Below are 576716 nucleotides of genomic sequence, written 5' to 3'. Positions count from 1 at the left end.
TCCTCCTCTGGCAAAAGCTATCATTCTCTCTGTTCCTAGCAAAGGCCCAACAACCCCTCTACTGGTCTCAGAGTCCCAACTCCTCTTGCCTCCTCATCAGGCTTCCCTCCCTGCTCTTCCACTAAGACAGCTCTCATCAAAGCAATCACAACCTTCGTGTTGCCAGACCCAGCAGTTGTATTTTTATGTTCTTATCCTTCTTGACCTCTCAAGAACGCTTGATGAAATTGACCACTACTTCCTTCTCAAAGCTCTTGACTTTTGTGACATTGCCATCTGTTTTCACCTTCCTCATTGCTACTTCTTTTCAGTGTCTTATTCTCCTGTTTTTCCTCTGCTAAATTTGGAGTGCCCCTTGGAGAAGTTATTGGCTACCTTCTGTTTTGTATTTATACATCATAGTTGATCTCATTCAGCCCCATAGCTATGAATGCCATCTCAATGCCAATGATGCCCCCCACAATCTGTACCTCTAGTCTCAACTATACCCCAGAACTCCAGACTCTCAGATTTGTCTACTGAACATTCCCATATAAGTTGGAACTTCTTCTCAAACTTAATAAGGACAAAACAGACTCTAGATATCCCACCAGAAAGCTCGTTTTCCTCACCACATCTCAGTAAATGCTGTCAACACCTACTCAGACTCAAGCCAAAAATTTAGGAGACACTCATTATTTCCTCCTTTCCCTCTTCTTAATATATAATCCATATACAAGTCCCAGGAGATCTACCTCATAAATCCTGGATCAAATTTCTTCACCCTGTCTCCACCACTAATATTTTAGATCAAGTCACCATTGTCTCTTTTCCGTAGTAATCTCCCTAGCTGGTATTCCTGCTTCCACTGTTGGACTGCCTACAATCCAGGCTCTTCACAGCAGCCAGAGAGACCTTTACATAACACGAATCTGATGATTATGTCAATTCTTTATTTAAAGCCCTCCAATCACTTCCCATCATACTTAGAATAAAATTCAAACTGTACTCTGATCATACCTGCCAATCTTTCAGACTTTATCTCTAACCATTCTCCTTGCCCATTACATTTCTGCACATAATTTTTTTTGTTTCTTGAACCAACTGGTCTTTCTTCCTGGAATACTCTTCCTCTTAGTTTTTATAAGATTAGGTACTTCTTTTAACTCAGATCTCAGCTTCACTGACTCATCCTTAGAGATTGGACTTACTCTCACATTTCTCTTTTTTTCGTTCTCTACTTGGCAATAATCTGATAAAACATCTGATCTTATTTATTGGTTGGTTGGCTCATTTTTCTGTCTCCCAAAACCTCCATGACAGAAGAACTTTGTCTGTACTGTTTTCTTCTCTAGTCCCTGTGCCTCTAACCATTTTTTAATGAATTTATTGTGATAAAAATACATAACATAAAATTTACCACTTTAACCATTTTGAAGTGCACAGTTCTGTGGCATTAACTGCATTCACGTTGTTGTGCAATGATCATAAACACCCATCTCTAGAACTTTTTCATCTTCCCAAACTGAAACTCTGTACCCATTGAACAATAGCTCCCCATCCTCCCAGGCCCTGTCAATCACGATTCTGTTTTCTATCTCTGAATTTGACTACACTAGGTGCCTCATTGTGTTTGACTTATTTCACTTAGCATAATGTCTTCAGGGTTCATCCATGTTGTAACGTGTGTCAGATTTTCCTTCCTCTTAAGGCTGAATAATATTCCATCATAGGTATATGACACATTTTGCTTATCCATTCATCCCTGTATGGGCTCTGTATACTATATGCTATCGGCTATTCTATATGATCTTCCCAGAAACTGTAAGTTCTTCTCTCACTATTTGATATTTGAAATAAGTGAGCACTTTTGAAGGCTAAGTGTTTGTTAAGGGTCACATGGTGAAGAAATGGGGTTGTTGATGGGCAAACTTGGACCTGCCTCCCTCCCAAGCCTGTTCTTTCCCTGCTGCCCACCATGCTGGTGCATGGCAAAAGGCTTTTCAGTCTGTTGTCAGGATAACCATAATCATGGATATAAAAGGGCTTTGAAATTGATAGATAGCTTAATATAATATCATCCTTGTTAAAACTGAATATTTTTGAAATAATATTATTAATGTGTTTTTGAGTAGTTCAAAGAAGATTTGCTGTTATAAGATGGGATTTTTTTCACAAAATAAGAAAAGCATATTTCCTGCAGGTTATTCCTATGGGCCAGTTTCTAATCTGGAACCTCGCCTAGAATAGACATTCTGTAAATATTAGAATAGTAACAGGCAAAAGATTTCCATTTTAAGAGCTGTTTCCAGTAGTTATGTAACAATTATTTCTCAGACATGCCTTTTTGCCTTGTGGCCAGAAGGTGGAGAAAGACGATGTCAAATACTTCACTTGTTGTTTCCTGCTCTGAATTTTTCTCACCAATCCTGGTTACCTTTTTTTACCATGTCCTAATCTACTTCAAATGTACGATTGAAAATAGGGTCTATTATTGATATATGTTAGTCAGTGTTCTCCAGAAAGTCGGAACCAGTAGGAAAGGTACGTAGGTAGGTAGATAGATGGATGAATGAGTGGGGATTTATTAAGGAAATTAGCTTAGCAATGATGAAGGCTAAGTCCCATGATGGACCTTCTGCAAATTGGAGAACCTGGGATGCTAGTAGCATGGCTCAGTTCAAGTCAGAAGGCCCCAGAACCAGGGAAACTAATGGTATAACTTTTAGTCTAAGCCCAAAGGCCTAGACTTTTAGTCTAAGCCCAAAGACCCTAGAGGGTCACTGGTGCAAATACCAGAATTCTAAGGCTGGAGAGCTGGAGTTCTGATGTCCAAGGGTAGGAGAAGAAGAGTGTCCCTGCTCCAGGAGAGAGAGAGAGAGAGAAAACAAAATCACCTTTCCTTTGCCTTTTGTTCTGTCTGACCTCCAGCTGATTGGATAGTACCTGCCCATGTTGGTGACAGCAGATATTCCTAAGCCCACTGATTTCAAATGCCAGTCTCTTCTGGAAACACCCTCACAGGCATAATAAGAAATAATGCCTTTCCAGCTATCTGGGCATCCCTTAGTTCAGTTAAATTAACACCTAAAATTAACTATCACACGATATATCTCATATCAAACTCATATATCAAAACTTTGATCAAAAGTATTTTATGAACGTTTATGTACAGAAAAGAATTAAAAGAATGTATGATGGAGGAAATAGTAAAATGTTGGCATAGTTCCTGGCACTCAGCAGGCTCTCTGCTCATAATGTACATAATGAACTAATGAATGAGTGGTGCATTTAAGAGCCTGTTATAGATGAAGATATATTGGAAAAAGTGATCTAGTACTTTCATGGTTGCAAACTGCAGATGCCTTTCTTGGCCTGTACTCTCTTGACAATGTGGAATGAACATGGAGAGTCTAGTGTATGTATATATAGTTTGTGTATTAGAAATGTGATCCCACAAAAGTCAATTGAAAACATTAATTTAACTGCTGCCAAAATGGGTTAAGTGGTATTTAAAGTTCATGAAGGAATTAATAAAACTTTGAAAGGTGAATAATAATGTAAAAATAAGTTCAGTATTATATTTCTGATTTGGTTATATAACCCTTCCATACTTACTAAATGTGATTTTTAGTTATTGCTTTCATATATACCTGTACAATTTTATTCAAAAGAAAGTGTATCTATGGAACTCGGTGGTTAAATGAGAACCTTGAGAAATCATGTTAGACCATTTCGTTTCTTTAAACAGAATTGTTAATATTTGTGTCTTCCCCTAAAGACTCCTAAGGGAAAAACAACATTTTCCTTCAAGTAAATCAGTATATATGGAATCTATTTTATTAGTATAATTTAAAAACACATCTTAGATAGTGGCAAATGATCTTCATTTGGTTTTTGCAGTTTGATATGTCTCTATGAAATTTATATACCCTAAAATGTCTCCCAAGACCCAGCATTTTATTTAATGACTGGCCTTTCCTTAGCTCATACTTCATTTTCTGACATGTAAGAACAATGTGTAGGAGTAAACAGGATACCAGGCATCCATGGAAGGATGATATTTTTCTTGGCCAAACTATCTCCTGTTGGAAAAATAAAAATAAAAACAAAACAAATAGAAATTTTTGTTTCCTTGCCAAGCCTCTAACCAGTTTTTTTTAAATTATTATTCCTTATTGTCTGGTATTCATGGTGGTTGGATAACTCAGTCAGATAGAGAACCAAGGCAGAGAGGCCAAGGAGCTGGGTTCCTTCTCTTTGTGGGCTGGCAGCTTTGCTCCGTTTGGGTGGCAGGAATCTGTAGCCAAATCTTGGTCAATGCACTAAGAGTCCTAGTGGCAGTGCCTAGCATCTGTCTTTCACCATTACTAGAAAACAGTAACAATGCTGGGAATATTGCAATGACATAGAGAATCTTCTATATGTGAAGGGCAGCACATCCAGCTCTTCTTTTGCAATATAGAGAAGTCAGGCTAAAGTGCTCAGCTAGTTAGTCCCCGGCATCCAAAGCAGGACAAAGAGAACCCGTGTTGCTGTGTGAGCGACTCGCCAGCTGGTACCATCTGCAGCAGGTTGCCACAAAGAGCCTGCAGTCATCACAGCTGTTTAGCCTCATATCGGATGGCTCTAAACATGTAAACAGGTACCTGAGCAAAATTATGTAGAGCTGAACAGTCGGAGCCGCCCGCAGGGAAGTAATAGGAGCATTGTCGAAGGACTTTAAAAGGCTCTCTCCTTGAGGTATCTGACAGAGGCGCCCTTGAAAACATAAAATATTCGTGATTCCAGAAGGACTCTGACCAGAAAATCCTCAGAAGTTGTTTTATAAGCAGCTTCCCTCCTGAGGGAATAATCATGGATTTTGTAAATATCCATCTCAACATACTGATGACTGAAAAATCAAAGCTGCTGTTTTCCAGATGGACAATTTCAGTGCTGGATGGCATTTGAACTTCCAGTTACTCATTCTGTTTATAATCCTTTGGGGCATGCCAAGTTTTTAATTTTTACGTAGCACTCCATCAATCTTTTTCTTTTTACTCTTTCTCTTTTTGGAGGCACGCTTCTAAAGGTCTGCTGCATAGCAAAATTATGCAATCTCACCTTTAGGCTAAGGTTTGGGTTTCCAAACTTGGTTAAATATAAAATTATAAAATCACCTAAGTACATATTTCCTGACCCTGTTGCAAAGTAGGACATTGATGTATATGAAATAAAATGATGCACAATTAGCCATTTGGAAATGGATTCCCTTCTCTCAACTCTACCTATATTTTTACCACCTCATCCTCCAAGATGCACTCCTTCCATAAAGCAGTTGCCCATAGCAAGACGAGCTCTTTCATTTTTCCAAAGTATGTATTTTTCTGCTTTTACTACTACTGTTTGAATGTGAACTTTTAAAGATGGGATCTTTGCCTGAGTCGGCTTGGAATTTTCCATGGGGACTTGCGTAAAACAACTGTTTTAAAAATGTTTACATCATCACTGGCTTTTTCATGGGAAATCAAGACTTCATTTTTGCTAAGATCTTTGTATGAGTGGTTGCTGCCTGCATAGAAAGGATGTGATTTTTAAAAACAGCAGTATATACTGCTCTTGATTGACTGCATTAGCTTTGTACCTGGTTTCATCTAAATTTAGCTCTACCAAAGGTCCTGAAAGGGAACTCTCCCTGTGTTGTGTTTCTGTGTGCTGATTTTTATCTCCTGTGGTGCTTCTCCCTCTTTTCTACTCCCCTGCCAGGCTATGGCTCCTTTACCAAACAGTTCAGTGATATGAGTTGACTAGGAAAATAGCCCCTGAATGCCTTCCAGGCACTGGGGCACAGTAAGAGTCTCAGTTCCATGCCCCAGGAGCTCAGACTTTGCTTTGGGGTTTTGGAGTCCATTTTAGAAGTCTCTGTCACCTTATCAGACAGGAAAGGTCTGGAGGGACCAGTTTGGGGGTATTTGTTACTGAATCGCCCAGCACATAATTGTGTACCCAGTCTTCTACTGAAATATTGTAATTTTTATCTTGGGGAAGCTATCTGCTACCTGTCTAAGTTTTTGTAACATAAAGAAATGAGAATAAAATATAAAATGTCAGGGATTAAAGGGCTGTCGTTTACACTGAAAGTTCCCTGATAATTTATAGCCAAGCCATTCAAGGAAGTAGCCTCTATAAGTACATAATGGGTCTTTCAAAGTGTTCACTGCCAATTTATGGTAAAGCAAAGGCTTTTCTAAAAGAAGAACATTGAAACCTGTTTCTCTCTGAGTTACTTGTAAGCATTAAGAAAAAAGAGAGCTGACAGAAACATTTTCTTTTAATTGCCCTAAAATTCAAATAGCTGTCCTTGGTCTCCTATCAAAATCATTAATGCCTTGAAGGCTGAGTGATCAGTGAGGACTGAACCAAGGGTTTATTGCTTTGATAAACACATTTGAACCCTAAGAAAGAAATGAAAACAGACCAAAAAATAGCTGCCAGAACTTAATGAGATTTGGAGGAGTGACTTTATTTGGGAAAATTAGGTCATATATATACATTTTAAAATTTGAGTATGCATGGAGACCCTTTTGAGAGGTGACAGCGTGCTGGCACTCCTCAGAGCCCTCGCTTGCTCTCGGCGCCTCCTCTGCCTGGGTTCCCACTTTGGCGGCACTTGAGGGGCCCTTTGGCCCGCCGCTGCACTGTGAGAGCCCCTTTCTGGGCTGGCCAAGGCCAGAGCCAGCTCCCTCAGCTTGCAGGGAGGTGTGGAGGGAGAGGCGCGAGCAGGAACCGGGGCTGCGCGCAGCGCTTGCGGGCCAGCTGGAGTTCTGGGTGGGCGTGGGCTTGGCGGGCCCCGCATTCGGAGCAGCCGGCCGGCCCTGCTGCCCCGGGCAGTGAGGGACTTAGCACCCGGGCCAGTGGCTGCGGAGGGTGTACTGGGTCCCCCAGCAGTGCCAACCCACCGGCGCTGTGCTCGATCTCTTGCCAGGCCTTAGCTGCCTTCCCGCGGGGCAGGGCTCGGGACCTGCAGCCTGCCATGCCTGAGCCTCCCACCCACTCCATGGGCTCCTGTGCGGCCCGAGCCTCCCAGAGGAGCACCACCCCCTGCTCCACGGCGCCCAGTCCCATGGACCACCCAAGGGCTGAGGAGTGCGAGCGCACGGTGCGGGACTGGCAGGCAGCTCCACCTGCAGCCCCGGTGCGAGATCTACTAGGTGAAGCCAGCTGGGCTCCTGAGTCTGGTGGGGACATGGAGTCTTTATGTCTAGCTCAGGGATTGTAAATACACCAATCAGCACCCTGTGTTTAGCTCAAGGTTTGTGAGTGCACCAATCGACACTCTGTATCTAGCTGCTCTGGTGGGGCCTTGGAGAACCTGTGTGTTGAAACTCTGTATCTAACTAATCTGATGGGGACGTGGAGAACCTTTATATCTAGCTCAAGGATTGTAAACGCACCAATCAGTGCCCTGACAAAACAGGCCACTGGGCTCTACCAATCAGCAGGATGTGGGTGGAGCCAGATAAGAGAATAAAAGCAGGCTGCCCAAGCCAGCAGTGGCAACCCGCTCGGGTCCCCTTCCACCCTGTGGAAGCTTTGTTCTTTCCCTCTTTGCAATAACTCTTGCTGCTGATCGCTCTTTGGGTCCACGCTGCTTTTATGAGCTGTAACACTCACGGTGAAGATCTGCAGCTTCACTCCTGTGCCCAGCGAGACCACAAACCCACCAGAAGGAAAAAACTCCGAACACATCTGAACATCAGAAGGGACAGACTCCAGATGCGCCGCCTTAAGAGCTGTAACACTCACCGCGAGGGTCCGCGGCTTCATTCTTGAAGTCGGTGAGATCAAGAACCCGCCAATTCTGGACACGCTTTCATCTATGTTTCCCCAACCCGTTATAAGATAGTAGTGTGAGTCTTAGCAGATTGCAATTTATCAGTGTCATATTTTATTGCAAAATGGTTTGCATTCACCTGTTGTTTAATCTTTACAATACACTCATGAGAACATAATTGGTTTTCTTCAGTACGTGGAAGAAGAAATAAAAACCTGTGGTGCAGTCATATATGGGTTATTTGCTTTTCCTATAGATTTCCATGGGGAAACTGATGTAGCAATGTGTTAAGAAATCTGATGATATCATATAATAAAGATTTCCTGGACTCTGACCTCCATTTCTCTACCAGGTTAGCCTCTATTTATTTATTTTTGTCTTAGTAACATTTAGCATCCAGCAATTTGTTTGTATCACATCTAAAAAGAAATTGGTAGACACAAGATCAATATATTTAGCTTATACCAAGAAATATATTTCTAGGCTATATTAAAGATATACATATTTTATGGTTTCTATTAAATTTCTAGAATAATTTTTGTTCAAACCCACATTTAAGAACTTGATATATAACGTATAGTAAGGTACTCTAGACCTGATTTGAGGATAAATGTTAACAAGAGTAGGGTTTCTACAACTTTAAAATGTTTTCAACAACTTTAATAAGAAGGGCCCCAATAACATGAACAAAAATATATTTAGGTACTTACTTTACCTGTAATGAATTACTTTTATGTAACACCATAGATGTAAATACTTGGTGGCTATAAAATTGTAAAGATTAATTTATCAAGTCAGCATGGTCTATGATCAAACAAGCACTCATTTCCCTCTTCCAAAATCACCTCTTTTTTTTTTTGAGACAGAGTCTTACTCTGTTGCCCACCCTGGAGTGCAATGGTGCAGTCTCAGCTCCCTGCAACCTCAGCCTCCCAGGTTCAAGCGATTCTCCTGCTTCAGCCTCCTGAGTAGCTGGGACTACAGGCACGCACCACCACACCTAGCTAATTTTTGTATTTTTAGTAGAGACGGGATTTCACCATGTTGGCCAGGCTGGTCTTGAACTCCTGACCTTAGGTGATCCACCCTCCTCGACCTCCCAAAGTGTTGGGATTACAGGCGTGAGCCAGCGCACCTGGCCTCCAAATCACCTCTTACACACCTTTCCACCCCACCTCTTATGACACAAATGAGGATCCAACCTCACCTCATCGGCCCAGAACACCTACTGTTTCTGGAACACTCTACAATTATCCAAGGAGTTTTTTATAAAACTTTTTTTTGTAAAACGTTTTTTACTATTAATAACTCACTTTGTGTAGAGATTTATTTTAAACAGCAGGAGCAGGTAAAGCTAGATAGGAATGAAAAATATTTTCTAGATTCTGTCCTTTGTTGGTAGATTCTGCTAACCTTATCTAACCAGCAGGTCTTAAAAAGCCTGAAGATCCAGGATCAAGAATCAACTAACAGCTCTCTGGCTTGCAGAATTTTTTTTTTTTTTTTTTGATACGGAGTTTCGCTCTTGTTGCCCAGGCTGGAGTACAATAGCATGATCTTGGCTCACTATAACCTCCACCTCCCAGGTTCAAGCAATTCTCCTGCCTCAGCCTCCCAAGTAACTGGGATTATAGGCATGTGCCACCATGCCCAGCTAATTTTGTTTTTTTAGCAGAGACAGGGTTTCTCCATGTTGGTCAGGCTGGTCTTGAACTCCTGACCTCAGGTGATCCACCTGCCTCTGCCTCTCAAAGTGCTGGGATTACAGGTGTGAGCCATCGTGCCCAGCCACAGAATTTTTTAAAAATCAAACGTAGGCTGGGCGCGGTGGCTCACGCCTACAATCCCAGCACTTTGGGAGGCTGAGGTGGGCGGATCACAAGGTCAGGAGATTGAGACCATCCTGGCTAACATGGTGAAACCCCGTCTCTACTAAAAATACAAAAAAATTAGCTGGGTGTGGTGGCGGGCGCCTGTAGTCCCAGCTACTCAGGAGGCTGAGGCAGGAGAATGGTGTAAGCATGGGAGGCAGAGCTTGCAGTGAGCCAAGATCGCGCTACTGCACTCCAGCCTGGGTAACAGAGCGAGACTCCGTCTCAAAAAAAAAAAAAAAATTCAAATGTAGCATAGCAACCTAGTATGTGTGTTGTAGGGGCCAAGGGCTTGGCACTGTGAAAGTCTGCTGAAGTATCACCTCAGAAAGGGCAGATTAATTGGAGAGAAAGGCATACAAACATTAAACGTGTATACACAGGAGCCTTCAGAATAAAGACCCAAAGATATGGGGGAAACTGTTCATTTTTATCCTTAGGTTCAAAAAGTATGGCCAGCTGTGTAGAAATATGTTTGGACAATAAGGGTGTACTCTAATGTTACTAGACGGAGTGGGAAAACCCAGCAGGGCTTGTCTGTCTAGAAGACTCCTCTTGACCTGTCTGAGCAGTGTTCCTTCCTTCTGGGTGTGCGGCAGGACCCTCTCTGCAATGGGGGTCTTATGACCTACAGTCAAATAAGGGAGGTCAGATAGTTTTGTTATGGCCAGTTTTACATGGGAAGGCAGAGACAAACTTAGAGTAATATTTTTAGGTTTTATGGCTGGCTTTGGGGAAAAGGGTTCTGGTTTCTGACTTGCCTTGGGGAAGAGGGATTCTAGTTTCTATGACCAAGCTCAGGGGAGAATGGGACTGAGCAACTGGAAGGCAGGAGGGTAGAGGAGGCTCCTGAGGCTGCTCCAGAGGCCTTCCCTTCGGGGTATCATTTTCTGAGCCCCAACGGTGTACACACACAACACACACATATATACACACGTATATACTTACCTGGACATACAACACACACACACACAAATTTTTACACAGCACATAATAAGTGCCCAGTGACTCCATGCCGGTTGGTAAACTGAATCCAGCTCTTTCAGGCCTCTTTGTTGCTTAAACTTTTGCTGCTTCAGCTTTCCAGTTACACACATTCTTAATATTTAATGGAAACATTACTCATTTTCCCAAATAACAAGCACTGTTTTTTATGTCTTCTGTATTTGTCTATGTACTTCTACATGCATCTCAGACTCTCGATGGTGTTTTTCCTGCTGACCTGCCATGACATGGGCTTTGCATCCAGGCCTGCTTAGGCTGAGCTCACAAGCTGTGTGATGGAGCCTCTGCCCTGTCTTTCACAAGTGTCCTGTTGCAGGGGCTTGATCAGATGTGTCTGGGGAATTCCAGTTAGTCTCCCCCCATTATGGAGGCAGAAGCTCAGATGTCTTACTTCTCTGGGGCTCTCATGGGAACAGAAGGAAGGCACCTGCTTTTACTATTACTATATCTATGGTTTAGAGTTAGTTTGCCACATAACTAAAGATGTGCTGACAATTGTGGAGGATTTAGAAAGCTTCAGGGAAAAGTTAGGATAGACATTAAATTAACGCTAGCTACTTCCACCCGTATAGTTCGCAGATTACTTGGAAACAGACCTGAGTACACTGAAATTGAGGGGCAGCATGGTCAGTCCCCATTATTATATAAATTCAAGCAAGGACACTTTCTTCTGGGGAAGAGGTATGAGGGATCTTTTGCTGTGCCTCTCTCTCTCAGGACATCTCAATACCTTTGATAATTAGAGCTCTGAAGATGGATGGATTTATTTGCACAAAGAATCCAAGGGAAGGCACCTGAATCTCTACTGTCTCCCCCATGTTCAAACTGTAGGGGGACCCTTGTGGGCCCTGACAAAGGCCCAGGGGTGATCAGCAACAAAGTCCCTAAAGCAAGGCAGAAAGAGACAGTTCTGTGGATTGGTCCCTGCCTAGGTTGGAAGGACAGAGGAGGGACAATGATTCTGGGTCCATGAGGTTCTGATCCAAACCTGTTGGCAAACTTGTGCTCCAGGGAAGAGTTTTGTGAGTGAACAGAAGAAGCAGTAACTTTCCCAGAATGTTCAACCCACTGTGGACATTGGGCTCCTCATCTGGGTCTAATTTAACTCCTGGGAACGTGGCTGTACTTTGTACCTTCTTGATTATACTAGGCTGGTGGTTCTTAGAATTTAATGTGTATAAGAATCACTGGGAAACTTATTAAAAATGCCAAGACCTGTGTCCTTTCCCAGAGATTCTAATAGACTTTCCTGGAATGAGGCTCAGAAATATGCATGCTTAACAACTATCCCAGGTGTTTCTCATTTGGGTGGTCTGTGAAGGGCGTCTTTTAAAAAGCACCTTGCCTTCCATAGGGAATAGCAACCAAGATAGAGACCCAGCCATTCTTTTCTTACAAATGTTAGGGCTACAAATGGCACCACCATTTTACCCTGCTGCTGTGGGGCAGTGGCCCCTGGAGCTCTGGGCCCGGTCTCTCCCACCATGGCAAGGTGGGGAAAATACCCTGGAATTTCTGGGCCAGTGGATGAGAGATGCTGATCCTCATCCAGACGCAAATCTGGAATGACTGAAGATGCTCTTTGCTAAAGTTAAATCACTGATCACATTGTGGCCTGCGTACTGAGAGCTGAGGGCAAGTTCTTTCGAGTTTGGCATGTCTGGTATTCACTACTTTCTCTAGTGGAAATTCTGCAAATTTTAATTTGTGCAGGGATCTATGGTTTTTACTAGCCAGATCCTGGGGAAGGGACAAGAGAAAAAAAGCATCAGCAGCCAGGGAACTAATGAGAGAGATTGATTTCCAGGCAGGGCTGGTCTGCCTTCGCTTCTAAGAACAGTTTAGTTCCCAGTATTGGATCTCTGGTCCAAGATAAATGGTAGTCTGAGGAACTAGGCTGAAGGAGGGTGAGAGGGACCTGGTAATGAGCTTTCTAGGAAGCCTGGACCCAGAAGGCTTGACTAAGTGCTAAGGAAAGTGGAAGATCATGTCAGGGAGATAAATTGGTGAAAGCTGGGCAGCCCCCTCACCCCACAGTAGAAGTGATCATCTGAATGGGCAAGGCAGTGGGGAATTGCACTTTGAGGCAGAGTATAGAGATACACTAGAGGTGGAAACCAGAGGTGGGATCCAGAGCCTGGAAGAATTTGCAGATGCAGGAGATGTGATTCTGGTTTTCCATGGTCTTATGTGAGGAGGTAATCTGTGAGACACATGAGTGCTGAGCCACCTCAGGGATTTTGTGTGCAGGAAAGTTCACTTTACAGCTTAGTGGTATGGATCATGACAACCCAACAGAAGATATGTCCATCCAGAACCTGTGAATGTGATCTTGTTTGGAAAAAGGGTCTTTGCAAATATAATTAAGTTAATGATCTCAAGATGAGATCATCCTGGATTAAGGTGATCCCTAAATCCAATGACAAGTGTAGTGTCCTGAGACAAGGTGAAAGAGAAGTGGGAAACACAGAAGAGAAGGTGGTGTGAAAAAAATGAAGGCAGAGATTGGAGTAACTCATCTAGAAGCCAGGAGTGGAGGGATTGCTGGCAGCCACCAGCAGGAAGGAGCAAGTAGTGAGACATAAAACAGATGCACCCAAAGGGTCTCCAGAGGGAATCAACCCTCCTGACACCCTGTTTTTAGACTTCCAGCCTCCAGCACTGTGAAAGAATACATTTTTGTTGTTGTAAACCACCAGATTTGTGGTAATTGGTTAGGCAGTCCAGAGAAACAAATACACCTTGCCTGCAGTTCCCCCTGTTAACAGATTTGGGTTGTAACAGGGGGAATTGCAGGCAAGGTGTATTAGTTTTCCTGGCACCTTCCTTTGAAAATGCAAATACCTCACAAAAAATTAAGTGTATTAGCCATTCAAAGCAGCTTTTATTAATTTAAAATATTTTTATCCTTCTAATGACCTGGGAAATAGAAATAGTTGTGAATTACTAGGGATTGGAGGAGAAAGATCAGCGATCTTGGCATCAGACATGTCTGCTTTGGTCCCATTTTGTTACTAGCTGCATCAATGAGATTAAATGACATTTTAGTGCCCAGGAGTTTATGTAGTTTCTGAAGGTACTTTATTAATACTCAGGGAACAGCTATGGTTCTAGAAGAATGTTTCTCAGACTTGAGGAATGTGCAGTCTGAAAAGGAAAAAGATTGTTGTCGACTCCAGTTGATTTAACATTTTTGACAGTATGCTCCTTAAATAAGTATAACACAAAACAAAATAGACACATACTCACTATTCTTATTGCTTTTATGTATATATATGTATATATATATATATTTATAAAAGACCAAAACAAATTTACAAATCAAATACAGTAAAAACTATAAATAAACACTATAATGCACCCATTAATATGGAATGACTGAAGATGCTCTTTGCTAAAGTTAAATCACTGATCACATTGTGGCCTGGGTACTGAGAGCTGAGGGCAAGTTCTTTCGAGTTTGGCATGTCTGGTATTCACTACTTTCTCTAGTGGAAATTCTGCAAATTTTAATTTGTGCAGGGATCTATGGTTTTTACTAGCCAGAAATATGTTGTTACATTTGACTCTGTATTATTTTTTCTCATTGGTCTGTGAGAATTAGGACAGTGGGGCTTGTTAAACTCGCAGCCATAAAAATAAAAGCAAATATAGGCAGTGGCCATCTTTGTTATACCTGCTGAGATCGTGAAGATGATCCAGAACATGTCTATATTACTGGGTTAAGGTTAGCATCTTAATGAAAACACTACATCAAAAATTCTCATAATAATAATAATAATTGGCCACTAAGAAATTATCTTTGGACCTCCACGGGCTCACTCACCAGAGTTTGGAAGAAACACTAGTCTACGAGGAACTTGGTTATAATATATACATTGCTTTTTCGTCTTACATTTATTACAAACATAATACATATTCACTGTAGACATTTTAGAAAATTTAGATGTCAAAAGAAGAAAAACAATGTTATTTGCCATAACACAGAGAAAAATCACCATTAACATTTAAATATCTGTTCTTTCCCTATGCATACATATATATTTGTATACCCTATTTAAATTTGTTTTCACTTAGCAAAACATGAGAGCAGCTTTCCAAATTATGAAGTATTCCTCTGAAATAACATTTTTATTGTCTTCACTTCGCTAATTCTGTGTTTCTGTCAAAATGTAGTAAACAAGTCACCTATTCTCAATATTTTGATTGTTTCCAGTTTTCGGCCATGAGAAACTATGCTGAGTGTGCCTATTGTTAGCGCACTTAAATAAGTCTATTTACCTGTAGAATATTTTACTAGTATTAGAATTTCTGTACCAAAGAGAATGCAAAATTTAAAAGATTTTTTCACGTGTTAATTATATGAATCAAACATGTTAAAATGAATAAACATGTGGTGGTGATAACTTCATAGCTGAGTGGGGCTGCATGGCTTAGGTGACCATCAGAACTCATTCATTCATTATAGACTACTTTGGGATGAGAGCTGACTAATAAAATGAAAAGTGTTTAATATTATAGGGCATTTATTTTTTTACATGTAAAGGGTCTATTATTATTTTAACTAAATCAATGCATAACATTTTTCTCTTTAAAAGGTTAAAAAATAATTATAGATGTATACAAAGTTGCAAAAATAGTACAGAAAAGTCTCATGTACCCTTCACCAGCTTCCCCCAAAGGTAGCATCTTACTTAGCTATAGTACATTATTAAAACCAGGAAATTGACATTAGAATAATACTCTTAACTAGACTTCAGACCTTACTCAGATTCCACCAACTTTTACAGTCACTGTGGTGTGTGTGTGTGTGTGTGTGTGTGTGTGTGTGTTTCTGTGAAATTTTATCCTATATGGAGATTTGTGTAATGATTATAATCACAACAGACACAATAGAGAGCTGTTTATCACTGCGTGGGAACTCCCCTATGGTACCCCCCTTTGTAGTTACCACTCCCCTGGAAACCAGTAATCTATTTCTATCTCTATATTTTGCCCATTTTGGAATGTTACATAAACAGTCACACTAGAGCATATATTGTGAAACACAGTAACTTCAGACATATGTTCTAGGTTACTTTTTTATTTTTTTTGAAATAGAGTTTCTCACTTGTTTCCCAGGCTGGAGTGCAGTGGTGTGATCTCGGCGCACTGCAACCTCCACCTCCTGGGTTCAAGAGATTCTCCCACCTCAGTCTCCCTAGTAGCTAGGATTACAGGAGCATGCCACCACACCCAGCTAATTTTTGTATTTTTAGTAGAGACAGGGTTTCACCATATTGGTCAGGCTGGTCTCGAACTCCGACCTCAGGTAATCTGTCAGCCTCAGCCTCTGAAAGTGCTGAGAATACAGGCCTGAGCCACCGCACCCAGCCAAGATTACTATTTACTATTTGGATATCAAGATGGTTGTAATAGAGATAAGAAGGGATAGATGCCTCTTTGAAATCATTAAAACAAACAAAAAAACTTCAAAAGATAGAAATGTATTCTGTTTACTTTAGTATCTCTAACATCATGGATGATATTCATAATATGTAACAGCATTTATGAAACAAGTACTAACCAATCAGAATAGACACCAGCTGCAAATTACCAGTACAGCCGTGCCAGTGGGCACAGCTGAATCTCAACCCTGCCTACACCAGATCAAAAGGAGCAGGTATCAAGCACACATAAACGCATCTCAAAACACACTGCTTAACCCTAGCACAGTGCCAGCGAATGGTAGGGTCAAATACGGGTCTTTTGAATAAATGAGACATATCAGCCCTCTTTAATGGTTCCTCTAGCCCTCACCTCCAACTCTGAAGCTCTTCTGTGTGGTATTCTCGCAGCTAAGTAAGAATAGGCTATGGATCCTTCATAGTTCTGAGCACCATTCAAACAAACCCTAGGACAGAAGCTTTAGGTGTTATGCACTGGAATAAAGAAATCCAACCTGTGCTTGGTCCCATCACTTTCATGGACCTTAAGCTCTTCTCTTGTCGATAAAAATGATTCTAAAATTGTAACCAAGATTCAGACCAAAAAAATAAGAATGCAGAATTCAATCAAGTAGAAAAGACATTAGTTGAATCCAGTTGAGGCATGAAAGAAATTAACTGCAACTTGGTTAAAGGCGCAGAATTTCGTCTACCTAAATTAGGTGATAACATGTTGAAATAAGGTTATAATAAAAATTGATTGAAGGTAAAGCTTGAAATATGTTCTAGGAAATGTGTGACGTGCAGGGTTGTGAAACTAAACTCCAGCTGGAAGATATAGGCATGGGGTACCCTAATGACATTGCACACAGAACTCAACAATCAGAACGGGATCAGCTTGTTCAGTTAGAATTTGGAGAGAATCAGCTTTGAGGTACGTAGTGGCCAGGTCTCATATGTTGGTATTAAATTTGACAGGTAAATAAGTATATTGTAATGTGGCTCCACTGATAGAGTAAATGTTTCCTCCTAGATTGCGAAAATGACCTTACAACCTGTGGAGTAGAGAAGGGATAACATGAGCCAACCCTGTTAGCCTTAACGTTAAGCCTTAATGCTTTTGTGCTAAGTTTAGCAGTACATCTCATAATCATTCATTTTATTTGTGGTTATTTATTTTTAAAGGTATATTACTGAAACAATCTGACATATTAGAGTATCTGACAAATTAGCCTTGAGATTTTGATTTGAAATGTGTAATTACTATTAGATGTGTTATTTTATTTTGAAAGGAGTAAAAGACTTTGATTATATTTGTGAATTGGTTTAGAATATTTAAGAGACCAGCCTTAGACACATGGGTTGTTCGTCCTTTGTTGAAACCTTCTTCATTTGGTTCTTAGGACTCCACCTCCCTTTGTGGCTCCTTATTGCTCCTTTGTTGATTTCTCCTCTTTCTCCAACTTCAAGTTAAAGTGCCCAGGACTCAGCTTGCATCTTATCTTTCCCTCCTCTCTTACCCTATCATGTCTCATGCCTTTAAACACCACAGATGCACTGCAGCTTCCTTAATGCATGTCTCTTGCCTGAGTTGCACCCTGAATGCCTGACTTGGATATTCATCTTCTACTTGACATGCCTACTTGATGTCAAGGCATTTCAAACTTGACGTGTCAGAAGTCAAATAAATTCATGATCTATCTCCAACACCCTATCACCACTCCTGGCAACTTCTCTCAAGTCTTCTCCATCTCAGGAAATAGCAACTCTTCCTTCTAGTTGCTAATGCTGAAAATCTTGTAGTGATTTCAGGGGATTCATGGGTTTTTTTCTTACAATGTACATCTGCTCCATCAATACATTCATTTAATGCTTCCTTCAAAATATAAGATTCCTATCTCACTATGTCCACTGCTTCCATCTTGTTTGGACTAAGCTATTGTCATCTCTTTATTATTATTTCAATAGCCTGTGTATTGGTCTTCTTTCTTTGCCTTGATTCCCATACAGCAGTGAGAGAGGGATCAATGCAATGAGAGGAATCCTGTTAAAAGGTAAAGCAGGTCCTCCCTCCCCTTTGCTCAAAATGCTCCAGTGACTCCCATCTCACTGAGGGTAAAAGCAAAAGGCCTTACAGGCTATAAAGTCCTAGGTAATCTACTTTTTATAGAGAAAATTTAAAATGCAAAGAGAGATAGAGGGAATGAATTGAAAGTATAGCAATATCTCGGTCAAGGAAGAATTTCTACTTATAAGTTAAGACTGGGCCTGCCTTTTGGACCAATTCTTTATCCATTCCACTTTGTTCAGTAATTACAGCATTCTATGCTTTTATTTCTCTAGCATGCCCAGCCACATTTTAAGCTTTAAAGTCATAAATGTGAAACTAACATAGGCAGTAATGAAAAGTAATTCAGGAGTTATTCAGCACATCTTACTTTGTGCAAATGCCAAATCATAGGACTCTGATGTCCTTCAGTTAAGACCTTTGTATTTCAAGCACCTTCGTGTCCAGATTTACTGCTACTGAAGAATTGAGTTCTTGAATTCTGCCACCTGTCACGGACTTAAATCTGATCACTGTTAATGACATCACAGTATCACTCCTACTAAAGGAGAGAAGCATTAGCTGTAGTTAGAACAATGCATTCTTTTGAGTAGACACTGCTGGGTATTGTCACAGAGGATGAGCTGTGGAGGGCTGATGGCAGCTCAGCTTTCAAACATCGGTCATCTTTCACATTGTTTGAGCTTTCAGACTTGAAGTCACAGGCCTAAGGACATGAATTTCCACAGCATTTGGACACAATCTATTACCTGGTAAAGAAACCGAGCCGGATTTGTTGATATTAATGTCAAAGGTTCTTATCAATTTTAAAAACTTGCTAAGAGTGTTGGTCATATTGGCAGTGGCAGACAGGGCCCGGAGGAGGTCAGGAGAAGCAACACCCTTGGTACACTGACAAGCAAGCTTCAGGTGGAGGAGAAAATGGAAGAGTTCCAAGAGTTAAGAGAAAAAGTAATAGGTGGTTGGCCCTTCTACAAAGAGGTGGGTGAGTGCCAGAGAAGGCAGGCAACAGAAGTAGGAGCCTAGGAAAACAAATGAAACAGGAGCAGAGAGAAAACCATCCTTTTGGTAACTAGTTGTGACTCTTGTTTATTTCTCTGGTAATAGGGGGCAGGGTACAAGTATTACAAGCCAAATAATCTATTCTGCTGTTGGAAAATAGAGTATTTAGAAAATGGTATGTACTGACATCATTATCCATTAGAAATGCCCCTCATCCCACCGTTTCCCCTGGGACAGAAGATCTGACAAAGGGTGGGGGTGGCTATCATTTTTATTGAACACTTACTACAAACTACTCACTGCATCAAGTGCTTCAATTGTATTATCTCAGTGAACTCTTGCAACACCATGGATCAATAATATTATCATCCCCACATCACAGGAACAAAAACCAAGGTTCATGGAAGTTACATAATTTGCCCATAGTTAGTTTTAGCCTCAGCTTTAAATGCATAGACACCAACCCCAAAACTACACACAAAAGTATCCTAAACTTTAATAATACATAAACATTTAAAACATATTAGGGAGCCCTTAAAGGTCAAGTGGTTCTGTCTTGAAATTCTAGCCTATGGACTGTTTCTGGCCAGTAATGAAGTTTTTGATGGTCTGTTGCGAAATTTTAAAAGTAAGGCCAATATTAGGAAATTTTATATAACCAAATTCACTTAACCCAAGGAACATTTTATTCTGATGTCATTCCTTTATTATAGATCCCTTAAAAATGGCCTTTATATTTTTGAAAAGTTTCAGTTTTCCTTTAATATACTAGACCTATAAAAATTTGGCAAGCTTATGTTGGCACCTACCACTTTAAAAATTTATATTGGTCTATGAATTCCAAAGCTCTTTAACCATTGATCTAGTTCTAGCTCCAATTCATCAATTTTCTACAACTGTCCTAAAAGATGGCCAAGGAGGATTTGTTTTTAAACATTTCCAGTGACAGAATTCACTACTTTTTGACAGAGCCCATATTCTGTTGGGAGAAAGTTCTTCCTTTAATTGAATTATTATCTATCTTTAACTCATGGCACAACAAATAATAAGTATATCCCACTAGGTTTTAATGCAAATATGTGAGGATAAACACCAGGTACAGTTCCATCCTTCCCCCACCAGACATTATTTTCTGTGCTTCCTTGTTATGGATGGTCTTCCCCATCCTCCATTAAGTGTTAGGTTCCAGAGGGCAGTGACCTTACTGCAGTATCTAGGACAGTATCTGGTACAGAATATGTGGACAATCAATATTTGTAAAATGAGTAAATGAGCATTTTGCAAGCAGCAGACATCCAAGAAATATTTAACAGCTTCAGTAAGGCTAATTCATCTTCTACATGGCAGTGCTTCAGATATTTAAACATTTGAAGTCGACTCTTCTGTTTTCAATAAGATTTCTTTCTTTTTCCATACCAAGACTTATAAATCCCTTGACTTGCTGCCCCTATGATAGAACTTTCAAGCCCTTGCTGGCGTTCCTCCTCTATATCTACTCCCTAAAACTAAAGATGGGCTTGGCCATGGTCAACCCCAGAGGGTCTGTTTCCTCTCTGAATTTAATAGCATGGCTTACATGTACATTTTTAAACTCCTACTAAAGGAGAGAAGCATATGGTTGCCTATTAAGCTTGTAATTAATGACATCTCATAAATCTTTGTGGCATTTATTTCTGCTGGGCAAAATCTCCACCATTCGGCAAAACTTGACATTTCTTCCCTCTACAGCTCATCCTGATTTTGACCTATTATTTAGCCTATTGACAGCTTTGTAAACCTTGATTTTTCTCTTGTTCATTCCTTCAACCAATAATTACTGAGCATCTACAATGTTCCAGGCCCCATATGCAAGCCTTTCCTCTCCTCCACCTCAGTGTCTCAGGTAAACACAAACACACACTCTGCCTTGTCACCCCCCTTCACCTTCATAATCCTCTAAGTTGGCATCTTCTACTAATCAATAGTAGAGAATGGTACTTTTATCTTCAATAAAAGATGATTGGTTGTTTAATCAGGTATAACTCCTCCAACTTCCACTGTCACAGCCCACAGCAGACCTTAGGATAGAATAAGAGCCATGTTCATGATATTGCTAGTTTTGCTCTCAAGATTTGAAGTGTAGCCCCCAAGAAACATAGAGCAAATTGTCTACTAAAGGAGAAAACAAATGGCAGTGTACTTTGCTCCCCATGTCAGCGTCCTGAGAACAGGCTCTTGCCCTATCTATGTGCAGCTTCCAATAAGCCAAATGAGGTACCATAACACTTCCCAAACACCCTGAGCTGAACACGTCACTCCTAGCACCCCAGTTTTAGCCCTGCCCCCCTGCCTATCAGCTGCAGTTAAGCAGCCACATATTTTGAGAGCTCGTTATGTTCCAGACTCTTTGCTTTCATGATCTCAATCTTCATGCGATAGTTTGCTGAGAATGATGGTTTCCAGCTTCATCCATGTCCCTACAAAAGACATGAACTTATCCTTTTTTATGGCTGCATAGTATTTCATGATCTCAGCTGCATGAACTGTAGCAACTGTTATTATCCCAGTTTCACTTATGAGGAAACTGAGGCACAGGGCAATTGTATAACTTGCCCAAGTCTCAAGAGTTAAAGAAAGTGGAGCTGAGCTATGAGCAAAGCCTCCTGACTCCTCAGAATACACCTCTCCCCTCTGACACAGGAACTGTGGGTTTTAGACAAGCTGGACTTTGCCTCAGCTTCCTTTGTCTGCCCAGGCTGCCCCAAGACTCCCTGGTCCCCCCTGCCACTCATTTGGCTGCTGTGATACCCAAGTAGTCTACTGGGCACTTCGCATTCATTTTCTCACCCAACCTCATACAATAGAGTTATTATTGTATCTGTTTTGTGTATCAGGAGGCAGACAGAAAGTAACTTTTCCAAGATCGATATACTTCAAAAATGGCTCTCATTGCTCCAGGTCCCAATATCACTCACCTTTAATCTTCTTGCTTCTTGGTTCTCTACGTGAAGTTATTCTAAACACTCTACTTATGACATTCCTTTACAGTCTAGTAATCCTACAGAATGAAGTTAATGTGACTCAACTGGACTTTTGTAAAGAAGTGAAAGTTTGTGGTAATCACAGATGTTCATTTATTTACTGATCGATTTTTAATAATAAGAGGTCACTAACTGACAAGAAATGCATTAGGTAAAAATAACGTAGGAAAGTTCCAAATGTCACATTCCATAGAGAACCCACCTGCAGTTATGTTTCATGCAGAGCAAAGTAAAAAGACTTTTGACTTTGTATTTGGAAAGGCTCAGCCCTGGGTTTTGGATCTGTATGAAAGAGACCACAAATGCAGTGAGAACAATACCCTGCTCACATGGTATATTTGGCATTCCATTCATCCATGATGTGTAGACTATTAACAATTGTGAACAAAGTTGTCAGGGGGAACTTGGAACAATGTCATATTACTGAATCAGTGGCACAAAATTTATCTTCTTCCCCCAGCCCAAGTCCTCTTCAAGATTCTTCTGCTTCATGAAAAATAATGCTCTGATATCAACTGCCTTGAAAATTTCCCCTTGTTTTCCTGTGATTTTTCAGACTTCTTGCTTGTGACATCATGCAGACATTTAATGTCTAAATATCTAACCACGATAATTTCAAAAACAGTAGCCTGGTCAATTTTCAGGAGTTTGATTTTTTTTTTTTTTTTTGGTCTCGAATAATAATGCTATATGTTCATTTTTCTTTGTTTTTGTCATTTCATTTGGTAAAGGATCATCACTGAGGTGAGTGTTTGGCAAAATTACTTCTTCTTACAGAATAGAAGAATTTTGTCAGCCTTCCTTTAGACTTTATTCCAAAAGGCTCTTTGGAAATCTCACTACCTACTTGAAACATTGTTCCATCAGAACTCAGCAACCTAACTAAAGGCATGGCTGTTGGCTGCCGTAAAGACGGTGGAGGATCTGAATGAGTCCTGAGCAGCCTCAAGCGGGCTATAAGGCCTCAGCAGCCTCAAGCGGGCTATAAGGCCTCTACGACTTTATTTTCTTTGCATTCATAAGCCACATAGCATAACCAGCTCCAGAACACCTATATAATAGTCTGACAAACATTTATTGTGCATCAGCAAAGTACTAAGCCCTAATATTACTGGGAGTGCAGAGATGACTAGCACATGATCTAGCCCTGGAGGAGCTGATAGGCAAGTGCGGAGGCTGGTACCCCAGCGGGTAATATCGCTGTCATCAGTACTTTGGGAAGCACCTGGGCATGGAGGATTGAGAGTGCCTTGAAGTTCTGGGAGCCCTCCCTGAAGGAGATGATTCCTGAGCTGAGTCTGGAAGAATAAATAGAAGGAGAGGAAGGACATTCCAGTGAGAGGAAACAGTGTAAAGAAAACTGGGGAGTCTGAAACAGCAGGCTGAGTGAGTGCAGGTAGCTGCAAAAAAATTGCTATCATCAGAATGCAAAGAAAGAGACAGTAGTGATGGGAGATTAAGCTGAAGCTTGCATCAAACTTTGCTTGCCTTTCTCCTATGGAATCTAGACTATATCCTGTGGTCACAGGAAGCCTCTGAAACTATTTTTTTTTCTTTTAAATAATTAGGATAGTATTCGTCTGACCTGCCTTCTGGTTTCTTTTGCCTTCAAAGTTGCCCAAAGAGTACCATTGAGGTAATTTTCTACCTCATGATATATAGAAAACTTTTGACTTATTTACATGTTTTCATAGGTTTTACATCTCTTCTTTTTTTAAAAGTTTTATTTTACTTTAAGTTCTGGGATACACGTGCAGTACGTGCAGGTTTGTTACATAGGTATACGCGTGCCATGGTGGTTTGCTGCACCTATCAACCTGTCATCTAGGTTTTAAGCCCCACATGCATTAGCTATTTGTCCTGATGCTCTCCCCACTCTGCCGGCTCCCCAACACAGGCCCCGGTGTGTGATGTTCACCTCCCTGTGTCCATGTGTTTTCATTGTTGAACTCCCACTTATGAGGGAAAACATGCAGTGTTTGGTGTTCTGTTCCTGTTTTAGTTTGCTGAGGATGATGGCTTTCAGCTTCATCCATGTCCCTGCAAAGGACATGATCTCATTCCTTTTAATGGCTGCATAGTATTCTGTGGTGTGTATGTACCACATTTTCTTTATCCAGTCTATCATTGATGGACATTAAGGTTGATTGCATGTCTTTGCTATTGTAAATAGTGCAGCAATAAACATACATGTGCATGTATCTTTATAGCAGAATGATTTATAATCCTTTGGGTATATATCCAGTAATGGGCTTACTGGGTCAAATGGTATTTCTGGTTCTAGATCCTTCAGGAATTGCCACACTGCCTTCCACGATGGTTGAACTAACATTCCCACCAACAGTGTAAAAGTGTTCATATTTCACCACAGCCTCGCTGACATCTGTTGTTTCTTTTTTTTAAAATTTATTTATTTTATTATTATTATTATTATTTATTATACTTCAAGTTCTAGGGTACATGTGCACAACGTGCAGGTTTGTTACATATGTATACATGTGCCATGTTGGTGTGCTACACCCATTAACTCGTCATTTACATTGGGTATATCTCCTAATGCTTTCCCTCCCCCCTACCCCCACCCCACAACAGGCCCCAGCGTGTGATGTTCCCCTTCCTGGGTCCAAGTGTTCTCATTGTTCAATTCCCACCTATGAGTGAGAACGTGCGGTGTTTGGTTTTTTGTTCTTGTGATAGTTTGCTGAGAATGATGGTTTCCAGCTTCATCCATGTCCCTACAAAGGACATGAACTCATCCTTTTTTATGGCTGCATAGTATTCCATGGTTTATATGTGCCACATTTTCTTAATCCAGTCTATCATTGATGGACATTTGGGTTGGTTCCAAGTCTTTGCCATTGTGAACAGTGCCACAATAAACATACGTGTGCATATGTCTTTATAGCAGCATGATTTATAATCCTTTGGGTATATACCCAATAATGGGATCGCTGGGTCAAATGGTATTTCTAGTTCTACATCCTTGAGGAATCGCCACACTGTCTTCCACAATGGTTGAACTAGTTTACAGTCCCATCAACAGTGTAAAAGTGTTCCTATTTCTCCACATCCTCTCCAGCACCTGTTGTTTCCTGACTTTTTAATGATCACCATTCTAACTGGTGTGAGATGGTATCTCATTGTGGTTTTCATATGCATTTCTCTGATGGCCAGTGGTGATGAGCATTTTTTCATGTGTCTGTTGGCTGCATAAATGTCATCTTTTGAGAAGTGTCTGTTCATATCCTTCACCCACTTTTTGATGGGGTTGTTTGTTTTTTTCTTGTACATTTGTTTGAGTTCTTTGTAGATTCTGGATATTAGCCCTTTGTCAGATGAGTAGATTGCAAAAATTTTCTCCCATTCTGTAGGTTGCCCGTTCACTCTGATGGTAGTTTCTTTTGCTGTGCAGAAGCTCTTTAGTTTAATTAGATCCTATTTGTCAATTTTGGCTTTTGTTGCCATTGCTTTTGGTGTTTTAGACATGAAATCCTTGCCCATGCCTGTGTCCTGAATGGTATTGCCTAAGTTTTTTTCTAGGGTTTTTATGGTTTTAGGTCTAACATTTAAGTCTTTAGTCCATCTTGAATTAATTTTTGTATAAGGTGTAAGGAAGGGATCCAGTTTCAACTTTCTACATATGGCTAGCCCGTTTTCTCAGCACCATTTATTAAATAGGGAATCCTTTCCACATTTCTTGTTTTTGTCAGGTTTGTCAAAGATCAGATGGTTGTAGATGTGTGGTATTATTTCTAAGGGCTCTGTTCTGTTCCATTGGTCTATATCTCTGTTTTGGTACCAGTACCATGCTGTTTTGGTTACTGTGGCCTTGTAGTATAGTTTGAAGTCAGGTAGCGTGATGCCTCCAGGTTTGTTCTTTTGGCTTAGGATTGTCTTGGCAATGTGGGCTCTTTTATGGTTCCATATGAACTTTAAAATAGTTTTTTCCAATTCTGTGAAGAAAGTCATTGGTAGCTTAACTGTTGTTTCTTGAGTTTTTAATAATCCATTGACTGGCATGATAGCGTGAGATGGTATCTCATTAGTTTTTAGTTTAGTTTTTTTTTTTTTTTTTTTTGTGAGACAGAGTTTTGCTCTTGTCACCCAGGCTGGGGTACAGTGGCGCGATCTCGGCTCACTGCAACCTCCACCTCCCTAGTTCAAGCAATTCTCCTGCCTCAGCCTCCCGAGTAGCTGGGATTACAAGCACACACCACCACACCTGGCTAATTTTTTTTTTTTTTGTATTTTTAGTAGAGACGGGGTTTTGCCATGTTGGCCAGGCTTGTCTCAAACTCCTGACCTCAGGTGATTCACTCGCCTTGGCCTCTCAGAGTGCTGGGATTACAGGTGTGAGCCACCGCACCCGGCCTCCTTGTGGTTTTGATTTGCATTTCTCTAATGATCAGTGATGTTGAGCTTTTTTTCATGTTTGTTGGCCGCATAACTGTCGTCTTTTGAGAAGTGTCTGTTCATATCCTTTGTCCACTTTTTGATGGGGTGTTTGTCTTTTTCTAGTAAATTTATTTAAGTTCCTTGTAAATTCTGGATATTAGACCTTTGTCAGAAGGGTAGATTGCAAAAATGTTCTCCCGTTCTCTAGGTTGCCTGCTCGACTGATGATAGTTTCTTTTGCTGTGCGGAAGCTCTTTAGTTTAATTAGATCCCATTTGTCAATTTTTGCATGTGTTGCAATTGCTTTTGGCATTTTCATCATGAAATCTTTGCCCATGCCTATGTCCTGAATGGTATTGGCTAGGTTTTCTTCTAGGATTTTTATGGTTTTGGGTTTTATATTTAAGTCTTTTTTTTTTTTTTTTTTTTTTTTGAGAGAGAGAGAGTCTTGTTTTGCTGCCCAGGCTGGAGTGCAATGGCATGATCTTGGCTCACTGCAACTTCTGCCTCCCAGGTTCAAACGATTCTCATGCCTCAGCCTCCTGAGTAGCTGGGATTATAGGCATGCGCCACCATGCCCTGCTAATTTTTGTATTTTTAGTAGAAACAGGGTTTCACCATGTTGGCCAGGCTGGTCTCGAACTCCTGACCTCAAGTGATCTGCCCACCTCGGCCTCCCAAAGTGCTGGGATTACAGGCATGAGCCACTGTGCCCAGCCCTACATTTAAGTCTTTAATCCATCTTGAGTTAATTTTTGTATAAGGTGTAAGAAAAGGGTCCAGTTTCGGTTTTCTGCTTATGGCTAGCCCGTTTTCCCAGCACCATTTATTAAATAGGGAAACGTTTCCCCATTGCTTGTTTTTAGGTTTTGCATTTCAGCTTCTTACTAATCATGCTCTGCCCCTTCTAGCCTGAATAGTATTTATAGTGATAGAAAAGATGCAAATTTGGAGCAGGGCAGTGGTGCCTTGTCTACTGTGTGCAGTTCCTTGGTGTATTGTAGAATGCTGCTAATTCTCTGTTTGGCTACTGAATGCTCTCCTTGCAGATTTGTGCCTCTCCTGTATTTTCCTTGGGTTGGAGTCATCCTCCTGTATTTGATATACTTTAAAATGGTTTGAAGCAAAGTGGTTAGTGGAAAGAACATAAGCTTTGAAATCACAGAGACTTAAAGGTTCCTTTTATGATTTTAGAAAATTTTAGTTTGGAAAATTTCAAACATATGCAAAGTAAACAGAGTAAGTATAATGAGCCCCTAGTAGCCATCACCCTTGTCCAGCACTAATCAACATTCTGCCATTCTTGTTTCAGTCCTAATTCCAGTCCCTCCTCATTTCCCCTGGATTATTTTTTCAGTGCTTTAAATTCATTTATTTATAATGTACCTACATGGTGATGCACTATCTTAAGTGTGTGATTTTGACGAATGTATATATCCATTTGCCTCACACTCCTTTCGCCATAGAGAACATTTCCATTTCTCCAGAAAAGTCCCTTGTATCACTTCCCAAGCAGTCTGCTTCTCCCTCTGGATGCAAGCATGGTTTTGACTTATGTCACCTTAGATAAGTTTGACCTGTTTTAGCATTTCTTGTAAATGTAATCATACAATATGTCCTATTTTTGTGCAAGGCTCCATTTGTTCAGCATTTTAGCTTTGAATTTCTCCTCTTGGTATCCATCTGTTGTTGGCTGAGACTTAGCCTCTTTAACCCCAGTTCCCTTCTCTAGAAAATGGAAAAATAATAGCAATAAAAATTAACAAAAATTACATTGGCCTTAGGATAATAGGAATGTCCTCTCTAATACAAACAAATGCTAATTATGTTGTACTTGAGATGCAGGAATATGAACACCTTCAAAATTTACTTTTTGTCCGGAAAGATATTCCATGTTTGCTAGTGTTCTACTGATAATCCTTGTTTTGAAATGTGATGCTTGAATATGTATAATATATTGGTCAAGGTCCAGTCAGGAAAACAGATCTTATACCAGGTAGTTCAATAGAAGGGATTTAACACTGGAAATTAATTAAAAGCTGCTAGAAGAGCTGAGAAGTCAAACAGGCAATGGCGAAGCAGATGAGGGATTAACAATGCAGGAAGTCACCCATACCCCTAATACTAAAGGAGAGTGGGGAAAAGGTGCTGTTCCCAGAGCCCAGCAGTGAGGTCCACCAATGGGCCCTGGAACCTCATAGGAGGCTGCTGGCAACAGAAAGGAGATGCAGCTACTGCGCGGGATCCCTCCTGGCTGGGTGGGGGAGTATGTAGAGATGAACCCTGTTTTTCCTTTTGTCCTGCTATTGTATCCACTGTCCAGAGAGGCGGGGAAGCAGCAGCAGGAGTCAGTAATCCCTGGTACAGGGCAGAGGAGGGGAAGGCAGGGCCCAGTGAGAAAATGATCAGCAGAAAAAAAAGAAGCATATACAGAGACAGTTAAGAAAATTGAATTCAATAATACTTAGCATTTGAGATAATTCTTACCTTCCAGAATAGTACTGCCCATCAGAACTTTCTGTGATAATTAAAATGTTCTATATCTTTGCCATCCGGTAAGATTGGCCAGTAGCCACATGTGGCAACTGAGCACTAGCAATATGGCCAGTGTAACTGAGAAACTAAATTTTTAAATGGTATTTTATTTTAATTAATTTAAATTTAAATAAAGCTAGTGCCATATTGCACAATGCAGCTTATAGAAAATCATCCTTTAATTCATATATATTTTTAATATACATTCCTTGGGCACTTAGAATAACACATGAGAAGCTGAGACTATCCAGATGACTAGAATTATGCTTCTAACCTTTAATATTCATATCTTTCTTGCCCAACAAGAAAGATTTGAAAAGTGGTATCACAAGAACTATTTGTTTTCACAGATATAAAGTCTGGGTAAAAAGGAAGCAAAAAATTACCTACCTCTGAGTCTTCGCCTAAGCTGTTCCTGACTCCCAGATACGCTTCCTCCTCCACTTCTTTCATTCCACTCATGCAAATTCTATTCATTCTTCAAGGCGTACTTCAAATGCCTCCTCCTCCACTAAGCCTTCTCTGGTTGCCTCTCCTACCATACACACGTACACACACACACACACACACACACACACACACACACACACTACCCAGGCTGCACGAATCTTTTCCTTCCTTTGAACTCTCCTGATGTTTTATCTCTACTCTTATCACTTTTATTACTTTGTACTTCATGTTCAAGTTCCTGATAGAAATTCATTTGTCTCTCCTACTAGACGCCTTGAGGGAAGATTTTAGGATGGTTCTGTCCTTTGCCCACACAGCACTTAGCACCAAATATTGTGTATAATAGGTTCTTTGTACTATTTGAAGATCATGCTGAGCAATGAGTCTTCCATTTCTGTGCCTGTAACTATCGGTAGGTGAGCAATTCAAGGACACCATTCAAAGAGAAAGGTTTATTTTTCCCAGGCTACATGTTTCCAGGAAGCAATTGTAATAAGCAAACAAACCGGTTTTCTGTTTCCATTCCATATGCGGGTATTCTTTTCATCCACATTTAAAATATTTCTTGATCTAATATTCTAGAGCTAGACTAATTTCTGTGTAATCTTATTATTCTTAAACATAGTTAAAAACACAAGATGGCTATAGCAGTATTTAAATTAAATTATGCATTGGAGCGCTTTTATTATTAGAACCATCCTAAATATGCAATGTGGTGTTGTTGTTCTTTCTTGTTTTTTAACTCACCTGGAGTTTGTTTTGCTGAATTTGTACAGTTTGCCTGTGTGCTGTTACATTTGCCTGAGTTCAGTGGAGTACAAACTGTTTTCATTTTCCTGGGAATTGTGATTTTTTTCTAGTATTCAAAGAGGAATATTTTTGTCCCAGCATAGCTTTCTAAGGGTTCTAGGACTTAGCTGTATGTAGTTTCCATTACCTACAGAGTAGCTGGAAGATGAGCAGCACATTTCAATTGAGAGCTCTTATTACGTACAAGGTACTGACCTAGGTAGTGTTTTGGATACCTAACAAAGAATATAATTTAATATTCCCGATAACCTTATGAGAAAAGAACTATTAGTATTCCCATTGTATAGGTGTGCAAATCATAGCATACAGAAGTTAAGTGAATTATCCAAAATGTAAATAACTCTTGGAAGACAAGAGGGAATCCTAATCCCCAGACAATCTAATGCCCAGCTCTCCCTTATCCTTAGCCATCTCACTCTACTGCTCCACATTAGCATATCAGAATTGGAAATCATGAAAAGGAAGGGTGCATTATGTTGCTTAGGGGCTAGTTTTTCTATTTCCAGGCAGCTCCTTGTGTTCTGAGAATGATGGCACTTCTAAGGGCTTTTGATCTATCGACATATTGGAAACCACAGGCCTGGGTGAATATAAGCCATGGACTCTGGAGAGCAGTTTACCTTGTAGGCCAGTTCTTCCAGCCAGAAGCCCTTGAAGACCTGGCTTTACCAGATAAGATTTTTTAAAATGCCAAAAAAGGGCTTGAGTAGGACAGCTCTATGCTGTCACCTCTGGTCCGAGGTGAGCAGGTAGAACAGGATGCCGTGACCTCAGCTAAAAGTTAAGCACTGGACTGTGGCCAAGGCAGAAAGGAGAATTCTTATATGGACTGAGCCTTTCCTGAGAGACTTATTTTTTCCAATAGTAATAGTAGCACTATAAGAAGCTAAGTGTGAATAAAGAGCTCTTTGTCTGGGGGAACGAGAACGCCTAGTAGGATTACTGTGTGAGGGCTTGATACCCTGAAACACAACTCAGCTTATATTTCTCTTCCCTACCTGGGCTTGTAAAAGGCGATATAGCTCATCTCCTGTTCATTCTCAGTAGATTTGTATATTGTCACATGTGTCCTCAGTTTATAGAATCTGATTTCAGAAACTGGCAAAATAAGCAGTGGATAAGAGAACCGAGCCACAGGAGCAGTGCTTATAACTGGAAGCTGATGCCCAGAGAGGATAAAGTGACTTGCCCAAGGTTGCATGGGGCAGAGGTGGGATCTTTCCATTGTATTATCTGCCTCCCTGGATTGTTTACTTTGCCATTCATAGCACAGAAGTCCAAACAGCAGAACATGTAATCTGTCTTTCAGCATTGTTTGAAATCTTTTCTGAAATGAGATGGGGGAGGGAATATGAAAATGCACTTATAAATATACTTCACGGAATGTGTCAGTCTTTTGCACATTGTCATGTTTTAATGTGATCTGATTGAAAATATGACTCTGGGTCTCCCAGAGACAGGAAACCTGAATTAGATGGCATTGTAAGTTTATTTTTCTTATATTGCTTTTCCAGGCACAGATGTAGCATTTTACATTTTCAATTTGTTTACTTTCTGTATCACATAGCACTGATCTGCTGATTAACTTTTGTTCCATTTAACAATGGTGTTATTTTATCCTTATTTTATCCTTATTTTAAAATAGTATATACACATTATAGTTATCTATCAATCTTTTTTACATGCGTTATCTCTTTACATCTACATAATTATCCTACCAAACTAAAAGGGCAGGTAGAATTATCCCCATTTTGCAGATTGGAAATCAAAATAATAAAAGATTATGTGTCATAGCTGGTTAACTAGGACTCAGGTTTCTTTAGTCCTAGACCAGTGTTTATGCTTGAACTCCTCCAGGAGTGGTTCTTAACCTGCTGTGGGTTTCAGAATCCCCTGCAGAGCTTGCTAAACACAGACAAATTGCTGGCTCTGCCTCCAGAGTTTCTGAATCAGTAAATCTGGGGTAGGGGCCTAGAACTTGCTTTACTCACCTGTTCCCTGGTGTTCCTGATGCTGCCTGTCAGAGGACACACTTTGAGAACTACTGATCTAAAACTTTGCTCTAGCATCTTTAAACATTTGGCAGGTAATCAATCCCTTATCTGCACTACTGAAATCCAAAAATCTCTGGAAACTGAACTTTTTTTCACTGAAGGTTGGCACAAACTCATTTGGCAGCAAAGCCTGACCTGAACTGAGGTGAGACTATTTATAGTCTTTATCCCTTGGTGTGACTGTTCCTACAGTTTGCTGCAGAAATGTTAATGTGTTGTGTTATAGGGGTTTCCCCAGACCTTTCTGAGGGGGGTGTGTTTTATAACAGGCACACTGTAATTCCTTACAGAATCTGAAAAACCCTGAGATCTAAAGCATATCTAATGCCAAAGACTTCAGATAAGGGGCTGCAAATTTGTGCTAACCTAGCCAACAGGAAAAGTTTTTTGCTTTTGATGCTGCAAAAAACCTCACCATTTTTAGATAGCCACCAGAGTATACACATTTGAACTTGATATATGCCTCTTGAGACATCTTTTTGGAAGGTTTTTCTAAAGCTTCTGTCCTTTAGCTGCAGAAATGATGCTTCATGCTGAACTGCAAGAGAAAGCATTGAGCCATCCTTCCCAGTGAGCTGGGCAAATCCCAACGACACAGTGATCTGAAAGGAGTATTTCCTGATGCTTACACTTAGTAGGCATGCCATCAATAACGACATTCACACCCTTAACCACACTTTCTCTAAAGGTTGGATTCTCTACCTAGGAAGGAGATGTCATTAAGGCTGCAGAGTCGGGTAACGAGGAACAGAGAAGAGAGCTTAGTATTTTTATTTAATAATGAATCAGGCTTAAATCATGAGATGATTGTTCAAATCCCCCAAACATCATTTCATTTAAATGAGAATGGTTTTTAGAGCTATTGCAAAACCATCAAAAGCATATTCATCAGGAAACACTAACATATTGTAACTGGATTACATGAAATTGCCCGGGCTAAAATGAGTTACAGAGAAAATATATTTTAAAAACCTTCCCAATTCATTTATCTGGAGCATATAATTTTGTGTTCTATTCCTAGGACTGTTGACGTTCATTGCCACTGAGCTGATGTGGCTGTGTTCCTTAGCCGTGCTTTCAAAACCCTCTCTCTCCTGGGTGATGCAGGAGAGACCCAGAGCAGTTAATCATTTTCAGAGACTGGCATCTCATGTCCACAGAGTGACTTGCCTGGAAGTAGCCTTTCCTCCCCAGCAGCAAAGAGGCTCTTTGTTTCTTACATTGCAGGGCCCAGCAGGTTTGATGTACCCACATAATTGGCAAACTACCTTCACCCTCTAGGAGACCTAATTCTCACAGTTTTATAATTCTTACTCACCTGCCTCCTATTTTATAGATCCATAGACACTCCTCAACTAGAGCCAGAACTAATTTGATTGATGAGTCATATCAAACTTAAAAAGCTTCTTGTGTCCTCATTTGGCTACAGTACTCTGGGAGTCCTATTTTGCACAATAGGCCACTGTTCCTATTCAAGTGATTTGATTCAATGTGCATGTTAGGTTCAGAACCCTCTAGATTGACCAAAAGTATAATCTATTCAGTTTTCCAAAAAGAGTAACTCTCTAGTCCATCAGTATCACAAGCCAATTAGTTTGCCAAATATCTCCTCAAACTTTATGCCAACATTGTTCTAAAGAAACTTCTGTTCTGGGTTTAGTGTCTTTAATGAGAAGCAAGAAGGTCACAGATACTCTAGAGTATCTGTTTAACGGGCTGCTACAGCAGCATCAGTTTGCATACTCCATAACCCTAGGAGCAGCCTGCTCCATGTGACTAACCCCCCTGAGGCTTGTGCAGTGTACAACCTGCACAACTGAATATGGCAGCTCTTTTTAATGTCTCACATATTGTAAATAAATATTCCAAGAATACAGGATTTGTTGGACCATCATCACCTTCAAACTTCCCAAGATGTATGGGATTTACATAAATCCAGCCTATTAATACTCTGGTAAATCCTGAATTTCTCTCTGGACAGGATCACTATACCAGAAGACCAGATCTCAAGCTCACACAGTAGAATGATGAGACTAATAGCACCTACCATCTTTTGAGTGATTTAGACATTGGACCAGGTATTCATAAGCTTTGCTAAGCAGTCTCTAGCTCAAGTTGAGTAACATTTTACTCAAATTACTCAAACTGAGTAATGTTTTCTAAGCTGTCTTTCATCACATTCTATTTTCTTTCTCGTATTTATCCACTCATAAGAAGCCATTTATAAATGACAAGCCTTGACTATTTACCAACAAATCATGAGACCCATGGCATCTGTGAGGCAAGTCTCAGCCTCCCTGAACTGGCACCACGATTAGCAAATGAATGGCCATCAGCTTAATTGCAAGAAATTAGCTAATCAATCAGCGAATATTTAGTTAGTGCCTACTATGTACAGCTGTTATGACAGGGCTTGTGGATACAGGTAATTATGGAAGTAGCTGACATTTTTGGGGTGCTCATGCATTATATTTGTAGTGACCTTTTAATCCTACAAGATCCTACAACAAGTTTATTAGGTCACTGGCATTGTATCTATTATGTAGAAAATTGTGGTATGGAGCGGATATCATAACCCAAGGTGATATAATTAACAAGTGTTTCATGTGGGTTTGAACTCAGGTCTTTCTGACTCCAAATTTCATGCTCTGAATTAGTACCCCTCCCTTTCTTTCCTCCCTGACTTCCTGAACTTGTCAAAATTTAGCCTCCATCTTTATAACTTGTACCAGAGAGGACTGATACAATTTTAAATAAAGTAGATGCAAATGCTTCATAACAAGCAGGAAGTAAGGTTCTCATTTATGCCACCTAAATAGTATTGATAGGGCAAATTGGGAGTGACCTCAACAGGCAATCTCTTCTGTTAGCCAGTGTCTGCCAGAAAAAGACAGCTGCACCCTTGGCTTCGAGGGTCTTCTTCAATTGGTTAATGATAAATAACGCTGTACACCAAGTCTCTTTAGTTTTTTACTTGGGGCTACGTTTCACAGCTGACTGACCCTGGTAGTTCCACTGGGAATTACGTGACTCCGTTTAGTCACGTAAGAAAGTGCCATGGAAATTTCCCTGCTGCCAGGATGGGGCACTGCCCACACCCGTTTTCCAAGTTAAAGTAGTTTCTGCTAGGCTCTTTGGAGGAGGTCTCTAAGGTCTGAATTACTTTCTTGAACCAGGGCTTGAAGCCCATCCAGGCTTCCCCTTGGGCATACCAGCGACTTTAGAAGTAGGTTACCTTGAGCATCCAGCTGGGGGAGACTGTGTTTTGCCCCCACCCACTTTCAGAAGAGAATGTCCATTCCACCACCCCGGCATAACCATGGGTATATCCTAAGTTCTGTTTTTGTTTCAAGTTAGGGCTCCAGAAGGCAACATTTAAGTGCCTTTTTTTCCTCATGAAATTGCTTTTGACATTTTCCAACTTATTCTGAGATAAAGCCTTATAAAATTACATCTCTTTTTTGGCCAGTATAAACAGCCATGGAGGGCAGTGTTTAATCTGTCACCAAATGCCCTATCTACACTTCCACATGAGCAACTGCTTTTAAAACTTAATACAGCTGTGGGGGAGGGGGTGCGGGGCGGGGGGAAGTGAAAACTGAAACAAAACTTTGCCTCTGTTACAGATGTAGCCCACTTCCTCCTTTCTGATAAATAAGACCTGGTCATTGTCCTCTTTCCCTTTTTGCTCTGAGTGGAGGCCCAGAGCCTACCGTGTTTTTTTTTTTTGTTTGTTTGTTTGGTTTTTTTTGAGGTGGAGTCTCACTCTGTCCTGTCACCCAGGCTGGTGTGCAGCCACAGTGGCGTGATCTCCTCGGCTCACTGCAACCTCCACCTCCCAGGTTCAAGCGATTCTTCTGCCTCAGCCTCCCGAGTAGCTGGGACTATAGGTGCACACCACCACACCTGACTAATTTTTGTATTTTTAGTAGAGACGGGGTTTTACCATATTGACCAGGCTGGTCTCGAACTCCTGGCATCGTGATCCACTCACCTTGGCCTCCCAAAGTGCTGGGATTACAGGCGTGAGCCACAGAGCCCACTCTTAATGATGGCATCAGTTGTTGTGGTCAGCTCGCCCCAACTTTTATGGTTTTAGTTCTTCAATTTGATTTTGTTATCAACACTCTAGGTTTTGCAAAGAGGCAAGGGATAGATTTTCATTATTAAATAAATACTTACTGAGGATTGTGTGCCAGGCATTACATAGCAGAAGTTGGGGAGGGCTGTGATGTTCTTGTGGAGCTGAGTTAGACACAGGATCACAGCAAATCATGATCTGGAGAGCTCATAAATAATAACAATCAGAGCTGACTGCGTTGTGTACCTTGTCTGGAATATAACCAACAAGAAAGGAAGGAGCAGGGAATCACCTCTGAGAGGAATTGATACCTATTCCAGGGAAAATGGTGTTTGAGTTGGACATTGAAGAATGGAAAGGAACTCAGAGATGCGTTGAAAAGAAAGACATCAGAGGAAGCATGTATAGTGTCATAGAACAGAGATTGGCAAACTGTGGCCCATTGTGTATGGTCTAGGAGCTAAGATTGGTTTTTATATTTTTAAGTGATTGGGAAAAATCAGAAGAAGTACATTTAATAACATATGAAAATTCTATGAAATTCAGATTTCTGTTTCTATAAATAAAGTTTTATTGGAACAGAGCCACACTCATTCTTTTATATATTGTCCATGGTTGCTTCTGCACTACCATGACAAAGTTGAATCGTTCGACAGAGACGGTATGGCCTACAAAGCCTAAAATATTTACTCCCTGGCTCTTTATGGCAAAAGTTTGCTGATCCCTGACATAGAAGCATAAATATGGAGGATTGTTTTCCTGGAATGACAAATTGGCTGATGCAGTTAGTATGTGGGGCAGAGAAAAATTTCAGAAAGATAAACTAGGGCCACATTCAAGAAGGTTTTTAAAAGCTTGTTGATCTTTTGGACTTTAGTTTAAAGTAAGAGTTGCCATTGAAGAATTCTGAACAGGGGAAAGATGTGATCATGGGGAATACCATGATCATATCTGTGTCTGGGAGGAGAAGTCTAAATGCTGCAAGAGGGTAGGATTTGAAGAGGAGGCCAAGCATAAGTGATAAATGTGGGGAGAATATTTCTCAACTAGCTTTATTTTGCAAGTAACCATTTGGGAATCTTTATGGAACCTCATGAATTGAACTTCACACTGCGAGTTGCCCAGGCATGGTGGTTCACACCTGTAATCCCAGCACTTTGGGAGGCCAAGGCAGGCAGATCACTTGAGGTGAGGAGTTCAAGATCAGCCTGGCCAACATGGTGAAACCCCGTCTCTACTAAACATACAGAAATTAGCTAGGCATGCTGGTGGCTACTGGGCTGCTGGCTGTAATGCCGGCTACTGGGCTGCTGGCTGTAATGCCAGCTACTGGGAAGACTGAGGTAGGAGAATTGCTTGAACCCGGGAGGCAGAGGTTGCAGTGAGCCGAGATCATGTCACTGCACTCCAGCTTGGGCGACGGAGCAAGACACCATTTCAAAAACAATAAATACATAAACAAATAAATAAATAAATAGCTGTGAGTTAACAGAAGTGGATTTTTTTTTCTTTTGCCAGCAAAGGTGTTTTCTTTTATCGTTCTGTAACTGAGCTATTTGAAAAACATGCATTGCATTTCTATGGCTTCCAAATTGTATGCTTACAAATATGGTTTGATAAAGAAAATCCTGGACTGTGTAGAGCAAACAGAGGCAGGCTTGATGAATTTATGTTTAAAATAGGCTGAAATTTTCAGATTGGTTTTGTTTATTTTCATTGTCAAATTTAGGCCTCTTTACAGTATTACACCCGTGGAATCTAGAAATCACTTTTTATCAAATTTTAGATCCATAGGGCTACAAATGGTTAAGCGTTGCCATCAGCCTCATATTTTAACCATTCATTTGTGCAAAAAATATCAAGCATCAAGCATCACAATGGCAATATAATTATACTACGTTCTGTGGAAGAGAATTCTAAGGAAATATAAAAAATGATTTTCTGTTTGAGAGCTGGAGCAACATGTATGAAATGTTAAAATAATAGTGTAAAATAAAAGATGATTGTGCATCATAGAAATTCAGAGAAAGGAGCAATTAGGGAGGCCTGAGATGGATTCTAGGAAGATTGAAGGATTTGTTTAGCATGAAAAGCCAGGAGAAAGTATTCTGGTAGGAGGTATTGCATGTGAAAAATAAAAGGAGTTTTGATATAATAGGTACTGGGTGAACTGCAGAAGATTTTGGAGTATTCACATAACCAATAATTTAGTAGATGTGTTCTGTGGACTAAGCACTGTGCTATACCATGGAGAAATCAAGATAAGTAAGACATTGTCCCTACCCTCACGGAGTGGGACTGTAAAGCCTTCAAGGGGAAACAAGCAATTAAGTAATTACAATTTACATTAAATTCTATAATTCAGGCAGCCTCAAAGTGCTGGGTTGACATGGTAGAAGTAGAATCTTAGGGATGTTGTGATGACATCTGTTGGCTAGAACATTAGGGGATAGATTATTCCTGTCAAGACTTCCCCTAAAACATCCAAGACTGCCCTGGGGTTGGTTCTAAGGGGAAGGGAGTGGGAGATAGGAGTAGGGGTGGTGGAGAAAGAGAGAGACAGAGATAGAGACTGATTCATCTTCTCATACGTCAAAAGTCTCAGTCAAAAAGTTCTTCCTGAAGACTCTGTTATGTTTGCTACTGTCCCTAGGTACCTATCTCCCTTGTTTGTGTCTTACCAGATAAGTAACACATCACCATCTTCATTGATTACTTATTTAAAGATAAGGAAAAAATGTGGGAACAAAGTAGTGATACATTTTCCCCTGCTTAAGGACTTGTTAATTTTTACTTTATGAAAAATAGTCTGGGCATGGTGGCTCACACCTGTAATCCCAACACTTTAGGAGGCCTAGGTGGGCAGATCACTTGTGCCCAGGAGTTTGAGACCAGCCTGGCCAACATAGTGAAACCCTAAAAATACAAAAAATTAGCTAGGCGTGGTAGTGCATGACTGTAATCCCCGCTACTCAGGAGGCTGAGCCATGAGAATCACTGGAACCTGGGCGGTGGAGGTTGCAGTGAGCCAAGATTGCGCCACTGCACACCAGCCTGGGCAACAGAGCGAGGCTCTGTCTCAAAAAATAAAAATAAATAAAACCAAAATACTAACCTAATAAAAGAAGGAGATTCTCACATTTATGTTTCTTGACCCCGTAGCTTTAGTTTACCTGCCAGCAACTGAACTTATAATAAAACAACAAAAATTAATTAACAGTAATTTCTTAGAAACCCAAAGAAAGCAACCTTCATGAAAAAACACTAAATTGTCTGGCTCCCTCACTGTAGCTTACTGCTAGGATGTGTTGGTAACTCTGAAAACATACAGAGGAAATACTGGTCTAACAGTAAGATGCTGGTCCCAGCTCCTATATTCACTACGAATGTCATTTGAGACAAGGAATTTCCTTTGTCTGAGACTCATTTTCCTTTGACTTCATGATCTCTAATTCTCCTTCCAGATCTGAAATACCATTTAGTTTTTATTTTCCTGTAACATGTTCTTGGGGAGAATACTATTTTCCTTATTTTACAACCCAGACTTCTGATAGTTAAATGGGAAGTTGTTTTCTTGGCTGGAAAATGACCAGGGAAATTCTGGGGCAGGTTTTGCTCCAGGACTTCTCTTATAGGTGTGACTAGACCAAATCCTTTGCATCATTTTTCAGATGTGAATATCCAAAAATAATTGACAAGGGCACTTTCTGGACTATCATATCTCAAATAATTCTGAGCACTTAGCAATTTATATAATGTGTGTCACCTAGAGATATTGCCTAGGAAAAGGAATCCTTTAGAATTTCTGACTTTGCAGTAGAGGACCAATTGGAGAAGAAGAGGAGTCCCTGAGCTGGTCTTGGTTTATGTCCACAACTCTTAGTTTGGGGACTGTGACAGCCCATGGTTAAGAGCACAAGCTGCCAAGCGACATGCTTGTGTTTACAGGTAATCTTGGGCAACATGCTTCCACCTCTAAGCTTTAATTTTCTTGTCTATAAATTGGAGAAATAATACCTAGCTCATAGAATTATTGCAATGCTTAAATTAAATAATAGAATGCATTTCAATGTGTAACACAGAACCTAGTACAAATGAAGTGCTCAATAAAAAATAGGTGCTTCTGCTGTTGTGACAGTGCTGGGAAATACGATTGTTGCTGTCATGTACTAGTCATCAGCCTTTTGTCTTTTCCATGGTTAATAAGAAACACCATGAGCATGCCATCTGGAAGATAATTCTTCCTTTAGTTATATTCCATGTAGTTCCTTTAAATTAATTTTGAATTAGAGTCCAAAGGGGTCTCTGTCCAACCCTGGTTCTGGGCCATGCATATGATGGTTCAGCCCATTTGGTTTCTGTTCAACACATATTTAAAAACATGTTTATTGAACATCTGTGCTCTGTTCCCCATTTATGAAATTCAAATGATCAACAAGAGATCTCCATGTCAGACTAAAATGTTATTTGTACAAGAACTGTGGTTATAAAAAGAGGAACAACTTTAAACATGGCAACTGTACTGGGCATTGTTGGTTGCCCACCCTTCGATCTCCTTTCTTCCTAAGAAAGCCCCATTTTTGTAGGTGTATCCACTTTCCCATATTCAATTCATTGACACATGAAAGCTGACTCCATCTTGATCTCCATCTAGGCCTGATTAGTGGAACAGTAATCCTCTCTCTTGTCAGTGATTGGCTGACTATGGGCATCTAGCCTTCAAGTCCTGTAAACAAAACAGTCTACATGTTCAAACCAGTTTTAGTAGAGTATTCTGTTATTTGAAGCCAAGACTATCCTGACACCCTCACTTAGCATGAATCAATTCTGTTTATAAATGTAATGGAGTTTTTCACTCCACTTTCTTATTCCTCTACAAGTTGCTCATGATGTTGGGTGGTAAATGGCTATGAATAGAGCTGGCCTAGAGATACCATGAGATATGATGGCGGAAGCCTGACCCAGAGGCATAGGCATGGCCAGCAGCCCTGTGCTCATGCTTCCCAAGTGTCACATGAAAGATATTAAGGGATGTGACTTAAAATCTTATGTAATTTAGGACAAGAAAGATTAAAAAAATATACCATTTTTTAGTGGGAATTCTGCCTCTCTCTACCCCTCTACTCACCGTTGAGGAGGTAAAGTGACATCTGATTGGTAAATCTGGGGGGAAAGGCTGGTCTCAACTTGCATATGTTCCTTTATATCTTTAGTTATAATTAATCCCTAGCCTTTAAGTCATAGGTCCTTTGAGAAGGTGATGAAAGCTATGGGTCCTCTCCCTCGAAAAATGTACATACATACTATACAATGTCAGTGTATGCACTGTCCCCTTCTACTCCCCAAATCTACCCACATAATTTATAGATCCACATATCTCAGGTTAAAAGCTCTGAGTTAAATCCCCAGAAGCTAGCTCACTAAATAGTGTAAATTGAGGAAGAAGGAAGCCTGCACAGGACAGGAATGTGATGCTGAAGGTGACTTCTAGTGGTGCCCTGGGGAAGGACATCCAATGAGGAGTATACACTATGCAGTGGGTCTGAGGAAACCACAAAGGTGAAAGGTCAGGACATCTATTAGTCAGGATTCCAGCAGGGAACGAAACCCTTCAGGTCTAAGCAAAGAGGCTTTAATGAAGAGATCACACACTGAAATGCAGGCAGGGTTAAGACAGCAAACCAGAGTAGAGTGTCAGTGCATTCAGAGACTGGCAACAGTGGAAAGGTATAACTGCCTGTAGGGCCAAAGGAGGAAGGAGAATAAATAGTGTCACTAGGCCTAGTAAGAGCTTGGATATCTACCGGGAGGAAGCAGAAGTCACACGGAAATGCAAAACTACCTCCAACTCTTTCTTTCCCTGTCTACTGATCTGCTGGTGACTCCCATTTGCTGAATTTAACTGGAAGTCAGAATACATGGGAGCTGGGGTCAGGGAGGGAGGTGCATTCCATAGGGGCAGCTTCCTGGGACACAGAGCAAGACACAGAAGGGTAGAGAATGAATATAGGATGCAAGCGGAGAATAACCAGAACAAGGGATCAGGCAAAACTGAAGAAATGAACAAGGGAAGGAGTCTGAATGATGCACGTGGGTGTTAAGGAGGCCTGGCAGGGGCTTAGTCAAGGGTACAGATGACTTAGATGTGTATTCAGGACCAAGTCCAGAAGGAGAGTGATTTGAATGTGGAAGAATGAAGACCTAACTGGGCAGGGAATTCAGACTAGAACTCACCAGAGAGGAGTTCTCTAAACTTCTGAGTAGCCAGGTAGAAACCAAGCCCCGGATGGTCAGTTAAGAGCTGTTAACCACAGACCTGAGACCTGCCCCCTGTGCCGTTAGACTGTTTTCCTGTGGAAGGGCCAAGCAGAGCCAAAGCAGTGTCCTCCAAGCCCTCCTGATTGCTTGCTATGAGGCTGTGGAACACCCTACCCTCTAAGGGTTCTAAGTGTTGGTCCTTCTTTTTGGTTTGGAAAGATGGCAGACTGGAAGAAGTGAAGGGAAAGGCCATTGGAAAAGTGATTAGCTGCTCTTGTCGTTAGGAAATAAAAGATTCATAGTTTTGTTTTCCAATTTTAATCTCTAAAGCATGAATGATTTAAAACTACGTCTAAGAGCTGGGTTTCATTTCAGCGACTTAATCACTTTTCTGATTCATTGCTATCATTAGAAGCATGTCTTCTCTAAGCCTTAAACATATACGTGAAATTGCAATTGCAAATGTTGCAAACTAGTACAGTCATGTGCTCCATAATGACATTTTAGTCATTGATGGACCACATGTATGACGGTGGTCCCATAAGATTATAATGGAACAGAAAAATTTCTGTTACCTAGTGATGTGGTAGCCATCCTAACGTTGTGATGCAAGGTATTACTCACGTTTGTGGTGATGCTAGTATAAACAAACATATTATACTGTCAGTCATATAAAAGTCTAGCACATACAATTATGTACAGTACATAATACTTTATAATGCTAATAAATGACTATGTTACCAGTTTACTATAGTATACTTTATTGTTGCTTTAGAGTGCACTCTTATTACCTATTTTTTTAAAAAAGTTAACGGTAAAACAGCCTCAGGCAGGTCCTTCAGGAGGTATTCCAGAAGGCATTGTCATTATAGGAGATGACAGTGCCATGTCTCTTACTGCCCTTGAAGACCTTCCAGTGGGACGAGATGTGGAGGTGGAAGACAGTGATATTGATGATTCTGACACTGTGAGACCTAGGCTAATGTGTGTTTGTGTCTTAGTTTTTAGCTAAAAATTTCAATAGTAAAAAAAATAACAATTTAAAAAACATAAAAAGCTTATAAAATAAGGGTATAAAGAAAGAAAATACTTTTGTACAATTGTATAATGTGTGTTCTAAGCTAAGAGTTATTACAGAAAAGTTAAAAACTATTTGAAAATTTTAAAGTTTATAACATTAAAAAGTTACAGTAAGTGAAGGTTAATTTGTTATTGAAGGAAAAATATTTTAAAATACATTTAGTGTAGCCTACATGTACAGTATTTATAAAGTCTACTTTATAAAGTGAATGTTCTAGGCCTTCACATTCACTCGCCACTCACTCCCTGACTCGTACAGGGCAACTCCCAGCCCTAAAAGCTCCATTCCTGTAAGTGTTCTCTACAGGTGCACCACTTTTTATTTTTTATGCTGTATTTTTAGTGTACCTTTTCTATGTGTAGATATGTTTACATACAAAAATGTGTATTATTGTGTTACAATTGCCTACAGTATTCAGTAGAGTAACATGCCACACAGGTTTGTAGCTTAGAGCAATAAGCTATACCATATAGCTTAGATATGTAGTAGGCTATACCATCTAGGTTTGTGTAAGTACACTCTATGATGCTCATACAATAACAAAATTGCCTATTTCTCAGGACATACCCTGTCATTAAGCAATGCATGACTGTATGCTTAATGCTGGTGGGGAAAGGGGTGTGTATTTTTTGTTTGAGCAGAGCTATCGTATGGAGCTTGAAAGCTCAGCATCCAGAGTCAAGTTGCCCAGGCATATGATACCAGAAAGGTGGTAGAGTGCAACAGTAAAGCACACAGAGCTATCATCATTCTAACATTTTAAAACTGAAACACAATAGGCACTTTGCAGAAAAGTATGTCTAAGAAGTAAACTCTGGCCAACTGCCTGTTTTTGTACATAAAGCTTGATTGGAACATGGAATCACCAATTCATTTACATGTTGTTTATGTATGCCTTCACCCTATAAAGGCAAAGTTGAGTAGTTGCCATAGAGACAATATGCTCCACAAAGCCCAAAATAGTTACTATCTGGCCCTTCACAGAAAATGCCTGCCAACTTTGGCTCTAGACTGGAAGCTAAACAGCTCCTAAATGATATAGCTGGCCATTATATATAATTTAGAGCAGAGAGTAGAGACAAGTTTGTTGGAGCCAGTTGAATTGAAGAGGAATTAGGAGAATGCAAGCCACAGTACAATTTTTTAAAATTATAGTTTCCCTCATGTGTATTTCAAAATGCTATAATTAATTGCCATCTATGTAAACAAAAATGGGAAATTAAACATAGCGTTTAAAGAAAAGTAGAAAAGTAAAACATCAGCATGTGTGTAATTTATTTTCCTAATCTTGTAATCTGAGATTATATGTGTTTCAAAGATAAGAAAAATTAAATCAGAAAGAAAAATCCCTATGCTTAGTTTAAAAGATGATGTGTAAAATACATCATCCATTACCCTTGATAAGACAGCAGTCTGAAAAAGAAAATAAAAGAATGACTCTCCATCTTGACTGAAAATAATGGGTCAGCATAATTAAATGATCTAACTTGATCTTGAACTGACATTTCAAATTTGTCTTCATCAGCCAAGCCTTTGAAGTTCCACAGGGGCATAATTTTAATACTGGGACTTTCAAGAGCTTTCTAAATAGGTCAACATCTTTTATAATCTTCAGGCCGTCACTGGATATTTAGGATATTTGTTGGGAAGAGCAGGTGTTCTTTTGAACCTCCTCCTTTGAAAAACAAAAACAAAAAGCAAACAGTAATTCCACCTGATGGTATATTATGACAAGCCTAGAATTATCAACGGCTTGTGAAGAAAAAGAACCAAATAGAATGCACCCTTGACAGTACATTCAGTCAAGACTTTTCCACTTCTTAAGCCACCCTTAAGCCAATATTAATTTACATGTTGAGATGGTAGCTTCTCTCCAACTGGGACACCCCCTTGTGTTATAAACAGAAGTCCCCTTGCATGTTCCATTTAAATTTGTATGTAATTTTATAATTGTTGGACCATCAGCTAGGATATATATATATATATATATATATATATATATCCATCCCAGATAACTGAAAATAAAATAAAAAAGAAAGCCTTCAAGTGGGTGGGGAGTTGGGCTAGTGTTAAGGAAAAATATATTTGTGTATTTGTGATGCTTACAAAAGACAGTAAGAACGACTTTATTCAAGGGGCTACTATCCTTGTAGGTACAAGGACTACTGCAGTGATGTCTTGCAGTAGGGTAGAGAGATCAGGCTCAACTTTGAATATACCATGGGCAAGTGGGAATTTCTACCCAAGGAGAAGGGTAGGGGTCATTGATGGAACATCTGAGATATGAGGAAATTCTAGCTAAACTGGCCTACCAGGATTCCTGCTGAAGTCAGGCCAGGTGATCAGACATCCCTGGGTTGGGGGGTGGTGTGATGGAGGATGAGAAGCCAGATTAGATATCAAAGGTGATGAGATATAAAGGACGACACATTCAAAAACCAACTTAGCAGAATTCTTGCTAAACAGGTCAATGCAGAGAAGAACATGAAAGTCCGAAAATCAAGGCCTAATTGAAAAGTTTTGGGAAGCCTGAGTAGAGTTTGGACAAGGAGAGAATCCTTGTCACTGGAAATAAGGAACTGAATGGAAAAGTGAGAGTTAGAGTATGGCCAGTGATCTTTGGAATTTTTGCCTGGAGGGGCCTCAGAGAAATGGCCTCTTCTTACAGTGTCAGGAAGATGCCTGGATACTTCAGGCAACCTGAGTTTAGAATTTTTGCCTGGGGAGACATTTGAAAAGGTCTTGCACTTCACCAAGTTCAGAGTACATGAAAGTGGGATTTATTTCGAGTTGGGAATGAAAGAGGAAGAAAGCAAGAAAGGAAAGTGGGCTTCTTAGGGTAGTAGTCAAAGGTACAAATTGAGAAGTAACCACGCTGTATTGGTTCTGGGTGATTGCTTTGGCTGTAGGAAATAGTAGTTACAATCCCAGACCTTGAATCAAGCAACTTGAATTCAAATCCTGGCCTCACACATTCTAGCTGTATAATCTTGAGCAACTTACTTAAGCCTCCCTGCACCTCATTTCCTCATCCATAAACTGGGGACAGTAATAGTACCTACCTGGGTCAGTTGTTCTGAAGATTAAGCCAAATAATGCAAGTAGAGCACCTAGCTAGCATAATGCCCAACACAAAGAAAGTCACCAATAATGTTAGCCATTATTATTTAAGATGCGTTATATATAGCCTGTCCTATGGAATTCCTAAACTATAGTCAATTAATTGTTTGCTCATCAAATAACTAGCTAAGAGCAAGATACCTGATGATTTACAATAAAAGAGGGGAAATGAGGAATTATCAAATATGTTGAGCTTTAAGTATAAAATTTGAGACTATAAAATGAGATCTTAAATGCTTAGATAAGGAAATAGATCATTAGAAGAAATTGACAATTTCCTGTTGAAGGATAGCAATATTTTGTCATATACCTTATAGCAGCCGTCTCCAAACTTTTTGGCACCAGGGACTGGTTTTGTGGAAGACAATTTCTCTTTTTTTTCTTTTTTTCTTTTTCTTTTTCTTTTCTTTTCTTTTCTTTTCTTTTTTGAGATGGAGTTTCGCTCTTGTTGCCCAGGCTAGTGTGCAATGGCATGATCTCGGCTCACCGCAAACTCCACCTCCCAGATTCAAGCGATTCTCTCACCTCAGCCTCCCGAGTAGCTGGGGTTACAGGTGCCCACCACCACGCCCAGCTAATTGTTGTATTTTTAGTAGAGACAGGGTTTCACCATGTTGGCCAGGCTGGTCTCAAACTCCTGACCTCAGGTGATCCACCCGCCTTGACCTCCCAAAGTGCTGGGATTATAGGTGTGAGCCACCGTGCCTAGCTAGAAGACAATTTTTCTACAGATGGGGTGAGGGGGATGGTTTTGGGATAATTCAAGTGCATTACATTTATCATGTACTTTATATTATTATTACATTGGGGAAAAATAAGCTGGGCAGAGGGATAGGAAGTATCAAAGTGCGATTAGGGCTGCAGTTTTAGGAAGGGTAGCCAGGGAAGTCTTCATGAAGGTGATAGTTGAGTAAAGACTTGAGATAAAGGGAGCCATTTATGTTGGTACTTGGAGAAAGAGCATTCCAGGTAGAGGGAACAGGCTGGTGAGTACCTGGCTGGTTCAAAGGACAGCAAAGAAGCCAGTGTGGCTGGTGCAAAGTGAGCGAGAGGGAGAATGTTAGGAGACAAGGGCATTTCTTCCAGGAACCTTGGCATGCCAAGGACTCCAGGGAATGTGGGGCCTTCCTTTCCTCTGAAGGTTAGCAGTTTGGGGAGCAGTTGGTGATAGCACCCTTTGCTGGGGTACCAGAACTTTCAGGGTGGGCACCAACAGTCAGCATCCTCCAGGTGGATGAGAGGAAAAGAGAAAGCACATAGCATGCATGATGTTGCAAAGACTAAATGATGAATTTGTGAGACGACCCCTAGGGTCTCAGGCCAAGCTGTGTGAGGCTAAGCAGGCAGCTCAGTCTCCGCGTAAGCACATGGAAACAAGAGTCTGTGGAGTGTGGGTTACTCAGTTACCCACAGGCTAGGTAGTATTGGAGAACTTGGAGATATGTCAGATTATGCAACTTACTGATAACCCTGCCTAATAATTTTAATAATCAGCTTGCCTTTCCAAGCCTTTTCCCTTTTCTGATCAGTGTACTTTTGGAAGTGATATTGAAAGGGCCAAGCCAAGTCTGGGTTTTTATCTACCATCACAATAAAACCAAGGAGGAAATTTACATTTTGAATGTAAATTGAAAATGTGATCTGCTTTCCCATGTCATACCTTTGTTCCCCACCCCTTTATTTAGTTCTCTCTAAAGGTTAGCCAACATAAAGAGATTTATGGGACAACTCTATATATTGCACGGAAGAATTGGGAAGCACTTTGAAATGAGCCAAAATGATGATTGGGTGTCTTAGTGAACACTGGGGTTGTGGAACACACCCTTTCAGGTCATCTGTAGAAACAGATAGGGTCTCTAGGTTTTTCATCGTCTTTGAGCGATTTAAGATTCAGTGAATTTTTTTCTGGTGCAAATTCAATTTGTATTCCTACCCTACTATGGAAGAAGCAAGTTTTGCATGCATTAACCAAATTTATTTCAGTATTCCTAATGGCTTATATATATGTATGCTCTTTGGATTCTCCTTTAACCTGGCTTTAACATCTTACTGGTTGCCTTATTAATTAATGAGTTGAATAAAGCCTAGCATTTTTTTTATTTGCATGAGAATCATTATTTTACTTTTTAAAAATTATCACCTTTCAGTCATACTTTATAGTTATACCTCTATAAACTAAATGATAGAGGTAATCCCCAACGATAAGAAACGAATGCCAAAATTAAATACAGTAATTTTTCTGCTGTGCTAAGTAATTCATTTCATTTCTTTTGTTTCAGGGCTGAGCTCCTAGATGCTTTCATAATTAAGAACAGGTTATAAATAATAAATTATAAGTCATGCTCATCTTTTCAGCTAAATTCCTATTCATGTCTTTAGAATTTTTTCTTTCCTACTTACTGTTATTTACTACCCTAGTTTCTTGCTGTGAGCCTGGTTTAGCTTTTCTCTTTTTTTGTAAGAAAAAAAATACATTTTTAAAGTGAAATTTATTTAATTGAAAATTTGAAGATTAGAAATGATGTCTCTTTCCAAAGTCCCCAAAGATACCAGGTGGCTCAAGTATCATACATTGTCCTCCAGCTTGGTGCTCAGCTAAATTATACTATGCACATATGAGAAACCTAGAAATGTAATCATGATACACACAAGACAAGAAAGCCAAATGAAACAGCCCAATCAGACATGTAGTGTTCTTCAATACTCTTTGAAATTAAATGATGAATTATTCATTTCTGCACCAGAAAAGGTGATGGCTTGCACAGCAGTTTGAGTTTCCTACTTATTCCCACTTTATGCTTCTGGATTTCTTTTTCTGAAGATTTAATTATTCTATTATTTCAAAAGGCATAATTCTTATTTCAAAAGGCATAATTCTTAGTGCATGCCACTAAGTAGGAGTCCAACTTCCTGTTAAAAAGTCCAATTTAAAAAGTTAATTTTAATAATTTCTGCACAATACAGGTACCAGGTATAATAAACGGTAGTTCAAAATCTGCATATCATTAATGCTTCATCCCCTGATAAGAGGAATGAGCTAAAGCAGGTTTCACTGGGTTTTCCATGGGTATGCAGGAGCCTAGGATGCCTGGATACATTTGAAAATATGTATTTTTCCATCAACAATGAAAATGCATATGAAGGAATTGCTGCAAAGTAACTTGTCTTCTCTCTGTGATCATTAAGAAAATATCGGCTGGGTCCATGTGTCATCATCCTGACTTTCCTTAGGTTATTTGGACTTTCCCTCTGGAAACCAAGTTACAGTTAAAGAAGGAAAAACTATAAAATGGGAATACAGAACCATGACAGAATCAGTTTTGTAGTGTAATGCAGGCTCTAATAAAAGAAATGATCAACTTTCTGTATAATGAGTTTGTGAAGATATAAGGTTGCCACCCCTTGAGGATTTGTTTGGTTTGTCATCCCATTGACTAACATTTTCTTATAGGGAATGTGTAGATTACCTTATAATACCTTATATTATATATACCAATATATAATATGTTATATCCTTATATTATACCTCCAATACCTCATATTACCTTATAATCTTACAGCATCTACAATTTGCAGAAAATTCTAGCTGATTCATTCATTTCTCTTAAACGACATCCAAACTGTTTGAATTCACTCCCCTTGAGTGGGAAAAAGAAAAAGACGATATTTTTTTCCCTACTTAAATATAAAGTCATTAGTCACTTAGGTTCCAGAAGTGGGGTGACACATCTATAGCATGTATATCGTGACTACCCTAAGTTGGGTCTTCCCAATCATGATCTTGTTTTATTCTAGACCTCAGAATCCTTCTAAACACACTAGTTTATATGAATTTATCAAAGTCAGTTTGTGAAATGAAACTTTGAATTTCAAATTCCAAGACTTGAATAAAGATTTAAGTTTCAAATTCCTTGCTTATTGATGTTTTTCTCTGTCTCTTAAAACTTTCTCTGCTGAAATTCTCCAAACCATGATGATAGATGTTTGAAAAGTTCAGATAAAAATATATAAATTCTCAGGATTTTATCCAGCTAAAGATAAATGACCATGGGATTAACTGCAAACTCCTCTTTAGGTATCAACAATATCTCAAATCTTTTTAATCTCTAAAATAAAACCTTTAGGAGCAGTGACTCCATAATAGCAAACAACCTCTCCTACCATCAAGGTAAGAGGTCAAGAAAATTCAAACTAATCCAATATCAATAAATCTAGGTATCACTTCACCCCATGAAAAATTGGCACCTAGTTCTTAAATAAAGTATGCTATAAAAAGTGTTTATTTAACAAACTTTAAACGAAGTCATTTTCATTAAGAAGATATGCCATTTTGTTTCACTGCAATCTAGACGTATTTTCAGGTTCCCTTGGTTAAGTCAAGAGCCCAATGCAGCATCAACATACTTTTAAATAGGTTGTCCAATCTGTTGTTTTAGATAATAACAATAGTCAAACTAGTTCTTTTTTTCTTTCTGAAAACAAAAAGCAGTTGGAGGGGTGAATGTTTTACCTTTCCCCTGGAGTTGTGGCATTATGGAAGCCCAGTGTGGCCTGGGAGTCAAAGGTGACTACAGATTCCTCCATCTTTAGCTACTCTGCTGGGCTTCTTGTGCACAGAGGTTTCAGCTCATTCATTCCCCCTTTGATTTCTGGTCTCATTACATGCAGACTCTCCTTTCTCTCACCCTTCCCCCAGGATAGAGTTCTCCATGTCACTTCTTATGCTCTGGGCCTGCTGTGCATCCAAATTGATTTTCACTTTTCCATGTCAAGGCTGCAATCCATATGGAAATTCTGGAAGCACAGAGGTGTTCAGAAATTTGTTTGAAACAAGATCTAGCCTTAAACCACTTTGTGATTTAAGGAGCATCCAGATGTTTAGACATAAAACACTATTGCTGTGATTAATTGAATGGTTTTTCTGAATACTCAAGTTTTACACATACATGGGGGTAGGGAGAAGGCCTGTTATTATACCTTCACTATTCAACCTCCATTGTACAAAATTCATGATCATTTTAAAAACATACATTAGAACTGCATTTAAGAGTTCACCCTTCTCTCCATTATCAACAAGTAAGTCACATTTCTAGATTACTTCCCACTATAGCAAATGAAAGCTCATTAGATAGAACCAATACAGATTTGTGTTCATTTGGCTATTTGGTACCAAACAAATTGTTGATTGACCACTTAAAAGCAGAACGTATCCACTTGTTTTTGTACCTTATAAGTCCAGCCTCTGCTGTCTTTTATCCTCAGTTTCTTAAAACAGTGATGATTTCTTCAAAATAGTTTCTCAGTAAGATTTTTTGTCTCCCTCTCTTATCTACATCAAGCCCTCTTTTTTTTTTTTTTTTTTTTTTTTTTTGAGACGGAGTCTTGCTCTGTCGCCCAGGCTGGAGTGTAGTGGCACGATCTCGGCTGACTGCAAGCTCCGCCTCCCGGGTTCACACCATTCTCCTGCCTCAGCCTCCGGAGGAGCTGGGACTACAGGTGCCCACCACCACGCCCCGCTAATTTTTTTTGTATTTTTAGTAGAGATGGGATTTCACCATGTTAGCCAGCATGGTCTCCACCTCCTGACCTCATGATCCGCCCACCTCGGCCTCCCAAAGTGCTGGAATTACAGGCTTGAGCCACAGCGCCCGGCCTACATCAAGCTCTCTTTAAACCCAGGTCTCTTAAGACCTTGGTATAGAACGTGGTTCATGGACCAGCAGCATCTGCATAACCAGCAGCAACTGCATAGTTGGTTTGAAATGCAGAATCATATGCCCCACCCTAGAATTTTCATTTTAACAAGATCCCCTGGGGGATCTCATCACATTAAAGTTTGAGAAACACTAGGTTTAGGAAGGCTAGGAATTTTTCAGAGCCTATTAGTAGTTAGAACAAAAAGACAGGATTTGTGTCAAGTGAAGGACAAGAGATATGGTGGTGGAAAGCACCTGGGCTTTGAAGTTAGACACACCTAGATTCAAATCTTGGGTCTTGTTCCTTTAGGTCTGGAAACAAAAGATTTGTGATCTCTGAACTTTGGTTCTAGCATCTGTATATTGTGACTTATCAAACTTTTTTTTTGGTGAAAATTAAACGAGATATGATCACACAAACAGGATATATTCATTGATAGCTGATGCTTAATACATGTTAATATTCGTTTACTCATTCAGTCCCTACTATATGCTTCTTCCTCGTTCTTAATGGTTGTCTTTTCAGCATCCCAAATCATTCAGAGCATGATTATGCACTGTTTTATATATTCAGACATGTCTTGAATGTATCTAAATATATAGGCCCAGAAAAATGATACATAACCAAATTCATAAAATATAAACAGTTGAAAGATTTTGATTAACTACACTGGAGGATTCTGATAGAATTAGAATGAAATTAGTGTTGGAATTAGCATGTGCTCCAATATTTCTGCTTTCCTACAATTTGACTGACAAATATCTTTAGACTCTAGGCCGAATGTTGACATAGATGAAGTACATCTTTGCTGTCTTCTCACTTCTCAGGCCATCTTCTTTGCGTTTTAGAGCCCAGTCCCTGTCTCTGTATCACACCGGAACTGTCGAAAAGCTGTGGGGCTGATAATTACAGCCCTGTGCTACTATTTTTCTCCATGTGATTTTTCTTTTCCAACAAAAGTCACTTGTTCTGAGCTCTGTACTTTCCAGTGTCAAGGTTGGGCACCTGTTACGCCTTAGAGCAGTGGTTTTCAAAATGTGATTTCAGGACCAGCAACAGCACCAGCTGGGAACTTGTTAGAAATGCAAATTCTTATGCCTTACACTAGATCCGATGATTCAGAACCTCCACAGGTGAGGCCCAGAAGTTTGTGTTTTAATTCTGATGTGCTCAAGTTTGGGAACTAACTACATGAGAACTAACTATAGAATGGAATAAACTGTGGGACTCTAAACACAGCAGGATTTTCTAGCTGTAATAGTCCCCCAGACGTCACCTAGTTTAGTGGTTCTCCACCCTGGCTGCATATTGGAATCACCTGGCAGCTTTAAACGACACCAATGCTTAGGTCCCAACCCTGGATGTTAGAATTTAATTGGCCCAGGGTGTAGCCTGGGCATTGGGATTTTTCTTATCTCCCAGGTGATTCTAAAGTACAGCCAGAGCTGAGGACCACTGATCAAGACCAGCCCTAGCAGCATATTTAAATCACCTGCAAACTCTAACAATACCTACCTCTCCTATCTCAGACCAATTGAAACTAAATCTCATGGGGCCTGAGCATCTGTAAGTTGTCAAAAGTCCTCTTCCCTGATACATGGGGAGGTTGAGAGTCACTCATCAAGTGTAGCGCTCTCACTTTATAGATGAAGAAACATGGAAAATTCTTCCCCAAAAGCCCATGATCAGGGCTTAGTTCCTGCTGATGTTCCCCCTCCTCCTGGGCATTCATATTTTAACTGAGGACATTTTAAATAAGAGTAGGGATGGGAGACTCTCAGGCCCTTCCACCACCTTTGGAGATATCTGGGGGCCTGGTGTCTTCCCCTCCCCTGCCACTGTCCCTGCTCTGAGCAAGCTGTCCCAGGGAAGCCCTGGGGAAGTGTGCTCATGATAGTGAGCAGGAGGCCTCCAGCATGATCATTACTGGAGTGTATTTTTCATTGATTTGATAAATTCTGTTTTACTCCATGGGATTTACAAAAGTAGGAGAAAGGATTTCTGCAGCAGGGTCTAATTCTGCTTTAAAATGCCACAACCATCTTTCCTAGGACCACAGAAGTGCTTTTGCTTAGATAAATGTCATTCTAGACCTAGGGCGTCACCGGGATTATAACGTTATTGAATTTTCCGTCTGTACCTCTAATTTGCATGTTGCAAAAATAAACTAAAGATTTTATACAAAAATTAGTTCTGAGGTGACCGGATAGATTTTTCCAATTCACATTAAGCCAGTGTATCCTCTGGTGAGGGAAAGGAAAGATAATACCTCGTCTGGAAGCTGGAAGAGACTTCACCTAAATTTCTTCCTGCCCTGGACAAGGTGAAAGCGAAAGTACTTTAAATTAATGTTTCCTTGCCCTAGCTGCTTCTTTATATTGTCTGCATTTCCCAAGCAATTTTCAATTCTCCTTGCCAACTCCTGCTAGAGTGTTAGTACCCTAGTTAATAAGTTATTATGAACAACTAAAAGCATCCCAGCTTCAACATGTACTAGCTGTGTGACCTTGACTGTGTCAACCCTGCTGAGCTTCTGCTCCTCTATCTCTAAAACAGGAACACTAGGACCTCCATCATAAAGTTATTGAGAATAATGGAGAGTATATATGGGTTTTAAAGCACTCAGTGCCTGACATGCAATAAGCAATATATAAATGTTTGATGTCTTATTACCATTGCACATTTCCTTTTATCATCTTCTCCAAACATAAGGAAAACAACTGACCAGTAGACTCTTCATTAAAAACAAAACAAGAAACATACATTAAAATTATTAACTGTTACTAATAACTTACCCATATCTAAGACCTGATTTTCATTTCATGAATGATCTTAGTGACTCTTTTTTTGAATCATCTCCAAATTTCCATTTGAATTTTAATGGCATAAGCAGAAATGGACACTTCTATCGGGTCTGATTACTGTCTGTTTTAGTGAGAAACTCCATATTTAGCCATCTGAATTTCATTTAGTTGCCCTGAAGTTTATCTTCAGCTAGGATGGCCAACCATTCTGGTTTGCACAGAACTGAGGGACAAATTTTTCTACCCCATCTTCAGCCTGTGGCCAGCTGGGCCCTTATGTCTTGGCAGAGGCAGCCTGATATGGCAGCCTGCTCCACTAAAAATTCCTTAATCCTGAGATACCCAAATACCTGGCAATGGCAGTCTGCACAGCTGGAGAGGGTCAAATTTACCCCAACAGAATTACAAGAACTGAATGGGTAAAGACTGGCTTCAGAAAGTAAATATTGGGAAGACCAGAATATTCTCTCTACTTAATGATCCACCTGTTGAACTTGATAGGTCCTTTAGCCCCCTTGGAACTTCGCTTTTCTTATTTGGTAGAATGGGTATAATATAATGTTCATCTGACAGGGCAGTTGACTGATCTGAAGAAGCAATATCTGTGTTCCTCCGTAAGTGTTCATTGCATACAGGCCCTGAGTTAGACTCTCATTTCTCCCACTTCCTCATTCTTTGACCTTTGGCAAGTTTCCTTCGTTCTCTGAGCCTCCCATTTCTCATCAATGAAATTGGGCATCACAGCACCTCCCTTACAGGGCTTTTCCAGCCCACCTGAGGCACGAACCTGTGCACGTTCACATCCATCCAAGCCTCTGCCCTGACCACACCAGTTGCATCCATATCTGAAAGGAGTGATTTCCCCCAGGAGGTTTCTAATTGGCTGAAAAAGAGGTTCTCAGCCTTGGATGCACATTAGAATCATTTGAGGACACGTAGGAAAAAAAAATGCCACCCTCCAGGTTTCCCTCCAGACCAATAAGTCCAAATCTCAGAGGGTAGCTCAGAGGGTTTAAACATCACTTTCTAAGTTTTCACTGGGCTTGAGGGAGGGCACAGAGCTCCCCACAAAGAGCAGGTATCAAGAGAGGCCCATCACTGACCCCAGACTTGTCCATGAATATCAGAGAAGGAATTCGAATCAAGCCCTGGCCTTTGATATGTGTCAGTTCAGCTTACTGATCCGGGCAGGTTTGTGAATAGGAGCCTATAGACTGTTCCCTCTTTTCCAGGCGTTCCACTTCTTCAGTTGGTCTCCAATTTACTGGCCCTGTTTCCATAAGCACCTTGTAAAGTAAGTTCACCACATGAGTCTTTTCTTGTCCTTAGGAGGGCTCATGTCTGTGTCTGTGTCTGTGTCTTTACAAACAGATGCTCTAAAGTCACTCTGTATCCTCCCCCTTGCTGAGCAAGCCCTTCGGAGGCAGCAGGATGGGGTGCTCCAGCCAGCTGGGTTAGTAGAGAAGGCATCAGCCAGCCCAAGTGGAGCAGCATGAGGTTCCTTAGCCACACAGGCCAGGCCTGGAAATATCCCCATTATTTCCTCACTTCGATTTTCAAGCAGTTTAACCAGAGGACTTTCTTAGGGTGGATCTACCTCAGGAGATAAGACCAAACTTTATCTGAGTCACAAGTTTTTGTTCTACACCATTTCATTCTCTGCCTTCTTTGGCACTCTTGAAACTGGCTAGTTTCTTAGGTAACCCAGCAAACAATGGAAATAACAAAACTGAAGATTTCCCAAAGTTCCATTAAAGACTGGCCACTTTGTGACACTGAGATTTGGGTGATATATTGCCTAGTTGGAGCATCAGTGTTTTTCAAAGCATTTTAAGCTGTAGGGTCTGAGCTGAGTGGGTCTGGGTTTAAACATGACCTCCTAGAGGGAGAACGGACATAGACATTATCACAAACATCTTAACTTATAGAAGAAGATGTCAAGGGCTGGCACTGGAAGACACTAGCCCAGGTGGCAGGCTTCCTTGACCAGTCGAGCTGGAGCCTCATTCCCAGCCTCCTGTTCAGAGTGGCTTCTGATAAACACTGGAGCCCCTATTAAGGGGCTTCTAGAACTTACTAGTGATCCATGAGCCACTTGTTTCTGCATCTTCCTATGGGGGAAGAGACTCCATAGTTTCCATCATGTTCACAAAGTGGCCTGTGATCCAAAATAGCTAGTTTTCTAGCCCTTTTCATTATAAGAAGTTTACTTTAAAAATTCATTCATAATGATTAGTATACATATTTGGGGGGTATTAAAAAGACAGTAATTATATTACCATGCCAGTTCTACCAGTCACAAGTATGAACAGGTTGAGTGATTGATGAAGGCTTTATGCCATAGCTTGTTGTATTTCCACTACTATGAACAATTGCTAGGAAATTCTTAGGGTTAGCTAATGTCCATTCCAATACAACCTAGGAATTATTTACAAATTTAATGTGGCATTCTGCCTAACACACACACACACACACACACACACACACACACACACACACACACACATATATAATCTTTTTCCTGAGAAGTCTCTGCAGGTTTTCTAGAAGATTAGAAAGCTCATAATAAATATTTTGTTCAATAATTGAAATGTGCTTTATTGCCATTAACATGGCAAGCCATCTGTGAGAAGATTGTAAAACATTTAAACATTGGGTGCTAGTTGGACAACGTTGTGAGATTTTAAAGCACTTAAACATTGGGTGGCAAGATCAGTGACTACATTGGCCTCACTTTGCTATCACCTGGGAGCTTTAAAAGAGACTGATTCTGGCATCCTACTTCTAGAGATTCTGACTTAATTGGTCCAGAGTATGATCTGTGCATCAATATTTTTTTAACTTCTCATTTTGAAATAATTACAGACTCAGGAAGTTGCAAAGGCAATACAGAGAGGTTCCTTGTACCCTCCATTCAGCTTTCTCCAGTGGTAACATCTCTCATAACTCCAGTCCAGCATCAGAGTCAAGAAACTGACATGGGAATAATTGTGTTAAATAGAAGACCACAGAACTTATTTAGATTTCACTAGTTTGAGTGTCAGGACACGTCACAGCTCCCCAGGTGATTCTACTAAATAGTCAGAGTTGAAAACTTCTGCCGAAAGTGCTGTTTAGGGTTTCTTCTAACCATGAGTCAGGGATTCTACACACACACACACACACACACACACACACACACACACACACACACACACAGTAAAATAACACACCATACACATGTACATGTGTGCAAGTGCAGACCACATCATGCATAGGCATCCTGAAAACTTGAGACTTTTAATAACATTGCAGGATTAAAGTGACTGACATTTAAAAGGAAACTTAACTCCTGGAAAACTGTACTTCAAAATTGTACAAAATATATTCTGGTTTGTATCCCATGTCAAACAAAAGATGTCTGCCATACCCGAGAAAGTAAACCAGGGCTTATGACTCCCAGAATTAAAGTCCATATTAGTAATGAGAAGAAAAATCCATGGGTTTTAAAATGTCATTTATGCATGCAATTTAGGTCTTAAAGCCTGATAACATGGTAAGATACTTCTTGCATGCATAATTATGTTTATAAAATTGCCATTTATCATGCTCCAAATGCATGTAAGCAACTGCTGTTCTCTGTAAATAAATCAGTGTTTCCTTCTCTGCCGCCTGGGAAATTAAACACTGTCCTGGGCAAGTTTCCATACTTTTTCCTCTTTAAAAAGAGTTGAAATAGGTATTAATCAGTGAAGCAGTGGGAGTAATGAATAACCCTCACATCTCATCCTAGCGTCTACTCTCCGGTATTAACTGCAAGGTTAAATAGGGACATTTGTAACCATAACAAGCCCCAAGCTGAACTTAAGTCAGGGTACAAGAACTTAACCCCCATCTTACACAAAGAGTAGATTTCTTCTTATCTGGGATAAAATTTTCATCAAGATACTTTTGGAATTTATTTACTAAGGATTGTCTGTGCAGGATCTGTCAGATTCCAGTTGCTCCCACCTGCACCTGCACTGTCTCTAGATACTGGTATCTCAAGTTCTTTCAAATTCTCTCCTCCCCCACACCCAAAAAGCAAAACCCATTGTCCCTGGGTTTTCAGGTACACGATGAGAAAGTACCCATTTGCAATTGTTGTACCTTGAGTGCTTGTCTCAAAAACTACCAGGAAGAAGCTCAGGCCCAGAAAAACAAAAACTGGTTGGATCCAGAGATGCCTGAGCTGGAGATGAACTTTGGCAAACTCCCCTCATTACCATACTAAAAACCCACCCAGGGAGGAGCTTATTTGCCATTTTCTACACATGTGACACATGATTGGCAGCTGCGCCTGCACTGCCTTTACTCCACCTCTACATGGAATGACTCAGCTAACTAACCCAATAAAAGCCCTGTTTCACCTTTATTTGGGGAAGCACTGCCCTGGGAGCTATGCCTGGTGTCCTCCTCACTTGGCAAGTAATAAAATCATCTTGTTAAATCCTCCTTGTCTGTGGTCATTGGACTGCCACCCACCAGGCCATCCAACCTGCCCATCGTGTGGGTTACAGTTTCAGATGAGAAATGGCTGACTCTTGTCTTCAGAGACCTCCCTGGACTCCTTATCTGTGTATCTTCTTCCTTTACAGTGACAGGACCTTTTTTTCCCCTGATTCCTCCAGGGTACTCAGTGTCCTCATGTTCCCCTGACAACTTCCTGTTTCTGGCCTGGATCCTGGGTCTCCCAGGGGAATTTTACTTAGATGAGTTCCATAAAGTTCTAGAGCACAGTGAATGTTTCAGTCAGTTTTGAAAATATTCTTTCTACCTAATATTTTGAGGAGAGGTTCAGGTCTGGAATGGCATTTACAGGAGCCCAGCAAGGCTCCTGGTGACCTGGAAGTGACTGTGATGGAACCTCGTGTACATCAGCCAAGGGGAGAGGCCGATGAAGCCTCCTGATTCTGATTATATAACTTTCCTGCTCTGGTCTCAGGCCCCAAAACTCAGTCCTCAGAGGGGAAGGAGGACGGGGTGGGATGGAGGGAAATGGACCATTCTCAGAGATTTGGGTACAAATCATCATTTCCTCCTCTTTGCTACACTTATTGATCCATCTTTTTATTTTCTTACTTAATTAGCTGTGAATTTGTAGCATCCTGAGTAAATTCATTTGAACATGTTGATTATCGTAGATCAACTGGATTAAGACAACAATATTTTGGATATTACCAGATTAAGCCTTTCCTGTGAACAGAGAAGGTGCTTGACTAATTATCATGATTTCAGACATCCCAGGAGAGGCCTCCTTAGAATGTCCTTAGCCCACTGGGGAATACCTTAATGTATACTCTTATGTTCATGGCTTATGTTTGTGGGGGTAGTGGGTGGCTGTTGAAATCAAACTATATTCTTAGACAGGTTACATTATTTTAAAGGTGCGTGTCTTTGATTTACATCTTAATGGAAGGTATCTGACCTTTTCTAGAGGCAAGCATTGAACAGAGGGAAGAGGTAAAGATCAAAGAACACTCTAAGTAAACTACACTGAGTTCCTGGGGACACAAAAGGGAATTCTAGAGGGCTGGGAGCCACAGAAAAATGTCACCTTCCTCTCAATTTCCTCGCTTCCCAACTGCCACACCATGGTCATAAAAATAAACAAAACCAGTCTGTGCCATCAGCTTCCTGGACCATCTAGGACTGCATGCAGATGCATTTTGTTTTGTTCATCCATCCTTGCCAGTGGTATTTATTATCTGGATCCATTGAATCACTTATTTTCCTGTCTGTGAGCTGGCCTATTTTGCCAGTTTGATGATGTGTGCTGTTTACTAGAGGAGCTATTAAATTTCTCACCTGTGTATCTTGTGAGAGCTGCAGCTAGAAGATAAAGCTTCTTGGAGTGTGGAGCATTGGTATGTGAGAGATTTTCAAGGACATGGCTTCCTTCAAATCCCTGCTACACAATCTAGATTAGAATCTAAATAAAACATCCACACTAGCTATCCTTATAGGTTTCAGCAGTCCATCATAACAAGATTAATTCCAGGCTGGAAACATTTTGACTAGGATGCTAGATCATTAACAGGTTTTATATGCTGAATTAAAACTCAGATATCACAAAGAATTGCCTAAAAGGGAACAGGAAGCCTTGGTTGTGAAGTGTCAAATGCTGGAAGGATTCTGTCAATACTTGACAATAGCTAGCAAAGGTGTAAGAACATGAACTTTGGGGCTAAACATGGCTGGGTTGAAATCCTGGCCTCATTTACCAGCTTGGTGACTCTAGGAAAGTTATTTGACCTCTGCATTTTATCCAATAATGCCACTGCAAGGTATTGATCATATAGATATAATGATAATAGCTAGACTATATACCCTTTTTTGTCACTTTATATGTTAATTTGTTAAGCCTCCCAACAACCCAAGAAGGTGATACTATTATCATCCAGAGGAGACAGAAACACAGACAGGATGACTAGCCCAAGGTCAAGTTAGTCAGCACTCTCATGAGAGGCAGTTTGGGGCACGGTTAAGTGGGTGGGCTCCAGGCCAGACTTTTGGGGTTTGACTCCCAGTTCTACTGTTCACTAGCAGTGTAAAGGGATTAGAATAGTGCTTGCTACATAAAAACTACCAGGTAGTATTTTACTCTGAGGGAAATAGGATCCTTCCTCAAGCTATTAAGGTAGGCAGCATCTGCTGATTTCAAAGTACTTTCTAATTGTAGAAACAAGAGCCGTTTCAAGTCAATTCCTTAAGCAGCAGTGACTCCTGTATATCCTTTGCAGTGGCTTTATTCAGCTCATAGCTTGCCTCAGCATGTAAAGAAGCAGATCAGTTTTACCATTTCTATTCTCGGCACATAGAGCCAAATGCCCAGAAATAATGTGATTTATACCAAGTGACTCTCCTCAATTGCTCTGTCTCCAGGACACTCACTTCCCTCCCATGATGCAGTTATTGGGGTTGCCTGCCCCTGACCCAGGAGAACCTGCCTTCGTGATAAAGCAACACTGCCCCCATCTAAGCTACTCTCTGGACACCTCTATCCAGCCTGCTCACCTGCTCGTAAACCATGCAAATTCTTCTTAACATCAACCATTGCCCTGGAAGAGTCTAGAAGTAGGGATATACACTGCAACACAATATTCCTAGATGTTGTTCAATATGAGATTTTTACTCCAATTTCTAGCTGTCCCCTGCTCCATTCATGCATTAAATATTTATTGAGGAGCTGCTTTGAGCCATAATTTTTTGTAGTTGCTGGGGATGCTGCACTGACAGTAACCATCATTGTTCCTGCCCTCGTGGATCTTACATTTGAAGAGAGAAAACCAATTAAAAAAGTAAACAAATAAAACTATGATGTGATAGGTGGTAATAAATGCTACTGAGAAAAATAAGGCAGGTTGTTAGAGGTGGGCCAGTGATGTCAAGTGGGGGCCAGGGACAGATGAGGTAGGTTTTTAAAGACCAGAGTGAACATTTTGAATCTTATTGTCAGTGTAATAGGAAGCCACGGTGAGGGTGAGAGCAGGGAATGATATGAATTGATTGGCTTTTGAAAAGGTGGATCATCCTGGCTTCTGTGTGGAATTAGACTGTATTAGAACTAGAAGAGAAGCTGGGAGACCAGTCAGGAGGCTCTGGCATTAGTCCAGGTGAGAGAAAATGATGGTTTGAACCACAGTGGTAGAGGTAAGAATGGTCAGAATCTGAGATTTTCTTTGATGGTTCAGTCAACAGATTTGTACATGGGTTGGATGTAAGTGAGTGAAAAGAGAAGATTAAAGGAAGACTCCGGAGTAGAACAGTTCTGCCTTTCCCTGAGGGCAGATTTTTTTTTTTTTCTAATTTTACTTTAAGTTCTGGGATACATGTGCAGAACATGCAGGTTTGTTACATAGAAATACGTGTGGAATGGTGGTTTGCTGCACCTATCAACCTGTCATTTAGGTTTCAAACCCTGAATGCATTAGCGATTTTTCCTAATACTGTCCCTCCCTTTGCCCCTCCCAACTCCTGCAACAGGCCATTGTGTGTGTTGTTCCCCTCTCTGTGTCCATGTGTTCTCATTGTTCACCTCCCACTTAAGAGTGAGAACATGCGGTGGTTTTCTGAGACAGATGTTTCTTTACTTGTGTTATCTGTGAATGTCTTTCTCTCCTCTAGATTTAAAATTGCTTCAGGACCCAGAATTCTTAGATATTCTGGTTTCCTCTTATCTTTTCCTTCTCTTATTAGTGACTCATAGTACTTTACACCTAGTAAATGCACAATAAAAGCTGTGAAACAAGTAAGTTATAATGCATAAGATGTTTATTAGTAAGTAAATGTCCGTAAATTTTAATATTTGTTCTGAATTTGCTGTATGGTTTTGGAAAAATGGCTCACTTTCTGACTCAACTGTCCTATTATGAAATAGCGTTCTTCATGTTTGCCTTTGTAATGTAGATGTAGTATCGATATACTTAATGGTAGGTGGCAGACAATTTGGGGATATGGGATAAAGAGTCCTCTATTATCTGCAGTAATGGAAAAAGCAGAGGGGGAATAATTGGGGGAATATGTCTTACGGAGGCATCATTTAATATGCATTTTAAACTTGCAAGGTGCATTGTCATCACTCCCCTCCATGCCACTGGCAGACGTTGCTGATTGTCCTTCCCTGAGAGGTCTGGAAATGGCCTTAGAATCTTTCTCAATATAACATGCCGAGGTACCATTCTTTCCTGACACAATCCTTTCATCTAATAGTGGAGGAAATTAGAACCCAGATATAGTAAATGACTTTTACCAACTCACAAAGTTCACCAAGCAGTGGGAACAAAATTGGAGCCTGAGCCTGAACCCTGATTCCCATAGACAGAATGATCAGGGCTCCAGCACCAAGGTCTAATGGAAGGGGAGGAAGCTCTTGGGGAATGGGAAGATTGGGCAGGGAGTGGGGCCCTAGAGTCAGCAGTGAGGTACAGAAGCTCCTCAAAATGTGCTTGGAAGAGAAAGGGGTTCTAGAGTCCATTGCTCTGTAGATGTTTTCAGTACCACAGACGGACGGCTGGCTGTTGTCTAGGATTCTTATTTCCCTTTACAACTCTTTAAGAACAGAGGACATGTATAATTAAATCACAGAGGTTGTGATCTGACATGCTAATACTGCCCTTGAATGTGGATATTTTTCTTGTTTATTAAATACTTGCAGAATTAAAAAGCAACCTCTCATTGCCTATTGAATCTGAGTTCACTCACCTTAGACACACCACAAAATGGTTATTTAATTTCCTTAACATAAAAAGAGACACAAACATGATTTCAATTGGGTTACTAGATATGCCATCGATGGAAATCTAGTCTTTATGATTGAAATGATGGCTGCTTCCATTTAAATCACAATGTAGTATTCTGCTCAGGTCCTGTACTCGGCCACGCTGTCCTCCCCAGACTTTGAACAATAAAAGGTCTTACTTATTTATTCTCACACAGGCTTGATTTACTCATTACTATGCCAAGAAAGAAAAATGGCTTTTGTTCTCTCTGAAAAAGTTTCTGTTAAACAGATATCTCTTAGTGAGTCAACCCAAATACCGGATGTGAGAATAATCTTTAAGCTGAACTTTCCCCTGGGTGAAACCTGAGCACTTTGAACAATGACTGTTTTTTGTTTGTTTGTTTGTTTTTGTTTTTGTTTCTGTTTTGGCAGAAATCTTTGATAGATCATTAAACATTTTTATGTAGTTGATAATTCTACTTGTAGTGGGTTGTTTTGAGATTTTAGTGAATTGGAATATTTTAAAAAACAAGGTAACTATTATTAAAGCTAAGATAGGAAATATGTTATCTCCTTATAAAATACATATAAGATACTTTTTACATTTTGGTTGAGATTAAGATTATATTTTTAAGTATACCTTTAAATACTTTTCCCTTGAATGTAAGGTGTAACCCTGAGAGTAGTTATTAAATCTGAAGAATTTTCTTATACCTAACACCAATGCCATTTTCTACACATTGTGTCCTAATGTAAAGGGCATGGTATTGGGAGGAGGAAGATCTAGGTTCTAGACTTCATTTTATCACTAACTTGATGCATGACCTGATGTACATTACATGTGTCCACCCAGGAGGGAGAGCTCCATTTCCCTATCTATAAAATGCAGGCATAGGACTGATTAATTTGAAAGCTTCTCCAGAGAAATATCATTGTATAAACTGTGGTGTTGCATTATCCAAATTTTTCTCTAAACAACTGGTTGGTTGGCCAGGCGCGGTGGATCATGCCTGTAATCCCAGCACTTTGGGAGGCCGAGGCAGGTGGATCACAAGGTCAGGTGATTGAGACTATCCTGGCTAACATGGTGAAACCCTATCTCTACTAAAAATACAAAAAATTAGCCAGGCGTGGTGGCGGGTGCCTGTAGTCCCAGCTACTCGGGAGGCTGAGGCAGGAGAATGGCATGAACCTGGGAGGCGGAGCTTGCAGTGAGCGGAGATCACGCCACTGCACTCCAGCCTGGGTGACAGAGCGAGATTCCCTCTCAAAATAAATAAATAAATTAATTAAAATAAATAAATAAATAAAAATTTAAAAACTGGTTAGATTTTTCTCCCTACTGTTATTATAGGGACAAAATTATATTGCAGATGATTTAGAAAATACAAAAGAAAAGAAGAAAACCGAAATTATTGGTAATTGCTTCAATCCAGAGTTAAGTACTATTAATATTTTGATGCATTTTTTCAGGCTTTTTATATGTATGTGTGTTACATATAACAGGATCTGACTATATAAATATTTTACTAAACTTTGTATCTTTTCCCATGACACTAATTCCTTTAAGAACCTACTTTTAATGGTTGCATAATATCTCATCCCATAGATTTCTCATAATTTAGTTATTTCCTAATGGTTAGACATATATTTTATTAGCATTTTTGCTATTATCATTCTTGCACATAAATATTTATACTGATATTGATTTATTTGAAGAGATTTCCAAGCATAATATTACCAGTAAAAGATGATGCATGTTTTTATCAAATTTTGGCATCAGGATTATGCTGCCCTTATAAAATGAGTTGGGAAGTGCTCCTTCTTTCTTTGTTTCCTGAGTCTATAAAATTGTTGCATAATTCATTGATTTTACATTCTTTTCCTTTTCACTATAGAGATTTGAAGCTATAAATTTCCCTCTGAGCACTGCTTTACCTGTATGCCATAGATTTTGATATATTGTTTCATTATAATTTGATTTAAAATATTTTTAAAATTTCCTTTTAGATTTCTTCTTTGACCAAAGGGTTATTCAGAGGAATATATTTTTATTTTCAAATTGATTTCTAATTTAATTCCTTTGTGATCAGAAAGCATATTCTGTATCAGCAGTTATTCAAATTTTTGGTCTTACCATCTTTACACAAGTAAAAATTATTGAAGACTCCAAAGAGCTTTTGTTTATATTTATATTTACCATATTAGGATTTACAACTGAGAGGTTTTTAAAATAAATATTTGTTCATTTACTTTAAAAGAGCATGTTAACACAAATAACATTATTATGAAAGACAACTATATTTTCCAGAACAAAAAATAGTGAAAAAAGTAACATTGATTTGTATTTTCACGGATTTCACAACTTGTCTTTAAGGTCTGGCTCAATTTGGAAAGAACTTGATTTTTATATTTGTTTCTTCATTAAATCTGTTGTGACATCACATGTTATCCAGCCTGTAGACAATTCCACTGTACACCTATGAGAAAATGGGAGTAAAAAAGGCAAATAATGTCTCATTATTTTGAAAATAGTTTTGACCTTGTGGACTTCCTAAAAGGGTTTCAGGAACCCCCATGTGTTCCCTGTATTATATGACGAGAACTGCTTATTTACATTATTTTTGATCCTTTTCAATCTTCTGAGACTCGTTTTATAGTCCAACATGTGGTCTACCATGGCAAATGTTCTGTATACACCTGTGTACATCTGAAAAGAATGTATGTTCTGCAGTTGTTGGATACCGTGTTCTATAATTATCAATTAGGTCAAGTTTGTTTTCGGAGTTGTTCAAATCTTCATCTTTTCTGATTTTTATTTTTTTTCTATCAATTTCTGAGAAAGGTGTTAAAATATCCAACAGTGATTGTAGATCTGTACTTTTCTCTTTAGTTCTGTCAAATTCTGTTTCATGTATTTTGAATACTCGTTATTAAGTGCATTCACTTCTAGGTTTGTTACATTTTCTTGATATGAAAATTATAAAATATCTACATCCTAATTTCTAATAATTCTTTTTGTCTTGAAGTCTACTTTGATAATGTAGACCTACTGTTTCTTATGCTTACTATTTGTAAGGTTTATATTTTTCTAATTTTTACTTTCAACCAGTCTGTGTCTTTAGATTTAAAATATGTTTATGTATATTTAAATAGATATCACATGTATTTATAAAGTATTATAGTTTTGCATATACATAAAGAGAGAAAAAGGGAGATTTTTTATTTTAATCTAGTCTGTTCATTTCCACATTTTAATTAAAATGTTTATAATTCATTTACATTTAAATAATTATTAATGTGATTGAGTTTAATCTGTCATCTTGGCATTTGTTTTCTATTGGTTCTATCTGGCCTATATTCCTTTGTTGTTCCTTTTCTGCCTTCTCTTGGGTAAACACATTTTTTTTAGTATTCCATTTGATCCCTCTTGTGAACTTTTCATCTAGCCCTCCTTTTGTTATTTTTTAATGGTTGCTCTAGTCTAGAGACTACAGTACACATCTTTAACATATTATAGTATGCCTTAAACTAATATTACATTACTTCACAAAGGAAGAATGTCACAACAGTATAATTCCATTCAAACCACCTCCCCTCAATATTTGTGTTTTGTCATATATTTTATTTCTACATATGCTGTAAACTTCATAATTCATTTTTTTGCTTTTAATAATCAATAGTATTTTTAATAATTTTTAAAATAAATATAATAAGAAGGTCTTGTCTATTTACCCACAAATTTATGCCTTCCAGTCCTCTTCTTCCCTTCCTTACCAATCTTGGTGCCCATTGGGTATTATTCTCTTCAGTAAAGAATACTTTTTGTGAAAAAAATCATTTCTAGAGGGTCAGATGTGCAGTAGGTAAATACTCTGAGCCTGTTTTTCTTTTTTCTGTTGAAAATGATTTTCATTTTGTCTTGACATTGTTTAATAAATTTATTGAGGCATAAATTAACTATCATAAAATCCGCACATTTTATGTGTATAACTCAATGATTACTAGCAAATTTACAGAATTATACAACCATCATCACAATAGTTTTAGAATAGTTCTATCTTCCAGAAAAACTCCTCATGCCCTTTTGCAGGCAGTTCTTTCTCTTTTTCACTCCCAGTTCCAGGCAACCATTATTTTACTTTTATGGACATTTCATATGAATGGAATAATGTAATATGTGGTGCCTTGCTTCTTTTAATTTAGCATAATATTCTTGAGGTTCATTCTTGTTGTAGCATGTCAGTAGTTTATTCCTTTTAATTGATGAATAAACTGCATTTTGATTATCTGCTCACCAGTTGGAGAGCATTCATATTATTTTCATTTTTTGGCCATTATAATAATGCTGCTATAAACATTTAAAAACAAGCTTTTGTATCAACATATGTCTTTGTTTTTTCTTCAGTAGATACCTAATAGTGGAATTCCTGGGTCATATGTTAAATTTATATTTAACTTTTAAAGATACTATCAAATTGTTTTCCTGGCTAGGTGTGGTGGCTCATGCCTGTAATTCCAGCACTTTGGGAGGCTGAGGCAGGCAGATCACGAGGTCAGGAGATCGAGATCATCCTGGCTAACACAGTGAAACCCCGTCTCTACTAAAAATACAAAAAATTAGCTGGGCGTGGTGACGGGCACCTGTAGTCCCAGCTACTCAGGAGGCTGAGGCAGGAGAATGGCATGAACCCGGGAGGCGGAGCTTGCAGTGAGCTGAGATTGCGCCACTGCACTCCAGCCTGGGCGACAGAGCGAGACTCTGTCTCAAAAAAAAAAAAAAAAAATTGTTTTCCCAAGTGGCTATACCATTTTACATTCTCACGTGAAATACATAAGGGTTTACCTTCATGTTTGAAGGTCATCTTTTGCTGAATATAGAAATATAGTTGATAGTTTATCTTTTTTTCCTTGACTTAAAAATATGTTGTTCCCTTGTATTCTGGCCACCATTGTTTCCCATAAGAAGTCAATAGTAATTCCTGTTGTTGTTCTCCTGTATATAATGTCTTTTTCTTCTTCCTGCTTGATATTTTCTGTTTAATTTAGAATTTTAGGAGTTTATGACACATCTAGGTGTGGTTATCATGAAGTTTGATGAGTTTTCTGGATTTATGCATTAATATCTTTAATCGATTTGAGGAAAATCTTGGCTATTATTTCTTCAAATGTCTCTGCATCATTCTCTCTCTCTCTTCTGCTTTTAAGACTCTAATTATACATATTTAGAATACTTTATATTGTCCCACAGATCTCTTTTTCCCTATTTTAAATCTAGTCTAGATAAAGTATTAGTTTTACAGACTTACTCTTTGGCTGTGACTCTTTGGGATTCTGATCCATTATTCTAGCCCACATCAAACCATAAAAGTTTTCTGTGAGTTCATCTGGTTTCTCCTTATGCCTCTCTATGGCAAATTCTTTCTCCCACAACTACACCAAGGATGAAAGCAAACATGTACTTTTGCTCCCATGGGAAGGGCTTACCGCTTTATGGAATTTGGTTCATTTAGGCTTTCCTTTCATCAGATCTCTGGGTTTGAAAGAAAAGCTATGTTCTATATGTAGGTCGTGTTCTTCTGGCTTATTCTTTCTTTCTTTCTTTTTTTAAGAGACAGGGTCTCACCCTATCACTCAGGCTGGAGTATAGTGACACAATCATAGCTCACTGCAGCCTTGGACTACTGGATTCAAGTGATCCTCTCACCTCAACCTCCTGAGTAGCTGGGACTACAGGCATGAGCCACCAGTCCTGGCTAAAACTTCCTTCTTGATAAGGTGATTTATGTTTCCACCACTGGCATTCTACATCTTTCTCCACTTCACCTTCTATACCAGATGTCTCAGAGACACAGCACAAAGAAAACTCCAGCCAAATGCACAATAACTATTCTTTAATAGAGCATTTGCCCTGATACTCTTTTTCCTTACTTATTCCTATTCCAGGGCTGGTTGACTTTGAAAGTAACCTAAAAGTCTTTGTCCCTTTTCCTTGAGCCTAGAGCCAGTCTTTCATAGCCAGGTTCTTGTTTCTCTACTCTTGACACTCTAACACTACACTCAAAAGACATATCTCAGTCAAAGAGGAATGTGATTTCTCAAAGCTCCAGTATTTCCAAAGGTGCCCTCCATAACCAAAGGCACCCCAACCCAAATCCCAATCTAAGCAGTTGTGAATATGTATAATCAACCTGCCATTTTATAACAGAAACAGCCTTCTTGTGCATTTCCCTGTGGCTTCTTACATTTCCTTCCTTACCTTCCTCTGTCCTAGCTTTTTGATTTACCACAACCCTTACCTGAAAAGGAAGAGTAAATAAAAAAAGATATAGGACTGACATTTACTTTTCTAAATACCTTTTTTTGGGACAGAGTCTTGCTCTGTCACCCAGGCTGGAGTGAAATGGCATGATCTCAGCTCACTGCAACCTCCACCTCCCAGGTGCAAGCGATTCTCCTGCCTCAGCCTCCTGAGTAGCTGGGATTACAGGTGCCTGCCACCATGCCTGGCTATTTTTTGTATTTTTAGTAGAGATGGGGGTCTCACCATGTTGGCCAGGCTGGTCTCAAACTCCTGAACTCATGATCCACCCACCTCAGGCTCCCAAAGTGGTGGGATTACAGGCAGGAGCCACCGCCCCCGGCCAGTGCCTTTCTTTTAAGCAAGCTTGTCCAACCTATGGCCCAGGACAGCTTTGAATTTGGCCCAACACAAATTCGTAAACTTTCTTAAAACATGATTTTTTTATGATTTTTATTTTTTAGTTCATCAGCTATCATTAGTGCTAGTGTATTTTATGTGTGGCCCAAGACAATTCTTCTTCTTCAAATGTGGCCCAGGGAAGCCAAAAGATTTGACCCCCCTGCTTTTAAGGATGACCTTCAAGTGCTTAGAAATACAGAGCAAGTCATTTGATGGCTCTGCCTGCCATTTTTATGCAGGTATAATCTTTTTAAAGTATAGGGCATTGGCAGCCTGCAGCTTGACAAGATTCAGAGATATAATCATAATGTATTTCCAATTATTTCTTACTTATTTGAAATTTTATCAATGATAAATGTCTATTACTAATTAAGATTTTTTAAAACTAGTAACTTTACTAGAAAATTTTTTCTGACCTCATTCATTTTACCAGTTTTGCTTTCATGCTCATTTCTTAAGCTCAGTTTTCTCCCTTGGTCTCTGTCTTGACACATGCTATCCATCAAATAATGATATGGCTACCTGCTAATTTGCTAATTTAAGACATTCAAATTAACTTTAAAAGAAAAGTTTTCCTTCAAGGATTCATTCAAGGATTAAATCCTCTTGCTTCTGTTTCTATCCCCATTTGGCTTTTGATTCTGTATAAAATTAGATTTTGCATTTACAGCAATACACTTCAACACACACACATGTACATACATCTGCTGTATTAGTTAAGGTAATGATTTCTATTTTACCAGATACACTCTAAAATTTCGAGGGCTTACCAGAAGAGAGACTTATTTCCCACTCCTGTAATACCCCATCACAATGTGATAGAAGAGGGGGTTGAAGGAAATAGGAGTGTGCTCCATGGAGTCCTTCAAAGATCTAGAATGATAGAGGCTCTGCCATCTTCAACACTTCGCTCCCAAGGTCAGCTTGAAGAGGAGAAATGAAGGTTCTAAAGGAAGTTCTTATGGCTGAAAGTAGCATGAATTGTTTTCTGCTCCCACTCCATTGGCCAGAACTCAGTCACGTGATCACACCAGAGCTGGGCCCTGATTGGGAAACAACTTTTCAGAAACAACTCTGTACTATACAGGGGGAGCACAAACCTTGGGTGGATTTTCAGTTATCTCTCTTATATGCATAAATACATCTAAGACTTCATGGCTAAGTCCCTAAATTCCAGTATAAATCTCTAAAATTCTCAAAGCTTGAGGAATTAAGGAGTTGGATAGTGGAGTAGGAGACTTTATGGCAAGCACCGAAGACTGTCTTGGTAGTAGTAGTAGCAAGTGGAGCTGCAACTAGGGTAGAAGATCTCAGAAATAATCTGTCCATGAAAGGAAGCAAAGATGTGATTAGCTTATCTTATCATTCACTCATGCATTATTTCATTCATTTATCAGACATTATCTTGAATAGTTGCTTTATGGCAGGCAATGTGCTAAGGGCTGAGGATACAAGGATAAATAAATTATTTATACCATCTAGTGGGGCAGCAGCTGTAATGGATTCATGTACATTATGTATGTGAAAGTCATATACATTATTTTAGTGGAGGAGAATGGCTTTCCACTGAGGTAGCCTAATAAATTCCCAGTGTAGTCTCAGAAACCTATTTTCCTATTGGATTCTAACATTTCCCTCCTTTGTATATATACAGGCCCTGGTTCCAACTTTGCATTCTATTTTCACGGACAATAGTATGATAATATTTACTTAGTACAAAGATCCCTCGGCCACATATTATTTGCAGAATGGATTTAAAAGGGGTGAAATTGAATGCAGGGATGGTCAAGAAGCTACTGTCGTAGCTTTTACTGGTTCTCTCTTCTATTAGGAAGAAAATTTAAAATCCTACCCATAACGCACAAAGCTGTTCATGTCAAGCCACTGTTTAATAGTCTAGCTGCTTCCCCATAGCTTCCCACCCCTGATCCCTAACTCCACTTTGGGCAGCCCAACAATATTGGGCTACTCATAGTTTCTCACACTTTGACACCTCATTCTATGCCCCCGTTTATATATAAAAGTCACTCTCTGCTTGGCTGCCCATTTAGAAAACTAAAAAACCACTTACCTCTCAAAATCCAGCGAAATGTGGCTTCCTTAGAGAAATCTTCTCTAACTCTCCTTCCTGCACCAAACTTAAATACTTCTCCTATGCTCCTACTGTATTTTGTATTCATATCATTTATGACAATATAATTTATAGTATATTACATAATACCACATCATATTATAATTTTTCATTTCTTTCTACCAAGACCTCTTTAAAGGAATAGTGACTTGTCATCTTTCTATGGCCTGTGCCTAGGTTGATACTGGGAACATAGTATATTCAATAAGTAGTCATTGGATGGGTGGGTGGTGGATGGATGGACTGATAGTGGGTTGATATCATCATATGAAGAAACCCCCTTTAATTCTTTTTTTTTTTTTTTTTTTTTTTTTGAGACAGGGTCTCGCTTTGTCACCCAGGCTGGAGTCTAGTGGCATGAGCTTGGCTCACTGCAACCTCCACCTCCTGGGTTCAAGCAATTCTCCTGCCTCAGCTTCCTGAGTAGCTGGTATTACAGGCATGCATCACCATACCCGGCTATTTTTTTTGTATGTTTTTTAGAGACTGGGCTTCACCACTTTGGCCAGACTGGCCTCAAACTCCTGGCCTCAAGTGATCCACCCACCTTGGCCTCCCAAAGTGCTGGGATTATAAGCGTGAGCCACCATGTCTGGCCTAACAGCAATGGAAAAGCAGTGAAGGTATTTGAACCAGGGGAGTGGTATAATTCACAGAACTAGTTCACACAAAGCCAAATCTGGTGGTACTGAATAAGAAGGTGGGATCAGCAGGGAAGCAGAGTGAGTCGGAGGCTGATAACAGACTTTTGTTATTTTTGAGTTGCTCAGCATTCTAATGCACTTTCTATACTGGGGAAATTCACTCCCCATTGCCTATGGTGGGGTTGTTACATGCCACAAAGAGGCCATGAAGATTAAGATTACCCTAGCCAGGCTTCCTGGCAGTTGGGGTTGGGGTGTGTGACTCGGGCTTGACCAATGAGACACCACACCCGAACTTTTGACTCTAGAGGGTGTGACACAATGTCACAGGGACAGTTAGTGATCACTTATAGCAGCACAGGAGCAGTGATGAGGACAGCATTGGGAGGGTTCCAGTGGTGGTATCCTAGCTACACTGGTTTCTGTATCATTTTGGCTGTGGTCTTCTGCATCTTAGACCTTCTTGGTTTCTACCTAGTTTCTGAAGCTGTTTCTCAAGATTCTTGTTAACTCTGTAAGAGCCACCTGCTCATCCCCTATATGTTACTGTTTTGCTACTTAGCCAAAGATATTTCCTATCATTTGCATCCAAGTGCTCTGTCAGGTATAGGAATTGGAGCAGTGGTGACACTGGTGGGTGCTGCCCAGCATCCCTCTACTCCTAATCTAGATTTTTACTTGCATATCCTTCCATTCCCATGCAGCCCACACTTCAGGGAAAACTGATACCACTCCTCACTCTAGGGGTGAGTCTAAATTGGCTTTTTCACCAGAATGTTAAATCAGCACATTCCCTAGCCCAGCCACAGTCATGTTCAGAGGTGAACAGGTGACCCAAGTGTCCCTGTTGTGGAATAAAATAAAGGCAGAGGGCACTACCGGCAGCTGTCCTGGGAATCAGCTTTAGAATGACACTGACCTTCAGAAGACGGAGCTAGAGAGACAGCACCTTGCGATAACTTCACTGAGCCTCTGGCTTAACCAGCCCTGAACCAAAATCAAGCTATGGATTGCCAATGGAAGAATTCAAAGATGACTAAAGTTACGATGAAAGGTGAGTGGGGTGGAAGGTGGTGTCACAGTTAAAACAGGAAATACAGAAAGAGGATCAGGTTTGGTGAGAAGATTAGATGTTCAGGTCCAAATATGGTACGTTTGCTTTTCTAGAAGTCTTTTTGCACTTTAAAATCCTTTAAATGCAAATAAAGAGTAAGGCTTATCAAATACTTTCACATGTTTACACCTCAAACTAAAGTCTAGGCATTTTTGAAAGATTAAAAATAGCTGCATAGAAGGACCACAATTCACAGATTTCTGTGTTGCTTTTCTCATGCTGTAGGTTTTAGCACAAGAAGAAAAGCAGTGAAAAGGAATCTGCTTCTAGAGTTTTGACTACTCAGAACTATAACAGTACTGCAATAATATTCTTCCTTAATTAGTGCCAATAAAAACGAGTATCTCTTACCATTGTAAGAAGTAATCTCATTTTTTATCCTTCCCCTTCTTTTTTTAATTTTTTTTGCTTTTTTTTAACATGGAGATAAATGATATTAGCTACAGATTGAAATGAGCAAATGTGTATGTGTGTCTCATTGTCATGTATGTATGTCACAAATGTACTCTTGTCATCTGTATAACTAAGCTATTTCAGTTACAGTTACCATGATCTACCCAGACTGAAACCCTTAGAATCTCCTTTGAACACTTCTCCCTGTGCTTTTTTTTTTTTTTGGTACTTCCAATATGTTTTTCTCCTCACTTTATCCCCCATCCCCAGATCATTACCTTGACAGCCAATTAATTGTTAAACTCTAAACACTTTATCTCCGTGGTGTTTCCCACATTCATTTCCTTTCTTATATTACTACTGCATCTCCGTAATCCAACCCCTATTGCCTCTGGCAAGAGTTTTGGAGTCACCAACATTTACAATCCTTCCCCACTTCAATTTAACCTCTTGCACCACTCTTTTCAAGAACTTTTGATAGATTCACATACCTTACTGGATGCAATATGCCCACTCTTAACCCTGGCACTCAAAGTCCTCAGCTATGCGGCCATGACCCTCCTTTCCAATCTTATTGTAACCCATCATGCCCTGCTCAGGCTTTCCATTCCAATTAAATAAGCTGTTCACTGGTCTTTAAACACATCCCTATCCTTGCCTACAAGGCTTTGATTCACCTTAGCTCTATCCAGCATCCACATCACATGCCCTTCTTTTTCCTTGAAGCCTTTCTTGATCTTTTTCAGTGGGTGAGACCTTTCATATCTTTAAGGAACTTTCCCTTGTCCTTGGCACCATCTTCCCCTTAGAGATAAGACTTTGAAACCTTGACCCTTTAGCACCTGCCTTGCTGTCTCTGAAAACCACCCCATCTAGTCTAGTCACTGAGTTCTCTTATATTTCTACAATGTCACCAGCAGTGCTCATTGCTACTTACAGATTTCAACCAAGAAATTCAGCCAAGTTGATTTCTGTTCTTCTAAAGTTACTTCGAGATGCCAATTTCTTTCCCTCCTACTTTTGCTGCTTTCCAACTGTGTCTTCACATCACCACTGTAATTCTTTCCAAAGTGCAGATGTGTTCATCATCCCTCCTCTAGAATGTACAAGTTTGTATAGCAGAAATGTTGAGAAGTTAAGAGTTCACACTTTGAAGACAAGGCATTTGGATATAATTTAGCTCACCCACTGTCCAGCTAGTTGTCCTTGGGCAAATTACATCATCTCTAAATGGGGCCTATGGTGAAGTTTAAATACATTAACTCCTATGAATGTTTACAGAGTTCCTTCACAAAGTTAGCCCTAAGGAAATGATAGTATGATAGGATGATAAATTCCAAATTTCAACTGAGATAACATAAGTTAATAAATATGACATTCTAAACAGAGGTAGGTATCACACCAAAATGCAGATTTTCTAAGCAGGTGGCCCAAAAACTAGATAGATAGCACTATATCCTGAAAGGGAGATTAGTAAGATAAAGGGAGTGGAGATAAAAAGATCCCTACCAAGGTTGTCTTTGTAGAAATCCATGCTGAGACTCCTGTTGGGACCTCAAGAGGAAGGTTTAGGATGATGCCTGCCCCCTCATCTCAAGACTGCTTGGGAGAAGGAGGAGCGTCCTTTCCATGGAATCATTTGAAAACGTGAATATCTAGTTCCCAATGATTGACTCCCACTTTATTGTCCTTTGTTATTTAATCTAGGTTTGTCCTTGTGTGTGTATTGAACAGGACTTTTTTAGTTGTTAGTGACAGAAACAATACCTGAATTGGGTTGAGGAAAAAGAGAGGCATTGGTTGGGATAATGCTAGCATATTAAAATAACCAAAGGAAGAGTTGAATAATGAGACTCATGGCAGGACAGGGCATCACTGGGCCTCCAAAGTGACTGAAAATGAGGACTCCGATGCTTCCAGAATTTGATGTCCTTTCTCCACTTTTTCTTTCTGTTTCTAATTTGACTTAATTCAAAGGCACAAGAGAAAAACACAGCAGCAACAGTCCCAAGCTTCTGACATCACAGGGGACTGGTGCTTTTGACCCAGTTTAGGTTTGGAAAATCCTCATGAGAAGTCTGACCAGCCAGCTAAGGGCCTCCTTCAGACACATCCAATATGGGAGGAGAAGGAGAAGTTTCCAGAGAATGCAATGCCTAGAAGACAGGGATGCTGAGCAAACACCCTTTTTATTTTCATCCCTGTAATTTTTTCGAGTGTGTCAGCTTCTTAAACATGGTACTGCCCAGATGAATGCACTTGGTTCTGATATTGAGGATGGAAAGGGGAAAATATGTCTTCCTAAAGAACGAATTAAGGCAGGGATAAAACTCTTGGACCCGGGGAGGAAGGTACGGCAAAGAAGAAATGACAGTGGCTTCTTAGGAGTGCCACTCAGTGATTAGCTGTAAGGTATCTGTGGGGCCTCAGCAGCAGTAAGGTGCTAACTGGGCAGTGGTGGAATGAACACTGTCCCTGAGTCTGCCTGAGGGCACTGCAGCTGCCACTTAGCATGGACCTTCTACACAATGCGGAGAATGTGGATTGCATTTTGTGCCCCTCTTCCTGTTTTCATTGTCCCTATGACTTCTCATGGACCTCTCCTGCCCCCACCCCACCATCCCTATTGTCCAGTGACCTGAGTCATCTTCATTTACCTCAGCCTCCCTTCTCAGGTTCACTCTCCTTTATAGGGACCTAGGTTGTAGATTTATTTCTTGTCTGTGTGACAGTACCTGTTCTCTGCTGGCTTTCCAAGCAAAAGAATTCCATTCATTCATTCATGTATTCATTCATCCAACACACTCACTGAGCTCTCACTGCATGGCAGGCCTTGTTGTTTGGGGGCACTTGGAGATATAGCTGTGGGCAAGGTAGAGGAGCCCGCTTCTCAAGGAGCTGGCTTTCCATGGAGGGAGGGAGATAACAACTATGCAGATAAATATACAGTGTCCATTAGTGGTCAGTGCTTGGAAGAAAAATAATGCAGGCTAAGGAGATAGTGAAAGGAGTGCTACCTAGATAGGCTGATTAAGACAGGCCTTTTGAGGAGGGACATTTAAGCAGAGACATGAATGCTGTGGAAAGATGAACCCTGCCACAATGATGGGAATAGTGTTCTAGACAGAGGGATGGCCAAGCGCAAAGGCCCTGAGGTGAGAATGTGTTTTTGCATGTGATGGACAGACTCAAGTGAGGTATCATAATGGAAGAAACACAGGTGACTCTTTACCATAGGAACAAACCTTAACACCTTGCTCATAATAAGAGAAATATAAACTAGAAAACTCATTGAGGTCTCTAGTGTGTGTTTAGGATATCTTGATTGCTAGTGTCAGTAACAGAATCTGAATTAGCTGGAGAAAAGATTGGAAGGCATTGATTCAGACAATGCTGGCTGAGTTCACTTGTAGAAATATGTGCGCCTACAGAAAGAGAAATGCAAATCAAAGCTTCACTGAGATAATCACATCTTACCCACCAGATGGGAAAATGTCCAATGCATTCTGAAACACATACTGTGGAGAAACAAACTTTCTCATAAATTGCTGGTGGGGAAGAAAAATAGTACAATTCCTGTGGAGAAAAATTTGGCAAGAGCTAGCAAAATTACATAGGCATTTGCCTTTTAACCCAGTGTTTCCACTCTAAAATGTGTCCCAAAGATACAGTAACAAAATATGAAAATTCAAAGTCTATCCATTGCTGCATTATTTAATAGCGAAAGGCTGGAAACAATCCAAATGGGGACTAATTGCAGAAACGTTGGTAAATCCAAATAGTTGAATACTATACAGGTGTAAAAAGGAAAAGGCCTATTTCTACATATTACTATGGTGTGATCGCCAGCATCACATTTTATGGTGATTAAGACCAAGACAGAAAATAGTGAGCAAAGTGTGCTATCATTTATGGGATAAAGGTTGGGAAAATAATATACACATATACTTGTTACTCATCTGACAAAGGGCTAATATCCAGAATCTACAATGAACTTAAACAAATTTACAAGAAAAAAAAACAACCCCATCAAAAAGTGGGCACAGGACATGAACAGACACTTCTCAAAAGAAGACATTTAGGCAGCCAAAAAACACATGAAAAAATGCTCATCATCACTGGCCATCAGAGAAATGGAAATCAAAACCACAATGAGATACCATCTCACACCAGTTAGAATGGCAATCATTAAAAAGTCAGGAAACAACGTGTGCTGGAGAGTATGTGGAGAAATAGGAACACTTTTACACTGTTGTTGGAACTGTAAACTAGTTCAATCATTGTGGAAGTCAGTGTGGCAATTCCTCAGGGATCTAGAACTAGAAATACCATTTGATCCAGCCATCCCATTACTGGGTATATACCCAAAGGACTATAAATCATGCTGCTATAAAGACACATGCACACATATGTTTATTGCAGCACTATTCACAATAGCAAAGACTTGGAACCAACCCAAATGTCCAACAATGATAGACTGGATTAAGGAAATGTGGCACATATACACCATGGAATACTATACAGCCATAAAAATGATGAGTTCATGTCCTTTGTAATGACATGGATGAAATTGGAAATCATCATTCTCAGTAAACTATCACAAGAACAAAAAACCAAACACTGCATATTCTCACTCATAGGTGGGAATTGAACAATGAGAACACATGGACACAGGAAGGGGAACATCACACTCTGGGGACTGTTGTGGGGTGGGGGGAGGGGGGAGGGATAACTTTAGGAGATATACCTAATGCTAAATGATGAGTTAATGGGTGCAGCACACCCGCATGGCACATGTATATATATGTAACTAACCTGCACATTGTGCACATGTACCCTAAAACTTAAAGTATAATAAAAAAAATCAGATTAAAAAAAGAATTTTTAAAATGAGAGAGGCTAAACAATAAGGATGTATGAGAAGGAAAGAAAGAATATTTTGATCACAGGGATAGAAGCTGGATTTCTTTATAGATCTGTAGTTTTGATTTTTGAGCCATGGAAATATTTTATATAATTATAACACAAAATTAAAGAGAAAAACAATCATTAGGCATCAAAAACAGATGAACCTAACTTAGTCTTTAGTTGGTGGAATAGATGTGCTATTCTAAATGACTGTAAGACATAATTTGTATATGCTTTATGGGATATACTCTAAGGACAAAAATAACTAGAAAAAAATCTTAAACTCTTTCTGGTTGCATTAATATTGTGATTCCAAGGCTGTTGTGCCTATAGTGTGGGATAAGGCAACTAGCCAATTATGTTGCTGGTAAGAACGAAGATATCTGGTGTGAAAGAAAGGGATACAAATGTAAGACTTATGTGTTTTAGCAGAATCTCTGTAGTCCTGGATCTGAAATGGAATGATCAATCTGAACTCATGGCATATGTTATCTTTAAAATATTTACATATTTTCTAGCTCTGTTCACTGAAAAGGCTTATAAACAATACCCAACCCAGTACAAAGAGCTCCTGTAAGCCTCTAGATTGATATCTTAAAATATGTTGAAATATTTACCAAGTGGAACTGGGGTTCCTTGGAGAAATGCCTGACTCCTTATCTAAGGCAGGAAATGAACAAGATGAGTCTGGAACATCTTGTCATACCATAAGGTAAGTGCCCTTTGAAGATTTGTCAGAGGACTCAGGAACCAACCTGATTAAACTCCCACTAGCTAAAGATGGGCAATTTGAGCATTAATAAGATTAAACCTCAATGTATTGTAGTTTTATACGTTTAATATGGTTAACCATCACATATGTTTAATCCATGAATTCCTAATGATACTTTAAAAATAAAAATGAAAAAACCCTCAGTGATCTTTGCAGGATAATAGGGAAGTAAATCATGAAAAAAAAAAACTGAGTGCAGTGTCTCAAGCCTGTAATCCCAGTGACTCTGGAGGCTGAGGCAGGAGGATCACTTGAGGCCAGGAATTGGAGACCAGCCTGGGCAACATATCTCATAAAAAGTTTTTAATTAATAAAGGAAAAGAAGCAAATATTTATTTTTGCCTTTATTACAAAAACCATGGCTCAAAGTAACTAAATAGTAGATGAGAAGTAGTTCCTCTTAATGGAAGTGTTCCATGAATAAATGAAGGAGGAATATCATCATTGTGTAAATCCTAATAAATGAACGCACCTAGGCATTGAGCATGAAGGCACTAATACCACAAAAGAGAGACAGCCAGACTCTATGTACCCACTGATAGAAGTACACATAGCACCATCTAGGAAGGAGTCTTGCCAGACCTGAATCCCTTAAGCATCTGGATCTAAACAACAGAACCTACAGGCAACAGAAAAATCTGTTAAACTACACTGTGTCGAGTTTCTAAATTTCCACTATATGTAAATTCTAAAAGACAAATAACATGGCTTCATCACCACCAACAAACTGCAAGGAATTAGAAAAAGAAATGGAGGAGAACTCTATAGATTAAAAGAAACATGAGAGACACAGTAGTTTGGATCCCAATTTAAATAAGCAAACTATTAAAGAGGAAAGAAGGAAGAGAAGGAACACCAGGATGCGATCAAGGAGAGGGGGAGAAAGGATGGGAAGTGAGAGGACATCATAGTACAGCTGGAGAAATTTGAACCCTGGCAGGACGTTTGGTGATACTAAGGAAATATTCTTGCTTTTCGAATTGTGTGATGGTACGTATTGTGATTTCAAAAGAGGAATCCTTTGTCTTTTAGGGATATATACTGAAATATTTATAAATGAAATGATATGATGCCAGGCACCTGCTGCAAAATAATCTGGAGTGAGTATGGAAGTGGGTGAAGACGTGGAGCTGTGGTTTTCAGGCTTGAGCTTGCATCAGAATCACCTGGAGGGCTTATTAAAATACAGATACTGGTCTTCCCTCCAGAGTGTCTGATTCAGTCTTGGGTGGGGCCCGAGAATCTGCCCTTCTAATAAGCTCACTAGTGATGTTGATGCTGTTGGTCTGGGGACCACACTCTGAGAGTGACTAGCAGAGAGGAAGCAAGATTGGCCCCTTGTTAATTATTCTTGCACCTGGGTGGTGGATACATGAAGGCTCATTATTATATTCTGTCTTCTGCTGAATATATTTGAAATTCTCCATAATAAACATTTAAAAAACAGATGATCCAGAAGGCCATACAGAAGGAGCAGAGCCTTTGACAACCCATAGCTGTAATGGGAACTTCTATGCTCATTAGCCAAACAGGCTTGGCTGCTGCTACCACAGCTTCCTCTGGGATTGGAAGGTGTGCATCTCCTCCTGCTGAGATGGAGGTGAGTGTATCAGCTCAGCTGTCCATCCTTTTAGAGAATTGCCTGAACTGAAGGGAGGGCAATGGCCTCTGTCCAAGGGGTCTGTGCATAATGCATCCTTTCCTCAGTGTGATCGGTCATTGCAAGAGCAGTGGTTTGGATGAATCCCAAGGTTTTCTGGCCACTTCAGCTGGAAAGGACACTCCTGAACAGAGCTAAGCCAGGACTCAGCTCTCAGAGATGAGAGGTTATCACCGAACTCACCATGCCTTTGCAGCCCTTCTGCAAAAGCCTCCCTGCAACTCCTGGATCTAGGAGGCACCTCTATTGGTTTGAGTCTCTCTACTTGCCTTTTTAGATTCATTTGTGTATTTATCCATTCATCTTTCAGATGTTTATTAGAGTAACTCCTAAGTGTCAGGCATCCTTCTAGCCCCTGGGAATAAGCAGGGAGCAGAATAGGCAAAAATCTCTGCTTTTATGGAGATTAAATTCTAGTTGTGAGGACAAGCAGTGGACACATAAAGAAATAAATGAACAGAATAATTTCAGGTAGTGAAAAGTGCTGTGAAGAAAGTTAAAATGAAGATGCCAGGATAGTGATTGACTCTGTGTGTGTAAAAATGTGCACACAATTTTTATTTTAGCTGATTGGGGAATACTTTTCCAAAGAGATGTGATCTGAGCGGAGATCCAGATGATAAGAAGGAGCAAGCCATGAAGAGATCTGAATATTTTCAGAGAGAGGGAATAGCAAGTGCAAAGGGCCTGAGATGGGAATGAGCTTGGAAGTTTTTCCTTTGTTTCTTTCTTTTTTTTTGGAACACCAATAAGGCCAATTGGGCTGGAACAAGAGGAGTGAAGAAAGGTGAGAATGATATGAGATGAAGTGGGAGAATAATCCAAGTCTAGTGTTTACAAGGCCTTGTAGCCATTGGCCAAAGTGTATCTATATTCTAGACACCTCCAAGGCTGCAAGTCAGCCCCTAGCTATAAAAAAACACATTCTCGGCTAGGGGTGGTGGTTCAAGCCTGGAATCCCAGCACTTTGGGAGGCCAGCGTGGGCGGATCATGAGGTCAAGAGATTGAGACCCTCCTGGCCAACATGGTGAAACCCCATCTCTTCTAAAAATACAAAAATTAGCTGGGCGTGGTGGCCCGTGCCTGTAGTCCCAGCTACTAGGGAAGCTGAGGCAGGAGAATCATTTGAACCCAGGAGGTGGTGGTTGCAGTGAGCTGAGATCGTGCCACTGCACTCCAGCCTGGTGATAGAATGAGACTGTATCTCAAACAAACAAACAAACAAACAAAACTCTAGAGAAACAGGACACTGTTATAACAGGAGAGCCTCCTGGGCTCTCTAGCCAATAGGAAAATGACCATATTGTATAGACGAATGACTATTAAAAACCCAATAAGTTGGGGGTTTAAAACCCACTAATTTTAGTTCAGAGTTACTGGAAAGTTCCTTTGCCCCACAAATCATCTGCTCTTGATGCCTAGAACTCTGCCCTAAAAACACAATTTGCCCAACTTAAGACTCTGTCTCTTATTAAAATATGTATTCCTCTGGGAGGGATAATACTATGAGTTATCAGTCATTTAATGCTTATACAGATGAGTTGACAACTGTCCTTGAAAAGATATTTTAAAAGAGGAAAGCATAAAGTTAGTGGGTGCTTGGATAGCAGGAAGGAATCTGTAGGGCAGAATCAAATTAGAAAGGGAAAGCTGAGGATACATCAGAAAAAAAAAACTGCCTATTTTACAACTTCAAGTAGGGCTTTGCTTCCTGGATAATGTCCTCTGGTCAGGGCATATCACAGCAATGTTTATCTTTTATAGCTCTTTCCTAAACATAAAGTGTGAAATAATTCATACAGCCCCTTATGTAAACAGAGCAATGATTAGAATGTGTTGCTTCTACTTTGCTGTTGTTTCTTGATGGGCTCTGGGCACACGTGGACTTTGCCTCTATGGATGAACTGTCACTGATATGGCATAACGTTTTCATGAGTATGAAACAGTGATGTGCTGGAACAGCCCGTGTGAGCAGATTACATGCATGTCTTCCCAACTTTGTATTCAGTTTGACTTCACACTGACTGCTGGAAATCAGCCATGATGAGCATATTTACACCATAGAAATTGACGAATGCTAAAAATTGAAATGTTTCTTTTCAGAGAGCTGATTGTTAAACATTTACCAGTATGCTGTGAAATGTAAAAAATAAATTTTAGGATATGCCATGGCATATGAAAAAATATTCATTTCTTTGTTTTGCCTCTTGAACAGATGCCAGTGATATTCAAAATCACATTCATCTTTGTATTACTTTACATTTTAGCTACACTTGTACAGGTAGATCCCCCATTTACCTTTTCAAAAGCTGCCTGGTACTTCATGTTGGCCAGGTTTTGCATCATCTGGCTCCGGCTGCCTTGTATACTTCAGGCTCCAGCCAGATTTAACCCTGAGTGAGTTTTGCATCCAAATGCCTTATTCTTTCCTTTGGACATTTCTAGTCTGTTTTTACCTAGCTGAAGGGCACCCCTCACTTCTCTGTCTGCCAGTATCTTTCCCGTATTTCAAGGTCAGAGCAGAAATTTCCTCCCCTTCTTTGATGCTCACCTGCCATCCTAACATGGGATCCAGCATTCAGCATTCATTGCTCTTTCTCCAGTGCTCCCACTGAACACTTCCTATACCTATTCAGCCATCACCATCCCTGCCTTGTGAAATGTTGGTCTCCATGTCTTATCTCCTCCCCTGGATTTTAAGCCCATTGATGATAGTGACATTTGCTTTTTCATCATTTTATCCTTGAGAGTATCAGATGCAGAGCTTTGCATAGTCATTACTTGATATTAGTTGGATTATATGCATATATGACTTAATATTTCCCACAGTGTCCTGGACAGCGAAATAAATGCCACTTGAACAAATGCACAAAGACACACACACACAGTTTCATCAGTCTAAATATCCATATTTGTGGCCTGATTACCTTTAGCATAGAAAATGCCTTGTTGAAGGGGAACATTGGACTCAAGTGTACACCAATGAGGACAAATGAGAAAGCTTCTACTCTCAGTCTGAAATGTCACCTTTCTCATCTGCATGTAAAATTGGGAGGCTTTTGTCCAGTCATATGTTAGAAAAGTACCAATCTGTTATAAATCAGGATGTTCCAGTGGCCACTGAAGATACAACTGAACTCTTAAGGATAGATACTGCTACAATGTTAGTGAGTTCTACTGGGACTTGTATAACTAATGATAAAATAAAAAACAATTGGAAATTTTTCCTTTGGTCACTCCTGTGAAAGGAGGCTATTCCTGTTTGATTGATTTATTTATTAAACAAGTATCATCTTCTTGTGCCAGGCAATCTGTGAAAGACTGAAGATATAAAGGTAAATCATCTGTGGCCTTGCCCCTCAGGGATTTATAATCAGGAAAAAAGCCTGAGAAAGCAAAAGGATGTGTTCAAAGTCTCAGGTGAAGTCAAGCCCCGAGGATCTGACAAGCTCTGAGACACATCAGTGAGTTTGCCCGTTAGACCCTGCCATCTGTCCCCGTGTGAAATATTTGCTGTAACTCCTTTCCATGAACTGCTTTTGGTTTGAATGACCTTGGAGACAGCCTGAAATCCTGAGCTTGGAAGGGTGCTCTTAGCGTTACTGGTCTGCACTTATAGCCTTCAAATAGAATTTCCACAAACCTCTAATTATCTCCTCTTACCATGCTCCCTAAATGACAGACGACCAGCTCTTTAGTCACTCCAAGAACGGATTTCTATTCAGCCCATGCCCGGGATGCATTAGGATGCCCAGAACATGTGTGGCTGCTCTGAGTGGCACAGAGCAATTAACAGAAGCCAAGCAATTTGCAAAATGCCTCAACTTCCTGCTCATCTCGAAGGCAGAAAATTGTCAAACCTTAACCTCAGGAGGCTCATCTGCAGAATTACACCTCCCCCACCTCAAAGAAGAAACTCTGGTGTCAGATTCACCCCCTCCTGCTTTTTGCAAACATAAGCACTCGGCTGCAACAACAGCTATGACTCAGTTCCTAGCTAACGCTGCTTGAATTGATTTAGTCTGAGTTCAGATTTAGCACATAATCATGTTCAATTTGCTCCACTGCACTGCCTAGAGATAAAAGGCTTGGAGAAAAAAAAATAGCTTCAGCTTGTGTCAGTCTTTGTGGTGATGTCATTGCCATGAGCGAGCCGGGCCGTTCGTTACTCTGCTGTGCTGCCTCAGACGCGGAGGGCTGCGTGCAGTGGGAGCGGGCTCCAGGAGCCCGAGCCTCCAGCCGTCCCCAGAGCAAGGCAGCACCGAGGCCTGGCCACAGCAATATCCATCTGGAAGCTCTTCCCTTCACTCCCAACTCTGAGGTTGCCTAACTCTTTATTAAAAATTCAGAAGGGGGAATGCCAGCCCCTAGCATGGACTGTGATGTTTCCACTCTGGTTGCCTGTGTGGTGGATGTCGAGGTCTTTACCAATCAGGAGGTTAAGGTATGCACCTGCAATCTTATTTTTCATTGTTGCTGTTACTGACGCTGCTTGGCAGAGCCTTTTTAGCATGAAGAAATAAGACTTTGGTTAATAGTTTTCAGCTCATAGTCTGCGCTAGAAATGCATGTAGTGAGTGCATGGCTGCATTAAGTAGAATAAGTTGGAAGAGGGACCAGCATATTATTTTTAAATATGACAAGGTCTGCCATTGTTTCTTCTTGTCTTTTTTATTAGGTAATCCCTGGTCAGTCCTTTCTGAGTAGACACATTTTCATATTCTCATATTGTATCTTTGTCAATAAGGAGAATTTTCCAGCCCTCAATGTCAAGAGGGATTTTGAATCAATGATTACATGAAGAAAGCACACATAATAAACCCAGCATCCAGGCCAGCCTGACAGTGGGGCAATAACCCTTTCTGGCATGTCACTTAAATATCCTGTGATGTGGTCTTCAAATTAAACAATAGCTGTTCTACAGATGGCAGTTTCAGTCCCCAGCTTTCTGGAAATCAAAGTTGGAGAACAGCTGCCTAAATTTTCTTTGTCAGGCAAAGAAAGCAAGTCATTTTCCTTGAGCAGTTGTTCATAAAGTTTAGGCATAAATATTTCGCATCTTAAGGCTTAGTATTATACATGCTGGTCCTCACTGATTGCCGGCAGCAGTTGTTGACTTGTCATAGGTAATCGTCCTCTGATGATATTCATTCCCTTTTATTTTCCATTTGGCTTTATATTATGGAGAAGATGCCAGGCTTGCAAAATGGAAATGTTTATTTTTTCTCTCATATTTAATAGAAGAACTAGCTGAAGCTTCTTATTTAAACAGTTCACTCACACATATACACGCACAGAAGGTCAGTTGTTCATTGTGTGGTGGGAGGAATAAAAGGTGAATTACATTGCATAATCATTTACCATCCTTGCTTTAGTCTTAACTTAAGGAAAAACCCTGAATTCTTTATTGTTGGGTGTGCAGGTGACACCCTGGTGCTTTACAGGTGGGGATTTATGTGTTCTTGGCATAGCACATGGCTATGTCATTCAAGATTGCAGCTTTAACAATCTTTTGAAATAGATTTGATAATCTGGCATTTTGTTCCTGAATATTTTAAACATGTAGCCCTGTATTTACTAATTTTTGTGTCAGTGCCATGGAAATGTCTACCACCTGTCATATGAAGGTTCAGAAAATAAGGACATAAAGGTTTGGCACTGTCTGTGATTGCATTGAGAATGGAAACATGCATGCAGAGACCCACAGTCCTGCCAGTCGTACTTCCATAGCACTTGAGAAGGGAGAGCAGTCATTTAAAGCCAGCGTCAAGTCCAGTGTGGGTAACCAGGTAGAGAGACATCTTCCAGTAACCACTGGAACATAATTCCATCTATGGAGAATAAAACTTCACAGCTCCCTTCTGTCCTCAACAGTTATCTGTTGTTTACACACTTGCCCTGAGAATGTCATAAAATATTCTAAACTTTATTCGTTTCAGAAAAGATAATGAGAAAATATTTATTGGAGATCTGCAACATGCCAGGCATTGTGCTTATATAGGAAAAAGTTTAAAATATGCTTATATGGCATATGTATCTATGATATAGCTATAAAAATAACCAACTGCCGAAGGTTTCTTTAAAGACAAAGAATATTTTGTGGAATTAAGAGGATACAAAGTTGTTACAGCTGGTTGTATGTGAGTGGTTGGGGTGGTTTTATGGAAAAATGATACTTAAAGATGGGTAGATTTTATACAGAAAGAGAGAAGGCACAGCATTTTGCAGTCTAGTGAGTCAATTCTTTTGACTGCAGTAGGTTCTCTATGAGAGATTAGAGGCAAACGGGAAAGGAGGTGAGTCAGGGCTAGATGGTGAACAGCTGATGCTGTTCTTCATAAATTTATGAGGTTTTTCGAGGAAGACTGTTACCAGAAATATGTGCTACATGTATTTACTGCCAATAGCTCTGAATCATCATGGGCTTTTTTCTTTTCTTTTTTTTTTTTTTAGAAAGGTTACCTAATCTTTCTGGGCCTTAGTCTTCTCATATAATGTGAGAATAGTAGTAATTTCTACCTTATTAGCTTAGAGACAAGAGAATTTTACATGTAGAATAATTAACACAGTGCCTGACTCCTATTTAATGCTCAATAAATGTTAGCTATCACCATCGTCATCATTGTCATCTTTGTAGGCACTCTCTGAAAGTGATAGGTAACTTTTACCAGTTTATCAGAATGTCCTAAATCCAGCTGAGTTTACAATGACAGTCTAGCACACAGAAAATGTTTTCCCTCCCACCCCACTCCCAATACACACAAACACTCTAGCCACTTAGAAAACATGGCTTTCCATTTTTGATATTTAATCATCTAATGTAAAGCAGTAACATTATTAAAAAGCAAAGATCTACGTTGTGCTTATTAAAAAGGGGGAAAATGAACAAATTAAGGTGGGCCAAATGTTATGTGTTAAGAAAACCTGCGCTCCTTGTTCAAAACTGACCATTACTCTTATCACGAAGAAAGGTTCAAACGTAAAATTCTAGGCACCAAACAAAGCTTCCCCAAAGGTATCTGTCTTCTTCATTCATTACTAATAACTGGTGGAGCCAAGAGTTCCTTCTTCAAAATCTTTAAGGTTTATTGTCAGAGAAAAGGGAGGCACATGGAAAGGGTCTGTCTCACCTGCTTACATCCATCTTGCTTAATCTCAGTCTTGTTTGTTTAATAGGCATCCCCACTTTCTACATGTAGCCCCCATGGGCAAGCAGCCATACTAGGGGGATGCAACCAGCAGGCCTCCTTCATAAGTATGGGAGTTTATTTGAAATGGGTAGAAGCATCCACAAATCTAGTTTCCCATAGTGACACAGAAAGCCTCATCCTCCAGTGTGGCTCTCAGCTGATTGTATTAGGGGCCCTTCTGACTCCAGTTTCCTAAATTTCATCAAAGCTGCTCAAGCAATAATACTAAAAAGAGGAGGAAATCAGACAAATGGAATTCTGCCATATTTGGCTTTCTCTGGAAATTCCATTGGTGGTGTTGTGAACTTAGCCGTCTGTTCTGCAATGTGAGAGTTCTCAGAAAGATCTAGAAGTTGAGAGCCCTCAATAGAAAATGCTATAGGGGAACTGCAGAATTTCTGTGTGTGTGAATGTGCAGGGTTGATGTTCTCCAGTATTCTCATATTTCTGAAAATAGTCTACCCACTCCACAAAGAGCCAAACCCTTGGGAAAATGAAAGAGATCCAAGAGATTGGTAACGAAATTTACATTTCACTTTAGTCCAGTGGTTCTTAAACCTGATTGCACATCGGTGTCCCCTGGAGATCTTTTAAAAATATTAATGTGCCCAGGCCCCACCCCCAGAACTTTTACCTGGCTGGTCTGAATGGAGCCCAGGCATAGGTAATCATATAAAGCCAGTGTCTTGTCTCTTTCAGGCACAAGTAGGTACAGGTGAGGTCAGCCAAGAATTGTCTAGAGTAAGCTCTGCTTAAGCACTTGGATCCTTATCTCCCCAGCTAAGACTTGATGTATGCAGTTTTAAAAACGGTATCTCTGAGCTGTCAGAAATGTTGACGCTCACCCAACACTTCAGTTCTCCACACCTGCAGTTCCTTCACCTGATTCTGAGCCAACAGCAAATGCTCTTCTTTACTGCTGGCCACTGTGGGGGGCCTTCTCAGAGCTGCAGAGTGCCACCACTCTGCCAGGGGGCATCCAAACCTGGGGCTGCCCCTTCTCTGCAATGGTGGCTTCCTGCACAGAAGAAAGGGTGGGTTCCTTCTCTCTAGATTGGAGGGCTTCTGATTCATGTACCAGGTTTCCAGCCTTGTCTCCATGGGCATCCATGTAGGACACAAGGAATTCACAAAGCTCCCTTCCGCTCATTAGAGCAGGCAGGAAACATGACAAATCTTATAAGAAATACAGAAGCTTCAAAGACCCTTGGCACTTGAGAGATTTGTTCATTCATTCAAAAACATGTGTGGAGCATTTATTACCTACCAGGCAATGCTCTAGGCCTAGGAGTTCGATAAACGTCCCTGCCCTCACGGAGCATATATTCTAACATGAGATGCAGACAATGAAATAGTAAACAAGTAAATATACATGGTAATTTCAGCTAGTGATGAGGGCTATGAACAAAAATGAAGCAGAGTGAGAGATAGAGCATTGATGGGGGAGGAATGGCCACTTTTGAAAAGATTGCCATTGGAAACATCTCTGGGGAAGTGACAGTTTATTAAATGTCATTGTTTCAATGTCATTCAGAGATCTAAAGAAATTTAGAGAGCCATGTACAGAGCTGAGAGAAAATCATTCCACATAGAGTGAATAGTAGGTAGAAAGAGAGGCCATCTTAGCCATCTTATCTGATGTGCTCCTACCTAGTCCCCCCACCAGCACTATTTAACCTGTTTCAATCATTCATTCATTTAGGTACCCATTGAGACGGTCACTGTCTCAAGCTATAATTTATTTTTTTAAGGAGACTCTTTTTCAGAAAACTGTACTTAACCTAATTCCCTCATGCTACGTTTTAAGCCCAATAGCTCTCTTAGGGTAAGGGTAAATACAAGTAGAAGTGTGTTTTCAGCACAGTAATTCTTCATATGCTTGGAATCTTAGGATTGCTACAGGACAGCTCTTTTCTCTTCTGAAAGGCCAAGGCCTTTTTAAGGTCACTCATAAATCCTACTTTCTCTCCTCTGCTTTTGAGAATTTCTCAACATCCTCCCAATCCATGTGACCTGGGACAATCTCTTAGCCTTTCTGGATGCAAAATAATCATGCTGAGAAAAATCCCCTACTGCTCTGTGCATTTTATTTTTCTTTTTACACGATAGTATACCTGACTGAGTCAGAGTCTATTTGTTTTATGCTGTTGTGTGAGTTATGAAAAAGACCAGCACATCATGGCCACTGAGTACAATGAAATCTCTCTGTCATACAAACCACTGGACATTTCAAATCACTTGTTTTGTATGGTGAGAGTGATAGGAGGAGAAGGATGAGGCTGAGTTGGTATGATGCACTTTGTACTCTGCTTTGAGGAGAAACAAGTGACACAATTTAGTATGTGTCACTTGTTCAGGAATTGTTTTGGAAGAGAAACTTAGGTGGGTGTTGGTCAAGAAAGCTGGTTGAACTTCATGCCCATTTCTTAAGTTTTTTGCGAGCACTAGGGTAAGGATCTGGGCACAACCAATCATGACCTATGGCTCTGCAGAGCTCTAAAGCTCTTTAAGAATTTTCAAAAACCATTGTGTTCACTCAGTAACTTAGAAGTGTTTGAGTTGTATATGATTTAATCCTCAGAAATGGTAAACCCTCTAGAGGTATTCATGGTAATTAACGTTCAGTAACCAAAACGTGAAGTCAACTGAAATGCTCATTCCCTATTCAATGACCATAATAGTAATATTAAAAATAATATTTTGTCATACATCTCTAGACCATCTTTGGTTTATGAAGAACAAAAGGCAGTGTGTGTGTGAGGTGGCAAGAGAGATGGCATGTGTATAACAGATTCTAACCCTCCAGCAAAACAAATGTTGCTATTTCTCCGGTAATAACATGGACTAGAATTGAGGCCATTTTGGAAATAAATGAATTAATGCAAAACTGAAAGTTAAAATTAATGATCTCTAAAACAATTCTTTAAGAACTTAACATTCTTAAATGTACAATACTAAACATTTTCTTGCCTCTGAAGAAAGTAGCAAACATCTTTCAGAGAGAGGGAAGAAATGATTTTATGAAAGTGATACTCCCTGAGAAGGTTCAGAGGCAGATTTCTCAGCCACCTATCACATTTGGTAAAGACAAGGTAGACCGTTCAACTAATAACATTGTTAAGTGGGGAAATCAACTAAAAACTTGTTTATCTGTTTAAAGAATCTTTTAACTGTTGAGAAGTAACAGACATTGGCAGTTGCTACCTCTAACCTAAATGTCAGATATATTAAAACAAAACAGCAATTTTAATGAAAAATTGTTTTCCTAAAGAAACAGATTTTAATGTAAAATTCAGAGAGTGCCATTTGCAGTCTTAGTGATTCTGTTTGAGTCCAACTATCAGTAATTTATATGGGTTTGTTTTAGTACTTTCTGATAAAGCTTAGAATTGACACATAAGAAAGAAAATGATACCTGAAACACTTATTATCACTTTATGTGTTTAGGTGGTAAGCTTAATGGGCTTAATAGGCATTGCAACTTTGCAGTGACTAGCCCAGCTTTGCAAGGAGATCATAAACTATCCAACTCATACCTGGCCTAGAATTTCTTTATGTAAAGGGACAAATGTATTTATGTAAAGGTTCTGTATCCTTTCCCAATGCTAAAGCTAAACTATTTCAAAAATAGAATTTTAAAAACACATGGAGAGGTAATTTCAACTGGAAATTTTGAGCAGGTACAAAGTTATATATACCCATTCCACTCTAGCTAGAATGGAGAGTTAATTGTCAAAGTTTTTGAGAATAAAATGTCTACCAAGTTAGACCTTCCCTAGAAAAGGTTCGATATATGTAATTTCATGTTCACCTTTTGGGTAAGTATACCTGGGTAAAACATATGTGTGTACATATATGTATATACGGATATTATACACATGTGCAAATGTATGTATAACATGCATATTTACTATATATTTCTCTTTTTTTTTAACCTTCTGTTACCATAGAAGGTTTTTTCTGGATCCTCTACCTATTCTACAATGGCACATCTAACTAGTTAATGGTAATTGCGTGCTTTTAACTACATCAAGGGATTAAGGGCCCAAAGAAGATTCTTGGCAAGTGAGTTGAATAGAAACTTGAACAATTGCTAAAGGAAACTCCCCTGGGAGTGAAGGGGACTAAGAAATTCATTATCTTCTCTTTTTATTGTTATATACCATAGCAGTGTCCACATCCTTACAGTCTAGTACTACAACAGTTATTCTTTCCAGAATCTAATATATCAGCTCTGAACTATACTTTTTTTTAATGTTTCAAAAAGGTCTTGATCCTTTAGCTTCCAGAAAGATGACTTTAACCTATCTATGCTTCTGTTAGATTGGACTATGTACTAACTTTCATTTCCTAAAACAACATCTTCAATAATGTTTTATTTGCTCCAACAATAGGATACTTTGCTATTTAATTGTAAGATTTTCTTCCCCTACCTCTGGTAGTTCTATAGAAATATGTGAGCAGTGTTCATGCTGTACCCCAAACATTTAACCTCAGGGGACTGTTTACTAAGTTGAGCATTAAACCATCCCACATGTCACCACATGGTGACAAATGTAAGCTCCAGAGATATTCATCTCCATGGATCAATATTATATGTTATCAAGGTGGGCAATTTTAAAACTTCCAACTACTGTTTCCAATCACAAAATTCTTCTAACTACAAGGCATATAACAGGTACTTCATATAATCCCCATTATAGCCCAAGGCATCTATGTAGTTGCCCCATTATAAACAGATTCCTGATATTCAGAGAAGTTACCTTTTTACACAAGATTACACAGCTATTAATTGGCAGAAGTGGGACTTGAACTGTTCTTTCCACTATCGAAATCTCTCTAAGGATTAATTAATAAAGCATTAATCAATTATTGGGGTATAGGCCGGGCGCGGTGCCTTACGCCTGTAATCCCAACACTTTGGGAGGCCGAGGCGGGCAGATCAGAAGGTCAGGAGATCGAGACCATCCTGGCTAACACGGTGAAACCCCGTCTCTACTAAAAAATACAAAAAAAAATTAGCCGGGCATGGTGACAGGCGCCTGTACTCCCACCTACTTGGGAGGATGAGGCAGGAGAATGGCCTTAACCGGGGAGGTGGAGCTTGCAGTGAGCCGAGATCATGCCACTGCACTCCAGCCTGGGCGACAGAGAGAGACTCCATCTCAAAAAATAAAAATAAATAAATGAATAAATAAAAGAAAAGTTATTGGGGTATAAAGCTGGGAAGATAAGACATTGAACTCATATGTAATATTTCATCTGATGCTTAAAACACTGTTTTTGTCTATTTCTTATCAGAAGTGGTGTTATACTACTTGTACATAAATCAGTAGTTGAGATCATGTTAGCTTTTCTTAATAAATCTAATGTGGCAATTGAAGGCATAGCATCTATTTTGGATTTTGTTTTAGAATCTGTTTCAAAATCTAATTATGCCATCTAGTTTGGGAAAAAGAAAAGTTTTCTGGAAAATGCAAGGGTTTCCCTGGTTTGACATGCGCCTGGTTTGACAGCTCCTCCACCTCCTTGCTTATGTCACCAAGCATTTTCCATTGACTCAGTGAGGGATAATCTGTGAAGAATTGTAGGGCAGAGGCAGTGAAAGCAATATTAATAATATTTTACATCTGAACAGTGCTTTCCAAATTATACAAAACTCAGCTTTTTCACAGGAAACCTCCAAGGTAAACAAAGCCACACAACTCATAATGGGAAAACTTGGACTGGGATTCTTTCACAACACAACACAAGATCTCTTGGTGTATTATTATAGCCTGCATTATCAGTGCATCTAATAGAATTGATTTCATCTTCTATGACTTTACTGTGCCTTTGGGTATTGACTAAGAAAATCTCAGCCTACCTTTCCTAGAACAGGACACATAACCCATGAGCAAACTTAATAATAGCAACAATGTATTGAGCACTGACTATTTGTCAGGCACTATAGAAAGCACTTTTATTCATTCATTCAGCAAATATACATTGAATGCCTTCTATGGTCACGGCCTCAGATTAGGCTCTGCAGATATAGGGATGTATAATCCCATTGGATACAAAAGCCTATGTAGTGCTGGCCTTTATTCTCCTCAGTTCCTTTTTCCCCAAAAAGGATGATGCTGTTATGACCTCTAAAGAGGCTTCCTTTGCTGACGTAGGGCATGTGAGAAGGAAGTCTAGTCTCCAGAGTGAGACATCCTGGAGAGAACTCTCTACTTGACCTCTAGGCCACTTGATAGTGTGACCTTGAGCAAGGATCCTTACTGCTCTGTGCCTCGGTTTCCTCAACTACAAACTGATGAAAATAATACTGCTTACCTCATAGGTTGGTGGTGATGGCTAAATGCATTAGAGTATGTAAAACACTTAACATAATGACTGGCAGACAGAACACATGCAAGTAATGTCATTCATTACCATCATCATCATCCTCAGTAGTAGTGGACTTTGTACATGGAATTCTAAGTTTTCTTGCCAGGGAAGTCTACCTTACTTGCCTCTCATTATATCAAACTCTTCCCCTGCAGTTTTCAACTCATCTTTGCACAGGGGCAGCAGTGCCCTCACCTCAGGGACACTCAGAGGTGACAGAACCCTACATCAGAAGGGACTGGCTCAGTTTGGGAGTGAGGAATTACAGGCCCTCCCAGGGAGCAGAGATGCTGCAGTTCTTCTCAGGCTGTGTCTCTTCCAAACCTCTTTTCTTGTCTCTTCCAAACCTCTTTTCTTGTCTCTTCCAAACTCTTCCAAACCTCTCTAGATAAGTGTTCCCTGTAGAACAGGAGACAGCAGGAAATGAGGGGCCTGGATAAACAGGAAGTATCTTCACTGTAGCCACAAGGGGATGTTGTGGAATGAAGCCTCCAGGAAGTTGCTGTTGTTGACTCAGTTAATGGAAAGGGAAGCAGCCTGAATGAAAAAGCAAGTGTAGAACCCCCTCCCTGACCCCACCAGAATTTAGAGACTCCGTGGCTCCTATCACACTCAGAAGAAAGCCCAATCCTTGCTGTGGCCCTCAAGGCCCATCAGACCTTGCCCCAACAGCCCTGCTGACCTCATCTCCTCTGCACCTCTCCCCCTTTCACTCTGCTCTAACCCCCACTTCCTGCCTGTACCAAGCATCCCTTGGAACTTGCCTTTGCTGTGCCCTCTACCTGGAATCTTCTTCCTTCTGGAGCCTACATGGCTTGCTCCTCACTCATCATAGAGCTGTTCCTGACTACCACACCTACACAGACCACAGGCCCCGCTCCACCCCTCATCCTGCCTTGTCTTTCAACACAATCACAAGATGTTGTATTGTGTGTTCATGTATTGGCTCATTGTCTATCTCCACTCACCAGAATGCAAGCTTCATGAGGGCAGGGGCTTTTCTGTGTGTCTACTGCTGCATCCCTAGAGATGCATATGGTAACATGGAGAAAATGTGTGTTTACAAATGAATGATAGACTCCCATTTGCAAACCCTAAAACATGCTGCTAGACCACCTTCTTTGAAAAAGATGGCCTAGATTTCTAGATTCAAGGCCAGTTTTAATAAGCATTCAGACAGAGTAATGTGCATAGCAGAATACAGATGTTTTGAGACAAGATCTGGCTCTATCGCCCAGGCTGGAATGCAGTGGTGTGATCTTGGCTCACTGCAGCCTCCACTTCCTGGGCTCAAGTGATGCTTCCATCTCAGCCTCCCGGGTAGCTGAGACTAGAAGTACACACCACCATGCCCAGCTAACTTTTGTATTTTTTGTAGCGACAGGGTTTTTCCATGTTGCCCAGGCTGGTCTTGAACTCCTGAGCTCAAGCGATCTGCCTGCCTAGGCCTCCCAAAGTGCTAGGATTACAGACAGCGACCACACCCACACAGAATACAGAAGTTTTAAGGCAAGATGCCCATGAAGGAAAAGAGAGGTTGAACTCAGAACCCATTTCTTTAAAATATATCTAAACACCTTTCTTTGGGCAGGAATTTTACATGGAGTTATGGACTTGTTTCACCGCAGTAATGCTTAACTATAATTGTAATATTTACAACATTGACCTTCAATTTCCATTTCTAGTTTAAAACAGTGGAGATAGGTAGAAATTAGATTAATTGCCCAACTGAGTTCAGTTTTTTTTTTTGTTTTTTGTTTTTTTGCTTAGGAGGCATCTTATCCTAAAAAATCTCTGTATTCGGCCATATACACCTACACACCTACTCTGGCTGCTTATAAACTTATATCATAAAACTAGTAAACATCTTTTTTGTGGTTTTTTTTCTTTTCTTTTTTTTTTTTTTTTTTTTGACAGAGTCTCACTCTGTTGCCCAGGCTTTAGTGCAGTGTTGCAATCTCGGCTCACTGCAACCTCTGCCTCCTGGGTTCAAGCAATTCTCATGCCTCAGCCTCCCAAATAGCTGGGATTACAGGCATGTGCCACCAGGCCTGGCTAATTTTTGTGTTTTTAGTAGAGATGGGACTTTGCCATGTTGGCCAAGCTGGCCTCGAACCCCTGGCCTCAAGTGATCTGCCTACCTCAGCCTCCCAAACTGTTGGGATTACAGGCATCAGTCACCACACCCAGCCACTGGGTATGGTGTACCCATAATAGTAAACAATTCCGATACTAAAAAACAAAAAGAAAAACTAAGCTAAAAGCCCCCCACTATTTGTTGCTTGAATAAATAAGAGTAGATTTGAATTATTAATGAGCAAGATAGTGCATGGTGTATTTTATATTCTCACTGTATAATGAAGTACTCCATTTGTAGTGCTTAGCAAAATAGTATTCTATATTTAAATAATTCTTACATATTACTAACAACAGTTAGCATTTATGTAGCCTCAGAAGACTGGAACTCACTTTGAATGAATGTTGCCTCATAACACCTCTTTGATGTAGTCAGGAAGTATATGATTCTCTCAATGAGAAATTCTGGTTAGAAGAGTTCCCCAAATTATATAACAAATCAATAGAGGAGAGATACAAGTTTGCACATTTTTACTTCACGTTATGATTGTATAGTTCTTGAAGTTGGAACCAAGAAGCCATTTGTTATAAAGGTATAATGGAAAGCAACTTGTTCTTTGGAGGCAGAAAGACCTGAGTTCAGGATATTTCTTATTTAAGATTTTCCTTATATGTAAAAAGAAGATACAAATTTAGGTTGAAGGCTATGGGATATAGGTGATCAATAAATAGGAGCCATTATTCCTGATGCCCTGGTATAGCATTAGTGAGACAGTCCCACTTGAGAAATGTGATGGAGCACTCAGTGTGTAGTAGGTACTGCCTCCAGACATGGGAATTCAGGAATGTGAGGCATGCCTCCTGCCCTCAGTGAGTCTCTAGGCTGGTGAAGGAGTACAGGTAGTAAATAAGTACATAGAGAGTAGAACATAGAGCGTGCCATGGTTTGAGTAAGCCCAGTACACTATGGAAGCCTGTAAGAGAGTAGTCTGGGATGAGGAGGGAAGGCTACCCCAAGGAGGTAACCCATGAGTTACAGCTTTATAGGTTAAGTAGGAATTTGCCAGGTGAAGGAAAGATGGGAAAGGAAGAGGCCTACACTAAAGCAGAAATGCCAGAGAGAATGGTGAACTCTAAGAATTAGAGTCCTGGATGAACGTAGTATTACACAGAAACTGGGGTCACATTATGAAGGAGTTTGGGTCTTATGTGCAAGTCTAACAGGATTGGGTCATGGGAAGCATGTTCAGCAGAGGAGTGGCTCATTGCCTAGTCTGACTGGAAGTCCACTCTGGCTGGAGTGTGAACTGTGACTGCACTAAGGCCAACATGCCAAGTAGGGAGCAGAGCCACTTGCAAATACCTCTCTATTAACAGATGAGGAGGCGGCTGCAGTATTGCAGCCAGACCCGATGAGGGCTTGTGAAACTGCAGAGTCCCAGTATCCTTGAATTATGTTGATTGCCTTCTAGTTAGTCTTCTGTCTTTCCTTTTTAAAGAAGAAAGAAGTCAAACTAGAAAAGCAGCCATCTTGAGGATATGATTAAGTTGCCATTCAACAAGGGTAAGGTTTCTGGGGAGACAGGCATATTTGTTGGCACTACACCTAAAATATTCATGAGGCACATTTAGTTCAGCAGGAATATTGTGATTGTCTTCCAGAGAAGAAGGTCTAAAATCAGAAATCCAAACCCTGGTTCCTGCCCTGGGGAATCACTTACTCTGGGCAAGGGAGACAGACTTACAAGCCCAGACAGATATCCCTTATCTAACTGTTCTGCCCTGATTCCTCCTCAAATTCCTAAAAACTCGTAAGTGGAAATTCAGTGATGTTAAATGCTGGACTTAGAATATTCTAGGCACCTCCTGAGAGCAAATACACATGCACATACATAATAACATCTCAATGTTATTGCTAAAATATTTTCATAGGGGCTAAAACTCCCGAAGTTGACCATATACCACGCTAGGAGAAAGAAAAGTCTGATACCATGTCCTTGTACTTAACTGTTGCCATCATAGCACCAGCCTTGCCTTAGCATGGCATGTAACCCATGAGTTACAGCTTCATAGGTTAAGTATCTACATTTAGTAGGTGCTGAATAAAGGTTGGATGAGGGCAGCAGGATGGAAGAAGAGGCGGAAGGAGATAAGCCCCTCTGCCTATAGGGGCAGACTCCAGAAGTTACACATATCACTTCCTCTCAGATTCAACTGGACAGAAAATGAGAATATGGACTCATCTGGACACAAGAGGGGCTGAGAATATCACCTTTTTCCTGTGTGGTCCTATGCCCAGCTAAAAGTCAGGATTCTATTATAAACAGAAGAGGAAGGTGGATATTGGGAGACACATAACAATCTCTAGTGCAGGTGACAAATGAATCCTTTAAATAAATGACCAGAACTCAAGTTCTAGGATTCACATATGCTAAACAGCAATCCAGAGGGAGTTAATAAGTCCTGAAAACACAGTCTTAGGAGAAGTTTGTCAAGATTTCATGAAACAAGGAAGCTTTGATCTGGGGTTTCAAAGGCATGGCAGGTACAAGGCACTCTTCAATCGGATTACTTCTTTCTAGGTCAGTTGGAGAGATTACGGCCCGGTAGGCTGCTTCTCCAGTCCCACTTCCATGCCTTGGCACTTGCAGTTCTTCCATGCTGACTGGGCATCCCATGCACTTACCCTGTTGTATGTGTTGCTGCCATTCACTTAGGTAATTCTGTTCATTTGCAGGTAGATCTCTATTAACAGATGACAGGACCATTTCTGATCAAACCCAGAGTATCATTCACATCTTTTACAGCCATTGGTTGGGGCGTGAGTTGCATAGAATAAACCAGTAAGTTTCTGCTTATGTAGATGTGTCCATCCTCAGCCTTTCCCAACCCTTTTAGATGCAACAGAACCCATGATACAGCCATGGGCTGTAGAGAGACAGAAGGAGGGCTGAACCAGGAGGCAGAGCACTGGGTGTAGTCTTCAGACCACTCACTTTGGGCATCATGGAGAGGGAATGGGATTTAGAGCCAGACCAGCGTGGGCTGGAACCCTGGCCCTAATAGTTACTAATTTTGCAGTCTTGGGAAGTTTTCCCCTCTGTAAAGTATGTATAATAATGCTACTCTTCAGGGTGTTGTAACTGAAATAAGAATGTACCTAAAGCATGTAGGTACTCAATAGATGGTTGTTATTGTTATTATTGCCTCTTCTCTAAATTTTGATATTGAAAATACCTTAAGTTCTACTGAGTCTATTAATGATATTTAGCTCTCTTAAAGACACAGCAGTTCTGCTATATTGAGAATCATCTCCATCCAAAAAATATATGGCATTTTTCTGAAATTCACTTAATTTCTAAGTAAACTTCCTACATAGAGCATCATCCATTTTTGTGAAGGAATAAAAGAAAAATCCATCAGGTCTTTCTAAGCTTCAAATAAAAATAACTCTTAGACAAATTCTCTATAAGGTCACTAATTTTGATGATATCAGTTGCTTCATTTGGTACAACACTGTGCCAAAAATAAAAAATTGTTTAAAACAGCTATTTATTTGCCAGTACTATGGAGAAATAAGCCAGCAACAATCAGTATTAATTCCACTAAGAGATTTCTTTGGAAGAAGTATGAATCAATCTTCATTCTTTTTTTTAAACAAATATTAGAAAACAAAGTTTCTTCACAAGAGTGTTAAGCCGGGACACTGCATGCTTCTCATTCATTCCACCTTCTAATTTGTGTTGTAGAATAGAAGGTCTGAGCACAAAAATTTTATAATTACTTCCTGATGGTATTCCAGCTTCAGATTCTTTCTTGTGCATGGAAGTAAAATAAACTCAAGAGTACCTTGAACTCTTTAATTCTGAATGAGCACAACATAATACCATCTGAATGCTTCAACTTCCCTTGAACCTTCTGCTTTTCTGCTTGATCCTCCTACACAATTATTCCAGGCAATTATTGTCATTACTCAGGCATGGAATCTGAACCCATCTTTACTAACTTCATATTTAAGCAAAACCAAATCTCTTCAGGTCTTTTCTACTTAGTGAAAATTCAGAAACAGTGTTTAAGAACCGGGTATGAATTGGAGCACTTTGTAACACCCAAAGGATGGGAAACACCTTACCTCAAAATCTTAGTCTACCAGGGATGGGTAGTATATAAGCACCATGACAAAGGTGCAAATTTAGTAACTTGGGCTTCCTCATTTTCTTTTAAGTTGGGCAAATGAGGAGGACCAGTTCTATCTAAAAATTAGCTTTTTTAGGCTGGAAGTTGCAAAATTGGCCACCTGCAAGCCAAATCCATAGGTGCATTTTATTTGGCCTGTACAGTGTTGTTTAAAATTGAATTCCTTACTAGTCTTTAAACATAAGTAAGATTTGACATTAAAAACTATCTTCCAAATTCTCTTAAAAAATTGGTAGAGCTGGTATCACTGGGTGTCCCTTCCCACAGACCACCATTGGCTCAACATGAGCTAGGTCTGTCCTTTTCATAGAGCAAGCACTCTCCAATTGAGCCACTCCAGGTATACACAGGGAGTAGTGAGAAATAATGCTGTGGAATGAGGATAGGTCATTGATAGGTCATTCTATGGATGACCTTGAGCACCAACCTAAGCATTGTCAATTAATTGTATGAACCACAGGAGAATCATCAGAGTTTCAAGAGCCATGATTTAGGAAGATCATGGTGCCTCTGGAGTCCAGCCTAGCTAGAAGAAAGGAGAAAATGGGGGTAAGGGAAATCAGTAAGGAGGCTATTACAACTTATTAAACAACCATGTCTCCTTTTTTTAACCCCTCTCTCTTAATACTATGTGAAAATTCCTTAGAGTGAACTGGAAATAATTCTGGACTAAAAATTAGACAACTAGGCTCAAATTACAGGATGGCCCTTATTAGCAAAATGCATGGGCAAGACTTAAGCATTCCAGGCCTCTCTTTGCTTATCTATGAAATGGCAATGAGGGTATTACTGACCTCTCAGGATTATGGTGATGATAAAGTGAGAAAACATTTTAGATAATCTTTGTGGACTATATCATCATTACCTCCTGGCTTCATTTCTGCAAACTTCTCCTGAACAGCAGGCTTACCCCATCTCTTTTCTATTGATTAGTTTTGACTTTACTCAAGTTATTTCCAAGCCTGGAGCTCTCCAGGTCTTCCTGTTATATTGACCTCCTTAATTAAGGCTTTAAGTCAAGATTGAAAGGTTGAAAAGGACTGTAGAGACAAGTAAGTGTCCCCTATTTTATGTAACCATCTCCTCTCCAGTATTTAAGCCTCTCCTTGAACTCCCCCAGTGATGGAGCCCTCAATCCTTATTGAAACCATTTTCATGATTAATCAATTTTTTTTTTCTGAAACCTCGTAACTTCAAACTACTTTCCTATTACTACTGTGCTCCATAAGCCAACAGAGCAAGTCTGCTCTTTGCCAGAAAAGTACTTTTGTTCTTTGAAGAAAGCTGTTTGGCCTGACCACATTTCCAGGTCTTCTTCTCCTGACTAAATATGGGTCTTCTCCAGATAATTCTTTATATGACATAGTTGCAAGTGCCCTCCTCACATCCCAGAGGTCTCCCCAACGTACACTATATTTTGTATGATCATCCAACTGTTCTTCCCCTTTCTCATCTCATTCATTAGTCTTGTGCTTAGACATTTTGGTCTCATTCCACCCTAGACTGTGCTCAAAAGCACCTCTGGCCCTGCCCAACCACATTTGCCTCTCCTCTCCCTTAATCCAAATGTTTCCTCACATGTTGTGTTGCAAAACCAATTTGTCTAAGAGAAGAGTTCATGCTCCTTAGGGTCATTGGTGAAAGATCTCAATAATTAAATGTCAAAAGTTCATATTTGACTATAATAATAATGTCTAACATACATTGAGTGTTTACTACTTGCCAGCCTCTGCACTTAAGTGACTTTCTATATCATCCCTTGGAATCTTCACATTCCCATATATAATAAGAACTGTTAGGATCATCCTTGTTTCACAGTTGGGAAAAGTGAGGCTTTGTGACATGAAGGAGCTCCCAAGTCACAGAGCCAAGAAGTGGCAGAGCTGAGATCCAAACTGGGTTGTCAGGCTGGGAGCCTGCACTCCTCATCACAGCACAAGGCCTTCTCACAGCATCTTTGCCCTGATGCCTGTTGCTGAGGGTCTTTTCATTTGTTTATTTGCTGGATAATTACTTTAGGTCTTTCACAGGATTTAATAGAAAGTATAATTACTGTTATAATTACTGTAACACATAAAGGCTTCTTTCCTTCTTCCAACTTGCTTGAACAAAGCCTCTGAAACCACAGGCGGGCCACCACCATCTTCAGGAAGATTTTCAATAGAGGATTTTAGGAGATGACCTAAAAAGAGGTGGTAATTCAAACCCAAGGTGTTGCAGTTCATTCATTCCTTCAGTGTTCTTCATTCTCCTTCCTTACTCTATTTTCATCAATAGCGCTTGTTTTCTAATATATAATTCATGTATCAATTTTGTTTATTATGTCTCCTCTCACTAGAATGCAAGCTCCATGAAGCCAGAAGTAAATGTTGTCTGTTTTGTTTATTGCTGAATCCCCAGATTAGCATGGAACAGGAGCACAACATATATTTGCTGAATAAATAAATGAATAAATGACAACAATAAAGCAATTTCATCACCTTTTGGATGTAGGCATTTAAACTTTGAGGTTCATTTTTTTCAGCCACCACCATGACCCCCTGCCTCTCTTAACTTCCCCTCACATACACTCTTCAGCTACATACACTCACTCAGCCTTGAAGCCTGAACTCACCAGGGCTTTGATTTCTGCCAGAGGCTTAGCTGATCTTTGAGGCACATACACCCCTCATCTGTGTTTCCTTAATGACGTGTTTGTCTTGAACATTGCGCTTACTGTGTTGTATTATAGTAGTTTGCGTTTGCAAACATCTCCCTGACTAACCTAAAGCTCTTTGCAGGCAGAGACCCTGTCTTCTTCATGTTTGTTTCCCCAGCACCCAGCACAGTGCCTGGCATAGTGCTCAATATTTAATTGATGAATTTAAAATTCTGTTTCCATAGATAGGGATTTGGAACCACAGGGGTAGACACAAGCTAGTTCTGCATGGGTTTTAGAAACAGAAATTGCCATTTGAGGATGGAAGTGCTTTATTCAATAAGCGTTTACTGAATGCCCATCATTTGCCAGGCTCTGTTCTAGATATAGGCTGAAATTAGCAAACAAAGTAGTCAAAAATGCTTTTCTTGGAATATTACAGTGGGAAGAGAGACATGATAAAATGATAAGTTATATAGTATGCTAGGAGTAATATATACTAAAGAGAAAAAAAGTAGGGCAGGTCAAGGGGACTTATGATTAGGGACAGGAGTTAGAATTTTCAGTAGGGTGCCAGGATAGGCTCATCAAGGAGGTGGCATTTGAGCAAAGACTTAAGAAGGCTTCCAGAAACGTTTAGTGAGCTCCTATAGTGAATGAAGCAGTGTGCTGATGCTGCAATTCCAAAATAGAGCTCATACATACTCTAGTGAGAAGACTGCCATGTCAACCAGAGTGTGATACATGTGAGAGCAGCCAAAATGTTAATATAACAGTTTACCAGTAGGCTGTCCTAGAGAGAGCTGACTTTCAATATGTGATGTAAATGTCACCATCACTGCCCTCCTCATCTCTCCTTACCATTCTAAGTTGCCTTATATCCTTTGAAACTGTGTAGAATGCTAGGAGGGTGGTAACTTTGGAAAGCGTGCATTTATGCAAAGGAGTTAGATGGTATCACCCTCTGGGATCGGAGGAACTTTGAGGTGTTACAGGACAGCCATTGGTCTAGAAGTGCTGGTGGGTCATCTTTCTTCATCATAACACAGTTATGGTTGGGCTGGAATTCTTGGAGGAGAAATGTACTGAACAGGCCAAGGAATAGGGGATTTCAGTGGAGCCGTCTGTTGACAACTCTCATCGTTTGGCTCTTTGGACATGGAGACAAGCCAGTCTTGGAGCCATACAGCCCCCTTAGATGCCACACTGCCATTGGCACCCTGCCTACTCCTCACCATATCCCCTGTAATCAGAGGCATTTTGTAAAAAACCACCCTGCTGTGTAGCACACTGGGTGTGGCCACAGCATACTTTCATTACTGCCTCAGGCAGTGCCTATAAAGGTTCTCTCTTGACCACCTCAGCAACATGTACTGAGCACCTTGGCTCACCAGGACTGACGCCAGGCATACAAAGTGGTAATCATGAAAAAAAAAAAAAAAGGTCTTCAGCAGAGAACAGGACTAGGCAGTGATTGTTCGGGCCAATGACTTGTTCACATTTCCAGGACAGTCAACTGTTTAGTATATTTCTCGTATGTTAAATTGGTTTAACTAAGTTCAGTGCTTTGACTAGCTCATGAACCAACATGATGGTCTTGGTCCCCCTCCAGCAGCTGTCTATGGAGAAATATTTTCAGCTCCATGGCTAACAGAGAATCTCAGGTCGATTGTTGAATAAATTTCCCATGTAGCTGATTGGTTGGACTTAATTCATATAATTATGCCTTTTCTAGTAAAGGTGTGAGTCTTTCTTTGAAGTTATAAAAGTGTAAAATTGGCTCACACTTGAATCTGATGAGACAAAAATCAATCAAGCAGAAGTCTTATTTAGTGGCATCTTAGCCTACTGTCTAGCAGAGTCTGAGATGAAATCTTGAGCACAAGTGCTTTAATGGTGACTGGGAGCCAAGAAGCATGAATGGGGGCCAAGTGAAGGGAAGCAAAGAAGGAAGTGGAGCCAACGTGATGACAGGGAATGGAGCAGGCCCCTGTTATGATGACTATCTGCTGGATTCTGTGGAAAGCCTGAGAAGCTACGTGAAGTGTAGTATAGAACCTCCTGTCCAGGGTAAGAAAATGGGAAGCATTTATCCATTAGCTCCCAGCCACCATGCATCAAAGTTTCTCTCCACAGATTGTTAACTCCATGCATTGACTACCAAGTGGTTTCTTGGGGTGCCTGCCTTTGTGTCCGCGGAGAAGTCTAGCATGGAAGGAGCCAGGCACTGATGTGAAGTGAGGTCCTCAGGTTGCAAACTGCATGAAGATAATCAGAATTGCATGAAGTAACAGAATTGGCTATGGCAGCAGGGGCTAGACTGAGTTAGGTGGGACTAGGAGACTATGAAGTGATGCACTAGAAGCATCTAATACAAGCACTGGATAATTCTATTTATTTGAGTCTACCTTGTTCCAATACAGGCATAAGATCGTTCACACACCTGTCATTTGCACAGTGTTCTACTGGGCACCCCCCGTTCTAGTAAATTGTGCAATTGCTTAGTGAGGTGTTAAATACTGTCTTTAACGAAAGAGCATGGGCTTGATATATATCAGACTTGTTTGATGGTTGTTAACTGTTATTTTGTCTCAAGAAAAAATTCCCCTGCCTACCCCAATTGTAAGTCCTTGATTACTGCCTCCCTTCCCCTCCTCTCCACCTCCTAAAAACCACCAGGGCATTCTGTAAGTTTCTCCCTGCCTCAGTACCACTGTGCTTCTTTTATTCCGACCCCTCCACATCTTTCCTCTCTTATATCTGAAGAAAGCTTAATTGTCAGCATTTTACACACTGTCAAATAAACAGACAACTTCTAAATGGCTTCTGAGCTTCCTGAGTTTAAAGATACAAGATTTGGAGTAAGCAAAGATTTCTTAAATAAGACACAAAAATTACTAACCAGAATAGAAAGATGGATAAATTAGACTTTATTAAAAATTAAGAACTCCTAATCATTAAATGGCAGCACTCAGAGAATAAAAAGGAAAGCTACAGTCTGGAAGAAGATATTTGTAATACATGTATCTGACAAAGGACCTATTTCCAGAATATATAAAGAAATCATGAAAATCAGTAAGAGAAAAACAAACAACCCAATTAAAAATGAGCAAAATACTTGAACAGACATTTCAAAAAGAGAAGATATCCAAATGGCAAGAACTATTAGTCATCAGGGAAATGCAAATTAAAGCCATAATTAAACACCATTACACACCCAACAGGGTGGCTAGAAGCAAAAAGACAGTCAATGCCAAGGGTTAGTAAAAATGTGGAACAGCTAGAACTCTCCTGTGTTGCCAGTGGGAGGGCAAATTATTACAACCACTTTGGGAAATTGTTTGCAATATCTTCCAGGCCTAAATCTATATCTACTGTATGATCTGGTATTTCTAATTCTCAAGATAAATGAGTACATATTTCCACCAGAAGACATGGACAAGGATGTTTACAGCAGGCTTGTTCATAATAGCCCCAAAGTGGAAAAGATCCAAATGTCCATACCAAAAAATAGATGAATAAATTTAGTCACCAGTCATCAATGGGATGGATGACTCTCACAATTTCACTCTCAAAATGTAGAGTAAAAGAAAACAGATTTTAAAAGTACATGCTTATCATTCCATTTACACAAAATTTAGGAACAGGCAAAACTAATCTATAGTGACAGAAGTCAGAATAATGGTCAACCTGAGGATTGGAGGAGGTGGTTATTGACTGGAAGAGGGCAGAAACGAGCCTTCTAAGGTACTGGAACCGTTTTAAATCCGGAGCTGGGCAGGGGTTACAATGATAGTGGTTATACTATTTAAGAAGGGACAAGATTGAGAACATAAAATTGGTGACCCATCCCACTAGCAAAGTCTCCAAGGCCTCATGGTCAAGTAGGAGAAGAAGTAGCACCATAATGAGATTGGAAATTATTACATTAGGCATAGATTTAAAAGATACCTGGCCTTCAAATTTTAACTGTTAACTAATTAGCCACGTAATCCTGGGAAGTAACAGTTTTGGACTTGGTTTTCCAATCTGTAAAATGGCTGACTGCTGAGGATATCTCATGCCCCTCCAAATCATAAGATCCCAGTAAGTACACAAGGCTAATATGAAGATATACATCTCGTGTTGGTTCTGCTTGGCTGAATAACACTAAGGAACGCAGGACCCAGAGCTAAAGAGGGAATAGAGTGAAAACTCTCACATTCTATTTAGGGCTCTGTGATGGCAAATCTTGCAATGGCCAGAACTACAGTGAACCCAGAAAGTGAGTTACTGCAGTTCCTGTACCACCACCACCATATGGGTCATGAATTTCTTTCTGCCCCTCACTGAATCATTTCCTGCCATGTCAGAGAAAACCTGCCTCCAACAGTATATGCAGTGGTTGACTGAGGCTCTTGGGAGTCAGCCCCACTTGGGTTTGAAACCCTGCTCTAATACTTACTGTCTATGTGACCTTAGATGGGTCACATAAGCCCCTGAGCCTCAATTTTATCATCCATAAAATAAGGAGGTCACCAACTCCTCAGAATTTTTGTTGTAAGCACTAAATGAGATAAAATCTATAAAAGCCCAGAGCACAGTGCCTCTCTCCTAGCCAATATTCAATGAAGTATACTGGTTATTATTAGTGTAGCCAGTGTCTGCTGTGGCCACCATCAATGCCCCAAGTTTCAGTTGATACCATGTTTGGAGATAAAAATTACTTCTTAATTTCATAAGGTAGCAAAGCAGGAAATAACCTTAGAAATGATCTGGTTAAACACCAAGCATTTGTTTAGGTCCTAATGAGTGGCAAACAATAGAAACTGAAAAGCTAGCTTGCAAAAAGCGTAATTTATTGAAAGAAAGCAGGAGTATCTCATGCAATCACAGCAAATCTAAACAACAAAATTGCAGAATGGCAGAAATCAGGGTCACTCTGGTGATCTGGGCAGCAGAGTCTGCAGATCCTCTCTTGGACATCACTATAAATATGACTCAACTCTAATGTCTCCTGTTACTGAGATCCAACACATCGCTTGATGTCTAATATAGCATTCATACTTAACATGGCCAAAACAGAACTCTGAGGTTCCCTCCTGCCCCCAAAGTCAGCTCACCCTGCCATTTTCTCCATTTCAGGAAACTGTACAATCACCCGCCCAGTTGCTCAGGCCACAGATGGAGCATTCTTCCTTGACTGTTTTCTTTCCCATACTCTCCACATCAGCAAGTCCTATTGATTTCACCTTCACACTCCACTTCTCTCCACTCAGCTCTGACCTTGATCCCATCACCTTCCTTCTTGACACTGCAGTCACTTCCTAACAGTCCCCTTGTTTCTACACTTGCTGTACTATAATCCAGTCTCCACTTAGCAGCCAAAGTGGTCATTGGAAAGCACAAATTGGGTTATGTTACTTTATGCACAAAACCTTCCAGTGGCTCCCTGTTGCGCTTAGAATGAATTCCAAACACATTACCATTGCCAACAAAGTACTACAGGATTCCATCTATTTGTCCAAACTCCCCTCTATGTGCTCACTCCCTTATTCGTTATTCTTCGGGACACACTGGTCTTCTTTCCCTCCTGGAATTATCTGCCTTTAATTTTCTATGTGGTTGGTTCCTTTTTATTGCCTCCCAAGAGAGGTCTTTCTCACCACCTGACCTGAAATAGCTACTCCCTTACTCAGTCACTTCTCATCACTTCACCATTGTTATATGTTCACCATTGCATAAAATCTAATATATTCCTATTTGTTAATTGTCTGTATCCACCAGTAGAGTGTAAGCCTACAAGGAACAAGCTTTGTCAGTCTTGTTCAACAGAGACTAGAACAGTGCCTTTAGTACACATTTAATAGATGTTTGTTGAATGAATGAATGTGTTAAATTGCTTATGAAATGTCAAATGCCAGAGAGGATTTGATTGTCCCAGCTTGGGGAGTAGAATGTCTATCCCAGGATCATTCACCTCTGGCCAAGTTCCCAGGGTCCTTGAGCAGAGGTACTGCTATCTGGAGGGCCATACCTGTGTATCTTTGCAGTCCTTACAGCTGTCTTAAGAGGGCTCAGTCCCCATTTTACAGATGCAGACACTGGGAAGGACCAGAGTGAATAAGAGGCATTCTCAATTATTGAATCCTGTTGGGTTTTATGTTAGTAGGGTATGTTTCATCTGTTCTTGTCTCTTAAATTCAATGGTGTTAACTACATGTTGATAAATATTTTCCTTCATCTCCACCTACTCTATTTTAGCACTAGTGTTGGAATTTTCATTTCCTCCTACAAGAAAGAAATATGGCCCAGATTTTCATGGTGGGACAAGATGTTTCAGTTTTCCCACGCTGATTTTTTTGTTGTTTGTTTTGGGGATTTTTGGCACTTCGGATTTAAAAAAAAAATGACAAAAGAGTCTTGGTGTCCCTTTAGTTGCCACAATCTTAGTTTAGATAACCTATCTCTTTTGTTTTGTTTTGGGTTTTCATTTTTTTTAATTAAGGCTTAGTCTTTGCTGACGAAATCTGAAAATAAGACCTCATTTTAGTTTCTTCTTCTAGCTAAATGAAATCTTTAGAATGTGATCATTTAATAGCAAAGAATGTGCCTAATCATTGACAAGAATTTAAATGTGTTTTTAGCTAGTCAAAAATAATATGCAGCTGTCAGTCCAACATTTCTACTCACTTATTATTCTATTTTCTCTGAACTTCAGCTAAGGAAATAAATGTCATAACATATGATTTCAAAGAATAAAATAAAAAGGTGTTAGTAAGTATTGGTTTGGTAACAATAGAGCATATGAGGCAAGGTATAAAATAAAATTAATTCCATTTTATTTCCTAATTTGATTTATCAGGGATCTGTGGGTTCTTTAATAGAGAGTTAAAGAGATTTAGATATAGATATGGCCATTGTGTATTTTTAAATTTTATATACCATTTCTATCATAAAACTTTAAGATAGTCACTCCATCCTTTTATGATTACTGTTTGTATGTTACATCTTTTCCCATTCTTTGACTTTAAACCTATATATGGCTTTGTATTTAAAATGAATTTTCTTGTAGAGGGCATGTAGTTGAGTGTTGCTTTTTTAATCAATTTGGTAATTTTTGTCTTTCAATTTACTTGTTTAGATCACTTATATTTAATGTAATTATTGGTATGATTGGATTAAAGTCTATATTTTCCATCTTTTTTTGTTCCATCTATTTTTATTCCCTTTTTCCCTCTTTTTTCCCACTTTTGTATTCATTGAGCATTTTGATTATTTCATTTTGCTTTTACTTTTACTTTACATTTGGCTTCTTTTAAATTGCTTTAAAATTTTTTTATCAGTTGCCCTGGAGTTTACAATATACATACTATATATACTTTTAATAATTACTTTATCTTCGTGTATATCATAAAAATGTAATATAATTAGATTCCATATCATTGGTATGATCACCTTATAACCAATTAAGTAGTGAAGCTTCTTTCAGTCCCTATGTATATATATTTTAAAAATGGTATTTGCAATTATAATAACAATTACTGAGCACTTACTGTGTTCAATATTGTATTCCATTATTATAAGAACTTTTATATTTATTGACTCATTCAATCCTCACAATAACCCAGTGAGGGTAGGTTGTATTCACTTATCTTCATCTTCCAGATGAGAAAAATAAGTCACAGAGAAGTCAAATAAGTTGATCCAGGTTTCAAGGCAATAAGTGGTAATACTACTTTTATTTTAGGAGAAAATAACAGGATAGGTTTTCATCTATAAAAGGGGGGCCAGAGAGGGGAAGAAAGCCTTCTTAGTAGCTCAAGTTTTCATGTGAGAAAATGAAGAAAAGCTGTATTCTCAGGACAGGATGGTAGTGGTGAGCCACACTCAAACAATCCCATGTAGATACAGAGTAGATAACCATTATGACTGTTATAGTTGTTACTGCTGCTGCTGCCATAAATCAGTCATCTCTGCTGAAAGTAACTCTGCACTAAATTCTCTGTCATGAACTATAAGTCCTAAAAATGTTTGCATTAGAGGGACCACCAGTACTGGTGCTCTTGAAATCCATATGCATTGATGATGTGACTCTGGGAAATCATGTCTAGGTTTCTACTTCTTTAAGTTAGGTGCATCTTTCTCCACTTTTATTTGAGTTTCATGGGGTATACATGCAGGTTTGTTACGTAAGTAAATTGTGTGTGTCCCATCATCCAAGTAGTGAGCATAGTACTGGATAGGTAGCTTTCTAACCCCCTCCTATTCTTCCCCCACAAGCAGTCCCCAGTGTCTGTTGTTCCCATCATTATGTCCCTGTGTATTCAGTGTTTAGCTCCCACTTAAAAGAGCATGGGGTATTTTGTTTTCTATTCTTATATGAGTTCCCTTAAGATAATGGCCTCTGGCTGCATCCATGTTGCAGCAAAGACATGATTTCATTCTTTTTTATGGCTGCATAGTATTCCATGGGGTATATAAAGCACATTTTCTTCATCCAGTCCACTGTTGATAGGCATCTTGGTTGATTACGTGTCTTTGCTATTGCAAATAGTGCTGCAATGAACATATGAGTGCATGAGTCTTTTTGGTAGAATGACTTATTTTCCTTTGGTTTATACCCAGTAGTGAGATTGCTGGGTTGAATAGTAGTTCTGTTTTAAGTTCCTTGACAAATCTCCACACTGCTTTCCACAGGGGCTGAACTAATTACATTCCCACTAACAGTATAAGTGTTTTAAGTTGGGTAATTTTTTAAATAGAGATTCTCCAACTCTGATTAGTTTGTACGGTATCTACCAAAGTGAGGGAGAATCTTCAGGTCCATAAAAATATTAAGGTTTACCAAAATCTGAAAAATTATTGGTTTAGCATAAGTACTGGTAACATCGCATTGTAAGAATGGAGCCATTAGCAAAGAATACAGCATAAATTGGGATAAGCCTAAGGCAGTTCTCTCAAAATGTGATACCTGGTTTGCTCAATATTGCCCTCACCACTACCCCCAGCCCAACATTAGTTTTATTTTGAGCATTGACATAATATTGCCCTACACTGAGTGACATCTATGACCTCACATAAAATCAGTCATATTTACAACTACGGGTGACTTTTGGCTGAGTTGGAAAGGCATGTAAAATATTTCACAGTATTGAAGGACATGTACTTTTATAAGTTAATTATTTTTAGTATTATTTTTCCCTTCTAAGCTGCTGAGAAGATAATTGCATTTTAGAAACCACAGTATTAATGTTAGGCACTTTGTCACTAAGCAATAGAATAGACTTTGTAATGCAATTTACATAAATTAACGACTCCCTTCTGGTGCATGTTGGATCTCCAGGACTTAAATAAAGCTTTCAAACTAGTTTGATATTTGGTGGAATATTAAGCATGTGAAATTTGTTTCAAAGTGTTTCAGTTCCATTTTCACTCACTTTCTCTCCTCTTTAGAAAGAAGTTCTCACCTCAGACTATTTGTTCTTTTCCTTCTCGTTCTCTCTATAAAACGTTTGGGCCTTAAAGAATTATATTCAAGTGATTTGTACAGAAAACTAGACTTTAATTTGAACTAACTTTAGCAGGAAGCATTCTGAAAATGTGACACAATTCTCTGTCTTAGGAAATAGTTCACATGAAAAGAATGGAGCTTTCTTAGCAACTCAAAGAATTGCAGAGTGTTACTCCTATTTCCATCAGAATGTTTAGACCTGTAGTAATAAATGTTTTAGAATATATAGGCAAATTCAAATTTAATTTGGTCCTTCATGGAATCTGAAGAAAATATGTGTTCTGTGCCTCTACTTGTGGGAAATCCTGGCTCTTCTTAACATTTCTCCTCCCCTTTCCTTTCTTTAGGCAAAGCGGGGGGTGTCTATTCTACCCACCCGGACTGTGCAGTGGTTGTCATTTTAGTAAGAACCCAGGATTCAGGTGGGTTAGCACTTCTGCACCCTCTGGAGGTTCAGGAAAAGCTTGGTGGTATAGGACCCTTTCACCATACCAGGACTAAGAAGCTTTACTGTGATTATTCGCTTTTTGAGAGTATCCTCACTTCTTCATTCCCTCTGAAGTGACAAGAGGCTGTATCTTCTCATCTCGCTGGCCTGGCAGAGCCCATGCTGAGCCAATCAGTGTCTGTAGAGCCTCCTTTTGCACTAAAATTCTTTCTTGCAAAATTGGATGCCCCATGGGGTACCTGCTGCAGTGAAAATATGCCAGTTCTGCAGAGCTGTGCAAGTTCAGGATCAGGTCCTTGAAACATGATAAAGGGACACTATAAGTAGTACGGAGCCTTTATCATAAAGTTCTCTGAAGCGGAGTTCAGAAGTGAGGAAAAACATTTTAGAAGAGTTTGTACTGTTAGGAAAGAAAATGAAGAAGTAATTTCGAGTATTTTTGGTGGATGTGTCTGGGTATAATGGAAAGAGACAGGACCTGACCTCTTGAAGGCCTGGTTTTAAATCTCTGTGTGACTTGCTACCTATTGTGGCTACTCCATTAAAAGCAGAAACTGGTAGCAGAAGAGATTTACAGATTTTTTTAACGTATTGCATAAGAAGGTGATTCAGTGTTTTCATGAATCTTGTCATAGGGGATTGGTAGCTTTTTATGTTGTTGATCTTCTGGAGATTTCCATAACATCATAGACACTTGTTCAAGAAATATGTATGTACAAATAAGAAGCTAAATGGTGGGCCAGATGGCCTCTGGGTATCATATAATTTTATTTCATGCTGCTATTCCTCCCTACCTAATGATTTAATTTTTAATAACATATAGGGAAGATAAATCATATTGAATTTTTAAAATGTATAAATATGAAATTCAATTAGTTACAAAGAATTATATATTATGTAAATGTAACCTTAAGGAAGAAAAGAGAAACATAAGTGTCTATTTATTAGGTATCTTTAAAGTCAGATAGGGCATAATAAGGATCAGTTACACTCTGCTAACATAATTAAGTCAGAAGGGAATATGTGATGTCAAAATATGTCACCAGGGAAGGTCACAAGAAGTATCTCAAAGGACATTGCATTGGTGAAGTCTTTATAATCTAGTGAATGACCCTCCACTCTTTTGACTCAGAAACATGGTATTGTCAATATTCCAAAAGTGGCTCAATCTCTCTGGACTACATGTGTAAACCAGAAGGTCATCTAACATGCAGTGAGAAGTATAACCATCAAGCAACTGGGTATTCACATGCTCTGACCAGCTTTCCCAGTCGGGAAATCAACATGGCAGGCCAAAGACAGCACACACACACAGACACACACACACACACACACACACACACACACACACACGAAGCTATTGGACTGTAATCCCAGGCAGTGTGACTCCCCAGCATTCTTAACCACTGCATAAAAGGTGCCCTTATAATCGATGAACATTGCTGTTAAAAAAAAAAAAAAGTTTGCTCATTTCTGTTCCATAGCCTACTTCCTTGCTTCCATCCTTCCACTTTCATTGAGAACAAATTTGTTTTTGGCCTAAGAGAACACTTGTGTCTAGATCCTCCCTCCTGCTGCTTCCCCAAATCCATCAACTCTCCTGAATCTTCAAACTCTGAATCTTTGACCCTCTTCTCCTCTGGCTCCAACCTCTCAATTTGCAAACTTGCTTGGGTTTCTTCCATCCTAACAACTGATGCTCTTTTGATGCCATGTTTCCTTCAGTCTTTTTTCTTCTCTTAAGTGTTCAGGGTCTTTAAATAGTAGATTTGTCATCTCTCCTTGCTTCCCTGCAGTCCTGCCTTTATCTCCTGCCTCAAAAACTGCTTTTGCTTCCTGCCAACTCTGGTAGACACTTTGCATTCTTACTCTGGCCCCTCTTCAACTTTTGATACAGGTGACCCCTCTCTACTTCTTGACACAAGTATCCTCCTAAGCTTCTGTCAGGCTTTTCTTTTCTGGTGTTCTTCTGTTCTCCAGCTACTACTCATCTCCATTCTCATCTTCTCTTTCTTCATCCTTCCCTCCAATGCCAGTCTCCCAGGTTCTGTCCTGAGCCATCAGCTCATCTCTATGTCTCTCCTACCAAAGTGGCTTCAGGTTTCACATGTATGCTGATGGCTTCTGTCTCTGTCTCAGGCCCAGATCTGTCTTATGAGGCCAAGATCTGTAAATGGAGCTGTTAACTGGATGTCTCCACTTGCATATTCCCAAGAAACAGCCAACAAAGCATGCGGAGGGAGATATTTCCTGTCTTCATTACCTCAGATCAACTTCTCCCCCAAGATCCACCAAGAATTTGCAAGTCACCCCACTCCTCCTTCCTCCTGTGCCCCTTTAGCAAGCAGTATGGATTTTCTCTCCTTTGAAGCCTTCTTTTCTTTTCTATGTTCCTGCCACTAAGTTGGCCCAGACCCACACATTTTCTCTTTTGATTACTGCAGCTGCCCTTACATATGGTTTTTCTGTCTTTATTTTTTGTCACTCTCCAGGTCAGCCTTCATATTACAGATAAATTAATATTTCCTTTTAAAAATGTTAAAATGTGAAAGTGGTATGTGCTCATACTATTTTTCTTAAGCCTTGGACAATGCGTTGGACACATAACAAAAAGTTTTCATTATCTTAAAGCAAATATATAACCGTGGTAAGCATACTGGTACATTTCCTTCCAGCTTTAAAAGAAATGCATGAATAGTTTTTCTAATCATCATTGGGATCATGCTCCATATATCACTTTATTGCTTGATTTCTTCACACAACACATAAGGCATTATCCCATATCATTAAAAGTTATCTTAAAATATGATTTTAATGACCACACTATAGTCTAGAAAATGAAATGGATGAACCATAATTTAACCACTCCTCTATTGTTGAACATTTAGTTTGTTCATTTAAAAAAAATTGTGCTTAAATCTTTAACTCTTTCCTCTCATTATTTCCTTGAGATCAATTACTAGAAATGAAATTATTTGGTTAAATAATATGAGTATTTTTGAATTTTTTGATATACTTTACCAATTGCTTTCCAGAAAAGAGATAACAAATTATTCCCTTTGTAATGCATGAGATTGGATGTCTCACACTAACTAGAATTGAATGTTCACATTTAAATTATATGTTTTCTGATTCAATAAATGAATAATTAAATTTCTAAGTGAAGTTGAGCATGTTTTCATGTTTACTTGCTATTTTTAAATTCCGTGAATCATCTATGCATGTTGTCGGTTTGTCTTTATGTTAAGGTTTCGGTTATTCTGTTATTATTAGTTTGTATGACAGAGTAGTCATTCTGAAATTCAAGCCTTGTCAAAATCCTGTATCATTCCCTATAACTCTCAGGATGAGGTTGAAATGCCTTAGCTTGGCACACGGTGCCCCAATCATCACGCCCTTGACTACCTGACTTTGCTGCTCCAAGATGCACATAAATACAGTACAGGCTATTCTGAAGTCTTTCCAATTCTCAAAAAAAAAGTATTTGTTCTTTATGCCTCATGCTTTTGCAACATGCTCTATTTTCTACTCAAATTACTATTCTCCACCTGACCTCTGTTTTGCCTAGCCAACTCCTGCTCACTTTCAAAATCACTCAAGAGTTACCTCCCTTGTGAGGAAGCTACTTTTGACCTATTAGCCTAAATTATCTAGCCCTTTCTGTGCTCTTACCTGAGCAAGCCTTTCTCATACCCCTCACCACACTGTATTGTCTTTCCTCATAAAAAGGGCAGGTTTTTTGTTTCTGCTTCCCCAGGGCCTAATGGCCAGCAGATGGTAGATACTCAATAAAGAGGGAAGAAGGAATGAAGCTGTCATTCTTCAGCTAAAAATAACTGCATTTGCCCTTGGAAGTTTATCCCAATTTGAATTTCTTATTTGAATATTATAATATGTTCTGGTCCTTCATATGTACAAGTAGAAAGAGCTCTCTAGTATTTTTGCTAATCTATTAAAGCTTCTATATATAAAGTGTGTGGCTACCATATAGCTAATGTCTATACCCACCCATGAAGTTGTAGAAAAATAATTCTTTGGCATGAATTTGATAATCTCCAAAAATATTTATTATTATGCACAAAGAAGTAGAAATTATAAATTCATAAGGTCAGTTATCATAGCATGTAGTTTTTTCAGCTTAATTCCAAGGAAAACACAGTAAGATGCTAAGAATATTACTAGGTATATATCCAAAGGATTATAAATCATTCTACTATAAAGACACATGCACACGTATGTTTATTGCAGCACTATTCACAATAGCAAAGACTTGGAACCAACCCAAATGCCTATCAGTGATAGACTGGATAAAGAAAATGTGGTACACATACACCATGGAATACTATACAACCATTAAAAAAGGATGAGTTCATAACTTTTGCAGGGACATGGATGAAGCTGGAAACCATCATTCCAAGCAAACTAACATGGGAACAGAAAACCAAACACTGCATGTTCTCACTCATAAGTGGGAGTTGAACAATGAGAACACATGGACACAGGGAGGGGAACATCACACACCAAGGCCTGTCGTGGGGGTGGAGGGCTAGGGGAGGGATAGCGTTAGGAGAAATACCTAATGTAGATGACGGGTTGATGTGTGCAGCAAACCACCATGGCACATGTATACCTATGTAACAAACCTGCACGTTCTGCACATGTATCCCAGAACTTAAAGTATAATAAAAAAATAAATAAATAAAAATAAAAGAATGGCAGGATCAATGGATAAGTGGATGGATGGTCAATAAATCTAAAAGTTTACTTGACAAGAAGGAAACATGTTAATTTGGAAAAATAAATTTTTCTATTACCTAAGAATGCTTCTGTGTAATTTCACATTTAAGAATGCTTCTGTATAATCTCAGCAGATCATTTGAGGTTCAATTATATGCTAACATTAAAATAATTAAGCTCTAAAAGGGAAATTGGAAAAATTTTGCTGTGCAATTTAGGGCAACCCCCCCACCAAAAAAAAAAACAAAAAAAAAAACAACAAATCAACTCCCAAGAATATGGCAAAAGGATAGCATAATAAGAATATCCCCAAATCTACTAATTATATTGGGAAGCCAACCTTCACTTTTTAAACACATTTGTCTTTTAAAAAGTTGAAATAATAATTGCTTGCCTATAATCTACTGGATCCACTTGCTTAATTTGGGGGCCAACTAATCTCTCAAGTAGAGTTAGCTAAGTTTTATCAATTGTCACACCCTTCCCTCTAGGTAGCTTTCCAAGCACTGTCATTGTATCCTCTCTCTGTTGAACAAGAAAGAACTGAGGTTGGTGTTACACCAGTTGCCCCACTGACTAATTACAATTTAGTGTAAGAAGTTTGCTGAGCAGGCAATTTCAAGGGGTATCTGCATTTTAAGGCTTTTAATTCCAATTGCAGAATGTAAGAAATTTTAGGCATCAGTAAACTACTGGAAAAAGCTGAGCTACTTGTGCTGGTTGCCGAATACTGTCTGCACATTCATGTCTCTGTATCTTCGCCAGTGCTGTTCTGTCTGCTTAAAACATCATTTACCACCTCAAATTCCACGTACTTTCCCTATGGATCAAGAAAGTACATGTGCCACTTTATACTATGGGTTCCTTCTTAGGTATGCATAGGGCACCACAAAAACTGCATTTCAGGGGCAGGTGTATCCTTAGAAAACATTGATGAGAGAAGTCCTAGCCAAGTTAGGCTGCAGAATCACAGAATGTTTGTGATTAGGAAATGTTTTGTCCTAAGTAAGGGTGATCTTGTCTGTGGGGAAAAAAAAAAAAAGAATGTAAGGGGCATATTTCTATGAATTTTGTTGTTGTTGTTGTTAGGAAGAAAAAGACACTAAATGATCATTTGCTTTCCTTCCTAAAGCACTCTCCACTCTGAGCTTCCAATCAAAGCCCTGCAGTGCCTGGAGGGGGAAATCCCTGAGGGTGAAGTCACCTGATTCCACTAGCATTGTAGGCAAACTTGGTTCCCACCGCTGGGACTCGGTGGCACTCCACAGCTGCCTCCCTTCACACACTTGTCACTCAGCATCATACCTTCTCCTCACTTCCCCCTACCTGTCTTTCCCTTCCTCTCACTCTTCTTGCTTTCATTTAAAAAGCAAAAATAACACCAGTGGAAAAAAAAAAAAAACACTGGCGAATTAACATTTAAATTCTTTCAGTTCAGCTGGATTCAGCTTTTTTTCCCCCTGACTCTGTGGTTGAGTTTTTAAGATATAAATAAAAGACCTCTTAGAAACACAGTGATTAAATTTCTTATTTCATCACGGAAGCTTCCCCTTGTCCTCTTCTACCCTTTCCTAGACCTTGGCAAAGTACTCTTTGCTTCTAAACTTTTAACTCCTGCTGCTCATGAAACTGTGGCTTACCTATTAGGTGAAGGTCATGACTGGCCTGCTGGTAATGGGCTGCACTTTGTGGGCCAGTCCTGGCTGTATTGACCCATGAGCTTTCATGTCAGGGATTGTGAGGAGTGAGTGTAGTATCAATTTTACTATTTCCCATGAGTTTCAATTAGACTTCCAAATTCTACCAATAAATGTTGTAATTTCCTCAAAGTCATTTTACTTAAATCCTATTATCCTGATCTTGCTACTATATTTCTGTGTACATAAGTTGACTGTAGGAAATATAATTCTTTCAGGCTTCCGTCTTCACGGTTTTAGTCATATATCTTTGGCTAGTACCAATTAACTTGACAGCACCATATTAATACTGTTCTAATGATTCATTTCCTTCTATGCTTTTTCTGAATTTTCAAGATAGACTTTGTTCCATTTGGTTTATTTTTCTTTATGATTTTAGGCACAATGATTTACTGATATTTAAGATTATCCTGGAACAATAATTCATTGAAAATATAAGGGTGACTATGACTATTTTGAGAGAGGGAGAAAGAGTTCAAATAAAGTTCAAATGCTGCAGGCTTCCATTTATCACTGAACAGAACAATAAACTAAGAATAGACAAAGTGGCCTCCTGCAAATTTCATCCCAATTATGTTTTCTGTATTCTCTTTTTCTCATCATTTAATATCTCATCCCTGTTTTATGATGTTGTTTATTGTTTAATACACAAGATATAGCAGTTGTTGATTCCACCTACAAAATTAGGATTTATTTTCTAATTTACATTAGTTCATGATTTTCTATGTTTTTCCTGCATATTCTTAGAGTACCAAATGGATAAAATCCTGTATTGGGGCACAGGCTGAGTCACTGCAGAAAGACACCTACAGATGCAGCACCTTACCTAAGATGCATTTTTTTTTTTCTGCATCACTGTTCAGAGGTAGCTGGCAGTCCATGGAGGGTCGGTAGCTTTGCCCCACAGTGTCATTCAGGGATCCTGGAAGCAAGCCCTGCCATGCTCCATACTTGGTCCCACTTGCGGGTCCAAGTTGGCTGCTTCACTTGTCTCTATTTCCCAACCTTGGGGAATGAAAAACATGAAGTAGAGGACAATCTTTAACAAGGAGATTGAGAAGTTTCATGTGTCACTTCCACTTGCATTTCAGTGGCACAAACTTAGTACTATGGTAATACCTAACTGCAAAGGAGGCTGGAAAATGTAGTCTCTAGATGAGCAGCTGTGTTCCCTGGTAAAACTTGAGGTGAGGGTCCTATTACTCAAAGGAAGAATTGATGCAGGGTGTCATCCATAATTAGCAATGCCTTTCACAGATACTTTTAAAGTTAGTTACCTTAATATAGATTTATAAGAATTTTATTTTTATTTGCAAATTGCCCTTAAATGATTCCCCATTTCACTATTTTTCTACTCTTCCTAAACTTAGATGCTTGGTGGGAATGAGGAGCTGTCATCTTACATACTGTCTGTGAAGAAGTATCTGCGTGATACCCATTGTCCTCATATTCAGCCCACTCTCTACATTAGCACATAAATAACATGAAGATAAAATATCTTTTTTCTCCTTATAACAGATGAATCTGGAAACAAACTGATGATTTATTTACTTAGGCATTCCATAGGGTCTACAGTATAAAAAGGACATCTTATGTTTCCTCTTGGGCTTCCCAACCAGTATTAGGCTTAACAACTTAAGATTCTCACAACCCAACTCTTTGCCTCAATAAAAGAATACTCTTTCTAGTTCGTTGCAGTTCACCATAGGCTGTGTTCTCATCCAGAGACCCAGGCCTGGGGGGAAAAAATAGTGAAGTTGGTTATTATCTCCACTAGACAAGTGATGAAGGTCCATGTAGGAGAGGAAGGAAGTTGGCATCAGACCCAGTTTTTGAATCTGAGGTGTTGCCCTGTGCTCCCTGTTAAACTAGCTCTGTCAGTCATAGCTGATGCATCTGCAGCCACCCGTCAGCCCCACAGAATGGCCAGCTTCCCGCATATGTAGCCCCATGACAGAAATAGTTCTGCTTTAAATAGGCAAGTCTCACATGTGTGTTTTAAGAAACTGTAGAATTGCAGAAAGGGAAGGAAGGAAATTAACTAGCCCGAGCTTGATGTTGCATTTACATCATACTTATTTATTGAGTTTGCTCCCTGTTGGGTGTTGTACTAGGCACTGTGGATATAGTGACACAGCTTCTGACCTCATGGAACTTTCAGTCTAGCAAGTTGACAGGCATCAATCAGAGGATAACTTGGCTATGTCATTAGAACTGGGATACAGAAAGAGACAAAGCTAAGGGCATCCTGCCCAAGGCAATAGGTTGCCTTCCTAGGCCAAAAGTTATACTTCGGGGATGAAAGAGGAAATGGAGGAATAAATAACGGGATCAGGATTTTGAGAAACTTTCCTTCACTCCTCATTTCTGCTTCTCTATTTCTTCAGAAATGCAGATAACTTTTTGAATATGTTTAGATAGGAGGGGAACAATAGTTACTAGTCTGTTTAGCCTCAAATCATCCATAGGTTGAGGATTCTCCCCTCTATTAGAATCCTCAGAGGGTATCCATAGAGGGAATATTGAAGGTGGGTGAACTCAAGATCTGCTTTAAAATGGGCAGCTGGGGCAGCCAGCCAGAGTTAAAGCCAGTATTCCCATTCACATCACACCTTACTTGCTGGTGCCTGGGATTCCTTAACGGGAAGGATCCCGCATGAGAGAATAAGCCTCAGAGCCAAGAAAGCTGGTCTACTCTCCAAAAGTTACTGCTATGGTTACTTGTTTCTTTTAATGGTTTAATTTTAGTTGACTGGTTTTTATTAGGTCTTCCCAACAGCCTTCTATCGTTTGTGCAGGTCCTCTCTGGCCCAGCTGCCTGTTGCTGCAACGTGAGAACTTCTGACAGCAAAAAGAGGGAGTCTGCTACTGAAAGCTTGACTGTGTTCTTATTTAAGTCCTTAATTAGGAAGAACGCTCAGGAATATATTCATTGGATGAATAAGAGCAAAACCCTCTCCCCTCCCTGCAAGAAGAAAAGAGAGTGGGGGTTTGGGTGCAGGGAAGGATAGACATTAATATCCTCGGGTCGTATTATTCTTTGTCGTTTACAGCACTTTCATATGAGTAACTTTTCAAATTAGTGTACTAACCCAGTGAGGTAGGAAAGCTGATATCATCACCATCTTACAGATAAGGAAAGTGAGATTTAAGAACAGCTATTTGCTCACAGCACCCACGGCCTCTTCCAGGAATCCCATACTCTTTCCAGAACACCTATAAAAAGAAGCTCCAAGCCAGACCCTGAGGAAAACCTCACAATTTGGCTTTGAATCTTCTCTAAAGAGGTTAAATCTATGACAATGAAAGCCTATTAAATGTGTGTATACTTAAAGATCATGAATATTCTACTTCTGTGAAAAGTTTAGAGTCTAAAATTCAATCAGATGAAGTTCAATGAAAAGGGACCCATAATGGAAGTCATGCTTCTGCTAATGATATCACAGGACAGAGAAATTCGTTTAGTGAAATGTACAAGTAATCTAAGAGTGGAAGACGTGTGTGTATTTTGGGAAGTGGGGGGTAGCACAGAGGGAAAAAGAGAAGGTTTGTGTAAACATTAAACCCTTCCAGGCAGGGGCCTGTGTGATCCATCTTCCTTCACAAAGTGCCCAGCACAGTGTCCAGAACTGGGCTACGTAAGTGTTTGTATAACTGAACAGAAAGTGGAGACCAAGTTCTCCTTTGAAAGTCTAAACAAAAATCCATTTCTGCCACAATGCCATCAGAGGTGTGGTCACTCAGCCCTGCCACCTGTAGAGTCACTCTGTGAACAAGTCAAAGGCCTTGGTGTGCTAGGTGTGTTCTCATCTGTTAGCCTCCGTTTCAGGCAAAGTTTTGTGCCTACCTGAAGGACCTCTTCCCATTCTCCACCATGGCATGATAGCAGGCTCTGCCAGTCACTTCCTAGATAACCACAGTGAGTGAGGTTTCTTTGCCTGGTTGGGTATTGAAGTGCTCTTTCTTTCTTTTTTTTTTTTGAGATAGAGTTTCACTCTTGTTGCCCAGGCTAGAGTACAACGGCGCGATCTCGGCTCACCGCAACCTCCACCTCCCAGGTTCAAGCAATTCTCCTGCCTCAGCCTCCCGAGTAGCTGGGATTACGGGCGTGTGCCACCACACCCAGCTAACTTTTTTGTATTTTTAGTAGAGATGGGGTTTTTCCATGTTGGTCAGGTTCGTCTCAAACTCCTGACCTCAGGTGATCCACCTGCCTCGGCCTCCCAAAGTGCTGGGATTACAGGCGTGAGCCACCACTCCCGGCCTTGAAGTGCTCTTTCTAACTGCCTGGGCATGTCTGTTCTTCAGTCCACAGAGAGAAACTGTTGGAATATTCTCTAGCTTCCCAGAAGTTCTGTACATGTCTTTACCTTCTCAAGAATCATGCCAATCCTCCCACCCCAGCCTGGATAGTCCATCTTTATTCTGGCCAAAACAGAATTTGATGCCTTTCACTTCTCCTTTCTCATATATTTCTGCTATCTGTCCTTAGAAATCAGCATAATTGTGTAAAGATAGTACATTTGTGGGAAATTTTATATCCTTACTTTTAGGGAATGAGAAGAGATGCATGATATATAATAGTGTGAAAAGAAAAACCTTAGACAAATTAAATTTAAGAGTTTAATGAAGCAAAGAACAATTTGCAAATTGCCACCGCCATGTAGTCAAAAAGGATTTATGGAGAGAAAAAAGAAAATGACAAACAGAAAATGCTAGTGAGGTGCAGAAACAGCCAGATTGGGTATAGGTCAGCATTTGCCTTATTCGAACAGTTTGAACAGTTGGAGGCCTTTGGCACAAACTCGCTGACTGGAGTTTATAGTCTGTTTATACATTCAGTTAGGTTACAGTTCACTATGCATGGAGAAACCTTTAGGCCACACTTCAAATATGTAAGGAGGCAACTTTAGGCTAAACTTAATTTTACAATACCTGTTTACAACAGCTGCTACATATTAATAATATTCTATTGGCCAGGAGCTTCATGCAGCTCATCTTTAATTCTCACAATAACCATGCAAGGTAATCATAAATATACCATTTTACAGCTTCAAAAACAGTGACCCAAAGAATGGGCTCCTTACCTAACATCTGTGTAAATGGCATAACCAGAAGTCCAGTCTGTCTAACTCTTGAGCTGCCTCTAGAAAAAGTAGGCCTATGTAACAAATCTGCACATCCTACACATGCACCCTAGAACTTAAAATTAAAATTGAAAAAAGATTCCAGTAACATTAGACAAGAATAAAAACTCTTTTAAAAGATAATACCCAATAATAGCAAAGATCTGGTAGAAAAATAAAATGATTCAATACCAAAAAAAGAAATAAAGGAAAAGTAGGTAGGGAAGACATTTTCATAGTCAAATTCAGGATGTACTTACCTTCAAGCAACTAGAAGAACTTACCAAGAAATGCTTGTTGGTCACCTACTAGAGAGGTCTTTCTCAAACTGACCCATGTATCACCTGCATCTGGGCCTCATCCCAGAACCCCTCGATTAGAACCTCTTTATTTGCGACTTTGCAATTGCCATTGCTAACAGCTCTCCAGGTAATTCTTACATTACCAGAGAACTGTGCCAGGCCCAGAGCCTAGAGCAGTGTTTCTCAAAATGTAATGTTGGACCACTTGCATAAGATCACCTAGAGCAATTGTGTAAAATCCAGAGTCCCAGGCTCCATCTCTGGAAATAGGGTGGAGCCCAAAATTGATTTATATTTTTAAACATCCATTTGATTAAGCATCACATGTTATCATTAATGGTGCAATGGTGGTGAACATTACATGTTGCATAATTTTACGCATACACACACATAACTAGAGATTCAATAAGGTTTTAGGGTATGTGTGTGTGTGCATTTCTAGGTGTAAAGAAATTATGACCTGAAATTATTAGTGAACTAATATTTGAGAAAGCAAAGCAAACATGTATAGATCAACAAATAGATGGTATATATAGATAGTGTATAATCAAATGCTACCTGTGTGGTACAGAATCTGATTTCAGTGGAAGTAGATAAGAGAACAATTAATGAAGGTTGAAAGAATCAGTGCTGTTTTTATGGAGAACGGATGTCTCAACAGGCATCTTAACAGTTGAGTATTTAATACTTTCCCATATCCCATAATTCATGAAGATTGCAGTAATATACTGCTTTTCCCAAAATAAACTACAGGAAAAAGGAACTGTGTCAGCTTTTCAGAGACAGAGCTGCAGGAATACAGTAGGCAGGAGTAGCTGGCCCTGAAATGATATAGGCTGTGGATGCCATGCGGCCAGCACTCCATCACAGTGACTCACTCGGGCACCAGCCTGTTCTCACTTGTGTCTCAGGCTCCCCCCTCAGCAGAAAAGCTTGAGGACCACTTAGGAATAGTCATGATGCAAATGTCAGTTTCTCCTTTGCTGCAGCAGTACCAAAATCTTAACAAATGAGCTGAGTCACCTGGGGAGCTCCTGCAAACTACACATTCTGGTCTATTGGGTTTTATTAAAATTAGTGATTTTTCTTCCTTTTACCATTTTGGAGTTCATGTTTGCAAGTCATTCCCTTCTAGATAGTCATGACATTATCTCCCCCTTCTGGGACAGCAGAAACATTGGAGTGGCCTCACTGGGCTGGATCATTCACCAGCTTTGCAATTACACCCCCACATCCCTGGAGTCACAGAGTGGAATAGTGATGCCCACTCTGCCGAGACTAAATATCCTTACTCCAACCTAAGAGCCACCTTTAGGCTCTAAGGCCTTTCAACTAAATTGTTATTTGAGTTCTTAACCTTTCACCATATTTTGCAATGAGAAGGTACAAATTTTCTGCCCACATTAACTCTATCGCTTTATCCTTTAGGGCAACTGTTCAAGCTATTTCTCATTTATTAAAAAAAAATTATCAAGTATTCTCTGATGTTATAAGCCAAATTTACGAGAATATAATTTTTAAAATTCATACAAGTCACATTTCCCAATTTTTCTAAACCATCTGGCACCTGCAATCTAACCAACTGCCACCTAGATTCAGCAACTAGGTCTTTGGAAAGGTTTGTGGAGTGTTAAAAATCCAAGCACACAGTAGGACTTTGCTCAGTACTTAAAAATTCTACTACTTCTACCACGAGGAAAGCTCATTTTGCTTCTCTTCATTTTAAATCAGTGTGATGAGTTTGTAATATTCATACTTATATTTAATTGCAGTAGTAAAGAGTTATTTTAAAACCTCATAATAAAATGGGAAAGTATTCTAATATCTCAGTTAACCAGGCCTTTGGGAAACTGATGTGTTCAAATTATATCCAAAGGATTATGTTGATGACAACCCACCATCAAGGCAGTCCTGAATATTGAGGACAAAGAGAAAGTATCTTGAGCAAGGCTGCACAGATACCTAGGGAGGGAAGTCAGAAAATCAGAGTTCTTGTCCTTGCCACTGACTTCCTGGGTATAAGTCACTTTTCCTCTGGGCCCTGGCTAATATTAGTTTACATTGGTATGTGTGTACCAGATTCTTGAAATATGGTTGGATTTTTTTTCTTAATTAGAGAGAGACAGGGTCTTTGCTGCCCAGGCTAGAGTATAGTGGTACAATCACAGCCCACTGCAACCTCGATCTCCTGGGCTCAAGTGATTCTCCCACCTCAGCCTCCTGAGTAGCTGGGACTACAGCTGTGTACCACCATGCCCAACTAATGTTGTTTTAATAGGTAGGGTCTTGCTATGTTGCTCAAGCTGGTTTTGAACTCCTGGGCTCAAATGATCCTCCTACCTCAGCTTCCCAAAGTACTGGGATTACAGGTGTGAGCCACCACGCCTGGATTGAATATGTTTATATTGGTAAATATCCTTTACCCAGGGGCCCTGCAGTGCTGCCTTGGTCACTCAGCCCCTTTCCTGAGATTCCCTGGATTTCTCCATCATTCAGTCAGTAAAGGCTTATTGCCTCCCTGCCAGCCCCCGGTCAGGCAGTTTCCATGCAGAAAGATTTCCAAATATTTTGAGCATCACCTGTGCTCTGGGCTTAAGATTTCTTACTTCTGGAATGAAAGTTTAGAATAGATAACCCTAACTCTGGAATGCTGAGGTTTTATGTTGTACGTTTATTATTTAGAGGAAAAGGCAGATTTGACTTGGGGCCAGAACCCTGCCTTTGCCTCTGGAATTGGCTTTTTGGAAAGGTGTAAAACTATTTGCATTGAAAGCCAGGAAGGACCTGAAAGCAGTTCTCTGCCAAATTGATCTGTACACTTTGGCCATCAATAACTTCAAGTATAAGATTACTTATGGGGCCATCATTGAATCATAAAGATGAACGTCTCCTCCTAAGCTCTAGATCAGTGGTCCAAAAACAGGCTTTGGTTTCACAGTGCGATTTAGAAATGAACACAAACATATTCAGTAGATGAAGATAGAGGGTCATCTTTTCAGAGAAATTTAAGGATTAAGACAGCATCATTTTCTCTTGACCAGTGTGACCTTTTGTTTGTTTGTTTGTTTGTTTGTTTGTTTTGAGACAGAGTCTTGCTCTGTCACCCAGGCTGGAGTGCAGTGGCACGATCTTGGCACCAGCCACCACAGCCGGCTAATTTTTTGTTTTTTTTTTTTAGTAGAGATGAGGTTTCACCGTGTTAGCCAGGATGGTCTCGATCTCCCGATCTCGTGATCTGCCTGCCTTGGCCTCCCAAAGTGCTGGGATTACAGGTGTGAGCCACCGTGCCCAGCCCAGTGTGACCTATTTTTGAGGTATCAGTAACCACAATAATAGAGCAGTAACACAAGTTGTATGTTGGATATTTGAGTGGTCTGTTTTGGATAATATATGCTTATTAGGGGAAATGCGAAGTAGTTGTTCTAAAATATGTGTCATTCAACTTTCTCTTCTATGCAATTAAAACATTTTAATTGGGCAGTTTAGGACTTTGCTAGGCCCTGGGCAAATAGGAATGAACAAGACAGAAAGTGTCCCTGACTTTATAGTGCTTCCAGTATAGGTGGTACTCAGTGAAAGAAAGTTACCATTAATGATGATAATGGGAGGCAGATTTGCACAGTGGTTAATGGATGCTAGAGAAAAACTGCTACTTATTAACTGTGTGACCTTGGATAAAGTAATTACCTAGCCACTTATAAGCCTTAGTTTCATTATCTGTAAAATGGGGGCACTAATATTTCCTTAGGTCTGTTAATAAAATCAAAAAGATCAGGCCTTATAATATCTTTGGAACAATGCCCAACATATAGTAACTGTTCAACATATGGCATCTCTGATTATTAATAAATTGGAATCACTAATAAAAAGAAAAATAACAAAATAAGAGAAAAATGTTTAGCTCAGTTCTCTTTTTCAAGCTCTCTCTGGAGCACAGAGGAACCCATTTTCTATAGGCTAATTGATACTGTTTGAAAGCTGCTACATCACTGGTGAGCCTTCCTTTTCTCTGATTAAATAATTCAAATCTCCCTTTTCACTTGTTTTAAAGTCATGCCTGCTTTCTTAACCACAAGTAGCTTCTTATTGTTTGAATACACTTTTTGAAGAGTGGATTGAAACCCATAGCTGCTTAATTGTCACTTGGGAAACTTGTTTAAAACATTCATTCCCAGATGGCAACTCCAGGAATCTGTGGTTCTGATGAGCAAACCAAGGTATTTTCATGCACAGACCAATTGTAGACACAGTTTGAGAAATTCTGCTCGTGACAGCTGGTCTTGCAAACCCCTATAATAAAGGCAGATGCCATAAACTGGACATATGTCCAGGGCTGTTATTAGTCAGCGCATGCCTGTTGAAATGTCAAGCTAATTCCCTACTGCCATTCCTAGGTAGCTGTGGCCTGGTGTCTCTGACTTTTCTTCTCCCCCTCCCTCACTCTACCCCAAACCTCAGCTGCCTGACCCTTTCTCCAGGAACCTCCTGACCAACCAACAACTAAAGAAGTAACACCTAGCACAGCATTGGCCTCTGCCATAGGGGTATGGCTAATGCGTACTCTAGAACTGTACTGATTGATAATATTTTTAACATTGCCTTTGGAAATGATTGATTTAGGGAAAAGATGACATCTCTGTTCCTCAGTAAAATAGCCACACATACACACACACACCCCTACACACATGCCCCACATGTATGCACATGCATGTGTGTCCACATACCTCCCTGAGACATCTCACTAACCACTCTACTAAGACTCCTTCAGTTTAATTAATACCCAACTTCTTTATTGAAGAGGAGAAGGAATGGATGGCACAGGCTTCTGGCCCACTGGTTATGATGAATGAACTTCTCTACCCTGATATTTCATAAAAAGCTACAGCATCTTGGCAGTATTCTCCAAGGCTTCATTGGAACCAGCAGAATCCCCTTTAAAATACAGCTTTATAGGGAGAGAAAGCCCTCTTAGTTATTTACGTTATAACATGGTTATTGGGTATCTGGAGGTGCCTGCTATGTACTCCTGGGAGTTTAATTTGCCTTGCTGTGTGTGCTTTTGTGTGTGTGTGTGTGTGTGGTCTTCTAATCTGAGTGTTCATCCTTACTATGTTCACCTAAGTTTTCAGCAAAGATCCTTTTAACCGTTAAGGGTTGACATCTTGCAAAGGTTCAATGTTCTGGTGTGCCAATTCCTGGCTACAACAGATTAAAGTATTCCTAATACTTTTCTGTTCTCATTTTTAAAAAAAATATTTTCAGGAGATGGTAAGAGATTCTATACCTTTAAATGCTCCCTTGAATGGCCTTAGTTCTGACTTCTCCAATTCAAAATGATTAATCACCTCACTTTTACTGCCAAGCCTGGGATATTATGGCACTGCTCAGAGCTAACTTGGTCAAGAGTTTCATCTTTCCTGGAATTGTCCTTGGTATTTCAAGCTTTGTGTGGGGTAGGCAGCATTTTACTAGGAGTACTAAGGCATGGATTCTGTTCCTAGTTCTACCATTAACTTGCTCTGTGATCTTGACCAAGACTCTGAATCACTCTGTGCCATAGTTTCATCATTAATAAGGATGATAACAACAACCACTCACAGCTACTGAGTTATCATGTGCCAAACACTAACTCATCACTTTATATGCACTAGCTCATTCAGCAACCCTTTTTTGGGGAGTTACTATTCATCAGACACATCTTGTGCATTATCTCATTAAATTCTCATAACAATCCTATGAAGGAGCTGTTCTTATTATTCCTATTTTGCAGATGACAAGACTGACAGTTACAAGGGCAGAATTACTTGAGCAAGGCTCTCCTACAGTAAGTGGCAGATCAAAAAGTTGAACCCAGTATGGTCTGATAACCAAGCCAATGTTTATAGCCACATATATACCATACTTCCCCCGATTCAACTGACAAATGGAGATGGGTGTGAAGAATACTTTGATCAAAGATCCGGAGGCAGGAATGTACAGAGCAGTGCTTCTCAACAGGGAGCAATTCCTCCCTTCCCAGGAGACATTTGAGAGTATCTGCAAACACGTTGTCACAATTAGGGGGATGCTACTGGCATTTAGTGGATAGAGGCCAGGGCTCTCACCAAACATCCTACAATGCACAGGACAGTTCACTGTAACAAAGAATTATCTGGACCCAAATGTCAATAGTGCCAAGGTTAAAGCAAACCTCTCGAGAGCAAGACTATTCTGCTAGTGTATCTCAAAAGAAGGAGACAATTGGGCACTCTTGGTATTGCCTGGTTGCTAATGTACCCACAAATGTCCATCAGGTTATGAGGAATTGAAACTGTCAGGATATGGGGTACAGTGAGAATCAACAGCTCTTCTTGCTGGCAAGCAAGACTTTGGCTTTTATTAATCAAGTTTAATCAAGATGGATAGAATGGGAAGGTCTTCAAACTATGTGAATTCTCACATTACACCAAAAAAATTTAGTACCTATTCAAGGGTAAGAACAAACCAACTAACCCCTGGCTACATATTAGAATCATTTGGGAAGCTTTTTAACATACCATTGCTCAGGTTTCAACCCAAGAGATTCTGGTTAACTTGTCTGGTATGGCCTAGGTGGTTCCAACGCATAGCCAAGATTGAGAGTCTCTGACTATATTAGATCAAGGTGTGCAGTTAAGGAGTAGAATTTGGATGAAACAGCAGCTTTAGGGATGAGTTGATAAGAAAATGAGCATCCAGTACATGGAATTTTAAAATATTTGCAACAGGGTTCCAGAGATGTATTGCCCGAATCTAATCATGAGGAAACAGCAAACAAATCCAAATTAAGGGACATTGTACAAAATACCTGGCCTGTACAATACAAAGATGTCAATGTCAAAGAGTGAGGAATGTTCCAGATGAAACGAGACTAAAGAGAGATGATAATTGTTCAATACATTATGTGTGATTTTCTTGTGTTATAAAGGAACACTAATGGGACAATTGGCCATAATGGAAAGTGGTTTATAGATTATAATATTGTATCAGTGTTAACTTCCTGGTTTGATAATTGTACAGCAGTTATAGAAGAGAATGTCCTTGATTTTAGTAAATATATAAAACATTTTAGAGGTAAAAGGGCATAGATCTGAAACTTTTCTCAAATGATTCAGGAATAAAGTGTGTGGGTTTTTTTTGTGTGTATGTGTGTGTGTGTGTAAAGGATGGGTGGGACAAAAGGATAAAGAAAATGTCGTAAGATATGCATATTGGGGAATCTGGATGAAGGGTATATAGGAATTCTTTGTATTACTCTATTTTTGCCACTTTTCTCTAAATCTTGAAATTATATCAAAATACAAAGTTAAAGTAAATTACTTTAAATGGTAATAAAAGAATTCCTGTCTCCAGAGTCCTTTTGGGGGCTAAGATACTTGTCTGCATTTCATGGATGTCTTAGGTGACATCTTTTGTTCAAAGAAGAGGGAATGGATAGAAATGGGCAAGAGGTATCCTGAAGATTATCAGGTAATTATTATTATTTTATAATGAGGGAAAATTAATTGTGACTTTCAAGCTAGGAGATTCCCCTAAACAGGTTTTCTGATAGAGCTAAGTTACCTCTTAAAGCGCCTCCGTCTTTAAACATCTAATGTCAAGTCAGGTTCATCTAAGTCAGAATAGTGACCTGAAGAGCTACAGCTACTTTTAGTACTTTGTCTCGGAGAATGCAGTTTCCCTCTTTTTAGATCCTTTTATCATAAGGTGGGGTGAGGGCATGGGAGGAGTAGCTACTGAAGAAGACAGAAATAGATTAAATATTCAATTGAGTAAAACCCTTTAAAGCACTCCCTTCCCCATGACCACCCACACCCTGCCCCATCTATGCCTCCCTCTGGCATAAATAAAAAATATTTAGGTGGTGAAAGGGGGTGCAGGAACTGTTCCTTCTTTATAGACCAAAAAAAATTAAGTAAAATTAAAACCTACTTTCTATAAAAAAAAAAAGTTTTAAAAAGTGAAGTCAATGAATGTTTATGGGCACAAAATTTATTGTCTACTTCGAAGAAAGTGATTTATTTTTACATTGTTCTTCATGATCCATTGATAGGGCAACCACCCACCCCAACTGGCCCAGGACAGTTCTTCTGGGTACTAGTCCTCCTACCATAATTATCAACACCTTCTTTTACACTGAAATGTGTCTTAGTTTGAATATTTAGTTCTATAGTCATCTACCTATAGAAAAAGCCATTTCTCCTCCTATGAGAAAATAATTTTTACCAAGAATGGTATTTTACCCAGATCACTGGGCTTCCTAATAGGAAAATTAACAAGATCAGGTAAATAGCCATGTGGAAATCTGAGCCCATTTGTGATAGAACAGAGATGGATGTACAAATAGAAAACCAACACGTTCCACAAATGAAACAATGAAAGACTTGAGAACAGACAATCAAAGGGGACAGTTTTGCTGTTTCTTTTTTCCTCAACCACCATTCTAAATTACTTTTTTGATAGAACAAAACAATGTTTTATTCTTGCCCTTGCAGGCAGAGGCTGCATTGCCAGCATGCATTTGTCTTCCATTTCCACATAAAGGCCGGATAGTACTGATGGTATCTGCTTAAGAACTTAATAAAACTCACACCTAGTTTCAGGGGAAGTCAACCCAGGCATCTGTTTGGAGGCTGCCACTCACCTCTAGCCCTGTCTAGCTCACAAAATGACATACATGTTTGCTGCTCTGTTCAACCTATCTGGGAAGCAAAGGCTCCATCAAGAGGAAATAAACTGTAGCTGATACATGGCCAAGAGGATGATTTAATGCAGTCCAGAGAGCTTTCAGAGCAATTTCAACTCCCATGCTTGAGTGTTGAAAAAGTGTGACTGCAGTTTAAAGTCCTTATGTACGAGCTTATGGGACAGCTTCTTTCAAATACAGACAGGTTTTTGTATTTAAAATATTCCCCAAAGTAGCATTTTGTGGGAAAGACTGTGTATAACCCTTCAGATCTGAAACAGGGACAGTTTGATGGTGACTAGATTAGAGTTTAAACACGTTCTTTATGTTTTGGCCAGTGCAGATTGACAGGTCTCATGGATGCCTCTTTTGATGGTGGGATATTTAAATCATAGGACCACAGAGCTCCTAGTTGTGGCCATACCTTACATACTCCTGGACACAGTTGCTGTTTCTTGTGGTGGGGGCTTGTCTCTCCTCAGAGCTTGTGTCGTGGCAAAGTATACTCTATGATGGGCACTGCTGCTGATGCCCATAATTGAAGGCAGATATTCCGAGGAAACCTCTCATGATGTAATAATATCCACTAGAATTCTACACACCAACCCTGCATAGTTGGTTTTTGTTTTGTTTTGTTTTTAGACAGAGTCTCACTCTGTCACTCAGGCTGGAGTGCAGTGGCACAATCTTGGCTTACTCAGCTCAATGCAACCTCCACCTCCTAGGTTCAAGTGATTCTTCTGCTTCAGCCTCCCGAGTAGCTGGCACTACAGGTGCACACCACCATGCCTGGCTAATTTTTGTAGTTTTAGTAGAGATGGGGTTTCACCATATTGGCCAAGCTGGTCTCGAACTCCTGACATCGTGATCCACCCCCCTTGGCCTCCCAAAGTGCTGGGATTACAGGTGTGAGCCACCACGCCTAGCCCAAATATTCTTCATTTGGGAAAAGAACCCACCTCACTAAAATGGTGATGACCTCATAGTGGATGTTCCTTTACTGTTGTTGCATTTGTGGAACATCTTCCATACTTTAAGAAACTTTCTGGTCGCATCTGATAATTTTTATGTGGCATTTGCACTGATAGAGCATGAGAAATTAACCAAGCTCTAAGACGGAATAGTGGAGAAGAGCCTGTGTCTCAATAGCTGTGTAGCAAAATAAAGGTCTTAGCTCTGTGGCCGTGCTACAAGCACTTTGTCATCACTAGCCTCTGACAATCAAATAGCTTTTCTTTCTCAAGAATAAAAAACTAGGTGATGCTTATACCAAGCCAACAAAAAAGATTTTATGATTTTTAGTGTCCAACCATTAAAAGAACAATGACTTTGGGTGCCATCTGAGTGGCTTAGAGGAGGTCTCTATTTGAGAGAAGATGGTGGAGCCAAGTCCAGTGTTGGCAAACTCACCAACTGTTTTGCATTGTGATTGCATTCTCATCATGAGCTTTAGTGGGGCATAGAGGCTACAGACTTCAAAGGCAATTGGCTCAGGGAAACAAAAGCAATAATACCCTTTATTTTTTGTAGCAAAAATAATATCTACTGTAAAACCCTAGTCTGCTGATCATAAGAATATAATCTTAGCCACCTCAGGGTTTTCTCAGTCAATTCAGACCACTCCCAAACAGATGCTGAATTTAAAACACTTACACATGATTCCTGATCAACTGTGGAAAAAAAAAAAAGGTGATGATTGCACCACTGTACTCCAGCCTGGGCAACAGAGTGAGACCTGTCTCGAAAAATAAATAATAAATAAAATGAAACCCTTATACATTGTCAAAATGTTGAGATATGGTTGTTAAGAGTGACAGTGACCTTGTTTAAATTTAGCCAATCAGTATCCGCCACTATATTCTCAGCCTGCTGGTTCCAGTCATCTGCATATATTCCTCATGGCAGGAAGTGCCCATGTTTCCATTTGCTCCCCTGTTAAGAGGCCACGTGGTTACCCTCCATCTTCCTTGTCCTGGCCAAAGGGTCTCCTTGGGTATCCTGCTCTCTCAGCCTACCTCTGTACCCCTCTTGGAAAAATTCAGAAAGTACTTGGTGGTTCTTCCATTACACTCTAGAACTATGGGAAATCCACTGGGGCTGTCTCGGGACCTCTCTGCCTAGATGTCCACACAACCATGTCTGCTCTACTGTTAACATAGGACATGGGAGAGGGATTCTGGAGGCTGGCTGCTTTCCTGGTCACTCCTCCCTCTCCAGGTGGTGAGGCACAGGTGCTGTCTGTTTCAGATTTCTCAACTCACTTGGATCCCAGAATTTTACCACCCTTTGAAGGTTGTGACCAAGATGGGGCGGGGGGATGCAGAGCCCATACTCAGAGACCTACATCAGCATACAACCTTATTGCTCCCTTCTCTAACTCTCCTACTTTTCCCTAGTCCAGAGAATTTTTATCTTCTCTTTGATGGAACAACTGTTTCTGCAAATATACCTCCAAATATTTTGTGCTAGCAGCTGTACCTTAGCTTTTGAACCCAAGGCCAAGAATCTGACCTTTTGTTTTCTGCTTCCACAGTTGAGGCAGTAGATGACCTATATATAGCTACCTGAATAGAGTAATGGGATTCAGTGAAAGAAACCATCAATTAATATATTCCTCTGCAAATGCAAACAGCATTCCAAAAACAGAAGTTCTCGAGCAAACACTTTCCCCTTATCAAAGGTTTGCAGGTTGAATACCTTCTTGTCTTAAGTAAGCTTTGTGTTAATATGTGAACCACAAACAGGAAGGCAGCCAAAATGCTGCTGGAAAGTAAAAGATAAAATAATCAGAGTCCAAATTTTGCTTGCTGTGTGATCCATAGTAAACCTCCATGCTGTGCTCCATTCAGCTGACTCCTCATCATCTTTCTCAGCATCTTATGTACCCAGCCTTTCATAGAGACGACTACAGGCCAACTTTGCCCTAAGAACAAAATGCAAGGATTAGGCTTGTTCACAAAAGAAACACACAACTCATGATTTAAAAAAAAAAGAATCTGCCACACTCTTACAGCTCTCTAAAAAGGAAATGATCATGATTAGCTCAACAGCTACATTTTCATTTAGAGAAAATGCCCATGCCATAGATGGACACAGCCATTCAGCCAAATCAATGTTGATTAATCTCTTCTGCATTATATAAAGAGAAAATACCTAATGGTCCTGAGATATTTATAATTCTATTTTTATCTGTTCATGTTTATTATTTATGCATTTTTACAATGCTGCACAAGATTTTTTTCTCATGTGATAAAGGAGCTATGGTCATAACTTTTAGTTATTCCAACTAGAATGACGAGATTAACTTCAGCAAAGGAAAATCACTTAAGCTCCTTAAGTCATATTTTCTTCATCTGAAAAGTGGTAATAGTAATGTTTCCTCTGTGTACCTCAGAGGGTTATGAACATCAATGATATAATCAATATCAAAGGTAGACAACACATGTGAAAGCAACTTTTAAACCCTGAAGTGCTACGCAAACACCATAATGTTAATGTTATCATAATTAGTAGTATACAAAACATGTTTTCATGGATGAAACAGAGAGAGCAGAGAAATTGTGAATTCTGTGCCCTCATCTTTAGTGGAAGCAAGACTAAATGTCAGAAAGTCTGTTAACCCAATTTCCCTGCTGGCCAAAAAGAACCATGTTGGTCCATCAGGAAGGGCACTAGAGAAAATAGTGTGAGCGTGAGCTGCCCACTTCCAAGATGTTGGAACCGCAACTCCTGAAATTCAAAATACCACAGCTTTGGGTACCATTCCTTAAAACAAAAACAAACACAGACATAGCTAAGGTCCATGAAGGCTTATATAAGGCAGGACAGGTAAAATATTGAAGAATATTTGTAAAGATCAGACACCTTTAAACTCTAAGCAAAACAGCTACAATGAAAGACGCTTAGAGGGGCTTAGATACGGTGAACATGGAACTTATTCATAACATCTTGGAACCTCCATTTAAAACTTGCAAAAGACAAACTGAGGACCAAATGAAAAAGGAAAGAGTCTATACTTTTACAACAAAGTATCTGTTGAATATAAAATGAACTTACGAAATCAGTTTCTTCTAGGAGTGATACAGACTGAAAATTATTATCTTAATTCAAAAAAGTCCTATTTTTAACATTTGTTTTTTCCAATTAAACATTACATGTTTACAGAAAAATTAAAGAGTATGACCAAAAAGACAAAGAATGTTAACACAGTTTTATAACAGAAAAGCATTTTAACATTTTGATGTATCTTTTTCCAATTGTTTTGTTTTATGTATTGTGTGACATTTAATATACATAAAAGTAGTTATGCATCTATATATATGTGAGTTGTGAAGCATAATGAAATAAACCTCTATAAACCTACCACCTAACAGGATTAAGTCATTGTCCCTTATTTCAAGAGGCCAGCAATAGTTTCACAAGGGGTAGACTCTTTAAAGAAGCACAATAACTTGTTACAGGTTCTATGATGACAGAATGTACAAGGTTCAGTAGAGAGTCTAAGGAGGATGTGATCGGTTTCACTCGGCTGAAGGTGAGGGGCAGGTAGAAGTAGAACGCCCTTGTAAAGGGTGTAACCCATATTTAACTCCATTTTGAAGCTTTAGGTGATCATTAAGATAATAATATTTTGCCATGTTCATCTTTTTAGCAATATTGGCTATTTTGTATAACAATGGACAGAACTGTGCAAGCATTTGATAGAAAAGGGCACAAGCTTCAGAGACAAACATTGGTGTTAAAATCCCAGCTATACTGTCACTAGCTGAGTGGCTTTTGGCAAGGTTCTTAACTTCTTCACAATTAAAAAGTGATAATATCTGTTATTGTTTTGTGATATAAAGCTTATATCTGAAATCTGAACAGTGTTAAAGGCTGGCTTTACCTTGGCCCAATTACTACAGCACAGAGTCTCGTCACCTACTTGGCTGCTCATTATAGTGGTGCACATGACACTGGCTAGTTTTTCAGAGATGGGGAAACAGTTAAACCTAAAAGAGACTGGTGTACAAAATACAGTATTATGTGTTAATTCAGCATGAGATGTACTTCTTTCTACTTCCCAGAATAATCGTGAACATTATCCAGGTTATCCCTACTACCACTACCACGAGTAAGGGAAAGGAAGCAAGAAAAAAGAGAAAGAAACCAACATTTACTGAGCACCATGTGCCAAGTGCTTTGCAAGTATCCTGTTATCTAATTTTTATGATAATCTTCAAATTTTTGTTATACAGCTGCAGGGATGGAAATGTGGTGGGATTAGGTACTGGCCTTAGTTCACCAGTGGATTTGTTGTCTGTGGTTGGGTAGCTGAGATGGTTAATTATGTGTCAACTTGGCAGTGCCACGGTGCTCAGATGTTTGATCAAACATTGTTTTGGATGTTTCCGTGAAGGTGCTTTTTGGATGAGATTAACATTTAAATTGGTGGGCTCTGAGTAAAGCAGTTTAACCTTCATAGCGTGTGTGGGCTTCATCCAATCAGTTGAAGGCCTTAATAGAACAAAGACTGACCTCTGTGACTAAGAAGTCTGTCATTATACTGTCGTTAGACTGGAGCTGCAACTCATCTTACCTCTCCAGCCTGTTGGCCTACCTTGCAGATTTCAGCCCTGTCAAGCCTCCATAAACCCATGAGCCTCTTCCTTAGAATAAATCTCTTTCTCTCATTAAATAGATGGATGGACAGACAGATAGAGAGATAGGCAGGCAGGCAGACAGATACACATCCTGTTGGTTCTGATTCTCTGGAAAACTCTGTCAAATAGGTAGCAAATTGCCCCAAAACTCAGTGGATTAAAACAACACGTGTATTCTCTCACAGTATGTATGAATCAGGAATCCAGGCATGACTTAATTGGGTCTTTAGCTCAGGGACTCTCACAAGGATGTATCACAGAACTGGCTGTGGCTACAGTCTTATCTCAAGGTTTGACTGGGGAAGGAAGCACTTGTAAGCTCACTCAGTGGCTGTTAGCAGGATTCAGCTCCTCACAGGCTGTTGGATGAGGGCCTCGGTTCCTCTCTGGTTGTTGGCTGGTGGTCACCCCCTGTTCCTTGCCATGTGGGGTTCTCCAGAGGGCAACTCACACCACAGCAGCTTGCTTCATCAGAAGAGGCCATTGAGAGGAGCCAGAGAGAATAAAACGAGGAGTCACAGTTTTTTTGTGTGCATTCCTCTCAGAAGTGACAGCCCACCACTTTTGACAGATTGTATTATTTAAAGCAAATCCCTACATCCAGCCCATATTCAAAGGGAGGGGCTTGCATAAGGGCATGAATAGCAGGATGTGAGGATCACTGGGAACCATCTGAGAAGACAGCCAATCACACACAACGAGTAAATACACATCACTGGTTGACGAGAAGCTCAGTCTGACTCTGGGGCCCACCTTCTCCACGATGCCAGCTGCAACCTCGAAGAGCCGAGGGGAACCCTCCACAGGAATCAGCAATGAGAGGGTGGTCTGTGAGCATGGCACAAAGTGGGAGCATCGAATGGCCTAAAAGAATCATCCAGATGGTGCGGAGGCCCATTGCCCCTCAGCAAGGTCCCGGCACTCCTGCAGCCCTCAGAGTCAGCGCTTCTCTCCTCTGCCTGCAGCAGGCTCTACCTGCCCCAGAGTAAAGCCACTCTGGTGGGCTTAGTCCTGGGGCCCTATACTCACTTGACTCCTCCTGGCTTCTGTGTCCTGAAGCCTGTCAGCACTTCCCACCCACAAGCCCAAGCCCCCAGTCTTCCCATCCAGGGTGTAGTGAAGCTGTGATGAGCAGCCCAGATCCTCAAGCAGGCCCGCAGCAATCATTCGCTACCTCTAAATTATGGACAGCTGAATGTTCTCAGCTGAGTCCCTGCATGAGAATAGCCCTTAGCCTTGGAGAGCTGGCATCACCTCCCAGGGCCATGCTCCCTCCCCAGGGATAGCTCTCGACCTGTGACTGCTCCATGAGAGGAGAGGGGAACATAAGATCCTGAACTGGGGGTGCCTGTGAAGGGTACCCCTCCCCTCATTGCCACCTTGAATCTGCAGAGACCTTTGTTGGGACTGCATTGAGTTCAAGTCCTCCCTCTGCCCAATCCTGGGTCCCTCAGGTCTCCACAGGTGTTGATCCTGACAGCACTCCTAAATGAAGCTCCTGTACACAAAACCTCCACTCACAGGCCTCAGCCTACCATCCAAGAAAGGCCTGTATCTGCACAGCTGCAGCTGGCACTCCTCCAGCCGTCTTTACTTACTAGCTTCATTCTAATGTTGTGAATGCATGACCAAGGATCTCCACGCACTTGAGAAGAACCAACAGCAAGATACATAACTAGTGAGATAAACCAAGAGCACAGGTGACCTAGAGTATTCAGAGCTATGCAGAAAGTAGACAAGATCTTTTTTAAAAAAGAGATCTATTTAATATTCGCAGAAAGATTTAACAGGCTATGACAGCTGTAACACAAGAACACAGCTGCTGTGAAAAAGAGAGATATAACAAAATAAGCGTCCCTGTGCTGGCAAAATTTATTGGAAAATTTAGCAGAAGAGTTGAATGGACCTAACTGAAGAATAAGTTAATGATCTGAAAAATAATGTGAAAGGAATTCTGAGAATACAGAGTCAAAAGACAAAGAGATGGAAAATATGGAAGAAAAGAAAAACAGATAATAGATGCAAGAAATTCTATATCCAACTAGGAATGCTGAAGGAAGGTAGTAGAAGCAATGGAGAGGAAGAAATTATCTAAATATGAGTGTGAAGAAACTATGAACAAAGACACAATAAGAGCCCACTGAATGCTCTATAGGAATAGTCAGCAAATTTTTTTCTGTGAAGAACCAGATAGTAAGTAGTTTAAGTTTTGCAGGTAATATTTCTTGACTGTATTGCAGCACAAAAGCTTCAATATGTAACAAAAACACAATACGTGACTGTTTTCCTACAAAACCTTATTAAACATAAATAAGCATCAGGCCAGACTGGGCTTAGTTTGCTGACCCCTGCCTTCCAGAAATAATGGGGAAAAAAATCACACATCTAGTCACATTTTACTAAAAGTTCTGAACTCCAAAATTAGGGAAATTCTGTAAAGCTTCCAAAGACAAAACAAGGCCAGGATCTCACTTGTCTTCTATAACACAGTTGGCTAAAAAACAATGGAGTCATATTCTGGGGAAAATTGAAGTGATTCTTAACCTGGATTATGTTCTAAGTCAAACTATCAGTCTAGTGTGATACACACGTATTTGGCCAGTCAATGACTTGAAATGTTTATCACCTGTCACTATCATGGGAGGAGAGGGCCTACTCAAAGATGTTTTCTCACACAATGTAAAATGTTACTCCAAGAAAGAGGAAGATATGAGATACATGAAACAGCTGAAATAACCCCAGATTTAGATGAAGAGAAATCCAGTTATGACCATTATACAGCAGGTGAAAAACCCGATCCATTGAAAGTGAGACACCAACTCAGAGGGTTCTATGATGAATGACTTTATTAAAGAACACATTTGCTATAATAACACAAATGATAGAATTAGGAACCTGGAAGTTCAATTTTGTGGAGTTACCAATGAGATAATGGCTTATGTCTGCTCTCTTCAACACCAGTAGAAATGCATTTAGGAATTTTAGGAGGAAAAAAATGAGACAGACATGATTGTTTAATGAAGCGAGTAAAAATTTGTGCCGTTAATGAAGTGAATAAAATGGTGTTTTCTGAAACAGCAAATCCAAACTCCCACAGGTCAAGAAACTTAGAGTTGGAATTAAGAGAGTCACTAACTGTTCTTGTAAATTTATTTTTTGTTTATTGCATATATGACCATTACAGTTACTTCTCTATGTGGCTATTTTTTTTTCTACCACTGCTTTTGTTACTTTTATATAATATTTTATAAATTTGCCTTTTTCCATGATTTTATTCTTAAGTAGGCTCAGGTTGTTTTTAAATTAGAAAATAGAAGTCTTAAAATTTTATTTAGATATCGGTATTATAACATCTTCTGATTTTCTTAAGACAGATGACAGATTTTACATCTAGAAACATAAATTTATTTTTCTTGAGATTTGTATTTAAAGTATAGAAGACTCCTTCAGGAAATGAATATTTCTTGTTTTAAAGAAATCTTTTTCTGAAAGTCAGCAATTTCTCATATTTCTTACATTTCTTATTTTATTTTATTTTACACAAGGTCTCACTCTGTTCCCCAGGCTGGCATGATCATGGTTCATTTCAGCCTCAACTTCCCAGGCTCAAATGATCCTCCCACCTCAGGCTCCCAAGTAGTTGGGACCACCAGTGCATGCCACTATGCCCACCTCGTTTTCGTTTGTTTGTTTTGCAGAGATGGGGTCTTCCTATGTTGCTTAGGCTGGTCTCAAACTCCTGGGCTCAAGTGATCTTCTCACCTTGGCCTCCCAGAGTGCTGGGATTATAGGCGTGAACCACCATACCGACCCTCTTTAATTCTTTTTTTCTGATAAACTTAGGTAAAGTTACATGTAATGCTTTTCATTTAATAAAAATATTAACAGTGATTATCTTTAATGTATGGGTCACTTTGTCCTTATGTTTATGTATATTTTTCCAAGTGGTCTACCATGACCATGTTATTTTCTAAAAAGAACAACATTATTCCTTTCGAGTTACAATATCATTCAAAGCTAGAGCTTGGCAAATATATGAATTAGAGGCTTGACGTTACCATCACTTGCCCATAACTTTTAACTAATCACTCAACCTCTTTTAACCTTGGTTTTATGAAATTAAAAAATTGGGTTGAAATTTATATTTGATGATTTTGAAAAAACTTATCCTAGACCTGTTTTTTTGTTTGTTTGTTTGTTTTGAATTGTTCAAACCCTTTGCATCATTTACAAGGTCATACTATATCAGGGAGGATTCTTGATTTTAAATGTCGGTGGAATGTCTCTGGGTTTTGTGTGTGCCTACATTTATGTCCCAAGTTCTATGCAGGTCTGCCTCCGACTGGTGATGGGGCCTTGAGCATGTCATCCCCTGCTCTGTGCTTTGCATCTTTCAACTTTCAAGTCGAGGGGTTGGAATCAGTCGCCTCCAGTGTCCCTTCCAAGAATAAAGGGTAAAATGATGCTGGAGACAAAGCTTGATCACTGGGACCCTGTGGGAAAAGTAGTTACAATTGAGTGAGATCAGGGAATCTGCTGCTTATATCCATGACGCAAAGCCTGAGGATGGTCTCATTCTCATGGATGTACTGCTTCATCTTAAATGTACCAGGATTAGGCAACACAAAACAGCAGAAATAAATTCTTCCGGGGATACTCCTAGGCAGATTGGGGGTCACATTACCAATCAGCTCAGGTCAAAGCTTGTACTATTTGAATGTCTCTGCACATTCTCTTCTTCACTTGTTCATGAGAACTTCCAACAGTGTCCCACCTACCCAATGTGTTCCCTCTTTGTAGTGGGGAGAAAACTCAGTCAAAATAAAGAACGTGCAGATAACATGATAATAATCAAAGGAAAAACAATGTCGTGATTGTAAGAACAAACCAGTCTACAAGCGTTAATGCATTAATTAATGCAAAGAGCTGAAAACTATTAACACCCAAGAACAGTACTGGTAATTCTCAGTAGCACAATTGTATAAATCAGTTTATTCAGAGTCAGGAAGTGCTTAGGTCTTAAATGGTCCAACCCATGTCTTCTAAACTGGTACCTCTTAAACTTCAATGGGCTACTGATTATCTGGGGGGTCTTGCTGAGATAAAGATTCTAAATTAGTAGGTCTAGAGACTTGTGACCTGAGATAATGCATATTTAGGAAGCTTCTAGGAGATGCTGCCACCGCTGATCTGTTATCCATAAGTTGGACTATAAGGATGTAAAGCACTTAGAACAGTGTCTGCATTTAGGAAGAACTGGTGTTAGTGATGATTATTATTTCTACTAGCTGCAAGAATTCCAACTCTCCATATGCTCATGTGCTACAGGAGTACCAAGAGTTGTGCAGCAATAGCCATATTTTTAAGCTGAATAACTAGAATCATTTTGTAAACTCGTTTATGAAATTTTATGGAATAAAAATTTATTCCGTAACTTTTATTAGATCACAAATAAGCAGCCCTTGGTAGAAAGCACATTTATGGAATGAGCATAATTTGCTGCTGAGAACTGCAGAGAAGGCCTGCATATTTTGACAGGTTCCACTCATCAAGAGGACTGTCACGTCTCTCCAGTGAGCTGAGGACCATGGTTTCAGAATTACTAACTCAGAGGACCAACCAGTTGGTGACTACATAACCAGTGTGCCCAAGACAGTCCTGAAGTCACAGCATAATTAATAGCACCCCTCTCCTAGCTTGGACAACGCATTGTGTAGTCATCCTAATTATAGTGGACACTATCTATAAATTACTGGCTTTACCCAGCTTCCCTAGCTGTCCCTAAACTTTCATTTCTACCACATGGAGAAAAGGGAATTCTCAGTCAAATTTTCTTGCTTAGCTGACAATGGTTTTGGCACTGAACGATGCCTATATTCAACAATCCTGAAGTTTTGTTTGTAACACACACACATATACACACACCCATACCCACACACACGGAGGAAACCAAGTTTCATCAATACGATCCAATTTTCAGGTGCTTCTAATCTGAGCTGCTTATGTGAAGCTCTCTTCCTTTTGACAGAACCAGCTCCTCTTTCATTTCCAATCATTTCTCCAGGATTGCACAAGAATTCTTCATACTGCTGCTGGTCTATGAGATATGCATGAGAAAAACTAGATGAAGACAAAAGACGTGTCCATCCCACTGGGTGAGATGCACTGAAAGGGGTGAAGCCATATCGACCCAGCTTCCCTCTGCCATAGATAGTCCTCTGGGATGAAATCTGCATTCTGTCACTGACGAGCTGACCACCTTAGGCAGATCGTTTAATCTCTTTTAACTCGTTTCTTCATCTGCCTCATAAGTGTATTGTGAGAATGAGATAAATTAGCATATGTGCGGGGCCTAGTGTGGACTTGGCATATAGAAAGCATTTTAACCTAAGTCATATCTAATAAATTCCCACATGAAAATGTAACCACTGTGCAAAGTTGCATTCCCAAATTTTGGGCAGTGTTAGCCATAGCCGAAGAGTCGGTTTTGTTTCTAGTAAATCCACTTCAGCCATGATAGATGTAGACTGTCATGTTTCAATTTGGAAATGCTTTCCTTCAGGTCTCTTGTGTCCTGAATCTGTGATGGGTTGAAACAATCATTTTTGTTTCAAATCTTAAGGAATTTGAACATGAGAGATTTAATTTTATATAAGGTTTCATCATTAATATACATTCTTTTCTATGTCATTACATAAAGAACAGAGGAAAACAAATAGAAAAGGTGAGATGGAGAGGAGGAAAAGAGATTAGGAGTATAACAAGCTGCACACTTTCTAAATTTAATGATTGAATCATAAGAAGTTCCTTATATCTGCATCTTAAAAGAATGCAAATGCCATTTTAATTTCATGGGAAAAATAAGTTAAAGGATACCCTGCTGCTTTTGAAAAGCTTACTTTGATCACTTGCCAAATGGCAAAATGAATGGATTAAATTTTAAATCGCCTGTCTTCAAAGGACATGATATGGAACATATTTAGGATTTAGCCCTTTAATTTAACATTAAACTTACTAAAAATGTCCTCATCAATTATTGACAGCTCGATTTTAAAACAGAGCCTCCACCTCAATGTTGAGAAGGTAGAACACTGCTTGTTTTTAGAAGTACATTTTCTACTTCTTTCAGCTACAACACCGGGTAGCATTCTGCAAAGGGGTAATTTTTTAAAGAGGCTCCAAGCTGGTGAGCAGTTTGCCTATCTGCATCAGCAGGCTCATGACCCATCATTTAGAACTCAAATGGAATGTATTCAGTGAAGCATCTTGCTATTAAATAAATGTTGTAAAAAATGTGTGAGTGCTGACTAATACCAAAATCTCAAATCTCATTTGGTTTATGTTTCCTGTGATTCTGTGGGTATTTAATAACAGATGTTATTGTGCAACAAACAAGGCCATTCCCAGCAAAATATGGCTTAGGGCCAACTATTATTTTTATCCTCTTCTTAATCCCTTGAAATACCTTTTTTTTTTTTTAGAAACAACATCATATTAATGTAAATATTTAAATCCTTTGATAATGCTGCTCTCCTGCCTGGAGAATTCTGAAGTCTTCCATTGCCACTTATTTCCACATACACAAATTCTATCCATCTCTTACAGGCCATTTCTTCCTTGACCACCCCCCTATACTAACACACACACACATACACACACACACACACACACATACACACACACACACACATACACACATACACACACATACACACATACACACACACACACACACATACACACACACACACACACACACTCTCTGATGACACATTACTCTGAAATATATTCATAATATTTTAAATAGTAAGAGGAATTGGAGATTAAAGCTCAATAGAAGAAGGGTATTTGGTAGGGGAGTAGTCAAGAAAGACTTCCGAGAAGAAATTTGTATAATTTTTATTTTGGCATCCCTGTTTCATTACATTATGGAGGATCTTAATACATATGTTTAGTGTGCATTTGTTGCTTTGGTTGAAGGATAGCTTTGAAGAAAAGAACAAATTCATCAAACGGTAGTGTGTGGGAGGGAGGACTGTTCTCTCAACATTGTCTGGTTCATTTCATCACCAAGTGAGCCCTTTCCAAAGTGTAGGCATCTGCATGTCACACAGTTGGCACTCAATAGTGAATATGTGAGCAAAACACAAAAATGACACCATTACTGCCCTTGAAGTTCTTGTAATCCAGTTAATGATGGCACATTTGCCCTCACTAACAACACTGTTATGGGAGCACAGCAGAAGGATGTCTAAACCTTAATGGGATTCAGGACAGATTTCTTGGATTTGAGATATGAGCTAGGACTTGAGAGACAATTAGAAAGTTATCTGGAGGAAAAGGCTGTTACTGGCGGAAGAAAGGGCAAATGAGAAGGCTTGCAGGCACAGAATAACCTGCCTTTGGGAACCTGTAAAGAGAAGTTTGGCTGGAATATAGGCAACAAAAGCAAAGGAGAGGTATGAGATTAGTGGGGTGGGTGATAGCCATTTTATGAAGGGCCTTTAATGCCAAGCAGAGCCTTATTCTAAAAGCTGTGGGGAGCCACTAAAGAATTTTATAGAGGAATGGTATAATCAGAATTTTCTCTTTTGCTTTATTTATTTATTTATTTATTTATTTAAGACAGAGGCTCACTATATTGCCAAGGCTGGTCTCAAACTCCTGAACTCAAGCAATCCTCCCACCTTGGCCTCCCAAAGTGCTAGGATTACAAGCATGAGCTACTGCATCCAGCCCAGAATTTTCTCTTTTAGAAAGACCTCTCTAGCAGCAGGCTTCCAAGGTTGATTTTTGGGTGGCCAGACAGAGACCAGGGAGACCAAGTGCAGTCATAGGGTAAGCCACAAAATTGATGGCAGGGTGAACAGGGGGCTGATGGGAGACGTACTGAAAGGTCCAGAGAACATAGTGCTTGTTGAGTAGTGGGATGTGGAAGTGAGGGAGAAAGAAGAGATCAGGATAACATTTAGGTTGCCTGCTTAAGCAACTGGGTAGAGGGGGCCATTTGTTGTGATAGGATGAGTGGCAGATTTAGAGGCCCCAGCTTAAAAAAAAAATGGCTTCAGGGCCATTACATCAAAGACACCTATTGGAAATCTCAGCAAAACAATTGAATATGGGGCGTGGAGGTCTGGAAATGGGTTTGTCTAAAAGACAGTAGAGGTGTGTTGGGAGAAGAGGAGAAAGGAACCAGATAGGAGGGGCTTACCTACTCTGTGTGTGAGCTTCTGATGTTTTCAATAGTCACTGGCATCTTTATCCTTTGCTCACTGTCTCTCTGAGCTCCAGCTAATGGTGCAGGATCCCCAAAGGGAAGGATTGAAGGCAATTACCCAGTTGATTTCCTCCTTAGAATTATTTAATTTATCATGTTGTTTTGTAAAGGACATGATTAAACCTTTACAGACAAAAAAGAAATTTTGTGGCTAATTTGGGCTCTACATTTTCAGTAGATAATAACATCAATAAAATCAAGTTAGTTTAATTAGAGTTGATTTCATAGGAGACATTTTGCTGACATTCCTATAATTGGTCTTTACAATCTTTGAAGATTATATACAGGTACGAGTATAGATATAAATATATAGATAGATGTAGACATAGATATAATATACTTGGTTCCGGATATAGGGATATTTGGATGTACAGCTAATAAGCCAAATACAGGCATATAAACAAAATGTTTATCTTCCAATCTGGGATTAGTAATAGCTCACACACACTTACTGTGCTCAGCAACCTTTTAAAGTGATATAAATATACTAATTTACTTAACAGCCAGGATACCCCTATGAGGTAGATACTGTCATTATTTCTATTTTATAGTAAGGAAACTGAGGCATCAATGGGTAAGTACATTGTTCAAGGTTGCACAGCTGGGACCAGCATTTAAACTAGGTAGTCTAGCTCTAGAGTTTGCTAGTAACATAACTTTATACTGCCTCTTCTTACCTGTATCTTATAGATAAATGAATATTTAAACAAATTTAAAGTAAAATTCCTGTCCTCTTGTGAGACTGGATAAGCTGTAAGACAGGCTATGCATTTCATCAATTACACATGCACAATTAGAGCCTATATCTAATCAGGGCTGATGACAGCCACAGACGTTTGTACAGATTAATGATCAGAGAAGAGGAATTGATGGGCCAGAGAAGGTTGAAGCTGTCAGCTTTTAGGAAATGCCCTGAGCCAAGGCAGCCATTGATGTTGTAAACTGAAATGTGGCAGCTATAAAAGGACTGTCAGATCCTTCCTTTGCATAAAAAGTATTTATTACCATGCACAGAAGCCCAATTTTCTGGCATGTAACAGAGATCTGTATTCATAACTACTTACTCAAAAGTCTTTAGTATGCCTGGTCCACCCTCCTCCCCATCCTGGGGACATGTGGGAGAGCTCCTTTCTGCTACCTCTTACATTTTCATAGACCCATTGGGAGACTTAGAAGTGTCCTGGTGCAGGCAAGAGACTTGCAGCCATCCACAAATGGTACCTTGCTTGGCATAGCCGGGCTCCATAGCCTCTGGTGAGTGCCCCACCAGAACAAGCCCTGGGTTCACGTAATGAGAGGGTCCCACTCACCCAAAGGATGGACAGTCACTGCATGGAGTCAGAACAACAAGAGCCCTAGGCATGCAAACTATGCTGCCTTTCGGTTCCTCTCTTGTCACCTGCCCCTACTTATTGGACAGCTTCCAGGACAGGTTCCAAGCAATCCCCTCACTTGCTCCTCTTCCTCAGTCTCCACTTTGGGTACTTACAAAGTGGATTTAGGCAAGGAAAGGATGTACTCAGCCATCTATAATAGGGTGCGTTGACTTAAACTTTGCGGATTCAAGTCTCTTGGCTCGTTCTGGTGTTTAAACCTTTTAGGGAATTGACCCTTATCAGCTAAGAGTATAATATTTTGAATATAATAAGAAATATATTTTTTGTCTTCCTCCCTGTTTCCTGGTACACAGTTCCAAGAACCCCTGGAAAATCTCCTCAGTGATAAGTGTCTTTTTGTATGCTAATGAGAACACTAGGGGCCCTGGGTGGCCTCAGGATGGGGTTAGAACTTTCAGCTTTTCAGCCTACTGTCTGACCTCTGGGAAGGGGAGAGATGCTGAAGTTAGAGTTGATCACCAATTGGCAATGATGTGATCAATTCTGCCTGTGTAAGGACGCCTTCATAAAAACCCAAAGGACAGCATTCAGGGAGTTTCCAGGTTGCTGAACATGTAGAGGTACTGAGAGCGTGGTCTAGTCCAGAGAGGAGCATGGAAGCCCAGTGCCCCTTCTCGCATACCTTGCTCTATGCATCTCTTCCATCTGACTGTTACTGAGTTGTATTCTTTATAATAAAAGGATGAGCATAAGTAAAGTGCTTCCCTAAGTTCCGTAAGCCATTATAGCAAATGATCGAACCTGAGGAGGAGGTTGTGGGAACTTCCAATTTATAACTAGTGGGTCAGAAGCAAAGCCTGGACGTGCAATTGGTGTCCAAAGTGGGGCAGTCTTGGAGTACTGAGCCCTTAACCTTTGGGATCTGGCACTATCTTCAGGCAGATAGAGTCAGAATTGAGTTAAAGCGTAAGACATCCAGTGGGTGTCTACAGAGAACTGGAGAATTGCTTGCTGTGAGAAAAACTCCATGTGTTAATGACCAGAAATGAAGTAATGTGAGAGTATAGAAAAACCAATGTTTTGGTTTTCTTTCTGTACAGTACAGTGATAGAAACACTGTACTTGTTTTAGCTGTTCTGAAAACCTGGACTCCAGATTATTTTGTGACTGCACAGTACATACTTCACACTCTCTTGGGCATATTTCCCAGGGGTTAAATGAAGCTTTAGAGCCCCTCATTTGCATTGGTCTTTACCAAGACTTAATAGAGCCCTAGCATTGTATTCATGTGGTTATATATTTTTGCAAAATTTGCAAAAGTTATTTCTTATTTTTGTTCTCATTCTTAAAAAACAAACCTCCAATGTTTATGTTTAGTTGCTTTTTTTGTGTTTTGTTTTTGTTTTTGTTTTGAGACAGGGTCTCACTCGGTCACCCAGGCTGGAGTGCAGTGGCATGATCTTGGCTCACTGCAACCTCCACCTCCCAGGTTCAAGTGATCCTCCCACCTCAGCCTCCAGAGTGGCTGAGTCCACAGGTGCGCACCACTGTGCCAGGCTAATTTTTTATATCTGTGCTTAGTTTTCTATTATTTTGCTTAAAGAAGGCTCCCCAAGGTGTGAAATCTTCAGGTTACATAATACTTGGATTCACCCCCGCTCTGCCTCCCTCATTCAAAGGTTATTCCAGTTAATAGTCCTCATACACGTTTTTATTTGTATTGGAGGTGTTTGGGTTATTTTGTTTGTTTGTTTGTTGGCTTGGAGTTTTTTCAAGTTCTAAGTGTTTAGATGATGACTAAGAAGAATCAGAGAAATGGAAATTTCCTTAACTAAAGAAAACTAAAAATATACTTTTGAATAGCAATGTTATTCAGCCACAGTGAACTTTAGGACCGCTACTGGGAAAGAAATAATAGACTGGAACATGGATCATGGAACTTGCTCCACTGAGAGAGGTGTGTGATGAGTCCATGAGGTTTTAGAACAAAGTGGCTTCTTCTAGAGTTTGAGGCTGAGTATTAGATCTTTGCCTCTCACAAGAACTCCAGGGAGAAAGGATAAAGGCTTCTATACCTTTACCAGCAAGCTATCTTTTCTTGAAGCAGTTATATGACACAATGTCTGTCTGCTTCTCTTGTTAGTGAAGAAAGATTGCAGTTCCTCTTTTCACAATGATTTTTATTTAGGTAGCATCAGGACCACAAATGGAACAAAGCATAATTTCATACAAGTTTGGCTGGCCTAAGAAATCCTGATAGGTTAAAGTCCAGCTGTGGGAACTCTCACATGCACGCCAGTTATGCCCGTCACATAAGGAGTCTGCATCCTGTCCAGGAGGTCCTCCTGAGACGCCCATCACATCCAGAGTGGTTCTTCAACATGGGATTTGCCCATGGCCTGTCAATAGTATCCACTGAGAAGTGATAAACCTAAAGGAGTGGTTTTACTCTTTGGCAGTTTCTAGTAGGTATTATCTGAAAGATGAGAGCCTTGTGATTTTGAGAGATGCCAAATTTCTTATTAAAGCAATTTATGCCCAAAGGGATCATAATTGTGAAAATTGAAAAATATATAAAGCGTATAGCATCATTTGGAAAGCTGACAAAAGTACCAGTGGACTTCCCTAGTAGCTGTTTCTTCAAAGTCAGCACTGTTCTTTTGGATTGACAAGGAAAGCTGGTTTTCTTATTCCTGTTTGGAGACTTCTCACTCCTCTGCATGTATCAGTGATATTTATGCAGTATAAATAACTTGAACTCACTAGTTTTGGTTTTGCTAACTGGCTAGTTGTGTGACTTAGTGTATGTGATTAGCTTCTCTGGCTTTCAGTTGCTTTCTAGGTAATATGGTTTGGCTCCTCGTCCCCACCCAAATCTCATCTAGAATTGTAATCCCTACATGTCGAGGGAGGGACCTATAATCCCCACCCGTCTAGTGAGGGAAGTGATTGGATCATGGGGACAGTTTTCCCCATGCTGTTCTCATGATAGTGAGTGAGTTCTCACGAGATCTGATGGTTTCATAAGCGGCTCTTCCCCCTTCACTCTCTTTCCCTCTCCTGCTGCCATGTAAGACGTGCCTGCTTCCCCTTCCACCACGATTGTTAAGTTTTCTGCAACCTCCCCAGCCATGTGGAACTGTGAGTCAATTAAACTTCTTTTCTTTATAAATTACCCAGTCTCAGGTATTTCTTTATAGCAGTGTGAGAATGGACTAATACACTGGGTTTCTCAAGGACAACAAAAATTCCAATTCTTGCTCAAAGGACTTATTGAGGATTCAGTGAGATAATATTTTAGAAGTTATGATTTGTCTGCCACCTGTCTGATTTAGAGTTAAATTGAGGGTAATATTTTAATATCCTAATATTTTATAAAATACTTTTTTATATTGACCAAATAGAACATATTGAGCACTCCCTGAGTACTGAGGTCACTGCTGAAAGCTATTGATTGAAAAAAATAATAATACTTGCTTACATTCTGATTGGAAACTCTAACAGACCAATCGCTGCTTGTTTCATGTTCTGTAATTACTGAAGACAGTGCTCTCCGCATAACAATATCTTTTTAATGAGGATGCTGGACAGATCCTTCTGCCTGGTTTTTAGATCAGGCCCATCTTTATTCCATAGACCCTGTGAACTGTATAACTGATGAGGGTTACTCTATCCTGTTAATGTTAAGAAAGATTACAGGCAAAATGTTGGCCCACTCATTGTGATATTCAAGGATCTATGAGAAGCTTTTCAGTTTTTGGAACAGACCTCCTTCTTGGCTTCAATGTATGTTTCTACACTTGTTTCCCCCTTTTTCTCTTCTCGTTTTCCATTTTACTTTATTTTATTTTGCCATAATATATCTTTATAAGCCATGTTTGAGTCTTTTTAAAAATCTGGGGCACAAATAAGAAACAAATAATTATAGTAGAGGTGAATAAGATTTAAGGAAAACCACAGTAAGCCTCTCTAAGACAGCAATAAATACCTGTGTCCGTACATCTCAGACTACTTAAGAAAAGCAAATACATCTAAAGGTAGAAGTAGAAGCCTTAACATCCACAAATGTTCATATTTGACACTATATAATCATTTTATTTCAAATATGGCCTGAGTTCGGCCTGGATCTGTGTTTGTTATTTGGTAAGCAGCACATGCACATCTTCAGACATTCTACCTGGAACATATTTTATTTTATTTTATTTTATTTTATTTATTTTTCTTTTTTGAGACAGAATCTCGCTCTGTCACCCAGGCTGGAGTGCAGTGGCACAGTCTTGGCTCACTGCAACCTCTACCTCCTGAGTTCAAGTGATTCTCCTGCCTGAGCCTCCCAAGTAGTAGGGATTGCAGGCATGTGCCACCACGCCCAGCTAATTTTTATATTTTTAGTAGAGACAGGGTTTCACCATGTCAGCTAGTCTGGTCTTGAACTCCTGACCCCAGGCGATCCTCCTGCCTCGGCCTCCCAAAGTGCTGGGATTACAGGCGTGAGCTACCGTGCCCAGCCTCCAACCCCTATTCTAACCTCTCCCACTTTCTTCTCTAGAGTCCATTATTGATTTTCTCAGAGTACCATTTGTGCTCTACAATAATCACTCCATATCCTCTCCTTACCAAGTCTTTAATTGCTCTGAGCAATGCTTATTCCCTCGCAATTACACATTGCTAGGCAGATTATTCTCCAGTTCCCTACCTCTGAAGCCCAGAATATTAGGCTTAGAATTCTCTGGCTTCCTCCTATGCTTCTAGACTGTTGTTCCATCCCTTTTTATAGATGATCTCTGTGAAGCCCCTGCCCTCCAGTTGAACTCTTTTCTTCCTGTCTATGCTGCCATACCCTGCGGCTCTCCAGGTCACTCCTCCTGTTTCTCACGCAGCTTATCTGGCTCATGGTTGTCCCTCAACTCTGTTTCCTGTTGTCCTCCTGAGTCGGTGGTCACCGTGCAATCCTCTTACCTCGCTATTCTTTAGCCTCTATTCCCATCATCCTCACCCTGTCATCCATCACAATTCCATTCATGTGCCTCATGTTGACCCTAAGGGCATCTGACACTGAAAACCTTCTGAAACCTTAAACTTACAAAATTATCTTTTGGGTTTACAATTTTTTTGTCTTCTACTTTTCCCACTATGTCATTCCTACAAAACTTATTTTTCTAACTCATCCAGAACCTTGAAGTCTCACATCTTCCCATTCTTTCAGTTGAATGTGATACTCCTGGTTTCTCTTCTTTCCTCACAACCTCTCATAGTCGGGCATCTCATTGCCTACTTGCCAAGCCTTTCAAGTTATTCCTTCATGTTTCTTCTCCTATCCCTCAACACACACACACATACACACACACACACCTGTCTTGTACTCATCACCTTGGAATGACCCAAATATCCACTTCCTCCTCTCCTGGGGGGAAATGGTGTAATTATATTAGGTGCTCTGTATTCTTCCCAGAGTCATCTGGTTCTGTAGGTCTGCAAGGCTGCCTATATTTGTTTCCTGGGGCTGTTGTAACCAAGTGCCACAAACTGAGTGGCTTAAAACAATAAAAATTTATTACCATACAATTCTGAAGGCTAAAGTCCAAAGCCAAGGTGTCAGCAGTGCGGTGATACCTCTGGATCCCATAGGAGAATCCTTTTTTGCTTCTTCCTAGCTTCTGGTGGTTTGCTAGCAATATTTAGCATTCCTTGGCTTGCAGAGGTGCCACTTCACTGTCTTCACAGGACACTCTCCCTATGTTTCTCTGTCTTCACATGGCTTTCTTATAAGGACACTAGTCAACTTAGATTAGGGTCCCATACCACTTCAGTATGACATCTTTTTAACTAATTACATCTTTGATGACCCTATTTCCAAACAAGGTCATGTTCTGAGGTCCTGGGGTTCAGACTTCAACATATCCTTACTATCTCTTCTCTCTCCCTCTTTGTTAGTTTCATTTCTTCAGCCAATAAGTGTTTCCCCACACTACCAAAAATCTGCTTGTGACCGTGACTGCCCACATAGTTAGCCCAGCTCCCTGGTTTTCATTGCCAAACTCTTTTTCCAGCTTTTTCTCTGCCCTTCACTCCTCCATCTGTAATTAATCTATTACACATCTGTTCAAACAGCTCTCTCAGTAAGGTCATCAGCATCAGCCCATTTGTCAAATCCAGTGGTGTCATCTCCATCTTCACCCTATTTGACCTTCCTGCAGCATTCAATACCAGTATTATCACACTTCCTTGAAGGGCAGCTCTTTTCTGACCATTATGTTGTACCCTTAAGGGTCTCACTAGACCTCCTGTCTTTCCCCAAGCCAACTGGATCCTTACTTCTGAGATCCTGTTGTACAGCAGTGTTCAGTGTGTGGTTTATAGACTCATGAGGGATCCCAATACCAGTTCCTATGTTGTCAAAACTATTTTCATAGTAATACAAAGGTATCATTTACCTTTTAAATTGTGTTGACATTTATACCCATGGTGCAAAAGCAATGGTAGTTAAAACTGCTGGTACTTTAGCATGAATCAGTGCAGTGCCACCAAATTGTGCTAGCAGTACAGTCATGTGTCGCTTAACCTCAGGAAGATGTTCTGAGAAATGTGTCCTTAGGTGATTTCGTTGTGTGAACATGATAGAGTGTATTTACACAAATCTAGATGGTATAGCGTACTACACATCCAAGCTCTATGGTACAGCCTATTGTTCCTAGGCTACAAACCTGTACAGCATATTACTATACTGAATTCGGTAGGCAATTTTTACACATAAGTATTTGTATATCTCAATATATCTAATCATAGAAAAGGTATGGTAAAAATATGGTATTATAATCTTGTGGGACCACAGTCAGATATGCAGTCCATTGTTGACCAAAACTTCATTATGCAGTGCATGACTGTATTTCTATTCATCACAGCCACACACTCACAGTTAAAAAAAGAAAAAAGAAAAAAAGCAGAAAAAGAAAATGCCAATTTTACTTAGAAATGTCCTTGATAAGGCAGTAAGTTTTATTCATTTTTTTAACCCTTTAACCTTAAGCACATACCTTTGTAATATTCTGAGTAAAAAAATGGAAAGTACACATGAGAAGCACTTCTGTGACATCCAGAAATACAATGTTTGACTGGAGGAAACATTCTAAGCTGTCCTAAGCTGCCCTTGGTACTTTTCTCATGGAACACCATTTTTACTTGAAGAAACAACTGACAGGCAAAGTATAGTTATGGACACTTTGGTATTTGGCAGACAGTTTCTCAAAAATGAATGAAATGAATCTGCTACTATAAGAAAAATAACTGAAAGTGTGTGTTGCCCAATAATAAAGAATGAGCTTTCAAGCAAAAATTAAAATTTTGGAAAACTTGTATCCACCAATGTGAATTCCACAGCTTTTGAATAAGATAGATGGTAGATAGATTAAAAGTAATGGCAAAAATCACAATTACTTTTGCACCAAACTATAGTATTAATGAATGTGATTTTTAACACTGTATTGAAATTGGTCAAGTTGGAAAAGTTATATAACTCAGGGAACCAATATTGTCTAAATGATTAATGTACACTATTATGAAATCATTGCATGGGTTAAAATTTATTCAAAGTGAAAAATAGATAAATGGATCTTAATAAAATCATATAAAATGTTATGTGATTATGCAGTACACTTTAAGAAACTACTACTTATTGAGTTTTGATGAGATATCAATGAAGAATACTCACAATTATTTGAAGGGCTGTTAAAATACTCCACCCTTTTCCAACCGCATATTTGGATGAGGCCAGTTTTTCTTCATACCCTTCAGTCAAAACAACTTGGTGCAACAGATTGAATGCAGAAGCAGATATGAGATCCAGGTGTCTTCTATTAATGTGGAAATTAAATAGGTTTGCAAAAATGTAAAACAATGTCAATCTTCTCATTAAACTTTTTCTTCTTTTGGAAAACAGTTATTTTTCATTAAAAAGTTTATGTTAACAAACAAAGGGCTTATTATTATTACTTTTAAATAGATTTATATATAAATATTTTCAAGTTTCTCAGTTGTAATTTCTAGTTCAATAAACATTGTTAAATAAAACCCACATTTACAAAAATTCTTTAGGATCCTCAATAATTATTAAGAGTGTAAAGAGGTCCTGAAACCAAAGAGCTTGAGATCGCTGCTGTGGAACTTTATTCAAACAGGATGCTACAAAGAGAACTAACGATCGAGGAGAAATTAATAATTTATTGGATTTGTTGGGCAACACAACTGGAGAAAAATGGGAGCCAGAGGACAACAAAATATTATTGTGTCCCTGGTGAGAACCTGCACATCAAGACCACAGAAGATTTTCTGTAATGGCAGGTGGAGAATTCCTACAGCTAGTGCTTTTGGTGACACTGTTTTGCCTCAGTGTACATCTGGTGGCTTCATTGTGCTGGATCTGCCTCTAACTAATTTGGTCTGGTATCTTGTTGCCTCAGCAAATGATATGTGTGTAATGTCACCAATGGAAACAAAAATAGAGAAGGCTAGCAAGTCCCTATTCTTGGACAACTGTCACCCCTACAAATAAAGGTCCCAAAAGGCCTGAAAAGAGAGGACATGCTGAGTAAATGTCAGCTGTTTATTATTATCATCATTGTGGACTTTAAGCCCCATATGATCCAGTGAAAAACCTGGTGCCTGAGCTCTGGACTACACCCCAGGTTTGGTGCAAGAGCTCCTTTTGTTTTTCAGCCTAAGCCCAAAACAAGGAATATCAAAGAGTTTCACGTCAACGGCCAATTCTAACTTGGTGGGAGTTGGTGCCTGGAGCCTTCTATTGAGGATCAGTGGGAACAAGATGTTCTCGATGTCTGCCAATGCCTCACCAAGGAGGTAGCACATTGTCAGCACCCTCTAAGCCTAAAACCTGGAGTCCTTGATTCTTTGCTCCTAATGCAGTCTCTTGAGGCCAAACTGCTCTGATAAACTGAGATGTGAAGCATAAAAATGAAATATGAAATGAAAAGGAAGGAATTAGACTCAAAGGAAAAAGCACCTCGCTTTCAAAAGCTAGACTTAATGGCCCAAGCTCAGGCATTGGAGAGGTGATGAGAAGGTGAAACTCCCACCCTGGAAATGGGAAAACATACCAGCCACAAAGAAGACCCAAGGATTCTGTCCTTAAAAAAATATTATACTCTATATAGAAACAAGAGTTTTTAATCTCTTAATTCTCCTATTCCTGAAAACTTCCCAAACTAATCAAACTACCAGCTGTGACTTGACCAGTTCAGAGTACTCTCATTGTGAGGAAACAGAATGCATTTTAGTCATCAGTATTCCTGCTCAGGAAAACACAGTATTGTTGGGACACAATTCCGTAATGAGACTACTTGGAGTGGTAGCTGAAGCCCTGAGTCTGGGAGTTGGCTGATCCCAAGGCTTAAGAGATGAAGGGAGACAAAAAGCCTGCTCTGCATAAGACAAGGAAAAATTCTTGTTTTGTTCGTGATGGGAAAAGGAGTATAAGAAAAAAACTGAAAATGCGAGAAAGAACCCCTCAAATCTCCACAAATGTCACAAAAAAAGCAAAAGCTTTTATTGTATTCTTTGGGGTCCTTGGACTGGTATAAAAGAGAAGAGTGTGGGCAGACAAAGGAGTCAAAGATAGGAGGGGGAACTGCAGCCTGGGGATTCTCAGAAATGGGCAGCAGGGTATGGAATCATCACCAACATGGGCTTGAAGGTCTGATACAAGTTGATCTGGATGCCCAAGAGGCAGGAAGACCTTCCCTGACATTCGAGTTACTCCTCCTGTGGAGCCTCAGAAGTCAGTGTTTTTACAACCCCACCTCACTATGTTGATTCTCTTAGATGTGATCTAATTAAATATAAATGCTCTTATTAAAATAAGCATCTCCTCCTATCAACCTGACAGTATAATTCTTTATCAAGTTGACAGTATCTCTCTAGTCAGGGTCACAAGGACTTTGGCCTGGTCCTGGCTCTGCTACTGACTGTCCATGTGCCCATGGGTAAGTCCTTATCTTTTCAGATCTCAGGGTTCTGACTCGTAAAATGATGGAGGTGAGGAGGAAAAGGTTGAGTTCATCATCTCTTAAGTCCATTCCTAGTTAAAATTCTATGAATCTTGCAGTATTAATATTTCATGCATCTCCATCCTTACTTGTACTCACTGTTATGAGAAATTACCTTTTACTGTTGAAATAAAAGAATCAGGTTGGTTGTATATATAATTTCCTTAGTGGAAGTTTCTCTATTAAGAACACACTAGCTTATAACATATACTAGTTTTCTTATAATAAGGATATTTTTATGGCTAAGAGGAACCAGACAGATCAGACAGATGGTATTAACATAATGCCTATATATTTTTTCTTTTTTAATTCTCTAGTTTTCTGTTATGCCTTTCTGCAGTGTTCTGGGTGTCCTCTTACTTGTGTGTATCTGCTTCACATGTTAGATTGTTAGATGGTTGAGGGTCAGAACAATGTGATACTCATCTCTGTATCCTCTTAAAGTCTTGAGAGAGACCATGCCTCATACAAAGTAAGCATTTAATAGATACTTACTCAGTTGAATTGAAATTGTGTATTGAGTCTAAAGTTTTTAATTACTGCTTTGTATTGTGATAGCTTGGTTATGCTGTAGGAATAAAATAATTCTCAAATCTCAGTGATTTAATGCAATAGAGATTTTTTTTTTCCTTGCTATGGCAGAGTTGGCTATAGAATGGGGTTGGAGTCGGGAGAAAACTATTTCTGCTTCATACAGCCACTCAGGGACCCAGAGTGAAGAGAATCCTGTTTCTGACAGCTGTACCTTTTGAAACACATGGCCTCTTCAGAGAAATAAACTGAAAAATTACTCGAGGGCTTTCTTCTGCACTCTACACGTATTTCATTGACCAGGACTAATCAAATGGTACTGCCTGACTAGGAAACTGGATGGAGTGGATCCCATATTTTTAGGCAAGAAAAGTGCCCACCCCTCCCTAGGCCTGGCATGGTGGCTCATGCCTGTAATCTCAGCACTTTGGGAGGCTGAGACAGGTGGATCACTTGAGGTCCGGAGTTCGAGACCAGCCTGGCCAGCATGGTGAAACCCCATCTCTACTAAAAAATACAAAAATTAGCTGGGTGTGGTGGCACATGCCTGTAATCCCAGCTACTCAGGAGGCTGAGGCAGGAGAATCACTTGAATCCAGGAGGCGGGGGTTGCAGTGAGCCAAGATCATGCCACTGCACTCCAGCCTGGGCAACAGAGCAAGACTCTGTCTAAAAAAAAAAAAAAAAAAAAGAAAGAAAGAAAGAAAAAGAAAAGTGCCCCCAAGATTGGTAATCACAATATTTACCATATGCTTTACTCAGTAGCTCCAGTATTTTGGAGATAATGAACTTCTTTGAGAATCTAATGATCATTATGATCCCTCTCCTCTACAGAAATACTCAACATTTTGCGTAATTTCCCATTTGTTTCATATACTTTGAATGCTATTCACTGGTCCTCTAGAGAACCTTGGACCAAGATTATAAATCATTCAGGCATGTTTTGCACCTGGCAACAGATCTACAGATGAAAAAAATACATTACTGGTGTTCTATTTAAACCATATGTTATTAACAGCCTATTTATTTAGTTGTTTGTTTTTATCAGATATGACATCATACGAGATCCATGCCATGGCCAATGGATTTTCCTCTGTGTTTGTTTTTATCAGGAAAAATTTGAGGGACTGTTTCGGACTTATGATGACTGTGTGACGTTCCAGCTATTTAAGAGTTTCAGACGTGTCCGTATAAACTTCAGCAATCCTAAATCTGCAGCCCGAGCTAGGATAGAGCTTCATGAAACCCAATTCAGAGGGAAAAAATTAAAGCTCTACTTTGCACAGGTAAGGTAATTGTTTACCAAAGTTATTCTTTTTGCCCTACATTATTTTTTACCATTTTAAAATGTAAATGAAGCCCTTTCTATTTTCAGATTGGTTGGTAGTCTATAAATTAATTCACTGAGAAATAGACCCACATCATGATTTCCAGACAGAAACAGCTTAGTGGCTTAGAAAACAGGCTCTGAGAGCTGCCTACCAGAGCAAGTTACATAACCTCACTGGGGCTCCTTATTCTCATCTGTAAAGTGGGGATGATCAAGATCTACACCCCATACTGTTATGAGGATTGCATGAATTATTGTGTGTTTAAGTGCCTAATATTTGGCAAATACACAATAAATGCCCGCTAGTAGTTATAATAAGAATGACGTAATCACAGCTATTCCTAACCTTCCTATCAGGGTTATAATTAAAACTTAAATCATATGACAGCTTTAGTGGAATGTATAACTTTTCAATGATTCATATTTATGAGAAAAGGTGACAAATATATGGAAATTAATTTGTTTCATCCAAAAATCAATTCTAGCTCTTCCAAAATGAAATGAGTAATTCTTGGCAATGCTTATGAAGTTCACAGCAATAGAAATCAATATCCATCATGTTCCATTAGTGCCCTCACCTCATCACTAGATACCTTGATCCATCTCTTAAGTGATCTGTAAGTATGGTTTCCACCTTCAGATTCTACAGAGATGGCACAGTGAAAAGAACACAGACATTGGCCCTGCATCCATGTTCAAATTCCATCATTGCTATTCTAATGTGTGTGATGTGGACAAACCTCAGTTTCCTCGTCTTTAAAATCTCACTCAGTTCCTTAAAAAGTTAAGCATTGAATTACCATCTGGCCCAGCAATTCGACTCCTAGGTATTTAAAACAGGTACTCAAAAAAATACATGTACACACACGTTCACAACAGCACTATTCACAATAGACAAAAGGTGGAAACCATTCAAATGTCCATCAATGGATGAATGGATTAGCAAATTATAGTATGTCCATATGATGGAATATTATTCATCCATAAAAAGGACTAAAATACTGATAAATGCTACAATGTAGATGAACCTTGAAAACATTATACTAAGGGAAAGAAGCCAGACACAAAAGGTCACATATTCTGTGATTCTACTTATAGGACATATCAAGAACAGGTAAATCTGTAGAGACAGAAAACAGCATGGTGGTTGCCAGTGACCAGTGGGAGACAGGAATGGTGGTAACTGGTAATGGTAGTACTGGTAGCAATAGGCAGAGGAGTTCCTTTAAGGTGATGAAAAGAGCTTGGATCTGGATAGAAGTGGTTGTTGCAGGTTAGGAATGTACTAACTGCCACTGAACTGTTCACTTTCAAGTGGTTAATTTTATGTTATGTGAATTTCACCAAGGAAGGAAGGAAGGAGGAAAAGAGAGAAGGAGAGAAGGAAACATTTGGCAGGTGCGTGGTGGGACAGTGGACTGGCAGCCAACAGCATAGCCTGGGGATCTATTAGAAATGCAAACCCTCAGGCCCCATCCCAGGCCTCCTGAATCAGAAATGTAGGGGATAGGGCTCAGCAATCTGTGTTTTAGTAAGGACTGCAGGTGATTCTGATGTACAGTAAAGGTTGAGATCCACTATTTTCAGGATTAAATAAGGCAATTGAGCACATGGTATGTGGTAAGTGGTAATTATTATTACGGTCGGGTTCATCGGTTCATTTGTCGCAGGCTGAAACTAAACCCATGTTTTAATGTGCCAACATGACACATCTGAAGCCATGATGAATAAGTTTCTTCATCTCTACTCTATTTGAAAGGTTCAGACTCCAGAGACAGATGGAGACAAACTGCACTTGGCTCCACCCCAGCCTGCCAAACAGTTTCTCATCTCGCCCCCTTCCTCCCCACCTGTTGGCTGGCAGCCCATCAACGATGCCACGCCAGTCCTCAACTATGACCTCCTCTATGCTGTGGCCAAACTAGGACCAGGTAAGCTTTGCGGTCCATTTTAAAAATAAACGTTTGTCAGCAACCTAGAAAAGCCAAATGAGATTAACAACCTTGAGATCCTGGGTTCACAGTAACATCTGCATTTCTAATAGATTTATTCCTCTGTGTGGACAATGAGAGGGAATGATGGATGAGAATGCAGCATCAGACTTTGCACCCGTTCAAAAAGCAACTCAGGAACCTGTACTAAAATGGTGTCAAGTCCATGAAGCTTCTGGATTGCAATGCAGATATTTTAAGATCCAACAGCACTACCTAATTCTTGTGGGATTTAACTCTATCCCAGGAGGAAATTGTTTCCTCAGAACAGACAAAATGAACCCTACCAGCTGGAAGGAGGCATCTATGCTGTGCAACCCAGTTTTATTGCTGTCACAGTGCTAGTACACACTCAGGAACCCCTTGTTACAAGAAAACCTGCCTGCCAAAGTGAACCTCCAAGTTCCTAAGAAGTCAGTCACAGCAGCCTCTAACTTTAAAAAAATCTTAGTCACTTTGTTCTGATGTTGGCATATGTAGCTCTGATTCACTCATTCTCACGCAGTATAGCATTCTAAAATATGAATCTACCACCACACTTTATTTAGCCACTCTCCTGTTGATGGACATTTAGATTATTTCCAGGTTTTTTGCTATTACAATCAAAGTAACAGTTAACATTCTTGTACATCTCTATGCACTTGTCCAAAAGTTTCTTTAGGCTTTGTAGTTAGAAGGGATACTGCCCTCAATTTCAGCAGATGATGACACCTTGCGCCCCAAAGTATTTTTTTCTGTGTTATATTAGGAGAGGAAATAATAGAAATTGAAGGGGCTGAAACCAGGTGGCAGCTGAGATTTTTAGCACTGTGAATTGAGTGGTAACTAATGGCCATTATGTCTGCTCTGTCTACTGCTGGTTATCTTGGGATAGGAAGGAGCTTTAAAAATAGAATCTGAATGCCTGACCCCACCCCAAGAGATTCTAATTTGATGTGGGTAAAGTTCAGGTATCAGTACATTTTAAAAGCTCCCCCACTGATTCTAATATGCAGATAAGTTCAAGAACCACTGGTAGCTAAATGCCAAGTACCAAGAATAGTCAACTTATAAGTTCTTACCAGCATTTCTTAATGTAGCAGGAAAACATTTGGCCCAGAGTCGCCCACCCCAGAAATCTGCAGTTTTGATAATCACATCTGTTGATCCTTGTATACGCCAAAACCTGAGAACCCTAGGAATTATGGTGACCAACTGTCCTGGTTTCTCCAGGACTAAGGAGTCCCTTGGCCATAGGACCTTCACTGCTAAAATCAGAAAATTCCCAGGCAAACCAAGAAAAGCTGGTCGTCTTACCAGGTACCTAGATTAAGATGATGCTGATCTGATTAATAAGCACTTCTTGCAAGAAGATTGCCAGCTGTTGCATGTATGTCCTGAAAGTTAAATTATAGAACTTTCAAGAGCAAGCTCACTGGAGGTTTCCTTGTAATCACCATCACATCACTCAGCTTCTCAGGCCCTTTAAAATGGCCATAAGTTTTACCTTCAAGAAGCAGTAGGTATGTCTAACTAACATGTGCTGATGAAAGAAGCAATATAATAATAAGAGAGATGTTAGTGAAATATGATTTCATTAAACGTCTGGTTCACATCCAGGATCCTGATCTTAGACCCTCCCCCTTCAGAGAGCCACATGTGTGATATGCTTAAACACTGCACAGTGTATAAAGTAAATTAAGTCTACTCACATGAAGCCTTGTGAAGCCCTTTCCCACAGTCATTCAGGACATTGCAGAAACAAGCACACATATCCAAATGGACCAATTTCAGCCAAGGTCCTTGAAGCTGCCAGTTTGACTCCTATGCACAGATATTGACAAGGACACACTTGAACACTTTGTAGAGGTGTTTTGAATGTCAGCAAACAGAGCTCTTTATAGAATCACTAAGGTCTTGGCTAGAGGACCTAGGAGTCTGACCTGGATTTTACAGAAAAGGAAACTAAGGCCCAGAGCGAAGCAGGGAGCTGATTTGACAATGAAAGTGCCAGAGCTTCCAATGCTGTGCTCTTCCTACTTCACTATTTAGAAAGGAGGCTCAGGCTATGTCAGACTTTCTAACCATCACACCCCAGCTGGACTCCAGCTCACTCATGTGGAGCTGATCATCCAGTAAAATTCAAATCATTTTTATCAAGAATGTGAAAGAACATTAGTTGTTGTCAGCATTCACAAAGATTGATGCAGAAAAAGCTAGGGGCAAGTTCCAGACACCCTTACTGGCTGACCCAGCTGAGTCCAGGCTCTGGAAGGCACAGACAGGGACAAATGTGACTTGGGACTGATGGAGGCAGAAGGCACAGATGGGATGGAAATTAGGCCCCGGAAGGGACGCTCACAGAGCCTGACACAGAAGAGGAAGGAAAGAAAGAGGGAGGAAGGAAATGGTCTTAAAGAGGCAGAGAAAAAAAAGCAGTTGGCGATGGGGGATGGGGAGCTCGGAGTGGTAAATAACTTATCAATAATGTTAAAAATACACGCCTTTTACCTTAATGTTACAGCTAATCTATAGCACCCACCTTCTTTTATCACAATAAATGTACCATCTACCATTTTTGAAGGGCCCTGCTTTGTAATAAACACAGAGATAGGACCTATTATTATCCCCATTTTATGGATTTGGAAACGAGGCTGTAGAAAGAAGCATGAACTTTCCCAAGGTGACACAGCTGGTTGGTGACATCGTCAGATTTCAAACCCTGGCGCTTCTGACTCCAGAGAGTAAACTTCACACTCCGCCAGCTGGCCTTCTATTAAGGATACTGGTTGGCTTGGCTGACTTCAGGCCTGCTCTGCTTCAACTCTGGCAAACATTTATTTGTTTTTAACCCTGAATCAAGAATTATTTCTTGGTTTTTTTTTTTTTTTTTTTTTTTGAGACAGAATCTTACCCTGTCACCCAGGCTGGAGTGCAGTGGCACAATATCGGCTGACTGCAACCTCCTCCTCCCGGGTTCAAGCAATTCTCCTGCCTCAGCTTCCTGAGCAGCTGGGACTACAGGCGCATGCCACCACACCTGGCTAATTTTTATATTTTTTAGTACAGACGGGGTTTCACCATGTTGACCAGGCTGGTCTCAAACTCCTGACCTCGTGATCCACCCGCCTCAGTCTCCCAAAGTGCTGGGATTCCAGACATGAGCCACCGCGCTAGGCCTCAAGAATTATTTCTAACAAACACCAATCTAAACTTCCAGAAAGCCTAACCTAGTGTCTGGTAAATGTGCAAATGGAGACTTGTGCATTTGGTACAAGAGCAAATATTGAGAGTTTCCTGATTTTTAAGTATGACTGATATTGTGTCCATGGAACAGCTGCAATCTGGATGTATTTTCTAGGATATGTTTCTCTCCATTCCTTGCCAGCAATTTGGGACTGTTTGTCTTTATTTGGTTATCCATTTATCCCTTTTCTATGTCCTTGAAGCTTCCTCAGCCACACACATGCATGATTTGCGTCCAACAATTGAGTTGAAAATATCAGACGTTAAATTAAAGGTTGTTTCAGCTGCAACAATCAGGGAGCAGGGCCACACCCTTCCTCCTCCCCATGGCATCCTCCCCCACATCGCGTCTCTGCCCCCTTCCCAACCAGGTGCCAAGGCAAGAGGTTGCTCCTTCAGTCTCCTCCTGTCACTTTGCACAAATATTCACTTTTCCTTATGGTAATTTTCTATCATTCAACTTACTATCTTCACTTCTTACTGAGGGAAAGAATGCATGTTTCATTCATTTTGGTATTCCCAGTACCTGAAACTACCTGGCACATAGTGGATGCTCAATAAACATTGGAGGAATGAATGTGTGAATGAACGAAGGAATAGACCAGAGCTATTAGCCTGCCTAGAGATAGTTTCTTTACTGACAAATTGTTGCTTTCTTATAGCTTTAGCCAGACTCAGTCGGGAAGCATTAAATTAATGTTTTCTATAATTAGAGGACTTCTAGCATTTTCATTTTTAAAAAAGTGATTTAGTAAAATTTAGTTTTAATCCTTTGGCAGAATCATTTCAGTAACAAATTATAACTAATTGCATGTTAAAGAATGACTACCTCAGTTCCAGAAGTACAGAAACAAATTAGAATGGGAGCAGAGGAAAGCAACTCAAATGATCAAAGGAATGGAGTTTTGCATTAGAGGAATGATGAACAGTGTTTAATTGGTAGAGCAGAGTGATTGAGAAGGTATGTAGACATTTAAAGCTGCTGGGAAAAAGTCAGTCTAAAGAAAGAACGTTATGGAGCAGGGATCCAGAGTGAGATGGGACTCGGGCTAAGTCAACTGACTGGCTGCCCCCAGAGGCAATGACACAGTTTATTAGGACCCTTTCATGGAGAACAAATGAAACAGTGGGGATCCAGGCCTCATCTCAGACAAGCAAGGGGCAAAACAGTCTGTAGTTCTTTAAGGAGGAATATTGGTGACCTCTCAGAGAGGGACAAGTCCAATTCCTGAAAACTTCTAGAGTGGTCCTAGAAACAAACATAAAGAAAGCAGTGCAGTTATAATGGAACCATGATCAGACCCAAACCTGTGGGTGCCTATTGAAATCCTTTGAAATATTTAAGATGTTGCGACAGGAGACGAGGGCCACGTTATATTCAAGAAGTGTCTCTCAGTTCCCTTTATTATACCAAGAGCAAGTTTATATTCCGAAAATTATGAGAGGCATAATTTTAAACATCCTTAATCATTGTCCCCATGACCATTCTATCTTTGATCCAGAGAGTAAGTAAAATAGGTATTATACATTAGAAAATAAATAAATAAAAATGACTTAAAATTATGTGGGGATGAAGATAAATTACTTACTATGTGCCAGGCACTGTTCTAAATACCTTACAATATTATTTAATGTTCACAGACAATAACAGGTATTATTATTGTCCTCAATTATACAGCTGGGGAATGTGAGGCACAGAGTGGTTAAGTAACTTGCCCAAGGCGACACAGCTACTAAATTAAAATATGTCCTCTGCCACTGGCAAGAAGAGTAAAAGATTGGTTGAGCCAGCACCCTTGCCCTGGGAAGTGAAACATTTTTCTCTAGAAGAAATTTAAGATTGCTGTAAAGGAGAAATTTAAGAATACAAAACAACTTATGCCTTTCGTTCCCTCACATTTTATTTCTCTACTTTTTGGCACCCACTAAAACACACTACTGCATCAATTCTTTACGGTACATTTCATGCTTTTTTCTTGTGTCCAGCAGGACGTGCAGATCAAAATTTGCCTTCCTCTGTTTAAGGGGCAGTTATTGTCTCTATAAAACACAATCCTTGTGTGTTTCTATTAGTCCCTTGGGGAATGTGTAGAAGCCCATCAGTTTAACAGTGACCTAGACAGAATAAGATGGGCTCTGACCTTGAGGAGAATTATGAGTTGAATATTTATTTTGAAATATCTGTTGTTCCTGACTCCAGAAGCAGTACAGTGCCAGGTTCTTTTCTGATGTAAAACAAAATAGGAGAAAATAAAAACCCAGCCTGGCAAAATAGCTTATCTCCACCAATCAGCAGAAAATGGTAAAATAGAGACGCACGTGGCACTAACTAGACAGGAAATCAGAGGTGGGAAGCAAAATGCCAGCCTTTATTCTGCTCTCTAAGATGGCTCTGGAAGGTCATGTTCATTGTCACTGAAAATGCCTGCAGGGAGCGATATGAAAAGTCATTGTCTCTTCTTTTTTTTCCTCCTGCTATTTTTAGCTCTTGTTAGGAAGATCAATTTTAGTTAACTGCAGAGAAGGGTTTTTAAAATGGTGCTTGAGTTTCAAGTTGCATGTGTCTGCTATATTTAGATTTTTTTCCAAATTCTTCTGTATCAAAACATGACATAGTAAGGCAATTTTGCTGGTGTTACTGCTTGGTATGGTGTTTTCCCCAATGGGAAAAGATATTCCATTAACTAATGTAACCTATACTAAAGAAACATTTTCTATTCCAGGCTCTGATTCAGAGGTAGAAAAAAATTCAGTTTTTAAAATATAGATGAACACCTATGTTTTTGGTGCATGTGGTATGAATATTATATAAGGCCTCGATTCTCATTCAGCAATTGCTGTATTCTCTGATCACAAAAACAATAGGCAAGTAAAACAGTGAGTGTCCAGTGTTCCCATTAGCACAGTCTCTCTGTGTCATACCCCACATAAGGGACTCAGATTGGGATCCTGGAGCACATGTTCAAATTTTCCCATTGCCTTTGAAAGAATTGTCCCTGGAAAAAAAAGGTTTTTTCAGAGGCTTTTCTTCCCAGCATATATTCCATTAATCTATCTTCCATCACTATGGAGTAGCAATATTAAAATACTTCCTTTTCTAAATTTACAGGTAAACTGTGTACATTGTAGAAAAACAGAAGACATATGACCAAAAAATGGGAAAATATGAATAACAAATCCTACTGCCTATAAAAAAAAGTACTTTAAGGAAGAATCATTGTAGTGTTTACCCTTGCATTTTTTCTTATAGGTATGTGTGTGTGTGCATTTGTGTGTCCTCACAGTTGTTGTGGAGGCTGGGCCCCTAATATGGGGCAAGGGAGAACAGGATGTTTCATTCCCAGGGAGGACCCAGCTCACAGAGGGCTCTCCCAGGCAGCTCCCCCTTTCTTCATCTCCGCCACTTTCCTCTCACCCCATGTGGAGGAGCCCCTTTACTCTGGTCGCTCTCCCTCTTTATCTTCCCACCTCTTTCCCCTCTGTGGTTCCCTTAGTTTTCTTTGCCTATACCTTCCCTCCGGGATTCTGCTTCTTTTTCTCAACCATTAATTCAGGTCCTCAGTCAATCAGTTGATCCCATAAAGTACTTTGGGTCCTAAATGTCTCAGGAAGGGTTGAAGATAAATCTCCCCATTCCCAATCTAGTATTAGAGAGAAACCTCCAGAAGATAAGCAAATGTTCTTATACTGAAATATATATAGCTCCCCTTATACCAAAACTACAGAGTATGCTCTTTGTCTTCTTTCTTTCCCTTGCTCTCTTGCTCACTCTCATCCTCCCCCTTCCCCATCTTACCAAGGACCCCTTCTTATTTCCTACTTTGATATGGATCAGAACTGAGGAGGGGGAGGAAAGGAAAGAGAACCCCAATTATTTCATCAATATTTTCTTAAAATGCACACATACAAGGCCTACTGAGGCAGAATGTCAGTTTACAGCCCTGATGCCACCTGCAGCATCCCAACCTCGTGCATGCCTAAATCTAGGAAGTAGTAAGGCGGTTACGCTGGTCGCTCAGCAGACCTGGATTGGAGTTCACCACTTTTCTCTGGGATCCACCAAAGTTCAATAGGAGCTCATGGAAACACAAAAGAATCAGAGAGAAAAAAGGTTACAAAGGACTGAATTCCCTGGACTCTGTCTTTTAATCCCAAATCCTCTTTCCACTTCCACTTAGAAGATAAGTTCTTTCTCTGCTCCCAGATTGAGCTTGTGAATAGGCAGCTACCAAATAGCTATGATTTTTATGTTTCCAATAAGTCTCTCTGCACCCAGAATATCTCCTTTTATTTTATAGCTGTAAATGGAGATCCAACATGAAGAGAGGCTTTTCTCTTGCCTCAGGATGATGATTGAAACATAGGATGTGAGTTTGAATCTAGGCTTCTAGCCTCCACATTTTATTAGCTCTGTGACCTTGAGGAAGTTTCTTAACTTCTCTGTGCCTCTGCTTCTTCAATAGTAAAATCAGTTTGTGGCAAGCATCAAATGAGATAATCCATATAAAACTGTATATCCAGTATCATACATAGGAAAGGCTCAGTGTATGTTAACTATTTATTATCACTTGATTTTCAAACCATATATTAGCCTTCTATTAAAATGTGTCACTGAGTGTGGTGGCTCACCCCTATAAATCCCAGTCTTTGGGAGGCTAAGGCAGGAGGATCAGTTGAGCCTAGGAGTTTGAGACCAGCCTAGGCAATGTAATGAGGCCCCTGTCTCTACAAAAAATAAAAAATAAGATTATCTGGGTGTGGTGGTGCACATCTGTGGTGCCAGCCACTCAGGAGACAGAGGTGGATCACTTGAGCCAAGAGGTCAAAGCTGCAGTGAGCTGTGATCCTGCCCCTGGACTCCAGCCTAGGTGACAGAGCAAAGTGAGTTCCTGTCTCAATAAAAAAATAATTTAAATGCCTGTGTTAAGCTCTTAGCTCAGTGCTGCTCAATGTGAAAGCTATGATATTTTGGAGTTGACAGTCCTACACATTGCAGTACATTTAGCATCCTTGGGTCTCACCTACTAAATGCCAACATCCACCCACACCATATGACAAAAAAAAATCCATTTCCAGACACCATTAGGGGTTTAACATTCTTATGTGAGAACCACACTAATTATACTTTCTTGAATGTGACAAAGAGTTGTCACAGGCATAGAGGCAGAGAACGCCTAGTAAGGGGTCGGCGATGTGTGCAGAAAGAAGAGTGGAAGAGGTGAGATGTATAGAGGAGCAGCCCCTGCCTCCCAGCTTTCCTCACTCCTCTATGCCTTCCCAGACACACACACACTTTTTTTCCTTCCCTTTAGAAAACTAGGGGAAGACAAGAACAATGAGAATTTGCATGGCCCATGTCCATTTATCAATTGCCACATAACAAACTATCCCAAAAATCTAGGGCTTAAGACAACAGTCATTTATTTTGTTCACAAATCTGCCATTTGGGCCAGGCTCAGGGGGAAGGGTCATCTGTTCCATGCAATGTTTCTGGGGCAGCACAACTGGGGGCTGGCAAGTCAACTATGAAGATGGTTCACTCACATGGTTGGCAAAATGGTGCTATTAGCTGAGAGTTCACTTAGACTGTGGGTCCTGGTTCTTCTTAACGTGGGCCTCTTTATGGGCTGCTTGGGCTTCCTTACAACTTGGACATAGGGTTCCAAGCATGAGCATTCTGCAAGAGCAAAGTAGAAGCGCATAGCATATTTGTTACCTAATTCAGAAGTCACACTGCTTACTTCCACCACATAGGTTGAGGATCCCTTATCCAAAATGCTTGGGGCCAGAAGTGTTTTGGATTTTGGATATTTTGGGATTAGCGATACACAACAACCTGTACTATATTTGTCAAGACAATCATTAAAGCCTGCCCAGGATTGAAGGGAGAGAACACAGAGGGAACACTCCTTAATGGAACATTGTCAAGGTTACAGGAGAGTATGTGGGGTGGGAAACATTATGACCATCTTTGGAAAACACAACCTGCTACCACAAATAACTTTCCTGTTGAGAATTCACCCGTAATATGAGAGATAGTACAGTTTTAAAATGAGAATGTAGAGGATCTTCTTCCAGAGTCCAAAACTTCCTTCCCTAAGAGATGCAGATTAACTCAGTTTATAATTTATAGTCTCTTCTTTTCATAATTTATTGTGTTGTCTTTTGAGGAGATTCATTGTCAAAGAGACCATGCCTAGAATAACTATCAATGGCCAAAACAAAACAAGGCAAGGTTCAGAAGGAATACATGATCCATCTTTAGCTAGAGAACAAATATTCACTAAAAATATGAGTTGCCATGAAAATGTATTAAAAGTGAAAGACAAAACTAGGCTCCCTTTCAGTAGAGTCGCTTGTAGAATATGTAAACAGTGGGAAGTATGAGAGTTAGGGACAGAGAGGGGCTATGAACACATTCTTTGAAGTCAGGCAAGCCTGAGTTTAAATCCTGGCTCTGCCATTTACTACCTGTGTGATCTCAACTTACTGTTGTATAACTAGATATTATGAAACCCACATGACAGAGCTGTTGTTATAATTAAAGATCTATTTCATGCCAAGTAGTTACAGACTTTCCTGTGCCTGGCATTTAGTAAGTGCTCCATAAGCAATTGTTATTATGTTTAGGGAATGTAGTGAGTTTCTATGACACCTACTGTGTGCTAGCACTGATAGAATGCTGATAAGAGGATAGATGCTTGCCTTTAAATGGTTTTCCACTTAGTTGAAAAGCTAAAACTTACACAAGTTAAACTATAGGAAGAATATTCACGTGTGAGTACATACCAGACATCACTCAAGTATGTTAGTAATGACCAAGCGTGATGCTCTTCATAAATCAATCACATATTCATTGAACACTAATGTGTACCTTAAGCTGCAGCAGTCACAAAAGGTTAAGTCTTGACTTCAGTGGTTTGGAATATAACACATTGCTAGAGGAAATAACTAATGAATAATATCAAAGGTGATATAATTAAGCATTATAAATGGGTGTTTCTATCTCAAAAAAAAAAAAAGAAAATCAGAGATCTCATTAAAACGGCAACATAAGATTTTCTGTCTCATGGAAATAGAGGTATAGAAAAGGTTAGGAAAGAGGAAAAAAAGGAGAGAAAATTGCCAGTGATGACAGAGAAAGGGGAAGTGGTGGTTGGAGGAAAAAGGATAGGTTCATTTTGAAGACCAGATTATATGATACCCACTACCGTGGGATGCAGCCTGTTATCGTTCACCCCTTACTGCTCTTTGCAATGGTGTCTCCACTGAGGAAAAGCTCTTTGCAATTGTTCAGCTGCTTAATTCTTTGACTATTGTGTGATGTAATCAGATTAGTTAATCATACTGGAAACCAGAAATTACTTGGGGGCAACAGTGGCCAAAATAATATCGCCCTAAATAATCATAGCATGCATCTTGGGAGAGGGCTTTATCAAGTATTTGACACATATGTCTGTTTCCTAGTATCCCAGTGATATGAGTGTTGTTCTCATTGATGAGGAAAACTGAGATTCAGAAATGTTATATAACTTTCTCAGAGTCACATTACTCATATGTGATAAGGTGATCTCTCCAACTGTTGTCTTAGGTGGCTTATTCTGGCACGGAAGTTAGTTCCTGTCGTGGGGAAACCAGCAAAGAGTATTTTGGGTGGGAGGGTTAGTCATGGATAGGGTTATAACAAGGGGTGTGTAGGGAAGGAGCATGCAGAGAAGGTTTGACAAGCAATGTTCAATAGTGCTTGGTGACTGATTACAAATGATGAAAGAGAGAGAAAATTCAAGGATGACTGACTCTAAGGATTTGCACCTAGAAGGCTGGAAGAATGATGGCAATTCTAAGAAGCGTGATAGCTGGTAACGGAACCTAGATTGGCAGAGAAAATAATTCTACTTTAGACATGTGAGTTTGGAAAAGAGTAGTCAACTTGTAGAGAGACGTCAGTAAGTCAGGATGCATGTGTGAGATCAGGCCTGGATATGTAGCTCCTCATAGGGCAGGAACTGGGGCTCATGATGAGCAAGAGAAAGAATGTCCTGGAAAGAAGGGCAGCAGGTGCTGAGCAGAGCAAAGCTTGGCCTTGCCTGTTAGATGTGGCTGTATTTTCAAAGCCTCTAGTTCTGGGATTCTATCTATTGCTTGGCAGTACACATACAAAGACTTTGTCCAGCAGGCACTAAACTTATAGGAAGATTTCCCCTTCCTTCCATCATAGAGTTTTTCTTATTAGGAATCTAAATAATGAATCTCAAAAGCTTCTCTAATACATAGACATGTAGCTCTGTTTCATCTCTCTACCTTTACCTTGTCTGAATTTTGCTGATTTTTATAAACTTTGCATAATCATACTGATTATTTTAGAAAGAATTTAAGAGGTGGCCAAGTCATGGCCCGTAAGCCAAGGTGGCATGAGAGAGAAACTCAGTGGCACTTGGACTGCCAGCCACCAACACATTTCTCTGCAATTGTGGCAAGTGAGGTTGTACCATGTCACCAAGTTTCCCAGCCCCTAGTCAGCACAGGGACTCACCCTCCTCCCTCCTGAGAATGGGAAACAGCCCATGGGCACCCTCACTCCCTCCTCCAGTCATAGAGGAATTGGGACATTGTCACAAACCTGTCTCCAGCCACTTGGGAAAAGACGAGACAGAACTTTGGCATCTAATTTAAGCAATGGCCAAACCTCAGTCAGTTTCAAAGGCCTGAATGAGAATTTAACGTTAACCATGTGCTAAAAGGTTTTTCATTTAATTGGCTGAAAGTTTGTTTCATGGAATAGGTAGAAAACCCTGACCAATGCACTTGTTGGTGACTTTTGGTCCTGGCCTCCTTTCTGCACACAAAGGAGAGGACAGTTTCAATACTGGCAGAGGAGTGAGCATGTGATGGGTCAACCCTCTGCTTGTCTTTTCAGAGAAATGCTGGTTCCATTGGTCTGTTCTCACTGCACCATGGTGGGACCTCCCACCCTGTGTGGGTAAGATTTGACAGACTCTCTGTCCCCAGACAAGCCCAGTTGGTCCATGTGCCTGGTGACAGCATTGACGTCAGCCCTTGTGGTAGAGGAAATAGTTGAAGCCCAAAGGGAAAAAGAGGCCAAAAAAAGAAAAATTCAATCCAACAAGACCAAAGCTATTTCTTTTTATTTTGTGGTTCTCAGCAGCTGTTAAGCTTTGCTGGCTTTCGATAGTAAGAAAGTGTCCAAGAATAGAACAGTGCAATGTCAGAGTTAATGGGATCACAGCAATAAAATGTCTCTACTACTGAGCAATCTGATGGTATTAAGTTGATGTGGAAGTTGCTTTGCACCCTGCACACAGAGTGGACTCCCTGCTTGCCCTCCCATTCTGAGTGTTCCCCCAACACACCTATTCTGAGAGGAAAGCAACCACTTCTAAAGTGGTAAATGCATTGCAAAAGAAGTGTCTTCAGGCCGGGCACGGTGGCTCACGCCTGTAATCTCAGCACTTTGGGAGGCTGAGGCAGGTGGATTACCTGAGGTCAGGAGTTCAAGACCAGTCTGGCCAATATGGTGAAACCCCGTCTCTACTAAAAATACAAAAAATTAGCCGGGTGTGATCGTAGGTGCCTGTAATCCCAGCTACTCGAGAGGCTGAGGCAGGAGAATCGTTTGAACCCAGGAGGCAGAGGTTGCGGTGAGCCAAGATCGTGCCATTGCACTCTCCAGCCTGGGCAACAAGAGCAAAACACCATCTCAAGAAAAAAAAAAAAAAAAAAGAAGTGTTCTTCATCTCAGCCAGGGAAAAAAGGTTTAATCAAAGGCCTAGCTTTGTTAGGTGTATTTTATTACAATTTCTTTAAAATGGCCAGCTTCTTGCTAACAGATGGAAAAAGGGGAAGGGTGTCTGAGATCTCCGAATTCTCTGGCCTGAGCCTTGCCCTCATCTCAACCCCAGGTTCTGGGTCTCTGCTGCAGATTCCTTTCTATTCCTCATTTGAGGATGACAGAGGCCATCCCCCTTTCCTCAATGCACTCCCCATCCACAGAGCAATGAATGAAACTACAGTGGCCACCAGTGTTTCTTCAAAAGGGGCTTCCCCTGCAAATGTAAGAACTTAAAAAAAAATTCTATACATAAAAACAAGAATCACCACCATATTTGATGACTCAGCAAACATTTCTTTCTCTGTCTCTCTTTGGATGGTGTCTTTCATTCAGCATTGCAAGAAGTTCCTGAAGGAAAGACAAAATTTGAGAAACCCTGGATGCGGTTAACTCAATCATTGTTCACCGTGGAACTTTGAGTGACTTGATGTTCTCTCCTGAACAACAATGAGAACACCAAAGATGAACGGGAGCTGGTGGCTGGGAGCGCCAGAGAAGCCATCCAGGATTCCTTACCTCCTTTCCTTTATGCATTCTCAGCTTCCATCCCTCCATTATCCTCTACCTGCACTGTTACCATTTACCATTTTCCAGCAAAAAAATATGTAGAATGGAGGAAGGGAGGGGGCACATTGTGTGTGTGCCAGTATCCTCATGGGGCCACAGCCTCTTGCTGGGAGTTCCATGTAACCGTCACCACCCAAACACAGAAGCACTGAGAAGCACTTAGGGCTGATGGGTACACATGTAGATTCTACTAAATCGGAATTTGCAGGTTTGCTTCCCTATACTGGTAAACTCTTTTTTTTTTTTTTTTTTTTTGAGACAGTCTTGCTGTGTGGCCCAGGCTGGAGTGCAGTGGCATGACCTCAGCTCACTGCAACTACCACTTCCTGGGTTTAAGTGATTCTCATGCCTCAGCCTCCGCAGTAGCTGGGACTTCAGGCATGCACCACCATGCCCAGCTAATTTTTGTATTTTTAGTAGAGGTGGGGGTTTCCCCATGTTGACCAGGCTGGTCTTGAACTTCCAACCTCAAGTGACCTGCCCACCTCAGCCTCCCAAAGTGCTGGCATTACAGGCATGAGACACCACGCCCGACCTAAACTCTTTTTTTAATGAGCACTCCCAGTTAATTGTCAGTGTTTAAGAACCACTGCTTAGAGACACCCCCAACCAGAGCTGCCCACTCTGACCCAGAGCCTTTGATACAACCCTCAGATAAAGCTGGTTTGTTGTAGATTTCTCTCCTTAGCAATGTCTGCAGATTATCTGTTTACCCGGGGACATGGATTAAAATGCCAAAATATTTTAGAGAGAACAGAACCCACACAATTAAGTGAACCTTACTTAGCATCGATACATACAGCACTATACCGCATATGCGTAGTTTGCAACTTCCCCATGGATTACAGCGTGCTGGGTTAGTGCCAACTATCAATTCTTGCTCCGCAGGGCAGGATAGCAAAGTGATCAGGCAGTCATCTCCTTCCTGGGTCTCCCCTGTATCCCTGCTCCTGTCACTGTCTTCTTCTGTATCAGACTGGGCCACATCAGCTTGCTTGTATCAGAGATTCAATGCTTGTTGATGCAGTTCTCCCTGCCTATGATTTCACCACTTCTAGACTTTAAATACAGAGTCATATCAGCCATACTTCAATGGCTGTGGCTGGTTCTATTTCTCTGTACTATCAATATCCAGGGAAATGCTGGAGTTGTAACACTCTATTTCTGTGAAATATTTGCTGCCCTCACCCAGGAAAGCCTTTACTCTACACAGCAGGATGTCAAGGGCAAGAGGTGCCTAATACAGACTTCTCTGACTCTTAACTGAATGAGCACACTCTCAGCAGGGTATGGCTGTGTTCGTTTGCTAGGGTTGCCATAACAAAATGCAACAAACCTCCGGGCGTGGTGGCTCACACCTGTAATCCCAGCACTTTGGGAGGCCAAGGCGGGTGGATCACCTGAGATCAGGAGTTCGAGACCAGCCTGACCAACATGGTGAAACTCCGTCTCTACTAAAAATACAAAAATTAGCCAGGCACGGTGGCGTGCACCTGTAATCCCAGCTACTAGGGAGGCTGAGGCAAGAGAATTGCTTGAACCCAGGAGGCAGAGGTTGCAGTGAGCTGAGATCACACCACTGCACTCCAGCCTGGGCAGCAGAGCAGGACTCTGACTCAAAAAAAAAAAAAAATGCCACAAACCGAGTGGCATTTATGACAAAAATTTATAGACTCACCGTTCTGGAAGTTAGAAGTTCAAGTCAAGGTGTACACAGGACCATGCTGTCTCTGAAGGTGTCAGGAAAGGATCTGTTCCTGGCCTGTCGTAGCTTTGGGTAGTTCCTTGGCTTATGGCTGCATAACCTCAGTCTTCACATGGCATTCTCCCTATGTATATGTCAATGTCCAAACTTCCTTTTTCTATAAGGGTGCTAGTCGTATTGATGTAGAGCCCACCCTAATGACCTCATCTTAATTTGATCATCTGCAAAGACCTTAGGTCCAAATAAAGTTACTTTCACAGCTACTAGAGGTTAGTTAGGACCTCAACATCTTTTGAGGGGACTCAATTCAACCAATAACAATGGCTGACTCTGAATGTCTACATCCTTCCCAGCATCACTTAGAAGGGCTTCGATATTTATTGCATTATCAGTGTTCCTCATTCCCTAACGTCAGCACCCAGAATTTAAAACTGTACCTTGGAGAGAGGTTCCAAGATGGCCGGATAGGAAGAGCTCCAGTCTACAGCTCCCAGCGTGAGTGATGCAGAAGATGGGTGATTTCTGCATTTCCAACTGAGGTACCAGGTTCATCTCACTGGGGCTTGTTGGACAGTGGGTGCAGCCCACAGAGCAGGGTGGGGCATCACCTCACCCAGGAAGCACTAGGGGTTGGGGAATTCCCTTTCCTAGCCAAGGGAAGCCGTGACAGATGGTACCTGGAAAGTCGGGTCACTCCCACCCTAATACTGTGCTTTTCCAATGGTCTTAGCAAACGGCACACCAGGAGATTATATCCTGTGCCTGGCTTGGAGGGTGCCATGCCCATGGAGCCTCACTCACTGCTAGCACAGCAGTCTGAGATCAAACTGCAAGGTGGCAGGGAGGCTGTGAGGAGGGGCATCCACCATTGCTGAGGCTTGAGTAGATAAACAAAGCAGCCAGGAAGCTCAAACTGGGTGGAGCCCACTGCAGCTCAAGGAGGCCTGCCTGCCTCTGTAGACTCCACCTCTGGGGGTAGGGCATAGCTGAACAAAAGGCAGCAGAAACTTCTTCAGACTTGCACATCCCTGTCTGACAGCATTGAAGACAGTAGTGGTTCTCCAAGCACGGAGTTGGAGATCTGAGTATGGAGACTGCCTCCTCAAGTGGTTCCCTGACCCCTGAGTAGCCTAACTGGGAGACACCTCCAAGTAGGGGCCAACTGACACCTCATACAGCCAGGTGCCCCTCTGAGACGAAGCTTCCAGAGGAAGGATCAGGCAGCAACATTTGCCGCTCTGCAATATTTGTTGTTCTGCAGCCTCCGCTGGTGATACCCAGGCAAACAGGGTCTGGAGTGGACCTCCAGCAAACTCCAACAGACCTGCAGCTGAGGGTCCTGACTGTTAGAAGGAAAACTAACAAACAGAAAGGACCTCCACACCAAAACCCCATCTGTACGTTACCATCATCAAAGACCAAAGGTAGATAAAACCACAAAGATGGGGAGAAACCAGAGCAGAAAAGCTGAAAATTCTAAAAATCAGAGCACCTCTTCTCCTCCAAAGGAACGCAGCTCCTCACCAGCAATGGAACAAAGCTGGATGGAGAATGACTTTGACGAGTTGAGAGAAGAAGGCTTCAGATGATTGGTAAGAACAAACTTCTCCAAGCTAAAGGAGGAAGTTCGAACCCATCACAAAGAAGCTAAAAACCTTGAAAAAAGATTAGACAAATGGCTAACTAGAATAAACAGCATAGAGAAGACGTTAAATGACCTGATGGAGCTGAAAACCATGGCAAGAGAACTATGTGATGCATACAAAAGCTTCAGTAGCCAATTTGATCAGGTGGAAGAAAGGGTATCAGTGATTGAAGATCAAATGAATGAAATGAAGCGAGAAGAGAAGTTTAGAGAAAAAAGAATAAAAAGAAATGAACAAGCCTCCAAGAAATAAGCGACTATGTGAAAAGACCAAATCTACATCTGATTGGTGTGCCTGAAAGTGACGGGGAGAATGGAACCAAGTTGGAAAACACTCTTCAGGATATCAGCCAGGAGAACTTCCCCAACCTAGCAAGTCAGGCCAACATTCAAATTCAGGAAATACAGAGAACGCCACAAAGATACTCCATGAGAAGAGCAACTCCAAGAAACATAATTGTCAGATTCTCCAAAGTTGAAATGAAGGAAAAAATGTTAAGGGCAGCAAGAAAGAAAGGTCAGGTTACCCACAAAGGAAAGCCCACCAGACTAACAGCTGATCTCTCAGCAGAAACTCTACAAGCCAGAAGAGAGTGGGCGCCAATATTCAACATTCTTAAAGAGAAGAATTTTCAACCCAGAATTTCATATCCAGCCAAACTAAGCTTCATAAGTGAAGGAGAAATAAAATACTTTACAGACAAGCAAATGCTGAGAGATTTTGTCATCACCAGGCCTGCCCTAAAAGAGCTCCTGAAGGAAGCACTAAACATGGAAAGGAACAACTGGTACCAGCCACTGCAAAAACATGCCAAACTGTAAAGACCATCGATGCTAGGAAGAAACTGCATCAACTAATGAACAAAATAACCAGCTAACATCATAATGACAGGATCAAATTCACACATAACAATGTTAAATGTAAATGGGCTAAATGCTCCAATTAAAAGACACAGACTGGCAAATTGGATAAAGAGTCAAGACCCATCAGTGTGCTGTATTCAGGAGACCCATCTCACGTGCGGAGACACACATAGGCTCAAAATAAAGAGATGGAGGAAGATCTACCAAGCAAATAGAAAACAAAAAAAAAGCAGGGGTTGCAATCCTAGTCTCTGATAAAACAGACTTTAAACCAACAAAGACCAAAAGATACAAAGAAGGCCATTACATAATGGTAAAGGGATCAATTCAACAAGAAGAGCTAACTATCCTAAATATATATGCACCCAATACAGGAGCACCCAGATTCATAAAGCAAGTCCTTACAGACCTAAAAGAGACTTAGACTCCCACACAATAATAATGAGAGACTTTAACACCCCACTGTCAACATTAGACAGATCAACGAGAGAGAAAGTTAACAAGGATATCCAGGAATAGAATTCAGCTCTGCACCAAGCAGACCTAATAGACATCTACAGAACTCTCCACCCCAAATCAACAGAATATACATTCTTCTCAGCACCACATTGCACTTATTCTAAAATTGACCACATAGTTGGAAGTAAGGCACTCCTCAGCAAATGTAAAAGAACAGAAATTATAACAAACTGTCTCTCAGACCACAGTGCAATCAAACTAGAATTCAGGATTAAGAAACTGACCAAAAACCACTCAACTTCATGGAAACTGATCAACCTGCTCCTGAATGATTACTGGGTACATAAGGAAATGAAGGCAGAAACAAAGATGTTCTTTGAAACCAATGAGAACAAAGACACAACATACCAGAATCTCTGGGACACATTTAAAGCAGTGTGTAGAGGGAAATTTATAGCACTAAATGCCCACAAGAGAAAGCAGGAAAGATCTAAAATTGACACCCTAACATCACAATTAAAAGAATTAGACAAGCAAGAGCAAACACATTCAAAAGCTAGCAGAAGGCTAAGATCAGAGCAGAACTGAAGGAGATAGGGACACAAAAAAACCCTTCAAAAAATTAATGAATCCGGGATCTGGTTTTTTGAAAAGATCAACAAAATTGATAGACCACTAGCAAGACTAATAAAGAAGAAAAGAGAGAAGAATCAAATAGATGCAATAAATATGATAAAGGGGATATCACAACCATTCCCACAGAAATACAAACTACCATCAGAGAATACTATAAACACTCTACGCAAATAAACTAGAAAATCTAGAAGATATGGATAAATTCCTGGACACATACACCCTCCCAAGACTTAAACAGAAAGAAGTTGAATCCCTGAATAGACCAATAACAGGCTCTGAAATTGAGGCAATAATTGATAGCCTACGAACCAAAAAAAGTCCAGAACCAGATGTATTCACAGCCAAATTCTACCAGAGGTACAAGGAAAAGCTGGTACCATTCCTTCTGAAATTATTCCAGTAATAGAAAAAGAGGAATCCTCCCTAACTAATTTTATGAGGCCAGCATCATCCTGATACCAAAGCCTGGCAGAGACACAACGAAAAAAGAGAATTTTAGACCAATATCCCTGATGAACATCAATGCAAAAATCCTCAATTAAATAGTGGCAAACCGAATCCAGCAGCACATCAAAAAGCTTATCCACCATGATCAAGTGGGCTTCATCCCTGAGATGCAAGGCTGGTTCAACATGTGCAAATCAATAAACATAATCCATCATATAAATAGAACCAAAGACAAAAACCACATGATTATCTCAATAGATGCAGAAAAGGCCTTTGACAAAATTCAACAGCCCTTCATGCTAAAAACTCTCAATAAATTAGGTATTGATGGAACATATCTCAAAAGTAATAAGAGTTATTTATGACAAACCCACAGCTAATATCATACTGAATGGGCAAAAACTGGAAGCATTCCCTTTGAAAACTGGCACAAGACAGGGATGCCCTCTCTCACCACTCCTATTCAACATAGTGTTGGAAGTTCTGGCTAGGGCAATCAGGCAGGAGAAAGAAATAAAGGGTATTCAATTAGGAAAAGAGGAAGTCAAATTGTCTCTGTTTCCAGATGACATGATTGTATATTTAGAAAACCCCATCATCTCAGCCCAAAATCCCCTTAAGCTGATAAGCAACTTCAGCAAAGTCTCAGGATACAAAATCAATGTGCAAAAATCACAAGCATTCATATACACCAATAACCAACAAACAGAGAGCCAAATCATGAGTAAACTCCCATTCACAATTTCTTCAAAGAGAATAAAATACCTAGGAATTCAACTTAGAAGGGATGTGAAGGACCTCTTCAAGAAGAACTACAAACCACTGCTCAATGAAATAAAAAAGGACACAAACAAATGGAAGAACATTCCATGCTCATGGATAGGAAGAATCAATATCATGAAAATGGCCATACTGCCCAAGGTAATTTATAGATTCGATGCCATCCCCATCAAGCTACCAAGGACTTTCTTCACAGAACTGGAAAAACTACTTTAAAGTTCATATGGAACGAAAAAAGAGCTCACATTGCCAAGACAATCCTAAGCCAAAAGAACAAACCTGGAGGCATCACGCTACCTGACTTCAAACTATACTACAAGTCTACAGTAACCAAAATAGCACGGTACTGGTACCAAAATGGAGATATAGACCAATGGAACAGAACAGAGCCCTCAGAAACAATACCACATATCTACAACCATCTGATCCTTGACAAACCTGACAAAAACAAGCAATGGGGAAAGGATTCCCTATTTAATAAATGGTGCTGAGAAAACTGGCTAGCCATATGTAGAAAGGTGAAACTGGATCCCTTCCTCCTACTTTATACACAAATTAATTCAAGATGGATTAAAGACTTAAATGTTAGACCTAAAACCATAAAAACCCTAGAAGAAAACCTAGGCAATACCATTCAGGACATAGGCATGGGCAAGGACTTCATGACTGAAACACCAGAAGCAATGGCAACAAAAGCCAAAATTGACAAATGGGATCTAATTAAACTAAAGAGCTTCTGCACAGCAAAAGAAACTACCATCAGAGTGAGCAGGCAACCTACAGATTGGGAGAAAATTTTTACAATCTACCCATGTGACAAAGGGCTAATATCCAGAATCTACAAAGAACTTAAACAAATTTACAAGAAAAAAAATCAAACAACCCCATCAAAAAGTGGGAAAATTATATGAACAGACACTTCTCAAAAGATGACATTTATGCAGCCAACAGACACATGAAAAAGTGCTCATCATCACTGGCCATCAGAGAAATGCAAATCAAAACCACAATGAAATACCATCTCACACCAGTTAGAATGGTGATCATTAAAAAGTCAGGAAACAACAGGTGCTGGAGAGGATGTGGAGAAATAGGAACACTTTTACACTGTTGGTGGGACTGTAAACTAGTTCAGCCTTTGTGGAAGACAGTGTGGCAATTCCTCAAGGATCTAGAACTAGAAATACCATTTGACCCAGCCATCCCATTACTGGGTATATACCCAAAGGATTATAAATCATGCTGCTATAAAGACACATGCACACATATGTTTATTGTGGCACTATTCACAATAGCAAAGACTTGGAACCAACCCAAATGTCCATCAATGATAGACTGGATTAAGAAAAGGTGGCACATATGCACCATGGAATACTATGCAGCCATAAAAAAGGATGAGTTCATGTCCTTTGTAGGGACACGGATGAAGCTGGAAACCATCATTCTCAGCAAACTATCACAAGGACAGAAAGCCAAACACCACATATTCTCACTCATAGGTGGGAATTGAACAATGAGAACACTTGGACACAGGGTGGGGAACATCACACACTGGGGCCTGTCATGGGGTGGGGGAAGGGGGGGAGGGATAGCATTAGGAGATATGTAAATGACGAGTTAACAGGTGTAGCACACCAACATGGCACATGTATACATATGTAACAAACCTGCACATTGTGCACATGTACCCTAGAAGTTAAAGTATAATAAAAAAAAAAAAACTGTACCTTGTGAAAGTTTGCTATTTGCACCATTAAGGCTTACCAAGATGTGCACAGTAGCACATAATTAGTGCCCTGTCACTGGAACTGACAATACTTGCTCCAGCCATCCAGTGGAGGCACTTAGACTGAGAATAGCAGATTCCTGGGCTGCATCGGGTCTAGCTTTGATCCTGGAAGAAGGTCAGGATTTAGGGAACTCTGGAGGGGAAGTGAGGCTATGCGAAGTAAAAGTAGCTATTTTGGTGGCCCTAAGAATGTAGCTGTCATGATTAGGGGCCAACAGATAAACCAGTTTGACCAAAACAAAGAAGGAACTGATGCAGGTAGTGATGGAAAAGATTGGTGAGAGATTACGCAGGGTCTTCTGTGCTAGACTACAAAATTTATACTTGATCTTGTGAGATCTAGAGAGCCACTAACCAGGAGGATATCTGGGAGTTATTGTTTTTGGAAGATTTATCTTTTGATCCATGAAAGATGGGAAGTGAAGGATGGGATGTCCGGAGAGGATTAAGATTAGTATGTCAACAATGAAGTTGAAAAGTTACAAGCATGCAGGTTGAGAATACCCCCTCCTCTTACCCCACCACCTGGAGTCCTTCCGCTTGTCTTTTAGACCCAGATCAGCTGCCAGTCCACTAGGAAGCCTTTCAGAGTTACTTACCATTTGATGCCATAGTCCTTAACATACATTGCCACCATAGTGCTCACCATTTTATATTGTGATATGTTCTGTCTCCACATGTCTCCACTGGACTGTGCACTTGTGAAAGGCACAAATACTTTTTATTCTACCTTGTAGCCTTTATGAACAGCAATAGACCACGAGAGATGCTCAAGAAACATCTAATGAAGCAACAGAAAGACAGAAAGCCAGTCAGCTAACAGCCATTTGACTGTAATATGAGCCAGTCAAGAATGTAGACACTTGGAACTAGAAAGGGCCTTGATGGTCATCTAACCCAGTTACCCAGTAACCACTGAATCCTGGGCATGTGATAACCCCACCTTATTCCATCCTGGAGCAGCTCTGGCTGTAAGAAGTGTAGAGCTGGAGGGGAACTCAGAAACTACCATATTCAAAAGATAAAGAAGTGAAGTGATTGGCCCAAGGTTGCTCAAAAACTAGCAGCAAAGTTGGAAAATAGAAGAGAAACTAATACGACTAACTGCCAAGTCCATCCAGTCCTCGCCACCATCCTACAGAGTGGAAGTATTACCATGTTGAAATTTACGGTAAAGGATGTGGAGGCTAAGAGGTATTGAGTGGCTTGTTTGGGGTTGCACAGTTGATAAGTGGCAGAGCCAGGATAGGAGGAAATTGATCTCTTTCCACTTGCCAACACCCTGTGCCATCCCTGCATAAGATCACAGGCTTCCTGAGACCCTGGAAAATGCTCCTGTCATTTCCTAAGCAGACCCTGCTCCAGGATCTCTTTTGAAATCCCCCCCTCTTTCTCACTTCCATTTTTCTTGCTTTTCAGGAGAGAAGTATGAGCTCCATGCAGGGACTGAGTCCACCCCAAGTGTCGTCGTGCACGTGTGCGACAGTGACATAGAGGAAGAAGAGGACCCAAAGACTTCCCCAAAGCCAAAAATCATCCAAACTCGGCGTCCTGGCCTGCCACCCTCCGTGTCCAACTGAGCTGCCTGCTCCTTCTCGATAATAGCCGTCTCCTCTTTATCATGCTTTTTCCCCCTGTTGTTTGTCAAAAAAAATTGCCTTTAAATTCCTGGGTGTTTGGTTGTTTGAGATTCCTTCCTTGTTATCAAGCCTCTCGGACAAAAGGGCTAGGAAAAGGTGATATGTCTCCTGATCATATCATACCCATTAAGTATAACCCATTATTTAGAAGGTTCTAGGGAAAAAAGTAGTATTTTCTTATTAAACAATCAGCACAGCCTATATCTTTGTTCTCTCATGTTGATCCAAGCCAGAGACATCAGTAACAAATAGCACCTGTGTTGTTTGTGAGCTGTTTCAGTCCCAGTCCTGATGTGTGTGCGTTGTTCTCTCCTGGCCACTTAAATAGGACCATATGTAAACTTGACTTTGACTGCATGAGATATCCCTATCTGGTCTCACTCAGTCCTCTGCATCCCAACATTCCCAGGACATGCATGATCACCAGCATTTATTTTCATTATTTGAGGATATCTTATAACTCACAGATTGTCAGCATCCAGCCATGTCCTATCTAGATTAGGAAAATGATCAGAATATTCCAGCTCAACAAGTCTGGGTATATTCACTATTGTGAGTCAATACACCATAGCTCTGTTGAAATTCCTGGAGGCAAAATTGACCTTGGCCCCAAAGATATTCCTCAATAGATTTCAAACACCACTCCCCTGTAGAACTCTCCCAGCCTCGTTGGGGAGGCTTGTCCAGGGTGATAGAGACTGATTTCAGACAAACCTATTTATTACAAAAGTTTCATGGTGTCTGAATGATTGTTTTCTCTCTTTGTATATTTGTACAAATGTTTCAGCTGTGCTTTTAAAAAATCTGGATGTTTTTTATTTAGTGATTGTTCGACAATTAGCTGCTTCAAAACATAATGTGCATTGCTTATGAATGCCTTCATATACTAATACAGATACTCTGATAATATTACACTCTAATAAGGATAATGCTGAATTTTGAAAGGACACAAAACATCTAATGCCAATATATACATGATTAGCCAACATCTTTGCTATCAAGACCACTTGTTTTTAAATAAAGATGCAAGTGTCAGTTGTAGATTATTGGGATGAAGCTAAATCCCCAGAATGCAGCAGCAGCTGAGCATGTTAAAATGGGGAAGGATGATAGCTACATGTATGCCGGTCCTACTCACGCGACACCCGTGTGCTCAAAAAAGTTATTTGTTTTTGTTACGTGTGATTTTTCTATTTCTCTAGCCCAAAGTGCATTACAGAAGATACACCTATAGAACCATTACCTTCTGCTATGTGTGCCAGGCCTCATCTACTCCTGTACATTAATGAATTACTTTAGATGCAAACGCAGATTACAATGGAGTGGGGAAGTACTTTCATTACCCAAGCCTCAGAAAAACACACAAGAACAATAACACAGCAAACAGATTGAGGGATTGTTGTGGTTTTTGACTAAGGTGTATGTTAGTTTCATCAGAAACTTAAAACATAGACTGATCACTCAGAAATTAAAGTCCGTTTTACTGTGAATATAGCAATATAGTACTGGACACAGTACTGGTGAAACTGAGGAGAGCATTGCTTGTAAAATCCTGAGTTTCCATAAGGAAAATGAAAACTCCTTTTAAAAATAAAATCTGAGGAGTGTACAATAAGCATATGCTTTGACTTTCCTTTGCTGTGGAGGTTTTTGGTTTTTCATTGATGATAAACGACTACAGACTTAGTAGTGGAGAAATGGTGTCCTCTAGTGGAAGAAATAGTAGGCTCCGCTATTCAGATGCAGAGCACTGCAGCATCCAGCCTTTCAAAGCTGACTCTTCTCAATCATCTGTGGGTCATTTGACTTGATTTTTTAAGCTACCCTGAATTTCCAGAATGCAGGTTCTAAAGAAATCTAGATGAGAGAAAGTATTTGAAAATGATTTTTAAATGTTTTTTAAAAGACACATCTGACATTTTTAACAACTTAGTAAAAGTTGAAATGACCATTCTGTGTAGTCATAAAAGAAACACAATGAAGTGTATGGCCTCTGGAGTTAGTCTTAGTAAAACTTATTGCTCTGTGTCAATGTTAACCTGTCTCAGATCAAGTAATTCTTTCACTAGGTTGGGTTTGGGGAGGGGGGAAAAGAGGGGCTTTTCCTAGGAGAACGATAAGAAATGGAAAGACTCCTTGAAGTGTTGCAAGGGAACCTCCTAGCACTGTGAAAGTCAGAATCGCCTCAGCATTTCCATGACGCACATTATGCAAATCTCTTTAGCACTATTTTAAGTTTGAAAACTTTAACAATGAAGGGGAAGGGGAAGATTTCCACCAACTGAATCATTTGTGCACGTGTATAGCTCAAAGAGCTTAGACTTCAAATATATCTGGTGAATGACTCTTTGTCCATGTGGTTTAATTTCTGTGTTGTCGACCTGAGTTGAATATTCTTGAGGGGTAATTGTGGGGGACTGCATTTCAACCTAGAGTTTTTCTAAGAAGTCCCCAACGTATGGGGTTAACCCATATACCTAGGCTCTTCCTGAAAGTGGGGGAAGCTGGTTGGCAGCCCTCTCTTGGGGGAAGGGGAATTTGAGCAGGGCCTGGAGGGCAGGGTTGGCCTCTGATAAGAGGAACTGGGAGAGCTCCCTGTTTTATTGCCATGTTTCAACATCTTGGTCCTAAAAGCCATTTCAAGTGTACTAAAAACCTCTTTTAATGTCTTCCCACTCTATTCTCTTGTTAAAAGCACTATAAGAGACCTGAGTTAGCAAAAAAATTATTATTCAGGAGAAAAGCACTATCATAATCTAAATGATTAATACATTAAATGCCATTAAAATGAAGAGCTTCTGTTCATCAGATGGGTATTAGGAGAATGAAAAGGGACAGCATCAGACTGGAAAAGGATATTTGAGACACATGTAGTTGTAAAATAAATTATATCCAAAATGTAAAAAGAAAACCCTACAAATAAGGAAAACAGACAATCCATTTCTTTGATCATCAAAAAATTTCAAAGGCACTTCATACAGGCAATTCACATACACACAGACATACACAAAATACCCAGATGACCCATTAGCATTCAAAAGATGCTCAATTTTATTGCTTATCTGACAAAAGCAAATGATAATCTCAGAGCTACTACACAGATCTATCAGAATGACTAAAATTAAGTCTGGAGAAATAAAAAGTTCTGGTAAGGATATGAAGGAAGGGGAACTGTCATGCACCACTGGTGGAGTGTCAACTGGTGCTCACTTCACAGCACTGTTTGGTAATATCTGCTAAAGCTAACATGCCTCTGGGAGCAATTCACTCCAGGGCATGCACCTAGCAGATACAAGTGCACACATCTATCAAAATACTTGTACAATAATGTCCCTAGCAAAGTTGTTCATCATAGCCATTAACTGGATACAGCCCAAATGTCCTTCAACTATAGAATAAACTGTGCTATCCTCACACAAAGGAATGTCACAAAGCAATAAGACACATAAACTAGTGGTACATATATGAACATGAATAGATCGCAAAATCATATTTTGAGCAAAAAAGAAAAACTAGACATGAAAAAAATACATAGTATATGACTCCTTTTAGCAAGCTAAGAAAGTCAAAACTGGCCTATATAAATAGAAATAATAGTGGCTATTATGAAAACACTTAGGACTGTAAGGTCCCCCAACACCACCCCCAAACTAAAAAAAGTGCTAAGAGTCCAAAGAAGGACTCAGACCTAAGTCCAGCATGAGGAGTAGATGAGTTTATTAGGACTTACATACGGGGCACTCTGGGATGGCGGCAGGATAGCTCTGGAGATCTGCCCCACCTCCCATCCATAAACTGCTTTTAAGCTAATTTCCTGGCTCTTTGCCTACGTGTTTGAACAATGAGACTGTTTTTCTTGGTAGTTCCTCAGAAACTCTCTGGGAGGTTTGGCTTCTCAGGGACACCTGCTCCTCAGCTCGGCACCAGGGTCTTGGCTCACTGTCCGGCCCTCAGAGTTCAGGCAACAGACTTATACCCTTCGGTAACCTGTTGGGGGACCTGTCACAGTACAGTGGCTACCTTTTGAATGGTACTGCCTGAGAGGAACCCTCTCATGTGGAAGCCTTCCAATGTGCCATCAATATTCTACATCTCGATCCTGATCTCCATATGGATGTATACCCATGTAAAATTCAGTTAAAATGTGTGCCATATACTACAGTAAGTTATACCTCAACTAAAACAAAAGCTGTTCTCCCTGAGGACAGAGAAGAAGGAGCCATTAGTTGTGATGGGGGTTTAGAATGTCCTCATACTAAAAACGTACGTCTCCCATCTCATGTCTGTGAGATATTTCCATATTTTCAAAGCCTTCATTTAAAAATCTATAAATAAGTGTTCCTTTTTAAATGAGAGAGCACAGGACTTAGGCTCTGGGTGAAACACTGTTCATTCAAGTAACAAACTGTGTGCCTGACACTGGGTTTTCAGTGGTGAACAAGGTAGCTTTTGTCCCTGCCATTTCAGGGAGTGGAGTCTAGCATGGAAAAGAGATAAGAAATAAACAAGCAAATAATGGCCACAAATTCTCATAGGTAAGTACAGTGAAGAAAACCAAAAGTACTCTATGAGAATAGAGAATAAAAGTGGAGGATCATAGTCAGGGAAGGCCTCTCTAAAGAGGTAACATTTAAGCCGACCTGGAGGCACTGGCCATGGAAATGCTGCGAGAAAAGCATTCCAGGCAGCAGGGCTGAAGGCTGTGACTCTGGAAAGGCCTTGTCTTGTCGTGTTGGAGGAGCCTGAAGGATTTTGTTGGTATGGCTGAGGCACAGGGAGTGAGGGTGAGCACAGTTTAGGATGAGGTTGGAAGGCAGGTGGCGGAGGAAGGCAGGCTCAGTAGAACCTATTATTAATAGGCCAGGCTAGGGGGTTTGAGTTCATTTTAAGGGTTTCAAAAAGGGAATTATATGACCCAATTCATTGGTAAATCCTAACACAAACAAGAAGTTTCCTAATACAAAGCTACAGCCCAAAATGTCCAGATCCTCTGTAGCACTGGGGCTTGACGGGTCTTGCCCACATTAGGCTTGAAGATAGCTTTTGATAGCCTCGTGCTCCTCACTGCAATCCTATCTATTAACACCAGAAGAATTCTCAATATCCAACATCAATATGCAGTGTCTTGTGGTTCTAAAGTTTTTTTTTACTTCCCCTCCCCACGTCATTTAGAAAGCCTCAATGCAGAAAAAGGGGAACAGAGCAGGTGATAAAGGATGATAAGTCAGTCAGTGATTCAGGGAAACATTCATTTAGCTGCTGGTACAGAGTGTCCCTGCCAGAAGCCACCACGCTGAGCGTCATTGAACATTTGGCAGCCTTTCCCCTTAAATTTATGCAATCTGAGAAAGGGAAAATTTCAAGCAAAAAGTTTTCTGTCAAGCTCATTCATCTGCACCTTTCAAAGAAAGTCTGGGCAAATGTTTTTGGAGTTGATTCATGAGCTTTTTATGTCTCTAAAAGGAAGCCATATTTAAGGTTAGTCGTGTGTATGTGTACGCAAGCACATTTGGTACAGGTTGGAAATAGGAAATCCAAAATAGGCAGAAATGGATGAAACACTTTGTGCTAAAAAATTCATCCACAATACCTCCTTGGTGCTTTTGTGTTATTTTCCATTCTCAACCAATAATTGAGTTAGAAAACTTTTAGGGTTGGACAGGACTATGGGGCCTCCTTGACTAGTTGCTATCATTAGGAAAATCATTACTGTTCCCCAAACAATCTTTGGATTTGCCAGTAGGGTATTTTATTCTTAAAACAAGATTTATAGTTTCCGTACAAAGCTGCCAAGTTCAACACCTTGATAATCCATCTGATGTGCTGTTGTGGATGCTGTAGTCCCAGTTCCCCACTTCAGAGTCCCAGCTCCCCACTTCAGAGTCCCAGCTCCCCACTTCAGAGTGGAAACACTCATGCCCCCAGATGTTAGGAAGGTTGGTGGGTCATGACTCGCTGCTGAGTGGCCAGGCATTGCACTCAGCTGGAGAGATGCTCCCCACCCAAGGTCTCACCCTCCTCAGGGACAGCCTGCATCCAGTGACTAGTCAAGGAAGGCCTTCCCTTGGGCCACTCCAGCTCCAGAGCTATCCCTGTGGGATAGGCTGAGGCCCGGTATTTCAGTTCAACTCTGCCTTTATCCCCAACAGGTAAGGACTCTAAAGTCTCCCTAGTAAACCTCCTGCATGTACATCTCCCTCTCAGAGTCTAAGTCCTAGAAAAACTAACCTGACACTTACATCATCCTCAATAGCTTCTTCCATCACTTTGAGCGCCCCGGAATTGTACAACTCTTTTCCATCAATCGCTGCTGTTTCATTCTTAAGATGGATTGGTTATGCTAGGGGTTAGCATATTTTCCAAAAGCAGTGCAGCAAAGTTCTTCATGCTTTCTTTGTGCTGTCCTGCTGAGTTCAGGTCAGGGGTAGGTAGGGTAGACGTGCAGGTGACTTGGCACAAAGTTCCTCAGTGGAGAAAGGAGGGCTTCTCTCAACCATCCCTGTGGAGTGAGGAGGACAATGGATGCCTGTTCAGCTGTTGTCAGGAGCCTTCATGAAAAACACGGGTCTATAACAGGGAGGGTAGAACCCAAATTCTGGCCCATGTGCCACCCTCAGGCCACCTCAAAAGATGTCACCACCTCCCTGTCAACCTTGTATATGAGAAAGGGATGAAGATTGTGCAAGCGACTTTAGACAAGTTACTATAGTCCCTACAACTCAGTTTCCTCTCCTGTAAAATGGGCATAAAAATCCACTTTTGTCATGAGGACTTAATAAGATAATAACAGTAACAATTATTATTGGAGGGCCGGTTAATAACTACATTCACAAGTTTTGCTGCCACAAGACCTAGGTTTAAACCCCAGCTCTGCTGCTTGGTAAACTTGTGGTCTTGGACAGTTTTTTTAAACCTAAGTTTTGGTTTCCACATTTATCAAAAGTAAAGGATGATAGTATCTGTCTCAGAGAGTTAGGAGGGATTGAATGAGAAAGAGTATCAAGTGCTGGGTACATAGGAAGTCCTCACCCAGAGCTCTTTATGCATCAGGCCCCACACAGAGCACCTGGCATTTGTACCCTCAGTCTTCATGATGGCACCTTCACTGTTTCCATTCTTCAGAAAGAATAGTCAGCATTTTTTGAGTGCTTACACCGTGTCAAGAGCTCTTAAAAGTTCTTTACATTCTTTTTTTTTTTTTTTTTTTTGAGACGGACTTTTGTTCTTGTTGCCCAGGCTGGAGTGCAATGGTGTGATCTCAGCTCACCGCAACCTCCGCCTCCCAGGTTCAAGAGATTTTCCTGCCTCAGCCTCCCCAAGTAGCTGGGATTACAGGCATGTGCCACCATGCCCAGCTAATTTTATATTTTTTAGAAGAAATGGGGTTTCACCATGTTGGTCAGGCTGCTCTTGAACTCCCAACTTCAGGTGATCCGCCCTCCTCGGCCTCCGGAACTGCTGCGATTACAGGCTTGAGCCACTGCACCTGGCCAAGTTCTTTACATTCTTATTTAATTCTCTCTATGCTCTTATGATGAAGGCACTGATACCCACATTTTACATGTAAGGCAACTAAAGCCCAGAAAAGCTAAGTCCTTGGTACTCAAAGCATGTTCTACGCACTGCAGCATCTGCATCTGCATCCCGGGAGTATCTGCATCCCCCGTGGAGCTGGTTAGAGACGCAGAGTCTCAAGCGCCACCCCTGGCCTACTGAAACAGAATCTGCCTTTTAACAAGATCCTCCCTTGATTCCCAGTACTTTAAAGTTTAAGAAGCACTCAAGATCAACCGCCTAATATATCCCCAGCAGGGCTATGATTGCAGAGCACATACTTTTAACTGCCTCTGTGTATGAAATGCCCATCAAAAAAAAGTGCTCAAAGCATATAATTTTCCTTCCCCCAGCAATTCATTTGACTGAGCTTCCTCCTCTGTTCCTGTCCACAGTCCATTCTTACCCACTGTGCTGGCCTTGCTGTTTTCGATAGAATCTCCAGGTATTGCTGCTATGCTCCAGGTTCTGATAAACTTCCGCCCAGGGTCATTCCAAATATCTCTATTAAAAGTGCTTCTGAATAAGCTACAATGTGATTTCCAGAAAGGCAATTATTCCAGGAGTACACCAGTGTTCTGAGAATAGCCACTCCTAGCTTTACTGGGAGTAACAGGATGGTCTCAGACAGGCATTAGTGCCAGAAGCTGCCATGTGGATAATCTTTCCCTGAGAATGAAGGCAATCAGGAGAAAAGAAGAGCTGAAATGCTGAAAGAGAAGAAGAGGGATGGGAAGTGAGTTTAATGTTATTATTTGAGTGCCTAGACCAAACTATACCTGATACTCATATCCCCTGGACTTTTCAGATGCCTGAAGCAACAGATTTTCCTCTTCCTCAAACAAGCTTAAGTGGGGTTTCTTCACTCTCCACTGAGTGGCTGACTGAAAAATAAAGAAAACATAATATTTCTGTGGGATCGGTGGTGATATCCCCTTTATCATTTTTTATTGTGTCTATTTGATTCTTCTCTCTTTTTTTCTTTATTAGTCTTGCTAGCGGTCTATCAATTTTGTTGATCCTTTCAAAAAACCAGCTCCTGGATTCATGAATTTTTTGAAGCATTTTTTTGTGTCTCTATTTCCTTCAGATCTGCTCTGATTTTAGTTATTTCTTGCCTTCTGCTAGCTTTTGAATGTGTTTGCTCTTGCTTTTCTAGTTCTTTTAATTGTGATGTTAGGGTGTCAATTTTGGATCTTTCCTGCTTTCTCTTGTGGGCATTTAGTGGTATAAATTTCCCTCTACACACTGCTTTGAATGCGTCCCAGAGATTCTGGTATGTTGTGTCTTTGTTCTCGTTGGTTTCAAAGAACATCTTTATTTCTGCCTTCATTTCGTTATGTACCCAGTAGTCATTCAGGAGCAGGTTGTTCAGTTTCCATGTAGTTGAGCGGTTTTGAGTGAGATTCTTAATCCTGAGTTCTAGTTTGATTGCACTGTGGTCTGAGAGATAGTTTGTTATAATTTCTGTTCTTTTACATTTGCTGAGGAGAGCTTTACTTCCAACTATGTGGTCAATTTTGGAATAGGTGTGGTGTGGTGCTGAAAAAAATGTATATTCTGTTGATTTGGGGTGGAGAGTTCTGTAGATGTCTATTAGGTCTGCTTGGTGCAGAGCTGAGTTCAATTCCTGGGTATCCTTGTTGACTTTCTGTCTCGTTGATCTGTCTAATGTTGACAGTGGGGTGTTAAAGTCTCCCATTATTAATGTGTGGGAGTCTAAGTCTCTTTGTAGGTCACTCAGGACTTGCTTTATGAATCTGGGTGCTCCTGTATTGGGTGCATATATATTTAGGATAGTTAGCTCTTCTTGGTGAATTGATCCCTTTACCATTATGTAATGGCCTACAAAGCTGGAGGCATCACACTACCTGACTTCAAACTATACTACAAGGCTACAGTAACCAAAACAGCATGGTACTGGTACCAAAACAGAGATATACATCAATGGAACAGAACAGAGCCCTCAGAAATAATGCCGCATATCTACAACTGTCTGATCTTTGACAAACCTGAGAAAAACAAGCAATGGGGAAAGGTTTCCCTATTTCATAAATGGTGCTGGGAAAACTGGCTAGCCATATGTAGAAAGCTGAAACTGGATCCCTTCCTTACACCTTATACAAAAATCAATTCAAGATGGATTAAAGACTTAAACGTTAGACCTAAAACCATAAAAACTCTAGAAGAAAACCTAGGCATCACCATTCAGGACATAGGCATGGGCAAGGACTTCATGTCCAAAACACCAAAAGCAATGGCAACAAAAGCCAAAATTGACAAATGGGATCTAATTAAACTAAAGAGCTTCTGCACAGCAAAAGAAACTACCATCAGAGTGAACAGGCAACCTACAAAATGGGAGAAAATTTTCGCAACCTACTCATCTGACAAAGGGCTAATATCCAGAATCTACAATGAACTCAAACAAATTTACAAGAATAAAACAAACAACCCCATCAAAAAGTGGGCGAAGGACATGAACAGACACTTCTCAAAAGAAGACATTTATGCAACCAAAAAACACATGAAAAAATGCTCACCATCACTGGCCATCAGAGAAATGCAAATCAAAACCACAATGAGATACCATCTCACACCAGTTAGAATGGCAATCATTAAAAAGTCAGGAAACAACAGGTGCTGGAGAGGATGTGGAGAAATAGGAACACTTTTACACTGTTGGTGGGACTGTAAACTAGTTCAACCATTGCGGAATTCAGTGTGGCGATTCCTCAGGGATCTAGAACTAGAAATACCATTTGACCCAGCCATCCCATTACTGGGTATATACCCAAAGGACTATAAATCTTGCTGCTATAAAGACACATGCACATGTATGTTTATTGCGGCACTATTCACAATAGCAAAGACTTGGAACCAACCCAAATGTCCAACAATGATAGACTGGATTAAGAAAATGTGGCACATATACACCATGGAATACTATGTAGCCATAAAAAATGATGAGTTCATGTCCTTTGTAGGGACATGGATGAAATTGGAAATCATCATTCTCAGTAAACTCTCGCAAGAACAAAAAACCAAACACCGCATATTCTCACTCATAGGTGGGAATTGAACAATGAGATCACATGGACATAGGAAGGGGAACATCACACTCTGGGGACTGTGGTGGGGTGGGGGGAGGGGGGAGGGATAGCATTTGGAGATATACCTAATGCTAGATGACGAGTTAGTGGGTGTAGCGCACCAGCATGGTACATGTATACATATGTAACTAACTTGCACAATGTGCACATGTACCCTAAAACTTGAAGTATAATAAAAAAAAAAGAATAATTTGGGCTTTTAATAAGACAGTGGAATCCACTGGAATGGAAAAAAAAAAGAAAACATAATAGATACATATGTAAAGTCCTGTATTTATTTATTTATTTATTTATTTATTTATTTATTTATTTATTTATTTATTTACTGAGACAGGGCCTCACTCTGTCACCCAGGGTGGAGTCCAGTGGTGTGATCACAGCTCACTGAAGCCTCAACCTCCTAGGTTCAAGGGATTCTCCCACCTCAGCCCCTCCAAGGTAGCTGGCACTACAGGTGTGCACCACCACACCGGGCTAATTTTTTGTATTTTATTTGTAAAGATGGGGTCTTACTATGTTGCCCAGGCTAGACAACTCCTAGGCTCAAGTGATCCTCCTGCCTCAGCCTCTGAAAATGCTGGGATTACAGGTATGAGCCACCATGCCCAGTCACTGTTTGTTTTAAAAATGTAAATGCACAGGGAGAAAGAGAAGAGTTTGGAGAAGAGATAATAGAAGTTTGAGAGCCTTAGTTAATCAGCAACGCAGTATGTGTAAATACGGGGGAAGGGCAAAATCTGCTGTCTATGAGTTTCTGTTTAAAATGGTAGATGAAGGACATATATTTATTGCCCATCCAATCCCCAGAAATCTCCTGGAAATTACACAGAAGGTCATCAAAGGAAATATATATAATAGCCCTGCAACCCAATAAAGCATATCAACAGCTGTCTAGAAAATCTAAGTCACTTCTGGAATGCAGAAAGAAGTCTAACAGAGAAGCTAGAAATGACACAGCCTCAACAGATGACATGGAGAGATGAAGGCTACAGTGGATATGGGAGGATTCTTTCCAGCTGCGTCTAAGAGGCAATTCAAGCTTAGAGTCAATAAATATAAAAAGAAGTGGCAGGAAGTTAAAGATATGCATTAGAAAGAGTTGGAGCCAATTGAGCCCATCATCATCACTATTGCTGGCCCTATTTGCAGAATTGCCCCAAGGCCAAATTCCTAGGACTTGTCTTACCTGGTAAGGACTCCTAATGGGATTTGGGGAGCCCATCAGAGCCTCCGTAATCATACCTGACCTCCACTGAACACATGAATGAGAAAAAAAGTTTACTTCCTAGTTATGATGGAGCATATTTCCCAGTATCTTCACTGAAGAAGTGGAGCATGGAAGGTAAGTTTTACAAGATCTTGCATGTTTGAAAATGTCTTTATTGCACCTTCACACTCACATAATAGTTGGTTTGTGGAAATTTATTCAGGGTTTTGATGGCATCACTCCATTGCTTTCCAGCTTCTAGAAGGCCTATGTCATTCTAAATTCTGACCCTTTTACGTAAACTGTATTTTCTCCTGGAAGCTTTTAGGGCTGCTTTGTCTCAACTGCTCTGAGTTTCATGTATTTGATTTCTTATAAGTCCTTTCAACCTAGAAATTCATATCCTTCCATTGTGGACATTTTTCTTGAAGAGAGTGTATTAGTTCATTCGCGTGCTGCAAACAAAGACATACCCAACTGGGTAATTTATGAAGGAAAGAGGTTTAATGGACTCACCATTCAACATGGCTGGGAAGGCCCCACAATCATGGTGAAAGCCAAAGGAGAAGCAAAGGCACGTCTTACACAGCGGAACGCAAAAGAGAACTTGTGCAGGGAAACTCCCATTTATAAAACCATCAGATCTTTTGAGACTTATGTGCTACCATGAGAACAGTATGGGAGAAACCACCCCTATGATTCAATTATCTCCACTTCGCCCTGCCCTTCCCATGTGCTGTTTATTATGACTCAAGATGATATTTAGGTAGGGACACAGGAAACCATACCAAACAGCTTATTTGAAACTTTCCTCCCCTATATCTATCTCACTGTTCCCTCCTATTATTCGAAGGATATCTACTAGTTGGACCTTAAGTCTTCCAAAATTGTTCTCAAATTCCTGTTTTCTTTCTCTACAATTTTCTATCTCTTTGACTTTTTGGCTCTATTTTTCTGGGAAATTTCTGAAACATTATCTTTCAACACTTTTATTTATTTTTCTTTCTGTTGACATGTATTTAATTTCTGAGAGGATTTTTTTATTCCTGAATGTTTCTTTTCTATTACCTCCTGCTTTTTCTTTTTTTCTTTCTTTCTTTTTTGAGACAGGGTCTCACTCTTTCACCCAGCCTGGAGTCCAGTGGCATGATCACGGCTTACTGCAACCTCAACCTTCCCAGGCTCAGGTTATACTTCTGTCTCAGCCTCCCAAGTACCTGGGACTACAAGCATATGCCAACATCGTTGGCTAATTTTTGTATTTTTTGCAGAGATGGGGTTTCTCCATGTTGTCCAGGCTGGTCTCGAACTCCTATGTTCAAGTGATCTTCCTGTCTTGGCCTCCCAGAATGCTGGGATTACAGGCATGAGCCACTGTGCCTGGCACCACCTGCTCTTGTTTTATGAATACAATATCTTCTTTTATCACTCTGAAGATAATATTTTTGTTCATTTTTGTTCTTATTTCCTTTGCATTCTTTTTTCCTATTTCCTTTTTTCTTTCTTTATTTGTTTCTTTCTTCCTTTCTCATTCTTTCTCTTTCTCAGCTCTACCTCTCTCTTCCTGTTTGAACAGTGGTTCTTAATATGAAGAGATTTTAGTTCTGAGGGCAATGTCTGGAGATGTATTTTGTTGTCTGTCACAACTGGGAATTTGCACTACTGGGATCCAGTACGTAGAGGCCAGGGATACTGCTAAATATCTTACAATGCACAGCACAACAAGGATTATCCAGCCCCAAATATTAGTAGCGTTGAGATTAGTAAAACCTTGTTTAGAGGCTTTTCTCAAATGTCTTAGTGTCCTTGATTCCTTGCTTATATTTTAGGGAAACACTGAAAAGTGTGATTGGATTGATTGTGTGATTATGAGTGGAGCTTGTTGACTGAATTTCATGGTGGGTTGATCTGGATATGCAGTTTCACTGTGGGACTTCTAACTCTATGTTTATAGCTTTTCTCTTTGGCTAATCAGTTTATTCAGAGAAGAGGCATTCAATCTCCTGCCTGGAGAGTTTAAGTCTAGTGGCCAATATTCTAGGAGCTTACAGAAAAGGGAGCCACCCAGTACGTAGAGTGTCTTCAGTACAGTCTCATACCCACCTCAGCTGTAGCTGGCATCCCTGGTACCCAATTCTTCCTAGTTTGGTATCTCCAGGGAATCTGGCCTCTAGTCATCTTCTCAGGTGGAAAGGGGATGGGAGAGTGATCTAGGATTCTAGTTGCCTTTTATTCTCTATGTCAAACAATCTATTTTTAGTCCTACCTTCACCCCACTTTCAGAGTTACCTGGCACCTAAAATTACTGAGCTTCTTTCCTTTGCATCATCCCCCTGGGTTGCCTCCTGAGGAGGCTGATGCAAAGAAACCTGGTTAGATTTCAGCTGTCTCTAATCTGTGAAGTAAGCAACAAACTTTCTTCAGCGTTCTAGCTTCCAAAATGTTGTTGCAATTCTTCCTGTCCTTGTGGGCTTATAACATTCTTCCTTTTTCTAACAAGGTTTTGAAGGGAGTAAAAATAAACTATGAGTTTAATTGACCATGTGCAGCCAGAAATCTGAATGACTTTCTTTCATAGTCATTTTCTTCACTAGAAATATCATTGATTATCCCCTAGACTGCCTGAGGACTCAGAGTCCTCTTGAAAGAAACATTCTACTTCATACTCATTCATACCCTCTCATCTCAATGTATGAAAATTGAATTCATACAATTCCTGAAAAGAGACTTGCAGTTCTTCTCTCAATGGGATGTGTCACAATAAGAAATGTGTCAGAGATGAGACAAGCAAATGTAGCCAGAGATGAGACAAGCAAATGTAGATGTTATATCTCTATCAGTTTCCCATAAATGGTAACAGTGCTGGGAGAAAGTTTTCTAACAGCCTATACTTTTCTCAAGGCCTTACAGGTGACATCCTTTAGAACAGTAATCTACCCTGGCCTACAGAAGTACGTTATCTATTTTGTTGTTTTGTTACAACTCATAATCCCTAGATAGCTCTCATTCAGGCCTTTGGCTAGACCACGGCTATCTACTGGTAGTGCCAAGGCAACATGTTGAAAAGATAACATCAAGGAAAAGAAACCAGAGAAAAGTTAGCATCTAGCTCTGTTCACTTAAGGAATATCAACTAATATTTCTATTAACTATTTTGTTCCCTGTGTTGTCCTTTACATGAATTTTTCCTCAGTTAAACCTCAAGACCATCTCATAAAGTTGATTCTTATTAGTATTTCTTCATTTTTAAGATGAGGAAGCCTAGATGAGCAAAAGTTAAATAAATAGCTTAAAGCTTCAATGTCAGGTAGTCTGAGTCCAGAGCCTACAGTTTTCAACACTGCACTGCACCCCACATTTGGACAAGAAGAAAGGGTAGAGTGGCCATAGCTACAGCCAGCCTGTACATTGTCATCGTGCCTCAGGGTTTATAAAATTCTGTCACCCATGTTGTAGTATTTGAACTCATTTAACACCACAGGAAGCTAGCTAATGTCAAGAGTGAAGTACCCTACACCAGAGAGCTTGGCAGAAATAAAACAAAGAGTGAAATCTCCGGGAGGCTGAAAAGAGTGCTTAGGCATTGCTGTTCACTCCTGTCCTTGTATGAGCCTTAGCCCTGCTGTGTCTGTTACCAGCACAGTGATTTCCACCATAGCACACAGTCTCAGTCTCGGTTTGTGTGGAACATTGTTTCTGTTCCTGGAACAGTGGGCAGATCTTGCCAGGAGTGGCGTGCTCAGGTAAGTTGAGTTGAGATCCTTGCTGGCTCTCCTTGCCATGCTTTGTTTCTGAAATTGTACAGTGGATGGCAGCATTGGGATCCTTGATTCATAGATCCACAGGCAGAAAGAAACATGAGAAATACTAGAGCTCAGTGTCCTATGCTCAGACAGGGCTGTATCAGACCTATTCAGGCCCAGAGATAGCTAACCTACCAGTCATAAATACTGGAGGAAAATCTTAACAAAATAACTGAGGTGTAAAAATGCAGATGTGTAAAATGTGGGTCACTTTTTTTTTTGGAGACACGGTCTCACTCTGTTACCCAGGCTGGAGTGCAGAGGCTCACTGCAGCCTCAATCTCCTGGGCTCAGGTGATCCTCCCACCTCAGCCTCCCAAGTAGCTGGGACCACAGGTGCATGCCACTGTGCCTGGCTAATTTTTGTATTTTTTGTACAGAGGGTTTCACCATATTGCCCAGGCTGGTCTTGAACTCCTGGGCTCAAGCGATGTGCCTACCTCAGCCTCCCATAGTGCTAGGATCAAGATTAAGGAGTGACTGGGCAAGTCCAAGCAGCTAGCCAGCCTTGGGTTCTGCAGGTATGGCTGTGATTTTATGCCATTGGTTCTGGTGGTCGTCTTCTACAGGTTAAATATCAATAGGGACAATTCTGGGTCCTATGGCTGTCTAAGGACAACAGCAAAGATTCAAGGAATCTCTGGTGGTTGTCAGCCCAATTCAGGAAGATCAGGTCAGGGGGATTCTAAGAACATGGAAACCCCCCATCCCCTTCTCTGCTTCTGGGGACAGGTTGTCTGTCATTACCCACTGGGCCTTTCCTTCCCTGCCCTTTTTTCCTCTCTCTTTCCTGTACCCTTGAAGATAAAAATTGGAGTCTGCTTTTTAAGATAAAAGTTGGAGGACTTTTCCAACCCTGACAGACTGGTAGGACAGAAACAACTGGTTCAGGAGCCCTTGCCAGCCTCTAGAGAAATCCCAGAACACACAGCCCTGGCACATTAATACCCTGCACAGATCAGAGACTGCTGGCCACGCAGACTCACAAAGCCACAGACTTGTCTTCCACAAGCACATTCTTACCTCAGCCACGAAGTGACCAAGCCATGTGTACTAAGGGGTGAAATCAAAGATATGTACAGGGTATTAAACAAATACCAAGGGCAACAGTTATCTGGAATACAAAGTCAAAATCAGCAACAAGTTCTATGCTCCAGTGCTGATATCAGATACAAGCTTCAAGGACAGTTTCTTTTCAAAGGCTTATTCCAGTATCGTGAGGCTAGCATGAGGTATATGCATTTGCCAGGGGCAAATTTATACTTCTGAATTAACCCATGCAGCAAATGCTATGCATCTGCTCGCAGTCCATTTGCGGTGGATGATGGAGGGGCCCGACTCGTTGTACTCCTGCTTGCTAATCCACATCTGCTGGAAGGTGGACAGTGAGGCCAGGATGGAGCCACCGATCCACACAAAGTACTTGCACTCTGGGGGCACGATATCTTGATCTTCATGGTGCTGGATGCCAGGGCAGTGATCTCCTTCTGCATCCTATTGGGGATGCCAGGGTACATGGTGGTGACGCCAGACAGCACTGTGTTGGCGTACAGGTCTTTGGGGATGTCCATATCACACTTCATGATGGAGTTGAAGGTACTTTCATGGATGCCACAGGATTCCATGCCCAGGAAGGAAGGCTGGAACAGTGCCTCGGACACCGGAACCGCTCATTGCTAATAATGATGGCCTGGCTGTCAGGCAGCTCGTAGCTCTTCTCCAGGGAGGAGGAGGATGCAGCAGTGGCCATCTCCTACTCGAAGTCCAGAGCGACATAGCATAGCTTCTCCTTGATGTTGCGCACGATTTTCCACTTGGCCATGGTGTTGAAGCTATAGCTGCGCTAGGTAGGGATCTTCATGAGGTAGTCAGTAAGGTCCTGGCCAGCCAGGTCCAGATGCAAGATGGTGTGAGGGAGGGTGTGGCGCTCGTAGATGGGCACTGTGTGGGTGACCCCATCTCCAGAGTCCATGACAATGCCAGTGGTGCAACCAGAGCTGTGGAGGGTCAGCACGGCCTGAATGGCCACGTACATGGCCTGGGTGTTGAAGGTCTTAAACATGATCTGAGTCATCTTCTCCCTATTGGCCCTGGGGTTTAGCGGGGCCTCGGTCAGCAGCACCACCTGCTCCTCCAGGGCCACGCACAGCTCGTTGTAGAAAACATGGTGCCAGATCTTCTCCATGTCGTCCCAGTTTGTGACGATGCCATGCTTGATGGGGTACTTCAGGGTCAGGATGCCGCACTTGCTCTGGGCCTGGTCGCCCACGTAGGAGTCCTTCTGGCCCATGCCCACCATCACGCCCTGGTGCCGGGGGTGCCCGATGATGGAGGGGAATATGGCTCGGAGGGCATTGTCCCAGCAAAGCTGCTTTTCACATGCCGGAGCCATTGTCAATGAAGAGCGCGGGGATCTCTTCTTCCATTGCCACTGGCAGAGGAGCACGCAGCAGCGGGAGGACATGGTGCACGTGCTGGTGGTGACGACTGAGCATCTTTATAAATCTTATCATAAAACTGAAAAATATTTTATACAACACTACATAAAAACTTTCTACCTCTTATGGAAAAAAAAAATGCCTCATTACCTGATCTGTTCTCAGCGATTTCCTCCATCTCAGAGCATCAGAGAGAAGAGACCATCGTTCATTCATTCAACAAACATTTATTGAGGGTCTACTATGTGCCTGTGCCAGGCACTGTAACAGGCCTTGGAAAGATAAGACAGCTCAGTGAAAAACACAGCCCAAGTCCCTGCCCTTACTGAGCTTACATTTTATAGGCATTTAGTGGTTAGGAAATACTACAGACTGAATTATATCCACCTCCAACCCCAAATTCATATGTTGAAGCCATAACCCCCAATGGGACTATATGTGGAGACAGGGCCTTTTGGTAGGTAATTAATGCTAAATGGGGTCATAAGGGTGGGGCCTTAACCCAGTAGAACTGGTGTCCTTATAAGAAGAGGAAGAGGCTGGGTGCTGGTGGCTCACACCTGTAATCCCAGCACTTTGGGAGGCTGAGGTGGACAGATCGCAATGTCAGGAGATCAAGACCATCCTGGCTAACACGGTGAAACGCTGTCTCTACTAAAAATACAAAAAATTTACCAGACATGGTCGTGGGCACCTGTAGTCCCAGCTACTAGGGAGGCAGAGGCAGGAGAATGGTGTGAACCCAGGAGGCAGAGGTTGTAGTGAGCTGAGATCACGCCACTGCACTCCAGCCTGGGTGACACAGCGAGACTCCTTCTCAAAAAAAAAAAAAAAAGAAGAAGAAGAAGAAGAAAAGAGATGCCAGAGACTGCTCTCTTTCCACATACACAGAGAGAAAAGGCTGTGTGAGGAAACAGCTAGGAAGCAGCCTCTGGAAAGCCAGGAAGACAGGCTTCACTGGAGCCTCACCCTGAAGGCACCTTGATCTTGGACTTCTCACCTCCAGAACTGCAAGAAAGTAAATTTTTGTCTTGCATAATACCTAGACTGTGGTATTTTATTATGAAAGCCTGAGTAGATTAATGTAAAAAGTGTCAATGGCTACTGTAAAATAGAAGAGGAGAAAGGAAAGAAAGGAAATTGCTCACAGAACAGGAACACTGAATGATTGTAATCACTATTTTGAATTTTTTAAAAGTTATTTTACAAGATCCCTTATTCTTTATGGATTCCAGTAGAGGAAAATCTACAACTTCCCATGATACACCCCTTGATTCCCTGGCTTCCTCAGCACCATCTACAGCCTTTTGCTTCATGGTTATGTCTAATGTTTATCTGCCTCCCGAGGCTCATATACCACTCCCATAAGATGTGCTGGCCTCATTCAGACACCAGCTGTTGCTGCTCAGAGGCTGCTCTAAATATAACTGCATTCCTCTCAGGGTTTTCTCTTTTCTCCAGTGAATCAAATGCTTTGATTCTCAGTTCTGGTTTTAATTGACCAACCAGGTAATTTATTTCCAAATATAAGCAATCTCCCTTCTGTATTTCAGAATCATAAAAGATAGTCTGCTCTCCTTTGACTTTTGAATTAGGTAAGCATATACCCCAGCTAATGGCCACATGGGCCTATCCCCTGATCCCTCAACTAAACTCTGGGTGTTTGTATGTGTTATCTATTGCCATTTAATAAATTACCATAGTATAATGGTTTCAACAACACACATTTATTATCTCCACATCTGTGGGTCAGGAATCCAACTGAGCTGGGCCCCCTACTTCAGGGTCTTTCACAAGGATACAATCATATTGGTGACCAGGGCTAGGGTCTCATCTGAAAGCTTGGCTGGGGAAGGATCCACTTCCAAGCTCACTCAGGTTGTTGGCAGAATTCTGTTCCTCAAAGGCTGCTGGACTGAGGGCCTCAGTTCTTTGCTAGCTGTCAGCCAACAGCCACCCTAAGATCCTTGCCACATGAACCTCTTCTTGCTACATGGGGCTCTTGAACATGGCTATTTCCTTCACCAAAGCATGAAAGCCAAGAAGACAAATAGAGAAAATCTGCTAATGAGACAGAGGTTACATGCTTGTAACATAATTATGGAAATGATAGCTCATCACCTTTGTTGTTATCCTATTAATCAGAAGCAAGTCACAAGTCCAGACCACTCAAGGAAGAGTAGGTTCATATGCAAGGAGGCAGACATAATCAGGGATATCAGGAGGCAGGCATAATCGGGGCTGTCTCAGAAACTTCCTCCCACAGTATTGGTGAGCAGAAAAGAAGCCACTTGTATCCATTACTCATCCCTACATCTCTTCTGCTTACTTTCTTATTTCTTAAGAAAAGGAAGTTTTAGGAAGGTGATACTGGTTTGGCTGTGATCATCAATCTCCTAGACAACATAGGTCAATTCTATGAAATTTCTCCTGCACTCCAGACACCTCTTAACATGAGCCACTTCGATGACCAATAGGTACCCTCTATTAAACCCACCTGACATGGGATGTACATAATGTCTGCCAAAAACTACCCTTCCTTTCTCAGGGAATGAGCCATACTATCAGAATTTCTCAAGCCAGAAACCAAGTTACCCGACTCCTTCCTCTCCATCACTCTGCCTTTATGGAGTAAAATATTAAGCATGTATTTCAAAAAAAGTATAAATTATGTGGAAGGGAATCTATGAATAAGGGTAGCTATTTGGTCATTATGGAGATAGGGTAACGCAACAAGGGAATTTCCATGTGATTTGGGTAAATTAATTGGCATCTCTAAGATATAGTTTTCTCAACTAAGAATGGAGGGATAATAATAGTAGGCATAAATCAAGGAATTGTTGTGAGGATCAGAGGAAATTACATCTGTGAAACGCTTGTATATCTTACATCCCACAAGCCCTCTATATATGTTAGCTACTATATCAGCTGTTAGAGAACCACATTATGGCTGTCATCGTTTGCTCACTAACTCAATAGTGTCTTCTCTCTTACATTGTCCACTTCAGAGACTAAGAAGCTAATTACTCATTTTCCCAGCCTCTCTTGTAGCTGGGGCTTCCCAGGGGACAGAGTTCTCGAAAAGCTTTTGTTTTTCTGATGAGAACATCTTTCTTCCTTGAACAAAGATTCAGTGTCTGCTGTGTCAGCAACCATCTGTGTCCATGAGGTAGCAAGCATTTAGTTGAACGTGAGTACACTAAGGATGGTGGAGTGGAATCCCTGAGGATTCTGTCAAACAGCAGAACCAATGCCAGCATTCAGTTACCTGAAGGCTCCTTGTTACCTAAGAACATGAAACCTCTCCATGTTTAAGCTACTGTTGATCAGGAATTCTGTTATTTGCAGCTGAAAGCACTCCTAACAGATATATTTGTCAGTAGCCTAGAAGTCAAATATCTGAAATTTTAAGTCCATAAATTTTGGCCAAGATCATAACCTCTGTCAACTCAAGGTTTGAAATCCTGTCTCTTTACACACTGGATAACTTTTTATATAGTGTAAATTCAGAAAAATTATGTGGCCTCTCTAATGTTCTCTGTTCTTCTTGCTAATGTACTATGTTTACCTAAAAAGTGCATCCCTAACAGTGAAAGCAGCCCCAGATATTCCAGGCTCCAATATTATGTCAAAGAAGTAGTAAGAAGAAGAAAGGTAGCAATACTAAAAAGAGGCATAACTTCAGAAAGAGACAACAAACAAAAGAGGAAGGAGAGAAATATAGAGATATAACCATGTAGAACATCAGCCCTTGGTGTCCAAAGTTTTATTTGGTATTTTTATTTTTAGAGATGGGGTCTCATGCTGTTGCCCAAGCTGGAGTGGAGTGGCGTGATCATAGCTTACTGCAGTGTTAAACTCCTCGGCTCAAATGATTCTCCAACCTCCTAAGTAGCTGAAATTATAGCACAAGCCACTGCACTAACTAGTTTTTTTGCTTGTTTGTTTGTTTTTAATAGAGTTGGGGTCTTACCATGTTGCTCAGGCTGACTTCAAGCTCCTGATTTCAAACAGTCTTCCGTCTCGGTCTCCTAAAATGCTGGGATTATAGGTGTGAGCCACTGTGCCCAGGCTAAAGTTCTTACAGTATTGATCTTAGACGTTGCCCTCAAGCATACATTTATTATGTGACTTTCTCCCACATTCTGTCTCTTCCTAAGAATTCTCAAGCGGGATATTTCAGGATCATAAAAGACATATATATATATATATACATAGAGATATCAGACAGGCAATATACAAAGTAGATAAGTGTCTATCCAATGTAAGTTAAGGGCCCAGTGAAAACTTACCTTCTGCAAAATATCTGGTCTATACTCCTGCCTGTAAGTGCCAATACCTGGCTGAAAATGTTATCTTGAGACTTACTAATGTGCAGATGATACAGCAATGGACTGACTCTAGAACTGCAACGGCCACTAGCCACCTGTAGCTATTAGACACTTGAAATGTAGCCAGTGCTGTATATTGAAGTTAAGGGCCCAGTATGTCGAATACATTAAACGAACAAGTCAGCAGAGCTTTAATAAACAATCAGATTAACAGCCCAGTAGGAGAATTACAATCCCATAAGTAGTAGATTTAAATCCTCACTGGTCCCAAGTTGTGGGTCAGCAGAAGCATTTGCCTGTGAATTTTGGGGGCAACAAAGAGCCATCACATCACTTGGTGGTCTCTGTGTGGGTTCCTTTCAAATTTATTCCTATTTAAGAGTAGCAAAAAGAGGCATTTTCCAGATGACAAGATTTTGTGTTTTAGAACACTCTGTAAGCCAAAGCCAAAACCTTCCACATTTTTTTTAAATAATAAAGAAAAAAAGAGAGACATATACTTGAGTGTAGAACTACTACTCAAATTTGAAAGATGTTTAACTCAAACAAACGCTCTAAGTATAGGGATCTCCTAGCAGGGCTTCTCCCTCTCTTTGCAGCAGAAACTGAGCTCTTCCAGAGCCTTCAGGTCTTCAGCCAGCTTAGTTAGTATAAAAGGGAGGCAAATACTCACACAAGCACTAAACTCTGAATGCAAAACAAAAGAGTTCCCTTCTCCCCCAAATCAACTGGTGAATAGCCAACAGGAAGATCCTCTAGATGACTATCTTTGTGTGAATTAGAAATTGGAATTTCAGGGAAGCCATCCATAGAGGAGCAGAAAGCTGAGAATACACCTCCTTTGCATGTGGACAGCATCCCAAAAGACGGAACCAAGAGTCAGAAGATAGAATGCTGTGGTGGTTAAAGGTTGCTAAGGAATCTCCACCTCCAGAAAAAAGTATTCCTTTGCTTGTGTGCTTCCTTGCGTTCTTACCCAAGTTGCGTAAGAACTTATCCCAGGGAAACGTGGCCTGTTTCCTTGGCAGTGCCTCTATCTGTGTCCTCACAAAAGAACACTGACTCACTTGGTAGAAAAGACAATGTGATACCCTGATGCTGGTGAAACTGTTCACTGTAAGAGTGCAGTCAACTCTTAAATTCAGTAGGTTCCAATGCTTGACTTTGGGATTTGGCCAGAATGATATGTTCCAGTTCCATCTCCCTCCTACTGTCTGTGAATTGGTCACTTTATTTGCTATCACGGAAGACACAATTGGTTGCTTTTCCCAAAACTATTACACCATATTTTTTCCTTGCTTGCAGAATAGTTAGAGGCTAAAATTGCCAGATACTTATTTCCTAAGCATCCGTGAAGTCTATAGTGGATTTTTGGAAAAGGTTTTCTCTCTGTAAATGGAAACACTGGCAAAGAGATGCCCCATTTCATTCCACTTTAGTTTACAATGGCTGATATAACAAATTACCACCAACTTGGCGGCTTAAACCAACAGATGTTTATTTTCTCACAATTCTGAAGGACAGACATCCAAAGTCAGTATCACTGGGTCCAAATCGAGGTGTTAGCAGGGCCGCACTCCCTCTGGGGCCCATGCCTTGCCTCTTGCAGCTTCTTATGGCAGTAGGCATTGCTTAGTGTCTACATCACTCTAATTTATGTGTCTGTGGTAACATTGCCTTCTCTCTTCTGTGTCTCAAATCTTCCTCTGCCTCCTTTTTGTAAAGATACTTGCGATAAATAATTAGCTGGGCATGGTGGCATGCACCTGTAGTCCCAGCTACGTGGGAGTCTGAGGTAAGGGAATTGCTTGAACCCAGGAGGCAGTGGTTGCAGTGAGCCAAGATCACACCACTGCACTCCAGCCTGGCGACAGAACAAGACTCCATTTCAAAAAACAAACACACCCCAAAAAAATACTTGTGATAGCATATAGGGACCACTCAGATAACCCAGGATAACCTCGCCATCTCAAGATCCTTAATCACTTCTGCAAACTCCCTTTTTGCCATATAAAATAACATTGCCAATTACCAGGGTGATATGGTTTGGCTGTGTCCCCACCAAAATCTCATCTTGAATTCCCGCATGTTGTGGGAGGGATCTGATGGGAGGTAGTTGAATCATGGGGGCAGGTATTTCCCATGCTATTGTTGTGATAGTAAGTCTCAGGAGATCTGATGGTTATTACAAAGGGGAGTTTCCCTGCACAAGCTTTCTTCTCTTGTCTGCCACCATGTGAGACATGCTTTCTACCTTCCACCATGATTGTGAGGACTCCCCAGCCACGTGAAACTGCAAGTCCATTAAACCTTCTTTTTTTTGTAAATCGCCCAGTCTCAGGTACATCTTTATCAGCAGCATGAAAACGGACTAGTACAGTAAATTGGTACCAGTAGAGTGGGATGTTGCTGAAGATACCTGAAAATGTGGAAGCGACTTTGGAACTGGGTAATAGGCAGATGTTGGAACAGTTTGGAGGGCTCAGAAGAAGATAGGAAAATGTGGGAAAGTCTGGAACTTCCTAGATACTTGTTGAATGGCTTTGACAAAAATGCTGATAGTGATATGAACAACGAAGTCCAGGCTGAGGTGGTCTGAGATGGAGATGAGGAACTAGGGAACTGTAGCAAAGGTGACTCTTGTTATGTTTTAGCAAAGAGGCAGGTGGCATTTTTCCCCTGCCCTAGAGATTTATGGAACTTGAACTGGAGAGAGATGATTTAAGGTATCTGGCAGAAGAAATTTCTAAGGAACAAAGCATTCAAGAGGTGACTTGGGTTCTGTTAAAGGCCCTCAGTTTTATAAGGAAAGAAGAGCATAAATGTTTGAAAAATTTGCAGCCTGACAATGCAATAGAAAAAAAAAATCCCATTTTCTGAGGAGAAATTCAAGCCAGCTGCAGAAATTTGCATCAGAAACGAGGAGTCAAATGTTAATTTCCAAGACAGTGGGGAAAATGCCTCCAGCCATGTCAGAGATCTTCATGGCAGCCCCTCTGATCACAGGCCTAGAGGCCTAGAAAGAAAAAAGGGTTTCATGGGCTGGGCCCAGGGTCCCTGTGCTGTGTGCAGCCTAGGGACTTGGTGCCCTGTGTCCCAGCTGCTCCAGTCATGGCTAAAAGGGGCCAAGGTACAACTGAGGCTGTTGCTTCAGAGGGTGGAAGCCCCAAACCTTGGCAGCTTCCACGAAGTGTTGAGCCTGCTGGTACACAGCAGTCAAAAATTGAGGTTTGGGAACCTCCACCTAGATTTCAGAGGATGTACGGAAACACCTGGATGTCCAGAAGTTTGCTGCAGAGGTGGGGCTCTCATGGAGAACCTCTGTAGGGCAGTTTGGAAGGGAAATGTGGGGTCAGAATGCCCACACAGAGTCCCTATTGGGGCACCACCTAGTGGAGCTGTGAGAAGAGGGCCACCATCCCCCAGACCCCAGAATGGCAGATCCACAAACAGTTTGCACCATGTGCCTGGAAAAGCTGCAGACACTCAACACCATTCCATGAAAGCAGCCAAGAGGGAGACTGTACCCTGCAAAGCCACAGGGGCTGAGCTGCCCAAAACCATGGGAACCCACCTCTTGCAACAGCATAACCTGGATATGAGACATGGAGTCAAAGGAGATCATTTTGGAGCTTTAACATTTGACTACCCTGCTAAATTTCAGACTTGCATGGGGCCTGTAGCCCCTTTGTTTTGGCCTATTTATCCCATTTGGAATGGCTGTATTTACCAAATGCCTGTATCCCCATTATATCTAGGAAGTAACTAAGTCGCTTTTGATTTTGCAGGCTCATAGGTGGAAGGAACTTGCCTTGTCTCTGATGAGACTTTGGTCTGTGGACTTTTGAGTTAATGCCGAAATGTCTTAAGACTTTGTGGAACTGTTGGGAAGGCATGATTGGTTTTGAAATGTGTGGACATGAGATTTGGGAGGGGCCAGAGGTGGAATGATATGGTTTGGCTGTATCCCCACCCAAATCTCATCTTGAATTCCCACGTGTTGTAAGAGGGACCCAGTGGGAGGTAATTGAATCATGGGAGCAGGTCTTTCCTGTGCTGTTCTCATGATAGTGAGTAAGTCTCACAAGATCTGATGGTTATTATAAGGGGGAGTTTCCCTGTACAAGCTCCCTTCTCTTGTCTTCTACCATGTGAGATGTGCCTTTCACCTTCCACCATGTTTGTGAGGCCTCCCCAGCCACGTGGAACTTTAAGTCCATTAAACCATTTTTTTTTTTTTTTTGGTAAATTGCCCAGTCTTGGGTATGTCTTTATCAGTAGTGTGAAAACAGACTAATACACAGGGATTAGGATGTGGATATCTTTTGGGGGAACATTGTTCAGCCTATGGAGGTGGAGGAAATATAAGATGTCTGGAACTGTGGCAGCCAACTATCATAGGGGTATAAGCCTGAGGATGCCTGAACAGAAAGAAAAAAATGCAGCTTCATTCTCAATAATGTGGTTATGCTCCTGACATAGCCACACCTGGAACTATCCACCCTGGGTTCACTTTTAAGTGAGAGAAGAAATCCCATTGATTTAGTTACCTTGAGTTGAGAATAGTGCTACTTGCAGCTTAATACTTCCTAAGAAATACAACTACTGATTTTCTTAAAACCTGAGAAGATGACAAGGAAAGTGACAATCAGCTAAAGGTAAATGGTTCAGTCTTGCCACTGTTCTTATAAAACATTTCCTGTTCCACAAAATGTACCTTTTGATTATACTCCCTTTTGTAATGTTCTATAATCTAATTGTTTTTCTGTATATGTCTAATTTCTCTAACAAAACAGGGAGCTCGATGAGAACAGGGATGCTGAATCTTTGACTCTTACCTGCTGCACACTGCTGGGACAAGAAAAACATTCATTATATCACCAGCTACTTGATCAATTAATTGATTATACTTGTATTATCTGTGGATTTCAAATGCAAATAATAATGTAATTTCCTAGAATAATTAATAACTAAATTGTGTTTATATTTCATATACCAATGTTTTCATATACCAGTGTTTATACTGCACCAGTACTATGCCAGGCATATAGCATTTCTCATTCATTCTCTTTCTATCACACACACACACACACACACACTTCTCATTTTTTATATCATTATTCCAAAATATTATCTCCAGCTTACAAAGGCAATAAGAACCAGAGCCCTCATACCCATATCCATCTGATTCTAAATTCTATTAGCTAATTCTCATACATGCCACACTGCTTCTATGACATGATACAAGATTTATCTTAGAAAGATTTGGGAAAAATTGATTTAGCAAAAGGAAGTAAAAATAAGTTTTAAAAATACCAGTTGAGTTGATCACCTGACCCCTTACTTAAAGACTAGATTGAAAAGACAGGTGGGGAAGACACTATGGGAAGAACAGAGGAAAACAGAAGACAAGAGAAGAAATAGGAAGGAGGTCTCAAACCCTTAGAGACAGACCTGGTCCTTTAAAATAAGAGCCATGGGAACTATACCCACCCACTTTAATGAAAATTACCAGTTTCCACCTACAATATTTGTAGCTGAACACCAACATTTCAGAACTCAATCACCAGCATTTCAGAAGTAAACCTGGATTTGCCACTTAAAGTCACCATAGGGATGTCAGTTGCCTAAGAGCAAGCAGGACAGTCATAGGTTCTGTCAAACTTTCATCCAGTGCCTGGGAGGATTATCCCCAGTGATAAAGTTTAAAGGGATGGCAGCAGTCAAGAATAAAGCTGTGCATTGATTTCATCATAAGTCCAAAATACTGACTGCATGTACAAATATGAATATAGTTACATATTTATAAATATTATATTTTATATGTAATTATATAATTGTTAACAGTATGTTTATATATCTCTTAACTGATTATTAACTGATCAAAAGCAATCTGCTGGATAATACATAAATTATCAATACTACTATGTTTTAAAACACATAACTATATTTTTATCTTGATTTTCCCTATCTTACATGGAAATTTTCAATAATTTACAAACATCAATAAAATTCAACAACCTGGGCTGGGCGCAGTGGCTCATGCCTGTAATCCCAGCACTTTGGGAGGCCAAGGCAGGCGGATCACGAGTTCAGGAGATTGAGCCCATCCTGGCTAACATGGTGAAACCCCATCTCTACTAAAAAATACAAAAAATTAGCTGGGTGTGGTGGCGGCCGCCTGTAGTCCCCGCTACTCGGGAGGCTGAGGCAGGAGAACGGAGTGAACCTGGGAGGTGGAGCTTGCAGTGAGCTGAGATTGCGCCACTGCATTCCAGCCTGGGTGACAGAGCGAGACTCTGTCTCAAAAAGAAAAAAAAAAAATTCAACAACCTAATTCCCATTGCAAATATTTTTCTTTCACATTTTTTCTCCACCTAATTTCTAAACACTAGTAGTAACTAACAGCACATCATTAATAACTCCAACTTTCCAAAAACACTAGACAGGATGGAAATTAACTATAAAACAAATCTAATTAACTTATGGCTAGAGATTCTGACTTTTAGCAACTTCTCAGTGATGAAGGTAAGTAAACCCTTTCACTCATGAGTCAACATGCTTAAGTATTTGTTCCAGAAAACTATTGCCTAGGAAAATAAGTCTATAACCAATAACTAACTTGACTGTGTAAATTCCTGCAAGTACATCTGTCTGGACAAAGAGTTTGTTGAAATGGAGAAGCGGTTCTCTTACCGAGACAATAGACTGCTCACCTAGGAACCAGCTCGTTAACCAAACAGCAGTTTACTACCAAGACTCACTTCAAAACTCACGCTTTGTTGCACCTACCAATCCAAATTATATGATGACATAAAATTTGTCCAATTCTCAGTCAGTCCTTTGTGTTGAACAACCCATCGTTTTTTTGTTGTTGTTTTGTTTTGTGTTGTTTTTTTTTTTTTGAGACAGAGTCTTGCTCTGTTGCCCAGGCTGGAGTGCAGTGGCATGATCTCAGCTCACTGCAACCTCTGCCTCCTGGGTTCAAGCAATTCTCTGCCTCAGCCTCCTGAGTAGCTGGGATTACAGGTGCCTGCCACCACGCCCAGCTAATTTTTTTGTATTTTTAGTAGAGACGGGATTTCACCATCTTGGCCAGGCTGGTCTTGAACTCCTGACCTCGTGATCCACCCACCTCAGCCTCCCAAAGTTCTGGGACTACAGGCATGAGCCACCGCGCCTGGCTGAAAGACCCATCTTAAACCACTTGATCCCAAACAACAAAACCCTTCCAATAACTTCTCCTGACCTCCCCTCTGACACACTCTGAAGTCTGTCAAAGTGGTATCTGCCTTTACTGCAGGGGATCCTATAAACTTAGCTTTGCTTGACTAATAGTTTTTTGGGGAGTTCACCACGTCAACACCTCTACCTATCTGTGAGTTAAGTTTGTTTCCTTAAATATGATTCATTTAAGCTTCAAATTCTAGTCTGGGCTATGAGGAAGGCAATTATCGGTGAGAATTCACAAATGGCTGCTTGCTCTCATCCAAAATTGTCCCTTTCAGCTTCCTGGAGCCCACTTCAGAAATTCTCACTTCTACTTGTCTTCGAAAAGTGGCTCTTCCCTTCTGTGGAGAAAGCAGTTACTAGGACATTATAAAATTGCCCCACCAGGTAGCTATTCCAAGAGTTTTGTTTATTTTGTACTGCTGGTGCCTGGCATAGTCTCTGTATTTCTGTTGTCTGAAAAATTCATTTAAGACCTCAATTCTGAAAGTAACAGGAGAGATGTACTGTTAACATTCTAAAGTAAGGTACTAAGTGCCTTCCTCATGGAACTTAGTTATAAAATTGCAAAACTAGGCATGTAACCTTTACTGCATCATCCACCACCAGCCTATAAAAAGAAGACTACAGATTTGAAAGTGGGCTTGGGGAGCCTAAAGAGTTGCTAGCCTAGTAAAGACATTTTTTGCATCTTCTTCCCTGTCCCATCTGATTTTATCATTTGTTTATTATATTGGGATCCATAACTGGTAAAACATTTTACATTGAGACTCAGTGCAGAAATACATATATGTGTGTTTGGATGTATGTGTGTGTGTGTGTGTGTGTGTGTGTATAAACTGAAACAAAGTTTCATAAAATAATACCTATCCTTGCTATGTGTGATGCACTCTGATATTTTCTATAATGATCCATTGTATTCTATTTTATCATTTTTAAAACATAGTTTCCAACTACTAAATGAATTTAACAAACAATGAACCACAACCTCAAGTTGAAAAACACTCTCAGAGATATGCCTATAGAAATTGGGACATCTAATCAAATGGGAGTGAGCTTCTTAGTCTGGGCTGGGTGTCTTCAATCAGCTTTGGCTTCAGAATATCCATCCAGGGAAGTCATAGACCAAAGTGAGTCAGGCTAAGTTGATTCAATACTTGCTAACCAGTCACAACCCACAGAATGAAAACCACTAACAAAACCCCGGTGCATTCCTAGACTTTGTTTGGATTGCTAATTCTCCAATAAGATTGGGAGAAATAAGAGCCAGTAAACCTCTGCCTGGCAGTTAATCCTTGTGACACAATTTTTCACAATGTTCTCTTTTCTTTCTCTAGGGATTGGTGGTTCTAAGTCCCAGGATGTGAAAATAAATAGGAGATTTGTTCAAGTCTCCTGGTAGCTGGAGAAGAAATGGCTCTCTCAACTCCCAGTTGAGGGCAATAACAATGAATGTTCTCTTGGGAAGAAAAAATTTTTACTTGGAGAGAAGTAACTCCATTCCAAGGCCTGGATACACACTGTGTGGCAGGCTTTGCCTGGGTCTGTACCTGTGTGTGAATGCAAACACCTTTCATCATTATCTCCCAGAAAAGAAAGATCTTTCTCCGTATCTTCTGAAAAAAAAAAAAAAAAAACACAATATAGAGAAATTTTTAAGATTCCAAAAATCCTAATAATCATCAGAGTTGAGCAATATTGTAAATACATCCTTTAACTTCTATTGAGAAAAACAGCAGTATATGTGAAACTAGAAAAATAATTTTTATAATTCTAACAATATATACAGCTGATTTTCCATCTCTTCAGAAACAAAGACTCTTAGCCAATTTCCTAGTCTGCTGTAGATCCTCCCACTAAAACAGAGTGCTGTACTTAGACATGAAAAGAAGTTGTAAAACCTCCCTTTTAAAAATTCAAATAGACCGCCAGTTCATCTTGAATGACGTAAGGCAGAAAGCAGGAAAGGGTAAGAGAAATAAGCAGGAAAGGGTAAGAGAAATGGAGAGTATCACTGTTCTTAAGTTCAGCAAAACTGACCTTGCCCAAGCAAAAGGAATGGCTCCAGAATCAAGTTAATGGTGGCAAAAGAAGTTACCCAAAGAGTGCAGACTAAAAAAAAGCCTGAAGGCACATGTGCACACAATTGGCTCATAAACCACCACCTGATCTAAGCCATGAAAGCAAGCAAGACTGGACTACCCCTTCCTGCGTCTCAATGACATCCTCTGCTCACAAGCTTAATGGTTCCCTTGTTCCCTCAAGGCCAACAGTCACAGTTCCTTCAGTCTCGGGACCTGTGGGTGCTGGGGACAGGAGAGAGCACAGTGTAACCCTCCTTGGATGAATGCCTCCAGAAGTGGTTGTTTCGTGCCCTCCCCAGCAATGCCTTTTTCTGGCTGGTAGTGACTGGGAAGGGGATTGATGACAAGCACAAAAATAGAACTGCCCAGAAAGGAACACGAAGCTCCATGATGGCTCTCATAAAGCTGCCTGAAAAACATTCTATCTGGTAACCACTTCCACTCATGCCAGTGGAATTAAAGTCTCTGCTAAAATAGAAGGAAATATTTTTTTTTAAAATGTAACTAATATGTTTCTTTATTATTTAACCTTATGAAAACACAGTGAAAAAGTCAAGAAAAAGATAATGCAAATTTTCCCATTTTGCAGATAAAGGAATGAACCCACCTAAGTGGAGATTTGCCTAATATTACTCATATAGTAAGTGGCACAGCCAAGACTCAAGTCAGTGACAGCTCCAAGGTACATGTTCTTTCTTCAAACTTGTCAGCTGAGGAAGAGGTAGGTAGGATCTTGGGGAGGAGCAATGAGTTGGTATGTGATGAGGCATTTGGCAACAGCCCTGTCCTGAAGGCCCAGAAGCCATCTCTACATCCTTTCCTGTGCTGAGGTTCTAATATTTAACATAACGTTTCATTTCTAGATGTTAGTAAGTTTTATTACCTCTGTGTTACATTTTATTGAATAATATTTGCCTATAAATTTTATTTGGGATGATGTAATTTATTAAATTATTTGAGGATGAGCATATGTAATCCTAAAGATCTGTATGTTTTTTCGTTTTTAGAAAGAATGAGCAGTCTGTTTAATTGTGTCCTCTCTCTCGAGCCATTTAAATTAATTTTAAAGAGATGCTTTAAAACATTCAAACACACACATTCCACATTATTCTCACAGTTTTCCCACTGCAGAAAATTCTGATATCAGAGCCCATCAAGGTCCTGGACACTCCATTTCCTGCCAATGGAATGGGAGCCCTCCCTCGTGAGGGGAAATTGTGTGTGCTTTACACAATCTTCCCCTTTGGGGCTACTAGGTTTTAATCTATTTACTTGCTTAAGAAACATGGAGCTGAGTGTGTGCCACTTACTGGGCTGTGTGGTGGGTGTTAGGGACACACTGGTCTCTGCTCTCTAAGAACTCACAGACCAGTAGAGGAGGCCGAGATATAGCCAGGGACTGACAGAAGAAGACAGCAGATGGTTCAGAGCACGCACACTGGAAAGCAACAGACTTCTCTATATGGATCCTGGTTTGGCGCTCCTGGCTCTGTGACCCTGGGCCAGATCTTGATTTTGGTAAATCTATTTTCTCATTTGTAGAAATAGGTAATAGTAAGGCCTACCAGGTAAGTTTCTTGTGAGGATTAAACAAGCAAATACATATGACAAGCTAAGTGTCACCTAGAACATGGTAAAAACTCAATAAATATCAGTAACTATTAGTATTACATGCTATGGAAACGCAGAGGGGCATTTGACCCATCCTTGACAGAGGAGGAGGATTTGGAAAGGTTTCCCCAAAAAATGGCACTCTAGAGCAAGGATAGGCAGCAGAGCGAGATGTGATTCTCAACCAGGGGGTCAGTTTTCGCCCTCCCAGGGAACATTTAGTAATGTCTGGAGACATTTTCGGTTGTCATAACTCGGGGGTGGGTGCTATGCATCTCATGGGTAGAGGCCAGGGAGGCTGCCAACATCCTGCAGTGCACAGGACAGCCCCACAACTAAGAACTGTTCAGACAGAAACAACAATAATGCCGAGGCTGAGAAGCCCTGGTTTAGAGCATGAATTCTACAGTCAAAATGCCTGGATTTTAATTCTGGCTTTGTCACTTGTCAGCTGTGTGACTTTAGGGGCATTACTGAATTTTTCTGTGCTTCACTTAGCTCATTTGTAAATGAATTAAATAAGTTAATACTGATAAATTGAACAAAGTATTACAGTATACTTAAACAAATTCTAATATCTAATTAATCCTAAAGGATCTTTTTTCACCCCAAATCAGAAGTAATGGCTATTAAAACCTACTCTTTTGTGCTCTAGACAGCTTCTAGGAAGGTCATTCTTACTTCCATGGAGTCCTTTGGACTATATGACTTTAGCCAAGTCTCAGCCTGGTTTACTATGGCTCAGTTAGTCCATGCAATTTTAAATGCACCCTTAAGACATGCAACAGAAAAGCATGGCCCCCTCTGTGATGCTGCTGGTGACAGGACCAGAAGGGACAGGGAAGAAGCCAAGCCAGGAAGGACTTGCGCTTACATTCTCTTCCACAGCTTCTGCCCTTACTGTTTTATGTTTTCTTCCCGTTTCTCCTTTCTATTCAAGACATATCTCCAACACCCTCAAAGCAATTCTCTGCTATTTTCTCAAGCTATTATGATAAAGCTTTATAGCTTCTTACTGCTTAAGGGCATTTCAGAATAATCATCTATGCTTGAATGGTTTTTGAAGGACAGATGAGAAGTCAGATATTTGCCAGGAATCTATACTTCTTCTCTAATCAAAAGGATATTCGGGGCTGGGCGCAGTGGCTCACGCCTATAATCCCAGCACTTTAGAGCCGGAGGCAGGCGGATTGCCTGAGGTCAGGAGTTAGAGACCAGCCTGGCCAACATGGTGAAACCCCGTCTCTACTAAAATACAAACATTAGCCAGGCGTGGTGGCAGGTGCCTGTAATCCCAGCTACTCAGAAAGCTGAGGCAGAAAAATCGCTTGAACCCGGGAGGCAGAGGTTGCAGTGAGCCAAGATCGCACCACTGCATTCCAGCCTGGGCGACAGAGCGAGACTCCGTCTCAAAAATAATAATAATAATAATAGCCAGGCATGGTGGTGGGCGCCTGTAATCCCAGCTACTCGGGAGGCTGAGGCAGGAGAATCGCTTAAACCCAGGGGGCGAAGATTGCAGTGAGCCGAGATCACACCATTGCACTCCAGCCTGGGCAACAGAGCAAGACTCCGTCTCAAAAAGAAAAAAAAAAAGGATATGCAAAATTGCTATATCTTACTATTGTGTCTTCAAAGTTTCCAGTGCAAGCCTTGAACTTCTTTATGGTTTTTCTCTTAATCAACCACCTGGGTCACCCATGTATTTATACAAACACCTGCACTTGAGCCCTTCACTGAAAAGAAAAGCTAAAATCACCAACCTCTATAACAAATGAGTTTAGAATGGAGAGTGCTCTAAGCAGGGGATATTTTTCTCTATTTCTCCTCCATTCTCTTTTTCCACATTTCTCGTGATAATCAGTCTGTTCTTCAGGCTGTTTGCTTTCAGAAATTTTATTTGCACTCCTCTCTAAGTGTTTCGAACTGAAAAAATAATCCAGGGAGGGCCTTGAAATTCAAATTCCCTCAGGAGCACTATCACCTCTCTCCTCAAAGAGATTCGTGGTTTGGGGGCTTCTTCCGAAGCATCCCATCATATTAGTCCTCACTTGTTTCTGTCCTTAGGCCAGAGAAACTCCGGGGTATCAACACCATCCTGAAGGGTCAACCAACTCAAGAATATATATTCAGAATTTTCAAAATAGGATGAAAGGAAGGCACCAGCTCCACAATACATCTGAGTTCTATATTTATTTTCTTTGAACAGCCAATCCAAGGAGGAATATCAAGGTCACCAACCAAAATACCTTCTCTCTTGCCCACAGCATTTTCCAAAAAGTTGAGGTCAGTGAACCCACTGTTTATTAAAATGTTATGACAAGGGATAGGTTGCTTTTTTCTATCATCTACTATTTTTATGAAATAAGTTGTGAAACTGGAATTGATTTGGGGCAAACTTATACAGTTTTGTGGTTCAGCTTCTTCACTCAGAGCTGATTTATAAAATAAGTTAAAATACCTTATTATAAAACAGCATCCTGTGAAAATATATTCTATGATTCTATGAAATGGGATTGTTTGGATGGGATCAGAAGAAAGAGTATTTATTTCCAGGTCAAAATTCAGCCAAGACAATTAATTCCCTATTTTCTTTTTAAAGTAAACACTTGGGAGCTTTTAATAACTAGCACTGGGTTAACTTGGTTTTCACCTGTGATGCTGCCCTTTCTGTTTTCATATCTTCTCTGTCTCTTTCTCCTCCTTCTTTATGAGGACCTTTAAAAGACCCACATTTCTCTTGCTTCTTTGCTTCCTATTTGGGAGGGATTCTGTCCCTGAGGTTAACTAATTTATTTATTATATTTTCATAAGGTTACTAATGTTGACTTTTAGTACAATTAAAGGGTTCCTATCAAAATCTGAAATCTACTGTGACCCATAAAAAGAGATTAATCATTATATAAACAAAAAGGGTGGGGAAGAATCAAGAAAAGATTTATTAGTGGCCCAAAGTCTTAGAGCAGAGGTCATGGGCAAAATCTGGCGTGAAGCCTGTGTTTATATACTCTTTGGGCTAAGAATGTTTTTACATTTTCAAAGAGTTGTGAAGAAAAAGAAAAAGCAAAGAAGAATATGCAATAGAGACAGTGTGTGGTCTGCATAGCTTATTATTTACTATTTGGCTCTAACAGAAAACGTTCGCTGACTGCTCCCCTATACTGTCCTTTCTTTCCTAGCTTGATATATCACTGATCAGATTCATCTTCAGATTATTAAACTGAGCTTACATTTCCTATCTACTCTATCTTTTTGGTCAAAAAACACATTAATATTATTCCTCTGATTTTTTTATAACAACAAGGCTTATTAAAAATTGTTTTGTTTTGTTTTGTTTTGTTTTGTTTGACATGGGGGGGGTTCTCACTATGTTGTCCAGGCTGGGCTTCAATTCCTGGGCTCAAGTAATCCTCTCACCTCAGCCTCCCAAGTAGCTGGGACTACAGGTGCATGACACCACACTTAGTGGTGAATTTACTTATTATTTATTGCACTAGGTAATTTTCTGATGTCATTCATGTACTCATATTTATTGAGTTCCTACAATATGCCAAGCACTGAGACGTTTCTTAGGGTGAAATAAAGTGGTTACCAATAGAGTTACCAAATCCAGCACCTTATTTCAAACAGATAATAAACTCGTTTAAATGTCTTTTTAAAAAATCTCTTTTATAGTAAATATGTGCTCTTGTTACTTTATAACTCAACAGCTTTCTTTGGTTCCTTTTTGTCTCCAGAACAAGATACAAATTAGTCAGCCTGAGTGGCTATTAGAGCATTCCACAATTGTCTTTTTAATCTCTCCTCTCACTGCTTCTCCACCTGGACTTGATACAGGATGAACTGGGCTATTCATTATTATCCAAACATAAGTTGTTCTTTCCAAAATTCATTCTGTCAAACATGTCAACCTCTCATCCTGGAAACATTTCAGATATTTTTACTAAGAATAAAAAGAGTTGGTAGAAAAGCTGTTGGGAAGGCATAGCTTCCACCTGAGGCAAACCATTCATATATACACCTTATTTAACATAGTGACAGTTTCATCCTCGCATATTAAACAACAGTTATCTCAGAACATTGAACAAGGCTAATGTGCCAAGCTTGGTGCTATGAATGAAGCATAGTCCTTGTCCTCAGAAGATACCAAAGTTTAAAACCTAACACGGTAATTTAACTCTGGATCTCTCCATCCTCCTGTCCTCCACATTCCCTCATTCACTCATCCATTCATTTAGTAAACTTCACTGGGAAGCTGTGGGGCATGCACAGTTCATCAGGCTCAGTCTCAGTTCTTTGGCATATTAACCAACAATTACAGAACAAGTGCAAGGATGGAAGAGTGCAGAGCACTCTGGGAGTGTGGAGGAGTGGCACATAATCAGGCAGAGCTGAGGGAGGAAGGGGCTTCCTGGAGGAAGGGACTCCTGAGTTTGGTCCTTAAAACTTTGAAGGAAATAGTCAGGCAAAGCATCACAAGGAAGTATCCAGACTAAATTTCTCTCCTATGTTACTTCATCTATAGCTGCGAATATGATTGCTTTTCTGGAAGCACCATGCTTGCTCAGGAATGAGGGGAAATGTCATAGAAGGAATTAAGGCTATATTTCCTGATTTTCTTTTCACTGGACTACATGGCTTAACAACAGAGAATAATGTATCTTGCCCTATTGTATTTTTAGTCTTTTGCTGTAAGTAGTAAGTCCAAGTAAAATATGTAGCAATGGGACTATAGGATTCCTAAATTCATCCCCAGGATATTGCTAAATTGAGAACTAGTCATTTCAAGCAACAAGAAAACACTGTAAATAGACAGATAAAATGCAAGCTAATAAATTTCTTTAAAATTTTTCTTTGTGCTATTAACATCATATGATGTATTGTATATGATTGGAGACAGGCTATAGTTAAAAGTGTGGACTTTACAAAAAAGAAATTCCTAGGTTCAAACCACAGCTCTGACAGCTCTTAGCTATGTAAACTAGGCAAGTTATAATGGCTGAATAGTAGCCATCATATAAAAATACCAAATGCTCTTAATCATTTCTTTTTTTGAGACACTTAGGTTGTTTCTTAATGGGGAGTATTAGTAATAAGACAATAATCAATATTGTGATACTAAAATCTTTGTTCCCCTCTCTGACAGAATAAATTTTTTTAAATGGAATTTCTAGGTTAGAATTTATATCTATTACTAGTTTAATATCTCTAGGGCAGTTTCTTCATACATAAAATGAGATGGATGATGGTACCCACTTCGCTGGATCATTGTAAGAAGTAGATAAATTAATAGGAGGAAAACTGCTTAAGCAAGTGTTTGAAACAGCTTTTCTGTCCATTTTAAATCAATGAGTAGTAGCTTCCTCCAGGGGGATTTTGCCAAGTTCCACAGCAAGTCATGTTTTTCAGGTCCTGGAATACTGCCAGTGTGGAGGAATACGAATGGAATGCAGTCAGAGGATCACATCCAGGTCATTTTCGGGATTCCACATGGCTCCTTGGTGAATTTATACTGTAGTTATACTTTTCTTTATAACAGATATTTGCGAAACCTAAGAGCTAAAGCAGTAGGGAAAATACAACAGCAAATCCACTTACCCCACATCATGTCCCATCAAACACTCACAAGCACTCATCTTTGCCGGTTTCTTTACTTAGTCCTTATCAGATAGTACCCATGGGGTTTCTTCTATCTTATAGAGCCAGTGACTGTACTGAATAACTCACCTCTTTTCATGTGTGAGCATTACTTATGCCCCAATTTCATTTTTATCTTCCTCTAAGAATAGATTCTTTATCTATCTTTCTAACTCTGATGTTATAAGCACTGAAATAATAAATCTAATTTCTCTGGAAAATTATGAACAAATGAATAGGAGACATGAGAATCCTGAAATAAAGTTGGTCCTGCTTATTTTGGGGGATATTTCCTCATAGTTGTATTGGGGAAGATAATTCATCATTTGAGTGCAAACGGTGCTCCCAATAGGGTCATATAGCCATTATCTAAAATGCCACAGGATTTATCTAGCATCACTTGTAAAAACAGAAATCTATATGTCCAGTTCTAGGGTACAAAACACATCACACTGGATGTTCTATCCAATGATGGTAAGATCCCATAGGGGAAATTAAATGCCATGAAATGGCCTTAATTATGGGAGTTAAGAAAATTGTTTTTCACAAACTACACAGCAGAATAAAAAACATGACATGAGGGGGAGAGAATAGCATCTAAAAGGCATAGGATGAGGTCAGAGTTCCGAATGCACTTTATGGGTATGGTGGTTAATTTTATGTGTCAACTTGACTGGGCTAAGGGATGCCCAGGTAGCTGCTGAAACATTCTTTCTGGGTGTGTCTGTGAGAGTATCTCCAGAAGAGATTAGCATTTTGAATTGTTAGAGTAAGAAAAGAAGATCTGCCCTCACCAATGAGGGCAGGCATCTCCAATCCGATGAGGGCTCAAATAGAACATAAGACAGAGAAATGCCAATTTTCCTCTTTTCAGTCTTTATGAACTGGGACATTCATCTCTTTCTGCCCTTGGACATTGAAGTTCCTGGTTCTCATGCTTTTGTGCCTTTGGATTCCAGGACTTACACCAGTCCCCCATCACACTGCCCACCCCGGTTCAATTACAACAGAATTGCCTTGTGACCAAGTCACTGGGGGTGGAGGAGTATAAAGTCAGTGTTTGTGTTTATGCCATCCTTGCCATATGTGTCTCTTACACAGAGAATTGAGGTGATTATGGAAATATGCCCCCGAAATAACAAGAAAGATCACAGGAAGCTACACAGGCAAGAGTAGAAAATTCAGGAATACTATAAATACCAGGATTCTTCTATACATGTACAGATGGTCCTTGAGTTACTTTTCTTCGATTTTATGATGTTACAGATGTGAAACACATTCAGTATAAACCATACTTCAAGTACCCATACAAACACTCTGTTTTTCACTTTCAGTACAGTATTCAACAAATTGCATGAGATATTCATTATCTTATTACAAAACAGTATTTGAGAGATGATTTTGCCCAACTAATCACTTATATCATAGGCTAATATAAATGTTCTGAGCACATTTAAAGTAGAGTAGGCTAGATGTATTAAATCCATTTTCCTCTTATGATATTTTCAACTTATAACGGGTTTATCAGTATGTAACCCCACTTTAAGTCAAAAAGCATCAGTATAGATTTATATCCTGCTTTTCTCTTCAAATATTTTATCATAGGAATTCCCACATATTAAACAATCTTTGAATATGTGGTTTATAATGGCTGAATAGTAGCCATCATATAAAAATACCAAATAGTATTAGTATTAAGACTATGATAAATATTGTCATACCAAAATCTTTTTGTGCATCTCTGACAGGATAAATTTTTCAAAAATGGAATCGCTAGGTTAGAATGTATTTTATTTAAATTATTTAATTCTAACAACAAACACTATTTCAAAAACTAGATACTGGAAAAAACACAACTGACTCTAGATAAGTCTAAAATTTATCTGGCAGAAGCAGACGTGTTAGACAGAAATAGATTAGCCAAAAAAGTTTACAATGCCATGGGGTAGTAGTTAATATGATTTGCAGAGGAAAAGAAGAGTGTAGGCCATTCTGGTGAGTCAATTAATTGTAAATAGATTTAAAAAGCTTCTGCTGCTTTCAGGTCTATAACTCTATCAAATCATTTAGGCTTTCTAAACCTCAATTTGCTCATTTTGAAAACTGGAGTCATTTCCCATGTTCATGCACCAGAATACTTAATATTGTAAGCTTGAATGTTCTCCCTAAATTGGTATGTAGATCTGCTGTCATCCCAATTACATGCCAGACCAGCATTTTTATAGAAAAATAATAGATAGAAAAAGGATCATAGAAAAGCTGATTTTAACATTTATATGAAAAGGCAAAGGACCTAAAATAGTCAAAACAATCTTGAGAAAGAGCAATGTTGGAGAACTCACACTACCTCACCTCAAGACTTATTACAAAGCTTTGGTAATCAAGACAATGTAGTATTGATAAGAAGACAGACAAACAGGTCAATGAGCTAGAATTGAGAGGCCAGAAATAGATCCATGCTTATAAAGCAAATTGTTTATGATAAAGGAACCAAAGCAATTTAAAAGCAAATAAAATACCTTTTAAAAATTGTACTGGAACAATTGGCTATTAAAAAATTTTTTCTTTAACTTAGACTCCTATTTGCACTTACACTCTATTTCACACCACACACAAGAACTAATTTTAAATGGCGGAAAGATCTGTGGATAGGAGTTTGAGAATCTTGAAAGATAGTCTATAGCAATAAGCATCTGCCCAAGATAGTCTATAGGAATAAGCATCTGCCTTCAGGCATTAGACCCTCACTTATCCTTAACTGGATCAGGATAACTTAGCTTAGGCTAGGACCTGGCCTTCAGCCCTTCCCCACTACTTATTAAAACATTTAAAGAGAAATCTAAATTAAAAATCCAAAATAATAATGCAATTTAAAACTACCTCAAAAAATCCAAAAATCTTTAAGATATACCATTTGAAACAAAAGTGTTAAAAGAGATAGAACAAGAATTTTATGTAAACATGATAAATATACTTAAAGAGATGTAACAAGCTATTAGTAATATGAAGAAGAATAAAAAATCATTAAAAATGAAAATATATGAGGTATAATAGCTGAAAAACTACACCAAAGGTGGGATAAAGAAAGGATAGAAACAGCTAAAGAATAAATTTGTGAATTAGAAAATCAGACAAAGAGGCAATCTCTCGGCAATCAGAAGAATAAAGAGATAGAAGATATACAAGTAAGCATATTCCTCTCTGTTCCCATTATGTAGTATCAACCCTCTCCCCTCAAGAAAAGCAGGTTACTTACCCCAACATTACTATAACTCCCTTCTGATCCACTGGCATGAGGAGTCCAAGATGGCCAGGTGGTAGACCCAGCTTCAAATTCAGTAGAATCCTCACTTTGCTGGTGGAGACATAGCCCTTACTGGGAACGATGTTCTCTAACCTAACAGAGCCTAAGGTTAGAAGACAGGAAGAACAAATTTCACAAATAGGTCACTGGGGATGATCATGTAGGGATCACTTCTATTTCCTTGGTTACCAGACCTGTTTTCTAACCATTAAGGATAGAGCATCATGTATCAGTCCTTATTTCAATGCATATACCCCAAAATTGAGGATCATGCTCTAACCTTCAGAATGTGTTCTCGGAGAGGGCCACTTAGCTGAGCCTTTAAGCCCATTGCATCATTCAGCTAGGCCAGCTGCTTCTGGGTGATGGGATATATGGTGGAACCAGTGAATCCTGTAATCATTGTTGTATGTCCTTTGCAGCAAAATTGGTCCCCTATTTGAGGAAATGTTGTGAGATCCCATATTGATAGATCAGGCATGCTGAAGTGTTGAATCATACTTGGTGTAGATGTAACCTCTGGTAAGGACAAATTGCTGCTGTTTTCCTCAATTGAGGGGTTAGCATCAGTCTCTGAGGCTGACATTCAGCACTGGCTAGATAAGCCCTTTGTGAACTGAATCCCATTCTGTTAGGTGTTTGCATACTTCTATTCCTGCCACCGTTGAATGCCAAATTGCACTGGTACTGCAATAACCAGGAAGAAATGTTGGCTGACATCCACAGGTTTACTCATCCTGTCCACCTGATGGTTGAGATCCCCTTCTGCAAAAGAGGCTTGCTGGGCATCACCACAAGACAGACAGATCTGCATGCTTGGTGCCCACCAACTATAGGGCCCACATATCTCTTTCCCCTGCCTCCTTGTCCTCACTCTTCCCATTCTGGTCCTTCCAGGCCCTGAACAAACTAGCCAAATCATTCGCCACTACCTATTGCTACCTAAGGTCACTTTTCCTTCCATACAAAGTGGACAATCAAGTGTGCTGCTCGAAGCTCTGCCCAAAGCTCTATATAGAGATTTTATACAAGTGATAAAGAAGATTATGGGAGGTAGCCTAAAACCCCTCCCAAGACAGTCCTGTGACCACCACTGTTCCTCTCTAAACTAATACTATTTCTTCAAAGCATTCATTAGTAGTGGAATCTCCTAAAAGAAAAAAGCCCATAGCAGCTTAGAGGGAAATGAAAATAGGGTGAACTGGGAAGGCAGAATGTTATTGAGCATTCAGACATTGGAGGGATAACTCTTCCCCAAACAAAAATGAGACCTTCAAAAAGCATCAATTTAGTGTTTGATTTAATACAATTTTCTTCCATTTGTAATGATTTCATGTGCATTTGTGTCATCTCTTTAAGCAGTGTTTCCATCCCTTTGGAGTCAGGAAGTATATCTTACTCCTCCCTGTATCCACCTTTCTCAGTTCCCATCACAGGGCTAGGATCACAGCAGCTACTCACCTTAGTATTAAATAGTTTGGAATTGACTGATCCTCACTTAGGCAGTCCAGGGCTCTCTCTCTCAATTCTGTCATGATCATGCTGCCTTGACTATTGATGCCCATGCTTCCTCCTATAAACCACCCTTCAAGGTTTTCAAATCCCTACTCATGAGTCTGTCTACCTTTTATTTCAATACTGAGCAGCCATCCTCAACCAAGGTCATTTTAATACCAAGGTCCATGTCCATCACAGGGGTGCCCATCTCTGGATGGCAACTCCAGTCTTGTTTGCTTGTCTCTCTCACACCATTTCTGTTTACTGACTGTTGAAGGAAGAGGCTGCGAGAGCTCCCTATCCCCACATGGCCTGATAATAGAAATGAGTTATTCCACTGGCTGTCAAAATACTAAATCTTCCCTTCATGGATCCAAAACTGGGCTTAGACACTCCTCTACTGTGCTCTCCACTGTTCAGATTCTACCATTGAGGACCTCCTGGAGAATCTGGAATCCCCAACTCTGACATGAAGTCCACAGACTACTTGTCAGTAACCCCCAGGGCATGGTTTCTATGGACCTAAGTTTGTGTCAGTCCGAAGATCAACTTTGTCCCCAGAATGTCTCTCTCGTGTTCCCCTCTGGGTCTTACTGAGATTAATGAGCAGTCCAGTTCTGCTATTTACTAGTTGAGTGATCTTCAGTGAGTTAATCTCTCTGGGATTTTCTTTCCTGAGCTGGCATAGGAAAAGACTCATTTGTATTTCACAGGGTTATGATAAGAACTAAGTGACATAAGGAGTATGTGTTGCTTTGCACAGTGTCTGCTATTTGGTTGCCACTAATTAATAAGCATTGTTATTATAATTCTAGTAATATTGTTATGTACTCCTTTCATACTATAATACCTTCACCACCCATACAGACCATTTTTCTGGCTTTAAAATTGTTTCTCTGCCACCCATCTCTTTTCTACTCTTCCTACTCCTACATACAGTTGTTTAGTGGAGTTGATTTGTTATCATTTTTTTCAATGAAATTATACTACACACTCTGGCAAGTTTTGAAATGCCCCTCCAACATTTTCCCTTGTCTTGCACACCATCCCCTTCACTATTCACTTTGTGATTAACAAAATATTACAAAAAAAGTATAGTATATGACAATGATGTCACCTCTCAAAATGACCAGAAAGTATACATTCATTCACACTAACATGTCTATTTTTTCTGACTCACAGGGCTGTGTTTTAATGACAGATTCATATCCCAAAATTGGGGTAACACCAAAAACACAACCTAATAAGCTATGCCACACAGTGCATTAGGAACAGGCTAATAGATGTTGCCAAGAAGAAACAAGAAGAGAAATGCTCACTGCCTCTCAATATGCAGTAAACAAAAAGCCAAAGTGCTTTACATTTTTCAGTAGAAAGGTCATAAGAATGGGTTAGCCTTGGTATGGTATGACAACTGGTAGTTCCTGCCAAAGGAGATAGTCAAAGAAGCAACGTTAATTTTAATATCAATTACAGATTGATATTAAATAAATGTCAAGGTGCTAAACTACTGTGCCACCTCGCACCACTTGTGATTCAGGAATTATGTTCGTGGCTCTGGTCATGACATGCCCCTCCTCAAGAACCTTCAACTGCCCCCCACTGCCCACAGGACTGACCCCAAATTCCTAAACCAGTTTTTCTAGGCCCTTCACAAGCACACCTGGGCCCTCTGACCAGGTGCATGTTCTTACAGTCTTCTCTGTTTCACGTGCTTCGTTGAAATCCCACCATCTTCCAAGGCTCTGCTTCAATACCAGACTCTCCATTCCTACCTCTGTGGTGGAATACCCATGTCTTCTTCAGTCAGAGCTAATTTCTCTGTCCCATGCACTTCTATATCACTTTTGTTTGTTCCTCTGTTGTAGAACTTACTCTATTTTTCCCTGATTTCAAATGTTTAGATATGCAGCTTTGGTTAAGCCACCAATTCTCACTGAGCATAGTGTGCGGCCATGAGAAATGAACTCAGTAATGCTGTTGACCATCTTCAAAATGGATTTCAAAAACCAGCAGCACAATATGAGTGTAAAATAGAATCATGACTCAATGATTACCCTGTGAATAAATGAACATTTCAGTGATTCCACAGATGATCATTCTCAGTTACATCACTTGGTTGAAACAGGCCAATGAGGCCTTAAAATGCCAGTTAACCCTGAATTGTATAATTCAAATCGATAAATTTATATTAAATGAATCACATTTCATTTTATGTTAAGCAAATCACGAATAAACCTGTTTTGTTTTTTTAAAAAATAACAGGTTAAAATCCCAGCTACTCGGGAGGCTGAGGCAGGAGAATCGCTTGAACCTGGGAGGCAGAGGTTGCAGTGAGCTGAGATCTCGCTACTGCAGTCCAGCCTGGGCAACAGAGGGAGACTCCATCTCAAAAATAAAATAAAATAAAATAACGGGTTAAATCAGCCTGTTATTTTAAAACAGCCCCATCACCATGACTAGAACAGCTAACTCTGGCCAAAGAACCCCAACATGTAGTATGTCCTAGCAAGAATAGATGAGTAGATCAGCATAAATCCATTCACACTGAATGGATTTTCCTACAAAATAGGGTTCTCATTAGAAAGCAGAGAAGTATATAGGTCAGGAGATTGCCCAAGCAAGGTGTGGGAGGATGGAGTCCTTTGTGGAATCAGACAACAGGTGTGGAGGAGTAAGGATGAAAGTGACTAGAAGAATAGCAAAGCTCTCAAGGATTTTATACATTACATGCATTTTCTAGATGAAAGGCTATTCAAAATTTTACAAAGGTCAAATCAGAGCACCTTCATAAGCCAGGTTCCTCTGTTGCCTATGACTTCGGACTTCCCTACAGTGATCTGCTGCTTAATGATGGGCAAAGAACAGGACTAGCTTTGAGCAAATTATGAGGGATGCCAGCTTAGAGTCTGCTCCCCTTCCTTTTTCTGTTTTCACTTTCCTCTAGAGCTGCCCCCTGTATTTACTAACCTTTGAAAGACAGAACCCACCTGCATTCTTCTAAGGGCTTTTCTCCCCAACCAATTATGCAAATTGGAGCGAATCAGACAACCTTAGTCACACACGTGTATATAAATAGCTAATAGAGGTGGTGCATATGACATCTCTCCTGAGAGAAAAGCCTTAAGGCTAAGAGATTAATTTCCAATTATGAAATTGCAACCATCCAGGAATTGGGCAGGGAGAACTCTCCCATGACATCCCCCGCCCCTTCCCTGCCAAGAACACCTTAAAGGCATAAAGCACTTGCTGCCTGCTTGGCCTGTTCATAAAGATTCACACTTACCAAAGAATTCCTTGGTGCAACCTCAAGCTACAAAATTGTTGCAAAGAATATTTACATTTACATTTTAAGTGCAAATACCTAGAGTGGAAAAATGTATTTTTGATCTGGATAGAGGACAATATTTTTAGGTCCTCCCCCACTGCTAGTAAATTTACAGAATTACAATACCCATAAGGAGCCAATAAGTTTTTAAATAGTGATGTTAAACTAAGTATGTTCAGGCATCTAAGGGGTGTTATGTGCTTTACAAAGAACTGAGAATGTGGTTTTAACAAAATGTTTTCACCCCATATACCACAAACACATGTGCAGTTTCGTATTTGGCTCCTGAGAATATGTCTTACAAAATAGGCCTCAAACCAACACCAAAAGATGACTATCTCTCCTGCTATATGACTGCATCCTGCACTGAGTTAGTTATTCAACAAATGACATTCAGTTATGGCCTAGAAAATATTTGTAGTAGAGACGGGGTTTTACCATGTTGGCCAGGCTGGTCTCGAACTCCTGACTTTGTGATTCGCAAAATATAAAAATTTAGCCTGGTGTGGTGGCGCGTGTCCGTAATCCCAGCTACTCGGGAGGTTGAGGCAGGAGAATTGCTTGAATCTGGGAGGCAGAGGTTGCAGTGAGCCAAGATCACACCACGGCACTCCAGCCTGGGCGACAGAGCAAGACTCTATCCCAAAAAAAAAAAAAAAGAAAAGAAAAAGAAAAAGAAAGAAAGAAAGAAAAGAAAAAGAAAATAATTGTTTAGCCTTGTTTTGGTTTTACTTCATAGTTTCCTGACTTCATTCATGAGGGAAAAGGAATGACACCCAGCAGAGCAGGCCCCGTGGAGCTCCTGCACTTGCAAGCACTCACACCCTGCAGGAAGAACTGGTATACACCCGTACACACAGGAAAGGCCACTGAGAGTCAAACACCACCAGCACCAATTTGTGAACTTTGGTGAGGTGTGAGGTATTATCGCAGGGTAGGGTTTATTTATTGTTGCTGCTGTTTACTGAGGTATAATTTCCACACAGTAAAATTAAACATTTTTAGGCACATAGTTCTCTGAATATTGACAAACTTAGTGATGTGACTACAAAAGCAATCAAAATTCTATCACATAAAAAAATTCTTTGTGCCCCTTTCTAGCCAATCCCCTCCCCTCACCCCTAGTCCTTGGCAAATGCTGATTTGGTTTCTATTTCCATTGTTGCCCTTTCTAGAATATCATATAAACAGAATCACACAGTGTATGGCCATTTGTGTCTGGCTTCGTTCACCTAGAAAAACGCTTTTGAGATTCATCCATGTTGTTGCATGCATGAGTTCTGTATTCCTTCTTACTGCCAAACAGTACTGCATTTACGGACACACTACAATTTGTTTATTCACTAGTTGAGGGACATTTGGATGGTTTCTAGCTTTACATGATTATGAATAAAGCTGCTGTAAAAAGTTGTTGACCGGTTTTTCAGTGGACGTCTGTCTTCATTTCTCTTAGATAAATACTCAGGAGTGAGATTCCTGGGTTGTATGTCACGTGTATATTTAACTTTATAAGAAACTTCAAAACTGACTTCCATAGTGGAAGTCCATTCCCACCAGCAGTGTATGATAGTCCAGCAATATATTATAGCTCTGAATCCTTGTCAGTATCAGATGTTGTCAGTTACCTTGATTTGAGCCATTTTATTAGTAATCCATCAACTTTTGATCTAGGCTGGGCCATAAAATTAAACTTTCTGCTAGCTATATATACTGGGTTGAATAAGTGTCCTTCCGAAATACACATTCACCCGGAACCTCAGAATGTGACCTTATTTGGAAGTAGGATCTTTGCATATGTAATTAAATTTAGATGAAGCCATACTGGGCTGAAGAGGGCCTTAATCCCAATGACTGGTGTTCTTATAAGAAGGCCACGTGACACAGGGACACACAGAGTAGAGCATCCTGTGACAGGAGAGGCAGAGATTGGAGCTAGGCTGCAGCAAGCCAAGGAATACCAGAATCCCCAGCAGCTGTTAGGGCCAAGCAAGGATTCTTCTCAGAGTCTCGGAGAGAGCATGGCCCTGAATACATCTTGATTTCAGACTTCTGACCTCCAGAACTATGTGAGAATACATTTCTGTTTGTCGTAAGTCACCCAGTTTGTGATAATTTGTTAAGGCAGTCCTAGAACTAAAACACTATGAATACAATTTACAGAATACAACAATACAAATAGGTTTATATTTGACTTATATAAAGCTTTCTGAGGATAAAAGCATAATAATTGCTTCTACAAAATTCATTCTAATTAGTTCAAGCATATCACTAGAAGCCTAATTTATTAATATGCATAAAAATTCTTGGGCTAAGTTTTTGACTATTCTATAATTCAACATTTCACTCATTGGACTGAACTTCTGCTAATGAGTCAAGATTAGTGAAGACCACTGTTTATCATGAATTAAGAGCAGTGCAGAAGCAGAATCCCAGTGGTTCCTATCTATGGCCATTGAATATGTGAGACCCACATTTTGCAGAATGTTCTACAAAGGATTAAAAGATGAACTTTCTTTTAGTTTAGTCATTTGTGGTATAATGTACTGGAATGCACCTTTAAAATTTTTTAATTGTAAAATTATGTGTTTATTTTTCCTATCATGAAGTCTAGTTCTGAAAAACAAGACTTCTGTGGTAGAGCCAGTTCTGGTTGTTTCTTAAAGAACAGATCCCTTTTCAGTTTTAGCACAAAGCTCTTCCAGCCCCTGACGAAGAAAATTGTCCCTCTCTCAACCTGTATTAGACTTCCTTGGGGAGGCAGAGGGATCTCCCTCCCCACCTGACCCCAAAACCTTTGAAAGAAAGAAGTTGGTTATTCTGTTACACTATTATTCAATTAGAATTCCACTAATTTAATAACAGAGAATAAAAGAATAGTTACAGTCAATAGCAGGTTGTGGTTTCTGCTGCTAAAACTTTCTGAAAACCTATTGCAAATAGACAGATACTGAGGCAACAATAAGACAGGAGGGCAGGTGCAGATGTGGGAGCAGGAATCTCATGTTTTACATTCATTCCTCTATACTATGTAAACCAGACTTTCTCCCCATGAACAACATAAGGTAATAGCAAGCCTATCAGGTGAACATTAGATATCATTATATGGACTTCTGGGAGGAATCTGGCAGTCTTATGAGCACTTTTCTGTGTTGTGCACTGTGGTTACCAGCTGTACCATGCCTATTTCACAGGAATAGCTGGTGAATATAATCATAACTTCCATAAAATTTGCAGAGCAAAGCAGGTTGTCATCCAAACAGAGTCCAACAATGTTCAGTGATCCGAACAAAAGTCAGGCCCATTTTCACCACTCCTGCTCTCTGATAAGCGTACATTGTCCTTTGAGTGTTTTGGGAGAGCACAGAGTTGACCTATTCTGGGGGACAAGGACTTACAAGATTGGACCACTCTGTTCCAAGTTTGGGCAATTTCAAAGGACAGGGCTTTGGGGAATTGGAACAACTTGTTCAACTTCATTGTGTTTGGGTCTCACTAAACATAGAAACCAGCCTCCCTCTTAATCCCCATCCCACGTGTTGAAAACCATAAACTCAAGTTACCACGAATAAAAGGCCATGGAAGAGTGCCCAGATGCCCTTCGGGATGGGATGACCCAGTTAGGAGGTAACAATGTTTGGGGTTGAGATTGTCCCTCTATTAGAAGCAGACAGAGAAAAAGCTATGACCAAAATGTTTGCATGGCTTAATTAAATATCAACAGATATCTCTATTCACTTTAAAGCTCCAGCACACCAGACAAGGGATCCGAGCTCCGGGCAGGAGCCAAAACCACCATTGCAGATATGCTCCCAGTTTTACCAGCTAATTAGATGTTAAACTTACATTGTAACAATCAACCTGATATTATTGCCTACTGCAGATAGAACTAGAATTCTAATTAGGTCAGAATTCTAGCTGGGATTGTGTAGATGGACAAATTCTTTCAGGGTAGTTTGATATCACTGCTATAATTTATGGTAAAGACAGTTGGGATCATACTGGCAAACTAAGTACCTGCCTACACTCCCTCAGGCCTAAAAATGCCATTGATTATCCCAAAAAAACTGAGAAAATAATCCACTACAGTACGGAAAAAGACAAAATAGGGGCACTAACACACAAGAAGCACTGAAGGCTTTCTGAAAGAGTAATCAGGCCTGATGTTTGTAGTTTTAATGTTTACTTTGCAAACAAAGGTAGAAACAGAGTCTGGAGCTCGGATGCCACCACCAGAGAGGGTGGCTGTTCAGCCTCTCTCCTGTGCAAATTAACCTAATTCTGAACCTGTCTTGGTTTAATTCGCACAATTTCAGGTGCCATGCTAGGTACACCACAAATATACCTCAGGGACCTCAATTGCAAAAACCTGGACTGCAAACGTTGGGGCTGCAGAGTTGACTAGGTTAATAAATTCTTTCTGAGGTAAAGCAGATAACACCCACTAATAAAAAGAATGAAACTTCATCGTCCCATTGGCATCCTCGGGTGTGCAGGTGTTCCTCAGAGCAAAGCCCATGGTGTGCCCCATCGCCAATTCGTGACAAGGCAGGGGGCGGGGGGCGGGGGAAGGAAAAAAGCCTGGGATAAGAAATCAGAGAATACAAGTCGCTTTTAAACAAAAAACAGTGACTGTTAGAGTACACCCACCATTGGGGTAACACGCAATAATCTCTCAGCATCACTGACTCCAGCACAGCTGGTCCCCTGGAAAAGGCACGTTGCCGGAAGGTTTTGTGTGTGACCAAGCAATTGGCCATCCCACGCCTTCGCCCTACCAGATGGGTCCCTGCCCCCGGGAGTCCCCTCCCCCTCCACCCTCCAAACCCAGGCAGCGCCCGCCCCTGCCCCCGCTGATTGACAGGCCGTGCAGCTACTCCTGGGAGCCTGGCTTTCGGGGGCAACCCAGGCAGAAGTGACTATCTCTGCAGCAGCCAATAGAAGCCAGGAGGCGGGGCGGGGAAGCGGCGCGGTCAGGTGCTCCGCTCCAGAGTTGAGCGCAGGTGAGCTCCTGCGCGTTCCGGGGGCGTTCCTCCAGTCACCCTCCCGCCGTTACCCGCGGCGCGCCCGAGGGAGTCTCCTCCAGACCCTCCCTCCCGTTGCTCCAAACTAATACGGACTGAACGGATCGCTGCGAGGGTGAGTCCAGGGGCGTGGGTGGCTTCCCTCCCGGGAACCCACACTGCTCCTCTGGGTCCCTAAAGCAACGTCCCCTCCTTGCCACTGCACATCTAAGAAGCCCAGGCCTCGGTGGGCGGGATGACTGGGAATTGGGAACATAACCTACGCCGCGACCATTCTGGGTGGCTAGGATGGAATCCTGGTGGAGAAGATGGACACCCCCGCCCTTGACGTCTACCCGAGCTACACAAACCTACTCCTTCTGCACTTTCCCTCTTCCGTTTAATCGGTGCCCCGTCCTTCCTGCTCTCCAAGTCTGTTTGTGGAGGAAGGGTTGGAGGGGAGAAAGAACTGGAAAGTACTCAATGAAATGTGGAGCCAGATCCAGGGATTCCACTGTTTTGTGCAGCATTTTGTGCACGAAAAAAAAAAAAATTCTGATTGTTTTCATTCCCCACCCCCCACCTCTGTTTATTGCTCTGTGTCATGGATGTGATGTTGAGTCTTCTTGCCAAACATTCCTAAGCTTTAGACAACACTTAATCTTTGCTTACTTTTGTTGGTCCCAAGAAAGCAGTTTTCTCCTGCTTACACATGTGCCGAATTAATTTGCTAAGATAGATGAAAATGAGGTGTTCCATGTAGTTTATTTCCTCTGCTTTTAGCCTTAAATTACATTTGGTTGATACTAGCCTTCCTTGTTTTAAAAAGGTGGGAGAGAAAATTAGGGGGAGAAAGGACAGAGAGAGCAACTACCATCCATAGCCAGATAGGTGAGTAAATATATTTGCAGTAACCTATTTGCTATTCCTTGCTGCAACTGTGTTTAATGTTCCTTCCAGAATCAGAGAGAGTATTGCCATCCAAGAAATCGTTTTTAAATATGACATTTGAGCTATCATCTTGAGACCAATACCTAAAACAATTTCAGTTTAAGAAATGTCTAGGTATGGTGAAAACACAGTTTAAAACCAGCAAAACAGAATTTATTGCCCTCAGCGAATACCCACAATGTACATATACCTTGTATTTCTGAAAGCAAAGCAAGCATGCCAAGTAGTTTTTATTTACCTGTACCTATAATACAGCAAGGTGAAACAGGATATATTTTTGAAGTTTAAAAATGTCTTCAGGCCGGCTGCGGTGGCTCATGCCTGTAATCCCAGCACTTTGGGGAGCCGAGAAGGGTGAATCACCTGAGGTCAGCAGTTTTGAGACCAGGCTGGCCAACATGGCGAAACCCTGTCTCTACTGAAAATACAAAAATTAGCTGGGTGTGGTGGCGGGCGCCTGTAGTCCCAGCTACTTGGGAGACTGAGGCAGGAGAATTGCTTGAACACGGAAGGCGGAAGTTGCAGTAAGCTGAGATCGTGCCACCGCACACCAGCTTGGGCAACAGAGTGAGACTCCCTCTCAAAAAAAAAAAAAAAAGAAGTCTTCAGCTTAGGAAGATATCAAAAGGCAGTTTCAAGAGATTTATTTGTACAAGTGTGGTTTGATCTAAGTTTTGGTGGGTTTATAAATACCTTCATGCAGGAATGGGTAGAAAAATGAGAGAACAAAAGATCCCTGCTGGATGTGCACGCCTGATGAAAACTGACAAAATTTACATATCTATTGTTTATCCATACAGCGTCTTATTAGCTTTCTTCAATAGAATGAAAGTATTTTAGAAATATACACAGATTAGGGGAAAAGACCAGCAACCTTGATTCACAGAGCTTTAAACCAGGGAAGTGCTTTTACTACACCTATCAATGATAAGATTAAATTTTGACAAATTTTAACATTAGGAAAGTCAACAACAAATTTCAGAATTATATTTCTGTTAATATTTAGTTTAGAATCTAATTATTTAGTTCAACGAATGCTGTGATTTGATTATTAATAAATGAATGCAGATTACTTTTCAATAAATATATCTGGATGTCACAAATGTTATTTCACTTCAAGAAACCAAATTCATCTATTTTCCTCTCTCTTTAGTAATACATCTTTTGTCTGTGATTAACCAAACATAGGGGTTGAAAATAGAAGTGTGCATATACATATATATATAATATATATGTATATGCACCATTATTCGATTTGCTAATGATACTTCATTGTTGCTAGGTTGCCATAGTTGCTCTAGCCATAATGTTAAGGATGTTCACAGGTATTTGACTATAAAAAAGTTTCTGACCAGAAGTCAAAAGTCTGGATCAACCTGAAAATGTTTCTAAAAGTTTTATGTAAATGATGTCATATTTTAAAATGCTGTTGAAGAGCTCACTTAAATAATTCCTTTGAGGGATATTTAGATAAATTCTCAGAAGTGAAAAAGTTGTTTAAATGCAGCTAAACTTATTAGCTTTATTATTCATTTAGCCCCAGGTCTCTTATCTAATACGGAGTTCTGTGACATAATTCTTCCAGGCTGTGATTTATGAATATAACTAGGATTGCTAAGCACTGTTACTCTGAGTTTGGGGTAAAGTATACAAAACAAAATTATTGCCTTTAATTTCTATATGTTTATTCTACAGATTATCTTACACTGAACTGATCAAGTACTTTGAAAATGACTTCGAAATTTCTCTTGGTGTCCTTCATACTTGCTGCACTGAGTCTTTCAACCACCTTTTCTCTCCAACCAGACCAGCAAAAGGTTCTACTAGTTTCTTTTGATGGATTCCGTTGGGATTACTTATATAAAGTTCCAACGCCCCATTTTCATTATATTATGAAATATGGTGTTCACGTGAAGCAAGTTACTAATGTTTTTATTACAAAAACCTACCCTAACCATTATACTTTGGTAACTGGCCTCTTTGCAGAGAATCATGGGATTGTTGCAAATGATATGTTTGATCCTATTCGGAACAAATCTTTCTCCTTGGATCACATGAATATTTATGATTCCAAGTTTTGGGAAGAAGCGACACCAATATGGATCACAAACCAGAGGGCAGGACATACTAGTGGTGCAGCCATGTGGCCCGGAACAGATGTAAAAATACATAAGCGCTTTCCTACTCATTACATGCCTTACAATGAGTCAGTTTCATTTGAAGATAGAGTTGCCAAAATTATTGAATGGTTTACGTCAAAAGAGCCCATAAATCTTGGTCTTCTCTATTGGGAAGACCCTGATGACATGGGCCACCATTTGGGACCTGACAGTCCGCTCATGGGGCCTGTCATTTCAGATATTGACAAGAAGTTAGGATATCTCATACAAATGCTGAAAAAGGCAAAGTTGTGGAACACTCTGAACCTAATCATCACAAGTGATCATGGAATGACGCAGTGCTCTGAGGAAAGGTTAATAGAACTTGACCAGTACCTGGATAAAGACCACTATACCCTGATTGATCAATCTCCAGTAGCAGCCATCTTGCCAAAAGAAGGTAAGGCTGACTGAATGAATGGTGAGCTGAGACTAGATGTGCATTTGCCCAGTGTGATCAAATGAACAGGGATTTCTGTTGCTGCGCCTTTAAAGTAGACTTTGCCTGTGTCATGGTAATATTCTGGGATTTAATCCTCAGACTCTGAAAAGACAAAATCTCTTTTTTCAAAGCCTAATTTTTTTTTCCTTTTTCCTAGAATACTGAAATTGATGTGCTCTATGTATGTATGGCAGTAGGTTTTAACCATTTTGGATCCATAGAATATTATGAAAGCTATAGCCTCCCTTCTCAGAAAAATTGAGATGGAAAGATACATACAAAACTTGAATGCATGTACAGTTATTTCATAGAAGCCCCAAAGCCTTTTATAGGTTCCTAATTTGGACCTGCTTAACAAGGAAGCTGTGGAAGATAAGAAGGAGAAAGAGCTTTGGTCAATCTGAGGTTTATTTTCCTTATAAATGTGGAAAGTAATAACAATACCTTAAACTTTTTACAAACCTCTCCTGGAATCCTTATACCAAACCTGTCACCTCAGTATTGTCTCCATTTTAAAGAGAAGTAAATGACAGGTAAGTGACCTCAAAAGGTTTAACATCCTGAGGTCACAAAATAAGTGACAACATGACTCAGACATGCTCTTTGACATATTTTATCACTTTGCAGGGTTGGTCTTAGGTATCAAATGAGAGAACAGATTTTGAAAAGCTATAATATTTCACAAATGAGAATTCCATCCCTCAGAGGGGAATTAGAATCATATGAAACAGCGAATGTTAAAATATGTGTGTGTTTTACACACACAGTTTTCAGCAAACAGCACTTTTTTTCTGGTTTAAGAAAATTAGCTAGGAGTGGTTGCTCACGCCTATAATCTCAGCACTTTGGGAGGCTGAGGCAGCAGGGTCACTTGAGGCCAGGAGTTTGAGGCCAGCCTGGGCAACATAGCAAGACTCTGTTGCTAAAAAAAAAAAAAAAAAAAATAGCCTGGTGTGGTGACACATGCCTGTGTCCCAGGCTGAGGTGGAAGGGTTGCTTGAGCCCAGGAGTTCTAGGTTACAGTGAGCTATGATCATATCACTGCACTCCTCCTTGGGCGACAGGGAGACACAGTCGAAAGAAAAAAAAGAAAGAAAAAGAGAGACTGAGGGGGAAAGAGAGAGAGAGAGGGAGGGAAGAGAAGGGGGTGAAAGAGAGAGAGAGGAGGGAGGGAAGGAGGAAGGGAAGAGGGAAGGGAAGAGGAAATGGAAGGGGAGAAAATTACATTAACCCTTCGATTTCCTTTATAAAATTGGAATGATGTCCTCTTGTTGCGGTGCAGAAGATAAGGATGCAACCTCAGCAATGGATTTGAAAAACAGGAGGATGAAAGACAGTGCCTGGGTAACCGCATTTGTAGTTATAGGGAGTACTTTGGCAACACCTCCAGTGTTTTCAGATGTTTCCATTTTACAAACTGCTTTCCACCTCCAGCCTCTTTTCCCAGCCCTCACCCACCCCTCACCATGTTTTCTTGTCTGGAGATTCTTCGTGTCTGCACTCACAACTACCAGAACCTAGCCATTTTTATTTGGGTATTGCAGTACCCTAGACATTTTACATAGTGTCACTAATTAATATGTGTGTGTATTGAAGTCTTTAGAGGTTTCTGGTTCTATAAAATGCCCTTCCTTAATTCTATAAGGTGAACTTACAACAGAAGATTATTTCCTAGTTTCCCCTCCCAAAATTGTTTTCCCCAAGGGGAAAAAGAATTTTTTCTTATGTTCAGCTCTCTGGTTTTTCACCTCCGTAGCAAGTCTGTTGCCCATGGCTGATGGTAGCTATGAGTATTTTGTTCTGAGTGCCTCTCCTCCCTTCTCTTTAGGTAAATTTGATGAAGTCTATGAAGCACTAACTCACGCTCATCCTAATCTTACTGTTTACAAAAAAGAAGACGTTCCAGAAAGGTGGCATTACAAATACAACAGTCGAATTCAACCAATCATAGCAGTGGCTGATGAAGGGTGGCACATTTTACAGAATAAGTCAGATGACTTTCTGTGTGAGTATGTTACAGTATTTCTTTCCATTCTGCATTACTTTTTGCTAAAATACAACAGTTTAAATACATAATACAGCAGTTTATTGATTGATATTTTTACTGTCTGTTACTTGAATATTAAGGAACTACAATGTTTTCGTACTTATCTAAAAATGCTTTTTTTAGATATTGGTCCTTGATATGTAAAAGATATATACAAAATGTCCCTTTAGGTAGAATTGGGTTTCTATCATGTTTATTGATTAAAAGAAAAGCAGATGCCTGAACAATGGCATTTGTAGTGTGCTCGTGACTCATAGTGGCAGATGTATACAGATACATGGTTTCTGGTTCTTAAAACGGTTTTTGGCCAGGTGCGGTGGCTCTCGCCTGTAATCCCAGCACTTTGGGAGGCTGAGGCGGGTGGATCACGAGGTCAGGAGATCGAGACCATCCTGGCTAACAGGGTGAAACCCCGTCTCTACTAAAAAAATACAAAAAATTAGCCTGGCATGGTGGTGGGCGCCTGTAGTCCCAGCTACTCGGGAGGCTGAGGCAGGAGAATGGCGTGAACCTGGGAGGCGGAGCTTGCAGTGAGCCGAGATCGTGCCACTGCACTCCAGCCTGGGCGACAGAGCAAGACTCTGTCTCAAAAAAAAAAAAAGCAAAAAAAAAAAAATAAACAGTTTTTACATACAGATAATGATCCATAAACCAATGTTCATATTTTTATGTCTTGTGCAGGTAGCTCTTATGTTAGAGGGCTTGCTCAACAAAGGACTGCTATCTTTGGCAAGATTTGTATTTTAAAGTTAATATAAATTCAAAGGGCCCTCTAGAAATGGTTTGCTGAACTACAGTTACACAATAGATTGGTCACCTCTATTTTTGATAGAAAACCTTAATAATACTCAATTTATATTATGTTTAATGATTCAATAATTAATTAAAGATTGACCACTGTATACCTAAGCCAGAATAGTTAAGCCCTAATGCCCCAAAGCAGTGGCTCTCAAAGTGTGTTCCCTGGCCCACCAGCATCCACATCAGCTGAGAGCTTGTTAGAAATGCAAATTATTGGCTGCATAAATGTCTTCTTTTGAGAAGTGTCTGTTCATGTCCTTCGCCCACTTTTTGATGGGGTTGTTTGTTTTTTTCTTGTAAATTTGTTTGCGTTCATTGTAGATTCTGGATATTAGCCCTTTGTCAGATGAGTAGGTTGCGAAAATTTTCTCCCATTTTATAGGTTGCCTGTTCACTCTGATGGTAGTTTCTTTTGCTGTGCAGAAGCTCTTTAGTTTAATTAGATCCCATTTGTCAATTTTGGCTTTTGTTGCCATTGCTTTTGGTGTTTTAGACATGAAGTCCTTGTCCATGCCTATGTCCTGAATGGTAATGCCTAGGTTTTCTTCTAGGGTTTTTATGGTTTTAGGTCTAGCGTTTAAGTCTTTAATCCATCTTGAATTGATTTTTGTATAAGGTGTAAGGAAGGGATCCAGTTTCAGCTTTCTACATATGGCTAGCCAGTTTTCCCATCACCATTTATTAAATAGGGAATCCTTTCCCCATTTCTTGTTTTTCTCAGGTTTGTCAAAAAAACACATGAAAAAATGCTCATCATCACTGGCCATCAGAGAAGTGCAAATCAAAACCACAATGAGATACCATCTCACACCAGTTAGAATTGCAATCATTAAAAAGTCAGGAAACAACAGGTGCTGGAGAGGATGTGGAGAAATAGGAACACTTTTACACTGTTGGTGGGACTGTAAACTAGTTCAACCATTGTGGAAGTCAGTGTGGCGATTCCTCAGGGATCTAGAACTGGAAATACCATTTGACTCAGCCATCCCATTACTGGGTATACATGCCCTACAAAGGACATGGATGAAATTGGAAATCATCATTCTCAGTAAACTATCGCAAGAACAAAAAACCAAACACTGCATATTCTCACTCATAGGTGGGAATTGAACAATGAGATCACATGGACACAGGAAGGGGAATATCACACTCTGGGGACTGTTGTGGGGTGGGGGGAGGGGGGAGGGATAGCATTGGGAGATATACCTAATGCTAGATGACGAGTTAGTGGGTGCAGCGCACCAGCATGGCACATGTATATATATGTAACTAACCTGCATAATGTGCACATGTACCCTAAAACTTAAAGTATAATAAAAAAAAAAAAGAAATGCAAATTATTGGGCCCAAAACAGACCTACTGAATTTGAAACTGTGAGGCCCTGGTGAAACACACAAAAGTTTGAGAACCATTGCCCTTAGGCATACTTTATAAATACCATCTACTTGATCAAGCATTTATGATCGGGGCTACCACTACAAAACAAAGTCCCTATTCATAGGAAAGCTTTTACATAAGTCACAATGACTTAATTTTAAGTCTGAATTTCTAGTAAGAAGTGTGATATAAGATAATTATCTTTGCCTTCATGAGTGAGAGTCTAGGTCCCAACTTCTCATAGAAATGAACACAGCAATCATCCAGTCAATTACAAAGTATATAATGATATATTCCCAGTGCGACTATCAATTAATGAAATAGCATAGTACCCTGTCAGATAATTACTAGTGATTCATAATTTCAGTGCTATTTTTACTTAAATAAACCTAAAAGAATCATGGCATCTAGAATGACTTCTTTAGATACGCTTTTCCTGGTAGATTTCAAATTACTTTGAAATGACTAGGGGTCAGTTTATGACTTTTCGAAAAACTGATTTAGGATTTTTTCGAGGTGGATGGGGCAGGGAGCGTTCCTATTGCATAGTTCCCTGAAGCAAGTATAAGTATTAGAGATGGATTTACTAGTCATTCTCCTTGCCACCTTTAAGATAAAGCCTGTCAGTTTTGCTTGGGTGCCATCTTATCAGCAGTAGCTCCTTTGCCTTGTACCTTGATACCATGCTAAGCACACATGACTTTGAAATCCAGCTATTATCAATTTCGTATCCATTTTATGTCACTTGACACATGTGTCAGAAGACCCCCAAGTTTTTACCTTATTTGTAGCCACACTAAAAGCACATAATGCTAAGTTGGATCCTGATTAGAGCTACCAAAATCAGGAGTTTCCTACTCTCCTCCACTCTGACCTTTGTTTTTTAGTAGTAGATTATAGCTGTAAGTACAGGTTTGATTTTTATGGTTTCTTTTGCTTTTCTTTATGTATCGTATTTTCCCTTTTATTGGTAACTATGAGTTTATTGGCTTCAGATTAAGACTAAGAGCACCTTTATCTCTTTATCTTTAGAATAATAATTGGAACATAGTAGGTACCCCATAAGTATTTGCTGAATATTACTTTGCCACCAGTAAAAAACAAAAACAAAACAAACAAACAAACAAAAACTCTAATTTTTCCCTAACTTGGCTCTGCTTTGTTCTTTACCCTTCTTCCCCTGCTGCTTAAGCCACTGTTGGCCTGTAAGAAAGATTCACAACCATTTGACTCTTCAATTCCTGAAGAGAATTGTGATGTGGACAACAGCAGAGATTGTTTGTCAAAGATTGTTTTATGTTTACAGTCAAACTAGATAAGATGTGCATTTAAGTTCAGAATTTGACCATACAACAATTATGTCCATTTTAATGCATAGTTGGCTAACTTTTTCACATATTTTCTCTTTACAGTAGGCAACCACGGTTACGATAATGCGTTAGCAGATATGCATCCAATATTTTTAGCCCATGGTCCTGCCTTCAGAAAGAATTTCTCAAAAGAAGCCATGAACTCCACAGATTTGTACCCACTACTATGCCACCTCCTCAATATCACCGCCATGCCACACAATGGATCATTCTGGAATGTCCAGGATCTGCTCAATTCAGCAATGCCAAGGGTGGTCCCTTATACACAGAGTACTATACTCCTCCCTGGTAGTGTTAAACCAGCAGAATATGACCAAGAGGGGTCATACCCTTATTTCATAGGGGTCTCTCTTGGCAGCATTATAGTGATTGTATTTTTTGTAATTTTCATTAAGCATTTAATTCACAGTCAAATACCTGCCTTACAAGATATGCATGCTGAAATAGCTCAACCATTATTACAAGCCTAATGTTACTTTGAAGTGGATTTGCATATTGAAGTGGAGATTCCATAATTATGTCAGTGTTTAAAGGTTTCAAATTCTGGGAAACCAGTTCCAAACATTTGCAGAAACCATTAAGCAGTTACATATTTAGGTATACACACACACACACACACACATACACACACACGGACCAAAATACTTACACCTGCAAAGGAATAAAGATGTGAGAGTATGTCTCCATTGTTCACTGTAGCATAGGGATAGATAAGATCCTGCTTTATTTGGACTTGGCGCAGATAATGTATATATTTAGCAACTTTGCACTATGTAAAGTACCTTATGTATTGCACTTTAAATTTCTCTCCTGATGGGTACTTTAATTTGAAATGCACTTTATGCACAGTTATGTCTTATAACTTGATTGAAAATGACAACTTTTTGCACCCATGTCACAGAATACTTGTTACGCATTGTTCAAACTGAAGGAAATTTCTAATAATCCCGAATAATGAACGTAGAAATCTATCTCCATAAATTGAGAGAAGAAGAAGGTGATAAGTGTTGAAAATTAAATGTGATAACCTTTGAACCTTGAATTTTGGAGATGTATTCCCAACAGCAGAATGCAACTGTGGGCATTTCTTGTCTTATTTCTTTCCAGAGAACGTGGTTTTCATTTATTTTTCCCTCAAAAGAGAGTCAAATACTGACAGATTCGTTCTAAATATATTGTTTCTGTCATAAAATTATTGTGATTTCCTGATGAGTCATATTACTGTGATTTTCATAATAATGAAGACACCATGAATATACTTTTTTTCTATATAGTTCAGCAATGGCCTGAATAGAAGCAACCAGGCACCATCTCAGCAATGTTTTCTCTTGTTTGTAATTATTTGCTCCTTTGAAAATTAAATCACTATTAATTACATTAAAAATCAAATTGGATAAAACAATGTTTTCTTTCTGGTAGCGCATAATAACAGAGCACAAGCATCTTTTAGATTTGAGCATTTGAAGATTCAAAGTTGCGAAAGAGCACAAACCATATTAGGTAAAATATTGGCCACTCGATCCTTGAAAAGAACTGTGTGGAGCCTGGAAAAAAAAATTAGGACCACATGTGAGATGTTTACAAGACACCCAGAACAGTGGTAAAGTGTGCATACTAGAAAAAGCAGCAAAATAACTCTTTGTGGTAACAGGTATCAAAACACGGGAGCCGAGATGATATAGCTCTGTTTCAAGAAATATGTGAATACCCACCTACCAGGTGCTCAGTGGAATCAAAGATGAATCCAAGTTCACAAATAGACTTCTACTTCCAAGGTAGTACTTTTGACCTGCCTGGTCATCTCAGTCTTTTCCATTCCAACAACCTAAGGCTGTGCTTTAGATTTCTAAGTAATCAAGAAGTTTGGGAGAGGCATAGTATTACATGTGGCTTCTTAGAGGAAAGAGGAAGCCCTGAAAAGAAAGACTTTCCTTGAAGAAAATAGCATTTTACAGACACATGGATAGTACTGTGATTTCATGTATATATATGTACCAATTGGCTAATGAGTAGGTAAAATTGTATTACTATTCCAGAAAGAAAGGACAAATGGGATGTGAAGAACTAAAGTGACATAGTTAAAAATTTAACCAAATTTAAGTGCTTCCTAAAATTTGGTGAATGTCTTATTTTTTAAAATGATAATACCAATAAGGAATGTTGGCACATAATTCCCATTTCATTATAAAACCTCTTAATAGAATAGAATCAAATAATTGGAAATGGCCTATAGATTAAAAAGCTGAGAAAGTATATGGTAGGTAGCAAACTCCCCAGAAGTATGAACTCTGGATTAGACATCTCAGAATACATGAGCACTCATGTTGGCTTGCTTTGTAGCTATGAACTTACCCTGTATTATTGAAATGTCAGCATAATGACTGGAAGGTGAAATTGGTCCATTTTAGAGCATTACTATTATGCTATCTGTCCATTTAAATTAATAATTGCATTAAATTCATTTTAGAAGGTGCTATTACATTAGTAGTAAGAAAGTAAATTCATATATAAATATTTGATTATCAGATGGTTTACTTACAGATACTTATTTTCCTGTAAAATAGGAGAGTTTACCTGAAGAAAAATAAAACTTTTAACTTTTCTGGGAAAATCACATCACTTATCATCATTGACATCTTTTTGTTGTTGTTTTGTCTTACCTGCATGTCTTCATGGTCAAGCTTTGTATGCAGTGAACTCAAATTAGTACATGGAAATAAAAGACTAGCTAATCTTACTAATTGTAAGAATTTTAGAAAGGTCAGAGGAATGGAGCTTCTCTCTGTGCCCCCATCTTTTCTCAACATCCTCCTACATGAGCCATTTTGTAAAGTTTATTAATTGTTAGGATTTTTTAAAATTCAGTTTGTATTTTACAATTTCTTCTCCATCACCTGCAGTTTAAGTTTAAATTGCTTTTCAAAATGCCCTGTGATCTTGTAAGTATCCTATTATTAGTCTTAGTTTCTTACAAGAACCTCTTATTTCTAGAAAATCTAATGAAAGACCCCAGCTCTTCTAGTTCTCACATTTTTTTTTTCTGTTTTTCGTTAGCTGAAAAACATACTTGATAATCATAGAGTTGGGAAAGCTCTAAGGGATCATTCAACCCTTGATTTAACAAAAGCTCTTGCAAAGCTGTGAAATTTGCATGACATATTAGTGCCAGAGCTGGAGGCAGGACCCAGGTTCCATGACTGAGTTTATACTCAAAGTCAAGCTGCAGTCTAAGTTGGTTTACTTCCGGTTCTTCCTAAGGTAGCCCTTTGAGATCCTACCCCTAGCAGGAGGTGGTTAACCGATGTTCCCACCCTTGGCAGGCTCTCTGGTCCAACTTTTAACAGTCAGCTACACAAGGCTTATGGCTTTCTTTCAGACTGGCCAATGCCCAAGGGCAATGCCCCAGGACAAAATAGTCCTGAATGCTAGACTCTTTCAGGATTTCAGTCTTCTCTGAATGTCACCCTGGTAATTCCTCATAACCTTGTGGGCAATTTGATTCTTTTTAAAAAGACGTTTTAAAATGCATTTTGACTTCCAATCAGGACAGGATAGCATGGTCCTGCTTTTCCTTGTTCCTCCACACTAAGCATAATTATAGAGCCTGGAAATGGTGCAAGAGACTCTGAAGGGTGGTAATAAGGCTGAGAGCTGATTAGGGAACCTGGGCTGGAAAAACAGCACAGCGGCAGGGCTTCACGTGTTTCTCACCTAACAGAAGGAGGCCACACAGAGCCTGCATTTCTTAACCCCCACCTACCAAGACAGCAGCCCAGGGAGGTTTATTCCTCCCCTGGATCAAAGAAGAATCTCTGGTAACATCAGGGCAGCCCATGTCATCAGCAAGGGGAATTGCCATAACCCTCCAACTAGGAATATTGATTGGGAGTCCCATTAAAGAGCAGCCAAGAGGAGCATTCTCCTTCCCACCACTGAAACACTCTTCCACTGAGTCATAGAGGTGGACAAACAAAATCTGCAAAAGAGACCAAGCTACAGCAGACAGTCTGGGGAACCTCTTTGTTCCCATGCCCTGAGACTCTCCTCCTCTACCCAGAGACTTTGCAATGTGCAAGGCGCACCAATAAAGGAATCCCACTACACCATTTCCCTACCAAGAGATACCTGGCAGCTGGCCTGGGGAAAACCCTTCTGCTTTCCTCAGGCAGGACCAGCAGAGACAAGTGGGAATTCCAGCAGCACCACACAATCCAAGCAGACCATAATCCAATAGCACTCCAAAGGCTGTGAAAATTAAGCTGCCATTGGAATCACAGCCCACAAAAGTAGGACAAGATCTACATGCTAAACCTAAACTGTGTGACTTTCTGCTAAAATAAAAAATGTAAAGGGAACTCATCATCTTATTACATAATATATAAGATATCCAGGATACAACTGAAAATTACCTGTTATACCTAAAACCCAGAAAATCACAACTACAATGAGAAAAAAAAAATTGACACCAGCACCAAAGTGATTCATATGTTGGGATCATACAAGAAGAATTGTAAAACAGTTGTCATAAAAATACTTCAATGATCAACACAAATCCTCTTTAAAATGAAAGGTAAAAAATCTCAGCAAAGAAATAAAAGCTATTTTTTAAATGGAAATTATAAAACTGAAAATATAGTGGCATTTAAAAAAACTACATAGGCTCAATAGTACAATGGAATTGGTACAGGATAGAATCAGTGAACTTAAGTACAGAACACTAGAATTCACAAAACATTAACAAGTCTCAGTGATCTGTGGGACAATAAGAAAAAAATCCAACTTCCATATCACCAGGGTTGTAAAAGGGGAGGCTGAAAGACTACTTGACAAAATAATGACTAAAAACTTCTCCAACTTGACTAGACACAAATCTACAGATCCAAGAAGCTGAGTGAATGCCCAAACAGAATAAACCCAAATAAATCCACACCTAGGTACATTGTAGGTAAACTTGTTAAAAAGGGCCCCCCACTCAACAACTTAAAAGAAAAATCTTGAAAGTAGCCAAAGAGAAGCAATGCATTACTTATAGAACACCAAGTCTGATGACAGCAGATTCTTACCTGAAATCATGGAGGCCAGAGGCAATGGCACAGTATTTCTCAAGTGCTTAAAAAAGAAGTGACTTTCATAAATTCTGTATACCATGAAACTATCCTAAAGAATGAAGGGGAAATAAAATCATTCTCTGAACTAGAGAAATTAAAAGAAGTGGCTGCTAGCAGAAGACCCACTTTTAAAGATAGGTAAAGAATGTTCTTCAGACATAAAGGAAATGGTAATAAAAAAAGAATCTTAGAGTGTCAGTAAGGAAGATGGAAAAATGAGAACAGCAGACACTTGAGTACATACAATAGACTATCCTTTTTCTCATGAGTGTAATAAACCATATTTGATGTTTGAAGCAATTATAATGCCACCTGATATTCATGCCAATATTTAGAAGCATGGAAGTTAATGGGACCTAAATGGAAGTGAGGTTTCCACACTTCATTCAAAGTGGTAAAATGCAGATACCAGTAGACAGTTATAAATCACAAATGCATATTATAACACTCAGACCAGCCACCAGAAAAACTATACAAAGAGACACACTCAAAAACACTACAAATAAATCAATAAGGAATTAAAAATTTTAACATAACCCACAGGAAGGCAAAAGAAGAGAAGCAGAAATGAGAACCAGGGGAAATCCTAGAAAACAGATAATAAAATGGCAGAATTAACATACCAATAATTACCTTAAATGTAAGTTATCTAAATACATGAATCTCAAAAGACAGAGATTGACAGAATGGACCAAAAAAACTGACTCTACTATATGTGGTTACAATAAAAGAACTTCAAATTCAAGACACAGTAGGTCAAAAGTAAAAGGGTGGGAAAAGTTGTACTATGCAAACATTAATTTTTCTTTTCTTCCCCTATACAATACCAATGTAAACAAATATTAATTTTTGAAAAGCAAGAATGGCTATGTTAATATCTGACAAAATAGACTTTAGAGTAGAAAGGATTACTATAAAGAGGATTTTACATGATGATAAAAGGAATAATGATAAATTTATATAATATATAATATTTCATCAGGAATACATAACAATCCTAAATATTATAAATCCTAAACAGCAGAATCTTAAAATATATGAAGAAAAAAGACTGATAGGACTGAAAGGAAAAACAGATAAATAACAATTTAATTGGGATTCAACACCCTCCTCTCAATAACTTCTAGAATATCTAGACAGAGAATCAGAAAGAATATAGAAGATCTCTACAACACAACCAACAACATATAGAGAGTACTCGATCAAACAACAGCATAACTGACAAAAATACACACTAGGATAAACATTTTTCTCAAGCACTCATAAAATATTCACCACCATAGGTCCATTCACTATATCCTGGGTCATAAACAACCCTCAACAAATTTAACAGAATTGAAATCATACCAATTGTGTTTTCTGACCACAGGGGAGTCAAACTAGAAATCAACAACTGAAAGATAACAGGAAAATCTCTAAACCCATGGGAACTAAACAACATATTTAAAAATAATTCCTGGGTCAAAAGGAAAGTCTCAAAGGAAAAATTTAAAACTACATAGAATTTAATGAAAACACAATATATAATATCAAAATATAAGATTTGAATCGAAAGCAGTACTGAGAGGGAAGTTTATAGCACTAACGGCTTACATAAAATGAGGAAAGGTCTTAAATCAACAACCTTAGTTCATACCTCAAGGGACTAGAAAAGAAGAGCAAGTTAAAGGAAGCAAAAGGAAGAAAATAATAAACATAACAATAGAAACCAATGAAATTGAAATTAGAAAAACAGTAGAGAAAATTAATAAAACAAAAATCTACTACTTTAAAAAATTAGTAATATTGATAAACCTATATAGCAAGACTGACAAAAAAACAGCCACAATCACAATATCAGAAATGAAATAGAGGCTATCCATGCTGATATTAAAAGGTAATGGAGAACTATTAGGAACAAGTTTACCTCATAAATTCAACAACTTAAACTTGAAAACCACAAGCTACTAAACCTCAACCAAGATGAAACAATCTGAATAGCCTTACACACAATAAATAAATTGAATTCATTATTAAAAAGCTCCAACAAGCTAAAGAAAAATATATGATCATATCAATCTATGGAGAAAAAGCACTTGAAAAGATCCAATACTAAGGTATTTTTTTTTCGTTTTTTAAAGAAAGAAAAAAAAAACCTCTTAGCAAGTTAGGAAAGGAAACTATCTCAACTTGATAAATAACATCTTTTTTAAAAAACTGCAACTAACATCTTAGTTAATGGTGAAAGACTGAATGCTTTCTCTTTAAGATTGGGAATGGGTGAAGGATGTCTGCTATCATCACTCGTATTTAACATAGTACCGGAAGTTCTAGCTACTGAAGTTCTTTCTAGCAGGAAAAAAAAACGCATACATCGTGATAAAAAGAAATAAAACAATCCCTATTTCCAGGCGACATGCCTTTGCAGAAAATCCCAAAGAATCTAAAAAACAAAACAGAAACTCTTAGAACTAACAGCAAGGTCTGAAGACACAAGATAAACACATAAAGATCAGTCAATTTTTATATATGAACAATGAATATATGGAAACTGAAATTAGAAATGTAATACCATTACATTCACTCCAAAAAAAATAAAATACTTAGTTATAAACTTAACAAAATGGGTACAGAATCCTGAAAATTACCAAATACTGACAAAATAAATCAAAAAGCCTTCAAATCGAAGAAGTTTTCAATAAATAATGAGACATACCATGTGCAAAAGTTGGAAGATAACATAGTAAAAGTGCCAACTCCCCAAATTGATCTATAGATTTACCGCAATTCCTATTATTCAAAATCCCTGAAAATCTTTTCTTTTTGGTAGACATAAACGAACTTATTCTAAAATTAATATGGGAACACACAAGCCCTACAATAGGTAAAACAAAACTGAAAAATAATATAGCTAGAAGAATCATTCTACCTGATATTAAGTCCTATTGTGTAGATACAGTAATCAAGACAGTATGGTGTTGGCAGAGAGACAGACACGTAGATAAATGGAACAGAATAGACAAACCTGAAATGCCCATAAATAGTCCCCATAAATAGTCCCAACTGATTTTTGACAAAGGTTAAAAAGCAAATCAATGGAGAAAGGACAGCCTTTTAAACAACAACAACAAAAACCCTGAACCTTGACCTAAACCCCACACTTTATATAAAATATAATTAAAAATGTATCATGGACTTAAATGAAAAACAAAATTTTAGAAAAAAATATAGGAGAAAATCTTCAAAACCTAGAGCAAGACAGAGTTCTTTGGCTTGTCACCAAAAGCACAACCCATAAAAGGAAAAATTGGTAAACTGGGCCTCATCAAAATTAGCTTTTTTTTGTTGTTCTGTGAAAATCCATGAGAAGAGGCTAAAAAGATAAGCTACAGAGGAAGTACTTGCAAACCACATATCCTACAAAAGACTAGTATATAGGATATACATAAATAGTTCTTCACAACTCAAGAGTAAAATACAAACAATCCAATTCAAAAATAGGCAAAAGACATAAAGAGACATTACACCAAAGAGGGTATATACGGTAGCAAATAAGCTCTTGAAAAGATGTCAACATCATTAGCCATTCTGTAATGCAAAGTAAAACCACAATGAAATGTCACTATATTCCTATCAGAAAGGCTAAAATATAAAACAATGATAACATCAAATGCTGGCAATGATGCAGAGAAACTGGACCACTCATATATTGCTGCTGAGAATGTACATGGTACAGCCACTCTGAAAAACAGTTTGACAGTTTCTTATAAAAGTAAACATGTGACCCAGCATTTGTACTCATATTTATACCAAAAAAATGAAAACATATGTTCACACACAAAAAAAACTGTAAACATACATTCAGAGCAGCTTTATTTGTAATGGCCAACACTAGAATCATCCCAAATATCTTTCAGTTTGTTGAGTGGTTAAACAAACTGTCCTACAAACACATCGTGGACTATTACTTGGCAATAAAAAAGAACAACCTATTGATATGTGTACCAACTTGGATGGATCTCCAGGGAATTATGCTGGGTGGAAAAACCAATGCTAAAGAGTTACATACTGTAAAATTCCATTTATGTACTATTTTTTAAATGACAAAATTTGAAATGGAAGGTGATTATAAAACAGCAACGCAAGAGATTCTTATGGTATTGGAACTATTTATTATATTAGCTGTGGTTGCCGTAACAAAATACCAAATATGGCTTAAACAATAGACGTTTATTTCGCACAGTTCCAGGAGACTGGACAGTCCAAGATTAAGATTCCAGCAGATTTGTTTCCTGGTGAGGGCTCTCTTCCTGGGTTGCAGACAGCTGCCTTCTCATTGTACTTTTACATGGCCCCATGGGCATCAACTCCCTATATTTCTTGAAAAGTGCATGCCCAAGTGCCAAGTATGATCTTAGAGGCACTCACCACTTTAGTGTTCAGGCCAGTCATGTCTGGGCCAAGAAGAAAGAGGCTAAGCATTGTCAGGTTGCATCTGTGGGAAGCTAGCCAAAGCCAAAATAAAACTGGAGTAAGAGTATATTGACTGCGTTTGAGGGTATACAAGAGAAGTCTAATACACCCACAGATGTATGGATTCTTGATTTTAACAAAGGTGATTAATTCTGTTTATCTATTTTTTAATCCTTGGGTCAATACTATACTCTCTTATTATATTTTTAGAATTATTCCTGACACCTGATAGAGTATGTCCTACCATTTTATTTTTTTCAAAATTGTCTTGGCTCTTCGCATTTCTACACAAATTTTACAGTCAGCTTCTGCAGTTCCATAAAAAAACAAATAAAACCCTGCTGAAATTACTTGGATGCAATTATCAGTTTGGGAAGAATTGCCATCTTTATAATATTTAACCTTCCAACCTACAAACATGATATAGCCCTCTATTTATTTTGGTCTCCCTTAACTCCTTTATAATTTTCTGTGCAAAGATTCTGCATGTATTTTGTTAGACTTATTCCCAAATATTCCATGCTTATTGATAGCAATGTAAATAATATGAGTTTAAAATTTTCCTTTTCTAATTGTTTTCTGCTGAGATATAGGAATACACTTGATTTTTGTATATTGACCTGATATCTAGCCATTTTTTAAACTCAGAGTTTATCTGTAGATTGTTGGATTTCTTATGTATACTATCATGCATTTGTGAATATGAGTTTTATTTTCCAATACTTACTTCTTTTGCTTTCCTTATTGCACTTGCTAGGACCTGCAGTACAATGTTAAATATAAGTGGTGAGAGTGGACATCCTTGCCCTGTTCCTGATCCCAGGAGAGGAACATTTGCTATTTCATCATTCAGTATATTAGCTTTGGCTTTGTTTTTGTTTTTTTTTAATAGATGGCATTCATCAGCTGGTGGAAGTTTCCTTCTATTCCAAATTTAATCAGTTTGTTCAACTAATAAATAGGTGTTGAATTTTGCCAAATACTTTTCCACATTCATTGACTTGATAATGTGTTCCTTTTTTTCTATTAGTATACAGCATAACATTGATTGATTTTCAATGATCAAAACAATTCTGTGCCCTGTAGTAAACTCCACTTATTCATGTGCATTATCCTTTTGAATTACCACTGAATTCAATTAGATAATATTTAGTTAAGTATTTTTGTTCATAAGAATACTGGTCTTTTAATATATTTTTTCACGTTTTTGTACCAGTGTTATACTGGCCTTATAAAAAGAATATGTTGGCTGGGCGAGGTGGCTCACACCTGTAATCCCAGCACTTTGGCAGGCCGAGGTGGGCAGATCACGACGTCAGGAGATGGAGACCATCCTGGCCAACATGGTGAAACCCCGTCTCCACTAAAAATACAAAAATTAGCTGGGCGTGGTGGCACGTGCCTGTAGTTCCAGCTACTCAGGAGGCTGAAGCAGGAGAATTGCTTGAAACGGGAAGGCGGAGGTAGCAGTGAGCCGAGATCGCACCAATGCACTCTAGCCTGGTGACAGAGAGAGACTCTGTCAAATAAATAAATAAATAAATAAATAAATAAATAAATAAACAAACAAACAAATAAATAAAACGTGTTCCTTCGTCTTCTATTTTCCATAAGAATTTATGTAAAACTGGTATCATTTCTTCATCAAATGTGTGATGAACTAATCAGTGAAACACCTGGACTTGAAGTTTTCTTTATAAGGATTTTTTTATAAATTAATGTCTGATAGATATAAAGCTATTCACATTTTTTATTTGTTTGGTAAGTTGCATTTTTCGGTGAATTTATCCATTATTATGTAAATTGTCAAATCCATTGGCATAATATTCTGTATTATCTTTTTGACATATGTAGGATCTGCAGTGATGGCGCTTCTGTTATTACTGATATTGCCAGTTTCTGCTATCTCCCTTTTTTCTTAGGTCATCTTACCAATTTTACTAGTATGTTTTTAAAAAATAAATTTTCACTTTATTATTTTTTCTCTTCACGATTTCATTAATTTGGATCTTATTTTTATTATATCCTTCCTCCCACTGACTTTGGATTATTTCCTCCTTTTACTGTTTTCCTAAAGCGAAGGCTGTAATCATTGATTCTGAACCCTTCAGCCTCTCTTAAGATAGGCATTCAAAGCTGCAAATTTTCCTCTAATGCTTTAGTTGCATACTATAGATTTTAGTGCTACATATTTATGATCATTCATTTCCAAATATTTTATTTGCCTTATTTTTATTTTTCTCATAAGTTATTTAGAAGTGTATTGTATTGTTTAATTTCCAAATATTTAAGGATTTTCTGAATTGTATTGTTATTGACCCTCGTTCCATTGTGGTCAGAAAACATACTTTGTAAAATTGCAGTTCTTTGAGATTATTTACTGAGACTTGTTTTCTGGTCCTGTGTATGGCCAAACTTGGTAATTCTTCAATGTATACTTATAAAAATAATATATTTTGCAGTTTGGAGCTGTAATCTCCTCTAAATCTCATTTAAGTCAAGGTGGTTAATAAAATCACTCAAGTCTTCTGTATCTTTATTGTCTTTTTTTCTTGGTGTGGTTGGTGTATCAACGACTTAGAGAGGAGTGCTAAATTCTTCAATTATGTTTACGAATTCTCTTTAGTTCCATCAGTTTTTGATTAATGTGTTTTTAAGCTGTTTTTAGGTATGAACACTTTTAGAATTGTCATGCTTTCCTTACATATTGGTCCTTGTACATTAATGAAATCTCTCTGTTCCTGAAAATTATTGTCTTGAAGACTACTTTTTCTGATATCAATATGTATATATTTATTATGGTTAGTTTCTGATATGGTTTTGCTGTGTCTGCACCCAAATCTCATCTTGAATTGTAGTTCCCACAATTCCCACATGTTGTGGAAGGGATCTGGTGGGAGGTAATTGAATCATGGGGGCAGTTACCTCCATGCTGTTCTCGTGATAGTGAGTTCTCATCAGATCTGATGGTTTTATAAGGGTTTTTCGCTGCTTTGCTCTGCACTTCTCCTTACTGCCACCATGTGAAGAGGACATATTTGCTTCCCCTTCCGCCATGATTGTAAGTTTCCTGAGGCCTCCTCAGCCTTGTGGAACTGTGAGTCAATTAAACCTCTTTCTTGTATAAATTACCCAGTCCCAGGTATGTCTTTATTAGCAGAGTGATAATGGACTAATACAGTTTCCATGGCATGTTATTTTCTATCCTTTTTTAAAATTCAATTTGTGTCTTTGTATTTAAAGTGATTCTCTTGTAGACTACATGTAGTTGGATATTGCTTTTTCATCTACTTTGATAATCTCTGCCTTTTCACTGGAATGTTCAGTCTATTTACATCTAATTACAGATGTGGTTTAATTTTCATTTTTGAAAAATGTTTCTTTCATTCAAGATTGGTCCATAGTTTTTTTGTGTGCTATTTTTTCAAGTTCAGTATCAGTTTTATTCACCTTAAAAATAATATACTTCATTTTCTAAAATGTTAGTTTTTTGAGGCAAATATAAACTGATATCCAAGCCTGACAGAGTCACTAAAAAAAAAGGATTATTGTCTTTGAGGCCTGATACTTTTTTATACACTATAACTGCCTCAACCTTTTCCTAAATACAGAAACTGGTATGTTTTTGTTTTCTCTTTCTTTACTGGAGTCAGTTTTATCCAATAATTTTTTTCCTAGGAAATTATTCATTTATATTTTCAAATTTGTGCCAAATAGTGCAGATGCATGATTTTAATAGATATATTTACATCTGTGCCTTCTCTCCTTCAATCACCCGCTCCTAGTCTCTTCTGATTAGGTTAGCTTCTCAGCCTTTCAGCTGCCTCTTCCACAATTCATAGATGCCATTAGGGACTCATGTTTATTGGGTTTTTTTTTTCCTTCTAAATCCTAGCCTCTTCATTCTTCACTTTCTGGAAATTCCTCAATGCATAAGCACAAATCTTTTATTTGTCCAGATTTTCTAGTCCTCAGTAAGAGCACTGGTTTGAATTACACAGTCTACCATTACTGGATACAGAACCCAACATGTCTTTTTAAGATTACAAAAAAAGGGGGAGTGAGGGAGAATCTTCACAGAAATTTCGAGTGTAAAAAACATATTCACTCTCCTCAGTGGATATTTCAAACATTTTGTAAATCAATAGTACTCTGTCTAACCTATAGAAGCCCCTTTATAAAATGGTTATTTATATAGTGAAATTTTCTAGATTTGTTTTGGGGTTAATTTCTATTGCTCCTTTCCACCACTCGCCTACGAAAGTGAGATTGAGCATGGTTGATATGAATGTAATGCTGATTAAATTAATAGCAATTTGTATCTTTAACAGAAGAGGAAGGTCTAGACTGGAGACACATGTCTGTAAATCATCATCATGGAGCTGTCAGTGGAAGAGCTCACCAGGTTGTGTATTGACGGTGGAAATGAGATTTCAGAGGTCAAAAGGATAAAAAAAAGATACGTGGACACAGAAAGCCTGCATAGCAGTTTGGCTTACTCTTTAGGTATAGACTCTGCATTTACCTCCCAGGTAATTTTGACCATGGGACAGGAGTCAGAGGATCTAGTCATTTCAACATATACACATAGTTATTACATAAGAATATAGAACTATACACACATGTGCCTGTACATATATATATTAGTATATACATACATATATGTATAGTATACACACACACATACATATATATATACACTTACACATATACTTACATACACACATACACATATATGTTGTGATCAGCATGTCTGTTACAGGACTCCAGAGCCCAGATGGATCATTTAGATTCTCACATATTCTTTCAAGCAATGGTTGTGAATGTGTGTGTGAGTACACTAGTGGAGGATGGGGTGAGAAGGATGTAATAATAACCAAACATAGGCACTAAGGAGGCTGGGAGTTGGGGGAAGAGGCAAAATTAGCATCTGAACCTCAGGAAGCACAAGGTCTGGAAAATGATTCTAGATACAAGGCTCTCAGCAGCAAGAGTTAACCCATGAGTACACATAGGTAATTTGTTGGTATAAATAAAGTTTTACCACTTTTGAAATAATTCTCTTTCAGAGTAAAAAATGTTCCATTTATTCTTTTGTTTTCCTACAATTCTTAGCAGAGTTCTTTTAATACAAAAATAGGAAATGAATTAATCACTGCTCTAATAGGAGAATTCTTGAATCTATATTCAATTGGACAAGTCATTAAATGCCTATGGCTATGTACAAAGTTTAAACATTATAATGCTTCCCCTACCATCCCCACTATTTTATAATCGGTTTTTTTCAAACCTCTTCTCTTCTACCATAAGCCAATAAATCATAGCTCTGGAGGTTCTATAAAACTTATCTTGGCTTTCTTTCCAATGATGTTCTTATGCTGGATTGTATACTTACACACTGTTTTAAACTTTTTGTTAAAGAGTTAAAAAATCCTAATAAACACCTATGTGGGCTTCTATAATATTACTAAGTCATGTCAACATCTAGCACAGTAAGTATATTTTGCAAGAAGGTAACAAATGTAAAAATCACCAGTGACACTGAACTTTATATTTAATAATTACAGTAAGAATTTTTTGGTAGATTTTATTCACACACATTTTAAAAATCATGAACAAAGTCATTAATTCTGAACTCAAGTAACAGTCAAAAATATTTTAATTTAAATTAAGGCACTACATACACATTTCTTTAAAGCACACTGATGTTATTTTATTTACACACTATTTTAAGAATTAACAATAAATACACATTTTCCATCTCCTCCTTGTCCTTCATTTATAACTTTATATGTTAACAAGGAAGTAAAACCCTCCAAATAAAAGGAATTAAATGCAATAATCCATAAAGCTTATCAGATATGGGCACAAGAAGGAGACACCCAAAAACAATGTAAAAACATTTTAATCCTTTAATGTTACAAGAATTTATCTATAAATTCTTATGCCATTCCTAGTGGAATAATAATATAAAACCTATACACAAACATTGAAATATGTTTTATTCTATTGCTATTTACCAGAAGAATTGCATATAAATAACAGCAGCAGAACTGTCCCTATGTTATACATGAATGTACTTATTCTGAATTCACTGACTGAATTAAAAACACTTAACTCAAACTTTTCCTATTACCTTGGGGTATTGTTTTCACAAACAAGTAAATGTTTCCTAGAGCCAAATACTTTCTACACCCAGAAAATAGAGCAGCATGTTAGTTATTTAACAAAATACACACCAAAACCTTAATGTGAAAGGCTAGTTTTACTATAAGATTTTTCTCAGTGTACTAAAGGAGTCAATGGCTTTAACAGTGATAATTTTTTAAAAGATACAAATGAATTAACACATAGTTCAATATAATATATGTTTTATTAAATAAATACTATTCTTCTTGTCCCATCAACATATACTTTTTAAATTTTTGCTTAATTTACAATTCGAGTTAATATTTTGAGAACGTAAGGAAAGACAAATAGGTAAATGTCTTGTTGAAAGGGTTAAGATACTGACAGGACATACCTTCCTGTTCCATCCTATATAAAATCCACTCATGAGTTGGATGCCAAGTATAGATTTCTGAAACTCATAACCACCAATCACGATAATGCAATCATTAAAACTCACACCATTGCAAGGACCAAGTATAAAATATTCTGCTACTATTTTAGATACTTCAAAAACATCCACTACTTTAAATGAAAAGCTTTAAATGTGTCAATGCTATTTGCTTTTTAATGGAAATTAAAGTAGAATTTTTCTATTATTCTGTTTCGATCAACTATTAACCTTTAGGATAATTGTTTTATGTGAAAAAAATTAGAAATTTTTTTAAAGCAAAATTAGTACTATTGGTTTTTATTTATTTTACTGTTCTTAATACAGTTAACTTATGACCAACAGCATGGATTATTTATACAGGGTTTGAAAATGCCTCTCAACAACCACAAATACAATAGGCAGCAAATACCAGGCTCAAGAAATTAGCAGTGACTCAATAGGACGCACTGTATGTTTGATGACTGGCACCACTGTTGTTCTTTACCATCACAGATAATCAATATTTAACTGGGCTGCATATTTATTATACTTTTATATTTGTAAAACAGTTACCAAGTTTATTTTATATTGTCAAAACTTTAAAGATCATACTATTAACTGCTTGTCTCACGTACTGATGAATGGTTCTTGAGCCCAATTTTTCCCCTACTAAATATAATCTAGTCTGTCACAACCTAGTTTCTTCATATTAATTTTGATTACTAGAAGGTACCAGCTAGCAAAGGCAGGATGACAGTTCTTCACAATAAACCCTTGGCTCTGAACAAACATGTTAAACAGAGGGATTATTTCTGTGATGCAAATACTGGAGAAAAAAGTGGAGGTAGCACTAAGGCTATTCTGCCACTTAACATATGAATGGTGTGAAAGACCAAAAGATACTAAATTTTGTTTAAAATTTCTTAACTATTCTATAGCCTAAAAAGTAAGGCATAAAGTCCCAAAGATAAATACAAAAATCTCCATTCCTCATTCTGTCCCAGTCAAATTGAGATTTGTATTTGGGTCATAAATTTTTCTGTAGCATTTGGATACCTCAGGTTACAACAAACATGAGAGAGTTAAATGATAAAAGTTAATGAAATTAAGTTATGATTTTAACTTGTGAGTTAGGAGAAAGTAAACAAATATGAAGTGCAAAAATAACCTTTCCTGAGATCTGTGTGCTTCAGGAATGTGGAAGCCTGGCCACAGTCCATCTCTGACCTCCTTATATAGTAAATCACATAATGTCCACACAACCACACACAAACACACTTGCACAGGCACACGCAAACAACTAAGTAACTTACATAAAGGCATTAAGCATAGATAGAGAGAAGAGCACTTGTCTCTCTTTTCTTCTGAATTTTTTAACAATAATCTTTAAGACTAACAGCTTAAGACATAATGGTGACAACTCAGGCTTTTATCAAATGGTCTTTGCTTTTTTTTTCAAATAGGTTTCCTTAAAATATTTCTTCATTTGCTATATCTTTTCTGTCTGCTCCAATTTTATTTACCATCACAGAGCATTTCCTACCTCAAGAGGGTACTTGAGATACAAACTAATTAAAGGTAAATATAAAAATATAGGAAGCTTTTCCTCCCTAATATACAAAATTCACAAATTGCATAAAGATTTCTGTTGTTTTCTTTACAAATATATAAATTTATTAGAAAAACATGCCTACTAAATTTTGGTATATTTTCATTTAAAGATGTATCACATCTTCATCGCAAAATACAAGCAGAGGAAGTATTTTTCTCAAAAGCCATTTTTAGTATTTCTAGTTAGGATTGATGTTACCTAATGATTTCCTACCACAAGATGTTACCTAATGATTTACTAACAATTTTACTATGGTCAGCGTTATCTTATTAGCAAATGCACCGAAACAAAACACAAGGAAAACAAAGTAATAATTTTAACATGCTTAGTCTAAGTTCTTTGTCTTTCAAAGTATTCTTTTTCATAGTTACAACACTATTCTTTGGATGTATTCTTAGTTTTGTGATTAATCAAAGACACTTTGTATAAGCCCTAGCACATGTCACCCAATTAAAGGATCATCATCATCTTCTTGTAGCTGAAGTCGAGAAAATGGACGAGGTACAGAAAGTCTATTCTGCATGATTATTATGAGGCATGTTAGCATGGTTAACACCAAGAGTGAACCGATAACAATCGCGATGGCTTCTGGGAGATTAATGCACCACTGGTCAACTAACAAGCACTTAGTATGACCAAAGGTCCCATTATTGGGATGTGGTTTTAATCCCAGGATGTGGCACATCATTGGATAAATATCCACAATGTTAATTGTGCTATGCTTGTAGCCTTTGTGAAATGCAGGTCCGTGGGCAGCTAGAAATGGATGCATACTAGGCAAAGAATTATCATAACCATGGTCACCTACTGAAAAAGAACAAAACAACATCAGTCAATAAGATCAGACTTTTTAGGACAAAATAACTTGCTTCTAGTATATAAACATTCAATTCTTTCAGAAAGGGACTAGAAATAAAAATTTCTATTTCTTCAACTCAGCTATGTTCCATATTTCCCTCTCTCTCTCTCTCTCTCACATACACACACAAACACACACATATGCCCCTTTTCCCAACTGGTCATACCCTCAGACTTTACCACCACTTGTCAACCTGATGTACTTATCTTTCAGCCCGAGTACCAATTACTTCACTTGTCAATCTCAGCACTGTTTGCAAAAGCTCACTGCAAGCAGTACCAGTTATAAAGACAGTGGTCAGGCTGAGGGTTCTGTGTAACTGGGAAGAACAGAAGTGAGTAAGGCCAACAAATGGAGAAAAAGAAAATCTGCAGCCTAACCTATCTCAATTGTTACAGGAGGGATCTTGCGTTGAATGTGTTGTCTAATCTGGTGACTCTATCCCAGTAAAAGTTAGACTTAAAGAAAAGCATATGATAGTCCCTAATACAACTCCAATAATAAATTCCCAATTTTTAGCTTTATTTTAACAAATGTTGCCATTTAACGTACACCCGTTGTATTTAATAAGCTCCCACTTTCATATTAAGTACGGGTGACTGGGTGATGAGTATACTGATATTTGTTATATTATTCTTTGGTGGTATGTTTGAAATATTTCATCATAAAAATAACCAATATGACAAAAAGCAGAATATATAAAGATTTCAATAATATTAAAACACACACACATATATTAGAAAAAAATATATATTTTTCTATATATAATATATAATATATTCTACATATATATGTAGAAAATATATATTATAATTATATGTAATTATATATTATATATAATATATAATATACATTATATATATTATATATATTACATATAATTATATTACATATAATATATATAATATAGATATATATTAGAAAAGAATATATATATGAAAAAAGATTGGATGGGGAGAAATGTCCACAATTAACATTTGCCTATAAATCCATACTGAGGGATTATGGATAGTTTTTGTTCTCTTTCCTATGCTTTTCTATACTTTCGGTTGTCAACAACAAATATGCAACATAACATTGATGTAAATAATATACAAACTTCATTGATTCTGAGTCTGTCCTATGCTTGCCTGATACTTCTAAATTGCTATATATCAGGGAACTGTAAACTACAGCCCATAGCGAAGGTTAGCCCTCCATCCTTTTTGTAAACAGAGTTTCACCGAAGCACACCACTTCAATTTCTTTACAGGTTGTCTATGGCTACTTTTACACAATAAAGGCAGAGTAGAGTAGCTGAGACAGAGACCAGCTGGCCCACAAAGCCTAAACTATTTTCTATTTGGCCCTTTACTAAAAAAGTTTGCTGACCCCTACCATAGACCACAAAATTAGATTTTAAAAAAAGCATTTGAATTGAATATGAAATATGGATAAATAAGCTTCAGTTTGAGGCAAGCCTGTAACTCACCCCTATACATTTTCTCCCCTATATATTTTTTAGGAGAGATTTTGATGTATCTATTTTGTTCACTTGGTGGATTTGTTTGGTTACTTTCTGGTTCTTGCCCAGTGTTCTAAATAGCTGTAGCATTCAGGTAAATGATTTTGTTACTGGGGAAGACTTAGGGTTACTCAGACAAATTTTTTTTAACACACAAAAGAACAAGGATTAGCTAATCTCTCCCCTTTTACTGTTTCTTTACTTCTCTATTTTGTATAAATCAAGAGAATGAATCTTGAAAATTACTGACAGTAATTGCAGTTTTGGAAAGAAAGTAGGACTTTGCCTTCACTCTTAAATTTACTTTCTAATTTAAAGGTGAAATTGTGATTACTGTAAATTGCTATTAAATGAAGACCTGGGAATTATCTGGTTGAAAATTGAACTAATTATTCTGTGTGAACTTCTTTAAATCGAAGTACCCTCTTAACACAACAGTATCACAAGGTATGATTTGTTCCTAGGATACAACAGAAATATCTCAACTAAATACTTACATTTTTGTGATGATTCATTTAGCACAATTGTCCAGCCTTCATCGGCAACCAAAATAATGGGCTGAATTCGATCATTATGTTGGTAATAAAATCTGTTAGGAATGTCTTCTTTGAGATAAACATTCATATGAGGGCTACAGTTTTTCAGTTTGTTATAAACCTCTGTTCTATCTGAGAAAAAAAAAGAAACAGCAAAGGAAACAAGTTATGATTGATAAGGAAAAAATATGTCTAACTAGAATAATTGGAAGTAAATTATAGATAATGTCATCTATTAAATCACTTCTTAAAAAAACAGAGCAATAATAATGTGAGAGTGTTGGGGACTGATACACACAAACACACACCTTTCTCAAACATTAACAAATCTGTTTCACTTTGTGGATTACCATGGTGGACTTTTACAGATAGGGGACATTTTTCAGGTGTATCTTCCTAAGTAAACATAAACTAATTACATGTTACTACTAACTACTACTTCTATGATCAGTAGAAGAAAGTACCTCACCACTAAATATCACACACTAAAATCTAAGATGTTTAAGGATAAAAATTTCCTTTTTCTAGTGCAAATAATTAGATATATCAAAAGCAAAGAAATACTCACTTTGAAACTAAACCATAAGCCATATAACTAAACCATAGGCCAACTGCTCTCAACTTGTAAACAAGAGGAAAAAAACATATAATCCCACTCTGAGTATATGGTTCTAAACTACAAAAAGCTAGAGCTTCATTCTTTTATACAACCCACCCCCCTCAATCAATTGCCCCATTCGAATAATAGTATCCCTCAGTTGAATGTTTACTTACTTATTTTGGGAAGTATTGCAGCAACTGGGCTCAAATCTATAAGAGTGTAGTATGAATGATCGATGCAGGAATCCAGGTTTATCAGTCTGTCCTGAGAACACTGGGTCATCCCATGATCACTTGTAATGATCACATTAAGATTTTCCCATAGCCCTAACATCTTGAGTCTTTGGACTAAGTCACCGATAAGATCATCTATTTTTTTCAACACTCTGCTCATGTTTTCTTTATCTTCAGGTCCGTATTTGTGGCCACTTGCATCTGGTTCTTCCCAATATAGTGTTGCAAAGGTGACTGGTGGGTTCGAATTGTTTAGCCACATAGTAATATTATTTAGTCTTTCCTCAAATGACACTGAGGAGTTGTAATTCATAAAATAGGAAGAGATGGTATCGTGAATGGGTACATCAGTACCAGGCCACATAGCAGCAGCACTTGATCTGTTTTCCTGAAGCTGATTGGTCACCCAAATAGGTACTGCCTCATTCCACCAAAAAGGATCCTTGTCATTAGAGTCAGAAAAGTGTTTCTTTGTGACTGCATCATACATGGAATTAGCCACAATGCCATGGCTTTCTTCATACAAGCCTGTCACAATACTGTAGTGGTTTGGAAATGTTTTTGTGATAAAAACATTTTTAACATGCTCTACCAAAACACCTTCTTTGATAAAATTCTGGAGATGAGGAAATTCATAGTTCTTCAGATAATCAGCTCTGAAGCCATCAAAGGATACTAGTAGTAACTTAGGTGGCAAACTAGAGGAAGAGTCACTTCTAAAACCAGTTATAAGTCCAGAAAACAAAAGTATTACTAATAACTTCATAATGAACACGTTGAAGGACAGCAATCAGGGTTCCTAAAATGTAAAAACACAACTCATAAGTAGTAATTCTATTTCATTTGGGTTAAGTTTTAGAATTTTAGCCCACAGGAGGAGAGAACCAACATTTATATGCCAGCTTTACCTATATTAACTTAAATAATACCATTTATTTAAAAATAACTAAAAGCTAAAATTGGAAAAAAAATTGTCTTGTCCAATTTCCTATTTATATATATGCCCTACTCTATCCTTCATATGGGCCATTTTTATACTCCACATCAATACTCCTTCTAGGCTGTCAGCTCATTTGCCACATTAGAAATTCTTCGAAAGGCTTAATAAAAATAGATGCAGACACTAAAATGATTCTTTTGTAAAACATAACGTTAATGCCAAGCTTTCAGAGGCTCCAGAGATGATGATTATTTTTCCAGTTTAATAAATTGTACTTTATAGTTTCTTTAACCCACAGAAATAATTGGTGGAAATTCTACCATATTGGTTTATTGCCAGTTCTTGTTGAAAATATTGCTATAAAAAAGGGGGAATAAGAAATAAATGCTATTGAGAAAAAAGCCCCCATCAGTCTGTATGTGCCCCAATAGTCACATGAAGTTGATTAACAAACATGCAAAGCCTACATGGACATGGATGCTCCAGTAACTTATGAAGAAATCCAATAGCTATTGAAATGAGTTTTATTACCACATCCCTCTTAAACTTCCTTTTAGCTATCAACAACTATTTTCACTAATACCCTAGGCTTAAAGCTATCTCTGATTTTTTGTTCTTTCTTTAAATCAATTCACTGATGACAAAAACAGCTTTTCCCTAATAAATCTCCCTGCCTTTGCTCTCTATCTTCTTTGGTCTCTAAGAAAATAGGACATGTGAGTGAGGTAAAATGATTCACTTCAGATGGACAGGATGCCTCTTCCATTGTAACAGGAGAGAAGGAGCAAAGGTAGGGGAGCTGACAGATTTGAGGGCTGGAGGTGAAGAGAGTTGCCGGAGGTAGGGTCAATTATTGACAGGGAGTAGAATGGTAAAAGGTTCAGAGGTTTGAGGAACAGAAAGAATGTCTGAAATAGTTAATGTGGAAGATGGGAGAAAGTGTGAGTAAACAGTAGAACTGGAGTCAATGTTGACAGCTGTCATGAATTTTCATAGTGACACAGTTGACTGGTTTTCTCTAGCAACTCAGTAAACCTGGCACAGGCATGAACAAAACAGGCAGCTGATCCTACCTGGATTTGAGATTCTGCCAGAAACTGAAGGAAGACAAAGGAAGCTGAAGATGCTAACTAAAGAGCAGCTGAAATTGGGGCTGCAGCATCTAAGCTGAAACTGACAGATGTAAGTAAGAAGTAGAGAAGTTTTTCAACTAGAGGTTCTGGTGAAGTCAAAGAACTAATGAAGATTAGTTAAGAGTAACTTTTAGTGAAAGTTACAAAGATCTGGGATTGCAGTTAGAATGCAACAAGTGAATGCATTATTTCAGACTAAGAAGACCCTGAACATGGTAACGGGTATGCATGTTGAGGTCCCAGGTATGAAGAGCAGCAAGTTAACTAATATGATTATGAAGTTCAGGAGTCATTTATTGTGTATTCTCTCAAGTAGACTGGAAACACTTTCTCTCTTTCTTTCAAACATGCCACCTGGAGGATCTGCGTACTTGTGGTCAAATACTGACAGAGGCTGTGATCCTCTGAAAAACTGACTTAAAATTAGGAAGACCAAAGGCACAGAATCTGATTTATGAGGATCTTGGGGTCTACAAAATCTCTACTATTTTAATCGGAGACAGGTTGCCTTCTGAATGTGGTGCATGGAACATTTGTTCCTGGTGCTCCCTAATAACCAAAACTAATGCAGAGTAACAAAACCACCTCTCCAAAAGACAGAGTAACAAACCTAATGAGTGGTAGAGGAGGCATATGGGTATTTCCACAGACACAGCCCTAGTCATAGCACAGCAATTTCAGCTATCAAGAATCTAGACAATGGTACTTACCCGTTCATTCAATATTTTATGCCCTCAACACAGTGTTTATGTATGACTTAACTCCTCCCTCAGAGAGTTTTAACTGGGTTCAATCAGATGACAGTATCATGTGGGTTGCTACAATTTTAGAACTTGTGTCAAGGGCATGCAGGTCTCCATGAAAGCTTGGATTGAGTAGATTCCCTGGTTTCTCTCTGGGTATAGTTCCCCATATCCAAATATTTCTTTCCAATCACAGAGTAGACTTTTAAATCAGCAAATACGGCGGCACAGTATCTTCTCACAGGGAAAACATACTCATAAACTTAATTTTTGAAAAACACTATTTACTGCTCTGGCTCTTTCCCTGTGTAACTATTTTATATTCCCAACCAATCCTATCCCACTGCACAGCTGTTCTGCTGCCAAATCCAATCTGATATGTGTCAGATGGAATGCATTCTCTATACCTCCAAATCTTTTCCCCCTTCCTTAGTTCCCAACCCTTTAAAACAGCTTCGCCATTCTCTCAGTAACAAAGAGATCCCCTGAGTATATGATCAGTTGCCAGTCTAGTCAATTCTATCTTCGTATCATCTAATACAGCATATCAGACAAAAGAATCACTGAAGGGAGCTTGTTAAAAGTGCAGCTGTCAAGTCACTATAACTAGGAGATTCTGATTCAGTCAGTCCACAGTAGAGGCCAGAAACCTGCATTTGAAACAAGCATTTTTAACAGCTACCCACTCATCCATCTCTACTACTGCTATATTTTTTAGTCCTCAATACCTCTTGTCCAGAGCACTTTTGTCTCTTAATTCACCTTTCTACCTCAACCACCTTCCACTTTCTTACCTCACACCTGCTGCCTACTCAGTCTCTCTGGGCACAGCTCTGTTCATGTTCCCTTAATTTAAAATATATTCAAAAGGCCCCCCTGCCTATACAAAAAGCCCAAATGCCTCAGTCTCACATTGAAGCCCCTCCAATATCCAGGTCCAACTTGCATGCAAATTACTGTGAAATAAATACAGAAATAACTGCCAACTTGAATTTCCATTCACCATACTTCATTGCCATGGTCTTTCTGAAATGTATTACAACAACATGTAAAGTATAATCATCGTTCATCTTGGTGGCCTATAATAGCTCTTCAGTGTTAGTTTGCACTTCCAGAATATCCTAAAATTAGTTCCTACATATGAAGGTTAACTCAGCAGACACCTGGGTCATTTTGTAAAAAATCATTCAACAAATATCTACTATCACTAATTCCATAACACAAAAGTATATGTATGTGCCATGTATTAGGGGACAAAGAACTTATACTTTTCAAATATATAATAATCAAAACAGGAGCATAAAGAACCAAAATAATAAATCAGGCTGCCAACTGGAAAAAGAAAGACAGGCTTTACACTTTAATCAATTTTGTTCTACAACACCAAATAACAGAATAGACTTAAATCAGCAAATAGGTGGCACAGTATCTTCTCACGGGGAAAAATACTCATAAATTTATGAGTACATATTTGTAACAGTGTGTTTGAGATTCATACACCATAATGTATTATTTTAAAAGCTAAGGTGTTAGAGAAATTACTACAAATGGAATATCACAGTATGTCCAAAAATTTTCCAGTAGATTTACCTCTAAGAGCAGAGGGGTGCCAAGACAATTCAACAAATGGTAGAGGGACAACTGGATATCCACATGCAAAAGAAATTGAAGCCCTGCCTCATACCATACACAAAAACTCATTCAAAGTAGATCACAGACCTAGATTAATAGCTAAAACTGTAAAACTCTTAAAAGAAAATGTAGGAGTAAATGTGGGAGTACATTTTTGTAACCCTGGGTTCAACAGAGCCTTCTTAGATACCACACCAAGAGCACAAGTGACCAAAAAAGAGAAATAAACTGGACTTCAAAATTAAAAAGTCTCGTGCCTCAAAGGATACCATCAAGAAAGTGAAAAGACAACCCAGAGAATGGAAGAAAATATTTGCAAATCATATATCTGAAGAGATTTGTATCTAGACTATATAAAGAATTGCTACAACTCAATAATAAAAGTCAGATAATCCAGTCAAAAAATGAGCATGAGCTGAAAAAGATATTTCTCCAAAGAAGACACAAATGACAAATTAGCACATGAAAAGATGCTCAACAGCATTAGTCATCAGAGAAATGCAATCAAACCCACAATAAGGTACCATTTCACACCCCGAAGGATGAGTAAATAAAATAGATAACAACAAGTGTTGATAGAGAAATTGAAACCTTTATAAACTGCTACTGGAAATGTGAAATGGTACAGCCACTTTGGAAAATATTCTGGCAGTCTTCAAAGGGTTAAACATAGGGCTACCATATAACCCAGCAATTCTACTATTAGGTATGTGCTCAAGAGAAATGAAAACATATGTCCACACAAAAACTTGTACACAAATGTTCACAGCAGCATTATTTGTAAGAATCAAGTGGAAACATCTCAATGTGCACTAACTTATGAATGGATAAATAAAATGTAATATATCCATATAATGAAATATTATTTGACACAAAAAGGAAGGAAGTGCTAACACATTTTATAACCTGGATAAATACGCTAAATGTAAGAACGCAGTCACAAAAAATCACTTATTATATGATTCCATTTAGATAAAATGTCTAGAACAGGCAAATCTATAGAGACTAAAAGTAACTATAGTAACTATCTAGGGCCAGGGGTTGGGGGGGAAATGGGTAATAAATGCCAGTAAGTATAAAGTTTATTTTTGGGGTTATGAAAATGTTTTCAAATTGATTGTGATGACAGTTGCACAGCTCCATAAAGCAGTACTCTTAAAATGAGTGAATTGAATGGTGTGTGATTTATATCTCAATAAAATATTATTTTTTAAAAAAGAGCAGAGGGAAGTGAAATTGTAATCTGAAATGTCCTGCCACAAAACAGGAAACATTTTTGATCTCATTTTACCTCAAAAAAGTGAATTTTATACTCCAAAATACACACTTGAGTGTTTTAATGTGAAAGTTTTATACCACTTCCCATGTGCAAAACAGACCAAAAACCTGTGTCCGTCCTCTCCCACAAAACACAAATCAAAATGCTTCTTCCTCAAATCTTGAGTTAAAAGGATGCTCCAGGAACACATGCTGTTAATCCTGTGGCTCAGTAATCCCTCAGCACACTGCTGGGATCCAAGCGTCCCAGTCCTTGTTCTCAGGATAAGTAGTACAGACAAAGTGGAAAGACTATAGACTGAAGTCAGAAGGGTCCCAGAACCTGAACTCACAATTAGTAGATGGGTGATCTTGGGTAGATCCAACTTTTCTTGGCTTCTGTTTCCTTGTGTGTAAAATGAGGATGTGTAAAGGTTACAGAATAGGCCCTCAAAATTAGTTTCCCTTTATCATTCTAGTTACAAAGATGTTGGGAAAAAAAACAAGACTGTACTATGATAGGCAGAATATTATTGTGAAACTATAAAATACATTAGGAATAATTTAGTCTCATCTCTTCGCATATGATGACCTTGCATATGACTTTGCTTATGATGAAGCTAAAGTCCAGTGATTAGCCGGGCTCAGAAAGCAATCAGTTGCTTCACTGTGTTCTTACTAATTTCATGTCCTCAATAAGTTTACAAGTCCAGTAATAGCAAGTTAACAAGTCTGATAATAATCTCCAAACTATTAACAGAACTCTTCCTGATAGAACACCTTTTATTAGCAGTGCCGGATCCATGTCTGCCACATTCTGTCTCATTCTAATAGGGAGTGTTAAGCTACAGACAAACCAACAATGAGAAGTTCTCAAGCAGTTTCCAAGGAATGAAAATAAAGTTTGCAGGGAATGAAACTGTTACAGTATAAAACATTGAGAGAAATTCTGTAATTTTTCACACCAAAAAGATGTCAAAGAGAAGAAAAAAAGCAGACCTCTCTGGACTGCAACCAAATATCCCTACAACAAATGGAAGTATGAGTTAGTCTTCAATTCAGGGGACAAACTACCTTCTAATTTCTCTGGGAAGACGTTCTTCCCTGGATGGAATGCAGTCAACTCTCACTGGCATTCCTAGCCCATGTGAAGCCAAGAGAGTATAAACCATTACAGGATATGGTGAAAGATATTTGTCACTATTAGCACGCCATCTGCTCTGTAATACAATGAAACTCTCATACACCTTTAAAAACTTTATTCTATGACTATAAATAAGGCAGTTATCTTTAGATTATTATCAGTTGCTTTCTTATAGTCTAAGGAAAAAAATATACTCCTTAAAAATTCCTTAGTCTTAAAAATCGTAGGATTCTAAATTATTCTCCAATTTTGTAAAATACACAGAAATTTCTAGCATACACAAAGTTTTCTAGCAGCTTCAAAACACTTACACTTATCTTACTTTCTACATAGTAAAATACCTCCCTCCATTACTCCTTGTCCTTTCATCAAAATTTCTTCCAAATTAAGTCAAATTGTCCCTGTTTGCAGACGACATGATTGTATATCTAGAAAACCCCATTGTCTCAGCCCAGAATCTCCTTAAGCTGATAAGCAACTTCAGCAAAGTCTCAGGATACAAAATCAATGTGCAAAAATCACAAGCATTCTTATACATCAACAACAGACAAACAGCCAAATCATGAGTGAACTCCCATTCACAATTGCTTCAAAGAGAATAAAATACCTAGGAATCCAACTTACAAGGGATGTGAAGGACCTCTTCAAGGAGAACTACAAACCACTGCTCAAGGAAATAAAAGAGGATACAAACAAATGGAAGAACATTCCATGCTCATGGGTAGGAAGAATCAATATCGTGAAAATGGCCATAATGCCCAAGGTATTTATAGATTCAATGCCATCCCCATCAAGCTACCAATGACTTTCTTCACAGAATTGGAAAAAACTACTTTAAAGTTCATATGGAACCAAAAAAGAGCCCGCATCGCCAAGTCAATCCTTAGCCAAAAGAACAAAGCTGGAGGCATCACACTACCTGACTTCAAACGATACTACAAGTCCACAGTAACCAAAACAGCATGGTACTGGTACCAAAACAGAGATATAGATCAATGGAACAGAACAGAGCCCTCAGAAATAACGCCGCATATCTACAACTATCTAATCTTTGATAAACCTGAGAAAAACAAGCAATGGGGAAAGTATTCCCTATTTCATAAATGGTGCTGGGAAAACTGGCTAGCCATATGTAGAAAGCTGAAACTGGATCCCTTCCTTACACCTTATACAACAATCAATTCAAGATGGATTAAAGACTTAAACGTTAGACCTAAAACCATAAAAACCCTAGAAGAAAACCTAGGCATTACCATTCAGGACATAGGCATGGGCAAGGACTTCATGTCTAAAACACCAAAAGCAACGGCAACAAAAGCCAAAATTGACAAATGGGATCTAATTAAACTAAAGAGCTTCTGCACAGCAAAAGAAACTACCATCAGAGTGAACAGGCAACCTACAAAATGGGAGAAAATTTTCACAATCTACTCATCTGAAAAAGGGCTAATATCCAGAATCTACAATGAATTCAAACAAATTTACAAGAAAAAAACAACCCCATCAAAAAGTGGGCGAAGGACATGAACAGACACTTCTCAAAAGAAGACATTTATGCAGCCAAAAAACACATGAAAAAATGCTCACCATCACTGGCCATCAGAGAAGTGCAAATCAAAACCACAATGAGATATCATCTCACACCAGTTAGAATGGCAATCATTAAAAAGTCAGGACACAACAGGTGCTGGAGAGGATGTGGAGAAATAGGAACACTTTTACACTGTTGGTGGGACTGTAAACTAGTTCAACCATTGTGGAAGTCAGTGTGGCGATTCCTCAGGGATCTAGAACTAGAAATACCATTTGACCCAGCCATCCCATTACTGGGTATATACCCAAAGGACTATAAATCATGCTGCTATAAAGACACATGCACACATATGTTCATTGCAGCATTATTCACAATAGCAAAGACTTGGAACCAAGCCAAATGTCCAACAATGATAGACTGGATTAAGAAAATGTGGCACATATACACCATGGAATACTATGCAGCCATAAAAAATGATGAGTTCATGTCCTTTGTAGGGACATGGATGAAATTGGAAATCCATTCTCAGTAAACTATCGCAAGAACAAAAAACCAAACACTGCATATTCTCACTCATAGGTGGGAATTGAACAATGAGAACACATGGACACAGGAAGGGGAACATCACACTCTGGGGACTGTTGTGGGGTGGGGGGAAGGGGGAGGGATGGCATTGGGAGATATACCTAATGCTAGATGATGGGTTAGTGGGTGCAGCGCACCAGCATGGCACATATATACATATGTAACTAACCTGCACATTGTGCACATGTACCCTAAAACTTAAGGTATAATAATAATAATTAATAAATAAATAAATCTAAGACCTGAGACCATAAAAAAAAATGTCTTCCAAATTATATCCTGTAACTAATTTAAGTGGAGGTGGGGGGAAGACGCACAAGTGCAGCAGGCCTCTTAATTTCCTTAAAACAGATTGAAACAATCTCTGAGGGGAAAAAAGAAGAAATAGAAGCTCATAATACTGAAACCAGCAGTTGATATTTCACAGTAGTTGGCAAATCTTCCTTCAGACTTGGGTCCACAAGATTGCCTGATTAAGCAAAGCCCTTCTGGAGTCAGATCTGGTGTAAACCTGAATCTGCCTGTCACTAGTTGTACAATCTTGGTTGGACGCGTCCCTTCACTTCTCTGAGCCTGACTTTCGTCATCTGTAAAATGGGAATGCTATGATCTCATAGGGTGGTTGTGACAAGAAAAGGAAGCATTGTTTTTAAGTCCTTACGTGCTTTTAATCCAGCCCTTTAAAAAGGCACTTAAATGTACCTTTTATTGTTTGGTTGGCTTGTTTTCCAGGAAATTAGTTCTTAAATATCATTATCTATAATTAACATAAACTCTAATCTAATATTCAGACAGACGGATGTCGATGCCATGGGTGGTTCTCCTTTAAAACCAAAAGCCTGGCGACCCCGCCCCAGCTCCCCTCAATTTTACCCCAGACCCACCTTAGGTTCCTCCACTACCGTTCGGCTGACTTCCCTCCCTTCACACTTAACACCACAGGTTGCCTTCCCCAGCACCTGCTAATTTTTCTTTCCTCTTCCCTTCCTGGCCTCCGCCTCGGCCCGCCACCTCCCTGGCTCTTTGAGTCCCTTCGTGGACGTCCCCGCCGCGCCCCAGGGGATGTGCGTGTAGTGGGGGAGAGTGGGTCATAGGGTCTGGTCTCACCATCTCTATTTTCAAAGCCCCTAGGGGACTGGAGAGGGGGTGACATTGCCCCCCAGAACGCCGAGCGCGCGAGGCGCGTACTCACCAGCCGCCGCGGTCGCTTCTTTCCAATGCGCGGAACTCGGCGCTCGCGGCACCTGGCACTCGTGGGAAGTTGCGGGGAAGGGGGACCTGGAGGAAGAGGGGCGATGCCGAGCTCTTCCTGAGGCGCCTGCGCAGTGGCAGGCGCCGCGCCGCGGGGCACAGCCCCAACGTCCCTATCTGCGCCGCTCGGGGCGCTCCGAGTGTGCGCAGCTGCCAGGCGAGCGTCTAAGGCGCCAGCTCAGGGCTGGCTGGGACCGGGCAGCAGAGTCTGAAACACGTCCTTGGATTGGATGCTAGAACCAGCGTTGAATGTAACTTTCTTTCCGATTGGTTAGACAGGTGCTTGGAGGGGTTGTATCGGACCTAAGAGTAGAGGTTGATTCCACTCTCCCACCACGCACTTTTCGTATCATCCTAGATCTGGATGCCCTTCATGGAACCTAAAAACCAGCGAGTCCCGGAAAGGCCTCAGGCAATTGCCAAGCCGATGGCCTTCTGCCACTTAGTTAATGTGCACCTGGCAGCTTAGGTGGCCGCGGAGAAAGCAACTTTGGCTGCACCAAGGTCCGGCACAAGTCTGGAGAAGCTTCAGCCAGTTCCAGTGAGTTGGGATAAATGAAACGTGGATCTACCATAGACGTCTGTCCGTCTTACTGGATAAGCGAGCACCTTTACCGGGGAAGTTAGGTAATAGTTTACAAGTAAGGTTAAAAGCAGCACAGTGCCTGCGGCAGGGAACCAGTAATGAGTTACAGCTGAGAAATGGGTGCTTACTTTGACAGACGCGTATGTGGGATTGTGCTCCTGCTTTTAATTGGAAGGTTATTTAATAGAATAATGTAACTAAACTTTCCAACATAAAGAGCAGTTACCAAACAGAAGTAGAATTATTCGCTAACAGTTGGGTTGTCCAGGCACACTTGGCAGTGAGAGGATAGCATCTTTTTTCTTTTTATCTGTAGTGCCAAACAGAACTTGGTATAGAAGTACTTGCTAAATCACTATTGAATTTAATTGTCCCGCTTGTTAAAATGCAGGCTCCAGAAGGTATTTTCTTTCTTGTTCACTACTGTATCTCCAGCTCAAATAAAAAGTACAAATAAATTAAGAATATTAATCACATGTGATATCCTCAAGTGTTAAGTATTTAATAGCTGTAAATCCAGTACCTGGATTAGTAAACTGCAGTACTGGACCTTAGATAACAAATTCTGACGTTGGTCCCCTTGGTCTGAACCTTACAGTATAGCTATTACCAACAATCTGGAAGCAGCCATGGAGATGATTTGGCAATAGATGTATTCCGTTGATTATTAGTTTGTGCCTTGATAAATTAATTCCAGTTTTAAGTCTCAGGTTGGCCTGTGCATTGGTGAATATGGGCATCTTAGATCCATGGGCTTTCAGAGCTGGAGGGGATGGTAGTGGGTCTGTAGCTGAATCCCTAGAACCTGCAGACCCTAGAACCTGGTTTGAATACTCACTCTGTCACTCACCAGCAGAGCAATCATGGGCCAGTGTCTCAACCTATTTGAGCTTTCATTTCCTCATCTGCAAAACGCGTCTTGTTACAATACCAACCTCTTACTATCAAATGAATGAGGAAAGCGAGTAGAGTATTCAGCACAGTATCTGACACATGTTGTTTTGGGGATTATTATCATTATGACCAAAAAAGTACCCCAATTTGAACAATAGTCAGGGTAAGGCCAAGTTTTGGGGGAATTTAGGTAATGTCCAATGACATAACATTTAAGATTAGCAGAACTTAAATTTTGTGGCATTTGGGGGTATTGTGCATATCCTGTTTGTTCATTCAGTAGGTGCATATGTATGCTTAAAGGGTGGACAAAACTGAATGCCATCTAGGTCAGATGTGTGGTGAAGATAGCAGCTGGATGGGCATCAGGAGAGGACTCTCTTTATCCACTGCTACTGCCTGTGTGGCTGGGTTAAATTAGGGAGTCTCATGCCACCTGGGCTCTTGCTCTGTAAGATAAAGTGGTCAGGAACAGAGGGACAAAATGACACATAAGGACCTTTGGCCCTAAACTTTTGTTATCCTCTATATATTTACCATTTCAACCACAACCAAAATCCTGTTATAGTAAGGATATTTATCGTCTTGTGGAACAAGAAGTCCAGAGGTAAGGCAGACTTCAGGACTGGTTGAGTTAGCAACTCAACGATTTCATAATGTACTCAGTTCTTTGCAGCTTTACACTTGGCTTTTAACAGAGTAGACTTCTGGTTCCTTTAGTGGTAAATATAACTACCAGCAGCAACAGGAACCATGTAATTCATTTTTCACTTCCACTGGGTGATAGAAATGACGTCTAGATTTCTTCTGTCTCTTAGAAGTCTTCAGCAACTGTCTCCTTTAATCACTTTGGACAGAATTGTGTCACATATCCAAATCTAAGCCAGCAAAGGATATGGTTACCTGTAGACCAATGCAGTCCACATCTTAAACTGAGGTCTCACCCAAACTTTACTTTTTTTCTCAATGGAAATGAGTTGGAATGGGTGCTGGGAAGCCGGCCACAAAGTTCACTATAGTTTCATTGTAGAACTTTAATGATAATAAAAGAAAACATAATAGTAACATAAATTTCTTATTTACAATGTGATTTTTAGGCATAAGTGTTGTTTTATTTAGGTAGGCAAAATAATATTCATTTATAATGTTCTTTCAGCTCAGCTTTTGCAAAGGGAATTTTATATAAATTTTGGAAATATAGAGAGCCTTTAAACCCATTTTATGTTAGAGATTGAAATGAATTAGAGGCAATAGTCTAAACTTATTATTTACAAATGAATATACCCCACAGAGAAATGACTGAGCAAACATACAGTTAGATAGAAGAAATATATTCTAATGTTTGATAGGAGAGTAGGGTGACTATAGTTAAATGTATTTTATATTTCAAAATAGCTAGAAGACAGGACTTGAAATGTTCCCATCACATAGAAATGATAAATACTCGAGGTAATGGATACCCTAAATACCCTGACTGGATTGTTACACGTTCAATGCATGTAACAAAATATCACATCTGCCCTATAAATGTATAGAAATATTATTTATCAATACACAAAAACTAAGTACAACTAGAGCATTTGCCTCTATGGGGCAATGTCAGATTTGGAAGCAGCATGTCAAAGGCAGTTTCTTTTTCTCCCATGAACTACGCTCAAGACTGAACATTTATTCATTAACACAAAATATTTTAAAAATCTTATCCTGTTTTCAAAATTTAAGACATAGCTCTCTATACAATTATTTCTCTTTTATACTCCTAATTGTGATGTATAACTCATTGCTGGCCAGGAGAAGGTCAGAAGTTAGAAGTTACAGGAAGAAGGTTTCAGAGCAAAAGCCACACGCTTCCCAAAGAAAAACAATTCCTGTCCACTGCTCAGTTCTAATTAAACAACAACACAACTGAAACTAAATAATTGAATGTCAAGGAGAGTATTTAAGGTTCACTTTTTAATATAAATTAGATGTTTAAGTAATACAGATTTTATCTTAAATATAACAGGGGAAAAGGACCTTATGAATCATTGCATTTTAGTGATTTTGAAAGTTCCTTTGGTGAAAACTTTTCACCTACTCCATTTTCAGTAAGATTATATTGGAATAATCTCAATCAAGTTAAGATTGTAAAATATTTTTAAGTGCTCCTTTAAAAAATGATTCTGTATTAACCACCATGAACTATTGTGTTAGACCTTCACTCTAAAGGAATTTTTTCAAATATTTAATAAAGCTGTGAAAGAATCAGTATAAATTCTTTTGAGGCTTTCCTATGTGGAGAGCAATGTGCTCAATTTTTCAAAAGATACAAAAATAAGTAAGATTAATTCCTTGCCCTCAAGGTGCCTCTAATCTAAGAAAATGAATGGAGAGGACATTACTCTCTTGCTTTTGCCTGCCCAGCATTCATTCCTCCTCCTTCTGGCAATTCCTCCAAGAGACAAACCCACCTTCATTCTTTGACTATGGGAGTCAGATGGGGCTGACTGTTAATTCCCCTCATCCACGGGGCAGACTCCTAAGGTGCCAGCTATCTTGGTTTGTCCCAAATGGAAGAGGTTCCTGGGACATGGGATTTTTAATCCTAAAATCAGAAAAGCAACAAGCAAATCGGGGTGAGTTGGTCACCCTAAGCCTGACTCAAACTTGGCCTTTTGGAGCCAATTTTACTCCATTAACCACATGAATTAGTTCAGTGATGGGGACATGCCTCAGTCCAGGCCATAAAGACTCAATTCTGAAACTTTTGTTGAAATAATTGGGAAAGAGTCCCTGTTTCAGCAACAATTGCTAAATAGGTAGAGTATAAGCTTACCTATTTGGCAATTGTTGATAATCTACCTATTTAGCAATCACTGAAGCTGCTGGTGGCCATCATTGTCACTGTAAAGGGAAAGTCTACCTGAGAAGAAAGCAAAGCCAAGAGCTGGAGTCCAACACGTGATGACATTGAGCACGTGGGTCCAAGTTAACCTGAAGCTCCATCCTTGGACTTTTCACTTTACATGACTCAGTAAATTATCTTTTTGCTTAAACTATTTTTTTAACTTTTTAAAAATATATATATATATTTTAATTATACTTTAAGTTCTAAGGTACATGTGCACAACGTGCAAGTTTGTTACATATGTATACATGTGCCATGTTGGTGTGCTACACCCATTAACTCGTCATTTACATTATGTATATCTCCTAATGCTATCCCTCCCCTCTCCTCCCACCCCACAACAGGCCCTGGTGTGTGATGTTCCCCTTCCTGGGTCCAAGTGTTCTCATTGTTCAATTCCCACCTATGAGTGAGAACATGCGGTGTTTGGTTTTTTGTCCTTGCGATAGTTTGCTGAGAATGATGGTTTCCAGCTTCATCCATGTCCCTACAAAGGACATGAACTCATTATTTTTATGGCTGCATAGTATTCTGTGGTGTATATGTGCCACATTTTCTTAATCCAGTCTATCATTGTTGGACATTTGGGTTGGATCCAAGTCTTTGCTATTGTGAGTAGTGCTGCAATAAACATATGTGTGCTTTTGTCTTTATAGCAACATGATTTATAATCCTTTGGGTATATACCTAGTTATGGGATGGCTGGGTCAAATGGTATTTCTAGTTCTAGATCCCTGAGGAATCGCCACACTGTCTTCCACAATGGTTGAACTAGTTTACAGTCCCACCAACAGTGTAAAAGTGTTCCTATTCCTCCACATCCTCTCCAGTACCTGTTGTTTCCTGACTTTTTAATGATCGCCATTCTAACTGGTGTGAGATGACATCTCATTGTGGTTTTGATTTGCACTTCTCTGATGGCCAGTGATGATGAGCATTTTTTCATGTGTCTGTTGGCTGCGTAAATGTCTTCTTTTGAGAAGTGTCTGTTCATATCCTTTGCCCACTTTCTGATGGGGTTGTTTGTTTTTTTCTTGTAAATTTGTTTGAGTTCTTTGTAGATTCTGGATATTAGCCCTTTGTCAGATGAGTAGATTGCAAAAATTTTCTCCCATTCTGTAGGTTGCCCATTCACTCTGATGGTAGTTTCTTTTGCTGTGCAGAAGTTCTTTAGTTTAATTAGATCCCATTTGTCAATTTTGGCTTTTGTTGCCGTTGCTTTTGGTGTTTCAGACATGAAGTCCTTGCCCATGCCTATGTCCTGAATGGTATTGCCTAGGTTTTCATCTAGGGTTTCAATGGTTTTAGGACTAACATTTAAGTCCACCTTGAATTAATTTTTGTGTAGGGTGTAAGGAAGGGATCCAGTTTCAGCTTTCTACATATGGCTGGCCAGTTTTCCCAGCACCATTTGTTAAATAGGGAATCCTTTCCACATTTCTTGTTTTTGTCAGGTTTGTCAAAGATCAGATAGTTTTAGATGTGTGGTATTATTTCTGAGGGCTCTGTTCTGTTCCATTGGTCTATATCTCTGTTTTGGTACCAGTGCCATGCTGTTTTGGTTACTGTAGCCTTGTAGTCTAGTTTGAAGTCAGGTAGTGTGATGCCTCCAGCTTTGTTCTTTTGGCTTAGGATTGACTTGGCAATGTGGGCTCTTTTTTGGTTCCATATGAACTTTAAAGTAGTTTTTTCCAATTCTGTGAAGAAAGTCATTGGTAGCTTGATGGGGATGGCAATGAATCTATAAATTACCTTGGGCAGTATGGCCATTTTCATAATATTGATTCTTCCTATCCATGAGCATGGAATGTTCTTCCATTTGTTTGTATCCTCTTTTATTTCATTGAGCAGTGGTTTGTAGCTCGCCTTGAAGAGGTCCTTCACATCCCTTGTAAGCTGGAATTCTAGGTATTTTATTCTCTTTGAAGCAATTGTGAATGGGAGTTCACTCATGATTTGGCTCTCTGTTTGTCTGTTATTGGTGTATAAAATGCTTGTGATTTTTGCACATTGATTTTGTATCCTGAGACTTTGCTGAAGTTGCTTATCAGCTTAAGGGGATTTTGGGCTGAGACAATGGGGTTTTCTAGATATACAATCATGTCATCTGCAAACAGAGACAATTTGACTTCCTCTTTTCCTAATTGAATACCCTTTATTTCTTTCTCCTGCCTGATTGCCTTGGCCAGGACTTCCAACACTATGTTGAATAGGAGTGGTGAGAGAGGGCATCCCTGTCTTGTGCCAGTTTTCAAAGGGAATGCTTCCAGTTTTTGCCCATTCAGTATGATATTGGCTGTGGGTCTGTCATAAATAGCTCTTATTATTTTTAGATACCTCCCATCAATACCTAATTTATTGAGCATTTTTAGCATGAAGAGCTGTTGAATATTGTGGAAGGCCTTTTCTGCATCTATTGAGATAATCATGTGGTTTTTGTCTTTGGTTCTGTTAATATGCTGGATTACGTTTATAGATTTTCATATGTTGAACCAGCCTTGCATGCCAGGGATGAAGCCCACTTGATCATGGTGGATAAGCTTTTTGATGTGCTGCTGGATTCGGTTTGCCAGTATTTTATTGAGGATTTTTGCATTGATATTCATCAGGGATATTGGTCTAAAATTCTCTTTTTATTCTTGTGTCTCTTCCAGGCTTTGGTATCAGGATGACGCTGGCCTCATAAAATGAGTTAGGGAGGATTCCCTCTCTTTCTATTGATTGGAATAGTTTCAGAAGGAATGGTACCAGCTACTCCTTGTACCTCTGGTAGAATTCGGCTGTCAGTCTGTCTGGTCCTGGACTTTTTTTGGTTGGTAAGCTATTAATTATTGCCTTAATTTCAGAGCCTGTTATTGGTCTATTAAGAGATTCAACTTCTTCCTGGTTTAGTCTTGGGAGGGTGTATGTGTTGAGGAGTTTATCCATTTCTTCTAGATTCTCTAGTTTATTTGCATAGAGGTGTTTATATTATTCTCTGATGGTAGTTTGTATTTCTGTGGGATCGGCGGTGGTATCCCCTTTATCATTTTTTATTGCATCTATTTGATTCTTCTCTCTTTTCTTCTTTATTAGTCTTGCTAGTGGTCTATCAATTTTGTTGATCTTTTTAAAAAACCAGATCCCGGATTCATTGATTTTTTGAAGGGTTTTTTGTGTCTCTATCTCCTTCAGTTCTGCTCTGATCTTAGTTATTTCTTGCCTTCTGCTAGCTTTTGAATGTGTCTGCTCTTTCTTCTCTAGTTCTTTTAATTGCGATGTTAGGGTGTCAATTTTATGTCTTTCCTGCTTTCTGTTGTGGGCATTTAGTGCTATAAATTTCCCTCTACACACTGCTTTAAATGTGTCCCAGAGATTCTGGTATGTTGTGTCTTTGTTCTCATTGGTTTCAAAGAACATCTTTATTTCTGTCTTCATTTTGTTATGTACCCAGTAGTCATTCAGGAGCAGGTTGTGCAGTTTCCATGTGGTTGAGTGGTTTTGAGTGAGTTTCTTAATCCTGAGTTCTAGTTTGATTACACTGTGGCCTGAGAGACAGTTTGTTATAATTTCTGTTCTTTTACATTTGCTGAGGAGTGCTTTCCTTCCAACTATGTGGTCAGTTTTGGAATAGGTGCAGTGTGGTGCTGAGAAGAATGTATATTCTGTTGATTTGGTGTGGAGAGTTCTGTAGATGTCTATTAGGCCTGCTTGGTGCAGAGCTGAATTCTATTCCTGGATATCCTTGTTAACTTTCTCTCTCGTTGATCTGTCTAATGTTGACAGTGGGGTGTTAAAGTCTCCCATTATTATTGTGTGGGAGTCTAAGTCTCTTTTAGGTCTGTAAGGACTTGCTTTATGAATCTGGGTGCTCCTGTATTGGGTGCATATATATTTAGGATAGTTAGCTCTTCTTGTTGAATTGATCCCTTTACCATTATGTAATGGCCTTCTTTGTCTCTTTTGATCTTTGTTGGTTTAAAGTCTGTTTTATCAGAGACTAGGATTGCAACCCCTGCCTTTTTTTGTTTTTCATTTGCTTGGTAGATCTTCCTCCATCCTTTATTTTGAGCCTATGTGTGTCTCTGCACAAGAGATGGGTTTCCTGAATAGAGCACACTGATGGTTCTTGACTCTTTATCCAATTTGCCAGTCTGTGTCTTTTAATTGGAGCATTTATTCCATTTACATTTAAGGTTCATATTGTTATGTGTGAATTTGATCCTGTCATTATGATGTTAGCTGGTTATTTTGCTCGTTAGTTGATGCAGTTTCTTCCTAGCATCAATGGGCTTTAAAATTTGGCATGTTTTTGTAGTGGCTGGTACCGGTTGTTCCTTTCCATGTTTAGTGCTTCCTTCAGGAGCTCTTTTAGGGCAGGCCTGGTGGTGACAAAATCTCTCAGCATTTGCTTGTCTGTAAAGGATTTTATTTCTCCTTCACTTGTGAAGCTTAGTTTGGCTGGATATGAAATTCTGGGTTGAAAATTCTTTTCTTTAAGAATGTTGAATATTGGCCCCCACTCTCTTCTGGCTTGTAGAGTTTCTGCCGAGAGATTAGCTGTTAGTCTGATGGGCTTCCCTTTGTGAGTAACCCGACCTTTCTCTCTGGCTGCCCTTAACATTTTTTCCTTCATTTCAACTTTGGTGAATTTGACAATGATGTGTCTCGGAGTTGTTCTTCTTGAGGAGTATCTTGGTGGCATTCTCTGTATTTCCTGAATTTGAATGTTGGCCTGCCTTGCTAGATTGGGGAAGTTCTCCTGGATAATATCCTGCAGAGTGTTTTCCAACTTGGTTCCATTCTCCCCGTCACTTTCAGGTAACCAATTAGACATAGATTTGGTCTTTTCACATAGTCCCATATTTCTTGGAGGCTTTGTTCATTTCTTTTTATTCTTTTTTCTCTAAACTTCTCTTCTTGCTTCATTTCATTAATTTGATCTTCAATCACTGATATCCTTTCTTCCAGTTGATCGAATCGGCTACTGAAGCTTGTGCATTCATCATGTAGTTCTCGTGCCATGGTTTTCAGCTCCATCAGGTCCTTTAAGGACTTCTCTGCATTGGTTATTCTAGTTAGCCATTCATCTAATCTTTTTTCAGTGTTTTTAACTTCTTTATGATGGGTTCGTACTTCCTCCTTTAGCTCGGAGAAGTTTGATCATCTGAAGCCTTCTTCTCTCAACTTGTCAAAGTTATTCTCCGTCCAGCTTTGGTCCATTGCTGTTGAGGAGCTGCATTCCTTTGGAGGAGGAGAGGCACTCTGATTTTTAGAATTTTCAGTTTTTCTGTTCTGTTTTTTCCCCATCTTTGTGGCTTTATCTACCTTTGGTCTTTGATGATGGTGACGTACAGATGGGGTTTTGGTGTGGATGTCCTTTCTGTTTGTTAGTTTTCCCTTTAACAGTCAGGACCCTCAGCTGCAGGTATGTTGGAGTTTGCTGGAGGTCCACTCCAGACCCTGTTTGCCTGGGTATCAGCAGTGGAGGCTGCAGAACAGCGAATATTGCTGAACAGCAAATGTTGCTGTCTGATCGTTCCTCTGGCGGTTTCATCTCAGAGGAGTACCCGGCCGTGTGAGGTGTCAGTCTGCCCCTACTGGTGGGTGCCTCCCTGATAGCCTACTCAGGCATCAGGGAACCACTTGAGGAGGCAGTCTGTCCATTCTCAGATCTCAAACTGCATGCTGGGAGAACCACTACTCTCTTCAAAGCTGTTAGACAGGGACATTTAAGTCTGCAGAGGTTTTTGCTGCCTTTTGTTTGGCTATGCCCTGCCCCCAGAGGTGGAGTCTACAGAGGCAGGCAGGCCTCCTTGAGCTGCGGTGGGCTCCACCCAGTTCCAGCTTCCTGGCTGCTTTGTTTACCTACTCAAGCCTCACAGTGGTGGGCACCCCTCCCCCACCCTCGCTGCTGCCTTGCAGTTCCATCTCAGACTGCTGTGCTAGCAATGAGTGAGGCTCTGTGGGCGTGGGACCCTCCAAGCCAGGTGCAGGATATAATCTCCTCTTGTGCCGTTTGCTAAGACCATTAGAAAAGTGCAGTATTAGGGTGGGAGTGACCCGATTTTCAAGGTGCAGTCTGTCACAGCCTTGCTTGGCTATGAAAGGGAATTCCCTGACCCCTTGTACTTCCCTGATGAGGCGATGCCTCGCCCTGCTTCAGCTCATGCTCGGTGCACTGCACCCACTGTCCTGCACCCACTGTCCGACAAGCCTCAGTGAGATGAACCCGGTACCTCAGTTGGAAATGCAGAAATCACCCATCTTCTGCGTCGCTCACGCTGGGAGCTGTAGACTGGAGCTGTTCCTATTTGGTCATGTTGGAACCGCCAACCAGTCTGCTTAAACTACTTTTAATTGGTTTTCTACTACTTGTATCTAAATAAGGGCTAAGAAGAGGGACCATGTGTTTGCACTATACTATCAAGTGAGGTAATTGCTATAAAAGAGTCCCAAAAGGAGAAGAGGTTAAATCAGGCAGAGGTTAAATTCAGCTGCAAGAAGTCAGGAAATGGATTCAGGATGAGCTGGTGTTTGATTAATTCTTGCAGATTAGCATGGTGTAAGTAGTTTCCTATGACTGCTCTACCACAAACTTAGTGGCTTGACCAACACAAATTTTTTACTTCCAGTTCTGGAGGTCAGAAGCTGAGAATGGGTCAGCAGGGCTACATTCCTTCTGGATTTCTTGAAGAGAATTCATTTTGTTGCCTTTTCCAGCCTCTAGAGGCCACCTATATTCCTCGACTTGTGGCCTCATACTCTTATCTGCAAAGCATCTTCTAATCTCTCCCTCTCTGATTCTGACTCACCTGCCTCCTTTTTCCCTGATAAGGATTCCACATCGTGATTACACATTGGGCCTACCTAGATGATGCAAGATAATATCTCCCCTTCTCAAGACCCTTACTTAATTATGCCTGGTAGGTCCCCTTTATCACGTAAGGTAACTTGTACAATCTGGGGATTAGGATGTAGACATCTTTGGGTGACTATTAATGTCTGGCTGAGGCAATAGCATTGACAAAGGCACCAAGATAAGAGAAGTATGTTAGTTCTTGAAAATAATTTAATTTTCCTGGAAAATATTTGAGAGATCATTGGGATTGAGGCTGGAAAGTTTGGTTAAAATCATATTATCTTGTAGACAGGGAAGGAATCATACTTCATTTAGTACTTAATGAGGTGCAAAGCACTATACTTTTTGTATTGTAGAAAAAGGGATGACTAAAACATTATCTCTACCCTCAAAAAGTTTACAGTGTAGTAGGGAGAAAGGCGTCTATATGTAAAGTGCCCAGGATAGTCCTAGTTTATGCCTGTTGTGCCCCATAAATATTCATTGTGCCCCCTTTCACCTTCAAAATATCTTGGTCTGGATGATGAAATATGTCATCACCCTACCTAAATGGCATCATCATCAATATTTATTGAATATTACCATGTAGGAGCCCTGTGTTAGACCCTGGGAGAAAGCAAAAGATAGAGGCAACTTTTCTGGGCTCAAGGTGTTTACCATTTAGTTTCAGAGTTCAAAGATGTTTATAACATGATAAGATAACAAATAATATTTGGTCAACAAAGCAGCAGCATAAATGCTAAGCAAGAGAAACAGAAAATAGGTGCTACAGACAGCAAGAGCTGTAAGAAGAAGAGAGACATCCCTGCAGCCTGGGTGAGCTGGGCAGGCTGTGGCCAGTGAGATGCACAGTTGGCACTGGAGCTTCAAATGTAGGCAGGCTTGTGGAAATAGAGATGCACAGGAGGCACCCAGGCAAGGGCATAGACCACTTGTGATGTGTCAATAGAGTTGGAGAAAATTGTCACTGTCTTGTGTTTCAGTATTTCACTGAATCCAGAATACACCCTTTGTTAAGAAATCCTATTATTTTATATACCACTAAAAAAATTGTTGCTAATCAGCTTTAAGAAACATTCTGATTTCAGAGACATTAAAATGTGAAAAAAAATCTATTTTAGAATCAGTGAAATAAGATAATATTTCTTCTCAAATTTAAAGATTCTTGCTAAAGTGGCTCACCTCTGGACTTAATTTCTTTCAATTTTTTAAAATTGTTATTTGTTGTTTCTAATCATTGGTCATCCTATAGCTTTCCCCCAAGGATATTTATATCTCAAACTATGGTACTACAAAAATGTATGTAGAATTTAATAAACATTCTTCCTAATAGTGTGATTAAAAGAATTCTTTTTATTCACAAACCCTCCCTTGGATCCTACTTGAAATCTCCAGAACTAGTATAGCCCACTTAAGATATTAAAAGAGCTATACATTTTAATTGGGTTGAGTCCAGATAGAGTAATATATTAGTTAACCAACACATTTGCATGTATTAGTTTACTGTTTCCCAAACCTGCTGAATTACAGAATCACTTGTGGCTTTTGTTAAAAATGTCCCAAGCCCCTCCTTTGAAGATTTGGATCTAGTAAATCTTATGTGGTGTCTGAGGACTTCTATTTCTCACAGGCACTGGGTGTCTCATGATCAGGCATGTTTGGGAAGTATCAGATTAGGTAGTAAGGGGTAACCTGGTATCCTGGTGTGTTACATGGTGGAGTACAGCTGACAGGACACCATGGGGACACTTGCATGAAGGGGAGAAGCTATTGCATGAAACATGGGGCTCTGTGCACTAGGTAGAGAAGAGCCTCAGATTGGCCAGGGACAATTTGAGGTCACTAAATGCTTAAGTAAGGAAAGGAAGTCTGGAATAATAATTGAACTTTGAATGTGTTGAGTGCTTTGCAGCCTACAAAATGCTTTTACATTAGAGTCTTACTTGGTTTTCACAACTGGTCTGTAAATAAGCATGCCCTTTATATCCATGTTATTTCTAAATCACAGAGGTTAAGGTGTTCACCTAGGGTTCTATGGGAAGTGTCAGGACTGAGCCCTGCAGTGGATGCAGGAGCAGTGGATGAAGGGAGCCCTTCTCTTCTGATGCCATCAGCTGCTGACTTCACCACACATCTGACCTAGATGGTCAACAATTTTGTCCACCCTTTAAGCAACCAGGCACCTACTGAATGAACAAAGAGGATATGGACAATATCCCGCAAGTGCTAGAAAATTTAAGTTCTGCTAAATTGGATATTACATACATTCCCCCAGAGCTTGGCCTTACCCTATTGTTCAAATTGAGGTAAATTTTTCTGGTCATAATGATAGTAATCCCCAACACTTAACATGTGTCAGATACTGTGCTGAGTACTTGCTTTAAAGCTTCTCATTCATTCGACAGTAACCCCAAGAGATATGTACTTAACAGGGCCCTTTTTGCAGATGAGGAAATGAAAGCTCAAATAGCTCGAGACATTGGCCCATGATTGTTCTGCTGGTGAGTAGCAGAGTGAATACTCAAATTCAGGTCTGGTAGGTTCTAGGAATTGTGCTACATAACTTTTACCATCCCCCCAACTTTGACAGCCCATATTCACCAATGCACAGGCCAGCCTTGAGGCTTGAAACTGGAATTAACCGATCAAGGCACAAACTAAAAATCAGAAAAAAACAAATACATCTAGTGTCAAATTCTCTCCAAAGCTGCTTCCAGACTCTGTGGTCTTGCTAATGGTTATACCCTAAAGGCGTCAAATTCTCTCCAAAGCTGCTTCCAGACTCTGTGGTCTTGCTAATGGTTATACCCTAAAGACTTGATAATGATTCTATCATTATCATTCTGGTAATGGCTATACCAATGGGGTCAGGGCCCCACTCTCACATGTTCTAACAATATAGGTAATTTATAGAGGAGGATAAAAAATAGCATGAGTTTTTATAATTATATCCAAAATTTCCAGGTAATTTTACATTTGACTTGAACTTCCTTGAACTTTTTAAGGCCAGCTTCCATCCCTGAAGATACCGGTTCCCTCTTTTATGTCATGTGAAAAACTGGCTGGGCCCTGCCCTATTTCTGACCTGGCATAAATGCCATCTGATTTACTTAACCTAAGGCACCTGGGTGTAACTGGTTTTGTTAGACACATGTAAATATCTTTCCTGCAGATTACAGAAACCCAAGCATTATAATCTCTTTTGACATTCATTAAAAATAAAGGGTCTACTTGTTTCAGTGACATAATTTTTCAGAGATAAACAGAGGCTGCTTCTGTTGAAGTCACCTTTTGTAGAAGGTGAACAAAATTGGTTAACAGTACTGTAATTGTGTTAGTGCATTCTGAAGGTAAAAACATACAAACAAAATGGAAAGTTTTAATTAGTGTAACTCTTTATAGTAAAACCCAAAAGCTGAAAAAAGGGAAAAAATTATTATTATGACATTATAGGACTAGAGGAAGCACAGTTTGGAGCAGCTTATCTATGTTGCCTGCTCACACCCAGGATGTGTCCTACCAGATTCTGCAGACCCAGAAACAGATTAGGGAGCAAGAAATTTGGTAAATTAATATATTTGGTGAGATGGGAAAGTCAGAATCTATGCTCAGCCACAAGGTGTGGCCTCAGTGAAAATGGAGGTGGATTTCTGACCTCTTTTCTAGGAGCTAGTAGAGTACTGGCTTCTCACTGTTCCTGTTTGGATGATAGTGGTGTCATTGCTGACTGCCCATAAATAACCTCTAGGCCCAATTCCTCAAATTACTCTTAGCATCATGGTTTCCAACTATCCTCCTAAGCTCTCAACCAGAGGTCCAGAATCTCTCCAGGGTCACCTACTATGGTCCGGTCTCCAGGGATTCAATGGAGTTGCTAAGCTACTACTCAAATCCCCTGTCTTCTCCTTTTCTCTCCACATAACTCATCGTCAGTGCTTAGATATCCTTGTGTCAATGAGCTGTCTTGTTATCATCCCTGGATTTTTGCCCTGGTCACCCACTGGTTCATAGAATCTCCTAGCCACCCATGACCTCCATATCACTCTCCCAAGTCCCCCATATGCTCAGCAACCTCTTTCAGCTGCTTCTGTAGCCCTCAGACACATGCAGGACCTCTCAGAGATTTATACAAGTTGTCCATCTGTGTTAGTTTGCTAGGACTGCCATAACAAAGTACCAGAGACTGGGAGGCTTTAAACAATAGCAATTTATTTTCTCATAATTCTGAAGGGTTGAAGAACTGTTAGAATAGGCAGATTGATGCAAGCAGGCAGGAGGACCCCTTGAAAAAAGGGAGGTCTGGAAAATCTCACATGCCAGAGACCACCTGAAACACACATGCTACACAGGATCAGAGAGGAGGGCAAGTACCTATACAGGAAGGAACTCCCATTAAGATGCCCAGTAAGAGTATGCTCTGCAGTTAACCTGACAGAATGTAGCTAGATACATGCTGATAAGGAGGAAAGAGGGCAAAAGAGAAATTCCTAAGAGATACTCAGGTGCAATAAGTATAGGTTTGACTGCTATCCCATCTTCTGGGGGTGACGGTAATGAGCAGTGCTGCCAATAGGTAAAATTTGCAGCCAACACTGGGCTGCGCATGCACATCAACTGACAGTAAAGGAGAATCCCACAACCCTGGTATGGGAACTAGGTGGGGGAAAGGCAGGGACTTAAGGCAATAGCGGACAAACTAGACAAAGAAAAAAGGTAGAGACTTAAAGCAGAGCTGGGAACTTCAAGAAAGGGTTCCACATAATAAAAACTGCAATGTAGAGCTCTTGGGGCTGCTGGCCTACTCACTCTTTCAGGAGCCCATTCTGCCTCATCTTTCAGAGTGTAATGTCTCTTTAAATAAACTCTCTCCTCTCCATTTCCCTTCAATAAAGCTCTCTGCTATCTTTGAACTGTTTCTTCGCTGAAATCTTTCTCCCAAAATGACTAAGGACTGAAGATTCCCCCCACTTTCTGGTAACAGAACAATATCAAGGTATCAGCAGAGTGGGTTTCCTCTGAGGGACACTCTCCTTGGCTTATGGATGGCCATCTTCTCTCCATCTTCATGTGGTTTACCCCACTGTGCATGTTTATGTCCTCATCTCTTTTGATAAGGACGTTGGTCAGATTGGGGCCAACCTCTGTGGCCTCATTTTAAATTGATTACCTCTTTAAAGGCCCTGTCTCCAAATGCAGTCATATTCTGAGGTACTAGGGGTGAGGACTTCAATATATGAACTTTAAGGGGGCAGGGACACACAATTCAGCCCATACCATCTAATTAAAGAAGTGTCTGGTCCCCTTGCCAGCATGACTCACCTGTTTGCAGATTTGACCCACCTGCTGGTAAGTGTGCCACACCTGCTGGCCGGTGTCATATAACTGCTCACATCACTTACCTGCCTACTGACAGAACCTGCCTACTTGCTGGGCTGTAAGAAACCCCTGACTTCCTAATAGCCACAGCCTGATTCCTGACATCACCTGTTTGCAAAGCTGCCCCACAACTTGTTTCTTACCTCCTCCAGCAATGCCTCAGGCCACCCCCCTTCTTCCCGAACCCTACTCTACTCACCTTCTAGCTGTTTCTTTCCTTCCCACTTCTTACTCTCTAGTCTTCACTCAGCAGCCAGTTGGAGCTTTTGAGTTAGAAAATCATTTCCTGTGGCTCATTTGCTCAGACACTACAAATGTTCTCTCATATTCAGAATTAATCCAGTGTCCTTACTGTGGCTGATGGTGCCTCACAGGATCTGACCCCTGAGTAGTTGCGTATTTCCCAGACCTCAGTTCCCTCCAACTCACAATCTCATATACATCATCCTTAACAACCTGGCCTGGCCTACTACTTATTCTTTTTGTTTTTTGAGACAGATTCTCGCTCTGTCACCCAGGCTGGAATGCAGTGGCATCATCTCAGCTTATTGCAACCTCCACCTCCTGGGTTCAAGTGATTCTCCTGCCTAGCCTCCTGAGTAGCTGGGACTACAGGTGCCTGCCACCACACTCGGCTAATTTTTATATTTTAAGTAGAGATGGGGTTTCACCATGTTGGCCAGGCTGTTCTCAAACTCCTGACCTCAGGTGATCTGCCCATCTTGGTCTCCCAAAGTTCTAGAATTACAGGCATCAGCCACAGCGCCCAGCCTGCTTGTTCTTATTTCTTCTTCTCAGAGACCTTGATAAGCTCATTTATGCCTCAGAACCTTTGCTGCATCCCCACTGCCTAAACCACCCTCCACACAAAGCTTTGAATTTCTCATCCCCATATTCATTAAATCTCTGCAAGAGAAACTGTGTTTACTAATAAGTGTATACAATTGCTAATAACCCACAAAAGTCAGATTAATTGGAGAAAAGGCATACAAATTTATTAACATGCACGTGGGGGGCAAACCACAGAGTGATTACCCCCCCAAAGGCATTCAGAAGCCGATACACCATCTTGAAGATGCAGAAAGAATGGGGACTTGGATTGCGGCAAAACAGATTATGGTGGTAAAACAGGTTATGAAAGGGGGAAAAGATGGGAGTAGCTAGCAAAGGTGGTCTTGTTATATAATAAAACTCACAGGTGAAAGCTCTTAGAGAAAATAGATGGTAAATGTTTCTTTTAGACCTTTTAAGATAATCAGACTCTCAGGTAATTTTTTCTAGGTCCAGACAGGGGAAGGCCTCAGAGAAAAGCTGGCTGCATCTATGCAGATTATCTACTGATACAAATGCCGCCCACCAAAGACAGCTTTGCAGGGTTACTTCTGTTTGTTGGCTTTCTGACCAACCATCTCAAAATATGTCAAATAAGTATATTTTAGGATGAAATATTTTAGGGAGATTTCCTTCAGTCCTTATGTATTCGTCTGTTTTCACACTGCTGATAAAGACATACTTGAGACTGGTTAATTTATAAAGAAAAAGAGGTTTTATTGACCCACAATTCCACGTGGCTGGGGAGGCCTCACAATCATGGTGGAAGGTGAAAGTTTATATCTTACATAGTGGCAGACAAGAGAGAACTTGTGCAGGGAAACTTCTCTTTATAAAACCATCAGATCTCATGAGACTTATTCACTATCATGAGAACAGCACAGGAAAGACCCACCCCCATGATTCGATCACTTCCCACCAGGTCCCTCTCATGACACATGGGAATTGTGGGAGCTACAATTCAAGATGAGATTTGGGTGGGGACACAGCCAAACCATATCACCTTACTTTGAAACTTTAAAATGTTTTGTATATAGTTGATAACTTTGGAGAGATTTGGGTTAAATGTTGTTAGATAGAGAGGAAAAGGAAGGGAAAAGAAAACAAATGGTGATAAGCAAAAAAGACTAAATTTAAACATATCCCATATCTTCTTGAATCAACCTGTTAGACCTGAGAATAGATCAGGTCAATTGAATAGCTGTGTCCCATTTCAGGAGGTGGCATTGCAAATGGGCTAGGCCTCTATATATGGCAAACATCTTTAGTAAGAGGTATTTCTAAGGAAATAGAAGAAAAACAAAAGTGAATGTCTGAAGCAGTCTACACACTGGTTTTTCTAGAGGCTCTAAAGCATCTTCAGATGGCAGGGGCTATCTGACAGATTTTTTCTGCATTTGTAGTTTGAATTAGGTGTTTAAGTGAGCTTTCTGAGTAGTCCATACATCATCAGGCATGAAGGCTGTTTATAAGTTGCTGTGGTGATTTCTTCTAGAGTTTAATTCAAGTTGTCTGTTTCCAAAAAAAAAAAAAAGGACAGGTTTGATTTCTAGTGATTCCAAGTGAGAGAAATAGAAGAAAAATGTGAAAACATTAGTTTGGAGACTTGTAACAAGGAAAGAATTAAGGGTTCAGCCCAAATTGTAGGAAATTGTAAAAACTAAAAAACTACCAACAAGGCTACAATCGAATAACAAGTGTACTGTAATTTTCTTCTCAAACATAATTTTTTCTCTCCCCAGTTCCCCATTTCTACCAAGCGTAAGGAATAGTAGGACCAATTTATTTGCAAAATAAGTTTTAGTTTTATTGTATTTGGCTTCATTATTTGCATAAAATGCAGCAAACACAGTGATTGACTATGTAGGTTTTTAAGTTGGCTTTGCTGGAGAAAATCATGAAGAATCTAAGACTAGACTTTTAAAAGGCTTGAGGCTAGAAAATCAAGCCAAGAGTTTGCCAACAGACTGTGCTTGTAATATCCACATGAATTGGGTAAATTCTTTTATTCTTGAGGTCCCACAAGATCTTGAAGTTCCTGGTCCTATCAGAAAGTGACATTCTTTACCTACCTACCTACCTCTTATAAGGTCAAAGAAACCTTATAAGAGAACCATGTAGACAAGGTACCATATCAGTCTTTCCAATCTCAAAGCAGTCTGGTCATACCTGAAAATATGCCCTTCCAGTAAAAAACTTGGAAAAATAACCAGTGTCTCTAATCACATTCTGTTACAAAAGAAAACAGATTCTTATTGAAATTATGCAAGTAACTATGTTGCCATAAATTAAAAATACTCACAAATAGTTTCCTGTTGGGGTGATCAGACCCAACACCAGGTCGTGGGGGTGACAAAGTCCGGTGGAGTAAAAGGATTGAGAAAAAGACAGTTTGAGAGAGAAAGGTGGGACACCAGGGGAGCCATCACAATCATGGAGGCTACGAAGGCCCTGAGCTCTGGGAGCCCACGCTATTTATTGGTAATCCAACAAAGAAACAGGTGGTGAGAATGTGGAGGACAAAAGGTCAGGCGTATGATCTACAGCTGTGATGGTTTAGCATTTATATGGAACATGTTCTGCTACTTGAGGTAACGGAGAGCAGGTTCTTTTAACTCAAGATACAGTCGATCCTGGGAGAGCAAGGAGCAAGGAGCCAGCAAGTCTAGACCCGTTCCAGAGCCACAAGCCCTGGATTCTATCCAAGCCACGAGGGATTTTATGCCCTGGGCTTAGATTATGGTGGGTGAGGGTAGCCTTCCACCCTTTAGCACAGAATTTGGTATTCCAAAGGCCACAAGGGGTTTTAGACCCTGGACCCCAGACATGTTCCAAGACTCTTTTACATTATGTCAGACATGCAAGCCCTGCCTCAGCTTCTCCCAACGCTCAGCTTTTCCCAACAGTTTCCAAATTCTGGAGAAATCAGGTAAAGAGTAAGATAAACATTTCAACTTTGCTCACAAAAGTATACTTTACCCTATTGTTGTAAGCTACAAATAGCTCAAAAGAAAAAGTTTTCTTGACTCTGGAAAACTAAACATAAAAAGAATCAGCAATGTTTCAAACAAAGTTATAAAAAATTATTTCAGTCCTCTATTCATTCCCATGTAATTCATACTTGCTTTGATTGCTGTTGAGTTAGCAATCCTCATGAACGCATCAGCTTTTTTTTTTTTTTTTTTTTTTTTTTTTTTTTTTTAGTGGAGACTGTTTCACCATTTTGGCCAGGATGGTCTCGATCTCTTGACCTCATGATGCACCCGCCTCGGCCTCCCAAAGTGCTGGGATTATAGGCGTAAGCCACCGCACCAGGCAGAACACATCAGCTTTTTAATTAGAGTCCTGGAAGTTTTTAATCTAGTCCAATGTTATGGAATAGATTAAACTGTTATCTCCAAAGTTACCAGAAACCTGTATTCAAGAGTGTTAAATACTGGTCAGGATGCTTTCCAAAAATTTCCTTGAAGAAGAAGGAAATTTGGGACTATAGCCAATTATAAACCATTCTTCGAGAAAAAGTAAAAGAATAATTGTCTATGGGTGACAAAATACTTAGAAATATCTATAAAGACACAATTAATAAGAAAAGTTGGTTATTCCAGTGGCATACAACAATTTAATGTAATAATCATAATTATTACTGATGACATATCCTAAGACATGTAAGAATTTAGGGAATCTATATAACCTTGGGGCACATTAATAACGTATTTATACAAGTTAAACACCATTTCTTATTTGACAATGCTTGCCATATCACTTTAACATACTAAATTAGCCTAATAAGTCTCTCTTGGACTTTCAGGATCCCTAATATACAAAAAGTTAATTTTAGGCCAAAGATCAAATTTGGAATTTGAAATATGATTTTGGAAAGTGCTCAAAATGGGAACACAAGTCACTGAAAAAAAACATTCATTCAATTAGCCAAAGTGATAATTCAAAGCTTTCAAAAGGCAAAAATCATATAGAGTGACAGGAGACTCAGCTTTTCAAACAATTAAAAGACCTGATAGGCAAGGTGTGGTGGCTCACACCTGTAATCTCAGCACTTTGGGAGGTCAAGGCTGGTAGATCACCTTAGTCAGGAGTACAAGACAAGCCTGGCCAACATGGTGAAACCCTGTCTCTACTAAAAATACAAAAAAATCAGCCAAGTGTGGTGGTGGGCACCTGTAATCTCAGCTACTTGGGAGGCTGAGGCAGGAGAATCGCTTGAACCCAGGAGGTGGAGGTTGCAGTGAGCCAAGACCGCACCATTGCACTCCAGCCTGGGCAACAAGAATGAAACTCCATCTCTCTCTCTCTCTCACACACACACACACACACACACACACACACACAAAGACCCGATAAAGAGGCAAACAAAATCTCTCTCTTCCCTTTTTTTTTGCAGTTTATATAAAATGTAAACAAAAAATGTTTTACTATCTCTTATGAATATTACACAAAAATCATGTTCTAAAAAGAAAGTCAAATTTCACTTTTGCATCAGTGTATTATTAATGCTAACAATAATTTTAATAAAACCTTATAAGCAGATTCATGCAATCTCAATCAGCTTTGACCACACACAATAATATTTCCATAAACCCTTTTTAACGTCTTATAATTTTCCCCATTTTCTTTCTTTCCAACTTTCTGTATCCATTGAGGTTTTTTTTTTTTTTTTTTTTTTTTGATGGAGTTTTGCTCTTGTTGCCCTGGCTGGAGTGCAATGGCGTGATCTCTGTTCACTGCAACCCCAGCCTCCTGGGTTCAAGCAATTCTCCTGCCTCAGCCTCCGAGTGGCTAGGATTACAGGCATGCGCCACCACGCTTGGCTAATTTTGTATTTTTAGTAGAGACAGGGTTTTGCCATATTGGCCAGACAGGTCTTGAACTCCCAACCTCAGGTGATCCACCCACCTTGACCTCCCAAAGTGCTGGGATTACAGGCGTGAGCCAATGCACCCAGCCCCATTAAGTTTTATCTATTATTATTTTTATTCCTTCAATTTAAGACAACTTTTAAAATCCTCTAAACTAACCAAAATTACTTTTCCTTTAACGAAACCCACATTTTCCTGCCTCCTTATATAACCTTTTTTAAACCGAAAATACTTCCTACTTTTCTTATGTACTTTGTATACAGAACTGTTTATTTTATTAATATATCTAGCAATTTTAATTACACATATTAATCACAATGTTATCTTTTATTTTGGTAACCTTATTTTGTGAAAACCCTAGGAAATAAGCAATTTTAATTATGTACCAGATGCAGATCTTGGGACAAGGGACAGGGATGTGAAGACTATGCCTGGAGGATCCAACTCCTCCTAGCAAGGCCGGAAGGCACAACTGAGCCAGGGAGAAAGGGATTAGGCCCTGTTCCCAGGCCTCACCGTGGTCACTTGCCTAGACCTCAAAATCTAAAGGCTGAAATCCAAAAACATAAACTCACAGATTAAAAATGTCAGAGAAGCAACAGTTTTATCACTTTAAAACATCTATTAGAGACAGTATACACCTGTCTGACCAATAGAACCAGGCAAAAAAAAAAGTCTAAATTAAATTCTGAAGACATTTATATTTTACCAATAACTTTTAAAATCACTTTATTTATGAAAGATTACTAAAATCATGTAAATTTGATAAACTTTTGGGCTAGTTATTTATGAGCACTCATTTATTTATAAATTAAGTTGGGACAATATATAAACATAGATGTGTACCCACGTATATATAAAAATACAAACATAAAAAAAGACTTTATAGCTTTGACTTTAAAATTTTAGTCATGAGACCATTAAAACTCACTAGTTTAAAAGGCATTTGGATTCAAACTGTACCTTTGTAAATGCAAAAGGATAAAGTTTATCTTTCTCACATAGGTAAAGCCCTCACTGAGTTTTAGATTAAACGTGGTAGCAAATTTACATCTCAAAGCACAGAGAAAGAGGATTTAGCTTTTTCGAGGAGTTTGGGTGTGTTAGAGGAAGATTAAAAATAAATGCCAAGGTAACATAAAATCATAGGATTTCATAAGGAAACATGCAGATGGGCCTAGAGGAAATTTAGAAACCTTTTCAAAATAACCAGCTAAACACCAGAAAGTCATATTTTGGAGACCAATCTATTTGAATAGGTGGCTTTTAAATTTTGTCTTCATTCTTCAACTGGACCACTGACCTCAGGGCAAAGCTCATTAACAAATTGGGCCCCAAAAAAGCATTGCAGGTTTTATGGGGGACCTAATATTTAAATATGTGAAAAGCAGGCACAGCTGGAAAGTATATCTAGATCTTTAAAAATCAAGGATTCTGGCCTGGCATAGTGACTCATGCCTATAATCCCAGCACTTTGGGAGGCTGAGGCAGGTGGATCACAAGGTCAAGAGATTGAGACCATCCTGGCCAACATGGTGAAACCCTGTCTCTACTAAAAATACAAAAATTAGCTGGGCATGGTGGCACGCTCCTGTAGGCCCAGCTATTCAGGAGGCTGAGGTAGGAACCTCAATCACTTGAACCTGGGAGGCAGAGGTTGCAGTGAGCCGAGATCACACCACTGCACTCCAGCATGGTGACAGAGCGAAACTCTGTTCCACTTTTCCATTGAATTCCAGGTGCCAAAAAATAGACACACATCTTGAGATGAGGGCTAGGCAGACAGTTCTTGTTACAAAGACATTGCCCCTAAGCTGGTGGGCAACCCAGAATCATTTGACCCACTTTGACAAGCTCATCTCCCATGAGAGTCTCATCCCTCTGTGGTGAGCACTCTCATAGACTCCAAGTGTTCAAACTGCACCTTTCTCATCTAAACACAAAGAAATACATAGCCGCCTGTAGTGACAACCATTTATTGCAATCACTGTCAGAACTTCCCAAACTGTAGTTCTTGCCAGTGACCCACCAGCCATTGCACACATAAAGGTCAAGTTCTCTCTTAGAGTACAAAGTAATTCTTGGCATCCCCAAGGCCAAAGAGATCAGGTAACAGAATGTAAAATAGAGCAGAGCTTTAGATCTGAGAGAACCTGCCTGTGACTCCTGAAACTCCACAAGGAAAACAGAAGACTTCAAAAGGGGGTGAGTGGCACCTTTTTCTGAGTTTCTTAAGGGGCCTGAGTCACTAGCACTCCCTTCTAGATCTTTTCATGTGGTATCAAAGACAGTAAAGAGAAAGACAGCATAGGGAGGAGAATTAAATAAAATAATTCTTGAGAAAGGAAAAGAACAGAGGAACCAAGCACATATTTAAAAGAGGTTTCAGTTGACTGAAAAAAATCTCCCCAAACGGGCCTTAAAAAGCAGGAAGGCCTTTTTAGAAAAGTATATGTGTATATATAGCTTGAATATTGGCTTTTAATGAAGCTGACTTCTGACCATGGAGATCTTTTCAAAAAAATCCTTTTAAATCTCTAACAGATTTTAACCATGACAAACAACTGATATTTCTGGCTTTTAACTTTAAAAAAAACAAAAAACAAAAAATATTCTCCCACCTCATAAGATCCAGAACCACCTCAAAGACAGCTCAAAGAAAGGAGTTTTATTAGCCACAAATGTGTTACAACCCACATCTGTCCGGCTGCATTCTCTTAAGGTCTCAGCGTCTCAGCTGACCATTTTCACACAAATGCCCAAAAGCCCCATATGCCCCACTCAAAAGCTGCCCATGAAAGAGAAAAGGACCAATAAATGCCTACTCCCAAAAGCCAAAAGTCACACAAACTTCAAACCAAAAGAGATTGATTCCCTGACCAGGAATCAAACCAAGGCTGCAGGAATGAAGGCATGGAATTTTAGCTGTCACACTGCAAGCTGGACTAGACTTCATTGTGAATCCTGCAAAGGGTCCAAAGCAGGCAGTTTTAATGTACAAGGGCTTTTAACTTTGTTTCAGGTCAGATTTTTGCTCTTTAATTTAGTCAAGGAAATTTCTAAGGCTAACCATGATACTATTATGTGTCTTTCTTTCAATTTGGTCTTCCTACAGGTACAAAGAAGTCAATTATTTAGAATAAGTGATCTCCAAATTTCCTTTTTTTTTTTTTTTTTAAACATAGGAGTCTTTGCCTCTTTATGGAAAGCTCAGGGTGTATTATAATTTGCCAGGCTTGGAACAAAGTGGTGTTTCCTAGAGAAGGCATAGAAGAAGCAATCCCCCAAATCCCCCTCCCCCAAAATTCATTACCAGGGACAGTCTCAGATAGCGAAACACTCTTGTTGCCATAGACTAACAAGCAACAAGGTTGAGACAACAAAAGTCCCATGGTGATGGGACTTGTTAAGACAAACTCGCCTGAGAACTTGACACGTTCAGAACAGAAACTGTGCTGGCCTCAAGTTCCCAGCCATTTTTAGAATGGTCACCTGTCATGACTTGAAGATCATGCCCCCCAGATGGTGGAGACAAAAAGAATGTGCTCTCACTTCATCACAAGTCAAGCTCTCATGGACATAAAACAAGACAAGAGGAAACCTTATCCAGTACCCATCTTTCTGACAGAACAGCACAGAAAAACAAAGGCATAGGAAAATATTATTTCTGGAAGAAAAGGGATTAAATATGAATATGCATACCAAAAAGTACACCAGAGTTGTACTTGGCTACACCCAGAAAAACAAAGGCATAGGAAAAGATGATTTCTGGAAGAAAAGGGATTCAATATGAGTACACAGAGTTGTACTTGACTACACCAAGACTAGTCACACAAGTCCTTTTCTCCTATTAATCAAAACCTTGCAGGTGAAAAAGAAACAGTGCTTTTTACCATTTGCTCCACCAGAGAGAGACAAACAGAGGCTGGGAGCCTGATGGGTAAGAATCTCTTACCCTTCTGCTGGCTTGTCAGGTCCTGGGTTCCCTTAGCTGCAGCTTCCAGAAGAGTGGAGCTTTGGAATCCTGCTCACAGCAACAAAACAGTAGGAGCCAAAGGAAAACCTCCCCTTTGCCCTCTGAAGTTTTGCTGAAAAAAATCAACTCAGATGAATTGGAGAAAAGGCATACAAATTTGTTAATGTGCACATGAAGGAAAACCACAGAGTGACTACCCCACCCTCCAATGGAGTTAAGAAATGTATGCCATCCTGAGGTTGCAGAAAGAATGGCAGCTTGGATCATGGCAAAACAGATTCTGGTGGCAAAATGCATTATGGGAGGGCAAGGAGAGGAGGCCTGGCTAGCAAAGGTGGTCTTGTTATATAAATAAAACTTCACAGGTATCAGTCCTCAGAAAGAATAGATAGTAAGACTCTCATTAATCTTTCTTAGACAAGGAAAGGCCTCAGACAAAACCTAGCTGCATCAGTGCAGATTGTCTACAGATGTAAATGTCCCCTACGAAAGGCAGCTTTGCAGGGTTACTTCTGTTTGCAGGGTCTCTGAACAGCCACCCCACCTCGAAGTATGTCAAAGAAGTATACTTTGGGGTGAAATATTTTTATTTCCTTCAGTCGCTATTTATCTTATTTTTCAAAAGCCTACAGGAAAGGTTATATATAATTTTAAGAAGCCCATTTGTTTGCTTGAAGATCTTAATTATAAGTTTTGCTGCAACTAGTTACAGGACTATAGGCAAATTAGTTAATCTCTTCAAGTCTGTATTATTTTCCTTGTAAAATGGAAACACTGCTGTTTGTTATCCTCAAAAAAAAAAGCTGAGTGAAACTCGTGTGATATGATCCAATGAGATAATACTTTGAGAAAGAATTAATCAAAGAAGAAATTTTTAAACTCATCTGGATATCCCATGCTATATTTGAATATGTGTTTATCCGCAAGGGAGAAATGGAGAGCAATATTACCAATTCTTCACGAGGCATTCTTCATTGACGTTTGTCCCAGTCTTGTGTTTCTTTCTTCTCTGATTTTTACTTTTAGTTTATGTCACCTAATCCTTTCTGGAATCAGGGGACGTTACATATAAATACATTTTAAAACAGCACTCACCCTTTGTATGCTTGAATCATGCTTTAAAAAAACAATCCAGAAATTCAACTACCCTATGAGCTCTGTGATGCGTATTTTATTAACCCTTTCTTCTATATCTGTAATTTGAAGATGGCTGGAGTCAGCTGGCAAATACAGAAGCAGGAAACATTACACTGAAGCTCAGAAAATAATATCCCCAAATGAAGGCATCAGAAATAAAAGTTCTTCTCTGACCTTCTTTCTCTCAAGGTGAGTCATAAAAACCAGAATCCCTTTTCCCCAAAGCCAGCCACAAAATCTTAGAATATTACTCTAACTTTCCCTTTGCCTTTCTGTATAAAAGTTGGACATAAAGAAATTTTCTGACCTCCCTTATTTGGCTGTAGGTCATAAGACCTCCATTCCATAGAGGGCCCTGTGCCACACCCAGAAGGAAGGAACGCTGCTCAGAGAGGCCAAGATGAGTCTAGACAGGCAGGCCCTGCTGGGGTTTCCCAACTCCATCTATTAGCATTAGATCATACCCTTATTGTCCAATCATATTTCTCCATTGCTGCTCGTACTTTGTTGAACCTAAGCAAAAATCGGACAATTTTCTGTGTATTTTTGGGTCTTCATTCAGAAGGTTCCTGTGTGTATATGTTAAATAAATTTTTATGATTTTTCTCCAATTATTCTGCCTTGTATGAAGTGATTTTTCCATGAAACTTCAGGGGCTCAAGGGCCCTGGCCCGTGAAATTAATATAACCTAGGACATAAATTTACCCTTCTATTATCTCACTCCTCATACCACCCCCACCCCCAACACACACACTTCTTTTTTTTTTCTCAATATTCTAGAATGTACCTGGAATGAGCCTAAAATATTTTTTCCCCCAGGAATGGTGTAATGTATGGAATGGTTATTTCTAGGGGTATTTAGCTTATGAATGATTAAAGAAAAAGTCAAAAAGGACTTTGGAAATTATCAAATTTAAACCTGCATTTTACATTATTAAATAAACTTCATATGAGGTTGTTGGTTTAGATTGAGCCCCTGCACTAGGTTCAACAGACCAAACCAAAATGCAGTCACTCCTGCTGAAGTTCCATGTCACCAAGCCAAAAGTAAGTTCTCTACCTGACCTTCTGAGAAATCAGGAGAGTGAGAGATAATAGCCAAATCTCCACACAAGCCAGTTTTAGCTGGCATGATAAGGAAATCCCCTCTGTTTTAACCTTTACAAGGAAAGGAGCTTGGAAATAACCAACTTGCTTTTTGTCTTTTGATTCTGCTTTTCTCAGCCCTTTTCTGTCTACAAAACCAACCTCCTCTGCTCAGTTCATCTGAACACATTCCACTTTGTAGAATGAGATGTCGCCCAATTCTAGAATCACAAATAAAAGCCAATTAAGGTCTTTAAATTTATTGTAATTTTGTCTTTGAACAACATATATGAAGTTTTAATTACCTGCTTAGTTATAGGTAGCAAATTTGAAACACTCATTCCTTTCCCAAGGACATGATGAAGTGATCAGATTATTTTATACCCCTTTGAACAGCTTTCTGAGGCATGTTTGTATAGGCTTCTTGGTTACTTTAGAAACATTCTAAGCAGCAGAGCAGTCTTACAACCTGAGTATTTTCTATCTTCGCAGATTCACGTGTCTGGATTTGTTGACTTAGTGGGTTGGCACAGGGTACATGCAGACCCCAGGTCAAATGAGTACTGAGATTTTTCTCTTCTATGAGATGTATTTCAATCCCCTGAAGTTTCCACGGGAATTCTTTATTTCATGGTGGATGAGGTCGTATGTCCTGTCCCATAACTGTCCTGCCACCATCACCTGATTTTCAACCATAACCTGTTTTTGGTCATGCTCTGAGCCCCCATTTTTTCTGTAACCTCCAGGTGGTGTTTAAGCTGCTGCACCCCATTGAGGGGTTAGTGGTAATCGCTCTGTGGTTCCCTCTGTGTGCACACGAATAAATTTGTATGCCTTTTCTCCAATTAATCCTGCCTTTTGTGAGTTGATTTTTCAGCGAAACTTCAGAGGACAAAGTGGAAGTTTTCCCTTGGCCCCTATAATTCTTTCATATTGCCTTAATTTCTTACATTATGACTATATTTATGTATTTCTTATATAATTTAAAATAAAAGGTATATGATTAACATTAGAATACAATGATGTTCATGAATGGCACCCATCCACTTGAGCCCCAGTAAATTGCTGCCCCTGTGGTCTTAGCACTAAGACCGGGGAGTGGCATTTCGGCTGGGAGGGTGTTTGCAAATCTGTAGCTAGTGTAGCTCCTGCAGCTTGTGCCAATGCGGACAGCGTCATCAGCCATCCACTGACCCCACCAAGGTGCAAGCAGCCCCAGGGCAAAGTCAGGGAGCTGCTGGATAACAAAGGGCAAATTCTATAACTTTTCCAATTCTCAGTTTTTTCATCTTTAAAATGGGAATAAAGGCAATGATAGCAGTCCCAGCTCACTCATAGAGTTTTAGTTTGTTTTTGTTTTTGTTTGTTTGTTTGTTTTTTCCTGGCAATATCCTGCTTGATATTTCCATGCATTGCAGCTCTGACCTAGTGACTGAAGACTGAAACAAGGTAAAAGGTCAAAGGCGGATGATGAATGGCTGGAGCCAAACTGGGATGAGTTAACTAACTGATACATATCATAGTGACCTAGTTCTGCCTGGCATCTTTGCAGAACTAAAACTGGGACCTAAATAGCATTGTTTCCAGGAGAAGAAAACTGGTTGGCAATTTGTCAAAATAGTAGAAGCGAGGTCTCAGCCCCGTTTTTTTTTTTTATGGCCTTATGAATTTTAAGTAACCTCAGGAAGGCATTGGAAGTTTTCCTTGAGATAGAAATCTCTCCCTCTGTCCTTTTCAAAGCCTCCATGGACAAAATACTATCAAAATGATCGTTATTCTGCCAGTCATGTTAACAAGGAAGTGTGCATTTTAATAATTTTTCATTCCTTTTCCCCAGAGAGATAGACACAGGGAATGCCAGCTCAAAGGCCAATGTATCCACACATCCACCCTTAATTAAATAGGTGGGCAAGAGTATACATTTTGCAATTTAAAAAACTATTTTACTACAGAACTAGATTCCTACTTTTTCTGGGTTTAAAGACACACATGGTCTTAGCATATGTACATACATATATAAAGTGAGTAAGGCAATCTAGAAATGTACACAAAAGAAAGTAAAATTCTTCCCCAAACTCACCACCAGGAGATACTGCAAATGACAGCTTTGTGCATGTCCATTTCTGAAAAGTATGTTTTCCTTTATATATATTTAAATTTTTTTCCAGTACAAATACATCAGGGAAGCCAATGGCTGTCTACTGTTTCACTTGCTCAGTGTATAGTAATAATAGACAAAAATACTTTTTTCTCCCTTTCAGAAAGTCCTGCTTTCAAGGGAGGTTGATTCTCTGTTACCACAGTCGGGGGCTACATTGATAGAATTATTCCACAGCATTCCTGAAAACTCGGTCTGGTAATTTTTCTGCCCTTTTCACTTCCTGCAGGTCAAACATCCTAAAGACCAACAAGAGTTTTGACATTTAGGCTCAACCCCTATTCTGGGGGAGTGCCTGTACACTTAGGATTCAGTGGGACAACCTCTCTACCTTCTTCCCTCAGTTTTGTGTGTTGATTATTACTGGCCTGACTTTTTAGCCATTTTCTGTCCCTTTCTCTAATAAGATAAAACTTGGTGTGGAACCTACCCAGTAAGTTTGGTGAAGTTTCTAACCATCTATGAAGTAGTGCCTTCTGTGCTCCCTTCTACCCCCACCCCCGCAGCCAGTGCTGGTTCCCCACACCTGGTCACTAGGCTCTGTAAGCTTCTCAGGGCCAGCCAGTTCTGCGCTGGCACCAAGCCAGTCTCAGCAAACAAAGAACAATCGGCATGTTGTTCTCAATCCAGTTCACACTTAAAACCCTCTGGGCCAGGCACAACCTCCCTCCACTGCCCTCAGACTCTTTGACTTTCTGATTGACTGGGTGGTGACACCTGGGCTGGGGAGCAAAGCAGTAAGGAGAGGCAGCAGAAAGCAATAGTTATGCTTCCGTTGCAGAAGCACCTTCCACTCCCTGTCCAGGCTGGTGAAGATCTTCCATGACATTAATCCTTGCAAAGGCTATGTTTCCTCCCCACCTCCAATAGGTAGAATAAGTGGAAGAAACGCCAACACAATACTGATTGTTTTTTCTTTATTTGATTACTCTAAGGCTGCTTTTGAAATATCAAATGTGAAGCTTTTTCTAAAAACATATTTTGTTGTCTGCCCTAAGCACATGCTTAGCCTGCCTATAATGTAAACCAGCTATGGTGGCCAGACATACACACATCAGAATTTGGGAAACTGGTAGCATTTTCATTTACTAGTAGCATTTTCACTTCAATTTCAATAACATTCAATAATAATTAATAATTTCTGCCAGTGAAATCTTACTACTGGAAATCCAAAACTGATGTTTGTTCTACTTAAATGTAAATTTCTTGACCCATCACACTTTGATAAGTATTGCTAAGAGGTGGAAGAAAAAGATACCTACAAAACTTAAGAAACTTTGCCCTCAATAGCATATTTTTTAAAGTAAAACTTTATTTTCCTTGCAGTCCCTTTGAAGATGTTTTAACTTTTAGAAATCGAAGACCTAGTTATGTGACAAATATTAAAATCACCAGGAGAGAATTTTTAATGTACCATTGCCCAGGCCTCCCTCCTGCACACTCCTCCATGCTGAGTTGCCATAGGGTGGCTGTCATCTCTATTGCTTTAAAAGCTTCCCAGGTGATTCTAATATGAAGCCAGCTTTGAGACCCAGTAAGAAGACGTGTGTACACCCCATCAGATGGTCCAGGAGAAAATAATGCAGTGACTAACTCATCAGTAGTTTCCGTCTGTCTTCCATTAACAAAAACGGTTACCATTTCAGATTAACTCAGCAAAAAAAAATATGAATTAAATTATAACAGAAGGTACTAGAGATACCGATATAGAGAATTGTAGATATGTCTAGTAAACTATGTCCATGTATGTTAAATCTTAACTATCAAGACATTTCATTAGGGTACTTGTGAATCATGTATGGCCTGGAATGGTGAAATTCAAGTCTTGGAGTATCTCTTTCATACTCTTAGCTACTCTAGTTGCCACTGGCAACCTTAGACCATGTTGATTTGTGTCCTTCAGGAGGCTTAAGCCTCTGTAAGTAACTGATGGTCCAGCATAGCCAGTATTTCCAGTCCTTTGCCACAATTGCTCTCAGTGTGTCTGAACACAGCTTTTTCCCTGCACAGGGGTTGAGCAGCAGAGATCTGCCACTGCCTCTCCAAATGTACATCAATGGCATCTATCCCAAGCTGGGGTCAGGGCTACAGATACAGGCAGTAGTATCTCCTCATTGTTGTTGTTTTTTTCTTTTAGACATTGTATTATGAAAAATTTCCAGCATACAGAAAAGTTGAAGAACACCCACATGCCTGCTACTCAGATTCTACAATAAACATTTGCTATATTTGTTTTACCTACATATCTAGTCATCCATCCATCCATTCATATTATTTTTAATGCACGTCTTATTTTTTAATGCACTGTCAACTACAGACATCAGTACTCTTCACCTCCAAACATTTCAGCAACATATCATTAACGATAGTCAAAAATTTGTTTAGAGTTCCTTTTGTTTTAAATAAAATTTATAAAGAATGAAATGTGTAATTCTTAAGTGTACTATTCTTTGAGTTTTCACAAATGCATAGACCTATGTAACCTAAAGTCCTATGAAGATGTAGAATATCCCATCCCCCTAGGAAGTTCCCTCATGGCCCTTCCAAATAATCTCTGCTTACTCTGGTTTTCAAGTAACCACTGTTTTGCCTTTTAACAAACTATAGATTTGTTTTGCCTTCTATAGCTTCATATAAAAGAAATTAAATCGTATAGTAAGTACTCTCTTGAGTCTGGTTGTTTCATTCAACATCATGCTTTTGAGATTCACCCATGTTGTTGTTGTTGTTGTGTATCAGTAATTCACACATTTTCATTAGAAGTCTTTGGTCCAACATTAATCAAGAAAGACTCAAGGCAGGACCAGAAGCAGCTTGCAGCCAGCTAGGCCACAGGAGTATGCTCTCTTGCATCTCTCATATGTTGGAGGCCAGCAGCCATGTCATAAGGACACCAAGCAGCTACATGGAGAGGACTAGGTGGCAAAAGTCTGAGGCCTTCTGCAAACAGCCATATGAGCAAGCCCTTTGGAAGAAGAGTCTGTAATCCCAGTCAAACCTTCGGATGACTGAAGTCCTATCCTACATGACTGCAACAGCAAGAGAACCTGAGCCAGTGTTCCATGGTATAGAAGTAGTAGCCAGCATTGCACGGTGTGGATATACCACAACTTATTTATCCATTTGCTAGTCAATAGACTCCTGGGATATTCTCAGTTTGTGGCATGATATGGTTTGGATCTGTTCCCTGGCCTGGATCTCATGTCAAATTGTAATCCCCAGTGTTGGGGGTGAGGGCTGGTGGGAGGTGATTGAATCATAGGGGCAGATTTCCCACTTGGTGCTGTTCCATTGCGAGTGAGTGAGTTCTCATGAGATCTGGTCACTTAAAAGTGTGTGGCACCTCCCCCTACTCTCTCTTGGTCTTGTTCCTGCCATGTAAGATGACTGTTCAGGCTTTGCCTTCTGCCATGAGTAAAAGCTCCCTGAGGCCTCCCCAGAAGTAGATGCCACCATGCTTCCTGTATATATTGTAGAGCAGTGAGTCAATTAAACCTCTTTCCTTTATAAATTACCCAATGTCAGGTATTTGTTTATAGCAGTACAAGAACAGACTAATACAGAAAAATGGTACCAGGGGTTGGGATAAAGATATCTGAAAATATGGAAGCAGCTTAGTACAGACTAATACAGAAAAATGGTACCAGGGGTTGGGATAAAGATATCTGAAAATATGGAAGCAGCTTTGGAACTGAGTTGGAAGAATGTAGAAGGCTCAGAAGAAGATAGGAAGACGGGGGAAAGTTTGGGACTTCCTAGAGTATTGTTAAATTGCTGTGACTAAAATGCTGATAGTAATATGTGATATGGACAATGAAATCCAGGCTGCAGCAGTCTCAGATGGAGATGAGAAACTTATTAGGAACTCAAACAAATGTCGCTTTTGTTATGCATTAGCAAAGAGGTTGGCTGCATTGTTCCCCTATACTAGGGATCTGTGAAACTTTGAACTTGCGAATGATGATTTAGGGTATCTGGCAGAAGAAATTTGTTAGCAGCAAAATGTTCAAGATGTGACCTGGCTGCTTCTAACAACTTATGTTCATATACATGAGCAAAGAAATGACCTGAAATTGGAACTTATTTTTAAAAGGGAAGCAGAGCATAAAAGTTGGGAAATTTATAGCCTAGCTATATAGTAAAAAGGAAAAACCCATTTTCAGGGGAAGAATTCAAGCAGGCTGCAGAAATTTGCATAAGAGGAGCCAAGTGCTAATATCCAAGGCAATGGAGGAAAGGCCTTGAAGGCATTTCAGAGACCTTTATGGCAGCCCGTCCCATCACAGACCTGGAGGCGTAGGAGGGAAGAATGGTTTCCTGGGCCAGGCCCAGGGCCCCACTGCCCTGTGCAGCCTTGGGATACTGCTCCCTGTATCCTGGCTGCTTCTACCCCAGCCGTGGCTTAAAGGGGCCTGGGTATTGCTCAGGCTGCTGCTTCAGAGGGTGTAAGCCATAAGACTGGTGGCATCCACGTGGTGTTAAGTCTGTGGGTGCACAGAGTGCAAAAGTTGAGGCTCTACTACCTAGATTTCAGAGAATTATGGAAAAGTGTGAATGTGCAGGCAGAAGCCTGCTGCAGGGATGGAGCCCTCAGGGAGAACCTCTATTAGGGCAATGCAGAGGGAAAATGTGGGATTGTAGCCCCCACTCAGAGTCCTTATTGGGGTACTGCCTAGTGGAGCTATGAGAGGATGGCCACTGTCCTCCAAACCCCAGAATGGTAGAGCCACAAACAGCTTGCACCATGTACCTGGAAAAGCCACAGGCACTCAGTGACAGCCCATCAGAGCAGCTGTGGGAGCTGAACCCTGCAAAGTCACAAAGGAGGAGCTTCCTAAGGCTTTGGGGGCCCACCCCTTTCACCAGTGTTCCCTGGATGTGAGAAATGAAGTCAAAGAAGATTATTTTGGAGCTTTAAGATTTAATGACTGCCCTGCTGGTTTTCAGACTTGCATGGGGGCCTGTAGACCCCCTTTTTTGGGCCAATTTCTCCTTTTGGAACAGGAGTATTTACCCAATGCCTATATCCCCATTGTATTTTGCAAGTAACTAACTTGTTTTTTATTTTACAGGCTCATAGGTGGAAGGGACTACCCTTGTCTCAGATGAGACTTTGGACATTGGGCTTTTGAGTTAGTGCTGGAATGAGTTAAAACTTTGGGCAATTGTTAGGAAGGCATGATTGTATTTTGAAATATTACCAGGATATGAGATTTCGAAGGAGCCAGGGACTGAATTATATGGTTTGGATCTGTGTCCCTGCCCAAATCTCATGTCTAATTGTAATCCCCAATGTTGGTGATGGGGCCTGGTGGAAGATGATTGGCTTATGGAGCCAGATTTCCCATTTAGTGCTGTTCTGGTGATAGTTAGTGAGTTCTCATAAGGTCTGGTCATTTAAAAATGTGTGGCACCTCCGCTACTCTCTCTTTTGGTACTTTCCCTGCCATGTAAGACACCTGCTCCTGCGTTGCCTTCTGGCATGAGTAAAAGCTTCCTGAGGCTTCCCCAGAAGCAGATGCTGCTATGCTTCCCATACAGCCTGCAGAACTGTGAGCCAATTATACCTCTTTTCTTTCTAAATTACCTGGTGTCAGGTATTTCTTTACAGCAGTGTGAGAACAGGCTAATACAGGGGGTTTATGTCAACATTCTTGTACAAATCTTTTTGTGAACATGTGTTTTCATCTTTCTTTGATAAATACCTAGGAGAAGAACTGCTAGATCATGGGGTAAGTATATGTTAATTTTACAAAAAAACAAAATCTGCTAGATCTTTTCCCCAAGTAGTCATATTATCTTACATTCCTACCAACAGTTTATAAGAATTCAGGCACTCAGACATCCTCATCAATATCTGATGTTGTCAGTCTTTAATTTTAGCCATATTAGTGGTGTGTAGTGGGATCTCATTGTAGTTTTAATTCATATTTTGCTTTTCCTCTGTTACATGTGAGTTAACACCTGCCATGTGCAAAATGTTATGCAAAATATACCAGGACTTTCCTAGTCAGACTGTGGTCCATGAATCAGTCATATTAGTATCCTTTGGGAGCTGGATATGCCGAGAAATACAGAGTTCCCGCCCCATCCCAGACCTGCTGAATCAAAAATCTGCATTTCAACAAGAACCCTAGATGATTCTTATGAATATTTAAAGTAAGAAGTTCTGTATTGGAGATATAAAGGTAAATAAGATGTGGTTATTGACCTGGAAAAATGGGGCAAGATAGAAAAGGTGGTAAGCCGGGACCAGGTATAAGTGGAGCAAAGTTATTATAATAAATATAATGTGATGCCTGACCCAACAGACATGAAAACAAAATTTGAAAGGAGATGGAGAGAACAGATGGGGCTTCATGGGGAAGGCATCTCTTATGTGGGTCATGAGCAGTAGATGGGGAGGAAAAAGGAAGAAAGATATGTATTCTTAGCTGTACTGCGAAAAGCTTAGTCTGATAAAAGGCAGGAATTGGATTGGGGAGGGGTAAGAGACAAAGATAAGTTTTTGGATTAGAGTGACAATTTAAATAAGAGAAATTGAAAGTAAAGTGACTGCAAGATCCCTAATCTTGTACACTGTACACTGTAGACAGATATGTTCATTTATTAAAGGAGAGTTCTTAGTATTTGGTTGGGACTTCAGGACATGGAAGTAATAGGGCAGAAACAATGTGCTATGATTATTAACAATGACAGAGTAGATTTTCCTTATCAATAATAAAGAAACTGAGAACAACAAGATATAGTAAAGTCACCAAAGGTGCAACAAATACTAGCAGGGAAATTGATTGCAAATATAATTTCACGTGTATAAATACAGATATGTATACACACACACACACACACAAAAGGGAATAATTCTGATTTTGGTGTGGATTATCTGGAATTTAGAGATACGCCACTACTTATTTTCTGTTTAGTTTGAATGTTATGAATGGTAGGAGCCAAGACTTGAGTTAAAGTTTTATGGATACTTTATTACTTAGGTAGAATCAGGGCAGGAATAAAACACATTTTAGGTTAGTCTGTAGATTGACTCTAGAAAAATAAACATTAAAGAGAAAAAAATAATAATCATGAGGAAGACTTGAGAAAACCTGCAAAATACTTTTGTAATTGGCATTGTTTAAAAATGCTTATCTTGTTCTTGTTTCTCTAGCAAGTCTCAGAAGACACCATTAGAATTTAATAATCATTTCCTGTAGGAAACTGAGTTATTATAGTGTGAAAACGTGGGTTTTGGATTCAAATACTCTTGGATTCAGGTCTGGCTTCTCTGCTTATTGTCTGCCTGACCTTGGACAAATCAATTTACCCAAAACTCAATTTCCTCAGGTGTACAATAGAAAAATGAATTGCGTATAGAGTAGTTGTGAAGATTGAATGTTCTTCACAAGCTCCTAAGAGTTGTTATCACCTCACACCGGCTAGAATGGCTATCATCAAAAAGAGGAAAGATAACAAGTGTTGGTGAGGATGAGGAGAAAAGGGGACGCTTGCCCACTGTTGGTAGGAATGTCAATTAGTACAGCCATATTGAGAACAGTATGGAGGTTCCTAAAAATATTAAAAATAGAACTACCATAAGGTCCAGTAATTCCTCTACTGGCTATATATCTAAAGGATATAAAATCAGTATGTCAAAAATATATCTGCACTCTCATGCTTATTGAGGCATTATTCACAATACCTAAGATATGGAATTAACCTCTGTCCAACAACAGATGAATGGATAAAGAAAATGTGACATATATACACAATGGAATTATATTTGGCATTTTTTGGTATGAACATGGCTCACTGCAGCCTCGACCTCCTGGGCTCAAGCAATCCTCCCTCCTCAACCTCCCAAGTAGCTGGGACCACAGGCATGCACTGCCATATCCAGTTAATTTTTATTTTTTAATCTTTGCAGAGATGGGGTCTTTCCCTGTTGCCCAGGGTGGTCTTCAACTGAGCTCAGGTAATCCTCCTGCCTTAGACTCCCAAAGTGCTGGGATTACAGGCATGAGCCACCATGCTAAGCCCTGTTTAGCCTTTAAAAAAAAGGAAATCCTGTCATTTGCAACCACATGGATGAAACTGGAGGACATTATGTTAAGTGAAATAAGCCAGGACAGAAAAACAAATACTACCACATGATCTCACTTATATGTGGAGTGTAAAACAGTGAAACTCATAGAAACTGAGAGTAACATGGTGGTGGCAAGAGGTTGGTGGGTTAGGGGACTTGGGAGATGTTGGTCAAAGATGCAAAATTTGAGTTAGACAGGAGGGATAAGTTCAAGAGACATATTGTACCCATCTAGTACTACAATACATGTGTTAAAATACCTTAAACAAATTAAATTCAGTAGAGCTTAATCGCTCAAAGAAGATGTGTGAATCAGGCAGCATCCCCAACCAGAATAGGTTCAGAGCAACTTCGCGCTGCCATGTGGTTGGAGAGGATTTACAGACAGAAAAAGGAAAGTGACCTCCAGAAAATGGAGGTGAGGTACCTAAACAGCTGGATTGATAACAGCTTGTTGTTTGCCTTATTTGATCACAAGTTTGAAGAGTTGCCCATCTTTGGCCAAAACTTGCTGATTGTTGCAAGAGTAGGTTACAGTCTGTTTACACACCACATTAGGTTACATTTCACTATGTACAGAGAAACCTTTAGGCTGAACCTAAAACATGTAAGAAGTCAGCTTTAGGTTAAACTTAATTTAATGCATTGTATATTTGAAAATTTCTAAAAGAATAGATTTTAAGTGTTCTCATTGCACAGGCAAAAAATAAGTATGTGAGTTAATACGTATGTTAAGTGGCTTGATTTGACTATTCCACAATGTATACACATATTAAGGCATCGTGTTGTGCATCATAAGTATATACAATTTTTACTTGTCAATCTAAACATTTTTTAAAAATTAAATGTGGGTTGTTAAATGAACTGTAAAAAATAAGTAAAAGGCGAATTGAGCTCCAAACTAAAGTGACACATAGATCAAATATTTTTAACATAAGTTTAGAATTTGAGGCATTTTATCTTCAAAGCAAAATAATTGGGAAGTGGAAAAAAAAAAAAAACCCATCAAGTTGACGAATCTATGAACTAGCTCTGACCTAGACCTAAACAAACTCAGCTCTGGAGGAGGCGTTGGGGTCGGAGCCGAAAGCAGGCAACAGTGCCACCTGGTGGATTATACATGCAGAAAAACATTCAGAGTTTTCAAATCCTGAAGGTGATTTCACACCTGATCCCTTCTTGGATATTTCAAGTTTTTACCTTTGATATAAAACGTGTTCATTTTTATTGTATTATCTGCCATCAGCTTCAATTATAGACATCTGGTATTTTTCTAACTCTACAGACCTACTTTTTTATAGAGCATATATTTCGTTTTTTGTTGTCGTTTTTAAGTAATGGAAGCAAATTTTAGTGCTAGAAGTTTAGTGTCAGCTGTTGGGGGACATGCACCCTAATCTTATTACAAACAGCAGAAAGCAGCCTGGCTTACTGCATTCCTGTGCAAATCACGAAAAATACTGTCTGTTAATGTCTTTTGAAGGTGGCAATTACTGCAAAATGTAATCATCAAGATTTAGAGTAACTATCAGCGTCGTTAAAAGAAAATATGTCCCAAAATGTATAATAATAAATGGAATACAAAGCAGAACTAAGTTCCATTAATATGCTCACATGTTGAAATTACTCATGTTACCCGTACATTATTTTTTCCCCTCCAGAATCTTCATTGTGAACTCATAAGAAAGTTGATGTGGCTTAGTTGTGGGAGAAGGGGAGGAAACAGTCACTGAACACACCTGTGTAATCTGCCAGGCTTCAAGATTTTACATATTGTATGTCATTTAATCTTTCTACCCACAATAAAGAAAAGGATTTGTGTCACCCGATAGCAAATTCTACCCCTCCCACATGGGCATGCGAGGTGTGAGTATCCAGGCAGGGAAAGTGGAATGAATCACAGTGATAGTTAACATTTCTGAGAGTTCATGGACCCTCCTGAAATCGTCTGGCCACAAACATTATTGCATAGGGTTCTAGAATGTTCCTTAACCTCCTGAAGCATGTTACCTTCATTTTTACAAATAAGAAAATGAAGACTGGGAAAATTTAGATGATTGTGCCCAAGGTCACCTGCATAAGCAAGCAGTAGAGGCAGCATTTACACTGAGATCTGTTTGGCACCAAAGTTTTTCTTACTCCATGTTGCATTTTGCTAAAACAATATGCAGTTCATTCTCCCTTCATCTTCATGACTTCTGTTAAACAATAAATACTTCACTAAAACCTTGATGGTTGCTTTTTCTAGTGCCACAATTCTGTAATTTGCCTTCTTTGTCCCCTACTTCTACCCACTCCTTACCCAAATGTAAACCAACACCAAAATAGAATTTAAATATGCATAGATCAATTGAGTACAGTATCTATTAATAGGTAAATTTAAAGGAAAATTAGACAAAATCTTAAGGCACCATGCAAAACATTAAGTGAGCCCTTCCCTGCTGCAAGCATTAATTACCCTTTGTGCTTTGTAAAGTCACCATATCACAGCCTGGGAAGTGCATAGGGACAAGAATGAGAGAAGATGTTCTTATTTATTACCTGATTTGTTGGGACGATCACTTGTTCAAGCAAAATCCTCTGCCTTTTAAAAAGTCATTTGGCTCAAAAATAAAGAAAGATATCTTTGAATCTTCTAAATCAACAAATGAGATTAGCTAGTATTTGAGTATTTACCATTTGAAAATATTTGCTGGTCTTGTATAAATGCTTAAATTTAATGTATACACATTATATAATGTCTTCTTTCTTTTTAAAAAAGAATAAAAATGTACATGATTTCAATTTTAAAAATATAGATACTTATGGGTAGAAAAGGAGTTAGAGAATGTTAACATAATTATCTTTGGGTAGTGGAAATGCAGATTATTTTTCTTATCTTTTTCTATAGTAAACATAAACTATCTTCATAATCAGAAAGAAATCTTCTTGATATAAAATACATACATCTTTGACACTACACAGGAATCCAAGAAATTCAAAATGACAGCTGTGTATATATTTCAAGCTAAATGTGTGTTTCTTGTGGAGTACTATAAAACTGAAGTATGAAGGGACAGATAATTTGGGGCATGTGTCCCCATACCAGTGAAATTATAGGAGTCAAGTGGTATTTCCAAAGCCTTAAGTACTTTCTTTATCTTTCCTGGATGGTTCAGAGTAACAATTTTTATAATATATACTATATTGAGAAGTATATATTATACAGTGTCACACACACACACACACACACACACACACACACAGAAAGAGAGCGAGAGAGTACGCTGATAGAGTTTGCTTTGGTTTTATAATATAAGACCAAACTTCCCAGATGTCTTTGGAGAAGAAAATCCCTAAATGATAAAATCCCAAAACCCTTCAAATCACAAAATAAAACTGTCAAAGGTAGAGAAACATAATTAAAAAGAACCTGGGGTGAGAAAGCTCAATGGACTCAAATTGGCCATAGCAGAAAGCACATTTCCTTTAGGCAGAATGATAGTGATGACAAATATGCAGCTCGTTTATTCTTCATTAGTTATTTAGTACACTTAGCATTAACACCAGTTCCTTCGAAACTCATCAAAATGTAGCATTGTCTTTATCTGCAACACCCTGACTCAGAGGATGCCCACTCTCTCTTTCCCTCTTTGAAGTTGGCTATCTGGGCTCCTCAGTATTTGGATATCAGGTATCAGCAGGTTCATCTGCTTTGAGATGTTTCTCTTCTATACTGGAGGTTCTAGAGAAGTGTTAGAGAGCTACTAAAGTGGTCAGACAAGGAGGATTTGGTCATGATGGAGTCCGCAGAGAGGGGATGAGAAGGGAAGAAACTAGACCCACCGTGAATAAGGAAGGACTTGGGCCAGGTGAAGGTCATTTCTGAGAGTCAGGTGCTGGGGTTGGGTCCCAACCTAAGTAAGATGACAGTGCCAGGGCAGAGCAGTAGGGGCAGGGAGAGGATGAAGCAGGGGAAGCCCTGCCTCAAAGCTTGAGGGTATTTAGTTCATCCTATCATATTGTTTTGGTGTAATGGTGGTGTTTGGGTGCTCAATTTCTTTATTAAGTTTATTTAAATAAACCTATCAAACAAGATGGTTTCAGTGAAGAAGATTCCATCTGTCTCAGTTTTGCAATATTTAATGTCCCCTTTTGTGTTTTCCTTCCTCATCTCCTCTAAGTAATAAAACAACATAGATGAATTTTACCCAAGCTCCTCTAGGACCTCTTCCAGATTGTATAATCTAAAATAGACAGCACTGAGGTGGGCCAACCAATGTAATCATGAGGCAAAATATGGATGACCATGTTCAATTTGAGAAGCAAGAAAGTATGGTGAAATTTGGGGATCATATGCAAGTAAGCATTTATGAAGAGATGTGTATGGTGAGCTAGGATGGCAGAGACAGCATTGTGAAGAATAAAATTCAGAAGGTTGTGAGATGAGGGTTATGAAAACCAAGGCCACTCAATGACTGGCTGTGAATGGCATTTGATGGAACTCTAAGGAAGAGAGAATGCCAGGAGAGGTAGATGGGAGAGTGGCATGTGCACAGTGACTGAAATGACTCTGCCAAACCATCTGACATTATCAGGTGGCTTACACACAGTTCCCTCCCTGTGCCCATATCAAAATGGGGGATATCATGCTACGATGTGCCAGTGGACCAAGTTGCTCCAATAAGCAATACCAGCTACTAGAAATGGTTTTCTGTGAGCATCTGTCTTTGTCTGGAATCCAGCTGGAATTTAAATGGTTGTGGATTGAACTGCTATCTGTGTTATGTGGCTGCTCATTTTCAGTATCATCCTATGAGCATAAAATTCAGATTTCTGATCTTAGCATTCAAGGCCATCCACAGTCTAGCCCAGTACTGTCCTCTTCTCTACTTTTCCCACAATCCACACACTCCATCCAATCAGGATTACTCTCCATCATTAAGAATTCTCAACTCTGCATCATACTTCACAACTTAACTTCCCTCTTCCACTCTAATTGTCCACTTATCTATCACTTAAGACATTCACGAAGGGCAGCCAAGATGGCCGAATAGCAACAGCTCCGGTCTACAGCTCCCAGCGTGAGTGACGCAGAAGACGGGTGATTTCTGCATTTCCATCTGAGGTACCGGGTTCATCTCACTAGGGAGTGCCAGACAGTGGGCACAGGACACTGGGTGCAGTGCACCGTGCACGAGCCGAAGCAGGGCGAGGCATTGCCTCACTCAGGAAGCGCAAAGGGTCAGGGAGTTCCCTTTCCTAGTCAAAGAAAGGGGTAACAGATGGCACCTGGAAAATCGGGTCACTCCCACCCTAATACTGCGCTTTTCCAACGGGCTTAAAAAACGGCGCACCAGGAGGTTATATCCCACACATGGCTCGGAGGGTCCTACGCCCACGGAGTCTCACTGATTGCTAGCACAGCAGTCTGAGATCAAACTGGAAGGCAGCAGCGAGGCTGGGGGAGGGGCACCCGCCATTGCCCAGGCTTGCTTAGGTAAACAAAGCAGCCGGGAAACTTGAACTGGGTGGAGCCCACCACAGCTCAAGGAGTCCTGCCTGCCTCTGTAGGCTCCACCTCTGGGGGCAGGGCACAGACAAACAAAAAGACTGCAGTAACCTCTGCAGACTTAAATGTCCCTTTGAAGAGAGCAGTGGTTCTCCCAGCACGCAGCTGGAGATCTGAGAACGGGCAGACTGCCTCCTCAAGTGGGCAGCCTAACTGGGAGGCACCCCCCAGTAGGGGCAGACTGACACCTCACATGGCCAGGTACTCCTCTGAGACAAAACTTCCAGAGGAACGATCAGACAGCAGCATTTGTGGTTCACGAAAATCTGCTGTTCTGCAGCCACCACTGCTGATACCCAGGCAAACAGGGTCTGGAGTGGACCTCTAGCAAACTCCAACAGACCTGCAGCTGAGGGTCCTGTCTGTTAGAAGGAAAACTAACAAACAGAAAGGACATCCACACCAAAAACCCATCTGTACGTCACCATCATCAAAGACCAAAAGTAGATAAAACCACAAAGATGGGGAAAAAACGGAGCAGAAAAACTGGAAACTCTAAAAAGCAGAGCGCCTCTCCTCCTCCAAAGGAACGCAGTTCCTCAGCAGCAATGGAAAAAAGCTGGACGGAGAATGACTTTGACGAGTTGAGAGAAGAAGGCTTCAGACGATCAAACTACTCCGAGCTATAGGAGGAAATTCAAACCAAAGGCAAAGAAGTTAAAAACTTTGAAAAAAATTTAGAAGAATGTATAACTAGAATAACCAATACAGAGAAGTGCTTAAAGGAGCTGATGGAGCTGAAAGCCAAGGCTCCAGAACTACGTGAAGAATGCAGAAGCCTCAGGAGCCAATGCGATCAACTGGAAGAAAGGATATCAGTGATGGAAGATGAAATGAATGAAATGAAGTGAGAAGGGAAGTTTAGAGAAAAAAGAATAAAAAGAAACGAACAAAGCCTCCAAGAAATATTGGACTATGTGAAAAGACCAAATCTGCATCTGATTGGTGTACCTGAAAGTGACGGGGAGAATGGAACCAAGTTGGAAAACACTCTGCAGGATATTATCCAGGAGAACTTCCCCAATCTAGCAAGGCAAGCCAACATTCAGATTCAGGAAATACAGAGAACGTCACAAAGATTCTCCTCGAGAAAAGCATCTCCAAGACACATAATTGTCAGATTCACCAAAGTTGAAATGAAGGAAAAAATGTTAAGGGCAGCTAGAGAGAAAGGTCGGGTTACCCACAAAGGGAAGCCCATCAGACTAACAGCGGATCTCTCGGCAGAAACTCTACAAGCCAGAAGAGAGTGGGGGCCAATATTCAACATTCTTAAAGGAAAGAATTTTCAACCCAGAATTTCATATCCAGCCAAACTAAGCTTCACAAGTGAAGGAGAAATAAAATACTTTACAGACAAGCAAATGCTGAGAGATTTTGTCACCACCAGGCCTGCCTTAAAAGAGCTCCTGAAGGAAGCACTAAACATGGAAAGGAACAACTGCTACCAGCCACTGCAAAATCATGCCAAAATGTAGACCACTGATGCTAGGAAGAAACTGCATCAACTAACGAGCAAAATAACCAGCTAACATCATAATGACAGGATCAAATTCACACATAACAATATTAACTTTAAATGTAAATGGACTAAATGCTCCAATTAAAAGACACAGACTGGCAAATTGGATAAAGAGTCAAGACCCATCAGGGTGCTGTATTCAGGAAACCCATCTCACATGCAGAGACATACATAGGCTCAAAATAAAAGGATGGAGGAAGATCTACCAAGCAAATGGAAAACAAAAAAAGGCAGGGGTTGCAATCCTAGTCTCTGATAAAACAGACTTTAAACCAACAAAGATCAAAAGAGACAAAGAAGGCCATTACATAATGGCAAACGGATCAATTCAACAACAAGAGCTAACTAACCTAAATATATATGCACCCAATACAGGAGCACCCAGATTCATAAAGCAAGCCCTGAGTGACCTACAAAGAGACTTAGACTCCCACACAATAATAATGGGAGACTTTAACACCCCACTGTCAACATTAGACAGATCAACGAGACAGAAAGTTAACAAGGATACCCAGGAATTGAACTCAGCTCTGCACCAAGCAGACCTAATAGACATCTACAGAACTCTCCACCCCAAATCAACAGAATATACATTTTTTTCAGCACCACACCACACCTATTCCAAAATTGACCACATAGTTGGAAGTAAAGCTCTCCTCGGCAAAAGTAAAAGAACAGAAATTATAACAAACTGTCTCTCAGACCACAGTGCAATCAAAATAGAACTCAGGATTAAGAAACTCACTCAAAACTGCTCAACTACATGGAAACTGAACAACCTGCTCCTGAATGACTACTGGGTACATAATGAAATGAAGGCAGAAATAAAGATGTTCTTTGAAACCAACAAGAACAAAGACACAACATACCAGAATCTCTGGGACACATTCAAAGCAGTGTGTAGAGGGAAATTTATACCACTAAATGCCCACAAGAGAAAGCAGGAAAGATCCAAAATTGGCACCCTAACATCACAATTAAAAGAACTAGAAAAGCAAGAGCAAACACATTCAAAAGTTAGCAGAAGGCAAGAAATAACTAAAATCAGAGCAGAACTGAAGGAAATAGAGACAGAAAAAACCCTTCAAAAAATTAATGGCTCAGAAAACTGAGCCAGGAGTAAAAGGACATGAATGCTAGATACATCTTCTTCCTTTAATTTATTTATCCAACAAATATTTAATAGGCAGCTATTACATATCAGATATCTGCTAGACTTTAGCTATATAGCAACGTGAAAAAATAGGCATGGGCCTTGTTCTCGTGAAACGTAAGTACCCAATGAAGGATAAATATGTCAGCAATCTTAAAAATTCATTCAACAAATACGTATTCATTCAACATATATATAATATGTACCAGACACTGTTCTAGGTACTTGAGATAATGATGAAAAAGTAGACAGAGATTCGCCGCCATATAGGGTTTACATTCTAGTAGGATAAGACAGAAAATAAAACCTCTAGACATAAAAAATAAGTTATGTATATATCTTATTAGAGGGTGATAAATATTATGGAAAAGGGGGGGAAAGTAGGGTAAGGGTTTTTAGTAATGGAACAGGGATTAAGATAGGATTTGGGATGGGTTGTCATTTTAAACAGGACAGTCAGTGTAGTCTCATTGAGAAGGGGACATTAAAGCAAAAATTTATAGGAGTTGGGGGAATTGACTATGCAAATATCCAGGGAATGTGTGTTCTCTTAGAGAGAATAGCCAATGTAAAAGGTCTAATATGGGAATATCCAGGAGTGTTCCAGGTATAGAAACAAGGCTCAATTGTCTGGAGCTGGGTCGGCAAGGGGTGAAAAAACAGGTATAGGAGAGTGGTTGTGGATTATGCAGGGCCATGTGGGCCGTTGTAAGGACTTTGGCTTTCACTAAGATAAATGGGGAGCCATTGTAGGGGTTTGAGCACAGAGCAATATGACCTGACTTACATTTTAACGGAAGGACTTGTTTCATATTACAACCTGTAACTGTAGATCATGATAGATGTGTTCTAAAATGGGATAAGAGAGGGACCTAATTTGAAATATCTGTTTGATCTTGGGCCCTAAGCTTAGCCAACCTCAGCCCTGCCTCACTGGGTCATTGTGGTGAGGACTTGACAACATGCTGTATCCATATGCACATGCTGTATACTATTCTTTGTAATAATGCAGAATGAAACAGAATCCAGTGTTAGATTATGAGCTACACACTGCATTAGTAGTAAAAGCATGAGTTGCATTGTGGAAAGGAGTAGTGTCACCCCCCAAGGGGTGAAAATTGGTTCTTGGGAAGCAAAAAGAAAAAAAAGTTACTCTTTTAATGTACAAAATGCATATGTATATACAATATGCAAACAGATATGTAGTATATCTGCAGCATTTTTATTTCATAGAGAAATATCTGAAAAGGCTCCTTTGGGAGCAGGGAAGGGACAGTGTGTGATCATGAAAAAAAGATTGGAAAATACTGAGTTAAGGAAGAGATTTAGTAGCAGAAATATTACTGAGCTGGAGGTTCAAAAACCACAGCTAAAGTCAGCTCCGCCATTAAGTTTTTGTGTAAACTTGGACCATTCACTTCCACTTTCTAGGTTTAAATTTTTTTCAAATGTAAAATAAAATGTTTGAATGATCTCTTAGGTTTTCACCAGCTGTAAAACTAGGAGGAAGATTTGAACTGGAATCCATTCAATTAAAAACACCTGATTATAGAACCTATCAAAATGTGTAAGGTATTTGGACCCATTGAATGTCACTTTTCAATAAGATAAATGTCCAGTGTCAATAGCCTTTGAAGTCTCTGACCTCTTTTTCCTTACCCATTCTTTAAGCTAGAATTCTAGAAATGCTGCTCTAATTCCCAGTAGAAGATTCCTGGATACAATATTGAAGTCTAAGAGTACAACGAAGTTTTGCCAAGATGCCCATCAAATGTTCTGAAGCTTGTCAACAGGAGTTGCATTGCTTCACAGTTTTCACATGATTTCTAGACATTAAAGTCCCTTTACAACCTAGCTGGGTTGTCACTTCAAGGAGAAAGATGTATGTGGTGTGGCAAAGGGAAGCAGGAATTAGCAGGATAGAGTACCAGATTAAAAAGAATTTGGGGGGCACACATATTCACAGCATCTGTGGATGGCATTGACTGAACAGCCTTGTGCATACAATTTTTTATTGCTTATCCAGACCTGGGCTTATTGCACTAAGAAAACTTTAAATAGTTTTTCCTCGGTTTTATTTTTCTCTTCTGGGCCCTCCAGCTACATTTAAAAGCCCCTTTGAAGACAGAGAATGTGTCTTCTAACGCTTTTGTTGTGCTCAATTCAGCATTCTGTATATGATAGGATTTTAGTGAATGTTTGTTGATGGTGATGATCATGCAGATTTAAGGGGGAAAAATAAAAATTAAAGCCATAAGTCTTTGAGTCCCTAATTTGGGTGGTCTATACTGATGTGTCTATAGGCCAGAGCATTTATCTTCTTTTCCTTCTGCTGTTTAATCACCTAGTGGTGTTTCCAGATAAGAAATGTAAATGGAATTCATTACCTAACCAGGGCATGTAATTCATTTATCACAGGGTATCAATAGGCAAATAATTGTTCTATGTGATAAATTCAGCAGTAAATAGATGAGAGGCCATTGTGAAGAATTGTAGCTCTCCACTGAATTGCAGGGGTTCTTGAATGTTGTCAACATTTGGAGGCAGTTGGAGGAGGGAGCTCTATTGATGAAAAATGGCTACATATTCAAAATTTCAGTGTATACCAGGAAGATAATTCAATTCAATCTCTGGCTTACCCAAAGAATCTTGGAGTTACTGCCAATGAGGAAATCCCCAGGGTCTAATAAAAATATCTTTAGGAGTGAAGGAGTTAACTGAGTGTGTAAGCTTTATCTTCTGTCCAATGGACTTGTGGTTTGCTTATAAAACTCTCCAGTAAATAATTGTTAGAGACCTGTCATTGATAGCAGTTGCTAGTTGCTGCCTTTTAAGAGCTCGTTGATTCCTCTGCAAGGTGGTGCAGCATCCTCTGTCCCTTCATTCATTTCAGATCTACTCAGGTCTCCCTGTAAACAGATCTCTCGGATCAATAAGCATGAATGACGAAGACTACAGCACCATCTATGACACAATCCAAAATGAGAGGACGTATGAGGTTCCAGACCAGCCAGAAGAAAATGAAAGTCCCCATTATGATGATGTCCATGAGTACTTAAGGCCAGAAAATGATTTATATGCCACTCAGCTGAATACCCATGAGTATGATTTTGTGTCAGTCTATACCATTAAGGGTGAAGAGACCAGCTTGGCCTCTGTCCAGTCAGAAGACAGAGGCTACCTCCTGCCTGATGAGATATACTCTGAACTCCAGGAGGCTCATCCAGGTGAGCCCCAGGAGGACAGGGGCATCTCAATGGAAGGGTTATATTCATCAACCCAGGACCAGCAACTCTGCGCAGCAGAACTCCAGGAGAATGGGAGTGTGATGAAGGAAGATCTGCCTTCTCCTTCAAGCTTCACCATTCAGCACAGTAAGGCCTTCTCTACCACCAAGTATTCCTGCTATTCTGATGCTGAAGGTTTGGAAGAAAAGGAGGGAGCTCACATGAACCCTGAGATTTACCTCTTTGTGAAGGTAAGGTCTGCCTCTGACAGGCATACCCTGTTCATGCAGATATTATGGCTGGTGTTTTATTTTGCTCTGAATGACCAGGGAAAGATTCATAATGCCATGGTCCTTGGATCTCAATACATATTCAGGAGTCGGAGGGACTAAATCAGTCATTAGAGTGTACTCAGCTCTTCACAAAATTAGAGGAATTGGAAGGTGCATTTAAAGCACGTATTTAATCACTGACTTTTACATACCATGGGCAAAGTATTTTTCAAAACGGTTCACATAAGTGAGCCATAACTGCTGCCCAAATCCTTGCCATTGTGGCTGACATTAAGTACATTTTTCTGTCTGGTTAAATTTCCTTTGTCAACATGTTTAAAAGTGAAACCAAAGCTTGTGAAAGAAAGACCTTCTTGTGCTTCTAAGGTCACAGATTTGTCAGATAGGTGGTCAATAAAGGCTATCTCTGTCACTAGCTTGCCCCTTTGGCACCAATATAACTAAAAATTTGATGAAGTCAAATGATTTCAGTAGTAGTAAGACACTACCAGTGTTAATGTTTAATGCTTACGATATCTAAACAGAACCTTGGTGATCTTTGTATTAGATGATAAAGTAATAAAGTTATGGTTATAAATATTATCAAAATGTAAAGTGTTTCAGACCTAAACAAATCATCTTTATTAATCAAGATGGCAGGCCCTTTTTCCCCAACATCTCCCCCACAATATTCATATTTATGTGATTTTTAGAAATGTTTTCACATTTATTATATAAATATATTTGTAAATGCTGCTCTTTCCTGCCAATAAAAATGATTATAAACCTACAGAAACCATAGTTCATACTCATTTCTCTCTTCCCCAGTTCCCAGTAACATTTCTGATGAAACACACTTTACTAATTTTGCCCTTTGTTGTCTTGTAATTTGTTCTTTTCTCTAATTGTTTTGTGTGTAAATCATGGATCACTTATTCTACTACAAGGTCCTTTTAAAAATAATCTAGTATAGTGCTTGGTTCACACATACATACCAGACACACATTGCCTTGTACTCTGCTGAGCATTTGGGGGGAAAGGGCTGTGCAAGACAAGGCCCTTGCTCTTAAGTAATGAATAATATGGTGACAGAGACAGACTTGCACTCAATGTATTCTAATACAATATAGTAAGAGATGAAACAGAGGAGTGGGTGGAGTGTGTGGGTGTTCAGAGAAGGAGTGCTGAGATGTGTACTGAGTTTGGAGCAGCTCCACGGAGGAGGTGATGTTAGAACAGGTGCATTCACGCAGTTTTCTGACCTCCATATCCACATCATCACTGTCACACTGTGCAAACAAACTTTTTTTTTTTTCTTTTTTGAGACAGAGTCTCACTGTGTCACCCAGGCTGGAGTGCAATGGCATGATCTCAGCTCACTGCAACTTTCACCTCCCAGATTCAAATGATTCTCCTGCTTCAGCCTCCCGAGTAGCTGGGATTACAGGCATGTGCCACCTGGTCTGGCTAATTTTTGAATTTTTAGTAGAGATGGGGTTTTGCCATGTTGGCCAGGCTGGTCTCAAACTCCTAACCTCAAGTGATCCACCCGCCTCAACCTCCCAGAGTGCTGGGATTACAGACGTGAGCCACAGCTCCTGGCCACAGACTTTTTTAAAGTGAGGACTAGATGTATTTTTTTTTTCTCATGGCAGAAGCATCCATGCAACCTGTGACAGGCAAAGTGGGTCATCACCATGATCATCATCATGGACCCATCTGACATTATTTCTAAATTTGGCTAAGTGTTTATCTCACTAGAAATTAGCCTATGGCTGGTATTGAGCAAAAACAGAAGTAGTAGGAAAAAGAAGTGTTGGTACTTCCTGGCAGTACCAGCAACAGGGAAAATTGATTGACTATAACATGTAATTCCTAAATTACTTAAAATTTCCTAAAGCAAATATTAGATTTAACTCTTTAAGTTTACATTCTTTTTAGCATAATTGTGTGAACTGAAAGGCCATAGAGTGTCCCACTGACCTCAGCTTCTATGCATAAACTCCTTTTTAAGGATATTCAGTAATAAAAAGAGCGGCAGTTATAATCCCTGCTTCCTAGCTCCACACTCGGCCCTATCTTCACTGAAGTTCCTTACCCAATGTTGAATGGAAGTAGAATATATAAAATCGAGTAAAACAGGGCCTTCTCTGCTTGAGTGAAACTGTAGGGTGTGAGTGTGACCTCTCAGGCCTTTTCCTCTTCCCTGCTCTGTGGAAGGGATGTTGGTCCCCCACACTGGAGGGAGCTCTGTGGCTCACTGTCTTCCTAGTAGGGCTTACGGCTTTTCAGTTCTGGATGTTCTTCTCCTGGGCTGTTTTAGTGTGGACCACTGGGCTGCATTGATACTTGTATTCATTTGTGTATGTTTTCACCTGTTCTAGACATGTTGGTGAGAATGTCATGCAGGTTTGTAAGTATATGTTTAACCAACATTTTATTGAGGCTTAATCATTTCAGAGTGTTGACCAATTATTTAATTAAGTAACATATGTCATTCATTTATTCATTCAACAGATCTTATGTCAGGTGCTGGGTTTACACCAATGAAGAAAAAAAAAGTCTCGTCTCCCATGCACTTTTTTTTTTTTGGGACGGAGTTTCACTCTGCCACCCAGGCTGGAGGGCAGCTCACTGCAACCTCTGCCTCCCGAGTAGCTTAGATTACAGGCATGCGCCACCATGCCCAGGTAATTTTTGTATTTTTAGTAGAGACGGGTTTTCACTATGTTGTTCAGGATGGTCTCGATTTCTTGACTTCAGTGATCCACCCACCTCGGCCTCCCAAAGTTCTGGGATTACAGGCATGAGCCACCGCGCCCAGCCATGTCTCCCAGGCACTTTGCATTGTAGTGGGAGAGACAACTGATAAACAAATAAACAAATAAATATAAAATAGGGCTAATGGTGAAAATGCTATAAAACAGGATATGGGTGTATTAATTTCTTATTTCTGCTCTAACAAATTACCTAAAACTTAGTGGATTAAAAGAATACAAATATTCTCTTACAGTTCTGGGGGTCAGAAGTCTGAAATGAGTCTTATGGGGCTAAACTCAAGGTGTCAGCAGAGCTGTTTTCCTTCTGGAGGCTCTGGGGAGAATTTGTTTCTTTCTCTTTTCCATCTTCTAGAAGCAGATCTCATTCCTCGCGCATGGCCCACATCACATCACCTCTTCTCGCCCTGTTTCCATCATCCCATTGCCTTCTTCCGACTCTCCTTGCATTTCTCTTGTAAGGAACTTTGCGATTAGATTGGACCCACAAGGATAATCCGGGATAATCTCCTCATTTTAAAATTCTTAGTTGAATCACATTTGCAAGTCCGTTTGTCACATAAAGTAATCTGCAGCTTCTGGGAATTCGGACATGGCCATATTTGGCGGATGGAGAGTGACGGTAAGTAGGCGCGAGGCAGTAGTGTGGCTGCAGTGGGTGAGCCAGGGAGGCAAGGTGGTAGGAGATGAGGCTGGAGAGGTGCAGAGGCACAGACCATGATCACAGCAGTCCTTAGGGGCCACTAGGGGAACCTCACTCACTCTGAGTGACAGCGGGAGGCATTGGGCGATTTTGGAAGGAACAGTATGGCCACCTTTTTATAACAGGCTGTAGCTGGGACGGGTAGACACAGTAACAGGGAAAAACAGTTTAGAGGCAACTGACAAACTTCAGGCAAGAGATGAGGGTGCGTTACTGTGACAGCAGTGGAGCATTGGGATTGTTTTGAAGGGAAAGCCCAAGCATTTTGCTGAAGAATTTGATGTGGGTGAAAAGAAAAATAAAGAGCCATGGTTGACTCTAGAGATTATAGTGAGCTATGGACCCCTTCTCAGAAAATGTGCGAATGAGAAAGCTGATATTCGCTAATGTGTCTGTATGTATGTATGTTAAAGAGAGGGGATGGGTGGTGAGAGAGATGGAGAGAGAAAAAAGCATTCTAGTATTTTGTTTAATGCAAAGGAAGAAAGTATTCTGATAATGGTTATTGCAAAAGAAAATGGTACAAATAAACACCATTTGTCCTATACATAATTTATGTCATTTATTATGGAAGCGGAATATGTCTTAGAGCAGGTTTTTGTTTTCGTTTTTGTCTTGAGACAGGGTCTCACTCTGTTGCCCAAGCTGGAGGGCAATGGTGCAAACACAGCTCATTGCAGCCTCAATCTCCTGGGCTCAAGCCATTCTCCCGCCTCAGCCTCTAGAATAGCTGGGACCACAGGTGTGCACCACCATACCCATCTAATTAAATTTTTTGTTTGTTTGTTTGTTTGTTTGTAGAGACAGGGTCTTGCCCCGTTGCCAGGGCTGTTCTTAAACTCCTGGGCTCAAGTGATTCTCCCACCTCAGCCTCCCAAAATGCTAGGATTACAAGCAGAAGCCACTGTGCCCAGCCCCTAGAGCAGGTTTTGAAGTCTGGTTGCATGGATTTGAAACCTACTTTAGCAGATTAATTTCTGTTAAATTATTGAGCTTCTCTCAGCCTCAATTTCCTCATTGATAAAATGGACATTATGATACCTTCCTCATAGGGTTATTATAAAGATTAAATAAGATAATGCTTATAAGTTGCTTAATATAGTATCTGACATATGGTAAATGTCAATATATAGGAGCCTAAATTATTACTTATTGTGATAAATTGGAACCATTCAGGAAATGACGTTTTATTTTAAGCATAGTGCTTTGCAGCAAGCATTCAGTAAATATCCTACTGGGTTTTTCAAACATGAGCAATACAATATTGTGGAAAGAGCAGTGGTCAGGGAATTCTAACACAACTTTGTCAATACTTTTGCATAAAATGTCCCTGGACCCAAATTTCTTCATCCTTGAAAGGAATCTTTCCTAGATCTTACAGTCTTAGATTCCAAGGTGTATGGCTCCAACTCCTGGTCAGTGTGTACATGTGTATATGGCACCACCTATTATCCACTCTAAGATACTGCTCAACACTGACTATGGTTTCTAGATTTGGCTGTGGTTGGAAAAGTTGACATAAGAACAACACTCCTGTCCACACTCAGCTCACGTGAAGCCTGTCCCTTGGAAAGTATCTGCAGCTTCAGAGCCTATCTCTGATAGAACACTTATAGGGCCCTCATGCGGGGATGCACAGGTTGTGCACTGAACAAGTTTAGGGGGCACTATTCACAGAAAATGTAAATGTCCTGTTGAAGTCAGGCAACAGAACAACACTGGTTAATACTTTTTAGACTCATAGCCCATAATTATTCTAAAGGAATTATTCACTATAATTTGGCTCAGCATAGTAAAGTGCTCCAGAATTGTCGTAATTACTATTATTGCCATAGCAGAGGTGCCTGATGTGGTTATAGGGGTCATGGTATTCAAAATGGGGCACTCAACATAATCCATGTGGTGTTAGAATACTATAATTAGAATGAAAAATAATAAGCAACATTTCTATTGAACTTTTATCTAACCACCTTAAATGTTAATATTTTATATATTTTACAATGAGCACAGTGTACTCTTACAGTAGTATATACATATATAATTTGTAAGTGAGTAAATATACATATATTGTGGGTAAATGTTTTATATTGATAGGGATATGCAATTTTAAAAAAACATTACTGATTTGTAGGCTTTCCTTCCTTTTCTGCTATGATCTGTGGGCCTGGACCTCTTTCCTTGGCCAAGAGCTGATGAGAACAGATCCCCTTACTTCCTAGGTTCTTCCTGGATGCTTTCATAAGCAACACATTTAGTGCATTTACCTTGGAGGCAAACAAAGTTTTATCATTGCAGGTGAGAAACTTATAAAATCCCCTTGAGGAAATGAGATAAATGAAGCTGGATTGGGATGTTGAGATGTGGCTCAAAGGACGTCCCAGGCAGTGGGCTCAGCAGAAGCAGAGTCACAGCCAACACTCACATGTGTATGGCAAGGTCCATTTGGTTGAGTGGGTCAGAAGGCCCACATAGGTGAAGAGCAGATGACGAAGTTGAATAACTAAGAGTGCTGCCTTTCACTGCAAACTAAGGGGCTTGGATCTTATCCTGAGAGCAACCAAGAGTAATAGAATGTTCTGAGGAGGATACCATGAGCAAAACAATGTTTAGGACAGCAAGCAAATTAAAAAGAATTTCCACCTACCAGCTAGAACAGAACCAAACAGACATCATGCTTTGTTTCAAAGATTAGTTCAAGTATTTAGATATAAATATATCATATATCATTAACACTGTATCTCTTCAACTGATCATCTGGATGTGTCCACGTATTTAAATCTGTGGCTTCATATAAACCAATTTTCGTGGAAAAAGCTAGCTGGTGTGATGCTGATTTATATATTATCTATCTGTGTATCCAGCTACTTTATATTTTGTGAGGGTAAGGGGGAGATATATGGATTCAGCACAAGGTTTTGATTGTTATTTTAGTATAGTTTCCAGTTTAAAAAGTGTGTTTGCATGGGGTGAGATAGCCTGGCTGGACTCACTTAATTAGAGTGCTGGGAACACAATCAAGGCCCAGTTTTATTCAAAATTATTTTCTAGGTGCCCATATGAACTGGTTTGCTTTGTGAATCAATGCCATTAATCAAAGACTCTCAGAATCTTAGCACTGTGCCAAGAATGTGGAAAGTCAGAGGAGTGAACCAACCTTCCTAAGGCTGCCTGCAAATCACTGGCAAGCTAGTACATTGGGCTGTCCATCCAGGGGATTTTTCTTTATATCGGCATTCCTAGCCTGGGAATATATTCATATGTTCATGAATATGCTTCAGAAGGTTGAGGAACATTCTAGAACCCTATGCAAAAATATTTGTGCCAGATGATTTCAGGAGGGTCCATGAACTCTCAGAAATGTTAACTATCACTGTGATGCTTTCCACTTTCCCTGCCTGGGTACTCACACCTTGTGTGCCCATGTGGGAGGGGTAGAATAAGCTATGGGGTGAAACAAATCCTTTTCTAAGCCTTTTAGCACCTTTAGGAACCATGGGAAGAAACCTTCATGAAAGAATAATAAAGAAGCATCACCAAATAATCATGTGAGAGTTATGTTAACTCTGAAAATGAAAGTGATGTGATACTCTGAAATACATATCCCCAAATTAGGGCCCATATTTTTTTCTAAAGAATGTTTTGCAATTTTTCCCCCAAGAGACTACAAACTCAATGTCAATGCATGCACTACTAATCCCATCATCCTGGACAGCATCACTAATTGTACAAACTAAAACTTCTGAATAACTTGGATTTGCATTTCTCCTTTACTTTCAATAGTGCAATCGATTTCACCTCTGAAAATATTCTCTCCTCTTCATCTTGGCCACTACTGATCAGTGTCATCTTGACCACAGCTGTTTAACTGGTCACTCTGCCTCTAGAGTCATCCATCTCCCTAGGATCCCCCCTCCCCCCACCTAGCCACAGGAATGATCCACATGTGTTTCTTTTTTTTTTTTTTTCTTTTAAGTTCAGGGGTACATTAGCAGATTTGTTATATAGGTAAATTTGTGTTATGGGGGTTTGTTGTACAGATTATTTCATCACTCAGGTATTAAGCCTATTCCCATTAGTTATTTTCCCTGATCCTCTCCCTCCTCCCACCCTCTACCCTCCGATAGGCCCCAGTGTGTGTTGTTCCCCTCTATTTGTCTGTGTGTTCTCATCATTTAGCTCCCACTTATGGGTGAGAGCATGCGGTGTTTGGTTTTCTGTTCCTGCATTAGTTTGCTAAGGATAATGGCCTCCAGCTCTACCCATGTTCCTGCAAAGAACATGATCTCGTTCTTTTATGGTTGCATAGTATTCCATGGTATATATGTACCACATTTTCTTTATCCAGTCTACCATTTATAGGCATTCAGGTTGATTCCATGTCTTTGCTATTGCGAATAGTGCTGCAAAGAACTTATGCATCCATGTGTCTTTATGATAGAACAATTTATATTCCTTTAGGTATATACCCAGTAATGAGATTGCTGGGTAGAAGGGTCATTCTGTTTTTAGGTCTCTGAGGAATCACCACCACACTGCTTTCCACAAAGGCTGAACTAACTTACACTCTAATCAACAGTGTATAAGTGGTCATTAATCTCTGCAACTTTGCCAGCACCTGTTATTTTTTGACTTTTTAATAATAGCCATTCTGACTGGTATGAGATGGTATTTCATTATGATTTTGATTTGTATTTCTCTAATAATTAGCGATAAGCTTTTTTTCATATGGTTGTTGGCCCCATGTATGTCTTCTTTTGAAAAGTATTCATGTCCTTTGCCCACTTTTTAATGGGATTGTTTTTTTCTTGTAAATTTGTTAAATTTATATGAAAAAAAATTTAAGTTCCTTTTAGATGCTGGATATTACATCTTTGTCAGATACATAGCTTGCAAAATTTTTCTCCTGTTCTGTAGGTTGTTTACTCTGTTGATAGTTTCTTTTGCTGTTCAGAAGCTCTTTAGTTTAATTAGATCCCATTTGTGAATTTTTGCTTTTGTTTCAACTGATTTTGGCATCTTTGTCATGAAATCTTTGCCTGTTTCTATGCCCAGAATGGTATTGCTTAGGTTGTCTTCCAAGGTTTTTATAGTTCTGGGCTTTACATTTAAATCTTTAATCTATCTTGAGTTGATTTTTGTATATGAAATAAAGAAGGGGTCCAGTTTCAATCTTCTGCATATGGCTAGACAGTTATCCCAGCACAATTTATTGAATAGGGAGTCCTCTCCCCATTGCTTGTTTTTGTCAGCTTTGTCGAAGATCTGATGGTTATAGGTGTGCGGCCGTATTTTGGGGCTGTCTATTCTGTTCCATTGGTGAATGTGTCTGTTTTTGTATCAATACCATGCTGTTTGGGTTACTGTAGCCTTGTGTATATTTTGAAGTTGGGTAGCATGATGCCTCCAGCTTTGTTCTTTTTGCTTAGGGTTGCCTTGGCTATTTGGGTTCTTTTTTGGCTTCATATGAATTTTTAAATAGTTCTTTTTTTTTAGTTCTGTGTAGAATGTCACTGGTAGTTTGATAGGAATAGCATTGAATCTATAAATTGCTTTGGGCAATATGGCCATTTTAATGATATTGATTCTCCTTGTACACAAGCATGGAATGTTTTTCCATTTGTTTGTGTCCTCTCTGATTTCTTTGAGTAGTGTTTTATAATTCTCATTGTAAAGATTTTTCACCTGTCTGGTTAGCTGTATTCCTAGGTATTTTATTCTTTTGTGGCAATCATAAATGGGATTGCATTCCTGATTTGGCTCTCAGCTTGACTGTTGTTGGTGTATAGGAATACTAGTGATTTTTGTACATTGATTTTATATCCTGAAACTTCACTGAAGTTGCTTACTAGCTTAAGGAGCTTTTGGGCCAAGACTATGGGGTTTTCTAGATATAAAATCATGTCATCTACAAACAGGGATAGTTTGACTTTCTCTGTACCTATTTGGATGCCTTTTATTTCTTTCTCTTACCTGATTGTTCTGGCAAGAACTTCCAATACTATGTTGAATAGGAGTGGTGAGAGAGGGCCTTCTTGTCTTGTGCTGGTTTTCAAAAGGTATAGTTCCAGCTTTTGTTCATTCAGTATGATGTTGGATCTTGCCTTGTCACAGATGGCTCTTATTATTTTGAGGCATGTTCCTTTGATACCTAGTTTATTGAGAGCTTTTAACATGAAGGGATGTTGAATTTTATCAGAAAGCCTTTTCTGCATCTATTGAGTTAATCACGTTTTTTTGTCTTTAGTTCTGTGTATGTGATGAGTCACATTTATTGATTTGCATATGTTGAACCAACCTTGCATCCCAGGGATAAAGCTTACTTGATCATGGTGGATAAGCTTTTTGATGTGCTGCTGAATTCAGTTTGCCAGTATTTTGTGGAAGATTTTTGCATTAATGTTCATCATAGATATTGGCCTGAAGTTTTCTTTTTTTGCTGTATCTCTGCCAGGTTTTGCTATTAGGATGATGTTGGCCTCATAGAATGAGTTAGGGAGGAGTCCTTCCTCTTCCATTTTTTGGAAGTTTTAGTAGGAATGGTACCAGCTCTTCTTTGTACATCTGGTAGGATTCAGCTGTGAATCTTTCTGGTCATGGGCTTTTTTTTCTTTTTTTGTTTTTTTGGCAGGCTATTTATTACCGATTCAATTTTGGAACGCATTATTGGTCTGTTCAGGGATTCAGTTTCTTCCTGGTTCAGTCTTGGGAGGGTGTATGTGTCCAGGAATTTATCAATTTTCTTCTAGATTTTCTCATTTGTGTGCATAGGGGTGTTCATCGTATTCTCTGATAGTTATTTGTATTCCTGTGGAGTCAGTGATAATATCCCTTTTGTTGTTTCTAATTGTGTTTATTTGGATCTTCTCTCTTTCACATGTGCTTCTTTAGAGCACATCAGACCATGCCATTCCCCTGATTTTAGTTATGCAGTAGCTCCCTATTGCTCCAGGAAAAAGGCCAGGATGGAGCGAATGCATAAAAGTTTTTCATGATACTCAGACTTTTAGCTAAGACTTCATTACTTGTCACTCCTCATTCACCCTGTGTCTTAAAAACATTCACTAGCCTGTACTTCCCTGCACACTTCATGGTTCTGGGCCTTTGCTCCAGTTGCCCTCTTTCAATGCTTTTCCTTCCTGTCCTTTCAAATGCAGCCTAGAAGTCACCTTTTCAGGAGGGCTTTCCTCGTCCCTCCCTAAAAGGCTGGGCTGTGTTGGCTCTGCACTCCTTCATTGTTCTTACCTTAATGTATTAGTTTGCCAGGACTTCTGCAATAAAGTATCTCAAACTGGGTGGCTTAAACAACAGAACTTTACTTTCTCACAATACTGGAGGCTAGAAGAGCAAGATCAAGGTGTTGGCAGGGTTGGTTTCTTCTGAGTCATCTCTCCAAGGCTTGTAGATCACCATCTTCTTTCTCTCTGTGTCTTCACATGGTCTTCCCCCTGTGCATGTTTGTGTCCTAATCTTCTCTTCTTATAAGAACACCAGTCATTTTGGATTAGGGCTCACCCTAATGACCTCATTTTAACTTAATCACCTCTTTAAAGACCCTATCTTAAATGCAGCCACATTCCAAGGGTTTAGGATTTCAACATACAAACTTGGGGGGTATGTATACAATTCGGGCCATAACATTAAATGCTATGATTACTTGTTTATATCTTTATATCTCCCTAGCTGTGAACTCCTGAAGGAAGATCTGCCTCCATTCTCATATACTTGGTCCATTGGCATACTTAAAATGATGGTTGAATGAAGGAAGGAGGGAGGAAATAAGTTACCCCCAGGAATCTCCAGGGTAATGAGGGAGGAGGAAGCCTTGGGCCAGTGGCTGGCAGCAGTAGTAAGAGTGGTAGTCCAAGCCCTCTGTATCAGCTTTGTAGGGTTGCTGTAACAAATTACTGAAAACATGGTGTTTTAAAACAACAGAAACTTATTCTCTTACAGTTATTGAGGCCAGAGTCTAAAGATAGGGTATTGTCAGGGCCACACTCCTTCTGAAGGCTCTAGGGGAGAGTTCTTTCTTGTACTTTTTAGCTTCTGTTGGCTTCTGGCAATCTTTGGCTTGTGGTTGCATCACGCCAGTCTCTGCCTCCTTCATCACATGGCCTTCTCCCTGGTGTTCCTGTATCTGTTTCCCCTTATCTTCTCTGATAAACACTTGGGATTGGATATAGGGCCACCTTAACTCAGGATGATTTCATCTCAAGATCCTTAGCTTAAATTATATCTACAAATACGCTTTTTCCAAATAAGGTCATATTTTCAGGTTCCAGGTGGACATAACTTTTTTAAGGCCACTCTTCAACCCACTACTGTCTGAAGGAAGAATGAGTTGGATTGAATGGGAACCCCCAGACATGGGCAGCCAGTTCCAGAATCCATATTTCCCCCTTGATGCAAGGGACTATGTAAGAATTTAGTGGACTGTTTGTATCTTCATCTCTTTAGTTCTCAGGCACTCATTAGAATGCCTGGCACATTCCTAGCATCATCCTGAAGTTGGACAGAAAGCCAGTACGCTGAGTGCTTATTTGATCTTTTGAGCTCTAAAGGGACATTGGAGTCAAAGGGCTTGAGGATTTGCACAGCAACTGGGGTTAGACACTGCAAGGAGCAGCCTGTGGAAGCCATGTGGCTAGAACTAATTCAGTGCATCCTTGTTCCTGGGCCTGCCTTTGTATTTCTGCATTAATATGATTTACTGAACACTGTTTTGTCAACAGACACAGAAGCCAAACTAGACGTGGTGATCAGGAGAAAAGGTTCAGTGTCAACCCTGCGGGAGAGAATATCAGCTGGCCAGGATGTGGCTTCCAATCAGAATATCAAGGGGGAGATAGTGTTAGACTAGTCGGTGGGGGTCATTTTTTGAACTCCCATTTTTTAAAGGGCAATTTACCAGACTATCAGCTCCTTGGGGAACGAATCTTGTTTCTTATCTCGGTAGCTCCGTGTCCTGTGGGGGCACTGAGCTTGTTGTAGTGGGGACTCGGTAAATTTGGTCAAAGTGAACTAAACAGTTATCCCTGAGACCCTCAGCTAGCCTTCATTCAACCAGTGGAGTAAAGACCATCCCTTGGAACGAAATTGCAAATTGGATACTCAATTCCCCTGCTGTAAACCTTCCCTATTGCCAACATGATCAAGTTCACCTTTGAGCGTCCCATTACAAAGCCTTTGCATGTTCTGCCCCTAGCAACCTAATGGCTTCTCTAATTCCATCTCCCACCATGCTCTACCTCACTCACCGTGTCCCAGGAGTACTGAGCTCTCCACAAATAGGATGCTGTTCTGCTCCATCCAGCTTTGCCCATGCTGATACCTCTGCCTACAACACCTTCTCCTCTCCTTCATCTGGTTAAATCCTCATCTTTCTGAACTCATTTTCCCTGGGAAGCAGTTTCTGAACCTTCAGATCATTCTAGGTATTCTCCCTCAGTGCCTGCCTTCATTTTAGCACCTCTTACCTCATTTTAAAATTATCTGGTTAAGTGTGTATCTCCCCCAGTCTATTACAAGACTGAAAGCTCCACAAGGAAAGCACTTTCCAGCTACATCTTATTCAACCATGTACCCCCCACAGTTAGCACAAAGTCTGGTCCATAGTCAGGGCTCATAAATATGTGTTGATTTAAACCAAATTGGTTATGGGGGGCGGGGGATAGTTCAGTTTGCTTTTGGAAGGAAAGCTTCTTGGTGTGTTCTGGGAAATTTGGTCAGTATTCAAGCAAAGATCCTTGAGTACCTGCAGCTATTGATATTTGACTTTAGGGTAGAGTGGGGTCTATGGCAAGTCCTGGTGACAAACCAGCTAGTCAGGGAGAAAACAGAGAAGGAAAATTCATACTCAGGCATCCTGTGATTTTGTAAATGGGAAAAAGGGGATATAGTGAGTAAAAAATAGAGGTGCTCCCACATAGAAACAGGATTTTGACAAGTCCTGTTGAGCAGCAGCAGGTTTTGGAACCCAGCTGACATTGCCCCCTGCCCCCGCTTTGAATAGGTTGATTGTTTGCCTGGTTCTAAGTTTGAAAAGTACAAAAGATAGAGTTGCTTCCCAACCATACTCCTTCAGACACCTCATTTCCATTTTCAGAGGCAGTCCCTTCTACACATTTCATTAATATGCCCCTTGAGACATTTTATGTGCATTCCAGCAAATATGTGTACAAGTTCGTATATTTGGAATTCTCTCCTTTTTTAATTTTATTTGACACAAATGCATTATACCATATGCCCTAGTATGTATGTTGCTTTATGGGGCCAACAGTATTGGGATATAATTTACATACATTAAAAGTCCACAATTTTAAGTGTGCATTTGAGGGAGTTTTGACAAATGTATACAGTCATCTAACCATCACCATAATCATGATGTGGCACATTCCCATCACCTCAAAAGGCTCTGTCTTACCTCCTTTGCTGTGAGTCCCTTCCCAGACACCTCCTGCCTCCTAGAAGGATCTTTCTATTATTACAGTTTTTGCTTTTAAAACATATTGTATAAATAGGCTTAAACTCTGTGTAATCTTTTGTGTGTGGTTTCTTTCATAATGCTTTTGAACTCACCATGTTGGTACGTAAATCAGCAGTTGGTCCCTTTTTATTACTGAGTTGTATTCCATTGTGTGAATGTATTGTGCTACAACTTTTTATGCATTCAGCAGTTGAGGGCACTTGGATTCTTTTCCAGTTTTTGGCTGTTAAAAATGAGGCTGCTATAAAGATTTATGTGTAAGCTTTTGTGTTGATTATGTTTTATATTTCATTTGGGTAAATATTTAGAAGTGGAACTATTTAGTTATATGGTTAGTGAATGTTTAACCTTTTTTTTAAAAAAAAAAAAAAACCTTGAAAATTGTTTTCAAAGTGGCTGTCAAAATTTGTATGAGATTTCTAGCTACTGCCTTTCCAGGATTCAGCATTGCCAGTTTTTTAAGTTTGAAGCATACTGATAAATATATCACGGCATTTCACTAAATTGTAGCTTTAATTTTTATTTTTCTAGTGACTAATTAGGCTGAGCATCTTTTCATGTACTTATTAGTCATCCTTCTGTCTTCTTTGGTGAAGCACCTATTCAAATATTTTGCTTATTATTTTAGCATTTGATCTTATTACTATTAAATTTTAAAACCTCTTTATATAGTCAAGACAATTTCTTTATACATGTTTTGCAAATAGTTTATAAGTATGGCCTGACTTTTCATTTTCATGACAGTGTCTTTTGAAGAGCAGATCTTTTTTGTTTCGGTGAAACCCATTTATCAATTCTTTAATGCTATGGTTTGTGTTTTTTGTGTGCTATCTAGGAAATGTTTGTCTAACCCAAGGTCACAAAGATTTTTTGTTTTCTTCCAGAACTTTTATAGATCTGGTTCTATCATCCACTTCAAGTTTATTTTGTATATGGTACAACATATGGATTTATTTTCTTCCCTTTCCTCCCTCCCTTCTTCTCTTCCTTCATTCCCTTTAATGTCAAATACATCGATTAATTTTCAAATGTTAAACAAATCTTGCATTTTTGGGCTAAACCCCACTTAGTAATGATTTATTATTATTTTATAGACTTCTAAATTTGACTTGCTACAATTTTGTTGTTGAATTTACAACAATGTTGTTGATATGTTGTTGATATGTAGAATGTTGTAGATATGTTTCTAGATTTGATTTGCTACAATTTTGTTAAATATTTTTGCATATTCATGAGAAATATTCAGGTGTATTTGTCTGGATTTAATATTAGGATAATGCCCACCTAGAATGAGATGGGAATGTGTTTCCTCTTCTATTTTCTGAAAGAGTTTTTGTGGAAGTGATACTATTTCTTCCCTAATAGTTTGGTAGAATTCACTAGTAAAACTATCTTTACTAGAGATTTCTTGGTGGGAAGGTTTTTCCCCTTGCAAATTCAGTGAATTTAATAGATATAGGGATATTCAGGTTATTGCTTTCTTTGTCACTGAGTTTGATAATTTGTTTCCTTCAAATTATTTGCTGTTTAAATTGTTGAATTTATTGTCAATTCTCTCTTCATATTTTCTTCTATCTTCTTAAACATAAGATGTATGTTTATATAGCAGTTTTAATGTCCTTATATACTAATTTTGATCATTTTAACCATATATGGGTTTATATTGATATTTTTCATGCTTGGTTATGAGTTGCATTTTCTTAGTTATTTGCATACACTAGTAATATCTTTTGGCTGCCAGACATACTGAATTTTATGTTGTTGTATACTGGATTTTGTTGTGTTCCTTTAAAAAGTGTCAGGCCTCATTCTGGGATATAGTTAAGTGACATAGAATGAATTTAATCCTTTTGAGCCTTGCTTTTAAGCTTTGTAGAAGTGGGTCCAGAAACGCCCTAGTCTACAGCTCATGTGGCTTCATTACCGAAGCAATGGCCTTCCGAGGACTCTGCCCAATGCCCTGTGTACTAGGAGGTCTTTCCACTCTTCCTACTGGGAACACAAATTATTACCAGCCCTGTGTAAGATCCTGGGATTGCTTCTTTTATGCATCTCTAGTTCTTTCCCCATACTTGATAGTTTTCTCCCATGCACATGCAGATCAGGACTTAGTCAAAGATTCAAGGGGACTCCTCTGCACATCTCAAGAGTGCTCTCTAAGCTCTCTCTCTCTGTTAGGAACTGCATCTCCTCTGGTATTTAGATCTGTAAATTCTATCTGCCTTGACCTTCCCGAACTCCAAACTCCATTGTCTGCTCAACTCAGAGAGACTGTCAGGCTGTGTTTGGGTCCCGTGTATCCTATTCCTAATGTCTGAAAACCATCATTTCATATACTTTGTCTGTTGGTACTGTTGTATTTGTTAAGGGTAAATCTGGTTTCTTTTACTCTGTCAGGCCAGAAGTGGAGGTTGTTGCAATTGACTCTAAGATCTCCATTTATCTTGAGTTGCTTCTCTGTTCTTCTGGAATATTGCCCTTTTGGGTTCAAGAATGAGTTGGAGTTTGGCATGTAGTCATAAAGTTCAACTGGACTAAAATCCAGTGATAATAATCATTAAAGTGACATTGTGAGATGACAGCTATAGCAACATATTTTGGCCTTCTGACAAAAAACTCCTTTCTGACCCTTGTTTCCATTCTCTTTAAAGATATGCTGTCTTTTTCAAAGTCTTTATCTTCCACTTTAAGATAAAGATACAAAATAAAGACTTTGCAAAAGGCAGCATACCATTTTTCAGCAATGAGAAAACAGGGAAACAGATGCCTCAGCCAGTCATTCACTGACACAGCCTAAGTGCAATGTCACTTCATCTTTTAACCTCTTACCATTCAAGCCTCTGATGATTCTATGAATTTCTTTAGAAAACTCTAGAAAAAATGGAATTTATTGTTGCCAAAATGAAGTCCCATTCTCCAGCTACCTTCCAATACTCAGCCCCAAGTGTTGAGAATCTATTTGTGCATGAATTGTGATGCGTACCTAGGAAAATGCGCTGATCAGCAGCTCTGCTCCTAGATGGGTAACACTCCCTCAAAAGTATGACAGACTCTCCCTGTGCATGAAGCATGTGTTTCAGGCATGGAACCAAGTGATTTGTGCAATCTTGTGAGGACAAAGGTTAGAAAACTGGGCTCGAAGGCATGTCCCACTTTTATGCTTTATAAGCAGTGCCCTTCTGCCTCCCTTCACGAGCCTGGGGGTCAGCAGAAGGGCAGGGCCTGTCAGAGGCTGTCAGCCTCCATGCACAGGGCACCATGGACAACAGTAACATGGCAACAGCTTAAATAAATAAGACAGTACATTGTTTAAGAAACAACTAATGTTCTGAGGTTTCAGTGATAACAACCACAAAGTAAACATGCAAGGTGGTAAGAAATACCTGGCATGAATGCCTTTTGTTAAAAGTTGAACCACAAGTGCATTTTTTTTTACACTCTACTGAAGTATTTTTGTTATATTCTTCTTTGGTGGCAAGAAAGGAAAGAATATGGTGAGTAATCTTTTATATTTACAATAGCAGCTCTCTATAAACTGGCTTGGTTCTTCTAGAACTGCACTATTCAAAATGGTAGCCATTAGCGCATGTGGCTGTTTAAATTTAAATGAATTACAGTGAAATAAAATTAGAAATGCAGCTCCTCAGTCACACCAGCCACATCTCAAGTGCTCTACAGCTACAAGTGGCTAATGGCCACTGTGTTGGAAAAGGCAGCTTCTGTCATCACAGAACATTCTGTAGGACAGTGCTATTACAGGGAGATCTGGGTTCAGATCTGGCTTGAAGACCAATCAGTTCTGTGGTCACAGGCTCTTCCCTGGGTCTTTATTCTTGTCTGAATATAAAAGGTGGAGTGATGGGATTTAGTGAGACAGATGAGTTTTCATGTCCACAAAATAAAGAAACCATTGGAGAAAAGTATTCACACTGAAAAAGAACATCTGTGATACAACTTGGTATGAATCTATTGGTTTGAAATGATAACTATTAGGCAAAGCAAACAGCCCTTACAAATCTCCATAAAGCTGTCAAAATCCAATGGCCACGTCCAGGCCCATTAAGTGTCTCTCTTTGGCCAAGAGGAACCATCAAAGCTGCAGAAACTTTGAGGACTGAGGATGTTGCCCCTCTAGTCTCTAAGGCCAAATGCAACATTAAGCCTGGAACCAAGACACAGACATCAGGACAGTGCACTTGACCACCCTTCTCAGTCAAAACAACTTGTTGGCTGGGCGTGGTGGCTCACGCCTGTATTCCCAACACTTTGGCAGGCCAAGGCGGGCAGCTCACAAGGTCAGGAGATCGAGACCATCCTGGCCAACATGGTGAAACCCAGTCTCTAATAAAACACACAAAAACATCAGCCAGGCATGGTGGTGCATGCCTGTAGTCCCAGCTACTTGGGTGGCTGAGGCAGGGGAATTGCTTGAACCCGGGAGACAGAGGTTGCAGTCAGCTATGATTGCACTACTGCACTCCAGCCTGGTGACAGAGCAAGACTCCGTCTAAAACAAACAAACAAACAAACAAACAAAAACAAAAACAAAAATCTATAAAGGTGATGGTTAAGCAATTCTCTTGTGAGTGTGGTGAGTTCTTATTCCATAATAAAAATTTTATAGCTGCAAGAATGAGCCTCTCGTCTATTGCCTATTCCTTCCTATGTCTCTCTTTAATATGTCAAATCAACAGGTTGATAAATCTTTATAGAACCCGCACTCTGTACCTAATGTGCAGATACTGCAAGAGATAAGAAAACAGTCCAAGTTGGGGGTTCGTTCTTTCTGTGGGGCTGTGACCAGTTGGTTCAGGAAGAAGGATTCACAACATGAAGGACTTAGGAATTAATGCTAGAGTTCTGGTGGAATCAGGTTCTAGAGCATATAATGCTCAGTACTGAATAACCACTGAAGGCACGCAGAGATGGAACAGGACTGGATTTTTCAAGGAAGCTTTCATGAAGGAAGCAGGCTTTAAGCTCTGAAAAAAAATGCAGGCACCAGGGTGGCAGGTAGGATCAGGGAAGAGATTCCAGGCCTCAGCAATTACATTGTCCTACCCAATCCTGTGCTGCTTTAAGAGGAGGTTTAGCATAGTGGATCAAAGCATACACTCTCAAGCAAGAGCGTGTGGGTTCAAATTCTGATTTTGTCATTTATTAAGTCTGTGATCTTGGGCAATCTACTTAACCTTTCACTAGATTGCTGTGAGGATTAAATGAGTTTATATATGTAAAATTCTAGGCACAAAATAAGCACCATACAACTATTAGCACCCCCACTCCCACCCCACCCTCTTTTTTCACAGAGATTGTTTTTACTTGTATTTACATTGAGAATCTCTTAAAAGTAACCTCAATAATTTTACAAGTAATTTCCATAATTGTCAGTTTGATTTCTTTAATTAAAAAAATTTTTAATAAGTAAATACACCGTATTTAGGGCAAACCAACTTGCATAATCATCCTGATGGATGCCTCAGCTCTTCTTACCAAAATACTCATGTCAGCAGGGCCCTGGACAGGATCTGCTTCACCATATTTGAGACTCAAAGAGACTGACTATGCCTCCTAAATTATACCACAGAAACTATTTGGTTTAGAAAGATGTCTCTGTAGTATCAGTGTTCTCCTCTTGTTTTTTAATTTTTTTATTTTTAATATTTGCTGGGAAAACTACATATTCATATGCAGAAGAATGAAACTAGACCCCTATCTCTCACCATATACAAAAATCAAATCAAAATTGGATTAAAGACTTAAATCTAAGACTTCAAACTATGAAACTACTACAAGAAAACATTGAGGAAAATCTCTAGGACATTGGTCTGACCAAACATTTATTGAGCAATACCCCACAAACTCAGGCAATCCTGTTCTTATGTGAGAGGGGTGATTATTATACTTCCACTTCCTCACTCCCTCTGGGAGGCAGACTGGCAGCATGGGAAGGGCATGCAGCTCTGAGTGCAAACTGACTTTAGTCTCAGTGGCTACTTGCAATCCGGGCAAACCTAGGCAGTGTCTTAACCTTATGGAGCCTTCTTTTCCTCATCTAAAATATGGGACATTAATGCCCACTTCACAGGCTTGTTTGGAACACTGAAATAGAATTTCCAACACAATACCTGGCATGTGTCTTGGCATGTGGAGGGAGCTCCCTCGAATGTCCCAACAGTTGAATTTACTATCACTGTTTCTGAGAAGCAGCCATATCACTGCCACTCAATTCTTCAGGCTATTTGTACATGAAAGAGGCAAAACTTCCTGCAGTCCAAACTGGCTCTGCCTACAGCAACAATAGCAAGTTTCCCAAATAAATTTAAATACAAAATTAAAGCAAATAATAGGAATAGCATGAATACATATCTGTTGCAAACCCTAACACATACACTTATATTTCTAATTTGTGTACAACCGTATGCAATGTGGCCTTGGTCTTGACAGTGCTAAGACAGGCTACACCCTTGTGTGATTATCTCTCCAGAAGGATAGAGGCAAGTGGATCATTCTCCACAACAGTGTTTGCATTGGTAAGTGGATTTAGAGGCAGACAAGAAAATCCACTCTAGTAAGCTTAAGCAGAGAGGGATTTATTACAGATTTGAGAAGCTCACAGGATTTCTACTTAGGGGTAGACACCAACCAAGCTTAAGTACTGCACATCCAGGTTGAGCCTGGAGAAACACTCAACCACACTCTGAGATTGTTCTAGAAAAAACCCCACAGCTTCCTGCTGTTGGCATCTATGGTACTAGGGACTGTGCACCAGAACTTCCAACACAGATGCAACCTGCAGAACCAAATGCCTCTGCCATGGTGTTCTCCTGTAAGATCACATGCAACTGCTGCTGAGTGTGGCTCCTTCTGCCAACCTGTTATCGCACATTATACCTTTTTTTTTGTGGAATCTGGAACACCTAGACTCTAGCTGCAAGGGAATCTGGGATTTTTTTCTTCCACCGTTGAGCCTTTATAGTACAAGAAGCCATACCAGGTAGGTTTGTAAAGGTTGTAGTGAGTCCCTCTGCAGTATCTGTCAAAGAACACAAGTTCACCTCCACTATGAAAGACTTCTCTGGTCCCCAGCCACCCAGATTCAGCAGGTCCCTCCAGATTGTGCCCATGGCACTTTGCACATATTCCAGACATTGTCTCCATTACATTGAATCAGTTATTTGTTCACACAAAGGTTTTCTTTGTTAAAATGAATCATGGAGGAGTAGGAAAGGCACAAGCTTTGGAAGTACAATTGAATTCAAATCTCAAATTTGCCGTTTACTAACTCTTTAGCCTTGGAGGAAATTCCTTAATATCTCTGATTATTGACATCTCTATTTATAGAATGTGGTATGATACCCACCACAGACACTTGCCATGAAGAGTGAAGTGCTTAACTGAATCACTGATGCATTACATGTGTTCAGGAGATGGAAAATTCCCTCTAAATCTTCTTATCATTAAGAGCAAAAATAATTTTAATTTCAACTTTGTATCTCTCTGGGTAGTTAAAATTCATGTCTGCTATATGCCAGATTTTCTGCTAGGTATTGAAATGATAAAAATGAACAAAAGTCTTGCAAGTGTTCTTAATATAGGTGGGAAGAGACATATCCAGACAAACACACACACACACACACACATACACAATGGTTATACAAAGTGATAATGTGTGGAGAAGGAGTGATTGATCTTTCAGGGGCAGGGAGAAAGCCCAGAAAGATTTCACAACTCAATGTGTGAGTTGGGTTGTAAAGGTCATGTAGGAATTTAGGTGGAACAAGGGAAGGGGAAGCTGACCAGGCAGTAGCAGTAATGTGAGGGTATTTGAGATCAACAAGTAGTTCATAAAATAGAGTCAGTAGAGCAGGGAGTTGGAAAGAGATGGGCACAGCTGGCTGTCATGAACTGGGACAAACTGCTCTAAACACCACTAATTGTGTAGGTTGTACCACATATGAGGGCACCTGGCTAGTTTGTAGGGGTGGGGATGGTTCTGGTATCCAGCCAAGTCAGCCCAAAAAGACAGTTGCCTGCAGGGCTGTCGCTTGAAATCAAATTGGCACCCTGCTGTGAAAGGTTTTGTGTGCCAAATTAAGGAGTCTGAAATTTACCTTGTAGGTAATGGGGAGTCATCAAAAGTTAAGCAGAATAGACTTAAGTACATTTGCCCACAAAAGCAACTCTGGTTCAATGAGAAGGATAGAAGCAAGCTGTATTAGTCTATTTTCACGCTGCTGATAAACACAAACCTGAGACTGGGAAGAAAAAGAGGTTTAATTGGACTTACAGTTCCACATGGCTGGGGAGGACTCAGAGTCACGGCAAGAGGAGAAAAGCACTTCTTACATGGCGGTGGCCAGAGAAAATGAGGAAGAAGCAAAAGCAGAAATTCCTGATAAACCCATCAGATTTTGTGAGACTTATTCACTGTCATGAAAATAGCATGGGAAAGACCAGTCCTCATGATTGAATTACCTCCCCCTGGGTCCCTCCCACAACACATGGGAATTCTGGGGGATACAATTAAAGTTGAGATTTGTGTGAGGACACAGCCAAACCATATCACAGGCAGACCAATTAGCAGGCTCAGATGAATAGAATGCAACATCATACCACTGGGGAGAGATGATAAGCGTCTGAATCAACATGAGTAGCAGTAAGAAAATGCAATGAGGATCATTTTGAAAACCATTTAGAAGGTAGAACTTCTGAGATATGCATGGTACCCAGCTGGATGTGGAAGACCATGTGGATTGTGACAGCAGAAATTAGGGAGGAGCAGATTGGTCTTTTTGGGGGGTGAGGAGGGTTTTCAACATTTTATTCTTCCCTTGAATTATATAAACTGATTTGTGCAGTAGGCAGGAAGGCATATGAGTATGAAGTTTAAAAGAGAAACAAGATCAGATACAGAGATCTCATTGACTTGTAGAGATAATAGCTATAGTCACTGATGTAAACAGAGTTGCCCCAAAAGAAGTAGAGTCCCCCAATAAGGCTTTCATGTACATTGTGCATAGTGGTATCCCAGTAAATAATTAACATTGGTCTCTGTGGTGTAGGGGGACTCCTATCTTTAGCATTTACTGATTTCTGTAGTGTAAGTTCTCCCACCATAGCTGATTTCAAGCTACCAATATGGCATCACTGAACAGGGAGTCGGAAAGAGATGGGCACAGCTGGCTGTCATGAGCTGGGACGAGCTGCTCAACACACCACTAATTGTGTAGGTTGTACCACATATGAGGGTACCTGGCTAGTTTGTCGGGGGTGCAGTGGTGGAGATGGTTCTGGCATCCAGCCCAGTCAACCCAAGAAGCCAGTTGCCTGCAGGGCTGCCTCTGCAAGGAGGGGAAATTTATTCTACATTATTTGTCCAGAAGGGGAACTTTTTCCCAATTCTGAGCCCAGAATTCAAGAGGGCTAAGTATGGAGCCCTGAGGAACACCAACATTTAAGCAACAGGGAAAGAAGACCCCTCAAAAAACACCATACAAGAGGGGTGGGCAGACAGGGCTCATATCTAAGCACTACCCCTTTCTAGTTTGATGATCTTAGTCAAATTACTTTCCTTCTCTGTGCCTCAGTTTTTACTATTTTTTACATTGAGGTAAAAATATACATAACGTAAAATTTAACATCTGCACCATTTTTAAGTGTACAGTTCAGTGGCATCAAATGTACTCAGACTGTTGTGCTACAATCACTACCATACACTCAGAGAACTTTTGTTTTGCACAATTCAAAGGCTGTACCTATTAAACAGTCACTCCCCATTCACCTCTTCCCATAGCCCCAGCCAATAACCACTTTACTTTCTGTCTCTGTGTTTGGCTACTCTAGGTACCTCATACAAAGGGCATCATACAGTAAGTTTCACCATGTTTTAAATGAGAAGACAACACCTTCCTTGTAAGAGTTGTAATCCTCAGATGGACTGTGAGGATTCCAGCTGAACACTTCACATCTCACACATGCCTAGCACAGAGAGGCACTCAGTAAAGGACAGCCACCAGCTCCCATGTGTGAGAGATGCGGTGCAAGATGCTTATGGGAGACATGAGGGGGAAAAAGACACTGTTCTTGCCTTCACAGGTCTTCAGCTCAGAAAGATTTTGTATTTACAAGTAACTATTATTAAATCAAAAAGTGAAATTTTTCAAAAGAAAAGTACTGATGGCCTGGCGCGGTGGCTCACGCCTGTAATCCCAGCACTTTGGGAGGCCGAGGCGGGCAGATCACCTGAGGTCAGGAGTTCCACACCAGCCTGGCCAACATGGCAAAACCCCATCTCTACTAAAAGTACAAAAATTAGCCGGGCTTGGTGGTTCACGCCTGTTTTCCCAGCACTTTGGGAGGCTGAAGTGGGCAGATCACCTGAGGTCTGGAGTTCCAAGCCAGCCTGGCCAACGTGGTGAAACACCGTCTCTACTAAAAATAGAAAAATTAGCCAGGCATGTTGGTGGGCACCTGTAATTCCAGCTACTCAGGAGGCTGAGGTGTGAGAATTACTTGAACCTGGAAGGCGGAGGTTTCAGTGAGCTGAGATGGCGCCACTGCACTCCAGCCTGGGTGACAAGAGCGAGACTCTGTCTCAAAAAAAGAAAGAAAGAAAGAAAGAAAAGAACTGACAATGTTCTTCGGGAATTTAGAAGATGAGATTGTCAATGGCTAAGAAAATCAGAGAAAAGTTTACAGAAAAGGGAACATCTCTTTGAAAGGTTTGGCCCAAATGGTAATAGCAAAAAAGGACCCTTTGTGAAGACAGACTGCATACACCAAAACATTGCACTGGTCATCTCAGGCTGCCATGACAAAACCACACAGACTGCATGGCTGAAGCAACAGAAACTTATTTTTTCACGGTTCTGGATAAAAGTTCACCATCAATGTGCCAGCATGATCAGTTTCTGGTGAAGACTTTCCTCCTGGCTTGCAGACAGCCACCGTCTTGCTGTATCTCCACATGGAAATGAAAGAGAAAGCTCTCTGGTTCTCTTCTTAAAAGGATAGTAAACCTATTGGATCAGGCCCCCGCCCTATGGCCTCATTCAGCCTTAATTACTTCCTTAGAGGCCCCAACTCCAAATATAGCCATAATAGTGGTTAGGGATTCAACATATGAATTTGTTGTCAGGGGTGTGGGGGAGACACAAATAGTCTATAAAAGGCATCGAGGTGGGAAATCATCACTCGTTTATAGGGAACATTCAATAATATTTGGATGATGCATAAGGGGGTTGAAAGTGGAGGAGCTGGAGAAATGAAATTATACCCAGGGATTAGCTTGGATCACAGGAGGCCTTTGAGTAGCAGCTAAGACTTTTAGAGTGTGTTTGGTCTGTGGCAGGGAGAATCTGAGGGTTTTAAACAGGGACTTTGCAAGGTCAGAAGTGTGCTTTGGGAAGATGGTTTTGGCAGTGGTGGGTTTTATAGCCAGTCTTGTTCTCATTGCCTTGGAGCAGAGAAGGAAGGGCAAGTGCTGGCAGATTAGATACCTGCCAGAATATCCCAACTAGATCTTTCAGGTTGCTTTCCTGAATGCCAGTCGGTCCCTCGTTTGACTGGCTGTGAAGGAACACACAAGTCTGGGGTACTCTTGTGAAAAATCATTTTGAGGGCAAACATCCCCCAGCCTACCCCCACCTGGAGCTTCCCAAGCATCAATTCCAAAGCAAAACAGGCTTCTTTATCTCAGTCAAAGGTTTTGAATAGGAACTGACCAAATGAATGATCCACTGGTCAAAATAACTTTGGACAGTTTCTTGCTGACTGCTGAGCACACAGCAAAGCTACCTGATCTTGCATTTCATGATATGGTATCTAGTTCTCAGAGGTTGTAAATGGTCAAATCTCAATTACAGGGCTCTTCAGGGCAACACTGCAGAGAGGAATGCCTCTCCCCAGGGTAAAGTTCTCGTCAAACTCCTTAGGCAATTGGTCCCAGCAGCCACTGCGACAACAACTAAAAATAGCCATAGTATAAAACCCCAGCTTCCAGGAAAGCTGAGAGGAAATAGTTTGCTAAGAAGCACAGACTGTGATAAAGCATTGCCTGGTGTTTTCCAACACATCATGGGACGTGATGAGTTCCCAGAAATCATTAATACCGACCTCAACGATTAAAGTACATTTACTGGGTGGGAGGGAAGGCCACTTTCTAAATTATAAGCAACTTCAGAGATCATCTAGCAGCACTGTTCAGTATAGGCCTGAGCAATATGAGGTTGTGCACATCACTCTTCCACCTACATACTTTCATCCTTTTATTCATTTAGCAAGTGTTAACTGGGCACGGCTCAATTCCTCACTCCGTTCTGCTCAAACATCCTCCTCACCATCTAATATAGCACCTCTGAATTTCTGTTTCCTTATTCTCCTGTTTTCTTTATATCACTGGCATTGTGCTTTATTTATTGGTTGTCCATCTGCCCTACCAGCCTGTCACCCAGCTCCAGGGGCAGGACTTTGCCTGTTTGCGGTCTGTCACGGAATGATTATACTGAATGCATATGTGTATCAGGCCCTGCCCTCCAGTGTCTCTCCTCTCTCTCTCTCTGCAACTCCTATTAGTTGGAGGTTGACCCTTCTGTATTTGGCCTCTGTCTCTAGTCATTTCTCTCATATTTTTATTTGCTTTTTTGCTCAATGATTTCAGAGGCTTTCCTTATTTCTAGCTCTTCTATTAAATTTTTCATTTTTAGCAGTTATGTTCTTAATTTTTAATAACTCTGATCTTATTCTCTGATTGTTCCTTTTCCAAAGTGTCCTGTACTACATCATAAGGGCCGAGTGGCAGGGGAGGCCAAGTCAATCATCATTCCTTTGGGGTGATCAGGGAATGGATCTCCAGATGCCAGAAAGAGAAAGTCTTTACCCTGGCACCTCCACACCGAGACTGGAAGCACAAGCTCTCCCCACACCCTCAAATGGCTGCCTGTGGAGGGAACTTTCCATGTAGAGGCCACAGGTAAAAGGCTCCCAGTGCACTGCACAGAGCTGGGATGTGGGAGTTGGCTGCTGTCTGGCAAAGTTGTTCTAGGATAGAATTTCACTGACTCCCTCCAATGGAGTCCCATATCATACCTCCCACCCACTGTGGGATGGGCCAACTCCAAGCTGACAGCTTCTCTAGGGTCCTGGAAAAGAACAGGGCCCCCACCTCCTCTGTACCTACCTTAGGGTTTATTCTGAGCTATAATATTTTCTGTACTCTATTATCTCTCAACATTTTCCTACCTATCTTCTCTCTTCCAGAAGTTTGTCAACAACCCTTGTCATTGGTGACACTGTCTTATTTTCTTAACTGTTGTAAGATTGTTCCTTTTCCTACTTCTCTACTCTTATTTCAGCAGGATCTCAGGATAATCTGCAGACAGTAATATTTCAATCATTGTGCATGAGCAAAGGGTTCTAAATACAGCTTGGGAGCTGGTGAATGTGAAGTGTGTAAACAGGACCCTTTACTGCAAGGCTTTTCAGCACTTCAATTTGCAAACAAGAATAGGTCCTGCAAATCTCAAAGAGGGGGTGTGGTATGAAGCATTTCTCAATTATTTGACCACAAGAATTTCTTCTTTTTTTTTTTTTCAGGGAAATCTCATCATTTTTGTGTTCCAAGAAATATACTATGGAAAATACTAGACTAATTTATCAGTGTCATGCTAGCCCTGGGAGTGCAAAACAGTAGACATTAACAATGTTTGCTGAATGCAGGTGCAAAAGGAGGCTGAGTCAATGGGTCCTAAATACCACTCACACCCAAGTAACAGATTTACTTTGTGGAGATGATGGTTTATCTCAGATAGTCAGTGCAGTGGAAAGAACACCCAGGCTGAATTCAGACTAACATAATAGCTGGGTGCCATTAGGCAAATTGAATTATTTGAGCCCCAATTTCCATATCTGTGATATGGGAATAATATCTGCTTTTTTTATTTTATGAGGTAGTTTTGAGCATCAAAAGATAAAATATATGAGATGGTATTTTATAAAATGTAAAGCACTAAACAAATACAAGGAATTATTATTATTGTGAAACTCAGTTGCCATGTCACAGCAGTTAGAACGTGAAAGGGAAAAGACATTTGAGCATTCTCTAACCATATCATGTGGCTGGTTGCCCAGTCATCCTAAACTTAGAGATTGCCCCAACTGCAGAATCACAGGGAAAAACACAGAAAAAAAAGGAGAGAAACCCTAACCGTCTTATGGATTGCACGTAGAGCTAAATCAAGACTTTATCCTCACTTTACAAGTGAAGACTTGAGCTAGAGAAACAAGAGACTCAGCAATCTTTATCTGGAAAGGACCTTAGATGTCATTTGAACCAACTTACTTGTTTTAGATGCATAGAAACTGGCCCAGAGAGGTTAAGTAATTTGCCCCCCATCACACTGAGATAATTGTGCTAGCAAGCAGGTCTCCAAGTTCCTGGCCAACATAACTCAACTCAACAAATGTTTATGGAGAGTGGAGTACCATTGCCCCAAGGGCCAGGGCATACACAAGTGGGAGCCTCAATTTCTATCCTGAAGGAGCTTACAAGTGCAAGAGAGGAAAGAGTGACAGTAAACACTAGAGAAGGGCTGATAATTTAAGACTGGGTTGTTCAGTTATGTTCTAAGAGTTCAGAGATGGGGGCCACTGTTGATGACTAAGGCAGACAGAAAAATCTTTTTGTAGTTGGTATTCTCCATTTTCAGAACTTTTGACTCACACACAGTGGCTCATGCCCATAGTCCCAGCTACTCTGGAGGCTGAGGCAGGAGGATTTCTTGAGGCTAGAAGTTTGAGAAATTCTGTCCTTTCACCTCAAAGATTCCATGGGGAGGAATGCACACACACACACACACACACACATACACACACACTTTATACCTTAAATACAACCTGCCATAAATCTCAAGGGTAGTTTCTTGACCTTAAAATCGCCAAGAAAAAAAGAGGACCAGTAGAGTCCATTATACCTGAAAAGTATTTGCTACCACCTAAGCCATCTCAAAAGTGTCTCAGAGCCCATGATTCTTTTGTGGCAAAGAAGACAAAGCACCCATTTCCCTGGCAACAACTTTTATTTAGTATTCAAATAACATCCCTGTGTTTGGAAGGCCAGTGCATCTTTTAGTGTTTTAATTTCTAAAGTTTATAGAGCAGCAAATTGGTTTGGCATCTGTTAGTAACTCTGCCCTAAGATGGGATGATTCAAACTTGGCAACTAGCAAGCACTGTCTCCCATTAGTAGCAGTAATAATGAAATGATGTGGTTGAACATCTCAGGATGCCAAGTTTACTTTGTGCTTGGACAAATGGTATATTGTGTTGGTTTTCATTTCTTAAAAGGTCCTTATAAAAGCCTCCCCTTTTTATTTATGTTAGAAAACTCAATTTAACCAAATAAGCAGAACCAGAGTGCAGGGCATCAACAGCGTCAGAGACTGGGTGTACTACGTGCAGGAATCTGTCCACAGCTGCAGGTACAGTTACTTTCAACTGAACAGATTAACTTTGGTTGCTCTGCATAGGGATGTGGTCCAGGCACTTACAGGGACACAGAGAAACATGGAGAAGGATCAATGGACAAGTGAATAAACAGCCCAGTGACATCCATTGGGCTTTAAAATGGTTTGCTGCTGAGGAGATATATTGGCAATTGGTGTGATGGGACCTCCTAAGGCCAGAGCTTATTTCTGAACATATATCCCACAGAGCACACATTCCTTGAGATACTCCACACAAAAAAATGGCTAAAGAAACTTGAGAAACAGTCCCTAATTCTCCTCTTGCAGATTCACAGTACACATTAGCTTATAAAAGGAGCAGAGACATCAGTCAAAAAACCTTGAATCTTGTTTAACTCAGCATTTCCCATTTTGGAAACAATTAACTATAACTTACCAAACATTGGAATTGCTATGTCTCGAGCTTTCTGCCTGAGGCTATTTACATAGCCTGTCAAAAGCTGATGGCAAAGAAGTGAAAATTGTAGTCTATATGACATATCTGTTTTTGTCCCTGAGTTAATTTACCCAACCCAATGTTTTGTTTCTTGTTTATGTTAGTTCTGCCTATTCCCACAGCCAGGTTGACTGCTCTTGCCTGGATCTGAAGGTTATATTGAAATGGGGACTCATACCTGGGTCTGTTGGTCTCCAAAGCCTGTATTTTTAACTATGTGATACTCTGCTTAATACTGAGGGCGTTTAAATTCCCCTCAATGGTTGGGTACTTTCATTGTCTCCTATATCAGTCAACTATTCCTATCTGCTAGAAATGAAAAAAGAAAAGAGAGGAAGGGGAGAAGGGAGACAGGGAGAGGGATTAATTTCTTGTAGAAGCATGGGTAAAACTTAATCACAGGGACATTTTTGAGCATTTGTAACTTTATCACAAGTTCTTGCTGTTTTCACAAGTTCCTGGGAGATGTTATGCTTGGAGGTAGGTTAAAAATATTATTTAAAGGATGAAACCTATTCATCTTCCCTGGATAGGGAAAGAATCCCAAAGATGATTATGAAAGAGATAGTCTAGGATTACTCCCTACAAGTTTTCCTGTGGAGCAGCCCCTAAACTGCTCTTCTCAACCTTCATTTGCAAAGCAAAACAGCATTAGTGTAATCAGTCCCCTATCTTTCCCAAATCTGCCTTACCCTAGTAGTTGCAGGGGATATTCAAACAGGAGGCCTGGAGAAAGTGCTTTTGAACAGCAAGCTCCTTTGTTTTCCTCCCTTGCCTCTGACCACTCTGGCTTTTAAATTCTCAAATTTGAATTCTCAAATTAGATTTTGTCTGACCTTTAGCATTGCTTGGCAACTATGAAGAGTCCATTTTCCCTACTGTGGCCACGGTCTGAACCACGCATTCTGATGCTAAGCCACTGCATGTGCCTGACTGACATGACACTGCAGGCTCTTGGCCCCCATTCTTCCCCCGGGAGACAAGTGGCACCTGATGGCATTGCCAACTTCTCACTGGTTAAACTATATTGAATTGTGTCCATTGCCAGCCTCAACTCCCTCCCAGGCAAGGAGGAAGGCCAGGGCTCTGATCAGGGCTGAGGTTTCAGGAGCTGGACTAGTAATGGAGCTGGGGTTGATGAGGAGGTGGGAGGTGGGGTGACTGCTGGGTGGAGCAAAGCAAGCAGCAGCCAAGGTGAGTTTTGAGAAAAGGAGGCCATTTACCACTGGCAAAGAGACTGGAAAGAAAGATGCCTGCTGTGTATGAGGCCAAAGAGCAAGCAGAGAGAGTATTTGAAACAGGGAGGATGGAAAAGAGTCAAGCCTGAAAATCTTCCCATGCTAAGACTGGGTTAGGAGCAGAGGCAGCCCTAGAATTTGTGAACCTGAAGTTCATGCTTTTAAGGAGCCCTCCTTCAGAAACAAAAATGAAATTCCAACTACAAAATATAATATGGGGCTGGGAGCAGTGGCTCATGCCTGTAATCCCAGCAGTTTGGGAGGCCCAGGTGGGTGGATCACTTGAGGTCAGGAATTCGAGACCAACTTGGCCAATATGGCAAAACCCTGTCTCTAGTAAAAATACAAAAATTAACCAGGCGTGGTGGCATGCACCTGTAATCTCAGCTACTCAGGAGGCTGAGGCATGAGAATCGCTTGAACCAGGGATGTAGAGGTTGCAGTGAGCCAAAATTGCGCCACTGCACTCCAGCCTAGGGGACAGAGTGAGACTTTGTCTAAAAAAAAAAAAAAAAGTAGATATGGAAGTGAATATTTATTTAGAATATGAAAAGGAATTAAAACAAATTTGCAGACTTTTAGAAAACTATTATATACCACAGATATCAAAAAATCCCAAAAGGTAAATTAATATTTTATTATGTGGATAACATATACCTGTAATACTGTTTTTTCTGTTTTTTTTGAAACATACACTTTGAATGCCTCTTCATTTGCCAATGATTTTGTAATATCCTGATTTGTGGGAGAGAAGACAGGTAACACAATTCCTCCACTAGGATGATCAATCAACATTGACTTTTAGTATTAATAGTTGGGACGTAAAACTGCAACTGTTTATAGAAGTACTACAGGTTTGTATGCAAATACATAAAAGTCTACTTTGGGTACTTCCCACTGAAAAATATATGGTGCATTTGTTATTGTATATGTTGCATTATTGTGTATATTCCTGACAAGAGAGAATTTCTGTTTTGACTAGGCATTGGTGAAAACTAGATCCTCTGTTTACAATTTTACATATCTGATAACTGGGAGAACTTCCCACAGACTAGCTTCTAGCTCTATATCTTTCAAATTTCAATCTTCATATCCTGCATATTTCTGGTGCTGATGCCATAGGATACATTTATATTGTGACATGACCATCTTTGGGTCATGACCTGAGTGAAGTCAGCACAATGGGCATCAAGAGTATTACTGAAGGCCAGCTCTTCACCATGATGGTTAACAATAATGTAACTATTACCGGAAATAACTTAGGACCACACAAATATATCTCACTAAACCCAAACTAAATATATGCCTAATTTAACTTCCCACTTAGTGAAGTACCCAAGATGCCCATGGCAACTCTAATACCATCTGAGGCTAGTGGAAGTATAACAGAGGGAAAGCTGTAATGAAAAGAGGCATTGGTCTTAACCAGTTGCAGCTCAAATATCTTATGCTTGCAAATTTTGCAAAAATAAATCATGTGAACACTACGGTAGGTCCCTTTCTGGGCATGGGAAGGGAGCAGTGAAAGTGAGAGGTCTTGGACTTTGAGTTTTATGATTATGACAATAAATCATCCTTGCGTTAGGTCAGAGTATTCCAAGCTTCTTCCTATACTAACCAGATAAATGGACACAGATTGTTTCCACCATCGTGATTATTAAATTGTCAAATCAATGATGGTTGAGCCATCTTGGGCACCACACTTCCTCCAGGCATGCAGTGAGGACTGGTCATCTCCGCTGGCCCCTGTGCATGTCTGTTAGGAACAAACACCTCCTGTGTAGTTAGACTTCGCTGACACAGGCTTCTATTTAAGGAGATGACTGTTATTAATAGAAAGAGTGCTAAAACTACTCTAAACAGAAATGGACATGGTTTCAAGTGGACTTTATCAAAATCATCATGGTATACACCCATCTGAAAGTAAAAAGCAAGTTTCACATGAATGATGGGGTCTCTTAAGTGACCACACTGAATTGACCATACAGGCTTTTCTAAGTAAAATGTCTAATCTCAGAAAAGGCAGTACCAGGTGGTCTGATGTTAAAGAGACTTTTGACCATTTCCCACTCTCTTTGCACTGTTAGTCAACAGTCACTGGTTGGTTTTGGGAAATGGTACTGACACTTCATTTCGTTTCTTTTGTTTCCATTGAGGTGGAATTGATGAGCTTGTTTTGCTGTTGATTTTACTGTAACTAGGAAGGTCCTTAAGTGAGGCAGATAAGATGGCAGCAGAAGCTATCAGAGGAGGAGAAAGGAACCTTAGAGATTGTCTTCATTACATAGTGGAGGGAACTAAAACCCCAAGAGGAAAAGTTACACATCAGTTAGAAGAAGCATTACTCAGGGGTAAGCAAGGCAAGTTTCATCTCTGGAATCTAGTCCACTTTGTTTCTGTACTTTCAATCCAAACTAATGTTTCACCAAAGTCCTACTGGAGAAGATGGTTTGGGTAACTATGGAGTAATTCTGGCACCCTCTCCTCAGCCCCAGCTCCCCAATCCCATGCCCCAAAGTGATTGCACCTGCCTTTACACAGGTAAGGCGATTGTCAAAACTTGTATTTGAAAAATAATAATACCAAATGCTTATGTTCATGTGCGTTCCTTAGCCAGTGCTTCCAATGACTGGAACATGTTCAAAATTGCATGAATACTATTTCATAGAAGAGAATAAGATGTGGAAGATAGCTGTATTTTGGTAAATACCAATTAGTAATATGGCATAATTGGAACTTTATAAGATATAAAAAATAAAAAATATTTATAATTTGTAATAATTTACTAAATTTAAAAAGTAGGTATAGTTGTTTAAAGATAAAATTATTTTGACTTTGAATAATGATTAAATAAGTTCCTCTCTGGCTTACTGCTTTCTTATTCACGTGTCTTGTTTGATCAAACAGGGAGCCATAGATACACAGACACTAAGTAAACTTCCATGAACAACCCCAAAAGACAGGTAGACCATCTTGTTACCTAGAAGGCCAATGGTTTCTTGGCAACCAGCATCATGGAGAATGGGCCAGTGACTCTCTGCCCTCACTCTGTGGTGTTTCATGAAGTCATATATACTCTGAGTCAATCCAGGGTGAGTCATATTCCCCTGGGCAGGCAGTTCCCACATTGCAAAAGGAAGGAAGGAAAGGAAGCAAGAAAAATAATAATAACTCGGTGGTTATTGTGTTAAATAAAGTACATTTCAATATGTTGTACCAGGTGGTAAAATTATAGAAGCCAATCTTTTCTGAAAATGCAAGATGCGGTATGTTGGATCAAGTGATTTAAAAAAAATGTAATTGTTTTCAAACTTGTTTATCTTCTGACCTCTTGGAACTGCCTATTAAAAAGAGGAAGCTAATTCCTCTGGCAAACTTTGTGGAAACTTGACACAGAGTCTTAGGGTGGTATTAAAAATGCAACAGGGCATTTTACTCTCAGAGGAGAGCGGGTGTGGTGGGGGACTACGGCCCACTCACTGCTCCAGGTCAGCAAGCTAAGAATGATTTATTTATGGCAAGCATGCTAGATGCCAGCCGCTTCTGGAGGAGCTGAGTGCTCAAGAATGAAGGCCTCAAACACAGGAGATGAATCTCCCATAACCTCTGATGATTTATGAGAGAGTTATTAATTTGATTCTCATTGTCAGGTGATGGATCAAGATACATTTTGAATTTGAGCTATTGTTCTTTCACTTTCTTTGTCTTCAGTAGGATATAGTTTAGATTGTAACTTTCATTAATTGTGTTATAATCCTACAAGTAGCTGAATATGCATTCTTTTTCATCTTCAGTCACTCTATGGCCCCCAAATCATATAAGAAAAATAGATGACTGTTTAGTTAGAGAAGTAAGTTCCCAGAAGCATTTTCATCCAGGCTCACCCCAAGAAACCTACATTCCTGCCACTGTCAAGCGGGTCTGCTCTCCAGATGTGAAGCAAAAGATCACCAAATCTCCATTTCCATTTTACCTTTGCCCTGAAGGTTTGTAACAATACTGAAAGCAAATAACTCAAATCCACAGTGCAAAATTTCCAAATTTATGTAAATTTCTGGACAGGCCTGGTCTTAAACCAAGTGATGATACAGGTAAAATCTCTTTCCAAAGCCACCATTTCCCTCCACTACTTCTTGTTTTCCCCTTCCTTGTTCTCCCCTCTTTATGTACCCTCTTTGGGTACTACTCTCGGAAAAGAGCCTGTCAAGTGCAGTCATTCCAGGGAATAAATATGATCTGAGGTGGTTATTTTTATCAAGGTATTTTCCTTTTTTATTAGTCAAAAAGCCTCAACTGGAGCAAGGAACCCTTTGTAAAACTTCAAGCCACAACAGATGGCATCTTCCAAGGAAAGAACCTTTGAAGCATTCACAGGTGACTACCACAGAGACCCTCATGGGTGACTACTGTGCTAATGGCTGCTTTTGAATTTGGGCAGCTCCGCAGGTAGATACCAGGCACTATTTTGCTCCCAGCATTGTAGTTGTTTCTTTTCTCCCACAAGCATATGGAAGCAGGCAATGCATCTTATCCAACTTCGCCTACCCCACAACACACAGCAGAGGACATTGCACACAGCAGGCTGACTGGCATCCGATGAATCTGTGAACTGAAGAGTGGGCTGTCCCTCCTTTTAAGAATGCAATGATAAACTCTGCTGCCCTCTGCAAGTTAGATACAGAGAGCTCCTTGCCATACCTCAGTGTAGAGCACCACCTCCCTCCTCATTTTTCACATTGGTGAATGGAGACATAGCACAGTGCATGAGCTGCCCTCAGGAAGTAAATGAAGCACAAGTGAAGGGACATTCCTTTCTTCCCATCTCCACAGTTCAGATTTTGTGTGTGTGTGTTGCCTGAACTGTACTCTGAAGTGGCTCCTAAACTTAGCTTCTTCTAACTGCTACAATTACCCTCTGACTTTGAAACAACTTTCTCCACCTCAATATAAAAAGTGAACCTAGTACATTAGGAGTTTGCCTTATGTGATTTGGCAGCACAAAAGTTCCAAAATAAGTTGACCTGTTATACTTCCACCACCTCCAGCCTTTCTCTATCTCACCACCAGCCCTATCATTTTTCCTGTACTTTGCAGGTATTTGAGAACATGGTGCATAAGCAAATGAAGACATTAACCTGGTTTCACAATCTAGTTCCCTTCTGTGTAATTATAGGCCAGCTTCTTAAAACTTCTAATCCTCACTTTTCTCATCTATAAAATAAGAAAATACAATACATGCTTTATAAGGCTATAGCAAAGAGTAGATGAACCAATGTATACAAAGTACCTAGCACAGTACATGGTACACAGAGGGTGCTCAATAACTGTACATCATTATCAGCACCGTTAATAGTCTCATCATCACTGTTGCATCTAGTAACTGCAACCAACTCTGTTGGTGCTAATGACGCAAAGTCATTAGGAGTGATTTATGGGTGGGCTATGTAGAATCAGAAGGTAAAAATCCCTGCAAATTACACACTTCTGAAATATATCTCTGTTTTTCAGTCAGCAACCTTGCTCCTTGGAAACAAAATCACATAAGCAAGAGAGAACGTGCACCCAGAAGCATGTGCCTTGGCCCTCCCACTTGGTGGACATTGTGTTTTACCTGTTGAGGGAGGCATGTAGTAGAGCACAGAAGGTCTGAGTGTCTGAGGTCTGGATTCTAGCTTTGTCTCTATTGCCAATGGTTAGCAGGGTGACCTTGACTAAGTGCCCCATCTCTCTGAGGTTCTGCATCCTCACCTGGCAAACAGGAACCGAGACTCAATACTCCATGTCATCTTGGGCTCGGGTACATGTAGTCCATGTTTTGTTTAAACACATAGTCTGTGTTTTGTTGCTGATGTATCTACTTCCCTCCTTTTTTGTTCTTTTCATTGTCTCATTGAGAGGGCAAGGCAAGGATGAAAACAAACAGGAAAACAGCACCCTCTAGGGTTTTTCAGAGGCATGACTGTACTGATGATGTGTGACGTGCTGGAGTATGAAGGACATCTGGCTAAACACCCCGAGTGGCCTCAGTGCCTCCCAAGGCCTGCCTGCCCCACCTCCTAGGTGGGCCATTCAGTCTTGTTTCTATCTTGAAGGGAATTTAAATAAATTTATTTTGAAAAAAGAAAAAACTACCCAAAACAAAAACAAAAAAAACCTACAGAACTTGGGGAAATTATTGAAAAAAAAATTAATTTCAACTTCATAAGCCATTTTCTATTTCAAAGATAAGTTTGTTATTGAATGCAGAAATACAACCTTTTTAATGCTTTCATTGAAATAGTTAAGAAACTGTTCAGAATATTTAAGCAAGGCAAACGAGCATTTTATTAATTCAATATTTTAATTTTTAAAAAGAGTGATTTTGAAAGCCCATTTTAGTTTGGTTTTGGATTTATTATTCTCCTTCCTGACATGAGACAAAAATCAATAAAAGAGAACATTATTCTCTCCTAGAAAACAGAGTCACAGCAAGTCAAAAATCACCTGGTCTAATATTCCCATTATATAGATAATGAAACTGGTAGTCCAGTGCCTTTGTTTCTAATTGAGAGCTTCTAGTGCTTTTTGGTGGAGTAGACATAATAGTGATGGCAGTGACAAGACTCAATACAAAAAATTATAAACATTAACTTTATTATTAACAAATAATAATAAACATTAACTCTGTGTCAGGCACTCTGCCATATCTTACCTGGAGCCCCTCATTTAATCTTTGCAACCACCCAACAAGTTAGTTGCTATTGTTACTCCCATTTTATAGTTGATGAAATGTAAGCATAGAGAAGTTAGGTAACTGTTCTAAAATTCAAAACTTATCAATACTCGGGGCTTTAGGTATACAACCACAAACCTAACTCACATTCAAATGAGCAGACATGTAATTAAATTGATACCACTGGGCTTTTTATGACCTCTAATTTTTTGGTTTTGAAACAACAACCAAAAAAATCCCTGTTTTCTTTTGAAACTTCTTCCTAAGCATTGTGAGGATAAAGTGAGGAACGAAGAACTGGGATGAGCAATAAAAGGTAGGCTGTAAACAGACTCTAAGGAAAGGAGTGGGGAGGTGGCCTGTCTCAATATTAGTTAGTTAGGAGCCAGTTATTTGGACTGAGGTATAGTTTGCAATTCAACCACGACCCTGCATGAGTTAATGGGACCATTAATTATTTACAAAAGCATAATGATAGTAATGGTGTTGGTTTTTCTTGCATGCAATGCAAGGTATAGCAGTTAAACTTATTTTGGAAATATAAAGAAAAAGCTTAATTAATATGAAACCTTTATTAAACTCTATGCACCTGCAATTATATTTTCTTCTGTTATTTGGTAAAAGCACACAAATGCACACTCTCTGAACACATAGCTTTGTGTATTCTAACATAGTTTTTCATATGCATATTTCCTCATATTTCACTTTCAATAGCTACATAATATTATTCCACCATCTTGATGTATCACAATTTTCTTAGTCATTTCCCTATTGCTGAGGCTTTTGTATTGTTCCCAGTTATAAATAACACTGCTATACTATTTACAGACCATTTTTAATTTGGGGGATTTTTTTATGTATGTTCCCAAGAGCTTAACTTCTGTGTCAAAGTGTACAACATATCATATCTTTTGGTAGATTGCTTTCTAGAAAGACTAACAAATTGCAAGACCAATAACATTGCATTTGTAGTATTCCATTTTTCTGATTTATCCACTACAACTGCCACAACTGCTACAACTGCTATTTATAATTTTAGCTTTTTTTAAAAAAACCACAATACTATCACCATTGCCCCCTGCACCACAGCCACTACTATCACCATCTCCTTCATCAACACAAGAAACACCAACACCATTACTATTATCAGCTACCGTCGACATCAACATCACTACCAACAACATCGTCATCCACCACCACCATCATCAACTTCACGAACACCACCACCACCCCACCATCAGCATCATTATCACCTTTATCAATGCAACCTCTACCACATCACCATCATCATTCACCACCATCATCATCATCAAGCCCACTACCAACAATGCCAGCGCCATTACTTTCACCACCACCACTATTACTGTGTTCCGCTACCATTACCACCACCTGTACTACTATCTGTACCACCACCAAGCCTCATCCACCATCATTCCCATCACCTCCACCAATGCCATCACCATGATCAGCTATTATCACCATTATTAACACTATGAGCAACAAATCAAATACTACCAATCGCGTTGTCTTCAACAACACCACCAACAAACAACAGTGTCATCACATGCTACCGTCACCATCATTTTCACCACCACCATTACCAGCACTAGTACCATCATCATTATCTTCCACCACCACTATTGCTGCCTACCATTAACGGAAACATTCAATATGTGCCAGATACTGTACTGAATGGTTTATTTACATTAATCATTTTATCCTCACACTAATCCTTTAAGTATAATAGCTGTATGCTACTGATTAGAAAATGGATGCTGAGAGGTTGGGACCCTGAATCAAAGACACAGCTAAAAAGTGGCAAGGCAGGATCCATATCTACATCTATCTGATTCCAAAGCTCATTGTCTGAATTGCCAGGGTTTACAGTTACTTAACTGATATGCTGTGGTGTTTTAAAGGTTTTTTGTTTACATCTCTTTAGTTGCTATTGAGACTGAACATTTTTCCATGTGCTGATTTATTGTCTGCATTTCCTTATGTGTATGCCCTCCATTTATTTCCTATGATCTCATTTTGAAGAAAAGCTGAATACTGACCTTAATTAGATGAATTCTCTGTTCATTTCTTAAGAGTAGAGCTTCCTTTTTAACATTTATAACTTACAATTTTTTAACTTCCTTACAATCCCTTTTGTTTTTTATTCCAACATATCTGTTTTATTTATAATTATATCTCAGCAAATCAGAAATGTTTTTTCTTCTTTAATTGAAAATAATATGCTTATTTTATTCGTTTTCTTTTTATGTTTATTTTATGCTTATGTTTATTTTGCTTTGACCAAAATTTATTATAATATATAATATGAGGAATGAATCTAATGCCGTCTCTGCACCATGACCTGATTGTCCTCTGTATTAAATACTGATCACTTCTTGCCTATGTATATCTGGTTTTTTTAATGTAATAAGTTCTTATTATGGTCTAAATTTACTTTGGAAATATCTATTGTCTCCACCCATCTTTTTCCTGCTTTTAACTGAATGTCATGATGTTTTGGTAATTGTCACATATTTTAAAATCCAGAAGGTAAATACCAATCCCTTTAGAAAAAATAAATTTAGTATATTTTCCCTCATGTTATTCTGGAAGAATCTTAAAATCAGTGTTTCAGATTTTATAGAATATACTATGGAGATTTTAATTATTATTGTAAGAACAGAGAGTTTTGTTATCTTCAGAATATTTGGCTTTCTATGCATGAATGAGTTATAATTCTTCATTTATAAATAGTATTCTTTTATTCCTATAAGATTGTATCCTTTTAAAATAAGTTTCTTATTGAGAGCTAAATTCTTATGTATGCATTTAATGATATTCTTATCTCCATAGTACATAGATGTTACATCATCATAAGTTATTCATCACCTTAATACCAGGATACAAGTAATTTTAGTGAATTTATCTTTTCCCAACTCATCTGCTTTTGCTCTAACTACAACATCTAGGAAGATAAATAGTTCAGATGCTGTAGCAATTTTCTCTGTTACTTGAAAACAATATCTAAATTAGTATAAACTAGGAAATCTTCTGAAAGCCATAATGTTTCAGAAAGGCATGTCCCCAGATGAACCAATCTGGGAAAGAGAGTGCTAGAGAGAATCTCCAGACACGTGGGTTTTCATTAATGTAGATTAAGTCTGGCTGAGCCCACTAGAACTGACTGAATTTTTCTAAAACTGTTGACATGAAGTAGGGTTTTTATGCCAGTAAACTTCCCTTTCTTAAGTTCTCTCCTTTTCTTTTTCACTCTCATTTCCATTGTTCATGGCTCTTACATGTTGACTTTAGCAGAGTAACAGTGAAGAATGGTGTAAGCTGGAAAATCATCCAAGAGAAGGGCCTCTGGGAAGTCAACCTAATGCAGGCCTGGGTTGTCCCCTTTCTCCCAAGGACAGAGCACAACTAAGGGGATCATGGGGCATGAGGACCCACCTGGGTGGGAAGCACCTCTCTGAAAGGCAGGGCCATTCAGTCTAAAGCCTAGATTTTGTAGTTAGAGTTCAAAATCCATTCATTTATACAACAAATATTATTCAGCCATGCAGTCTGCTAACTGACTGGACAAAACATCTATCTGTGCTTCATTTTTTTTTCATTTATGAAAGTGAAAGGAAAAAATGAAGGCATAGGATCAAGTGAGCTCCTGGGTCCCTTCTACTTGAGAATTAGTATATCTAATACTGAAGAATAGCTACCAGAGGGACTGGGCCAATGAGCTCTACCAGATAATAAGCCAGTATTAGTGAGTCCTATGAATACAAAAAGTCCCACTGAGGCCAATCCCAGGCTCTATCTGAAGGCCTAGGTCTCATCCTCTTTCCCTGAGGCTTATTGTCACTTGCCTAATCTTCTCAATGTAATTGTATTATCTTCCACCCACACAGCAAAATGTCTTTTGGTGAATCCCTACCTGTAACCAAATACCAATCCTTCCTGTGATTCTGTAGTTATTCAGCCCCCTTGTACCTTCAGTTAGCCCGCAATTACCACTTCCCTGGTGCACACCCAAGATAGGTAAGGAATGAATGAATATTCATCCTTGGGCAAATCATCTAACTTCTCCAATTCATGGTTTCCTTATCAATGAATAGTGCTACTGATACTTAATTGGAATTATTGTCCTCAGCATTAAATGACACCTGATTCAAAATAGGGTGCCCAACACATAAAAATTTTACCCATATTATCTTACTTCATACCCAAATAATTCTGTAAGATAATTAGGACAGGTGATATTGCCATCATCTTGGGGCAAAAGGAAATCAGGAAGTTTAAGTGACATGTATCAAGTTTCAAGGTAACTTGGTTCAGCAAACCAAGGAAGCTCTCTGACATTGGTGCCATTCTTTAGGTGATCCATTCACTTATTTATTTATTCATTCCTTTGTTCTTCCATTAATTTATTACTGAGCATAGTCTTTTGGCCCCCTCTCTCAGCCCTTTCCACCCAACAATACAACTGAAGCAATCTGCTCCTTCAAGCTGACTGAGCATGCCATTCAGTGGATAAATTGTGACCAAAAGATTGTAATTTTGATTTTGGAACCAAATCAAGGTTTGGACACAGATATACAAAAGAGCTCTTTAGCATGTTGTAAGTAAAGGGGGAAAAATGAATAATCATTCACCGGCCAGAATGACAGTGATGTCCTTCTTATGATGAAGGTCCTTGGATATGCATGAAGGAAGCAAAAGAAATGACACATGGCATCTGTATGAAAAATATGAAGACCTTTGGTTGAATATGGGTTGTTAAACTAAGGATGAAAAAAAAATGGGGGAAGGTATTTTTTTCTTGCTTGTTCTTCTGGAAGAATCTCAAAATTGGTGTTTCAACTTTTATAGACTATACTAAGGAGACTTTAATTATCTTATTTTAAATTTTTAAGTAAGGAGATAGAGAATTTGGAGTGCAGTGATTCTTAAGAACAAGACTTCCCTTATTATTTTTGAAACAAGCTATCACAATTCTTATACTACAAAACATATAAAGTATGGAAACTACAAACCCTTTGGAATCTACCAGCAAAACATTTGATACTATAAAATGCCACTGAATTCATTCAATAGGTATTCATTATTCCACAAATACTGAGCACATTTCCAGCACTATGTATACACTGTGAATAAATACAAATAACTGTAAGATGTGGTCCTATTCTCAAAGACTTTGCAGTCGGCCTGGCGCAGTGGCTCACGCCTGTAATCCCAGCACTTTGGGAGGCCGAGGCAGGCGGAACACGAGGTCAGGAGAAGGAGACCATTCTGGCTAACATGGTGAAACCCCGTCTCTACTGAAAATACAAAAAATTAGCTGGGCGTGGTGGCAGGCGCCTGTAGTCCCAGCTACTCGGGAGGCTGAGGCAGGAGAATGGTGTGAACCTGGGAGGCAGAGCTTGCAGTGAACCGAGACCGCGCCAACTGCACTCCAGCCTGGGCGGCAGAATGAGACTCCGTCTCAAAAAAAAAAAAAAAAAAAAAGACCTTGCAGTCTAGGTGGGGAGACAAGACAAGAATGAAAGGAAAACTAATAATAAAACACAATTTGGGATTAAACAAAAGGGGTAAAATAAATAAACTGCCAAATAATAAATAGTTGCCAAATGAAACAATAGGAGCGATCCTGAGTTTGAAAGATCGTTAAGAGAAGGCCTCCAAGCAAGGTGGGATTTGAGAATTTGAGCACAAGTAAGGTGCAGGGGAGGCCCTTTGGGTGGGGAGGAGTCATTAAAAACCAACTCTGGGCAGGGCATGCTTGCTCACGCCTGTAATCCCAGCACTTTGGGAGGCCGAGGCAGGCAGATCACAAGGTGAAGAGATTGAGACCATCCTGGCCAACATGGTGAAACCCCATCTCTACTAAAAATACAAAAAAATTAGCTGGGTGTGGTGGCACGCACCTGTAGTCCCAGCTACTTGGGAGGCTGAGGCAGGAGAATCAGTTGAACCTAGGAGGCAGAGGTTGCAGTGAGCTGAGATCGCACCACTGCACTCCAGCCTGGTGACAGAGGGAGAATCCATCTTAAAAAAAAAAAGAAAATAAAAGAAAAAAGAAAACCACCAGCTCTGGCTGCAACACAGCCCTGGGTCTGCTCAGTGTCCCAGTCAAACTATTGTCCTTTAGAGTAAGTTGAGCAATTGTACAAATCATTAATTACTCAGCCCAAATGACCAAAGTGAGAGCCCAGAGGAGATGCAGACTGTGTGCAGTTTTGATGTGAGTCTCTGTTAGATTTTCAGACACAATTCTGCAAGATTCAATATCCAGAGGCAAACAAACCAACACAACAGTAGAGATGGAGCCAGTGATAGGGAAGTTCAGGCAGAGTTATGTGTTTAAAAGGCATTGAGGCATCGGACAATAGCCAGGGAGTCATTAAACAATATATTTGTTTAAACAATACACCCTGAAACAAATGACTCACCTTGTTATTTAGTCAAAAAGCTATTTACTGAAAGAAAAATAGTTTCTGCTCTCTTAGTTTCTTTTTTCTTCCTCTAATATTACTCAGTGGCTTGAAAACTTCTGCTATCTTCTAAGAAAGACAATATAAAACAGTGGCTATACAGAGGCAGGAAGCCTGAGTTCCTGGCCTGGTTTTGCCATTGATACTTTGAAACTTGAGACATGTCACTTAAACTTCCCGATCTCCTTTTTCCCCAAGATGATGGCAATATCACCTATCCTAGTTATCTTACTGAATTATTTGGATATAAAGTAAGATAATATGGGTAAAACTTTTTAATGTGTCAGGCACCTATTTTGAATCAGGTGCCATTTAATGCTGAGGACAATAATTCCAATGAAGTATTAGTAGCTCTATTTACAGATAAGGAAACTATGAATTGGAGAAGTGACTTGCCCAAGGCCATACAGCTATTACGGTCCCACTTCTCCGAACCTTAGTAGTCACCCTTCTCTATAATGCCCAAATGACATAGTTTGAGTCCGTGCCCTACATGCCTGCTCTAGCCTCTGTCAGCTGGAGGCTCCTTTTGCTATAAGAAGTTTTGAGATATGAAGTTGAAAGAGCACAGTGCTTGAGCTGGGATGTTGCCAGTCTGTGTCAAGCTTACACGGAACTGTCCAATGAAGCTAAGGCAGAAAGAGATGGGCTGAGGGGATTTGACAGAGTGCCCAAAGCTTGAGCTACCACCACTTTTTCCTTTTTTAATTTTTTTTAAAGAGACAGGGTCTTGTTCTGTCACCTAAGCTGGAGTGCAATGGTGCAATCATAGCTCACTGCAGACTTGAACTCCTGGGCTCAAGCAATCCTGCCCCCTCAGCCTCCCAAAGTGCTGAGGTTACAGGCATAAGCCACAGCACCAGTTTACCTTTCATTCTTAAATACAGTATGTTAAACATCTCAGCCTGAAGCACCCATATTGAGATTATTTCCCAGCTCAGGGATACCCGAATGGTGGGTTTTGCCTTCCATCTCCAAGATTATAAAGGCTTTCTAATAAGCAGCTTGTCTCCACTTTGGTGCAAGTTAGAATTACCTGGGGAACTTTCAAGATAGTCCTGGTGTCCAGGCCACATGCCAGACCAATGAAATCAGAATATATGGTGATGGGAGATGGAAATAAATACTTCAGTAGCTCCCACATGCAGCCAAGTAAGAGAACCATTGATTCCATAAAACAAAGAAAGGGTCTCCCCACGGCAAATTTGAACTTCTGGTATTTTAAGATCCAGACACTGGTAACAGGAAGAAGCTACTCTGGCATCATTTCCAATAGTAGCTTTGTGTTTGTTTTGTTTATGTTATACTAACATGTGGCAAGTTCCTGGGTTTTACCCTAGGTCTTCTTATTCTAAGCCACCATTGTTGCCTTTAAAAAATAATAACCTCTTGTATTAACATAGCATTTTTTGGCCATCTACTCTGCTTACTCTTAAAACCAGTCTCTAGATGTCATTTAAGAGTCAAATGTTGATTTTTAAAAATTGATTCTTATTTAATAGAGATATATTGAAGGTTATCAGTCAAGTCAGCACAGGAGAGACAATGCAGGAAAGACTCTCCCAAATACAAAGATAAATCTAGAGATAAATTCCTCTATGAATAGAAACTTAGTTTAACAAAGTGATGTTAATTCCCCCACCCTTTGGTGTTTCTTCTCTCTGCTCTGTCCAGGGTCTCTGTGAAGCTCTCAGAATGAGGAAGGGCTGGCAGGTCTTCCCATGTGTGGGCCCATTAGGTGGCAAGGCTATGGAGACCTGCAGAATGGTATCCAGCCCCCAAACTCTCTTCTGTTCACTTTTGCTGCAGTGTCTTCAGTGGGCATGAGCCCACGGAGGTTATCAAAAGTATAGATTTGATGAATTCTGGATATATGACCAAATGAGCTATTACAAGAATAGTTTACAAGTCAGCTCTGACTGCCCAAATGCCTGACACAGGAAACCATTTTTACAAATACATATGTTTTCTTATAATACTTTAATAAAGAAAATAAGTCTGCATACATCTTAAAAAAAAAAAAACTATAGATTTGGCCGGGTGTGGTGGCTCATGCCTGTAATCCCAGCACTTTGGGAGGCCGAGGCGGGCGGATCATGAGGTCAGGAGTTCGAGACTATCCTGGCCAATATGGTGAAACCCTGTCGGTACTAAAAACACAAAAATTAGCTGGGCGTGGTGGCACATGCCTGTAGTCCCAGGTACTCAGGAGGCTGAGGCAGGAGAATTGCTTGAACCCGGGAGGCGGAGTTTGCAGTGAGCTAAGATCACGCCACTGCACTCCAGCCTGGGTGGCAGAGCAAGACTCCATCTCAAAAAAAAAAAAAAAAAAAAAAAAATGTAGATTTCCAGGCCCTACCCTTAGATTCAATATTTGTGAGAGGAGCTCAGAGAAATCCATTTTTAAGAAGCTCCCTAAGTGATTCTGCTACAGATTGTCCTTGGAAACTGCTTCCTCTGCTCCCCTCACATGGAAATCAGGCTTTTGTGTTATGTAATGTATTCTCTGAGAGTTGCTTTTAAGATGCAGGTGTGACCAGCCCGAGTAGCTCACTAAGTTCCTCTCGGCTTTGGCAGACTTAAGAATAAGGGCACGAAGAGGATTTCAATATGTGTTTATGGAATGAATGAAAAGAGGTTTCTGAATCCAGGGATGAGTCTGTAGATGAGGAAATTCACTTCCCAAAGATAAACGTGGTTGACTTCATATGGGGGGTTGGAGGCAGCACACATAGCCTGAGGGATTCTGTGTGGGTTGGGCAGAGTCCAGCATGCTGGCATGCCTTGGCCTTTCCCCAACACTTAATTAGAACTAACACCTAACTTCTTGTGAAAAAAGGAGAAAGTCAGATGATATAAAAATGCATAAAGTAAAAGCTGAAAAGTTCTCCCTCCCCAATCTTACTATCCTGAAATAACCACTTGATACGGTTTGGATTCGTGTCACCACCCAAATCTCATGAACTGCAATTCCCATTGTTGGAGGAGGAAGCTGATCAGAGGTGATTGGATCATGGGGGTGGACTTCCCCTTTTTTGTTCCCATGATAGTGAGTGAGTTCTCATCAGATCTGGTTGTTTAAAAGTGTGTAGCACCTCCCCTTTCTCTCTCTTCCTCCTGCTATAGCCATGTAAGCCATGCCTCCTTTCTCTTCCACCATGATTGTAAGTTTCCTGAGGCCTTCTCAGCCATGCTTCCTGTACAGCCTATGGAACTGAGTCAATTAAATCTCTTTTCTTTGTAAATTACTCAGTCTCATATAGTTCTTGATAGCAGTCCAAGAATGGACTAATACACCACTATTTACAATTTAGTATCTAGCCTTCCAGGAAATATATATGTACACATATATATATATTTGTTGTGTGTGTGTGTGTGTGTATATATATATATATGTTGTGTACATATATATGTTGTATATATATATGTGTGTATATATATATGTTATATATATATGTGTATATATATATTTTACAAAGATGAAATGACTATATGCACTCTTTCATAGTTTGATTTTTTTTTCACTTAACAACATATCAAGGGCTTCTTTTCATGTCATTCCATATTTTTTTATGATATCCTTTCTTATATGGATGCACCAAAATGTACCCCATTGATCTCCTACTAAAAGGACATTTAGTTTGGTACATACATCCTTTGCTCACTTAAGAGTTTCCTATCAGTGGACCTCTTGACCATTATAAGGCCCAAATTTGTCTTCAACTTGAATAGATAATAGGCCCACCAAAAATATTGTACCAATATACACTTCCTACCCACATTGCAGACTTACCCACAATTTTTATTACAAATCTTTTGAACATTTTACCAATTGAATAAATGAGAAAATCTCTTCCTGGTGCAACTTGATTTTCTTAGCTTAGTAGGATGCCTTTTCATATATTTATTTATCCCTGCATTCCTTTTTCAATGAACTAAGTGTTCACATCTTTTACTGAGAGTCAAGGCTCACCTTGTTGTTTTCATATATTGTATTTTATTATTTTCATTATGGCACCCGTTGGCACACAGCAAATAATCATGTACTGAAGACAGCATATTCTGCAGAAAGGATGAGGGGCAAGGGATCCAGCAACTTACTATTTTAAATGCACTGCTTATATTATTTAGTACATAAGAACTTCAAGAACTGGAGCAACATCTCATATTCTGCAAAACACAGTGATGGGAATAAAATAGGATCTTAATAAATATTTGTTGAATAAAATGAGTAAATGTAGACAGAGACTGATATAGACATATACTATGTGCCTGCATCTGTGCTAGGTACAGGGAAACAGTACTTAGCACATAAGAAACACAATTTCTTCTTTTTAAAACATGATGGTTTGTTAGGGCTTCAGATGTTTAAAATGAGAATTTCGCTGCAAGAAGTGATGAATAGAGGGATGATTAGATGTCTCCTGTACTTGAAGATCTTAGTTCTAAAAGGCAACAGATACATAAACAAATAATTTCCATGTAATAGAGCAAGAGTAGAGGTTTGCACAGGGTGCTGTGGGAGCATGAGTTTTAAGGATGATGACAACTTAGGTGGATGAGGAAACATGAAGAAAGTATTTCAAGCAACATGAGCAAAGGCATGGAGGTTTGGAACAGCAAGGTGTGCATGTAGGAAATCAAGCCATTTTAGGGTTTCCCAGAATCTATAGAGCCTGAAGGCACAGGAGGTCAGGTGGACTGATGGGAAGAACACAGGGAGCAGGTCCCAACCTAGTACATCATTCTGGGGAGTGCAGTCCATGCCGAGCCACTAAAGGGTTTTGAGCAAGGGCGGGGTGTGACCTGACACAAATTGTAGATGGCATGTCCTGGCTACCAAGAGAAGGATGGATTTGAGGGATGAAATGGGTGGCCAAGAAAGAGAGAAAGCAAAAGAGCAGTTAGGAAGGTTCTATGTTTATTCAGAAATAAGGTGATGAGGCTGCAGTAATGAGGATGAAGGGTAGAGAGATCTCAGAGTAGACACTTGGTGGCTAATTGGACTTGAGATGATGGAAGGATTAAACAAAAATATGGGCTTGGTTTCTGGTTTTAGTGATAGGATCTATGACAATGTCACTCACTGGTAAAGAAAATGCGGGATATGGACAGGATTTGGGGAAGAAATTGGTAGTGCACTATCTTGGAAATACTAACCTTGAGAAAACTAGGACACTCAAGGGAGGTTCTCGGCAGACATTTATATATACGTATGAGGCTCTCAAGGAGGTTACAAAGGCTAAAAGTTAAAATTGGAGAATGAATGAATTCAGGAGGGGACTGGATTTCAAGGCAGGGACCTTCATGAGCCTCCCCTATAACTCACTTATAGCCAGGCATAACTCCCAGGGTAACTTCATTTCCCTTTGAGGGCCCATCACAACTGCAGATCTGGAATGAATTCTGGTCTGGACTCTTGAAGCCCTTTTAATCCCTAACAGGAGCAGGGGAAGCTCATCAGTGCAATTCTTTACTGTTGAATGGGAGCGAACTACTTGTTGATCAGTTGTTAAACTTTCCTTCCCCAGAAAGATGTCAATTCTGCAGCCCAACAGTAGTTTGCTTGTGGTGAATGGAAAATTGAGGTTCACTGGTGTGGGCTGCACTGTCAAAGCCAAGGATACACTTTTTTTTTTGTAAGAAGATGGGCTCCCCTAAGAAACAAGGTTGGGAAGAGGGCCTCTTTCAGTCCTCACCTTTTACTATGTCATCATGAATTAGTTTCTTGTTAAACATTTGTCAGTTTCAATGACCCACAGCCAGGTTTTAGGAGAGACAACATATAGGATAAGGCATAAAGGTACATTGGAGAGTCACAGAGGCTAGTCCTGGCTCTTCCACTTTCTAGTTCAGGGAACTTGGGCAAGTCACTTTACTTCTCTGTGTCTGTTTTCTGATCTTGTTGAAATGGGGATAATAAGAAAAATGTCTGTTCTTCTACCTCTCAGGACTGCTGTTATGATAAGATAATAATTTCGGAAATCCCATGCAAATATTATTATGGTTTGAAGATGCCTGGCTGAGAGCCTGAACTTAGAAAGCCTCAGTAAACAGCCGTTAAGTGAACTGTGCCATGAAAAACACTCATTCCCTTGCCCATTTATTCAACAACTGCTTGTTAAGTGTCTGCTCTGTGTAAGGCACTGTGCTCATTGCTAGGGATATAAGGAAAGAACAGACTCCATGAAAGGCATGGAAGAACCGTAAATGTATATTACTAAGTTAAAGAATTCAGTCTGAAAAAGGTTCATTCTGTAGGATTTCAACTACATGACATTCTGGGAAAGCGAAACTATGGAGACAGTAAAAGATCAGTGGTTTCCAGGGGTTAGTGGGGGTGGGGGAGGAATGAATAGGCAGGGCACAGAGGATATTTAGGGCGGTGAAAATACTCCATAGGATACTATAATGATAGACACATGTTATTATAAATTTGTCCAAAACTATGGAATGTATAATACCAAGAGTAAATGTAAACTATCTAATGAAACTATGGACTTTGGGTGACTATGATGTGCCTATGTAGGTTTGTCAGTTGTAACAAATGTACCACTCTGGTGATGAATGTTGATAATGGGGGAGGCTGTGCATGTGTGGAGGCAGGGTGTACATGGGAAATCTATACCTTCAGTTCAATTTTGCTGTGAACTAAAACTGTTATAAAAACAAAGTCTAATAGAGAGAGAGGGAGAGAAAATAGATCATACATGGCTTAGAAGCACCTATAACCTATAACTTACTGGAAGAGAAAGGAATGTAAACAGATTTTCAAATACTGATAAATGGGAGGTATAATCATGCATGTACAGTATTAGTTAGCTTTTCATATTACAATATTTTATCTTCATTTGTGACCAATGCATGCAGAGGGTCAGTACTGTTCATTGTTCAGACAGGACCCCCTTATTTTTTATTCACTGCAGGCAAATGGCCACCCAGTGGTGAATGACTCCAACCACCTGGGACTTCCCGAGAAGGGATGAGTGATGCTGTATGGTCAGCATTCACATGGCCAGGCATGCAGCATCTCTATGACCAGCTGGAAAGGAGCAGAGGAGGCATTGGTGTTGACTGGTGAACTCAATCAGACCACTTTGGCATGGCTGTTTTGCATCCTTCTGCCTTTTAATTTGTTGACTTCCCACAAGGAGACAGTGCTTATGAGTAAGGCAGAGCTTAGGTCAGCAGTTTGACTCTTTCCACATTAATGTTGGGAGGCTTCATGAAGGGCATTAAGTCTTGTGTCCATTGATGCAGTGACTTTGCGCTGTGTTAATGGGGGATAAACGACTGAGTCTATATTCTGCTTTATTCATCCTGGGACTTAATTTTATCAGAGAGAAAAAATAACAATGATTCCATTTACGAGGTGACAAAAGAGCAAGGTAAAAAAGAATTAATTTCAATGTAATGGAATGAACTTCAATGCAATTTTTTTAAAAAGCATAAAATCACTTAGCTAAAATATCAGCCTTTGGGAGAGGTTTCTCCCATCCTCCACAAGTCCTGGCCTTCTGTAGTTGCTGCCAATGAGCAAAACCAAGTGTGAGGAATTTTGAGATAAAAAATTTATATTGCAAAGGTGTCTTAGAATAATATTTATCTTTTATACACAGGAGTGCATTGCTAACTTTTGCAAAGGCATTTAATTGAAGAAATTATGAATAATTACAGAGAAATACAAAAATCGTTTCTTCTAAGTAAGTTTCTGCAAACTCAACATATATTCAGTGGAGCCATCATTATTGGTTATGCTGGAACTCTTTCACTGAATGAAAACTTCTGGGCAGATTTTCTCCAACGATGTATTGAAACTACAAAGGTTGAATAATATAATTACATAGGAAAAGGTGAAAATGTGATCCCACAGTGTAGACCCCATAGGGATATAATGGGGGAATTCAAGCTTGTACTTCAGCTCCTCCAGCATAAAATGCTTTGTCCCACCTAAGGGCCATCATACATGCTGTTCCCATCTCTCTTCCCTTCAGTCTTCAAATGAACAGCTCCTTTTCATCTTTCAGGTCTGGGCTTAAATGTCATCACTTCAGAGAGGCCTTCCCAGTGGAACTCTGTGCAGGAGGCTTCCTCACCCCCTTCACTGTGATTCTCTACCCAGATTCCTTTGTTAGCTTTGATCATAATTTAATATTGTACATCTATTTGTTTGCTTATGTGTTTGTTCTGTCTCCCACAATGGATTGCAAGACCCACCAGGCACAGGATGTTCACAACTGTTTTATTCCCTAAGGTATATTCAATGTCTCTCGGAGCACCTAAGATATAAATAGGTGGTCAGTAGATAAATTCATGTGAAAATGATAATTATGGCAATTGCCATCTCAGTGGAATCACAAATGAGATTACTATCTCATTTGTGAGGCAGTTGGTGCTATCTCATCTTCTGGTTATCTCGTCTTCTGGTTATTCAAACTTAGACAAGGAGCATCTTTTCTCAATGCTGTTAGCTTTATTTCAATTGTATTTTCCTAAAAGCATATTGTGTCTACTTAGCTGGAAATGGGGTGAGGGGTGGGAGCACCCCACATGCATTTTGAGCACTATGATCTCCTTGTGAGCAAGGCCTGGGTCTTACTCATAAATTTATCCCCAGCATTGAGTACAACATCTGGCACAGAACAGCTGCCCAGGAAGTGTTTGTTGAATTTAATGAAATTGAGATATTTGAAGAACTTTCTGCCTTCTCCTTGGAAGAAGGAAATTGAAGCAATTAAAATAATGCTCTCTGATTTTCTGTCAACCAAGTTTTATGGGGATAGGAGTAATCTTCCTGGCAGATCATAAAAGATTGCACAGTTGAGTAAAGTACATGACAAAAACGGAATCAAAGCTACCTTCCTGAATATAGATTAAAGAGAACTACTTATTATAGTGCTACAGAAATGAATTTCCTCTGTGTCTGCCTCACTAGGACCAGAAAATGTTTTATTCTATTTCTTTGAGATTCTAAATTGGAGAGCGATGCATATATAAGGATGTATATGGAAACAGAAAACAGCTTAAATACAGACATGTTCCTAGAATTCTACAGGAGGACTTTTACATTGCTTCCCCCACCTTTAGGATAGATTCTTCTTAAAAATAATAATAATAATTCAGGCTAGACCAATGCTGTTCATCTCCAAGAAAGCACTTGTAATTTTCTCAATAGTATTTTATGTCTTTCAGGAAATAATTTCTTATGTTGCTCAAAGAGCTCATGCCATACCAGGGAGAAACAGTGAAATAAAGATGAAGGCTATATCAGTCCGTTCTCATACTGCTATAAAGAGATACCTGAGACTGGGTAATTTATAAAGAAAAGAGGTTTAATTGACTCACCATTCCACATGGCTGGGAGGCCTCAGGAAACTCACAATCATGGCAGAAAGCAGAGGGAAAGCAAGGCATGTCTTACTTGGCGGGAGGAGAGAGAGAGAACAAAGGGGGAAGTGCCACAGACTTTTAAACCATCAGATCTCATGGGAACTCACTATCATGAGAACAGCAAGGGGGAAATTCGTCCTCATGATCCAGTCACCTCCCACCAGGTCTCTCCCCTGACACGTGGTGATTACAATTCGACATGAGATTTGGGTGGGGACACAGAGCCAAACCATGTTAAAGGCCATCCAGCATTCCATTCTTTACCTGGGAGCATTTCCTTTTTTGAATGATTCAGCAGCTGATCTTCAGCCTTCATTTCCAGGCTGGGCCTTTACTATTTTTATTTCTTTGGTTTACTATTCACTTAAACACATTAGTAATAAAGTCATACTAGCTAGTGCTTATTTATTGAGGTCATTATAAGCAGATACTTGGGACTCTAACAACCTGGGATTCAAATCCCCAGCTCTAGCGCTTTCTAGCTCACTCACTAATTTGTATATATCAGCTTCTTCATCTGCAAAATGAGGTAACAATAGTAGCTCCCGCATACTGAAGTTTGCAGTGAGGGATTAAGTGAGATGTTGCCTCTGAAATTCTTTGCTCAGTGCCTCCCTTATACACATTTGGGGAAAAATAACTCTTTTGTTCTTTGTTTATGGGTCAGTCACTGTGTTGGGTGCATTATACATATTTATAAATAATATTAATCAAACTACACAAATTTCAGGGAAAGTATAGTTATCTTTGTCTTACAGGTAAAGGAACTGAGGCTCCGAGAGGTTGAACCACCAGATTAGAGGACTAGAAATTCCTGAATTCAGAATTTCTGGATCTCAGTCTAGTGCTCTTTTTATTATACTATAAGACATTCTCTTTTGAAAAAAAAATCAATTAATGGAGACATTATTTATTATTTTTTAACTTTTATTCTGTACCATGTATGATCACCTTAAATCTACACACATAGCCTTTCTCTGGAATTCTGTCAATTCCTGAACATATTTTTACTTTTGTATCTTAGCTTAGGAGACTGTTGTGTTTTTATGAGGATTTAGAACTTTAATACTTTTTATTCACCTCAAGATTGGCGTCACTCTTAAAGTGTATCACTGTGTTGATGCCTCATGTCCACCTTCTAATAGCCATGAGGTCTTTTTTCTATCATATAGACCACCTCTTGCCTACAGCCCTCTATACAGATTCTAACTAATGTGAGTATAAATAAATGTCCAGTTGCAAACATTAGAAAACTCAATTCAAGATTGTCTGAGCCAAAAAAGAATTTTACTAACCATTAGGACAGGAAAATCTAGTGGTATCAAGTTTCAGGCACTGAGACATCCAAGTCAGAACTTGGGCTTCCTCTCTATGTATCTTGGCTCTTGTTTTCTCTCTGTTGGCTTTACTCTCAGTCAGGTTCTGTCTTAGTGGTGGTGGGATAGTTCAAAGAGCTCTAGGAACATACCCTAGTCTCTTTATAAGTCCAGCAGAAGTAAAAATGGTCTTCTAAATTTCTGAGAAAAAGTCCTAGAATTGAATCTCATTGGATCCCAGTTGATCATGTGCCCATTTTGAACCAATCACTGTGACTAGAGATTGCAGTGTTCTGACTGGCCAACATGAGTCACCTGACCATCCTTAAGGCTTTACTTCAACCTAAGGTACTGTGAATGGAGGAAGGTAGATCCCCAAGGAAACTGGGTAACTCAAGGCAAATGGAATCTAGTTGTCTAAGATTATGACAACTGTTTATTTGTATTTTCAGAACTTTAATTTGTGTGATCGTGGGTGTTTGCCCAATTCCCTCAAAATATTCTACATTCTACTCTCACAAATGTAACTGCTGGCTTCCTATTCCCGATGTCCCTAACCTTGCTTTCCCCCCAACCCTTGCTCTCTTTAATGCTATTCCCTTTTTTGAGTTATTAAAGATCATTACTGGTCAATTAGCAAGATGGACTGTTCACCAAAAGAAAATCAGATGTGTAGGTCAGAGTAATACTAGGTGACAGTTGTGGGTGGATTTTTTTTTTTTTTGAATTTTGTTATATGTATTTATCTTGGACTCCGTCCAAGGTTTTTAAAAAGTATTTGTATAATAGTTGTATTTTTAAGGTGATCTTGCCAAAGCTAAAGTAGGAGCTTGACCATTAAGTGAGGACAATCACCAGAGCAGTAAATCCTGCCAAAAATGCACGGTGATGCAACAGAAGATGACCTCAGATCACTTTTCTTCTGCCCGTTGGCTCCCATAACTTCCATTTCCTAGGGCTGAGTATTTTTTAATTTTTGTGTGCCATCTCTTGGACCCTATGTTTCCTTTTTCATTTCATCTCTGGGTGTGTCTTAGTTTAAGCAGAGTAAAGGAGAACTCCAGAATCCCCAACCCTAGCCATTTCTTATCCAAGACTAGTCATTTACTTATCCCACCAATTCAGTAAGCAATTTCTAAATTTCTAGTAGCATCCCAACCTCCTCCAACCACATCCTGGGCTTTAGCAATGGAGGGAGTTCCAGCTCTGTTGTTTATAACTATCCACATGACCTTGGATAAGTTACTTACCCTTTTTAAGTTTTTGCTTCTTTATTTGTGAAATGGGATTAATAACACTACCTCATAGGGTTATTATAGAAATGAAGTGAGCTAATAAGGACTTCAGAGTTCCCAACACATGGTGAGCTCTAAGCAAATGTTAACTATTATTATTATGATGTAACTCTTTCATATGTTTCAGTTCAAATTAGAATCTTTATAAAAACTCCACACTGTAATGTCCATTTCACTGGTGGAAGGTCAAAATCCCAGATGGAGGAGACTTCAAATAGAAGTGCTGGTTATTCATTCATTCATTGATTCCATCAACAATTATTTATTGAGCATGTGCACTATACAGGACATATTAGCCTGTTTGTAAGTATGTAGCAAGGGACCATTATATCCTGTGGGTCTTGCAAAAGAAACACAAAATTGGATTCCTGTCCATAAGAAGCTTCCACTCCAGTTGAAAAGCCATAACTCAATCCCGGAAGGAATAATACAGGAACTAAGACTGCTCATCATCAGAAGGTGGTATGCACACTGTATGTTCTCAGGGGCTTCTAAAATGAGTATGAGCGGTGTCTGGCACATAGTAGACACCCCGAAAACACTGGTTGAAGGAATGAGTAATGAGTGAATCAGTGGGATGAGTGATGGTTTTTGACAAGGACTCTTGACTTCAGTCCAGCTCACTCCCAGGCCTCTGCCTTTGCTAAGCACCAATAGACAGACTGCAGTGAGAGCCAAGATCATTGATCATGTTGGCCATGCCCAAGGACACCTTAGGTTATAAAGAAATAGAACTAACAACTCACCTCAATCCCCCTCATAGCCCAATCTGTGACCTCATGCAGGTGTGATCCCTCTAGGATTCACCTCCCTTCGTCTACACCCAGTTGGTCCTCCCACAAGGGCATAATGTCTTTCTGAAGCTGTCATCAAAATCTTCCAGCTTAAACCTCAAGTCCTTGAGATTGTCTGGGAGATCTCCTGCAGAGAATGTAAGTTGTTTAATTCCCATGGAAATAGCTGCTACTCTGGGTATAGTGAGTGGGCTCAACTGAGTACTGCTAGGTACATAAAAGCTGGAACTTGTGACTAATAATGTGATTGCACTCCGGTAGTGGGTAGGGCAAGCATTTTCTGAAAAATCTCCCCATAAGCATCATCATTATTTTACAGTACATGTCATTTCATAACACACACACACAAACACACTGTCTAAATATGTTTATTTTGTTTTGTTATTTCAATGAAAGTTTGTTTTATTTTGTTGATCAGCCTAATTAGAAGCACTGCATCTCATAAAATAGAAATCTCTTTTACATTTCTGAAATTAATGGTAAGATGAGGTCTGATGTTACAGATTTGAAGCAAAGACTGTGTGGAAAGTGGGTATGGCAATAGAACCTGATGGCTTTACCTTTTTGGAAATTATTTAAGCATTTTGATCATTTTTTAAATTTGCATACAGAAAATTCACCTTTTTGGTGTGTAGTTCTGTATATTTTAACACATACAGAAATGTGTGTAACCAATGACACAAACAGGATGCAAAGTAGTTCTATCAGCTGAAAGCTGCCCCTTTGTAATCAAGCCCTCATCTATCCCAGTCCCTGGCAGCCACTGATCTTCTCTCCATCCCTATAATTTTTTTATTTTCCAGAATGTCATGTAAATGAAACCATACAGTAAGTAACCTTTTGAGACTGCTTTTCTTTTTCACTTAATATGGGGCATTTGAGATTTACCTGTGTTGTGCACCAATTAATAGCTCATTCTTTTTATCGCTAAGTGATATACCGTTGCATAAATGTTATCACTTTTTTTAATTCATTTACCCATTGAGGAACATTTGGGGATGTTTCCAGTTTGGGGCAATTATGAATAATACTTTTGTAAAAAAAAATTTATGTACCAAGGTTTTATGTAAACATAAGTTTTCATTTCTCTTGGATAATACCCAGAAGATGGTAAGTGGGCCATATAGTAAGTGTACATTTGACTTTATATGAAAATGCCAAACTGCTGTCCAGAATGACTGTACAATTTTGCATTCCTACCATCAATGTATGAGAGTTCCAGTTGCTCTGTATTCTTGCTCACACATGGGATTATCATGAATGCACATTGTAACCATTCTAATAGGTATATTGTGGTATCTCTTTATTTGCATTGCTCTACTGAAGAACGTTGAGCATATTTTCATGTGTTTGCCATTGGTAAGTCTTCTAGGTTAAAGTGTCTGCTCAGATATTTTGCCTATTTTTTTAGCTGGGTTTTTTTTTTTTTTTTTTTTTGAGTTGTAAAAATTCTTTACAAATCCTGGATACAAGTCCTTCACTTCCTCCTCTTCTCATTACTGGAAGAGATTGCATGGAATTGGTGTTATTCTTTCTAAAATGTTTAGTAGAATTCATTAATGAAGGTATATGGGGCTGTAGTTTTCTTTTCTTGGAGGGCTTTCAACTATGAATTTAATATGTTTAATAAATATAGGACTATTCAGGTTATCTACTTCTCATTGAGTGAATTTTGTTAGTCTGTGTCTTTTATCCATTTTATCTAAATGGTCTAATTTATGTTCAGAGAGTTGTTTGTAGTACTCCCTTATCTTTTTGTATCTGTGAAGTTCATAGTTGATATCCCATCTTTTGTATCTAACATTGATAATATATCTTCTCTCTCTAGTTTTTTGGTAAATCTAGTGAGAAATTTATCAACTTTATTGATCTTTGATAAAAACCAGCCTCTAGTATTATTGATTTTCTCTATTGTTTTATTTTTTCTTCGATTTCATTAATTTCTGTTTTTATATTTATTATTTTATTATTTTTGCTTGCTTTGGTTTTAGCTGGCTGTTCTTTTTTCTAGTTCCATAAAATGGAAGCCTAGATTATAAATTTCAGAACTTTATTATTTTCCAAAATAAGTGTTTTATGTATAAATTTCTACTAAGCGTTGCTTTAGCTGCATCTCACAAATTTTGATATGTTGTATGTTCATTTGAATTCAGTTCAAAATATTTTTTAATAATCCTTGAGGCTTCCTTGTTGATCAATGAATTTCTTAAAGTGTGTTGCTTAATTTCCAAATAACTGGAAGTGTTTTGGATATCTTTCTGGATATTAATTTAATTGATTCCATTATGGTCAGAGAACATACTTTGTATAATTTCATTATTTTAACGTAATGAAGTTTGTTCTGTGACCCAGAATGTGATCTCTTTTGGTAAATGTTCCATATATATCTGACAATAGTGTATATTATGTTGTTGTTTGGGTGGGATATTCCACAAATGTTCATAAGGTCAAGGTTATTGATAGTGTTGTTTAGGTCTTCTATATTCTATATTCTTATGGATTTTTTGTCTACTTGTGCTATAAATTACCAAAAGAGGAGAACTGAAGTCTCTAACTATAATTCTGTATTTCTCTTTCTCCTTTCAGTTCCATCAGCTATTGTTTCATCAATATTGAAGCTCTGTTATTAAGTATATATGCATTTAAGGTTGTTCTATCTTCTTGGTGAGCTGGCTCTGTTATTATTATTATTATTATGTAATGTCTCTATTCCTGATAATTTCCTTTTTCTGAAGTCTATTTTGTCTAATAGACTTACATTAATATATGTTTATATATTATTAATAATTATATTAATTTAGAGGTTAGCTTTCTTTTTTTTTTTTTTTTTTTTGAGACGGAGTCTCGCTCTGTCGCCCAGGCCGGACTGCGGACTGCAGTGGCGCAATCTCGGCTCACTGCAAGCTCCGCTTCCCGGGTTCACGCCATTCTCCTGCCTCAGCCTCCCCAGTAGCTGGGACTACAGGCGCCCGCCACCGCGCCCGGCTAATTTTTTGTATTTTTAGTAGAGACGGGGTTTCACCTTGTTAGCCAGGATGGTCTCGATCTCCTGACCTCATGATCCATCCGCCTCGGCCTCCCAAAGTGCTGGGATTACAGGCGTGAGCCACCGCGCCCGGCCCAGCTTTCTTTTGATTAGTGTTTGCATGGCAGGGGCTTTTCCATCCTCTTACTTTTAATTTATCAATAACATTGTGTTTGAAGTGAATTCTGTAACAGCATATAGTTGGGTCTTCTTGTTGCTTTTTTATGCAATCCAACAATCTTCAGCTTTTAATTTATGTGCTTAGACCATTTATATTTAGCTTAAGTATTAATATGGTTATATTTAGGTGTACCATTTTATTATCAGTTTTCTATTCTCTTCCTCTTTTCTGCCTTTTAGATTATTTGAATATTTCTTGTCATTCCATTTTAGCTTATCTGTTGGCTTTTTTTTTTTTACTATACTTTTGTTTTATAACTCAAATAGCTGTTTCTTTAGGGATTACAATACACATACCTAGTTTTTCTCAGGCTACTTAGAGTTTACTATATCAAGTAAAGTATATAAACCTTACAACTGTATAAATTCCTTGCCCTTTACCCTTTATGCTGCAGTGGTCATATTATTGAATCTAAATATATTAAAAATGCTATCAGATATGTTATAGTTTTCACTTTCAACAGTCATACAAAAATATGAATGTCACACAGATTTGCATGTCACCCTTTCATTGGAGCCATGCCAATCTTCTCTGTATGGTTTCCATTTTAGAATATGTGCTGCCAAAGTGAGCACTAAATGTGTTTTTAAAGTACTTTCCTGGTAAAAATTTATTCAAAACTTGCACCACATTTGTGAAACTATGGGCTGGAATTAGACATATAGTGTTTTTCTCCAGACAAAGCTAGAATTGACTCTAACCAATTATTCTTTAACATTAAAGGGTACAAAGTAAAGTCCTTTTATCTTGAGCTAAGGCATAATATGAAATTGAAAATGGAAAATATGCACAGAAATAGTTTATGACCAAAGAAGAATTATTTTTTTTGCAGCATGAAGCTTTATAATATCAAAACTATAAGTTATCTGCAGGGATGTCCAAATGGGAGATATTTCCTATAAAATGTTATTGAAAGAGATCTGTCCAAATTTACAATAGCAGTAGATATTTGGAGAAGATAAAATGAAAGTTAACTCTGATAGGTTTGGGATTAAGGAAAGAGAAGTCATACCACACATTGTTTAGATCATAGCCAAGGAAATGATCGAAAATACGTGTAACACATTTTTCATTAAAACAAAAAACAAAAAACCAAAACCCTCGAAGACATTTTATGCATATAATTTTATTTGCTACTGCCACATTGCCATTAAGAATATTGCCTACACTTCAGTGCAGGGATGTTCTGAGTCTGTGCATCATGCAGCGAAGGCACCAGTCTCCCTCTGTAACCTTGGTCCTTCCCTAAAGTATGTAGTCATTGGTGCAGAATGTACAGCTGTGAAGGTGACTGTTTCTCTAAAGGCTTTGGTGATGTAAGCCTGAAGCCAAGCAGGAGGAAAGCAATTAAACATCACCTTGATTAAGTTATAATGTACCAAGAGAGTTGCACGTTGGGCTTGGTGACTGCTTTCTTCAGGAAGGAGGAATTTGCACTGAGAGTCTGTGGGGACACAGCCTGCCATAAAGGGTAGTGAGGACATCTTTCCCTTTTCTTTGCCTATCAGATGCCTGACCTTTCAGGAAGGTTCAGCTAAAGTGCCTTTTGCTCCATGAAGCCTTTTCCTCTCCTCACCCCAACCATGGTAAATAGTATCTTTACGTGACAGCTTGTATAGCTCCTTCATCTTCCCAATTCATGTGGCAGCCTTAGTTTTCATTTCATGTAACTATTATTCTGAAAGGGATTTTGATCTCTGTTAAGACCGTTAAAACCATGCCTTTGTTTCCTCAAAGTGTGCACTTCCATAGTGTGCACTAAGAAAAGCAGTTTGTAGAGCAGTTGAGAGGACAGGCTCAAGTCTGTCTGGGTTTAAATCCTGACTTCACCATTTCCTAGCTGAATGACTAGGGATAAGTTACTTAAATACTTCATGTCTCAGTTTCCCCACTTGTAAAATTGGGATCATTATACTATTTGTAAATATTATACAAGTTCACACATGTAAAGTGCTCAACATTTTTGCCTAGCACATAATAAGTATTATTACTTATTTTTTTATTAAGCGATAAATTTTTTAATAAAGCTATTAAACAAATACATGTTTTTAGTAAGGAAGGACATAGCACAAACAGGATTAATTAAAGAGAAGGCAAAGAAGACAAAGAGAATTCCACCAGATTCTGGTGCAAAACATTCAATAATTATTTTTTAAAGAACTGAAGGGTGGGAATGTCTGTTGGTGCAACCACTTTAGAAAACCTATGGCAGTGTTTACACAAGGAGAGCATTCTTATACACTACAACTCAGCAAGTCCACTCCTAAGTATACATCCAAGAGAAAAGTGTCTGTGAATCCAACCAAAAGATGTTTGATAGAGAGAATGTTCGTGACAGAGTAGTCATGATAGTCACCTGCACAAATGTCCATTGACAGAAGAATGAATAAGTAAGTGTGTCGGTGAAAATGGATGATACACAACTACACATAGCACAATGGATGAATCTCACAAACATAGTAATGAGCGAAAGAAGCCAGACACCAACATTCCAGGCAAAAAGATCCTATGCTGCTACAAGCCAGAATAATGGTTACCCTGGGACAGTGGAGACGGGAGAAAAGATGTGGAGAGGAGAGAGCAGGAGGAGCTTCTAGGGCTGTGGCTAACATTTTATTCTTCATCTGGCGCTCGTTACATGGGTGGGTTGGATTGTGAAAATTCATTGAGGCATACACCTAAGATATGTGCATCTTTTCTGTGTTTGCATCCTACTTCACTAAAACAACCAGAAGAGAACGGGAATGAAGTAAGATCAGAAAATAAAGGAAGAAATAGAAAGAAAATGAAAGAAGGGAGAAGAAAAATAAACAAACCCAGAAGGCTGAAAGGCATGGAAGCCGCACCTGACCGGGTTGACTCACCCCTCTGCCCCAGGAGCCACCCCTGCCCTGCCCTGCCCGTCCCCAGCACCCTACTCTCCTTTTGCTTAGCCCAAGGATGGCAAATGCCCCTTTTGGTGGGGGTTCTGAGCATCACTAAGACAGGAAGGGCTTTCCAAGTGGGTAAGGCTGGTAGTGGAGTAACTCGGAGGAGCTGACGCTTTATTAAAGAAACAGAAGACTTGAGAGCCATCTCCTCTCTTCCTTCCCCTTCCCCTTTCCCCTTCCTCTTCCCCTTCCCCTTTCCCCTTCCTCTTCCCCTTCCCCTTTCCCCTTCCTCTTCCCCTTCCCCTTTCCCCTTCCTCTTCCCCTTCCCCTTTCCCCTTCCTCTTCCCCTTCCCCTTCTCCTCGACTCTTTCTGCCTTCGCCTCATTATCCGCCCCCAGGACATCCTCTTGGCCTTGGTGGCTTTGCCAGGACCAGCTCTGTCTCCGCCTCCTGCCCTGCGGGGTCTTGGGGCGGGGGGCCGTGGCCCGGCCCAGGCCCGAGCTGCCGGGGTGTCCCCGCCGCGTCCCCGCCCGGCTGACCCCGCCCTGCAGCCGCCGGCTATTTTGGGCGCGTTGGCGGCGGCGGGATCGCTGACAGTCGCGGATCCTGTGACACCTCCGGGCAGCCCGGCACTTGTTGCTCCCACGACCTGTTGTCATTCCCTTAACCCGGCTTTCCCCGTGGCCCCCCGCCTCCTCCCGGCTTCGCTCCTTTTCATGTGAGCATCTGGGACACTGATCTCTCAGACCCCGCTGCTCGGGCTGGAGAATAGATGGTTTTGTGAAAAATTAAACACCGCCCTGAAGAGGAGCCCCGCTGGGCAGCGGCAGGAGCGCAGAGTGCTGGCCCAGGTGCTGCAGAGGTGGCGCCTCCCCGGCCCGGGACGGTAGCCCCGGGCGCCAACGGCATGACAGACTCGGCGACAGCTAACGGGGACGACAGGGACCCCGAGATCGAGCTCTTTGTGAAGGTAGGTCGGGGTCCAGTCTCCCGCCGCACCTGCCGCGCCTCCCGCCGGGCTCACCCACCAGGGCTCGGGGTGCGCTGGACTCCGGACCCTCCCAGGAGGGCGGCGCGGAGCCCTGTGCTCCCCCGTGGCCTTTCCGCAGGCCAGCGCCCCGCTGCGAGGCTCCTGGGCGGAATGGAGGAAGGCAGGTTCCGGCAGGTGGCCGTCTTCTCGGAGAGTTGATCCGCAGTTTGTCCACCCCCGTCCCCGCCTCCGCTGTCACCGCTGCGAGTCCGAGTCCAGAGCCCAGCCCGGACGCGATTCAGGCTGGTCCTGAAAGACGTCTCCAGGTGTCGGGATGCGGCAGAAACCTGGCTGGACCCGTGAACCTTTCCTTTAAAACGGGAGGAGGGGGAGGAATGGGAGAGAAACGTTATTGACACAATGATCTTTGGCAAAGCGAAAATGACATTTCTTAAAATTCTCTTTCTCTCTTTCGCTCAGAGATCCTAAAATAAAAGCCAAGGAGACAAAAGTGTTTTCTTGCTTGGTGACTTGCAAAGCAGAAAACAAGCACTCCATTCTCCGACGTTATTATTTTTGTCATAATCATGATTTTTCAAGGCAGTATCAAGGAAATGTTAGGCGTTTGGTAGTAGGGAGAGCCTCCCGTTCAACCTGATGCAGACAGGGATGAAGGAGCACAGTGCAAATTAAATGAAGTCACCTTGCTCCTTGGACAGAAACTGCCTAATGTCAGAGCTGCTGTACTTTATTTGCAACCTGTAGGAGGAAGGATGGAGGCGAGGCTGCGGCGGCGTTTCCCGGTCCGCCGGTGTAAGGAGAAAGAAACATTTGATCAGCCCTTGGTGCCGACGCTGCAGAAGTAGGGAAACCTGAGGCTGCGGGAGAGTAGCCTCCAGGGCTGAGCAGAAACAGTCGCCAGGACTTGGGGGAGGGGAAGTCGGGGACTGCCTGGGCGCCAAGACCTTTCACAAAGGGGGAAAACTCTCTCAGTGCAAAGTTTCCCTAGAAATATGCAGATCGCTGAGAAGGGAAGAGTCACTGGTGCCTGTCAGGGGCCTCCTGGCAGAATTTAAAAGGCATAAATATTCCCTGGAATTGGGAAAATGTTATTTTGCCCAAAAGATCCTTCTCTACAAGCTAATTAAATAGATGTTTGCAAAAAGTATGAGATCTACATAAACCTTGATAACAATCTGTGGTCTTTGGTACTTTCTGACTCTTAAAATGTGACTTACTTTACACTTGGTACGTGATCTGTCTCCGTTGTCCCAGCCTACCACAAAGGTTTGTTAAATTTCTTCTGCTGGGTTTTACATTCTTTGTGTTTATTTTTCAAGCTTACACCTGACATTTAGTGACACTTGCTTTCTTCAGCCTGTTCTCTTCCCACTGTGGCCCCTGTGTGCTCCTTTGGTTTCTGGGACTCCCCCCACCCCCACCCCAGGCTGGATTTCCAGGTCCTTTGGCAGACCCAGGTAATAAAGGAGGTCATTTCTCGTCTGATGCTGGGTAGTGTTGGACCTTAGGGCAGCAAGGGGGTGTTCTGAACCCCAGCATCCAGGCCTGGGCCCTAGGGGTGAATAGGGAGAGCTTTAACAAAGCGATGAGTCTTGCTGCTCTCCTTGAAGAAAGCGATTCTAGGACTTACTCAGATTCCTTGAGAGTGGTAGTTTCAAGGTGTCAAGTTTCTGAAAGATATTTGAAACACAAATAGGTTCTTTAGAACCAAAGGAGCCCTTTGCCCCACTCCTAGGTGTGGAGACCGATTCTACCTGCACCTTTGGAATTTTCTTGTTGGCAGTGTTGGAGAGTCTCTCCATTTATATAAAAACCTTACTGCACAATTTGCAGCGTTCCCCAAATAATTCTAAAATGACTGTGTTGTCATTTGTTTTTTCCCTAAAGGAAATCAATGAGAGCCAGGCAGGCCTTCATGGCTAGCTCAAAAACCAGATTGATGGGGAGATCAAAACATCAGGTATGAAAGTTGTTTTGACTCCTCCCTCAACCCCATCTTTTTGAGCTTCAGGTTAGCAGTTCTCATTTACAAGTAAATGGGACAAGTAAAGGCTAGAAATATTGTGAAATAAAGATGCTGCCCAGGCCTTACTTGAACTGTGTCATTTGAGGGAAGCAATATCCTTGTTGACAGAATCACACTTTTCCAAAGTTTGGAGTTTCTCTGAGGTACATGATTCCCCATAAAAAGAAAGGCCTTCTTGTTGATGGTGTCAGGTAACTGAAGCTCTTTCTGCAGGGCAGGGTGGGTTGGTTTCTATGAAGACTTCCAAGAAGGATGGGTCCCACCCAGTTATAGTCATGACTTGGTCATTTTCAACACCCCCTTGGAAGGACCTCCCAACCTCTTGTTTCCACTGGGTGTACCACTCTAAATCACAGTCACCTAATGAGTTTCACAATGACATGTAATTGTAATTGTCTCCCACGTCAATTGATAGTCATTATCTGTTACTACTACTGCTGATAATGATAATGATAAGAAGAAGGAAAGATTGCAGCATATTAGGACATAATAAGTATGTTCAAATACCTTATCTCATTTGATCATCAGCAACTTTATAAGGCTTGATTCACTTATGTGAAAGATAAAGAAAACAAATAAACTGGATTCACAGGTACCTTATGAGACTCGCTGTCAGAGCACTTGATGAGCTGCAGTTTGCTCTTCTTGTAACAGCCCAGGGAACTAAGAATGATAATTCCTCCTGTTCTGTTGAACAATACATGTGCTCACAGAAAGTAGGTAAAATGCCCAAAGGTAGATGGCAGATAGCATTCAGATCCAGTCCTCAAATCTAGCAGTTTAGACTTTGAATTTCTTGCTCTTTTCCAAATACCTATATGTCAGGCCTGATACCTTATTTTGCCAAGTTAGGCTTTCAAGTGCCATCATGGTGACATTTATTTATGTTATTAATCCATTCTAATGTGTTCATAGAATGCTTCCAAGGAGACTAACCCATTTCTGCTATGTACTCCGAGTCTTTCCCTTTCGGGGAACATTCTGACAGTGACTTTTAAGAGATTATTTCCCCACATTTTTAGTTTCTACAATAAGAAATGTTAGATCATGTCAACTCTGATTCTAATGTCCCATAATACCTGTGGATGGCGCAGGGATTTGGAGATGCAGTACCTGAGTTCAAGTCTTGCCTCTGCCTCTAATTAGCTAAATGATCCTGAACAAATTATTTAACTTTCAGGAGCCTCACTGGCCCTCTTAAAACAAGAGCATGGTTATAAATAAGGAGACCATATAATTTATTGTCCAAATCTAGACACTTTTGAGAGTGAAAGGGAATGATATCAATAATTAGGCTGGAACCACAGGTATAACCCAGGATAGTTTGGGAGCAAATAAGGATGTGTGGTCATTCTGGTTATGAAAATACTGTCATTGTAGATTTGCTGTGAGGATTCCATGGGAGAACATAGGTGAAAACACTTTGTAAATTGAAAATTGCTGTAAACACACTGACTTGAATATTATGAGTCCCATGGCAGACTGAACCTTTCTGGACCTGCACGTCCCTGATTTGCCTTGGGGAACAAAGGCCTGGCTCCTTCCTCACTTGCAGGGATATTTTGAGAGTAAATGAGATAATATGTAGCTTGGACTTTGATCCTAAGAGGAGGACAACAGGCTAGAGGTAATGGCAGTGAGTGTGGTTTATTGAAAGAAATAGAGCAAGGAAGTAAAAGCAAAACAGAAAGCAATTTGAAAAGACAAACACAGGATGTGCTGTGTAGGTTAGATCAAGGCATTCCACCCATTTGCATTGCTTCCTCCACTCCCAGTCTCACCCCTGGACCCCAGAAGTGACTAATGATACAGACAAGCTCGCCGCAAGTGTCTCTTCAGCCAGGAACTGAGGTTTCAACAGAAACCAGTGGTTCTCAGCCTTCACTACCTATTCAATCCATTGAGAGAGATTTTAAAACTTCTGATGGCAGTTTGCTCCCCAAGCCGATTACATCAGTGTGTCTGTGGGTGGGACCCTGAAACAATATTTTCATATCCACTCTCAGGTGGCTCCAGCGTGCAGCCCTGGTGGAGAGCCACTGAGTCATAATCAGAGGCAGGTCCAATAGCAGGCAGCTTCTGCCACCGCTGACATAGGTGGCCTTGCTAATGCTGATTAAATGTCCAGAACTTCTAACAGCCTCAGGGCATCACGGTCAGAAGTGTTGTTGATAGAAAGCTTGCATCCAATCACTGCCCAGTTAACAGATGCTGACGAACTATTAAGCCCTATCCACAGGACTCCAGAACAATCGTGTATAGGGTTGGTCTAGTCAAAGAATCATCAATTCAGCATGGGGGAAGTAAAACAGAGTTCTGCTAATTGTCTGATGGAAACGACTAGTCTTTCATTTATTGAGTGGCCCAAAAGTTTCTGAGTGGTGCAGGGTGCAATACAAGTTGTGGTGACTCGTGGTGTGGTCATCTGACTTCCAGAACAGATAGGATCAGATCTTGTGGTGTCGCCTCTATGTCCCTGAGCTACTGTGACTGCCTGGTCACCTTGGGCCGCTTGCCTAAGCATGAGCTCACTAGGTTTTTAAAGTTCCCTTCATCATATTAAGCTACTGTGTTTTTCTTTCCCACTATCTTCAGGTTTTGATCTGTAGTCAATAACGCAATACACAAATTTGCCTGCCCTGCTATGGCAGTGAGTGCTTCTTCTCCTGGTAACACATCCCTGGAGAGCTAGCGTCAAGAGTTGTATGATGCATATTTGAAGTGCCATGGCAGGGTGGTGGGAATGAGGACTGGGTCTGCAGAAGCTGACGTCCACTGCCAGTGTTGAGAGCTCCTGCATCCCTGATGACTTGTGTTGTCTCTTTGGGCATTTATTGGCCCCCTCCATGCAAGACAAAGCGTCTGTCAATTTAGACAGTCAGTTAGGTCAAAAACTTCTCATTCTTGGTTCCCTTTGAGTTGTCAGCTGCTGGCCCCATGTTAGTGGTGGCAAGAGATGTGGTGGAAGAGTGAAACTTTGGTGTCAGGCTCGGGTTCACCAGTGTGTTGGCCAGGATGGGCTGCTTGACCTCTCTGGACCACAGATTTTTTTTTTGTTTTAACCAGTGCAGTGCTAATAGCAGCAGCACATCTTTCATGGAGTTGGTGTCAGCATTTCAAGCTGAGTATGGATCTGGCCTATTAGTAAGTCTTTCTCTGTAGGCTCCATGTAGCCCAATAAGTAAAAGTAAAGCCCTTGGGCTTCCCTCCCTTGATGTGTACAAGAAGTCAGAGGCTCAGTCCTACCAGCTGAATCTCACATCTCAGAACCAAGATACTTCTTGAAAGAAAATGTAAGTTTCCAAAGCAGGTCGTCATTCAGGGAACTGGAAGAGAAATGTTCCCGATTGTTGGAGCTGACCCCTGAGAACACAAGCAGTGAGTCTCATTGCTGCAGACCAATGGCAACTGAAGTACAGTGCAACCACCACTGGATCTGACTGCCTCTGACTGGACTGCTGCTCCATAAGCTGGAGCCCACTAGAGCCCATGTCTGGAGTAATGTGGTTGGACTGACTACAGGGTAACTGCAGATCCCTGACCCACTGGGTTCTTCAAACTCAGGGGAAGTTGATTCCTCCTGTCAGTTGCTCCCTCATCCAAGAAAGCTCCTACATAACTGCTTCCCCAAGGCTCCTGGTAGCCAGGCCAGGGTAAAGGATCCTCTTTATTTTCAAGAGGATCCCTGGTTCTCTTTGCAGATTTTACTACCCCTTCCTCAACAATCTTCCAGCTATGCATAGCCATAGGTGCTCTCATCAAATATACTCACACATGCACACGTATTATCTACCAGGATTATGGGGAAAATGTCGTAGGCTCTCACTCTCTGGTATCTATTAAAAAACTATTACCCAGAACACATCCTGAGTTGTATCTGTTGTCAAGACTGGAGGAACTAGAGATAGTAAAGATGCAAAGTGGTTAAGCATGAGTTTCCTAAGATGTAGTTCTGTAAAGGACTCTCTCTACCCAGGGTGTCTTAAATCTAACACTGCTTGTGTTCTGAGGGGTCAGCTCCCACAGTCAGGGACATTTCTCTTCCAGTTCGCTAAATGACAACCTGCTTTGGAAACGTGTCTTTTCTTTCAAGAAAGAAGTATCTAAGTTCTGAGATGTGAAATTCTTTAAGGACAAATAAGATAAATAGCCTACTGTCTGAACTGAAACGAATTCTTCCCTGTAAAAAGAAATGGAGTTGTTAACTTCTAGAAGTTCTTTTAGCTCTGCTGGCATGGGAAGAGTCTTTAAGGGGGATTCAAAGACTCTTCCCATGCCAGCAGCACTGGAGGTAAACCATGGGTAGGCTGGTGGTTCTCAGCCTTTGGGGCATGAAAGAGTCACTGCACTTGCCTTCTTCACTTGTACCTGCCCAGGTCCTGTCTATAGAGTTTCAGATTTAGGAGGGTGGGGTGAGGCCCAGGCATCTGTATGCTTAAGAAGCTACCCACTGGTGATTCTGAAGCCCATCAAAGACTGAGAACCACTGGTGCAAACCATGGGTAAATAGGGCTGAACTACTCAGTGGAGCATCAAAAGGACAAAATATGGTCCAGTCGCTACTTCAAACAAGCATTTCACAGGATGGAGGTAGCCAAGGCAATATGCTGGTTCACATGAATCACTCCAGATTGACCTCAAATAAACCAGAAAAGGGAGGAAAGAAATGCTTTTGACCTTTCTTTTGTAATTTTTCTTTTCTTCCTTTGTATATTTTTTATTATATAGGAGTGACACATAATTTTAAATGGCAATGCATGAAGGAGATAGTAAGATAAAGAATGTAGGGAGTTGGGGATAAAATATAATCAATCAATCAATATATGAAAATGCTTACAGAGCACCTACTCTGTGCCAGGCTCTGTGAAAGCTGAAGGGGGCTGGGGGAGATCAGAGAAGAAGACAGGCTCCAGTAGCTTGTGAGAGTGCCACTGAGGAGTGCAATGCAAACAAGCATCAGTGGCACATGAGTGACAGGAATGCAATGAGTCATGCATATGATGGGACCAGTGTGGCCCAAATGGTGTCTTCAGGCCCAGCTTTGGGTAGGGTGGGACCTGAGTTGAGTCTTGAAGAATGATCAGGATTCAGAGGTGGCCAAAAGTGAGCAACCATGTCAGGTCCAGCAAAGGTGTGGAGATGGGGATGCTCAGGGCTTATGAGTACACGGGGTTGTCTGAAGCAAGTGGTATATGAAAGGAGCAATTGGAAATAGGACAGCAAAAAAGCCAACAACAGTGGCAGGAGGGGGCCTTGAATGGGAGGTAAGTGGTATCTGCTCCCTTGTAAGTAGTGGGGAGTAACTGGAAGTGTCTACACACAATAGGAGATTGACTTGGGTTATGTTTAGAAAGATTGATAGCTGGACTTCGTGCTTTAGTGGGAAAATCAATGAACTCAAAGTATGATGGATACCCTAAAAGTCCTGACTTGATCACTGCACAATCTATGCATGTAACAAAATTGCTCATGTACCCCATAAATTTGTGCAAATGAAAATCGGGAAAAAAAAAAAAAGAAAAAGAAAAAAAACAGGAAAAAACAAACAAACAAAAGAAAGAAGATCTGGATTCCAGGTCTGCCACGCACTGGTTGCGTGACTTGCTTTAAGGGTAAGTTTTTTTTTTCTATAAAATGTGATCAACATTCATAAAACCATAGAATTTATTATTTGGAAAAGCTTCCAGAAGTCATCCAGTCTGACCTTCTCTGATGAGATAAGTTCCCAATCTAACACTTTGGGATATACGCTATGTGGGTTTAAGGAAGAGTAGTGAGATAAAATGTGAGCTGCTGCTGTTTTTGCCATTGCTATTACGGCTGCATTCACTGTGACCATGTTGGAATAAGGAGAGCCCTGAGGCAGAAGTCAGTGAGGAGGCTATCCCAGTGGTCCCATCAGGAGGCCAAGTGAGTCCAAACAAGGGCCAAAAGACAGAGTGTGTTGTGGAATACAGAAGTGAATACAAAATTAGGTGCATGCCTTGGAAGAAGCCTGTGCAAATAGTGTATATTAGGGGCACCAACACCGAAGACTCAGCAGTTTCCTGGTACATTCACCCCTGGAAAGGTTAGTGTCCACATCTAGAATGGTGATATCTTTGATGGGCTTGACCATTACTGTCTAAGATATTGTAAATTGAAGAGTACAGACAAACTAATTGAGCTTTAAGTTTCCTTTTAACTCTGAAGAAAGCCTATGTATCCTGTGAGGAAGGGAGTTGCTGTTCATTAAAATCGTTTGATTTGGAATGGTGTAATCTGAAGTGCTGGCAGGCCAGTCCTGTGCAGATGTTCCTTAGAATGCTGAAGGATCAGAGCTGAGGATCACAGGGGCTCAGGGCTAGGGATTTTATCTGAACTTCTGCTCAGAGCTACAGGTGACGGAGGAGGTTCCCCAGAGGAGGGAGCATGGAGAAGAAGTACAGAAATAAGGACTTGCTTTAAAAAATGTCTTTTGGGGCTGGGCATGGTGGCTCATGACTGTAATCTCAGCACTTTGGGAGGCCGAGGCAGGGGGATCATGTCAGGGGATCGAGACCATCCTGGCCAACATGGTGAAACGCCGTCTCTAGCAAAATACAAAAAAATTAGCCGGGTGTGGTGGCACCCACCTATAGCCCCAGCTACTTAGGAGACTGAGGCAGGGGAATCGCTTGAACCCGGGAGGTGGATGTTGCAGAGGGCTGAGTTTGCACCACTGTACTCCAGCCTGGTGACAGAGCAAGACTGTCTCAAAAAAAAAAAAAAAGGAAAAAAAAGAAATATCATTTGAGAGGGAGGAATGAGGCACGTGAGGAGTTAGCCAAGGTGATCAAGGAATAAGAGGTAGGAAATAAATGCAATGTCCTAGGCAAAGGAAATCATGTGAACAATGGCTCAGAAGCAAGACAAGCCCGGATGTGTCCCAGAAAACTCAGAGCTCTGCTTGGCTGTGCTGAAGAGGGTGTGAATGGATATTGGGAAGGCAGATAAAAATGTAAGTTAGGGGCCAGGCGCAGTGGCTCACATCTGTAATCCCAGCACTTTGGGAGGCTGAGGTGGGCAGATCATGAGGTCAAGAGTTCGAGACCAGCCTGGCCAATATGGTGAAACCCCGTCTCTACTAAAGATACAAAAAATTAGCTGGACATGGTGGCGCATGCCTGTAATCCCAGCTACTCAGGAAGTTGAGGCAGGAGAATTGCTTGAACCAAGGAGGCGGAGGCTGCAGTGGGCCAAGATTGCGCCATTGCACTCCAGGCTGGGCGATAGGGCAAGATTCCATCTAAATATATATATATATATATATATATATATATATATGTATTTATACATGTGTATATATATATATATATATGTATTTATACATGTGTATATATATATTTATACATGTATATATATATTTATACATGTATATATATTTATACATGTGTGTATATATATATATATAAATATATATATATATATATACACACATAGGCTCTGTCCTAATCTCTTTGAGCTGCTATGACAAAATGCCATGAACTAGGTAGCTTATAAACAACAGAAATTTATTTCTCACAGTTCTGGAGGCTGGGGAGTCTATCAGTGCACCAATAGATTTGGTGTCTGGTGAGGGCCACAATGTGGTTCATAGCTGTCACCTTCTCACTGGGTTCTCACATTGTGGAGGAGGATAACTCTATTCTCTTCAGCCCCTCATGAGAACACTAATCCCATTTGTGAGGGCTCCACCCTCATGACCTAATCACCTCCCAAAGCCTCCACCTGCTAATGCCAACACCTCAGAGATGAAATTTTAGCATAGGAATTCTGGGGGGACACAAACATTCAGATCTAGCAGATCAGATCATGAAGCATCTCTGATGGCAAGCTGGGGGATCCAGACTTTTGTTTATAAAGTGGAAGACTGCTGTGCCCCTACCTGCCTGTGGAGCAATTGTAGTTTAAAAGAGGGAAGTGCTTAATTATCTAAACATGGTGCATTTGGCCCTGCATCTGAGGCAGGGTGTTTTGGCGTGGGAGGCCTTTGCAGCACGTCTCTGGTTACCCACAGGCTTTGGTGTGTAGAAGTTTTGTGCCAGTTACCCCATATCCTATATCAACCTCTATGGACTTCAGGGTGATGGTTTCTTTTCCACTTTTGTTTAACGTTATTCTATGGTAAGAGGGAAAAGAAACAAGTGTCCGACTGGAGAAATAACACAAAAGGGGAAGGAGGGGAGGATGTGCAGTGAATGGAGTCCAACTGGGAACCCATTACCTAGAATAGAGACGAAGTAACACCATGTCCCAGTTATTCTCTTAAACATCCAATTTGGGAGATTGTCATGGCAACAGATAGAGGTTTCTTGATCCAGCCCAAGGCTCCTCTCCTGTCAATGTCCACGTCTGCTTCCTAATGCTGCCAGTGTGCATGGGCCCCGTCAACACCAAGGATGAAGACGAGGGGCCGTCTCACCTGCCTTTTATTCATTTACACATTTGCTCTCTGTGGCATTTTATAGTTATAGCATAAAATCTAGAGACAGCAGTGTCTTTAGAATTTGCCCCTGAAACCAAAGGAGCCATATGTCCTTGGCCCTTTGTCACAAATGACTCAGGTTTTACTTGTGGAATTGAAGGTTCTGGGCAGGGCTTCCCCACAGGCTCTGGGAGAGGGGAGCTGTGTAGGGAAAGTTATGTGGCCTTTCCTCATTCAGGTACTTTGTGAATATAACAGGGATCTGATCTGTGTGGCAGGATTATTATTATGAAGTCAAATAAGATAAGAAACATGAACCCCTTTTGCAAACTACAGTCTTCACTGTTCAGATGTCAGGCACTGCCTTGGTCGGTATAGGTCAACTGCTGAAACAACAACCTACCAACTTTTTCACACAGTAGCTCAATGCAGTGTTTAGTGAGTGGTCTCCCCCACTTGGACTCCCTCCACCCTGTAGTTCTGCCACCCTGCGGGACGGCCAACTCCTTTGCTGGGCTCTCTACAGTCAGCCAGCACAGGGAAGATTGAAGTTGGAGGACATCATGGTAGGTTTGCATGGTCGAATCACTTCCACCCACTTTCCATAGTCCAGAGCTCAATCCTGTGGCTGTTCCTCTGTGCAAGGGAAGCTGGGAAGTGTCATCTAACTGTGCTGCAAGGACAGAGAGGAAGCAGGTTTGGAGCTAGTCTCTACCGTAGAAACTAAGTTATGTATTCTTGTTTCCTACTACAAACTGGCATCCCACCTGCAGCCTCTCTCACCTCCTGTTGACCATGCTTAATACTGTCCACTTAATCTTCCTAAAGAAGAACCTTCTCCTGTATGACATCGATTCCCCATCTGCTAGATCAACTTCAACTGCTTCCACCTGATACTGAAACTATTCTTGCATTCCTTTTCCCAGCGTTATTTCCCATATTCTGTTAAAATGGTTCCTTGTGTGTACATACAGTTTTTTGAAGCATTTTTGGGTCTCTTATCCTTTGAGGAAGGAAGATAGTTAATCCTCTCATATACCAGGTGATTTGTCAGGGGCTGCATGATGGGTTGCTCTATACAAACTTAGAAACCTGGAGATCCGGACTCCAGACCTGACCACTCTCCACCAGAACAGGGTTTCCCAGCCTTGCACAGGCATGAGAACCACCTGGGGCATTTTCCAAACTCCAGCCCAAATGTGTGAATCAGAGTCTTCAGGGAAGGAGGTCCCAGATACCTGTAATTTAACAAGTGCTGCAGGTGATTCTTGTGCCCAGTCTGGTTAAGGGAACACTGCCCTTAACCTAACCAGGCCCCATGGGAGTATCCAAAACCCACAGGGGTGAGTCTAACAGTGGAAATTTAAAGCCCTGTGACATTCAAATGTAGGAGAGATTTGGTAGGCGAGTGGTCTTCTACTGCTCTCAGGTCACCCCAAGGTATATAACATCTCAGTCATTTTATATAGTGACCTTTAGACTTAGGATCTGCTCCATGGCCCGTGGAATTATAAAAACAGTTGCAGCCTTGTTTATTGTTTTGTTGTTGGTGTTGTTGTTGTTTTTGCAAAGGTATTTATCCCCATCCTCAAAGTATAAGGTTCTTGAAGAGGAAAATGTTGGGAAAGAGATAGCGGGGATGGAAGAGGGAAAAGGGTAGGTGAGACAGAGGATCACTGAAGTGGCTTATGATACAGAAAAACCAGTCTTCACACCTCAGTCCTCTTTGGTCCCATGAGTGGTGTCTTTGCATTTTCAAAATCAGAGAATCAGTTTGGAAATTGAATAATAGCAACAGTGGCTAACTGCTATTCTGAACACCTTAGTTTCGCTGATTCCTTGAATTCCATGGAGTAGGTCTTGGTACTATTCCCAATTTACAGATGAGGAAACTGAAGGTCAGACTGAGTCCCATCTGGATAAATGCACAAAGCTAGGACATTGTAGAGCCTGGCTTCAAACTTCATCCCCTGACATCAGAATTTGTGCTCTCTCCTGCCTCATTTTACCCAGCCCCTTGTAGCTTAATGAGGAGAAATTGCTGCGCTAAATCAGAAGGCATTTTCCCAATGGCGAGCAAGAGGGAGATGACCAAGGTTTTGCCTTTCCTTAATTCTCCATAGGTGGCAATGAATAGTCCAAGGTCAAGGTCAGATCCCAACACTTAGACAAGAAAGCAGGGCAATTACCAGATTGGGTGAGTTAGAGCAGCCTAAAGACGCACCTGTTCTCAAGTCTCCTACCCACTTCTCTGCCATAGTGACATGAACTCCCATTCTTTGATCAACCCCTTTGGCTTAAGGAATGTTTCTTAGACGTCCTTTTAAAAATATACATATGCTACTTGTAATGGGCTACCTATGGATGCAGTAGCCCCAGCTGACACATTATCTGGGATTACTTTATCAGGTCAGTAGGCAGAGGGAAGAGGACCAGAAGGAAGTGGGTAAGAGAGACCAGGAGTATTGCATGCCACTGGGAAAAAAAAGTGTACCTGTTGTGCATTGTGGGTGTGGCCACCAAGAGCAGATTTTGTCCCCTGGCCAGTTTGCCCAAGATGTGGCATTGGCCCAAGTTCCTCAGTCAGGATTCTAGAGTAAGCTCTGAAAATCATCTTTGCAAGGATGAAGCCACTGACTTGAGAGAAATCTTACATCTATTCCAGTCGGCTCTTCTTCCATTCTAAGACCTAGAGTCATTTACAGATATGTATGGCAGAGTCCAACAACAACAACAACAAAAAAAATTACAGACTATTCACTAGGCACTATAAATGTGAGATATAACAATAAATCTAAAGAAATTTACAATATCGTCCATGGAATTTGATGGATTCCATCGAGTCCTCGCAGGATTCTAGCAGCTTCATTCCTCCTTGAGGCCCAGACAAGTTAGGCTGTTATAATGCCACATAGAAGACTGAAAGCAGAGGTGAGAATAAAGCTGCTGCTGATTGAGTTTACTCCCTGGTGTGGGGGGTGGGGGTGGTCCAGCCTCACTGCTAGGACTTTCTGAGTCTTTCTGAGACACTTGCCATGGTCAAGGGTAGCAGGATCAGGGAAGGCATTATAATAAATATAATTTGCAGAGCATCTCTCTCCTATGCACCAGATATTGTGGTGACACTCTGTTTAATCCAGTATCCCTACTCCTTTAGATATATTGTGATTGTTTTACATGCGAAATCTGGCTTCAGAAAGGTTAGGTGTTTTGCTCAAGGTCCCATGGAAAGTGGCAGAGTTGGGGTTTCTGACTAACTCCAAAACCCTTTAATGTGTGTTCATAATTAAAAACAATAAAAAATGAAGTCAAGGTACTTGAAATGCACTTTTCCATGTGGCAGCTGTTTACTGAAGCCTACCAGGTGCCAGGCCCTGGGTCTTGTGGGGGAAGCCAGCTGGGACCTGGCAGAACTTGCAGCCTGGGGGTCTGGGAGAGTGGCAGCCACTGGGCATTTGGAAGGACTGTGGCCTGAAGGCAAGAATGAGGCTATGGGAGCTCCAAGCCAAGGGACCTGGTATCAGGAAGGCACTAAGCAGTGTTTTGCAGCACAGCCAGGGAAGAAGTTGGGGTTCAGTTCAAGTGTGCAACATGAGGGGAGAGGCCCAGCTAAGCTCAGGCAGAGAAGGGGGAGAAAGCCATCCACCTCTTCCCCTCTCTCCCCCGTAGACCTGTTGCTAGGGCAGATTCCAGAGCAGGTGATAGGGGGACACCAGGCTCTCCACCCAGTCAAGACCCCAGGACCTTCTCTTGGTACCCACCTACCCCAGGAGAGTAAGGACACTGCTGGAGAAAAACCATGGACTATCTCTTCTGGTTCCTCTCCCAGTTAAGGTCACCCTAAAGGATGATAAGAGGCTTATCTAGGCCTAACACTCCTCAGAAAGCATTTTCCATCTGTATGCCAAGAATTGCTCTAACTAGGGCGAGGCAACTTTCATTCCAGAGTGGGAGAAAAATGCCTCTCAAAGGGAATGCCTTGTTGGTGAACACTGTAGAGTGAAGGAATACCCAGACTTCATTTCAAAGAGTGGTTATCAGATGCACCTAGTTGACAAGAGGTTTGTGACATGGGGGATGGTCAATGAAGAGCTGGAAAAAGAGGCTCTGTGATATGGTTTGGCTCTGCATCCCCACCCAAATCTCACCTTGAATTGTAATAATCCCCATGTGTCAAGGGAGAGACCCGATGGGAGGTAATTGAATCTTGGGGGTTGTTTCCCCCATGCTGTTCTCGTGATAGTGAGTGAGTCTACGAGTCTGATGGTTTCATAAGTGTCTGGCATTTCCCCTGCTGGCAGTCATTCTCTCTCCTGCTGCCCTGTGAAGAGGTGCATTCTACCATGATTGTAAGTTTCCTGAGGTCTCCCCAGCCCTGCGGAACCGTGAGTCAATTAAACCTCTTTTCTTTATAAATTACCCAGTCTTGGGTATTTCTTCATAGCAGCATGAAAACAAACCAATACACCAGGGATGAAAGACAAAGACCATCCATGCATGGCTCTGCTCCTTCGGTTTGGTGCTGACTTCCATCACCTGGGTTCAGATGAACAGGTGGTAACAACTAAAAATGGTGACCCTGAAGTCACAAATCAGATGGATACTCCCCTCACGGTGGGTGTCTCCTTCAAAGGAGCATGTGCACCATCATCTTATTATTACACAGACATACACAGTATGTGTGTGTTTTACATATATACAGTTAACCTCCAAACAACGTGGAGGTTAGGGGCACTGACCCCTCCATACAAGTTGAAAATCCATGTGTAACTTTTGACTTCCTAAAATCTTAACTACTAATAGCCTACTACTGATGGGAAGCCTTACTGATAACATAACAGTCAACACACATTTTGTAGGCTATATGCATTATATATGGTATTATTACAATACAGTAAGGAGATAACAGAAAATGTTATTTAAAAAACCACAAGGAAGGCCGGGCGCGGTGGCTCACGCCTGTAATCCCAGCACTTTGGGAGGCCGAGGCGGGTGGATCATGAGGTCAGGAGATCGAGACCATCCTGGCTAACAAGGTGAAACCCCGTCTCTACTAAAAATACAAAAAAAAAAATTAGCCGGGCGCGGTGGCGGGCGCCTGTAGTCCCAGCTACTCGGGAGGCTGAGGCAGGAGAATGGCGTGAACCCGGGAAGCGGAGCTTGCAGTGAGCCGAGATTGCGCCACTGCAGTCCGCAGTCCTGCCTGGGCGACAGAGCGAGACTCCGTCTCAAAAAAAAAAAAAAAAAAAAAAAACCACAAGGAAGAGAAAATAGATTTACTATTCATTAAGTGGGAGTGGGTCATCATAAGTCTTCATCCTCCTCATCTTCACATTGAGTAGGCTGAGGAGGAAGAGGAGGAGGAAGAGGAGGGGTTGGCCTTATTCTCTCGGGAGTGACAGAGGTGGAAGACCCACTTATACTTATCCATGTATAAGTGGATCTGTGCAGTTCAAACTTGTGTTTTGCAAGGGTCAACTGTATACACACACATAATATACAGGATACACATATAAATTTTATGTGTATATATAATATGTATACATACACTTTTCTCCTGAGATTTGAGGTCCAAAACTGAAATACCCACATCCACATAGTATTTGGCACACACCATATACCCAGCAAATGATATTCCTGTGTAAATCCATACCTATCTTTTCATTTATTTTATATTCACCAATTGTCAAGTAATAGAGCATTACAGTGGAGTTTAGGAAACTTGATTTTTGGTTCTGCTTTCTGCCATTCTGTTATTTTCAACTGGCAGCTTGGGTTTCTTCATCTCTAAAATAAAAGGGTTGGATAAAATGATACCCGAGGTCCCTTTCAGCTCTAAAAGTTGATTCTTTGATTCTCTTGTGTACCTCACTGTGTGAGGTCCCATGGGAGGTTCCAAAAGGACTCTGCTCTCAGGGAGTTTACAATATACTTGGTGAATGGCCTTGGAGCTCTCATAGCCTAGGTTGAGGTCAGCAAATGTCCTCTGTAAAGAGTCACAGGGTGAATGTCTTAGACCTTAAAGGCTATACAGTCTCTGTTGCAGCTACCCAGTTATGCCTTTGTAGTATAAAAGCAGCTGTAGACAACATGTAAACAAATGGACATACCTGTGTTCTAGTAACACCTCATCTACAAAAACAGGTGTGAGCTGATCGCTGACCTAGGTACCCTTCCAAGAAGGAATTGAACGAATGTGGCATGATGCCTGGAGCTGTGGGCTTGGCCTTTGCTGTAAATGGTTATGAGGTTGGAGGAGCTGCCTTCAGTGAGAGTGGCCATATTCACCTGTCACTGTCCATTCCATGAAGCACTGAGATCTGGCAACCTCAGGGTTGAGCTGTAAAATGAAGCATTCTGAATTACTTGGAGAACATTCTGATGTGAATCCAGGTTATTAATATTCCTATCCTGCATGTGTTGAAATATTCACAGGGGCTGAAGCTTAGGACTTTGTTGCCAGGTCCATAGAAAGGTTTTTGTGGTTGCGGACTCGAGTCCTCAGGTGGAAGCCCTGGATGTAGACAGAACTCATTCCCTAATTCTACCACTACGCCTCCTCTCACTTCCCCTGCACTTGGGGTGCTATTCTGACAAATCATTCCCTTGATATTTACTGCTTAGACTCCTGGCTCCTGCCAAGCCATGTGCTGCTGACACATGCTGCTCCTCTGAGCAGTGTCCTAACATCTGTGTGCTGGGACATAGCCACCTGCCTATGAGAAGGTAGCTAGGAAGTTTCCACTTCCCTAGTGGGAACTCACAGCAGGTCTTTCCAGGATGTCACCGTGTGAAAAATATAATGATTAGCTCATTTCCAAACCAATTTTGCATACCAGGTGAGTTAGCCAAGCCATTCAAGCAGGAAAGCCATTCTGTGAAGCCCCAGACAACCGCTCCCAAGGACAGATTACCTGAGAAAGGAGAATACTGTCTTATGAGGTCACACATTCCTAATGGTAAACACTCAGGGCAGTTTCTGCTCTTGACTCCCCTACACCCTTGATCAAGGCACTTGGCCTCTCTGGGGAATTTTTCAACCATGAAACAGATGGAACCACATTCCTGGGCCTGCTGGGTCCTGGGCTTAATTCAGATTGTATAAACTCATGGAACCTACTTATAGTCTCTGGCTTTGGTTAACTTACTTTGGTTAACTTTCACATTAGCCACTTTCATTGTGTGTGTGTGCATGCCTAATTTCCTCATGTTCCAGGCCTTTTTCCATAGTCTCAAATGCCATGATCTGGCAGGAAATTGGTTCTTTCTTTTGCCAACAAGTAACAATAAAGGGCACTTTTGCCCACTATTCATATGTTTGTATTTTGGGAGTATTTTTAACTGATTTTGTTATTGATGTATGTAGTAGATATTCGTCCTACTTCATTGCTACCCAGTGCCATTTGAACACGCTTCTTAGGCCCAGCATCTTCAAGGCAGAAGCCAAGAACTGGCTTTCTTTTTTTTTTTTTTTCTTTTATTATTATACTTTAAGTTTTAGGGTACATGTGCACATTGTGTAGGTTAGTTACATATGTATACATGTGCCATGCTGGTGCGCTGCACCCACTAACTCATCATCTAGCATTAGGTATATCTCCCAATGCTATCCCTCCCCCCTCCCCCCACCCCACAACAGTCCCCAGAGTGTGATGTTCCCCTTCCTGTGTCCATGTGATCTCATTGTTCAATTCCCACCTATGAGTGAGAATATGCGGTGTTTGGTTTTTTGTTCTTGCGAGAGTTTACTGAGAATGATGATTTCCAGTTTCATCCATGTCCCTACAAAGGACATGAACTCATCATTTTTTATGGCTGCATAGTATTCCATGGTGTATATGTGCCACATTTTCTTAATCCAGTCTATCATTGTTGGACATTTGGCTTGGTTCCAAGTCTTTGCTATTGTGAATAATGCTGCAATAAACATATGTGTGCATGTGTCTTTATAGCAGCATGATTTATAGTCTTTTGGGTATATACCCAGTAATGGGATGGCTGGGTCAAATGGTATTTCTAGTTCTAGATCCCTGAGGAATCACCACACTGACTTCCACAATGGTTGAACTAGTTTACAGTCCCACCAACAATGTAAAAGTGTTCCTATTTCTCCACATCCTCTCCAGCACCTGTTGTTTCCTGACTTTTTAATGATTGCCATTCTAACTGGTGTGAGATGGTATCTCATTGTGGTTTTGATTTGCATTTCTCTGATGGCCAGTGATGATGAGCATTTTTTCATGTGTCTTTTGGCTGCATAAATGTCTTCTTTTGAGAAGTGTCTGTTCATATCCTTCGCCCACTTTTTGATGGGGTTGTTTGTTTTTTTCCTGTAAATTTGTTTGAGTTCATTGTAGATTAAAACAAGCAATGGGGAAAGGATTCCCTATTTAATAAATGGTGCTGGGAAAACTGGCTAGCCATATGTAGAAAGCTGAAACTGGATCCCTTCCCTACACCTTATACAAAAATCAATTCAAGATGGATTAAAGACTTAAACTTTAGACCTAAAACCATAAAAACCCTAGAAGAAAACCTAGGCAATACCATTCAGGACATAGGCATGGGCAAGGACTTCATGTCTAAAACACCAAAAGCAATGGCAACAAAAGACAAAATTGACAAATGGGATCTAATTAAACTAAAGAGCTTCTGCACAGCAAAAGAAACTACCATCAGAGTGAACAGGCAACCTACAAAATGGGAGAAAATTTTTGCAACCTACTCATCTGACAAAGGGCTAATATCAAGAACTGGCTTTCTAACCCCACTTCTCTTTTGCTTAATTTAGCTAGAGTGAGTTCCGTGGTTTGCAAAAAAGAGCCCAGATCATTATTTCTTTCATTTCTATTTTTTTTTTTTTTTTAGTTCTGAGGTACATGTGCAGGATGTGCAGGTTTGTTACATAGGTAAACATGTGCCATGGTGGTTTGCTGCACCTATCAACCCATTACCTGGGTATGAAGCCCAGCATGCATTAGCTATTTTTCCTAATGCTCTCTCTCCCCCCACCCCAGCCCTCAACAGTCCCCAGTGTGTGTGTGTTGTTCCACTTCCTGTGTCCATGTGTTCTCATTATTCAGCTCCCACTTATACGTGAGAACATATGGCATTTGGTCTTCTGTTTCTGTGTTAGCTTGCTGAGGATAATGGCTTTGAGCTTCCATGTCCCCGCAAAGGACATGGTCTCATTCCTTTTTATGGCTGCATAGTATTCCATGGTGTATGTGTACCACATTTCTTTATCCAGTCTCAGATTATTATCTCTTTAGAAAAAAAATAAATGGAATTTTCTTTTGAATCTTATAGATCCTATGATATTAATTGTAACACCTAATTTGAGTGCTTCTAAATGTCTCATTAGGATATTTAGCACCAAAGATTTATTTTACAACTTCAGTACATTATTTGGGATGCTTTTAATAGAGAAAACAGAAATGTCAACCCAGTATTGTAGGTAGGGCTTGTATGAACACAGAATTATCTTGAGTTGCTGGGCCAGCCTTGGGAGGCCTGCGTAAAGCAGATCACACTGTGAGTTCTTTCTCCTCCCTCTCCATCCCCTCTTCTGTTACCAAATTGAAGGCTTCTCACTGAGTGAAATCAAGTTATAAAAATTTCTGAAAGCCTCCTTCAAGGGAAAAGAATAATAGTAATGACAGCTAACATTGACTAAATGCTTACTATGTGTGCTCTAATAGCTTTATGTGAATTTATTATTTAATCCCCACAACTCTATGTATTAAATACTATTATTAGGATTGTATAGATGAGGAAACTGAGGCACTAATGGTTAAGTGGCTTGTTCAAGGCCACACAGCTTATACATGTTCCTAACCTATCATCTCTCCTAAGGAGTGGCCAAAGGGGCCTGCCTGGTATCTGGGGTGAAGGAACAGTGTTCCTGGCCACCTTGAGGTTTTTTTTAAAAAAAACATTTCTTTCTTTAATTCTTTCTTCCCATCCCTTTTCCTGGACACTATAATAGGCTTGAATATTGAGAATATACCAATAGTACTTGTTCACTGTACATTTCCCAAGTTTATATGAAAATTTAAAAAGGAAAAGGACTGTTATTTATAAATATATTAGTTCCCTTTAATTATTTTCTGGTGAGAGAGTGAATGGGTGAGGGCAAGAGCAGACATAATTGTAACCAACTGTCAAGGATAGGAAGTGTCAAGGAAGCTTCAGCAGTGGTTGGAGGGAGGTCAAAGGTGTAGGCACTGGGCACCCTCTGTCTCTGTAGGTCCGTGGGCACTGTACACAGTGGACTTCCTTTACTTGCCCAGATTTATCTGCTTCTTTCACCACTCATGAGACATGGTGTTGGGTAATACATGCCCAATTTTTTATTTTTATTTTTATTTTTTACTTTAAGTCCCGGGATACACGTGCAGAACGTGCAGGTTTGTTCCATAGGTATACATGTGCCATGGTGGTTTGCTGCAACTATTGACCCATCCTCTGAATTCCCTCCCCTCACCCCTCACCCTGCAACATGCCCTGGTGTGCGTTGTTCCCCTCCCTGTGTCCATGTGTTTTCGTTGTTTAACTCCCACTTATGAGTGAGAACATGCGGTGTTTGGTTTTCTGTTCCCGTGTTAGTTTGCTGAGGACAATGGCTTCCAGCTTCATCCATGTCCCTGCAAAAGACATGATCTCATTCATTTTTATGACTGCATAGTATTCCATGGTGTATATGTACCACATTTTCTTTATCCAGTCTATCATCAACGGGTAAATAAATGCCCAATTTAATACTCATGTCATTCACTACCTGAGCAACAACATGTAAGACAGTTAACTGTTATCCTTACCCTCAGCCTGTTGAATTCCCATCTGGTCAGCCTTCACTGAAGATGTGGTCTTGGTGGGGATATCTGCTGACCATGAGCCCTGCCTTTAGTGAACCACATGGAGAAATAATTCAACTTATTTATGTCAATCTCAAGAAAAAAGCTGAGGGCTGATTTTAAGATTTTAAGTGGAGAAGCCAACTTTAGCTTAACACATCAAAGAACTTTCTTAAAATAAAACTTCCCCAACAGAGCAATGGGGTATCTTGAGAAAGGTGGTGAGCTTCCCATGAACGGATGTATTTTAACAGAGGCTGAATGATTTCCGCAGGGCTTGCTATAGAAAGAATTCGTGTATTTGGGCCCAACACATAGTACTGGGCACATAGTAAGTGTACACTAACCAATCACAGTTGTTAGCAAATCTGTTCCCACTCTAGTGGCCCTTGTTTTTACCTTCTCCTTAGTTTACAGTTTTATTTAAAAAGGAAAGGTGAAAGTGGTCAGTACCTCTGTTATGTGAAAGTTTGTCAGGGTTAGAAATGTGATTGAATGATGCTGTGTTTTTGTAGTGCTACAGTTACTCAGAGTAGCAAGAGAGGGGTTTTCTCTCCCATGTCCTGTGGTTGATGTAACTCACACAGATTTGAGGTCCTCAGATATTTATCTGGTTTATGTTGTAACAAAATTGGATTGAAGATATTTGAAAGCAGATGCATTGATCTTTACTTCCACATTTCCTACAACTCTTTTTGTAAAGCTAAGCATTTCGAGGTGCAAATGAGAGTTTCAGAGCTTGATTGATTGTTGAATAAAGTCTTGCCTACCATAGTGATCATATTTATAAAATATTAAACATGCTAATGGTTCCCTTTTGTCCAAAATGTATTTTGCTCAGTTACTTTAAAATAGATGTGAGAACTTCATAGTTTGCAATGGCAATGTAGACATTAGAATTTCAGAAATTTTCCTCTTATGAACAATTAGATGTTTTCTGCTCATATGGCCTTATAAAATCTCCCCCATCTCTGAAGATTTGGAAAACAGGTCATGCCCAGTGTGCTTCAGGACCAACTGGAGTTTTCCAGTTTTCTAATTGCTAGCATCTGTTTCCTACAAGAATCACTGGACCAGAACTGCTTTCTTGGTTATTGATGGGAAACCTCTCCTCAAATATCTCAAAATGCTTTTCAGACCTCTGCCCAGTTAGCTTGTGTTTGTGTGTCTGTGTGTGTGTGCACACACAGGCACACATATGCACACACACACAGATGCACATATAGACCATGTATTCTCAAGGCAGGGGGGTAATTATCACCCCAAAAGTAATAAAATTGGTTCATATGGGGTACAAAATTACACTCTTTTTATATAAGGCATAAATATATACATACAGCCCTTAAATAGATATACAGTGTATCTGTGGTATTAAGTCTATATAAGGGGTGATTAGGGAAAACATGTTTACAAAGCGTCCTTGAGGGAGGTGATAATGAAAATAGGGTGGAGAAACACTGATACAGACTTACAGCAGATATACTGGAGTGTAAATACACAGGTATTTCTGCATTCACATACAGGCCACCCATGCATATGATGCATATGTATCTGTTAGGCATAAACACACGCTATGTAGTTTACCCAGGGAATTGAATTCACAGTGGGGCAGGACTGAATTCTGTGGTCTTTCTAAAATTCTCTTCAATAAAGAATCTCTCCGTGAAGGATTTGTTTTCACTTTCAGGATCCCCATTAAAATATTTTTTTAAAATAAACTGTCATTCTTATTTTGACTTGCAGGCACTTCAATTAACATCACACAGTCTTCAAACACAGAGAGTACACATTCGCTGTCATTCTCTGGAAAGGCTGCCTGTTAGAAATGAGCTGGGTCAACAATTCATTTCACTAGACATCTGCTGAGCATCTCCTACGTGTGGGGCATCACAGTGTATCCCACAGGATGTGCAGGAATGCAGGACAAGGTCCCCAAGGCAGAGTCAGATTTAGAGGTGGGCTTTATAGGTGTGAGCACCTGATACCATTGAAGATGGTAGGTTAGAATGGCCTGAGAGTGGGGAAGGGGCTTGCCTCACAGCCTCTGGAACTCTTGATACAACTTTCTCTTCCATCGCTGCCCTTTATCAACCTTATTCTGATGCCCATCTTTCCTCTTGTTAATTATTTTTGCTATGATCATAAGTTGTTTTGATTTCGAGTGCCCCTAAAGTCTTTTAGGAAGTAGATGGTATGCACAAATCCACAACATAACAATTAAAGTCTAATTTTTTAAAAATCTTGTTATGGATTCACACAGTTTCAACCAATAGCTGTGTTTGACAAGGCTGTCAAGTATCAGTGTTGAGCTCCTCACATTCTGTCTCATTAACCTCTCTTTCTACTATAGCAACCCTCTGCTCACACATACCCACTCCCAGATGTATCTGAGGAAGCTTTCTTTTCCTTCCCTCATCCCTACATTCATCAGTTCTGTAGATGGGACGTGAGGAAACCCCATCTTCCTCCAATACAAGCCTGTCTCTAGGAAATGATTTCCAGAAATAGGGGTATATTAGTTTGCTTTGCTGTGTAACAACTTACCACAAATTTAGCAGTTTAAAACAAATACCTTTCTTATCTCACAGTTTCTACGTGTCAGGAATCTGACAATGGCTTAGCTGGGTCCTCTGCTCTGTATCTCACAGGCTACAGTCAAGGTGTCAGCTAGGACTGCATCCTTGTCTGTAGTTCTGAGTCTTCTTCCAAGCTCTGGTGGGTGTTGGTAGAATTCAGTTTCTTGCAGTTTTAGGATTGAGGCCCTCAGCCCCTAGAGGCTGCCTATGGTACAGTGCCAACTGGCCCTCTTCACAGGAAATTCACATGATAGTAGCTTGCTTTTTTAGGACTAGCAAGAATCTCTTTTCTAGCAGCTTTCACCCAGTAAGGCCACCCAGGATAGCATCTCTTTTGCTTAATTCAAAAGCAACTGATTTAGGCCTTGATAACATCTGCAGAAAATCTTTCCTTTACTATGTTCTGTTAGCTAGAAACAAGCCATAGATCCCATTCACACTCGAAGGGATTATATATAAGGCATGAATGCCAGAAGGCAAGGGGATCTGGGGGTCACTTTAGGGTCTGTCTGCTGCAGGTGGCTTGAGCTAATGTTCCTCCACAATAATAACAGTAGCCAGATGCTTCATCTAATCCTCACATGGACAGCTTGAGGAGAGACTTGATATGGGTCTATTTCACATGAAAGGAACCTGAGTTTCAGAGATCCAGTCCCTTTTCCAAGATCACAGAGCTGGTAGGAGAAGAACCCGGTCTTGAATCCAGGTTTGTCTGACATCACACCAATCAAACAACAACCTGTGTGCCACTTAAGGGAGCTGACAGTCTGAAATACTCCAAGGTTATCATTATATTGCAAACTCAAGTTTTATTTTGACCTTTCTGGATGCTCACCAACTTTGTTTAATCTTCCTAAATTTAGATTAAGAGCACATTTCTGATCTTGGACTTGGCATCAGTATATTTTGTAAGGCAGGATGAACACCCTTACTATGTAACAGGGGTTTTCAGAAGAAACTGCAGTGTGAATGTTATTATTTAAATTTTTGCTGTGAGGTAACTCACCTGCAGGCAGGCTCAGAGAGCTTGTGTGATGCTACACATTTATGGTTGATGGGAGTGAGATGTGAAACCCACCATCCTTCTATCACACTTGGGTGCTTGTTGGCCAACTCAAGTGGTTTTCTAAAACAAAAAGGAAACAAAGAGTAAAAGTCAAGATGGAGGATTCTTTGTTTCGTTCAGGCAGTTATATTTTTAGCTGCCCCTAACTCACTGACCTATTGCTGGAATGGAAACTAGTGACTTAAACATGAATGGAAACCACTTTAAAAAGTAATAGGGCATTGGTGCTGCCTACAGTGAATCAGAGGGTGAAGCATTCAGATGAGTGCAAAAAGTCTACCTTGTTTTGTTTGATCTTAACAATACCTTTCATTTGTAAAACACACAGTAGCCTAAAAAGAATATTTGAATAATTATATAATTTAATTGTCCTAACAACCCTGTTCACATGACCCAACTTTCCAGATGAGGAGAAGAGTTTCAGGGAGAAACTCCATGTCTTCCCCAAGGTTGCCTGGTTCAGAGGAAAAGCAGGGTCTTGTGCATAGGGATTCACTTCCAAGCTCCTATTCTACACTTCCCTCTCAAGAACAAAGATGCATATATGGATGGAGACGTCGCTGGAGAGAGTGCATGGATGTGAGATGAATCCCATCATAGATACACAGAAACACCCAGGAGTTAGACCCAGAGTTTAGCCATCAATGTCCTGATGGTGAAGTTCCTCAAATTGCTAGCCCAGGGGTGGGGTTTTCACTATTGCCTCCTATTCTAAAGGGCAGATATTATTTTCCCTGCAACTCTGCCCATTGGGGAATTTTGGTATCTTTAATGGGATGCCTACCTTGCCCCAGCTAACTTCTGGTAAATTTTAATATTCCCTATTTACAAAACAGAACCACTGCAGAGATTGCTATAAAGAGCAAGGTGGGCCTTTCTCACTTGACCATTCAAATTAAACTATATTACCTGACTTACGTGCTTATTAACGTCATGAGTACGATGTTGTAAGGGCAGCACTGGAGATACTGGTCAAACAGTAATATTATCACCATAGAAAACTGGTGAATCTAGAAAACTACTTCCATTGATCTACATTTCAATTTGGGGATTTTTCTTAATGTTTTTACCAAAATTTCAAAGCAATTCTGACTTTTCCTAGCCAAAATGATATCACCTTTTTTACAGAGATAATATCAGGAATGAGAATATTTATAGAGCTCTACAGCTTCCACAGGATGCTGAGGCTAATTGTCAGAGAAGCTGGAAAAGGGTGTCTCAGGTCTTAGTGATGACAATCAGGAAAGGAGACAATGTTCTCCTAAAACACCACCTGGAAAGCATCGGTGGGGGTGGGGAGAGTACTTAATGTCAGAGTCAATCCTGTTGTGTGTCTCTTCCTCCTCCCAACATTTTGACAAGAGTGAAACAAGATTCAAATGGATGTCAAATGCAGCCTAGAAAGGCAGACAGAATCCTGCACATCAGCACTTCCAGGCTACAGAGCAGTTCTAGCCATGGGGGCAGAAGAGTCATGCTGCTACCTGGGAAGGGGAGAGCCTTGGACCCTAGGTACTGACCCTCTGTATTCAGAACCCAAGCCTCATAGACTGAGACTGGCCTTTAGCTTTCTCCCCAGGTCATTCCCCCTCTGCCAGTGGCTGCAGCTGCACTGAGCCTGCCAGAGGTCGGAGTCTGGCAGAAACCCCATTTGTCTTGACCTGGAAAGGATCTGCCCTCCTGTGCTCACACTATTGGCTGGGCCAGCACCACAAAGCGCAAGGGAGGAACTTGAGAAGTCAGCAGCAGCCTTTGTTCTCAAAATGCTTATGCTGTGATTTCATACTCTTTCTAATTTTAATCTAAACTTAACCTTTGAAGGCAATTTAATAGAACCCTGCTAAAACAAGGATAATAGTTAAGCGTGGCATGAATCTCCTCAGGTTTTTTAATGGCAAGTAGCCACAGGGATTCATGCTTTGGAGAGATGGCTGGATCAGATGATTCCTAAAGCCCCTTGTGATGGTTAATTCATGTCAACTTGACTGGGCCATAGGAGGCCCAGATAGTTGATCAAACATTATCCTGAGTGTATCTGTGAGCTTAACATTTGAATTAGTGGACTGAGAAAAAATAGATTGCCCTCCCTAACGTGGCTGAGACTTAATCAATTGAAAACCTGACTTGGCAGAGTCATGGGGGCAGAACTGCCACCCCAGCAGGCTAAGAAGGTGGGATATCAAACTAAAAAGGACTATTCTCAGACCTTAAGATCTAATAAAATTTGCCTTGCTAGGTTTTGGACTTGCTTGGGACCCATCACCCCTCTCTTCTTTCCAATTTCTCCTTTTTGTAATGTTTATCCTATGCCTATCCCAACATTACATTTTGGAAGCATGTAATGTGTCTGATTTCACAGGTTCACAGCTGCGAAGGAATTTTGCCTCAGGTTGAGTCACACCTCAGGCCTCACCCTTACCTGATATAGATGATATTTAGATGGGACTTTGGACTTTAGACTTTAGAATTGACACTGGAATGAGTTAAGACTTTTAGGGCTGTTGGGGTGGAATAAATGCATATTGCATGTGAGAAGGCCATGAACTTTGGGGGGCCAGGGACAGAATGCAGTTGACTAAATTGTGCTCACCAATTCATATGTTGAAATCCTAATCCTCAATGTGACTGTATCTGGAGATAGTGCTTTTAGGAAATAATTAAGGTTAAATGAAGTCATAAGAGTGTAGCCCTAATCCAATAGGATTGGGGGATTTATAACAAGAGGAAGAGAGATATTCTCTCTCTCTCTCCCTCTCCTTCTCCCTCTGTCTACCAAGTGAGGACAGAGCCGGAAGGCAGCCATCTGCACACCAGGAAGAAGGCCCCCACAGCAATCAAATTAGCCGGCATCTTGATCTTGGATTTCCCAGCTTCCAGAACTGTGAAAAATAATTCTTTTGTTGTTATTTAAGCCACACAATCTACAGGATTTTGTTATGGCAGGCTGAACAGGCTAAGACTTTGGTGTTGTGATTATAACAACGATACAAAAATCTATCTTATAGTTCCCTCACAGGTCAACCCTGACTGTCAGCTAACAAAACAATAAACACTTTCTGGATTTCATCTGTCTATAAGGCACTGTAGAGAATATAGACATGTGTACAACATGTTTCTTTCTCCAATGGAGACCACAGTTTAGCAGAAGAGATAGAGCTTAGGTGTGCACACCAACTGGAATCTAACTTTAAAGGGCAGCAGAAAAGCATGCTGAATGTTGAGTTCAGAGGGAGGGGCCATAACTTCTGGCAGGACAATTATCAGGAAAGGTTTTGTAGAGTGAGAAGTGATGTTAATAAGTGTCTCTAGGAAGCAAACATTTTGCAGAGCTTCCCACATACCAACTAAGTTAATGGGGTCAAATGCTTGGGTTAAGTCCACAGTGCCACTCATGTTGCTATTCTCAGCATCTTCCAGTGGCTGCCAGTGAAAGAGTATCAGGTCTCCAGTTCCATGGGCAACACAAGAGGCACACTGACTTTCAAGTGAGACACACTGCCACTGATACATGTGAGTAGTTCATGGAAAATGACTCAGGTTAATGCTATCCTGGAATTGTGTACAAATAATATGACCCCAGGGTCTTCTGTCCCTGCACAAGACTCCTTTAAGTTGGGCAAGGTCACATTTACTGCCTCTTTATAATCAAAGCAATTAAGTGACCCCACAAGTGGTTTAGCTACTAGCTGCTGTACTTGTGGAATGCAGGGGAGATTGTATCCTTACCAGGGTCTCCACCCAGTGAATGAGCACAGAGGAAATCTCAGCTCTGAAAACCAAACAGGACTTCATAACTTCATTGAGCCCAGTTGTTTTCAAATGTTTCCTGGTGGCAAGGAATTCTTTGTTATGTCAACTAAATCATGTGTGGAGCCTCACTATAGAAAAAAAAGTTTAAAGAAGGCCTTCTCTGGCTTATCCTGGCTGTGTCCTTCTTGACCCCAAAGTGGCCCTTAAGGCACCCTCACAAAAAGCTGGAGCAGACAATTCTACCCTTTCCATTTGCAGACATCACTACCTTCTTAGGCTACAATGTCCTTTCATCAGAATGAATGCATGGCAGGATTTTTACCTGCCTGAGGTCACACAGCTAATCATTGGCCAAGCTGGGAGTAGAAGCTGGGTTTCCTGACTCCTAACCTAGTGCTCCTCACCATCTGGGTAGCTTTATTCAATGGTACCAAGGATTCTGACCACCCTGCATTCCTGTTACACCAAAGAATCCAGTGATGCTGGGGAAATCAATGATGGTGTGTCAGGATCTCAGGGCATGATCAGGGTTAAAGGCACTGTGTTAGTCTGTTCTCATGCTGCTAATAAAGACATACCCAAGACTGAGTAATTTATAAAGGAAAGAGGTTTAATTGACTCACAGTTCCACATGGCTGGGGAGGCCTCACAATCATGGTGGAAGGTGAATGAGGAGCATGGTCATGTCTTAGATTGTGGCAGGCAAGACAGAGCTTGTGTAGGGGAACTCCCCTCTATAAAACTATCAGATATCCTAAGACTTATTTACTAGCACGGGAAAGACCTACCCCCATGATTCAATTACCTCCCACTGGGTCCCTGCCATGACAGGTGGGAATTATGAGAGCTACAATTCAAGATGAGATTTGGGTGGGTACACAGCCAAACCACATCAGGCACCAACAAGAGATAATTGAGGCCTATACATGGGAGAACAACTACAAGGACCCTTTACTTAGATCTGACCCTTTACCCAAAAAGAGTCACTGGAAGGAGGATGACCTTTGGAAAAGGGATGCAGCCAACCCAGAGTGGCCTGGTAGGGATGGGGCCAAGGCAATAAATACCCAACTTCGCGTGCATTAGGACTTCTGATCCTAATGCAGCCAGAGGGCAGGGAGCCCCTTGATGCTATTCCCACTGTCAGCCTCCAGGCCCCAAGCAGAGTGGTGAGGCTAGAGAGCAGGTCTGGAGGGACACAGAAGCATTTCCAACCCAGCTGCTAAGAAAGGAGTCACTTCACTGTTGCACTGCATCGAGCTTATTGAAACACAGTGTTTTGGGGATGAGCCTGCTTTTTACAGAAAGGTACCTATGGGAAGAAATTAACAAGGAGGTCAAATACACATACTTCCTGCTCTGCTGTACTAAATGGCACAGCAACTTTTAGATTCTCGCCTGAAAATTAGAGTATATGAGATTAAACCCTGAAGGTAGAATGAATTGCTTCATGATCTGCTCCCTGTTATCTCTCTGGGCCCATCTCTTACCACTCCCTACCTCACTGCCCAAGTGACAACCACACTGAACAACAGCTCAGGGCTCCCAGAGGGGCCAGGCTCTTTCTTCTCTCCCACAGGTTTCCCTCTCTATGTGGATGTTCCTTACCCCCTTTGCCAGGGCTTAGCTTCTAGAAGGCCTTTCCAGGCCCTCCCTCCAGCATGACCAAGCTAATTTCAGTGTCTCTCTTGGGTGTTCCCACATCTCCCATGCACTTTTTCACTGCTCAGATCCCATTGCCTTATAAGAGTATGAGTGTGCCAAATGTTCTGTGTCTTCCCCGTGAGGCAGCTATGACGTCAAGGATGGCAGTTACCGACCTTGTTTCCCTGGTATTAAGACAGTTCCAGGCATAGAGCTGCTCGATGAATGTCTTTGGAGGGAAAGAAGGATTTCTTGAGACCCAGTCATCTCATCTTTAAAAAGAAAGAAAACATCATGGAAACCTCAATGAATTCTTCATTAGTGATTTTGAATGGATGGCTGTAAACAAAGCTGCTCGCTGAATGGCTTATGTTTTTCCTTTAAAGTCCACCATCAGAACTCCATTTTGTGGGTAACTAGCCCCAGCGAAGGCAAGAAGACCATGAAAGCCTTGCCCTGCAGTGACCAGGGGAGAGCATCCTGGTGACCTGTCATTTGCAAACATCTGTATGTTGTTTCAAAGTTTATGAAGCACACGTACTACATTACCTAGAACCTCAAAACAAAACTGTGGAGGCGGGGCACTTAGTACAAGTGTCATTCTCATTTTACTGGTAGAGAAAAGCTGAAGCTCCCAAAGTCAACTGTCTCGTCTCAAAGCCACACAGCCGGGTAGAAGTCAATGTCAAGCTGGGTTCCGGAGCACCTGTCAAATGTCCCTTCCACCCCAACATGGTGAGTCCAGGGATAGCACAGGTGACAGTACTGGCATTGCGGACCTGAAGACAGCAGACTCCCAGGCCAGGAGGCCTGGAAAGTACTCGAGAATTAATTCTACACATCCCTCTCATCTTGAGCACAAGGAACCAATGCACTGATGGCTCCTCTAATGTTTTATTTGTCTTTTAATCCCAAGTACTTTTTTAAATCTCTAGGGGAAAACCAATTCAATTTTTGTACTAGTTTTCTCTTTCCTTTACTATGTTCCACTAAGTGCTTTCCCACACTCTCTTTGACTCTTTTCTTGAAGGGCCTAGGTTCTATTCATCTCTGTGATGATGTTTTCTTTCAAAAAATGGTTTTTCTGAGGCCCTACTATGTGCTGGACATTGATTTTAGTGCTGGGACTACAGCAGTGAACAAAAGAGATATGGTTCCTGACTTAAGGAGTCTTGTGTTCTAGTGGATGAGACAGAGAAGATATAAAGAAATAAGTCAAGTAATTTCAGGTGATAAAAAGTGCTATTAAGGAAATAACTGGAGGACTAATTTAAATGGGAGAAGGGTATAAAAGACTTATCTGAGAAAGGCATTATATTTCAGGCCCGAAGGCAGGTTCTTAGCCCTTACCAGGTGAGGAAATATTTGGTGATTGAATGGATGTGTGCATACATTTAAATGAATGAATGAATGAAGGGTTGTCTATATTCTCTCTTTACACAGGCATTCCCCCAACCTACCTTGTCCTACCTGTTGCCTACATGCCAGCCAGTCCATACCTGAATCTTCTATGTGTCTTCTCAGAGATCCCAAGCGTCTGTAACTCCTAAGGCCGTGATATGCAGGAGCAGGGTAGCCAGAGCGGAGCTATAAGGAATGCCACAATCGCTCTTCCAACCGATTGTTACAAAACTCTTCTCAATGGTGTGTCTTGTGCCAAGCATTCCTCTTCCTGTCCTGAGGGCTGTATATTGACATCACTTACCCAAACCCAACTCCCACTAGGTAGTATAGGGACACTACTCATTTGATGACACTTTGGTGGCTCTGTGCATGACAGCACACACCCTGTCCCAGAATATATGCATTTTTATGGCTTCCTAGTAAGAATACTATCCAAGTCCTCCCCAGCATTCCTCTCACCCTCCCTCCCTGTGCTGCTGCATGAACTTTAGATCAGGTGAGGTCAGGCAGTGAAAAAGTCCCTGGGCAGAGGTCTGAGGATTTAACAGATTTGTTGAGCATTATGATCTCTCACTGAATGTACGTTACAAGGAAGCCCACCTCCTTTGTTTTATTGGCATTTCATTTTCTTCCATTTCCCAGACCTTGTGGCCTTTTCCCTGTGCAGCTCATAAAAGTAGGCAACCAGCCTTAGTAATTCACCTTATGCTTGAATCGTTTCTCACCTTTTACCAAGGCTTATTCCATTTCTAGATTTCTCATTATTCTTTTCAGCTCTTACAAACTCCAAATTCATGCCATTTAGACTGATTCCCAGAAAAGAGATAAAAGTGTCAGTCAGTACTAAAAGCGAATCATTGACTTCTTAAATGTCCCTTATTAAAACCACTCATCTATGCAGCCATGCAATCTGAGACAAACAGAGTTGACCCAAGTCTTTATCTCCATGTGTAAAATGTCTCATGAGTTGCAGAGTCACATACCACATAATAACGTTTCAGCCAACGACGGACCCCGTAGAAGACGGTGGTCCCATAAAATTATAATACTGTATTTTTATTATGCTTTTTCTATATTTTGATACACAAACACTTACCCTTGTGTTACAGTTGCCTACGGTGTTCAATATAGCAACATGCTGGACAGGTTTATAGCCTAGGAACAATAGACTACACTATATAACCTAGGTGTGTAGTAGGCTGGAACTATCTAGGTTTCTGTAAGTACACTGTATGATGTTTGCTCAGTGACAAAATCACCTAAAGATCCCTTTCTCAGAATGCATCCCTATTATTAAGCAATTCGTGACTGTATAAAAAAATTTATAATATCATGAACTCATCCACTGAAAGGACTGGAAATGCCTTAGAGATGAACAAGCTTGATTCATGAGGACACTGAGTCCCAAGCAGGAGCAGCAAGGACAGGCCCCAGGTGACCCAAACTGATAAGATGGAGTCAGGACAAGAATCACAGCCCCTGCATGGTTAGGTGTCCAAGGTTTGTTCACCTTTCCAAACTACAGGTTCTACAGCTACCTCTTCTTACACAGAAACCTTCCCCTAAAGCTGAGCTCCCTCACATTTCCCGTTTCTCATATTGTCTTTGCCATCTTCCAACATTCCAAGATCAAAACCTCAGTGTCATCCTTGACTGTCCCCTATATTTCTTTCTTTTTTTCTTTTTTTTTTTTGAGATGGAGTCTCCCTCTATCACCCAGGCTGGAGTACAATGCTGCAATCTCAGCTCACTGCAACCTCTGCCTCCCAGGTTCAAGAGATTCTCCTGCCTCAGCCTCCCGAGTAACTGGGATTACAGGCACCTGCCATCATGCCCGGATAATTTTTTGTATTTTTGTAGAGATGGGGTTTCATCATGTTGGCCATGCTGATCTTGATCCTCAGGTGATCCACCCTCCTTGGCCTCCCAAAATGCTGGGATTATTGGCATGAGCCACCGCACCTGGCCTGTCCCCTGTATTTCATCAGACAGAGAGTCTTCCTCCAGAGTGGTTCCCTTGGTAGATGCCCACCAAAACTGAACAGCAATATGAAAGTGCAAGGTTTTCCTCCCACCTAGGCCTGGCCCCCACAGAGGTGGTAACTAAGGGAGTCCACATTGTATCTCATTGAGTATCAACTGCTTACAGAAAAGGAATGTAATATCCATTATGGTCTTTGATAAATATATAAATCAGATTTGCCCACTGCAAAGCACAAGCCTTGAGAAACCACATTACTTTTTGAGGTATATTTAGAAGCTAGTTGTTTAATTTTCTTGGAACTTACATATCACTTACTTCTGGCTCCTTATTTAGTTTGTAAAAAGTTCAGGATGTTTCAAAATTTCAGAAATTATATAAGTAGATACTACTCATCTAGTAAGCACGTGTAAAATGAAATAGCAATAAGACAGAAAATGAGGCCAGGTGCGGTGGCTCATGCCTGTAATTCCAACACTTTGGGAGGCTGAGGTGGGTGGATTGCTTGAGCTCAGGTTTCAAGACCAGCCTGGGAAACATGGAAAAACCACATCTCTACAAGAAATACAAAAATTAGCCAGACCTGGTGGTAAATATTGTAGTTTCAGCTACTCAGGAGGCTGAGGTGGGAAGATCGCTTGAGCCCTGGAGGTTGAGGCTGCAGTGAGCCGAGATCACACCACTGCACTTCAGCCTGGGCTACAGAGAGAGATCTTGTCTCAAAACAAAACAAAACAGAAAATGAAAATAAGCACTAAATGAACCTGTAATAAGGGTCAATGCATGCTTCAAATAATGATCTTTGAGCTTCTAAGAAGGCAAGGAGGGAAAAAAGACACAATGAGTTATAGAATTCTCTTTTTGAGAGTGGAAGAAGACAATTTCTTGGAGAAGATGAAATTCCCTGTCATTGAATTACTTTGAAAAATATTTTTTTCTATTTATAAAAGTAATTAGATAACTTCTGATAATGTTTTGGTTTCTTTCTAGGTTTTTTTTTTTTAATTATTGGAATTATACAACCGATACATTTTGCAGCATGCTCTATTCACAACATTTTATCACTAGCATTTTCCCTTAACATTAAGTATTCTTTTCTTTGTGGTGATAGATTCTAAAGCCATCTCTCTCCTTTTTCAACTTTTATTTTTGTTTTGGGGGTACATGTGCTGGTTTGTTACATGGGTAAATTCCATGTCGCTGAGGTTTGGTATATAAATGATCACCGTCACCCAGGTAGTGAGCATAGTACACAATAGGTAGTTTTCCAATGCTCACCCCACTCCCACTCTACCCCCTCTAGTAGTCCCTAGTGTCTATTATTCCCATCTTTATGGCCATGTGTATTCAATGTTTAGTTCCCACTTATAAGTAAGAACATGCAGTATTTGGTTTTATGTTCCTGCCTTTATTTGCTACCTGAAACAGCATGGTACTGGCATAAAAACAGACACATAGACCAGTGAAACAGGATAAAGAACCCAGAAATAAAGCCCCATGCCTAAGGCCAGATCTTCAGCAAGGTTGACAATAACAAGCAATGGAGAAAGGACTCCCTGTTCAATAAACAGTGCTGGGATAACAGGCTGGCCATATGCAGAAGATTGAAACTCAACCCCTACCTTTCACCACATACAAAAATTAACTCAAGATGGATTAAAGACTTAACTGTTAGACCTAAAACTATAAAATTCCTAGAAGAAAACCTAGGAAATGCCATTCTAGACATCAACCTTGGCAAAAAAAAAAAAAAAAAAAGTGACTAAGTCTCCAAAAGCAATTGCAACAGAAATAAAAAATTGATAAATGGAACCTGGTTAAACTAAAAGAACCTCTGCATAGCAAAAGAAACTATCAACAGAGAGAGTAAACAGACAACCTACAGAACGGGAGAAAATATTTGCATACTATGATGCATCTCACAAAGGTCTAAAAGGCCATTTCTCATGTAATGGTTTATAAGTAGTGTGTGGGGATCACTCAAAAATATAATGAACAATGCCATCAACGTTTTTTAAATAGAAAATGCAGTAGAAATTTTGGGTGATTATTTCATCTAGTAACTGTAAAAACTGAGGCCAGGGCATTAAAATGTGATTCAAGGAGAATGATTTTTCACAGGTGCTAATCTTATGCAGTAGGAATATCTAATCTTGTCAGCCCAATGTGATTCAGGACAAGGCAGAAGGCTGGAAGAGTGGGTGGAGCCCACATAGCCTTAGTGGACCTTCCCTAAATGTCACTTCCCAGAGACAGGCTCTTAATTCAAAGCTGCTTTAAGGTTTTGAGTTACCAGGGAATCTATTCAGCTAGTTCAGTCTTTAAGATATTGAACAATGCCTTAGTGAATGAGGAAAGAACGTGACATGCTTAGAGGGTCTCTTGTCTATTCAAGGAGTTACTTTGGACTGGAGAAAGGGGAGGAAATGCCCCTTCCCCTGAACTTTGAAGATTGGTCTTCAGTTAGCACATATAATACATGTGTCCTGGGTCTTCATGGCACTGTGAGATATAAAGGGAAGATTCTTATTCTAACATTTTTGAATAAGGAAAACAAAGCTCAGAGGAGGTAAATGACTTGTCCAAGGTTATATCCCAGTGAATAATGGAACCAGGGCTCCACTTAGTGTTGTCTAACCTGGTCCGTGGCTGTTGTGTATCCCACCCTGTTGTGCATTTTTTTTCAAACTCTGGCTGTTGAGCTCCTTTGGAAGGCTGATCCACAGCTCTCTCATAATTATTTTCTGTTTTTTTTTTTTTTAATGGAGTTTTGCTCTTGTTGCCCAGGCTGGAGTGCAATGGTGCAATCTTGGCTCACTGCAACCTCCGCATCCTGGGTTCAAGCCATTCTCCTACCTCAGCCTCCCAAGTAGCTGGGATTAAAGGCATGTGCCACCATGCCCGGCTAATGTTTGTATTTTTAGTAGAGATGGGATTTCACTATGTGGGTCAGCTGGACTCCTGACTTCAGGTGATCCACTCGCCTCAGCCTCCCAAAGTACTGGGATTACAGGCATGAGCCACTGCGCCCAGCCTCATAATTATTTTCAATCCCAACTTCTAGTACAGATGTTCTCCAAGTGTGGACCCTACACTAGAAGCCTCAGCATCACTTGTAAAAGTGTTAGACATGCAAATTCTTGGGCCCCACCCTGGACCTACTGTGTTTTAACAAGGCTTTCAAATGGTTCTGATGCATGCTAACATTGGAGAACCACTGTTCTAGAAGTTCTTAATAAATATTGTTGAATACTTCCTAGAATCCCCATAGACCTTCACTGAAATATTTAAAATATTTAAGAATCCCCACATATATTTTTATTGGAAAGCTTACGATTCCTGCTCAGGAATCACTCATTGTTAGCCATCCCCAGTCAAAGAGAAGAGTATTTTATCACACAATGACAAGGAAGCCCAACACTAAGTTCTCGGATATGGAAAGCACTGAGGGGAAAAAAGGCACCATAGATGGGTCAGACCAGGTATAAGATCATAATGTAATGCTGTTTATTGAGCAGTTATTTTGCACCACAAACTATCCCTAAATGCTTTACATGGACAATAAATTCACACCACAACTTTTTAAGTACCACACCATATTTCTACTTTACTGAGGAGCAAACTGAAGCCAGGAAACTTTCCCAAGATTACAACCCTAGTAAGTGGCAAAGCCTAGTCAGACCCAAAGCCCAGGAGCTTCCCTGCTATTGTCTTTTGTCTTCTTGCTCTGTTGCTTCCAGAGAAAAACCCCACCACTGCAGCAAGCTACAGGGAAAGACGCTGAGTGGAAACCCACTGGGCATCCCTTGCACCTAGAACAGCACCCCACACATTGTTGATGTTTAGTATTTGTCAAGTGAATGAATGAAATGAACTATACACAACATAATTCTAATAGAAGTAGTCTGAAGAGGATTTCCAGGGAAGATGGGGTCTGAGTTAGTATTTGAAAGTAGAGACAGATAATGCTGTCCAAAAGAGAGAAATGACATGAACAAAAGTGCAGACATAGCCAACCTGAGCCTAGTCAGAGGAGGTGGGCAAGCTGTTTGCCTAGAGGGGAGGGGAGGCAGGGGAAGAGGTCTTGAAAGGGGAGAATTTATAACCCTGGAAAAAGAAAGGGTCCCTGAGAGGCAGCTCAAGGAGTTTGAATTTTATCCTATTATTAGTGCAAAGTCATTGGAGGGTTCTGAGTATGGGCTCAAAAGGGCCAAAGAAATAATTTAGGATATTGTATCATATCCATTTTTTTATTTTTAATTTACAAAAGATGGAGGGAAGGTAGCTGGGCTCCAGATCTGGGGGGTTTGTTGAAATAGCAACTAAAAGATCATCTTTCAAAAAAAGCCACATACCATTTTGATTCATTACAATTTGAATGTAGCAAGAATAATTACAATATGCTTGTCATTAAAGCTTGCACTGGAATTTGATAAAAAGAGGTTTATGTTTCACTATAAACACCTGAAGTGGAGTCATAGGAAAAAGCATGCAAAATCCAAAAGGCCACAAAGTCAAAAATAAAGAATGAAAAAGTTACTATAATCCTTGTTATTCAAGGGTGAAATAAAAATAATCACCCAATCTGTTTATTTAAAATAAATATTTATTACAAATATTTATTATAAATCAACTATATAGTTTAAACACCACTTTCTTGCAAAAGACAAAGCCCTGAAAGGAAATAATTTATTCTTTTGATATGTGGGCAGATCTGTATGAACTACATTGCTCATTTAGCAATGAAAAGTCAACCAAACATGGGAAGACAATATGCACATTGCATACATACAGCACACACGTAACATCCAGCCCTAAAAAGCATCAGCAATATCCCTTTTGTTGTTGTTAGTGTTATTTTCCGACAAGCTGCCTTTTGTCTATTCTAGTTAATGTTAGGAAACCTCATAGGTCTATGCCATTATAATGTCCATTACCCATTTGAATATTTAGACAGAGTCTGGAGTGATTATTAATACTGAGAATCACTACGTTTGATCCAGTGAAGGACAAAACTGTAGTACGATGAACCAAAAGTACTAAGAAGGGGTTATTTGACATTTTTAACTGCTTTGAATTGAATAAAGTCTGTCTGTGCATGGGCATTGTATGAATGAGTTTGCCATTAAAAGTAATGGCAAAAACAGCAATTACGTTTGCACCAACCTTTATTAAATGTAAGCTTCTATGTCTAACCATGCCTTCAAATTCTTTTCTGAAAGTAGAAATGCATGTACATAGAGTGACCAACTCATCCCAGTTTTCCAGGGACCTTCCCAGTTTTAAATCCTGAAAGTCCTGGAATTCCCCCAGTCCTAGGCAAGCTGGGATGTCTACTCACACTACACATTTAACAAAGAAAGAAACAAGCAGACAAAAAACAAATCTACCAAGAAAATAATAAAAATGAAAGGACACTTTTCCGATGTCCCACCCAGTAGTAAACGCTGCTTCCCAAGACATGAAAAACATATTGTTGAGTCTCCTATTTACCATTTATTCCATTCTGCCGTATACGTAATATAATTATTATATTAACCTTCATCTCTCCATAGGTGACTGGAAGCTATAATCACTTCCACTGATCAGAGCCCTTCTATGCACATGGTCTCATTTGACCCTTGCTGTCACTCTTTGTGATAGGCAGAGAAGGTGTCAGAGGCCCAGAGATGAGCAGCCCCCACTTCTTAGGGGAGCATCAGCACAGGAACCCAGGATTTCTGATTCCCAGTCTGGTGGTTTTTTTTCCATCACTGATCATTTACATTCTCTTTATGACATTCAGGCCCTGGTCCTTTACCTATATAACATAGAGAAATAGGCTATTTATAATTTACAACATAAATTAAGCCAAAGACTTTTAAGCACTTTTTAATTATATTGTATACCTTTCAAGTGAGGGTGATGAATGGTACTGTACCCCTATTTCATAGTAAGAGAAATGAAGGCTCCAGCTAACTTGGCTCAAGTTGTACAGCAGTTGCACCTTAGAGATTGACAGGTAACATATTGTCTTGTTCTTTGTAATCTGATATACTTGGATTTAAAGCACATTTCAAGATTTTTTTTAAGATTAGCAACATAACTATATACATATATATTTAAAATAAATGTCCATATTGATAGAGACCTAGACAGAAACAAGCACTTGCCTGCCCCAATGAGAATCTGAGGGCACCACTGGTTCCTGGCACACTGGACTGAGGATGCCATCTATACATGTGTTGGACAGTCACTGTTGGCCAAAGTTAAAATATACATTTTAACTTTGACAGAAATACTTTTGTTTCAGTTGCATATCGAATGACAGGAGCCACGTGGGCATCACTTTAGGATCTGGTTACTCCTTGGCACCTAAGTTACTTTCTATTTCATTAAAAGTCTTTCTTTCATCTTTATTTGCCATTCTCCTGTATCTGCTACATGGCAGGCTAGTGGGCTTGAATTTGCTGGGGTTTCCAGTCCCCAGGTCAGGCCGACCCCTGAGTGTGCCTCACCAAAGCTACATCCTGCTCACTCTCCAGTTCTAAATCAGAGCCTTTGGAGGCACAAGTAAAGGGACCCAAGGGCAGATCAGAGGGGTTTTCCTCTTCATATATTCTTTCTTTTTTTGTCACCTCCCTTTTAGCTTACTTTATTTGTTTTAAAAATACAAGATGACTGTGACAACTCAAACCTTAAAGAAATATATAGGTCTACAATTCTTTATCTGTAATCCTGAAATTCAAAAAGCTCTGAAAACTGTAAGTTCTTTCATAAGTTTGTGGAAATTCACTTTGAGGCAAAACTTCCTTGAACTTTAGAGATGATTTGTAGTCCATCTTTGCCCCACTTGGTGCTGTGGAGATGTGATTATAACAGACTTGATTACAGCAGTGTGGTGTCCCAGAGCCTGCAGGGGGTGGGGATGGGGTTACATATATATCCACACATGTTACCTTTCTACATTCCAAAATATTTTGAATTTTGAAACACATCTGTTCCCAAGGGTTTCAAATATTTCTTTGCTTGAAACCACATAAAGAAAATATGAAGACTCTCCTTTCACACACCCCTTGAATGCACCCACCTGAAGAAACTGATGTTATCAGTATCAGGTCCTGCCCTCAACTCCTCTCTATGGCATGCCCTCTCTCTCTCTCTTTCTCTCTCTCTCTCTCTCTCTCTCTCTCTCTCTCTCTCTCTCTATATATATATATATATATATATATACACACACACACACAGTAGTAAACACTGCTTCCCAAGACATGAAAAACATATTGTTGAGTCTCCTATTTACCATTTATTTCATTCTGCCCTATATATAAATATAATTGTTATATTAACCTTCATCTTTCCATAGGTGCCTGGAAGCTATAATCACTTCCACTGGTCAGAGCCCTTATATGCACATGGTCTCATTTGACTCTTGCTGTCACTCTGACTGATAGGCAGAGAAGGTGTCAGAGGCCCAGAGATGAGCAGCCCCCACTTCTCAGGGGAGCATAAGGACAGAAACCCAGGATTTCTGATTCCCAGCCTGGTGGTTTTATATATAAAACTATATATATTTCTCCTCTCTCTCACACGTACAATACGAACACATGCAAGATTTTGTTTTTAAATACAAAAAGGGATCACACTGTTCTTATTACTTTGTCATTTGCCTTTTTCTCCTACTGTGACACTCCCTCTAGAATAATACATAAGAATCAAACTCATGCTTTTAAATAGCTGTATACTATTCTATCATATGGTTATATCACATTGTAATCAACTATTCTGCTTTTTTTTTTTTTGAGATGGAGTCTTGCTCTGTTGCCAGGCTGGAGTGCAGTGGCGCCATCTCGGCTCACTGCAACCTCTGCCTCCTGGGTTCAAGTGATTCTCCTGCCTCAGCCTCCCAAGTAGCTGAGACTACAGGCATGTGCCACCACCCCCAGCTAATTTTTTAGTAGAGATGGGGTTTAACCATGTTGTCCAGGATGGTCTCAATCTCTTGATCTCATGATCCGCCCGCCTCGGCCTCCCAAAGTGCTGGGATTACAGGCATGGGCCACTGTGCCCGGCCACCTATTCTGCTATTGATGAACATGTTTTCATAGTATTTTGCTTTTGAGGATCAAATATTAGTGATTATATTGTAAAAGGAATATATATCTACAGGGTTTAATTCATTTTATATATATTGGGATGTTGGTTGGCAAAAACAAACAAACAAACAAAAACACCCACAAAAAAACACATTTCTCTCTGTCATACAAATAGAAACCCTGAGACAAAGGGTGTTCATTTTAAAAAATGAAAAGAAAGAGTTAGCTGCAAGCGAGTTATTTTTCCTGCAACAGGCAGGCTTTCTATGAACTAGAGGTTGCACAGAGGCAGACTGCTAAGCCACTGAACTGCTCAGCCATGGGCATCAGGAGCTCTCAGGACAGCACCTTTAGAGAGCCCAGTTTACTAACCCAGCCATGTCATGTTTCCATAACTTAACCCCTGGAGGTAGGGTCCGACATCTGACTGGTCCCACAGGCAAAGAGGCAGGTAACTTCAGGGGGTGCAGGATGGGGCCTGTTCGAGATGAACATGCTCAGTGACTCTAGGTTTGGTTGGCTTCTAACAGACAAGCCAAGTCATGGAATTTCAATAAATAATTTAACCTCAGCTCCAGTTTCAGCTTCAGTGTCCACTTTCAGCACCTGGCTGCCATTGTTATTTGCAAGCAGGCTCCTCCTCTGCACGAGGTATGGAAATTTGGCAGAGATTCACTGACATTTTTAGAACCCAGTAGGGCCAGATTACTATGAACAAGAGTGGAGTTTTGTTTTTGTTTTTCTTTTTGTTTTTCCTAACCAAGAATTATGTGAAATCTGGATGTGCAAAGATGCACTTTTTAAATGAAAAAGAAAAGCTGGCTATCACTGACCCAATGCATCGGTTTTAAAGGTCTTCCGATTGTTGCTGTATGAGGCCTTTATCTTGCAAAGGTTCTGAAGACCAGCCTTCTCAAACACTAAGAGGCATAAATCACTTAGAGGTCTTACTGAAAATGCAGGTTCTGATTCAGTAAGTATGGGGCTGGCCTGAGAATCTTCATTTCTAATGAGCTCCTAAAGGATGCTGATGTTGCTGGTCTGTGGACCTACTTTGAGCAGCAAGGCTGCAGACAACCCAGAATTTCCTCCTAACAAGAAAACTATCCCTCTTAGGGCCTTTTCTGGGAGTTCCAGGGGAGAGATAAAAAGCTCTTAATGAGACTTGATTGAGAGATAAACTTACAAGAGGACCCTGGAGCTGTAGGACATTGTGTTCTAGCTGGAATTTCAATCCACTAACAAAGAAGACAGGATATGGCAGTGGTAGGTTCCATTATTGTATGTCATCCTTTCAGAGCACCTTTGATCCTCACAGAGAACTCGTGAAGTAGGTGGGCAGCTGTTATTATTCCCAATTACAGGGATGGAGACAGCTTTGAGGCCAATTCAAGTTATCTTTGTTTTTTAAATTATTTTCTGGTTGAAAAGATAGAGAGAAAACACATCTTGCTGAAAGCTAATCACATAATTGCAAGCGCTATACAGTAAAAGTCCTTGATACCCATACTCTACTTATGTTAAATTTGTTTCTAAGCCTTGTTTCTGTTCTGCCCTTTGGTATGTCTCTGAGACACTGGTCTTTTCATGCAGGCTACATTTTGAACAACTAGAGTAAATGTGTCTGGCCCTGAACTGTATCATAGGACTGAGAAGAGAAAAGTAAAACAGGATCTGTTTTACAACTTAGTAGAAGAAACTCATGTTACAGAAAGGTCCATAAGAGCTAACTAGGAGGACATAGGGGAAAATTATGCTTCTCATTTTAGCTTTGTTCTTATCTTTTAATTCTTCAGCAGGCCTCTTCTCTGTGTAGAAGAGTCAGCAGAATTGCATCTAAGGTTGACTTTATAAATAAAACATGTCATCACCAAATAATGCTTACATTCTGTCCTACGAATCCTAGTTGAGACCTCAGAATTTTCTATATTATGTTTCCAGCAGCCTCCTTCAATAATTGGCAGATGAAGCACAAGTTGCAATGTTTCTTTGCCATTCCTGAGGCTCCATCAAAAAACAATTTGAAGGGGCTGATCCTAAACATTAGATAGGATCTAGAAGACTATCTGTCATTAATGCTCGAAGTTCATCACGTAGCATCATCTGTTCTAAACATAGTCCAACAATAGCAGGCTTCCTTCCTTAGGTGGGTCTTGTACGTAAAGGAAAGGTTGGGACTTTGGCTCACCCTGGCTTAAGAGGGTAGAAATAGTTTGGTGGGGGTTTGGGTGGAGACGAGATGACCATAATAAAATTTTTTTAAAAACATGTACAACAACCCTGTTCGGCACCTTCAAACTAAATAAGATATAAGTGATATGCTTTGTTGATTGTCAACGATTACATATACTTCTACTCTAGACCTATGGATGGAACAATCTCTGCTAGAACTGGAAATGCATTTTCACATATTCTATATACCAGATGGCTGATTTGAGGAATCCACTCTGTGGATAGTAGTATTAGAATGTGGTACCCAAAATGTAGTTCTTTTTGTGCTTGTGAATTTGAATGCCCCAAGAGCATCATAGCAAATTCTAAGACTTACAGAAAGGATCCAGTAGAGGAAAAAGAACAATTTCTGTACCTCATTTATTTTGGAGTCCACCAATGGGGCAGTTTTGTATTTTTATAATGGCCACTTTCAGTTTTTTCTCCTAGACATAAAGTGGAGAATTTACATTAGAGCTTTTCATAAGCAGGGATCACCTCTGACTCCTTTGTGCCCAATGAACAAGTGAGCATAAAGAGAATCAGAGAATTCAGATGTAGGCATTGTCTAGTTGTCCCTTCATTTCATAGGTAAGGGTGCAGAATGCCAGATCGAGACAGTGACTTGCTCAAGGGCACATTCATCTTGCAGAACAACTGGGACCAGTATGCAGGTTGTCTGACTTCCACCAGTCAGGCAGAAAAGCAGGGTGGGCAATCTGTCTCTTGTAAATGCAAAGGAACTTGTGAGAGAAAATATGGTAGGGCTTGGAAAAATTCCCTTTTTGAAAATAACCACTGACTCCTTCATCTCAGGTTGTGGCTTCCTGGGTGAGGGCCTGGACTATTGTGTGTGTGTGGTATAATTACTGGGTAGGTTTATTTTTTTATGGGAGTACAATAAAGAGAACATTTCCTGCCTTACTCTGCCATTTGAAAAAGATTTTCATTTCCCCTTTTGGCCTGGGGATTACAAAAGACAGACTCCTTTCCAATTACAGCTCGGTCTGAGCTTGAACATATAACTCAGCCAGCAGCAAGTTCAAATTGATTTTTTTTCAAGGCTGAGAAAACGAAATTGGGTCTTCTTGACACAAAAACTGGCTTGGTTTTTTCTGTAATTGTGAGGCTGTTTTCAAAGCTCCCTTCTAAAGCAGAAGATATAATCATCCAGGACTAACCACAGTCTTCACTGTAAGTTCTATAGGGGCTCAGAAGAAATTAGTTGGGTGGGCCCACATGACAGGGGCACTTGGCTGGGAGAAACATTTCCCTGTTGCACAGTGGCAGAGAAGGACTTTCTCCAGACCTGTGACCTTTAATGTGCTGGCTGGGGGTGAGGAGAGGGAGGAAGGAGGAATGGGCCCAGAGGGCAGAGTGACCTTGAAGATGGCAGATGCACTGAGTGCTTTCTGCCAGGCACTGCGCCCCCATTTTACTTGTGTTATCTCCCCTAATCCTCCCAATCACCCTAGGCGGGAGAAGAAGGAACATAGTGAGAAAAGACAGCTACACAGCTTCCCTTCTATCCTTCCCCTGGGAGCTCAGGACCTGTCGTAGGAGTGTGGCTTTCTGTCTTTACCCTGAGTAAATCCTCCACGATTAAAAAAAAAAAAAAAAAAAAAAACCTTGATGTGAATGTGAATCCATACCATTCAATAACAAGGCAGGATTTTTCTTCCTCTGTCTTCAGCAGTTTACTCTTTTAAGGGAATAAAATGAAAGATAAGCAAGGGTTAGCAGGAACATCTCTCGAAGATGACTTTCCAAAGGATTCAGTTCTGTTTTTCCTGTCTTCCCTGATTATGTCTAAATTACATACGTTCACGATTTTGACTGAGATTTCAGCCATCTCCATTCAATAGCAAACTCCATCCCTACCGATCGTCTATGTGGCCTTGGAAAAGTCATCTGAAGTCTTTGGATCTCAACTGCCCTAGTCTGAAGGAGTTGGATAGAGCAGGAGGGGGTGGGGGCGGGGACATGGGGTGGGGACAGCCTTCCAAAAAGGGTGCTTCTTCAACTGCTTTTTAAGGTAAGGTGCTGAGAATACTATGGAAAGATGCTACAGAGAAGTTGTGAGAAGGCAGAGCCCAGAAGCAGCTAGCAAAGGTGGTCACAGGTGGTTCTTCCTTTGTGGCCTGATTTTCCTTGCAATCTACAGTGCTGGCCCCTCCCCTGCAGATCCAGCTGCCTGTGTTTTCAGAATAGAATGCTAGTCCACAAGCTCTTTCATCCTCTCGGCAAACATTTATCCAGCCCGTGCTGTGAGCCATGCATGGTGCTGGGAGAGAGGACTGTAGTAGCTTGTGGAGTCTCTACTCAGCCATTGGAATTTTTAGGTGCAAATAAAAGATTTAGTTATTTTCACCTTCTCCTAGCCACATTTTAGGAACAGAGTGTCTTTCAAGCCCATCTTTTCTAATTTATTCACTTTAAAAATAACAAGATTAAGACCCAGAGAGGGAAAATTACTTGCCCTAGGTCACACAACTCTTTGTGCCAAAACTAGGTCTGGAACGCAGAACTCTTAATCTTCTGCTTTTTATTACATTGCCCCAAATTGCTTAAAGGGCTACCCAGGGAATTCAGTTCACCAGGGAACATCTTGCTTCTCCAAACATTCTTGCTAACAAACATCTTACTGCACAAGTATAGGAAGATGTCACTATTACAAATTCATAGCACTCATATTAACGGCAAAGCTAAAACATTCCTATAGTCACCCGCCTCCAATTAATTAAAAAGGAATGTGTTGTTTTTGAAGTCTTGCCCTTCCAACCAGCCTTGAAGTAATTTTAAATAGAAAATTTTAAATGGAAATTAAGGCAGTTTTGTGATAAGAGTGCCTGCCCTTTGGTCTGGGGCATCCATTGTGTGAGCTAGTTTTTCAGAGCTGCAGAAGTAACAAGTTGGCAGGATCTCACATAGGAGATAATAGATAAAAACCTACATGTCTGGTTTCAGGACCCCCAGGAAGCTATTGTTGCCCTTCTTCCTTCTTTCCCAGTTCTTTAATCAGTTTCTGGCAGACACCTGCAACCCCACTATTGAAGCTTCATCTCGTTGCTTACATCTGGGCCATGATAAATAAAAGTACCCCAGGAGGAATAAGTGCTTAGCAGTTACCAACAATTCATACTTAAATGTGAATGCTTTCAGAGTTGGCATTGAGAGATACAAGTGGGGAGAGGCATGCTGGCCAAGAGTGGCTGAGGGGTTTAGAGATGCATGATGGTGGAGATAGCAGATTGGGAAGACACAGAGACCCCCAGAAGATGAGCATTTGACTGCCTTATGGCTTTGCCTGTGACTAGGCTGGGGTCCTCAGAATGGAGGAAGAAAGGGAACTAGAGAAATTCTGCATGGGTTTTCCTAATAGAGCATGAAGAAGATCTGCTTGGAATTCCCTGCACACCCACTGATATGGTTTGAATGTGTGTCCCCGCCAAATCTCATGTTGAAATGTGATTCCCAATATTGGAGGCAGGGCCTGGTGGGAGGTGTTTGGATCATGGGGTTGGTTCCCTCCTGACTTTGTGCCCTCCCCATGGTAATGAGTGAGTTCTCGCTCTGATAGTTCACAGGAGAGCTGTGGTTTAAAGGATCCTGGTTCCTCTCTCTCTCTCTCTCTTGCCCCTGCTTTTGCCATGGAAAGTGCCTGCTCCCATTTTGCTTTCCACTATGATCATAAGCTTCCTGAGGCCCTAACCAGAAGCTAAGCAAATGCTGGCATGGCACTTGTACAGCCTGCAGGACCATCAGCCAACTAAATCTCTTTTCAATATAAATTACCCAGTCTCAGGTATTTCTTTACAGAACACAAAAACAGCCTAATACACCTGCATTGTTCAATCCAGCCTCCAGGCATGTGCTTATGCCATCACTTCTGCCTGGATGGCCTTACCTGCCACTTTGTATGAATAAACTCTCTTACCTTTGAGGCTCACATTAGGCATTGTTGCTGCCCCAAATCCTTCCGTGAACCCTTAGGTGGGCTCCTTCCTGTCCCCACTCCACCCATTCTCTACTACTACTGCACTTCAGTGATGACCTGGCCATCATGTCTTTACCTTTTGCTGCCTCTGTTGTGTGATAGCTTCTCAAGAGAGGGACCATGTCTCTTTCATCACCACATCACTACATCCCCAGTCTCTGGAACCAAGCTGGCCCTTGGTAAAGATGCCCATCTGGCTGTGTGGATCCACCCTGCCCAAGTGGCCAAGTGCCTGCATATAGTTGAGAGTGGAGATACAGCTTGCTGGTACTCCACGCAGCCAAGAAAGCCCAAAACAGGACCTTATGAGGACCCTGCATTTTTTAAGAAGCCACATTTTTCACCATGGCTGACTAGAGGAAGGTGGCTGGAGAGAACAAATGTGGTTGGGTACATATGGCCTGTGGTTGACCACATGAGAACTTGAGCCCAGTGACTAGGGTTTCTGTACCCGGTCACAGCACACTCTGTCACCCTCAGGGAAGACCCACCTGGCAGAACTTAAGAGTTCTGTGTGGAGATGCAACCATAAAAATATCAGTTGGCACGTGAAGTTCTTGGCATTGTTTATGGCTGCATTGACTTGAGGTTCTTCAGACATCTTGATCCAAAATGGGCTCTCCATGCCCTGAACAACTCAAAATGGTGCACTTCTTTCAGGGCCTGTGCAGGGATGGAAGGTGAAGAAGAACAGTGTAGAAATGGGGTGGGAAGTAGGAGTGGGGCCAGGATGTGAAGGAGTTTCCAGTTTAGGTAAGGAAAAAGGAAACAAAAAGAGGAGGGAGAAACAACGTCCTAAGTGCTACTGTCGGTGGTTGGTCCAGCCCGTCACACATCTCCTGAGCCCAGAGACTCTGATGCTGCAAGTCTACAGTGAGGTCAGGGAGCTCATTTGTTTCTTTGTTTGTTTAACAAGCTCCTTTGGTGATTCTGTTGGACATCTCCCACTGTGGGCACCACTAGGTCAGAAGTTGTCAGTCCTGACTGAACATTAGAATCACCTCGAGAACATTGAGGGAAAAGAATTCTGATGTCTGAGCCCTACCCCCAGACTAATTAAATCAGAATATCTGAGAGTGGGGCTTGGGCATTCCAGTTTTTAAAATGCTTAGTTGTGTGGAATTTTCGAGCTCTAAAAACATACTTTGTTGACATATCATAAACTAGTAATTTTGCAAAAACTTTTTTCATAAGTTCTCAGATGTACATGACCCTAATTAATAAACCTCAGGACTCAGATTTCATTTTAGTGTCATAAGCTTTCAATTTGTTATATTTGAGTTTGGGATTCATGAGTGATTATTGAAGCCAACAGAGAGCTAGGATGACAGATTTTGGGATGTCTCTAAAGTCTTTCCAGCCCAGCTTATCCTATTAAGAGGCTATATTCAAAACTCAACATTCAGACAACCAGAACAGAAGGGCAGATGAGTAATAATTGAGGAATCTCAGCTATGTCAGGATCCCAAACACCAACCTTTGTAGGAGTAGCAGAGCTCAATATCAAGATATCCTTGTTTGGTATGAGGATTATAGGAATTGCAGGCTTATTCCTTAAATATAGGGGGAATGGATTCACGATCAAGAGCTGCCATTAATTTCCATAGCATCTTGGATAACAAATAAGAAAAATGTCAAGAGAGGAAAGCAAAGCTTTTGACAGTGGCCTCATTAAGTGGAAAACATATTTCCTGTATTAGGATGGGGATTCTCCAAGGGAGGCTTAAGTGAGGAGACCTCTTCTTCAAATTATACCAATGTGGAAAGGAGTTCTGTTTATTTGAGGCTATAGATTTGTATTGCTCTTTGGTTTCCTGTGTTTTGGTACATTTCTGAGGTGGAAGAATTCCAGATTTCAACTTTCCTGAACCAAGCATTGAGAGCCTTAATCAGGTCTAAAGAATAGGATGACAGTACCTTAAAGAGCTGTGAAAATGTTTCCGGATGTTGAGAGAACACAAAGGCTTCCAATAAACTTCAATAGAAAACTTCCAGGAATCTGTCCCGGACCTGATCCCTTAGCTTCAACCATCTATATTCCTTGGGTTCCAGCCCTTCTCATCTTTGACTCTTGAACTACTTGAAAAAGGTGTTTGGTTGGAGGGTGTTGCTTTTCACAGAAATTCAATAGTCTTATAGAGAACAGACATGCATGTATCTATCATTGTACCAATAGTTAACCAAACATGAGTCACTTTTCCCTCTCTCCCTTCATAGTAAATGCATGACTGACCTAGTTTAGGAACACTCTCCTCTGGCCAATGAACAATAGCTGTAGTTCTTCATGTATTTTCTTTCTTTGTTGAATTTATTGCTTCATACACAAAACCCTGAACGCTAGGTACTGTTGAACTTTTGTGCCATCAAAGAGAGGTCTATTGACTCTTCATCAAGGCATAATATTTCATAAATAGGGTGTTTAACAAGCTCTTCCTAAATGTTTGCCTTCTGCGGCCATAAAGACAGTAGCTGTAAATGTATAAAGTAAATACTATATGTTTTATACATATTGTCATCCAATTATACAACTCTGCCACCAATTTGAAGATAAGGGGCCTGAAGCTAAGTGTGTATGTGAGTTGCCTGCTGAGTAACAAACCAGCCCAAAACTTAGTGGTTTTAAACAATAACAACATTTATTTTGCTCAAAAACCTGCATTTGGCCAGGACTTGGTTAGAATGGCTAATTTTACTTCACTAGATGTCATTTGGGACAATTCAAAAGCTGGGGGCTGGAATAATCTGAAATCTCATTCATTCTCTTGTCTGGTTGTTGAGGCAATCTGTCATCTGAAAACGTTGCTGAGACTATTAGCTGGAACACTACAGAGAACCTCTTCATGTGCTCTGGGCTTCCTCACAACATGGTGGCTAGGTTCCAGGGGCAAGCATCCCAAAAGAGACAGAGAGAGAGACACAGGCAGAAGCTGTATCACCCCCTATTACCTAATCTCAGAAGTCACACATTGTGTCACTTCTGCCATATTCCATTCATCCAGGCAGTCACAAAAGCCTGCCCTATTTTAAGAAGAAGGGAAATGTGGACTCCACCTCTAGCTGGGGCTGTGGAAAGGTTATGAAGGACATACGGGATTGGAAATAGTGCTGCAGACATTTTTTCTGCTGGTTGGTGTCAGGGGAGGAATTTGAACCCAGGTTTGCATGAGTCTATACAATGCCCTTAATACTGTACCACAGTATTCTGTGAAGCTGAGGACTGAAATCTGCCTCTACTGCAATGGAATTTAGCTGTTAAATATTACACCTGGGCTAGTGAGCAGAAACAGCCAAACTTGGAGGCAGAGAGTGTGGACTTTGGGCTCTCCCAAGGCATGGTGAAGGTTGATAATATTAACATATGAGAACCATTCTTCCTTCCCAAGATTGGTGGAATCACTTGGAAGACATACCAAGGCCATCAGTCTTACATTTCTTGAGTACTTACAGGTTTCTGAGAGTAGATAAATAAAACAAATCACTGAGTCACATTCATGCTAATGGAGCATAGCAACTAGATTATTGGAAGGTCAGATCATTTAGTTTTGAAAAATAGTAATAACAAGGCATATTGTCTGACTTATAAGAAAACCTCAAGTATCTAGTAACTGGCAAGATATTTAATTGAAATGAGGCAAATTCTAGAATAACATATGACATTGCAGTGAGATAGGCTAGGAGGTGGAACCAACAAGGGAGACTTGAGCCAAGCAAGCCTTTCAACATTTTCCCTTGTTTTCTTTCCTTCTCTGACTTTCCTTTCTACTTTTTTTTTTTAAGCTTAGGGTAAGTAGCATGTTTATAGGCCTAGAAGCCAGAGTTATTGCTGACTTGGGAAGGACAGTCATGTTCTCAAGGTAAGTTCTCCAAAGAGCACCAAGCATGGAGGAGAAGAGTGGTGAGCTGAGAGGGCAAATGCCAGAAAAAGGAGGATGTCAGCAAGAAAAATAAGGGGTCCACAGGCAGGCCAGTGCATAATGTGCAGTGCCTACTGCCAAATGAAAATGAGGGACCCTATGCTCCAAAATTATTAAGAATTTCAGGATAGCAACAGCAGAGCATTAAACCAAGTTTAATGGGGCCCCATGCAACTGCACAGACTGCCTGCCTGTTAAGCTGGCTCCTCCCACCTAAGAGGCACCAAGTGGCAAGGGAGGCTGCAGATGGCTGAGCTTTAAGAAGAAAGGATAATCAAAAGTTTTAGCTATAAGACGAATATCAGGTAGGATGAAGACACAAAGGAAAAAAAAAAGAATTGATTAACCCGGAAACAGATTGAAAGACAACAATTTCAGAAGTTGTTAAATAGAAGAAAGGCTGGCAAGAGGTTTAAAAGAAACCCATTCATTTATTCAAATAGCGGGACATGAAATAATAGAAAAGAAGCCATGTAGGAGTAGAAAGAAGGGGCTGGGAGAAGGGACAGTGGTGATGAGTTGGAAAGGGCAGTTCTTTCTCAGAGAGTGTGTGAAGCACAGGAGGGTGAACATACACTCAGTGGCAGATGGACGTAAAGCTCAAGGCAGGCTAAAGGACAGACACCCCAATGGGCCATGAACACAGTGGCACTGTGCAACATACAAAGTTGTAGGCAGCCTTGGGCCCAAAGCCACCATCAGACCAGGCTAGTTATGCATCAAAGGCACCACTGGATCCTGCTCACTTAGAGGCGTAAACCAAGGAGCCCGCTAAGTCTGGAGCCTACAAGTTCTTTTGGGAGGGGACATGTACACAACTATATTCAATTGTTTACAAAACCATCTGGTGAGCTAAGGTGCAGATGACAGCTACTGAATTAATAGGTTACCTGAATCAAGTAAAATATTTAAATATGCCAGGTGTAATGGTTAACTTTATATATCAACTTGGCTGGGCCATAGTGCCCAGATATTGACCAGACATTACTCTGGATGCTTCTGTGAAGGTGCTTTTTTTTTTTTTTTTTTGGATGACATTAACATTTAAATTGGTGAACTTTGAGTAAAGCAGATTGCCCTTTATAGTGTGGGTAGGCCTCATAGAAAAAAAGACTGACCCCCTCCTCTGAAGAAATGGGAATTCTGCCAGCAGGCTGCCTTTGGACTCGAACTGCGGCTCTTCCCCGGGGCTTCAGCCTGCTGGCCTACCCTGCAGATTCTGAACACACCAAGCCTCCACAACTGTGTGAGCCAGTTCCTTAAAATAAATCTCTCTCTCTTCACACCCCAACTGATATGTATTATATATATGTGTATATATATATACACACACATATATATAATATTATGTTATTATAATGTATTATATAAAAATAAGATGTGTATACGTTTCTCCATATATAGTAGATATAACAGGATGTGTGTGTGTGTGTGTGTGTGTGTGTGTGTATGTACATATATGTGTATGTATATATAAATACACACACACACACACATACATGTTGTGCTGGTTCTGTCTCTGGAGAACTCTGACCAATATACCTAGAATTCTTCATATCACATTGCACAGGTAGTGGTCTACATAGAGCTAATTAAGCCCATACATTAAACTTTAGATAAATGTTGAGGATCTCTGTAGCCTCAAATGTATACCTGTTACCTGTTTCTTGAATGAAAAATGCCTGGGTGACCCCAGTGAATTAGGCCTTTTGTGGCTTCTGAGAAAGGAAATGTTGATTTCTTCAAGGGTAGACCTCTCTGTCCTCATGTGGACCACGTACCACCAAGTCCCATCCCTGCTAATTGAAGTCTTGCCAACCAAATTATTGGAAGGATAGACTGTTTGGTATTAAAAAAAAAATAGTCACAACTAGAAATGTTGTCTGACTTACACTAACTAATTAAAAAATGGGCAGCTGGAAATATTATTATAAAGAAAGCTTCTTTGTCTAAACAGTTTAAATGAGCTATTATGTTTAAAGAAAGTCCTTTTCATGTGGCCTTTGCCACTTTGTCACTCTTTTCTAGAGGACAGCAGCCAGTGTGGTCTGCTCAGAACTGAGAGTCAGGAGTTAGAGAGACCTGATTCTGCTATGGGAACCAGCTGTGCTACCATGGGCAATTCATTTAACCTTTCTGGGTCTATTTCTCTACCAGTAAAAAGAAAGAACTGGAGTATAGCATTCCTGAGGTCAGTTACAGCCCTACTGTTGCTTAATTTTTATCTGTACACTTAACAAAATTATTTAATCACTTGAGTCCTCAGGGACAAGTTTCATGGGCGACAGCAACAAAAAGTGGAAATGTGACGTAAGTGGTGACTTAATTATCTTTCTTGAGAAAACTGAGGTTTCTTTCCTAATACTTCATCCAGGACTTAACCTTGCCAGGTTTTTAAAGAAGTCAAAGGTCACAAAAATCTTACATTTTGAAATAACAGACATTTAAGCATCTGATGTAGTCTGGGTCCAATCAGGAGTGAGAAACTACATGGTAGCTTAAACAGGAGAAATTCAACATGAAGTTTTAACTAAGATAAAAGAGTAACCATGACATATAAGGAAACTCTCTATGGTACCCTAGGGCTGAGGGAGAGGAGCCAGGGAAGGACAAACTTAGAAGTGGTTTGGAACCTGGCACAGAAACTCACTGGTTTGATCAGGCCAGAGCTGGTCTGGAGTCGCTGAGCAAGCAATAGCCCACTCCCCAGAGTTCAGGCAGGGAGCAGGCAATCAGCATCGGTACAGCATGCAGCAGGATCTAGGTGTTAGTGGAGAAGAAGGCCTTCAGGACACGTGGGGCTTGCAAAGGGGGTGACCAAGCTGTGTGGACACACTGGCCATAGGCCGGCTGGACATAGGCTTAATGGGGACTTTGGTTTCTGTGTCAAGAGTGCTGGGAAGGTTATTGCCAGGCTGAGGCTATGAGGTGCCAGGGGGGTTGCATGCTGAGCCTATAGCTGGGGTGGCTCCACTGCGTGCCCTCACAGCTACACTGCCCACCCCCAGCCCACACCACAGCCAGCAAGAAAGCCTCTTCCTCCTGCAGTGCCCCTCTAGTTCTCCCTGGTGAGAAAGCCTAACTTTGTGCTCACTTTAAAGGAGAAATGTTTAAAGAAATTCCCCCTGTTCTCACAGAGCATATATTCAAGGGTGCATTGGAGCTGAAAGGCAATAAATTGATAACTGACTCATCTATCAAGCTTCAATGTCATCTGGTCACTTTCTATAATTCCTTCTTGGATCCTCTCTGAATGATTCCTCCCACTTCTGGACTTGGGTACCCGCGAGTGACTTTTGGCCAATTATCAGCTTCCCCTTCATTATCTGGAAACCAAGTATTACATATCTGGTGTGTTCATGGAATGTCTTAAAACAATGGTTCTCCAATGTGGTTCATGGACTTCTGGGGTCGCTAAGAGGCTTTCAGGGGTTTTAAGAGGTCACAACTATTTTTAGAGTTATATCAATATGGTATGCTTCTCTCTCTGGGATTGGTATTTCGTGGGTAAGTTTACTAGTGTTTCAGCACAAATCCAAGCAGTGGTATAAGTGTGACTAGCCAGTCATGCATGTGCAGAAAAAAAAAATAGCCTCAATTATGAATGTCCTTGATGAAGCATTAAAAATTATATAATGTGATTAAATCTCAACCTTTGCATACATGTCTTCTAAACATTCTGGTTGATGAAATGGGAAATGCACATAAGCTCTTTGGCTGCATTCCAAAGTCTGATGGTTGTGGAAGGAAAAGCACTTGTATGATTGAGTTGCCAGCTGAACCAGCTGCCTCCCTCACTAAGCAGTTTTTACCTGAAAGAGCAACTGGCTGACACACCATGCTTACTCAGACTTAATATTTGTCAGTATTTGCTTCAGCCTGGGAGGCAGAAGTTGCAATAAGCTGAGATCGCGCCACTGCACTCCAGCCTGGATGACAGAGCAAGACTCTGTTTCAAAAACAACAACAACAACAACAACAACAACAACAACAAAAGCCCCATATACCCCAACTAAATACCAAGAGATTAAATGTGGAAGCCGACTTCTACTAAGTCAGATGTTAAAGATTTTGTAAAAATATAAAACATTGCCACTTTTACTAAATTTCTTGTTTTTAGAAAATATAGTTATTTTGTGTTAAGATGTTGTGTATGTTAATAGACACATTTATTATAGCATTTTTCTAAATATTTAAATGTTTTTCAGCTTTAACTTACAACACGGTAAATATCAATAACTATCATCCACATAAACAAAACCTTTCTGGGATCCTCAACAATCTTTAAAAGCATAAAAGAGTTCTAAGACTAAAAAGTTTGAGAACCGCGGTCTTAAATAAATCTCCATTTTCCACTTGAATTTACAAAATTGCAGGAAGTTATAGGTGCAGTGGTTGAGGCCAAGAGGAGGTAACTTATCTAAGGTCATTCACATAGTGAAGTAGAGGCAGAGATGGATCTAGAACCACAGTCTCCGGCTAGTGTGCTACATAACTCAGGGTAACCATGTATGTATGTATGTAGTATGTATGTATGTATGTATGTAGTATGTATGCATGTATTTTAGGATGATTTTCAGAATGCCAGTGAGAGAATTTTGAGATCCTCAAGCCACAAAAAGGGAGGGACATCACCCTCCCCTCAGCATGCATCCATTTAAATAGGCACTGAATATAAAGTAAGTTTCAGGTGCCTGTGCTTGTTGCTGCTGAAGACAAAGTAAATAAAACTTCAACTATGTTTTGAGGGAGCCAAGCTCATCATATATGGAGAGAGCTCACATGAAAGGCAATATATAATAGCATATAATATGAAGTATCCAGCATATAACAGATGAAGTGCAATCATACAGCCTATATAATTACATTATGCTACTACTACTGGTATCACCATATGGAATATTATATGTGGCATGATATTTTATAATAAGTTGTTATATACACTGTATCTAGGGAACAGGAAGTACTTTAGGATTATAGCTGGCAATCATGTTCAAAGCAGAATCATGAGCTTGGGAAGTTTGCCATTAGCTGTTTATATATATATATATATATATATATATATATATATATATATATATATATATATAATTGTCTTTTTGACACTTCCCTGATTGCATCAGTTTCCAAGAAATTGCTATACATAGTATAGCTGATAGCAGCAGAAACGGATTCTCTCACAGTTCTGGAGGCCAGAAGTTCAAAATCAAGGTGTGGGCAGAGCCAGGCTCTACTTGTCTCTTCTAGCTTTTGGTGTCTGCCACCAATCCTTGGCGTTCGTTGGCTTGTAGATACATCACTTCAATCATTGCCTTCATCTTCACATGACTTTGTCCTCTGCATGTCTGTGCCGAAATTTCCCTCTTCTTGTAAGGACATCAGTCATGTTTAGAGCCCATTCTAATCCAATATGACCTCATCTTCAAGTTGATTCCACCTGCAAGGACCCTGTTTCCCAATAAGGTCCCATGCACACATTCCAGGGGGACATGAATTTGGGGGAACATGATTCAACCTAGGACACTGTTTTTGTGCCGGTCCCTGGCCCCCAGTGCTCAAAATCTCTCTGGAACAAAGTACACCTGGGTTTTCCCTCACACTTTTCAGGATGTGGGGCCCAACTGAGCCCCACCTGGTTCTTCTCTGTTGATGTTTCAGATGGTCGTCACAGATCACGATATTTAACCCATGAGTTTAACAAACAATTTCTTAGGGCCGCAAGGCTGTTGGGATTTGAAGGGGAATAGAAGAAGCTGAAAGAGGGACACCCAGACAGTGAAAGTAAATGGTAGCATCCTCGCATATTTCTATTGGTCTTTGACAATTTTTGTTTACTAAACCCAGAATCATAGTTTAATACAAGATTAATAAGACATAATGAAAATGTAGGGAGCCATGAAGGATACCATGCCCTATGCTCCTGGCATAGCTGATTGCACACTGACCAGAGGATGTCCATACAATTCAACACCAGCCCTCCCCAGCACCTGGGGAGGACCTGTTACCTGGCTGGACCCTCAGGCTGGCTCCAGGCATGCAGCTCAGAGCACTGGATCTCTAGCCAGACCACCTGCGTTCGTCCTGGTTTCACCACGATGATAACCTTAGGCCAGTTATTTTATCTCTCTGTGCCTCCATTTCCACATTTGTAAAAGCTGAAAATATCCCACTTCACAGGCTTCTCAGGAGAAATAAACAAGTTAATAACATATGTAAATCCTTTAGAACAATGCCTGACAATATAGATATGTTATTATTAACATTATTATTATATGAATTTTTTATGTAGTTGAGAAGTCCACTATTTTGCTAGTTCCTCCTTCAATTCCCTTATCCTCCCACCACCACCACCAGAGGAAAACAGATAACAGTATATGGATCTGGCTTCTGTTTTTGTTTTTGCTTTTTTCTTCAGTTCTCCTCTTGTTACTTCCACCATAACTGGCCCTGGGGAAATTCTTCCTGTGTCGGGATGTCTTAAAGGACCGAGAACCTGGTACCTGTCAAGTGCTTCTTGAGAAGTTCCTAGGGAACGTACATCATAAACTCAAGTTAGCACCAAGCTATTATTAAATTGATAGCCACCTGTCTGAGCATGCTTTATTGGTAACTTTACCTCCGTGGGAAGGTGTAGCGCCCACACTGTACCCTCCTACCTTTCCCATTTTATATAACGGAGTCCGTGCTTTCTCAAGACTCAGGGGTGGGTCTGCTTCCAGCACTGAGGAAAAGTGAGAACTGAATAGGGAGTGGGGCTTTTGGTGTAGTTAAGAGGGAGGTAAAATAACTGTAATTTCATAGCAATTACATGCAGCCAACACTGTCAAAAGTTCCAGTTTTCCATTATAAACCTGAGCCCCTGCTGGGAGCAATTTGCAAGGTAGAAAAAAGCACACAATGAGGTTCTAATGTATGAAAGAAGGCATCGCTGCCTCCCCATCTGAATGCCATAGCAAAACAAACCTCAAGGGAGAAAACAGTGTGTTGAGCTTCGAGAACGCATTTGTTTTCTCCCTTTCTTTTGAAAAAAAAAAAAAAAAAACTCAGTAAGCCCCCATTCCTGGATATTGGTCGGATTGTTTACAGCTTTGTACGAGTCTTCAGTACCCTGGCCCACACAGGCCCTTCCTGTCAGTGGAATGCCCTGCCAGGCCACCTGCGGGGGCCATGGTTTCCAGGGCAGCCAACATCAGAGTCTGGAGCAAATGGGTTATTTCTTCCTCTAAGTATTATGTTGGGGGCCAATAAACCACCCTATGGAAATGAATTCTACAGAGACCAATTCCCCAACCTTTTTTGTTTGTTCATAGGTTTGCTTGAAATTAATTCTTTATGAAATTCAGGGATCTGCAGCCCACTCAGAAGTGCAGTAAAGATGGACTTGCTTTTCAGACCTAAAAAAGCCTACTGTTTTGAGGAAGGGAAATGAAATGACAGAAGCACAGAACACCCAATAATAATTCTGTTATTTTTACATATGTTCCTGTCTTATCCCCAAGCCCACCTACAGAAGGCCATAAGCTCCTTGGAGGAATTCAATTTTCAATCCCCTGGCTAATTTTCTCCAGTGTCTTGCACATAACTGATAGTCAATATGTATTTGTTGAGTAAAAGTGTAACAAATGAATGGATTATTGACAGTGAAGGCCAAGTACTAGCCAGAACTAAGTGGTGTATTGATTAAAGCCTTGAGCTTCCTGATTAGCCTCCATATAGGGAGATGGGATCAAAGTCTGAGATATTTATATTCATGACATCCAAGGACTGAGGGGTGGGGGAGGGTAAACTACAGAGGAACATATTTTGGCTAGGTAGCCGAAGGAAAGCATTTCTAATTGTTAGAGCAATCCTCAGAATGAACTGCTTTGAGAGATATTAATACAACTGACTGGTCAGTGGAGATATTCAAGCAGAAACTAGATGATTACTTGGGGGTGTAGATGTTGGCATTCCAATATCATTTGTGTCAGACTAAGTGATGTTGCAGGTCTATTTTTACCCCAAGGGTTCTATGATTTCATAAAGTTATGATTCTGCATAATCATCAAGTTCAATTCAGCAAGTATTTATTGAGCCCTTACATGCTGCCAGGCATTGCCCTGCGTGGACATTAAGGCAAAAACTAATAATATCAGGCTACCGCCCTTTGAAGTTGCTGGGACATGGTTTTAGTAAGGTCTCCTCAGACCTGCATTTGGGTGTTACAATCTTATGTTCCCCTTGCTAATTGCACCTGCCCACTCAGGACACTGGTTCTCTTCTTTCCAGGCTGGAATCGATGGAGAAAGCATCGGCAACTGTCCTTTCTCTCAGCGCCTCTTCATGATCCTCTGGCTGAAAGGAGTCGTGTTCAATGTCACCACTGTGGATCTGAAAAGGTAACGTACGTTGCATAAATGAGGAGTATGTTTAGCTGCATGAACAGAGAACCTTCCATGAAGGAGGGCAAAAGCCTTCCGTGGCTCCCAGCAGCCCCCTGCTCACACGTCATTGTCCAGAACTGTGTCTCAGGATCCAGTCTTAGCTACAAGAGAGTCTGCAAAGGCAAGTATTTCACTTGGTGCCCAGCACTTCACTGACCCGATTAGCAAGTTACGATTAGCAAAGAAGAAGCAAGGAATGGACAATGGCATTGCAACTAAGTTTCTGGTGCACATATGGGCACAGACATCTAAAAACATAGGATTAGTCATTTCAGTAGTACTAAGGCCATCATCCGTGGGACCCTAGCAGGACTTCAGGTGTGAGAGTCTGAGTCTTCAGAGAGTTGTGATCTAGACCCTTTCCCATGCTATGTTCCCAGCTTTAGAAGTCCTCAGTGTGACAGTTCTAGATTACAGGCTTGGACGAAAAGCAACTACTGTTCTGTTTTTAGAGTGCAGTTTAATGACTTACAAACACCAGGAGCCACACTCTTTTCACTCCTACAGAATGTATTCTGTTTCCTGTCTTCTACCTGTTGTTTAAATGTGGAACAGCTCGAGGCTCACCCCATAAGTGTTCATCTTCTGCCTCTACCTTCATCCCTGGTGAGCTTGGCATATTCTCCTTGTTATCTTTATGTGAATTGTTCTACACCCAGAGCCCTGCTATCATCTAGATAGTTTCACTTGGATGTTCTCTTATCATGTATGTCTAACATTGCATACATCAATTTGTATCCTTTTCCTCTGAGTTGAGCTCTTCTTGAACTCCTTTTTTCTTCTATTTTCTTTTCTTTCTTTTTTTTTTTTTTTTTTTGAGACAGAGTCTCACTCTGTTGCTCAGGCTGGAGTGCAGTGGTACGATCTTAGCTCACTGCAACCTCTGCCTCCTGGGTTTAAGCAATTCTCTGCCTCAGCCTCCCGAGTAGCTGGGATTACAGAAACATGCCACCATGACAGGCTAATTTTTGTATTTTTAGTAGAGACGGGGTTTCACCATCTTGGCCAGGCTGGTCTTGAACTCCTGACCTTGTGATCCACCCACCTCGACCTCCCAAAGTGCTGGGATTACAGACGTGAGCCACTGCTCCTGGTCTTTTTCTTCTATTTTCTAGGCACTAAACACTTCCTGCTCCTTTCTATTGCTGCCTTCATTGTTGATCAGTAGCCAAGTCTAGAGCATTCTCCTATTGCACTCTCTCTTCCTCCAAACTCTCTTTTTCATTCTCAAAGCCTACAACTGGTTCAAGTCTCACCACTGCCACCCTGAGAGTCTCATTGTTCTTCAAACTGGTCTTCATCTTTCCAGGTTCACACATTCTCTTTTTCTCTCTCTCTGACCCATCCTTTATGTGATTCTAAGGTTATTATTCCTAAAATAATGCTTTAATCAGGCCACTTTCATGCACAGGAAACCTTTGATGTTTCCCATTGTCCATGGACTTGATGCATCCGAAGCCCCGATTTGTCTTTTCCTTCATTCTTCCCAACACTCTTTCCCAACACTTCTCACCGTGACCTGTCTACTCTGTCAGGCTGGCCTGCCTTCTGCTGTTCTTCTTCCTTTGAGCCTCCATCCCTTGGCAGAACTGCATCCTCTGTCTAAAACAGGCCCTCTCTTCCTTCTTGTCCCTGGCCCCAGGCTCAGCTTCAGCCCATCCCCTCTGTAAGGCCTACTCATACCCATCCCACCACACTCATACAAGCACACCTGTCAACCCAACCTCCCTCCAGACTCACCCAGCACCTGTTGTCTATGTTGCCTTGTGTCGTGATTTAGTGTTTCATCAAGTTCTGAGGTCTGCACCCCTAATGCTTTACAACTGGTAAATGCTTTCTCATTAAAAAAAAATCACATAATGTATAATCCTGTGAAGGAGGTCTTACTTCTCCGTGTTATTTGAGAAATAACTGAGACAGATATATATGAGACTCGCCCAAGATGCCAACTAGAAATTAGAGGGGCTAAACGCCATCTGCTTGGTTCAAATACTATGCTCTTCATAATACCTCAGTTATGAAGTTTGTTTCATCTTTCAAATGAGACCTTCAATCCCTCAAGGACAGACTGGAATCGTGTTTTAAGTTTGTTTGTATCCTCCATAGAAACTAGTTTTTCACAGGTCCTCAAATACTATCTGTCAAATAAATGAACTTGCATCCACTATGCAATTAATGTCTGTGATAACTAAAGAGAGCAGCAGACTTATGAAAAAGCAGCTTCCTTCAGTGCAGAATTGGAGGTGTTTGGATTACCATGTGTGAGAGAGGACTTGTATGTTTGCTGGAGAAGAGAGTGGGAGAGGGAACCACCCCTGCCCGCGTGCTTCAGATGGTTTGGTTCCTCCTTCACATGATCACACCTGGTCCAGCCAACACCCCTTTGACGTAGACCAGGCATGTAGCACCACTCCATTTTTACAGATAAGGAAACTTTCTTACTGCCCCCTCTACCCATGAACACACACATTAATTTCTAAGAAAACTGATTTATTTTCCTGGCACTACACTTTAGTGACTGAATAATCTTGAACTTTTCAGAGCCTCAGTTTCCTCATCTGTACAATGGAGACAGTGTCTTCTTAATCAATAGGATTATTGTGAGAATTTATCGAGGCAGGCCATGTAAAACATTTGCAATTGGTCCTGTACCTGACTCATAGCAAGAACTCGTTGCATGTTGGTTATTCTTAGAATTATCACTGGGTTCATGGAGCTGGCAATCCAGTAAGGAAAAGAAGACCGATCCTCATTACATAATTCATAAATCATACCTGGCAATACGTCATCCAATGCTAATGATATAGTCTCAACTATAAATACTGAAGCAGGGTCAACAAAGACAGAGGGCTGCAACTCTAGCTAAGCGTCGGTGGCCATAGGCAGTACTTCCCAAGGGCGTCTGACTCCAGTGGCCACAATTCTCCAGAATCCCAGGAAAAAACCCACCACCACCACCATCACCACCACCACACATTCCTGTATCTGTAAGCCACAGAGAGGTGACTGAGAGCACACACGTTGCTGCCTTGTGTCAGCTCTAAAAAACAGGAGCAAATAAAGAATGTCCTTTCATTGTCTAAAATGAGGGACATGCACAAAGTAAATAAAGGGACTAAGTAAATTAGATTTTAAAAATACTTTCCGTCTCAGTTGTCTGAGTTCCAAGTGCCTCAGAATGCAGCTGGAGAGTGTGTGTGTTTGGGGAGGGACATGGGAGTAGCACAGTAATTGAAATTCTTCTCTTCCCCTCCCAAACTGATTACGCCAGGAATTTGTTTCATTACAGACTCCTCTACTCCCACTGTTTACTTTTTTTACAGTTTCTGCGTTTAATGTTTTCCACTCCCGACTCCCACAAGAAATGTGGCATTCTCAGAGAGAGCATTTGGGGTGAATCCCAGCACCGTCTTGGAAGTCGCCACCATTTTCCCTCCTCTTCCCTAAACATTTTTAGTGTAACCCTCCCCTTTCCCATTTTCCCCAATCTGCCAAACCTTCTTCCCCCTCATTTTGCTCCATTCTTGCTCTTGCATTCTGACCAGCTGGCGCAGACACAGAAGCACACTCCTGGATATTAACAGGACCTAGCCGTGTCAAACACAAGGCCACTTTCCTTTCCACTGCACTTGGCCTTCCTGCAGGTAGTCAGTGTGCTCCCCAGTGCACGCCAGAAATGCCACTTAGCACTGCTGTGGGCTAAGTGCAGGAAGTTCAATTAATTGTTCAGTTAATTAATTGTTCATTCATTCAATTGGGACTGCGTTCCAGAATTTCACCCACTTCTCCATCATCTAGGCCTTTCTTTCAGGATAATTTAGGACTCTTGGGTCTCCTCTTTCCCAGGGGGGAGAAATGCACTGTTGCTTTGGTTATCTTGGATTTCTTTAAGTGTCTGACCCAGAAACTAACAGGCACACCAAAGAGCTTTCTGTCTTCTTAGGGAGCAAATTTGCTGCCTATTACATATATATGTATGTGTTACCTAAAAGATCCTACTGGGCCCAGCAAAGTTTGCTATAAGAAGAAATAACTTTCATAAATCAAGTGATCTATTTGAATCCCATCACAAAGCAGAAGTTGCATTTACTTAGAAAATAAATTGTTTTTAACTTAAGATAACATTTAAGTAACCCCATAATTTTTAAAAATAGGCACAATTTCTGACTCCTAGGAGATTTTTGATTTATGTATGTTGAACAGAATTTTTAAAATTTAAAGAAAAATAACTTCTTTCTAGTAAATCTAGTAAATGTTCTCAAAATAAGTCTTATTTTGAGAACAGTAGATGCTTGAATTAAGTTAAAATACTGTGAAAGGTAGACTATGGTGGAGCATGAATACTGTAGCAGTGGAGTTGCCTACTGGTTCTCCCCACATTTAACTGAAAGCCGAAAGCCTTCATAACTGGATTGAAGTTTTTACCAATTTGAGACCAACATTTGATTTCTACTTTTGCAGCTAAAATCACTCATTTTTAAATTTAAAATGTATGAGTTTTTATTGCTGTTGTTGTTTTGAGACCGAGTCTCACTCTGTCCCCCAGACTGGAGGGCAGTGGTGCCATCAACGGCTCACAACTGCCTCGAACTCCTGGGCTCAAGCAATCTTCCTGCTTCAGTCTTCCAAGTAGCTGGGACTGCAAGCACATGCCTCCATGCCCAGCAAATTTTTGTTTGTTTTTTTTTTTTGTAAAGATGGGGGTCTTGCTATGTTGCCCAGGCTGGTCTCGAACTCCTGGGCTCAAGTGATCCTCCCACCTCACCCTCCCAAAGTGGTGGGATTACAGGCATGAGCCACTGTAGCTGAATCAAAAATGCATGCTTTATTCATGTAGCCATTAAAAATATGTATCTACTGAGGGCCTCCTATATGCCAGGCATGGTTCTGGGTCCTTTCCCTCATGGAGCTTGAATCGTAAGGCTTTCTCTCAGGTATCTTCTTACTCACCAGTAGGAGGTTCTTGGTTCAGAATCCTTGGTAATAGCCTACCTGGTGTTTGTGGAGCAATAATCTTAGCAATAAGAAGACTTTTGAAAACATCTTCATTTAATAGTTTTGTTTTCAATCTAATAGTTTGTTTATTTTCCTGGCTACCCAAAGACCATATCAGGGGCTGTTTATAACTCAAAAAGAGTATTCTGTTGAGTGTGACAAAAGGCTGACCAATGTTAGACATTAGTTATTAGATATTAAAATATAAGTTACACACAATAGAAGCATCTAACTTGAACAAATGGCCCAAACTCCCAATTTTTTGTATCTGGAGATATTTATTAGGAGAAAAGTATGATCTAATTCATTAATTTTTAAAGTATGGAATTATGTGTAGCGCATTTTTGTTAGGCAGATTGGTGAAAGAGCTTTTAAAAGCAAAACCCCACCTCTCCCCTGGGTAATTAAAGCTTGGATCTGACTTAGATAGTCACCTGGATTCTCTCCATTTTTTCAATTCTTTCATTTTTTCAACTCCTTCATCTTGACTTGTTCCTCTCTCACTGACTCCACTGGACACACTTCCTGGGTCACACCACATTCTTTCAGAACTTTCTCCAACCTCCCCTGCCCTATACTGCATACCATAAATCTGTTTCACCTGACAGGCATGTTGGATAGCACAGGGCATCTAAGTTACAATCAATCTTAGGTTTCCCAGAACAGGAAGCACCCTGCTGTAAGCCAACACCTGAATCTTGCTCTCTCTACAGAAAGCCAGCTGACCTGCACAACCTAGCCCCCGGCACGCACCCGCCCTTCCTGACCTTCAACGGGGACGTGAAGACAGACGTCAATAAGATCGAGGAGTTCCTGGAGGAGACCTTGACCCCTGAAAAGTAAGGATCTGTTTCTTTCTGGGGCTGTTGAATGGGAAGGGTTCATGCTGGATCTATAAAGTCCTGGTGTTAACTTCGGGCAGATGCATTTCCAAAGGAACCTCACCAGTCCAGAGAACAGGACCCTTTCTTCAAAGAGAGAGCCTAGGACCCCCAAAGGGCTGCCAATCTCAAAACCACTCCACAAAATCCACTCAAGAGTAGATATGGCCTATGAACAAGAGCCAGTCACTCCTACCTACACAGAGTGATTTTAGGAGCCCTAGGATACCAGGCCTCCCTCGCCCCAGTATGTTCCTTCTCTCCAGCTCACTTTGCTTGGAAGACGTTGAAGTGAGGACAAAGTTTCCTTCATTTCAGAACCAGAGCCGAAAGCCTGACAGAATGAAAATAAGTCAGGAAAGGGTAACCCAGTGACTTAAAACAACATCCAGGGTCTTAAACCTGACCAAATCTGGTCTGAGTCCACAATTAAACAGATGAAAAAAATCAACTAAAAGCAGCAGCTCCTCTTCTGCAAACAGGTTCAGGGAGAGTATAGACCGTAGAGCTATAAGTTCTTGTTGGGTGACACATTGCTACTGATGGAAAAGAGCAGTAAAAAGAAGACAGATGGCTTCTAAAATTTACCCAAGCTAGACTTGTTCATTAAAGAATACTATTATCAAGGATTAAAACAATCACAATTTTTGAAAAAACTAGAAAAATAATATTACATATAGAGTGAGGCATGAACTTTATCCTGTAGGGTATTATCCTGTAGTGAGTCCTGTGGGATATTCTGAAAGGGATTAAGCACAGGAGGTGGGGAGTCCGTTTTAAGACCTACTTTAGAGGTTGAGGGAAGTCGGTATCCTAGAGGACCATGAAGCTGGAGATAGAGGAATTAATTCTGGGGAGCCATTGGTGACTGTCCAGGCAGGACGAATGAAGGGCTAAGCCAAGACAGGGCAGGAAAATCGGGGGAGAGGAGTAGGAAGGGTTCAGGACATACTGAGTAAGTAAAGTTAGTGAGATTTGACTACTAAAAACCACCATCCTGCATTTATTTTAAAGTTTTATTTATTCATCAACACTTTTATAGCCTTCATTTTGTGTCAGGCACCATTCACAACACTTAGCTAATATGATTCATTTCATCCTTCTAGCATCCTAGGTACTATCATTATCCTCATTTCACAGTCAGGACAGGGAGAGAGTAAGTCACTTACCCAAGGTTGCACATCTAGTGAATTGCTGTTAAAAAATTAAAACTGCCAGTCATGCTCCAAATAAGCCTTAAACAATCATATATTCTTCCTTAAAAATATTCTTTGTCATCCATATTCAGTCAGCTTATTTGCACACTGAGAGTGAAAAAGCCACCTCAAGCCCATTGGAAGCAGCTGAGTATAGACTCTAAATAAGTGCATTAATTAAATCAATAGGACAGCCCCACATACACACACACATCTCTGAAGAGGACACCAGCCAGCCACTTCACTGGAATTGCCCTGAGGGAGCCCAGACTCCATCCCCCTCCCCGGGACTCAACCTCATTGCTAGCACTGATTTGAAATCCCACATGAAAAAAAATGCTGTTTTCAATAACTAGAGTTTAGACTTTGCCTGGGAGACCCATAGAGGAAAGTTCATGACGCAGTTAACATTTTCCCTCTTAGAAGTAACACTGGCACTCAGGAGTGGGGGCTTCCGTCATGATCATTAGGAAGTGGAAAGTGGAAGCAGTGAGGAGCAGAGGGGCCCATTTGGTCTGTTGCCAGGCAGTGGATGGAGGGGTGAGGGGCTGGGGTACAATCCTAGTCTGCTAGTGATGTGCTGTGACCTCTTGAGCCAGTCCCTTCACCTCTTGAACCAGTCTCTTCTCTGCTCTAGGACTCAGTTCCCTTCTCTGTGACAGGATATCTCCCAGAGCCCTTCTTGCTCTCTGATTCTTCACATGCCCTTTAGCCAGGTTCCCTCACCACTACCACACCACCCCCAGTGCAACTGTGCCTTTCCTGGGCTGCTTCTCTAACTCAGGGGTCTCCAATCTGCAACCACGGTGGGACCACAAGGTGGACAGAGATCACTGGAATTGTATGCCCCATGCGTCCTTGAACATTCTTCCAGAGGCGAGTCATCATCTGACTTCGTCATCATTTCATCAGATTCTAAGTTTCCATGATCCAAATAGAGCTGGGCAGGGCTGGATGTGGACCCTCCCTCCACTCCCTCCTCTCCACCTACCTTCCCTGTCCTGAGCTCTGCTCCCGCTGGTCCAGGTCCTTCTCTGGACTGCAGTTGTGTATAGGAGGTTTTATGAAGTGCATTCCTGCCATGTTAGTGACCTAACAATCCACTACTCTCAGGTAGCAGAACGCTTGATGCTGTTAAAATGCATATCTCCAGAAGCCTACCAAGGTGGGGGCGCCAAGGGTGAGGCCATCAAGTATTCCAGAGCATCCCAGGATTATACCTTAGATGCCTTTGCACCCATCAGACTGAGGCAGGTGCCACAATTACCTCCCAGTAAATGTCACCAAGCCAGTGCCTCAGCCCCATAGAGACCTGCTGGTCTGCCCAGAACAAACCACCAGCCTCACCAGCTTCCCCAGCGACTCAGGCTGGGAGATGGAGTGGCTGGGAGGTTGTCAGGCCTCTGGAGCAGGACAGCCTGGCCTTCTGGTTCTCTAGGGGGCAGCAAAACCCTCATAACCATTCACCAAGCGCTGGTCGGCCATGTGTTTCTCATCATACCACTATTTGTAAAAGCTGCCAAAAGCCAACACATTATGGGAGGCTTTTTCCCTTAGCTTTATTTTTTAAAGGAGAAAACCACATACAAACACTCCAACCATTTTTTTCAAATCACATTTGATCCCAGGGAGCATTTGGTGTCAAAATGAGGAATCCAGGAAGTCTCAAGTTGTTTCTAAATGAGACTAACATCCATCCCTCTCCTTAGATTGATCTAGTGAACACTCGACAAGGAAGTGTTGTGATTAATGCTGGGATTACTGTTGAGACATTCTGGCCCTTGCCTTTCATCTCCTGAAGTGGCCAAAGTTTCTAGGATTCAGCACTGAGAGTCAGGAGCCCTGCCTCTGGCCACCTCTCTATGAGTGTTTGTCATATGACCTTGGACAAGCCTCTCTCCCGCTCAGACCCTCCTTGCCTTCTCATCTCTAAAATGAGGGGGTGAAACTACATAGTCTCCAAGATGTCTTTTGTTGCATGTTCCACAATTCCATGAGTTTCTCAAAGTACTCTTCCAGAGCTGGTTATTGTCTCAAATAATCCTAGCACATAGATGCTGTAATAAAAATTCAGGAGGGTAAACTGATACAGTCTATTTACACAGCATGTCATTTAGTCAGTCATCTAGCAAGAATGATTTAAGTATCAACAGGGTTCAGAACACTGACAGAATTGGAAGACAACTTGAATTCATTATTTTACAAAATGTATAGCGATAACTCACCACAGTAAAAAACAAGAAAGTTCTGACCCTCTGGGAGGTAGAGAAACAGCCTCCAGACCTCCCACAGGATGGCATGGTAGCTGGGGGCAGGAGGTTTGGAGTCAGAGTGACTCGGGTTCAAATCCATACCACTAGGTTGTGCTATGTTGCAGTAACAAAGCGGCCATAAAATTCCAGTTGCTTAACAGAACACAGGTTTATTTCTCACTTGAGCAAATTCTGAGAGGGTAGGGTGGCCCTCTTCCATCCTGTAGTTTTTGGAATACATGCCCTCCAAGGCTCCTTCAGGGAGAGAGAGAAGAAAGATCTCCCAAAGTGTTTTGCAGGGCCAGGCCTGCAAAAAAAATGTCATGGTGACATTACTTTCCTTCCTATGCCATTGGTCAGAATCCACACGTGATCCCAACTTAGGTGAGAGAGAAGCTGGGAAACAGAATTACATGGCTATTTAGTGAGTATGCATATTCTCCGCTACAGGCAAATGACCTGAATTCTCTAGAATCTTTAATTCTCACATCTTTAAAACAAGAACCATACTGTTGATCTTATAGGGCTATTGTAAAAAATAATACTAATGAGCCTAGAGCCTGATATGAAGTAAGAGCTCATTAAATGGAAGCTCAAGGAGTTAGAAAGAGTGGCCAGTGCCTGTTTTGGGTCTGTCTCCCAGGTGCAATTGTACAGACAATTGGTGACCTTAGGTCTTAAATCCCCAGATCCTAGGGGATATCTTTTAATGAATAAGCCAGGCCTCTTCCACCTCCAGAGATCTTTTGCTTACACAGCAGACATGAGTCAAACAAGCACACAGTCAAGGATTAGAAAAGTCAGATGCATTAACGTCCTTCACGTGTGAGGGGTTGATGAAGTAAGGAAGTGGGAACAATGGAGAAGGGAGAGAGAGAGGAAGTCTTTCCACTTTTCAGCTCGTGAGAAAAAGGAGGGAAAACACTTAAGCTGCCATCAGCAAGGCCATTCCATCAGGACCGTCTTTCTTTTTCTCCAGGGTATCTATCCCCAAAACCAATCTCAGGGCCTAGTCCTCAGTAGGTGTTTCATGCACATTGGTTTAATTGCATGGTGGGTATCCTTTTGTTCAGTGTCTTGGTTGGCTGTGGCTAGTCAGTGAGAAGTCAGCTGGGACTCTAAACCAGATAGGGCACTTACCATCTGCAATGGTTTTCTCTTTTTTTGCTACTATTTTCTACTTTTGAAAAATTTTTTTTTTTTTTTTTTTTTTTTTGGTGAGAAGCCAACTGTTTTACTTCCCAGAATGAAAGTTAAGTGCATGCATTTGAAATAAGATATCCTAAAAACCGGGTGGAGAGAAATTTTCATCAGTTAGATCAGGAGTTAGCAGCTTTATCTGTAAAAGGTCAGATAGTCATGTATTTTTGGCTTTGTGGGCCCTTCAGTGTCTGTCACAATTCCACAGTGACACTGTGAAAGAAGCCATAAACTAGTATGTAAATGAATGGGCATTGCTGTTTCAATAATATTTTACTTATGAACACTGAAATTTGAATTTCATATTATTTTCACGTATCACAAAACAGTATCCTCCTTTTGATTTTTTTCAAGCATTTAAAAATGTGAAAACCATTGTTAGCTTGAGAACCTCAGACAAATAGGGGTCATGGGTCACAGTTTGCTGACTCCTGAGTTAGAAAAAATTATCATCTCTTTGATTATCATCAGATCACATCCAATGTTATTTCAAAGCTGTTTCTGTGAGTGAAACACTCTTCCTTAGCCTTTTAGAGAAACAGAATGTACTTTGTAGCCCGCTTATTTGCATATTTAAAACACGCCATAAATATGGAGGTAAAATGAATGCACTTATCCTATATAGTATCCTCCCCCAGTGTAGTTACTGAAAGTTGCGAGATTAACATCTTAGAGACGCACTTCCCACAAGAACAAAGCTCAAATGGAACACTGCACTACACAGTAAAATCACAACGAGTCCTAGTGCTTGGGAAACAGGATGACACCACCACAGCCCCCTGAATACACGATCCTCTGTCATCATCTTGGATTTGGTACCACACATCCCTGTTTGGCCCAACCTGATTGTGAAGAAATGATCAGATGACTGAAAGTCTGACCAATTGATGAGATACAGCAAAACAAAGCAAGAAACCCAAACAAGCTGTCCACTGAGGTGCATTTTCTAGGCCTTTCTGTCTTTACATTATCAAGGAGAAACAAAGAACACTTGGCATTTGTTAATAGCAATTTAAGTCTATCGATTCTAATAGCATGCTGGATTCTATGTGAGAAGGCCAAAATAGAAAGAGATGACACTGAATTCCTGTGTCTTGGTAGATTACCTAGTATCTTGCAGGAAGCCCTGCTGTGTGCCCCCAGCCACAGCAGATGAATGTGGTGATTCTCAGTATACCCAGGAAGACATGTGTGTGGAGCATCGGTGCAAAGCACCCCCTCCTGATGGATGGAGACAGCTCCTCCAAGGTGGGCAGCTCAGCCTTTAAGGTTCTGGGGCTTTGAGAATCAACAGCGGAGTTTATGAGAAGCCACACAATGTGGAATTTAAAACCTAGTCTTCCACAGTGAAACTGCCTGGGTTGGGATCCTGGCTCTGCCAGGCAGCCATGTGACCTCAGGCAAATTGCTTAACCTCTCTATGCCACCGTTTCCTCATGTAGGAAATTAGGCTAATAATAGTACCAATAGAGTTGTTCTGAGGAGTAAATGGTGAATACGTGTAAAGGGAATAGAACAGTGCCTGCCTGCTGCACAGTAGGTGCTCAATGCAAATTACCTTTCACTGTTTCCAGAGAAGCAGTGGAGGGGGAAGGACACTGCTGTAGGGCCAGGAAACCAGGTTCTCATCGTCCCTCCACCATTTATTAGCCATCAACATTTATCTTCTCAGGTATCCAGTTCCCTTCCATGTAAAAGGAGGACAATAATGCCTTCCTTATCTGCCTCACAGCAGAGAGCTGGACTCTTCCAATGGCAGTATCTCTGAAATTACACAGCCACCTAACATGGCCCCAAAAGGGGCCCCAAAAGGAATCCTAGCTCATGGGCCAGTTGAGTAACAAAAAAGCATTAAAGAACAACAAATATTTTTTAAAGTCTTGTTTGGTTCGAACTATCAAAAACATCAAAACAAACAAAAAGGATTTTGCTTTTTAAACGTAAGGCAACCCACCAGCCCACAGTCAAAAACGATTCACCCAGAGATCACAGAGGTGCACATTCATTGAAAATAATGATAGCCTGGCGACTGTCTCCCATCTCTTCCCACCACTACCTGGCCATACCCATAAAATGCTTATGAAATAATATTTATTTGAGTTGATTTTTTTCATTTTGATGGGGCTAATGAGTCCAAGCCCTGGGTTCCCACATGAGCAAGTTTACCTCCTTCAGTCTCAAGGCCAATCGTTCTAACTCCAGCCTGCCTCTTGTATTATTGTGGCTTCAAAATGAAAGACTCTACGAAAGAGAGAGAGAGGGGGGCTGGATCATTGCAAATGTATCTCCAAATAAAATAAAATAAAACAATTGAAAACACATGTCCTTTTTTGGAGCTTGGTAGTTTCTGCATGTTATTACTGCACACAAATAATAAGCATGTAAGGGCATTTCAGAAGAGGACCGTGGGTATTCTTCCTTTGGAGAAATGGTTTAATGCTAACATACCTGGCTTCTCCTTGCTCCCAGAATTAGCTCTGTGTAGCTAGGATTATAATCACAGGACTGGCAGTAGATGGTTATTTTAGCGGGTAAGGGAAGTGTTGAGAACCCTACCAGATAGAGAGGCAAGCTCAGAGGGAACTTTGATTGCGCCATCCCACTGGCACATCCTTATTGGTGGTCCCAAGAAAAGGACACATCCTGAGACCCCTGAATGGCATTCTGGTTCTTTGCCTAGCAGACTGTGTCACCCTAGGCAGATCTCAGCACCTCACTGGCCTCTGGTTTCTTCTATGGATGCCCTAGGGCTGAGAATGCCCACCCTCCCTATAGTATGAGGATAAAGACCCCCAAAACATTTTGTAGATGCAGCTGGAAAGGGAAGTATTGCTTATCATGATAGGGATAGGCTCACCCTTAAAGGAGCTCCAAGTCTACTGATTCACAGAACACTGCATCCTCCATTCCAGGTACCCCAAACTGGCTGCAAAACACCGGGAATCCAACACAGCGGGCATCGACATCTTTTCCAAGTTTTCTGCCTACATCAAAAATACCAAGCAGCAGAACAATGCTGGTGAGTGACTCCCTTCCACCAAGAACCCTTGGCAGTGGTCTATCTGCTGCCCAAGGCATCTTCAATTTGCCCATAGGCATGTCAAATACTTGGGCCAGAGAAGCATCTGGAACCAATACTGCTTATTATTTGCCCCCACCCCCCGCCACCACCATCTTGTCCCCCTTGACACAGGGGAGGAGGTGGTGGATGCTGCTGCCTAGCTGGTGCAGGAGGAAAGGCTTGGGGCTTTACTGCCAAGCTGGAGAGAGGGATGCTCTTTGTCATCTGAGCCTGCCTTATTGCACAGCATAGTGCACTGCACGGAACGGTCCTCACTGCCCATTTGTCCCAAGTTCCCAACCCTGCCTGTGATCACATTAGAGCAACATATTCCCGCTTCCTTCTGGTCCCTACAAGGTTTCTCCAGGGATTTTTCCAGAGGCCAAGGGAGAGGCAGCACAGTCACTACTGTGGCAAATGTGGAAGGCAGACCTGGGCTGTGTTCTCCCCTTCTGCAGGACAGTGGGCCCTGGAAAGCCACTCCTCAAAGCCTGGCCCATCCTACATCAGGCCCTTCATTTCTGACATTGGCTACAGAATTCAGGACTTGGTTCTCTTGCGGGGCCTTCTGAAAGGGAGCTGAGTCCCCCCCAGTTATGCTCACAGCACTTTCAGTCCTTCATTTGGCATTGCCCTTTAAGAATTACCTAAAGCCATTTGAATGGAACCGTCCAATTAAGCAGGTATAACACTTGAAGAACGGTGTTAGGCCCAGGAGGAACAGGCTAGCCACTGCAGTGCCAACCTGGGGGGCTTGGATTTTTATCCTATGGGCAATGGCAGCCATTCCCTTGCCCTCAGAATGGGATGACAGGACAGCCTCACAGGCTGGATGACTGGAGTCCAGCACAAAGCCAAGCAACTTAAGTGCTCCATGAATCTTTGTGAATGAACAAGTGACTGATGCACAATGGACCAAAACAAGGGAATAGATGCTAGATGCCCCAGAAGCTCCAAGGAGAATAGCATCTCTTTGGATCAAGGCGACCAGCATATGCAGCTATGCATGGTAAAAGAGACGAAATCATGGCAGGAACAGAGTTGGTGTATCGGGAAGTAAATAATTCAGGAAGCTACTCAGGACCCAGATTGTGACAAGTGCAAAACTTGGTTCTGGAGGTCCAAAGAAGAAACAAACACTTCCTCAGTCTTCAATGCCTGGCAGATGCAGAAGGACAGGCTTCAAGTCAGTTTGATCCAAGAGGGTCTGGAGAGCTGATTAACTGCAGGTAAAAGAACAAAATAATTTCTGTCGAAGGTATTCAGAACCAGAAGCATTTACCATGGGGGTAAATGCATGAGACTCCTTTTCTGGGAGTTTCAACTGGGTCATAAAGATTAAGAAGGAAGCAGTTGGCTGAGATCATTGAGCAGAAGATGCGGGGAAGTTGAGAAAAAGTCAGGGACAGAGACTGGAAAAAGTGACTGAAGCCCACAGTGCCAGCTTGGAGGGCTTGGGTTTTTATCTTGTGGGCAATGACATCCATTAGAGGTGTGTGTCAAGAAACTAGAAAGAGAGTGGCTTCTGGGAAATAAGAAGAAGCATGTGGAAAGTACTTTCAATCTACTTGGTGCTCTTGCTTCATTGCTGCTTGAACCCTATAGTGTGTTGAGTAGTGTCCCCCCAGAATTCATGTCTAGCCTGGGCAACATAGTAAGACCCTGTCTTTACAAAAAAAAAAAAAACTTGTTTTTAATTAGCTGAGCAAGGTGATGTATGCCTGTAGTCCCAGCTATTCAGGAAGCCATGACAAGAGGATTGCTTGAACCTGGGAGGTCGAAGCTGCAGTGAGCTATGATTATGCCACTGTACTCCAACCTGGGTGAAAGAGCAAGGTCCTGTCTCTAAAAAAATTTTTTTAAATGTATGTCCACCTGGGATCTCAGAACGTGACCTCATTTGGAAATAGGGTCTTTGCAGCTGTAATTAGTTAAGGATTTGGCGATGAGATCATCTTGCATTTAGTGTAGTCCCTAAATCCAATGACTGTTGTTCTTATAAGAATAGGAGAGGGGCCAGGTGTGGTGGCTCTTGACTACATCCCAGCACTGTAGGAGGCCAAGGTGGGTGGATCACCTGAGGTCAGGAGTCTGAGACCCCCGTCTCCACTAAAAATACAAAAATTAGCCAGATGTGATGGCACATGCCTGTAGTCCCAGCTTCTTGGGAGGCTGAGGCAGGAGAATGACTTGAACCCAGGAGGCGAAGGTTGCAATGAGCCGAGATCACACTGTTGCCTGGGCAACAGAGCGACACTCCAACTCAAAAAAAAAAAAAAAAAAAAAAGAGGAGAGGAGAGGACACAGACATGTAGAGGAGAGAAGGCCATGTGAAGACAGTCAGAGACTGGGGTGATGCTGTCACAAGCCAGGGAACTCTTAGCTTTCCGGAAGCTGGAAGAGGCAAGGAAGGACACCTACTAATACCTTGATATTGGAACTGTAAGGGGAAAAGTCTCTGTTGTGTTAAGCCACCCAGCTTGTGGTACTTTGTTGTAACAGTCCTAGGAAATGAATATGGCCCCTCAGAGCCATTGTGGGAAAGAAGAGTCATTGCTGCTTTCCCGGCTGAGGACAGAGAACCAAACGAGAAGACCCATGACTTGTCTACCCCCAAGGCAGAGCTGGCTCTCGAACCCTCGTTTTCAGACTCCACACCCAGTATCCTTTCCTCTTAGCCACAAATATCTTCTTTCATACTTGTCAAAGTGCCCTCAGAAAGATTATCTCATTTGAGCCCTCCAGATTTTTAAAATTATAAATGGTGTTTACATATTATCCATATTTACAGTTCTCCTATTCCCAAGTCCAAAGCCAGTTTCCACCAAATGCCGCATATCCATTTCTTATAAACTCAGTACTCTCCAATTTTCATTGTTTCCCCTTCTTCTGTTTCACCCTGTTTTCTTCTGTAATGAGACTTGCCCTTGTGACTCCTGCTTCCCCTAACTCATTTGCACATTTCAAAGCTCCAACATTGCTGCTTTCCCAAAGAGCCTGTCCCCAGATGTGCTATTCCACCTTCTGTTTAACAAGACACCACACATTCCTTCCCTGGAACTATAACTTGCCCACACCCCTCCCTTCCTCTTTACTTGTCCTTCCTCCCACCCAATACCCCCGAGTTGTGGTCAACTGGGTCCAAAATTCTTAGGCTTAGCAAGCCAGAGGTGAAGGCTCCTGTAAGGCTTGCCCTCCTGTAGAGAGCAGCATGGCTCCTGTGTTACGGTCCCAGAGCCCCACAGCCCCTGACCCGGGAGATGGTCCATCCCCTTTCTGCTCTGTGTGAGCTCCATGGCTGTGGCCTCTCCCCAAGAGCATCAGCATTCAGGCCCAGGCCTCCTTCCACATGCCGCCCTACATTACTTTGCCATTTTTTTCCCTCTGGATCTTCAGCTCTGCACCTAGTTCTCCAACTTTCTTTCTTTAGAGGGTTTCTCTTGTATTTTCATTTACTTTCTCTTGAGCAGAGCCCTCCCTCCCCTCTACCTGGTCACTAATGCCCCAGCCCCCATACACACACTGGCCCAGGTCATGATCCTTTTCTGCCCTCTCAAAATGAAAGCATGAGAAAAGCCAACACTGTTACATGGTTCTCCATGGTGGGTCACCTCTCCACTCCACTCCTGTGGTGGCTACAGGAACCACCAAGTAAAATTTCCCTGTTGTTCCCCAAAGCCTTGTAAGTCCCCAGCTACCACAACCGAGACCCCATCCGTGGGAGCCATCCCAGCAGTACTGGAGTAATGGAGAGAATCATCCATTAGTTTGTACATTCAGTCATTCACTGATTCATTCAAAAAACCACAAGTTATATAAAGTGACTACAAGTCCGAGCTAATATTTAAAGGGCACTGCTTATGTGCCAGGTACTGTGCTAGGTTCTGGAGTTGCCAAGGCAACGAGACAAAGTCATTGCCCTCCATGAACTAACAATCTACAGGGAGCTGTAAAACAAGTACATGTGCAATTCCCGGCCTGGGTTTGAATCCCAGCACTTCTAGCTGCACAACTTTACCCAAGAGGCTTATTCTTTCTGAGCCTCTGGCTCTGCATCTGTAAAATGGACTTTACATTCAGTTTCTTTATCTGGCAATAAGGTAATTAATAATATCACCAAGGTTTGTAATGCAGGTTCATCTATTTTATAACTCAGCGCATGTAAAACCCTTAGCGCAGTGTCTGGCCTCGTAACTGTTAAATTTGATTATTCTGATTATTGCTATTAGCACAAAAATGGGACTAAGATGAATAATGACATCAGAAACTGCTGCTTCAGCTCTTGCTTCCCCCTCAGTTAGCTCTTCCAAATCTCCCACCCATTCAGTCTATTTTCTACTTTTTAAACTTTGTTGGTGCATGGTCCTCCTCTCCAAAGTGTCATCAAGGAGCGTCAGTGGCCTGGCCCAACTCTCATACCTCAGCAGCCTTGCATTTTTTTTTGTTCCCTGAGGGACGATTCTGTGCTCCGTGTTTAGGCCTATCACTGTACTCACCCCTCCTCTGTAATTTCTAGATCCAGGTCCCCTTGGTCTGCAGTAACCAGATACTGCCTCCATGCCCCCTCCTCTCACTCTTTCCAACCTGCTCTTCACTTCACTTAAATGTAGACTGGATTTTCTCATGACTCGGTGGCAAGATCCCACATTAAGTCAGGTGCTACTTGGGGAAGTTGCTTCGTTTTCTTGTGCTCTAAGATCTCTCACCCACACGCCTGGTTTTGGGGAGAAGGATAAGGACGGTGTTTCTAAACATGCTGTGTTTCCTATGCAGAGAGGCAGGTGACTGTGTATGGCTCAACTTGCAGACTCTAAAGCCAACTACTTTAGAGTTCAGAGTTCAGACACCAGCTTTGCCTCTTGTCCTTGTAACATGGCACAGGTTACTTCAACTCTGTAATGCCTCAGTTTCCTCATCTGTGAAATGGGGGTAATAACTGTGTATACCTCATAAGTGTGCTTGGAATAATGCCCACTACCACGTTCAAAGTCAGCTGCTGGGGCCAGGCATGGTGTCTGACCCCTGTAATCCCAGCACTTTGGGAGGCCAAGGCAGGCAGATGACCGGAGGTTGGGAGTTCGAGACCAGCCTGACCAACATGACAAAACCCCATCTCTACTAAAAATACAAAAATTAGCAGGGTATGGTGACAAGCACCTGTAATCCCAGCTACTCAGGAGGCCGAGGCAGGAGAATCACTTGAACCCGGGAGGCGGAGGTTGCAGTGAGCCGAGATCACGTCATTGCACTCCAGCATGGGCAACAAGAGTGAAACTCCATCTCAAAAAAAAAAAAAAAAAAAAAAAAAGTCAGCCGTTGTTCTGAGCAGTTATCTCGGGTAGACAATTGTACCTTAGCAGAGAGTTCTGGTATAAAAATGCAGTTTGAGGGGTTATACATCTTTAGATGATTAAGACGATGCCCAAGGATCAATCACATAGATGGGATGACAGAGGGAGAGGAGTCAAGGAGGAAGAGAAAGAAGGACTAGCCAGGGAGGATGGAGGAAATCGGGGGTAGTGGGGAGGGCATAAAGATGGGAAAGCAAGCTTTATTGTTGTTGTTGTTGTTTTAAAAGAGTGATCTGTGTTATAAAATGCTGCAGAGAAGGTCCTGGGAGACTTTTGCCTGCTATGTGCAGCTCCCTGAAAGTGTTCTTGGATATCCTTTTCTGTCTGCTTTTCTCATGTGGAATCCACCCATTACTCAGATTCTACACAACCAGAGAGAGCTCAGTCTGATGGAGGAAGCACAAACCCTGCTCCCTTAGAAAGGGGAGGACCAGTGGGTGATGATAGGGAACTGGATCAGGAACCCACATGGGAAGAGTGCTCGTGGTCCTGCGAAAGAGCATCTTTGAGATGGGAGAAAGCAGCACTGCATTTAGATTTGGCTGGAGGGGTTCCTCCTCTGAGCCCCACATTCACTTTTTCAATCTTGCAGGGAGAAGTTATGCCCTGGGTTTAGACCTGGAGGTTCATAGAGTGCTGAAGTAGAAGGCTTGAGGGAGGGCACAGTGTCATCCATGCCCCTTTGGCACATCCTGCAGCATCCCTGTAATTAGCAAGCAGTTAGGTCTGTCCTCCCCCTTAATCATGCTCTCTACCCAGCCTGCCTGGCACATGGTGGAGTTCAGCAAGGGCCCAGGCCTCCACCTTCTGCAAGCCAGTGCCTCCACCTCTAGCAAGCGTCGCTGTGAAACACCCCTCCCCGCCTGCCACTGGAACACCCCTTTGGCTCCTTGGGTTTGTCTCTTCCCTAAAGGGGTTTCTTTGACACCTACTTTAACATGTCCCCCACTCTCTGTCATTCCTAAGAGGATGTGGACTTCTCCCTCTGAATATCTGTCTTACATTTTGCATTTCTTACCCTCAATCTGCCATTTGAACAGACTCTAAAAATCCCTGCAAATCTCTTGGTTTTCAAGAAATTCATTTTAGTTACTTATCATAATCTAGGCAGAAAGTGCTATATTTCACTTTATTTTCCACAATCTCTCTTTCCTTATGCTTCAATCCTAGCAATACACATGATTTATTTCATGTTCTGTCCCCATCGCATATGGCAGGTAATTAACAAATGGATCTAATGTGCATCTTGAATGCTCTATTTTGATTAACTAATTTGAAAAGTCTCCTACCCCTTTTTAAAATTTCTTCCAGGTCTATCATGTTTCCCTCAGATACAGTTAATGTCCTACCAAGAATTACCATCCTTGTTTTTGGTGCCAGTGTCATATTCTCATGTGCTTTTGCCCCTTTTCTTTTTAGCTGGAGAGGAAGTAGGCATGCCTATGCCTGTAGCCTAAGACAAAAATTCAGTATTTCTCCTGCTCTATTCACGCTGACCACCTTCCATCCAACCTCCTTTTGCGCAGCCCACTTCCACAGGACTCCCTTTCCCCTAGTGAGAGGTCTGAAAAGCCCCAGGGGCAATAGTATCTCATCTGTATCACATGCAGTCTTGGGGCTTAAGCTCTCTCAGGCCTCCCAGGCGACCTGCACTAAGTGGTGTTTTGCCCAATCTGGATGGTTTTAGTCTTTCAAGGCTTCCTTTGAATTCCCTCTTTTCTTCCCCCTTCAAGTCCACTTTTCTCTCTTATTTCCACCTCTGTATTCCTCTGTCTTGGGGGGCCTTCTTTCTATTTTAAAATTTATACTCCACTTGTTCCAGAAAGGCTTTATAGCTACTCCCAGGGATGCATAAAGCACGGCAAACCAACAAAGGCCAAGAGGAGGTGAGAAAGAAAAACAAGGAGACAACCATCAAATGGAGCCCTGGGTGAGCTAAAACAGTCAGGGCAGCCCCGGGGCCTTCGTGCGCCACACAGAAGGTAGACCACAAATTTGGCTCTAAACTTGTGAGCAGACAAAGCAAAACAGGGCCCCTGGTCAGCTGCAGCTCGGTCCTCCTAGAAGATAAAAACAAACCAGCCTCCCAGAAGAATAACAAATATTCCTGCTGTGAGCCGCAGGCACGGAGGAGCTGTGGTTTCCATTTTCTTTGGCTCTCCCCTCCTGTGACTTCTCTTTCAGGCTGCTGTAGACTCCAGGCCCTGCTGACTTCCTGCTGCTCTGACTCCTCTCCATCTTCCCCCACCTGTGAGCTGTGCTCCTCCCGATCTCACAATCCCTGTGTTCTCTCTTCACCTGAAACTCACTTTCTTCCTTTCTCTCCATCTTCTCTGGAAGACTCAGGAGACCTCCCTGCAGCCTCAGGCGTGTGTCGCCAACCTCCCTGCCCCTCTCTGTCCACCCAGCACATGGGACACAGAACAGCCTGTCTGGGCTTATCTATTTTCATCAAGATGAATGGGCTCCTGCACTAGATGTGCAAAGATGTACCCCTTTCACTCGCAAGGCTGCACCTAGTTCTCTTTTTATGGAAGACTCTGAGATGTCCTAACATACTCTTCCTAAAATACTTGTCCTAATAAGGTGCTTCTAACTTCCGAAAGAAAGCCCTAAAAACCTTCCTTGGTATCTGTGACGTGCTGGGCATGTGCTCAGATTGCATTGCCCTTCATCAGTTGTAACTGCAGTGGCCATGTTTTCCAAACTGAAAATCAGATGCCTAACAAATTGCCTTCATTGAAAATAATCAAATTATAAGAAATTGGTACTGTCCCAGGAAATCCAGGACACATGTCCCCAGATGAAAAGCACCTGGTTAGGGCTAAGCCCTCTGCTTCTCCTTTCTCTCCAATCCAAGCTCAAACGTGGTTACCAGAGGGCGAGGGAGTGTACCCTAGTTCCCACCACCTCCTGGTTCCCAATTTGTTGCTGGAACAAAAAAGTGGCCATTAGCCACACAGGTCCCTGAGCAGTCTTGGTTCTGTTTCCAAATAAAGGCCAAGGTTTCCACCTCCCTAAGGCTCACATCAGAGGCTCCTCTTTCTGGAACCTGGAAGCTCCCTGGGCTTATTCTGGAAAAATTGATTGTCCCTGCCACATAGAATGGAAGAAGACTCTCGGGTTATTCTAGGAACCTCAGTGAGTTTATCTCAGAATTTGGATGATCATTCCCACTGAATGGGAACGTGATTGAAGGAGGACATTGTGGTTCTTATTAACACAATATCAATGACTGTCATCCTGCCTCTCTCATTTCCCTTCCTCATCTCCTAGAGCCCTCATATAAGGCAGCAGGGGCAAGCCAGCCACAGGTGCATTCCTCGCTCTTTCCTTGTCTTCTTGTTCCATTCAGGCCCGAATCTTCAAATTGCTCCTGTCTTCTCCTTCTAAGAGGTGCCACCTGCAGTGGGTCATGCTCCTGGCTGATGCTGCTAGAAAAAGAACTCATCTGTATCACTGGCGGTCTTTCTTTTCCTTCCAGGTTTTCATGGTTTGTGTCCCCAACAACTCATCCCTGTCCTCCCATCTTGCAGACTGCCTGGTGTGACCACACCGACAGACTGATTCCTGCAGCCGGCTCTGGTCCTCCCTACCCCGGGGGTCACAGTGCTTCCTTCCCTTCGCTCCCTTTTAATAAGATCTTAAGACTCTTAAAGTAAACGTATTAAGCAAGATCATCCTCATTTGATGTATAGAAAATTTAGGCTTACACACTTCAGCTCAACATTAGAAAGTTTACAATTAGGCCGGGCATGGTGGCTCACGCCTGTAATCCCAGCACTTTGGGAGGCCAAGGCAGGCCGATCACGAGGTCACGAGTTTGAGACCGTCCTGGCCAACATGGTGAAACCCCGTCTCTACTAAAAATACAAAAATTAGCTGGTCGTGGGGGCATGTGCCTATATCCCATCTACTTGAGAGGTTGAGGCAGGAGAATTACTTGAACCAGGGAGTTGTAGGTTGCAGTGAACCGAGATGGTGCCACTGCACTCCAGCCTGGCGACAGAATGAGACTCCGTCTAAAAAGAAAAAAGAAAAGAAACTTTAAAATTAAATCTGTAGAATGGACTGCCAGCAAAAGAAGTGAGTATCCCATCAACAGAAAGGACCAAAAAGAGGCTGGATCTTTGGAGGCAGGAACTGCCTAATCTAAGGTGTCATTGATTGTACGACACTATTATTTTAAATACTGGCTGGGCACAGTGGCACACACCTATAATCCCAGCACTTTGGGAGGCCGAGGTGGGCAGATCACTTGAGGTCAGGAGTTTGAGATCAGCCTGGCCAAATGGCAAAACCCAGTCTCTACTAAAACTACAAAAAAATTAGCCGAGCATGGTGGCGCACACCTGTAATTCCAGCTAGTTGGGAGGCTGAGGCAGGAGAACCACTTAAACCCGGGAGGCAGAGGTCGCAGTGAGCCAAGATCATGCCACTGCACTTTAGCCTGGGTGACAGAGCAAGATTCCATCTCAAAAACAAACAAACAAACAAACCTCTAAGAAACAACAACAAAATGCTATCACTTAAACAAAGTGTTTTCACTTAACCTCTCATATTTTGATTGTAAGACATTGCCTGATTTCACAGATGTTAAAGAGTGAAAAAAATGTGCACCTTAGACTTGAGACATAATAGTGGACTTTCACAGTCCTTTCCAGATCTAACCTTTTATTACTTCCTTGAGGCTATTCAGTGACATGTCAGACCCTCCTTTTGCTTGACCTTGAGCTGCCCTGTTGGAAAAAAAGTGAATCAAGTTCAACATTGCTTCTAAATTGCCCTGGGATAGCGATACTAGCTCCATTTCCAGTAAATAGCAACTCTGTTCTCTGTCCCTCTTGCCTGGAAACAGGTAGCTCTTCCTCATAAGTCAGGGCTTGGCAAACTTTCTCTATATAGGGTCAGATAGTAAATAGTTTAGGCTTTGCAAGCTACATAGCCTCTACCAGACTCTGCTCAATTCTGCTGCAGGAATCATAAAGCAGCCACAGATAATATGTAAACAAATAAATAGGGCTGTGTTCCAATAAAACATCATTCGTGGACACTGAAATTTGAATTTCACATCATTCTCACTTCATGAAATATTATTCTTCTTTTGACTTTTTTCCAACCATGCAAAAATGTAAAACACAAAACAATACTTAGCTTGAGGGCAGCATGAAAGTAGGCAGTGAACTGGATTTAGTCCTTGGACTGTAATTTGCTGACCTCAATCTTAGGCAGTCCGTGGCTACAATAGCAAGTTCTGTTAATTTCAGTATGCCTCAGCCTCCTCAACGGTAATATGGAGATTGTAATAGCACCCTCTCTTGAAGATTTGTCATGTTAATTAGATGAATTAATGCATATAAATCACTTAGGACAGTTCCTGGCACACAGTAGGCACCAATATGTGATAGCTATTGCTGCTGCTGTTGCTGCTGCTGCTATTAATTTCACAGTGCTCCCCCCGCCTCCATACCTAGTGTCCACCCTTTGGACTGGGCAGCCCAGCTTTCCCTGTAATGAGGAAGCATGTGCTGCCCTCTTCTGGCAGGCAGAGGAATCGTCGCCAGAGCCAGCTGATGTGATTTATTCAAGGCCTGTGGATTCGAAAGGGTCTTCCTATACAAAGATTCAGTTTTATCTAAGCCAAAGCTTAGACGGTTCAAACAAGGCTAGGTCTTCTTCAAGGCTCAAAGCCACCTTCCATTATCTGTCCCCCACACCAAGGGAAGGGCATGTCCACCAGGCCTGACGGATCTACCATAGGAGGTCCCTGGCTGCCCCTCCCAATGACAACTACCCCCAAATGCTTCTTTCTCCCTTTCCTCTTCTCCTTCTACAATCTCGAGTCTTTACATTTACGAACTTCCTTGACCTAAAATAAAAAAGTGCTTGAAAGGATTCAGAGCGGCCTGGGAGGGCTGTTAGCCTAGAACTAACAAGCCCCTTATTATCAAAGGCCCTGTGCTTTCCCCCAGGCGTCATGAAAGCCACTGCTGCTGGGGGGTAGGTGGGGAGGAGGGTGAGGGACAGTGAAGTGGGGCATTTTTTCCAGATTCCCAGGATGTGGTGAGCCACGTTTAAAAAAGAGTGTGTATATTTATTATTCCAAGCCACTTCAATCATAAGGCGCTTCATGCCTTCTCCCCTTCCTCCCTCCCAGCCCCCAGCCCCCGTGTCACAGTGGCCCTGTCTGGAGGGCCTGGCCATCCAGGGGATGGATGCGGCACCCCCCTTCTCATTCTGCCTTGTGCTCTGCCACAGGCCTGATGAGAAAGCTAAGGCCGTGTGTAAAAAGCAGCAGGAATGTGAAACCTAATTACCCTGTAGCATGCTCAGAAACAGAGTCACTTAGGTGGCCGTGGGGCTCCATGTCTACTCTGTTGGAAGCAGTTCTTTTGGAGGACAGTTGGGTCCCAGGAAGACCGCTGCAGAGGCCTGGGAGCCCCACGGTGGGCTGTTATCAGGCCATCTTGGTGAAGGCTCCTGGGTGGTCAGGCCGACCTCCACAGCAATGCGGATAACATGTGACCGTCTCACCACTTCCTCATAAAGCAGCCATTGCTGTCTCCTTTCAAAAACGCCTCTGGTCACAAAGGGACCCTTCAGGCTGCCTTCCTTGGCAACCCCTGTGTGCAAATAGCCAACTAGGGGTATTTTGTTTGTTGGTTTGTTGGGTTAAAGTTTTGCTTTGACTAGCATTCTTGTAAGGAAAAACAAATAACCTAGGCTCGGTGGGACCCACCTCGGAGGTCTGGTGGGCTCTGCACTTGCATGTCCTCGTCTCCTCCCTCATGGAGGGTCCTTGGGGCTGAGGGCAGGAGGGAGAGGAGTGGGCAAATGCTTCCTCTGGTCCCTCCCATGAGCTGCCTGAGGGATTCCTCCAGAGGGTCTTTGATTTGGTTCATTATTGAGGTGGATGCTTCCAATTTATAATTTAACAAATCTTGCTCCTGAAACGAATCCTTGGGCAGTTGTAAGGAAGGCGGTTGGTGGTGGCGTGGCCTGTTGAATGGGGCAGGCATGGGGAGAAGGGGGTGGGGAGAGCTGGGCCCTGCGTGGGTGGGCGCATTCATTAGTGGAATTTTGCTGTGTGGGCTCCTGGACTGGAGTAGAGCGGAGACCACCAACACCATTCCATGTGGTGGAATTTCCCGCTGTCTGACCAGAATGAGTTCTCCTGGCCTGGCCTGGATGCAGATCAAGACCTGGGGAATAAAGGAACGTTAAATAACTGATTTGCACATGAGTTAAATGTTCTTTCACCTCTTCCTACCGTTACCTCATCCTATGCAACCAACACCTCTTGTCTTTGTGCAGTCTACACATAGGAACCAAATACGTTTCTCAATCTCTCTCTCTCTACACACACACACACACACACACACACACTTATGCACTTCGTGTGTGTTCTGATGTTCTTATGTACTGGCAAAGGCCATCACATACCTCCTTAGACAGGCTCATTTCAATTAATCTAAAAGAAAGTGCTTACATGCAAAATTATATTCATGATGGGACACAATATATTCATGATGGGACACAATATCCCACTAAGCACAGGATATGCAGACCACAGAAGTACAATAGTGTGTCCATGGGTGTGTGTGTCTACATTTCATTGTGTGTGTGTAGGTTGAAAGTATCACAGTTGGTTTATACAATTACTACATTCATAACCCCTTGTCTGTGGTTAGGACGTAGCTTTGAGGAAACTTTTTCCAAGTTTCTGCTGACCTTTAGGGGAGAATATCTCTGGATAAGTTAACCTGTAGAACAGATTCCCTCATTTTTGGTAGAGCTGGGGCTGAAAATGACAAGATGTGAAATCCAGGTGGTGCACTGAACCTTCTAGCAAAAGCTTCAGCATTTCTCAGCTTTTAAACATCTTTTGCTACCAACTAGTGTTGCAAAGACATAAGAACTAAAACCAGGGATTAAATCTAGTCTGGTATTCTGACTTTATCAGCAGTTTAGAGAGGGTAATTTGTTGGGAAAAAGTTGCTACATGGAACTTTGGCTTTAAAACCCCAGGCTTTCTTTCAAATCCTGCTCCAGCGCCGTCTTGCAGGAAGGCACTCCACCCCATCTCAAGCTTGTTTCCAGGCTGAGCCGGAGTAGCCTCATGAGTTAAGACAGGCACAGACTTAAGGCTTAAGCATAAAGCAGCACTTCTTTTCATTCCTCTTGTTAGCCAGACCATTTTCTACCTTGCGAATACATTTGAATCCCGTGGGGGTTTTAGAGGAAGAATAACCCCCATAGGTTCTTAGTTGGAAGGGACCCCTGTAACAAAAGACAGATTAACAAGAGAAAAACAAGCAGAAGTTTATTAACATGTATATTTTCTATAATGAGGAGTTCTCAAAGAGATGGCTTTGAATTCTAGTTTCACAGCATCCTCATCAAAGGACAGTAAACTTTTAGAGATGTGACAAGGGAAAAAACACTTTGAGTCTCTAGGGGCAGCAACTTCGGGGGATAGCAAATGAATGGCAGATAAAGGCCAGTTAGCAAAGCTTGTTCAATGTAGATTCCTGCAGGGCCATCTCCAGGAGCATAAGCGTCTTAAGTTGTTTTCAGTGGTTCTCCCTGGTAGAAGGGGGGAGGCAAGATACGTTTTGTCTTTGTAAATCTACGTCCTGCTTTTAGACAAATAGAGGGAGGGCAGAGAGCTTTACTGCCTCTGTTTCTTCTGAATTGTCTTCATCTCAACAATCCTTCCTATTTTGGGGGTGGCATATCCTGGTTTCCCACAGGGTCTTGTTACGAAGCAGATATTGAGGTAGTGGATCTGGGGCAAGGCCTGAGAGCTCCCAGGCGATTCGGACACTGTTGGTCCAGGGCTGTGCTGTGAGAAACAGGGTTCTGAGCAGCTGTCTCTGTGAGGAAGCATGCTGGGTGTGCCTCCTTCATCATTGTCACCCCAGACCCCAGCTCAGCATCTGACCCAGGGCAGATGGTCCATCAATATTTGTTAAATGAGAGAAAAAAAAGTATACAAACACTTCAACACACCTCTACCTTGTCTATGCCTTTGCTTGGGAGATGATGACGGGGCCTCATCAGAGCCACGGGCACGTCCTCCAGCCACTTCCTGTCCCCGCTGTGGAACCTCACCTTTTAAATCTGTCCCCATGTTGCAGACTCCCCTATGCTCTGACTGTATTTATTTAAAACTTCCCAGTCCCCATTTAAATCCTATGATGTTCTGTGACTAGCATTGTCTTTGACGTGAGAACATACAATGCTTTTGTAGCCTCTGTTATATGATATCAAGCTTCATGGTGAATAATCTCACTTAGAACCAATCAATAAAAGAATGCAAGAACCTGAGCAGCTCTCCTCACTAGGATGGCCAGTGTGCTGGCGGGCTTCGCTGAAGTGGGATTTTTCTTTTCACCATTATTTTTATAACCACATTCAAGGGAAATTCTATTTGGTGTTAAAAGTGATACTTCACCAAGAGTCAAAAGAGAAAACACAGAAGGCTAAATTCTAGACTTTTTTCAGCTAGCAGCCAGAGGTCAAATTATTTTTCTAAGACCCCTGGTGGACAAAGCATTTAATGATCTGGATCAAGGTAAATAAAATACGTTTCTCTGGCCGGGCGCGGTGGCTCATGCCTATAATCCCAGCACTTTGGGAAGCCGAGGGGGGCGGATCACAAGGTCAGGAGTTCAAGACCAGCCTGGCCAATATGGTGAAACCCCATCTCTACTAAAAATACAAAAAAAAAAAAAATTTAGCCGGGTGTGGTGGCGGGTGCCTGTAGTCCCAGCTACTCGGGAGGCTGAGGCAGGAGAATGCCATGAACCCAGGAGGTGGAGCTTGCAGTGAGCCGAGATCACACCACTGCACTCCAGCCTGGGTGACAGAGCGAGACTCCATTTCAAAAAAAATAAAAAAAATAAAATATATATATATATATGTATATGTATGTATATATGTGTGTGTGTGTGTGTATGTGTGTGTGTGTATATATGTTTCTCTGTGCTAGTGTCTAGAACCTCTTCCCTTCCAGAACATTCTGGGGAGGGGAGGGTTGAGCCACGTGATTTCTCAGACCTCCTGCACTCAGCTCTAACTCTGATGGTCTCATGCCCACTGATGTTTGCAATGATAGTTATCCATGTTCTGTTTCCATTGTGGGGACCCTAAGATGAGTTTTACTCAACATTTTGCCCAGGTCTGAAACTGCCTCAGTCCTACCTGAGTCGTTTGGCAGAGAGGTTGATGCTAACCTATGCTTCTCTCTTGGCTCTGATAACAAAGTGGCTGGGACTCTGTGGGAGGGTATCTCAGGCCAAACTAATTGAATCCCTTCATCTATCCTCAAAAGACCAAGGGCTACTATTATACAAAGAAAGGGAACTGTTGTTCCTCTACAGAGTTAAAGCTTATTACATAAGTATATAAATAGAGTCACATGATTTTAGGGTCCTTCATCTTTCCTCAAACCCCACTGAACGGCTTATTCTTTCAACAAATACTTATTCAGTACCATACGCTGTGCAAGGTGCTAGAATAAAAGTGAAATAATGAGGCTGAGCGCGACGGCTCATGCCTGTAATCTCAGCACTTTGGGAGGCCAGGGCAGGCGGATCACGAGGTCAGGAGTTCAAGACCAGCCTGGCCAATATGGTGAAACCCAGTCTCTACTAAAAATACAAAAATTAGCCAGGCGTGGTGGCACGCGCCTGTAGTCCCAGCTACTTGGGAGGCTGAGGCAGAAGAATTGCTTGAGCCAGGGAGATGGAGTTTGCAGTGAGCTGAGATCGCACCATTGCATTCCAGCCTGGGTGACAGAGCGAGACTCTATCTCAAAAAAAAAAAAAAAAAGCGGAATAATGACATGTTGGCATGTTGGCAATACCTATGTATATTGGCAAATGTTGTGTTTGGCTGTTTGTAATAGAAGCCTGACTACAGTGGCTAAAGCAAACATGTATTTTATTAGCAAAACCTATATAGCATTTTACTATGAACCATGCCCTGTTCTAAGCACTCTTGATAAATGTTTACTTCTTAAGAGGAATTTGCTTTTCTCACATGACAAGAAGTCCAGAGAGTAGAGAGTTCCAGGCAAATGTAGTTGCTGAAAGAAGTCGAGAATTGAGCTGCTGCTTAGAGCTCCTAATTCTCCATCTTTCGTGTGTGACTTTCATTCTTGTTTCACAGGATGGTTGCTCCACCCCCAAACATCACATCCGCATTCCAGACAATGCCAGCCGCATCTATCTTATCTTTCCCAGAAGCCCATTGATTAATTTCTACCGATATCTCTTTAGCCAGAACTTGGTTATTTGGCCTTCTGTAGCTGAAATTCTGGGAATCTAGGAAGATGAGTATTTTTGATAGGGCACATTGCTACCCTGAAAATATATATATATATGGGCTCTGTCTTCTACTAGTAACAAATAAAAGGAGACTGAATTCTTGTATATTCAATTCTTATATATTCACTTTCAAGTTAAGGTGATATTTTTTCTCTCTCTGGTGAAAATACCTGTCCTAGCCATTGCCAAAAAGGACACACTATTTTAAATTCTCCTTTGGTGCTGGAAAAATCTGAGTCATTTACCCCCTACTAGATTTCAGGAAACAGAAGTATAAAATTGCACATTTAATTTGCTACACACTTCAAACTTTAGGAGATGCAAGACTCATGTAGTAAAAGCTGTGCAACTCAAACATCCAATGGGTAGCTTCTCCCCACAAACTGTAATTTTTGCTGGGGCACATTAGGGTATCCAGGGAACTGCTCTGAGCAAGGGGGAGGGAGGTCCAGGTGTACTTGTAGCATATCTGGGGAATTCTGTGTAAGTATCAGTCACCCCCAACCTTTAAGGTTGCCCCATTTCACATCTGTTATGATGAAGGCTTTCGGCTGGGGGACTGTGGTTCTGGCTGTAGAGTCAGAATGAAAGGAACAGCTGAATATCCCTGTTCATGTCAGCATTTCAGGGCAGAGGATGAGTCAAGCACGATGTTTACTGAGCAGAGCCAGAGGCAAGAGCCACTTTTTTCTTGCAGCTCTAAGAATTTTTTGTTGCTTTTTTTGTATGCTTTGTTTCTCATACATCAGCATCATCATGCGTTGCACATACACATTGTACATAACAACTGCTTACAGCATGCCGGGCACTGTACTAAGCCCTCTGCAGGTGATGACTCAATTATTGCTCCCAGCAACCCTCTAAGGTATGCCATGTTATGATCTCCACTTTGCAGAGAAGGAAACAAGCACCGGTTAAGCAACCTGCCCAAGCTAGTATGTGTCAGGGTCAGGACCCCAGCCCAGGCAGCTGGTCCCATGATCTGTGCTCTTGACTTGCGTATATTAACATTTAATATAATCCACTATTTAATATGTATGTAGTGCTGAATTAAACAAGAGTGTGTCATTTAGGAAATGGTGATCAAATCAGTTCACGATCCGATGAATACTCAATGAATGACTACCATGTGTATTTCCTTAAATATACTCAACACTTCCCACCTTCCCCATCAGGGTCCTCACCCAGCAATCCATGTGGGGAAAGGGGCACAAAGTTGGCCCACAGTGGGCACCGAATAGATGCCTGTTTAACAAATAAAAGAATGGGCAACTGGAAGAGAATTTGTAGGATATTCACAGAATCACCAAATCCAGTAATTATTTCAGTCTAGCATTGCAGTGGCACAGAGGCAGTTTTTAAGTTTGTGAATGGCTCTTATGTAAAAGATGTGGCTATTTGAGGATGAAACAAGACAAAATGTGGTGAATGTACTTCAGCCTAAGTGTTTTGGGGGAGGGAGAATTGAGAAAAATCTCTAGGTCTAAACGCTGGAACGGATGACTGATAAAGTTAGAATCTCTCTTAACCAGCTCATTCTAAGTGTGTGAGCATCCGCATTAAACCTAATCTATGGCCTGATACTTAAAAATAACCTGTTATAAAGTAACCATAAAAAAACTCACAGATTTCAGCCTGATTCATTTGGCCACATAAACTACAATCAGCATTAATAGCTTCCGTCAGCATTTATGCCGTACTTTCTATTAGCACGATGGGTTCTACAATCATTTATGAGTTTCTGGAAAGTCTAATAGAAAACACACGTACATGTTCTCTGTGGAAAATACACAATAGGTTTTTGGGGAGTTTTTTGTTTGTTTGTTTGTTTGCTCAGGGATAAGCCAGAAGGTGTCGCCACTGCCCCATGGCTAAAGTCTGGGCCGGGTTCCCTAACCAGAACTTCTCCCCTGATCACTCCTGAGCTCGCTAGCTCTGCAGCTTCCTCCCACATTCAGTCAGTCTCTCTCTCTCTCTCTCTCTCTATCTCTCTCTCTTTCTCTCTCTCTCTCTTCCTCCCTTCTCCTGTTGATAAATAAACATTCAGGCAGCTTACATGCTACAGATGAGTACACAAAAGGAAACTTAATTCGAAGACCTAAGTGATAATCTTTCTCTTCAAATCTACTGTGGCTTTTAAGAGGTTTAGAAAATTATTTGGATCTGGAGTCCCTACCTCCCTTCATACTTTAAGAAAATATTATACTAAAGGCATGCTAAAGTTGTCCTAAATGTTTACCATGCTGGTGTTTTAAACATAGCCAAATACTGGCCAAAGTCTCTTGCCTTTAAAAAAAATATGCATTTTGTTGTTGTACTAATACTTCTGAACATACGCCAAATATAAGGGTGATTTGTGGAGCTGTATTAAATAAAAAGATGCTTCTTTATAAGAATCCCCTATAGAGCTTGGGGAAGCAGCTATGTGGAGAATCTGTGTCTTCCTTAAGAAAGTTTCTGAATTCCTTGGAAATACATCAGAAAACACCCCATTCTCCCCACCACAGAGGAGGGTGGGCAACCAACAGTGTCCTATATCCCAACCCACCATAATTGTAAGACTTAAACGCTATCTTTCAAATAAAGAATCATTTACTGGCTTCTTACTGGAAAGAACTATAGGAGCTTGTCATTTAATTCATCCTCCCCTCTGAGGCTGAAATTCTTTCTAGAACAAACAAATAATACCCATGGCACCACGTGCTGCACACTCTCTGTAGCCCAGCTGACGCCACACGAGGGAACAGTGGGGAATCTGTTGAAGTTGCCATTGCATTTTGCTTTCTCATAAACCGCTGTTTGTCTTTCTGCCTTTCCTGTTTTTAGCAGTGCCTAGAAACGGAGGCCTGGGAATTGCCTCCCCCATGTGAGCCCCTGGGTTGTTCACACCCAGGGCCAATTTGACAACATCCTCCTCTCTGGCTATGAGGCCAAGTCCAGTGTTCTTGGTTCAGTGCCAAAGGTGGACATGAACTCTCTAAACTGTCAAACTAAGAAAATGTGACACACCCATGTGGCCTGGAGAGAGCAAAGCCAAACCCAAAGAGATGCTTCCAGGCAACTTTAGATCCCTAACATGTTAGGAAAGTCAAGAGCAAGCTTCATCCTGCAAGCTCTCCAGGATTCTCCTTGGACCTGGAACATGCTAGGATGTTCAGATAAACTTCACTTCAGACACTGAATTTCTGCCTTGAGCTATCTCTTCTCTCATCTTTCTCTCGGTGTCTTCTTCCCCTTCATCCTCTCATAAACCCAAGTTCTATAGCTGTAATAATAATAATAGCAGTTAACTTTAATCAAGTCTCACTCTGCACCAGACACTAGATGATGTGAACCTGTGAACAAGCATAACTGAGGATTCAAACCCAAATCTCTTATGGCAGAGTGAATGTGCTGCTCTGCTACTGTGTTTGTTATCAGAAGCCATGGCTCCCCGACATACTCGACCCAGATTCTCTGTTTCTTCCTTGATGAAACCAGTGACATGCAAACATAGCCAGAGGGCCCAGGCACAGCAGAGAGCGTCCCATCAGACCTGATAGAAAGTCCCCTTCCCATCTTCTAAAACCTTGCTGCCATTTCTGACTTCATGTGGTCTAAGAATCTGGTGTAGACATTATTTAAAAGACAAAGGGACCTGAAAATCAGCCCCCCCTTACCTGCCATGAGTCCTAGAAAGGTCACTGCGGATGAGAAAACCCCAGTTTCCACCTGCTTTATAATTTTGCCTTTGTGTGGTCATTCATACTCATATAACCTAACTGTAACTGGGCTACTGTTCTCTTTCTTTAAGGACTTTGGCAACTGAGAAAAAAGCTACATGACTCATTTCTAAAACCTGAAAGATGAATGCAGATCTTTATGTAAAGTTTTCTGGTGGGGGAGGGGATTGGTTACACTGCCCATCACAGAGCTGAACATCCTCAAAATCCCCTTAGAATATCTTTGCCTCTCCTCAAAATTGAGCTCGTTATAGCAGCATCTACATTTCTGCCTGCTTGGCCTGCACCTGCCCTTTTCCTCACCCTCCCAATCCTCCTGGGCCCTGCTGGGGCTCCTACATCCCGCTTGCTCCTGGATCTTTGGCCTAGTCCATCTGATCTCTCTCAGTGTCTCTTCCTCTTGTCCTAGCTGCCTGTGGAAAGAAAGGCTTCTTCTTCCAACAGATGAGTAAGTGGTGATATTCTTCTTATTATTATTTTTTGTTTCCATCACGTTACCATTCACGTTTTAAACTATCAAATGTCAACAAGTGTGGCCATCTTTGTATTTTCTCTTCAAAAATATGTGATGGCCAGAGACATCTCCGTCTGCCATGGTCTTTCTCAAACCACCACTGTACTTTTTTTGCACCCTTTGGTTATATCAACATGATCTCAAATGAGAAGATGAAAAGTAAAAACTTCATTCAGTGCTCCAGGTATTTCTCAATATCTAGATATTTCTTTCCTCCTAGGAAAAATCCAAATGGATTTCTCACTTTTTGACCAGATGTTTCATTGTCACACAGCCCGTGTGACAGCACTGGCCCCTAGTACAGGCAGAGTTGAAAAGTGATGTGATGGGTCATGGTTGCCCCTCTACTCAGAGAAAACTCCTTCTTGACCTCATCACGGTCGCTGAAAGTACTAAGAATTATATCTGAAATCAAGCACTGGTAGCAGAACACAAATATGTTACCAAATTAGTTGGAAGGTAAGGCATGGGGGAGTCATGAGGGGAACCCCATCCTCTTTTGTCAGGGGAATGAGAACATTTTGCAGCACCTGTCAGGCCACGTGAATACCCAAGGAGTGATGGGACAGTCCTTGCACCCAGAAGTGGCCTTGCAGAGTAGAAGGAGTTTATGTTTTAGAATCTAATAGCCCTGCGCTTAAATCCTGGGCTTTGCACCTAAATTATAATAGAGCTAATCGATTGAACATTTTTTTCTCTCTGTCACTCTGAGTACGTGATTCTAATCTGCCCTAGGCATTCATTGACCTCAGAGAGATTAGGATTTCTGTAAAAGGAACTCTAAGACAGAAAAAAGAATTCAATATTCAGCTTTTGATCTTCAAAATAGCATTTTCAACAAGACAGTAGACTTTTACCCAACCTATTGTCTAAGATGTTCTAAACTCTTTTATTTCTCAATTTTTACCCATCAAAAACCCTGCCTGGAGGCCTCGACTCACAGAGTAGAAACAGTTGTACTGGCTATGCAGCAAGGCCGCGAGGCTTTCTGCTCAATGATTGGTGGGCCATTTGACCTGGGAAAACTAAAAGAAAAGCCCACCCTTCCTAGCACAGGGGAGTTGGGGATGAAGAAGAAAGGAGAGGTGGTGGGGGGGAGGGTCAGGGAACTAGAGCATGTTAAGAGCTCCGTGTGGTGCTTTGCTTGGGTATCCTTCCAGATTGTGGAGGGAGGCAAGCAGCCCACCTGTAACCCCCACCCAGCATCCCCATGGTTACTCTGGAAGGAAGCAAACAGAAGAAATGCAGAACCTGTATTCGCTTTCCAAAGCCTTCCACCCATAGATTCCAGAAACCCCATCTCCCCAGTGCTGTGAGGTCACAGGGGCCTAGTCCCCAATTCCCAGTGCCACTGACTCAGGAAGGAGAGCAAGGAGGGGCAGGTTCTCTGGGAAACTGAGCATATCAATGCAAAGAGACAGAATTCTCTAGGGGGACTATTTAGATGATTACATCAGACTAGGTTATAATCCAAAATGGACGAAATTAAAGTTGTTGTTGTTTTTCCACCACCCAGAGGTTAGGAGCTTGTAAGGAAGACCATAGCAGTTGAAAACAAAGCAAGGCACATTTCCATTGTACGTCCCAGGAGTAGTTTGAATGGTTTAAGGACCAGCTATGTGTGTGCTTGCATAAGCGTATGTGCCCTGGGTAAGTCTAAGACTCAGTTTCTTCATCTGTTGAATGACGATGAATAATATTTTCCATCTCAATAGCCTCATTGTGTGTTTAAATGGTAGTTGCATAAACATCCCTAGCTCACTGCGGGAATTCAGTGAGTGTATTTCCTTGCTGGTGCTAAGGTATGGGACTAGGGCAATAAAAGGAACAAGATAGGGCAGAGGGTACTCGGCCCAGGCCAGTGCCCAATAACCACAACCTCCTTCTCCATGGAGAGTTGAACAGACACCCATCCAATCTACAGACAACGGTCACAGGTGGGTTCCTGGTTTTTATTTTGCTGCAACACACATACAAGAGAAAAACCATATATGAGAAGTTGAGCGTGCAGCCACCTGGGCCCACAGAGCTGTTCTCATTCTTTCAAAGACCACCTTTGATATCTGCTCCTCTCCATGTGAATTTTGAGCCCCAGGAGTCTGCTTTGCCTTATGCTCATCAGGACCTGTGCTGCACTGAGTTTGCCAGCAAACCAGGGCTGAGCTGTTCTTGCAAGAACTTGTTGGAGGCTGGGTTAGAGTCTTGGCTCCCCAGTCCCCATTCAGCCTCCATGCCCTGGTAAGAATATATTATTTTCTTAGCTCAAATTGCTGTTTCCAAGTCATTATTTCTCTACGACGAGAAAACAATATTGGGTCTTATGTAATATCAACCTCAATGAATCTGGAAGTGATCATGGAATGGGTGGATTTTTTTTCCTCCTTAAAAAAGAGAAAAATAAATCTAAGATTGTTTGCATATGGCTCAGAATATTTATGAACTATTCCCCTTGTTTCCTCATCACATATTTTACCCAGTGCATTTGTGTGTGGTACAGAATAAATCTGTATGGGGAGCAGAGGCGGAGAGGGGAAGAAAGCAGTTAAAACACTGGGTATCTATCAAGTCCCTGGGATGTTAGTGATCCTGCGTCTTGGGTGCCCCAACCCTAGGCTCACTTGCTGTAGTTGGAGGGATACCCCCATCTAACTACTCAGAGTAATTATGTGGAGTGAGGATATCAAATATTTACGAGGAATTAAACACAAAGAATTAACATCTTTTTGTTGCTCTAGTTTCTTTCACATCCCCCTTGTTCCTACCAGAGCAGAAAGTTCAAATAGTTTCATGACCTGTGTACCATCAGTCAAAAGAGATCATTAAATTCTATGGATGGCAGATTGAGCCAGGGTCAGAGGAATGAGTTGGCAGGTGGGAGGAAAAGAATTGGCAGAGCGTATAGTGGGTACTGCCATTTGCTATCCGATAATATGGTAGTGTTTCAGCACACAGGCATGTTGTGTCTATTTTGCTATGGGTGTGCCTTTCAACACAGCTTATCACCAAGGAGCATCCCAAGGGAGTATAAGGAACAGGGCTTTGGCTGTATACTAAATAAGTAAGGGAAGCAAATCTCCAGGCTATTGATTTTCCTCTCCAGGGAGTTGGCCACAAATTTGGAGCTTCTTAAAATCACCCATTCTCCACTGCACCTTGGGATATTCAGGAATATATTGACCAAGAGTATGGGGCAAGGAACAGAGAACAGGAGGACCCCACGTTTGGTAAGGCAATAGCAACAACTACCATTAATTGATGTCCTCGTATTGGCCAGGCACTGTATTAGGTGCTTTCCCTGCATTATCTGAGTTAACCCCAGCAGTGGTCTTAACAGGGTGAAGGATCCTTAGTCCCGTTATTGAGATGAGAAAGCAGAAACTCAGTGAAGTAGAGGAACTTGTCCAAGGTCACATGTAAGTGCCAGGATCAACGACATTTGTGGGATTTATGAAGCCTTAAGGCAATACAATAAGTACCAATACAGAATTCTTGAAATCAGATCCAAGCGCTTGGAAGGGACCCAGGAAAGCAAGACACCTTGAAGCTTAAGGCTCAGCAGCTTCCCAGTGAATTCACCCTGGGCGGCCTTGAGATTTAAACACAGTTTAGTCCCAGGCCTTGCAGTCCTTTCCCTGTTGCCTTGTCTCCTCTTCCTCTACCACGGCTGTTACCAACTGCAGCCCTCACATTCCTGGTCAAAAATACACAAACCCAAGTGAGGAGACTGATACACAGAGGGTGCCTTCCAGAATGTGCTGACTTGGAAAGCTCCATGGAATGTCACAGTTGCAACATGAATCAACAATGATTCCTGTCACCAGACTTGATGCCTTCCATCTCGAGGAATTACCGGAGGGATATAAAGAACTATCTTCCCAAGGAACTTCAATCACTGCTCTAGGCTTTTCACCAAATTTCATGATATTTCCCAGACCTGGTGACATGGGCACAGACTTGTGCAACAGCCCACTCAGGTCTCCAGGGCCATTTGAGATTAGAACCTGCAATGTCTCATCTCCTATCGTATGACTCTTTCCCTCAGATGATATTAGTTGGTCAAATTTTGACAGGCCCAGTATTTGATTCTTCCTTTCTTCATTATAATCAAGATTTTGCTGTAATCTCCAGGAATGAAAGGGGTAGAGGGATTGAGCAAGCAAACAAATAAATCACAAGTGCTTCAGGGAGAAAAGCATAATAAGCATTGTTTAGTACCCACCCTCTGCCATTGCCTTTGAATAGCCTTGCAATCCCATCACAGTCTAGACAATTATTAAGGAATATACTGCATTTTCCCAGCCCTGCTTACTCTGTTCTCCCAAACTGGAAACACAAAGCAGATGATGAAGTAGTTCAAATGCCACACCAGGGAGAAGAAAGTATTGAGAAACTATGCCCAACCTCCAGGCAGTTTTCAAACATTCCAGTAAGTGTTCAATTGATTTATCTTGGGCTGGTGTCTTTCCATTGTCTCAAACAAAAGGCCTTCTATGAAAAGACAAAAAGTGGGTTATGAGAGGAGTGGCTAACAAGGCACACTTGGGAAAATCTGAACAAGAGTACAGCCCTCTTGGCTTTGCCTCCAGAAGGCAGTGTCCGCCTTGTATCTACTGGAATGAACAGCAGGATCGACTTCCATTATCTCAGTGTCAGGCTCTAAACCAGAGTCTGGGGATGGGGCTGATGACACAGGTGCAGTGACTGATGCCCTGGTCAGCCATCTCCTCCATGTTTGTCCTTTGAGCTCAAGTAGAAAGTTTCTATGGTAGTGTTCTCTGATTAGAAAGGACTACGAGATTCTGGGCAAAACGATTTTCAGTGATGATGGCTTCCCACAGTTGTTCTTTTGGGTATTTTGTCTGCTTTTGTGTCTAAATAAATTATGTGACAGATAATTATTTGACCAAGACTGTAAAAGCCTTCTCCCATGTTATGTTCCTTTGGGTGTTCATTCCTTGAGTCATAATCATGACAGCTTTCTGTGCAGCTGGGGGTTGCACATTTGTGGTGGAGCCCTTCCATTTGAGACAGCAGTGATTTTTAGAACAAGCTTCCCTAGAGTAACCCAAGTGTTCTTCCCTGGTACCCATCACTTCTCTGGGGGTGACATCAAAAAGGGCTGTTCTATTCCCCCTGTCAAGTCCCCCTGAAGGCCTTGTCCCCAACTCTTCTTGGGTTGGGTTAGCTATAGTTAATACTTCCACAATATCTGATGCATATCTTTGTCTTGGAACTTCTATATAGTTTATATTTACCCATTTAATAGCCTTTTCTTCCTAAAAATGTAATATGTAGGTTGATGTGGAATATTAGCAAATTATAGATAACCAAAACTTTTTAAAAAAATGGCTAGTATTGGCCAGGCATGGTGGCTCTCACCTGTAATCCCAGCACTTTGGGAGGCCAAGGCGGGCCGATCATGAGGTCAGGAGATCGAGACCATATTGGCCAATATGGTGAAACTCCGTCTCTACTAAAAATACAAAAATTAGCTGGGTGTGGTGGCTTGTGCCTGTAATCCCAGCTACTCGAGAGGCTGAGGCAGGAAAATCGTTTGAACCAGGGAGTCGGAGGTTGCAGTGAGCCCAGATCACGCCACTGCACTCCAGCTTAGTGACAGAGTGAGACTCTGTCTCAAAAATAAATAAACAAACAAATAAATAAATAAATTGGCTAGTATTATTTCACTTACTGCAACCTCTGCCTCCTGGGTTCAAGCGATTCTCTTGCCTCAGCCTCCCGAGTAGCTGGGACTACAGGCGCGTGCCACCATGCCCAGCTAATTTTTGTAGTTTTAGTAGAGACGGAGTTTCACCATATTGGCTAGGGTGGTTTCGATCTCTTAACGTCATGATCTGCCCGCCTCGGCCTCCCAAAGTGCTGGGGTTACAGGTGTGAGCCACCACACCCAGACTGTGTTTCTATATTTATGTATTTTTTTCAAAGCAAAAGATTAGCTAGTGTTTATTGTTTGGTTAGAGTTTGCCTTTTCAGCCTATTTAGTACACTTCTACTGCATTGTGTTAATGGTTTCCAGGTATTCTGCAGTGTGTGGGGAGCTGGCAGTGTGATGAAGGGGACAGGATTCTAGATGAGCTACTCCACTCTGAAGACCCTATGACTGTATCCACTGGCAAGAAGTTTGAATAAAGGCCCTTTTACTCTTTCATGCCAGCTCTTGAAAGAGGCCTAACCAAGGCTCTAAAGAAATTGGATGACTACCTGAACACCCCTCTACCAGAGGAGATTGACGCCAACACTTGTGGGGAAGACAAGGGGTCCCGGCGCAAGTTCCTGGATGGGGATGAGCTGACCCTGGCTGACTGCAATCTGTTGCCCAAGCTCCATGTGGTCAAGGTAAGAGAGCTCTACCCACAGGGGCCTGCAAGATCCAGCTCCATCTTAGGCCCAGGTCACCTGTGTGGATGAGTCAAGGACAGTACCACCTGTTGGTCAAGAACCTGGACCCTGAAGTCAGGTAATAAGGACCCAAGGTCACCCTCTGCTGCTTGTTGGCTGTGTGGCCTCCTTGAGCTTCAGTTTTCATTTATAAAATAGGCATATATTGCTTACTTCAAGTGTTGGTGGAAGAGTAAATACAGCGTGAAAGTGCTTGGCATATTGTGGGGGCTTAATATGTGTAATAGTCGCAATTATCGTTGTTGTATACAGTCATATCACTCCAAAGGCCTCTTCCTCATAGGATTTCCCTGGCTACACCCCTACAGCTCTATTAAATGTGCCCTCATATGCATTTTTTCTTTGTGCACAGACCCACCTTCTCACTTCCTCCAGCAACTTCCTAAGGTGAGCCCACATTATTTTCCTCATCTATCAAATGAAGAGGTGGAGGTTGCAAGAAGTGATGTCACTTTCTTGCTATCATTGCACTTACTAACCATTTGCAGCATGTAGTGTCATCCTCTCCTATATAACAAACCCTGGGAATCTGAGAGTTGGAAAGGACATTTAGAGGTCATCCAAAACAATCTCCCACTTCAACCTGGACCACTTTCTGCTGTTTCTGTGACAGGCTTCTGTGAAGCTGTGACTGCAGCCTCTGAGAACGAGGAGCCCTCTGCTTAATGAGCCAGCCCTACCATGTTAGATAGCTCTGATTATTAAATCATTGTTCTTTACAATGAGCCCAAGCATGCCTCCCTGCTATCCATTTTTTCTCTAGAGTAACAGAGAACAGCTTTGCTTGCCTTCACCTCATTTGAAGACAGTAGTTGTATCCCCCTAAGCTCTGTCAATGAGCACTTCTTCCCCCATTCTTTCCTGACCCTCGTCAGCCTAGTATCAGATAGCCATACTGTGCTCTATTTTACGCATGCTTATATCTTACTGTCTCAGCCAGACAGCAAACTCTGTGAGGAAAGGAACTTTTTAAAGTGTGATGGTGGGCACACAGTGGCCATTCAATAAATACTCATTGATTGATCATTTGATCACCTGGTGTAAGTCTTTACGATATCCAGTTTATTTCTATGCTTCACTGAGAAGACTCAGATTCAATCATCTGTCAGCTGAGTATATGCCTATTATTTTTCAGCTCAAGTCCCGAGTCAAAAATGCTATCTCCTCTCCAACCAGAGCATGTACCAGCTTGAGCTGAAGTCACTCAGTTGTGTGTACACTGGTGTTTCCGTATGCCTTAGAGCTGAAGACTGAGAGGGAATCATGCATAAAAATGGAGTGGGCAAATACAACCTATTTAGAAAAGAACATTTTGGATTTGGGGCCAAGCCAATAGTCACTTGTAGGTCCAGCCAATCTATGTCTCTTTGAAGTTATTAACTACTGCATGCCCCACCCATCATCCTTTATTCTTCTTCTCCTTAGGAACAAGTACCACTGAAAGGGATGATATAATTCCAGCTCAGTCACACTGTGTCAGAGTGATACAATGCAAAGATCAGGAGACCCGAGTTCCGGTCCTGTATTTGCTGCCAACTAGCAGCATGAGCTGAGGCACATCATTTAATCTTTTTGGAATTCATTTTTCTCATGCCTAGAAGAACAGAAGTGGATTGTATTCCTTCTTGCCTTCTTTTCCTTTCTTCTTTCCCTCCTTCTTTCCTTTTCTCTTGCTCAAACATGTATTCACTACCACTCAAAAACCATTTGTTGAACAAAGCAAACAAATGAATCTCCCAAGCCTTGGGCTTCATCCTGTGATTTCCTCAATTCCCACCTGCCTTAAATTACTCAGTGAAGCCCTGTCCTTGGAGAAAATTCAGTGGGTGGTTAACCCAGAGAAGCTGGAGATCAAAAAGAAGATGGCCAATGAAAGAACAAAGGCCAGCCCTTGGCCCCTATCTCTTTGGATTTCTGCTGATCCAGCTTATCAGATCCCAGAAACCTGGCAAACCTCTAAAGTTCACAAAGAGCGAAGGGGAAGCCAAGTCAGGCCTCCAGTTTGGCTTCGGATGCCAAAACTTAATCTGGGCTGTGGGAGCTAACTGTTTTCATATGAAAGAGCAAATTCAGAACATGAGCATGGAAGTCCCTGCGAACGTCAGATCTCCGTGTGCATCCTTACCCCCTTGCTGCTTTCATGCTCACTCTCCTCTTGCGTGGCTCGCTTTCAGGTTTATCTCCATCCCTGGAAGCAGAGTTGCTCTGGCCCAGGCTCTCCATGAGAGTTTGGCTTGAACATTCATTGTCTGGCCCCCTCCTAGTTCTCATCTCCCAAAGTCAAGCCAATGTGTGAAGAAATGACCAGCTCAGCAGCCAAGGCCCAGGGTGCACAGGTCTTCGTTGGGAGAGGCATCTGCAGGCCTTTCCTTGCTCACTGGGATCCTTGCCTAGCATAGTGACGATGTTCAGCCCTGGAGACAAACAAGAAGGGGAACACCAACATCAATAGAAGTATATATTTACAAATTGCATTTCTGCTGTATTGAAACTAACATTCTGCCCTTTAAAATCCTGAAAATAAAATTTCAGTATGAAATGACTTGAGGCTACTCTATGAATCAGTGTGTCACTGTGAAAAATACTTTTGGATCCCTTTATCTTATTGGAGACCCTTTTCATCCACTCTGATAAATTCCAGCCAGTTCTCTTGGTCAGGCCACCACTCCTGCATGAATTTGCTCTTAGCCAAGACAGCCTCTTCTCAAAGGAACTTGGCCCAACCCAAGGGATCATCATCTTTCAGTGAACAGAAAGGGACTGGGGAGATATCGTGGTGGCATCTCTCATTGTGAGAGCTTTATCAAAGGACTCGGACTTCATCACCCTTGCTTGTAGTTACCTAAGCCAGACAGAACAGTGTGGGGGTGGCTTCTTTGGTGCCCACACCAAACCAGTTATTTTAACAGAGAGAATTTAAGGAAGTACTATGTAGTAAAGAACTGGAAAGGCAAAATATACTAGGAGGTTCTACCTTCAAGAGGCAGCTACTACTCCTAGGGCAGGAGGAACAAAGGGAAGAGGTTGGAATTATTAAAACTTACAAACTTAGGGGCTCTGTAGATGAGGGACCCTGCAGAGCTGAATGTCGGTGAAAGTGATGCTCAGCTGGTGCCAGGGTCCAAGCTCAGGTTGGCTGGGATCCAGCCTCTAAAGCAGAGTTCCTGCTATGTGCTGGCCTCTCTGCGTGGGTATGATGAAGTGGTCCTGTGAGTATTGACAAAATAGCAAACTGGATTCAGCTGCTGCTCCCAGAAATAAATGGAGACTCTGACAGAAAGAGGAAGCTGAAAAGCATGGGCTTCTCCCTCCCTTCTCCTCCTCCAACCTTGCTGGCTCTCTCCAGTAACTCCTCTTGGCAGAACCTAACAGGATTCACTGGCAAAGAAGAGATGTGATCTGCTCAGTCCTAGCCCCAGCATCACAAAAAATAGTAAATAGAAGAGTAGGTTTGGAGACAAGCAACAGTAAATTAATGGCTGGAACATGAGGGATTCTGAGTAGACCGACCCATTGCTTTATCAGCTATGTAGGGCTGAGTAGTAAAGTAGAAAGAACTGTGGATTATAAAGCAAGGACTGTAATAAATATTAATGGTAACTCAATAGATATTGGTTAAATTAATTAATTTATCATGTAACATTAAGTCACATAATCTCTTGTAGCTTCAGTTTGCTCATTGCTAGGGATCTTCAGTCTTTAAAATTATTTTATTACACTTGACACTAGAGAACCTTGTCTGATGTACAGATAAGATTGTAAACTTTGAATCCCAACCTATTTAATCTCCCTTTGTCTTGCTTTTCTCATCTGTAAATGGGAATATAATAGATTCTTCCTTATAGGATTATTTAGAGATTTAAGTACCTTGCAAAGTACTTAAAGCAGTCCCTGGAACAGAGCACACAGTGAATAAATGTTTGTTATTATCATTCCTCTGATCAACATCATTATTGAGATTATCAAGGAGTACAGAAGTGAAGAACCTGTGATTGCTATCCTTACACTGCCCACAAGTTAGAAAAAAAAAGGGTACTGAAACAGTAATCATGATTCAGAATAGATTATAGCTCAGTGTTATAACAGAAGTTCAACACTGGCCTAGGAGCATAGAGGGGAAAAAATGTTCCCAGATGTCTGTGAACATGTCTGCAACAGTGAGTTTTTCATCCATCAAGTCATCATCATCCTTCACTTCAGCATAACTTTCTGGGAAACTCTGCATATTACCAGCACCAAAATGGAGACAAAAGCCCAGAGTGACTGATCTGGGGCTTCTCTGAATGGGAGGATCCCAGGGTCAATGGTCTAGGGCCCTCTCTGAAAATGAAAGCAAGGTAGAAGGTGGATATACAGATACAAGAAATCCAGAGAACACCTGTGAGATACCATACAAAATGAACTTCACCAAGGTATATAGTCACCAAACTGTCCAAGGTCAATGCCAAAGAAAAAAGTCTTAAAGGCAGCTAGAGAAAAAGGTCAGAACACATACAAATGGAACCCCATCAGGCTAACAGCAGACTTCTCAGCAGAAATATTGCAAGCCAGAAGAGATTGAGGGCCTATTTTCAGCATTCTTAAAGAAAGAAATTCCAACCAAGAGCTTCATATCCCACCAAACTAAGCTTTGTAAACAAAGGAGAAATAAAATCTTTTCCAGACAAGCAAGTGCTAAGGGAATTTATTACCATTAGACCATACTTACAAGAGATCCTTAAGGGACTCTAAACATGGAAACAAAAGAATGATACCTGCTACCACAAAAACACACTTGTAAATAGCCAACAGACCCTATAAAGCAAGCACACAATAGAAACTACAAAGTAACCAGCTAACAGCTTCACGAAAAGATCAAAACCTCACATATCAATATTAACCTTGAATGTAAATGATCTAAGTGCCCCACTTGAAAGACATAGAGTGGCAATTTGGATAAAAAATAAGAGCCACTCATCTGCTGTCTTCAAGAGACCCCTCTCATATGTAACAACACCCATAGGCTCAAAGTAAAGGGCTGAAGAAAGATCTATTACACAAATGGAACATAAAAAAGAGCAGGGGTCACTATTCTCATATCAGGTAAAACATACCACAAACCAACAATAGTGAAAAAAAAAAAAAGAACAAAGAAGGGCATTACATAATAGTAAAGGGGTGACTACAACAAGAAGACTTAACCATTCTAAATATATACACACCCAACACTGGAGCACCCAGGTTCACAAAACAAGTACTTCTAGACCTATGAAAAGACTTAGCAACAACACACAATAATAATGGGGGACTTCAACAACTCACTAACAACGTTAGACAGATCTTCGAGGCAGAAAACTAACAAAGATATTCTGGACTCAAATTCAACACTTGACAATTGGACATAACAGACATCTACTGAATACTCCACCCATTGACCATAGAATATACATTCCTTTCATCTGCACACAGAACATACTCCAAGATCAACCACATGCTCAGTCATAAAGCAAATCTCAATAAATTAAAAAAAATAGAAATTATATCAATCATACTCTTGGACCACAGTGGAACAAAAATAGAAATCAACACCAAGAAGATGTCTCAAAATCACACAATTACATGAAATTAAACAACTCACTCCTGAATTACTTTTGGGTAAACAACAAAATTACGGCAAAAGTAAAAACATTCTTTGAAATAAATGAAAACAAAGACACAACATACCAAAATCTCTAGGATGTAGCAAAAGCAATATTACAAGGAAAGTTTATAGCACGAAATGCCTACCTCAAAAAGTTAGAAAGATCTCAAATTGACAAAGTAACATCACACCTAGAGGAACTAGAAAAACAGGAACAAACTAACCTCAAAGCTAGTATAGTAAAAGAAATAACTAAAATCAGAGCAGAACTGAATGAAATTGAGACCCAAAAATTCATACAAAGAATCAATGAAACCAAAAGTTGGTTTTTTGAAAGGATAAAGAAGATCCATAAACCATTAGCTAGATTAACAACAACAACAACAAAAAAGAAAATCCAAATAAGCACAATCAGAAATGACAAAGAAGACATTACAATTGAGCTCACAGAAATACAGAAGATCCTTAAAGACTATTATGAACATCCCTATGCACACAAACTAGAAAATCTAGAGGAAATGGATAAATTCCTAGAAATACACTTTTCAATTGCCTTGAAAACTGTAACAAGACAAGGATGCCCACTCACCGCTCCTATTCAACATCATAGTGGAAGTCCAGAGCAATTGGGCAAGAGAAAGAAATAAAAGGCCTACAAGTAGGAAAAGAAGAAGTTAAATTCTCTCTTTACTGATTATGATTCTATTTCTTGAAAACCCTACAGACTTCACCAAAAGGCTCCTGGAACTGATCAACAACTTCAGTAAAGGTTCAGTATACAAAGTCAATATTCCAAGATTGAATTGGGAAGAAATTGAAACCCTGAACATACTAATTGAGTTATGAAATTGAATCAGTAATTTAAAAAAACCTACCAACCAGTAAAAGCCCCAGACTAGGTGGATTCACAGCTGAATTTTACCTGACATAAAAAGAAGAACCAGTACCAATCGTACTTAAACTATTCCAAAATATCAAGGAAGGACTCCTTCCTAACTCATTCTATGAAGCTAGCACCACCCTGATACCAAAACCTGACAAAGACACAATGAAAAAAGAAAACTTCAAGCCAATATCCCTGATGAACATAGACACAAAAAATTCACAACAAAATACTAGCAAACCAAATCCAGCAGCACATCAAATAGTTAATTCACATTGATCAAATAGGCTTCTTCTTAGGATGCATGGTTGGTTCAACATACACAAATCAATAAATGTTATTCGCCACATAAACAGAATTAAAAACAAAAATGAAATGATCATCTCAATAGACACAGAAAACCTTTGGATAAAATTCAACATCCCTTCATGACAAAAACCTTCAATAAATTAGGCATTAAAGGAACACCCCTCAAAATAATAAGAGCCATCTATCTATGACAAATCTGCAGCCAACATCTTACTGAATGGGCAAAAACTGGGATAATTCCCCTTGAAAACTGCAACAAGACAAGGATGCCCACTCTCACCACTCCTATTCAATGTAGTAGTGGAAGTCCTTGCCAGAGCAATCAGGCAAGATAAAGAAATAAAAGGCATACAAATAGGAAAAGAAGAAGTCACATTCTCTCTCTTTACTGGTGATGTGATTCTATTCCTCAAAAACCCTAAAGACTTCACCAGAAGGCTTCTGGAACTGATAAACAACTTCAGTAAAGTCTCAGTATAAAAAGTCAATGTGGCCGGGCACAGTGGCTCATGCCTGTAATCCCAGCACTTTGGGAGGCTGAGGCAGGCGGATCGACTGAGGTCGGGAGTTCGAGACCAGCCTGACCAACATGGAGAAACTCTGTCTCTACTAAAAACACAAAATTAGCTGGGCATGGTGGCGCATGCCTGTAATCCCAGCTACTCAGGAGGTTGAGGCAGGAGAATCGCTTGAATCCAGGAAGCAGAGGTTGCAGTGAGCAGAGATTGCACCATTGCACTCCAGCCTGGGCAACAAGAGCGAAACTCCATCTCAAAAAAAAAAAAAAAGTCAATGTACAAAAATCAGTAGCATTTCTGTATGCTAACAATATTAAAGTTGAGAGCCAAATCAAGAACATACTCCAATTTATAATAGCTGCAAAAATAAAATAAAATAAAATATCTAGGACTACATCTAACCAGGGAGTTAAAATCTCTACAAGGGGAGCTATAAAACACTACTTAAGGAAATTGCAGCTGACACAAACAAATGGAAAAACATTCCATGCTCATAAATTGGAAGAAATAATATTGATAAAATGGCCATACTGTCCAAAGCAATATGCAGATTCAATGCCATTCCTATCAATCTACCAATGTCATTTTTCACATAACTAGAAAAAACTATTCTAAAAATTCGTGTGGAACCAAAAATGAGCCGGAATAGCCAAAGCCACCCTACGCAAAAAGAACAAAGCTGGAGGTGTCACATTACCTGACTTCAAACTGCACTATAAGGCTACAGTAACCAAAACAACATGGTACTTGTACAAAAACAGACACATAGATGAATGGAACAGAAAAGAGAACCCAGAAATAAAGCCACACACCTACGGTCATCTGATCTTCCACAAAATTGACAAAAATAAGCAATGGGGAAATGACTTCCTATTCAATAAATGGTTTTGGAATAGCTGACTATCCCTATGCAGAAGAATGAAATTGGACCCCTACCTTTCATCATATACAAAAAGTAACTCAATATGGATTAAAGATTTACCTCAACTTGTAAGAATCTTAGAAGAAAACCAGGAAACATTCTGTACATCAGTTTTGGGAAGTAATTTATGATGAAGTTACAAAAGCAATTGCAACAAAAATAAAAATTGACAAGTGGGACTTAATTATACTAAAGAGCTTCTGCACATAGAAACTATCAACAGAGTGAACAGTTAGCCCACAGAATGGGAGGAAGTATTTGCAAACTATGCATCTGACAAAGGTCTAATATCCAGAATCTATAAGGAACTTAAACAATTGAATAAGAAAAAAACAAATAATACCATTAAAAAGTGGGCAAAAGACATGAACAGACACTTCTCAAAAAAAGACATAATAAGTGGCCAACAAACATTAAAAAAAAAAAAAAAAAGCTCAGTATCACCAGTCACCAGAGAAACGCAAATTAAAAGCACAAGGAGACACCTCCCTCACACCAGTCAGGATGGCTATTGTGAAAAAGTCAAAAAGCAACAGATGTTGGTTAGTCTGTGGAGAAAAGGGAACACTTATACAGTGTTAATGGGAATGTAAATTAGTTCAGTCACTCTGGAGATTTCTCAAAGAACTAAAAGCAGAACTATCATTTGACCAAGCAATCCCATTACTGGTTATATATCCAAAGGAAAATAAACTGTTTTACCAAAAAAATTTCATATGCATTCATATATTTATGACAGCTCTCTTCACAATAGCAAAGACATGAAATCAACCTGGGTGCCCATCAACAGTGTACTGAATAAACAAAACATGGTACATATACATCATGGAATACTACATAGCCATGTAAAGAAACAAAGTCATGTCCTTTTTAGCAACATGGATGCAGCTGGAGGCCATTATCCTAAGCAAACTAATGCAAGAACAGAAAACATGAAACTACATGTTCTCACTTATAAGTAGGAGCTAAGCAATAGGTACTCACGGACATAAAGATGGCAACAATAGACACTGGGGACTACTTGGCAGAGGGATGGAGGGGGCAAGTGTAGAAAAACTATGCTCATTATTTAGGTGACAGGACCAATCATACCCCAAACCTCAGCATCATGCGTTATACCCAGGTAACAAGCCTGCACATGTACCCCCTTGTATCCCCCCAAAAAAAAGAGGGAAGGAAGGAAGAGAAGGAGAGAGAGAGTGAGAGAAAGAGAGAGGAAGGATGGAAGGAAGGAAGGAAGGAAGGGAGTAGGGAGGGAAGGAAAGGGACAGAAAAGAGGGAGGGAGGGGAGTCAGAAGTGATACTACTCTCCTGTTACCCCTACCCTAGCCTAGCCTGGAAGGGCTAGAGGAGGACCAGCTAATGTGCAGGCCCTAGTGCACAGTGAAAACAGGGGGGCCCTGTTTAAAAATTATTAAGAATTTCCACACATTGACCCCAGAGCATTAAATCAACAGCAGGGCTCTTCTGAGTGCAAGGTGAGACTGCACAGGTCACAGGTCCATGAAGCTGCCGCAGCTAGAGAGACCTCATTAAAGAAACCATCCTGCTGTCCCCATTAAGAAAATGCATGCAAATGGGTACAAGCTAGGTCTCAATGAATTATAATAATACTTGATGTTTATTGAGTATTTACTATTTGCCAGGCACTCCTCTAAGCATTTGATGTGTATTAACTAATTTATTACTCCAAAGTAGGTTTTATTATTATATCCATTTTAGAGATAAAGAAATTGGAGCTCAGAAAGGTTAAGTAACCTGCCCAATGTCACACAGCTGCTAAGTGGAGCCATGATTGCAAATCCAGTCAGTTGGTATCCAGAGCCCATGCTTTTAATCACTTTGCTCTTGTTTCTCTCAACATAAATACCACTTCTCCAGAACTCTCCAGTCCACATCCCCCCTGACTGTGGCAAACCAGGGCGAGAACAGAAATCAGTATTTGCTTACTTTTATGTCATAGTCTAAACCTACATATACATTCCAATATCTAACTTGCTTTTCATGGTTTTTTTTCCCTTCTATAAATAAAGAAGGGAAAAACTGGCCTGTGTAAAACAAAGTGAATAAGAGAAAGAAGAAAAGAAAAATTGTTGGTAATTCTATCAATCAGACATAACCACTGGTAATATATAGGTATATAGACATCTAGCCATCATACATGTTTCTCCAAATGCATTATACTTGAACTTTAAATGTAATAGTCTATCTTGGAGAGTTTTCCAGATCACTAGATTTTCTTAGCAGCATCATTTTTAATGTCCCTCCACTATGACATTTTATTTGTGTAAGATAATGTATGTATTCATATATTGTTGGACTTTGGCGCTGTGCACCATTTTTGTTATTCAAAATAGCTCTGGGATCATAATTGTGTAGGTAAATCTTTATATCCATCCATGATTATTTCCTGAGAAAAAATTCCTAGAATTTGACACACTAGGTCAAAGGGCAAATTATGTTTACTTAAGAAATTAAATTAAAACAAAACAAAAAGAAGACAGCACTGCCACCTTGCATTTCAAACATATCACTGATGGCCCGTGGTGATGCACGGAGGTTTCCTGCAGTGCACACACACTGGGACGGCCACTAACACTTTCTAATGATTTGTTTCATGCCTTCACACCACCTCTGTCCTGCCATCTCTGTTTTAGATTGTGGCCAAGAAATACCGCAACTATGATATCCCGGCTGAGATGACAGGCCTGTGGCGGTACCTCAAGAACGCCTATGCCCGTGATGAGTTCACCAACACCTGTGCAGCTGACAGTGAGATCGAGTTGGCCTACGCTGATGTCGCCAAACGCCTCAGCCGATCCTGAGCACAGCCATTTTGCCCCATCCCCGCTGCAGAAGGACTCAACCACTCCCCTAAGACTCCAGCTTCATAGACTCCTCTGTATCACTGCCTTGAGGCGCACTTTTTATAATCAAGCCTCATCTTGCTGGTATCATGGGAACTCCAGCCTGCTATCTTTCATGAAGGTCAGCACCATCCCTGGCCTCCTCACATAGGAATCTAGCAGAAATGATAGACACAGTCCACCTTTCGGCCGGCCAGCCTGATCTGGGCTCAGCATGTTTGGGGTCAGTCAGTGTTGGAGAGCCCACATATGGGATTGCCACTAGCTTCTTCTGCCAATATCAAAATACCTTCTCAGATGCTTTAGAAACATGCAACACCAACTCCTTTTCTACCCTCCTCTCCGTCCATACCTACAAGGCCAAGGACAAACGCCATCTTCATCCTTCTTAGAAAGAGATCTATTACCCCATTAGGGGAGACAGAGAGAGTGAATGGAGGAGTACCGAGCTGGCTATGGACTTGGGTGTCTGGCAAACACAGCTTCAGTCTCACTACTTCTGACACTCTGGTTATTGGGCACTAAGGGCCAGACTGGAAAGTCACTTGAGACACATTCTCAGTTTGTTGCAGTGCCAGGAATGCTGCGCTGCTGCTGCTGCGCACCTGGCCCATGCTGTCCCTGGCTTCCATGCCGTCCAGGCCCTGCCAGAAAAGGAAATTGGCATGCAATTCTAAACTGCAGTGACTGGGATGGGAGGGGAGGGGAGCAGTGTTGATGCCAAAATACCCACGGGGTCTACCAGCCATGGGGTTTGCTTGCTTAGGAGTAGTTGTTTCAGAGGTGATTACAGGCCTGGGTTTGACTGTGCTTACCAATGAGTGGTTTTTGAGCTATGAGAAAGTGGATGGGAGTGGGAGGAGGAGAGATGGGTGAAGACAAAAGAGTTCTTTATGAGCCTCGATGTTCCCTGGTAAACTTTTAAAAAGGCCTTCTCTCATGATCTAAGTCTTGGACTGGTGGCATCATGTAACTGCTAACCTTACAGTAAAAACCCAAGAATGGGTCAAAAATGTCTTCCCAGTTTCTCCAAGCTGCTTCTGGAATGCAGGTCTGTCGGCTGGGTGCTCTCCAGCAGCTGCTCCTGCCTGATTCAACTGTAGCCTGTAATGGGTAAAAGCCACATTTAGGAGGTGGTCTGATCATAGAACACCTTAGGAAGAAAGTCCATGAGACTTTCTGACTAGGAAACCATGTGGTTTGAACTTGAAGAAAAATGTAGACCCATCTGGGTTAATTTTCCTACAATCTGACTCAACTGCCAGGTGAAAAAAAAAAGGAAAAATTTTTAAGCTAATATTTCACTCTTTTGTCATTCTCCTTAAGTTTCATCTCCTAAAAAGCTTACCCAGCCTGAGCTTGGGGACCTGTGCAGAGGAAACTAAGAAAAATGCACTCATCAACTCCTTCTCCCAGTGAACGCCCGGTGAGAAAATCCATTTGCCACAGGCCCTTACCTTCAACAATCCCCCTTCTATAGTGTTCGCTGGTAAAGGGTGAGGCTCCCAAGTGCTGGAAAGCCCCTGGACTTGGCTCATTTCTCAGCAAGGGCAGGATAGCACGGGTCCTTTCCATAGAAATATCAACAAATTCTAACCCAAGCAATCCCTGGACCTACCTGCCTCCAGGGATCTCTGAAGAAAAAAAGTAACCCATTGATCAAATCAGAGGAGAGGAAGCAGGAGGTCTCCTAGAGCCCATTGAGGAAGAGGAACTTTCTCAGTAGGACACTTTATAAGCCTGAGAAAGCTTTGAAAAGGCGGAATGAGTTGATTCATTTCCACCTCAAAAGGAACCTTTCCAGGTCCCCCTGGAAATTGTGCCCTGGAGATGTTTAACAAGGAGAACTGGTGAGGAAAGAGTCCTTTTTTACTGTAGGGAAAAGCCCCAAACTGGCCTCCTGGGGGATGAGGGCTGAAATGATCCCGAAGGCCTTTTAATTAGTGTGAAATCCTGCTGTACTCAGAAATCCTTCCCCGAATTTACAGCACAGGCAGGATGACCTAAGAGGCAGTTTACTTCCCTGAGACCCACAGTTGGGCTGTTCTGGAAACACATCTGTGAATCATAGCCAATTGCCACAGAGAAAACAGAACCAAGCCTCCGGTGAGGCCACTCCACCCCAGAGAAGTCTGCAGAATTCCAAGGACTCGGATTGGATGTTCAGAATTCAGCAACTGGAAAGTCCTTAAAAACAAACAGGCCAAACCAAATCAATATTGCTGTTTCTAGATGTCCCTTCTGTGGTTGAGCTAGTTTTACAGAGATAAATATATTAAGACAAGGAGGTGGGGGTGTTATATGATCAATGATAGCCATTTGAAAGAGAGGGAGGAGTACAGAAGGAAGGCACTTCTGGGTACTTAATTCAGAAATTTCTTTATATTTCAGCACTGGATTATCATATAATGCAAGTGACTATGGACTAAGAGTTAGTTATGGTGTCTTATGACTAGATTTATTATGGTATATTAAAGTAACAATAATATTAATATTACCTTCCTTTTTTTTTTTGTTTCAAAAGAGATCTTTCTCCAGATGCTTCAGCCTGTCTGGCCTTCTTATCATATGTGCAGCACATCATGTCTCAGCAACAGTGTGGTGAGGTCCTTAGGTGTCCCAAGAACAACTCAGGGAGCACGGGAGGGTCTGCAGTTGGGACCCCACAACTATACAGCTATAGGGTAGGAGGCTTCCTTTTCATTGGTCCTGAATGAATACAAATCGCTCAGAAAGCATTTTGGTGGCACAGAAAGGGGATGTATTTGTGTTGAGATCTTATTTTATTTTGTATTTATTTATCTTCTTTGACTTGCACAGCACTATTGGGGGTGGGGGAAGCAGGGTAGTGGGAGACGAAGGCAGAAGCAAGAGTCAAACTCAGAATGACTGAGTTGAATTCACTGTCTAGTCAGCAATGCCTGCTTCTGAGTTTGGCCCAGAGAGAAGGTATTGAGTAAGATTTTAATAACTGTAAAAAGTAAGCTGGATAAGTAAAATCATGATGGATCCAAAGCACAGTTTCTTCATCTCCTGATAAAGAAAGTCAAATGCTTGATAAATTCAGAGTCACAGATGTGAGCATAGCTATATTCTTTTAAACGAGAGGTAGAGTGACCTAGCACTAAGCAAATGAGCTGAAATGTCGGAAACAGAGTCCATCAGCTTATTTGGCCACACGATCCCAAACTAGTTTTATCTTGGGAAATGGCCCTGTCCTCAGCATTCCCTTCTTGTGCTGGTGGGGCCAGTGAAGTCTTGATCTTATCAGAAAAAGGCCACACCAAGTGCGAGTTTTCCCAGGCTGACTTTCCAGGCCCTTATCAAATGAAACAACAGAAGCTCTTCACAGTTCTGTGCCCCATGGCCACTCCACAGACAGACAATACCAAGCATCTTAGAACTGTCATAAGATAGGTCATGCCTGAAATAGATCTTGACCATATGAGAGTCCCAGAAATCAGCAAGGCCTGGACAAATAGAACTAAGAGAGAGGCAGAGGCAGGAAGCTGCGGGTCTATCTTGTAAAGAGTTTAGCATCACTGTGAGAGTGTGTGTCTAAAATTAAATTAAACTAGAAGCAGCAGGTGAGTATTTGGTAAGTACTTCTGTGACTCGCCTCAATTCCCACTGGCCAGGGGCCATCTCAACTGCACGGTGAATCAAGATGCTGGTGTCATCCTCCTTGGAAAAAGGAAATGTTAACTCATGGTTAAAACTAAGTACAATGATTCCCAAGGGATCACTTTCTTATTTTTTTAAATGACATTAAGGAGAATCTTAAGAAAGCATCAGAGAAAGACATGTGCATGTGAAGCACCCTGATTCTGATGTTAGGAAAACTTAAGCGAACAGGACCTGCTGCACACAGCCCCATTGTCTTCTATCCATTTCTCTTTATCATTCAAATCAAGCAACATGTGCCCTCCTCATCAACACACATTCTTCCCCTTTGTCAGTATGCATCTCCCAGCTTAGTGTCAGGATACTTTCGATTCATAATTATGTATGATCCAAAGTGTGCATAATTTCATTTAACGTTAAAGAAATAGATCCAATTCCTTTCTTGCAACCAAAAATAAATAAAATACGTTGCCTCAATATAAGGTTTGGGCTATTCTGTGTTTCTATAGAAGCAATCTGTTTTTGGTAAAATGTACTTTTAAGGATCCAGTCATCTGAAGTATTTTATGTAGAGTTAGAGATTTCACAATATTGACTATACATATATTTAAAATATAAATTATCCAGCTGATGTTTGAATTTGTCTTACTTTCCTGGCCACCTCGTTGTCCTATTTTATAAGCTGGGGAGTTAACTAGCTTAACAAAAGATGCTTAGCTTTTGTAAAAGAACAAGTGTTTCATTTTACAAAGACACTCCAAATGATAGTTACTTGATTTTCTCGAGACCTTTAACTATGGTGATGAATAACAGGACTTGCTTTCAAGCCTTAATAAATGTAAAATGCCTTTTAATGAAGATACAGCTGAGTGTTTTCCTCATGAATCTGAACCAATTACCAATTTGTGTTCCAGTCTTGATTGGTATTGACTGATTCAAATAAAGTTGGTTTATTTTCAAATATTACAAAAGTGGTCATCTAACTTCTTATTTGAGGTGGGGATTTCCTGTGCTGTTTTAGATGACAAGTATGAAGTACCTTTTTTTTTTCCACATAAAGGTTAATTTATTTTCCCATTATAAAGGAAAATGTTCATTCTTTTTAAAAATCAAAGCATGCCTGGATAATTTTTGTATTTTAGTAGAGATGGGGGTGTCACCATGTTGGCCAGGCTGGCCTCGAACTCCTGACCTCAAGTGATTCGACTGTAATCCCAGCTACTTTGGAGGCTGAGGCAGGAGAATTGCTTGAACCTGGGAGGTGGAGGCTGCAGTGAGCTGAGATTGCACCACTGCACTCCAGCCTGAGTGACACCGACAGAGCGAGACTCCCTCTCAAACAAAGCAAAACAAAACAAAAAAATCAAAAGCAAATGGAAAAGAGGAAGAAGAAAACGAAAAGCACAAAGTTTGTGAACCAGCCATCCTAAAACCAATTTTTTTTTTTTTGCAAGACTAAATAAACATTCTTTCATAATACCTGGGCTAGGTAAAAAATTATACTGATGCTCTTTCAGTGTCTCATATTTCCCATCTGCATTGTCATCCATGGAGGTAGATCAACAGTGACAGTCCAGGTATGATTTAAAGAATTCCTTAAAATATCATTCTTCTTGTGCCCAGAGCTCTCTGTTGGCTCTCAGTGGCTTGCGTTCCTAGGCTGAAATCCCTACTCTCAACACCACATCACTGACTCTGGGTTCAGGTTCCCAGAGTCCTTAGTAAGCTTTACCTGAAGCCAATGTGACGTCTGATGAAGACTTCTATGAGCATTCACATTGCTAAAGGGTAGTCATAACAGCACTTCATTACCTTGGAAGAAATGAAACAGCAGACCCAGGGGTGGATCTTGATGGGAGGGGCAGCTAGGGTCTCAGGACAGGTGCAGTAGATGCAGCTGGTGGTCACCCCACCATCCCGACTCCCATCTTCCACAGGCAGAGCTCTGATTGGGTCAGGAGTCCACCACCTCCCTCCTCCCTACTCCCCCACCCTACACACACACTCCCACCCTCAGATGACTGGAGCGAGGGTGATTTCATCCCCAGTTCCAAGAGTAAAGCACAAATGGTCTGGGCCATCCTGCTGGCTGTGGTTGGTTTCAAAGTGGGCTCCTGACCAAGTTCCGCCCAGTATTGTGAAGGCAGATTTACTCAGGAACTTCTGAGAAATATCCCCTTGTTGTTAAGAAAGTGACTCCTTAGGTCACTGCTTCTGATTGTGGGTATGAGGCCTGGAAGTGCTGCCGTCCTCTGGGGACCCTGAGAGGGTAGCAGCCTCAGGGCAAAGGCAACATGCTGCAAAACGCAGCAAGAGACAGAGACAGAACCTGGGTCCTTGATGTGACCACAGAGTTGCTAAATCAACAAACCCTGAAACTGGTCCTAACTCTGGATTTCCTGTTCTGTAATTCATCCCAGATTGTTTGATGGTGATTTTCTTTTACCCCACGAGTGGCCCAAGGCATTCTAAGTGGTATATTAGCCAAGTTGGTTGTGGTGGTTGTTTTTTTAATAGCCAGTTAGATCATTAGACTGCTCACCCAGGAGGCGTCCCAGGCTTCCACTGTGTGAATGTAGGGCATCTGCTCTCCAGGCTGACCAAGAGCTGGGAGCATGGGAGACATCATCTCTCTGTGTCTTGGTTTCCTTAACGGTTCTGTGAAGAAACCAAGGGGCACAGGATGGCAGTGACTGTGCCTAGTATTGAGGAAGACTAAGTCCTGTTCCAGAGAAGCTTCCAGAGAAGTGACATTGTAAATGAGAGTATCTCATTACACTCAAAGTTGTTGTGACCTATGCTGCTTTTATTTATTTCTTTTGTTTTTATGTCTAGTAGCTAACCTACCCAGAGCCCCCAGTAAGTTTTACCTTGTGGGAAAAGGCATGGAGTATTAGACTGGAGAGGTAGGAAGTCAGGACTGAAAACAAAGAAACGAGAATTTGACTCTTAGGTCCATCATTAAATTACCATGTGCCCTTGAGCAAGGCTCCTTTCTGGGCCTCAGTTTCCCGAAGGGAGTTATGAAGGCTCCTTGTCTATGAGATTATACAATCTCTGATGAAGAGTACTTTTTGGCAATAAAGGGTTATTTTAAGTGGAATGACATTTCAACCAATTGGAACATTCAATCTATTGGAAGGTCTCTCTGTGCTCTTCTTTAATGGAAAGAAGCCAATAACCAGAAAATACATGGCCATCAGGTATTCGTCTATGTGAATTTTTTCTTTTAAAGTAAATTTCAGAGTATGACTTGGAGTCGATTTACATTATATAGGTCTCCTATCCTTCTACTTAGATTCACTGAAATCTACATCCACGTGCAATAAACATGACCCTGAGGCCCTGCAATTGGGTTCATTCAGCTGCATTTATTTATGCAAAGAGTAAAGCATACTCAAAATTTGGGAAGATTTTTAATTTAAAAATGTGGAAATGAGAAAAACAAGTTTCAATGTAATCCTCCTTTAAGTAGAATATCTCAATGCCCCAAACACTCTTATTTCCAAATCCATATAGGCCTTGGAGTCTAGACCGCTGAGATGCATAATACAAATGCCATAATAGAGACCAGTTAAAACCCAGTACTATTCCGTCTGTGGAGCAGTGCTTGGTTTCACACCATTTTCAGTCTGTCTAGAATTGTTTCCTGTGTGTTAGTCACTGTTACCACCCTGTCCCCAATTACAAACTAAGCTCCTTTAAGAGATAGAGCGTAGGTTATTCAATTTTTGTGCCGTGCCTCACCTTGTCTAGGACGCAGCAAATATTAGATGCTCAAAAGTATTTATTAGTGGTTGACTGGAGAGATCATGAGACACTATTGCAGACTTCTGGGTTCACCTTGGATCTCACTCTTCATTTCCTTCTAGTCCCTGACACCCACTGTACCATAATTCTGAAAATAGAGTGAAAACAGAGAGCTAAGGAGAGAAATAGGTGTCTGTGTTAGTTAAATATGCTTCCAAGGTGCTTCTGAAGAACGAATCCTTCTAAAACAGTGTGTACAGCATTTATCTGTCTGGCTGAAAAAATGAAAAGCTACCTAAGCTCATTTTATCACATGGTTTTGATGAGTTAATAATTTAGTCAGTTGTCCAAATTAGCCACAAACTTGTGCCTAGATTAGGTGTTATATTTAGAAACAGGTTAGAAGCTTTGAGGGGAGGGTGATTCTGGGTGCTATAATCCTAGAATTATCTGACTAAATAAGGTTTAAACGAATGCATCTTTTTTCCGCATATAGGTTCATTAGGGAAAATTTTGAAAATACAGATAAGAAATAAAAAATAAATTATACTGGTAATCCTTCTGCCCACAGATAACCACCTTTAATTAGTAAATAATTATTTTCCCAGACTTTTTCTAGTGAGATAGGAATATAAATATGAATACTTTTTTTTTAACAAAAAGAGAACTGAACCTAACGTACCTTCCTGTCCCCATGATAAACAATTCTGGGGCCAAATATATTTTTCTGTTTCTATGCCAAACAATACTAGGACCAGACAAAAACAACTTGCTACTTTCTCCAGAAAATATTTGCTTACTTATCAAGACCTACAGCTTGCTCGACAATAATTGTCCAAGACCTCACCTTACAGTGCGCATGGATTCAAAGCTTTTACATTATAAACTTTGCCCAATCCCAGCCCGTTTTCTGCCTTTCAAGACCCACCTTATAATCATTTGGCCCTAAATGGCCCTAAGACCCTGTAAATATCCTTCCCTTCTGATGTGCTACTAAGACTCTGTCAAGAAGATGTTCTTCTTTGTTGAAATAAATCTGATAAACTTAGCTTTTCTTGGTCAATAAGTTTTTCTAGCTGTCTTTTTTGAGAATTATCATTAGCCAACACTCTATACAGTTTGTTAATGGGATTTTTTTCATGCATACATCATGAATATCTTTCCATGCCCTTTTTCATCTATAACTTTATTCTTGTGTATTACAATACATTTAACCAGTTTTCTTTATTCAGCCCTTAAGGTCACTCTAATTTTTTACTCAATTGATGCTATAATGAAGTACCAATAAGCTAGCTTCTTCATTATGTCTATTTTTCCCTTAGAATAGATTTCTGGAAGTGGAATTTCTAAGTCAAAAGGCGCACCTATTGTAAGGCTCTTGAGATAGATTGCTAAATTTACCTCCAGATTGTTCCAACTTACTCTCTCACCAGCAGACTATGAGTGCTAATTTTCTCACATCATCACCAGTATTGAGATGCATTATTTTTCAATTCTACTCAAATTGATAAGTGAAATATACCTCATGGTTGTCTCTTTATTTAACCATGTGTTGAAGATCTTTCCCAAGGATACAATTCCACTTTCTTTACTATCTTTAGTTTCTCTCTCTCTTAGACACAAGTGTGCTAGTTTCATCCCCTGTAACTTAGCTACGTGTCCACGAGACTGCCACACCATGGGATGAGTTGAGTATGAACTGGTTCTTGTGGCAGTTGTTGCTCCCTTTTGGCATATTTTGAAGTAGATGGCAAAACATAGGTTCTTTCTTTAATTAAAACAAGAAAACTAGAAAAAGAAAAATTTCTTTTTTTAGTCCACATAAGGATTACCATTTTAGGTCAAACCCAGTGTATACCACCCCCAATATAGTCTCAAGGGTACTAGGAACATATTATGGAAAGGGATGTATATGTGTTGTGGGGTAGGGAGTTCTCTCTGACTTACAGTTTTGGAAACATTAGTATTGGACCTGTGAAGAGCTATTTTCTACCAAGAAATTCCACCAGAAATTCTCACAATTCATTGAGCTCTTGGCCTTCAGCATAAGATCAATCAGGCTGCCATTAGGGACGACGAGTGTGGATGAGAGAAGAGAAACCTAGAGAGCTGGCAGGCCCTGCTCTGGGATTTGTGGAAGTGTGATATAGGAAAGTGAAGCAAGAGAACCTGAAATCAGAGTCTATATTTCTAGAAAAATGGTCTGCAAAGTACTGTGGCCTCAAAAATAAGACTCAAGAGACAGGCAGATCTTCAGTCTTAAATCATAGATTAATTAATGGTGGAAGAAGACTTTACATTCACCTGGAACCATGGGACTTTTGGAAAATGTTGGTCTTCAGTCTTTCTTCTTGCACCCACATTCTTATGTATCACACGATTCTGCCTCTTATCACATTGACAGTGATTCTCAAAGGAATTCTTAAAACAAAAAAAAAAAACCAGGGTGGCACTAAATATTTGGCCCTTAATTTATCAAGTTGCCATACAACATGAAAACAAAAACTAGGAGAAAGGTGATGAATGTGAAAAAGCATGAGACTCTCGCTGAACCACAACATAATAAAGACAACAACAGGGCCAAGTTCAACATCCGAAAAAGACATGGAGCCCAAAAGCTATCGTGTGGTTATTTAATTCTAGAAAAGGGAACTGTATAAGGGTGTTGAGGAAGATAATGAAAGGAGCAGTTAAAATGTAAACTGCCCACTGGAGACTATTTTAAAATGCTTTTTTGGAGTACCTTGCAAGGAGCTCCAAAGTCAATAATAAAAGCTCCTATAAATGCATCAAGGCAGAAAGCCAACTTGATAATCAGTAAGACCACTTGACCTAGAGCTGCACTGAGAGCTCTGAGTAGCTCTAAAATGGAAAGAATATGGAAAGGCAACTATTTTTCCTTTACCTCGTAAAGATGAAGAAAGACAACATGGACATTTTAATTCACTATTTTGAAAGACATTGTTCATAAATATGGATTCAAACATATGCCTAATGCACTGAAGGCAACAATTGACAACAGGAGGCATCCTGAGAGTAAAGCCACCAGATAAAACACATGGTTGCATCATGGAAATAAGCTCCCCTAAGAGGGGCAGTGAAATGCCTCCACACAGGCAAGAACAAAGCCCGCACTGCACCCACAGGATCATGAATTCTGAACTATCACTTGTGGCTCATTCTTTGAGATACTGGTCTGAGACTACTGAGCCCAAAAAGCCAGTCAAATGCTGGGCTTCCTCTAGAACATTCTTGGCCATGACACAAAAAACTTCACCTCTCCCGGTGCAAAACCAAGGTGTGGTCACTCCTTTCTGCAGTTCTAACTGCCATATCACAAGTAGTGTTAATGGCAGTCCTCATATGGTAAGTAGTACATGCTTACATTATCTCACATTCTTATAACATTCCTGTACCATATCTATTTTCTTATTTACAGATATAGTATGAGGCCCACAACAGTTGCTTATGTTCATAAGCAATAAGAGCTAGGATTTCAACCCAAAGACTGCCATCAAGTCTCACAGGTGAGGAAAACAGACTGCAACAAACAATAGTCTTCCTCGGTCAGGAAGGCAGAGATGTGATATGATCAAACATAAAGTCATGAAAAATGTTGTGAGTTGATCTCCAGATAGAATGTAAAGCAGGTAGCACACAGTATGGGAAACCCTGTAGTAGCTAAAATTAAAAATAAAAATTGCTTCACAATGTATCTTGGAGACACTTCTGTATAAGTACATATAGTTTTCTCAGTTGTTTGTTTTACACGTGTATAATCTTCATCGTACAGTTGTACATTTATTTATTTATATTTTTTAATTCAAAAAGGAAAACACATACACAGTAAAAGAAAAGTCATGCAATTCAAAAGTCATTGCAATAAAAAGAAGGCAACTCTCCTACCCTAAACATTCTCATCCCCTTCCCAGAGCTCACCACTGTTAACAATTTATTTGCTCCCAGAAATTTTCCATGCACATATACACACTTACACATGCATCATATGGCACATACACATTCTTTTTTTTTTTTTTTGAAATGAAATCTTGCTCTGTCACCAGGCTGGAGTGCAGTGGCATGATCTCGCCTCACTGAACCTCTGCCTCCCGGGTTCAAACGATTCCCCTGCCTCAGCCTCCCAAGTAGCAGGGACTACAGGCATGTGCCACCATGCCCGGCTAATTTTTGTATTTTTAGTAGAGACAGGGTTTCACCATGTTGGCCTGGATGGTCTTGATCTCTTGACCTCATGATCCACCCACCTTGGCCTCCCAAAGTGTTGGAATTACCGGGGTGAGCCACTGCGCCCGGTCCACACATTCTTTTAAAATAAGAATACAGGGTATGTTGGTGGGAGTATATGCATACATCTTATTTATTTTATAAAAAATAGAAGCAGAATGTGTTTTGTATGTTCTTTTTGGTAATTTCTTTTTTTGTCTTATTTTATTTTTAATTGACAAATAGTAATTATATGTATTTATGGAATGCAATGTTATGTTTTGATACATGTGTAAATTGTGGAATGATCAAATCAGGCTAACTTGCATATCCATCACCTCAAATATTAATCATTGATTTGTGGTGAAAATGCTTAAAATCCTCTTTTTTCAGCTATTTTGAAATATACATTATTATTAACTATAATCGTTGTGCTGTGCAATAGATTGCCAACACTTATTCCTTCTATTTATCTGTAACCGTGAACCTGTTGATCAATGTCTCCCCCTTCCCTGTCCACCCATTCCTCATTCCCCCAGCCTCTGGTAACCACCATTCTACTCTATACTTCTGAGTTGTTAAGATTCCACATAAAAGTGAGACCTAAGTGGTATTTGTCCCTCTGTGCCTGGCTTATTTCACTTAACATAATGTCCTCTAGGCTAATCCATGTTGTCACAAATGACACCATTTCCTGTTTTGTTTTGTTTTTTTAAGGCTGAATGGCATTCCATTGTGATTATATACTACATCTTTTAAATCCATTCGTTTGTCGATTCGGGTCACTTAGGTTGTTTCCATATCTTGGCTATTGTGAATGCTGCAATGAACATGGGAGTGCAGACATCTCTTCAGCACACTGATTACAATTCCTTTGGGTATATACACAGTAGTGGGATTACTGGATCATATAGTCATTCTATTTTTAGTTTTTGGAGGAACCACTATACTGTTTCCAAAAATGGCTGTGCTCATTTACAATACCACCAACAGTGTATAAGAGTTCCCTTTGCTCCACATTCTCATCTTTGTTATCTTTCATCTTTTTGTTAATAGCCAATCTAATAGGTCTGATGTGATATCTCATTGTGATTTGAATTTTCATTTTTTTCTGATAATTATAGATGTTGAGCATTTTTTTCATATATCTGTTGGCCATTGGTATGTCTTCTTTTGAGAAATGAAAGCGAAAATAGACAAATGGAGTTGCAACAAAATAAAAAGCTTCTGCACAGCAAATGAAACAATAAAATGAAGACACAAACCACAGATTAGGAGAAAATATTTGCAAATTATACATTGGATAAAGGACTAATATCCAAAATACACAAAGGAACTCAAACTACTCAGTAACAAGAAACTACTCTTATTAAAAATGGGCAAAGAACTTGAATGGACATTTCTCAAAAAAGCACAATGTTTTTTGCATTTTTTCACTTTAATGTGTCTTGGAGAGCTTTCCATATTAATATATGTTTCACATTCTTTGTAACATCTATATAGTGTTTCATTCTATGAATGCAACCTAACTCACTTAACTGGTCTACTTTTAATAGATATTTAAGTCATTTCTAGTCTTTTGCTGTTGAAATAATGCTGCAGCAAACATCCTTGCAGATGTCTTTGAACATGTGTAAGAAAATATTTTTAGGCTAGGTTCCTGGAGGTGTGATTATCAGATCCCAGGGATGTACATTTAATTAACTATTATTTTTATTTTTTATTTTAAATAGGAAATGTATTTGCATGACTCAAAAGATGCTAGAACACAGTAAACATTGGAAATTGTCACACTCTTCCTTGTCCCTGATCATCATACTTCCTTCACCCTATCTAAATTAAGACTTTATTTGTTTCTTGTACTTTTTCCAGATTGTTCTGTATTCAGATGCAAGAAAATGCAAATATATACCCTTACTGCCCCACCTTCTTACCCGAAAGCACATAGTGTATACATTGTTCTATATCTTACATTTTCCACTTAATGTATTCTGGAGATCTGGCTATGGACTGAATGTGTTCCCCCCAAAATTTATATGCTGAAACCTAATCCCCAGTGTGGTGGTATTAGGAGGTGGTGCCTTTAGAAGACGATTCAGTCATGAGGGTAGAGCTCTCAGGAATAGGATTAATGCCCTTATAAAAAAAGACATGAAAGAAGTATTCTCTCTGCCCTCCACCATGTGAGGATACAAGGAGATAACAGCTGTCTGCAACCAGAAATAATTTCCCTCTGCCCCTAGACATCAAATCTGCTAGCACCTTCACCTTGGACTTTCCTACCTCCAGAACTGTGAAAAATAAATTTCTGTTGTTCATAAGCCTCCCAGCTGATGACATTTTGTTATAGCAGCCCTAACAGACTGACGGATCTTTCATTATAGGTATATAGGGATCACCTCCCATTCCTTTTTACAACTGCATACTACTCCATAGTGTAGATATTCCTCAACTTGATTAGTCTCCCTCTGATGGACACTAAAGCCATTTTCAAATTTTTGCTACTACAAAAAATGCTGCAATGAATAAATATGTACATACCTCATTTTATACTCATATAAATAGATGTCATGCTACCACTTATAAAAAATTAAGGGAACACAGAATTATATATCTGTGTTGGCTAGCAAATATATAATAATTCATCAGAAGTAAAAACAAAGACCTAATAATAACATTCCTTGCTGGGAAGGATGGGAACTTACAGAAAGGGAACAAAGTGGGAAGTTCTCTGTATACCTTTTTACATGTTTTTATTATTTGAGTCATGTAAATATGCTACAGTACTACATAACTACTTTGAAAATTATGTAATATGTATCAAAATATGTTTATGATAGACTTAGATAAATTCACGAGGGATCATTTTCAAAAACAGGCTGTTTAAGGCATCTTTAGGCTTTTGAAGCAAAATTATAACTGGCCATGTGCTTCTCTTCCAAACTCATCCCATAGTTCCTTACCTAGCTTATAGCATAACTGTAAGCATAAATTTTCATGAATTTTTTCCCCAGGTGGTTAATTGACCATTGCTAGCATTATCTCTCTTTCCCTGAAACTCTAGGAACACTAGAAATAATAGTTACCAGATTCTTTTTACAGAAGTAAATTAAGAAATGTAATTAATAGAAAATGCCCCACATCCCACATAGATCCAACATTAGGTAAAAAGATGACCTATGGCTATGGAGAATTCCTGGGCAGCCTTGGTTTATAGTACCCCACTCATTTGGCTCATGTGTGAAATTTAAATACACACTGCTTTGTGCTTCAAGCCTCACAGGAAATCCCCCCCACCCCAGGGAAGGGGCAGGCTGTGAAGCTGCTCTCACTTCAGTCGTCTTCTGTGGACTGCTGCTTCTGTTAACACCCAACATTCTCCCATTACTTGGACCTTCCAGAAATTTTAGGGTCATACACTATATTCTGAAGCTGCTTTGTTCATTTTTCTTTTAACTATTCTGTCTCTTCAACAAGCCATCCTAGAATTGCCAGATGTTTGAAAATTTAGTCCATTAACATTCATTGATTTTTCTTCCTCCTTTTTTTCTCTCTCTCTTCTAAGAGCCCTTCTTGTGACAATTAGGTACCCAGAGGCTTCCCTGTCCTTAGGCTTACAGCCCTCTTCTATAGTTGCGTTATGATTTTATTACATGTGAGTGTATTACGCGTTATGTTACATCATACCAGATTATCTCTTTTTAGAATTAGAGCAAAAAATTAAAAAGCCATTGTCTGTTTTAGAGGGTGAACCCTAAGCTGAGATGACAATAGATCAAAACTTCCATCACCTTCCAAGTATTCATGTGACAAATCAGGGATGGTGACTCTGTTTTTTCATATATCCACCTTATAGGTTGAATTGTGTCCCCCCAAAAACTATGCTTGAGATATAAAGCTCAGAACCTGTATATGGAAACAGGGTTTTTGCAGATGTCATTAGGTTAAAATGAGGTCTCATATGGGCTTAGGGCTCACCTTAATCCAGTATGACTGGTGTCTTTACAAGAGGATAAAAATTTGGATGTAGACACAGAGGGAAGACAGCCGTGTGAAGACAGAGGTAGAAATTGAAGTGCTGCCACAAGCCAAGGAAAACCTGGGGCTAGCAGAAGGGGGAAGAGACAAGGATTCTCCCCTAGAGGCACTAGAAAAGTGTAACCCCACCAACACCTTGATTTTGGACTTCTAGCCTATAAAACTGCAAGAGAATAAATGGAATAAATTGGTTTTCCCAAGCCACTCAGATTGTGGTACTTGTTACAGTAGCCACAGGAAACTGATATACCATGCATTTGTTCATTTCTAAAAATGTCTAGCATGTGCCCCTTCCCTGACCTGTTGCCACATATTCCCAGACAAAATGGAATGTCATCCAAGTATCATCAGAGAGACTGTCTGCTGCGTCAAAGGTGGGATTTTAGCATTCTGTGCCCTGCAGCCTGAGACCAGGTGACTGGTCCATGCCCCCTCTCTGGCATCATCTAGAAACATTCCAGATCCTATGCACTGAGTGGACACAGGTAGCATCCCAGGAATGATCAGGAGATCAGAAGCCTAGCTCCCTATCATTGTTTTGCACACAATCCTCCACATTCCCAGCACTTCCCAATCCTGTGTTGCCCTGGCTACAGGCATTTGGAAAACGTTTTCCTTTGCTCCTTGGGCTCATCACACAAGGAGGCAAACACATCAGCTTTGTCCACCCCAGAAGCCTTTGAGCTCTCCAGAGACTAAAGGCAGAAGATACCCATTTTCAAAACCATTTGTCTGAAGACCACCTGGAGGACTTACTTATTTGGCAGTTTCTTCCTTCAGATTTCCTTTCAGGTGATCACGGATTTGGCATTGGGGCACTTGGCTAATCCTCAAAAAGCATAAATCAAACGCCCCATTCTCCTGCCCCATAATTACATTACCCACTTACTCCCCGTGAGCTGGTGATAAAAGGAAATTTACCAAATGGGTGCTCAACAGGTGGCCTTAAAATGTTTAAATTGCCACTTGAAGGAGGGCTGATGAAAGGGGTATGCACAGGTGTGACTTAGGCGGATGAGACCTGCCGCACTTGTGCAGGGTGGGGCTGCTCAGGGTGAGCACACCCGACGGTGGAGGATTAGGCAGGCTTCTTCCTCTGTGCTTCACCTTTGGCTACCGATCCAGATGCTGAGGCAAAGCCTGGGCCAGTGTCAGGACTGGGGCTGCACCCTGGGGAGTTTTTCAAGATTTCTGCTCCTTCGCACCACGTGGTATCTTCTACCACCTGCCCTGGGACCACCGACCAACCCATTTCATGACGTATTCTGAAGTGACCCAAATAAGCCTCCTTCTTATTGGTAGAAGCCTCCTCCTTCTGGTAACCTTAGAATGAGGAAAGGTTGAGCTCATTTGGGGTTTCATCTTTCAGTTACTGCTCTAGCCAATTGGTCCCACCCTTTAGTATCCATTTTCAGTTACTTTCTGCTTTCATCCATGGAAATTTGCTACAGAAGTTCCTGTGCAGTATCAGTTTCTCTGGATGGGGAGCTCATATTTTGATTCGGCTCTCAGGACTTGGAGGGTCTCCCATCCTTCTTAGGCCATCTCCACATTTGAAGCTTCCTGCTGTGGAATCACATTTACTGTTTCTCTGAACTTCTTGAATATATATGTTCCTAAAGTCTACTGCAGACATCCTAAAAAGCCCAGTGTTCCCTTAGCATTTGGGAGCTCCAGAATGAGAGGGCCACTTTCTCCCAAGGTCTCTACGACTTTGTTTCATCAATCAGCCTTTCCTTTTCACCGAAATGAGATTCAGAAGATGTCCGGAGAATTGACGTTCCTCATCTTTCCATCTTTTCTCTGTCAGATTTGTATCCGCAATGGGAAAGCATTGTCCACACATTTTCACTATTCAGGGGAGGTGGCTGATAACCGCCCACTCTTTCAATTTGACCTATTTTTTAAAAATATTTTTAATAACGATCTTCTGTTGACATTATGGGCATAACATGACTAAAATATTTAGGGGAGGTATTTAGTATGGGCTGCTATAATAAGGTACCATCGACTGGGCAGCTTATAAACAATAGAAATTTATTTCTCACAGTTCTGGAAGCTGGAAGTTCAAGATGAGGGTGCCAGTATGGCTGGGTTCCGGTGATAACCTCTTCCAGGTAGTGGAAGGCTGACTTCTCATTGTATCCACACATGGTAGAAACAGGGCGAGAGAGCTCTGTGAGATCGCTTTTGAAAGGGTCCTAATCTCATTCAGGAGAGCTCCTCCTCTCAAAGGCCCCACTTCCTAATACCATCACATTGGACTTTGGATTTCAACATATGAGTTTGGGGCACATAAACATTCAGTCAATTGCAGGAGGGTAATTTTTGGATTAGGTAGTGGGCGGTGGTAGGGTGGGGAGTCTCTCAATTAGATCTCTCAACTGAATTGTCTTTTTTTTTTTGGCCCTTGATGAAAAAGTTGTGATTTTTTAAAAAACCTATTTCCTGAAGCATACAGCAAGTGTTATGTACTCTTGACAGTTTACCACATTTTGTTCAGTTACAAATCATTATTAACCTCCGGACAGATGAAGGAGTTGGGGGTACCAGACCCCCAATATCCCCTCTCTCCCCAAAATTTTGTTGTCATTGTTTAGCCTTTAATCCAGTTCCCCACATGGGAGGCCACATGGTCTTCCTCAGTTATTGGGCATCGGTATCCACACGTAATAGAAAAAGTAGTCTACCTGCCATGACCAGTAACTGCCCAATCTCAGTGCTTCACCAAATAGATTAATTTCTCACTCAGGACACAGCCCAGCTTCCATGACTGAATTCTGAGGGTCTCATGGCTACTGCTGCATTCTCCTTTGCCACAGACTCCATTTCGCAGCCTTCCTTGCACTAGGGTGGCCATGTGACCCAGTTCCAGCCAATGAGAGAGGTGAGGCTGCGGGGGCTGCCCAGGAGAATTGTCTTTCCTGATCAGCGGAAAGTACATATTCCGCTGCCCCCTTCTTCCAAGTCCTGCTAGGGATGCTGGTGTCAGCATGCAGTACTTTTTCCCTAGACAATTTCAATAACTCCAAACTGTCTCCTGCATCTGGTTTCTCCTCTCCCACTCTTGTGTCTACATTCCTGCCAATCATCTTATAAAAACACCTGTAAACAAGGCTGGTTTCTCCTACCTGTGGGACACTTTTAGATGCCTATGCTTAAGGATAAGGCATACCATCCATGAGAAGTATGCCCAGTTCTATGGCTGCCTTCTCAGTGTGAGGCAGCAAACAGAGGATGGGAAGCCAACATGTTGAAGAGTAGCCAAGTAGAGGGATGGAAGGAGCCCAGGCCCCTGGAGGCATCACTGAGCTTCTGAACCAGTCCCAGACCCTCTCATTATGTACCTCCAGACTCCTTATTATGGAAGATAATTAAATCTCTTATTATTGTTGTTACTTGCTGAAATAAACCCTTCATGGTCTGGTCCCAACCTGACTCGTCAGCCTCAGTTTCCTCTCTTCATCACAATATATCTTGCCTGCCAGCCACTACAAGCTACTTCAACAGTCTCATGCTTCTTTATCTTTATTCATGCTCCTCTCACTGCCTAGAATGCTCTCCTTCTGCTTCTGTTTCAGGCACATATATATTTATACCCCTGCTTCAAAGTTCTGATGGTTCTTCCTACAAGAAGCCTCCATGGATTTCCTCCAGGCATGTTTAGTCCCCTTGTGGCACTGTGTTTCTACCTGTGTGACAGGCCAGGTACACACTTTACTGTGGCTATTTGTTTACACCCTGGTCTTCTCCATAATTAGAAGCCACTTGAGGTCAGGGGCAGTGTTTTGCTTTTTTCTGAGGGCCCAGCAACCAGCACAGTACACTATAGGTTCTTAGTAAATGTGCCTTGATTGAACAATAGATAAAGCCTTTCTCCTCAGTGATGACACTGCCTCCCCATGCCAGGAGCCCATCACTCTGTGAGCACAGCTCAAGCCCTTCTCTTAGCCTTTCATCCTCCCATGCTCTACTTCCACCTTGTCTAACGAATTCCTAGAATGTTAGAGTTGGAAAAGACTTTAGAGTTTTCCTAAGGTTTATTATCGGAATGGCTAGTGAGTAAAATGAAGGATTCCAGGAATAAATATATTTGGGAAACACTAAATTAAATAAAATTTAAACAAGCCCTTCACCTCAGAACCCATTGTATGCTAACAAGTGGTGGGAATCTCTGATAAAAGGCAAATGGCAGGTAATGTTTCTCAATGCTCCACCCCACCCCCACTGTGGAACTCGTTCCTGTGGAATATGTTGTAAGACACTGATCTGAAACAAGCCCTTTGTTCTACAGGTAAGAATTTACTTTCTTGAATCCCAGAGCCAAGCTGGTAATGGGGCCGCCTGCCCACCAGCTCGGAATCTCCATCCCACTCTGTGGCTCCATCTTGATCTGCTCCACCACTTTCTGGCCACACCACTAATTTAGCACTTTGCATGGTTGGTCATGTATGCACTTATGTCTAGAGCTAAATTATAACTTTCTAAAAGGGAGGGGTCTTTTCAATACTCTTCTAGTCTTCTCACTGTGCATAGTCAGGCATGTGGTCAATGATATACTCTGACTGAAGAATGAACAGTACATGAATGAATGAGGGAGTTAAACATTTACCACATTATTTTGGAAAGTAATCACATCTCTTCAGAGACTAGAACAGATATACCATTAATTTTTGTATCACTAAAGAGGAAAATGTTTTCCATCACCTCACCACAGTATTTCTTATCATCAATTATAAGGAGCATTCTAATTTTAAGGGTGATAAAACAAAAACACATGCGTATCTTACTATTAATGAGTTACAGTAAAGAAATGTACTCAAAGCAAAACTCAGTTCCACAGATCTTCTCATTCCACTGGGAACTCATTTCAAAATTGTCCAAAGCCTCAGAGTGGGAAAAGAGTGGGAAGGAGGAAAGGCTTGGAGTCACAGGGTTAAAGAAGAACAGCTAAGGAAGTTCTGCCAAGGGCCACAGTTGTGAGTGCCTTGAGGTTTTCAAGGGTGGTGGCCATTGCCATTGGGCAGCCTCCAGCTGAAACCCAACAGGCAGGGCACACAAATGACATCAATTAATCTGAGATTGGTAATGACATGTTTGTTTTGGATTGAAGGAATGCTATTGTGGCTTCTATGCAGTGATTGGGTTGCTGTGGATGAAGGGTGGGGAGATGTGTATCCTGGACACAGTCATTCCATGGCCCTTGGGAGCCATCCAAGATGGTTCCAGGGTGTTTTTGGTAATTGGGAGTCTCTGGTAAAAGCATTTTCTCCAGGAACTTCAAAGAAAAGTCGCAAGTGTGCATTTTGATCCTGTGAGGCTAACACTCACCTGTGGATGGCCATGGGGCATTTCCAATGAGCCCTGCCTGGCTTGTTGGAAGGAACTATAATGCTCTAGAGTTGATTCACATCACTTTTTTTTTTTTTTAAAGGAAGTCTTCTTTCTCTGACTATGTAAACACTGGGGCTAAGGGGAAGTCATTTCCCCATTTCCAGAATACAGTCCAAGTTCACGAGTTCGACATTTCAAACCAGACCCATGCCCTTGGTGGTCAGGTTGGTTTTCCTTTGGCCAAACACAACCTTCTGCACTTGAAGAGGGCAGCCTGGGGTGGAAGGACACTTACAGGGCTTATTTAAAAGGGCACCAAAGTCTTCTGGGAGAGAAAATAGCTCTTTCCAGAGAGATTTTCATGATTAAGTGCAAATGAATCTGAAACACATGGATCAAATTTCCCTAAAATTACACACAGTTTTAAAAATTAAAGGGGTAAAGGGAAAGGTATTTCTGGTAACCCCAAAACATATGAAGAGACACACTTAATGCAAACAAAAATAAACCAAACAATGGTGTCTGGAGCCTTCTATTGGTACAGAACCCAGCTGAGCTTTGTCCTTTCTTGGCTAGTAAGGCTGAGGCCCTCCCCACTCATCACCTAACGGGGAGAATCTGCCGCCGGAAGGCCTTCTTCAGCTGAGATGCACTGCAATTTTTAAGAAGGAGGCAGGGCAGCCAGGGAGAAAAGCCCATTTTCTGTCAGTTAAGCCTCTCCATTAGTTACCTTTACCTTTATGAATGCTGTTAAGATTTGGGCTTTAACATACATAACTTGAAATCAGTAATATCCTTCATGCTTGCATGATTTGTTGGCTCCATATGTAACCTCTTGGCCCATTAAATTGGCTCCAACTCAAATCCTGTTGTTTCTTTACTTTCAGCTTTCTTTTTGTTGAAAAAAAGGGGGCATGGAGTAGAGGAAGAAGCAAGCAGAAGAAATGGGGAGAAGCTAGAGAAAGAAGAAAAAAATGGGATTCTTTCTACTGAAATTTCTAAATGTGGAACTCATTGTCTGTACTGGCTTTGAGGCAGAAAAAAAAACCTAAGAGTTTAAATATTTGTTGAAGTCTGGATTTCTCCCTGCACCCGTCCCCCCATTCCCTCTAGTAAAATTAAAGCTGAAGCTAGCAGTTCATGTCTAGCTCTTGAAATGTCACCGGCAACACTGCTATTATTCTGATTTTCTGGGCAACGCCCGTCGGTTCCCTGCTGCAGTTCAATTAAACTAACTCTGCCTCTCTCAGATCTGGCCTGACAGCTGCATTGAATTTGGGTTCATTGGGTGATTTATCGGGCTGGGTGATGTACAGCCACATGATTTAGGAGTGCAAAAAAACTCTGGAATGCACCAAAAAAGCAATATATGCATTATTATTAATAATAATAATAAAGATAAATGTCAGCCCCAAGTGACTCTGGTGGCCCTCGCCACTCCATTTAACATTTTAACGGTGGCATATGGCCCCTGCATGGCACTTGGTTCTGTCTGGTGCCTTCAAGGAGGCTAAGAAAAGGTTATTTGTCAAATGCTGGGTCAGAGTAAAGGGGGGATATTTTCAAAGCTCTGGGTCAGACCAGCCCAGCTGCATTCCTGTCCCTGTCATTGAACAAGCTGAACTTTGTCACATTATTAAGCTGTCAGCAACGCCAGGGCGTTGTTTAGATTTCTGGTGGGAACTCCTCACACATGCTCTGGGGCTCCATGGGGATTTTATCAACACCATTGTAAAACATGCACAAATGAGCTGTGCTGCAATTTCCCTGGGAAGACCAGCTCATTCGGCCTCATCAGGCAGGAATGGAAATACCAGAGCCAGGCTCTTTCTTGTGCCACCCACAGGCAGCCTCCCTGGTGCCCTCTGCAAACACCCACCACACAGCAGGTCCCTTGCTCTTCACGCGACTTCTCCCTGGGTGTTGATGGCTGAGAGCTCTGCCTTGGCCCTAGCCAGATTGGAAGCTGAGCGTCTTGGAGTTCAGATTCATGTGGAGCTGATGTGGCCCAATGAGACTGTGGTTGAAGTCCAACTTTAGCCCCTCAGCTTCTCTGTTTATCCCTCTTTCCCCCCTCAGTTCAGTTTGTCCCTCACCCCTGAGATCCAAATGTTCTCATATTGTTAGTCTTCCAGTCTGGGAGCTGGGAAAGCTTCAGATACAAATTAGAAAAGTTGAATCCTCAAGAATTTTCGGGTGCACCTTCTCCGTAAGGAAGGTCTGCAATCAAAGGAAACTGAAAGCGAAAGCCATGCTTCAAATTTTAGCTATCAACAAGACTCCAGGGAAGGGACTCAAGACTGGGGGCCATCCAGCAGCTTTCAAATCATGCCACTGCTGTCAGTACACACTTTACCTTTGCATGGAACTTCCTGAGTGTGGGGAAAAGGGCATGGGCAAAACATGAGTTCTGATGGTAACAGGGATGCCTGCCATATAGCTCCAGGACCTTCAGGTCTAGCACAGCAGCATTCCCACCATGGACAGCCCGTACCTGAAGGGAAGAAGCAGGCTTCAGGACAGCCTGGGAACACTTGGAATCTGTTCAAACATCAGGCTAGCTCTGAGCACCATGAGGGAAAAACCAACTCTGTCCCCTACTGGCTGTGTGACTTTGGGCCACAAACATCTGTGCAATGGATATATAACAGTAGCATGTGGTTTGTAGGCTGAAATGAAGACCAATCAAGATAATGCGAATAATAATGCTATGTATACTCCTAAACCTAGTAAGCAGTCAATAAATTGTAACTATTGTTAGTCCCATCACAAATCAGCTCATCCAGCTGATCTTCTTTTCTCCAACATCACATACGTGAATATGGCAAGGCAGGAAACAACCCCCTCAGACTGGACCACACAGACAATCACTTTCCAAATAAGGACCTATCCTAATCTTGAGACATCTTGGAGGGATACCAGTCATACAAGCATCCTTAGAAACTACTTTTAGGGTCCCCTTCACCCATTAAAAACTTATTAGCGTTAAGAAAACAAATAGATAGATAGATGGATGAATAAATATATGAAATATATGTGTGAATGAATAGGGTGATAGTATGTGTGAAGTACCTGTATTTATATTCTAAATATAATCTATGCATATATGTGTATACATATGGACATATGCACATAGATGACGAATGGCTGAAATATATAGCATGTATTGCGTGTATCTTAATGTGTATATGTTTATCTGTTTACATGTATGAAAACATTTGTATAAAGAGAAATGTCAGATGAATGGAAAATGGACGGATGGATAGAGAGAGGGAGAGAGACCTATCCCAGATGATTGTTGTCATTTGGAGTGTTACAACTCTGACCCTCTCTTTTCTAAAGAAATCAGAATCCAGGCCTGGGCACTCTTTGGCACCCCTAGCTCTTTCTACTTTGGTGTGCTTCTGCTCCAGGTTCTGGTTCTGGCTCTGCCACCAAACCAGCTGTGTGAATTTGAGAAACTCACTCGACCCTCTGGACACAAAGGAAGGTCCATTAATGACTCGGTCCTTCTCTAACTTACATGATTCTTTTTCAACTTGCAAGATCAAAAACAGACCAAAGGAGTCAGAGCCACCATTCAGAATCCACAGGCCACATGGGCTGAAACAACGTAGGCAGTGACACTTACACAAATGAGCAACCCACACCTAAATAGAAACACATGGCCGCTTCCCCTCCCCATTCCAGTGCACACAAACATGTGGGTGGTCTCCACAGGGAAGTTGAAAGGAACACGTACCTGCTCAAAGGATTTTTTTCCACATAAGAAGAGCCCCACATCTTTCTTCAGACCTCCCACTGCCAACAATTTGGTCCATCACCCTGCAAAGAACTCCTCAGTGAGGGGAAACTTCGCCTAACAAGGCCTCTTGTTACCACCCCTGGGGAGCTGGCTAACAACCTAATTAAATTGGGTCCATCATGACCTTTGGACAGATGCTCTGGGCACATCAGGTAGAAGCCACAAATCTCTCCTGGGACATGCAAAGCATTAAATTTCCCCTCCTTTAGTATATTTGGTGATAGATATTGTTAGTAACTATCACAGATGCTACCATGTTTATTAACAAGCAAAGCCAGTGAAAACCAAATGGTCACCCTTGATACTGAGCCACCAAGATTCTGAGACAAGTCACCAACATGTCATGGCTCTGAATTGGGATTTAGATTGAGGCGACCCCAGCTACACCCTGGTTCTGCCATCAGAACCACTTCCACTCACTGCACCACCTTCTCAATTACAGAATGAGACTTGCTATCATTGCACTGCCCTGCCTCCTCCTCAAAGGGGCTCTGGTGATTAAGAACAGTAAATTCAAATGAAGTTTTTAATAATACCCATTTCCAAGAGGATTAAATAAAACAATATGCATAAAGTCCTTGATACAGAGGCTGGTGTTCAGTAATAACTCATAATCATTTGCTATTATTATCATTGTCAATGTATCTTATCTTCTAGACGTAGTTAGTGCTGGATGCTGAGCTGGACGCCATAAAATATTATTTCACTGGTTCTCACAACTTGAAGGGGGAGATATTATTTTGCATTTTACAGATGAAGAAACTAAGGTGCAAGAGGATGATTTCTTCCAGATCAGGGCTGGGACTCACACCCATGCTCTCTAACCCCAAAGCTGGTGCTTTTTCATTTCTAACTAGATGAAATAATATGTGTGGAAGTACAATCCTGTTGATAACTCTTATTATTACTATTTCACTAAAGATCCTGGCTTCCTAAGATACTCTCTATTAGTTAGGATGTGTGTGGCTGCATGCAACAGAATGCTCAACTGCCAGTGGCCCAGGTGATAAAGGCATTACATTATTTTACATAAAAACAAGAACAGGCTGAGCTCGGTGGCCCACACCTGTAATCTCAGCACTTTGGGAGGCCAAGGTGGGCGGATCACAAGGTCAAGAGATCTAGACCATCCTAGCCAATATGGTGAAACCCCATCTCTACCAAAAATACAAAAATTAGCCAGGTGTGGTGGCACACACCTGTAGTCCTAGCTACTAAGGAGGCTGAGGCAGGAGAATCTCTTGAACTCAGGAGGCAGAGGTTGCAGTGAGCCAAGATCATGCCACTACACTCCAGCCTGGGCAACACAGCGAGATCCCATCTCAAAACAAACAAACAAACAACAAAACAAAACAAACAAACAAAAACAAGAATAGAAGGAGGTGGTTCTAGGATTGGATAAGTAGCTCTATGAATTCAGGTATTTGAGTTAGCATTTCCATGATTCTCTGACCTTCCCCTCATGGCTACAAAATGGCTGTCAAAGGCCTACACATCATGTCTTCACACCACAGCATCCCAAGAAGGAAGGCAGGGGTCAGAAGTGCTTTACCTCAGGCATCTCTGTCTTAGTCCATTTTTGTTGCTATAACAGAATACCTGTGAATGGGTGCTTTACAATGAGTAGAAATTAATTTCTTATAATTCTGTAAACTGGCAAGTCCAAGATCAAGGGGCCAACATCTTGCAGGGCCTTCTTGATGCATTATCTCACAGCGAAAGGCAAGAGGGTGAGAGAGAGAGAAAAAAAGGAGGGGGCTAAACTTGCCTTTTATAACAAACCAAATCTCACCCATGAGGATGGAGACATCATGGCCTAATCACCTTTTACAGGTCCTACCTCTTAATACTGTTATAATGGCAATTAAATTTCAACATGAGTTTTGGAGTCAAACATTCAAGACATGACAATTTCTCTTTTTTTATTATGGACAAAAATCTGTTTTGGAGGCCTCTAGCAGGGCTCTACTTATATCTCACTGGCTGAATTGAGTCACATACTCATCCCTAGGCCAATCACTGGCAAAAGGGAAGAGAGTGCCTCTAATTGAACTTGAACAACCATGAGACAAGAAGAATATTGGAGTTCTTCTTAGCAAGGAGGAAGGGGAAAAGGCTATTGGATAGTCAACAATTCCTCTACATGGCATTCAAGCCCCCACTCCTCTGCCACCTCATAGCCCACTCCCCTCTGCAGCCCCACCCTCCACTGCTCACCAGATGGACCACACTCTGGCCAGCCAGTCTCCTCATCACTTGACCCATGTGTCACACTCAGGCTCCCTTCCATGTCCTCCTTTTGGTATTCCCTCTGTTTATAGTATCTTTCTCTTTATGCCTTTTGCCAATGACAATTCTACTCCACAATAAAGCTCAATCACAACTCGTCTTCCCAGATAAGTGCAGTCCACACTGATACCACTTTTTATAAACTCAGGAACACTCATAGTTTGAAGTAGAGATGGTCTAGCACTGTAGCTAAAAGCATGGACTCTAGAGCCACCCTGCTGGTATTTGAGTCCTGTGTATATTACTACATGTGTGACCTTGAAAAAGTCACTTGGTCTTTCGGGGCCTCTGTTTCCTCATTTGTAAAGCAGAATTAACTATGGCACCCACCTCATAGGATTGTTGTAAGGGCCAAAGGGGTTAATATAAAATAACTTTTGAGTGGTGTCTGACGACTGTCTGTGAATTCTCTTTTTACTGGTAAACTATCCCTTTCCCTATTTAGCTTCCAGGACTAAAAGAGAATATCAAGATTACTCAATTTTTATGGCACTTATACAATTGAGGTCTACAGAGGTTAATTTTTCTGACTTTTCCAATGTCATAAGCATGCAATGACATCCTGTTTGCGGATCATTGAAATATAGACACTTGGTGCTCTTGGGAAAACCTCTGGACCAGGGTGTGTGAAAGCCTGGGACTTCACTACCACCATCAGCAACCCCTGGCAACTTATTAAAAATGATCTTTCATGGTCCTTATTTTAGATCCTCTGAATTAAGTGGTAAGGCTCAAATCTGATATTTGAACAAACTTCTCAGATGATTGGTGAAGCAAAGATCGGTACCCACTGCTGGAGCTGGTGGTGGGGTACCCACTGTTGCCATTTCCTTCAGACATAAGGCTCATGTAGAGAATCCCTAGGACAGGGAGAAGGACATCTCTAAGGACCAAAGCAGACCTCTGTGGAGACATGAAAGTAGGCTTAGACAGGGGGCACAGGGTAAAGGGTTCTCTTGGCAGTAGCTCAGTCACCATCAGAGTTCTTTAGGATTCTAGAGACTGGGCAGTTTGGCCAATGCTATGAATTTCCTTGAAGGATCATGTTGAGGAATGAGACAAGATGGAAATGTGCCACTCTCTCAAGACCCAGCCTATCATTCGACTCAATTTTGGTCATTTTCCCCAGAGCTAATTCTATTTAAAATGTCATTTGGGAAGCCTGGGCAACTTGGATGACAAATGAGATAAGAGATCTTGTTATTAGTCTTCTATTGTGTAATAAATCACCACAAACTTAGCAGCTTCAAACAATACAATTATCTCACAGCTTCAATGGCGAGGACTCTGTGGGAAGTTCAGCTGGATCCTCTGCTCCAAGATCTCATAAGGCTGTGCTCTTGCTAGGGGTGAGGGCTTATCTAAAGGTTTGACCAGGAAAGTATCTGCTTCCAAGCTCACAAGGTTGTTAGCAGCATTCCATTTTTTATAAGTGGTCAGATTGAAGACCTTAGTTCCTTGTTGGCTGTTAGCTGAAAACTGCTCTCCAATCCTTGCCATATGGACCCTTCTAACATGGCAATTTGCCTCATCAAAGCCAGCACAGAAGTGAATTAGCAGGAAGGAAGTGACAATCTGTTGTAACCTAATCAATACTGCTGTGTTTTATTGATTAGAAGCAAATTACTCAAGGAAAAGGGATTACCCAAAGTCATGAATATCAGGACATGGGTATCATTGAGAACCTTCTTAGAGACTGCTACTATAACCCCCATATTGAAAAAACCCCCATACTGAACTTCCCACAGAGTCCTCGCCATTGAAAAATTTCTCTCTCAACCGAAGGGATTGAAGCCATTGAAAAGAACTGTCAAAGATGCAAATGTGTCACATGGGCAGGGTTATATTAATTCATGTATATCATCTCTCAAATTATTTTATTACATTAGCTAGTCATCTCAATATTTATTCATGAAATGTTATTAATAACTGACCAGAGTGAGTATTTCCAGGGATACAAGATAAGTAAAAAAGGGGACTGCCCCCAAGATGCTTTTAGTCCTAAAGGAGAGGTAAATTACTGTTGCTGTTAAATTTCTATGCCCAAAATCCTTACTGTGAACTACTTCTGGAAACTAAAGCACAGGATCTCCTAAAGGCTACTATTAAATGCAACTGTATTATCCCAGGAGAGAGAACTCAAATGATATATTACATTTTAGCAAGATTTGGCTGCTAGTCACAGAACAGGTATAAATGGAAGCACAAACTCAGTCATGGTGGCAGGCTGGTGGGGGCAATACTGTCCCGCCCTTGGAGAGCTACAGAAGGGACGCCCCCTGTGAGGAGGGAGGAGGCATGGTAGAGGATGCTGGGAGGGCATAGGAAAAAGGGACATTCTTCAACAACTGTCCTGTCTCAAGTTGGTGGACTCAAGTTTCAGCCAATAAAAAGTTGGCGAAGAAAGGTGTTTGATAAAACATGGAATCTTTTAACCAACATTCATCACCTCCAAACATTGTTAATGCAAAATGAAGTAACAAAAATAGGGTCATGAATTGCTTTTATATATCTAACAAATATTTCTTGACTGTCTACTCTGTGCAAAGTGTGTGGGCACTGTACTTACTCCTGCGCAACTTCTTGAGGGACCAAAAGCACGATAACTCCATGCCTGCCTTGTAATACACTGGGAGAATCATTCTACAGTTCACACATGAACCCTGCCAAGGAAGATAAAATATGGCCCTAATCCTCCTTTCATGGATCTCTCCATGAAGGAACAATGAGAGAAGCCAGCCTAACATTTATAAAGTGGGATCCTCAAGTGAAAACTGCTTCTTGGAAAGAGAGCAAGAAGGGAGGGGCCCAGAAGTTTGGAAACAGCACTTGATAACAAGGCTGAAGGGGCTGCTCCTTACGGGAATTCTAACATGTTCACTGAATTCATTGGTGTGGGAGAGACTGAGATTCAGAGATGAGCAGACCATCTACTTGAGAGAAGGCATGACGTTTGCCTCCCGGCGCCAGCCCTAGCCCAGGGACAGGACGCCAGGCTTCCCCTGGGCTAGGGAGATGGGAGGGAGTGTCTTTAGCTGAGGCTCCTAAGCATAGCCAACCGCTTTATCTTCTCCAAAAACACACGCTGGAAGAAGAGAGGAGAGAATGTTTGCACTGACCTACCTAATTGTTGCTATATTTGAAGCACCTACATTTCCTTATTAACACTACAGTTTTTTCGTTGCTCAAACATTCTAGTCAAAACCACACCCCCAGAAACAAATCTACCCTGTCACCCCCTTAGAAGAAAAAAGTACCCAGGACTCCATCTGATAAACAGTTTTCACATGATTAGTACACTCTTCTTCAAAGTGTCCATCATCAACACGGTATAAGTAGCTTTCATTCTTGTGCCTAGAATGCTTTATGCTAGCCACTTAAATTCATCATAAGAAACTTGGTGTTTTACCATTAAATGATAATAGAAAAACATGCAAAAGCAGCCATATCGATTATTCTGGGAACTAAAGGGGCAAAACTTTAGAATGAGAAGCCTCAGCTAACATGTGGGGCTGGGCCAGTTGAGTCTCTAGGAATGTATGGGCCAGAGGTAACCACTTCTCCTCCTTCCAGTCCCTCCAGGAATTGCAACTCCACTCAAAGACCCCCTGAAAATAGGCACCCCATCACCTGTCCCCTGTATTTTCCCTTATGGCTGTACCTGAGGGAGTTTGGTTCCATCAGATCAAAAGTGCTGATTTTGGCCAATAATCAACAAGAATTATTAGCCCAAGCTATGTGCCCAACACTGCACTAGAAAGGAAGACCTAGTCTTTACCTGTGTAGGGTAACTTTAACTTAGAGGTGGGTATAAGATTGTGCCCATGATTTTCCTTTATCTTTTAGTTTCTATCCCTGTTTTAGTATTTGTGATCTTTACACTGCCAGAGAACAAAGACATATGTAACACATGTCCCAATTCACTATGTTGAGTTTACATGTAATTATGGTTTGTGTTCTTTCACATTTTTTTCTGTTGTTTGTTTGTTTGTTTGTTTTCTGTCGCCTACGCTGGAGTGCAGTGGCGTGATCTCGGCTCACTGCAAGCTCTGCCTCCTGGGTTCGAGGCCATTCTCCTGCCTCAGCCTCCTGAGTAGCTGGGATTACAGGCGCTCACCACCATGCCCAGCTAATTTTTGTATTTTGGGAAGAGACGGGGTTTCACCATGTTGGTCAGGCTGGTCTCGAACTCCTGACTTCGTGATCCGCCCGCCTCAGCCTCCCAAAGTGGCATTCTTCACATTTCTAACATTTACCCCACCACCACCAAAAACAGTTTTTCTTTCAGAACATGAGGACACTACATTAAGAATTGCCAGGGTGGAATGTGATGATATATGAGTACTGGGAAGAGAGGGAAGGTTTGGACAGAGAAAGGGTACATACCTACTTCACGTCACCCCTGCCACCTTGAGGCTATACTTATAACCTGGACAAAGACTACCAGATTTGCAGAAAAGTTAGAAAAGGAGGAAATGCTGAATTTTAGAATAAGAAGCAACTTGGAGATCCTATGCTACATTTCATTCATCTCAAAAACCAAACGAGGGTACATAATTTGCCCAGCTCACAACCAAAAGGAATAAAGCTAGAACACAACACCAGGTATGTCTTGCTCCCAAGCCTGGATTCTTTCTCCATGCTGGGCTGTCCCTGGAAATCAGACATTCACATCATGGCAGGACTCAAACATCAAACATACTTGTTGTCAGGCCTTTTGCAATGATTATTTTATGCCTGAGTATATATAATCTGTCTTATCCTCCAGCAGGTTCTGTGTCCTGACCTCTGGGGTGTCTCTGGTGTCCCTTCATGTGCCCAGCCATCTCCTGGGCCCTAGTAAACAGACGCATGTCCAGTTGCATTGAACTTTAGTGGTAGTGTGCTCACTCATCTTTCTATTGTTTAACTTTCCCTACAGTAAACTTACAACAACTTCTTATAGACATACACACACACAGAGAGAGACAGAGAGGGAGAAACTAACAATAGTCAACAGTAAGAATCTGAATCTAAGGAACTGTGACTATTTTAAAAGCAGAGAATATATTTTAACTCATGAAGCAGAGCTGATCTGGAAATAATCTGGCTTCGATATGCCTCTAGTGTAACCCTTCAAATATAAGAACTCACTATCTCTAATTTCTTTTGTTGCAATTTTCCAATAAAATCTGGCAGTGGCCCAAGTTCTCAGAGGACTAATAGGGATAAGAATGTCCCTGATTTTCCTTCAAAATGAGAAATCATTTCAACGTGAGGAGTCCAGCCGCAACTGGCACAACCCCCAAGGGTCTCTGGATTTCAGGAGAGGGACCTGGGCCTCTCTCTGGCCATCCCAGCAGGCTCCCAGACTTATAATTGTTCAGTCAGCAGCCCAGAATTGTGGCCTACTTAGTTTTCTCTAAAAGCACTTAAGGACAGTTTAATGAAAGGAAAGCGCAGCAGAGAAAGGGGAAAAATGCTTTTTTTAGAAACTGAACAAAATATCATGTTTTCTTCTCTCTCTCTCTTTTTTTCCCTTTTTGCAATATTTCTCCTCAGAGAAAATTATAGTCTTTAGGGCCAGCAGTGTGCTCTGTATGTTTTGCTTATTACAGTGGTTAAAACGAGAACCATGGGTGATGGAGTATCATTATAGCATTCCTGATATCCCTGATATATTTGTGCAAACATAGTTGTGGGCAATGCATGGACAACGATGAGCCCGTGTTGTCTGGAGAAGTTTCTCCTCGTCTTTATTTGCACAGCCTCTTGCTTTACTCTGGAATCCTCCGTTTGTATTCCTTTTTATAGTTTCTGCCTCTTTAAACTACATTTTTCTTTAGTGTATCTCCTTTTCCACCTCCCTCAAGCAGCCTTGAAGTGTTTCCATGCCAAACAATTTGCAAAGGAAATGTTTCAAGTTAGAAATGGAGTAAAATGGCGGCTGTAATCACAACGGTGAATTTCTAGTCGTTACCACTTTACTCCCTTTGGTTTGTGTCCATGTCTTTCTCTATTTTCTGTTCCTGTCAGTAGGAGCCCAGGAAGAGACTCCCTTCTCCTACACAGGGGGCCAGAGAGCCAAAAAATAAAAAATAAAATCACAATACCATTGAATAGCAATGCTGAATAGCACTGAGCCAAATGCTTTGAGACATAAAGGAGCAGCACCCTCCATTCCATTCCATGCTCTAAAATTGCTTGAAATGTACTGAGAAGAAAGACATGAAATATTAATAAGGGCAGGCAGGTTAGGGGCCATGGAAGTTCAGAGAAAAGGGGTCTCTGAGGGCTGGAGAATTCTAGGAAAGCCCCATGGAGGATTGGGGCCCTGCAGGATGAATGGGGCCTTGGGAAAGCAGAGAGGAGGGAGAAACACTTTTTCAGGAAGAAGGAGCAGGGAGACTGTGATGATTGCTCAGCCAGGTCGCCAGGGTTCTCAACGACGTGCTCAACACCAGGAGGCTCACTGGACTCTCCATGAGAGAGCTTCTTAAATCGGCACGACTCCTACTCCACAGAGATTCATGTGCCCACTTTGCTGGCCTCTGGTGCTAACGATGCGTATTTTATCAGTTTGAGCCCTCTTCTTAAAATTTTATTTCTGCTTGAACTCTCATTAGATTCTGTTTGCAGATAACAAAAATTCTAGGATTCTAACAAAAGTTACAGATTCTCTCCCCAGAAAAATTAACATAAATGCAAAGTTATGCTTATAATTTTAGGAACCCTCCTGATGTTCCCTCATGAAGCCCAGGTTTAAATGCCTTGACTAAACTGTCCTTGAAGACAGAGACTGATTTTTATTCATCTTAGTAGCCCAATGCCCAAAACACAGTAATTGGTCAATAAAGATTGAGTGGATGATACAAGAATGAATTCTGTCTCTCTCACTTTTTGGCCCTCAGGGACTTCCCTCAATCTGCCTGCCTTAGGCCACAGGCTCCCATTACCTATGGATCCCAGGTGCCCATGTGGAAGACTCTCATGGGACCTGCTCATATCTGTGGTTTCTGCTCCTATCCTTGTGAATTCTGATAATTATTTTGCCTTGACATCTATTTCTGCCATTTCACTTTCTCGTACAAGAAACAGGTCTCGGTCACCTTGACAGTTTCCACTTCAACACAGCACCCAAATGGCTCAAGAACTCGGAGGCATCTCTCCCACCTGGCAGATGGAGCTCCCCATTTTCCCATCCTTCCTTTAAAGAGAGCATTTGGCCATTTGCCCTCTAATTTGAATGACCCACACCCTACTCCTTTATCTGTGATGCTAGTTGCAGAGCTTTCTTCTCTCTCCCTGCCTGACTCTTCACTTCTGCCTTGCATGACCCAAGGATGGAGCACTGCCCTCCAGATTCATTGCACCCTCCCTGTCCAGATCTGTAAGTGAAAGTCTTTGAACCTGTTTTCCATTGTGGTGGGGGACTGAATTTGCGCTTTCCACCTGGAGAACCAGGGACTGCCCCAGGCTAGAATTCCCCCCACCCACCATGGAATGCCTTGTGGAGAGGAACAAAAGAAGGGGCTCCTAGCACCAGAATGATGGTCAGGCAAGCATGAACTGGTCCCAGCTCAGACAAGAGCCACAAGGGCATCTGCCAGTATAAACAAGGTTCCCATGTGAGGGACCCTTTGATCTGGGGCAGGACAAATAGGCGTTGCGCTCTCCACTAAGTAAAAAAAACATCCCATCAAAGGCACACTATAAATACTATGTCCAGCTCTACCTCATTTCCTATTAGGGCAGGGCTGCTAGCCACCCTGTCACTCTGGTACTGGAATCCCAAATTAACTGGGGGCTCTCAAAACACCTAAAACTTGTCCTTTCTGTGAATCCAGGTTCTCATTGTTATTTAACCATCTTGCATCTCATCTCCAAGAGTTGAGCTGTCTGGCATCTATGATGGTAGCCAACCAGCTAAAGAAACCCATGTCAACATGTGGAAAGAAGAGAAACAGATAAGGCTTTCATTCCTCTCATTTCTTTTCTAGGTAAACCACGTGCATCTTCACGGGTGCTCTCTGAAAGCACTGCCTCGATCTTATTTTCTAACCACAAAGTATCTCCCGTGAGGAGTATTGATGCCTACTGGAATGAGATGCGTGTCCTGGGGAGGCGGGAGATGAAGATGCTCTGTGCCAGGAGGCGGCTTGTAAGCACCTCTTTGGTCATACTCCATGTTTTAAAAAGTTACCTGAAATGTGAAAAAAGCACATTTCCCTTTCAGAGTTATTCTAGAGCATTGTCTAACAAGCCTTCCAAGGAGTTGTTTGATTCTGTCCTGGAGAGATATATTTTTAACTTATTTAGTGTTGATCAAGAGCCCAGATTCTGTAAAGTCAGATGCTAATCTGTAGAAGGCTGATAGGTTGTATGACAATTTTATCTGGTAGCAATGCAATCAATTTCTGTCTGTTAGAAAAGGTAACCCCAAAGGTTACTGTTTTATTGTCTTGTAGCACATTAACTAGTTTTACAGTTAAAGTTTTTAATCTTATTTCAGTAATTTTTCTTTCATTGACTATCTACACTGCCATCTTTTGTATTCTCTTTTAAAATAGTTTTAGCATCCTGCAGAATCCCTGATTAATAAGTTCAACAAATGTTTGACTCGTGCTCACTCTATACTTGCAAAGGAATTTTTATTTTAATTTCTTGAAAACTATCAACTGCATTTCACCTATGGGCAGAGGCCAGTGTCAGAGGTCTTTTAACACCCAGGGTGCTGTAGACAAGCATCTCTCAGACTCTAATGTGTACATGAGTCACCTGGAATCTAGTTATAATGCAGATTCTGATTTGCTAGTTCTGGGGTGGGGCACTTCTCATAAGCCTCCAGGTAAAGCCAACTCTGCCATCAATGGACAACACTTTAGTGAGTCTGTAGGATGCAAACTGTCTTCACAAACTCTGCAGGAAGTTTCTGGTGGAGAGTTTCTGGGCACTTTGGGGGTGGTTTAAGTGTGTGTAGAGGGGTGTGGATAGGAAGGTGGGGCAACATAAAGGAAATGAAGTGATTCATGCTCAACTGCGATTGCCTGAGCATTAAATTCAATCAGCGGGAAACCCAATCTCCCCACTGCAAAGGGAAACGTCCAACTTGGAGTGTTGCTCTCCAAGCAACACAGCCTTCACCCTCTCCTGATGGGACCTACCCAGGCGGTTCACCAAGGACCCCTCCAGAGCTCTCAAGTGCATGGGTAGTTCTCAGACTTCATGTTTTCTATGGCTGTTGAGCTGTTTGCACCTCCTTTGGGAAGAGCAGAGGTAGGTCCCCTTTGTTTTTAGTGGGCACATTTCAACACTTTGGTGGCTGACTCTGCTCTGCTGTGTGCTTTCTTACTTCAGGGTGCACTAGTATTTTAAATCCTTTACATTTCTTGGAAACAGAGATCTCAGAGACTCCAAGAAACACACAATTTGTTTAGTTCACTCCTACACAGGAGCCTCTACCAAAATGGAGAGGCATGCATTCCCAGGGAGGACTGAGAGCTCTGGTCCTGGCTCTCAACAGCCAGTTCATGGAGTGGGCTGCAGTGAGAAGAAAGAGAGAGAGAGAAGAAAGAAAGAAAGAAAGAAAGAAAGAAAGAAAGAAAGAGAAAGAAAGAAAGGGAGAGAGAGAGAGGGAGGGAGGGAGGAAGGAAGGAAGGAAGGAAGGAAAAAAGAAAGAGTAAGAAAGAAAGAAAGAAGAAAAATAAAGAAGGAAAGAGAGAGGAGGGAGGAAGAGAGGGAGGGAGGAAAGGGAAACAGAGAAAGAAAGACAGAAAGAGAGAGAGAAAGAAAGAAAGAAAGGGAGGAAGGAAGGAAGAAGGAGAAGGAAGGAAGGAAAGAAAGAAGGAGGAAAAAGAGAAGAGAAGGAAGTCTGAGAAAGAAAGAAAGAAAGAAAGAAAGAAAAGAAAGAAAGGAGAAAGAGGTAAAAAGAAAGAGGGAGGGAAACAGAGAAAGAAACAGAAAAAGGAGAGAAGGGAAGGGAAGGGAAAGGAGAAAGGAAGTAAGAGAGAGAAGGAAGGAAGGAGGGCCAGAGAGAGGGAGAGAATTGTTGATAGATCATGAGAGTATGTTCTGCCTTCTGGGACATGGTGTTAAATGTCTTCACTGAAATGATATTGGCTGTACACAACAAGTGTCTGCTTTGTTTTCATTTTTGTTTTTATGTCCTATCCTCATTCAGTAAAATAAAAAGTTGGCAATCACATGTTCATCCTCCAATTTTAGGGAAAATGTTTCTAATCTGGAAAGCCACACACCCAAGAACCACTGACCCTGGGCTCTCAGGCTGCAGATGACAGCCCTGAGTAACTTAGTCCTCTCTTCCAGCTGTCTGGAAAGCCAGAACTTTATTCTGCAGTATAGAAGCAGGTAACTTCCTACCAATCACCTCCCTGGTCCTCTTCTCCCGCTCCTCTTCTCCTCCCATCACCATTCTGCCTAGAGGGAAGAAACCTTGATGAAACAGATAACAAAGCCTCTTCGGCAGTATTTTAGTGCAAAGTCTGAAGACTGGGAAGGAGCTGGAGTTTGAAGGCCTGGGATTGAGCCTTGGTTTTGCCAGTTGAAAACTGCATGCACTTTTATAAGTGGTGTAATATTTTTGAAGCTGAAAATCTTTCAGAGTTGCCAAGATAATAAAATCAGAAACATATATAAAAAGCTCTGTAAAACATAATGTAAAAGGGCTGTGAAAATATAATCTATTGTTACAAACCCCCTCCATCCCTCCACATGTCTAAATATACACATGAAACGCTGTTGAGTGGAGAGCTAAGATTTCTGGTTCACTTGTACCCACTGTTGGTGTGGGGACAGTCAAATGATCTTAGAGACAAGCAATCTGATTTTCAATTATTTATTAGATTTCATTCATCTGGGGTCTGTTGGATCATCAAGAGCCATGCAGGTAACTGGAATGTGGTCAGTAACCCCTGCTTTAAAGAAACTGAGATAGAGGGAAAAAAAGTATAGCTAACTCGGTAAGTTAACAGTTTATCGAATGTTCTGACATAATCTCATTTAAAGACAAAAGAAAAGTGAATGTTAATGTTCCCAATCACACATGATACACAAAGGTTCTAAAGATAAGTTACAGCCCAAAGTCACACCATCAGCAAGTGGCCAGGACAGGATGTGATCCCAGTTCAGGCTGATTCAGAGGCCCTGCTGTTTACCCTACACTATCCTCAGGCTATCTGAGAACCAACACTGAGCCCTTACTCACTTGTCATGGGGGAAATTCTTGGATAGGGTACTCAAGCCTCAAATTGCCCCCAATTCTACCATTTATCAGAAGTGTAATTCTAGACACAGCCTTTCTGATAGGTCCTGTACAATTCATAGAAGAAATATAAAATTTCTAATCATTTCCATGAAAGCAGTTAAAAGCCAACACACAAAATAAAAAAAAAACAGAATAAAAAATTCAAGGCCCAGTGTGGTGGCTCACCCCTGTAACCCCTGCCCTTTGGGAGCCCAAGGTGGGTGGATCAGCTGAGGTCAGGGATTCGAGGCCAGCCTGGCTAATATGGTGAAACCCCATCTCTATGAAAAACACAAAAATTAGCCTGTCATGGTGGCAGGCATCTGTAATTCCAGCTACTCGGGAGGCTGAGAAAGGAGAATCACTTGAAACCAGGAAGCGGAGGTTGCAGTGAGCCATTGCACTCCAGCCTAGGCAACAAGTGAAATTACGGCCCAAAAAAAAAACAAAACAAAACAAAACAAAAATTCAAAAAGCAAACACAAATAAGTTATAATCAGTAGGCTTCTCTACTGAACTCATCATTATCCATAACTTACTCTTTTTTGCTTTAAATTAAATGTCAATGATCATTTAATCATTTACCAGTCCTACTTTTCTTGGTAAGGCTGGTAAATGAAATTTCTTGTGCCTAAAGGGTTAAATAAAATATTTTTATACTATTTACACTGAACATTATCTAACTTCTTAGACTAATATTGGACATTATCTCATCAGTGTATGTTAGATGTAACATATGCATCTGTTACCGATGCTAAACATCTAACTGTGGGAGTGGAAATATAATATAATAAAGAGAATGTATACAGGAGGAAAATTGAACTCCAAAATGCTTTAAATTACAACATGATGCCTTCCACTTTATTTAATCAAGTCCTTTCTTATAACTCAGTTAAAATGAGAGAGAAGAGAAAAGAGAGAGGGAAAGTAATACTAAAATTTATTCCTGATTTTAATTCTGAAGTATACAATAATCATAGTGATTTGATGAAATAGTTTGAAGTTTCCAAAGCAAAAAAAACAATAGTTTTGGGTTTCTTCTGCAAGGCTTCTCTTCAAGAAGACAAATTCAGAAACTTTACCTTAATCATTTTAATATTCTGACCTAGGAAAATTAAGATGTTGGTAATGTGAACATGTATGCTGTAGAAATGGATGTGGACCACAGGTGGTGGGTATGAATGACAAGGTTCAGTACCAGAAGGTTCACTGGAGCTCTCAAAAACTTAAAGAACACATTAGATTAACTTAATATTAGTATTTCAGTCACATCTAGTGAAGTGACTCATGCTTGGACTCAAAAAGCCACATGTCTGCTCTATATCTTAGTCTATGATTGACTTAAAGATGGGAGAAAGAAACAAAATCTGTGCACTTAAAAATTCCTTGACCTTGTTCATCTCACAAGCCATCTCTCTTTTCTCCTTTAAAACCCTCCTGCTCCAAAGTCACCAAAAGATGGTGAGAGCCAGCAATGACTGCCTCAGATGGCAGCAATGGAAGCCACACACCCTCTCCATGATGACGTTCCCATCCTCAATACAGGGAACTTTCATCATAAGGGAGATCTACTAGAACAGGAGCCATCCAACTACCCCTGTTTTTCTAAGTAATGTTATATTGGAATATAGCTACACTACCTATTTACGTATTCTCTAGGGCTGCTTTTGCAATACAAAGGTAGAGGTGAGTGATTGCACTTGAGACCATGTGGCCACAAAGCATGAAATATTTGCTATCTGATCCTTTACAGAAAAGGATCCTTTGCTTGCTCCTGAACTAGAAAGAGCTCCAGCTTTGGAGCATTAAGATTGGCATTTTATAAACTCCAAAGCTCTGGTTCACAATCCTGCTGTCACCCTTGCACATCTGAGGGAAAAAAACATGTTTTCATCAGTAATTCTGTCTTACCCCTTAGTAGAAAGGCTCCCAGCATGCACATACATGACAAAGCTAGTGAAATCTAAGCTTCAGGGACACTCACATGCACAAGGCCTTGGGAAGGGCCCATATGAGGTGTTCATATAGTTATCTGTTTTTGAATCATTTGAAAAAATAAGATCCGGAGACTGTTGTCTCTTTCCATTCCAGTTTTTCCCCAATGAGTCTTTTCCATGTGTTGGGTAGTGCTAGGATGCCCTTGGGAATTTCGAGGAGCCAACTAAACAGAAGTTGAGATGGGAAATTGGGGATATTTGTAGCCTGGGTGTAGTGGGATCTGGAGAAATAGACAGAGAGAAAGACATTTCACAGTCTCTTCTTTGTATGGTTAAGTTACTGCTAGTACCTCCCAAGATAGGAATGACTTGTGGGAATATTTCCATTGACCACCATGCTGACCCTTAAGTGTTACGATGCAAAAGTTCAGGCTTAGTGGTCTTAGCGCTATGTGAACATGTTCTGGGATACCCATCGCTGAAAAATACATGGTAGTGGAGGAGAAACAGGTTTTGAAATGTGTAAATCCAGAAGCTAGTCTGTGGAAAATTCTTCCAAGCCCTCACATTCATGTATGAAGGAAACTTGATAGATTTTCCCAAATCTGACAACAGTCTTAAAATGTTGAATGACACTATTAATGCAAGTTGTGATACTGAAACTTTTCTACCAATGACTGTAAAAGTCTCAATCAATGATGCTAAGGTAAAGATCAAATTATCTTTCTATAGAAAACATTACAACATTGTTATTGTATGAAGATATGATCAAAGTATTCAGCCAACAAATGTAGGATAGCTAGTACCATAGAGTGTGTCAAACTGTTAATTAATAAAAATAGTATGCTGTTGTCTGGATTTTGTGGTCAGATTTTTAAAACTCCTGATTTTTTGTGATTTTATTTTCATTCTAAAAAAAGTACCATAATTATATATCCTTTTTCATAAATAGGGCCCTCTGAATCACGTAAGGTTTAGACCCACACAACCTGTACTACTTACATACTTGCACATGCTGGTTTCTTTCTTAGTTTTTTTTTTTTTTTTTTTTTAATGCTGGCCATCATAACCCACTATATGGAGGTTGTGGCCTAGTAATGGAGGGATTCACATTTGAAAAACTGCCTTAAAGATGTGTACTATGAATTAGTAATGTAAGTGAATCCATTACTAAATGGAGCCTGTCTCACTCCAAGCTACCTTGCTACCTGGTAGATGGAAAGAACACGCATCTCAGAACTAGGTTGACCTGGGTCTGAACTTGAGCATAGTATCTAAGTTTCCCAAGCCTGGGTTTCTGCAGCTGTAAAACAGGGAAAATTGAACCAACTTTATAGGGTTGTTGTGAGGGTGAAATGTGAGGACCTGGGACCTGTGTTCAAGGCAGAGTCCAGAACCTTCATACAGCAGGTCTCTGACACCAGCCATTCCCTTCTTCACCATGCACATCTCCCGGGAGCCACCAGCAGCTCAGGCACAGAGAACACAGCTGGCAAAGAGACATTCAGAGGAAAGCCTCTGTAATTAATGTCATATTCACTCAATTTCAAGTCTAGACAATATTTTTTTAAAACAATTGCTTCTGAGGGCCAATAATGAAAACAGAACAATGTCAGTCATCAGAACTCAGAAAGGGAAGGATAAATATTGCCTGACAGGTCCATTCTAACTTTGATCCGAAATTCTGCATTCTTCTGGGAGACTTGTAGTAAATGATTTCCACACTTCTCCTCGGCTGTTAGTCCTTGCTGTCCACCACCCTGTACTTTAGAAACAAAAGACAGGAGTACCAGGAGAAGACAGCCTTAAAACTCTTCTTTAAAGGATTCAGTAACTGGGGTAGCAGATGTCAATTGCCCTCCAGATATCACTGTCCTAGATATAGAGTGAGCTGAGTACTCTGAAAGCTATGGGCAGCCCCAAATCTTGGACCCAGAGTATATTCCCAGTCAGCATTCCAGGGGTCTGAATTTCCCATCCTTATGCTACTTGAGGTTGATCTTAAGGGTGGCCACCTGTTACCCTGGGGCAGCTGAGAAGAAATTGAAAGGGAATTGCAATTTTTCCTGGTATTGGGTCTGCGGAAGGGGGTCTCTACTCTTTCTCATCCCACCTCTACTCTCATCCCATCCTCATTCTTCCTCATTAGTTAAAGGCAGAGATTAGGGAAGGCACTGGCCACAGCCACCCAAGTATCATGACTTGGGCAGGGTAACATTTTGATGCAACTCTATGCAAATGGCACCCCTGGAAATGGGCACAGTTGTAGTCCAGGTGCTGTGGCGTCTGGCAAGTCTATGTCGTGCTGTTTGGGGGTGATGCTCCATCTCTGCCGCAGAATATGTAAAATGTTAAATCTCCTGTCCAGAGAAGTTTCTTCCCATCTGCCTCCATAGAGAGACTGTGACTGGAAACAGGGCAAAACACAGAGAGGCTGACAAGAGGAAAAAGAGAAAAAGAAAACCAGAGGGAGACAGAAAGAGGAAGCAGCAGCTTTTGCTACAGTCCCAGGGAATAAACCAACAGCTCTTTAGTAAACAGAATTCAGCAAAGAAGCTGGCAGATGTTCCCATGAGCACAGGGCACAGCACAGGGACAGACCACCCAGCACTCAGACAACATCAGATCCTGGCATTTTGTCACCCAAAGGAGCTTCCCTAGTCAACAGGGACCCTGGGAGTCATTTGTATCTGCCCCACTACCCCACTACCCCAGATTCCCATAGGGGAATGAGGAAAGTCCTCCTGGGATCCAACAGGAAAATCTGCATCCTCCCCTCCTTCCTAGTTCAGTAGCTAGTGATACTTACGAGACAGCGTGAAAGCGCAGCTCAACCCAAAGCAGCATGCCATCTCCTGTCACGCTCACTCACCAGGCACCCAGCAACCCATTTGAAAGTCCCCTTTCATCCTCCAAACATAAGTGCAATTTCCCCAACCCAGTCAAAAATCTCTTTCTCTGTTGACAGTATTCTCAGCCAGGTACAAAGGGAAATCTGATGTAACTAAGTCTCACTCAAGTGTGAGTGACTGATGATCTTTTTCAACTCTCCCAGGAGATTTACACTGTAAAACGCAACAAGATAAAAACAAGGAAAGCAAGAACCATGATGAATCTCCATTGGGTAGGGTTCCAGGTAAGGTGACAAAGGGAAGGAAAACCTTCAGGAAGGGTAGAAGAGTTTGGAAGGCTGAGCTGGCCTCCCAGAGCTCCTTAAATCCCATCATGAGGGCACCTGCTTACTCTATCTATTCATGTTTCTTCTGCTTCCAGGCAGTCACACCTCTCCATATAGAAGAAACCCGATTCAACTGTTTTCTGCCATAATATCTAATAAGAGTCAGGTGCTATAAGGCAGGGGTTCTCAAAGTGTGAGCCACAGACCAGCAGCATCAGCAACACCCCAAAATTTGCTACAGGTGCAAGTTTCCAGGCCCCTCCCTAGACCTACTGAATCAGAAACTCTGGGGATGGGACCCAGAAATCTGTTTCAACAAGCTCTCCAGGGTATGTTGATGGACGGTAAAGACTGAGAACTGCCTATATAGGACATGATGAACTGGGAGCCTTCCTCTTCCACTAGCTTGAGCAACTCAGTTCACCTCTGTGAACCTCAGTTTCCCCAAATATAAAATATGACTGAATTTAATCAGTGTTCTATGGAAAATGGGTTTCATCAGATGCTTCATGAAAAAATTATTTTATTATCAAGTAAATCCTGGGAAATCCCTTCTTAGACATCCATAATACATGTTAGCCTATTAAAGACTCCCCAAATCCAACCATAAATAAAGAAACTTGTTTAACTGTGTTTAGCCCTGTGCTTGCCAGACACTTTTGAGTATGAATTCTCTTTCTTAATCACATCCATTAACATCTGGAACAGAAGGGTTTAGGTGATTGCCAGGGTCTCTCCCTCTCCCAGCTGTAGCATCTGGCAGGTCTATGTCATGCTGTTCGAGGGTGATGCTCCATGTCTGCTGCATCGTATGTAAAATCAGCTCTCAGGAGCATCTCAGCTCACATAGAGCAGCCTGTGCCCTATACCGGAGTTTATCCACATGGTGATTTATGCACATTCTCTGATTTTGCTAGTGTTACATACAATCTTACCCTTCCCTGCCACCTAGAGAAAAACCACAGGATAGAGGAGAGCACTAAACAGCTCCAGGGCAAAAGGTGAGAGGAGTGAGGAATAGAAGGAGAGGTGAGGAAGTCATCCTGGGCGGGGGGGGTGGATTATCGGGACTGAATAGCCATGCCCAGCCCAGGGCAGAATTAAGCCTATGACAGCCTTCACCTATCTGCAGAACTGTTGATATCACTTCACAGTTTCTTGTTTCTTAATCCCTGCCTTTCTTAGAGGGCAGAGAAAATGAGTCACAGGCATGGAACACCCTGATCTCTGAAAGCAGATGATGCCAATAATCATAAAAATTATTAATAATCATTTTAATAGTCTGCAATTTACAGAGTGTTTCTTCATATAGTCTTTCTTAATCTTTGCAACAACAAGGCTGTGAAGCAGAAATTACTTTTATCCTTATTTTGCAAATAAGAAAACAGAGGCTCAGTTGGGATTTTTTTTCAATCCCACTGAACTGGGATTCTACTCCTGGCTTCTGCAGTCACTGGTTGCACAGCCACAGGTGAGAAATTCAGCCTTTGTGCCATAGCTTCTAATAGCCTGTAACCGAGGGTAACTGTATTGAATACCAAGTTTCTTCTACCACAAAGGCACATATCTACTGTTGTAAATCAATTTCCATCTGAAAGCACTCCTTGGTTTGTGCAATGTTGAATTAACTTCATGCCTGCCCATTGCATCCCTGACAACAGACAGTACACCCACTACGTAGTAATAGGAATATGGTTTCTAGACTTGATTAAACCAGATTGAACCCAATTCCTCACACTAGTTGTGTGATTTGGGGTTTTGTGAGATTAATTGTGTAAAGTGTTTAGCACAGTGCATAGTAAGTGCTCCCTAAGTGTCAGCTACACATCCATCATTGGAAGAAGGCAAATCTTAGCTGAGTTCAGGCGCCAGGAAAGATAGCAAGCACTAAAGTGATGAAAAGTCACTGACTATGCCAAGACCAGGAGACAGATAATTCAAAGAACGTTGAATATGAGACTGAAGACTTTGGTTGAAATCTTCACTTTGCTGCTTAATTCCAGGTGGCCTTGCACAAACAACTAAAATGTTTGCTTTTCTCTTCTGCTTCTTGGGGGTTGTAATGCCTGACTTGCCTTCTATACAAGATTATTTGAAGGTTAGACAGGCCAGGCATGACCACTTGTAACAGACACTGTTGATTGCCTACATAAAAGCCATTCACTCCAACTTCTTGATAAACAAACCTCAATTTTATTCAGGTATCTATCTCTTCCACATGGTCATGAACTCTAGGAGGTGTGTTCTGGTTGGTGTAAGCTCATAATGGTGGTTCCTTTTCCCTCTGCTAGTGGCTGGTGGAAAGAAGGGCCTGTAATGCAATTCTGACCACTGAGATGTGAGGGGAAGTCTTTGAGGGGTTGGACAAAAGGTTTCCTTGCTTTTACGAGGAGGCATAAAAAGAAGTGGTATCTTCTTCCCCTGGCCACAGCCATATCTAGATGACCATACTGGTCCTGTTACTGCAGACATTTTGCTACCGTGAGGGGACATGCTTGAGCATAATGCCACCTCTCTGAGGATGGCAGAGCAGAGAGATGGAAAGATCTTGGGTCTTCGATAATATTATTGATTCACTTAATTAACCATCCCTGAATGTGCTGTATCTCTGGAACTGCCGCATGAAATAGTAAATGTATTCTTTGCTAAAGGCAGTGAAGTCAGGATACTGTGTTGCTTGCCACTGAGAGCATCCTAATACATACACTACTGTGTGGTCTGCTGCTGTAAAGTGCCGACACATAATACATATATGACACACATATAGTTATATATAAGCTATTATTTGTATTGAATGCTCCAAACTCACTCCTTAAGTGGGAGGATATTAACAAATTACCAAGAAAAGTCAGAGAGAGTTGTGGCACTCGGGTAACAAGACATAGATCAGTGATGGGGATAGAATCAAGGTATAACATGAAGAAGCCTAACTGAGCTTCACAGTTTATTTTCCTTTAATGATATTTAGAACTATACTTCCCTCATTTTTTGTGTGTTTAACAAATGATGAATGTACCAAAGAAATTAAATACATATAATAGATATGTTATATATGTATATATGTTATATATGTTAATATACACATATGTATATTATATATGTTATAGATGCATGTCATGTTATATCTACATACATGTGTGTATACATATACAACATAATATGTGTTATATATGCTATATATAGCATATATATGTGTTGTATATGTGTGTTATTTGTGTGTGTACATGCATATGTATATATACACACATACACGTAAGGAACATATAAGGAGAAAATTCTGCCACTCTACCAAATCACGTGTATTCTCCTTTGCCCTCAGGATTTCCAAAGCTCACTCACATCTATTGTGCATCAGAACATGGGCAAACCAACTGCATGAAATAATTTGGAAGTCACAAGTCCACTGCGTCTATTTTTTTTTAAGTGAAATGGAGAGATGCTGGCTGAACAAAGTGTTCCATTTTCTAAATAGAATGCTTTATTTGGCCAGGCCAGATATGACCTAATGATGAAGATTCAATTGCATCTGAAAGGAAGATAAATTAAAATATAAGTTGTAAAAGTGCATATTCTTACTAAACTGAACATGGGACAGGGTTTTCTCTTCTAACAGCTGTCCACTCTTACTTCTTCTCTCTGATTTGACAGAAAATGGTAAATGTCTTGGAAATTATTTAAAATGTTGTGGGATTGTGTTTGTTCTAAATTTTGGATTGGGAAAGCAGACAACTGTTCCTGGTAGGGAATCAGGATAATGTCACAGGAACATCTTGACTGGACTTGTGACTCCCAGTAATGGGAGAGCACATGCTTGCTCCTGACATATAGTAAGTGCCCAACAAGTAAGTTTTAAAGAACTGAAGCCCAATATTCTGTTTATCCTAGGCAAAAGGCCCTGAGCATCACTAAAGTGGCAATTTCATATTATATGGAGAAATTTGAGAGTAAATTGTAATAAATTAGTAGAATAATGTTGTATTCATTGGCAAAACCTATGCTTTTTCAAAAATATATGACAATGATAATTGATGTCCATGATGAGCTCCTAGATTCACGACTTCTAAGTACCTTAACTAGAAGCATTATTATAAAAAGCATGGGACAGGGAGTCCACTGAACTGGGATTCTACCCCTGGCTTCTCCACTCACTAGTTTCATGGCCACAGGCAAGAAATTCAACCTTTATGCCATGCCATAGCTTGTTTATTGGCCAAGTGAATGATGACGATAGTACCTACCTTATAATGCGGTTGTGAGGAGTAATGGGCATAATGCATGGAAAATACTTATCAAGTTCCCTGGTATATTAGTTCTTGTTAAAATCACCTAAAATGTCATAAATAAATAAATAATGTGGGCCACAGCTTTTGAATCTAGTCTATGATACTATTTAACCTAGTTCTGTATGACCAGTTCATGGATGATATACACATGGGAACTCAACTAACCAGATTCTTTGATAACCAGAGTACCTGTCTATTATTGTGCTTATCTTATTGTATCATCATTATCAGTCTGCAGATTTCTCTATAGCTAGAAAGTGAAGATCACAGTGGTATGAACGCTATGCATCATTTTTCTCTTCAATACACAGCTCAGCATTTGGCACATAGTAAGCACTTAATAAACATTGTACGCGTAAAACGAGTCAGTGAGTGAGTGAGTGAATTTTGCCTTGGGCCAGACCTGTTTTTCTGTAAAATATTAAATGATTGACAGGGAATCCATTGGCAGTTACTAAGATAAATCAAGATGAAGCCACTACAGAGAACCCTCTCTGGAGGCTAAAAACTATAGGCTCCCATTGCTGGATCTGCTGCCAGATGAAAACCACATTGTGTGGCAATTTACATTGTGTTCTTACTAACATCGAGAGATTCAAGACAGCCTGGCTCCTGCCATCTTACGAACAATTCTGCCCCAGCACACTGGCTACTGTTCTCTCTATTGAATTGCAACTCTTTCTTTTGGATATCAATAAACAGCTGCAGAGTCAAATTAGTACTGTTTACTGTCAAATTATGATGGAAACTGATCCTTTCTTTTCGTTGTTTATAACGCCTGTACTGCTTGTCCCAAACCTCCAGAGTAACTAAATGCGAGTCGACGGCTCCTGACGGTGGATGCTATCCCAGATCAAACAGAAGGCAGATTTTGTTTGTCTTCTAAAATAAACTATCTTTTCAGGTTCATGGGCTCGGAATAACAACTATCACATTTCGCCAGCTGTTTTTTATTCCTTTGCTAATTTTACAGCTTGGTCTTTCAGAAGGAGGGCTCTGTCTTTGTTCCATTCCTATGGTGCTGGTTCAGTGCCAGGGGAACAGAATATTCATAGAAGTTTGGGAAGCCAAGAGAAAGAGGAGAGTATGTTTGTGATTTGGATGCATGGATAACAGTGTTCTGAAGACTCATCGTGAAATAAAGTGTTTATTGTCAAAACCTAAATACTGTAGCAATCTCTAAATAATAGAGTTTTTAAAATCCTGATTCTATTACCTAACATTTGTTTTCCTTCCAAGCTCTTCACCATTTGCATATTCAGTAGGCAGACCTTCGATTATTCCTCTAAGTTCTTTTTTTTAAAAGATTGAACAAGACAAAGATAAGTAGCCTGTCACTTAGAAATCATCTGCAGATTGACATGATTTCACTAATCATTACTTTGGGGATATGAATATGCAACTTGTTTTAAAACCAGTCAAATGCATTGCCCTTCTGCTTGTACTTTTCTATCTTGTTCATCAGCCTGTTGTGAAGAAGAATCTTGCAAATTGCCTCATTGGAATCCGGGCGCTCTACTTCGGTTACATTTTCTGGATGAGACAAACTACTCTCACAAAAAAGAGCGTAATATTGTGCTGTCACGAACAGTTTTCAGGGAACCCATGCTGGCTCTTGGTGATTACTGGAAATTTATTTCATGCTTGCAAACCAATTTTTCAACAGTTTGATCTAGAATCTCACCAAAGGGCCCTATCACATTGTTTGCTCTGCAGTTAGCAACTATCTTTTTACCCTTTTCAAAAATAGGATCAATAATTTGCAAAATTCATCTAATACTCATCCTGAAAAAGTGAATTTACATGCACCATATAATTTAATCTTCATGATGATTTTATAAGGCAAGTACCATATCTCCACTTTATAAAAAAAGAAACCAGAACTCAGAGGAGTTAAGCCCTACAGCAAGAGTTGGAAACCTGTTTGCCATCCCTAGTCTCAACTCTCCTGCCATTTCCCCTATCCTGGCTTCTAAGTCATCTCTGATGTGACCTCACTCTTGAATTTCACATTTCCACTCTTCTTCCATTTGAAGCTCCAGCCAAATTAGGATACTACTGAGCTTAAACATGTCTGGTACCATCCTGCTTCCATGCCCATGCCCTACCCTTTACCACATAGCTAGGTTTCAGCTAAAATATCACAACTTCCACACATCTTTCCCACACGAACACACATATATACACAAGCAGAGCCATTACTATGGCTGCCCAGTTGTTTGACCATGAATAGAAAGAGCCCCTTGCTGGGAGGGCCTTGGGCATTTTGGTCTTTAAAGCCAATGAGCTCAATCTGAGGAAAGTACTTGGAGGGCCCCAGGGGCTGGGGCAGAATATCTAGGAAGACCAGGCTCAGCAGACACAGAGCTTCAAATACCCTACATTGCCTTCCTTCTCTTATTGGTGCTATACCTGGAAGCACAGACTCTTCCACATTCCTGAGTGCAGTGGAGAAAATGCCAAATCTGCACAGCCCTTGGCATGGTGGGAGCAGCTAGAACACTCGCTGTTAACATGTGTATTTATAGTTTCCTCAATCAGTGAGAAGCTGGAGCTTCTTGTCCAATCCACCGTTCATTCCATCATTTCTTCAATAAGAAAATATTAACCACCTACCATTGAAAAACACGAAGGAGAGTAAAAAGATGGATAAAAAATGGTTCCTAAGCTGTAATTTATAACTTGGTGTGAAAGATAACCTCAAACATCACAAATCAAGGCAGTAGTACATAAACATACAAAAACAAAGCAAAACACTTTCAAAATTCAGAAGAAGGGAAGTTCTTTGTATGGTTTTGTTGTTGTTGTTGTTGTTTGATTTTTTGTTTGTTTGTTTGTTTGTTTTGAGACAGAGTCTCGCTCTGTCGCCCAGGCTGGAGTGCAGTGGCGTGATCTCAGCTCACTGCAAGCTCCACCTCCCAGGTTCACACCATTATCCTGCCTTAGCCTCCCAAGTAGCTGGGACTACAGGCGCCTGCCACCACGCCAGGCTAATTATTTGTATTTTTTAGTAGAGACAGGGTTTCACCGTGTTAGCCAGGATGGTCTCAATCTCCTGACCTCATGATCCGCCCACCTCGGCCTCCCAGAGTGCTGGGATTACAAGCATGAGCCACTGCACCTGGCCCTTTCTAATGGTTTTAGAGGCAAGCTAGAAATGGAAGCATGGGAAAGATTTTAGAAATAAAGATGGTTGCAGGGACAGATGCTTGAAGGTGGACGTTGCAAGAGGTGTTCAGGCAATGGCAAGTGGATCTTGGCTACAGCACAGGCTCCATGCAGACCACGGGGACTAGTAAAGGGAAGACCGAAGACAATTGCAAACACCAAGCAGATGAATTTGCATTCTTCTGCAGAGGTGATGGAGAGCCATTGAAGACTTGTGAGCAGGGGGGTGACATGATCAACACTATGTTTAGGAAAGCTAATCTGGTCATCACGTGAAATGGAATGATGTGGAAAGAGCTACATGTGTAGCTCATATGTCACATGCTTTGACTTCATTCTGTTTGCAAATCCTTCTGAAACATCCTCTGAATCTTCTCACCTCCCCTTGTTTACTTACATTCACCACAAAATATAAGAAAGCCAGCAGTGGGATTGCAACATCTTTTTTCTTTCTTTCTCTCTTTTTAAAGAACAATATATTTGTGCTTGTTCTAGTTATTTAAAAATGGCTATGGTTGAATCAGACAAGCTGTTAAAAGGTGGAAGGAACTTCAAGCTGAGGGTTTGGATCTGGTATAGCACAAAGTTCATTTTCATTATCATCATCACCACCTCTAGCAACTATTGAGGACTCACTCTCCACTAGATATTAACTGTAAACTCATTTGATCTTCATAATACTATAAGCTAGAGGGAGGTGGCTGACTTTTCCACTTGATCAACACAACATTTTGCTTCTAGATTCTTTCTGGTGTATGCATAGTCCAGGCCCAGAATAGAATTTCCAACTTGCATCCTGGAAACCTGCTCAGGGCTCAAGCTGGGTATAATCTGGTGTTCTGGTTTGGCTTTATCTTTGGGCCTGATGAGTATTGAGATCTGCATTTCTTTCTTTCATACATTAAATATTTCTCAAGCATCTGCTATGTGCCCAGCATTTTGGTGAACAAGACAGATACGTTTCTTGCTCTCATGGATGGTTTTTCTTGGAATTCCAGGAAGGAGAAACATTTACCCCCCAACTCATGATAACAAGAAAACCTGGGTACAAGACTTGATTCAAATGCTAATTATTCTGAAACCTTAGCCAAGCCTTTAAGCCTCCCAGAGCCTCAGTTTCCTTGTGGTTAGAAAGACAGAGGTCACCTGGAAGATACCAGCTCTCTGTAAGAGACTATGATTTTCAGAGTTTCAAAAAGTGAAGTCATGCTGTAGTCAGATGCCTTTCCCATCCCCCTGCCTCAGCCTTTCTGCTTTCCAGGGCTGGAAGGCTCAGGCTTCAGAGGAGCATACTTATCACACTGCAAGCCCTTCCCCACTGGTGCTAATAGGGGTCATTCTTATGTGGGCACGTCCGTGTCCCCAGAGGGCCGGATAGGTCCAGCCTGGCTGTTTGCTCAGTGTCACTCTGAATCAAAGACTGCTCCATTTAAACTTGACATTGTTTTTCTGTTTACTTTACCTAATAAGCGAATCATTTACTCCATAAAAAGCACATTTTGGAGATGGGGTGGGATTCAGGAAAGGGAGATGCTGGTCCTGCTTCCTAACCTGGTCTATGAGCTGAATTACTCAGTGAGAGGTGATGTAATTCCTTGAGACACACGCCAGAGACATGGAAATAAATAAAGCTGCTCTTCTCCTCTCATTGGAAGAGGTCATGCTGACGGAGTTATGCAGGATTCTTCGGAGAAGGGAACCCAGGAACTTGATATCAATCTCATTATATAAAGACACCACAGAATCTCTTTGAATGTAGGATTCTGTTGACGCACAGTGTGCCATTAAATTGGAAACAGGAATGAGTAAGGCAGTTGCAAATCACAAAGCATTTAAGCCACTTTCACCCCCCTCTGCTTGCTCCAATATGAGCATGTAACTTACTTTGTTCAATGACATTTGGCAGCCGCCAACCTCAAAGCCATTTTTATTTTTATTTTTCATCTCTGGTTTCAGGAATGCACCAGAAGCTTATCTTTTCCCCTTTTTCTGCAATTAAAAATTTTCATTAAAAAACAAGAAGTTGATAGGAAAATAACTTCTTACACTAGAAAGCAGAGGGGAAAATACGATGTATGCAAAGAAGTTACTTAACACCAGGAGCTGGTTTTTTGAAAGGATCAACAAAATTGATAGACCGCTAGCAAGACTAATAAAGAAAAAAAGAGAGGAGAATCAAATAGACGCAATAAAAAATGATAAAAGGGATATCACCACCGATCCCACAGAAATACAAACTACCATCAGAGAATACTACAAACACCTCTACGCAAATAAGCTAGAACATCTAGAAAAAATGGATAAATTCCTCGACACATACACCCTCCCAAGACTAAACCAGGAAGAAGTTGAATCTCTGAATAGACCAATAACAGGCTCTGAAATTGTGGCAATAATCAATAGCTTACCAACCAAAAAGAGTCCAGGACCAGATGGATTCACAGCCGAATTCTACCAGAGGTACAAGGAGGAACTGGTACCATTCCTTCTGAAACTTTTCCAATCAATAGAAAAAGAGGGAATCCTCCCTAACTCATTTTATGAGGCCAGCATCATCCTGATACCAAAGCCTGGCAGAGACACAACCAAAAGAGAATTTTAGACCAATATCCTTGATGAACATTGATGCAAAAATCCTCAATAAAATACTGGCAAACCGAATCCAGCAGCACATCAAAAAGCTTATCCACCATGATCAAGTGGGCTTCATCCCTGGGATGCAAGGCTGGTTCAATATACGCAAACCAATAAATGTAATCCAGCATATAAACAGAACCAAAGACAAAAACCACATGATTATCTCAATAGATGCAGAAAACGCCTTTGACAAAATTCAACAACACTTCATGCTAAAAACTCTCAATAAATTAGGTATTGATGGGACATATCTCAAAATAATAAGAGCTATCTATGACAAACCCACAGCCAATATCATACTGAATGGGCAAAAACTGGAAGCATTCCCTTTGAAAACTGGCACAAGACAAGGATAACCTCTCCCAACACTCCTATTCAACATAGTGTTGGAAGTTCTGGCCAGGGCAATTAGGCAGGAGAAGGAATTAAAGGGTATTCAATTAGGAAAAGAGGAAGTCAAATTGTCCCTGTTTGCAGATGACATGATTGTATATCTAGAAAACCCCATTTTCTCAGCCCAAAATCTCCTTAAGCTGATAAGCAACTTCAGCAAAGTCTCAGATACAAAATCAATGTACAAAAATCACAAGCATTCTTATACACCAATAACAGACAAACAGAGAGCCAAATCATGAGTGAACTCCCATTCACAATTGCTTCAAAGACAATAAAATACCTAGGAATCCAACTTACAAGGGACGCGAAGGACCTCTTCAAGGAGAAGTACAAACCATTGCTCAATGAAATAAAAGAAGATACAAACAAATGGAAGAACATTCCATGCTCATGGGTAGGAAGAATCAATATCGTGAAAATGGCCATACTGCCCAAGGTAATTTATAGATTCAATGCCATCCCCATCAAGCTACCAATGACTTTCTTCACAGAATTGGAAAAAACTACTTTAAAGTTCATATGGAACCAAAAAAGAGCCCACATCCCCACGTCAATCCTAAGCCAAAAGAACAAAGCTGGAGGCATCACACTACCTGACTTCAAACTAGACTACAAGGCTACAGTAACCAAAACAGCATGGTACTGGTACAAAAACAGAGATATAGATCAATGGAACAGAACAGAGCCCTCAGAAATAATGCCGCATATCTACAACTATCTGATCTTTGACAAACCTGAGAAAAACAAGCAATGGGGAAAGGATTCCCTGTTTAATAAATGGTGCTGGGAAAACTGGCTAGCCATATGTAGAAAGCTGAAACTGGATCCCTTCCTTACTCCTTATACAAAAATTAATTCAAGATGGATTAAAGACTTAAACATCAGACCTAAAACCATAAAAACCCTAGAAGAAAACCTAGGCATTACCATTCAGGACATAGGCATGGGCAAGGATTTCATGTCTAAAACACCAAAAGCAATGGCAACAAAAGCCAAAATTGACAAATGGGATCTCATTAAACTAAAGAGCTTCTGCACAGCAAAAGAAACTACCATCAGAGTGAACAGGCAACCTACAAAATGGGAGAAAATTTTTGCAACCTACTCATCTCACAAAGGGCTAATATCCAGAATCCACAATGAACTCAAACAAATTTACAAGAAAAAAACAAACAATCCCATCAAAAAGTGGGCGAAGGACATGAACAGACACTTCTCAAAAGAAGACATTTATGCAGCCAAAAAACACATGAAAAAATGCTCACCATCACTGGCCATCAGAGAAATGCAAATCAAAACCACAATGAGATACCATCTCATACCAGTTAGAATGGCGATCATTAAAAAGTCAGGAAACAACAGGTGCTGGAGAGGATGTGGAGAAATAGGAACACTTTTACACTGTTGGTGGGACTGTAAACTAGTTCAACCATTGTGGAAGTCAGTGTGGCGATTCCTCAGGGATCTAGAACTAGAAATACCATTTGACCCAGCCATCCCATTACTGGGTATATGCCCAAAGGACTATAAATCATGCTGCTATAAAGACGCATGCACACATATGTTTATTGCGGCACTATTCACAATAGCAAAGACTTGGAACCAACCCAAATGTCCAACAATGATAGACTGGATTAAGAAAATGTGGCACATATACACCATGGAATACTATGCAGCCATAAAAAATGATGAGTTCATGTCCTTTGTAGGGACATGGATGAAATTGGAAATCATCATTCTCAGTAAACTATTGCAAGGACAAAAAACCAAACACCACATGTTCCCACTCATAGGTGGGAATTGAACAATGAGAACACATGGACACAGGAAGGGGAACAACACACTCTGGGGACTGTTGTGGGGTGGGGGGAGGGGGGAGGGATAGTATTAGAACATATACCTAATGCTAAATGACGAGTTAATGGGTGCAGCACACCAGCATGGCACATGTATACATATGTAACTAACCTGCATATTGTGCACATGTACCCTAAAACTTAAAGTATAATAATAATAAAATATAATAGAAAAAAAAAGAAGTTACTTAACACCTTGAGCCAGTCATTATGTTCTCTAAGCCTCAGTCTCTCCATTTAGAGAATGGGAATGAAAGCTGAGAAGACTTGAACAAGATATCATGGATAAAACCATAATGCACTTCCCTTCACAGATTTATTCATTCATTCAGTCAGTGAGTGCCTACTCTGTTCATCACAGGAATAACTTTTAATTCCCTCAAAAATAGGAGAATGCATACCTAGCTACCAAACCTATTAAAATATACTTGAAAATTTGTTCCAGTAACTCAGTGTTTAATAATCATATCATTTGAGTAGCCATTTTTTCTTTATCTGTCTCCCTCACCCTCCACCCACTAGTACAAACTTCAGTGTGGAGAAAAATATCTTCTCTCAATGGCCCCACCTCAACCCCCTTCTCTACAAATCTTTTATTGAGTTCAGGGAATCAGATGGAGAAAAGATGTCTTGAGAAAAAACACACATGAAAAAGAATAGATGGCCTTTGATTGATTTATTTCCCAGTTAAAAACCCAAAGGACATCAGTTTATTCAATCCCACAAATGTCTAGCAAGGATCTATTAGACATTCTGCTATGCAATGTGGTAGCTCAGGAAGAGTTGGGTTCTAGTCCTCTTTCTACCACTAATTGGCTCCCTGACACTGGCCAACTCCACTGCCTCTCTAGGCCTCTTCCTCTATAAAGGGGGCCTGGAATGAGTGGCCACTAATGACCCTTCCAGCACTAACATTTTATGATGCTAATGAGTGCAGGGGGAAGAAACTGAAAACCAGCTCCTGCAAAAATGGAATTACTTTGCCATTTCTGTTCTTTATTTGATCACAATTACTGAAATTATGTAGAACATATTTCCATGTTGAGTCTAATCACAGAATTTTCTAGTTTTATTTTTGTTGTTCCCATTTGAATCCAGCTTGTTTTTGTTCATTTTCTTGGGTGGAAACTTTTTGCACCGAGTGCATTTTTATGAGTGTCTTTAAAAGGGAAATTTAGATGTAGTTCCTCTGCCTTGGTATGGAGTTCTCTGAAATTTACAGGAGAAAAAAAAATATCTAGTCACTTTGAATTTAGGTCAAACCAAATTTTAATATCCAAAGAATTTAATCAGAAGGCTGGAGTCTACATTACTGCTTTAAGATACCAGATTTGGCATGTGTTCAATTTTGTTATGAAGGACCTTACCCATCTCAAGGCTAATGCAGTACATATTAGTATTCAAGATCTCAGGAAATCTCATTTTGGTTTAAATTTAACTCTGTATATTCTAGCATTTGTTAAGTAGAGAACTCCCTGCTTCATATGTAGTCTCGTAGATTGCATCAGATTTATTTCCCTAGTTTAGGGTGATTCAGGAGTTACCAAATGGTTGAACACATTCCAAAGCAAATGTGATAACATCTCATGAACTCAGATCTCATTAATTTAGAATTTATGTATCTTGAGGGTGCATAGGCAAATCTAAGCAAATAGTAGTGTAAATGACTTTTAAGGAATGTTTAATGTTCTTCAGAAGACATTGTTTTAAGTGCATTAACAATATCTTTAGCATTAAAGAAGGTGCTAAATACAAATGATTCTAAATTAATCTCCAAAGTTGATAAAGTAGCCCCTCTTTGCACAATACATATTTAGACATTACTTGTGACACTATTTAAAATTATCTTTGAAACATTTTACAATTCTAGCTTTTTCCCTTTGGAGTGTATCGGTTCCTCAATTTAATAGAAATTCGTAATATTGTTGCTATATAGTATACCACATTGAAAAATGGAACGTTTGATCACATTTGATCATAGTGCAAAATTTGTTTTATATGATTCACCGAGGGTAATGATGAAAGCACTTGTGACAAGGATATTTGAGGTGAGTCTGGCTAAACACAGAAGGAAAACGCGTCATGAAAAGATCGATCCAGTTATCTTATTACCAGACAAGTAAGGCCCAGAAAGGCAAACTGATTTGTCTAAAGTTCTGCAGTTCAGCGTGAAGTGAAGCAAGAAAGAGAAAGCGTGGCTTTTGACTCTTACTTCAGCCTTTTCCACTACCCTGGTCTCTACTTCACAGAAGGGGCTGACTTCCATAAAGTAGAGACCAGGGTAGTGGAAAAGGGTCTCTCCAGGCCCATCTTGCACATCTATAAATGATCTTACGCTGACCCAGTGTCTTAACTTCACACACCCCCTGAATCAGTAGTTCAAGGTACACTGAGAGCCCGCCTACAAAATTGGTCAGCTTCCCCCAAAATCAGGTACTCAGCCGCTCCTAAGACTTGTTTTTGTTCCAAAGCATCTGACTCAGTGGGAGCCTCATCTAGACCCAATCACTGTAGGGGGTGGGGGATATATATATCCTGCCACATTACTTAGCCTGACCCTTCTGCCCGTTTCCACCTCCTGCTCGCTGGTAAACCAAGAGAAAGTGGGTATTTTAGGGAAAATGCACTGGGAGGTCACCAAAGCAACCTGGATTGTCTTCAAGTTGAGCTCAAGAGCCACAGGCCGCAGTAACCTGATTCTTGAAATATTCACCACTGATCCTGGAAGCTGTTTTCTTTCTGGTTTGTGATTTTCAATAGGATTCCAAACAACCAAAGAGGGTTGGATTGGGGGCGGGGGGCGGGGGGAAGAAGAACAAGCAAAGAGAGAAAAATTCCTAACCTTCCAAAACCAGACATTTATCACTGTCATTCACACAATGACCTCAAGGGAGGTCACTGCTACTTTACAGCTGGCGACAGTGCTGTGGTGAGCACCAAAAGGCATTTTTGGCCTAACAAGCTAATTAGCTGATGATCATATCCACTTCCTTGTTCCTTCCTAAATTTCTTAAACATGTGTTTCTTGGAATCCACCACTTTTGCCACATAAGCCCAAGTGACAAATCATCACCCCCGAAGAGCCAATGCTCCACAACAAACCACCAGCGTCTGTTGCAACTGCCAGAGGACAGGAGCCAGCGATAAGCCAGACTACCAAATTTGGTAAAAAGGAAAAAAAGAAAAAAGCTGTTTGTGCTGGCTAAGTAGTATATTCCAAAGTGCAATGATGGCACTGGCTTATTTGCAAAATGTTTTGAGATCTGTTACAGTTAGGAAGCTTGGTGAGAGAGAGGACTGTCATCAGGGACAGGCTGGCTGGCTCCCAGGGAACCAGTAGCTTGACGAAGTTACCGCAGTCCACATGCTGGTCCTCAGCTTGGCAGGTCCAGCAATTAGAGTTAGTCTGCACTTATCCAGAGAGGAAAGGTCAGTTTCTTGTGGCCTGGTATTTGATAGCCAAACACATAGTGGGTTGATGTATAAACCAGAGACTGGTCTATTAAGTAACAGTGGAGCTGACATCTTCAGGAGCCAGCATGTCCCCTCTCTCCTCCCATACCTATTTGAAATGCTCTTCCTCAGACACCTGGGGAACCATCCTAAGAATCTGAAGGTGGCTAGCCAGACAGCTTTGACTCAACAAAGGCAGAAAGATGGCCCTAAAAGACCTTTCACCCCAGCCAAAATGTCTCTTTCGTAAACAGGCCTAGATGACCCCCGCATATTTCTGTCTTTCTACAATTCCAAGCTGCCTGCATCCCTTGTGTTCTTAGTCTTTCGTAAAGACCCTGGAGCCAGTAAGTGGTAGAGCCTGTATTTGAAGCCATCTCTGTCTCTCTCAAAAGGCTGTGTACTCAGCCACTTCAAAGATGTCCTTGGTATTTTCAGATAGTCTGAATCTCCTCCGTTGCTTTGATTATTTATTTTCTAACGGAGAAAGTGAAGGGTGGGACTATTGTTAGCCATGGCAGAGAGAGGAGGGAAGAGACAGGACGGAATAAGGTCTGTGCACATTTAGAGACACGGCTCTGTTACTAAATAAGAATCTTGTTCAACACCTTTGTCTCCCTCAATTCTAGAAAGACAGGCCCAGAAACTTCACCTGGTTACCTAAGTCTACATGGCCATGGTTTACAAGAATGAGAGAAAAGTGTCTCTAATCCCTTTGAGTTGATGACATTTGAAACCTTTCTGCACATAACAAGATGCTGATGGATTAACTGCAATGCTGGAAAGGACAGAGAATCTCAAGCTCAGTTTTTTTTTTTCTGTTAAAATAACAAAAATAACAACAACAATGAAAAAAGTCTACCTTTTAGCAGTTAATCTTTCTAAAATGCTTTAATTGATTCTCTACCTCAGTAATTAAGGTCTAATAAGCATGACTGAGCCTTTCTTAGATTATTGAATATGTGAATGATGACTATAGAATATTATAGATGTAGCTAGAGTTGCTCTAAGATTGTTCCAGGCCGGGCGCAGTGGCTCACACCTGTAATCCCAGCACTTTGGGAGGCCGAGGCGGGTGGATCACAAGGTCAGGAGATCAAGACCATCCTGGCTAACACAGTGAAACCCCATCTCTACTAAAAATACAAAAAAATTAGCTGGGCGTGGTGGCGGGTGCCTGTATTCCCAGCTACTCGGGAGGCTGAGGCAGGAGAATGGTGTGAACCCAGGAGGCAGAGCTTGCGGTGAGCCAAGATCGCGTCACTGCACTCCAGCCAGAGCGACAGAGCGAGACTCCATCTCAAAAAAAAAAAAAAAAGATTGTTCCAAACCCTGGGTTTTTTCCCCCGTCCCCTTTCCCTAATGCAAACCTGTTTTCTTGTGACTTTTCCTTAAAGTTAAGGTGAGTTAAATTCTAGCTATGTGACAATTACGAGTAGTTAAGCTCTGTTTAATTAGAATTTTGCAAGCACAAGGTCATAGAAAATAATAATTTATAGCTTGGGGGACTGTAATGATCATATAATCCAAAAACCTCATTTCATAAATGAAAAAATGAACACGAACACCAAGACAGAAGTGATTTACTTAAGGCCACTCAATCAATTAGTAACAGAGTAAATATGTAAATCACATCTAACTACAGGTTGAATTTTTTTTTTTATCCAGTGGGAATGAAATTAACAAATGACCTGGAAAGTTGTCCTATTGGTGTGGAGGAAGGACATGGTCATGTCCTCATGGCCCTCTATGTCTGTATGAAGACTTCAAATGCTAAGAGGTTTCAAATACCACCAACTCAAAAGAGATTAGAGACACCTTTACCCACAAAAACCATGTCTTTCAGGCCTTAGGCAACAAGGTGAAGTTTTTGGGCCCCTCTTTCTAGAACTGAGGGAAATGAAGATGTTGAACAAGATCCTTGTTTAGTAACAGAGTCTTGTCTATTCTGAGCACAGCTCGAGACCCTCTGTAGAGAGAACGGGGAGTAATGGAGGAAAAGATTCAACCTCACTGGTGGTCAGAGCTCCAGGAGTGAGGCTGGGCACAGAGCAATGACTGAGGTAGAGGGAAACTGGTCTCAGGATCTCATCTGGGGCTGGGCTGTGAAGCAAGGTTTGAAGCATCACAGCTAAAATAACCAGTGAAGATTAAGAAGATCCGAGGAGAAAAAGCCCAAAAGATGTCCAGAGATGATGGGTTGCAGGAAGAGGAAGCCTTCCGAGGGCTGCCTGAGGATGAGCTCGTGGTGGATGCCAGGATGGCTGTCCTGCAGAGTCCGACAGGTGGAGGGGGAAGCCCTAGCTTGAGTTACCTCCTCTCATTCTTCCCACCCCACCCCTTCTTCCCCCACCCCGACCCCATCAGACTCAGCAGGATCTCCGTCCTTTGGGAAATAGTTTTAAATAGGCATGGGAAGAATTTTCCACAACACAGCTTCTGGCTCCACACATTTATTCTGTCTTCCTTCCCTTCCATTACTCTCATACTCCCCATGCCAGGTGCCCTAGGACATGGTGAAAATGATAGATGACCTTTGTCCTGCACCTTTGTACCACAATAGGGGACAAGTCCACCTAGCGGCTAGTAGGAGTATCCCTGCCATTACTGCCCCAGGACAGCAATCCCATTACAGGGTATATACCCAAAGGATTACAAATCATTCTACTATAAGGACACATGCACACGTATGTTTATTGCAGCACTATTCACAATAGCAAAAACTTGGAACCAACCCAAATGCCCATCAAAGAAAATGTAGCACATATACACCATGGAATACTATGTACCATAAAAAAGGATGAGTTCATGTCCTTTGCAGGGACATGGATGAAGCTGGAAGCCATCACTCTCAGCAAACTAACACAAGAACGGAAAACCAAACACTGCATGTTCTCACTCATAAGTGGGAGTTGAACTATGAGAATACATGGACACAGAGAGGGGAATATCACACACTGGGGCCTGTCGGGAGGTGGGGGGCTAGGGGAGAGATAGCATTAGGAGAAATACCTAATATAGATGATGGGTGGATGGGTGCAGAAACCACCATGCCGTGTGTATACCTATGGAACAAACCTGCACGTTTTGCACATGTATCCCAGAATTTAAAATATAATAAAAAATTTTTTAAAACCCATACATAAAAATGATGACAAACAACCCTAACATACTCCAAGAAACCTGAACTCATGTATGCCCAACTCTATTGACCTTTAGCCAGATCCCCAAAATGCCCAAGGCTGCTTCAAGGTCACCTAACTGGAAGGAAGGTGTGATGGAGGAAAGGTCGGGAGAAAAAGTGATCTTAACTGGTTGTGTTAAAATGGCTTACTTTTCCAAATTTAACAAAGACATATGAGCACTAAGTCCCCTCCTGTACAAGGGGTGAGGGCAGGGGGAGTGAGAGGGAGATTCGAAATCTTCAGTCTCATCAGCTTCACAGTAAATCCAGGCCTTAAATCTGGAAATGGCAGACCCATTGATAAAGCTGAATACGTGCTCCCCCATTCCTCAGCAGGCTGGGTCACCTGACATCTGCACCATGGAGCAGATCTTCTTAAGTTTGTAGCCAGGGGATGGCAGTGGGGGTGGTCCCAGATAATCCTTAAAATGAATCCATATGTGGCTGGATTTGTCTGATGAAGTGGAGGAGGGTGAGGAACCAAGACCAGCAAATGTCTATATCCAGGGGTTGATTAGCATCATTGGGGAGGAGAGGAAAGAGTCTCATGTCGGTGTGGGAAGCTGGGAGAGGAGGGAGGAAAGTGTGGTGTTGCATACACATGTTCACACACACACATAAACACACACACGTATACACATGCATACACACACACACCAACCAGTTCCAAACTCAGGTCTGGGCACTGTGGAGACGGGCTACAATGTGAAGCCGGAGCAGAGGATTTCTAAAGGACCTAGTAAGTCATGGGCACTCATGTCTTCACCCAGTCGAGCCCCAGTGGGCTAAGTGTGTGACAAAGTGGGGTAGTGGCCCCTCCATGTCTGAAGAGAATACAGCATGGCTCTGGCAGGGTGAAGTCTGGCAGCAGTCAGAGGACATGGCCCTGAACATAAACCATGGTATTTCTGCAGGAGGTGATGGAGCAGGGGCAGGGAGAGGCAGCCCAGGAGGTCGTGCAGGCAGAAGACATCATCGGCGGGGCAGGGGTGGGGGAGCAAGAGTGAGAGAGGACACCACACAGTGACCTCGACTGGCACAGGTGACACATCTTTCCAGGACTCCCAGAATGGCTGGTGGGGCTCTATGGAGGACCGAGGCCATGTGTGAACAGATGGGAAAACTTAGTGAAGAACCTATTGTTGCCATTGAGGCCAGAGAGATTCAAGGTCCATTTCATGGACATCAGCATCTCAGCCTGCTTTGTAAGAACCCCATCTGAGCCATATTATTGATCTGAGTTTGAAGGCTAAAGAAGGATATGATGACCCTCTCCAGGCCCAACATTTAGGGGTGAAAGGGTCAGATTAGAATGAGATTCTACTTATTCATTTATTCCTTCACTCATTAAATATTTATTGAGCTTCCACTATGTGCCAGTCACTGTTGTGGGTGAAATAGAGAGTTCCAGCTGTTAGACTGCCAAGGGAATCAGCAATCGCCCAGTAAGGAATTGGATTGCTCCATCTCACTTGCAGCTGGTGTGCAAGCTGTGTCAGGAGGCAGCACCACTTAATGGTAAAGATTCTACACTCTGGAGCCAAACTGACATAGATTTAAACTCACAGCGCCCCCTTACCAGCTGTGAGAACTTAGGGAATCCACTTAGTCTTGCTGAGCCTCTGGTGTTGTGGTCCTTACCTGTAAAATGGGAATAATAACAAGACATACTTCTTAGGTAAGCATGAGGATTAGAATGTAGAATCCACATAAGTGTTTAGCACCATTCCTGGTGCACACAAGGGCTTGGTAAGTGGGAGCTATTCATGTCCTATTCACATTATCATTCTCTCATGCTCCCCATTTGAAAGTTATGCTGCAGTGCAGAGCTGTGAGCCAGACCAGCACACATATGATTGAAGGAAAGAAGACATAGCCTTCAGCAAGCATCAGCAGGAGACAGTGCTGTGGCCTCAGTGGCACCAGAGCCTGTTGACAGCAGGTGTGGGGATGTGGCAACCGGCTCCTGCACTGTAGAGAAGGAAATTGACAAATGCCACGAAGGAGCTAGAGAGCTGCACACATGAGCATGCAGATAATACCTTCTGGAGACTCTTGGCAAAACTGGAGGAGGGGGCATTTGGAGGGTGGCTTGGGTTTCCTGTGGTCACAGATGGGGCCAGAACCAAGAGCTGAGCTTTGTTGGCTTGTGTTTCTCCCTCTAGGTTGGAAGGTGGGAAACTGTGGCCTATCACAGAAGTACCCTCTTCTTATTAGTCCTGGGTAAGGAGGTGGCACTGACCTGGTCCTGAAGGATGAATAGGAGTTTGTCAGGTAGGACACCAAACTGTTTAGGGAGCCACCACAGTCCTGCAGGAGAAGGAGGAGGGAAGGGAATGGGAATGAAGTTGGAAAGTTAAATTGGAGCCGAATTGGGAAAAGCCTCCTATGCCAAACTCTACTCAATTTTGCAGGTTTGGGGCGGGAGGGGGCACTGGAATTTTATAAGCCAGAAATGGAAAGCAGATAGAGCAGTCAGGTATGTGTCTTACTAAGGGTTCCCCATGGCAGCATGGAAAGTGGATTTTGTATGTGTTAGGGGTGGGAATTAGGGTATGAGTAGTAATCAGAAAAAAGTCAAAGTTATCAACACTTTTGTGTACTGAGTGTTGCCAGCTGGCACATGAGGATGTGGTTTTTTCTTCTCTCTCCGCAGGTTTGCTAACCTCCTTTCTTTCTCCTCCTGCAGGGAGCTCCTGGTTCCTCTGATTCCTCCTCCTAAGAACGCATAGACCAGACTGGTTTCTAGGTTTCCTAGAAGTCCAGAACAAGGCCACCCCTGAAACAGCTGTGTCTCAGAGAATAAAAAATCATTCAAACTAAATAGAAGACAAGAACCATTCATTACCCAGAACCGTTCTAATACCCTAGATATCAGAGTCAGCTAGGTGTGAGCACCTGGGCCTAAGCCACGTATATAGGGGTAGAATGAGTAAGACACACTGATCTGAGAACCTGAGAAATGTTCCTCTATGCCCAACTTGATTCTCTTTATCAAAATGATTTTTCAATTGGGAGAGAAACAAGAAGAAACTACAACCTGGGCTCTTTGACTCTTGCTTTTTATATGACCAAAAGTGTCAGAAAGACATGGGGCGGGGTGAGCTGGGAGATGAATGCTTTTTGTTGGATGCACAGACCCTGAAGCTTCCCCACACCTGGCTCTGTAGAGCCTGCACCCCCAGCCAGTCCCACTCCACAGGCTTCTGCCTCCTCGCTGAGCCAGGCCATACCATGCTCCTTCTTGCTTCCCAGCTTGCCCAACACCCTCAGCCATACCCGAAATACCCTTCTTCCTCTGTCCTCCTCATCCCATCCATCCCTCAGGTCTGGATCACTCTTTACATCTTCCATTGGTTTCTCCTAATCAGCCCAGTCCTTACCAAAAATAACCACAGCAGTGAGGACAGTTATCCATGCTGAGCCCTGCCAGCTAGACACTGAGAGTGCTTCGCTCAGTGGTGCACTCATTCAACACACTGTCTGGATGCCTACCAGGGGTGTGGCTGTGCACACAACAGACGGGTCCCTAACTTTGTGGTATCCTACAGTGCTTCCTGTCCTCACATGGGCCCTGGAGGCAGGCTGCCCTGCTCATTCCAGACACAAAATTCAGGTGCAGAGGGCCAGAGGACCATCTCCTGTGCTGTACTGATAACGGCGGAGCAACCTTTAGATGCTGGTCAGTGTGACACACACTGCCAAACACTAAGACCCAGGGACATCTCCTACTGTGTGTGTAGCTAGCATCATGTCAGACCTGAAGCACCTCCCATATTTCCTTATTGTTTGGTGTGGGATGGATTTAGCTCCTTAACTAAATCGTTAACTAGGTCGTTCAAGGCTGGGCCCAATCTTGGGTGTCATTATTTCCTGTAACACCTAGAGCCATGCTGAGTCTAAAATACTTGGAGAGAGGGGCAAGGCAAGTCTTATCTGCCTTCCAAGCTCCTGTTTGTTTTGCCCATAAATTCAGCCACAGAGGGAGGGCCAGGGGATCTCCTGGATACTGCAAAACCTGCAGGCTGCCCTGCTTGTCTCCAGCCCCCACTGTCTTCTAACCCTTTAAAGCCCTTCTAACACAGTGGGGGCACGGCTAGTTCAGTTGCTACCCAGAATCTTCTAAACGTACTATGTAATCATGCATGTATTCTAAACATATTGTAGCATTCTTTTTTCTTCTCTCAAGTAAATAATAACAAGTCAATCATATAGCACTGATCTTGTGCCAGGCATTGCTCTAAGACAGGGGTTTTCAGTTGGGCAGCATCAACATCACCTGCAGACCTGTTAGAAACACCAACTAAAGGGCGTTCTCTGGGGCAGGGCCCTGCAATCTGTGTTTTCACCAGCCCTCCAGGTGATTCTGTGAGCACCAAAGTTAAGAATCCACTGCTCTAAAGGCCTTTCATGTATTCACTTGTTTCACTCTCATTCCAACCCTATGAAGTAAGTTCTCATGTGAAATTCTATTAATACTTTGTAGCT

The 576716-nt window shown here is 40.7% G+C and overlaps 4 protein-coding genes, 3 long non-coding RNA genes and 2 pseudogenes across 30 annotated transcripts in view, besides 19 other annotated features; 3 read left to right on the top strand and 6 right to left on the bottom strand.

The window, feature by feature from the left end:
• The window catches only part of RCAN2 (regulator of calcineurin 2), a 271235-nt gene extending 79095 nt beyond the window's left edge, over nucleotides 1-192140 (top strand). For 4 of the 5 annotated variants that reach the window (NM_001251973.2, XM_024446301.2, NM_001251974.2 and 1 more), the window contains exons 3-5: nucleotides 163980-164153; nucleotides 165957-166128; nucleotides 189575-192140. In NM_001251973.2, coding sequence (NP_001238902.1) covers nucleotides 163980-164153; nucleotides 165957-166128; nucleotides 189575-189735 — 507 coding nt within the window. In that variant the 3' untranslated portion in view covers nucleotides 189736-192140. Of the gene's footprint in view, nucleotides 1-87224; nucleotides 87484-163979; nucleotides 164154-165956; nucleotides 166129-189574 lie in introns of those variants that run through there. The other variant, NM_005822.4, reaches the window with a different exon arrangement.
• Nucleotides 6921-7421: an enhancer, noted in NCBI's record as "H3K27ac-H3K4me1 hESC enhancer chr6:46373192-46373692 (GRCh37/hg19 assembly coordinates)". NCBI's record gives its function as "activates a minimal SCP1, AML or CMV promoter by ChIP-STARR-seq in primed H9 embryonic stem cells {active_cell/tissue: H9 hESC(primed)}" and the evidence as "EXISTENCE:reporter gene assay evidence [ECO:0000049][PMID:30033119]".
• Nucleotides 35894-35943: an enhancer, noted in NCBI's record as "active region_24651". NCBI's record gives its function as "activates an Ori minimal core promoter by ATAC-STARR-seq in GM12878 lymphoblastoid cells {active_cell/tissue: GM12878}" and the evidence as "EXISTENCE:reporter gene assay evidence [ECO:0000049][PMID:35858748]".
• LOC101926915 (uncharacterized) lies at nucleotides 47368-136552 on the bottom strand. The gene is made up of 4 exons (NR_125838.1): nucleotides 136447-136552; nucleotides 122717-122895; nucleotides 51482-51765; nucleotides 47368-50609 (listed from the first exon to the last, which is right to left on the bottom strand). It is a non-coding gene; the product is annotated as an uncharacterized LOC101926915 (long non-coding RNA).
• Nucleotides 145436-193571, bottom strand: LOC105375079 (uncharacterized). Of its 2 annotated transcripts, XR_001743802.3 has the most exons (5): nucleotides 193526-193571; nucleotides 174958-175090; nucleotides 167880-167991; nucleotides 159987-160128; nucleotides 145436-146157 (listed from the first exon to the last, which is right to left on the bottom strand). It is a non-coding gene; the product is annotated as an uncharacterized LOC105375079 (long non-coding RNA). The 2 variants fall into 2 exon arrangements; XR_001743800.2 differs by lacking the exons at nucleotides 145436-146157; nucleotides 159987-160128; nucleotides 167880-167991 and having other exon boundaries at nucleotides 174818-175090.
• Nucleotides 206315-207964, bottom strand: ACTG1P9 (actin gamma 1 pseudogene 9; annotated as a pseudogene).
• Nucleotides 241665-241724: a silencer, noted in NCBI's record as "silent region_17269". NCBI's record gives its function as "represses an Ori minimal core promoter by ATAC-STARR-seq in GM12878 lymphoblastoid cells {active_cell/tissue: GM12878}" and the evidence as "EXISTENCE:reporter gene assay evidence [ECO:0000049][PMID:35858748]".
• Nucleotides 241896-253691, top strand: ENPP5 (ectonucleotide pyrophosphatase/phosphodiesterase family member 5). 5 transcript variants are annotated; one of them, XM_011514786.4, is made up of 5 exons: nucleotides 241896-241932; nucleotides 242762-242823; nucleotides 244579-245442; nucleotides 247313-247489; nucleotides 251123-253691. In XM_011514786.4, exons 3-5 carry the CDS (start codon nucleotides 244614-244616, stop codon nucleotides 251548-251550), a joined length of 1434 nt encoding a protein of 477 aa, XP_011513088.1. In that variant the 5' UTR covers nucleotides 241896-241932; nucleotides 242762-242823; nucleotides 244579-244613; the 3' UTR covers nucleotides 251551-253691. The 5 variants fall into 5 exon arrangements, with proteins under 5 accessions (XP_011513088.1, NP_001277001.1, XP_005249317.1 ...); NM_001290072.2 differs by having other exon boundaries at nucleotides 241896-242068; XM_005249260.5 differs by lacking the exon at nucleotides 242762-242823.
• Nucleotides 266188-282887, bottom strand: ENPP4 (ectonucleotide pyrophosphatase/phosphodiesterase 4). The gene is made up of 4 exons (NM_014936.5): nucleotides 282687-282887; nucleotides 272467-273325; nucleotides 271654-271824; nucleotides 266188-269600 (listed from the first exon to the last, which is right to left on the bottom strand). Exons 2-4 carry the CDS (start codon nucleotides 273290-273292, stop codon nucleotides 269236-269238), a joined length of 1362 nt encoding a protein of 453 aa, NP_055751.1. The 5' UTR covers nucleotides 273293-273325; nucleotides 282687-282887; the 3' UTR covers nucleotides 266188-269235.
• Nucleotides 275315-275484: an enhancer, noted in NCBI's record as "active region_24650". NCBI's record gives its function as "activates an Ori minimal core promoter by ATAC-STARR-seq in GM12878 lymphoblastoid cells {active_cell/tissue: GM12878}" and the evidence as "EXISTENCE:reporter gene assay evidence [ECO:0000049][PMID:35858748]".
• CLIC5 (chloride intracellular channel 5) lies at nucleotides 283057-532049 on the top strand. Of its 15 annotated transcripts, XM_047418896.1 has the most exons (8): nucleotides 397016-397396; nucleotides 457632-457741; nucleotides 463495-463620; nucleotides 471223-471329; nucleotides 498467-498648; nucleotides 499064-499098; nucleotides 520644-520731; nucleotides 531688-532049. In XM_047418896.1, the coding sequence occupies exons 1-7, from the start codon at nucleotides 397334-397336 to the stop codon at nucleotides 520687-520689; spliced, it is 669 nt and encodes a 222-aa protein (XP_047274852.1). In that variant the 5' UTR covers nucleotides 397016-397333; the 3' UTR covers nucleotides 520690-520731; nucleotides 531688-532049. The 15 variants fall into 15 exon arrangements, 10 of the variants coding, with proteins under 10 accessions (NP_001357579.1, NP_001357578.1, XP_011512994.1 ...); NM_001370650.1 differs by lacking the exons at nucleotides 397016-397396; nucleotides 499064-499098; nucleotides 520644-520731; nucleotides 531688-532049 and adding exons at nucleotides 283057-283372; nucleotides 332589-333173; nucleotides 509621-514420; XR_926258.4 differs by lacking the exons at nucleotides 397016-397396; nucleotides 499064-499098; nucleotides 520644-520731; nucleotides 531688-532049 and adding exons at nucleotides 332528-333173; nucleotides 509621-509951; nucleotides 511157-514420.
• Nucleotides 310462-310511: an enhancer, noted in NCBI's record as "active region_24649". NCBI's record gives its function as "activates an Ori minimal core promoter by ATAC-STARR-seq in GM12878 lymphoblastoid cells {active_cell/tissue: GM12878}" and the evidence as "EXISTENCE:reporter gene assay evidence [ECO:0000049][PMID:35858748]".
• RNU6-754P (RNA, U6 small nuclear 754, pseudogene) lies at nucleotides 394025-394131 on the bottom strand (annotated as a pseudogene).
• Nucleotides 396214-397058: an enhancer, noted in NCBI's record as "H3K4me1 hESC enhancer chr6:45983555-45984399 (GRCh37/hg19 assembly coordinates)". NCBI's record gives its function as "activates a minimal SCP1, AML or CMV promoter by ChIP-STARR-seq in naive H9 embryonic stem cells {active_cell/tissue: H9 hESC(naive)}" and the evidence as "EXISTENCE:reporter gene assay evidence [ECO:0000049][PMID:30033119]".
• Nucleotides 397059-397903: an enhancer, noted in NCBI's record as "H3K4me1 hESC enhancer chr6:45982710-45983554 (GRCh37/hg19 assembly coordinates)". NCBI's record gives its function as "activates a minimal SCP1, AML or CMV promoter by ChIP-STARR-seq in naive and primed H9 embryonic stem cells {active_cell/tissue: H9 hESC(naive and primed)}" and the evidence as "EXISTENCE:reporter gene assay evidence [ECO:0000049][PMID:30033119]".
• Nucleotides 397316-397365: a silencer, noted in NCBI's record as "silent region_17268". NCBI's record gives its function as "represses an Ori minimal core promoter by ATAC-STARR-seq in GM12878 lymphoblastoid cells {active_cell/tissue: GM12878}" and the evidence as "EXISTENCE:reporter gene assay evidence [ECO:0000049][PMID:35858748]".
• Nucleotides 401332-401381: an enhancer, noted in NCBI's record as "active region_24648". NCBI's record gives its function as "activates an Ori minimal core promoter by ATAC-STARR-seq in GM12878 lymphoblastoid cells {active_cell/tissue: GM12878}" and the evidence as "EXISTENCE:reporter gene assay evidence [ECO:0000049][PMID:35858748]".
• Nucleotides 451737-452236: an enhancer, noted in NCBI's record as "H3K4me1 hESC enhancer chr6:45928377-45928876 (GRCh37/hg19 assembly coordinates)". NCBI's record gives its function as "activates a minimal SCP1, AML or CMV promoter by ChIP-STARR-seq in naive H9 embryonic stem cells {active_cell/tissue: H9 hESC(naive)}" and the evidence as "EXISTENCE:reporter gene assay evidence [ECO:0000049][PMID:30033119]".
• Nucleotides 470385-471252, bottom strand: LOC124901326 (uncharacterized). The gene is made up of 2 exons (XR_007059604.1): nucleotides 471168-471252; nucleotides 470385-470551 (listed from the first exon to the last, which is right to left on the bottom strand). It is a non-coding gene; the product is annotated as an uncharacterized LOC124901326 (long non-coding RNA).
• Nucleotides 484821-485484: an enhancer, noted in NCBI's record as "NANOG-H3K4me1 hESC enhancer chr6:45895129-45895792 (GRCh37/hg19 assembly coordinates)". NCBI's record gives its function as "activates a minimal SCP1, AML or CMV promoter by ChIP-STARR-seq in primed H9 embryonic stem cells {active_cell/tissue: H9 hESC(primed)}" and the evidence as "EXISTENCE:reporter gene assay evidence [ECO:0000049][PMID:30033119]".
• Nucleotides 485485-486149: an enhancer, noted in NCBI's record as "H3K4me1 hESC enhancer chr6:45894464-45895128 (GRCh37/hg19 assembly coordinates)". NCBI's record gives its function as "activates a minimal SCP1, AML or CMV promoter by ChIP-STARR-seq in primed H9 embryonic stem cells {active_cell/tissue: H9 hESC(primed)}" and the evidence as "EXISTENCE:reporter gene assay evidence [ECO:0000049][PMID:30033119]".
• Nucleotides 488421-488570: an enhancer, noted in NCBI's record as "active region_24647". NCBI's record gives its function as "activates an Ori minimal core promoter by ATAC-STARR-seq in GM12878 lymphoblastoid cells {active_cell/tissue: GM12878}" and the evidence as "EXISTENCE:reporter gene assay evidence [ECO:0000049][PMID:35858748]".
• Nucleotides 510111-510955: an enhancer, noted in NCBI's record as "H3K4me1 hESC enhancer chr6:45869658-45870502 (GRCh37/hg19 assembly coordinates)". NCBI's record gives its function as "activates a minimal SCP1, AML or CMV promoter by ChIP-STARR-seq in naive H9 embryonic stem cells {active_cell/tissue: H9 hESC(naive)}" and the evidence as "EXISTENCE:reporter gene assay evidence [ECO:0000049][PMID:30033119]".
• Nucleotides 510111-511948: a biological region, named in NCBI's record as "CDK7 strongly-dependent group 2 enhancer GRCh37_chr6:45868755-45869954".
• Nucleotides 510659-511858: an enhancer, noted in NCBI's record as "CDK7 strongly-dependent group 2 enhancer chr6:45868755-45869954 (GRCh37/hg19 assembly coordinates)". NCBI's record gives its function as "activates an origin of replication core promoter dependent on BRD2, BRD4, P300/CBP, MED14 and CDK7 cofactors, with strong dependence on CDK7, by STARR-seq in HCT116 cells {active_cell/tissue: HCT116}" and the evidence as "EXISTENCE:reporter gene assay evidence [ECO:0000049][PMID:35650434]".
• Nucleotides 511260-511948: an enhancer, noted in NCBI's record as "OCT4-NANOG hESC enhancer chr6:45868665-45869353 (GRCh37/hg19 assembly coordinates)". NCBI's record gives its function as "activates a minimal SCP1, AML or CMV promoter by ChIP-STARR-seq in naive H9 embryonic stem cells {active_cell/tissue: H9 hESC(naive)}" and the evidence as "EXISTENCE:reporter gene assay evidence [ECO:0000049][PMID:30033119]".
• Nucleotides 513456-514009: an enhancer, noted in NCBI's record as "OCT4-NANOG hESC enhancer chr6:45866604-45867157 (GRCh37/hg19 assembly coordinates)". NCBI's record gives its function as "activates a minimal SCP1, AML or CMV promoter by ChIP-STARR-seq in naive H9 embryonic stem cells {active_cell/tissue: H9 hESC(naive)}" and the evidence as "EXISTENCE:reporter gene assay evidence [ECO:0000049][PMID:30033119]".
• Nucleotides 530059-533312: an enhancer, noted in NCBI's record as "VISTA enhancer hs1461". NCBI's record gives its function as "enhancer in: limb[12/16] | nose[7/16]" and the evidence as "EXISTENCE:transgenic organism evidence [ECO:0001131][PMID:17130149]".

The sequence above is a fragment of the Homo sapiens genome, chromosome 6, assembly GCF_000001405.40.
Source record: "Homo sapiens chromosome 6, GRCh38.p14 Primary Assembly".
Classification (NCBI taxonomy): Eukaryota; Metazoa; Chordata; class Mammalia; order Primates; family Hominidae; genus Homo; species Homo sapiens.
This window is presented reverse-complemented; position numbering and strand designations above follow the sequence as displayed.

What these genes read in the sequence shown, in the direction of transcription:
- ENPP5 (XM_005249260.5), top strand. Translation starts at nt 244,614, where the DNA reads ATGACTTCGAAATTTCTCTTGGTGTCCTTCATACTTGCTGCACTGAGT. An exon ending in AGCCATCTTGCCAAAAGAAG is followed by an intron (nt 245,443 to 247,312) that starts GTAAGGCTGACT and finishes CCTTCTCTTTAG; the next exon opens with GTAAATTTGATGAAGTCTAT. An exon ending in TAAGTCAGATGACTTTCTGT is followed by an intron (nt 247,490 to 251,122) that starts GTGAGTATGTTA and finishes TTCTCTTTACAG; the next exon opens with TAGGCAACCACGGTTACGAT.
- ENPP4 (NM_014936.5), bottom strand. Translation starts at nt 273,292, where the DNA reads ATGAAGTTATTAGTAATACTTTTGTTTTCTGGACTTATAACTGGTTTT. An exon ending in TGCAATACTTCCCAAAATAA is followed by an intron (nt 271,825 to 272,466) that starts GTAAGTAAACAT and finishes TTTTTTTCTCAG; the next exon opens with ATAGAACAGAGGTTTATAAC. An exon ending in AAATGAATCATCACAAAAAT is followed by an intron (nt 269,601 to 271,653) that starts GTAAGTATTTAG and finishes GTTCTTTTTCAG; the next exon opens with TAGGTGACCATGGTTATGAT.
- CLIC5 (NM_001370650.1), top strand. Translation starts at nt 332,634, where the DNA reads ATGAATGACGAAGACTACAGCACCATCTATGACACAATCCAAAATGAG. An exon ending in ACCACTGTGGATCTGAAAAG is followed by an intron (nt 457,742 to 463,494) that starts GTAACGTACGTT and finishes CTCTCTCTACAG; the next exon opens with AAAGCCAGCTGACCTGCACA. An exon ending in CCAAGCTCCATGTGGTCAAG is followed by an intron (nt 498,649 to 509,620) that starts GTAAGAGAGCTC and finishes TCTCTGTTTTAG; the next exon opens with ATTGTGGCCAAGAAATACCG.